Source organism: Acanthopagrus latus, chromosome 15 (assembly GCF_904848185.1).
Source record: "Acanthopagrus latus isolate v.2019 chromosome 15, fAcaLat1.1, whole genome shotgun sequence".
NCBI classification, from domain to species: domain Eukaryota; kingdom Metazoa; phylum Chordata; class Actinopteri; order Spariformes; family Sparidae; genus Acanthopagrus; species Acanthopagrus latus.
The window spans coordinates 3,509,814-4,006,103 of NC_051053.1; the positions used below are offsets into that span (position 1 = coordinate 3,509,814).

Genomic DNA, 496,290 nt, shown 5'->3' on the forward strand with positions numbered 1-496,290 from the left:
AGCCCTTATGGTGTCAAGGGCTGCAGGACACATCCTCCAGCCATGAAGCCTTAATCAGCCCTTGATTGTCACTTTCACTTCTAGTTTGATCTCCTGTTGCATTTGTGGCTAAATAGAATCAACCAGGTCTGCTTAAATTAAATCGATATAGCCTTAAATATACCTAACGAGTCCTCTGGTGTGATCAGCTATGGTCCTGTTAAATTGACTAAATCAGTGCAGGATGGGTGTATGACCTCCAGTTGGTGACATCAAGATAAAACATCATACAGTTTGCATCAGTGATACCATGACACCATTGACACAGTGCTGGCCTACTGTAACAAGCACCCACCTTTTGGGACAAAACAGCACATTAATAATAGTCATGACACGCCCCTGTGCACATACATACACCCGAAGACACACGTTTTGTTCATTCTTTCTCTGTACAAGACCCACAAACACACACGCGTGCACACACACGCACACACACACACACACACACACTGGGACCAGGGCAGGCTGTGACTGGGCTGGTAGCTAGGGGCAGATGGTGTACGTGGCAGGGTGCTGGGTGGGTGGAGGGGAGTGCGTGTGTGTGTGTGTGTGTGTGTGTTGGGGTGGGGGTGGGGGGGACTGTTTATTAGCCATCATAGTGACAGAGAGTGGGGCACTGAGATGGCCTGAAACAAACACCTTCACTCACATAACAGCAACATCAGCACATTTAAACCTGAACCTGAAGCCTTGAATTATGCAACTACTGTTTTGTGAAACAAAAATCATGTATGTCATTAGTGTCAATTAGCCTCAACCCGCCTTGTATTCTGGTAATAGAATCATGAACGAAACACCTTACATTATAGAGCTGGTAATCATAGCAAACATCATGCTAGAAATATAGCATTATCTTCTACCATAATGATCTAAAGAAAGCCAAAGAAGTGGATTTGAAGATGAGATCTGGACATTGGAATTATTCTTTAATTTTCACATTGTCAGCAAATCCCACAAAAACACCCAAACCAGAAATGGGTTACCTCTCTACTCTGTCTCTGCAGATTCCAGCCCCTTGCTTTGAGCTTTTAAATTGTGCTTTAGTCTTTTACAAAGGCTCAGTAATTTCTTTCAACTGCTGGTCACTGTATTTTTCAACAAATGTTACACAAGCAGGAGGACTACACATACACATTTGGTAAGAGGAGCAATATTTGTGTTTGGTTATACTTGTTAGTATGATCATTTCATTGTGAGTGTTGATCTCTTAAAGGGATTTGTTGACACTAGAAAAATGTAGAACATTGTGAAAGCTGATCTAGAGCTATATATAAGAAGGAATGATGAATCTGCTGTGCAGTGATATTGAGCAATGATCCAACACTTTTGATTCACATGGTCACAGGTAAAATATTACCAGCTAATTCAAAATGATGTTAATTTGCTCTGTTTAATGTGAATCTCACTAACCCTGAACAGGAATCTCCTGGATTTGGCTGCTTAATACTTCCCATTTTGCTCTGATGCTTCTAAAACATCTCATTATTTACACCTTTTGAAAAATGTAATCCAAGATGTTTGCATGGAATACCAGAGCTGATGATGTACCAGAGGCTTTCATTTATATTCATATGTCTCTGTGCTCAATAATACAACTTCTGCTCTCAACAGTTTGCCTTAAGCTTTTCCTAAAGAATCAGCCAGCCGTTGACATTTTGACCTCAGCTACAATACGGCTGCAAACCTTTTGGCTCTGCCTCTGTTGGCTGAGGTCAGCATTTCTCCTCACCTTGCCGATGAGCTTCCCCCTCTTGTTCATGCAGATGTAGAAGCCTGTCTCAGCTCCCTTGATGCGCACTCGGCTCCCAAATGTGTCTGTTTCCACAATGAGTTTAGCTGTAGAAATAACAGAAATACTTTTGTTAGCGGCTCCAGCTGAGAGCAGAATGTGATTTCAGTAAGACGTCTCTCTTTGGTGCCTATCCTGAGTGAATGACTTAACAATGAACAGAGGTTGACATAAAAGCATCAACAACACATGCTGAAATGCTATAGTGTGTTTCCAAGCATGCTCTCTCTCTCTCTCCCCTCTCTCTCTCACACACACACGCGCGCACACACACACACACACACACACACACACACGCGCGCGCGCGCGCACACACACACACACACACACACACACACACACACACACACACACACACACACACCAAAACCTCTGGGACCATTCCTGGGGATTTCTGCTGAAATGCTTGCAAAATGATAAAACCACGTGTCTCCTGATTCTTTGAAAGCTAAAGAGATGATCCTGGCAGGCCCATCAAGAATTCCTTTTCAAATAAATCTGCACTGACCTCACACATCAAGGGTTAGCGTCATTTACCTCTATGTCCTGAGAAGCACTGAAAGTAACCGGAAATATGGACAGTTCACTAAGCATGATTTTATAGATCTTTGTGCATTTACGGCACATTTTTGAGTGGCACAGTGATTGGATATTGATCCAGAGCAGTAAAAGCCAATAGTAGATGTTCTGTTTTAATCAACACTATCTAATAAAACTAGTCCCCTCTCAATTCATGTGACCTTAATAGATTCTTGGGACTAAACACATGCATACAGTTACATCCTGCACCAACTGAGCCGCCTTAACTCTAAATGCAAAAAGTGTATAGGCTGTTCTGGCAGCACTGCTCGACAAGCAGTTCTGAGGCTGAATGTAGAGGGGCTGGAGGTGGGGGCGAAGGGGGGAGAAGGCGCTATGCAGGAAATGTTCAATGTACAAGTAAGATGACTTCTAATGGCTCTTCCAGACCTGCAGGATCTCTGGAGGATCACCTCCAGTACCATGTACAATCCAGCCGACAGTTTCTCTGAGCCTTTCCCCCTTCAGCAGTACAGACTGAGATCACAAACACTTTTGTCTGAAAATTTCAGCATCTTGATACAAGACAAGACTGACACGATGAATTGGACTATATATGACAAATTCTGCAGTTACACTGATTTGCATTAGAAATATCTCTTGCTATTGTACAATAGAATAAAAACATTATTATTGTAAATTATTAAAATGTGACTTTTCTATGGTGAGTTACTTTTCATTTATGCTCTTAGGATCCTCTCTATTTTGCACTGCTGATTTTACTTGTTGAATAACATAAGGATATCGGCATTGTGCCATGTTAGGAAAAAATGCTGGGAATAATTTCAGTGACAAATTAAAAAAAAAAAAAAGTAGCAGCAGAAGAAATTAAATATGGAAACTACATTGTAAAAAATCAAAACATTAGAAAAAAAAAACTAATTCAAATCTAAATATTGAATACTTTAATAGTACACATTTTGTGGCCAGGTTTAGCCGGGTTTGAAAAACAAACAAACAAACAAACAAAAAAACAGGTGGCGTAAATGGAAAATTAATGTCGCCTAATTATTCTCTGCGCTGGTAGGACATTTCAAGTAAAAGAAAATCATTTTATGAAAACCAAACCTTCGAAATTTAATGAAAAAATAACCTTTTATTTAGACTGCCTCGGAGACTTTTCGGTTTAGGCCTAGTACAGAAGGAAGTGCTGTGTGCGTCGCGTCTCTTACCGTGAACATCTCCATCCTCGGCCATGGCATTGATCTTCTTGTTGGGCAGGACCTGCACGTGCTTGCCGCTGGTCCGGCTGTACAGTTGGTAGATCCGGATCAACCTGCGGCTCACGCGGTCCGTCACTTTGCTCTGCTCGCTTACATGCTGCGTGAAATTAGGCGGGGACTGATTGGTTACCTGTCAGAAATTAGATGTCATCATAATCATCAGTATGTGTACATTTGTCGTTTTTTTGTCATTTGATTTAATTTACTGACATTTAAACGTGCAAGGATACAAAAATCCGGAGTGAATTACTGAGACTGAAGCCAATTGTGTGTCTTCTGGTTTATGTAGGAAATGGTTTAAGCACTTAAACACAGAGGTTAAGACACCCTAACGCAACAACAGCTTTGTTGTTGTTTTCTCTCCCCGAATGACAAGCGTAACAAGTTCCAGGAGAGCTGCTGCCAAATTAAATTAACAGCTTCCGAAAAAGACGCACTGTGTGATTACAGGTTGTGCAAACAGGAGAATGCGCACCACAGCGTGCAGCAAAAAACACTTAATGAACGGGAAAATGTTCCAATTCTTAGTCTCAACGAAATTAGACGGGATATAGGGAGAATACATTTTTTTTTTTTTCTCTCTCTGCACCGCGCTCTGCTGTGATGGAATGACTGCTGCTGATGGAAACATTGGCCCTGCGTACTTCGAACCCCACGACATTTTTCACAAGACTCGCAAGCATTTCCCTCTGCCCCTCTGCCCCGCCTGTGCCCACGCGTCCCGCGCCAGGGCCGGTATGTTCGTCAGCAACCTGCCAGCAGGCCACGCGCCCCGCTGCCCGCACGCACCGTGGGAGTCATCCCATATTTTTCTATCACATAATGTTGTGACGATCCCTCACCTTTCCCTCTCTGACTGCCATATGTTAAAAAGATACTTGAAGCGAATCCTACTTTGACCGCACAAAATAAATATAAAACACACATAACATTTCTATAAAAAGAAATAAAAGCATTGACATACCTGAGCGTAGTAGCAAAATGCAAATACATGTAGAAACCTGCGAGGAAGAAGAAAAAGAAGAAGAACATGCGTTAAGCCACTGTGGAGCTGCATGAGGCAAATAGTGACGCAGGGACTGGCACTCACAGGTAGCTGAATCTGTATGTGAGTGGTCGCATGTTGGATGGAGGTGAACAGGCTCTTCCACTTAATTCTGACCGGGATCCTCTGAGAATTGCAAAGTCCACCTGGTTTGTAACAATCAAGTCCAGACACAAGTCCACGGAAATCCACAGAGAGGTCAGAGGTGTTGACAGAGAGGCTCATGCGCGCACGGCAGACACATTCATCATCAAATCAATGTCCATCACAGGCAACCTCCCGCTTCGCTCAAACAGCAGTGACACATTAAACCTCTCATTCAAATAAAGAATGTTTCTGTCGGAGGGACACACACACAGTCTAAGTGCACTTGCAGAAGTGGAGCTGTCCGTTGAGGTGTTGGAAAGGCGCTGCAGGGTTTTGTTCTCTTTTAAGAACAACTTTCTCCGTGCTGTCAGACTGCTCCTGCTGCTCTGTAATCCCTGTGGTACTCCTTCAGGTGTGTGTGCTTCCGGGCTCCTCACTCTTCTCACAGTGGCTCGATGCTGCTGCTCCGCTTGGCTGTGACAGTACTGCAGGCAGGACGCTCCTTCTCTCCTCGCTCTGCTCCCATCCCACACCACTCCCGTGTCAGCCTTTCGCTTGGCGCTCACACACCCCCTGTTAAAATGGCAGGCTGATCAGCAAAGAACAAGCCCCCTTTTTCTGCAGAACAAAAGCGAGCAGCCCCAGCCCCACTCCTCCCCTCCCTCCCCCCGATTTGAAACATCTCTTTACCTGAGGAGCCCTTCACATTTGGTAGAGGGCAGAGGGGGCAAGGAGGAGCCTGCGCCGTCCCCCGCGCACTGCCATCGCCACAGCTCTGTAGAGGACACCACATACAAAACGAGCACATCTCTGCATGACCATACACACATCTGAGTCTATCAGCTGTTGGTGATGAATGGTCAGCTGTAACCTTGTGACCCTCCTGCTCAGCCCTCCTCTCCTCTTCATTAAAACGCGCTCGGTTTTTGGGATGCAGCCAGTGGAGCTGCTCAGTGTTATGTACTGACAGAGTAAAGTTTGAGACATATTAAAAGGATTACAGGCGATTAGCGTTTTCTAAACACCCCCTCCCTTCAGCTGATAAAGAGCGCTTTATTCTCTCTTTACAGATTTAACTCAACCACAGAGGAGAACACTACTGTAAACACTCACTGACGGCTCTATCACACAGTCACACACTAAATGGACTGGTGGAAAACAGCAGCTGAAAACGTCAAAGTGAATCATGGAGCAGACAGCAGCGGTTGAGTATGGCACATTCACACATCACACGCTGACTTTAAAACATTAATTATCAGCACCCCCCACCTCCCTCATTATAGCCACCATTATCAGCTAAATTTTATTTAATGACTTGGCCATTAATTAGTCTGCTCAGTATCGGCGTCAGTGAGGACACAGAAACTCAGTCTGATTAATAAAGAGTTTAATGCGTCATTAAATGAACTGTGAAGGCTTGAGATGGCCCATTGAGAACAGCACTCAGCTCTGTTTGTAGTGTAAAACCAGCTCATCCCGCAGAGTTAAGATTTAAGGTGCAGGCCAAGCTAAAGATGGCCTCTTTTTATTATTAGTAAAGCGTTTCTTTACATGTTACTAGTCTCAGCATATTTAACAGGCTCAACCACCAGAGATGGTTTCACTGTTAGCCTGTCATACACAGCTGAGCCACCAGTGGGCGGCCTAGAGGATGTGATTAGATGTAGTCAGGGTCAGTTACCCCAGTGTCCTTGCTGGTGTAATATGACAGATGGACATGAAAAGTATGAAGTGTGTCAGTGTGTGTAAGATGATGTGCTAAAAGGTGTTGGTGATTGACTTAAACCTCTACTGAATGCTACTGAAGCCTGTGTGTGTGTGTGTGTGTGTGATGAGTGGCAAGTAGCTGCCACTCTGTACCCTGGCTCAGGGCCTGGCTGCCCTCCCCTTAACCCCAGGAGCCCTGCATCCATCAGCAGCCCTACGGGGGGCAAACACCCTTCCCCCCTCTGCTCCTACTCTACCTCTCCCTGCTCCTCCACTCATGACCACAGCATCAGCAGTGTGGGCTAATGAAAAACCTATTTTTACGCATGAAATGAAAAATGAATGAATATTTGACAATATTCATGCTAAAGAATAGTCCATCATTTACATTTTTTAATTCAGATTTTAGAATTCCTCCAGAATCACATTCTTAATTGTCTATATAGCATTTGTTCCTCTGTTTTATTGTACATTTTTGTGTATCATGTTAAATATATTGCATTTTAATATGTAGTGATTTTGTATGGCCACTACCTTTGTCAGATCTCTCTTGTAAACCAGATTTTGATCTCAATTGGACTTCCTGCTGAAATAAAGGTGAATCTATCAAGCCTAATCCATTATCAAACTCCATTGCCCTGTTTCACTCTGAACCACCCGTAACAGCTTAACTGTAACTTAAGCTCACCAGATATGAAACAGCCAACCATTAGGAAAACACTAAAAGACTACACCATATGAAAACAGGATTAGATCTTTACATTTTACATTTTATTTAGATCTGCATCAAACTGTAGTCACTCACACTCATACTCAGCCATTCTGCAACTTGACATCTATTCCATGTCTGGATCCCTCCTTTGTTAGGTTTAATTTTCATTTCTTTGTGGCTTTCACCTTTCTAAAAGAAAACATTTTAAAATGTGGACACGGAAAAAGCTGTTTCTGTCTGCTTTGCTGTTTAGCTCATTTCCAATAAAGGCTACTGACTTCATTTCGATTGGACAATAGGCCTCATGTTGACTTTTGTTCACTCAAGTAGGTAAGCTAAGTACATGACCGAGATCTGTCTGCTGAATTGCAGTAAAAGGCAGCTGACTTTACCTATTTACCATCACACTGGATGAGAGCACAGTTATCAAAGATATTGCCCAGCCACTTATTTTTATTCAAGGGATCCATGGTTTGAAATAGGGGAGGGCTTTCTTGCCACTATGATGAGGACAATACAGGGATCGGACCTGAATGACAGAGTGTCATGATGGCTGGAGAGGCTGAAATTGGATTAAAATGCTGAACATGATCACTAATGGATCTCCAAACTTCACTGGGAAGAACGTCAGGCTCCTGCACAGCCCTAACTCAGACCTGATATTCCTGCACTGCACCACTCACCAGGGATATCTGTGTAAATCTATGTTGCAACTTGATCATGTCGGTGGTGAAACTTCTGAGATGAAAAGAGAGACAGAGATATTTCTGTCAGAAAGGCTAATGAGTTTGTGGAGTTGCAGGACCCAGACTGGGTGTGTGACTTGACTTTTGGGGCAGATGTGCACAGAAGACCACATTAACTTATTGTCTGTCTGTTCAGGAATAGTTCATATTAAACTGGTCTTTTCTTCATTCAGTGCTACAGGTCTGTTCTGCATTTGGTGCTAAAGTTTAAGTCAGTTGCACAAGTAAAAACAGAACAGAAACTAATTTGAGTAAAATGAATGAATGAATTTCATGAATATGACCGTGCATTTATTCATACTGTCTGTGAGCATAAATATTTTCTGCATTTATTGGTGTAAGTATATCCTATAATCAGAGGCGCCGCCAAGGATTTTGGGCCCCATGAAAAGAAATCTAAATGGGCCTTTGTATAAGACGGCAAAAAACAATTTGATGCCGTTTTATATCAAACTATGCATTTTAATGATATTTTTGAACATTCTATTGTAGTGATAGCTGAATTTGAATTATATTATATATACACATACATATTGTATTTTTATTTCAGAACTGTTTTTAATACATGAAAATCATTCTGAAATAAATATTGATTATAGGCCATTTTATTTTCACCCTTTGAAAATGACATTACTGTCTTCTGAAGGCCGTCATGGGCGCAGTTTTTGAGATTATTTAAGCCACGAGCATCATAGAAATCTTGAAATTGGAATGAATCCGCTGACACCAAACATGTCATACTACCTTACTGGGAAAAGAGCTAAATATCGCTCCAAATTTGAACTGTTTTTACCGCGAGGTCCGCGACCTCGATGTGAAATGATTACTTGTAATAATAACTTTCAGTCAGCACTTAATGAGGGATGAGATGAGAACCAGGAACCTGCTGCTGTTGATACTGAGCTAGACTCATGGCTGTCTGACTGCTTTCAATCTTCACAACTGCTGACATTAGCTTTAACTGTTCTTAAACTGTGTTAACTGTTAACTGTGCTCACCTTTCCTCTGAAAGAAATGTGTGAGAGTTGTCTTCCCTCTCCTTGCTTTCTTTTCCTCTCTGCCTTTTCCTCTCGTTTAAGGCTCCCTGATTTTGCTTTCTTGGGTAAAGACGTGTCTTGATGAGCAGCAGCCATTCTGCTCATTAAGCTGTTTTGGAGACGCATCTTCTGCACCTGCAGCTGCAGGGGTGGACTGAACCATTATGTACTGTAAAGGGGTGAGAGGGGCCTCAGACAGACTCCACGATTTTGTCATACAGAGTAAAGTCTCTCATCCAATTTATTCTGCCAAAGTTAGTTATGACACTAATTACTTAGAAATAAAAAATGAAGTAAAAACAAAATTTTTATTTCAGGCCTTTCAAGGGCCCTGTCCCCCATTGGGGCCCTGGTAATCAGTCCCACTTTTCCCCCCAGTTCACTGCCCCTGCCTTTAATGTTATGTAATGCATTTTATCAGTGATCTGTGAAGTAGTGGGCCTACATATCAGACATTTGGCAAGGTACAAGGTATGATGTGTACCAAATTCATGTAGTTTATCATAATTATGCACAATGTGTTCAGTGTTTTGATTCAATTTCTCAATTTGTGGACCTTTGCTTACATTCTGTTAATCAGTGTGGCCCTGTGGAGAAAGATGTTGCTCACCCCTAGTCAAGCAGAGAGGGTGTGGTATGCTGTACAGATTGTAAATCCTCCTGAGCCAAACATGTGATATAAGGTATTGGGCTATATAAAAAAAAACTGACTTGTAATGAATCAAAATAAATAATAAATTAGGAAAGTTTAAACAGAAAGGATGGACGATCAGTAGAGAATTACGGTAACCTTTATTGGGAGTGATTTATATTGCTGCTCCATCTTATCACTGAAGGTTTGGAGAAATTTTTATATTCTTCTAATATTATGCTAAAAATGACCAGGACCTTTAATTTAATTTGTTCAATTTAGAAAAGTTACTATCCCTAGGTTATTTAAATGAGGTCAGGCTGAATTCAATATTAACCTTCACTGTGGTTAGTATTGTTAACATTATGGAAAGAAACAACCATGACTTACTGTACACATGTAAGAAAAGAAGAAAGAAAAGAAAATTTCGTGTACGTTTTCTGCAAATAACAAAACCAAGGGTTCTCTTCAGAGGTAGGTGGTAAGGAGTTACATTTAATCCGTTAAATGTACCTGAGTAACTATTTTGGGTAAATTGTACTTTCAGGAGTACTTTTAATGCAGCATACTTTTACTTGAGTAGATTTTTTGAGAAAAATCTTTCACGTTGACTCTGTCACATTTGGAAACAAGGTCACAACTAATGGCATTTTTAAAAATTTGATATTTTATGCATTCATGTACCATCTGTTAAGAGGCAGGCGATCAGCTGTTCCCAGGTCTGCTGGTGCTCTGTTATCGATCCTGCCATGTCTCCACATGACTCATTTCAAAACAGGAGTATGACTTTAAAATCATGCTAACTACTTATATTTACAGATGAATTAACAGGGCACAGTGCAGCAGCTGCAGGTGGATGAAGTCAGTAGAACACAAGAGAACCCATTCCTGTCAGAGAGTTGTGAGTGTGTTTGGTGTAGTGATAATTTTGATTCAATATGCACACAGTATATCATGCTTCAAAAGTACTGCCACTGTTCCCGCTTTTTCCCCTAAAGTAACATATCAAGCTAACTGTTTTTGAGCACTTTGTGCCATGCACTGACTGGTCATGCTTAGTGGTGTAACCTGATGAAAGAAGACAGAGAAACAAATTATTTTTATTCACACAGATATTATACCCTTAAACCACTTGTCACTTTATTCAATCTTATTGTGTATTTTTTATTTCAGTTTTATGCTGCTCACTGTTGGTTTACATTCTGTGTACTTAGTAACTTGTTTATTTATTAATTTACTATTATTTATTACTTTTGTATTCCTTTCTCACTTTGTTTTACTACTGTTGCACGACAATTTCCCTCGGGATGAATAAAGTTTTCTTGAATCTTGAATCTTGAATGACAGATGATGACTGACTGTTTTTTAAGCACAGGTGGTTTTCTTCAGGTCTAAGAAGTAAACACAACTGCATTAAATATACAATGATGAAACATCACAGATACAGCATTATCTAATAATTCACCCTAACCACTTCTGTACTCTTGTCATCCTCATGTGATTGGACGGATTGGGGGGCTCACACCTGATTATGCTGGGATCTGAGATATCTGTACTGGAATGATTGAACTTGTACTTGTAGACACTGTAACATGTGGACAATCTTTATATTTACATTTTGAAAGAACAGACATGATCTATATGCACAAGATTTGCTTTGAATTAGTGGTTCATTCAAGATGGGTGGACTGATGATAATAAGAACCAGACATATTTAGATCAAATTAGCTTTAAATCATTATAATGTATTTATTTACATTGAGTTAAAGACAGAAGATGTATAGGTTACACTAAATTCTTGTATTCTTGTACAGTATAGTGAAAGACAAACCAGTGCTCTGTGTAGCAAAGACGTAAATAAACATTATTTATCAGGCTTCTGTAACACGTTACAATACAGCACACAAAATTGTGAATAACTAAAAAAAGTGTGGTTAGAATCATGAATGACCTTATATCTATTGAATTGTATCAAGTAGTTTCTGAATAACTCTGGATAGATAATGATTAGCTAACCATGAACAGACTTAGAGAAACCATAGTTTGATTTTTTAAACTTTTCTGTGTGTATGTATCTAATTAAACAACACGGTTGCTGTCGTCTCTACCTTGGTTAATTGTGTTTTGTTGTTCTGCTTTACTTCAAAAACAATTACAACTCTGTGGTCCTCCAGCCAATTTCCCAGGGTGAGAGAGAGAGAGAGAGAGAGAGAGAGAGAGAGAGAGAGAGAGAGAGAGAGAGAGAGAGAGAAACTTTTACCAAAGTTAAAGGATTTTAAACCATCACAATCTGTAAAAAATCTGGGTGTGATTTTTGACTCTGAGCTCAGTTTTATTCCACACATCAAAAATGTAACAAAGACAGGTTTTTACCATTTTAAGAATATAGCCAGAGTCAGCCCGTTTCTCTCTCAGGCCAGCACGAAGGCGCTGATGCATGCTTTTATCTCTTGTCGTTTAGACTATTGTAATGCCCTGCTCTCTGGCCTTCCCAAAAAGAGCATTTCGAATCTACATTTATTGCAAATCTCAGCTGCACGAGTGCTGACGAGGACCAGAGGGCGGGAGCACATTACACCAGTTTTAAAGTCGCTTCATTGGCTCCCCGTGTGTTTCAGGATTGATTTTAAGGTTCTTTTACTAGTTTTTAAATGTCTTAACAGTCTTGGGCCTTCTTATTTATCTGACCTGCTTTTACTCTATCAGCCCCCGCGGACCCTGAGGTCCATGGGGGCTCAAAGAAAAAACATTCAAACTTTGAAACATTCCCAAAGATTGGAACTTTCTCACAACAGTTCCTCATTTTCATAGCATTCATAATTTATGAACAGTCACAGTTCAAATATTCATACATTTTCAGCCACTTTCAAATTGTTACAATGGTGTGTATACGGCTGAATGTTGACAGTCAGAGTGAAGGACTCAATCAACGGAGTGGGGATGAGTTGTAAAAAAAAATCATAACCCTTGTCCTCAGCTGGCATCAGCAATGCAATCGGAACAAAAACTTGCACCTAAGTGCACACACACACACGCCCCCCCCCCCCACACACACACACACATACACACACACAAACACACACACACACGCACACATACACACACACACACACGCACACACACTATCCAACATTTTAGTGAGATTAAACAATTCTTTTTTCATTCATTTGAGCCAGAAACTCCATTTAAATATTTAAATATTTCCAATCAGTGATTCATATGAGATTTATATTCAGAGTTTTTCATTATATATTTTTCATTCTCACTGTAACACTCTTGTCATACTCCAGTAGCTGTTTCTTGACACAAATTCAAGCCATGTTATAAATCCTTCATTCTCACCCAACTATTAGGATCTTTCATTCACTTTGGATGCTTTTTATGCTCTTTTAGCCTAGTCCATTTCAGCTTTCTTCCTTTTCAGCTTTTTCAAATACTTAGCTTTTTCAAAAACAACACTGAAAAATGTCCCCATTCATCCTTATGGGGAATTTTTCAAATTTCTTTCTGCCACTTCTTCAGCACATGTTCAGCTAGAGAATCATTCAACTATCAAAACGTTTCAGTTTTGTTCTTTTCAGCTTTCAGCCTTTCTGCATTTTTCAAATATTCAGCAGACTCCACTTGACTGTTCTCACAGCTGCTGGATTATTGAATTATTGAATTAAAGGGGACTATTGGACCTTGGTGGAGGTAGTCGGGCTACTAAGTCCTATTCTAGTTTTCTCACTTTGTTTAATTCAACAGTTCAAGTGTCTGTATAACATGACATTCGTCTATTACAATACAACTGAGAACAATATTGCCTAAAATGAAAAAAATTGGCAAATTTAATTTCTTTACATGGCTAATAACATCGAGTAAGTATGTCCATGAATATATATAACATATTAATTACCATCTAATAACAACAACAACAACAAAAATAATAATAATAACAATAACAATTATTATTATTATTATTATTATTATTATTATTATTATTATTATTATTATTATTATTAATAATAATAATAATATAGTGTACCCCTAGTCACAGCAGCTGACTTCTTGCTTCTTCAAAGAACATTTTGTTTGTATAGTGCCTAGCGTTACAGAGCATACTACAACAGATAGCATGCTGAGCAGAAACACCTCTGTATGTGCTCGTAGCTCACGCACCTTCAGTGGAGGACTGTGCCATAGTGTCTAGCACAGGCATGAACAAAGCTTAAAGCTTCTCTGCCTTAGCTTCAGTCCCCTGTTGCTGGGCTGCTTCACATACATTCTATACACACACACACAGACACAGGTGAGGCAGTAAAAATACCTGGCAACCTGCCGCTGATGAGAATTAATAAACAATAATAAACATGTACTGTCACAAACAGACTCAAATGTACTTAGAGACACAATAGGACTATTTTATAACATAATACTATGCTTTTAGATGCACACATGCAGAGGGAAATGTATTAGAAATAATCAACCATTACATCAGCACCCAGATATTCATAAATTATAGAACTAAAAACACACAAAGTACTAAGCATAGCCACTTCCCCAACACACAATGATGCGTGGGTAAGATGGAGAGGTAGACAAATATAAACCACCATGGGAAACTGTTTTTATTCCACATTTTTATTTCTACTGTTTCTTTGATATTGCATGTATGTTCAATGTACAGTATGTTCAATGTTTGTTATTGCTACTGGATGCTTGAATTTCCTCCGGGATCAATAAAGTATCTATCTATCTATCTATCTATCTATCTATCTATCTATCTATCTATCTATCTATCTATCTATCTATCTATCTATCTATCTATCTATCTAGTGTGGCTTTAAGGCAGAAGGTGCTTGGTTCACACTGATGGACTCATGGTCTGTGGAGAGAGTGTGTGTGTGTGTGTGTGTGTGTGTGTGTGTGTGTGTGTGTGTGTGTGTGTGTGTGTGTGTGTGTTGTAGATTGAGAGAAATAGAGATGTGTAGTTTCAAATTAACACACCTTTTGGTGAGTCAAATTGATTCAGGTAGTCTTTGTATGAGCAAAGCACTGATAACTGGGTTGCAGATTAATTTTGTCACCTGCAAGTCAACACCTCCTTGTCTGTCCTCTTTCTATGAAATAGGATTGCAGCGTGTCCAGGAAAGAGTACACCTAATATGGCACCTGAGGTTAAGATGCACTGCAACACCTGTCATGTATGACAGCTGCTAATGCACAGCTGCTAATGCAGAGCATTACCCCGTCCTTGTAATCCACCAAATCAAAACTGCCTCTCCAGCTGTTCATAATTTTTTTTTCTCTCTTTGATTCATACAGTGCAGTTGTCTGATTAATTCTATTCATTAGTGCTTTCTCAGGCACTTGAGAACTGTTATGTTAGCAAGGATTGGGGACTTCTGCCTCCACACTGGTACAATGGAGATAATTTAGTTAATTCCCTTCAGAATCTGTCACTTTTAACAATCCATAGACATCACTGTGAACAGTCATCGTACATGTGGTGTAGGTACTATTTGATTGCACAGAATGCAAAAAAACAAACAAAACAGATAGGGGAGCTGTTAAGCTCAATAATATTGCTTTTTGTGAAAGAAGCATCAAACTTTCAGGGATTGTTCTTCAGGACATAAGCTTTAATTTAAGATGTGAAGGCATTCTCAATTTGAGCTCTGAGGTCAGCTAGAGGTCATTGACCTCTGTAATATGTAATTTTCATGCACCACATTGTAAATGTGTGTATCTTAGGCATGAGGAACATGAGGAACTCACTTATGCCATTGATAGCACTTTAAGATTCAATGGCACAATTATACTAATGAGTCTGCTGTTTACAGGTTACAACACACACCTCACACTCTAGCCCTAATACACATGTAACATACATACTGTGGGAAAAAAAGATCCCATTTACACGAAGGGAAAACACAGATATTTCCATGTGGTTTGGCCTCTCATTTATATGAAAACTTTATCCCAGAAAATGATTATTTCTAAAACCTCTGGCTGTTGACAGAATATTCTGATTTACAGGATAACAGAAGTAGATGTCTATAAACCCCTCTGTAATTATTTTCCCATCTAATATGACAACAAAATGAAAAAAAAAACATTTTGAGCCTGGCTTTATCACACGATCTGATCTTGTTTTTTTTTAAATGTATGCAAATTAGTGCATTTTTAATGATAAGGCCTCATTTGCATATTTAAAAATTAAAATGCATAACTTGCAATACATTTTTTCTTAGCTTAACATGAGTAATCAACTGAGAAAGTTTTGTGGTGATATCTATTATTTCATATTTTTACCCTATTCACCTATAGTGTCTCACTTCAAGCCACTCACATTCCTAGTATCCTTCACTGCACATAATGATGTTGACTTCTTAGAGTGCTATAAATGGCATGAATGAGTTCCTCATGCCCAGAAGCTTGGAAAAACATATTTGGTTTACATTTCTATCACATTTAGATACACACATTTACAATTTGGTGCATGCAAATGACATTTTACAGAGGTCAGTGACCTCTAGCTGACCTCAGAGGTCAAAGTGAGAATGCCTCCACATCTTAAATTAAAGCTTATGTCCTGAAGAACAATCCCTGGAAGTGCTTCTTTCACAAAAAGCAAGATTGTCCATGTTTTAAGAGCTTAACAGCCCCACTAAGAAGCATGTTTGATGAATGAAGATTTACTATTGTTCTCTGGCATGAAAATGCCCAAAAAACAAGCAATCAGCAGAATCTTTAGCACTGATATTCATATCTCATTATTGCCACTCAGTGACATACTTAAGTGTAAGCCAATATGACAGGGTCTTCTGACAATGACATTTTTGAGCACAGAGGACTACATCAGCTGACTACAGTCTTCACATTTCTGGGAGGAAGACCACCAAATGGGCCTGATGCTGAGTGGAGCAGCATGTCTGAAATCTCTGACAGACGACACACAAACACACACACGAGAAAAAACCAAGAGGCAGTTTTAAGGTTAAGTGGAATGAACGAGAGACCAAGAGGGTGGGAGAGTTTGGGCAGAAAGAAAGACGGGAAATAAATTGAAAAGGCAGAGAGTATTATGGGGTCTTGCAGGAATTTTTTCGAAGAAGAAAAGAAAAAAAAACGTGAGTCATTAGAAAAGGCATCGTGCTCAGAGCTGTTGTGTTTCTATCGGTCCTCCTCTTCAAAGGGACGTGACCCTGATGGCTTTACCATACACTGCTCTGGGCTTTAAGGCTGGAGCACAACACTGTACAGTGCCTAAAAAACTGGAGCTGCAGGGATGGTCCAGACAGAGTTTGCAGGCAGCTTCAGCGTGGAACTCCAGGTGAGTGAAATTATCAGCCCACACTGGTTAACTATTCCTGGATAAATTGCTTGTGTTGTAGCTAAAATCCCTCTCAGCACACTTTGCACACCATTTTAAGCAATGGAAAATCTGTATTATCATGACTTAATTTCAATACTTGCTTAAAGTTAAACTAAAATTTAATTCTCCTCACTTTTGTGCAAGGAAAGACAAACTATATTGATACTACAGCTATTGTGTATACTCTTCTTTTTCACAAGAGAAACCATATAGGCATGATGTCACTCCTAATAGGTGCATAGAATTCTGAAAGAAGACAATGACTACCTAGTCTTTCAATCAAGGATTAGTTAAATGGAAATCAGTCCTGGAGAATACAGCTGCCATATAGTTACACAATGCTAAAACAAGAAAGTGGCTGGCAAAATAATTACATGGTCTGACAGTAACTAAATCTCAGATGGCTCTCCATCACACTTCCCAGTAAATGTTTGTAGCCAGTCAAAAGAAAAAAACAATGTAGAATTTACCACATGCAATCTACATTCCTTTGTATTTATGTCGAATGCACATTGTCCCTAAATGACTTTATCCCATGAGCTGCCTGAGCCATTAGCCATGCATTTCATTAAATCACAACTATTGCATTGACTCTTTTGGTTCCTTTGTTTCAGAGCCATGGTCAGGAGTATATCTTTTTTTCCACACCTAACTTTATTTTTTTCCTATTTGGTTTATATTGCTCAGCACTCTGTACACCACTCAATGGACAGTGAGGTCACAGATGAAGTCAGTGAGGATATAATTTATTTCAGTATCATGCACAACCTTGGCATTTGACACCTGCATGGTGGTGTAATCCACAGGAAACCAACAGGTAATTTAGGTGTAAAAGCTATCTGAGGACAAGGCTGTCAAACAGAGGCATTATCTTTGCTCTAACCTGTCAGCAAGCCAGTGGCGACAGGTTGCTAATAACTGAGAAAGGCTGAAAACCCTGAGGACCCACAGAGCAAAGACCCATGTTGTCTAGCTGGACCACATGGATTAACAGCTCATTCACTCCTCCACACACTCCTCCTCTTCTCAATGAATGGAAGTCTTTGCGATAAAGGTTCATACAGATATTTAACAATTACCTTTCACAAGGAGGTTATGAGTTGTCAGTTTGTTCAATTGTTTGCTGATGGGTTGGTTTGTTAGCAGCATCACACAAAAACTAGTGAACGATTTTCAACAAAATTGGATGGAAGATTGATCTTGGCTATGAAATGGACCTTTACTATCACAAGATCTTTCTACATTTTGATGTATTCTCTTTCTCAGGAAATAATGCATTGAACTAAATGGAAGGTTTCTACAGACAGAAGCATGGCACAGTCACTGTACTGGAAGTAGGTGGTTGTCAGACAGAGGTAGAGTAAGGCACAAATGTGTTCTGGAGTGAACCTACTTCTGCAGGACAGAGTTCTTAGTTCCTGTAGCAGGCTTTTCTTCATCATCTTTGGTGGGAATGCACAGTGAAATCAGTTTTTGCAGTTTTTGCAGATATTCTTTTGCCTTGTTTTCGAAGCTACTGGTAAAATCTAGTCTCAGTGTCTCATAGGGGTTAGTATCATGAAGCAGATCAGTGACTTTGGTATGGTAGGCCACTGTGTTTAGCACTACAATGCATCTCCCTTTGTCTACTGGCAAGATGGCTACGTTCAGGTCTCTTTTGAGTGATGCCAGGGCTTTACTTTCCTCCGTAGTTAGAATGGGGGTGCTTTTGCATTAGCAAGAGCATCTGATACCTTCAACTGAAGCTGTTCTGCCTCTGTGTCTGCTAACTTGCTGTTTCTGATGGTTGACTGATCTACTACCTATATCTGCTCTGGAGTTACTGTGAAGTTTAGTCTTTTGACAAAGATATCCTTTTTTTGTCTGGATATGCTGTGTTGTTGATGTCCTTTTTGCTCAATGTGAGTGCTTCTATTCTATGCAAGTTGCATTGACATGCCTGTAATATTTGGAGTTTTACCTTTTATTTTTTCCTGTTATGTGTTGTGGTGCTTGTGCCTTCTAAACAAACTTGGAGACGTTTTCCAGGACTGTTTGGTAGCAGTACTGTTAGTTCCTCAAATGTCTGGTCAGTCTTAGTAGCAGGCGCATCAGTGGTGAGATTAATCTGTCACACTCTTTCACTGAGTAACTAGAAAAAAATATATCCTGCTTCGTCTTTTCTCCAGCTACTGCTATTAGGTTAGGGTCTGCCACGCACACACACACCACTGTTATAACGTGAGCAGCAGTCTGTAGCAGGTGTGCCCATGGTGGTATCAGCCGTCGTTTATTCTAATGTGACATGCCTGGACATGCAGGATTTTTTATCATCTTCTTCTTCTTGGAGCTTGGCTGTTGACAACAAACAGGAATTACCTAACAAACTTGAATGGAGCATAGATTAACCTGCAATCTAGGGGCACCTATTTGCAAAACGTGCTTTCTTGCAGTCTCACAAATTTCTTCAAATCTTATTTTGTAGAAACGAGTAATGAAGATGGTTAGGACAAATGTATCAGAGTAAAGGAATACATTTTATTTAGAAAATGTGGTGGAGTAAAAGTGAACATTGCCAGTAATAATGAAGTAGAGTACAGATATGTAAAATTCTTCTACAGTAAGTATTTGTACTTAAATACAATGTACTGTAAATTTAAAACACTGATGCTGCTAATGATACTGTTGAGCCTGCTTCCAAACCCATAAGTCTGAATTGCTTCTGGCAACATGTCAGACTGTTTAAAGTTGTGCATGTTAAAGTAATCAGCAACTTTTCATTACATTTAGCAACAAAACCTGATTAAACATATGTGATAATTTATTACTTTTGACCACATTTACAGCATCATTCGTGAACTTTGGGATGTTTACTTCTCTTGTAAATATAAAATGTCAATGTTAAATATAATTAAAAAAATCTAAATCTAAATGCTTAATATTAAATCTAAATGTTAGATGTGAAATGTGAAATGTTAAATCTAAATCTAAATGTTAAATTTAAATCTAAATCTTGAATCTAAATCTACATGTTAAATCTAAACTTGAACTTGATATACTTTTATACTCATCCTTTCACATAATATCTATTTGTGTTCAATAAGAGCTAGAATACAAGGTCCAAGGCAAATGTATTGTCATTTTGTAAACAAGGGATAAGTAGTAATGTTGTAATGATTGAGTCCTTGGTTTCTGCTACATCTGTTCTAGACAATGAAGTGTTGAGGATGAGTTCAGGAGTCTCGCAGCCAGGGGAAAGCTGCCCCATAGTCTGGTGGTAGGCAGTAGCGTAACATCATGGTGATAGGCCCCGGTGCAAATATTTTTTTGTGCCCCCGAACAAAAGCGCACGCTCGCGCGCACACACACACGCTTAGTCATGCACAGCCACTCGAGGGAGCTGCTATTTGCAGGGGTGGACTGGCCATCAGGAGTACCAGGATTTTTCCCGGTGGGCCGATCAATAATGGGCCGATGGACGGCCGTTTTATGCCGCGCCTAGACTTTTCTCTTCGACACAGTCAAGAACATGAGAGATTGGCGATAAAATAAAATGGAGCTTCAGCGTCTGTCCGAGGAGATCAGCGACAGGGCTAGGCTGCCTGGTGGAGGGAGGAAGAAGGCTAGCCAGGAGCTTGAGATAAACATGCGGGAATGGGTGATCAGCAAACGGGCACGCCACGAGAGCGTGTCCCGCAAAATGATCAGGGCGATGGCGAAACAAATGTACGCAACCGTGAGTGACAGCAGACATGAGGAGTTTGCGCGAGTGCTGGTTGACTAAATCTTTTCCTCCGCTGCAACAACTTCACTTGCAGAGGGATGCCAGAGAATTCACCGAGAGGCTGGCGAAGTTTGTGACATTTTCATCCGGGATTTTTATGTCTCAAATTGCCGCCTGATCCCAAATAAATGCCTGGTCTGTTAAGTGACTGAAACAAATATGGTACAGTATGATAACTCTCCCGGCCCGGGGAGAAAGACATGCATCGGTTTGGCCCATAGTGCTCAGCTGCAGACATCATGATTGACAGGAATCAAGGCCACTCAGCGTTACCTTACCGACCCGCCCCTAGTTATTTCATTCAGAAAACAGGGGCCTGTGGCAATTCTGGACAGCTTTTTTTTTTTTTTTTTTTTTGCCCTTCATACTTATACTAAAGCCGCTGGTGGTAGGGCAGTGGATAAATGGTGCATGGTAAATGGTCATTCACTAAGAGTGATTATAAATATACTAAAAACATGTCAATCAGCTGGCTGTTTTTCATCTCACTCTCACAAGAGACTGTTCACTCCCGTCTCACAACAGCCATCATAGTTCCTGTACCTGAAAAGTCTGCTGTGTCTAGTCTTAATGACTACCACCCTGTGGCTCCCAACCCCATCCTGATGAAGTGCTTTGAGCAACTGGTTCTCCACCACATCAATAACAACATGCCTGCCAGCCTGGATCCTCACCAGTCTGCTTTCAGAACCAACAGATCCACAGAAGAAGCCATATCTACTGCTCTTCACTAAGTACTCACACACCTGGAGAATAAACACAGTCATTTCAGGATGCTGTTTGTTAACTTCAGCCCAGCATTCAACACAGTCTCATCTACTAAGCTGATTGGAAAACTTTGGGCTTGAGTACAAAAGCCTGTAACTGGATATTGGACTCAAAATCAGACCCCAGAGATCTCTTGATTGGCAGTCACACCTTGTCTACGTTAATGTAGACACCTGCCATATATGTGTAGTGCTGTTGGTGTTGAGCTCTCCAGTCTCTGCTGATGTCTCCTCTTTGCCTCCTTGATGTCAGCTTTCAGTCTTTCTCTGTTGGTGTTTTACGCTTCCTTGTCATCTGACTGAAAGGCAGCTACAATCAAAATTCCATCTGGTTGCATAGCCATGCTGACGACATCGTACACTTTCTGCAGTACATTTTGAGTTTGCATCATGGGGAATGTACATAGCATCAAAGCAAAAAAACTGGTGAATTCACTGGACAGATAAGATGGTCAGCATCAGAAATTCGACATCTGCTGAACACTGTCCATCTGCTTTGGTTCATTTGAGCACCAAACGGTATTTATGTAGACACAGAGCACTCCCTCCTCTGTCTTACCGGTCGGCTCTCAATAAGGTCCATCTGTCCAGTACAATGGCCTGTCTTGGGATGTTAGGGGTTAATCACATGTCCATGAAGATGTGTACACAGCAGCCTCTGATTTCCTGTTGCTGATTGAGCCTCAGATGTACATCAAGACTGAGATAAGAGAGACTTGCAGATTGAAAAAGAGACAATTAAAACGGCATCTTCTCAGTAACTGCATAAGAACTCAGGAATAAGTGATAATAAGTGGGTGATGATAATGATGAATATGATGATTATTCACACAGTATTTTCCAGGTACTTATTTTCTCTTTTAGGCATGATTATTATGAAATGGCATGACATTATGAGCATTTAAGCATGCCAATGTCAGCATTTACCTGGGTGCCACTGTGCTTCAGTCCATCCTTATAGCGATGACGAGGATGACTGCAAACTCTCTTGGGGCTTTGCCATATGTACCAGCTTGGCTGGCAGTCAAGTCCATCGGATTGCCTCAGTGGGCTTTGCAATTAGTAAAGTGAACCACATCCAACAACATCATAGAGAAAAAAAAAAGGAGAAACCTCCGAAAACCTTGTGACAGGGGAAAAAGTGCCAGCATATTGACTCAGCAGAATCAACCCAGAATATGCATTTCCACTACAACACGGCTACCTGCTGGAGAATCTGTCTTTAACGGATGATGCACTTGTCTTGAGTGGCGGTCAAAAGAACAGCTGTAAAGGTCTTCCTTCTTGCAATACCATTGAAGAAATGGTGCTAACAAAAAATCTGCTAATTCAGTGGTGAACATGTTTATTCCTATAAATTCTTCACCATAAAACTGCATTACTTAGTTATTTTAATGCTTTTATGATGAAACAGCAAAATCAATACATTTAACCCCTTTGACCCCTGAAACAGCTGAAAGTGAACACAATGAAACAGTAAAATAAAGCAAATATCTGAAGGCATGAACAGGGACACTAGAGATAAACTAAACCTCAGATAATAAGGTAATGAGCACTGATACAAAATAGTTGATGCTTTGATACAAAGCTCTTAAAGTGGTTTCATCCTCCTTTTAGAAAACTGTGTGTGTGTGTGTGTGTGTGTGTGTGTGTGTGTGTGTGTGTGTGTGTGTGTGTGTGTGTGTGTGTGTGTGTGTGTGTGTGTATTAGGGGTGGGAGTGGGCTGTACCAGTTGATACATCTGATGTGAGACGAGCTGGCTCTCTGACAGGAGCTGTCACTGGAATAGCAGGGGGGTCCTTATCAATCACCCCTGCCCCCCCTCAGACGCCAATCAAATCACCTCACCATGGCAACCAGGGCCCTGTGAACTGCACAGTACATGGGTCAGCTTTGTGTCATTCACTGAGTCTGGACCTGTGTGGAACAAAACAAACAAAATGGAGAACAAAATTACAGATTTGGTAGAGCGTGGAATAACACTAATATTTAAATATTGAGAGATTTGGGTAGGAAAGCTTCAGATACCACATACAAGAATGATTTATGTTGGCAAGAAGCTAATTGGTAGATAATACCACTGAGTATTTTGATGTGTAACTGAAAATCCCAATGAAATTTGAATGATAAGCAAATTGATCAAGCTTCATCATGTAAGAGACGAATGACATTAACTGTAACTAGAGCTAATGCCAACACTAGTGTATATAAATCCTGTGACAATCCAAAGGTTGTGACTTGTGACACTGAACTCTCTTAACCTTGTAGACGATGTTGTAGAACCCTCTGCATGTGTTATCGTCTGCTGATAAGTGGACAGTAATGAAAGGGGGCTCCACCTCAGAGGCAGGATCTAGATTTTCCCTTGTAGGAAAGGTGGACACAAAAATGGAAGTGACCAAATGTGCTCCCCTCAACAGTTTCATCTGGAATACTTTTGAAGCCTCACTCCAGTGTATTTTGTATTCTTTGTTTGTTGTTTTATATTTTTTGACAAAAAAACTTAACATTGAATTTGGGAATTTTATGTCATTCACCAGGCTTGTTCTAGGAGTGGCATGGCTCCTTTAAGAATAGGGCAGTTTGTAGTGAGAGAGAGAGTGAGTGAGAGTGACATTGGTGGTTGAGCTCAGAACAGAAAGTTGAAAAAGCAGTGAAGTTGTCTAGTACTTGTCTCTACTTCACTACTGTGGAAGGGAATGTGTTCAGTGACGTAAAGTCAAAGGGCATCATAGAGTGTGATTAATCTGCCTTATTTTTTAAAAATGCATTGTTGTTTCTATAGCCTGATCTAATTTAATTAATCAAAATGAATGCATTATATTATCAACCCTAGTACAAATATATCACAAAAATCTTTTTATGCTTGGCTGAGGTGGAAACATTTATGTGTAATGCAACAGTGTGCAACAGAAACAGACCTAGGCCAAATGAATGTATTATATTATCAACCTTAGTACAAATATATCACAAAAATCTTTTTATGCTTGGCTGAGGTGGAAACATTTATGTGTAATTAAAAGCAAAATGCAACAGTGTGCAACAGAAACAGAACTAGGCCAACAAATTCCGACATTAGATATTTGACCTTTACAGACTGAGGCCTCGGTCTTGAAATGAGCAAGAGCACTGTATGTATATCAAATTAAAACTTAAAACAAATATGCATAAATCAGTTTGGCACTTTGTAGCTCTATTTTTCATTGATGTTGCCAATGAGACTGATGTTCAACTCTCAACAGTTTCATATGAAAAAACATATAGTGCATCCTACCTAACACGTTAATAACCCATCTTAATGTCTCATCATTCTTTGCAGACTAGTTATCATGTCAATAATACATCTGAAATACTGTCCAAAATATTGCAACATTACAACACAAATCCACAAAGATCAGGATAAAACCCTGACTGTATCAAGTGACCCAAAGTTAAAAATGTGGAGCTATATGGTCTCCTGTTGTTATTACCTCCTTTCTCCCATTCTGTCTTCAACACACACACACACACACACACACACACACACACACACACACACACACACACACACACACACACACACACACACACACACACACACGCACACTGCACTACAGTCAGAGGAGAAAGGCGACCTGTGGGCTTTGTTTAACAGTAGCAGAATGAATATGTAAAGAAGAGCTCATAAATAGAGAGCTGAAAGACACCCAGCTGAGGCTGCTCAGGGCCGGCCTCCAGAACCACACACACACACACACACACACACACACACACACACACACATGAACACACACACACACAAATACACAAACACATAGGCCTTTTCCGGCAAAGACAAGCAGCACTCAGTCAAAGGTCTGTAAGGGAAGTGGATGTTAACAGATCAATCACCTGTACGATGAGACCAACAGAAGGACAATCCATCTACAGCTGAAGCTGTATGATAATGAGAATAGTCACTCCATCACTGCAAACACACACTTCAGCTGCTACTACTCAGCTGTTTTCTGTGAGAAAAAAGGGCAGGAGTTTTAGGCCAATCACAACTGGAAAATGGTCACTGAGCTAATTAATGCCAAGAACAATATCTGTATGCTAAAAACCTGATCTTAGCTGATTTAACCTTTCTTTACCATATTTGATTCATAGACTGAATCACAATGTTTGTTTACTACAACTTACAGGTAGAAAACCCCTGCATCATGCACCCTAACCCTAGCTTAAATACGATTTAACTGTCTTTTCAAAAGATGCTATTTCAAAGTGTGTGCATCCAATTAATCTTAAATCCACGTTTGATGCTGTTATTTCTCAACAACAATAACAAAACTTTTATTTTACAAATACAGCTAAAATGACAGAAATAAACAAGTCTGATGATTTCTCATATCTCCACAATGCAAATCAACTGGCAGTTTTCTAACTCAGAGTTACTGTTCTTGTTAGCATGACATCACAATGCTTTGGTCTATAGCATCACAATTTATTTAAAGGAGCACTCTAACATTTACGAAACACAGTGGGCCTAATACAAAAGATAGTTGTACAAATTGAGTTGCTTCTAAGTGGCATGAACTGTATGAGTGCTTCATGATAATGTGTGGTATTTAGCAAAATTTCACAATTGGTCTAGGCTTGTTGTCCAAGTCATGTACAGATGGTCCTCCCTTTCAATGGGGAAAAACATACAGTTTCACAGTTTCTGTCTGTTGCTATTTTCAAAATTCCCATCACTATAGGAAAAAACATTGATAACCTCTGAGCTAGCAACCTATGTGTAGAAAATGGCAAATTAACCTCATACTAACTGTATTGCTAATGGTATGATTCTAAACAAGCTGACAGATGTAACCTTTTCTTCTGCAGGGATTTTGCAAACAAAGTTGATTTAGTGTTGCTAAATCCTGGGCTTTACACCACCCAAAATGATTGTGATTGGTTAAAAAGAATACAAAGAAACCAGAGCTTTTTTTCTCCCTGTACCAGAATGGCATTGTGTGCAGCCAGATGTTTCTCCAGCACTAACACAGATCTGGGGAGATTTCATGTTTAAATAATCCCCAGTGTATTTTCTGTTACAGTTGACCTTATATCACATTCAGCCACACTATCATTTTTTGGGGTCTTCTAGTACAACTACATTGATACTGCTTACATTGTTGACTGATATCTGATCATTAACTGTAGCTCTGCATAATTACTTTTCTTATTTTTCACTTTTGTGAATAATACCTGCCCACACATGGGCCAGAGAGGGTGTTAAGGGTGTCAATTATGCTAATTATCAAATATCATCCCCTCATGAACAGGTGGCACTTATCAGGCTGAAACAAGCTTTAATGCTGGGTATGTACAGAGGTTTAAACGATACCTGCAGTGCACCTGCTGTAAATTTTACTTCCTTCGAAAAAATAGAGTGGACTTGCTCTTTAAATGTCTTTTTCCAATGTTATATAGTATAAAATCTAAATTTATTTAAGAGATTCTGGCTGCATCTTGTGGCCTCAGCTGTTATGCACCTTTAGGATCAGGACAGAACCCCCCTTTTCGATGTTCTGCCAGAGCTTTTGTGAGCCTTAAGATTTTGGGCTTGGCTTCACTCAAATTCTGTGTGACATCCTGTTGTAAAGGTGTATTTAAGTCTGTAGCCATTATGATTTCATCAATCAAGACTTTTTTTTGTTCATCTGTCAAGTTTAGGCCCTTATGTAATGCTTGAGTTTCAGCTTTGGTCATGTATTAAGACATTCATTTGTGAGTTATCTAATAACTGCCTCTGTTTCTTGCATAGAAATGAAAGGGTGGGCCATTGTTCCATACTTGGTTCACATGATGAAAACCGAACCATCTCTATAACTCACTATAAGATGCGGCTTAAGGTCCATAAGAAATCTGAGTGGACCTTGAGTTGAGAGTATATTCAAAATATACCAAAAAAAAAAAAAAAAAAAAAATCAGAAAATCAGAACACTCATGTTTGAGGCACTGTGTTAGAGGAACTGGCTATGTGTCACTTTATTTAACATTAAACAACAATGTTCTGTCCTCTAGTGATCATACTGCCCAAATTGGAAGAGTGTCTGACGTTGAATGCCAGAGAGAGAATGGTGCGGTGGTGTGTGTGTGTGTGAATGAAATGGAGAGGGAGGAGAGAGACAGAGCATAGCCCACATAGCTGAAATAGCTGATGTTTACTTGTTTGTGTAGTGTCGGAAAATGCTTTGTAGGTGTGTGTGTGTCTGGATGTGTGTGTGTATGTGTGTGTGTATGTGCAGTCATGTGTTTATGTTGAGGTACAGCCACTCTGTGCTGTTTGTCTTTAGTCTGTGGAGCACTGCTATCCTCTGCAGATTCTCCTTCTCTGTCCAAGTTGATTCTATCCCTACACTTCCATCCACTCCTCCTCTGTCCTCAGTCACCCACTCTTCATCCTCATCTTCCCAGAGTCTCACCTTCTCTCTCTGTCTCTCCTGCAGTGCCCTGTTAAAATGGATCCCACTGTCGCCTCTAATTGATTGCCTACATTGGTTGCATTTCCTACTCTTGACTCAACCTGTGGTCTATTTTTCTTGCAGTTCTGATATGATGGTCATGAGATGTAGTTCTTCCGGTAGACACATTGTTCTGGGCTAGGCAAAGCGGACAGGCTGGGTTTCCACAGGGTGGGCCGCAACTAAGCCGCCCTGCCGCTGGTCTAACCTACGGACATCCAGCCTGTCCATTTTGAATAACTAGGCCGGAGTCACTGCAGCTGCACCAGACGAAGAGGTCAGTGTGTCTTACAATCCTCTGTGTGGGCTCAGCCGCAAGAAAAACACACAACCACTCCCAGCCTCTTGTTGTCCAATGGAGTACCAGGGCCATGAAATCCTTGTCAGAGGTTTTTTTTTTTTTTTATCATGGAAAGAAGGTTCCTATGAGTTGAACTTTTTTCCCACCTTCGTCTGTCGAAAGAATGACAGATGTATTTATCACCGGAAGTACCAGGACCAAAAAGCAGCCAAGGCTCATACAGAAATGGTAAAGGCAAGCTCATCAGAGGCAGAGTAGTGCAGGTCTTGTACTTTCCACATCAAAACTGGTTCTTGCAACTATTTTTTGCAAAAATATAAGAATATAGTGTATGTTTTTGGGAAGAAAATAGACCCTGATCATTTTCTTATTACAATAAAGATGATTTTTTAAAATTATTTATTATCCTGACAAAGCACCTCTAGCCCCTGAGATGACATTCAGCTGTTTTTACAACTGAGTACCACTCACCATGTGAACAAGTAAAGATAACAAACATCAGTGAATCTTCACATGTAGCATCTCAAATATACACACTATTCACACCACATAGTTTTAAGCAATAATCTTTAGGATTATTCAGGGGTTAAAAGAAATATCACAGATTATGTTGGATTTGGAAACTAATGTATCACTAGAAATCTAAAAGAAAAAAGCACCAAGTAAAGCCCCTTCTGCAAAGTATATTTCATTTATACACTCCTCTCTTCCTGCCTGTCATTCCAGCTTCCACCAGTTATTACTGTGGCCTGCTAGCCACTGTTGATGCTGTAATCATCATAGCTGTGGTGGCCTGCACGTTAAATGAGGGCTGCGCTGTGATTTGGACAAATTGCGATGAGATGTCCTCGCCTATCCAAGGGTGAAAAATACAAGTTGGAACACATGGAGCTGGATAAGGAAAAAAGAAGGAGGGACTAGAAGGAAATTGAAATATTCTTTGTTAGAAGAAGATGGTTAATGTGAAGCATTTTGAAACTTAAGTTCATGTGGTTGTTGTAGAGAATGAGAGAAAGCTTTGCGAACATAGCGAGCACTTCTTACTGAAAAGATAGGCCTGACCATCGAGAGTTACTGTGAGGCACAACAACAAAACACAGTGTGGAAATTGGTCAAGCTATGAGTAATGTGCCCCCCACTCAGAGCTCTTCTGTCTAGATATGTCAGACCAGTGAGAAGGTGAGAAAGTTAATCCCTCATTAAGTGCCAGACTAATGGGAAAACACCTTGTTTGCGTCATTTTCTTTATAAGTAACTGGACTTGACTACAAATACAGAATATATTGGGGAAAAGAGCTGTCAGATGAATGCACAAACAATTTAAAAGTGAGAATAACAAGATTTTCCTGCTTCCACTTTTTGTCACCATAGCTTGAATGTAACATTAACATGAAAAGTGTTTGATACTTGAACCTTAGTTACAAGCACTGGGTTTTATAACATTACTGACATTTAGAGAAGGTCTGCTTTTCAGAAATATATTCCTATATGCTTAAAGGTCTCACAAGGAAACCCACAAGCTACCAAGCTACGATTGATTTTAAGGAGCATAGTTTCTCCCTGCATTTGCTTAAAGTGTATTGATGAAATATCTGCATGTCTCCTCTAAACACTTTCATGGTTTTGTTTATTGCTGACAAGACTAGCAAATACTTGACTGAGACTTCATATGTGTTGCGAATACACAAAACGTCTGCAGATGCATACTGACTAAACCAGTCTGCAGAATGATCCTACTGTTGGGGAATCAGAGTCGTATCCTTAGTGGAACCACTGGCATGGATTCAAATGTTGGTATATGATCAGTGTTTAATTGCCCCCAAGGGACAAATAAAGTATTTTCCATTGAACTGAATACAGTTTAGAAGAAAAGGCTTCTCTTATATGTTACAGTCTAAATATGTTTTGTCACTTGGCTATGGATTTTATTTAAACTGGACATTCTTTTGCACTGCGGATCCTTTGCTTTACAGTGACTTACACCATGCTCATGTGCACTGGCGGCCTTCAGAGAATTTTACATCCAAGTCATCACACCAAGACAGCCAGAAGCCTAGGCCAGGTCTGATGTTCTTAGCACTGTATATATCTATCTATATTCTGAAAGCTTGGCCTGTCATTTTTCTCAGGCTACATAGTTGGATGGGACCTCCTACAGAGGAAACAAACATGCTCAGTAGGTCTGAGACATACTCCAGGGCTAAAAGTTGACTGGGGTCAACCTCACAGATCAGAGCTGTATCATCCAGGCCAGGTCCAGAATGTGGCTGTTGTAAAAATCACAGGTTGCAGATGGTCAGTATGCACTGGGTTCTACGTGGACTGAGCTACACCCAGCAAGGTTGGAAAACACCTCTGACCACAGCCCCAGGGGCCAAGCACAGTCCGACCTAGGTATTATCATCTTGGCTGCACTCTCCTGCAGACCAAATGTCACTGACATAATTAATGTACAAGCTGTAAGAGCTCATATTTGAATCCTGTAAACCTGAAATATTCTTAACAAACTTGTAGCATTGATGTTAACTAATGACTTCAGTAGATTCTTTAACAATTGTTTGACAGTCACTGTGTTTCAAGAGTTAAGCTGTCATGAAGTGTTGCAGAACATTTATTTGCTATACACACTTCCCCTCAACTTGATCACATCTTGTTTCAGTTAGTGGTTTCCAGCTTCCCAGTATGACCTTCATCCTGGCACAAAAGACAACAACACTTTGTGGCTGTAACACATCCTAGTCTGTCAGTGAAGTAAATTGATACCTCTTTTATACATCTCTCTCTGCCTGGAGAGTGTGCAGGCAGATTCCTGACATCACTTCCTGTGTAGCTGCTTTTTTGCTATCTTGTATAATTAAAGTCAATCTGTCAATGAGGGCTTTATCTATGGTTCTGAGAAAGGGATACGTAATTCTGGAGTTAACAATTTACTATACATTTGATATACATAACAAAAGAACCTACAATAAGAATCAACAACAGAGTTTCCTCGACTTTGAACCCTTCAAATTCAGAAAAATGTTATTCCTACTTTAAGGTGCCTATCAGTGTCATGGTAACCCTTGCTTCCATATCTATGTTAAGTGTGAACAGATGATGTTGTCATGTGACCACGATGTAGTGTTTATAGCCTAATGTTTTACTTCTGCATTAGGCTTCAAAAAAATCATTAAAGAGGTGCTTATCTTCCTGAATAAAAATGTGCAAGTAACACAAACTTTTGTCGAGGGGATCAGGGTGATGCTAATCAAGTCACCTCTGCAGCACTCAATACCTGCTCCTCTTGGGCATTTGGGAAACATTTTCCATATTTATATTCATGACAAGTCAAAGAGACTTAACCACACAATATGGTTATATTCTGAAGTAGAATTTTGGGAATCTATGTCTCTCAAAGTTAGCTTTTTAACCAGCAGATTTTGTCAGGAAAAAGTTGCAGTTTCTCAAAAGAGCTCTTTGATTGCTTAGCTGTGCTGTCAATGCATCATGCAAGTAATTTTCCATTGGTATAAAAAGATGTACCACCAAATAACAATGGTTTTAAAGGTGTTTTGTAGAGTAAATTGTTTGATTTAGGATGTGACATTAAAAACATTCATTCACATTCATTCTAACTACTCTGAAACTAAAGCCATCTAAGCATCAAAGTTGAGTTTAAACACAGTCCCTTGTAGACAGTTCAAACAAGCACTTCTGGTGACCCAACCACTATTAACACCTCATCAAACTGCTATTGAGCTGTCCAAAACCGAAAGAGCTGAATGTATTTTCACACCCTGGCTCAAGCCACAGCCAGCCAATCATAGTAGCACCTGGAGAAGCTGCTATTGTTGTGATTCGTGTATTAGTGACCATAAAAAACCTTCATAGGGCCATATAGACCCACTGTGGGATCCCAGGAACCAAACAGAAAACAGGTCACAACTGGGAAATTGTTGTATTGTTATTCGTAGAGGCAGACACTCTCTCTTTTGAGCGCTGTTGGGGGATATACTATTACAGGTAGTTGCGAACTGTTGCTACTTGTTGAGATGAGGGCCTTGTGCACAATGAGCTGCTGCAGGGTACAATGACTTCAAATAGGTTTCAAGGTAAACTGCCTCTACACAACAGAAGGGCTGGGGCTCATCAAGTCACAGACACAGAGGGCCACCTTGCGTATTGAGCTGTGTATTGGTGATTTGTTGTTTTCAGGGTTATGAGAGTCGTAAATGAACAGAGTAATAACATGTCTGTGTCACGTTTGCCATTGAAAGGACAGTGAATGGAGGAGGGCTGGGACGATGTTGTTGTGACCAAACACAGGGAAGCTTCATGGAAGCCCATCCCAGTCTGAGGGTGTGGACAGACTCTCAGTCTGGCTGAACTTTAAATTTGAGCTGGTATAACTACATGTCTTTCTTCCACCTGCTGCTTTGTTGTAGTCCTCTGGTGTAATGTAACAAGCTGGGTTTGAATGCATCCCAAGTGTCCTCTAGTGGCAGTTTGTATTAAGTGCAGTCAAATCCACTTGAAACTCCTGACACTGTTTATTACTCAATCAATCAAATCACTATATATTTACATACAGAGTAGCATATACATCTATAGAGTATACTTGAAATGCATTTATGTTTATGAGTATGCTTTGTAATAATTGCTGTTATAATGTTGTTGCTTTTAGTATTTATCACATGTGCCTTGTGAAAGTGCTTCACTTTGTATATTGTTTATTTTGGTTGTTTATATTTCTGTTTTTTTACACTGTTGGGATTCTGTGGACAGCAAAGGAAGAATGTCAGAGAAACATGTTTTTTTACTGTGCATATGACAATAAACATTTTGAATCTTTGATTCTTGAATCTTGTGAGCATGAATAAACTTGACATTCAACATTTAAATACACATACATATAGAAAAAGACAAAAGGGATAACAATGTTAAAAAGTGACAAAATACTTATTTCCAACATGGTCCCAAGATGTTATACCAAATAAAATATATCTCAACAATTTAACTAATTTTTAAAATAAAAATAACTAAAAAACAACAAGGTAATATAAAGTGACAATATCACTGCAGATTTCACTCAAATCTGTTACACTGTTCCATTAAAAAGTCCAAACAAGTCTTCTGTAAGCCACTCAAATGAAGGCTGTTGCACAGTGTGGCACCAGTGTAAAAAAGGACCGTCTGGCTCAACAAACCATGAAAAGCTGTATCAGGATTTGTTAAACACACAATATGGAATTTGTTGACAGAAACAAAATATAGAGTATCACCTGACATATCTTTTTAATAATTACTGTGGCCATTTTGAAGTTGCAGCTGATGATTATAATCTACAAACAATATTCTATAAAGATTTTCATTTTTTGTTAACAGTGAAATAACTCTTAGCTAACTCTTAGCTGTTTAATTAAGTTTAAATGTACTGTTTATTAATGATGGTTATTATAACGTGTTACCCAGAAGCTTTGTTCAAAACAAAACAGATTAATTGCACAAATCGATGGCTCATAATTTGATGCGTGTATATGTTACTTGAAATTTAGCACATTTTCATATTCTGACTGTGTTTATTGCTCATTCAACTAATTTTTGCCCACAGGAATGCATTTAGTGTCATCCAAGCATTTCAAGTCACATTTATCCTCTGTTCTGTCATTCAGAAACAACATTTGTGGAGACAGAACTTGTTGAAGTGATTATTTATAAAACCACGTTTCACTGCTGGTTAAAATATGGGAATGCTGAAAATGTGTTACACAGCATGTACATCACATTTACTTAGGACACTATTAAATGATTAATTACAAACATTTGACTCTGACAATAGCCTTACATTTCCACTTACATCATGCACATCAAAGCCAGCAGGTGGAAAAATGTCCGAACACATTTAAGGATGAAAGCCTGCAATTACAATGCGACTGACTTTAATGATGTGGGAGAATAAACGTGAGTAATGGAGCAGTTGGCAGAAACCAGCTCAGCTCTGGAAAGATGCTTATTGGCCCTCTGCATTAGCATTCAAGTATCAGTGGCCATGTCTGTAGTCCTGGGGCAAGGCAGTGGTGATTAACATTTAAAGCAGGCTCAGGTTAATGATAGTGTGCGAACAACCTTAACTCAGCTACCTGACACCCAGATATCAAAATAACTAGAAATTTAGCGGTATGCTTATTCATATATGTCTTGGTGCAAGGTAGCAGTGGAAATGGGTCTGGAATTTAATTGATATTGGCATTCTTTCAATAAACAAGCGGAAAGGATTTGATAATGAAGTACTGGCACCAGAATAGGAAACAATAGGAAGCGTCAAGTGGATAAACAGAGACCAGTTGACTGGTTATAATAGGACAACTTTTTACGATTCATACACTCTGGAGGCTGTTCTGGAAAAGGTACAACAACAACAAAAAAAAATTGCGAAAGAAAAAAAAAGTTGTCTGAATGGAGGGCTCAAAAAGAAAAAGATGCATTTATAAATGTACCCAGCATAATAGGGATGGTCTCTAAGTAACTCAGACTACAAGAATTTTTGCTTGTAATGATTTACACAGTAAAGCCATGCAAGCCATGTCTATCTGTGAATCCTCATATGTCTATTAGCTGTGAGCAGGTTAACCAAAGAGTGGGGTACACTTATGAGCTTACTTCCTTTTATTTCATTTTCAGAGGCCTGAAAAGTGAAAAAAAAACAAAAACAAAAAAAAAACTCTATAGCAATCAACTTGGACAAATATTAACCAATAACAAACCAACAACAACAACAACAACAAAAGTATTAGACAAGTCCTTGGGTTGGACTTTTCTGTTATATGGTAGTAGCTTTGAAAATCCTTAGTCCAGTCACAACACTCACAAAGAGGAGGAAGTTACACCTGCAGGTAGAGAGAATTGCAACAATGGGAAGCATTGCACAATGGCAGCTGTGTTAAAATATTGAATGGACAAAAAGGATATATTCTAAATTCTTTGTCATTAAAAACACTTTTGAGTATAAAGGAATGACATGCATGAGCCGACTGGAGCTCCACTGAAGGATGATGAGCTCACTTTTAGAGGACACCAAACCTGTACACCTGTGTTTTCATCTGAGGAGGACAACGTACAGCTGTTTGTGTGTCAGTGCATTGCTACATCATAAACAAAAGGCCCAACCCGGTCATGAGAGATTCAGAACACTCACAGCCTCTAACAGACAAGTGCTATATTCATCAGCTACCTGCCAGAGCATTTACACTCCAACTATCAACTGCTCTGAGACATAGAGGGCAGAGGGGAGTAAAGAGATTTATACAGAGATGGAGAATGGAGAAAAAGTGACATGGAATGATGAACAACAAAACTTTAAATTTGAAAACTTAAATGAGTTATAGGTATATAAGCCATATTATTAAAGAGGAAAAGCTGAAACCTGGAAACAGATGAGAGATGTACTTATTTGGCAGAAGTAAAGCAGCCTGTGCTCACCACCAATCATAATCTGCACTCCATACAGGCAGCATTCAGCACAAATATGCATCAAACATTGCATCACATTTGGATGATGCCTTTCTCCTTAACACTCTGACTGAGCAGGTCACAGTTCAGACTACACTTGAGCCAGCTGCATTTGGAAATCCCTTATTTTCTGTTCCTCTGTTCACACATGTTAATGAACAATTTTATGCTTCTACAGTTGACTGACAACAGAAACAGAAAATATGAATAAGACCAAAGTTGCATTAAAACACAATCTATTCAATCACAGAGAGACAGAGTGACAGAAAGTACACTGGTCTCTGTTTTGCTTTTCTATCATAGCATCTAACAATAAACAGGTGTTTTCAAATGAACATGGAGCTTTTTTGGCCTTGGGACTAAAATGACTAAACACTGTTGTAAGATTGCCAAACAATAAAGACACTGTCTGAATTTCTGTTCGGTAGAAGTGATCAATCCCTGTTTGTTTCATTTTGAGATATTATCATCTACAAGCTGAATCTTAATCTTTATGCTGTCAGGTGACTGCATGGACATAAAACAGTGGTTTAAGTAAGGTCTTTATGCGGCCCTGTCACCAGGAAAAAAACACACATTTGTACGTGACATAGGCCAACTACTATATTGACATTTCTACAAAACATAGATCTTCACATTATGTATTCATGTTCTCACTGTCATATTTGTAGGTGAGGGGATTCAGGAGATTGGTGGAGTTACAGGTTAGAAGTCTGCCAAGCCTGTGACTACAGTTTGAGACTGCTATTCAACATTTACGCTTGAAACCAATGGATATTTTTAAGGAGACATCAGGACAATTGCCAGCAATGTTTAAAGAAAACATAAAGTTACATGAAAAAATTAAGAAATGTAATGTTTGTACATATATGTGGTTTGCAGAAAATTCTGGTGATTTGTTTGTGTAATGCACACCGCACCCATCAGTCATCTATAATTGATAGTTATTAGCCTTTTTTAACAGAGGATTGAATCAGTTCTCCCAAGCTTCTTCGTCAGGATGTACCAATCTCTGAGCCTCTGCAGGACAGAGCAGATTTTCTCATTCCAGATGAAGGGAATAGATGGCCTCAAGAAAGGTGATGATCTTGCAAATCTAACTTATTGCTACACGAGATGAAGCGACACATCAGGCATGCTTAACAAGTTCCATAGTGGCACTATCTTTTTATCATTACTTGTGATATTTTTGTATTTCAGTCTAATTCTTTTGCTGTGCTGTCCTATTTCCACATTGTTACAGCATTACTATTTCCACCTCCTATTTCCACTGAGTGGCTGTACAAATGTAAAGTTTAAGTGGCACTATGTAGTTTTGGAAAAGAAATTCAAACTCAGAATTTTAATATTTACAATAATAATGACATGATAATAATACAAACTCAGAAATATCTGTTTTTGTTTTGAAAGTCAGTCATGTGTTGATTTATTTGAAACTATAAAGGTGGCAGGGTCCACCAATTATAAATGAAGTGAAACTGTATGAAAATGTGTTGTCCTTCTAGATCAGTTTGTTTATTCACTCATGAAAATAATGTTTGTTTATCAGTTTGGTGTTTGTATAAACAAATCAGTAGGTGAAGATCTTTCTCTTTTGCTTGAATTTTATTCCCCAAAACTCATAGAGCAACTGCAACGAACAGCATTTAATGCTTATGCTGGAGCTCTATCTTGTGGAATATTTTGGTACTGCAGCTCATATTCACATGAACTGTTGATTTAAACGCATATCAAGCTTTTCTGTCAAAGAGGGTTTATGTACCTTTTTTCTTTTTTTTTTTCCTTTTTCTTTTTTTTTTTTTTGCATTTTTATGGATATTTGTGCATTAGAGCATTTAGCTAATATACACCTTATTTTCATGTAACTGCTGAACCAAACCTGTCAAGTCCTGATAGCCACACCACATCATCCCTGCATGTTCCATGTAAAATCCAAACATTCTAAAGTTTCTGGTGGTGGTAAATAAAGGACACTGTTGAGTTCAATTCTTGGATTACCGTATATATACATTCGGATCCAGGAGGGTCCAGCTGTACTATTCAATGAGCTACTAGATGCACACTGTGCTTTACACTATGAGCAAAGAATTTTGTGATGAAATTTACCATTTACAAGACATCAATCATTGCATGCACTGATTGCTGCAAGTGACTGCAGCAGATTGCAGTGGACCACCCCCAATCCCATGCATTTTCGTGAGAAAGTTGTCTAATTACAATTATGTCTCACTTAGACTAGACTAGTGAAATGGTTCTTTTTCTGACCAAGGGTCAGAATTTAGGTGTGGTGTTGCTCAATAAGGGACATCATGGTGTGTGTGTGTGTGTGTGTGTGTGTGTGTGTGTGTGTGTGTGTCTAAGAAATAAAAGGAATTATTAAGATTAAGCATCAGGTCAGCAGCTTGTAATCTATGGTATCAACGTTTAGAAAGTATTAAGCTCAGAGACTTTTGACTGGACACCTCTAGCTGGATCCTGAAAAGTCATGATGGGCAGACCCCAGGCTGTATAGATAGGCGGCAACACATCATCCATGACTCCCAACACTGGTGCCCATCAGGGCTGTATGTTCAGCCCCACTCATGACTGTGTGGCCAACACCTTCATTAAGTTTGCTAATGACTGTTACCTGCCTGATCTCCATCGAGGATGAGACAACCTAGAAGAGAGGATGTCAGAGTCTTGACATCCTGTTGTTAGGACAGCAAGTTCTATTGCAACATCAGCAAAAAAAAGAACCGATTGTGGACTACAGAAAGCAACAAGTTGGAGGACATGCCCCCACTAACATCACTGAAACTTCAGTTACAGTTAATTACAATAGGCTGTTGTACCTGTTGGGTTGAGTACAGGAGACTTGGGTTTGTATCTTCAAACACATTATTATACTGTTCACTTATTTTTTTAATGCTAAGTTAGTACTTCTATACTAAGTTTCTTTTGCTGATTGCTTGGGTTTAGGAAACAAAAATACTTTAGGTGTAACAACAACACCAACATGGCAACATTAGTGCATTTTACAATGTTTAACATTTAAAACAAATGACACCTTCTCCCAGCTGTGTTTCTTTGCTGGTTTGTGAAAGCATATTTCCCATCATGTTCATTTTCCACTTCCTCTATTTGTCTGTTTTCCCACCACTTTTCTGTGTACACCTGTGTCTCATTAGTTAATCACTCCCTGTGTATTTAAACCCTCATTTAGACTAGTGACAATGCCCCCCAAAATTTGAGATACTCCTACTGGATATAGAACGAAACCTAACAATGTTTTTCCTCTTCTCTAGGGTCTCCCATATATGAAATGGGTTCTTAGGTTAAAATATTTTACTGCAAACACTGTTAAATTGATACATATTCTTATACACCCCAAACCTAAAAAAGAACAAAAATACAGCCCGGCCGAGTGGGAGTTAAGACATATAAACTTATGTAGATTAATAACACAAGCTCTGACAGCTTTGAAACTTGACAAAATTGTGGCCAGGAAGTTGTTTTACCTATTCGAAAAAACTGGACGTGATTATCTTGATGTGTGTAACATACAGAGACCTATGAATACTTGCCTAAAATAAGCAGACATACAAAAAATGAATATCTATGCAGAATATTCTCATTTACTTTGTAGTTGCTTGGCCAGGGATTGTCATAGAAACACATATGATGGCTTGTTGGGAAGATGGGTATTTGCTGAATCCAGTGATACCAAATATGTGAATAGCATGCATAGTCAGCGTGTTACATCACTAAATGTATGAGGCGTCCCAAATGAAAGAAAGTGAAACACCTGTTTGCGCTGAATCCAGCAATACCAATTATGTAATTGCTGTGCATAATCATTCATCACTAAATATATAAACTGTCCCAAATAAAAGAATATGTTGGGTCATCAGTGACAAAGTGGGTCATTATTGGGCAGTCTGGGAAAGAGCAAGAGCAAAACTCAGTGCAAATCAAGCTGGTTTCATTGCATTTTCAATCTTTACTGTACAGGTGGGTGATGTCTCGAGCTTCTTTAGGTGCTTGTGCCTTCTGGAACATGATGGGTTCAATGGACCCATCTTGTCTGAGCCTCCATCCTCTACCATCTGGGTTCCAGAGATGAGGCTTGGCCAAGTGGCTGTGATGCCACACTGCTGGTTGGCATAAGGCTCTTAATACAAGTTGCTGGAAGGCATCTTCTGTTGGGGATGGATTTGCTGCTGAAGAATCTGTAGTAAATGCTAGTGTGTGCCTCAGCTCATCTAGGTTGGTGCAAGGATGGCCATTCTCCTTTTTCTTTTGGCCATACAGGAGGAGGGCATATTTTCTTGCTACAGGCAAAGCTTCTTTTAGGCTTCCAGACGGTAGAAACTTGGCCATTTTCTTTAAGTCAGTCAGATGGGTCTTCAGTCTTGTGAAGGCAGTGGTCTTTCCAATTCTGTACAAGCTGCTTGTCGTATCGCAACCTATGAGGTCGTGGCATGCAGGTAAACACTCACAAAGAGCTGCTCCAAGACTCTGAGTGTTACGCCAGGGACGAAAGGGGAATCCAGAAGCGGGCAGACAGGTCAGATGCAAAAGAACTTTATTTAACGAGCACAGCAGGGTGGGAAAAGGCCAGGTGGTTAGAGTCTTAGGGGGAAGAGCGCTCAGAGGAGAGCAGTGCTGGAGGCAGGCTGAGGACGCTCGCAGAGGTCCAGCGCGTATCTCTCGGCTCTCCGACGGCTGAATGTAGGCAGTGAGTGTGGCAGAACGGGCTCCAGCTGGAAAGTGATACTGCTGTCCAGTCAATGTGTGGGTTATGGAGCCATAACCAGGGGAGTTCCAGCACCACAGCAGAACAGGGAGAGGGAATGACAAGAAGCCGAATTTCTTCCCTACGGTTGCCTGAAATAGTCAGGGTTATCAAATACCTTCCTCATCTCCTTCACGAAGAGGCATAAGAATCTAGAATGCCCTCCCACAGTGCTGTTCCCAACTGCACTGCCCTACCTTTCAGGAGGTTCATGATGTAGGCTACACAAGATTTATCAGTAGCGTAGCTATTAGGCTGCAAATCAAAAACATGTGAGCACTGTAACAAAAAAGCACTACAAGCTCCTATTTCACCTAAGTAATGTTCTGGGGGCGGGACAAAGGGCTCCCTGGTGTGGGGCGGAGGAAGTTGTACCGGGTCAGCGGCAGGAGGGTTAAGGCAGGTACACACCGGCCCCACTGTTGCACGTCTGAACTGTTTGGAGAGTCTCGGACAAGGTCGGGAACAAATATGTTTGGTGTGTTCAGCTGCATCGGAAGCTTTCAGGGCCGTGCAGACGTTGACTACTGCGACTAAACATGTGAAGTCTGAGGAGGAGGGCCGTCAGACATCTGAACCATTGGGTTCTCTGATTGGCGGTGTACTAGCGAATCAGCGTGGTGTGTGGGAGGGGCGGAATACTGTGTGCGCATTGGTTTTCTACGCACTCCATTCTGTCATTCTTCTTTATCATGTTTTGTAGTACTGGCACGAGACAAGTTGTTATTACCATTCAGGACGAATTAATCTGTGTTCGTTTGGTAATGCCTCGTTGCATGTTTAGTATGCAGCTGTTTTTATCTGAAATAGTTAAGTTTCATTTTGATCGAAAGTAAAGAGAGTTGCGTGCATAAGCTCCTCGTTTACAACTCACAACACAAGCGCCACCCGCTTATTGCATCTCGCGCAAAACGTACACGCTACTGCGGAGTAGGCAGCACGTCGAAGCGCTGTGTTTCAATGCAGCTTTTCTGCCGAACGGGACAGAAGAGAGACAACAGAGTGGTCGGAGAGTGGTCAGGTAAGGCAGTTGAACGTATGGGCGGTGCGTGGGGGCCTTTAGCGGGAGCTGGGCTGGTGATGAGAAGCAGAGGTGTGGGAGGCCGGGGCGTCCAAGCGGAGTTGGTTGCAGAGCAGGAGGGCACTGGGGCCAGGAGAAGACTGTTTGAGAACACTGGAGAAAATAATTAAGCACAAGAGATTTCTAGTAAAGAACGAATCTAGTGACTGAGCCATATACCGCGTGAAAATCACGTAATCAACTGGCAGCAGGCAGCGTGTGGGTCCTGGTCTTGAAGCCAGCGCTGATGATTAACCTGCCGCAGTTGTGTGTGTGTATACTCCCTCCTGAGACCGCCGACTCCTCCCAGCCTTCAGCACACCTCTGTAAGCAGAGAAACAAGCAAATAAACCCATCCACAGCAACATAGATCGTGACACTGAGCAATTGAACAAACTGCGACAAATCTTTCCTTAGGCCATGTCCAGAGTGCATGAACACTTCTTAGGATCCAAACATCCCTTTCCTTGAATAGTACACAAGCAATACCAGTACATCTGTATGATTGCATTTGACAATGAGATGAGAATAGGACAGTCACCACCTGACTTTCGAAGCCTCTTGACCTCCTCGCCATTTTCAAAGCCACCACAGCCAATATGACTGTGTTCTCTGAAGAGATTCTCTCTGGCCCAGTACAAGTGATGTAGTAGCTGACAAAGCTACATAGAGCAGCCTTGCTCCCACTGATCCTCAGGTATTTCCTGTAGTTCTGAACACTTGCTTGTCCTGTGATAATATGTGTCCACCTGCTGGTTTGGATGGTACCACTTTTCTTTGCCTTTCCAGGTCTTTGACTGAGTGTTGATGATCTGTCAAACACTAAAACAACACAGCTGATGCCTTCTTTTCCCATTAACATTGTAATCTTAGAGACTCTGCAAAAGAGCCAGAGAGAATATCAACAATGTTTGCAGTAAAATATTTCAACTTAAGAATCTGTTTCATATATGGGAGACCTGAGGGATGAGGGAAAACATTGTTAGGTTTTATTCTACCTCTGGTAAGGGTATCTCAAAAACTAAAGCCCTTTTTGACAGTTAGTCACTAGCCTAATTCTTCATTGGTTGGTCTGTTTTGTTTCAGTGCCGTCTGCATTTCCTTGTCCTGTCTTCCACACATGTGCTTTCTGCTCTTGCTGCCTGGGTCCTGGTGTTATACTGGTTTGTTCTTTGTTTTGTTTTTGGTTGTTTTAGTTTTAGTTTTGCTTGCAGAGTACTTCAGTTTTGTTGCCAGCTGTTTTGCCTGCCTTTTCTTCTGGTCTTTTTTTCATAGGCCATTTTGGTTGCATTGAAGATTGCTTTCTGTTAGCTGCCTGTGTCTTAGTGTCTTGTGTTTGTCTTTTGTAGAACCTGTGCTTTTCCTACCATGAAGTGTCAAAATGTCTGCTGAGGAACTGCTATGATTAGTTAAACTGAAGTTCATACAACATAATGTTGATCATATGGCAACACAGTCTATGGCATGTGACAAAGCAAAAACATACACTGCAGTTCAGAAGGTGTTGGCAACTCCAGGATGACCATCTCTCCAGTAGCACTTCTGGAGAGATGGTGCACACTGCACAGCCATTTAAGTAGCACAGTATTAGTTAAGGTAGTTTTCCTTCAACTAAAGTGTATACGTATTTCAATCAATCAAAAAAAAAATAAAATGGATCTTTGCTGTTGTGCACAACATATAGCACACTTTACTGCACAACTGAGTGTGACTGATTATAAAACACTGAGAGGGATCTTTACTTAAAAATCGAACAATATTAACAAGTAATATTACTTGAGAATAAAAAAAGATAGCATAGTCAACACATGCATAAATATTGGGATGTCATATTATAGATGATTTTTAATTGCAATATACAAAAGATTAAGAAAATATTCATAAAAGGTTAGTTTTAGTCACACATGTTTACTGCACAGACTCAATTACATTTCCCAAAAACTGTTGTCTACCCTAAAGTCAGTACCCTGGCATGTTTTGATTGTTAACTGGTTTGTGTTGCTGCAGTGATGTACAACATCTATGTACACAACTTGAGCAGTAGCATTCAACAATGGTTACAGTTTCATGGTGGCTTGAAACCAGTGGTTCCTGTTATATTACAAGAAATTAATATGATATATATCTTTAAATGAAAGTGCTATAATGCACATCCTAACCCCCACCCAAATAAGCCCATTAATTAGTGTCTGGTCATGAAAGGTTGCTGTTCAAAACCCTCAAGGTCATGGTGTTCTTAAAGGAAAACTACATTTATTACAAATTGAACTTTATTTTTGTTGTTCTAACCATCCTGGAAGCCATTTTTTGTAAAATTGTAAAATTACATGCCAAACTCCAAATGCATTAAATACAGCAGCCTAGTCATTGGCCCTATACTTCTAAGTTTGACCTTGTAGTTGCACCCCTCTGGAATAATTTCTTGAAGTGACATTCTTGTGCAGTAGTATAAAGAGTAAGGGAAGTCTGAGCGGGCAGTAGTTGGGATAGTTGAATGGATCATACGCTGAACTTTCAACCTAGAGGCCGGGGTTTGCATCTCAAGTGTGACCAGGGTCAAGTTGGATTAGTTTCTAAGTTATGCAAAGTAGTTACCATCGTGGTCATTTTAGTAATACTTTTTGTACCTAAATCTAACCACACAACATTTCGGTAACGTGATTAACAGTACACAAGTATTAACATGTCATAATTTGTGAACTGTAAGTCAGCAGGCTATTGTTTGAAAGTCTAAGTGGACGTTGTATATAATGTAGTATGGCAAACTTGACCTTGGAGATGTTCACATGCAAAACTGATCTAGAGGGGTAGGTAGAGTGGCATAGTTTGTGGCTTGAGTCCACCAACAAAGCACATCCATTACAGTTTACAGATGGAAGCAGTTGCCAAAGTAGACAAGAGTTGTCTAATTGTTGCCTCACCCGTTTGGTCAATTTTTAGTGATGTCTGTGAGATCTGGACAGATCTGGTACTACTACCAGATCTACTACTACTGATGAAAAAAATGGTCAAGGGTACAAAATAAATGTCAAAGTGTAAAAAAAACCCCAACCAACTGACCAACCAAATTACCACCAATTCTAATTCCAAAAAAGTTTTGAAAAAATTAACAGTTTGAAAAAATAAATTAAAAAGAACATGATAATGGAGTGCTCCTGTTTGGACATTCCACAGGTTCAAACTCACCACTTTGCCAAACACATGCTTTATAAAGGACAATACAACATAGGCACAGGAACACTTTGATATGAATAGAAAAATGCATAATTCTGGTTTCCACAACTTTGGTCATTTCTTCTGCAGTTTGTCCTTCATTACTTACAATCATAATAACACTGTACCCTCCAAAGTTATTGCTGAGATCTGGGAATATGTTGACTATGATAAAATGAAGTCGCACCAACAAATAAAACCAACAGTTTATTGTGACTTTCTAAACCACTTTATTTGAAAGTCAAACTCAAAGTGAGAGCACCTTAAATGCTGAACAGGAAAACTGTTGTGTTTATCTATGGAAGGGGAAACAGAAAAGTGTGTCAGTGAACTGTTTAGATTTTGACCCCAAACAAGTTTTTTTTTTTGGCCTTTTTTCGGCTTTATTGACAGTACAGCTGAAGAGTTTGGACAGGAAACAGGGTAAGAGACGGGGAGTGACACGCAGCAAAGGGACCCAGGCCGGGAGTCGAACCCGGGTCCGCTGCAGAGCCTCGGCACATGGGTCGCGCGCTACCGACTGAGCTATGCGGCGCCCCGACCCCAAACAAGTTTAACCGACCATTTGTATAGGTTTGTTTCCAACCTTACTGACTGTCTGACAGTCACTATGGTCTCAGATCTCAGTGATAACCTTGGTGAATACAAAGTTATTAGAACTGATAAGATTGGCCAAACCCATTAAAAAAAGACCCAAAATTAAATGAACTGGGATTTCCTTTAATGGCTCAAACAGACTGAAACATTAAATCATAAGAAGTTCAAATACTCAATCTGTACTGTATTTAACAGTAGAAGGGAGCAAAGGAAGTAATTAATGCATTTCTAGTCCCAGTCAAATGCTGAAGCTCAGTTAAGGTACAGAAGAAGAGCTGTCAAACTCCAGTGAAGTATGGTCAACACCACCATAGCCATTCATCTTCTTCAGCTTCAGCTGGTCCCCTTGTGTCAGGCCCTGGGTCTCCAAGACTGCCTCCTTCTTAGAAAACATCCTGCTGATCTCCATAAAAGTCTTATTTTTAGTCTCTGGGATAATGAAATGGACATAGGTGGCCACGGACAGGCAAATGGTGGCAAACACCAAGTAACAGTAAGACCCCGCTGACATCTGATGGTTGGAAGTGGAAGATGGATGGAGGATCATGGAAGAATGGGAGGGGATATATAAAAAACAAAACAAAACATACAGATGTGAAAACCATGTTTGTTTTCTAGAACTTACATTACACTGCAAATTGTCATGACACAAGTGATCGATGAATTGTCAATCCAAAGAGGAACTTTTGAATAAAAAATCAAAGGGGAATCAGTCATCAAATCTGAAGGAAAGGGTTAAGCATGAATGCTGATACAGATTAATAGACAAACACATGGTCAAAGGTGGTCAACATCCAGGTTGTAATCATGACCGGGGAACTTTTATGAAAGCTCAATTTGTCCAACTTGGAAATTCATGATACAGGAAGACCTGAAAAAAGTACACAACACATATCACCTTGGCTTCAAAAATGTACACAAAACACATCACCCAAACCAAGCACCACTGTTCAAGTTCAGTAAACACCAAGTGACTAGACACAGTATAGTACTATATTACCAGTGCACTGTATTTTAACCCTCACTTGACCCTGTTGGGTTGTGAGCATCTAATCTCAACATTGACCATATTTTCCTTTTCGGCTCAAACTCATTTTCAATGGGAGTACTACGGGCAGTACTATGTTAAAATTGCTATTTTTAAAACACAACTTCTTGACTGGCAGGATGGCGGCTAGCGGAACAAGCAACTGCTAACAAGTTGTTCAAAAACTTTCTTTTTAATAAACTCTGTGTACACAAACAATGTTCTCAATGCTCGAGTTCATGTGTAGAGACCCTGGTGATAGAGGTAAGATCTTAAGCCCAAGCCCGAGTCCGAGCCCGACCCGACCCGAATTTCGGGCCGGGTCGGACCTAAAATGTCAATCATTACGTTCGGGCCGGGTCGGGCCGGGCTTCTCTCTCGCTGACTTTTTTTTAAATAAATATATGTTTATAAAAATGTATACTAAAACGATGTGTAAATACTAAACTAAGGAATACTTGTTATAAAATAAATAATTTGGATAAAACAGAGAAGGCGCTGTAAGGTAATTGCTATTTATCTACTAAACAGGAGCCGCAGAGCCAGAGCATGCTCCGCGCACGTGAACGCCGCCCTCTTAATAATCTTCCCCTCCGCAAGTCTGCATCTATTTTGACCTGGTATCCCCGATATGGAGCAGCAAGAAGTCAAGGAGAAACTAAAGACAGGGGAACTGAAAAGGCAAACACGCACCGGTAAGAGTGAGGTGTGGAAAAGCTTCAAATTGATTGTTGAAAATGCTACAGAAACTTGCGTTGGCTTCGCTGAATGTAGTCAATGTGGTCAATGATGGAAAATTGTCTTGTTTAATTTAGATTTCGTTACAAAAGACAGGCTTTAATTTGTTATCATAAATCACCCCTCCTCCTCCTGAGTCCTCACAAATAAAATATGAAATTTCGGGTTTGCTTCGGGCTCGGGCCTGCAAATCAAGTTAATTGGTTGGGCTCGGGCTGGGTCGGGCTTTAATACCCGCGGGCCTGGGTCGGGTCGGGCTGGATTTTTTAGGCCCGATCTTACCTCTACCTGGTGATACTATGAGCAAAGTTTCATGTTGTGTCGAGCCTTCTTTAGCTTGTGAATTTTTTTCGAGACAGCTCTCATGGGGTACCCATTAGCTCAGCTGGTTGAGCGGTTTAACCTTGATATCACCTGTATCATCTAATGCCATGTTGTGAATTTTATTAAAATTAAATGTCTAAATTGTCATGCACTCTAGCTCATGTGCAATAGATCTTTAAAAGTCCAATTTGTCAGATTGTTGATTATTATGTCTCTTTCCCAACTTGATAAATTCTGACACTTTTGAATGAGCCTCCATAATATTACAAATTAGACCTTCACATAGGGCCCCTTTGAAGGACCTCTCCACACAACACTGGCGCTCATGGTCTGACCGTGTGGAGGCCAGGAAGACAGTCCTGTGGGCTCACTTATAACTTGTGTGAAGAAACATAATATGTCACAAGTTCTGCTTCGAGTTCCACTGTTCAGTTTGCTAAAGCAAAAAGGGAAGAGTACCAGATATCAAATTTGCTGATCAAGACTGGTCAAGAAAATGTGACACCACTCCACGAGAACAATTAAGAGACACACATCTAAGACAACCAATACAAAAGAGAAAGAGGGACACCTTGTGGCCTAAGGGGTTAAGATGTATTCCACATGTACTCCTTGGTTGGATCTGTGTGGCATGTCTATGTCTCAATAAAAATAAAGGGAAGAAGGAAAACACACCACTTGTGAGATGACGGCTTGCCGGAAGACTAAAAAGTAGAGTGATGCAGTCATAACAGATGACAATATTTATCCTGCAAGTCTCTGGTTTTACAAGTGCAAAGTGCAAGTGCAAATAGGGCAAACACACTAACTGGGACTTTGCAACCTTTCTGAATGTCTCGTAGTTTTGTTTGTCAACACTGCAAGACAACATTTTAGAATCAGATTTTGAGCTGATAATTCTTGCAGCACACTTGCTATTGCAGTTCTGTGACTGAAAAAACAACAGAAGAGTGAAACTTTGATAGGAACAAGAATGCGACTGTTACTATCAGATCTGTCACAGGCATAAAAAAGTGAGACAAAGGTTTTACATTACAGGTTTTCAAATGTAACAAGCAGTCACTGTTGGGAGCTTCCTAAAAGTGAGAACAAGACTGTGGATTGGAACCAAACAAAGTCAGTGTTCAGATTTATCAGCTCTGATCAGATTTTCTCTGATCAGGTTTTGAATGGGAGCCTGTGTATCACTGATATTAACAATTAGGACAGAGAAATAACCACACAGGGCAGCACAGAGTAGCTTTCACCTGTAAGAATGGGAAGACGAAGCCCACTGTGAAATTGGACAGCCAGTTGAGTGATCCTCCTACAATGTAGGCAGCTGGACGGTGGGACTGTTTAAATAGCTCTGCTGTGATCAGGAAAGGAACCCCAGCTGGAAAAGGATTATAGAAAAAGATATTACAAATCATTATAAATCATTCACACACTTTCAGTTCATAGAGGCAAAAGCTGCTAGCAATTTGGTAATGCACTTCCACTGGGTTGGGCTGTTTGTGAGAACAATGCAAATCTGTTCAGCAAAGGCTATCCTGACATTTAGTAACTTGTACGGATGAAATGTCAATAACTCTTGATCCTGAATTTGCCATAATTCAATTTCAAAAAGATCAAAATCAACACATTCCAATTTAAATGGCAACATAAAACAGTGTAATACATTTGTAGTAGGCAGCTGTGGCTCAGGGGTAGAGCCAGTACACTGTTATTGGAAGGTCGCTGTTTCATTCCCCAACCACCACCAACAGTGTATGTATGTATGAATTACTAAGTGGATTTGGACAAATGCGTCTTCTAAACGTAAATGTAGTCTAAAATCATAAATTGAGATAAACCTGATGATATCATTATGTAGTACTATGAAGCATTAATAAATAATGTACAAAGTATTACAAACATCAGTTGCAACTTTAAGCAATTGCTTAATAAATGGTTTACAATGGATTGCATTGATTGTTGACAGTCAAACAACTATTGACTAAAGTTTCATTAACTATAATTTTAACCACTTATTAATGATGGTGTTTATATTGTGTTACTAGAGATTTTTTCTTTTATTGGATGACCTGACTTTTTTAAGATGTAGAGTAGTATTCATGATGAGTAAACTGATGTTCATGTGTGAAACCTGTGAAGCACCCAAGAGATTCTGCATTATGGCCACAACAAAGGCTTGTCTCTGCACCAACTTTTGTTTGTTCATACTGAACCAAGCAGTACTGGCATAATGATGCACCAGTGTGTAATTTAATTCAAAATGCCTGCGTTGTGGAACTACGTTACAAATCATAATTCTGAGATCTGTGGGTTTTTATTTTTCCGCGTTTCCCCTGGTTTCCACCTGTATATGGAAACGACTGTTTATAAACATATGGATGTTGTTATGTTGTGTTTTGATTGAGACACTGACCCACCATACATCATGGAAAGAGACAAAGTTACGTATTTTGCTTTAAATTACATCACACAATCAGCATCGGTAAATAGTGGACTCTGTCTGGCTCTCACTTGTGAGGAGGGCTGCTGTTTTCTAGGGAAATGAAGTCTCAGTAGGGAGAGCTGACTGTTGCGATGATTTTTTTCTATATAAGTTGCCAGAGACTGCAACTACAACAACACAATAGTGAAAGGTGACAAAGATGTTGTAAGGTAAAGTTGTTTGCTCTAAATTGCTCGACACAATCATCATATTTAAGGTATGGCCTATAGGGGGAGCCATTTAATGATAAAAAGCAACCTGAACCTCTGCAGACTAATCAAGTCAATAGTACTGCTTATGCTTGTGCACGATATTTTCACTCTACCATCATGGTATCTCTCCATTCAGATAGAGTCGGATAGAGTCAATTTATAGAGACCCAGTACCGACATTTCTGCCTCCAAAACAATACAATAAACAATAAATGAATGTAACAACTGGCATTTTAAAATCAGTGTTATGGAGCAAATACACATATTGTACAAGGTGTATCATTTATGTGTCATTCTCAAATAACTCAAATAACTGTTTCCTTGTTCTAGTTAATTACATTCAAGGGACATCTCTGAAAAAAATTACCCTTTGAAGTAATTCAATTAAACTTGCAAGTGAGTCAGTGAGTGGATTCTCACAGACATACAGTGTATCAAATATTAGAGAGCAGCCAGATGTTAGGTCTTCACGTTTTTTTGTAATTTCGCTTAACTCGTCCTTTAACATATTGTATAAAGCAACTTGCCTGGACCGATACAGAATCCAGCGATGATCCCAACCACACAGCAGACACTAATGTAGCGCATGAATGATAAATGAGCCTGCGGGGAGAAGACAGCATAACATGAAGAAGTCAGTCACTCTGTCACTCTCATTGCCTCTTTTACCACAACCATATCTTCCTGTACTGGAATGATTTGGGTTACAATATTTTAAGGGAAGACACACACACACACACACACACACACACACACACACACACACACACACACACACACACACACACACACACACAATGAGAATAAGAATATATATGTACATTATGTATATGTACAGGTTGGCTTAACGGGACCACACACACACCTGTAAAATTAGGGCTAATGTGATTCCAGCACTGCAGATCCCCATCATTGCAAAACCCCCGATCATGAGAGGCCTCCTGCCCAACTTCTCTATGGTGAAGCACTACAAGAGGAGACACAGACCTTATATCAGACACTGTTAAATGAATGCAGATGCAAGAATATAAACCGCAGTGAGCTTTAATGTTGCTAAAGGAATCTGGAAACACATGTATTTTCTTTCTCTTGGAGAGTGAAATAAGAAGAATGTTTGAGCTCTTGTCTTTTAAGTGGTTAGCCTCTGTAAGCTAGACTGCCTTTTTTTTGCAATGATCAAAGGAGCATGTAAAAAGGTTTATACATAGTCATGTTCTATCTTTCTTATATTTTTTATTGTGAGGTCTATTATGATGTCAGCACTATCAAGTCAATTCTTGATCACTTTTCTGACATTTTATAATGATGAAATATTATTAAATCACTGCTGATGATGGTTAACAAACATGTGACAGTGTCATGATTCCTGTTTGTGTTGTGTTCTTGCATCTGGTTTTTGGTTTCTTGTATTTGATTCATGTCTTTATACCATGTTTTGTTTTTCCATGTCTTGTGTCTTATGTTTTGATTTTCCATGCCCTCATGTGTCCTTTAAGTTTCTCCTATGCTCTCCCCTCTGGCTACCTCTGTCTGTTTTGTTCCCTTCATGTTTTCTCATTTGCTCCTCCCCCTCGTTACCTCACCTGGCATTCTCCCTCCTCTCCTGGCATTCTCCCTCCTCTCTCCTCACCTGTTCCTCGTCATGTCATTAGTGTCTGTGTATTTAGTCTCTGTGTTCCCTTCACTCCTTGTCTGGTCATTGTTTGCATTCTGTCTTTGGTTGCTCCTGCTCCTGCTCCTGCTCCTGCTCCCCGTTTGGTATGTTCTGGATTTTTTTGGCATTTCTTATTCCATGTTTGATTTGAACTTTGACTTTGATTTGAACTTTGTATTTTTGCTTTGGTACTTTGTCTCATCCTTTGTTGCTACTTTGTCTTTCGTCCCCATTTGTCTGCTTTTGGTTTTTGTAATCAGCTTTTTAATAAAAGCTCGCCTTTTGTTCCCCTGATCTTGCCTCCTGTGTAACTGCGTTTGGGTCCACCTCCCCTTCCATAGTCTTCCCTTTTTACCCCAACCTGACAGACAGACATGTGATGAATTAGTAATATGTGTTTATAATTACAATGTTTAATGTTCATGGACATTGACAACTGATCTGGTGCTGTGGAAGAACCTTGCTGATGTGGTAGAATCAGTGAAATGGAATTACTAGGGGACCTAACATAGAAACAAATTAATAAGCTCAATTCTTTCAGAAACAATTTTTTACTTGACAGGTGCTTTGACTGAAATGGTCAGAACTATCTACTTGAACGTGTTTTAGAACATGTTGTTTCTGTATTTGATAAATTTCTATACGTTATAAATCCTCCAAGAACATGTTTATTATGTTACTTGTTACACTGTTTGTTTCATCTTATAAGCACTTAGTGCTGACATTGGTTTTTAGCACATATTGATGACAGAATTAATGAGCTCCCAATTTGTATATAATTCAAATATTATTTTGTCAAATCATTTGAATTAATTCTCTCTCCACACAAAGTAATTAATCAGTCAAAGAGCAGCAGTTCATCTAGCTGCACCATGGCTCCCGAGGATCGACAAGTGTGCTCCCTGTGCTTGGCACTTTCCAAAACTGTACCTCATCATCAGCCTCTATCATCACAGCTAAGTAGGCGATAACCATCTTCATGCATTCTGTCTGACAGTTGATGCAGAGCTAGCTGTAGGTAAGTATGCATGTATGTTTAGTTGTCCTTATTCATCATCCCAGTCGCCTTAGTAGTTGAATAAATATCTTGATGAAGTCGTTGTATTCGTGGTTTTCTTTTTTGGCAGAGATGGAGGTCGATGTAATCAGAATCGACAAATTTCAGTTATAAGACTGATTCTTTAAGTGATAAATCAGTAGATTGATGAGGAAAATTAATCAATAGAATGGTTTCCTCTTATCACTTATGACTTTTAATATTTCATATATGTGGTGAGAATGCAGCATGTATCAATATACAAACAGGTGATTTATTTGTGGGAGTAGAAATTAGGCTTGGTTCCAAAATATCAAATATTCGTAATGCACATCCATGTGTCTTATGCTTGTTTCCTCAGGAAGTTTAGCTCTGGCAGTTTTTATTTAAGAAATAAATTCAGCATATTGCTCCCAATAAAGCTGGTGTGTGTCTGTGTGTGGTAACACACAGATATGAGATTCCAACAAATCATCTCACCTTATCTCTAATCACTCAACTCTAAAAAAATGTTCTGGACACAACTCCAACAAAAAAAATCACACCAGGTAAAGTATAATTGCATCTTTCCACTTTGCAATTTACCCCAATGAGTCCAGCGATGATCTCTATGATTCCTGTTCCTGCTGTGGTATACTGGATCTCTGGTGCTGGGATACCAGCATTCTGAAAGATATCATTGGTGTAGAACCAGATCTGTGGTGGAAAAATAAGTACAGTAAACGGTGGGGTGAAATTCACTTTTTGCTTCCTTACCACTTTGATGCACATTCGTGTGTGTGAACTTGCAGTTATGAATGCTGGCTGATGGAAAAATGCACATGGTTCATTAAAAAAGCTGATGCTTAATGTGCATTGCTGACAACTTTAAATAATGCCAAGAATATCTGAATGTGGAAAATTTAGTTGAAAATGCTGAGACCAAATTGAATTGGTCATTTTTATTTACTTGAGGTCACATCTGAAGGAATATGGAGCATCCTGAGAGTGGGGTGAGAATGAAGGATTAAAAATGTGAGCCAACTGCATTGTTGGTATGAATTAATGTCAAAAAGTAGCTGATGGAGTGTGAAGAGACGAAAAATGTGCCAGGGACATTTAAATAATTAGATGGAGTTTCTGAAGTTAATGAAAGAAAAGATAAAAGTTGAATATGGTTCAAATGTTTGCAAATATACTATGTTTTGGTGTGTCGCGTGTATGTAGGCATGTGTGCATGCTTTCGCATGCATCTTCAACAGTGTTGTGACTGTGTGTCAAATTGCACTCACTGGCAAATCTGTCTGAATATGTGAATAATGCCAAGAATATATGATGTGTCATTCTAGGTTAAAAAAGCTAATGCCAAAATGAATCCGATGTTTTAATACACTTGAACTATGAAGACTGAGGAAGTAAGTATTTAAGTTCTGGAAAAAAAGGAAGCATCCTAACAGTGGGGTGAGAATGAAGGATTCAAAATGTACTATAAGCTGTCACCCAAACTGTAACACTAGCTTGAATTGTATCAAGGAGTGATGGAGCAAAACGGAAAAAAAAAAAGGAACTGAAAACAGCATCACAGGTTCTCTCATTCACCTCAATGACCACAATACATACAAAAAGCTGAATTCAAGAACAAAGTCTTGTAACTGGCTCAAAGTTTGAATGGTGTCTGTTGCTGTAAGACCACACCTACAACTTTTATTTGTTACTTTCAACTACATACCTGTAAAGTTTTGTGACAATATCCAAACAAAAGTAAGCTAGAGGCAAAAAGTGGAGGGCCAATGTCCCCTTCCCTACTTTAGGCACCCTGGCTCACACCAGCCTCCTCAGCGTAAATTTTGATCTCAACTACAACTACACATTCACCAGTGTTCTTGTTGTTGCTGTGTACATTTCCCTAGATGCAGACTAAAAAAATGCACTACAGGAATTGAATGATGTCAGCAGCAGCAACATGACTTCACAACCAGGTGGGATATTATTTGTGGTGGTTTTAATCAAACAGGCCTGAGAACTGCTTCACCTTAATTCTACCAGCATGTGATCCACACCAGGGTAAGAAATGTCCTGGACCACATGTAGACCAATAGTCCCAGCAGCTACAAAGCTCTCCCACATCCTCATTTTGGCTGATGAGATCACATTTCTCTGCTTTTTCTGCCTACTTACTGAAAGTTGATATAGAGGGTCAGACTAGTTAACAAGTTAAAACTGTTTTGAGTCCACACACTGGCAAATGTTCAGCAATGCTGCCACTCATGATAAAGACATCAATCTTGAGTCATATACATCTTCATATATCAGTGAGATCATTCCCCAACCAAGAAGGCCTGGATGAAGTGAGGGCTCTATCCAGACCTGCATTTTCGTCTGTTGACAAGGCAGCATACAAGACCGCCAGTGCAAGACTCAGAGCAAGGAAGCAGGTCAGAGGGACTGCAAGACCAACTACACTAAAGATATATGGCAGGTGAAACAAAAATGTCACAGGGTAGAACAGGAGCTTACTTCAACAAATACTCAGCTGTAAAGTCTATTCTGCCTCCATAGGACCAGCCACTGTGACTAACTACAGCAAATGTGAGAAACCGAAGGCTGAGAGCGAATATCTAAATAGGGCTACTGGTCCAAATAATATACCTTGCTTTGTACTACAAACATGTGCCAGCTAGCTGATGTTATTACTGACATTTTTAGCATGTCATCCTCACACAAGATTATTCTCTCCTGTCTGAAGGCAGCCTTCATTGTTCCTGCACCTAAAAAGTCTGTGTGTCTAGTTTTAGTAACTACCACCCTGTGGCTCTCACCCTTATCTTGATGAAGTGCCTTGAGAAACTTGTTCTCTAGCATATCACTGATAACATCCCTGCAAGCCTGGAACCCTCACCAGTATGCTTTGGAACCGGCAGATCCAAAGAGGATGCCATATCAACTGCCGTTCACTCAGTCCCCATGCACCTGGAGAATAAACACAGTCATTTCAGGATGCTGTTTGTTAACTTCAGCCCAACATTCAACACAATCTCACCTATTAAGCTGATTGGAAAACCTAACACTTTGGGCTTGAGTACAAAAGTCTGTAACTGGATATGGACTCAAAAGCACAACCCAGAGCTCTATTGACCAGCAGTCACACCTCCTCTACATTAGTTCTCAACACCTGCCATATATAGTGCTGTTGGTGTTGAGCTCCCTCTCCAGTCTCTGCTCAGCTACATCAGAATGCAATTTAGCATGGCATTCTGCACAATCCATTCATGAAGCTGATTGGAAAGCTCAACATTCAAAACACAAAACTAAACACATCTTTATAAGCAGATCCCAAACAATACAGATTAGCATTCACACCTCCTCTATGTTAGTGCTCTACACCCTCAGGGGCTGTTTGCTTAGCCCCTCCTGTTAAAACTGTAGACCCATTATTGTATTCCAAGACATTTAAAGAATGCTATTGTTAAGTGCGTGGATGACATCAGCATCATCAGCTCCATTATCAACAATGATGAGAATTCATATTCAGAGGAAATCGATCTTGCAGAGTGGTGCACAGATTTACTACTTAACATCACCAAAACCAGGGAGCTAATTGTTGTCATGCGTACAACATCACAGACATGATTAAATGTCAGCGAGAACCCAACTGAAAAAAAGGGCATATGACCAAATTTAATCATGACAAATGACAAAAAGTAATTAAGGCAAATACCATGAATGATGGATGAGGTCATGCAGATCATGAATATAAACAAGTAGTGACTACACAAAAAATACCATAAAGTTCACAAAGACCATGAATATGAATAAACTAATTGAACTTTCAACATAAGAATCAAACAGAATGAAAGTCATAAGACAGAAATAAAACCCAGCTGGCAAATGAAGTTCAATTCTGATGAGATCTGATGACCAAACATAAAGTCCCATTGATAATGCATGACTCATGTAAATTCTGAATAAAGACTGGGATAAATAAATGAGGTCATGGAACCAAGAACTGACTGTTACATTGTCTCACTAGGGAATTAGGACTTCAGCGATCTTTAATTTGAGAGAATGACATTGGTATTGGGCTGAAGCAAACCTCCTCATTTGGAATGTTTGAGATGTAGACTATAACGACTGGAAATAAAGATAAGAAAATAAAATATTTCTGTTTGGATCAAATGACTGGGAAGACATGGTGAATTCCCTGGCTCTGAGGAAGGCATAAAAGGCTAATTGGAATACAGCATCAAGCAGTGCATTAACAGGAAGATGCGATTCTCTAAGAATTGACAGCAACCTCTGCAATACAGCCTATTGGGGGGATAGAGGGAGGAGCTTTGGAGATATTTTTTAACAATACATTTACTGCGGTATTGGAAAACAAGATAGGAAAGTAAGGATCATGACATCATGTTAAACTAAATCCTGTCAAGTAGTCCACGGATGTACTGTGAATTAAAATGCTTAACATCCATGCAACAGTAAATAAATGCACAGACTCTGTGCAAGGAAAAAGGTGGCATATAATTTGGGACATAGAACATAGCAAGTACACCATGGCATATGTTTTTAGGGTAGAACCTGGTAGACCCTTTCTTAAATAATGGTTGGCTGATTCCACACATCTATGTGGAAGACTTTATTTTAATACAGAGCTAGAAGATGGAAAGAGGCGACTGAAATAGGTCTGAAATGCACTAGCCTCTGGACAGATGCTCTGCCAGGCATGTAAATTGAAAGGGGAGAGTGAGTTAGCTAATGTGTTGAAATGACTGGGCATGTGATGGGCTATGATGATGAGGTTGTAAGTGATGGATGACCATGTGATGCTTTCATGTGAGGTGTGATATCCTCTGATGTGGAGTGCCCTCTAGTGATGATGCTGGCGATGGCTTGACTATTTCCAGTGCTGACCCAGATGTAGCAAGCTACAGCGATGGAATAAATCTCACAGCGCTGAGGACAAGTTGAGGTGCAAGGAGGAAGGGGACCAGCGACTTATATACCACTGCCCTTGAAAGAACCCTTCAAAGCCCACACCATCCAAGAAAAACATCAGTTAATAGGAGGAATTGACCAGTGCATCATAGAACACAGGCCATTCCACTGATCAAGCAAGTGTCAGCTTTCATCTAGCAATATGAGATCGAGAAGATTTGATTTGAAAGATGCCATGTCTAGTAATCTGGAGATGAAGGAGCGCCCTTGGGTATTAACGTAGATTGCATTGCTAAGATGGCCAAGGAGGGAGAGCAACTATTGTTTTATGAAGTTTTTAGTGGAGCAGAAAGACTTATATCGCCTATGCACTGCAGTTTTTTGACTGGAAGAGTCAAGCGTGATGCCAAGAAACTCCAGATTAGTGTCAGGACCTGTGATTGCTTGTCTGATAGGGATGCAGGGTGCCTGAAAACAGTGTTTCAGTTTAGCCAGGGATGAGCCTGAGCTGTCATGAGGTGAGGTCTGTGAGGAGGAAATTGTCCAAAAGGTGAAGCATGGAAGGGATCCTAAAATATCGCGCAGAGTACCCCCAAAACTTAGTTGAAAATGACTGCTAAAACATCCAAAAGTCAGGCACACTGGGAAAATTGTATTTTGAATCCCAATTAATGTTGAAGAGATTCCACTGGGATTTGTGGGTGGAAACAATTTTGAAAACATCTGTGATGACTGCTTTGGAAAGCCACTGTCCTGGGCCTGCAAGCTTTATTCATTAATGGCATTATCGACAGGGGCAGGGTGGAGAGAGAAGGGCTCAGGTAGAATGAGATCGAAAATTAATGTTTTCTTCCCTGACTTTGGATTTATTTGCTATGTAACACTAAGCGAAGAAAGCACCCTACTTGATCGAGGAAACAAAGAATCAGGGTGAGAGGACAGTCCTGCATTTACAATGAACATTTACTGGTATAGAGCAGGGGTATACAACTAAAATTCAAATAGGTCCAGTTAGAGAAAATTTCCTCAAACAGAGGTCTGGAACATCACAATCAGTGTGTTTACATGACACTCAAGAAAACCGAATTACTGGCTTAGACTTACTATGATTTTTAAGGTGCATGTATACACCTTAGTCTGACTAAAATTGGACCGGATCGGATTTCTCATAGTTTTCTCATAGCTTAATACACCTAGATTATTCGATTGTTTGTCGCATTACTCCTGCATGTATATGCTCCATCAGATCAGATCGGATTTTTGCGTTCTGCTCAGGCTAGAGATTTTGTTCCTGGGGCCGTGAGCCGGAAGTAGAAGGACGGCGACGGCTTTCCTCCAAAATAACCACAAGCAAGAGCGCCATTGTGCATCTAGTTTGTGTAGTTGTCATGTACATCATATATGAAATGTACAAAGATGTTGCTTCTCCTCGCTCTTTGTATGGCATCTTTCTCGAATGACGAGGCAGCTGGTGACATAAAGAGGTCAGCAGGAGTAGGCTCTATTATCACTAGTTGAAATGGGTACAGTGCCACCTAGCGTACCGGTAGCGTACATGCTTCAGCCAGTAATTCGATTTTTTTCGCCGGCATGTATACTCGAACAATTGCAGTTGTTTGATTGAGTGGCATAGTCAAACTATGGCTGTAATCTGACTAAGCTTTGCATGTAAATGCACTGTATGTCTAACTTGTTTGATACAGAGTGAAGTAGCCTTGTAGTAATATCAGTGTCTTTGTTAATGTTTCACATCTTAACAGTCTCAACCCATTTTAAAACAGATAAATCTTAAAGGCCCCCATGCACCGCCCAAATGTCCAACTGCCTTATCCAACCGCTCCGTTGCCTCTTGTCTGACCCGCTCGGCAGAAAAGTTGCATTGAAACACACCGCTTCAACGTGCTGCCTATTCCACAGTAGCGTGTATGTTCTGCGCTTGCGCGAGATGCAATAAGTGGGTGGCACTTGTGTTGTGAGTTGTAAACGAGAGGCTTATGCACGCAAATCTCTTTAATTTTGATCAAAATGAAACTGAACTATTTCAGATAAAAACAGCTGCATACTAAACATGCAACGTGGCATTACCAAACGAACACAGATTAATTCGTCCTGAACGGACATAACAACTAGTCTCGTGCCAGTACTACAAAACATGAAAACAGGGAAGGACGGAATGGAGTGTGTAGAAAACCAATGTGCACACAGTATTCCGCCCCTCCCACACACTGCGCTGATTTGCTAGCACACCGCCAATCAGACAACTCAATGGCTCAGACGTCCGACGCCCTAAGAGACCATTGGGAGCAAGAAGGTGGCAGGGTCAGCTCTTCCAAACTGTTTTCACTGTCCATTTTTCTCTTCTTAGAGAGCGCCATGTGTGGTTATTTTTCTCTGTCTCCAGCTCACCGGTCTCTCTGTCTTCTCTCCTTGTATCACTCACTTGTCACTCTGTCTGTTGCTGGCTTCTCACCTCTTTCATCTGTCTGTATTCAGAGTTGCCTGGAATATACATATTTGATTGGCTGAGTAGCATCACATGGGATGGTTTAACGCTCAGTGGATTTCCTGAGCCACTAAACCAGTACCGTAAAGTCTAGAAAAGCTGCGCCAGTCAAAATAAAAGTGCCCCATCAAAATTTGAAATACCTAAATAATTTTTTGAATGTAGGTGCATATAAGACGTGTCTGGCGGTTCACCTCTTAGAGACCTATGGTGTAGAGAGATGATCATTCAGCATGTTTTTGAACCACAATGGCTCTCTCTTGGTGGGGATTCCAGCGTGGAAATGTGTGCTGGGGGCAGACTTACCAGGGGTGGGCATCTTTGCAGTGGCTGCCAAAAGGTTTTCGTTTAAATTATTGTATATCTGCATGTTGATAGAGGTACCTGGCTGCCTTGCTTAACAGAGGTAGGTGGAGACTGGGGCAGGGAAAGGAGGCCTGAGCTCCTTGGTTGTTTTGGTAGGGTATTTTGGGTTGTTGTCTTGCTGCATAATGAAGGATCTCCCAATCACTTTGGTTCCATCTCTCTTTAAATTGACAGAGAAAATGTTTCAGTAGACTTCTGAGTTTATTTTGCTGCTGCCATCACATGTTACATCATCAATGAACATCAATGAGCCCATCCCAGGAGAAGCCATTCAAGCCCAAGCCAATATATTACCTCCACATTGTTTCACAGATAAGCTTGTGTGTCTGGGATCATGAGCAGATCCTTTCTTTCTCCACACATCACCAAAGAAAGGCTAATCTTTTTCTCATCAGTCCAGAAAAACTTTGTCCAAGAACTTATGAGCCTCGTCTCTGTACTTTTTGGCAAATTCAATCCGGCCATTCTATTCTTATTGCTAATGAGTGGTTTGCATTTTCTGGTGTGGCCTCTGTACTTTCTTCTGTATGATGTATTGTGATACCGTCACTCATTCCCCTGGGAGGTTGCTGGTGATGTCACTGACAGTTGTTTTAGGGGTTTTCTTACAGCTGTCACAATGTTTTGTCTGACCAATCTGGCAAATGCTGATGTTTTCCTTCGTCTACCAGAAGAATATCTGTTGCTGCGTACATAAGTGGTTTCTATCTTTTTCAGGACATTCCAAATGGTTTTACAGGCTATGGCCAATGTTTTTGAAATAGCTCTGATTGATTTTCCATCTTCTTTCAGCGTCAAAATTGCTTGCTTTTCTCCTATAAACAGCTCTCTGGTTGGTTACACATTTTTAACTATAAATGCAGTCTGCAAAGGCAAAAACGCAAAGCTGAAACTGAGAGATGACATTCAGTGCTATTTATTGTTTGAATAATCAATGTAACTTACATTATTATTAAAGTACACCCACTGGTACTTGTACTCCTCAACAGTGTCCACAGGGACCCCAAGGGTGGAAACAGGGGTTACTGGTGTTTTCGCCCTCCTCAGATCCACCATGAGCTCCACCTGAGTTGCAGGTGATTCAGCTCACACCAAGTGACAAAGTTACCCGCAACAGTCCTGTATTCATTCTCATCACCCTTCTCGATGCAGCCAACTATTGCTGAATCATTAGTGAAGGTGGCAGGAATCAGTGCAATAGTTGAAGTCAGAGGTGTATAGGGTGAAGAGGAAGGGAGAGAAGACAGTCCCCTGTGGGGCCCCAGTGTTGCTGACCACCCTGTCAGACACACAGTTCTGTAGGCGTACGTACTGTGGTCTGCACATCAGGTAATCAACAATCCAGGACACGATGGGGGCCTCAACCTGCATCACAGCCATCTTCTCACCCAGTAGCCAGAAAACACTGGAGAAGTCAAACAACATGACTCTCACAGTGCTCGCCGGCTTGTCCAGATGAGTGTAGACTCTGTTCAGCAGGTAGATGATGCCGTCCTCAACTCCCAGGCGGGGCTGGTAGGCGAACTGTAGTGGATCAGTGAAGGGTCTTTGCTGCTCCAGTACAAGCCTCTCCAGGGTCTTCATGATGTGGGATGTCAGGGCCACCGGTCTGTAGTCCTGAGGGCTGCTGGGACATGGCGTCTTTAGCACAGGAACGAGGCAGTTATTTCAAAGTAGCCCTGCAGTGTTCCATGAGCCTCCTCCAACCACCTCTTCACAGTCCTTTTGGTTGTAGGCTTCCTCTTCACCAGAGGCACATAGCAGGGTTTGAGGTGAACCAGGTTGTGATCTGACCTGCCCAGAGGGGGGAGAGAAGAGGAGGTGTATGCATCCTTAATGCTAGCATACATAAGTCCAGGGCCCTCTCTTCTCTGGTAGGACAGCTCATGTATTGTTTGAATGTCGGTAGAACTGTTTCCATGGTGACGTAGTTAAAGTTTCCCGAAATAATGATGAGGGCACTGGGGTGTTTAGTTTGAAGCTTGGAGATGGTGGTGTGTATGGTGCTGCAGGCAGATGTTGGGTTTGCAGAGGGAGGGATGTACAGGACAATGATGATGACATGTGGGATCTCTCTAGGCAGATGGTATGGACGGAGTCCAAAGGCCAGCGGTACAACGCCCGGGCTACAGAGCTGTTCCTCAATTGTGATGTGACCAGGATTACACCATCTGCTATTTACTAGGTCAGCAAGCCCCCCGCCTTTCCACTTACCGTTCTCGGTACAATCCCAGGCGGCTCAGATGGTGTGTGGAAACCATCCACAGAGATGTTCTGGCCCGAAATGTCCCTGTGCAGCCATGTCTCAGTAAAACACATCGGACTGCACTCCCAATATTCCATGTGGCTCTGCGTCGCTAAGGGACTGTACATTTCCCATAACAACAGAGGGAAGACATGGCTTAAATATCCGCTGATCTGGCCACAATGCCGGCTGGCATTCGCGTGATCAGCTGTTCTCCAGAGGAAACAAAACAAGCGTGTCCTGGTGGAAGTGGCATTTTATAAAAAAAGGACACAAAAAAAGCATAAAAACCTCTCTAAAACAACCTCGTCAGAGAGGGCAGGACTTCACAGAGTTACAGTGAAGAAACAATAACGAACAAAAAGAGTAAAAAAAGTTCAAGTTCAAAAAAGTGAACTCAAAGGCTGAAACGACGTAACAGGCAGCCTGCAGGTTTTCGCACATGCGCACAAGGCACCATATGTATTGATGATATACTTGAGCGCCTGGGTAAAGCAAAATACCTGACCACCATCGACCTGTGCAAGGGCTACTGGCAAGTGCCTCTTTCCGAGCAGTCCAGGGAGCTGACTGCCTTTAGGACTCCTTAGGGATTATTCCAGTTTTTAGTCCCGCCATTTAGTCTTTGAGGGGCCCCTGCAACCTTCCAAAGGCTTATGGATCACATATCAAGGGATTGTGATGAAAATGCCCGTGCCTATCTTGATGACATTGTGATCTACAATTCTTCTTGGGAGGAGCATCTACAGCAACTGAAAGAGGTTCTGATCCATCTCCAATCAGCAGGGCTGACCATCAACCCTGCAATGTGTGTCTTCGCCAGGTCTGAGACTGAGCATCTGGGTTTCACCATTGGAAATGATGACCACACTATGGAAAAGAGCTCACAGATCAAACCACAGATCCACAAGGTCCATGCCACTGGGTCAATGTCCACATTCAAGTGTGCTTTGCATTTACATGGGCTCAGAAGCCCTTGCTCCAGACACAGCAGCTTGACTGAAGTTTGCTGCCGATCACATGGACAAAAAAAAGTCCTCTCAAGGGAAGTTCTGTGGTTAGATGAAACGAAAACGGAGAGTTGATGGAATATGTTTGGAGGACTGAAGGTGAGGCCTTTAACGCCAAGAAAACCATACCCGCTTCAAGCATGTTGGTGGTAGTATTATGCTGTGGGGCTGATTTGCTGCAAATGGATTTGGTTCTCTAAAGAAAGTAAATGGAATAATTAAAGAGGAGGATCATCTCCCAATTCTTCAGGAAAACCTAAACCCACAAGCAGAGGATTGGGTCTTAGGTGCAGTTGGGTGTTCCAATGGGACATTGATTCTCAAAACACATCAGAAGTGGTAAAGGAATGGCTGAATCAAGCTGGAATTGAATTTTGACTTGAACCCAATTGAGAACATGTGGACTGTGCTGAAGAAACAAGTCCATTCCAGGAAACACATTTGGTTGAAATTAACCCATGCAGTCAAGAGGAGTCAAAAACGTAGCCCAAGGTCTGCCAGAAGCGGATGGCTTGTGGATGGCTATCAAAAGTACCGTATTGAGATGAAAACTGCTGGGATAACACATATTCCATCACAAAAAAAATCATCGGAACTGAAAACTGCCTTGACAAACATGTAATGTGACATGCTTTCAAAAGACAAAACAAGCAGACTGTATAGCTGTTGCAATGTCACTACACAGAGATAGCAACCTTCTGACACTCAATTCACTGTGAGGTTTTATGGGGCACAAGACAAGATGGGAGCTGTATTTACTGGACACAGCAGATGGTGAGAGGTACACACACACACGCACGCACGCACGCGCACACACACACACACACAGAATCCTGTTTCCATCATATCAAAGGATGTCACTTTGTCTTATGTATATATTTAATTTATGGAGACCTGACCTATATTATCATCCTCAGTCTCTCAAGTATTGCCTTTCTTCATAATCATCATACCATCATCATGGACACAAATATCAACTTCACTCTCATCCTCATCATTGATTACATTCATTGATTATTTTTCCCACCATCATATAGCCTTAACCCTCCTCATCCTTAGTGATGCTGTCAGTATGTGCATGTATCAGGACTGTGTCACTGTGTTTTAGGTAGAGCTAATCAGCAACTTAAAATACAGCCTCGAGAAGGGTGTGATAATGAGTTCAGTTCCAGTGCTTACAGTGTGTACTTTTTGGCCTTGGCACCCTGGTAATAAGCAGATAATTAATGAACCTCCAGGGCAATATTCAAAGGGAGAATTTGGCATGTGGAAGTGGGGAACTTAAGCCCAGAGCTAACTAGTTTTACAAGAGGTTGTATTAAATGCTGAACAGAAAGAAAAGAAAAGGAATAACTATGGAGAGAATTTTGTTCCTTTATTATTCAATCAAATAAAATAGATTTGAAACCAAAAAAGAGATTTGAGAGCAAAAAAGAGTAAGTGACAATCATATTTTTTTTTTGAGATCTAAGCAGAATAGGTTGCAATTGAAAAAAAAAATATGAGTGAACATATTTCTTCAACTTTAATCAAAACTAATGTTTGTAAGTAAAAACATGACATATTTGGCTTATAAATCAGTCCTCTTTGCTTTCAAGTTAAAAACCTTTGCTTGCAAATCAGTCCTCTTTGCTTGTGAGTTACAAAGTTTTGTTTGCAAATCAGTCCTCTTTGCTTGCATGTTCTAAAGTTTTGCTTGCGAATTCAACTGCACTTGATGGGCGGGGCCTACGCTGGTGGATGAGAGAAGAGTTTCTATTGGTTGGTTTGACCTGGCTCCAGCGCCAGCTACGTCTTCCGCATTACACCCACTTCTCCCTTGTGCTGTTCTGCCTGGAGGCAAGCCTGTTGCTCTTGAAACGTTTCCCATAAGTAATGAATTGCGCTGTATATCATTTGCTACAGCCTGCCGTACATTCACAACAACAACAACAACAACACAAGTAATGAATTATAATGCCCTGCTGCTGCAAGCACACTGCTTAGCAGCAACATGGTTGTCTCTGCTAGTCACGGCTGACTAAAGGCTGCGCGTCGGACAGTTCTTAGGCCTCCGCATCGTTCATTAACTTCTGTTTACGGATACCTCGTCGGGCATTATCCCTTACATGTTGCAGTGCCAAAACGTCACTGTTCCTACACAACAGTACTGTCAGCCGGGGGACGGACGAGAGAACAGCACAAGGGAGAAGTGGATGTAATGTGGAAGACGTAGCTGGCGCTGGAACCAACCAATAGAAACTCTTCTCTCATCCACCAGCGTAGGCCCCGCCCATCAAGTGCAGTTATATTCGCAAGCAAAACTTTAGAACTTGCAAGCAAAGAGGACTGATTTGCAAACAAAGGTTTTTAACTTGAAAGCAAAGAGGGTTGATTTATAAGCAAAACGGTCAAGTTTTTACTTACAAACATTAGTTTTGATTAAAGTTGAAGAAATATGTTCTCTTATATATTTTTTTCAATTGCAACCTATTCTGTTACGATCTTAAAAAAAAATATGATTGCCACTTGCTCTTTTTTGCTCTCAAATCTCTTTTTTGGTTTCAAATCTATTTTATTTGATTGAATAATAATAAATAATAAACAAAATTCTCTCCATACATAACAACGTAGCTGTAGCTGTATACCTTAGATTTATTTTCATTATCATCTAATTGGGACATAAAGACTGCTTTGGTCAAGAAAAATGGACATGCAAACCATGCAACTCAAAAGCTTTAACCTTTTCCCACTTTTCATCCTCTGGATACACAACTTCCTAAGTGACAAACCACAAACTAGACAGGTTGGCACAGCAACATTTCCACCTTTCACCACCAACTCCCATAGATTCCCATAAAGCTATGGCCACAACCTCTTCCTCTACACCAGTGGTTACTGAAATAATTTTCAAAAAGGCCCAGATAAGATTTCCTCAAGCGAAGGTCATAAAGTCTAACTTGCATAACGGTTCAGAGCTACACTTAGTACACTGAAGTAGCCTAGCAGTTGTAATAACTTCTGTTTGTTGTCAACAACTGACAGCAACTTAAAGGGATATTCCGGTGTGAGTTTAATCCATGGTCTAACACTCTGTGACACAGAGTAGGACCCCCCCTCGAGAGATAAAGTTTGCGGCATGCTAGCTTACGTAGTTTTAGCAACCTCAGAAATGACCGCATGACAACAATACACTGCAGTAAATGGGTCCAAGTGTAAACCGCCATCAAAAAGCTACAAATAATGCTCAGAACAGCACCAAACTTCAGCAACATTAGAAACAGGGTCCCAGCACATATTTTGAGGCATCAAACATTTGATATCGTTGCTGGATATGTTGGAAAAGATAAACAAAACTCACCTCTCCAGCTGCAGGCTTGTTGTAGGGAAGCCCTGTGAGTTGATTACCGAGTGCAGTAGGGTTCCGCAGCTCAATGATGATCATTACTGCGGGACTCTACTGCACTCTTACACTGGAATATCCCTTTAAATTAAGTACAATTCTATCATATTTCAGCAATATTGTCACTTTTCACATTGAAATGGAGGGATTAGAAAAAAGGACTGAAATAGATGAGACACAACTGAGACACATTGATTGTAGCAGTTCTCTAAATGCTGTCACTTTTCTGGCATCTGTTCGGCTGGCTATCAATGAAATTACCTGCCAAAAGTGTAGTAAGTCAAGTCTGAATTGACATTGTTCAGTCAAATATTTTTTATAGACCAAATGCTTTGTTAGATGTGACTAATGAGGTCCCTTCTAGCGACAAACCAATAGATAATTAGCTAACTCTGCAGCTCTCCAGAGGCTTTTTTTCATACACAGCACAATTTCTAATTTTGCGTATTTCATTTGGGGCAAACACCCAAGGAGGAAACTGTGGTGAAAATGTTTGACTTACTAAATACTAATTTGAAAAAAGACCATCAAACCTCCACTCCTTCAGTTTATACATCATTTAATTTCAAAGTCCTCACCGCATCAATGCCAGACAGCTGCATGCCGATGTTGATGACCACCACACTGAGCACCTGCAGGCGGACTGAGTCGTCCAGCAACAGTTTCCATACTGACAGTGTCTCCACTGACGATAGAGAGCGCTGCTCCTCCTGCATCTCCTCAATCTCAGCCTGGATGTTGCACTTGGTTCTATACCACTTCAGGGCTGAGAGTCAGGATAGGGAGCAGAATGGTTATAGCACAACATGGAAACATACAAAAAGGACATCTGAAACACAGGTCATTACAGCTTTAACCCTACTTGTGGTTTGCAATGCCAAAGTATTGTGAGGTCAATTTGTTGGTCTATCCACCAGTCATCAGCACCTTTAATTTAGGGGTTTGCCGCAAGGGTTAAGTCTTGTTCTAATTAAAATGTTCTGTTTACCTTACTAAGCAGCTAGATTTGCAAGATCAAGTGATCATCATCTCGCAAATCCATCTTGCCAGGCTCCAAGGGGTTTCACGCAGTGGGTGAACCAATCAGTGTCCTTTGAGAAACTACTAGTTGCTTGAGCTGCAGCTATGGGTGTTACAATCAGCAAGAGAGTCTACTGTTTGTTTGAAAACAACAATGGCCGTTCCTCAAGAGGTTAGCATTGGTGCTGATATAGCAAAGTCATATCAGATCTGTAGAGTATATTTCATTGAAAGAAAAGCGAATAAGAACACTTACGGCTTTTCTCCACAGAAAAGATGTTTTCATTTTTAATAATCTAAAAATGGTTGTGGTACATGTGGGCCTGTGCTGGTTGTGTTCTCTCTCCCTCTACCTGTTCTCTCTCTCTCTCTCTCTCCCTCTGTTGCTCTCTCTTTCCCCCTGTTGCTCTCTGGTGCCCTCTCTTCCTTTGTCTGTGGTTTTTTTTTTTTTTTTTTTTTTTTTTTTTACAGAAATACACCTGTCCATGTGTTATTAATTACCTGATGATAGCATGTAAGGAGGATTGAGAGATTGTCTCACTCTCACTGCGTGGCTGGCTCAGTGATTTCCCTTTCTTTTGTTTATTTCAGCTGGGATATCCAACCTTTTTTGGTAGATACTTTGTTTGTGCACTTGATTTCGAAATAAAACTTTGGTTCAACCAGTGAGTCTTTCTGTTAGAGGGTCTGTAACACATTTGGGGGTATTCCGGTCGAGCCCCCAAAAATGTTACAGACCAAAGATGGTTGGAGATCCTCCTTAAATCCTCCTCAAATGCTGTCACCAGGTAATCAATGACACCTGGACAGGTGTATCTTCCTGAAAGATAACAACACAGACAAAGGAAGAGAGGGTGCCAGAGAGAGAGAGAGAGAGAGAGAGAGAGAGAGAGAGAGAGAGAGAATAGGCAGAGGGAGAGAGAAAACAACCAGCGCAAGCCCACACGTAACAGGTTGGACAGCCCAATAGATGTGCTAGGTATCCTTATACCTAGAAACATGGAGCATGTTACAAGACAAAACTTGATAGAAAGCTAGAACTAGTTGAGAGGATAGGAATACAAAAAATTATGAGAATGAGTCACGTAGGTACGTCGAGCAAGATGGCGGCACAGTAAAAGAGCTCTGCTCACCCACTACTATTTACTGAATTTTTTACATAATACTCCACACTTTTTGGTAATATTTGATTCCTAAGAACTTCTGAATCACTGAGGGAGGTTATTTTGATCCAAAGACTTCGAAGTATTTCAAGGCCAAGGCGACAACAAGCCGCATGTCGACTAGGGGCAGCCCATCTCCGGACAACGACACGGAAACTCGTGGTTCCCCTCCACGAGGTGAGGGTCATCATAACACCGTGGATATGGATAACCTATTTGCTGAGATCACCAAAATGAGTACCACGCTGCAGGGGGTGGCAGCAGATATATTAACTATTAAACAAACAACCTCTGAGTTAAAGATAACGGTGAATGGGATTCAGGAGAAGTTGGAAGAAGCAGAGGGCCGTATCCACCACCTGGAGGACGCAACTGAGGGGCTCATAAATAACAGGGACCGCGACGAAAAAAGGATGGATGCTATGTGGGGCCGCTTGCAGTTGCTTGAAAATCACGGTAAGAGAAATAATGTGCAACTGGTGGGGCTGAAAGAAACCTACGGGACGAACGGCACAATGGTGAGCTGTGTGAGGAGAGTGCTGAGCGAGGGGCTCGGAGTTGACGTTGACGGTGAATTTGAAGTCGAAAGAGCGCACCGCTCGCTCGCCCCTGTGCCTAATGATGGCCAGCCGCCCAGACCGGTGCTGATTAGATTTCTTCGACAGTCTGCAAGGGATAAAGTAGTGAAAGTGGCCAGAGAGAGGCGCAGAATCGAATGGGAAGGCACCCGACTTTCACTGTTTCCAGATATGACGCAGGAGCTTGCTGAGAAAAGAAAAACTTTCACAACCGTGAAGAGAGCACGGCAGCGGCTCAACGTGAGATACATCCAGCGTCCCTGCGATTCACGTGGAAGGGGAAGAACCAGATCTTCACCAATGCCAAAGATGCAGAGAAGTTCATCAGGATTAATTCCAATACAGAGGGGTGAGCTGGAAGGCAATGCCTGTTAAGAGAAGTGCTGTATAGCAAATAATGACTTGGACAATATAAAGAAAAATATATTTAAGAGTGGACAGTGTTTTAAAGAGGTGGGTGTGAGTTTGATTTTGTGCTGTCTGAGCAACAAGCCAGAGAGGGAGATTCTTCTGGCTGGGTGTACGCTACACCATGGACCTAAGCATTAAGTATTTTGTTTTTTGTTTGTTGTTCTGCTGTTCGTTTTGTAAGGCTGGAGGGAAGCCAGAGGCCCCAAGACTTCTGTGGGCCTTTTTTAAGTTAAGGTTTTTTTTCTTGTTTTTTCTATGTGTTTTCTTCTGTGTTTGTCACAACTTCAGCCACACTTTAGTTTTTCATCTGTCTGTTTCATGTTTTCTCCTCACTAACTCTCATGTCATTTCAGACCCTGCCTCTCCCCCCTGCTCTGCATTACCCATTGGTTTGATCCACCTGATCTGCTCCACCCCTTACTCACCTGCTCCTCATCAGCTAATCAGCCCCCTCAGTATTTATACTGAGCCTGTTCCCTCAGTTCTTTGCCAGATTGTCTAGTGTGTTTACCTAGCTCTCCAGCGTTCCGTATTTTCTGAATCTGATCCTGCCTGCTTGTGATTTGACCTGCCTTTGGACTTTGGACTCTCCCTCTTGCCTGCTCCCTCTGTATTTGTTTGCCTCGCTGACTGCCTACCTGGTTTGACCCTCGCTTGTAATTAAAGATATTCTTTTGTAACTGAACTGTTTCTTTTGTGTCGTGCTATTGGGTTCCCGCCTGCCATTTTGTGAAGCCTGACAGAACAATCTGGCCAAAAGAATGAACCCAGCCGACACGGAGAACATAAAGCAAGAACTGGCAGCACAAGCTGCTGCTCTACACCAGCAGGAGAAACGCTTCACTGCCATGGAGGTGGCTCTCCAGGAGTCTTCTGCATGCCACAATCAACATCTGGAGACTCTGACTGGTCAACTCCAGCACCTCATGCAGGTCAGGCAAATGCCAGCTGTTCCACCACCCACCAGTACTTCTGTTCCTGCTGTTTCGGGTCCAGAACCCCGTTTGAACGCTCTCGAGCGCTTTTCAGGAGCCCCAGGTACCTGCCGCTCTTTTCTGACTCTGTGCTCTTTGACTTTTGAACTACAGCCTCTCACATATCCCACTGAGAGGTCAAGAGTGGCATTTATGATTACCCAGCTTACCGGGCGTGCTCGGGAGTGGGGCACCGCTGAGTGGGACAAGCAGTCGGCTCTTTGTTCCTCTGTGACTGCTTTCTCTGAGGGTCTTCGGAAGGTGTTTGACCATGCTACTCCTGGTCGAGAGGCTGCTCGTGGACTGTTTAACTTGGTTCAAGGGAGCCGGAGAGTGACTGATTATTCCATTGAGTTCCGTACACTGGCTGCGGAGAGTGACTGGAACTCTTCTTCCCTGGCTGATGCTTTCTACAACGGACTCTCTGATTACATCAAAGATGAGCTGGCAGCTCGGGACCCTCCGACAGATTTAGACGCTCTCATCGCCACGGCTATCCGCATCGATGGACGTTTCCAGGAGAGGAGACGAGAGAGAGCACTGTCCCGTACTCCCAGAAGCCTTCCCCGGCCTCCAGCGTCATCTTCACCTTTAATGCCTTCACCTCCTGCAAGTGCCCCTAGCGACCCAGTTGAGCCCATGCAACTTGGCCGAACCAGGCTGTCAGCTGCCGAACGACAGAGGCGGCAAAGGGAGAACTGCTGCATGTACTGTGGACAGGGAGGTCATTACGTGTCTTCCTGTCCAGTAAAAGACAGGGCTCACCAGGAATCCAGAGGGCGCTGGTGAGCCGCATCAGGAACTTTGAAATGCCCTCTCGGTCACTGCTTCATGCCCAGCTCAACTGGAATGGACAATCGCACACAGTCTCTGTCCTCATTGACTCCGGGGCTGACACTAACCTTCTGGATCATGATCTTGCCATGCAGCTGGGTATTAATCAGGAACCCTTAGTTGAGCCTATCAAGGCTACTGCTCTGGATGGGCATCTCCTCTGCACTGTAACCCACCGCACTGTTCCTGTTCATCTGGGCATATCAGGTAACCACACTGAATCACTTACCTTTCATCTGATAAACGCTCCTCAGCAGCCAGTCATCCTGGGGTTTCCTTGGTTAATAAAACATAATCCACATATTGACTGGAGAACTGGTTCCATTCTACAATGGAGTGAACACTGTCATGCGGTCTGTCTGAAATCTGCCTCTTTACCTGTCTTCAACACCTCTTCTGCTAACGAGTTCCCAGATCTCACTAATGTCCCATCCGAATACCATGACTTAAAGGAGGTGTTTAACAAAGTACGGGCCACCTCGCTTCCTCCACACCGCCCGTATGATTGTGCCATTGACCTCCTCCCTGGCTCATCACCACCAAGGGGGAGACTCTTCTCTCTGTCAGCTCCTGAAACCAAGACGATGGATGAATACATTAATAACGCACTGGCAGCAGGCATCATCCGTCCCTCTTCGTCTTCTGCTGGAGCTGGATTTTTCTTCGTGGACAAAAAGGACAAATCTCTCCGGCCCTGCATTGATTACCGTGGTCTGAATGACATCACCATCAAAAACAGGTACCCCCTCCCACTCATCTCTGTTGCAAGGGGCTTCTGTGTTCACCAAGCTCGATCTGAGGAACGCCTATCACCTTGTGCGCATTCGGGAGGGTGATGAGTGGAAAACGGCCTTTAATACCCCAAGGGGCCACTACGAGTACCTGGCTATGCCTTTCGGACTCACGAATGCTCCGGCAGTATTCCAGGCCTTGGTGAACGATGTGCTCAGGGATTTCCTCAATATATTTGTGTTTGTATATCTGGATGACATCCTCATCTTTTCTAAGTCCGAACAGGAACATCTGCAGCATGTTCGTAGTGTCCTCCAGAGACTCCTAGAGAACCAGTTGTTCGTGAAGGCGGAGAAGTCTGAGTTCCACACCACTGAGGTGTCATTCCTGGGATACATCATTTCAGTCGGACGTATTCACATGGATCCCACCAAGGTTAAGGCGGTGGTGGATTGGCCAATGCCCACCTCTCGGAAGAAACTCCAACAATTCCTGGGGTTTGCTAATTTCTATCGCAGATTTATCCGCAATTATAGTTCTGTGGCAGCCCCCCTGACAGCTCTCACCTCTCAGAAGGTAACCTTTCAATGGTCCCCTGCCGCAGACAGGGCGTTCAGAGAGTTAAAATCACGGTTCTCTTCTGCTCCTATTCTCATCCTTCCAGATCCTGAGTGCCAGTTTGTTGTGGAAGTGGATGCGTCAGACTCCGGGGTGGGGGCAGTCCTATCTCAGCGGTCAGTAGAGGATCAAAAGCTGCATCCGTGTGCTTTCTTCTCCCGCAAATTGTCCCCAGCAGAAAGGAATTATGATGTTGGAAATCGAGAGTTATTGGCTGTCAAGATGGCTCTCGAGGAGTGGAGGCACTGGTTGGAGGGAGCGAAGCATCCTTTTGTGGTGTGGACAGACCACAAAAACCTGGAGTACATCCGGTCAGCCAAACGGTTGAACTCCCGTCAGGCCAGATGGGCATTGTTCTTTAATCGTTTTGACTTTACCCTGTCTTATCGCCCAGGTTCGAGGAACGTCAAACCTGATGCACTGTCCCGTCAGTTCCAGTCTGACAACGATCCCACACAACCTGAGAGTATTCTCCCCAAGAAGGTGGTCGTCGGCGCAGTTACCTGGGACATTGTGGAGAAGGTAAAAAAATCTCAGGCCGATCACCCAGCTCCCAGTGCTTGCCCTGATAATCGTCTGTATGTGCCTGTAAATCTTCGCTCCCAGGTCCTCCAGTGGGGACATTCTTCTTGCCTTGCCTGTCACCCAGGGGTTAGGCGCACCCTAGCTCTGCTGAAGCAGCGTTTCTGGTGGGCTTCCATGGAAGAAGACACCAAGGAGTTTATCGCAGCCTGCCAGATTTGCTCTCAGCACAAGACCGCTCACCATGCCCCTTTCGGCCTTCTTCAGCCACTGCCTATTCCTCATCGTCCATGGTCCCACATCTCACTCGACTTTGTCACTGGACTGCCTCCCTCAGATGGTAACACCACCATTCTTACTATTGTGGACAGATTTTCTAAATCTGCTCAGTTTGTTCCATTGCCCAAATTACCATCTGCTAAAGAAACTGCCGAACTTATGTTGCATCATGTTTTCCGTCTGCACGGCATCCCCTGTGACATTGTCTCAGACCGGGGGCCACAGTTCTCTTCTCGTTTCTGGACAGAGTTTTGTCAGCTGTTGGGAGCCACGGTCAGTCTATCCTCTGGTTTCCATCCTCAATCTAACGGGCAAACTGAACGGATGAATCAGGAAATGGAGGCGGCCTTGCGTTGCATCACGTCCCAGAACCCATCCTCCTGGTCCAAGCAGCTTCTGTGGGTTGAATATGCTCACAATACTCTGCAACGGGGCTTTCTCCTTTCCAGTGCTCGCGGGGATATCAACCTCCACTGTTCCCTGAGCAGGAGCAAGAAGCCAGTGTCCCGTCTGTCCAGGCATTCATCCAGCGCTGTCGTCGCACCTGGTTACGGGCCCGTTCTGCTCTTCTGCGTTCGTCCAACCGGTACCAGAAAAATGCCAACCGCCGTCGGACCCCTGCACCCCGCTACACTCCTGGTCAGCGGGTTTGGCTGTCCACACATGATCTCCCACTCCGGGTAGAGTCCAGGAAGTTGGCCCCAAGGTTTGTAGGCCCGTTCTCCATCAGTAAGGTCATTAACCCTGCTGCAGTCCGTCTCCGCCTTCCTCGCTCCATGAGGATTCATCCCACCTTCCATGTCTCCAAGGTCAAACCTGTTAACCCTTTATTGGGCGAGTGACTATTTTTGGTAATTTCCGCACACTTTGCAAATGGCCACCCTCCTGTACGTCAGTTAGATCAAGAACCATGTGGTCTTTACTCAGCCAATCAGAAGAGATCACCCTACATCACAGATCACATGACTGTGGCGTTCGACCAATCAGCAGAGACCTGGAGTCCATCTAACTTTCTCTTTCCACTGATGGCGCTAAAAGACGCTAAAGAGACCGAGCTGCCCGTAAATTTCTGTACTAAACTTCGAAACTAGCCATGGTAAGTTGATGAATTTCACACATTTTATAGTTAAATAGTTGTGCTTAGTAATGACATATGTGTTTTTTGTGGAGGACTTGTGGAAATTTGTAAAATTACAGCTTGAAAAATGCAGGCACCATATTTGATCATATGCCCGGTTCACCTAAAAGAGGGATTTCATTAGGTGTGTCCATTTTTGGACATATGCCCGATGCATCTAACATTGCATGCTTATAGCATTTTCTTGATTAAAAAAAACAATACAACTAAAAACATTATGTTTAAATGTTGCCAAAGGTTTTTATAATACTATATAGTAATTCAGGGATAATTTTAACCGATTTCTAGAAATATTAAAGCTATAAATAGTGAAAAATTGTGATTTTTGTCAGTTTGTGACCTTTTAACAACTGTTATATTTTTTTAGGCAATGTCTGCCCGCATGTTTTATGCCAAGAAGCAGAATACTGTCGTGCCCACCCACCCTGCCATCAGTGATGATGATGAGGAGGATGATGATGATGTGGCAGACCCTGATTTTGTCCCACCCACCCACAACCAGGACATTCCATGTAGTGATACTGACCCCTCTGCCAGGAGGAAATGGATCCAGCCTGTGGTGGAAGTGCTCCAAGAAAATGACAGTGAGGACAGTGAGTACAGTGAGGATGACAACGATGATGATGATGACGATGATGATGATAATGTGCAGCCAGCAGTACAAGCCCAGAGGCCAAGGCCTGGCAAGTCGGCACCCAGGCCAACCACTTGGCATAAAGTTGACCTGAACAACACAGCCCTTCCTGAATACCAGCACGCTGCCCCAGACTACATTGACATGCCTTTTCAGTACTTTATTAGGTACTTTGATGCCCAAATAATCAGTCACATAACATATCAGACAAACTTGTATGCTGCTCAAAAGGACATCAACACCACTTTCTCCACCAATGAGAATGAAATAATGACCTTTCTGGCCATCCTCATCTATATGGGTGTTGTTCAGCTCCCCTCTGTTGAAGATTACTGGGCCATGGAAACCAGGGTCCCTCAAGTTGCCGACCTGATGTCATCAAAGAGGTTCAGGCTGCTGAAAAGGGTTATCCACTTCAATGACAACACTCAGATCCCTGGCACCAGCGACCGTTTCTTCAAAGTCCGGCCCCTGTTCAGCTATCTCAATAATGCCTTCAGGCGTGAGCCACAGACCCCCAAACAGTCTGTAGATGAGGTTATGGTTGCCTACAAAGGGAAGACAGCTGGCAACCTAAGGCAATATATCAAAAGCAAGCCAGACAAGTGGGGTTTTAAGTTGTTCGCGAGGGCTTCTGAGGACGGCTTCATCCATGACATGGTGCTCTACCAGGGCAAAACTACCCTGGAGGCCCATGATGTACCCCAGACGCCTGAACAAAAAGTGCTGGGTGCCACCAGTCAGATTGTTGCTGTCCTGGCAAGTACCATGTCCTCCCCCACCACCACAGCCATCTTTGCTGACAACTTTTTTACCAGCATGGAGCTAGTGCGGTACCTCAGAGATCAGAATTGCAGGTACACAGGGACAGCAAGGGACAATAGAATAAAAAATCCTCCACTCAAGTCCATCAAGGAGATGGAGAAGAAGGCTGTACCCCGTGGCACTTATGACTATGCTACCAGTGATGATGGGATACTGGCCGTCAGATGGAAGGACAACAGAACGGTCACTCTGCTGTCACATGGGGGTGGAGCCGATGTCCTCAGTCATTAGGTACTGCAGTGAGACCAAGATGAAGGAGCCTGTGAGCTGTCCAGCCGTCATCAAGAGTTATAACGCCAACATGGGGGGCATTGATAAAAGTGACATGTTGGTACACCTCTACCGCACCCCCATGAAGTCCAAGAGGTGGTACTTGCGTCTGTTCGCATATGCCGTGGATGTCAGTATCACAAATGCCTGGGTTGTGTACAGACGGGATAGTATGGCCCTTGGAGTGAAAGACCAGTCTCTGAAAGATTTCAGAATCCAGGTGTTCAGGGGTGCCAGCGGCCAGACATCTGCCAAATCAAGCTCCAGAAGAAGCTCATCCTCATCTGTTGAAAGCCTGAGCATGTATGTCGCTGTACCTGAGCCTGTGCGGGGACACCGCAGCCACACACCAAATGAGGCTGTGCGCTTTGACCTGTCCCTCTTCCATGCCCCTGTACATGACAAACGCCAGACCTGCAAGTACTGCAGCCGGAAAGGCAACATTGTGAGGTCAAATGTGGTATGCAGGGTCTGCAAGGTCCACCTTTGCATGAACAGTGAGCGCAACTGCTTCATTAGATACCATGAATAAGAAACATGAATGTTGAAAGTTGTACTGTGTATGTTATATAGTTTCTAAAGTTATGATGAATGTTATACTGTTATACAGTACATAAAGATTTACTGTGCATGTGATACTGTATGTTATACAGTATATAAAGTTGTACTGTGTGTTATACTGTTATACAGTACATAAAGATGTACTGTGTATGTGATACTGTATGTTATACAGTATATAAAGTTGTACTGTGTGTTATACTGTTATACAGTACATAAAGTTGTATTCCTGTATGTTCCTTTCACCTTAGAGGTGTTTTTGTTGTATATGTAACATATACACTTAATGGATTTTTTTTTTTTTACTACTGAAGGGCAAGGAACCAAATATGGTAACTTCGTTTACTTTGTTTTTCTGCAAGACAATGGAATTTTTTGAAAATGTTGAAAACAGAAATAAACTCTGGTTATGGCACAGACACATAGTCTATAGTTGATTTTTTGAATTTCATAGTATTTCAATGAGTGCCCTATAAAGAGAGCCAACTTCAGCCCTCCTCCAGACCCCCACCACCCCCCCGGCTCATTGATGGGGGCCCTGCTTATTCTGTTCATCGTCTCATCAAGTCGCGACGGCGGGGAAGGGGTCTTCAATACCTCGTCGATTGGGAGGGTTATGGCCCTGAGGAGCGCTCATGGGTTCCAGCTCGTAACATCTTGGACTCTGACCTCATCTCAGCTTTCCATAGGGACCATCCTGACCAGCCTGGTGGGACGTCAGGAGCCGTCCCTTGTAGGGGGGGTTCTGTCACAACTTCAGCCAGACTTTAGTTTTTCATCTGTCTGTTTCATGTTTTCTCCTCACTAACTCTCATGTCATTTCAGACCCTGCCTCTCCCCCCTGCTCTGCATTACCCGTTGGTTTGATCCACCTGATCTGCTCCACCCCTTACTCACCTGCTCCTCATCAGCTAATCAGCCCCCTCAGTATTTATACTGAGCCTGTTCCCTCAGTTCTTTGCCAGATTGTCTAGTGTGTTTACCTAGCTCTCCAGCGTTCCGTATTTTCTGAATCTGATCCTGCCTGCTTGTGATTTGACCTGCCTTTGGACTTTGGACTCTCCCCCTTGCCTGCTCCCTCTGTATTTGTTTGCCTCGCTGACTGCCTACCTGGTTTGACCCTCGCTTGTAATTAAAGATATTCTTTTGTAACTGAACTGTTTCTTTTGTGTCGTGCTATTGGGTTCCCGCCTGCCATTTTGTGAAGCCTGACAGCGTTAAGCTGTGCATTAAGCTATATTTGGTGGTGGCAGATGAGTGTACAAATCACACAAACGAGACATGGCAATTACAAGAGGTGCTATTGGGGGACATAACTAATATTGATCTAAAATTAGTCTTGACAGGCATAGTCTGCTATTCATATGCAAAATATGGCTAGGCAACATGTTCAGTGCATAAGCTGGAATATCAATGGATGTGGCAATCCTGTTAAGAGAGGGAAGGTGTTAACTTATCTGAAGTATAATGAGGCAGACATAGCTTTCCTACAGGAAACACACTTTAAAGAAGGAGAGGCATTGAAATTGAAACGGAGTTGGGTTCGACATGTTTTCCATAGCTCCTTCTCTAGTAAGCAGAATGGAGTAATAATATTGATAAACAAAACTTTAAGTTTTATTCTACTCAAGGAGATAAAGGATAAAGAAGGCAGAATGGTATGTATTCAAGCACTGATCAACGGTTCCAGGACAATATTGTGCAATATTTATGCACCGAATAAAGGTGACCCACACTTCTTTCATGATCTGAATAAGATGCTGGGAGAAATGGAAGGCCAGATAATCTTGGCAGGAGACTTTAACCAAGTGTTAAGATCCCTGCCTAGATAGAAGCAAATTTAGGGGCCCTCTGATGCCTAAGGATAGGGCTGCAATGCACATGATAAATGAGGATGTAGGGCTGGTCGATGTATGGCGTTTGGTGAATCCCACTGGAAGGGAATACACTTTCTTTTCACACTGCCAAAAATCTTACTCTAGGATCGACATGTTTTTGATTTCGAAAACCATTATAAAACAAGTTGTGACGTGTAAAATAAATGCGATGGCTCTCTCGGACCATACTCCAGTAGAGCTCGGCATTGATATAAATACTGATGTAGAGAAAAAAGGTAGATGGAGAATGAATACGTCATTGATAAAAGATGAGAATTTTAATCTGCTGTTGAAGGAGGATATTAAATCTTTCTTTGAAATTAATGCTGGCAGTACCGACACCAAAGCAACAGAATGGGAGGCATCTAAGGTCTATATTAGAGGGAATATTATAGCACATTCATCTAAAAACAAAAAAGAGAATATGGAAAAGATAATAGAGTTGGAAAGAGCGATCAAAAACCAGGAAATGGAATTAACAAAGCATTTTTCGGATAAACTGTATCAACAGGTTTGTGAGTTTAAGTTCCAATTGCAGGATATTTATAATAAAAAAGCAGAATATGCTTTATTTAGGCTTGGGACAACATTTTATGAAGGAGGAGAGAAATCAGGCAAGCTACTGGCTAGACAATTAAAGCAGCAAGATTTTCAGAATGTGGTTCCTGCAATTAAAAAAGGCAATGAATCAGTGTCTTCAACAAAGGAAATAAATGAGGTTCTACAACAGTTCTATAAAGAATTATACACATCAGACATTAACCCTCAACAGGATGAATTGACGGACTTCTTTATAAACATTGATATGCCTAAACTGTCTACCGAACAAATTGAGTGGCTGGACAGCCCGATAACAGAGAATGAAATCATGTTTCTTGCATGAAAACAGGGAAGTCGCCTGGCATGGATGGTTTTCCGGCAGAGTATTATAAGCAATATATAGATATTATGGCACCGATATTAAAAGACGTATTTAATGAAGCTTTCACATTAGGAACTCTCCCTCCAACATTCTATGAGGCCTTGATATCTGTTATACCTAAAAAAAACAGGGATACAGCAGACCCTGCAAATTATAGACCGCTGAGCTTAATTAACGCGGATTGCAAAATTTTAACCAAGATTTTGGCCTTACGTGTGGAAGGTGCATTACCGAGCATCATACACTCTGATCAAGTGGGATTTATGAAAAATAGGTCATCCACCGACAATATGAGAAGACTTTTACACTTGATATGGTCCAATAGGACAGGAACAGATTCGGTGGTTGCTCTCTCACTGGACGCTGAGAAGGCATTCAACCGGGTTCAGTGGGAATTCTTGTTTGCGGCCCTATCACATTTTGGATTTGGACAAACATTTATTAGCTGGATAAAAATCCTATATAAAAGTCCAAAGGCAGCAGTGATAACAAACGGTTTGATATCACCCTTATTCAACCTCACTAGAGGAACCCGCCAGGGATGTCCTTTATCCCCATTATTGTTTAATATCGTGTTGGAACCTCTGGCTATTGCTGTAAGAGGGAATGGAAATATTAGGGGGGTGGATTTGGGTGGGAAGGAGCATAAATTACTATTGTACGCGGATGATATTTTGATGCTGGTAAAAGACCCACTGACTTCAATACCCTGCTTAATGGATATAATAAAATCATATTCCATATTATCAGGATACAAGATTATCTGGACAAAGTCAGAGGCTATGCCTATCTCGGGATTATACCATTCGAACTCAGTGACAAATTTTGGGTTTAAATGGGTATCAAATGGGATGAAATATCTGGGAATAAAACTAAGCCAGGATGTCGAAGAAATACCAGCATCTAACCTCGAACCAATACTACAAAAAATAAAAAGCAATTTGGATAAATGGGGGAAAATTAGGCTTACATTATGGGGAAAGGTTAATGTCATAAAAATGGTGATTTCACCACAACTCAACTATATACTTATGATGGTACCAGTTACTATATCTCCTCACTTCTTTAAACAATATGATACGATGATTAAAGACTTCTTATGGGAGGGAAAAAGACCCAGAATTAAGCTCAGTAAAATGTGCGCACCTAGAGCTAAAGGAGGACTCGGATTGCCGGACCTAAGATTATATTATATTGCCTTCGAGATGGCCAAAATAGCCAAACACTGGATTAAAGATAATAAATTAGATTGGGTTGCTATTGAAAATAAGTTGGCATCTCCATTTTCGCATATAGATAGACTGTCTCAGCCTTCACTTGACTTATCCAATCCTATCATGTCACATTCCAAAGAAATATGGACTAAAATGCATGAGATGTTTAATTTGTCACACTGTAAGCAATCCAATTCCTCCCTATGGCATAACACTATGATTAGAATTGGAAAGACATCAGTATTTTGGAAGAAATGGCATGATAGTGGTATATGGACTATTGCTGACCTTTTTGAAAATGATGTGTTCGTGTCATACCCGGAGCTAATTAGAAAGTATAACCTCAAGGGGAAAGATCATTTTTGGAGATATCTTCAAATTAGGAGCTGTATTACCTCCAAGATTCAGTACAGAGATGGAAACCACATCACAGACTACTTCACACTATCTGAGGGGTGCCATCGAGCCTCTGTATTTTACAGAACAACCAACAATTTGCTAAGTAGTGACTGCAATAACTTAAAGGTGATATGAGAGAAAGACTTAGGATGTATGATAGAGGATGGGGATTGGTTGAAAATAATAGCTGACAAGGGAAAATACATTAGGGAAGCGAAAGGGAAATTCATCCAATACAAAATAATACATAGATACTACTGGACACCTTTAAGATTATATAGGATGGGAGCAATAAATGACAATTTGTGCTGGAAATGTCAGAAAGAAATGGGCACTTTTTTACATTGTATGTGGGAATGTCCAATTATACAGCCCTTCTGGCGAATCATTCTGGAATATTTAGGTTATTGGGTTAGAATAAACTTACCAGTATCTCCTAGACTCTGTCTACTAGGTGACAGAAGTCAAATATATAACATATCAGGTAGAGAGTTTTCTGTGATCATGGTTGGCATTACAGTGGCTGCTAGGACAATACTTAAACAATGGAAAACGCCTAAAACCCCAGTGTGTCAACAATCATTTGCTGAAAACTAATGAAATATTATAACTACAAAATTTGTATATACTATGTTTAGTTTGAGTTTCTTTCATTTATTCATCAGGATTGAAAGAATGGGTCGATGCTATGATAAAAACAGCTTCTTATGAGTGTATGCTAAATAGGATAAACATGGTTAAAAAGGGTAAAGCACCAGCATGGGACAATTTCTGGTCATATATCACGTTGACAAATAAACCTGTAATATGAACATGGCTAATAATTATTTCTGTATTGACTTGCCCCTGAAGCTGATTTGTATCTTGACGCTGTGTATTGGATATTGGATTTTATATATATGTATGTATGTATTTTTATATTTTATCATTATTATTATTGGTATGTATGTATGTATATATACACTATCTGTTCTGCACTTGTCTGTCATACACCAAAGGAAAAACCAATAAAAACTTGAATTACAAAAAAAAAAAAAAATAAAATAAAAAAAAAAAATATGAGAATGATTTGTAAAATGGTTAATAATAGGTTATCAATACCAATTAGCCACAACTTTGTGAAGCTAATAACTTTGATCATCTTGCTGCAATACAATGTTCAGCTGTAAAACCTTGAGTCCTGACCTCTGGGGGTGTCTGTGGTGTCTGCCACCACTGGACACTCCCAGCAGATCCTTTGAGTCTGTGGGGTTGCAGCATGGGGGCTCCATGGGTTAGATTTGTTCTGGGATGTTCCAGAGATTCGCTTGATTGTATTGAAATCTGGAGAATTTAGAGATCGGGCTTACATGATGACCTTTTTGTCCCATAAATTGGCTTATTCATGAGCATTTTTTGTGTGGCAGGGCTCACTATCCTGCTGAGGAGGGTTACTGCCATCAGAGAGTTCCATTGCCATAAGGGGGTGTACTTGGACTGCAACAAAGTTTGGGTGGGTGGTGTATATCAAATGGCACCCACTTGAATGCAAGGACCCAAGGTTTTCCAGAACAACATTGCATTGTAGCAGGAGAACCAATGTTGTTCACTTCACCTAACAGTGGCTTTAATGTTGTGACTGATTCTCATTGCATAACCCTCACCAGGAAATTAATTATTCAGAAAGTATTAACAAAAGCGTTTTATGGGACGGTAAGCTTAACAAAATCAAAATAACTGTACAATAATCGTAAAAATTATGTTCTCAATTGTTGAACCTCGAAGCACTCAACTTTGCATTAAAAGCATCTGTTATACATACATTTATGATCATAATGGTTTTCAGCAAAGTTGTTGATGTCTGCTCATCCGCTATTCTAAAAAGAATCTGTCTGTTCCTTCAGTTAACACCTTTCAAACTTGCAAACTGGTTTAATTCCCAATACAATCAACCTGAATCTAGCGAAGACATCTAAAGCCTAGGGTAACATGATATATCAGAAGCATATTACTTATGGATAAAACTCATCAAATGAATAAATGATAAATTAGTATTGTTTGTAAGCGATCTTTTGAATGCCAGGTACAAAATCATGTTTTAACAGTTTCAGAGGATTGTATAGTATTGTCAGTGACTAATTGCATAACATCAACTCTGTGCAGCTATACCACAAATATGTAGCACTGACACACAACAGTATCTCTCTTTTAAATGTAATGATGCCTATGAACTTAAACAAATGCTATGGTGTAATATTTAAAATATGTTACAACTAAACTTTTATTAAGAATGAATTTAATGTAGCTTCCCTTGTTCATGTGAAGCAGTACTACAACACTGACCTGTGATGGTGGCGTGGACATTGTGCTTTTCAATCAGCAGGTATCTGGGGCTCTCTGGGAACCACGGCAACAGCATCAACTGAATGAAGGTGGGGACCACCACCACTGAAAGAAAGAGGGGCCAATGCTCCTCCTGCAACAGTTCAACAGATGCTTAGAATATTAGAGCAACATTGATGATGTATGAAACCAATACATCTACACTGATGATGTATGAAACCAATAAAACTAGCTTATATATATAAAAAAAGAGATGATGATGCAAAATTTCATGTGCTGTGCTTGGTGGCAGTTTTAGTTCACAGTTAAATCCTATTGTTTGTCAATGGTAAGGACATTATCTGGACTAGTGCATTGCCCATAGGAAACATGTATTCCTATAGAAAAGTGGGAGGTTAAGTAGCTTTTTCATGGCTGGCCAAATGAGGTTGTGTTTGAAGTTGGGACATCAGGGATATAACTGGCTGTTTTGGACTACTTTTGATGATACGATTATATTTTATCTTAAAAACTATTTACCTTGCCTTGTTTGGTGTCATTATTTTCTCTCTGGTCCGTCGACTTGGGAGGTGGGGCGTGGGGGTGGTTAGCAGCTAGCTAGCAGATTCCGCATGTGCATGTGGCTATGGTGTGCAGTGATTGGCTCTGGTGCGCACGTGACTATGGTGGCTATGGGTGGCAATGCTAGCGGAATTCGTAAAGCATTTATGAAATAATTTATTAATGGTATAATTGTAGTCCAAACAAATGCAACATTGCACACACTTGAACCACGCAGCAGCCATGTTGAAACTCTCAGATCAGTCTGATCCTGATCTGCAGAGATATTTTAGGCACACATACACAGATGGACAGACAGACAGACACACACAGACAGACAGAGATTCCTTGCTTTTATAGAGAGATAAGTCAAATCAATCAAGGCCACTTAAGGACATCCCAGGATGGACTCAGGTCCACTTAAATCAGTCTAAGATGTGCTTTGTCAAGTATGGTAACACAAGTCATAACTTTTGTGTCTGGGGGAAAGCCTGAGTTCGGTTTCGTGCCTTCAAATTGCTCTCATGTCACCATGACCTGGGCTATTACAATAGTAAGTGCAGTTTAAATGACAAAATAGACACATTTACAAGTTTTTAAAAAAGAGTTTCAGCTTTCATTTATACCTATGTTGAAGTGAAAAAATCATCAGCTTAGTTAGAGCCAATTTTGTTTGCATTCCATAACCACACAGTCATGTGGATTTTGCAGCAGTCATCTCCACAAACAAGGTTGTTGTTAGGTAGTAAGCAGTGTTGAATACCTTTCCTAGAAGCTCATGAAGGCCGAGGATTTGGGCGGTGAAGACTCCAGTGCCAATAAAGATACTTGGCACAAGACCCAGAAAGCCTCGCAGGTTCTTAGGGGCTATCTCACCGAGGTACATTGGTACTACACTTAGAGAGATGCCTGCAGTAGAAGAAAGATGAATGTAATAATGCAGTGATTTACTTCATGATAAAATGTTTTATAAAGATTTTAAAGTGTATTTTAACTTAGTGTAAAAAAAAGAGGCATAAAACTGAACCGAGCAAATAAAGAGACACGACAAGGATAAAAGTACAACATGTGGATGCTTGAGTAAAGCATGTGGATATCTGAATGTTAAATCAATATTACAAAACCCACTTCAATCTGCAGGACGAAAAAGGGTTTTAAGTTTGAAACTGAAGGGGGCAGAATGTTTTCCAGTTCAACATGTTAATCATCTGACCTCTGAGATAAAAGAAGAAAAAAATAGGGAGTAGACGTTTGATTAAATTAATTGATTGTTCCTGATCAACAGCATTACTGTATGTTTTAGTTTTGTAATGGTTAGTAAACTAGGTGATCATTGGAGGTACAAAGGATGGGGGCAATAATGGGGCAACATATCACAAGGGTAACTGGTAACTGCTGCTAGCTGTGGCTGCTGATAGATATTTAAGCCTAATCAGTAGAGTTTTCAACGAAGCGGGCCAGCCCAACAAACCCGACAGGACCCGCCAGTTTGGCTCTCAAATGAGCCGGGTCTGGTCAGGGCCTCGGGCTTCCTTTTTTATAAAACACCTTTCATAAAACACATTTCTTGCAGGTTGTAAATTATATATTGTTTGTTGTGAATCATCGCTGTTCATATGTGGTGAGGGGCAGACGCAGACCTGACACCGCTGTGTGATGTACTCACGCCTATAGCCTGGCTGGGGAAGATGGAATTGGCTAAAAGTAAACTTGCAACAGGCAAATTCACCCTTAAGGAAAACAATGCAGGTGTGCGGGGGGTCAGGTTTCGGCCAGGTTCGGGCCAGGTTTGGGCAGACAATTAATGCTGGTGTGTCAGGCTGCGTTGGGTTCTGGCTTAAAAACCCACGGGCCATGTCGGGTCGAGTTGTAATTTTCAGGCCCGTTGAGAACTCTACTAATCAGCCGTGCATCTAGCGGTCCAGACTGAGAGCTTGGAGCAACAGGGATATGTTGTTTTTTTCACAACTAGCAAAGGAATGTTGAACTAGGATGGACTGTCACTAGCTTGTAAGCATGCTAACTTAAGTAGATGTCTCCGTGAAACGACACATACAACAATTATGACTGCACATTCTGTTAATAATTAATCTGTTAACGTTTTTAACTTTTTTTTTTTTTTATATATTGCACCTTTAAGTACCAAAGTGTTGCAGACCAAGTAATAGCTTCTGCCATCTCTTTAGCAAAAATGTCATTGATCTTTTTAGATGTGAGTATTTGCTGCTTGTTAATGAAAAATCTTTGGGTTATGAGCTGTTGGTTGATTATTTGAAGAAATGACATTATTTGTTGAAGACATTTTTCATTATTAGCTTACATTCTTTAGACTTTAAACTGATTAATCAACAGAATAATATAGATACTTGACAACAAAAATTAGAGTGAGTGGCAGCCCTTTGTTTACCTGTGCCAAGATTTCAAATACTTGCTGCCACTGCTTGACTATATTACTTTTCACACAGAGATTCAGCATTTGGTCATTTCTTGACACTGAGGACGAATGCTATTTTTCAGGCAGAAGTATGATATAGAGTCGAAACTGTTGCCCAATTTACGACGTTACATTTGTGCCACATTCCTGAAGGATCATGTGGAGATTTTGAGCACAGAACAATATATTTTGCAAACACCTCAATTATATTTTGAAGAAAAATTATACAAAGCAAAACATTATTTCATTTGAGCAAACAAATATGTTCCTTTCATAATAAATCTATTTGCATGTTTGCTATTATCTCTTTTAAAGTGCAATAATAACCCCTCTCAGTCATATGTCCTGCACTGCACACTCGCTCTCAATCTCTCCCTTCTGTACGCGCTCAACTTTATCTGACCACTTGCTCAACTTGGCACAGCGTTGTGTGCCACAAAATCGACTGAATTGCATAAAGTAATTTCAGATTGGCTGTTTAATCTCAAATTAGATTACTAGTAGAAGTATTTACAGCATCCATAGTGGAGTTGCTTGACTACAGCTAGATTAAAACACATTTTTCATTATTGACATGACAGTGTATTAAAGTTATAGTTATGTTGCATTGTTAGGATTAACGGTATATCTGCATGCATCTTGAGACATTGTTAGTTGTTAGTATATGTTAGTTTAACTCACCCCTCATATATTACCCCTTGTATAGCAATCCTGGCAAGCATAACTGGACAATTTCATTTGAACAACAAAACCAAAATGTCCCACCACAGCCACATGTATGTTGTATGTATTGTCATGTAATATATCATATTTTGTGAACACTATTAAAGGGATTGTTCGTGTTTTTTGAAGTGGGGTCATATAAAGTACATATCTATAGTCAATCTGTTCTCTACTGTAATCACCGATCAGCGCAGCCTCAGTTTGGAGAAGTAGAGAGCCACTCCAGCCCAGACGCTCAGCTTTGTACTGCAGTGAACAGGGTCCAGATGTTCTACGGTTGAGAAAATGTAGTGCCAAAAGAAAGGCAGGTCTGATGGCGATGTAAAGGTGTGAATTTTGTCTATACAATGTACACTTGAACTGTTTCAGAGGTTTTTTAGGCGGGCCCTGTTTTAGGTGGTTAAATTTTGCTTTTTCCCTGGACCCTGTTCACTGCAGTACAAAGCTGAGGGTCTGGACAGGAGCGGCTCTCTGCTTCTCCAAACTGAGGTGACCTACCTGAATCGTGTAGGTCCAATGAGAAAAATTTTTTTGCGGGGGGGGGGAAGCAAAGATTATCAGTGAACTCTGAACATGTGCACACCTCAAGGGAGCCTTGAATTCGATCAAACCAACTTTTCTAAAATCTCTACAACTCATTTTCAAGACGTGTGGATGATGCTTAGGTGAGGGGACTGACTGGAAGCGTAAAGTACGTTGCAGTATGTTGTATTCTCTGTCAGAAAGACAACAAATTTGTCTTCAAAGCATGAGCTTTACATTGCACTCCATTAGAGTTTAGAACTGGGTTCTTAGCAAGGTTTTAGTTGTAGAGACTTTTCTAAAATCCCTACGACTCATTTTCAAGACGTGTGGATGATGCTGAGGTGAGGGGACTGACTGTAGGCTGAACGTAAAGTATGTTGCATTCTCTGTCAGAAAGACAACAAATTTGTCTTCAAAGCAAGAGCTTTGCATTGCACCCCATTAGAGTTTAGAACTGGGTTTTTAGCAGGGTTTTAAAACTCAACGGCTGTGGGTCGCACAGCAGTGCACGTCATCGACACCTCCGCCCATCTCACGCAATAACCGTCACATTGACGTCTCGGATTTAGATAGCCTCCGAAGGCGGCAAATTGGTGAACCAGAACAGACCTCCAATTTACCGTGCTCTGTCTAAATCTGTGGACCTAGCCACAAAAAGGATGGCCAAATTGGTGGCTTGCTGCCCTGTCTAAAAACGGCTATTAACTTTGCAAATAAGGGCAGCCATGCACTGCAGGCACATTTTCAAACAGAAGTGCGACAGAGCACAATTTGTGGCATAACTCAGGCACATTTGTAACGTTACTCTGGCAAACCTTCGGATAAAATGTCTGCAGTGTTGAAATAACTTAAATTAGAAAGTGAAAGCAGTCCAGCAGCAACACTTAACATCTGCAATACCACTCGAGTTACAGCGTGCCGGTATACGCACTAGTTTTTTGGGTCTCATACAGCAGAACATGTAAAACAGGCAATCGAGGAGATGCTGAACACATGTGAAATAGACAAGCAATGCTCCAGGTCATTTTACTTGACAGCGTAAGGAATATGAATAAAGCAGCGGATGACATGAGGGTACCAAGCGTGGGCTGCATCTCACACACTTAAGCTGGCTGTACATGAGGGTCTGCTGTCACAGTGCAGCATCACAGACTCACCTGCTAACACAAGGAAGGTGGTAGGCCAATGTTGCAATAGCATATGCAGAATAAGTAAGACCTATATGAAAGTATAGACTTCTTTTCAACAAAATAAAAAAAATTAAAAAAACGTATTAAGGAACAGCTTGGATGCAGGTACTTTTTTTCTTAATGCAGCTGTATTATCCAGGAAAATATTAGTTAAGGTTAATCATCAGATCAGGACTCGGTATCAGCATTTACTAAATAAAATAAGGACTCGGATTGGGATTAGGGTAAAGAAAAAACTTGATCAGGACATCCCTAATAATAAGTGGCTTTAACAAGTTTAATAATGGGTTGTACCAAAGTGCATTTACAAGGTGGACTTGCAGTTCCTCATGGTTTTCAAAAAATACAAATTAAACCAGAACTGCAAGCAGTTATAAACTGCGGCCAAGCCCCCCCACGCGCCGCAGAGCCCACGGAAGTTGGCCCCAAACGATGATGGACCCGGGGCAAAAGTGAGGACACAGGCCAACGTCTGAGCTGTGGTATTCGCTGTAATGGGAAGTACACCTGCAGTGCAAAAGGCTGAATGTGTGGCAATTTGGATTTCTTGTACTAAATCACGCACACATTGACCAGTAATGACTACCTTCAAGATACGGCCTCAGGATTGGCCCTACATCATACAGACCAAATTTAGAGATATGAACTTCCCATATTTTTAGCACCCCCTGTTTGGTGTTAATAGCATTTGGTTTGACCACGATATCAAACAGTTTATATTTTTATAGCTAGCTAGAGAAATGTGTTTGTTAATAATTTGCGCATTTTTTGACCGAGCAAAATTCTTTTGATAACTTTAGATCAGGTCCAGTTGAAGTACATGCCAAGTTTCACGCAGATGGGACAAAATCCCAAGGAGTTCTAAAAAGTAGGTTTTGCATATGTGGCGATTCAGTAAATGAAATGTGGGTATAAGGTTTGCAAATGTGTTATTTAAAATGTGGAAATTACAGGCAAAAACACGATTGCATCCATTATAGCGCCACCTAGTGGAGTACATGTGCAATTTTTGGTATGGAAGAACTGTGTCCTACTCTATCTGTACCATATAAATTTCAAAGCTCTCAGCATAATAGTTTGGCTAAAATTAATGTTTGTTGTTTATTTTGTAATAAGCCACGCCCACATTGACCAGTCATGACCACCTTCAAGATATGGTGTCAGTATTGGCCCTACATCATGCCAACCAAATTTCGTAAAAATCGGTGTAGCCGTTCAAGAGACATAAATTTCCCATATTTGTAGCATCCCCTAGTGGCCAAAATTCTCAAATTTGGTGTTAATAGCATTTAGTTTGACCGAGATATCAAACTGTTTACATTTTTATAGCTAGCTAGAGAAATTTGTTCGTTAATAATTTGCGCAAAATTCTTTTGATAATTTAAGATCTGGTCCAAAAAAACTTTCAGATGGAGGTGGGCGTGACCATTGCAAAGCGATTGAGCTTGATTCAGGGAATCTGGGGATACAAGGTTTTTGAATGTGCTTGCATAGGCGTTTCTTCGGCCCCTCGGGCTTGGCCCCCTAAAAAATCCTTACAATTACACCACTGGTCCTAGCTCCTAGGCCCCCTAAATATGTGACTGAATGACGGACATCTCTTGCTGTACATTTCTAGGGGCAGGGTTCTCTCTCTTTCTGCCAGCCTTGTTGACCCGTTTGTGGCTATAGTGTTAAGCAGCAAAGACACCAGGTTTCTGGCTGCTGACTCAACTGCACCACAGCCTTACACCAATTCAGTAGTAACATGTTTTCAGTGAATCTGACCTTAAAATTAGGCTACAGTTTGTAAGATAGAAAAATCAGCCATATTTTCTTCAATAATGCTAGCTGTAAGGTTAGGTACATAGCTATGTCTCCAACTAGCAAAGTTCATTTTATCTGAAATGGTAATATAATAATAATAGCAGGTTTTGTAAAAGGCATTGTAAACAATAACGTGATATCACAAGACTAGAAATTCATAACTCACCTGATGTTCCGGCGTATTGTTGCTGTTTTCACCATTTGATTCTGTCAAATCCAGTGCCTGGAAATCTAAAACTTCTAATCTTCTTTTTCAGCTTCTTATGGAAGCGTGGTGATTGGGTATAAAACAGTCAATCTGAATAAACTTTTTCCAATTCTCCAATTGGTTGATTTTGTGGCACATTTGTAACGCTGTGCCGAGTTGAGCAAGTCTTCAGGTAAACTTGAGCGTGCATAGAAAGGAGAGATTGAGATCACACTCTGACAATGCAGTAAGTAAGAGTTTGTTAAATATGTCCTCTAACAAACTAACTGCTCCAAATGATCCATTGATCCTTCAGGAATGTGCCACAAATATAATGCCATACCCATTCCACCTGTAACTTACACAGAGATGGCGAAGCGGATTATTAGTGCAAGATTCCTGTCTCGAAGGGTAGTGTGAATGGGGCTTGTGTGTCTCTTTCTTGCCACTATTTTTCCTCAAAAACTAATCTATTGGTTCTTTTTGCTTTACTTAAAGGATAACTTTGGTCAATTTCAACTTGCAGCTTTATCGCTCAAGCTACCCTTGACTTGCCAGTACCAAAGACGCAAACACTTTTGGTGCAACCCTTACAGGGCTCCTTGAACGGAGAGTTAGCATTGACAGCTAACAGCATGGGATCTGAACTTTACATTGTGTTTTAAGCGTCTTAACATGCTCCAAATCTCACCCCAAAAATTATGCAGCATCAGCAGACAACTTACAACACAGCACTGTAGCGTGTATGACACAAAATGAATAATAAAAGTGGTTAAAAGAGTGTTTGTGCAAGCAGCTACATACCAGTTTGTTTACATCCATGTCTTTCGGTGGTCCATACTAGTCGATCCGTCGATTGAGAGCTTGCTTGTCTAGCTCTCAGTGCAAAGCAAATAGACTCATAAGAGGCCATTGCAAGGCTCATGGCTCATGACAGAAAAATGAAAATGCTGGAATACGTTACTGTCTGCAAAATTCAAGTTTCTGTCTCTGCCAGTGAGGAAGTAAGCGCACGCTTACTTCCTATATAATATAATGTGTTAGAGCATGCAGCGACTCAAACAACATGGAGGGAGGAGAGATGTGCGTTTTGTAGCTGGTAATACAGTTATTATTTTGAGTTACTAAAAAAATGTAAAACACAAATGCTTGATCAAGGGCCTGGCCCGAGGATAGTGGAGGGAAATATCGACCCAACACGGCCTGCGGTCAGGGTCAGGCTTGGGCTCGGCCAGACTCTCTTGAGAGAATTGAAACTCTAACAGGGATCAATTTGAGACGGCCGATGCGTGGAGGAAGGTCGCTCTAGTCGTTGGTTTGCCTGGTGAGCTTCTAAATGTGTAATATGTTTGTAAGAAAGGAGAGAAATTATTGCATACTTGCGTTGCAACGTAGCATGCTAGCATGCTATTTAATGACTTTATGAAGTAACTTTCCATCAAGTAACTTTCAGTGATCAACGATGTTGGTAAGTGGATGGGCTGTGCTACAGCAGTAGTGTGTGGTGGTGTTTAATGCAAGTGGCGTGCGGGCCCTTTAAATTTAGAAGCAAGGACGAACAGGGTGACAAAAGGGACTTAGGCGGAGTGGACAAGGTGGACAAGGCAGATTTTCCTCTTTGTGAGCTTTCGGTCTGAATGCACAGTAAGGGTTGCACCAAAAGTGTTCGCATCTTCTGTACTGGCAAGTCAAGGGTAGCTTGAGCGATAAAGCTGCATGTTGAAATCAACCAAAGTTATCCTTTAAGATGGCTGGTAGTGAGTTATAATTTCAGTGCAAAAAGATTGTCTACATCACCTTGGGACAGTCATAAAACATGGCACACAATAGACACTGTGCAGACAAAGTACTAGTCAGTGTACAGCAATCCAAGCTTCCCTTACCATCGAGAGAAAGTGTTCAAATTCCTGTTTCTTGTGTGAGTGCGTGAAGGCCCTGCCTCTTCTGACGTAATTCATATGGTCTCTTATTTTTCATTGGAAATGGTGAATTTCATAAGTCTGCAGATCTGTGGTTATGTGATTCAACATCATTGTCATTAATGTGCTGCTAGAACAGTATTCCCTCTAAACATGTGGTGGAATAACAAAATCATCTATCCACCAGATGTTGAACGAGCTGCAGGAATTTAAGTTCTAGCTCACAGTCAGAGTGTCAGTTTATTCCAAAGCTGTTAGATAAGGGTGACAACAGGTCTCTATGCAGACCAGTCAAGGAGCTGGCTTTGTGCACAGCGACAAACAGTGGTATCTGCATACATTTGGCCACATGGTTTACATGCCATGACATTTTATACAGCAGCAAATGAATTTCCCTTTTGGATAATAAATCTAAGTCTAAGACTCAGTGTACAGTGGATACACAGCCAGGTGGGTGCATAAGTGTGTGTACCTGAGTGAATTCCTGTGATGAAGCGGCCAAAGATGACCATCTCAGGTGAATTACAGATCCGGCTGAATCCCATGAGTGAACCAGCAATAAACACCAGCACTGTTGTGTTTACCACTGTGCCTTTCCTGAAAGTACACACACACACACACACACACACACACACACACACACAAATAAATACATATAAAACACATATGGTGTGTAGAGGTTTGTGAAACAGTAATGACAGAACAAGTATATGTCCGATAGTAGTAAGTAACCCCTCCCGTGATATGCACAAAGTCAGCGACACACACACAGTATATACTTGTAAATCAGGTTTAACCATGAAACGCTAACGTCTCACAAGCTTTGTCATAAAACTGTGATAAGCCATAAAACACTGCTGAAGACACTGATCAGCCTGTAAATGGGATTGTAAAGTCTACTAGTCTACCAGGTTGAGCTGACACAAAGGAGTTATGTTTCGTTCAAAAGGAAAAGCCCTGCTTCCTGAAAAAAGGCACAATAACAGCCATGGGCCGTTATAGACTGCACCATTTTCTCTCTTGTGTCAGAGAATTTGTTGTGGACCTCCAGGACTTTCTACATAGTTTCAGTCAAATCAAATCAGTGAAATTTAGAGATATTCTGTTAATATGCATTCATTTCACTGAGTTGTTACCCAGTCTATCTGCCAGTAAGCAACCTGAGCCAGTTAATATTGATGCAGATGTTAGCTAGCTACTATACACTAAGCAAACTAACATTAGCCCTTGGCTGCATTCATCTTTCCTTGAGTTGCAACCAGTCGTCCTGTCCCTACAGCTGAAAAACACCCCCCTCATAGCATGATGCTGCCACCACCATGTTTCACTGTTGGGATTGTATTGGGAAGGTGATGAGCAGTGCCTGGTTTTCTCCACACATAGGGTTAGGGTTAGGGTTAACGCCAAAAAGTTCAATCTTGGTCTCATCAGACCAGAGAATCTTATTTCTCATAATCTGGGAGTCCTTCATGTGTTTTTTGGCAAACTCAGTGCGGGCTTTTATATGTCTTGCACTGAGGAGCCACTCTGCCATGAAGCCCCGACTGGTGGAGGACTGCAGTGGAACTTTCCCCCATCTCCCTACTGCATCTCTGGAGCTCAGCCACAGTGATCTTTGGGTTCTTCTTTACCTCTCTCACCAAGGCTCTTCTCCCACGATTGCTCAGTTTGGCTGGATGGCCAAGTCCAGGAAGAGTTCTGGTCGTCACAAACTTCTTCCATTTAAGGATTATGAAGGTCACTGTGCTTTTAGGAACCTTGAGTGCCACAGAAATTCTTTTGTAACTTTGGCCAGATCTGTACCTTGCCACAATTCTGTCTCTGAGCTCCTTGGGCAGTTCCTTCAACCTCATGATTCTCATTTGCTCTGACATGCACTGTGAGCTGTAAGATCTTATATAGACAGGTGTGTGCCTTTCTTAATCAAGTCCAATCAGTTTAATTAAACACAGCTGGACTCCAATGAAGGAGCAGAACCATCTCAAGGAGGATCAGAAGAAATGGACAGCATGTGAGTTAAATATGAGTGTCACAGCAAAGGGTCTGAATACTTGTGGCCATGTGATATTTCAGTTTTTCTTTTTTAATGAATTTGCAAAAATTTCCACATTTCTGTTTTTTTCTGTCAAGATGGGGTGCTGAGTGTACATTAATGAGAAATAAAATGGACTTTTTTCATTTATGCAAATGGCTGCAATGAAACAAAGAGTAAAACATTTAAAGGGGTCTGAATACTTTCCGTACCCATTGTATGTAGTTGAGATCAAAATTTATGCTGAGGAGGAAGATGGTATGAGCCAGGGTGCCTACTTTTGTTTGGATGTTGTCACAAAACTTTACATGTATGTAGCTGAGAGTGAAAAAAAAAAGGTTGTAGGTGTGGTCTTCTAGCAACAGACACCATTCAAACTTTGAGCCAGTTACAAGACTTTGGTCTTGGTCAAGATTTTTTGGAGTCTTCTATAGTTTTGAAACTATCACACTTTTAGTTTTATGGGGGTTTTTTTTAGCTTCTGCTCTCCTGCTCTTATAATGGGTATGTATTCTGGTCATTAAGGTGAGTGAGAGCACCTTTTGTCTTGTTTGTCTTTTTGCTCTGTACTCTCCACAATTTTCAACTCTCATACACAAATAAAACAGAAACATGTAAGAAATCTCTTGTTTCAGCTGATGGACTGATTTCAGTAAAAGGACTTACACTTTTAACTGATCAGTTTTCAAGAGACAAGCACACCAATCAACTCCCTCATAAGCCCCAATGTTAATTTTTGAGCCCAAATTTCTGTACTGTATTTCTGTATTTCTTTTGACAGTACAACATAAAAAAATGTCTCTCTGTTTGACTACTTGTCCTCTCACTCATGCTGTTAAAATATACACATCAGCCATTTTCCTGCTTTCTTTAAGTGGACTTTTTTTCAGCTGTCATCAATGATACAGCAAATTCAAGCCCTATGGTGGCTTTGGACCAAATGCGATGCAAATTATTCACAAGACTAGATTACATACAAAGCATGTTAAAACTTTTTTTTTTTTCTTCCTGGTGTGTGAGTGTGTGCGAGCGCATACATCAGGTGTTCCCATTGGTAGCTGTACCGGATGCTGCTGAGTGTCTCTTAGGCTAGCACTGACAACTGGCCACTATCCACTTTCATGCTTGGATGGTCTAAGGAGGGTGACTGTGTAAGGTGTCAGGACAGAGCAGAGCCAATGCCTAAAAACAGCACTGAGGGCTGCCGAGGGGAAATATCTCCTGCTTAATGTCAAATTGTACCACAAAAAGAGTCTGATGAGGAATTGCACCTTTTTTCTTCAGAAAGTGATACTTAAAGAGCAACCTGTGGATTGGATTTCGGACATTAGTTTTAATGAAGATTATTTAAGAAGTGACGATTTTTCTTACAAGCACTAAGATCAAAGATTCTAGGAAAAAAACTATTGCTTTGAGCAATACCCTGATTTATTTAGTCATTTTTAAACTTGCATTGGATGACACAATGCACTTCCCACAGGGCACTATAGGGTGGCAGTTGAAATGACTCTGGAAAGTTGTTATATAACCCACGTTCCTCAGGTCAAACCTGAGCAGTTTATGTGTGTGGCAGGCGGTGCAGTTGGCATGGGGGGGTTGACTCAGCCAGCAATTGTGTCTACTGGCATCAGTATGAATGCCATGTCTCAGGCTCTACGATCAGAACATTGCATTGCAAAGAGAGAATCAATGTCATTCATTTTATCTGTCAGTTAACCAAATGTTGCGGCTGATCAGATTATATGTCAGTGCCTTAAAACTAGTTGGTGAAAGTTAAGTAAATATTTTTGTCATTGTATGTTAGTTAACCAACATTAACTGTTAAACGTATAATCAAATCTAGAATCCTCTCCCGAGCAATAAATGATAATAAATGTCTTACCTGCCGAAGCGAGTAACCAGCATGCCCACAATGAGGGAGCCCAGCAGACCTCCAATAGCGAAGACAGACACAGTGAGAGAGTACATCAGGGTCAGGGTCTCCCCACTGAGTCCTGTTCCATTACGACGCAGCGCTGTCTTGTTGTAGAAGTCCTTAATGTACTGAGGTGTCACGGAGAAAGAGTATTTCAGAATTGTTGATATACCAAAGTTTTGATGTCAGTTCAAAAGCTAAGGGGTCTGTCATGTCATACTTTTGTAGTGTTAAAAATAATCATAACTGTGTACCAACTTCCTCACTGTCAGGTGAAGTGGCTCTTTAACATTTAACATTACTCTCCTGTGCCTGACAGACGACAGTCACATATACACATCCTGTTTCAGCATTTAAATAACTAGAGCTGGCATTTTTATTGAAAGGACATACATGAAAGAATAAACTATAGAGGAACATGACATGATTATTTTGTGATATCTGTATCTACATTTTGTGATGCATTTTTACTTTGTAAAGCTTCAAAGCCTGTTCAGGTTTCAACTGCCACCATAACTGTGAGTACAGTTATCATGTTGACATTGTTATTCAGGTGTCTATTGGAAGATTACTGGAAAAGACCTGTTTATTTGTTAAAAAACAGAATGGCCATGTGACACTCATCTGCAGTAATACAACAGATTGACTGAGAGTAATCAAAACTCACCATCAGTTAATAGTTTCAGTTTGTTCTTGTCATGTAATAGCATCGATTCCGGTCACAGAATTTTCCATTAATTTGTTTTATACCATGTTCTGGGGGAATACTTGATTCTGATTGGCTGCAGGGTGTCAATTAACCCCTGATATATGGACACCTACTAAGTAGTTCCGGTCAAATTGTCTGTTCACCGATCTAAATCAATGCGCTAGCTGGCGTATCAAACCTGAATGTTATTTCCTTCAGTGTCTTATCCTCTGAACACCACAGGGTGGCGACTGTAACACACAAGCTGCAGAAAGTACACTTCCCCTCTAAATGTACTGGTATGTGAATAATCTCACATCCCGGTCACTGTTCAACTCTGCTTCAGGCTGCAGCCACAGTAACGTTAAACACGGCTGGTCATTTGTTAGTGAAAATCTTGCTATTGATTTGGGGACAATGACATGACTGGTTATTTAGCTAATCTTGTTAGCTAGCATACTGTCAAATTATATTTACTGTCTGCCAACCATATGCAATGTTGTTGACTTTGAATCTTGCTCGCATAGCGTTAGCTCTCTGGCTCATCGCTCAGCGGACTAGAATATCTCCCATTGCCAAGTAGTATCTATGGTCCGTCCTATTTACTGGAGGAGTGAACAACGTCTCTGTTGCATAAGAATCTTACGGGAGAGTAATGATTGTTCCAGGTATTAGTCAAACCCTCAGGTGTTGCCAGGGAAACTTAGTTGTGGCTTGTGAAAATTTTTTTATTTTGATTGTAAAATGAATGACAATGTAAATTAATGGTCCGAATTTCTTTTCTTTGGCGAGTGACCATGGTATAAGAAGGATTATGCCCTTCGAGGTGTCCATAAACAGGAGTTAATGGACTTCGCGGAGGCAACTGTCTGAGGCCATTATCTCCTGTTTATGGACACCTCGTCGGGCATTATCCCTTACATAAAGCATTGCTCGTTGTGGCAGCACTGTTGATATTTCTCCTTTCGCCTCTCATGTTGTGAAAGAATCTGTAACATAATAACCAGAGCACAGCAGGAAATATGTAGATCATTGGAATAAAAAAAGTTATATTATATTATTATGTTATATGTTCTGTAAGTTCAAAATGTTTGTCTGGCGAAAGAAGTGCATGTTTGGAAGCCTAAACATACTCCAAAATGCACCAAAGTCTGCACACACATCACATCTGGTGAAAAACTATGATTCAACATAATTGAGTGTGGGTGTGTCTAGGGGACTCCATATTACCCCCTAATGCCGGGTTATGTGACCAAAAACTCTCTTTGATCGTCATTAAATTTGCAGAACTCATCAATATAGCCATGAATTAACTTTGAATTTTTTGCCCCAACAGGAAGTCGGCCATTTTGAATAGCTTGCACCGATTTAAATTTTTCAGACACTGTTTAGAGGACTTTAAGATATTTACAGACTAACAAAATTTGGCAGGTAGGTTTAAACTCATGAGTACTTTAATTTGATACCACAACTGCCCTGAGGTATGGCAGAACTCTTCAGTAGCACCCCCTAATTGCTTTTCACATTTTATACAAACAGACAAACTCATACATTTGCCAAAGTTTGCACATTCATCACGACTCACAGACATTTATATCTGCTATGGTCTGGGCCTTTTCAGTTACAAGATGGCTCCACAGCGCCCCCAGGAAGATTTCAAGCACAATATTTGGTATGCATTTGTATCATGAACAGACACAAAAAAAACCTGTTGGACCCATACCCTCAGTCTAACAGGAAGTATGCCATTTTGACAGTTGGGATTTTGCCGCCAGTTGGCACAATTTTCTTGCATAGTACTTTTCGTGCTTTTTCTTATTTATCACATGTGCCTTGCAAAAGTGCTTGACTTTGTATATTTCAGTTTTATATATTTATTTTAACATTGTTTGCATTCTGTAGACAGCAAAGGAAGAATTTCATTGTAAAGAGAATCATTTTTTCCTTGGAATGGAATAGAATAGAATAGAAGTCTTTATTGTAATTTAATCAACAAATAAAAAAGCAATACATAGAACAATAGTAATAAGAATAAATTATATATAAATAAGGTGCTAAAGGGAGGTAGGAGGAGGTAGATTGGATTTGTAGTAGTGTCTCCCGGAGGGCAACAGATCAAACAGGGGGTAGGCAGGGTGTGAGGGGTCTTCTGTGATGGCCTTAATTCTCCTGAGGCAGCAGGCTGTGGCGATGTGTTCCATGCTGGTGAGAGGGCAGCCGATGATCTTTTGGGCAGTGTTTATGACCCAATGCACCGCCTTCCTGTCCTTAGCTGTTGAGCCTGCATACCACACACCCAGACAGTGCATCAGTACGCTCTCCACAGAGGAGTGATAGAAGGCCAGCAGCAGCTCTGTGTCCAGTTTGTTTTTCCTGAGGACACGCAGGAAGTGTTGTCGCTGCTGAGCTTTCTTAACCAGGGCCCTGATGTTGTAGGTCCAGGAGTGGTCTGCGGAGATGTGGGTGCACAGAAACCTGAAGGTGGTGACAATGGTGACACCATTGCGACAGTTCCTTCACCTCGGCCCTGTATGCTGTCTCGTCCTCGCCTTGGATGAGTCCAACCACTGTGGTGTCATCTGCATATTTAATAAGAGAACAGTCGTAGGTGTACAGTGCATACAGTAGAGAGAACGCAGCTTTGAGGGGAACCAGTGCTGAGTGTGAGTGCAGTGGAGTGGTGGGGGACGAGTCTCACAGACTGTGGGCGACTTAACAGGAAGTTTCTGATCCAATTGCAGGTGGGGAGGGGGATCTGTAGTTCCAGAATGTTGGTGATGAGAATGTCTGGAATAATGGTGTTAAATGCTGAGCTGTAGTCCACGAAGAGCATCCTCACATAGCTCTTCTTGTTCTCCTGGTGGCTCAGTGCTGTATGGAGTGAGAGGGCGATGGCGTCCTCTGTATAATGGTTTGCCCTATAAGCAAACTGGTGGGGGTCGAGGGAGGGAGAGAGACAGTCTCTGATGTGTTGGGAAACTGATCACTCCAAGCACTTCATGATTACAGATGTCAGAGTGATAGGTCTGTAATCATTAAGGCTGTCTATGGCAGTTTTTTTGGGGATGGGGACAATGATAGAGGCCTTCAGACATTACTGTGAATATGACAATAAACACTTTGAATTTGAAATAATAATTATAGTGCTTGTAGATGATCTAACAAAGGGGAAAGATCTTGGTTTATTTATGATGTTTTAGCTAAAACAGGAGTTGAACAGGCCAAGCCCGCCCACCTGTGAGATACATCACTCAATGGTTTGAATGTGTGATGGTCACATGACATGGACACAGGCAGTAGAAAAGTATTGGCCAGAAAAATACTAGACATCTCTCAATTTAGGAGTTATTGTGAAACTACTACATTTTGCCCCGTGGACCAATGTAGCCATTGTACATTTTCATTTGAGACTGGGTTGTGCTCAGAGTTGCTCTGAGAAGTTTTCTTAATCGCTTCTGCGCCAGGACTGGCTAGGAATGTGTAGGCTAAATAAGGAGCTCTCAGAGAGAATTCTTATACTGTGTTATTGTGAATATGACCACAGGTGGAAAAACCCCTTGCCTTAAAGCCGAAAATGTGATGACTTTGGGTCGAAAGTCCAGAACTCTCAATGTACCCACATCCCCAATGACAGACGTCTGGCAGGGGTGAGAAAAAATAACGTAGAGATCCTCCGCCCTGTTGGAGTAGCAAAGTGCAAAGAGCACTGTCTGTCATGTCTCCTGTTTGTTTTGTTCTTGTTTCTGGTTTTTGGTTTCTTGTATTTGATTTTCATCCTTGTATCTTGTCTTGTGTTATGTTTTGCTTTTTCCATGTCTTGTGTCTCGTTTTGCTTTCTCCATGTCTTGTGTCTCTTGTTTTCATCTTCCATGCCCTCATGTGTCCTTTAAGTTCTCCCCTCTGGCTCCCTCTGTCTGTTGTCTTGTTCCCTCCTGGTCTGTTCCTCTGTGCTCCTCCCCCTCATTATCACACCTGGTTTCCTTCCTCCTCTCTCCTCACCTGTGCCTCGTCATGTCGTTAGTGTGTGTGTATTTAGTCTCTGTGTTTCCTTCACTCCTCGCCCAGTCATTGGATTCTGTCTTGTGGATTTTGTCTTTTGTTTGCTGGATTCTGTCTTGTGGATTTTGTCTTTTGTTTGCTGGATTCTGTCTTGTGGATTTTGTCTTGTGCTTGCTCCATGCTCCATGCTCCATGCTCCATGTCCGTTTGGTATGTTTTTGGTTTTGAGTTTTCTATGATTGAGTTGGACTTTGATTTTTTTGATTTGTACTTTGTCTAGTTGTTTTCGTTGCTACTTTGTTTGGTTTTGTTTGCTACTTTGCCTTTTGCCCTTTTGTCTGCTTTCGGATTTTGTATTCAGCTTTAATAAAAGCTCGCCCTTTGTTCTCATTATCTTGCCTCCTTTAACTGCTTTTGGGTCCACCTCCCTTTCCATAGTTTTCCCTTTTACCCCAACCTGACACTGTCCAGGAGGGCAAACCACCCAACTGTGTCTTCTCTGAGAAGTAAAAAAGCACTCCTGAGAGATACTCAAAAAAATGTATGGAGATCGTTTTGGGGAACTGGGTGACACGGATTAGTACATAGTCTTTCATAACATTGCATTACAAGTAGATTACCTATTTATACAGTAGATAAAGTCATCATAGCCAGTTGCAGTTACTGTCTCAAACCCTGAGGCTCGAATCTTGTCAAACAAACCAGCTAAGACACTGATACCTTCTTGAAGCAGCGCCTTAGAGTCCACCACAGGGCTCCATGTCAATTTCACAGAGCAACTGCATTCATAGTACATGAAGCCGAGCAGAATATGACTGAATTCAATGTCTTAGTGATAAATGATCAGAGATTTGGGCTGCAGCAATATGAAGTTACAGTCTCAACACACTTTTTAAACCATGCTCATGGGCTAGAGAGCAGCCGAAAAGGGAGGTAGCGGTTTTTAAACCCCTCTTAGACACACATTTTCTGTGGAGGTAAGGTAGAAAAGCAGTCCCATATGGCAATCACAGAACAGACTGCAAAATGACTGCCTTTAGCCAACTCCTCATAACCTTCGACTTGTTTTTTGGCCCATACTGTGGTAATTTGATCAGAAAATCTATTTAGGTGAATCTACTAGGGGTTCACTGGGCACTACCTGACAGGTCAACAAAATAAGCAAAAAATGTCAGTATAACTTGAATCATATGTCAGTGGTTTAAACCCCTTAACAAATGCACTTAATGATCAAAAATCAAATTGAATCTAGAACTCTTTTGGAATCTTTTGGAGTGTGTGTGTGTGTGTGTGTGTGTGTGTGTGTGTGTGTGTGTGTGTGTGTGTGTGTGTGTGTGTGTGTGTGTGTGTGTGTGTGTGTGTGTGTGTGTGTGTGTGTGTGTGTGTGTGTGTGTGTGTGTGTGTGTGTGTGTGTCCGCACGCGCGAGTGCTTGCGTGTCTTACCACAGCAGGCGAATTGACTACAGCCAGATTATAGCCATAAAGCATGGAGCTCCCAAAGGAGGTCAGGAATGCAACTGCCAACAAAGAGCCAGTCAGCTGCTGCAGACAAAGGGTGAGACATGTGTATTAGGAAGTGCAAAATACTGAATAAATGTTTCATACAGAGAACAGTAGAGAAGTAGATCCTTGTGAGCATTTTAAATAAGAAGACTTATGTGAAAACTGGTATCTTTCCATTTTTTATTGGAAAGCTAACATTTCTCTGAACCAAGCCCTCTAAAATAAATGTTTATTTTGCTGAAAGTCATATTCATTTGCGCTTAAGTCTTTTGCCATGATGTCCAAACAACAGTGCCCACTCTTTTTGATATACAGAAGTCTAAGTGTATGTCAGGCTGTTTTAGTGAAGGAAATCACATATGGTAAATGGACTTCTATAGCACTCTTTCCAGTCTTAAAGTGCTTTACAACACTTGTAACATTCACCCACTCATATACACAGATGACACAGGTTGCCATGCAAGGTGCCAACCTTTGGGGTTCAGTATCTTGCTCAAGGATACTTCAGCATGACTACTTTCATTTCTCGACAGACCGAGCATGAAGTGGGCATGACTGCCTGTTTCAGAAAGTTACAAAAATTGTTAGATGGAGTCCCCATGACTCCAACACCAGAAAGGGGGGTTCTGATTGGTTTGGAGCACACTGAAACCCTTACATTGGGTTCTCTGATAAAATATCTCAGTGCTACTTTTCAGCTACCATGCTTGTCTAAACCTAGTCTAAAAAAAACTGGCATTTTTGTTGCCATTTTCCCATTCCTTACTGCAACCAAACCAAAGGGCATGGCTGGCCAAATCCGCAGGAGCTGATAGACAAAGACATAAACCTTTTCCCCACAGTGTGACCAGTATATGGTTATGAAGAAATATCCAGCTAAACTTTAAAAAGTCATGTAAAGCTTTTTGGAATTGGAAGACTGGGGCACTAAAAGCTAGCGAGGTGATGCTGGGGAGAGAAAGATTGCACCAAATATTGGAATATAAAACTAATGACATAGGCTAATGACATGAAACCAAAGTCACTAAAAGGGTCGGAAATTATTATTTTTTTATATTATCGTTGATGAAGGTTCTCAGTAAACCAGGTCATGGTAAATCTAAGGGAATAGTGGTGAGCCTATGTTGCAATGCTTTTGCGGAATCTTAGTTAAGTTGCTCCAGTTTTTGCTGTCATTATGTGTTTAAAAGCTTCAACATTTTAATTAACATCTGAATATGACGACAAGGTTTAAATACTATAAAATCCTAGAATATGTTTTTTTAAATTAAGGTGAAAAACCCATCCCTGAAATCATGGCTAAGAACTACTATGGCACAAGTGAGGATGAACAATGTTGCTGTGTGTTAGGGCTGCACAATATTGGAAAAAACTGACATTGCGATTTTTTTTTTTAACCTTGCGATATGAAAAAATACAGGATTTTCATCAGATGACCTGAATAGCACATTATGTTATGCTGCACTGCTGCTATCTTGTGGACAATTAACCTGCACTGATCTTACCTCTTTTTGTTATACTGGCTGTGTGGTACCAACATAAATGGTCAAACAAATGAGTTGTTACCTCTCGCTGTGGCAACAGATGCAAGGCACTGTTGACACAGAATACGTTTGATCAATATCATCCTTCGTGTAGCCGAAATATGCCAGCAGTTAATTTCTGTTACAGAGAGGCATAGACATGTGTTTGGCTTCTTCAAATAGAGTAAGGCAGTAGATACTGAGCTGTTTGCTTGGGATGTGGACAGTATTCATTTTCTATTTGTATTGTTTTTAATTGTATGTTTAAACCTAGATGTGAGTTCAAATGTAAAGATCATTGGTTTGAAAAGGCAACAGTACCTTCCTTAAAATGTGTTCTTCAAGGTCCCATAATTCCATTCAGCTGACAAGTTCTTGTTTTGTGTTTACAGTACTTGTTATTGTTGAAGTTTGCACTATGAAGTCTCTGTTAAACTGCCTTCTGGATCGTCATAGCCCTTTAAAAAATTCTATTAAAAAAATATATATTTTTTTGTATTATTTTACAATTCTGGGTTGTGACAGTGGTAATGTACCTTGCTCACCTCTCTCTCCCTCTCTGCACTTCTTCTTCCAGCAGACACCTGGAAACCTCCTGGCAGGGCACGCTTTGCAAATGCTTTGCATTTCAATATCTGGGATATCCTCTCTTCCCAACAGTATCAAAACCAAACCAGTGTCCTTAGTGTAAACCTATTTATTAATAGCCGTGCTAGTACATGATTTGGGCTAAGTGCTAATGTCAGCATGCTAAAAACGTTAAAAAAAAAAAGAAAAGAAAAGAAAAAAAAAGACAATGCTAACTTCTTGATATTCATCAGTCATATGCTTAGCAACTTAGTTTAGCATGCAAACAAATTAGAGAAACACAAAGTACAGCTTTGCAAGTTGCAAGTTTTGCAAGTATATAATCATCAGTCAAAGTACTGGATAAACTGAAGTTGGTGGTAGATCAAAAGTCAGGGATACAAGATACAAGAGACCATAAATGTGTGTAGCAATTTCAATGCAATATTACATTTATGCCCACAGTAGCTGACAGATCCACAGACTTACATCACAATTCCTAAAGCCATGCCAGGCTAAAACAAGAAACTAAACAGCAACCTCAACTGATAAAATCACATGCTTTCTTAACCCGTTCATCTGCAATAAACTCCTCCCTCAAATGGTCTGCTGTCACGCTGTTATTTGTCATGAATTTTTACAGCATACACCATTTTGACTCATCCAGTATGCTGCTTTTAAGTTGTATCTATGGAGATCTTCAGAATAGATTATAGCACAACAATGTGCTGTAAACATTCAGATGAACCAGTATACCACTGTATCTGTTGGGTATTTAGCTTGGTCATGATTATAACAATTTCAAGCAGCCTGAGCTTGAAACACATAGAACTATCTATATATCTATCTAACCCTGAACCCTGGTCCAAAGAATAGAGATCAGAAAGATCACTCACTCAATACCAACAGATTAATTCAGCTTCAACAACAATATTGGAGAATGTTTCCTCATATTTTTTGGTTAAATCAAAAGTAGCAGCTTTCACTGTATAGGTTTCGTTAATCATTTCACTAAAAGTTTGGTAACCCACTTCAAACAAATCAGAAGATATTTAGTGCAGCCACTAATATACTTTGTCCCTAGTACTGACCTATAATTTTGAAATGTCAGATGACAGCCCTGACTCTGGATCTGACCTGATTTTAAGCAGTCAGGCTGAACTTACCGATGTGCTTTTCCCCACAGGTGGTATTAAAACCTCCTCAGCCATTTATGATTTCTGTCAGCCAGTCTAACAGCAAAAAAGCAGCAGGGTTTCTCTCTACACAGCTGAGGATGTCATTGCTGTAGTAGCAGGCGTGGTCACACAGGGTCCAGGGAATAGTAGATCCTGTTATAGTAGTCAAGTTCTTGTGCAGCTTCCAGACATATCCTCCACCGAGCAGCAGTACACGAGCTCCTGAACAAGCCCATACAGTGTAATCACATGACGGAGTGCAGCGTGACAGACTGAGAGAAAAGACTGCTGGAAGCAATTAACTCTAAATGAATTTACAAAACGAAGAGACAGAGGAGAGAGGGGATAAGCAGGGAGGATAGAAGAGGAGGAAACAAGACGAGAGAGGAGAGACTGTTGTGAGAGGAGAAAAGAACAGTAAAAGGATAGGCAGGTTAGTGAACAAAAATGGAGGAGACTGAGGATTAAGGAAGCAAGAGAAGAAAGAAAGGAAAAGCATGAGGGGAGTGTAAAGAAAGAAAGGCAGAAAGAAAGAAAGGCAGAAAGAAAGAAATGAAGAAAGAAAGAAGACCAAGAGGAGATGACAATATTAAAGGAGAAGAGAGTCAAATAAGCAAGACCTAGAAGTAGAGGAAATTAGGAGATGAGAGGGGAAATGGAGTGCTGTGTAGTATTGTAGATTAAACCAGAAGTTAGCATCACTCTGGTTCCCACAACAAAAAGCCTAGGGGATATTTGAATTTGATTTTAGATTTTTGAGCGCTGTGGCAAACCCAAGCTTATGATGACACATTTTGTTCAGCAAGAGAATCTTCACAGTTGTTCGCTACTTATGTGATTTTTCACATAAATCAAATGACTAGAAGTAAAAAGCTAATATTTGACTAGAATTAGACAACATTTTGATTTCATGACTTAAATGTCACCACCGCATCTTAATACCAGATTACTATACATGTTTTATTTTTTTTCTTAATTGATCAATCTAAAAGTTGTTAACTCATGGGGGTGGGAAGCATAAAATGTGGGTGGGACAATTTTATCGGATATTTTAGGGGGTTCTCCACTAGAATTTTTGTGAATTTGTATTCACTGTATTTGAGATATTATGCAGTCTAAATAAAAACAGCAGCGAGCTGAACTGCAAGACACTAAAATAAAAGCTCTTGACAACTGAAATGTCCACAAAATGTTTTTATGAATGCAGTATATTACTTATTTTATTTCATTCCAATCAAATGATATTTCAATTAAAAAGTAAACACTGGGGGGCGGTCACGTGATCTGGATCAAGATGGATGCTTGAGACCTTTCTCTGTTCCAGGCCTGTACTGAATCTCTAGAATCCATTCATTAAAATGATTTGTTCAAAACATTTGTTCAGTGCCCAACTCCCTGAACTGATAAACAGTCAAACGATCCGTCATTCAGTTCATGATTCAGCCCTGAGGTTCACGTTCACTTACCAAGGGACGGTGCATTTACGTACTATAGTACACAATCATACCCAGGAGATGCAGCGCTGCTTTGAGTGGTATATATGCATTAAAATTATTATACGGTGAAAGTGTCCTCTGTGCACAGTAAAATCACTTAACATGATGATACACAGATATTAGCAACACAGTGCTAATTTTAGCAGTACGGTTACTGAAAGCAACTCCTCTGCCCTGAGTGAGTGAGTGACACAGCGCCACTTTCAGTACAGTACGTGAATGAGAATCTCGTCCTCAGCGACACGAATCATGAGTGAGTGACAGTGAGAACATGATTCACGTCCTCAGCAGATCGTTCAATGAACGAACTGAGTGATGTGAATCACGTTCACGAACGTGAGTGACGGCGTAAAAGTGATTTGCATCCTCAGTAGTGTTACCGGGGTTCAGTGTTCCCTCCGGTGTCCCCTGTCAGTCTAAACCCCCGGACAGTTTATAATCATGTGGATGCTGTTATAATGTGTAGCGATTGAGATACTGACCCACCAAACATCCTGGAAAGTGACAAAGTTACGTTTTTCGCTCTAAATTACATAATTACATGATCGTCATCAGTAAACTGGATGCTGTCTGACTCACTCGTGAGGACAGAGGCTGATATCTGGGGGAAAGTTCACCAAAGTCTCGGTCTGGATGGCTGATTTATTTTCATCACAAACACTCGATGAGTTAACGTTTTTTGCCGGTGATCAACGCTGTTTTTAGGGCAGAAATGTGAGGAAGAGTCAGTAGGACAGTCGGGAAGACTGACAGGAGGACAGACGCTTCTCCATGAACCTAACAGTCGGCCAGCCATGTGTGTGTGTGTGTGTGTGTGTGTGTGTGTGTGTATCTGTGTGTGAAAACAAAAGAAGGAATACATAAAAATACAAACAAAAAAGTAAATAGAAAAAAGAATAATGAATAATGAATAATAACATGAGGTGTGTGTGTGTGTGTGGGTGTGTTTGTGTGTGTGTGTGTGTGTGTCTGTGTGCGTGTGTGTGTGTGTGTGTGTGTCGCTGTTACCAAATGACATTGGCCTATGAGGGGAGAAGGGTACAACATAGCAAATGCAAGACAAGTACACAGATAGAAATTGGATTACTAAAAAGAGACTTAAGTACAATTTTCATTGACTAAAACTAGACTAAAATGTAATCAGTTTTCATCGACTAAAACTAGACAAAAATAGTCATGACTAATTCTGTCTAAAATAAGACTAAAATGCTCAGACTTTTAGTCGACTGAAACTTGACTAGACTAAAAAGAGTATAAACGTGACTAAAACTAATAAAAACTAAAATGACAGTTTTACACAAAGATTAGACTAAAACTAAAATTAAAACAGGCTGCCAAAAACAGCACTAGTCCTCAGCAGGTCATTTAATGAACTAACTGCTTGCTCATGATTAGCGTCGCTGAGAATCTGTCATGACTCCTGTTTGTGTTGTTCCTTGTTTTTCGTTTCTGGTTTTTGGGTTTTGATTCATGTCTTTTTTTTGTCTTGTGTTCTGTGTTTTGTTTTTCCATGTCTTGTGTCTCATGTCTTGATTTTTCCATGCCCTCATGTGTCAAGTTTCTCCTATGTTCTTCCCTCTGGCTCCCTCTGTCTGTTGTCTTGTTCCCTCCTGGTCTGTTCCTCTGTGCTCCTCCCCCTCGTTATCTCACCTGGCTTCCTTCCTCCTCTCTCCTCACCTGTTCCTCGTCATGTCATTAGTGTCTGAGTATTTAGTCTCTGGTTTCCCCTCACTCCTTGTCCAGTCATTGTATTCTGTTTGCTGTTTTCTGTTAGCTGTTCCTTGCTCCTGTTCCTTGCTCCTGTTCCTTGCTCCATGTTCCATGCTCCTGTCCATGTCCCTGTTCCTGCCCTGGTTTGGTATGTTTTGGTTTCAAGATTTTCATGTTTGATTTGTACTTTGCCTTTTTCTTTTGCACTTTGACGAACTGCTTTATTTTGCTACTTTGTTTGGATGTTATGTTGTTACTTTGCCTCGTTGTTTTTGTTTTGCCTTCTTGTGTTTTTTTGTAACAGCTATAATTAAAGCTCGCCTTTTGTTCATCCCCATCTCTGCCTCAAGTGTACTGCGTTTTAGGTCCACATTTTCCCTTCCATAGTTTTCCCCTAAACCCCAACGTGACAGAATGACTGGACCAGAAATGGACCAACCAGACAGTGTTGTAATTTGAAGGCTGGGGATCAAACTGATGGAGATTCTGAGTGGCCCGGCTGACACCGGGGAGAAGCTAAAGGCCATAGCGGACTATGACCAAGAACTATTTATTAGGCCTTGGATGAAGGAACTCCCTTGGATCGCTCAGATGATAGCGGTGCTAGATAACCTCAGAAAGGCCTTGGAAGCGGCAGCCACAGCCACAGCCACAGCCACAGCCGAACTCCCAGCCCAGGCCGCAGTCACAGCCGCAGCCACAGCCGAGCTTCCAGCCCAGGCCACAGCCGCAGCCACAGCCGAGCTTCCAGCCCAGGCCACAGCCGCAGCCACAGCCGAGCTTCCAGCCCAGGCCTCAGCCACAGCTAAACTTCCAGCCCAGGCCTCAGCCACGGCTGAGCTTCCAGCCCAGGCCACAGCCTCAGCCACAGCCGAGCTTCCAGTCCAGGCCGCAGCTTCAGCCACAGCCGAGCTCTCAGCCCAGGCCTCAGCCTCAGCCACAGCCGAGCTCTCAGCCCAGGCCTCAGCCTCAGCCACAGCCGAGCTCTCAGCCCAGGCCTCAGCCTCAGCCACAGCCGAGCTCCCAGTCCAGGCCTCAGTCTCAACCCCGTCGACATCTGCCAGTGGCCCCCAGTCGGCGTTCCGGTCGACATCTGCCAGTGGCCCCCAGTCGGCGTTCCGGTCGACACCTGCCAGTGGCCCCCAGTCGGCGTTCCGGTCGACACCTGCCAGTGGCCCCCAGACAGCGGTCCGGTCGACGCCTGCCAGTGGTCTTCAGTCGGCGGTCCAGACGAGGCCTGTTCCTGCACCTCGGTCGGAGGACCGGCCGAGGCCTGTACCTGCACCTCGGTCGGAGGACCGGTCGAGGCCTGTACCTGCACCTCGGTCGGAGGACCGGCCGAGGCCCACGCCAGGTCCCACGCCAGGTCCTGCGCCTGCTCCTGCACCTCGGTCGGAGGCCCGGCCGAGTCCCACGCCAGGTCCTGCGCCTGCTCCTGCACCTCGGTCGGAGGCCCGGCCGAGTCCCATGCCAAGTCTTGTGTCTGCACCTCGGTCGGAGGCCCGGCCGAGTCCTACGCCAAGTCCAGTGCCTGCACCTCGATCGGGGGCCCGGCCGAGTCCCGCACCAAGCCCAGTGCCTGCTCCTCGGTCTGAGGCCCGGCCGAGTCTCACGCCAAGTCCATTGCCTGCTCCTCGGTCAGGGGTCCGGCCGAGGTCATTTGTTGCCAGAGACCCTTCATCAGCTCTCAGACCACCAGCTCCCGGCAAAACTCCGTCGGTGGTCCAGTCAAGAACCTTGAGGGTTTCCCAGCCAGTGGTCTGGTCGCCAGTGGGTCCAGGCTGCACCTACGCCTTCGTGGCCAGCCTCCGGCGAGTCTGAGGCCGCGCCTACGCCTTCGTCGCCAGCCTCCAGCGAGTCTGAGACAACGCCTACGCCTTGGTCACCGGTCTCCAGCAGGTTCCAGCCTGCGCCTTTGCCTTTGTCCCTGGCCTCCAGTGGGCTCCAGTCCTCGCCTCCACCCTCATGTTTGTTTGGACCTTGTCCACTCCTTGTCCAGTCATTGTATTCTGTTTGCTGTTTTCTGTTAGCTGTTCCTTGCTCCTGTTCCTTGCTCCTGTTCCTTGCTCCATGTTCCATGCTCCTGTCCATGTCCCTGTTCCTGCCCTGGTTTGGTATGTTTTGGTTTCAAGATTTTCATGTTTGATTTGTACTTTGCCTTTTTCTTTTGCACTTTGACGAACTGCTTTATTTTGCTACTTTGTTTGGATGTTATGTTGTTACTTTGCCTCATTGTTTTTGTTTTGCCTTCTTGTGTTTTTTTGTAACAGCTATAATTAAAGCTCGCCTTTTGTTCATCCCCATCTCTGCCTCAAGTGTACTGCGTTTAGGTCCACATTTTCCCTTCCATAGTTTTCCCCTAAACCCCAACGTGACAGAATCACGTTCATGAATGTGAGTGACTTTTACTGTGCAGTAAAATCACTTAACATGATGCTACATGGATGTTAACAACACACTGCTAATTTTAGCACGGTTACTGAACGTGAATCAACTCCTCTGCCCTGAGTGAGTGAGTGACACAGCACAGTGTGTGAACAAGAATCACGTCCTCTGCGACAGATCTCTGTGTGCAGTAGGTTCGCGAATCATGAACGAATCACAGCACGAACTTGAATCACGTCCTCACAGTTCACTGTGTGCAGGCGAGTGAGTCCCCGCCTGCACGCTGACTGCGTTGTTCGCCGAAGATTCACGAGTGAGTCGCGGCAGTTCCACTCCTGGCCGGCATGCTTGCGGCTGAGCTCAACTGAACTGAGAAAGGAACGAATCAGTTCATGAAGTGATTCCATTCAGTCCATTCACTCAAAATATTTGTTCGTTCAAACGACACGTTCACGACCGACACAACACTACACTACTACACCTGCAGTTGCATTTCTGGATACTCTTAATTGAGGTAATTTCTTACCACTTATATGTACACTGTGCCCCTACTGAACAATGTGCACTGTTTTGTGACCACCACATGGACTCTGAGAGAACAGTTTATACAATGGTACTGATTTAATTTGTAGCTCTCTCCTTTGAAAATAAGGTGATTTTAGTTTCTTTTTTAGAATGCACAAAAACTGATCATTTTGCATTGTATTCAGTTTGATCTCACACTCTTGTTGGGGAGGGTAAGTGATGCAAATCTTATGTGCTTTAGTTTCCTTTTGCTAAATGACTGGAGTCTAGGTTCACTCTTTTATATAATTGCTTGTACCCTGATTAATTCCTCTATACTCAGTACCTGTTACTCAGTGGATACCTTATCTCCTTTAGATCTCATCAGAAAAAAGCATTAGAGGAAAACAGAAAAAACCTTGGAAAAGGAGTGATTAGGCTGGAGCAAATACATAAACAGTCAGCCACACCAGCAAATTTAAAGGCATTAGTGGCTACTAAGACTGAACTTAATATGGATCATACTCGTCATGTCCAGAAACTATTGCTTTACACTAAACAAAAATATTATGAATTTAGTAATAAGTCCAGTCATCTGCTTGCCCACCAACTGAAAAATCAAAATAATGATTGCTCAGTTACCATGATAAGAACACATTTAGTAGACTCAATGTAGACTACAAAACTGTTGTAAAGACACTGGCTCAGAGATTGTAAAAGATCCTTCCCAAAATAATAAACCCAGATCAGGCATGGTTTGTAAAATCAAGATATGGCACAGATAACATAAGCCGTGCTCTTAATGCTGTTCAGTATCTTAATACCAATAAAAACCCAGCGCTGATAGTCTCCCAAAAAGGCCTTTTGTTTCTGGTATTAGAAAAACTTGGTCTGGGCTCTAATGTCATTAATATGATTTAAATATGGCTGTCAGTTTAACGTGTTAATTAGACTAATTAATTACACTGCAAATTAACACATTATAAAAATTAACGCAATTAATTCTGAGATTCTGAGTGGCAATTCAATGCACAAGCATTTTAAATTTGGCCCATTGAATGACCCGTAGGCTACTTGGCAGTGGCACGTCACGGTAGCACTAGCACCGAGGAACTTGTCCAGACGTGTTCATCACTTCCTACCTGTGTCACTAGTCAAAGAAGGGTGACAACAGACATGAGCCGTTTTTAGGCAGAGTACCAAGCCGCCAATTTGCCAGTCCTTTTGGCAGCTCGGTCCGCAGTTTTAGACAGAGGCCGGCAAACTGGGGGTGTGTTTTGGTCCGCCAATTTTCCACCTGGTGCCAATGACCTGCACTGTTGTGCGACCCACAGCTGGGGAGTTTTAAAACCAAGAAAGAGCTGATCACAGCAGTCAGACCATTACTTCATCCACGGACAATAAGATGAACAACTGGATAGCCGCTGAGAACCAGGAGAAGCAGCGTCTCCTCGGTCTCTGTAGCTTGTTGTTGTGTCGGCAAGCTAAGGATAGTCGTTACTGGGGTACAATGTAAAGCTCTTATTTTGAAGACATTCTATGTCACTGTTCACAGCCTTATACTTCTACTATTCATTTTGAATTGCTGTATTTAGTCAGCTTTGGTATTCATTTTGACTTGCTGTTAAGTGTATTTGTATTGCATTTTTGAATAATGCATCTGGCCTAATTGGTTTGCTGGGATGCGCTCGACCATTTTCTTTTAAATTTAATTTATGAAACGCACTTCACCAAAAAAAAAATGTGGATTTCAAATCTTCTCTTCTTAGTGTATTCAATTGATTAGTCATGCAATACAATTTTGTAATGTCCTAGAATTAAAATTCTTTATTTGGGTACCTTTAGCAGATATGAGATTAAAATATGATTAATTAGATTAATTAATTACAAATCCTGTAATTAATTAGATAATTTTTTTTAATCGCCTGACAGCCCTAGATTAAAACCTTCTACTCAGACCCAATAGCCACAATAAATCCTAACGGCCTGCTGTCTGCCGGCTTTCCAGTGTGCAGGGGCTGCAGACAGGGGTGCCCCGTGTCACCTTTATTGTTTATATTGTTTATTGAATCTTTGGCCGAGGTCATCAGAATTAACCCTGATATATCGGGAGGCGAAGAAAAACACATTATTTCCTTCTTCGTAGACGATGTCCTTTTATATCTTAATAAACCTGAGAAATAAATTCTGGCAGTTTTGAAATCTATAGCCACATTCAATGCCCTGTCAGGTTATAAGATTAATTTAGGGAAGTCGGTCGCTACGCCCTTTAATGTCGCCCAGGATATGTCAATACAATCTGCTTTTCAAGTGTCTAGGAAGGGATTCAAATACTTAGGTATCCTTGTCAATCCTGAATCGAATAATCTGTTTGAAACTAATTACTCACCCTTAATCCGAAAGGTTAAGAATGATCTGACAAAATGGGCCTCCCCACCAACTTCTCTCCTGGGGAGAATCAACATTATAAAAAATGAATATTCTACCTCGATTGAATTAGATATTTCAAAATCTCCAGCGCTATTTGACCCCTGCCTTTTTCAAGTCACTGAATTACCATACTTCTTGCTATATTTAGAATAACAAACACCAAAGAGTTAAGTTCTCTCAACTTACTAAGCCAATGATCTGGGAGGCTTGTCCCTGCCCAAACTACAACTATAGTATTGGTCAGCACAACTTAAAATTATGTCAAATTGGTTTATGAATAGGAAAGATTCCTTGTGGTTGGGTCTTGAATCCCTGTGTTGCTATCCTAGAAGTCTTAATTCTCTCCCTTGTATCAATTACATAGATCAGTTAAATCATCTCGAGAACAACATAATTGTTTATAACACTGCTGGTTTGGTGAAATATGAAGAAATAAAATTGAATATTCCCCGTTTTCTCTCTCCGTTCTCCCTTGGCTCTGAATCCAGATCTACCAGCACAGATTAGGAGCATTGGTTTGTTGGAGTGGGCATCTAAGGGCCTGTCAAACTTTACAGACCTGTTGGCCTCCGACCCTGTTAAGTCATTTGATCAAATCAGGGCTGATTTTACTATTCCCCACAAAGATTTTTCTAAGTATCTCCAAATTCGTCACTCTATAGTGTCTCTCTCAAGGACAGGTGGGATCCGTGTGAGACTGTCCGAATTGGAAAACACTATAGTTTTGGCCAAATTTCCCAAAGGACTGATCTCAAAGGTTTATACTTCACTACTTTATTCTGATTCTTCAGACTATGACTCTCTGAAGCTGTTGTGGGAGCGCAATCTGGAGGTGGCATTCAATCGTGTAGACTGGGACAAGATCTGCAGCGGGGTTTTCCCTTAATGTACTTCAATCTCTATACATGAATAGAACGTTATTTTTTTTCACCAAACTTATTACACACCTGTTCACCTCCAGAGAATGTTCCCTGGCACCTCCAACCTTTGTTATAAATGTAAAATACACAAAGGTACATTTATCCACATGTTTTGGTCATGTGACCGCATCTAGACTTTCTGGAAAGGTTAATGTAATCCTGTAATCCAGGAGGTCACTGGTAAACAGTTTCTGTTGACTCCTTCTTTCTGTCTACTTAACCATGCTCCAGACAATTTCCTGGACAGGGACACTAAATCCCTGTTGACAATTCTTTTGTTTTTGGCTAAAAAACATATCTTGCTGCAGTGGTCAACTTCCCAGATCCCTACAGTCGACATGTGGATATCACAGATCTGTGCTCTTATTCCTCTTGAGAAATTGACTCATGATCTTAATCACAAATTGGACAGATTTTGGAGGATCTGGGAACCTTTGCATTCCTTTTAACAGAAGCTATAATTCATCATTTGTCCCTGGAAGATGAGGACTGTCTGGCCTTTCATTTATTTCTAGTATGTGCTCTTCATTTACCTGTCTCCTGTCATCTTTCTATTTACTTATTTATCATATGTATATGTAGAAATATAGATAGAATAGAGCTAGAATAGTTTGTAAGTAAAGTCCACCTGTTAAGATAGACAGGTGAGTACATGAGTCTCTGTGTTTGGCATGATGATGGTTAATGTCCCTGACAACTTCTGTAGTCTCATTTAGCCACCTAGTGGAGACTCAATGAACTCTAGTGATAACTCAATTCAAAGTGATAGTAAATGCAACTAACTTCGTTTTTGTCAAAAGAATCATTTGGCTAAACTTGCCATTCAAAAGATTCTTTTCTTTATCCATTTTTGACCAAGGAGGTTTGTTGGTGCTTGCCATTCACAAACTTACTGCTGCATTACTTCCTCATTTCCTACATGACAGAGTGGACCAGGGGTCATAACGTGTATTCATTAATCGCTCGTCAGAAAAAATAATGCTGAAGAAGAATTTGCATTAACACAATAAATCTGCTTTAACTTTGACAGCCCTAGTAAATATCTTAAGCCTTTGGTAACCATATCTCTAAGCCCCGGTTAGTTGTGTTTATTTTATCCTGGATCATTTTTTCCTGGCAGCTAGATTATTTTTCTCTGTGTTTTTTTTTTAAGGTAGGGAGTGGCTGCTCGTGACCAGAGGTTGAAAAGAATGGCAAACTCATCTCACTCTTGAGGAACATGACTAATGTGGTGCAACTGGAAAGGGTGTTTGGAAAACTGATGAAGCCGTCGATCATTAGTAGTTTTGAGAATATTAGAAAATGTCTTGCTTTTTCCTGGCCATTTAATGCCTCTTAACCTCAAAGTGCATCCATGTCCACAAATCCAAGGTGCTGCTGAAGCTATGCTACATGAGCTGAAATCGGTAGAGAGGATCATGCATAAAATCAAGGAAATGTAAAAGATTGGTGATGACTACATGAAAATAGTACAGTGTAGTGTGTTTTGTGTTATTCTTTTTTTTTTTTTAAACAGACACACACACACACACACACACAATTTAAAGGTCCCATATTATACTATTTTTCATCAATTTCACGCAGCTGTCAGAGGTCCAACAACACTGTATTTGAAATGTATTGCCCCAAACCCATCCGTGGTCCTGAATTTCAGCTGTCTAAAAGTTGCTCAAGTGAGCTCTACTGAGAGCAGTCTGTTTCTGTGCCTGCACATTTAAATGCCAATGAGCTTTGTCTGTCAATGCCTGCCTTGCCTGCTACATGCCCCTCTCAGGGAGACAATGCTGCTTACTAGCGGTAGCATGTGCTAATGTTTACGGTGGATATATTGCTATGGCTCGCCAAATGCTTTTGTTCAACAATAGCAGTTTGACCCAGAATCGGACCCAGAAGGAGAGGCTGCTGAAGAAATATAGACTCTGCGGCTGCAGCAGGACGTTTCCGAATGGTTATTGTGTCTGAATAATGTTAGTTTGTTCGTATGTGTTGTTACATTTACTACCATATAGCTAATGGCTAACAGCTAGCGAAAGCTGTATTTGTCTCCAACACAGTCCCCAAACACTTGGACACTGTTCACATCATCTCTGTCTCCAGTCGGCATGTTTCCAGACTTTGTACTGTGACAAACAAGCTCCCTCGTAATATTAACATTAAACTCGCTTCAAACACCATTGCATAGCGGACCAAAGCGTAACTAACTAGTTACCCAATGTTCAGATGACCTCACCATACTCATAGGCAACTGTAAATACTATCAAAATGTGGGGACACTTACCTGTGGCTCGGGTGCAGCTGCTGGGTCCAATATGGTTGGGACTGATTTTTTTACGAGGGTCAGTGTCGAGGCAAAGCCAGCTTTGTACTGACTCTTGTTACTGAAGCAGACAGCATATTGTCATTAAAAATGAAACGCAACCACTGTCTCTTCTGTTCTTCTGTAGCTGGGACAGAATACAGGCACTTATGTTGATTTATACAACCAACAACTGAGCAATTTGTGTGTCTAGCTCTGAGCGACGACATTGTGAAACACTGACGTCTAACCGCTGGACACACCGAACTTCTGGATGCCCCCCTCTCGGATATCTCCTATCATCACGCAGAGGAGGCCAGCCTATGAAAATCTCTCCTTTTGTTATGTAACGACAGGTGCTGAATAGCCTGTAGGAGCCTCGTTTTACCAGTGGGTGGGCTGCAGAGACGATGCAGGACTCATTTGCTTTCCTCATTCTGGGAGTCGGTAGGCTCAGGGAGGACTAGCTTACCAGCATTGTAGAGACCAGAGAAAACATGTTTTTCATAATATGGTACCTTTAAACCATGTTTGTGATGATAACTAGTATTGGTTATAATGTCTGCCTTTGTTTTACTGTAGAAGAAACATGATCTGACCATTCTAGTCTCATCTCCGTCATGGAAAGCACAATGTAAAAGATTTATGCTGATATTTATCCTGATCCGTCTTATCCTGGAGGTTTGGAAGTATCTATAAGCTTCACAATGCTGTCAGGGATTCTAGGCTACTCAATGTTAAAAGTTTTTTTTTTTTTTTTTATTGGGGCTAGATGTCTATACACTTGTTGTGTTGTTGTGTTAAAAGTTTAGAAAAAGTCTGAATTATGGGTTAACACTTGCTGTCAATAGTAGTGTCAATTTGTGATAAACAAATGCAGTTTAGCACACAAACTTCCACTATTAAACACATTGATCTTGTGCTAAGGAGGCTGGGCAGGTTGTTTCCTGTATTGATCATAGCAGTCCCCCACATGGCATTACACATTTCAGAATCAGAATCAGAATCAGAAAAAGCTTTATTGCCAAGTACGATTATACACATACGAGGAATTTGTTGTGGTCATATTGGTGCATGCATCAAATAACTATTAAGTGAAAATATAACAAATTAACAATATAAACTATTTAAAGAATAGAAAGTGTAACAAATTAACAATATAAACTATTTTAAAAAGTAGAAAATATAACTATACAATATAAATATATATACACAATCTGTTTTTTGGGTAAAAGGATAAAAGGAGCAGACCGGCTGGCAGTGAACAATTACAAGAATGATGTGCAAATGAAAATGTGCAAATGAACAGGAAGTTCAAGCTGAGCGTTAATGTAACACATAGAGTTATGGTGCTGTCAGTGTGACAGTAGAGTCAGTGGTAGAGGTGGAGTGTGAGGAGTGTCAGGGGGGATTCAGGCCTTGTTGATAAGGCTGACAGCAGACGGGAAGAAACTGTTCTTGTGGCGTGAGGTTTTGGTCCTGATGGACCGCAGCCTCCTGCCAGAGGGGAGTGTCTCAAAGAGTTTGTGACCGGGATGGGAGGGATCAGCAACAATCTTTCCTGCACGCCTCAGGGTCCTGGAGGTGTACAGGTCCTGAAGAGACGGGAGGTTGCAGCCAATCACCTTCTCTGCTGACCGAATGACACGCTGCAGCCTGCCGTTGTCCTTGGCGGTGGCAGCAGCGTACCAGATGGTGATGGAGGAGGTGAGGATGGACTCAATGATGGCTGTGTAGAAGTGCACCATCATTGTCTTTGGCAGACTGAATTTCTGCAGCTGCCGCAGGAAGTACATCCTGTGCTTTCTTGATGAGGGAGCTAATGTTCAGCTCCCACTTGAGGTCCTGGGAGATGATTGTTCCCAGGAAGCGGAAAGACTCCACAGTGTCAATAGTGTCACAGAGGGTGATGGGGGCAGGTGAGGCTGAGTTCTTCCTGTAGTCCACAACCATCTCCACTGTCTTTAGAGCATTGAGCTCTAGGCTGTTCTGGTTGCACCAGGTCACCAGGTGGTCAACCTCCCACCTGTAGGCGGACTCGTCACCATCAGAGATGAGACCAATGAGGGTGGTGTCGTCTGCAAACTTCAGGAGCTTGACGGACTGGTGACTGGAGGTGCAGCTGTTGGTGTACAGGGAGAAGAGCAGAGGAGAAAGAACACAGCCCTGGGGGGATCCGGTACTGATAGTCTGTGCATCGGAGATGTGTTTTCCCAGCTTTACACACTGTTTCCTGTCAGACAGGAAGTCAGTAATCCACCTGCAGGTGGAGTCAGGCACGTTCAGCTGGGAGAGCTTCTCCTGTAGCAGAGCTGGGATGATGGTGTTGAAAGCAGAGCTGAAATCTGCTTTCTGCTGAAATCCACAAACAGGATCCACATTCTGCACATAAACATGAACCAAGATGTGTGATATATACAGTAGGGTTCAACAATCTGAGATTATTAGTCGAGATGCATCTTTTTTTGCATTTAGATGTAAAAAGTTTTAATTTCATTTATCTTATTTTTTCATTACAAACAATAGTGTCATCATTTTAGAAAATTGTAGTATTTGGTCCCTCCCCCTTTCACTTTAGTGACAGCAGCATGCACTCAAGCTGCCATTGTCTCTTCAAGTGTGAGTCAAACCTGACGACCCATGTTATACTAAGATGATTGCACAGTGTTCCACAAAGCTTCAACTGGGTTGAGGTCAGGCGACTGGGAAGGAAAGTCCTTGGCAGTCAGGCCCCTTGTTCTTCTTTTGATTTCAAGTAGTTCTGTCAAAGCTTTGAGGTAAGTTTGGGTCAAGGCCTGGGCAATATGGCTGAAAATCATGATACTGAAGTTTCATATCGGCCAATAATGACAATTATTAATCTTTTTTTTTTTTTTTTATATCTGGTCTTTTTTTAAATTTTTTCAGACCAGGAAAAAAAAGTTTCCCTTAACCTCTCTATTTTGATTTTAACCACTTTATCAAGGTTGCATTACAGCTCTTCATCAGGACGGTCTTCTTGCACAGTTTACATACAACACTGTTCTGATTTGTATCTAACTTAAAAAACAAACAAAAAAACTGTCATATGACAGGCTGACCTTTTCCATTCATAAGTTTTTCTCTCAGCTCTTAATTTCTCACTTCATGCATATGACAGGCTTTTTATGTTGATATGCAATCAATGCATATATGTGTGAATCTTTTGAACATTTGATCAAACTATTTTCTTATTACCATAGTAGATGTGTCTATCAACATATTGCCATAGTTTCATTGCTCAGGCCATGGTCATTATCCTGCTGCAGTATGAATCCTTCTCTAGAAAGACTCATATCAACACTAATATGCTCCACAGTTTACAGTCTGAGAGAGTGTTATTGTCAAGGTGGAAAAGCATCTGGAATAATAGAGGTAAATGTAAATGTAGCTTATCTCTGATAGCATTTCCAGTCTACCAGATTCTAGGATCACATGTGAGTGTGTGTGTGTGTGTGTGTGTGTGTGTGTGGCAACCTTACTTCTACGTACTTTATTCATTCTACAACCTCCTCCTTCCCATGAGTTAACTCCAGGTTAATCATTAGTAGGAGACAGACTGAATTGAAGGCAGTGTGGCTCTTGTTAAGCTAACTCAAGTAAAATGCATCCTACCATCACACTAACTTTTTATTGAGTCCAACTTGTTCTTGATCAGTAAGACCTGACTATCAATTACAGGTCACTGGGAAAGGGATCAATGACAATATTATGAACAAAACACAGGGAGTGAATGGGAATGTCTTTCATACTGATACATGTCTATTTAAATGCTGTGTGAAAACTACTGTGGCACAGGTTGAGTGTTGAGAATGAGCATAAACTGTGCCTGACTGACTATAAGAGCAGTTGTAGCCTGCAATCCCATTAAGACGCCACACCCACACTTTGATTGGCAAGTGACCTATGTAAAATGCAGAACAGAGTTCTAGGAGTTGTGCATGAGTCTTAGGGTGTCTTAGTGTCCAGTGATTCTCCTTTTGGCTTTGATGCCAGCTTGCACTTGGTCAGGCATGGGCTCCACAGGTTTATGCATGGCCTGATGGCTCGTGTTGTCCTGGCATGATTTGGTGGTGGCTTGGGGGGCCTCCCATGCTTTTGCAAGGTGCTTGGCTTTCATGGTCTTCCAGCCCCCTGTTGGTGCTCGGTAGGGTTGGGATGGGGTGTTGCTGTGGCTGTGCAGGGAATTTGTGGTGGTCAGTGCTCCAAAAATGGTCAATCATATGCTGAATTGACTGAACATCTGACCTCTGCTCTGACCTGGCAACCCAGGTAACTACACTGAACTGCAGCTGACTTCTTGTTGATAAGTTGCAAAGGGAGAATTTCATGCTTGATTGATCCAAAACTGACAACAATGACATCCGTATGGAATGTGTCCTGTGGTTGCCAGTGGCTATGGCTGGGGGGTGGGGGTCCCAGTGAGTTAATGTTTTTGCAGGATGGACAGCAAGATGGCTTAAAAATGAATACCCCTCAGGCACCAAAAAAAGGAGAAGGATTCATATAATTGGCTTCCCCAGCTGTATGTTGAAGTAACGTTGGGCAAGATACTAATCCCCAAATTGCTACCTATGAGCAGTTAGCACCTTGGATAGCAGCATCTGTCATCAGTCTATGAATGTTTTTGTGAATGGATGAGTGTAGCAATGTTTTTCTGCAGTATTTGTTTTAAATCTGCAGACCAGTTTATTGTTTTGCTGTCCTTTTTTAAAAAAAAAAATAGAATTATGGAAATAACTCTGACTGTTTTGATCTCCTGTTTTAATAACACGTGATCATTGCAATAGAACATTTTTTAATTTAGCAACATTGAACCGATAGTGTCAGTCCTGCTTATTGCTTCACTGCTCTTTGGATTCGAAAACATATTTTCCATTGTGAATGAACCACATCAACTAAATTACCTGGCTAGTCAAACAACTTTGCAACTTTGGACAAGGAGGAACAAACATTGTCCTCTATGCAAATAACAGATCAATGCCTATGTGATTACAGCCCACCATTCCACTGGGAACTGGTGTGGGTATTAAAGGTCCCATACTATGAAAAACACGTTTTCTCTGGTCTCTACATATATAAACTGGTCCTCCCTGAGCCTGCCAACTCCCAGAATGAGGAAAGCAGACGATTCCTGTGTGGTCTCTGCAGCCCACCCACTGGTAAAACAGAGCTCAAACAGGCTGTTCAGATTCAGCGCCTTTTGTTATGTAACGAAAGGAGTCATTTTCATAGGCCGACCTCCTCTGATGATAGGAGATATCCGAGAGGGGGTCGATCATCCCCGAGGTGAAGTGTCCAGCGGTGAGATAGCAGTGTTTCGCAATGTCATCACTCGGAGCTAGACACACTTATTGCTCAGTTGTTGGTCGTAAAAATCAACACAAGTGCCTATATTCTGTCCAAGCGACAGAACAACAGAAGAGAAAGTGGTTGCCTGTCATTTTTAAAGACAACTTACCAGCTATGGTTCATGTCAGTTTGTTTGTGTGTGCTAACCACTTTACATCGGACTGCTTCAGTAACGAGGGTAACGATAACAGTAACTGTGCTGGTTATGCCTCGTCACTGACCCTTGTAAAAGGATCAGTCCCAACCATACCGGAGTGCACCCAAGCCACAGTTAAGTGTCACCACATTTTGATAGTATTTACAGTTGCCTACGAGTATGGTGAAGTCAGCTGGAAACTGGCTAACTAGTTAGCTTTGGTCCGCTATGCAATGGCGTTTGAAGAGAGTTTAATGCTAATAATATTATGATGGAGCTTGGTTGTCACAGTAAAAATTCTGGAAACATGTGCAGACTGGAGACAAAGACGGTGCAAACAGTGTCCAAGAGTTTGGAGACTGTGTTGAAGACAAACACAGCTTTCGCTAGCTGTTACCCATTAGCCATATGGTAGTAAATGTAACAACACATACGAACAAACTAACATTATTCAGACACAATAACCATTCGGAAACGTCCTGCTGCAGCCACAGAGTCTGTATTTCTTCAGCAGCCTCTCGTTCTGGGTCCGATTCTGGGTCAAAATGGTATGTTTGAGCATCTCAGCGAGCCATAGCAGTACATCCACTGTAAACATTAGAGCATGCCAAGCAGCATCCTCTCCCTGAGAGGGGTGTGTAACAGGCAAGGCAGGCGTTGACAGAAGAAGCTCATTAGTATTTAAAGGTGCAGGCACAGAAACAGCCCGCTCTCAGTAGAGCTCAGTAGAGCTCACTTGAGTGACTTTTAGATAGCTGAATTCAGGACCACGGATGGGTTTGGGGCAATGCATTTCTAATACAGTGTCGTTGGACCTCTGACAGCTGTGTGAAATTGATGAAAAACAGTATAATATGGGACCTTGAAAGGACTGCTCATAGAACAGAAGTTGTCAGACTGTAAAGCCAGCCTGTGGCAAAAGACCCTATTCAGCTGAGTATTGGTGCTCTAGTGTTTGCTATTTGACTTTGCCTGTTGTTGGCTTGTATAATTCTCTGAATTCAACTTATTTTATCATAAAGACATAAGGTGTATATTTTTTATTTCCCACCAATTTCTACCACAACCAGGATATAGTGTGATTGTGAATGTATTATCTACAAATGAAGTGTGTCGAACCTAGAGAAAACACTCTTTCCTCTCAGTTACATTCATGTATTTGCCCATTAATTGATGACCAGTAAGATGTCTGTGGTTCAAAATTCACTATAGTGTATGAATACACACATTCACAGGTCACAAATGACCTGCTTCATTCAGTGAAGGTGGACAGTAGGTAAAAATTAACTGTATACTAAACTGAAGCTGTACAGGTAAATAATACTAAATTGCCCCTGGATTAACATCAATTTAAACTTTATTATTGCATTATTTTCTATTCACAATAATTGTTAAAAAAAAATATTCATATTTTTAGCAGGAGCAATACTGAATTAAAGCTGTGGGCAGCGATGATCGTGCCCTCACCATCCACGTACGTTGGGCTGTGGCGCTGTCGGAGGGCATGTAGATGTCTGTGCACGTGCACGCGTTTAGTGGACGTTGTCTGAATGGGTGAGATAACACTGCCTGTGTACACTATGTGGTGCTAGAGATCACCCATCAGTAATATGTTATCTTGTAGTGTATGATGTATATGAGAGTAAGATAGTGCCTCAGTTGCCTTCTTTCAAAAGTGTATGCATGTGTTATGTGTCAGAGAGAGTGTGTGTCTGGATGGAGGGGAATCTGATCTAGGGACAGCTTGTATGTCAGAGCATATACTCTTCAGAACACACAGGAGTCTAATCAGAGGAGCAACATGGTTTGAGTTGCATAACCTTACTAATGTACTGGTTACAAAGTGTGAATATTTGTAGGACAGCAGATATGCTGTGTAGGGGTATTCTAGCCTTGATGTTACTAAGCCTTCTCCAAATGTCCTGCTTTGGCCTATTATTCATATACTGTATGGTGATGTGTGAAGCACAGTTATATCAATAGCATAAGGCACGATAGTAACATATTATTGATTATTTAAATCGTTCAACAGGCCATCAGCATCAGTCAGAATGTCATGTTCACTAAAGTTCTTCTACACATCAAAGAAGTCACACTCATTCCAGATTACAATATGTATAACATAATTAGAATGCATGGGAACATAGGTTATTGGTCGATAGTCAGCCTGCTTGCTATTCATGCTTGCTAATAGAACTCTGGGTATTGTGGTAATCCACAGACAGAATGGAAAAGATAGAAAAGTGAAGGGACAGTCAGAGAAAGAGGGCAAGTGATTAAAATGGAAAATGAGTATGTCTGCCTACCTCTCCTTTTGATTTTCAGTGGTTATCGTGAATGTTCTGATCAATAAATTTAAACTGATGCAATAATGTGTGATGATAGTTGTAAACATGCCTCTTGCAAAGGATGTAATATGCAGACAGATTATTATTCAAATTAGTTTGTATTTCTTAAATCTTAACTAAATCACTATCTACTAAGCGGTGGTTGAACATCACAAAGTAAATTTCCTGTTAATCAAAATCTTTAATTCACTTGTCTATTTTAATCCTATATCTCACTTTACATTTCACTTCTACTCCTTATACTCACAAGAACTAAAAACTACCTCTAGCTAATAGTTCTTTTACAGATACATATTTCACATATAAAACATCATTTATTAAAATATGCTTCAACATAAGACATCTGCGTACAGGCCATTTATAATAATTAAATATAAATCAAAATATAATAAAAGGTAACTCTTTTGTGCCTTTAATTAATTATACATTTGAACGATTCTTTCAGCTTCTTTGTGATATAATATTTTAACAATTTGCATTGTTAGTTACCTAGGACACGAGTAGAGCTGAGTGTATTTTCAAAATGAATGACTCAGGCGCTGAGCTGTTTTTCTTGTTTTTTTCTTGATGTTTGATTGACAGCTCAAATGGGCTGGCTCACTCCCTGTTCCTATCCATGCTGTAATGGTCACACAGGCAGGATCTGAAGACCTGCAGGGTATTAATAGACTGCAAGTAATGTGTGTGTATGTTTGTGTATCTGTGTGTGTAGACTGGGGGGTAGAATCAGTGTCTATAACCCTCTTAATAGATCAGTCCAACGCAGCTGTTTTCTCTCAGCCTCTACACTCAGTTTCTATGCAAATGCAGCAGTTTATTGTCCAGAACATTGGCTTTTTTTGTCTGGACCAGCTTTGACTGATCACAGCTTGACAGCCTCAATGTGTGTTTCCATTGTGTGTTTGCAGACTTTATTATTAATGGTGAGAGGACCCAGCATTTGACCACCGTGTCCCTGATGAATAGCTTAGTCTGTCAACACACCCACGCCCATCCAACACACACACACACGAATAAACACTCAAAAAATGAGCCAGGAAATGTACTCAGGTTGTGTTGAAATCAATGGGGAATAATAATTGATGAATTACTATTAACTAGTGCATTGCCCATAAGAAGTCTGTATTTCTATAGTAAAGTGGGAGGTTAAGTAGCTTTTTCATGTATGGCCAAATGAGGCTGTGTTAAAGGTGAGACATTGGGGACATTTAGGTTTGTTGTGAAATTCGATATTCCAGGGTATAATTGGCCATTTTCAAGGGCAGAAGTTTGGTCTCAGCTTTGGTAGGGATACTGAGTTACTAACCAGTTACTCACTAGCTTAAACCTTGTAATTGTTAACACTGGTTGAAAGACTAGTCAGTTAGTTACTAGCCTACATTCACTAATGTTAGGCTTGGAGCTTCCTTGTTGTGTCTGTTGCAGTGAGGGGGGAGATTATTTTAAGCCGTATATACAAAAGGTTGTTAGAGAAATCTTTACCAAATAATCACAAACTCACTGCAGGGACAAATATGTATATATAAGTAAAAACAGTAAAGGGAGGGAGAAGATCAAACTACGTGCATTTGTAAAAGATAGAGGAACATCCTAATCTGGAGAAAGGGTGAGAGAGAGGATCAAACGTGACTGAGACTCAGCAGTTTAAGGTTATCAGCTATCCGGTCTCAAATCCACAGATTGAGCGGCCGCGGTGTCCGCTCCTGCCTGCCCCAGTCAGCCCTCACACACACCAGCCTGCCGCTTGCGCAGCCACGTGAGAGGGGAGAGACCCGGCGCTGCTGCAGAAGAGCCTTGGACTGCGATGACTCTGAGCAGCATGTGAATTACAATATAATATATTTCTCGCCTTTCCCCTCATGATCTGAGTAAGACGCTAAATTTGTCGCTAGTCGCTTTTTAGAAATAAAGTCGCTAAGAGGGTATGAAAAGTCAATAAGTCTAGCGAGAAAGTCACCAAGTTGTTAACACTGGGATACCTTCATGTGCTGAGAACATGATAACCCCTCAGATATTCAAATGACAGCATATATAAACGTGTTGCCTTGCAGGTTACACTGAAGACTGCGACGAGAAGGCACATCTGAAAAATAGTTCTCTACATATGCTTAATACTACGAATGAGAACTTTTGTTATGACTTGTCCCTACCATCCCTATGCAAACTTGCGCCCTTGCCCAGGGAGAACAAATGCCGAACATGACAACTTACACTCGCAGTTGCAGATTACATGTACTGCCTCTCGCCCGGTCCAACTAGCAGGTTGCATGTAGCGTTTACAAGCAGAAGGAGTGACAGCGGGGACAGCCAATCACATGTAAGTTAGCGAGAAACCGGCAGCCAATCAGAGAGCGATATTTAGGTTAGATGCGGGACTTCTAGCAGAGACTGACATTTAACCCTTTGTGTGCCATAATCATTGACTAAACACTACGGACAGCGGTTGTATTGGTAGTGACTACACAGTAGAGGCTGAATATTGGTAGGGACATGTCCCTAGCTTCCCTACCCAATTCTACGCCCCATTATATTTCACCTTAAAAACTATTTACCTCACCTACGTTATTTGGTGACATTACTTTCAGCACAACCTCACGTGACTGTACAGTTATTTTTTCATTTTGACATACTGTATTAATACAAAGGACCTAAAATCGCAAAAACCCATACAATCTGAGGAGGAAAAATTTTGATTTTTTACAAACCATTTTTATGACTTATCATGCAAATATAAATGGTTGTTTGCTAAATTTGTGCATAAGAGTTTGAAATTTACAAAGTTATATGTAACTATTTACATTTAAATGCAGGCGATGCCTAAGGCTCAGGGCTCCCTCAGCTCCTTGCAGCTGCACTGCCTGCTCCACATTTAGCAGTCTCCTCATTATTTTGACTCACAAAACAAGAAAACAACTCCACTACACACTAAACACACTACATAACACACTAACTATACGCTCCATACACGCTGTATGTCACAAATCTCTCACCTCTCAAAACTCGCTGTCTCTATTACCGTTGCTGCTGCTGTCACTCAGTGGCGGTTCTAGCTTTCATGACGCCCTGGGCGAGAGAGAGTATAATAATTTTACTACACTTTGTACAAGAAGCACAAAATGAATACCATCCAACTTCTAGATATATTTTCCCCACTAACCAATGACTTCCTGAAGTACTGATGGTGGCAACTTCTTCCGTCACTGTCGTTTCCAGGGAATACAAAGTCAGATGGTACCTGACTTGGTCCCCTGGAAACCAGTTGTGTCTGAATTCTCACAGTCAGAACTGAAGGCCAGTTAGCAGGTCAGTGCACAGAGGCTCATCCTCAAGAGACGATGCTGCTCTGGGCGTTTCTAATGGAGAGCACAAGGGTATTAGTATACACACATTATTCACAGTGTTTATAGTGCAGAACATCACCCATACCCAGTGATAATAACATAATAACAACTGTTTGCAAAATGCTTTGCAGGGATGCCCACACACACACACACGCACACAAACTCACCTGAGTCTTGCTGGGGAGAAGTACAGGTAAATGGGTCTTCATCCTCAGGATCAGACAGTTTGTGGACACTGTGTGGCTGAGGAGGTAGATGGCTCCTCACCCTGGCTAGTGGCAGAGGGTGCTCCAAAATGTAAAGTCCCCTGCATTCGCATTAACATACAAAATAAATGATCAATGCAGGAATAGCACAATTAAATAAACCTGTTATTAAGCATAATATATCACAGAAGCTTTTAAATAGACTAGAGCATTGCCTGTAGGAAGCATGTATTCCTATAGAAAAGTGGGAGGTTAAGTAGCTTTTTCATGGATGGCCAAATGAGGTTGTGTTTGAAGGTGGGACGTCAGGGATATGATTGGCTGTTTTTGACTACTTTTGATTATACCATTATATTTCACCTTAAAAACTATTTACCTTGCCTTGTTTGGTGTCATTATTTTCAGCACAACCTCACATGTGTGACTGTACAGTATTTTTTTCATTTACATACTATATTAACACTATGGACCTAAAATCACAAAATGACATAAAATCAGAGTAGGAAAAAGGTATGTCATGGGTTTGAGCTCTGCAGTAATTGGCTCTGGTGCGCATGTGGCTGTGGTGTGCAGTGAATTCGTAAAGCATTTATGAAATAATTTATTAATGGTATCATTGTAGTCCAAACAAATGCAACGTTGCACACCCTTGAGCCACGCAGCCACCATGTTGAAAATCTCAGGTCAGTCTGATCCTGATCTGCAGATATTTCAGGCACACACACACACACACACACACACAGATTCCTTGCTTTTATAAAGCGACTACATGTAGCCTGCACTTTGTTAACATTAAGCTGAGTGTGGCCCACCCCTCCCAGACTTTCCAGTTAGGGTGGACTGTGCAAAGCCCTCCTTTGTGAATACCAGGACAGCCAGCTCATGGGCAAAAATGGTCATGCAAGATCAGGAAGGCCCTATTTGAAACTGTCACTGTGCTGCATGGGAGAGAAAGAGAGGATAAACTGGACAGATTATCTCTCCCTACTTGTGAAGAATGAACAGACATTATCCAAACATTAATTGTTGTTGTTAATTCAATCTTTACTTGGAAAGACTGCTAGTATATATAGACCACTTGGGAGTGCTATGACCAGTGGTGTTGAAGTTCCCACATATAACCTATTAAATGCCATCACTTTATTGCTGACCCAAAGACAAAAGGTCCATAGTGCAAATATAGAATTCTTTATGAATGAACTGTCAAGTGATTAATACATACGTTCATCCCTCAATTATAACATACCATATCAATTTCACTGTCCACAGAAGATGATGATGCTGCAGATGAAGGGGTCCCCCTAAACGAGGACATCAATTCCTGGACACACTCCCTCATCAATTTAATCAATTTTGGCAGGTCTAGATGGATGTAATAATAAGTGGGAAAACATTTGGTTTGTTAGTTAGTAAAAGTAATGGCACTTAAACTCAGTACAGGACAGTAAATAATGTGGAAACACCCTGAATCATTGTTTAATAAACATACTGAGTTCTGACATGTCAACCCTTCTAACTCCAATCTGAACACCCACTGTGAAGGGATGACATGATTTCATTCATTCCAGGTGCCATGCCATGACCAGTATTATCATTCGTCAGCTTCTTCAAGAGAGAATGAGAGATCAGAATTACATCAAACTTCATTAAGGCACAATTGACATTTATAGAAGGAATTTATGTGAGGAATCGTGGGAGGAAATAGCGGCAGATATAATTTTGTGCTCATTTTGTATGTTAGAGATTGTGAAAATTCTATGCTTGTTTTTCTGGATCCCAATAAACACAACAGATAAATGTTACAGTTTGTCCAGCTGTCATGCTGACTGACTGATCTGTGAATGGCAATCTGACAGCTGTGATCCAATCCTGTGCACACTTTGGAGGTCAATTAAGATTTATGATTGTAATTATAATAAATGCTGTTCTAAAGGTACTATATAAATAAAGTTTTTTTTATTATTAGCAGCCCTTATTTGTTATTAGACACACACGTGCATGTGCATGCTTATGATTTCTATACTTTATTTCTCAAAGGACATAGAGTATGTTTAAGGACACTCCTCTAATCCACACTACCGTGTGGGACAAAACATTAATGAAAGGTGTTTGAAAATGATTATATTGTTGATATATATATATATATATATATATATATATATATATATATATATATATATATATATATATATATATATATATATATATACACACACACACACACACATTTATTTGTAAGTGTACTGTACTTAAAACATTTGTTTTAATTTGTATATATTCTTTAATTTCTTTGTAATGACTTGTTCTGATGCTATGGATATATAAGAATCCTCAAATAAACTTCTTCACACAACAAATGTAGAATATTTCAGTGTAGAATGTAGAATATTTCAGTGTTTTTATTCAGATGTCTTTTTCTCCAAACCACTGTGGACACAGCAACAGAACTGTAAGCATACAAACACATACACACATCTGTATGGGTGTGTGCATACATTTTTGCACACAATTGTATTACAGATAAGAGCAAGAGCACCAGGATCTTCAGTGCTCAATATCAAAAAGTATGCATCTTAAAATCGTTTATCCATGGTTATCCAACTTCCAAATGGTGATCTGAATTTTGATTAAACAACAAGGATACCAAAAAATAAAGAACATACATTATAGAAAAACAGGCTTGTATGGTTATGTGTAAATCACTGCAAATGTTTAAATGTTTGTATAAGTGATAAAACCATTGGGAACTTGTGCTCAGTGTAAAGGTATGGCCTTTCAAAACAGCATCTTCAAGTTTTTTTTGTTTGTTTTTTTTGTTTTTTTAACATCTATGGCCATTCTACTTCAAAAACATAACTTAAGGAAATAAATAATTTAAATGAATAAAAAATAAATTAAATAAATAACCAAAAAGTAAATCTAAAGATATCAAGATAAGCCTTGCACAGCTGTCAATCAAGGTCAGCAACATTTACAGCATTTTCTGTTGAAACTAGCTCATCACGAAAGTCTAAACTATTTGCATGTTTCCTACTTTTGTGTGTATTAAAAGAAGAATACACATTTGTGCTCTAGTTACAGTTTTTAAATGGGCATGTTATCATCTCACGTTTTTAAATGGCCCCTTAAATGAGTGAACAATGTTTCTTGTGAGCAGGGCTGTTTCAAGCTGCCCTTTCTGCCTGTGCTCTGTCACCTGCCCTGGGCCTACACAGATCTCTGTGAAACCATGACAAATGAATTTTCAAGGCATTAAAAGGACAGAAATGTACAAATACAAGAGTCATGGCAACATGGTAGAGGGCTAATTCTAGAATATAATAATGGCTGTGTTTCAAACGATAGTGCCGGAATAACTGTGCCCAGGTGTCTGCAGACACAGTACACAATTTGCACTTCCACTCCATTACTCAAACAAAAGTCTTCTTCAGTGTCTTTCTTTCAAGATCAATGTTTACCATAGAGGTTCTGTGTCATTCACTGCTCTCAGTGCTCTTCACTGGTCTCAGGTGTTTGATCCTGTGGGATGACATAAAATAGTACTCTGAAACCACCCAAACAATGCAGTCCAAATTTCTAATTAGAATATTTTAGCTAAAAATGAATAAAATAATTTATACATTTCAAACACAAATTGTGAACCCTTTTCAATCTTTGTTAAATGCTGTGGACTAAGCTATTTTTTTGACGAAAAAGACTATACAACTGTGCAACATATATAGCCTAGCCTTTATTATAGTTAATCTAATCTCTTAACAATTAGGGATGACATTTTCCTTCATAGTTATTTCTTTTATCCCTTTAAACATAGAAAACTGCAAAACGGGCTCAACAAAAAAATACAGTTAAAAGCAAAGACAATTATCATCAACATTAAATTGAATGGACATGGAAAATGAACATAAATGTTACAGGTCCCAGGGATGGGAGACCACAATAACAATATATATTACCTAAAGCAGGTGAAACAGGAATAAGGACACACATCTCTTTAACATCACTACTTCGGTCTCAATAACAAACATTTCCTCTCATCTTCTCTTTTCTCATCAACACACATCTCACTTTATATCAATAAACAGTTTCTGTAAATACATCACATTCTCTTGGTCCATTTCACCGTATAAACTAGTTCAAAACACTATGTCCATATAGTGCAGTTTTACAGTGTAGAAAACACTTTAAAATACAGCAGAATACATACCTTGAAATGTGTATTGAAACAATGTGCTGGTGTAACAAGCTTATGACAAAAGACAAATGAACTCGTAACCTTAGATATTTTACTTTTAACAAATGTACATATTCATAGTTAACACACGTAACTCATTACTAGCTTGGAATGCCTCATGTACCGGAGTTTTGGTGTCACTTTTCTCACTTTAGCTAGAAGAGTGCAGTCGCGCTTGGCACAAAATGGCGCCCAGGCGTGAAAAAGTTCTTCACATTAAAAATGCTTGAACAAAAATAACTCTTTTAAATGGCTTACATATTTAACACAAACACTCGCGCTACAATTATCTGTCACTATAACATAACATCTCACGGTGCATTTACCGATAACCGACCTGTATAGAGCAGGTGAAACAGAGGAATGAGGACACAGTATGTCTCGCTTCCCTTCCAAATTGCTTTTGGGGACCCAGCAGCAGGTGCGCTCCCTAACCGTTCCCCGGAGCAACTCATGAGAGCACAAACGTTCCGCCCTCCGTTTCCCATATAAACGGAGCACCACAAGACAATACATGACTTCTCATTATGAACACATATACAAAAACAAAATAATCGTGATTCTCATTAAAGGAAGCTTATCAACTAAATGTGGTCATCCTATTTTAGGTGTGCTACATAAACATTACCTTGTTTGCCAAGGATGCCTTGTGCTGGGTACCAACATCAGCCTACAGGGAAAGACAATTAACTAGTCACCACTCGTGTTTCTCTCTCACACTCGCACACACACACACACACACACACACACAACCACAGCTACTGGCACATGAGAAACAAGGCACAGGAATAATGCTTTATATTCAAAAACACATTTTGACTATCTAATAAAAGGGATGGGAAGCTCCTCAGGAGAGATAGGCGATAATAACTTAGATTTTAAAGCTGGTTTGTGATTATAACATGAATATGTATCAATTCTGGTTGACCAAAAAATTCAGTTAAAAGCAAAAACAATTACTATCAACATTCCTGCCCAAACATTAAATTTAATGGATACATCTTTACATTAAAAATGAACATAAACATTACCTTGTTTGCCAAGGATGCCTTGTGCTGGGTACCAACTTCAGCCTACAGGGAAAGACAATTAATTAGTCACGACTCATGCTACATCTTACATTAAAAATGAACATAAGCATTACCAACGTCAGATGGCTTTAAACATACACCAAGGGGGTTTGTTTACTTCAAGAAAGTGGGTATGAAATAGAAAGTACAGTTGACCCTGGTATGTTTACAGGTCGTCTGAAGCTCCCATTTGTTTTATTAACAAAAGGAATATCAACATGGAGACACAATGTTTTCATAGCAGTAAGAGTAAATCTGGCTGTTGTTTATTATATCTGTAAACATAGTGAGTGCAACTTGACTCTTGCACGAGCTCTGCGAGACTTGGTGTTCCAGCTACGTTCACAAACGTCGGCTTTCTTGAAGTAAACAACTCCTTCCGTTCATGTTTGAATAGCCACTTGACTAGCTGAAAAAATGCGGTTTTGTGGGATGTAAATAGCCTGAACAGTGAGGCATTCTGAACAGCTTAACATTCGTCTGCTTCAATTCTCGCCCCCCCCGCCGCCATACACACACACACACACACACACACACACACACCTTCTTCTTAGTGGTAGTGATGGGAACGGCAGTTCTTTTTACTGTACTGAATCTCTAGAATCCTTTCATTAAAATGATGCATTCAAAAGATTTGTTCACCGAATCGTTCAGTGCTTTCCAACTCCCTGAAGTGATAAGCAGCCAAACGATCCGTCATTCAATTAATAATTCAGCCCTGCGGTTCACGTTCACTTACTGAGGGAGGGTCTGTTCACGGACTATAGTACACAATCATTCACGGGAGACGCAGTGCTGCTCTGAGTGGTATGCATGCACTAAAATTATTACACGGTGAAAGTGTTCTCTCTGCACAGTAAAATCACTTAACATGATGCTACACGGATGTTAGCATTACAGTGCTAATTTTAACAGTACGGTTACTGAACGTGAATCATTTCCTCTGCCCTGGCTGAGTGAGAGACACAGCGCCACTTTCAGCACAGTACGTGAATGAGAATCACGTCCTCAGCGTCAGTTCTCTGCCTGCAGGTAGGTTTCCGAATCATGAACAAATCACAGGGCGAGCGTGATTCACCGCCTGGCGTCCCTCGTTCGCGAACGACCTGCTGAGGACATGAATCAAGTTCGCGCTGTCACTGAATCAGCGTGAACATGAATCAACATGAACATGAATCACGTTCGTGACGGCAGCTTCTGAGAATCACATTCGCAAACGTGAGTGACTTTTACTGTGCAGTAAAATCACTTAAGATAATGCTACACGGATGTTAGCAACACAGCGCTAATTTTAGCAGTACAGTTACTGAATGTGAATCATCTCCTCTGCCCTGGGTGAGTGACACAGCGCCATTTTCAGCACAGTACGTGAACGAGAATCACGTCCTCAGTGAAAGTCCTCTGTCTGCAGTAGGTTTGCAAATCATGAACGAATCACAGGTGGAACGCGACTCACGTCCTGGCGTCCCTCATTCGCGAACGACCTACTGAGGACGTGAATCATGTTCGCGCTGTCGCTGAATCAGCGTGAACGCATCTCGGCCGGCATGCTCGCAGCTGAGCTCAACTGAAGTGAGAAAGGAACGAATCAGTCCATGAAGTGATCCCGTTCACTTCGTTCACTGAAAAGATTTATTCGTTCAAACAACACATTAGCAACCGACACACTACTTCGAGGGGGAGGGGGAGGCGGCTTTACCGGACCATACTGGCTTATTTTCAACCAAATGTTAACATTACCAGCAGAAACACATTTATAAAGAATAACAATACCGTCGACTGAAAATATTTATCGTCATTATGATTATTGCACTCAATTCACTCAACACGTCCTCACTAAAGACCGGTAACTGTGACCGTGTGTTTCGCTGAATGTGTAAAAAAGCGCAGACAAACAAGTCCAATTTCCAGTTTTCTTAACTTCAGCAACCGATGCACTCCCCTCACTTCACGACCGCCATGTTGGTTTGATTTTGCATCGTTCGGTCCCACCAACATTATGACGCACTGATGTCATTACGTTGCACGCCTCCGTGCATTCAAAGTTTTTGAGTAAGATATTGATGATCTCTCAGACAATTTAAGTAGCATGAAATTATAACTACATTAGTAACTTAAAGTTGGGTTGACTTGATAGTGGATTTTGATGGCTGTTTTCACAATGCTTTTGAGTTAGTAGTAGTGTTCGGGTTTACAGTGTGAAAGGCCCATCCCCTCTGATGGAACTTGAGAGCTTCAAGATGAACACTGGATTCATTCCTGAGTCCCAACACAGTGCCTGCCTGGGTGTCACTAAACAGATTACATCTCTGTGGCTAGACAGTAAGCACCATAATGCATAAAGAAGACTGGTACTTGGGCGGCAAGGTCAGTGATATAGACCAGGAATTGCTGGCCATTAACCCACCTGTGGAGGTCACAAGGGCACCGAGATCAGTGAAGGACAGAAAATTCTGGAAAGCATTTGAGTGGAGGTCATTTTTGTTGTTTTATGCATTGCCTGTTTTGAATGGCATTATGAAAAAGAAGTATTGGAATCATCTTTTTTTTAATTAGTTTTTGCCATACACACTCTTCTTTAGGATGCCATCAAAGTGAGACATGTGGATGTGGCAGAACCGCTAGCTTACGTAGTTTTAGCATCCTCGGAAATGACCACACAACAACAAGCTACTGCAGTAAATGGGTCCAAGAATAAATATTTTGATTATCTTTTCCGACAAATCTGGCAACGATATCAAATGTTTGATGCCTCGAAATATGTGCTGGGACCCTGTTTCTAATGTTGCTGAAGTTTGGTGCCGTTCTGAGCATTATTTGTGGCTTTTTGATGGCGGTTTATACTCGGACCCCTTTACTGCAATGTATTGTTGTCGTTTCTGAGGATGCTAAAACTACGTAAGCTAGTGGTCCACAAACTTTATCTCTCGAGGGGGGGTCCTACTTGGTGTCACGGTGTGTTAGAACATGTATTAAACTTGCACTGGAATATCCCTTTAAAACAAACAGAAAACAAAACATTACTTTAAAATAAATAAATAAATAAATTCTGTCATCCCAAATTCATCATCCAGAATTAGCCCGATAAAATAGCCTGATAACAGGTTAGTGTCTGAACACCAGTGCATTTTGCAAAATTTACCAGGAGACAACTGAAAATGTCGTAAAATGTCTACTTTCATATAATGATAGAGAATGGTTAGTTTTTCAGTGAATTATTAATAGGGCTTTGGTTCTTGTGTTTGTCAGTATTGTGAGATTCATTTATTTTTTTTGCAACATTCACATATCTGAATTGATAATCCCATATTAGCATTATGAAAGCTGAATTTATAATACATCATGTCCACCACTTATAATACTTAAACCGTGTTATGAGTTTATCATGCATGATTATAAACAATTCTATATTTCAAGACTTATGAATGGATTATAATGTCTTATAGTGTGTGCTTATAATGCACTATAGGCATGATGACCTTCAAATAAAATTTTACAAAAACTGTATTTGAGTAATGTGTCAAATTAAATGCACTCACCAAGTATAGCATCAAGTTTTGTGGTAACGAGTTGTGGCTCTGATTCCACGTCTTGTGTGCCTTTGATTGTCTCCCTGTCAAACTTGAATGGGACAGTGTTTCCCTGCCGTTGACACGCACAAGGTCCCAGATGTAGGCTGATGATGTGTGTGTGTGTATATATGTATGTATATACATACATACATACATACATACATACATACATACATACATATATATACACATATACATACATATACACATATATATACATATACACATATATATACATATGTATATATATATATATATATATATATATATATATATATATATATATATATATGTGTGTGTATATATATATATATATGTGTATATATATGTATGTGTATGTGTGTGTATATATATATATATATATATATATATATATTATATATATGTATGTGTATGTGTGTGTATATATATATATATATATATATATATATATATATATATATATATATATATATATATATATATATATATATATATATATATATATATATATATATATATATATATATATATTTTAGAAAATGGTTTCATTGTATTCCTTGATTTTGAGCGTTTAATTTGATAGAACATCCTTTCGTTTTGGAGACTTTAAAACAATTGGATTTGGAAAGAAATTGAATGAATTCATGAATTGAATGGATACATCGTACAATGATATCAACAGTGCAGCATTGGAAATTCTCCCATCACATGATCAACTAGTACTCAAAATTGGCAACATTTAAAGTTAAAACTGAAGTTAAAAATTTAGGAATCATAGTCACCAGGAGAAATAAGGGAGAGAGAAATGTGTGTAAAACAATATTAAATGTGTGGTTACAGAGGGACACAACTATTTTTGGAAGGGTCTTATGTGAGAGAAATTCTCAAATGTCCTAATAGTGTGCTTACATATGAAATGTAATGATAAAGAAATAAACATTATCATTTAAAGTAAAGTCAAATCTTATTGCTGGTGTGATTCCAACATGAGCGCTGTCTTGTGATACCTATGTGGTTGCAGAGTTTGAATTGATGTATTTATGTATTGTATGTGATTTAATGTGCTGTGAAAATTTGCATAAAGGAACTTAGATAAAGAGTTCATCCTTAAGAAGATTGGTAAAGCCTCTTCTGGGTATAAGTGTGTTGACCTTAGGTTGATGTATGACACACAATAATGGCTAAAGTGTATAAGAAGTGTATGTGTATCATTAGATGGAGGTGGAGATGGTTGGAATAGTGTTTTGAGGGAGACCATTATTATGTATTCTTGTGAGTGTGTGATTCTTGCTGGCAAGCAATAAAGAACTTCTAGAAAATGAATATTGTGTCAGAGCTTGATGTTTGACCAGTTCTCATCTGCACTAGACAAGCTACTGATTTTCAGTTGCAATGACACTTCTGTCTATGGTGAAAGGTCCATTAAGAGTTATCCATCCAGCCTTTTCTCTAGAAATCTCTAATAAAATGATTAGAACAATAAATACTATGACCTTTAATTTCATCTAGAAAAACAAATGTCATTATATTAGGAGAGCTGATGTAGGAGCAAACGTGTGTTCATGCTTCTTTGAACTGTGAATTAAAGCCTTGTTTTTATACAACATAAACATTCCCTTTTCATGAGCATCTGACCCCTGTGGATCCCACAGAACAGGATGCGCCAGATTGTGTCCACTATCTCCATTTGGCCAGAAGAACCTTATTTTTCTTCTTAATAAATGCATTTTGGACACTTCACAGATGCTATTTCCCTGCATCCATCTTGGAGGAAGCCCTTGCGTTGTTTAACTGGATTTACCATTGCTCCCTCCTGGAGACAGTCACACCTCTCTGTAAGGATCAAGCTAGGTACAATTGATTACAATTGAACACACGGATGCAAAATACCAGAAGAATGAAGAACTTTCCCTTTGATATTACATATTATAATAAGAATATACTCTGCATCTGTATTTGAGACCAAGCATTGTGATCATTTTCATTTTCCTGAACTCACAGTCTCCAAAATCCCCCCTTTCCGTTCCAGAGTTTTCATTCACTTTATGGTTTCTTTACATGTCTATGTAGCAATAGGGGTAAGGTTACTTTAGAGACAGCCTCTATATTGAATGGGAAGATGAAAGAAGAGATGAAAGAGGAAATAGGACAATATTTGGAGACAACAGCCGCCTCCCCAGGTTTAGGTTTTTGCAGAAAAAGCTTTCGACTCAGTAGAGTGGTCATTTTTATATAAAACCCTGCATATGTTTCAATTTCATGACAAGACAAGACATACAGACAATTCAAGCTCTTTATAATAAAGCAACAGGAAGAATAAAAATAAATGGTTCTCTTTCAGGGTCCTTTCCATTGGAGCACAGCTACTGCCAGGGGTGGCCCGTCAATCCCCTGTTGTTTGCACACTTTATAAAGCCTCTGCCTCAACTGATCAGGCAAAATGATCAAATACATGGAGTCCCACTGGCAGAAGAACATAAGATAGCATTGTTTGCAGATGACGTTCTGGTCAACTTGATGTGTCCAGCTCACTCTCTCCCTGCCTTACTGCAAACACAGAGTTTGCATTAGTTTCAGGATACAAAGTGAACCCTCAGAAATCCCAGCTCATAACTTTTTAATATACAACCAGTCCGGTGGACAGAATGAAATATCTGGGTGTGTGGCTGCCAAAGGACTTAACAAGAATAGCCTTGGAGAACTATGACCCACTCCTTTCCAGCATTAGAAAAGATCTAGCCAGTTGGAATCTGTTACCCTTCCTGGGCTTGGTCCAACGTGTTGAAATATTTCAAATGAACATTCTCCCAAGCGTACTGTATTTATTTTCAATCGCTGCCAGTGGAGGTCCCAGATAAGAAATTTGCTAAAATTGTATTACCAAGCAACCCAGATCAGACCCTGGGTAAATATATGCAACCCTGAGTGCCAGAGGTGGGAGTAACTCACATGTGTACAAGTCATAAGCAAGTCTCAAGTCCTAACCTTCAAGTCTCAAGCAAGTCCCAAGTTACTGTGATCAAAATAAAGCAACTCAAGTCGAGTCATGGCTAAGGTCAAACAAGTTGAACAAGTCACAAGAAGTTTGTATGAATGTATTCTTCATATCTGTAGACACAGTAAGCAGTAGAGGGTGGTTAGTCAATAATTTGATGTATTTCCATATTTCATAAATTTTATAATTTATTTTCAAACCCATGAATACAAGAATAAGATCAGATTAATATCAGCCCTGGAACTGCAGTATACTGCACATCCAGACAGCTGAGAATATTACTCTCAGGTATTGTTTCCCCTCCCCCTCTATAAAAGGAGGCTGAAAATTACAGGACATGTCTGTTCTGTCCTGAAATGTGTGTTTCTCTTCTATAAAACACATTCTACATCTCGGGGGTGACGTCTTTACACAGACGGGCCCCCTTCTTCTTTCAAACGGAGCAGAGCTCTGTGAGAAACAATAGGAGAGACAGACACAACATAATGCACGCCTACATTCAAAATAATGTCTTTGTGCGCACTGAAGACGCTTTATGTGAAACACACACACACGCGCTTTAACCAAGACGTCGGCCAAAATCACCCAGGCTTGCATGCACCGTGGCAGAGGGCAAAGTATCAAAAATGAAACTAACGTCTCAATATGTGCAAAAAAAAAGAAAGAAAAGCCAAGACTTTCGAGTCATCTGTGTCAAGTCTAAGTCAAGTCTCAAGTTATGAATGCCAAGTCAAAGTCAAGTCGAGTCTTTCATCAGTGTTAGTCAAGTAAGTCTCAAGTCCTCAAATTTGCAAATCAAGTCCGACTCCAGTCAAGTCATGTGACTTGAGTCCCCCACCTCTGCTGAATACTCAGCAATATGGAAGTTGATTGAATGCCAGTATTCATTTAAGGTCCCTCTACAGGCTAGTATTTGAGACAGCGAATTGAAACACCATCTAATGTAAGAACCCAACCCATGGCTAGATCTATCACTCAAACCCTGGTTTAAAGTGGCTAAATCCTTCGAGTCCAAGGGGCCATACTTGCTGATTTGATGGATGGCCCATGACCCAGGCTTTACTTCAGATAGGTTGGATGCAAACTTCAGGTCGTGGAAGCAGCAAGGTCTGAAAATTTATTTGGATAACTTTAAGAACTCCTCACTTAAAATCTTCCAAGACCTGAGGGAACAGCATGATTTGGCTAGACAGGATTTCTTTAAATTCTTACAGTTGCGACACCACAAAGCTGATCTGGAAAAAACAGGATTTGTAACTGGGATACTAAGCGTTTTCTAAATGAGCATATAGAGCTGAGTCAGGTCTCTAAACTATTTCTAAGCTGTACAAGGGTCTTCAAGAACTAAACAGGGTGAACACATCCCACATCAAAGTAAAATGGAAAAGCAAGGGAAACTTTGTATATTCAAAGAAGGATTGGGAAAACTTACAAGAAAAGCAATGGAAATCACTCAACTATCTGTCTTAGACAGAGTTTAACTGGAAAAATGTGATAAGATACTTTATAACACTAATTCAGCAGTTCAGGATGAGGTACAAAGCATGCTGGAGAGGGTTCGGGGCTCAGAAAGCAAATCACTACTGGAAGACTATCAGGGATAGTATGGAAAATGTTTTGAAAATCAAGATTGATTTTTGTTTTCAGGTCTTGGGTTAGGTAAGATGCCACAACAGATGTTCACAGTAATGTGGTCACAGTAAAAACACCAAAAAAAAAACACCATCACCAAAAGTCAAGGCTCTCCCCAATAGCAGACTGGTTTAATGTGATGCATGATATTTTTGTAATGGAAAAACTCAAGCCAGACATAGATGATAAATGCTGGTCGCGATGGGTTAAATTTATCAACCCATACACAGCAGACTTCAAAAGAGAAATTCTGTTTGCTAAGTTGAACCAGCTCTACCCCCAACACTCAGGAGCGGTGCCATTCCACTGGGTATTGGACCGAGGTCTTCACCCGCTGGGTATCGGAGACGGAGACGGCCAGCTTGCAGTTAAGTTACAGAAAGACCGGCGAAGGATGAAACCCCGTAGCCTGCTGACTCCACCGGACAACTTAAAGGGATATTCCAGTGTAAGTTTACTTCATGGTCTAACACATCGTGACCCCCCCCCCGAGAGATCAAGTTAGCAGACCACTAGTTTACGTAGGTTTAGCAACCTCAGAAATGACTGCACAATAACACTACATTGCAGTATATGTCTCAAATAAGAAACCACCATCAAAAAGCCACAAATGCTGCACAAATGTTTGGGGCATCAAACCTCCGCTGGCTTAGCTTGATTTCTATTGAAAAGGCGACACAATTTACAACTCTCCTGCAACAGCTTCCTGTTGTGGGGAATCCCCAATGAGTCTGAGACTTTCAACAGCAAGTTCTCCTCTGCTGGAATTTCTCGTACAAACATACACACAAAACGCCCCTGTGGAACAATAGATATATCTTGACTCATCAAAAATCTTTGTTTTAGGAACCTGGATGGCAAAGGAATTTCCGCCATATCACATTAAATGGATAAGAATAATAATTAACTATATTTTGAAGATGTGTCAAATTTAATTTTCAGTGCCCAATTAGAGAATATACAAAAGTGACAAAAGCCATCCAAGCTCCTTTTAAAAAAGGACTCAGCAACTCTCTGTGAACTCCAATACTCTGAAATGAGGCCACTCTCAACATTGAAGGTGTAGCCTTGGATAGCAAACAGTTCAAAAAGTAGTTTATTAGAATTATTTTATCAACACAATAGTACCCAGGTCAGCTGAAAAGCTGCCCTGTGAGAATACAGTGATGAAGAGGCTAAGAGGATAAATAAAAAGGTTTCTATCTTACCCAGTCCTACCTTTAAATGACATCCATCCATTTCTTGCATGAGAAATTCAATTGGACCAACAACTCTTTTTGAGTCTGTAGGGGAAATACTGAAACTGTAGAACATATCATATTCCACTGTGAACTTTTGGACTGCATTTCAAAGCTGGTTTCACTCTAAAGACATAATACTGCAACCTCTGAATGTTTTGTCTATTAAAGTACATTAGGTAATGATGAAGGACAAAAACATGGACTTCTTGATCAATTCATGAGTTTCAAATGTAGTCCTACACCTGTCATGTTGGGGACCAACACAGGTGTTTCAATTTGAGTTGTGTTTCTGATTGGCGTAGAACTAATTAATTAGTTTGAAACACCTGTGGGTCCCCAACATGGCAGGTGTAGGACTACATTTGAAACTCATGAATTGATCAAGAAGTCCATGTTTTTTGTTTTTGTTTTTTGTTGTTTGTTTTATTTGTGGTTTTATGTTGCTTCAACAGGTGATTCATTACAACCTTTAAATGTGTGCTTTAATGTTTGTATCTTAATCTTGTTAAATAAAATAAAACAAAACTCAAGGCATTAGCTCTTCTTCCTTCTCTCTCTTCCTCACTTCTAATGCACATTTACACAAACAGCCACATCTAAGCACATCTAGGCACACTTCTGGTGAACAGATCGCTTAGAGTTAATGTCACCTCCACATGTGTCATAGTAGGATGTACACCAAATTCAGAACCTCAGAGTCCAGCTTGATTTATTCAAGCCTCCCATCATCACCTACACTGAGCATCCCGTGAGAGACTTTCTAACATCCACCATCTTAAACACTTTCATGATATAATCTAATTCTCGTCAGTTTTTAACAAAACTCATGAAGAGTTAAATATTTCAAGACTGTATCAGTTCAGTTTTATCAACATTATCAGAGCAAACGTGCCTCATGTCTAAGGAGAAGTGTTCAAGAGGTCTTCAGACCTGTAACAGATGCTTTGGTCCAAAGTGGTAAAGTTTTGTGTTGCTGCAAATAGTGTGCACAGTAATTATAGCTGAGGTTCTAGTAAAATCACAAGAGCAGCAGGAGGGTGATAGCCTCTCTGCCTTCTTCTTTTTCCGTCTCCCAGCCAACACTGACATACCTCACCACACAGGCACACAGGCGAGAAATTGTCACAGGACAAGAGGTTACAACACACACACACACACACACACACACACACACACACACACACACACACACACGTGTCCTTTGCTCAAACTATTAGTAAATTTGTACAATAATGCAATATGGATTGAAGAACTCTATTCGAGTTTTGTTCTTCATAAATCTCAATGTGTCACATGAAGACAAAAACATGACATGGATTACCAACTGACCACCAGCAGCAGCACTCCAACGTTGCACAGGTAGACGAAGTCAAAGGGAAGGCCAGTTAGCAGAGAGGATGTCATCAGTGTAATGGTCAGTCATTGTGACACTCTTTCTCTGGCCCATTGGCTTCTGTGGTCAGATTCAATTTCAGCCAGTATGACTGTGGGCTGCTCTGCCATTAGCCCATGGCTACATCTTGCTGCTGAAGACTTTGGGGGTCTGGCCAAATTTTAAGGCCAATTGACTTTTAATATGAATCACGCCAGGATGCCAAGGAATCATCCCATCGCTGGAAATTAAAACCCTGGAGCACACACACTCTTACAAATGGGCACATGTGATGCACATGCACACACACACGTTCTGACTCACAAACAGTTATTAATGGCTTGACTGAGTATTGTGATTGTTTTCCCTGCAACAAGACAAGCATCATGCAGTGCAAAGTATGACACTTTTGGTTAAGAGTACAGTAAAGTCAGGTCTTTGAGGCTTTCAGCCCTGCACACTGCACGGCTCTCACCTCTACCTTCACATTCCTGTCACTTTCATGGCCTTCCCACCAATTCCTCCTCATCAGCATTAGTAGCGTAATTCCCAAACTATTTAGCGGACCTGAATATGAGCCACACCAACTCATTTTAACAACATAAAAATGTGTACATATATAGGTTGCAATTGTCCATTACCCGCAGGTGTCCACGCTGTAACATGAGATACTTACACAGAAAGATGGTACACAGAATCCTGGGGGAGGCAAGCCGCGTTTTCCGGTCAAGAACCATGGCCTCTGATTGGAGGTGCTGATTCTCATCCAGGCTGCTTCACACTCAGCTGCAAACCACCCCAGGACATACTGGAGTTCCTGGCTCGAAGGAGCCAAAAAGACAACATCATCTGTGAAAAGCAGAGATGAGTTCCAGTGGCTCCTGGACTAGACACCCTCTGGCATGTGGCTGTGCCTAGAAATTCTGTCAAATTCAAAAATAATGAACAGAACCAGTGACAAAGGCCTACCGGAGTCCAACGTGCACTGAGAACAGGTCTGACTTACTGCCGGCAATGCGAACCAAGCTCCTGCTCCGGTCATACAGGGACCATACAGCCCTTAGCAGAGGGCCTCCGACCCTAAACTCCTGAAGCACCTCCCATACAATGCCACAAGGCACATGGTCAAACACCTTCTCCAAGTCCACAAAGCACATGTGGACTGGTTGGGCAAACTCCCATGAACCCTCAAGCACTGTGCGGAGGGTTGGTCCCCTTTTTTTTTGTGGCCAGGATGAAAACCGCATTGTTCCTCCTGAATCCGAGGTTCAACTATCAGCCAAATTTTCGTCTCCAGTGGCTTGGAATAGACTTTCCGAGGGAGGCTGAGGAGTGTGATCCCCCAATAGTTTGAACACAGCCTTTGGTCCCCCTTTTTGAATAGGGGGACCACCACCCCGGTCTGCCAGTCCAAAGGCACTGTCCCCAACTGCCATGCGATGCTGCAGAGACGTTCAACCAAGACAGCCCCACAACATCCAGAGACTTGAGGTACTCAGGGCAGATCTCATCCACCCCCAGTGCTTTGCCACTGAGGAGCTTCCGCACTTCCTCAGTGACTTCAGCTTGGGTGATAAATGGATCAACCTCTGAGTCCCCAGCCTCTGCTTCCTCTATGGAAGGTGTGTCAGAGGGATTGAGGAGATCCTTGAAGTATTCCTTCCACTGCCGACAATGTCAACAGCTCCCCATCTCCACTGTAAACAGTGTTGGTGGAGGACTGCTTCCCCCTCCTGAGGCTGTTCCTCCCAATCACACCCCTCCAGGTAACACTGTCACTGCCCAAGTGAGCATTGAAGTCCCCCAGTAGAACGATGGAGTCCCCGGTTGGAGCACTCTCCAGTACCCTTCCCAGGGACTCCAAGAGGGCCTGGTACTTTGCACTGCTGTTCGGCCCATAAGCCGAGACAACAGTGAGAGACATATCCCTGACCCAAAGGAGCAGGGAAATGACCCTCTCGTTCACTGGGGTAAACTCCAACATATGGCGAGCTGAGCTGAGGAGCTATAAGCAAGCCCAAACCAGCTTGTCACCTCTCACCGCGGGCAACTTCCAGAGTAGAAGAGAGTCAAGCCTCTCCTAAGGGGTTGGGTTCCAGAGCCCAGACTGTGTGTGGAGGTGAGCCCGACTATCTCTCACCAGTACCGCTCAACCTCCTGCACCAGCTCAGGTTCCCCCCCCCCAAGCGAGGCAACATTCCATGTCCCCATCTCACGTCACTGTCCGGGGGTTTGGGTCGCCGGGGCCCCCGCCCACGACTGCCACCCAAATCACACTGCACCAGCCCCTTCTGAACCCTCCTGTGAGTGGTGAGCCCACTGGAGGGCGGCCCCACGTCACTCCAGAGTTGCATTTTGCTGTTTTCTGGAGCCCTTATCCTGGGTCCCACAAGCTCAGAAGAATATCCATGCTCTTCTTGACTCAAATCTGGAACAGGTAAGATGAAAACACTCAAAGTTACAATAAGAGCTGGAGACATGTCAGCAACAAAGCGAAAGACAGGATCTGGCTGAAAGCCCATGCCTTGTCCAAGGCTTCCCAAAATCTTACAGCTAAACTTGCCCCACAATGGACTGGCCCATATAGCGTCATTAAAAATCTGTGCCTGACCCATTCCGAATCTGCCCCTGACTCACTGAGAACCTCATTCCCCTTAGATTGCAAGCCAGAAACGCTGGTCTTTTTTAAGCCCTATGTTGTGTGTGTTTTCTTAGCTGCCCCATATCATTCTAGAGAGGAAACTGTGTTTATTCAGGAACCCCTTCCAACCCAAGCCCCTATACACCTTAAGTTTGACATTTTATTTCCCTGGGGGTTTTAGGATCAGATTTGCTTATTATACCTGGAAGAGGCATTTGTTTATTGGTTAATTGTCCAAGTAGCATCTCTGGGCATTTCCACTAGATTTACATGTGGGGTTTTTTTATGTAGGTTTGGCTGGCCTGTAGTACCACCACAGTGTTTTCCAGATGTCTTCAATTTGAGGATGATCATATTATCACTACTGTTCAAAAGCTTATGCCGCACATGAAAATTCCCACAGTCTATGGGTCCTTGAACGCACCACAGACGTGTCTAGTGGTGCAGAGACCCAAACCAGCAAGTTTGTATAATTAGCTCCTAACAAGTGACATGGAGCTGTTGTTTATACATTGCATACTGAATGTTAATTGATCAGTGACAGTGTATGTCCATCTTATGTTGCATCTAAGCCTATAGATCGAGGCTCATTCAAGTTAATTGATTAATGCTGACTTTTATTTCATAACTAATCTGGAGCTGTATTTCAGTTGTTATCTTGTTAATATCTAATATCTAGCCCAGTGTCTTTTTGTGTTTAAGTTGTACTTTATTTTTATGTCAGTCTGTATTGCTGTTCCTTGTATTGCAGCAACCACACACTCACACATGAACACAGATAAACAGCTTGAACTGTATTCTGCCTCTTATTCACTCACCTGAGCATTACAATAGTGTAGTGACCCGACACACTGAAGCGATTTGCTGCCACCCAAGATCTCTATATAGTCTGTCATACAATTACCATGTTGAAGGAAAGTAAGAAAAACTTCCTGGATCCACCCCTTTATCAACATCCACACTAAAAGTGAATGGGGTCTATTCTGGGCCGAGAAACCACCCCCTTTCAAGTTTCAGGGCAATCCATTTAGTAGTGTGCTGGCAAACCAACTAACCAACCAGCCAACAAACCAACAAACAGAAATGGGTTAAAACATAACCTCCTTGAAGGAGATTATTACACTCCAATAATGTTTCTGTTTTGTGGCAGGTGCTGACGAGCAAGCTGCTGTGATAAAATGAGGAAAGGAAATTAACTGAAATTACTTAGACAATGTATTATTTACATGAAATTATCATATGTGTATTATTAAAATGTTATAAATCAATTTGAAATATTTACTTTTCATCAAAACTGGAATATCACAACAACCCTTCCTGCTGCTACTACATATTTTGAAAATATGTATATTTATAATAATTATTATTATTATTATATATAACTTCACTGAAAGGGTATGATAATGAGTGTTACTTGTAGTTAGCACCTACATTACATCTGACAAATTGTAATAATGCTAGTAATAATGAACTAGTAGTGGTAGTAGTACTGCTGTAAAAGTATAACTTGTACTATAGTAAATCTCTGTAGCAGATGTTTGTCCTGTGATGGGCGAAGCAGTGTGGTGTGTCACTGTTTGACTGCTGCTCCATCTTTTTCCATGCTGAGAGTCCATGTCCCCCAAAGATATTCCCCTCCCCCAATTATTTCAATTTCCTTAAAAAAAGAAGAAAAAAAAAAAGAAGAAGAGGAAGATCTTAAGCCTGAATGCTCCACACTGCCAGGGAAAAATTCTGGTGGAGAATATTGAGTTCTTATGTTGATATTGATTCTTATGTTGATATATATATATATATATATATATATATATATATATATATATATATATATATATATATATATATATATATATATATATATATATATATATATATACATATATATATATATATAAATGTTACAAACAGATATGACGTTGGCGTTTTCATAAATCTATCTAGAATATTAAGAGTAAATCTACAATAAAATGGTTCATAACATGTGTGTCCTGGTGGTCAGCAGCTGGAGGTTTCTCTCAGCCGCCCCGCTCTTTGCTTTGTCATAACATGATGCTGGGGTGATGCCCTCATCTGTCACTCTGCCTTTCTCCTTTAAGAGTTATCATGCTTATATATGATTCTCATGCTCCTTCCTCACAGCACAGTGCTTACACTTGCAGGGACCCTTTTTCGACGAGCAGCTTGATGTCCGTCCATCATTTGTGTTTTTGAATGCAATTGGTCGGAAGATTGATGCTGAGCGGGTTTATCCAAATTTGTCCAAAAGCGGATGTTTTCGTATAATTCTGAGAGTAAAATTTACCTGTTTTGGTGAGTGTGCTAAGTGGCCCCGCTCTTTCTAATTTCTTCTCCTATCCGCCTGCCCGTGGACTACCGCTCCCCGGTATATGACCGCATCACACAATCTGAGAGACAGAGAGAGAGAAGGGGGTTGGGGGTGGTAATTGATTGCGTTCCAGTGTGCAATAACGCATCACTGGAGGTGGTTTGTTGCATCACCCTGATGGGTTCTTCTTGTGCCTCTTTGTGCGTCACCCTGGACAAGTGGCTGGGAGACGAGGTCGGGCTGGAAGACAGAGGTGTCCGTGTAGCCTGCAGCTCAGTGGCCAACATGCGGCTGTAGACACCTGTGATCCGAGTTGCGGATTATCTTTATCGTCCTTTTCCCCTCTGTACAACTTTACCTCAGTCTGGCAGCCTCTTCCCGCTTTTAAACGCTCTCACCTAAATTACCACAGTCAAGTGTGACCCGCTGCGCCACCATGACCTCCAGGCAGGACTCGAAATGTCTAGCACTGCTGGAGGAGCGGAGGCACAGCCCGCTGGATCAGCTCCCGCCGCCGGCCAACCCCGACAAGCCGCTGACGCCTTTCAGCATCGAGGACATCCTCAACAAGCCCTCTGTGAGAAGGAGCTACTCCCTGAGCGAAGCGGTATCCCACATCTCCCCCGAAGAGAAGTTGCCCTCGGGGTGTCCCAGCCTGACTGGCCGGGCGCTGCTCCATCAGTCCTCTCCGCTCTGCGCGCTGGAGGAGCTAGCCAGCAAAACCTTCATTGGCCTGGAGGTCAGCGTCCTGCAGGCTGCCGAGGGTAAAGGACGAGTTCTCTTCATTTCGTCGTCTTGTTGTATGGGATTTCTAAGTACTCTCACTGCCTTAGGCTTCTACGTCTTCATTGCACTTGCCTATGTAATTGTTTTATTTCCTCTAAACGGTGTTCCCTGTTCTGAAATTAGAAACTTAAGTTAGAGCCCTGTGCTTTAGGGAGAGAAACGCGCACGTAAATTATGTTAGTAGGTTTTTACATTTATGTTGTATGAAAATGAATGGCGCCTAACAGTTGGCCAGATACACAATATGCATTAAATATAATAATTTAATTGAATCACAAAAGACATGTGTAACCTTATTCATAACTAAAAACTGCGCTCATTCAATTCTGGGCCAACAACTTGATATTTTCATGATATAAAAATGATCTGTAAAACCGTTTATAAACTGTGTTTTCGTATGAATTAAAATAATATTGATAAATAATGTAATCCAAATGGGCTGAAAAATATCAGTCATGCGTACATCAGTCATAAGTGGAATTTATTAGAAGGGCTCTCTAGTTCTTGGTGGCTCATCATTGTTTGTGGACACAGAGGAATTTCTTATTACGTTTTAAATTGATATCGATCATGTTTTAATCTTTTTTTTTTCTTCTTTTTTTCCCCCACCTATATAGGCCTAACCTTTTTATCCGTCTGTCTTAGGCCGAGACGGTCTGACGCTCTTCGGCCAAAGAAATACTCCAAAAAAGCGGCGGAAATCCCGCACGGCGTTCACCAACCAGCAAATCTACGAGCTGGAAAAGCGCTTCTTGTACCAGAAATACCTGAGCCCAGCGGACCGGGACCAAATCGCCCATCAGCTCAGCCTGACCAACGCACAGGTGATCACTTGGTTTCAGAACCGGCGGGCCAAGCTCAAGCGGGATTTGGAAGAGATGAAGGCGGACGTGGAGTCCGCCAAGGCCGTGGGTTCTGTGGCCCTCGAAAAGCTCTCCAAGCTGGCCGAGCTGGAGAAATGCGCGGCCGGAGGTATGGGCGGGGGGACGGTTTCGATGCCAGGTCACACCGATCCCGAACCGGCCGCCTCTAGGTCCCATCCGAACACTATCGAGGACCTCGACCCCAGCAGAAAGCACATGTCGCCTCCATCACCCGAATCGTCGTGGTGCGCAGACCGGCTGAGCATTAAGAGGTACTCGGAGGACGAAGATGAGGAGATTGACGTGGATGACTTAAGTTAATTGTATGGTTCCAATTAACGCAATGCTTGCAGGCACAGACTGCTTTTATGAAGACTTCATCGGACATAAAGCTGGACAACAGATTTGATCAGACAGATGCAAAAGGTTCACTGGTCTCTGTCTGAGGAACAGGCGCACACGTCGGTTGGTTAATACGGTAACAATCACTAGAATCTCATCGAATTTGTTTTATTTTTACATTGATGAGAAGTCTTTAGCAAATCGTTTTATAGGCTCGAGCCGACTGTTTCTGGCTTTTTGATATACTATGAAATGATAATCACAGTTGTGAGCTAATTGTGAATAACGATTTAATATATTTGTAATTATTGTAGGCCCGCACCCGTCAAGTGCCTTTGAATACACAGAACAAAAACTGTGCAAAGTGTAATTTAACATTGTGATACTGACAGTGTCAAATAAAAGACATTTGCAGGCTTTATGCATATTACTATACATTTCTGTTTACGGCAGAATCAGCGTCGTTTGCCAAATCTATTTCAACAGCCTGCCGTCTGAGATCCTGCTTCCTGTGTTTCATTTTTTTTCTGTAGTGGAACACAATCTGGAGCGAATAAAATGCCCTCGTGTGTGTGTGTGTGTGTTTCTCCCCAGGGCCCGCTCCTCAGAAGCGCGCAATACGGAGACAATTACGTATGTCTCGTACTGTCCGGCGGGTGTCAGCACAAAGGCAGCCAGAGGAGAGGCCATATGGTTGGATTCTCCTCATTTAAGAGACACTTGATGGATCGAATTAACTCTATTCAACAGTGTAGGCCCCGTTTTGTCGTACACAATGCGGACTTACTCTACGGCCGCCTGGACCACTTCCTTAAAACATGACCATGAATATAGATGTAGAGTGCGCTTTACAGAGCGATTAAATGATTGACTTGAAGATAGCAGAGCTATCAGTCACGCTATTCATCTGCTATCCATAGTTTGACTTGTGTGGTCAGCTGCTATTTAAATCGTAGTTCACCAAAAAATAATCAAATATCTGCACAAAGTCTCCAAAACTACAACTAGGCCTACATTTGGAAACTATCAGTGTGTTAACCAAACTAAATGCGATTCATTGACTAATCTTACAAAATCCACAAAGTTCCTCTCTAAGGTTTCCATAATAATTTCCATATTTATTCTTTGATGGCTGCTCATTAAAAATATACTTTAAAAATATTCCTACAGTTTGATTGGAATAATCTTTTTCAATCTCCACTTTTTATAAGCTTTTAACTGCATTTCATGGTCTTTGTCATTCAGTCAGATGGAGGTTTCCAGTGGAAAAAAGCCAATTACTGTTTGGATATTTCTTTGAAATGTGATGTTCATTTCCCAAGTAACATTTACACAATCCAATCTAAAATGGTCAAACTGTGAATCATAAGCACTAAACATTAGTAAACCCTGCAATAGCATGCTTTCATTTAAGTGGTCAAGTTGTGTTTTTAAATCATATTCTAAACTGTGGAACTTACTCAAGTTCATAAATAAAGAAAATAAAAATGATGTTCTTTCCATAAAAATGATCCCTCTGTTAGTGTGGAGGGAGAGATGTTTAAATGTGGGTTTCTTTAAGAGAAGAGACACTGCCGCATACACACGCAACACGAAGAGTTTTTTTTTTTTCAATCAGCCGGAAAATTGAAGTTTAATGCATGTCCCCCTGCTTAAAAAACTGGACTTGACACAACACACTAGCGTTTTTAATGCTGGGTCTCCAAACAAATGGCTGTTGCCATCTGGGACCTGTCAAAACACTGACAAATGTATTTATATACAGACTATTATTGTTGTTGTTGTTGTTGTTGTTGTTATTGTATCATTGTTATTATTATTATGTTGGTGTTGATATTATTATTTATTGTTGTTGTTATTATTGTTGTTGTTGTTACTGAGGCAGTAAGATTATGACAAAGCATTCAATTTGAGTAATGTAATAATGTGAAATGTGAAATTTTAGCTTCACCAAATGTAATTCTTGAATTCTTCTCTTCTCTTTTCTTTTTCTTTTCTTATTATTTACAATAATACAACATTGATACATCATTGATTATTATTGTTTCACCATTAACATTCAGTCATTATTATTGTAGATTTAGTGAAGATTTAGTAAACACTGGCCCTCAAACATAGCTTTTCTCTTCACCATCATTAATTATCATCTGCCTTCTTCATTTTTAACAAACCCCAGTGCTATGTACACAGCACAATCTGTGCTGTGCTGTATACTGTACTGTACTGTACTATACTGTACTGTCTGCTGTTACTGCTGAATGTGTAAATCTGCAGCTCTGATCAAGGACTGGAGTGTGTAAAGCAGGCATGTGTGTTTCTGTGTGTCAGGACAGAGCTGCAGAAATGAGCTGCCTTTGCCGCAAGGCACAGCTTGATTGATCACTAAATAGGGTGGATCTGAAAGATTTAGTTATGACATTACTGTAAAGCTCCTTAACACTTCAAACTTCAATTTTACGGGCTATTGAACTAAGCGTGTACCTGACAAAATTGATATATGGATTAATTTACCTTAACAGGTGATTAATTGCTATCCACAAAGAGAATGAGAGAAACAACCCCCCCCAATTCCCCACCTGGGGTCTCAGCTCTTTCTCTCTCTCTCTAGCTGCTAAGCCTCTTGTCAAGTATATTAAAAGCAGAGATGCAAAATGAGCTCTTCTGGCTATTTGAAAACAGAAATTGTGTGTACACTTTTATGATGTGCTCATGCTGACCAGGTCCTCTCCACGTGGCCTAATTCCTGTGTGTGTGTATAAGTGTGTGTGTGTGTGTGTGTGTGTGTGTGTGTGTGTGTGTGTGTGTGTGTGTGTGTGTGTGTGTGTGTGTGTGTGTGTAGGAGGGTGTTGATTAGGCCTGGGTATATAATAGTATGGTCATGTGTGGGGTCCACCTATGTGTCACCTGTGTTCTCATGTTGCATGCAGGGGTATTGTGTTATCTTCATTGTTACCACCATTGCCTGATGGAAATCTGCAATAACTTAAATGCAGCGTATATAGTGCTTTCCTAATCTTAGACCCCACTCAAAGTCCTATACAACTCAAGTCAGTATTCACCCAGTCACACATATTTGTACACTACCACGCAGGGCACCACCTGCTCATCAGGAGAAACGACCCACACTGATGGAAGAGTCAGAGCCACCCAGCATGCTGTGTGTGTAAGTGTTTCAACAACGAAAAATACCCACCACATCTGTGAAACAAAAGTGAAAGAATTTGGATTTATTAACGCAAACAGACCCCGATAAAGATTGTCAACCATATAAAGTGCTTTGATGAAGAATTATTTTTTCCTCTGCTCTGATCTGCTAATTGTTTGTGAAGGAGTCATTTAGAAATGTACCTATGCCCAAACTCTGCAACATCCAGCAGGATGTTGGATGAGCCAATCATCATGCTTCACACAAAGGTTGCATGACAGGTTGTTGAATTACTTTATGAAAAATATATCTTGATGTAATGTTAATCTTCTTTGTATACATTGAAACGTGATATTAAAGTCTGTCGCATATGTATGGTTACTGCATATCTAACATTAGTGTACAGTCAAGTCTGTTTCAATTTATTTACTTTAGATGTAGAGGGGAGGGGGGATAAGAGGATTTTGATATTTTTAGCATTAGTGGCCTTCAAATGATGAGGATTGACTCAGAGTACCCTCCATCTATCAGAGCTAAGAGCCAAGTTGTTGTGATAACAGTAGTTTGTAAAACTACCAGTGACCTCTTTCTCAAAGTCTACTGTTCTTAATCTAAAACACCTGTTTTCCTCTCTAATGATGATGACAGTATTTCTGAGATAGGCAGTGCATGTTTCAGCAATAAAGCTGAAAAATTAGGTAAAAAATAGAAAAATGTTGCTAAATTGGGAGGAGTTACCTTCCACAGCTTCATCCACGCTGTTACAACTGCACAGTATTTTTTATTTATTTATTTATTTTACCATTTACAGTGTTGTGAAGCTGTAGCAACTTTCCAATGAAAACTTGCTAATAGTTTATAATGCATTTCATGGCTTGTTTTCAGTGAAATAGCTATTAAAGCTTGGGTAGGTAATTCGGTTCAAAAGCATTTTCTGTCATATTTGTATAACATTTATTACCATGACAGCATTCAAAACATTAAATGATTTGAAAAAAGAGAAAAACAAAATAAATCAATGGTCTCTGGCAGCGACAGGGCTGTGAAAACTTAATCCAACCATCTATTGGCCCAGCAATTTTGTGTGGACATGCTACCTGTCAAACAATCTTCCTTAACTGACCTGACCACCCTGCCCACCCTGTACTGACTCCCCATCACTCACTGCATGTGACCTGGGTCTATTAAACACACTGGAGCTATGGCGGACTGTTGATGAGAAAAATGGCAGAGAAGCTACGGCCACACTTCTCATCACCGGCGGTACCTACAGCAGCTTACACTGCTGAACAAAGAAAGAAAAGACAGACTAAACGGTTTACCAAAAAAAGAAGTTAAACAGAGCAAGAAGTAAAATGAGAGTCAACATCAGAGTGGCTTTTCAGTGATGGCGACAACTGATGGAGTCAAAGATCTTAACACGGACACCATGGTAGCTGATTTGTTTTTGGTGCAAGAATGTGTTAGTACTCTGCATTATGTAGGCAATGTAGCTAAAGTTACCTCCTTATGTTGCTGTAGTATGTATTCACCCAATACTAATGTTAGCAGTTTGTAGCTAACGTTATGAGGGGAAGGAATCAATTTCCAGCCCTCAGAGCCTCAGTTCACAACAGAAACATGTCTTGTTTTCACTTTTTCTGCAGTCTCTCTCTACAGAAGAGTATTAAGGCCAGAGGTGAGTAAAAAAGTTTTTTATTTTCATTATGCACTTGGGGCCCAGTGGCTAGCACTGCTGCCTCACAGCTAGAAGATCGCCGGTTCGCGTCCCGGTTGGGACGCCTGGGATCTTTCTGTGTGGAGTTTGTATGTTCTCCCTGTGCAAGCGTGGGTTTTCACCGGGTACTCCGGCTTCCTCCCACAGTCCAAAAACATACTGAGGTTAATTGATCATTCTAAATTGTCCGTAGGTGTGAATGAGAGTGTGGTTGTTTGTCTCTATGTGTAGCCCTGCGATAGACTGGCGACCTGTCCAGGGTGTCCCCTGCCTTCGCCCTAAGTCAGCTGGGATAGGCTCCAGCCCCCCCCGCGACCCTGCAGAGGATTAAGCGGCGTACATATAATGTGTACAGAGGATGGATGGATGGATTATGCACTTGGGTAATAAAGTTGAAATGTCGAGAATAAAGTTGACATTTCAAGAATAAAGTCGACCTTTTGAGTCTACAACAAACTGTGACTGCCTCAACAAAATGCCTTGTGTAGATGAACTTGTGAAACTGTACTTCAGAATCAGCTTTAGTAACAAAGAAATGATTTCTGTTTTAGCTCACAACACAGTGTAGCTGTCAGAATTAGGAATTAAGAATTAAGAGACTGTGCCAAAAACTTTGTCTGTTTAGAAGGAAAAACCACACAAGCATGGAAGAGGTGGCTGCATTCATGCAAGCTGAAATTGAAAGTGACGGCAGAGACCTGAAGCTGGGCAGCTCATACAGCTGCCAGTCCTTCCCTAACTGGAACTGAGGGAACAGAAGAGTTGACTTTATTCTCGACATTTTGAATTTATTCACAAAATTATATTTTGACTTTATTCTCGACATTTCAACTTTATTCGTGAAATGCACATACATTTGTCCTTCTTTCTTGTCAAATAGATTTGATTTTTGGGAATGAATGTGCTCCTTAGCAGGGATACAATAGAAAAAGGAATGGCATCATTCCATTAGCTGCACTAGGAAAATGCTTCAAGTACTGGTCCTAGCAGTCACATTAGCCTGCTGCTTAAGACTATTGCATATTGGCAAAAAAGATTTAAAGAGAAAACAGACTTAAATTTCAATTCATGAGCTGACTGTCAGCTGACCACAGTAGAATGTGGGAAACACAGAATGCACAGTCCCTATAAATAATCGCTTGCCACCATCACACACACTTCTCATCACCCACTTAACTCCGGACTTCATTTTTTATTTTTTTTTTCAAATGGTAACAGTCCTGTGTTGTCAAACAGTAACATTTTTATGCTCCATAAACACATTTAGATGTAACTACATCTCCTGTAAACACATTTCATTCTTCATCCTTATCCAGTTTGAAATGTGTGAATGTGAAACTATGTAAATTACTCTGTAAATGACATTTTGCTAACCCCCCAAAAAGGAGAATTGGCAAATATGAAACGACTGTTAATGGCACAATTCTGATGTAACAGAGGATATTTCTGATGGTTTTCAGGAATGTTTGTAGCTGCATAAACTGCAAATCAAGTTATGGTATATACATTTAAAGCAATTTCATGGTCCTTAAAAAGCTGTATTTAGTCAATTAAGTACTTAAGGGCTATTCCTTCTACAGGACAACAAGGGGTAAATACACAATGAAAAATAAGTAGGTGTCAGACAGCATTTAGCATAAACGTAGTCCTTGAATTCTGGCCTGTAAAGCAACATATGAGCAACATGATTAGATATTTTTATTGAGCAGAGCTTGTTTGTCCTGCACCAAAACATAAATTCAAATGGTGAAAAACTACTTGGGATTCTGATTGGGGCACTGTACAAACACAAATAGTTGTATGATGTGTTTATCAGGAAAAAAAGCACCAGTAATGTTCTACATTAGATGCTGACCTGCTGATGTGCAAAGCTTTGAGCTCAAAGATCTTGAACTCAGCATATGAACATCTGCTCCTTCACCTGTCGCCCTCCCGTCATTTTCTCTGAGTAACAACATCAAAATACACGTTCAAAACAATGTCTGAATGCTAAAAAGCTATATGGGAGCCCAGAGTGTACTTGTGGTTCAGTAATGATACCTTTATATGTTTTGGCTCCTTCTCTGTGAACCCTTTTCAAATAAAAATAGAAAATGCACACACATTACACTGTAAGAGTTCCTTTTCATTGGTTTCCATCCAGACTTAAAAGACCTTCTAAAAGGCTGAATTGAGAGTTTATGCTTCATAAAAGAAATTACATGCTTTCCCATGATGCTCATGTTTCACTGATAAGGGCTGGATGAGGCACTCAGCCACTATCTGAAATGGCATGTGTAGTTATAGTCTGCCTTTCTTCACTCTTGCACTCCCTCAAGCCTAAAGTACCAAGCAGTGTTGATGTTCTTTTGCTGACACCTTGTGGTGAAATTATCATGTTACATTTGGTCTTAGATTAAAGATTAAATCAGGTTGTTCAGTTTCATCCTGTGTGTGTGCTGAGACTTTTCTTGACTTGAGGTGGGTTTGTCTGTTCATGCCTTGGAAATCTAGGTGCTGTTGTTAGAAAGCCTAGTGGGCAGCTGATAATGTTGGCACACAAGTACACACACACACACACACACACACACACACACACACACACACACACACACACACACACACACACACACACACACACACACACACACACACTGACATGAAGTGATGATGGGGCAGTTTTAGCAGCAACTCCATAGCTCATTAACACACATCTCTGTCTCATTCTGTCTTCATCTCTCAACCTCTCTCTTTCTCTGTTTTTATTGGCATGACTTATTAAGTTTTTGAAAGTAAAATAATTTTTACTGTAAAGGGGGAAAAAAATAAAGGATATCAAATAATTGAGAAAAATATAAATACAACATTTTTTTCAACAATGTTTTTTACATAACAACCCTAGAGCTGAATGAAGGGACAATGTACAACAATATATCAAAAAAGTACCATATCAGCCCATACCACCCTCCCCCCCTCCCACTCAACCCACCCCTACAGGTCTGATCATACATTCCTACCGAGTGTGTAGGAAGTCAAATTAGTAAGAATAAATACAAGCCTTCAGTATATCATAAAACAGACAAACAAAAACAAAAATCAGAGAGGGAATAAATAGTAGGGAGAGGTGGAAAAGGAAATTAAAACAACAAAAAATAAAGCTAGAAACAGCATCAAATGTTGAATAAGCAAGTTTAGCCATCACATCACATTGTCTAAATATAAAGAATTGCTATATTGTAAACTCAGCGTCCACAAACCACCCCAAATCTTATGAGACTCTCCAGGTTTACCCTTCAAATTATACATAATCTTTTCACCTGGTATGCATGATGCTAGTTCATTCATCCATCTAGCAAATGTAGGTGCTGATACATCTTTCCAATGCATAGCTATACATTTGTTTGCTAATAAGGGCAATTCTTATAAATTTGAGTTGGTTTTTATTAACTTTCATCATGGATGTGTCACCCAGGAGACTCTTGGCTCTGTGGGAATGGTTAGTCCTGTAATATCACTAAGCACTTTAAGTATAGACACCCAATATGAATTAAGACAAGGGAAAGTCCAAAACATATGTTCCAATGTTCCTATTCCTGATTTGCATCTTGGGCAAAACTGGGAGTACTGAGACTTTATGTTATATAACCTGTCAGGGGTATAGTATGTTCTATGAAAAGATTATATTGAGTAATTTTGTGTCTAGAGTTAAAAGAAAAGGACTGACTACTAGTACACAATGATTCCCAATCCCCTTCTTCAAAATTATACTCGAAGTCCTCCTCCCATTTACATTTCACTCTTAGCTTTTCCCAACCTATGAGCTGAGAAATTCCTGAGTACAAGTAGGATATAAACCCCCTTACTCCCTGTTTACTACGCACAAGTTTATCTAGGGGCTGCTCTTTTAATGGTTAAAGACGGCCACCTTGTTCGGAGGTAACAAAGTGCCTAACCTGGAGGCATTTGAAAAAATGGGCGTGGAGTAGTCCATACTGATATGAGAGCTCTTCAAAAGTCTAAAGGGTTCCATCTTTAAACAAATTCCCAAAAGTTGTAATACATCTTGTAACCCATAGGTTTGTAATGCCATCTCTAAGGGCTTTAGGTAAGGAGGGATTAGAGTGGAAAGGAGATTTATCATAAATAGGTTGAATGCAGCCCATTTTCTTCCGAATTTGCTGCCAGATCTTATACATATGGACAATAACTGGGTTTGCTGTTGCAACCAAAACAGAGCTAAGCGAGCTGATATATGGAACTGATTCCAACTTCAACCCTAAATGATTCTGTTCAATTTGTTTCCACTTAGGGGATTGGACTTGCCCTGTTTGCCAAACCCATATTGCTCTAATTTGTGCTGCCCAATAAAATGTTCAAAATTAGGGACTTTCAGTCCACCTTTTTCTAGAGGGTTTTGCAGTATTGTCATCTTTATCCTGGGTGGTTTGTTTCTCCATATAAAGTGTGTGATGCAAAGGTTAAGTTGTTTAAAAAATTGCTTCGGGACAGGAATTGTTAAATTCTGAAAAAGTTATAAGTATTTTGGTAACACATTCATTTTTATGCAATTAATATGCCCGAGGACACTGGATTTTGGTTAAATACTTCTTGCGTTTGCTTGAGGTGTAAGTTATTATTTGACCTCTGAGGTTAGCTTACATAGCATCCCGCAAAATATTAGGGTTTGCAGTGTTTTGATTTATATTTCAGAAAGAGTCTATTTCCCTGTTAATCATATTCACAAATCCTGAATCATTAAAGTCCATGTAAAGCAAATTCAGTCATTTTCTTATAAACACATTAAATAGGTCATAAACGTATTTACTTAAATCACGTAAAAAACCATTCAACCATTTAGAATTTAATTTTGGAGCTAGGCTCACGAACTGTGTTTCATGATTTCTGTGTTCAGGATTTAATGGGCGGGTCAGAAATCATGGGTTAGGGTCAGTGTCCACTTTACCCCCAATAGTTATACCACCTGTCACCAGGTAAAGTCTCGATATCTGAAGAGATATCCGTTGACGCTGGTCAGTGGGGCCTAACCGAACCTCTCCTTCCCCGGCTTGCATCCTCCGGTCTCGTCGACAATGCATGTTCTCATCTCCGCCGGCGGTATTATGTGCCCGCAGGCGGGCTCAAAACTCAAAATAATGACTGTATTTCCAGCTACAAAAGGCGCATCTCTCTCCTCCCTCCATGTTGTTTGTGCTGCTGCATGAGTGAGCGTCCTCATGCTGAAAAAATATATATTTTTACTAAGGAAAATGACAAACAATAATAGTAACGCACCATGATTTGAATAAGTAACTTTAATCTTAGATTACTCCTCACTGGAAAAAGTGGTCACATTAGAGTAACGCGTTACAGCATCACTGATTGTGTAGTGTAAGTGCAACGTGGAGCTTGAAAACATCCGTTATAACAGCCCACGTATAAAAAAAAATATTGGGTTTAAATTGGGCTCGGGCTCATAATTACAGTTAATGTGTCGGGCTGGGCGGCTCGGACACAACATGCATGGGCTCGGCAGGGGTCGGGTCGGGCTTGATTTTTTGATCCAGATCTAAGTTCTAAGTTTAAGTGTGTGCGTATGTATGTTATAAATATTGTACATTTTGGCAATTAAATGCATTTTACTGAAGGTGAAAATCCTGAAAGTGATTTTACACCATTCATTCTGTCATGCCCATGTAATGTTAGCAAATGTTATTGCATTAAATCATGACATGATTTGGCCTCATTCCCTGAGCAGAGTCCATCTGACAGCACAATGATGTATGTGCACCAATATAGCTATGACAAGGAATTGTATGTAGACTGGGCTGTTATGTTTGTGTGTAATGTAAAACTGTGGACTGTGAGGAACGAGGCTGAGCACTATCAGTGTCTGACTCAGAGTCAGTTTCTGGCTCTGATGGCTCAAACAGGTTGGGCTGGGTCCATCAGATGATGCTGCTGGCTTACATTGTTACTGTAGGTTAGGTCCTTGTACAGTACACAGAGGCTCCCCTCATGCGCATGGGTGTGGCTCCAGTGCCTCTATCTGACACACCCACAGCATTTCACATCAGAGAGAATTGCTTGTTTTTCCATGATTTTGAGACCTAATTTTATGTACTTGGCATTTTTTTTAATCTTTCAAATTTGGCTCAGTGGTCAATGACACATGTTTCTGTGGGGTGACAAACTCATAACACAAATTTATTTCTGCTTTACACGGACTGTGTGAGGTAAATCTCCATCTGTTACACCTGGTAATTGGCATGGATGCCGGTATAGTTACTAACAAAGCAGTGTGGTCTGATAGGGTCCTTGCCAAGTACTCACAAGAAGTGACTTGGTGCATCTTAGAGGAGGGCATCAAAAATAAATCTATACGGGTATAACTATTGTGGACCGGAGAATAAAATGAGTATACTCTAGTGTCTTTATTTAGTGTACGCCAAATATCTACAAGCCCCGTTCCTAGCATCTCTTCTTTTAAATATATGGCACTCTGTGTTAGAGAGCTGGTTTTCTGAGAAGACCGATCAAGGATTAGATCCAAAACTAAATTGAAGTCTCCTCCCATGTAGACCTCTGTGTATAGGTCCGATAAAGGTAAAGAACAGTTTCTCAAAAAACTGAGGATTATTTGTGTTAAGCCCATAAATATCAACCAGTGTTATGGGTTCCGAGTGTAATAACCCTTGTACTATCACAAATCTTCTGAAAGGGTCCTTAATGACTGAAATCACCTGGAATGGGACATTTTTATGAAGTAGTATGGCCACTCCTCTAGCTTGAGATGTATATGATGAGAAAAATATGTAACTACAACCACCTTGTTTCAGTTTAGCATGTTCATTGTCTGTCAGATGTGTTTCCTGCAGTACGGCTATATCAATGTTGTGCTGTTTCAGATAGCTTAAAATACGTTTCCTTTTCACACAATTGTTTACCCCTCTTACCTTCCATACCAGACATCTATAACTTATTAGGGTGGCTTATATGTACTTTGTATAGCTTGCAACAAATAACAAAATAGTCCTAAGCATAAACAGAATATTTCCCTCTTCTCTCTGTATAATTACAAGGTACACATTCTCGGAAATTAGCCGCTGGACCCTGTTCCAGAGTTTGACAGAGGTAAACCCTAAAACTAAGTGACACCCGTCATGTTGAGGTAGCATAATAGAACATAAAGGAACTGCTCAGCTCTCTGTTATAAATGTAAACATAAGCCATTGCACCTACTTACCAATCTTTATACTGGGATCAATATATAAAAACACAGACTTTAACTGCCATAACTCAGTATCACTGACCTCTTTAACTTTAACCAGAGTTCTGCGAGACTCACTCAACCTAAACAGTCAGAGGTGAAAAGCAAGAACATTAAAGAAAAAATAAAATAAAATACACTGGGCCCTGACATCAAACTTTATACCCATAAGGGTGCATAATAGTTCAAACATTCCCTCATACTCGCTGAAAAGTTCCTGAGATTGAACAAATTGACCAGTTAAGTGTTATTAGACAGGGTTTGTTCAGCAGCGTGCTTGGTCCAGTAAGTTATTTTCAAATGTCCTCACCTCAGCTGAGCTAGTTGCAGATAATTCTGGTTTTCAATCAAGTTCAAAGTCTGCAATACTGTCGTTGAGTTACTTACTGATGTTCTGTCCCAACTTTATCATAACAAAACACGATTGTAATAGGGAGACAAGTCGGAAAAGAAAGGAAATTGCAGGGCTCTGTTTTTTTTGTTTTTCTTACGTTGGCAATATTCACTTGAGAGTCTGTTCATAATCAAAGATTGGTATCTTGTTAAAACATGTCCAAGTATTCTTTGCGAAGAAATCTCTCTGCTGCATCCACCGAGTCAAACGCTCGCGTCGCCCCACTGCGGGTATCCACTTTCAAGGTTGCGGGATAAAACATCCCGTACTTCATGTTGCCCTGGCAGAGCTGGCTTTTTAGTGCGCTGAAAGCCATCTGCTTCTTGTGCAAAGTTGGGGATAGATCAGGGAATATTATTATTTTGGAGTTACCGTGCATGAGATCCCTTTTCTTTCACGCAGCACTCAGTATTTGGACGGTGTCCTTGTAGCGGATAAGTTTAATGACGAAGGCTCGTGGTGATCTGCTCTCCTGTGGTCTCTTCCGGACCGTGCGGTGCACTCTCTCTATCTCCGGCATGAGAGAGACCAGGAGGTAACCATTTTTCCAGGAAGGCAACGGCATCATTACCTTCTATTCCCTCTGGGAACCCTGCAATCCTCAAATTCTTCCTTCTCTGGTGATTCTCCTGGTCATCGAATTGTGCCCTAAGTTTAGCCTCAGCCCGGGAGTGTTTCTCGGCCAACTCGTCGTGGTCTTGTTGCAGGCTGGTGACTGACTGCTCGAGCTCGGTGCATTTTTGCTTCAGTTGGGCTATCCTCTCTGGGTTAGCCTGCTGCCCTCCCTCCAGCTTCTCAATAGATGCATCCACTTGGTTGAGACGGGCAGCGAATGTGTTCTGAATCACGTTTGTCAATTTTTCCATCTCTCTCAGGAACCAGGGTTTAGGCTGCGTATCCATGAAGCTGTCGATGTTAGCTTGCGATGACTTAGCGCCAGCCATGTTAGCGCCAGGCGTGGCAGCTTCCCTCAGTCTGTTATTTTTCTTTTCGTCAAGTTTTTAAGGTGGCATTTGGCCCTTTGGTCTATGTCAACATCTTAGGTGATCGTCAGTATATACAAAGTAAAAAAAAATCAGCTGTAGAGCACTACGGTTACGTGATAATCATGAAATAGCTCAAGAGTGTGCTGCCGTTCACTCTGCCGCCATAACCGTAAGTTATAAATACAACAATTTAAAGTAAGATGTGATACAGACTAACAATGATGAGAAGCATAGAAGAGGGATGAGATAACAATATTAGTACGGTACACTTTCAATGTGTTCCTCTGGTTGTGCCTCAGACTGTGACACAATCTATTGTCTCTATACTCTATTTGGCTGCTTTCCTGTCAATGTGGGTTTTTTCTCTCCATATAAATACTCTCCTGTTCACCTTATACACCACTTACTGAAAGTCATTGGTGTATAAGGTGAACAGGAAAGGAGACAGTACAGTCCTTAGGAGCCCCACAGGGGACTGTACTGTCTTCTTTCCTGTTCACCTTATACACCACTGACTTTCAGTACAGCACCGGGTCATGTCACCTGCAGAAGTTTTCTGATGACTTGGCTGTTGTTAGGTGTATAAGTGAGGGACAGGAGGACGAGTACAGGGCACTGGTAGACAACTTTGTGGAGTGGACTGGACAGAATCACCTGCGGCTGAATATCAGCAAGACCAGAGAGATGGTGACAGATTTTAGGAAGAAGAGGAAGACCACTGCGAATTCTGGGAAAGGATGTGGAGGCAGTGGAGGATTATAAGTACCTTGGTGTTACCATCAACCACAGACTGGACTGGAGATCTAACATTGAAGCTGTTTACAAGAAGGGGATGAGCAGACTTTACTTCCTGAGGAAGCTGAGATCCTTCAACAGATGCAGCAAGATGTTGGAGATCTTTTATCAGTCTGTGGCCAGCATACTTTTCTTTGCATCATGGATAATCCTCTCCACCCTCTCCACCTCACACTGGTCAGACAGTGGAGCACCTTCTCCAAAAGGCTGCTTCAGCTTCGCTGTCATAACAACAGATATAGGAAATCTTTCCTACCACAAGCCATAACTTTATATAATAACTCTCTCACCTCTGCGTTCTCCCTCTGCATTCTATTCTATTATATTCTAATCTATTCTATTCTATTCTATTCTATTCTATTGTTTTGACCTGAGATTGTCATTTGTGTCTCGTTGTAACTGAAAATGACCTTTTGTGTCTTTCTACAGGCTGCAGTGTAGCAGAAAGTGTTGTCTCATCTCCACCCCATGTTGTTTGCAGAGTGGACATATAATGTGTGTTTACTGGGTTGCCAGGTTTGTCTGTGTCCACTTGTCTCAAAGGTCAGGTTGCAGGCAGGGCCTGGGTAACCTGCCACTTGATACTTCAGTTTTGGTAGATGTTCTGTTGTTAATGCATTTTTTCTTTTCATTGGCTATAACTTGTCCACCATTTTTATATTCTTATGTTGTGCCCCATTCCTTCATCTCCTTCTTTCTTTCTCAGTCTCTTTGGCTTTTAACTAACTCTCCTATAAGGGAGTCTGTGTCCTTTGGCTTACCCTACACTATAAAACAGTCAGTGCTGGAATTGCATTAGAGGCAATAAACTATGAAGAATCACAGTGGGGTCTGTCCATACTGTATAATATATTATCATATTCTGTTTGAAAGAACAACTCTGGGGTAATTTTTCGTTATCATCATTGAAACAAACAGGGTGGCAGGTAGGCAGGCAGCAGGCAGGGTTAGGGGAGCAGCACAGGTGGAACTCAGGTAGCATGTAGCCAGAGCTGAGAGGCACTGGCAATTATGCACACGTAGGTAGAACAAAGGAAATCACTCATGTACATGACCTCGTTATAATTCCTCTCGGCTGGGGTCAGATCGACCCGAGAGGAAGGTGCAGGGGTGGAACTTCTGGGCAGCCAACGAATGCTGTGATGACTCACCCCCAACTTCAATGAGGCATTCACCTCCACCACGAACTGGAGGCTTGGATCCAGGTGGGAGAGAACTGGAGAGTGGAGAACAGCGTTTTAGGCCGGACAAAATCCTTGTCAGCTTTAGGTGACCACAGTTAAGGGAGTTTGGTGGAGGTGAGCTGGGTGAGGGGGCCAGCCATCTTGTTGTAATCATGAATGAACCATCTGTAGAAATTTGCGAACCCCAGAAAAGGTTGCAGGTGCTTACGGCTCTGCAGCAGCAGCTAGTTGGTCACCTGCAGCACCTTCGAATGATCCGCCCTCACTTGTCCATGCTCCATAATGATGCTAAGGAAATCCACTGATGTCTAATGAATGAATAGTCCTTTCGCTAAACATAGTTTAGCATACATATTGTACAGCCAACAGGAACTTTTGAACATCGGTTCCTACACAGACGGTGTCAAGAACGTAAACAAAGACGAGGGAGGCAAGAAGGGCTGAAAGCTAGACTAGAGCTAACTCCTCATCGGCTCTCTCTACCAAGCATTTTCCTCACCAATGTGCTATCTCTGGCAAACAAAATGGATGATCTGCAGTTGAGGATTACCACCCACAAATGGACTATGGACTGCAACATCACGATTTACACAGAAACCTGGCTCAACAGCAATGTACCCGACAATGCTATCAAGCTAATGTGGGCACTACATCCTCCAAGCAGACTAAACAGCTGGTGACTATTGTAAGACCAGAGATGGAGGTCTGTGCATTTATATTACAAAACTTAGTGCATGGACACTACCATCATCGGCAGACACTGCTCATCTAACCTAGAGTATCTCATGGTTAAGTGTAGACTTTTCTATCTACCCAGAGATTTTACATCTACTGTTGTGACTGCAGCCTCTATACCACTGGATGCTAATACTAAGACTGCAATGAAAGAAGTACATACTGCTGTTAGCAAACAACATTCTCTCCATCCCCAGGCAGCCTTTATTGTTGTGGGTGACTTCAATAACTCAAACTTGAAGACTGTACTACCCAAATTTCACCAACATGTCTCCTTGCCACCAGAAGAGACAAGGCTCTGGAAAATGTCTTCACCAACATGTCTGCGGCCTACAAAGCTTTACCCCTACTCCACCTTGAACAATCTGTCAATCTCTCAGTAGCCCATTTCACACAGAACAGCTGCATTATCGCTGCAGCAGTGGAAGTGTTTGGAGAGACTTGGACAAGGTCGGGAACAAATATGTTTGTTTCCCGTGTGTTCAGCTGTGTCGGAAGCTTTCTGAGCCACGCCGACGTTGTCGGCTCCGATTGAGCATGCAAAGTCTGAGGAGGAGGGCTGTCGGACGTCTGAGCCATTGGATTCTCTGATTGGTTGTGTGCCAGCTGAATAGCTGCTCTGATTGGCGGTGTGAGAGCGAATCAGTGTAGTGTGTGGAAGGGGCAGAATACTGTGTGTGCTTTGTTTTTCTATGCGCTCCTTTCCGTCATTTCTTGTTTTCATGTTTTGCAGTACTGGAACGAGACTAGTTGTTATGTCCGTTCAGGATAAATTAATTTGTGCTTGCTGCATGTTTAGTAGGCAGCTGTTTTTATCTGAAATAGTTAAGTTTCGTTTTGATCGAAAGGAAAGAGAGTTGCGTGCATAAGCCTCTCATTTACAACTCACAACACGGCTGCCACCCACTTATTGCATCTGCCTCAAGCGCAGAACATACACACTACTGTGGAGTAGGCAGCGTGTAGTGTAAAGCACTACTGCATCTGACACTGGACTACTGCATCTGACACTGGACTCTAGAGCAGTGGCGATGCGTTCTCTGTGAAGTGATGAATCAAGCTTCTCTGGCTTCTGGCAATCTGATTAATGAGTCAGGGTTTGGCGGTTTCCAGGAGAACGATACTTGTCTGACTGTATCGTGCCAAGTGTAAATTTTGGTGGAGGGGGTATTATGGTGTGGGGCTGTTTTTCAGAAGCTGGGCTTGGCCCCTTAGTTCCAGTGAATGGAACTCTGAATGCTTCAGCATACCAAGATACCAAGAGATGTTGGACAAGTCCAAGCTCCTAACTTAGTGGGAACAGTTTGGTTATGGCCCCTTCCTGTTCCAACACTGAAAAAAGTATAACCTTGCTCAAATAAAAAAAAAATGATGTCCAGATATCACATCTAAAATATTTGAATTCTCAGAATCTAAATTGAGTTACTTCTTATGACCTGATTATTTTATGTTGATGTAAACAGTAATATTGCACTTGACCCAACCTTAATTCTTTGCCTTGATCCAAATGATTATCTTAACATTTTAGTTATTGAACCAAACTAATACATTTAAATTGAACCAACCTAATGTATTTACTTTTAACTAAAACAACATAAATTAATATTTGCATTGACATCAGTTAATTGGTTTACATATAACCAAACTATATTTTCCACATTATATTTGACTTTACTTCAAAAGTAATCTGTATTTTCTATCTTATGAACTATATAAAAAATCTACAGCAATTCAGTAACAATGAGTACACAGGATATAGTTTTGCAATCTTTCGGCAGAGATACTTCATTCATTAAAACACACACAAATACCTTAACAGACGGGAAGTCTCTCCCAGCAAACACCCCTTCATTCAAGGTACCAACATTTTATCATCTTTGTTAACGCGACACATTTAACCACAGAACAAGGATGTGAATTAACCCGCAACCGTCTTACACATCATCTTATTCACAAACATATTCACGAACTATAATCACACCAACAACAACAGAACACCCAAGAGTCTTTGTGCCATAGTCCAGAAGGGGCATTACAAGAAACTTGGCCAACAGATCACTTTATGTAACCCTGTTGAAAAAATAAATAAATAAATAGTGGAATAAAGAGCACCATTTTATTCATTTTTGTTATTTGTTTTCTTTTCTGTTTCTCTGTGATAAGTGTATATTTGTGTTTGAGAAGACTATGAGTAATCTTTAAAAGTGAAAATATGTATTGGTTTAAGTTTTGTTACCTGAGGAAATCCCGGCCAGAGAGTCTCATTGTGACTGTCCATGAACTTAACCTGTTGTTGAGTTGAAAGGAGGCGGACTCCGGAGATAAAGGGGAGGATCACAGCTAAAGTTAGCATAGCTCATGCTAGCTTGCCTGACAGCTTTCACGAAAGAGAGCTAACGCAGCACTCCCATAAGTGATGCTGACGTTCACATGCTGTGGGAACACACCTGCTGTTTTCTGGAACTCTGCCCACCCCAACTGGGGAGGAGGCATTTGAGCATTGGTTGGAGCATGCACGCCTTTGCTCTGCCAAGGAGAAAAGGCGGCGCATAATGGTCTGACATTAAAGAGCTGAAAGCAATGTTCACAGCTATGACAGCCACAAATAGTCAAGTTTCAGCTGACAAGAAAGAAATTGAGTGAATGACCAAAGTGCCCGTCACTGAGACCTGTGTTAACACTGAACTAGCTGCCCTGAGGTAAAAACATGTAAAAAAGCTGCAAAATCAGCTGAAAACTAAAAAACCAAGAGCGTCTGATGCCTCAGCTGCAGTTTTAAAAATGAAACCAATCCGCCAGGCTCAGAGTGGGGTCAGAGAGCAAACATTTAGCGATTCAGATGGAAATTTCTGTTATTGCTGTGGCGAAACTGGCCACTTTTCTGCAAAATGTAGAAATCCAGACAATAAGGGCAAAGTCATCCAAAAGTTGATACAATATGTGAGAAAAGCTAAAGAGCGTGAGCCATCTGCAACACAGAAAGAAGATGAGCATACCATCAGCGTGTCTAAGAAAAGTGAAGTGACCGCTATGGAGCAGGACCTCCCGTGGGGACTGATTGGGCCTTCTTCCCTCGTTCCTGTTAAGATCAATGGCCAACGGTGTGATGCCCTTCTTGATAGCAGTTCACAAGTCACAATCATCTTTGAACGTTGGTATCAGCTCCACCTGCCTCACGTGCCGATCCAGCCAGTGTCGGGGTTAGCAATATGGGGGTTGAGTGACACAAGTTATCCCTACCTGGGATATGTAGTGGTTGATATAAAGTTTACTGAGAACGTCACAGGAGTAAACGAGACCATCTCCGTCTTGGCTCTGATTTGTCCAAACCCACACAGTCCTGAGCAGACTCCGGTAATCCTGGGCACTAATGCCAATCTGTTCCAGAGGTTAGCCAGGCTATGCAGAGACACAGCTGGGGTGGACATTGGTCAGACGTTGGGTCTAAAAGCAAAGGCTTCTGTCTGTCTTCTGAACCAGTCATCTCATGATGGAGAAGAAGATGAGGTAGGAAGTGTGAGATGGATGGGTCCAGGGTCTCTTACCTTACCTCCTGGGGGTGAATGTTGTGCCATTTGTGAAGTTGAGTTGAAAAGGCCTGTGCATAAAGACATGCTGATGGTGGAAGCATCACCAGTTACTCTATTGCAATCTGGGGTACTGCTACGGCCCATGGTTGTTCCTGTTGCCGCAGTATGTCAACCACTTCACGGTGTTGGTCCTCAATGAGTCACTGAGAGACACAGTCATCCCAGTTGGGACTGTTATAGGCCAATTATGTCCAGCCCATCCCGTTGTTTCATCACCAAGGATCGAAGCTGAGACTGTGACTACACCCACACAGTTAGTGTGTCCTATGGATTTGGTGTATATTGACTTTCTGTCAATGGTGCCTGATTCCAAAGGCATCAGTAATGTATTGATTGTTTTCCCCAGCTTTTCCAGCTAAGAATCAGAAAGCATTGACAGTCGCCAAGACACTAGTTGAGAAATATTTTGTGCACTATGGACTGCCGGCAAGGATTAATTCTGACCAGGGTTGGGATTTCGAATCCAGGTTGATGAGAGAGCTCCTGACAACCTTGGGCATACGGAAATCTAGAACAACCCTGTATCATCCCCAAGGGGACCCGCAGCCTGGACGGTTTAACCGTACACTGCTCTCCATGCTAGCCACCTTCGGTCAAGAAAAGTACAGGTCATGGAGTCAACATGTGGTTTCATTAGTGCATGCATATAACAGTACGAAAAGCGATGCAACAGGGTACTCTCCCTACTACCTGATGTTTGGTAGGGGGCGAGACTCCCTGTAGATCTGTCTTTCAGGGCATCAGATGATGAAAGTACTGAGAAGAGTTATTACCAGTATGTGGATAGCTTGAAGCGTGATCTGCAAAGAGCTTACCAGCTAGCTAGTCAGCTGCAAAGAAGACCCACCTATGCAACAAGAGAGCGTATGATCAGAGAGTAAGTCTGCAAAACATCCAAGAGGGGGATCGTGTTCTCCTAAGGAACTTGGGTTTTAAGGGAAAACACAAGCTGATACCTGAGGGAGGAAACAGGGGTGTGAAGACCATACATCACAACAACCTCTTACCTGTAAGACAGTCCGTGATGATATCCCACGGTCAAAGCAGCACAGGAGTTCCTGTATGACCTAGAACACGATCAATAGGAGCAGGGATTAGACAAAGGAGGACAAAACCAACAGATCCGTGAAGTAAGTCCTCGTCAGAGGTAGAGAGTGACAGGCCCTGTAGGCCCTACAGAGGTTACGTAGACTCTCTGTTGAAAAGAAAGTATGCTTCTGTAGAAAGAGAATCTGTAAGCTCAGAGGAAGAAGTTGTCAGGGACTTCAGTCATAAACACTCAGATGATGAGGGTGAAACAGAGAGAGATGATCCAGGAGTTCAGGTTGTGATAGATGATGAGTCCTCTGACTCTGGAACAGATCTAGAGGTTAGCAGAAGTCCTGTCTATGTACCAAAAGCAAAGTCAAGTCCAAAACCAAAACCAGACAGGGTACTGAGACCTAGATCTACTGAGAAGAGACAAGTTATGATGAACCTGGCAAAGCCAGTGAACAACCAATCACAATAGTTCATAGAGCTATCATCATTAAATTAGGTAAAAAGTAGTTCAGCTTAGTGGTGCAGTGTGTAGGACACAGCTGGTAGTGGTAGTTGTGTGATTATTAAAATGTTTTTGTCTGATGGGGACATCTAGGTGGTTAGTAAGGGGGGATGTAACCCTGTTAAAAAGATAAATAAATAAATAGTGGAATAAAAAGCACTCATTTTATTTATTTTTGTTATTGTTTCGTTTTCTTTTTCTCTGTAATAAGTGTATATTTGTGTTTGAGAAGAATATAAGAGTAATTTAAATGTGAAAATATATATTGGTTGCCTGAGGAAATCCCGTGGGAGTGTGGGGTGAGAGGTCAGACGGATGCGGAAGGTAGAGGAGAAGGAGAGACAAGCGAGGAGATGCATGGCGGAGCAGAGCTGTGCTCTTGCCCGAAAAAAACAGACGTTAATAAAGACGCTGGTTAATGAAAGTACAGGAGACATTCGGCCAGAGAATCTCATTGTGACTGTTTGAACTTAACCTGTTGTCGAGTTGAAAGGAGGCGGACTCTGGAGATAAATGTTCCCCAAGTATTACAAGTTATCATTTAAATGTATTTATTCATCTTTAACATATGAACCATATGCAATATATTTTTCATTAAAACAAATGAAGGCTGATTGCCTAATCTAAAAGACGGCAGACATTGTCTGGTCAATATGTAACCCTAGACTAGAACACTAAAACTTTAATTATCAGCAACTGCTTTGCTACTTGCATAAATGATATCCGCGATGTCAAATGGTGCGTCTTGGCCAGCATGCCAAAAGAGAGCTACAAGACTTTACGTGTGCTCTGACTGCGCAGTGTGCAGTGTGCCATGCACATGCAAAATTCACATTCGACTCAAACTAAAAATATTACCTCCAGGTCAAAACAAATTGAGAGAAATCAAAAACTTTGTTTTGGGTCCTTTGTGTTCCTTATTTAGTTCAGTATAAATCAAACTTGATGTCTTTAAATGCAAAAAGAATTATCAAATCAATCATTTTATCCTGTTTTAAATGGCAGTAATTAGTTTGAATGAACAACTGCATGTTACACTTTTTTCAGTGAACATGACTGTGGACCAGTGCACAAAGCAAGGTCCATGAAGACATGGATGAGAGAGTTTGCTGTGGATGAACTTGACTGGCCTGCACAGAGTCTTGACCTTAACTCGATAGAACATCTTTGAGATGAATAAGAGCTGAGATTGAGAGCCAGGCCTTCCCGTCCAACATCAGTGTGTAACCTCACAAATGCGCTTCTTGAAGGATGGTCAAAAATTTCCATAAACACCCTCCTAAACCTTGTGGAAGGCCTTCCCCGAAGAGTTAAAACTGTTATAGCTGCAAAGGGTGGACTGATGTCATATTAAACCCTATGGATTACGATTGGATGGATGTCATTTAAGTTCATATGCAAGTCAGGGCAGGTGAGCAAATTCTTTTGGCAATGAAGTGTATGTACAGGATCTGTTATTCCCGTTTTCTGGGCTTGTAGACAAATAAAACACTTTTGGACAGAGGTACATGATCTGACTGTTAAGGTCCTCCAAATCCCTCTGGACATCTCTCCAATATGGTATCTCTTCGGAACAGAAATGGACAAGACACTAGACCCCATTTGAGCCAAAAGGGATAGCATAATATCATACATAACAAGACATGTATTCTGCTGAACTGGAACAAACAACAATGCCCAACCTTTGATTTGCCCATAAGAATTCTCAACAAGACATTACCATTGGAACAGCGTACTTACTCCTTAAAAAATAAAGGAGATATTTTTCAGAAGACTTGGAAACCTCTTATTGACCTCTGACAATTTCTATACTCAATACTTATTTCGATTACTATATGTGCTGTATTTTCCTTTTTTTAAATTTCTTTTTCCTTTCTATTTTCCATTTATGTTTAATGGTTAGCTTTTATCTGTGTATCTTGTGTTATGTTTGTTCTATATGTTCTATTTGTGAGAATTAATAAAAAGATAATTACAAAAAAGAAAATAAAGGTTTACCCACGCTGGACCCCTACCAATTCGCCTGCTGCCAGAACAGGAGGACAGAAGATGCCATCTCTATACAGAGCTTCACTCCACCCTCTCCAATATAAACAACAGTAACACCTATATGAGAGTGCTGTTCTTTGACTTCAGTTCAGCATTCAACAACATCATACCCTCCAAACTGATCACCAAACTCAGTGACGTCGACATCAATGCCTCCCTCTGCAGCTGGATTCTGGACTTCCTAACCAACAGACCACAGTCTGTTAGGTTACATAACCACACCTCCTCAACCCTCGCCCTGAGCATTGACATTCCACAAGGATGCATGCTGAGCACCCTCCTTTACTCCCTCTTCACCTATGACTGCACACCTGTACTTAGTTCAACCACCATTGTCACACAGTTCGCAAATGACACAACGTTGATTGCTCTCATCAGCAACAGCAATGAGTAAGCCTACAGGGAGGAGGTCCAGTGCCTAACAGCGTGATACACAAAGAACAACTTGGCTCTCAATCCCAAGAGGACCAAATAGCTTATTGTGGACTACTTAAAGTCAAATGAGGGCAGATACACCCCCATCCGAATCAATGAGATGGAGGTTGAGTGTGTCACCAGCTTTAAGTTTCTGGGTGTCCACATCTCCAGGGACCTCTCTTGGACCCTCAACACCTCCACCCTGATCAAGAAGGCTCACCAGCATCTCTTCTTCCTGAGGGGACTAAAGGAGGTCCATCTGTCTCCTCAGATTCTAGTAAACTTCTACCGCTGCACTATCAAGACTATCCTTACCAACTGTGTCACAGTATGGTATGGCAACTGCTCTGTCTCTGACCGGAAAGCACTGCAGAGGGTGGTAAAAACTGTCCAAGGCATTACTGGTTCCTCACTCCCCTCCATACAGGCTCTCAAGAGCAGGTGAAATACAACGCTAAACACAATAGCTTGAGGCACTTGATATAGTTACCATAACTAGCAGAACAATCTTGCACTGGAGTGGAGATGAGACCGAGGGTTAGATAGCAGAGGATGATGAGTAAAATGGTTTGTAGGTGCGCCTCTCTGCTACTGCCGACATTGCTTCCACGCCCACAGGAAAACAGGAGCAGGTGAGGGAGAAGTTGTTATGCACTTATTAACAATAATCAGAACATGTTGGCTTTTGACTTTAATCCAGTAGCAGATGGCTGGAATCAAACCCAGGTTCCATTTTATCAACCTTTACCACATGTAACGTGGGGGCGGCTGTGGGTCAGGGGTAGAGCCAGCACCTTGTTATCAGGAGGTCACTGGTTCGATATACCTGGTCTGCATGTTATCTTGGGCAAGATACTCAACCCCAAACTGCTCCTGATGTGTTGGTCAGCCATGCACCTTGCATGGCAGCCACCTCCATCAGTGTATGAATGTGTGAATTACTGTAACTCGCTAAACGTAATGTAAATGTGATGTGCATTCCAGAGCAGCTGTGCAAAGCATAGCTACCAGAAATAAAACAATAATTCGTACATTAACTGAGGTACCTCAATGTATTTCCGAAGTGCCACAAGTCTAACACTGGCTGGAAAAGAGCTGTTGCAGAAGCGGGCCTTTAGGGCAGTGATGCGCACTGGCCTGTAGTGTCTCCTCCATCTGAACATCAGGTAGTGATGTGTCACAACTTCAGCCAGACTTTAGTTTTTCATCTCTGTTTCCTCTTTTCTCGTCACTAACTCTCATGTCATTTCAGACCCTGCCTCTCCCCCCAGCTCTGCATTACCTGTTGGTTTGATCCACCTCACCTGCTCCACCCCCATACTCACCTGCTCCTCATCAGCTAATCAGCCCCCTCAGTATTTCTACTGAGCCTGTTCCCTCAGTTCTTTGCCAGATTAGTCCTCTGTAGGCCTGGGTGAGGGGCTGACATCCAAGTCTGGCCTTCTTCATCATCCTGACAAAGTGTAGCTGTAACTGTCTACCTCGTCTCACCTGAAATCCTGGATCAGTTCATTTACATAAATTCTAAAAAGCTGGTTGATCTAAAAAACATACTCATGAAACAGTGCATATCCCAAGCATCAAGATATCCCTGTATGATGAATCAATATCATATACTGAATTATTATTCGCATATATATAATTTCACATGGAGATGTTACAGTAAAGAACATTTAGTTTGAGTAAAAACTTCCTCATATCCTACCGCAAACATACACAGAGGTTTATCAAAACACCTCATTTAGAATGCAAATACCTGCAGAGCTAATGCCTTGAAAATGAATGTTTGTGTTGACTTTCCATTTTTCATCTTGGTAAATTATTTATGTTGATGTATAGCCTTGACAACAAACACTTCGTTTCAATGATTATGGTAATGTGAAACAAGGGCACACTGTTGGAAATGTCTGTAATTTGAACAGTTATTTACCACACACTGAACACTAAAATGCAGCAAATTGTATTTACAGTAAGTAACTATAGTTTACATGGCATTGTAGGAATTTTGGCTAACCGTGTATAGAGTCCTTGTAACTTTTTTTAATTGATTTATGTGTCTGTTTGATTTGATTGATTTGATTTAAGACTTAAACAAAATCTAGTGCAAGTAAAAGCCATGGTTTATTCAAGATTTGTAGGGTGTGTTAACAACAGACAGAGGTTAACATTTGCTAAGTTAACATTAATATGAAAGTAAAGTTAGCTTAAGTTAAGTATTAAGCATTACCTGGCATTCCTAAATTGTTGTTGGTCAACCTTCTAACTTTAATATTTTGGGGTTGGATGTGGCTGACTGTAAATTATGGCATTTATAGGCGGTATCTGGCATAATTTGGGTGGAAGCCATGTGTGAGACCTTGTCTAAGAAAGTTATAAGGGGGATGGTCTGGCTGATGCAACTGGGCAATGCTGTGGCTAAAGCGAAGCTGTTAGGTGGGGGAAGATAAGTGGGAAAGGTGCTGGAACTGGCTACTGGAGGAGCTCTAGGGAAATGTGCTGCCTTTAAGGTGGGATAGAAAACATTAGATACATGCGGGATATGGGATGGGGGAAAAGAAGAAATATATGTAAATGGAGGATTTTGGCTGATGAAGCCACCATTGTTTTGTGGGAGCAGCCTGTGTGGTTATAATGGAAGGTGCCGAGGTCGCAGGAGCTGATGTGCCCCAAGAAGTGGGAATAGGAAAGGCGGATGCAAGAAGAGAGGATGATGCGATGCTGAGATTGCTTGTGACGTGAAGTGTAAAATAAGAAGAATGAGTGTGAAATTAGTTGTGAAAATGGGAAAGTGTGTGTGTTTTTAAATTTATGGATTAAGGGAGTGTCAACTGCTGCCTCCTCTGGTACCTTCTCTGCACTTATCGCTCCTTTGACATCTGCAACCTGTGTTGTCTCCTCTGCTGCTGCATCTGTGGATGGTCCCTCAGCCCACCCTGCTGCTAGCTCCCTGCCAATGGCTGAAGATGTGGAGAGTGCTCCTGATCCAGAGCCTGGCTGGCTTCTGGCAAAGAGGGGGAAGACAGCCTCGGGATCAAAAATGGAACTCAGCAGCTGTTTAGAAGCACAAGCTCGTGCCACCAAAGAAATGCAGCGATGGCAACAGAATACATTTGTAGAGGGCAAAGGAAGGAGAGAGTGAAAACAATCAAGGGGCCAATTTGTGGCAAAGTAGTAGTTTCCGAACCTACTAAGCAGCATTGGTGTACAGCTGGATGTTGATGAATGGATGAAAAAAAAAAATACTGTTCACTAGAGAGAGAAAGATGCGCCATGTTTGTGCTCCATTTTATGGGAGTTGTTCAGCTTGGAACTTTGGTCTGTGAAGATAAAGGGAAAGGGCGAAGGCTGGATTGAATAGGAGAAAAAATTGGAGTAGACTGGCAGTGGATGGGCCCTGGCCTGAGGTGGCTGTCACTGTGTGCAAGTGGTGTGGTTGGTAGCGGTTGCTGGAAGTGAGTAACTGGGTGTAGCAGCAGGAGCTATCTTAGTGGGGGGAAAGGAAGAAAGAAGAGAAAGGAAAAGATTCTGAGATGGAGGGATGCATATGTAAAGGATGATTGAGCAGCCTGCGGAAACAGGGGAGAGAGGAATGAGGAGAAAAGGTGGGACAGGTGAGACATATGGGGAGCAGGCATGGGAGGAAATATGACACACCAAACACAAGCAAAGATTTGGTGGGTGGCCACACCTGGTTAACAAGCTTGACATCTACCAATTCATGCACTTCAACTGGCATCTGGGTGAACAAAGGACACACATTGTCTGTACCCCATCTTCATGGCCAGACTGTCATGGTGTATTTGTGAGTGGGACAAGAAAGATCTTGCCATTCTGTGAAGAGCCAAGAGGGAACATTTGAAGTACGAAGATGTCTCTGGCATCATATAATAATTAGTGGACCAGCAGATCACAAAGGAGGAATTGGCTCTGCACAGCAGAAGGCAGGCAAGAGTAGAGAAGCAGACCACCATCATGACTGAACATCCTCTCAATGAGCTGATGGAGGTAAAGGCCAGAAACTTTTGTAGTGTTCCGCTCTTGGACCAGGGAAGATGCAGAGGATACATCTGGCGAATTCAAAAGAAGCATTTTAAGTGCACCCAGGACAAACTGGATGTGCTTCTGTACACTGAGACAGGCACCACCACCATGTCGAGCATTGTTATACCAAACAACAGGTGTGCCACAGGGTCCACATTGCTCCAGTCCTTCCACTTGCATCTGAACAGGTTCCTTCCAGGATAGTAAGAAACACTTTTTATCAGCAAGATTCATTTATTTACAGTTTGACATGTTGATATTATTGTTATTATTCTGGAAACACTGATAGAATAACATAATTTAATATATCAAAACACACACAAAACTAATTATTGTTGGTTTTGTTATTACATTGTCACTTTATATTTTCTTTTTTTATCTTAAACAAGTGCCAACTGTCTGAATTTCCAGCTGTACCTCCTGGAAGGCCTCTACAGGACAGACAAGATGCATCCTGACAGTCAAGCCTCTCTCACTGTTCAGCTACTCGGGGGATTTTGCTTACTGTGTTAACACCTACAGTGTCAAGATGCTGGGAAAAAGCTTTTTCCCTCTTTTCAGCCTGCTGTTGTTTACACTAGTGAAGTTTACCTTTCCAAATTTTAAATTGAGATAGAATAGTCTTTTTTGTTTTTATTTGCTGAAAGCTCATTTTCCTCTTTCTTTTCTCTCATCTTTCCCAGGGAAGTTCTTGGGTATAGATTACATTACATATAGATTATAGATGTGAGAGGATGTTGGTACTGAGGAGGAATTGGAAGATGTATTATGATTTGTAGTTTTTTGGTGTGTTTGGTGTTTGTTTTCTTTTTTCTGTGTGTTTCGGAGATGCAGCGGAGGCTGGGCGTGTTTTTCTTCAAGTGCTGGAGCTTGCCACACACACCTGCAGCTAATCACCTCATCACTCCTTGTTAAATACCTTGCTCTACTTTTCATTTGCTACAAGATTGTTTCAGAGAGCATATCATAATAGTTAACCTCCAAGCCCTGATACATTTTTGCCTAGCTGCTTATTTTGGTCTTTTGACTAGATTTAACCGTGTTTCTCCTCATTCCTTCCCATAGTTGGCGTCTCCACGCTCGCCAGTCTCTGCACCACCACCACCCTGCCACTACGCTTCTCTGACTTCTGTGGAGTTTCCTGACCTCTGGTAACCCCTCTCCTCATGGAGCCCTCTTCATGCTGCTTCAATGAGCTACCCCTGAACTGAACCTCATCAATTATTAAATAAATACCATTTAAACCTTCTCCAGTCTGGTGGTCTGCTTTTGGGTCCATCTACACACATTCAACCCGTCACAAGCTTACAGCTTCGAAGATGCTGGCTAGGACCCCACTGTTGAGCTATTGGAGTTGTCTTCTGGCTCATCACCTGTCACCATCAGCTCAGCCAGCATTTCAACTCCCACTTCTTTCCAGACCACTACTGGCTTCTCTGGGAAGAGCTTGTTTGTCTCTTTTTTGAGGTTTGTGTGCAGGTGTCAACACGGAATGTTTTATTTTGAAAAGTAACCAGATGTTGTATTGTTATTTCGGCACTTGACTTCCTGTCTGCTCGGTGCAAAATTCAGCTGAATTGCTGCGACGTGCTCTGGCTCTGATATGTTCCACTCTGGATGGCCAGAGCTGGGACAGAGCAGATACGCAGCGCAGCAGACTTACTGGAAGTTAACACATAGATTTTTAAAGTTAAAGTGAAATCTATCAGCTCCGCTGGTGTGGCGGACGTAATGCGGCGGACACGTATCCAGTGGAAATAGATACGTACGGGTAACTGCAGGCAAAGATGGCGCCGGAGGATGTGCGTGGTAAAACCAATGGGCATGGGAAAACCCAGCAACATCACAAGTGGGCATGGGAAAACCTAGATCGAACAATACTATCCAGCTGCAGCTGCTCCTACAAAATCCATTTATTTTGAAATATTAATAATTGGAATAAATGGACCGGGTGGTGTTGCTCTCTGTGGCCAGGGGAGACTGCACTATGTGTGGGCACACATGTCCAGATGATCCCCTCTTGAAATCCGACATATCGAAGAACCATGATTTTGACCAACTGGTGTGGTCTTCCAAGCTCGGCAAGTATGGGTAACTGTAGGCAAAGATTGCGCTGGAGGATGGGTGTGGTAAAACCAATGGGCGTGGGAAAACCAAGCAACATCACAAGTGGGCGTGGTAAAACCTAGATCGAACAATACTATCCAGCTGCAGTGCTCCTACAAATTCTGGCCCCCGGATTTCAAGCGGGGATCGTCTGGAAGTGTGTTTGTGCATAGTGCAGCCTCCCCGGGCTTGGAAGACCACAACCAGTTGGTCAAAATCATGGTTCTCAGACATGTTCGGGTTTCAAGCAGGGATCGTCTGGACGTGTGTGCCCGCGCATAGTGCAGCCTCCCCGGGCTCGGAAGAGCACACCAGTTGGTCAAAATCATGGTTATCCGACATGTTCGGATTTCAAGCGGGGATCATTGGACATGTGTGCCTGTGCATAATGCAACCTCCCCGGGCTTGGAAGAGCACACCAGTCGGTCAAAATGATGGTTCTCTGACATGTTTGGATTTCAAGCGGGGATCATCTGGACATGTGTGCCCGCGCACAGTGCAGCCTCCCCAGGCTTGGAGGACCACAACCAGCCGGTCAAAATCATGGTTATCTGACATGTTCGAATTTCAAGCGAGGATCGTCCAGACGTGTGTGCCTGCACATAGTGCACCCTCCCCTGGCCACAGAGAGCAACACAACCCGGTCAATATCAATTATTAATATTTCAAATAGAAATTAATATGATAGGTCGGCATAAGTGGGAATCAAACCGCGAGTGTACGTGTACGCATCCTGCGCCTTTAACAATTGAGCTATGCCACCAACTGAGTGTAGTGGTATAAAACATCTATAAGAAAAACGATTTTGACTGGTGTTCCTTAAGGTTGAGGTTGAGTTAAGGTTTTGGCACGCCCACTTGTGATGTTGCTGGGTTTTCTCAAGCCCATTTGTTTCACCACGCCCCTCCTCCAGCGCCATCTTTGCCTGCAGTGACTCATGTCTCGAAATAGACCTTCATGTCCCCCCCAGGGGGTGCACCCCACAGTTTGAGAATTACTGAATTAAACAGATTGCTCATGCTGGCCCTCATTTGACCAGTGGATTGAGGACACGCGGAGGAAGAAGACAAAAAAGAAATTGATTGGTGTATCTTAACCTGCTTTTTATATTTTCTTTTTTTATACATATATTTTTAATTATGTAGGTTGTTGTTGTTACTAGTACAGTGCCTGTAGGAAATATCTATTCCTATAAAAAAAAAAAAGTGGGAGGTTAAGTAGGTTTTTCATGGATGGCAAAATGAGGCTGTGTTTGAGGGTAGGACTTAAGGGATATTTAGGTTTGTTTTGAAATCCGACATTCCAGGGTATAATTGGCCATTTTTTACTATTTTTGATTTTGCCATTAAATTTCATTTCTTAAAAACTATTTACTTGGTGTCATTATTTTCAGCACAACCTCACATGTGTGAGTGTGCAGTTATTTTTTTATTTTTACATACTTTATTAACACAGTGGAACAAAAATCACAAAAAAAAAAAAACATAAAATCCGGTAGAAAGTTACATTTGTTTTTACTGTGAAAACCACAAATATGTTTAACAAACCATTTTTATTGCTTATAATGCAATTATAAATTGTTGTTTGCTAAATATGTGCATACATTTAAAAAAAAATTACAAAGTTACATGTAACTAGGGTCTGCCTGAGCTCCTTCCAGCTGAATGAAGAGCTGCACTGCCTGCCCCAGATTGAGCAGTCTTGTCATTGTTTTGACTCATTAAACAAAAAACCAACTCCACTACACACTAAACACACTACACCAAACACTACATATTACACTAACTATACACTCCAAACACGCTAAATGTCACAAATCTCTCAACTCTCAATATCGCTGGCTGTCTCTTCCATAGACATAATATACGTAGACGCCTCATGGCGTGCTGGAAAGTAATCCTGCGTCGCCGCTATCTTGGCTGGATCTCCTCACTGTAGGCTAGCACCAGAGTCAATCGGAATCAACGGAGAGCGAGAAACTATGACGGAATTTTGTGCAGTTTATGGTTGCAATAACTGGCGCAGTATTGTTACCAGATCACGGAGGATTACCTTTCACAAGATTTTTTTTTTTTTTTTTTTTTTTTTTTTTATAATTTTTGTGACAGTGCCCTGTATCATAACTAAATCTCTGCCGTTTGTAACCGTGTGAAAATCACCTTCCTCAGTAGAAATAAATGCAGGGAGGTTGCATTTGGAGACCCATCCAAGATGGCGGCCACACTGATACGTCAGCTCCAATAGGCAGCGTCAGTCTATGAGGCGTCTACGTATATTATGTCTATGGTCTCTAGACAGACCGTCGTTGCCTGTCATTCATCCACCTACGTTCCTCCCACAACTTCCCGTTCCTCAACAACCAAACTTTGCTGCTTGAACACTTTTGTGACAAAAGCCCGTTGTTACCGTTTCTTCTGCACCAGACACAAAGCAAACGTGACGGCAATGTCCGCGAAAAAGTGCGGCGGACATTATTTACCCTAAGTCCAGTTTTGGACCTGCCAGTGCATCCGTCGACTCGGGACTTGGGCCGTGTCGGTGGACTAGCAGCTAGCAGCTAGCTACACGAACATCCAGATTCCGATTCCACTTTGTTGTCCGCGCTTCCCTGGATCTCCTCAGACCGGAACAGATTCGGTCCGGACTCGTTTAGTCTCATTAATCCACAACAGTCAGTTTAGATGCACGGAATGGGACCCAACTCCCGGTCTAGCTTGCAGCTCTGCAGGTATAAATCTGCTTGTTTCTTAAGGTATGTCGTGGAAGTGATTGACTGTGACTGTGGTGGCTCCGGTGGACAATGCTTGCAGAATTTGTAAAGCATTTAGCAGCCATGAAACTCTCAGGTCAATCTGATCCTGATCCGCAGAGATATTTGAGGAACAGACACACACATACACACACACACACACACACACACACACACACAGATTCCTTGCTTTTATAGAGAGGTTATTAGTAGTAGTAGTAGTAGTAGTAGAAGTAGTAGTAGTAGTAGTAGTATTTCCTCTGCCAAGGAATCTGTTTTCACCTGTGGATGTTGGTTGAGTACACAAAAACAGATCTAACAGATTTTCATGAAATTTAAATGTAGGATGAGAATAGACCTAATTAGTTTTTGGTGCAGATCCAGATGAAGGAACCCACTTTCTAATATTTTTGTCAGTTTCTCTGGAAATAATGGATGATCTTGAATTTATAAATATCAGACTTATTTAGTTTGCTGGTACCTAGGAGTGAATACATGTGATGTAGACCAAAAAAACCCTGGGTATAGCAGATTTTAAATGCAATGGTTGAGATTGCAGTAGGCTTTATTGAATTAAAGGTTTTATTTTAATTATTCAGTCTGTTTGTGTTGTTTTTTTATATGTTTGTTTGTTTGTTTTGTGAGTGATACCATCAATCAGGAGTCAAGTCTGTTTAATTCATTATGTCTTAGAATGGTAAAATGCACATTTCTTCATAATGTAAGCATTAAACAACACAATCTTCAGATTTTGATGTATATGGCATTTACAATCAGCCACTCTCACTGTAATTACTTAAGTTTGATTTCACAGAGTTTGGATTAAGAGAGAGAGATGTTCCTGCTGAGATTTGAACCAGCAACCTTCAGATCCCAAACTCCCCGTAATAAATTCCAGCTTAGTGTTGTGTTTGAACATATTTCTTAAACTAAATGAATTTGGACCGTGTAATTTAATTTCAGACCAGGAGCAGAGTCACCAGGAGCAGAGTCACCAGTAGCGCTCATATATCTAATTTTCACTCAATTTCTCTATTTTTCTCTCTTATTCTTCATTTTTCCCCATTTTGTGATGTCTCCATAGAGCCCAGAGAATACTAAAAGACAATACCCACTCCAGCCACAGGCAGTTCTACTACCATACCACCAGACTATAGAGCCGCTTCATTCCCCAGGCCGTGAGACCCCTTTAATTCATCATCAACACCAACATCCCTTTTCCAAACTGTAGAATGACTCAAAGGACACAAACAATGTCTGTTTTTTAATCCTTGTGATTTAACAATACATTTACCTTTTATCTTGTATTATCAACAGTCATCAACCCAACTTGCTGACAAACTGCATTCATTTATTTCATCCTACTGAGGAGCTCTCTCATCTCAGACATTATTTATGTAATGTACACAAAAGTGTTGTGAAGTCTTTTTCAACTCTTTTCAAACCGAGAAGAGTTTATTGTCCTCTTCTCCATCAGCAAGCTAGATGTATGCACTGCACTTACATCTTAAGCGGTGTTTATGTAGCGAATTTGTGTGTGGACGCTGTGCCGTAAACTGAGCCCAGCCTGCAGTCTGCTTTAATCCAAACCATCCAGTCTGATTTAGGAGGAGTATTTACTCACACAGTAAACCCATAACCATTGAGCTGTGGGGGTGGGGAAAGGGGGATGCTGAAAACAGAGAAACTGGATGTGTGTGTGTGTGTGTGTGTGTGTGTGTGTGTGTGTGTGTGTGTGTGTGTGTGTGCGTGCATGCAGTGGTACCTGTGCTCCGTCTTAATCTGTCAGCTGCTGTGACACTGAGATCTATCTTGCTGCAGTGGGCAGGAGAGTGGGAAAGAGAGGGCAGTAATTAAACCTCTCGGTGGATGGTGCGTGTGTGAAAGTGTGCAGGTTTGTGTGGGTCCCAAAATGTGTGTGCGAATAGTTGTGTATGTAGTGAATCAATGCTATTTATTTATTTATTTATTTATTTGCATGTGTTGAAAACATAGTGTGTATACATGTCTTTCAAAATAAGTGTCTCTACTTGTGTTTGTACACAGCGCACTTTGGGTGACATTTTTATTGCCAGCGGATGGAAGCAATATCTCGTCTGCAAGGCCAGACGTCGGTGACAAAATGGTGTCTTAATTTTCTTCAGGGAGCAGTGGCTCACTCCATCAACTCCACATGAGCGCTAAACTCAATCATTCTGTAGGCTGAGCGTAAAGGCCCAGGCCACACTTATCATTTCTATTAGCCTAATGTTTATTTACAGGCACAAACCCTGAGCATTACATTACATTACTGAGCATAGATCCCATGTCATCCTGTATGACAATAATGAAGTCAGGAGTGGGTTAAGTTGAGGAGCGGAGCAGTGATTGTTGAAAGCCATGTCAAGACGCTGAGTGTTGGAATTTGTTTAGGTTTCATTAAGGATTAAGACAAGTTGCTTCAGGCTCCAGATGGAGGATCGGGGGAGCAGTGGAGACCAAAAACAAACATGTGTTCAAGTGGAAGTCAGGCTTTTCCCTACATACTATGTAGTTTTGGAGAGGAACATTTAAGAGAAGAGAAAGACAGAAACGTTGAGAGAAAAAACAGTCATGATTGACTTTCATAACTGATTAAACTGAATAGACAAACTGTCCTCAAAGGTCAACCCAATTTCACACTATTATACTTGGTTAGAATTTTCAGTGCATTCTAAATATCCATTTTCTTGCTTCAAATAGTATTCTGCCGAGGCCAGCCTGTTAGTTCAGTTATGGAAATATATCAAATTTCTGATTATGTTTAACTACCTGCAAATATAAACTTTTTTTTCCATTAATTTCTTTTACAAAACTACAAAGTGTACCACTGAATCAGTTTGGTTTAAATCCCAATTAACCAGAAATCCACCATGTGTTTAATTTCCACCAGGTTCTTAAATGGTTTTCAGCGAACTGCTGCTCACATATTGAGGAAATTCCAGAAAGTTCAGACATAGAACTCGGTAGTCTAAATGTTGATAAAATGTCGTCAGAGGATTTCATCCTTGAACATGTATGAGGGGCCGTCAGGGACATCATTCAGAACTACCTCTCACACACACGTGAAATACTCACAATACTTATATACACTACTGAAACACTCTCACATAAACAACTGAAAAATTATTCACTCACACACTACTAAAACGCTCTCACACATACAAGTGAAATGATCTTATATACACTACTGAAATGCTCTCATACATACAAGTGAGTGAAAAGCTCTCACACACTACTGAAACACTCTCACACACACTACTGAAACGCTTTCATACACACTACTGAAAGGCTCTCACACACACTACTGAAACGCTCTCATACACACTACTGAGACGCTCTCACACACAATACCGAAATGATCTCATACACTCTATTGAAACACTCTCACACACTACACTGTAAATAATTTCTGTAAATTTACGGCAGAATTTCAACAGTATTAAGGTGTTTTTTTCAATATACAGTGCTTTACTGTTAATATTACAGAATATCAGTGAAATTACAGTTCATTCACTGTTTTTTAACAGAACTCTAATGTATTCCTATAATACAGCACTTTACCGTTAAAATGTCTTAGATAACAGTATCATGCAATATTTTTGGCATTCTGGGAAGAGTATTGTCTGAGCTGCACATGTAAAGCGTGTAACCTGCTATTACTGATCCATCTCCATCTTACTAATTGTTTGGTGAGTAGCAACTTTATTCAATTGTTTTATATTACATATTATATTACTATTATGTACATGTGGAATGATTTTGGTTAGCAGCTAGCTAAATTTTCAAAGATGATGGTCAAACAACACAGGGAGCACATTTTAATTTCTACAAAGATAATGTTTGTTGACACCTGCATTTTGTCAGTGAATTCATGAAACTTTATGATAGTCTTGTATAAACATTTTACCATCTACACTTTAAAGACAGTGAATTGCTGTGTGTGACAGGGCAGATTCAAATAAAGGCAAGATTATTTTCAAGATAATTATTGGATCACAAATTAAATACTGAAGAATATTTGCTTTGCTGTAACTGTTTTTCCATCTTCCATGCAGTTGTCTGTTCATTTGTATTTGAATTGATTTTTTGACTTATTTTTCTGACATTGCAGATGCAGTAGATGACTTCACCACTGCCCTACTGATCATAGTATGCAGCATACTCCCATGTTCATCACATGATACAGTTAATCAGTTAATTTTCCAGACATCAAACACTAAAATAAGCAACAATCAGGTGAACTGGCAAAAGGAGCCTTTTTTTCTTGCTTCACAGTTTTACGACTGTACTTTACTGTTTGCTGAACCACAACAGTCAGGTCTGTTTGGCTTGCAATGATGTTTTCTTGTCAGATCTGTGGACATCAGTCTAGCACCTCAGTGGCCTATTTGAGATGTGAAAATTCACAACAATTTACCTAATTTAGTACTGCAGCGTTGTATGCCTAATTGCACAAGGACATTTAAAAAATATCTAGGTCTAAAGGCACATCTTTACATTAAACTCAAGAAATGTGTGATTGAGCCTAGATTGAGTATTCCAGTGGACCTGACATGCCAGTTGACTTTCACTGACCTGCACTGCCAAATGTGATTCTTTGACTAAGTTCTATTCACATCTTAAAGGGCACATCAAAGAAGGACGGAAAGTTGCATGTCCTTTTCAGCAATGTGTTAAGTCATTTACTGTGATATCTACATTGTCTTCTCATTTGACCAGAAAACACAGAGACGGTGAAGAGGGAAATTTGATAGAGTCTATCACTGTCTCAGCAGGTGTAAGTGGAACTAGTGACACTCTTGATGATCATGATTTGCTCTGTGACATGCAGCTGGATGCTCCTGATGACGATGAGCAATTTGAGGTTTGCCCAGAAAACACTGATGATTCACTGTTTTTGAGGAATCTTGCTCTCTTTTATCCTAAACTACAAGCAAAGTTGCTACTTTTGACCTCCACTATTCAGACAATCATTGAAGACATGCAGTCAATACATGACATCAGCCAGTCGCAAGATGTGTGGGATGGGGAAAATATTACTGAGGACTCAGTGCAAACAGAGTCTTTACACTTGATCAGGATGCGTTTTAAGTGGTAAACCCACTAGGGTCTGGAAAAAAGAAACACAAAGCACTTGCAATGTATCTCACACTGGCAGACTTATTACCACACCACAGGTCAAGTATTGACCAGATGCAACTTGTTCTTCTCTGCAAAGAACAAGATTTCAAGTATTTTGGTCAGGATTTGGTCATGGGTCAGCTGGTAAAAGATTTGAAAGACCTTGAGAGCAATGGTGTAGTGTTACCTGATGGACAGATCCGTAAAGGAATACTGCATGCTATTGCTGGTGACAATTTAGGGTCACATGGGATTGGAGGATTTCTCAAGAATTTCAGCAAAAGTGTTAATTTCTGCAGATACTGTGAAATAGACCAAAACACGTTTCAGACAGATCCTCTCTGCAGGGCCACTACACACACAGTGCAATCATACAGAAATCATGTTCAGTGACTTGAAGATGGTTCTGTCCAAAGTGGAGGTATCAAATTTGACTCCTTGTTCCATGAACTGTCCTTTCATGTCTGTAAGCTTGGACTGCCTCCATGTATTGGCCATGATTTATTTGAAGGCATTGTAGCCTCTGATCTCACATTGTACATCCAGAATCTGTTGAAGGACGACAAAGAATTTACTTATCTTGAGTTGAACCGAAGGATTAATCAGTTTAAGTATCAAGGGAATGATGCCAATGACAGACCTTGTGAAGTCAGTCCAGGAAGTGATAAGCTGGGTGGTCATGTTGTCCAAAATTGGTGCTTGTTGAGGATGCTGCCAGTGCTCATTGGAGAGAAAATCTCCAGGTGACAATCAAACTTGGCAACTGGTTTTACAGTTAAGAGAAATTGTTTCTCTTATTTGTGCACCAGCCATTTCAGCCAAACAAACTGCATATCTGAGAGAGCTTATTGATGAGTATTTGGATTTCAGAAAGCAAGTGTGGTGCCTGACAAGCAGCACAACCACGTAACTGTCTGACAACGCCACCCCCTGATGGTGGGCAGAGGGGACCCCTCAGTTTTCCTTTATATGTAGTGTGGCTATCTGTAATCTCCCCCGCAAAAGGGACAGTTGACAATGAGGCAAATATGTATAAAAAAAATAACAAATTTATTACAATTAGTATAAATACAAAATATTCAGTATAAAAGCAATACGTCTGGGATGTTATGAATAGAATGTTTTAAAAGGTAACTGGAACTCCTCACACAGGAAAAGGTCAGAATGGCATGAGCAAAGATCCCTCTTCCTCAGAAGGCCCCTGGAGAGACCAGAAACAAGAGACAGCAAACCCAACACCGGGACACACATATTGGTGTCCATAACTCTGCAGCTGGAGTCACAATGTGAGATCCCGTCAATATAAAAAGGCCATGCAGTGGTCTCCGCAAGAAGCAAACACACTAGATTATCCTGCATGTGAGGTGAACCCAGCTCAGCTGTTCAGAGTTGGCTGGCAGAGCAAAGAGAGACTAACTGGCATCTCCCAAACATTTATCACTTCCTGATTTCAGTCATGTGATCATGAGACATCATGTGACTCTATAGGGTGTGTGTGAGTGTTGCCACTGAGTGTGTCAGACTTTCTGCCCAAATCCCCACACAAGCTTTCCCTGGTCAACCACTGAAGCCCAAACATCACTTTGTCAGCCACTATCCAGAGCTCATAATCTGTTTTGGGCCACTTATTCGTTTCTGGTTAGAGAATAAGCACATTTATTTCAAACAGTGTGCAAGGAAACTGCACAGTTTTAAAAAATTGTGCTCAACTCTTGCAGAGAGGCACCAGCTCCTCCAGGCATATCTCAATGCCGGCAATCTCTTCCCACTGGCTGTTGGAGTGGAGAAGGCAGCTGAGTTTTTTCCTACAGACTACAATCACAGCATCAGGGAATCAGTATCAAGCTTTGATTTTGGACCTGATAATACTTTGATTGCCCATGAAGCAACTGTGAAAGGCACAAAATACAAAAAAACATGCATGTTATAAATGAGAGTTCTAAAGGCCTTGTGATGGGAAAGATCATTGTGGTACTTACCCACAGTAGTTCAGCAGTGTATTTTGTCACTAAAAAATGTCAGGCTAAGCTTCTCCATGATATAGGTGTTTATGGCTTGAAACCAATTCAGGAATGCTACTGTTGTGTTAAACAAGATGACCCAGTTGATTATTACCCTTTACCAGAGTATGAATTGTGTGACATGTCAATTGTTGTTCCACACCATTCTTTCCTCTCAACAGACAGCATTGGTGACCTTGGTGGATGAGCTGAAGGAGGTCCTCCTTAGGGCCTTGCCAAATCTTTCTGAAGCTGTTGAGGAGATTTTGATCAAGAGGTTAATAAGCTCTGGTTTAGAGTCAAGAGAAGACCTCAGATATGTCAAACAAGAGGCCGTCACCTGCTGCACGTCGGCAGATGGTAAGAATGGTCGCAGATGAATTAAGGAAGAATGAGGCAAACCCAACACGTACACATTTGTATTTCACTTTCTGTGTCCTAGGGATCTGCCACTACAGCTGACACTGAGAGGACAATCGACATACCTGAAACTCCTCGTCTGATACTACTTGGTATGTTTACACCACTGGATATGCAAGCAACAACATTTTCTATTAAAGGTACCATCCCAAGACAATATTGCTTACTATATTGGTAAGTGCAACTGGAAATATCTGTGCAAATTGGATCTTCATATGGTGTTACACTTACTGCTGACTCTGTGATCAAAGCAGGATTGTCATAAAAAGCACCTCTAACTGTACCATGGTTGTATGAACATGAAAAACCACAACTGTTCTTTTTGCTACAAATCCAACAAGATGCACAATGACTACTCTATAACAAGAAAAAAAAACTTAACATCTCTCCATGTTACTGTGCTGTTATTACTTTAAGATTAAGGTACAGATGGGCAGAATATCCATGTTGGATTAAATTCTAAATTTCAGGTGACATGGCAGGAATTCAGCGTTGGATGGTCAATCTTGAGGGACACATCCTGTGTGAGGGGATTCAGCCCACGTTCTTGACAGGGCTTGCTGCCTTGTGTTCCACATTCTACACCTTTAATCTTCAATACCAAAAAGAGACAGCATGCACCCTCGAGTTCATCCAGAGGTTAGACACTTGAATTTTTTCTTGTGTTTTCAATCCTACATCTATAGATTTTCTGCCTTTTATTGTGTTATTTATCAGATTGAGTTCAACAGCTTGATTTTACATACTGAAGAAACACTACCATTTTTCAGACGTTTCTTTGGAATAAACCCCAAGAGAGGCAGCAAAACTGGGCGAGGCAAAGTCGTATCCAAGAAAACAGGCAAAGTCCCAACCACTAATGGATTTTGAGTGGGACTTCATTTGAGATGGTGAGCTTAGCTGCTCAATCCTGTTAATCTATTTGTCTAAACACCAATTTGACTTAATCTTCTAATTCTCTCTCCGTCTCATTCTTCCTTCACTCTCTCCCTGAACCCCTCTTTTCTTCTCTCTTTCTCTCTGATATTTTCTATTCTCTCAGTCATTCTTTTACTCATGACGTCGCTACCTTACACCTTGTATTGGCTCTGTCGTTCTTTATGTGTTGTTGTTTTCTGTTTCTGGGTTAGGGTTAGGGTTAGGGTTACTATTTGAACTATTTGGATGTTTCAGGTTGGAATGTTATGGTTGGCCAAGGTGTTTCTCTGATGTTCATTATACTGTTTTCAACATGCAATTTGCTCAGCATGTGAAGTTTTTACATGTCAACTTTACATTCAGATAAAAACTAAGGTGCAATTTAACATTCATTCCTTTACAGTAAAATGCAATTATTCTGCATGTGAAGTTTTTACATGACAACTTTACATTCAGATAAAAAGTAAGGTGCAATTTAACATTAATTTCTTTAACATGCAATTGCTCTGCATGTGAAGTTTTTACATGTCATCTTTACATTCAAATAAAAAGTAAAGTGCAATAAGAAGCTGCTTTTGAAAAATCAGTAGGTTAATTTTATAATGGTTTGCCTTCTGTGCTTGTGGCCAGGTTTTAACAGAGATTTTATGAAACCTAAAATCAGTGACATTTAACATGTTTTTCTTAACAAAAGTGCCTTTAACTGTGTGCAAGCGTATTTTTTTAAATAGAGTATTAAAATGTATACATAATACAAACTATCTAGTCATTTAATTGTAAAATGAAGTGAAAGTAATTTTACACTGTATTTTTCATTTACAGAACAAAACTGTAAATTGAGTAACAGTAAAAATATGTTAATTTTACAGAAACATAATGGCAACCCAGCTGCCAGTTCTTTACAGTTTTTTTTTTTTTCTACAGGAAAATTTCTAACAGTGTACTGAAACGCTCTCATACACACTACTGAAATGCTCTCACACACTACTGAAATGTTCTCGCACACACAACTGAAATGCTCTCTTAAGCGCACATTTTGCAAAAACTACTAAAAAGCTTTACCAAATACTAGTAAAATGTGCTCATGCACACAGCTGAAATGTTCTGATATAGAACTGTAAACTATAGCAGTTCAGTAGTGAATATGAAAATTACATTGAACAGGAAGGCCTTCCTGTCTCCTGACAGAAACAGGAAGACTCCACACAGGGAAATGCATGTTGCTGAGTTTGAAATACTTCAAACCTTGCTTCAACCACAATGTATGTTCATCTGATATCCTTTGTTTTACATACATATATATATATATATATATATATATATATATATATATATATATATATATATACACACACACACATAGATGTTGGAAAATGTCTGACTTGACCACAGCTTTTTGTCTCTGCCCTCTGCTGCTGCTATCTGATCTTGTCTGCTTTCCAGACATCTTTTCCAACAACATTTCAGTTGTTCATATGAGAGCGTTTCAGTAGTGTGTGTGTGAGATCATTTCAATAGTGTGTATAACAGTGTTTCCGTAATGTGTATGAGAGCGTTTCAGTAGTGTGTATGAGAGTGTTTCAGTAGTGTGTGAGATCATTTCAGTAGTGTGTGTGAGAGCATTTCAGTAGTGTGTGTGAGAGCATTTCAGTAGCGTGTATGAGAGCGTTTCACTTGTATGTGTGAGATAATTTTAGTAGTGTGTGTGAGTGAATAATTGTTCAGTTGTTTATGTGAGAGTGTTTCAGTACTGTATGTAAGACCATTTCACATGTGTTTGTGAGAGGTAATTCTGAATAATGTTCCTGACGGCCCCTCATTAACATGGGCCAGTAACTTTGACAACTCTAGTGCATCATGTCATTTCACTGCTGTTGCCTTCAAGTGAAGAAAAACTTGCCATATTGCAATAAATAGTATGAAATATATAGTATTGTTTTATCTGTTCTTTCATCTTTTCTGTCTTCATTGTTTTTGATGAAATCATGAACGATGCTCTCAATTTTATATTGAACTAACAGACTGTATTAATTGTCTATTGACAATATATTGATGTTTTATTGTTGATATACCGTATTGACCCAAATATAGGACAAGGTTTTTTTCGATGAAAATAATGTGGAAAAAGTGGGGTCGTCTTATAACTGGGGTCTAACCGTTGAAACATTCTGTCTGACACATGTTGTCTGGAGTCACTACAAGACCGCAACGACAGAGGGCGCCAGCTTACTGTAGAGACATCACTGACACTGTGGCTGGGGTTATCTGTCAATCTCAGCAGAGAAGAAGTGACAGGAGATGAAAAATGGAGAGGCGCGGTGATTGTACAGAGCAAAGTGGATCAAAAGTGGGGCAAGTTAACCTTCTGAGGTGAAGCTAATTTTACGATAATGGTGTTCAATGCAGCAGAGGCATCAGCCAAGAAATATGGAGTTACGAAGTGTAACGTCCAAAGATGGCGGGTCCAAAAAAAATGTCTGAAAAATGCTAACAGTAAGAGAAAAGTTTATCGTGGTCCTAAAAGTTAATTTTGGTTATCAGAGTCTTTTTCTGAAGATTAGTCTTGAAAAGAGGGGTCTTCTTATAATCAGGGTCATCCTCTATTCCAGTCAATACATTATATCACCCAGGCCATAGTATGAGCACAGATTTGGCTAAAATAATTTTCATCTGCCTGTCCTGAAAAGTAATCACACAAGCCGAACTGTGAAAACAAACAGAAATTAAACATAACACTTAACGTAACAGAAATAAGCTATCTACATACATCTGATAAAAAATGTCTTTAGTAAAACACTATTGTGGCTAAAACACAATTTAATTTTTAATATTTTATAATGTTAATTAATTCTACAAAAAGGATGCAATTTTTCAGAATGATAAAACATGAGTTTATAACACAATAATTTTGTATTATTTCTTCTTCACATCAAGAAGAATATATTTATATTGATCCATATTTATATCAATCTTGTATCGTTTGTTGTATAATGTTAAATTTATGTATCACACAGTACTGTTTCCCATAACTTAACGATACTCTGGTAGCCTAATTTTTTTCCTCTGTCCTTGCTTGAGCAAAGTGTCTGTTATTCAGTCAGTCTACGGACCTGCCCCCTTCTGTACATTTTAAGTTGATATGCTAGCTTGTAGTCAATCTCTCTCCAGTCTGTTTGTCTGTCTCGTTAACCTAGCTGGGCAGTAAATAGCCTGTATCTCATTGTCTGTGTTTTATTTACCAACTACTTCCAGCACTGTTCTGTGACTCTGTGCCTGAAATATAAAGACTGAAAAACAACTTAGAAAGAGATACCTGTCAGTAGCCTAGACAAAGGTTGATCTGCCCAGGTGGTCAATCATGCCATTAGTATGGATTGTAGCATTTAAGTACCTGAAATCATTGCAAAAATGTATAGTACCATTCGTGCAGCCTGGATACACTTGAAATATTTAATGATTCTGTAAAGCTTTCACCTGATTTTGATTGATTTTTTTCAACTGACAGATGTCTCAGATCAGGTTCCATGTAGGCTGATGAGGGCAGGTATTGGTCATCCACAGCCATTTCCTCTTCCACAGCTGTGGTGAGCTGAACCTCCTTCCTCTCAAGTGCTTCAGCCCACCTCTTGAGGAGGCTTACATGCAGTAAGTTTTGAGTGGAATGTGGTTGCCCTGGGGTGGCAACTTGGTAGGTGGTTGGTCCAAGTTGTTTCCCCACCTCAAATGGACCTTGCCGGTCCTTTCACCTCATGACCATACAACAGTTCAAATGGAGAAATAACAGTAGAGGCCTGGAGCACTACTTTATAAGCAAAGAGAAGGTGGGGTAGCCATTGATCCCAATCAGAACCAGTGTCACTGACAAACTTATGGAGCATCTACTTGAGGGTCTGCTTGGACCACTCTGTCAGTCCATCTCTCTGAAGATTGTAAGGGGTGGTTCTCACAGTCTTGATGCCAAGCAGTTGGTAGCCTGTTTCAGAAGTGTCAACATAAAGTCAGTGCCCTAGTCAGTTAAAATCTCACAGGGCAAACCAACTCAGGAGAAGAAATGCACCAAGGAGAACGCTACAGTCTTTACTTTAACTGAGGGACCTTTTCTGGGTATTTGACTGCATAGTCTGTGATCACCTGCATGTAGCGGTTTCCAGATTTGCTTCTTTAAACTCGGCCAACAGCATCCATACCAAGACACTCAAAGGGAATATTAACAATGGGCAGAGGCTGGAGCAGAGCTTTAGAAGATCTTTTACCTTGTGTCTTCTGACACTGAGTGCAAGTCCTACAAATGCAAGGCAGTGTCTTCTGTTTCCTTAGGTGGTCAGCTCGGGGAACAGAGTGGTCCAAGTACTGTGTTTAGAGATTCTTTTGGAACCACTACCTGCTTAGCTGGCCATGCTGATGGTACAGAATACCCCTTTGCAGGAAAAGCTGGGTCATCTCGCCACATCTGAATTACGTTTGAAGGCACTAACCAAGTGGCAAATCTGGAACAACCTCATCTGATGGCTTTACCACTGTGTGCTAAAATTTCCCCAATGTGGTGTGGCCTTGTACTTCAATGTAAATGTCAGTAGTGGGGTAAAGCTTCTCATCTTCATGCACAGCAGATTGGGATGATTTCATGAGTGCAAATAACATTAGTACAAAGTGTCTGTGTACCTGCTAGACCCTATGGTCTGATCACAGCCAATTAAGGTCTTTAAGCTGTCGCATTCATTTTGACAGTTGTTATCCTCATCAGTTTATCACTATTGGACTTAAGGTCATTTTGAAGAGGCACAACACACATTTGAGCAAGGTAAGGAGGGTTGTTTGGGCATACTTTTTTGTGTGACCTTCCTGCTTACACAGACAACAAATGGGCACTTTGCTGAACTGTTTTGATGGTTTCTTTGCTGACTGATTCTCTTTCATGGGAGCCTTACCCATACGTGGCATTGCCCTCTGGTGTAGTTGGGAGGTCTGCCTGTGGGTGTCTTTTGCAGTCTTCCAGGCATTGTAACTCCACAGTTACAATTTCCTTTTGGTTAGGTTCCTCTGTGTCAAGGTTTCCAAACCAAGGGTAACACTGTTGAAGTGAGCCCTGGGGCTGGGGATGGAAAAGCCTGAACCACCAGCTCCAGCAGTTGAAACTAATTATGTAGGGCTTTAAGGCGCTGTTCCTGGGGTGCAGACGCCTTTCTCAGTCGAGCATTGTGGGCCTCCTGCATGCCCCTAAAGGCACCAAGAATGCCAGCCAGGTCTGTCAGTGATGGCTCCCTTATGTCTTCACCCTGAGTGCCTGTGACCCCTCCAGAGGAAAAATGAAAAGTTATTTATTGTGGTTTCTTCAATGTGGGGCTGCTGGTGTGGCCATCACATAGTCCAACAGTATACTGGTTGAGCTGAGTACAAATAAGACCAGGAACCAAAAATGGCCAACAGAAAACAGCTCCTGCCACCTTACATCAGATTGGTCACTGTCTATGGAGTGGTTGCTATATGAAAAATAACCTCAGGATTCTGGGCAAGGAGAGCACTGAAGAAATTAGATTTTGCTTAAAAAAGGACCCCCCCAGCAGTGCCAAGCTCAATAAGGGGTGTCAAAAGAGTTGAGATCTCTACACACTGGCCATACACCATCAGCAAGTAAAAGGACATTATACCTAGTTCTAACAAGTGTTTAAGAAATATATAAGACCTCTACTATTATTATATTGTTTTAATAATCAGATGTGTTATGCTTGTTGGCATGATTACAATGAAGTTACAATGTGGTTATGAAAAGGGGAAATTCAATTGGTTTGCCAAAAAACGGGGAACAACAGTTGACCAGTACGTCATAGTGCTACCGTAAGAAAGTAAGCAAAGTCTCCATCTTAAGCAATAGACGGCCAGCTGAGAGAGTATCAAAAATGCAGCAACAGAGAAGACAATGTTATTTCTCCGCTCTCCTTCCCTGGATTAACTCACTAGAAGGACTTTTTGAGTAGCATCAAGTAGTATCAAGCTGAATGGACTTAAAGAGGTTCGCAGTTGTTCCAAGGATAACAGAGCAAGGGCAGTACTAGCCATTTTTACCAACCAACTGTGGACTATAATTAGGGCCCGCGCAGGTCTCAACCTTAAAGTCCCTATTGTTTTTCCAATGACTGCTTTTTTGTCCCAAATGATCGCATTTTTCACTACCTGAGCATACCCCAAATCTCACCAAAATTCTACATCACACCTGCCGAAACATTTCATTGTCATCCTCGATGTCCACCACAAGGTGGTGCTATAATCAAGGACAGTGCGTTTTGGCTTGTAACTCACATATACTTTGTCACACATTCAAAAACCTTATATCCATGGGTTCACTTAATTGTGCTGAATCATGTGATATAGGCCACGCCCATTTCCACCCACGTTTTTTTTTTTTTCGGACGGGCGGCCACAGTTAGTCGCTATCTTCAGGTGGACGGACGGACGCTCGTCACCCTCACCCGCTATCGCTATTGTCGGACCGGGGGGACACTCACTTGTCACCCTCACCCGCTACAAAGCAGCTAATATTGAAAATTAGTGTAGTGGTGCTGAGCTAGCAGTATAGTGGTGCTGCGCCACCGTTCCATTGTTTGGGGAGAACCCTGCTCCATCCAGGTGACTACCTCCCCATGACCCACTGAGGCTCTGTGAAAAAAATGATAAACATTTTTCCAATTATTTTGTTCACTCTGCTGACATGACGTTTTTACTTGAAGAAATTTGGGGACCTCGAAAGTGATCATGAGTTACCACAAGGACTTGGATTTTCAGCAAGAAGGGAAAGGCATTTCGACCATGGCCTTACTCTCTCAATCTTCACTACATCTAAGTATTTTAATCAGCCTTGGTTCTTTTAGATTAATCTATATTATATACTGAAATTTGATCTTTATCAACAGGAATTTTTGATAATGATTGATAGTAACTGGGCTACGACTGATCTGTATGCTTTGCCTATGCTAAAAATTTGTAATAAACCTTCAATTGTAGTTAAAGTAGAAGTTATGACACTGATTTTATGATTTTTTAAAGGAAGTAAAATTAAGATTAAAAAAAAAATGTTACTCTAGCCAACTAGATTTAGACAGCCTCTAGGGTATGAAAAAAGCCCCTAAAACTCATCTTAGCACCATGCCAAGTGCTCAAATCATTGAGAGGAGAGCTGCCATAGCTGGTGACTGTATCTGACTCAAGGGCTATTCATGGCAGGACATAGGTTAGACATCCGGATGTAGGCAGTGAGAAGCTAGGCAAGTCTCCTCGCAGCTTAAGCAGTCCCTAGTTAAATCAATATCTAAGCAAAACCTTGGAAGTTTAGGGACCTAATCCTTTATAGCGGAGGGCTGGTCCAGTACCCTCTGAATAGGGGTAAACCCAGGATCTAACAGAGCAAATACAGTTGCTTGATGTACTGTGGTTACAGCAAATACACCAGGAAATGGATAAATTGGATATTTTGCAAACTAGTGTGGTTTTATCAAAATAGTTACAGTTACAATACAGTTCACAAAACCACACACCCAAACTGCAAAATACCTCATATATCCTGCAAAATGAAGCACTGCAACCAAAACGACATATAGCATTATCAAAATCAAACACTTCATTCATATTACAGATTCTTGTCTAATGAACTCCACACTGTTGGGTATAATTGGACAGAGAGTCCAGCCTCTCGCAGTGTCAGCTAGAGGTAAGATCTTTAGCCCGAGCCCGAGCCCGAGCCCGACCCGGCCCGAAATTCGGGTCGAGTCGGGCCTAAAATGTCAATCATTACGTTCGGGTCGGGTCGGGCTCGGGCTTCTCTCTCGCTGACTTTTTTTAAAATAAATATATGTTTATAAAAATGTATACTAAAACGATGTGTGGATACTAAACTAAGGAATACTTGTTGTAAATAAATAATTTGGATAAAACAGAGAAGGCGGCGCTGTAAGGTAATTGCTATATAACTACTACTAAACAGGAGGCGCAGAGCAAGAGCACGCTTTGCGCACGGCTTTGCGGACATTTCGTGAACGTAATCTTGAAATTTCGGGTTTGCTTCGGGCTCGGGCCTGCAAATCAAGTTAATTGGTCGGCCTCGGGCTGGGTCGAGCTTTAATGCCTGCGGGCCTGGGTCGGGTCGGGCTGGATTTTTTAGGCCCGATCTTACCTCTAGTGTCAGCCCATGGTTGATGATATGATCAACTGAGGTTGCTCTGATTTCATTTTATTGACTTCCTCTACCATGGCCATGACCTCCTCTACCAGCTCTACCTCTCACTCTTCCTCCACCTCTCATTCTCTTCCTCCCTCCTCCTCTTCCACTCACCTGTGGTCTTTTAGGTCTTACTTCCTGATTTAAGTGGTAACAATTACGGTAACAATTGTTTGGCAGGTGGCACATATAGTGGCCAATGAGCTCATGTAGTGTTATTTTAAACGGCAGTTTTTGAATTGGCAAACATGTGACTTTATGTCAGATTGTTCTGTCTTATGCAGAGACCAGTGTTCAGTGCATTTAAAAAGTGCCATTTTGAATTGTAAAATGTGTGTAAAGCGGAAAATGTGTTTAAAGATTTGGAGACTTGAGAAGAGGTTTTAAATAATATTAAATATTTGTGCTATAAATGTCATTTTAGTGTGTTAGCAACTGGAAAAAAAACTGTAATAAAAATGCAAACAATGCAACAATTTCTTTTATTAATCATTAAGATATTTACTTTAAAACTAACATTTATTATACAAATAGCAAAGAAATAAATCAGTGCATAGGTTGTTTGAGTGACATTAGCGAGTGTGCTGTTGAGAGAGAGAGACAGAGTGACAGTGAGTATGAAGTCAGCATTAACATTGTAGCTGTGCACATAGCAGTAAAGCATGTACAACTTATTTTGTCAGTGAAAAGTTGCATCAAAATCTCAGGACACAAGCAAAGCTCCTGCTGATTAGGGAAAGAGGCTAGAACTAACTTTGCACCAACTTTGACCAAGGCTAATTCCTGTGACACTACTTGTACATGAAGGGCATACTACTTCCTACATGCACTGGTGGTGACTGTAAATTGTGTGGTGAATGATCATGTAATGTGAATGCAACTTATGGGGATAGTGGAGTGGCGTAGTGCAGTGATGCCTTGATTAACCTAAACTCTCTAAATCAAGAGGATTAGTAGTAACTCAGTTGCAGTGCTCAAAAACAACAAAAAACTTATGAATACTAGTGAAGACAATTTTCCAATGAAGACAAAATAAATCAAACTGCATCATATCAGAAGTTGACAATAATGGCTGGCCCCGATCTGAAGTCACTAGAAAGAAAAGATCTGTTATATACTGCACTATAACCTGTGTGTGTGTGTGTGTGTGTGTGTGTGTGTGTGTGTGTGTGTGTGTGTGTGTGTGTGTGTGTGTGTGTGTGTGTGTGTGCGTGCGTGTCCTGGCTGTATGTGGGTGGGTGGCTGTGTGTTGCTGCGGCCAGCTTTGAGAGGGTAATCCATCTCCATCACTTAAATGATTATCCCCATTAATCTGCTATAAAGTAATAAAGTAAACACCCTGCTCCTCCCCCCTCTCTTCTACCTCCTACTCCGCCTTTTCTCTGAATAGAGGTTCATTAAGTCTTGAGTACATTAATAAGTCTTCATGTCCCCATACCGTTTCTATCACCTGGTGCTTGGGGCCCCAAGAGGCCCAGGTCTCTCTTTTCTCTTCTGTCTTTATGTATGAGGTGGGGAGAGGAAAGTGAAGCTGCTTGTGTGTATGTGTGTTTGTGCGCGTGTGTTTAAAAGAAAGAAAGTGTATTAGTGTGTGGATGAGACTCATTTGTGTCTGTGTGTTGACATGAGGGAGAAAGACAGAGAGAGAGTGTGTGTGTGTGTGTGTGTGTGTGTGTGTGTGTGTGTGTGTGTGTGTGTGTGTGTGCGTGTGTGTGTGTGTGTTAGTGTGAGTGAGTGTTTATGTGAGTCTGTGAAAGACTGTCACTGACTTGAGGTGATGAGCGCAATGGATTTAATTTTGTGGTGCGGGACTCAGATGGCCCTGGCGGTCGCCACGGTAATTTGCCTGATCAGGTTAGAGAATCATTGCTGTTGGTGATCAATCATCCAGGTTGTCACGGTGACTTGGGGCTTGTTCAGCATGGAGTCGCTTGTAATTGGCACTAGATTGATGTGGCCATGTTTGCCGAGCATGTCAAACAAAAGTTTGGTCAATTAATGGGTGTTATAATTACAACCCCTCCTTCACACACAATGTGTGCTTAATAGGAACACAGTCTTGTCTTGTATTGCTGTGCTGTCCCTGAGAGAGAGGATGACAATGACTGGACAAGAGAAGGCTGCCAAAGAGTCTGGGAACAAGAGGAGTGTGATTGTGCATGTAGCATTCCTTCTATCCTGTGCATTGACTTGCAAGTAAGCTGTTGTATCTACACCTCTTCCTTAAATCCCTGAATTTGTGCTGTCTGCCTTTTGTTATCAGTGTTTGGATACAATTGTTATTCTCTAATGTTGCCATTAAGGAATCAGCCTGAGGAAGTTCCAAAACGTTTTAATGTTACGGATTTCCAAATTGCAAACAACACGGGTGAAATAAAATAAAAATGGTTATAAACTGATCTTTATCCTGAGAATCCCCTGCAATGATCAGCTGGTGTCAGGTCATCACTATGGGAATGTCTGTCACAGGGACAAAAAAGCATAAGCGGCTATGTTTTGGAACGTACTTTCCAGGTTGGGTCAAAGGTTAGAAACTATCATGACTCCTGGTTGAGTGTGTTTACTCAGCTTCCTGGAGCTGGTCGGAAGCTCTTGACTGCATGCCACTCAGGCCTGTCAGACCCAGAAAATTTATGAGCTGGAAATCCCTGAGTTCACACACTCTTTTGAGCAAAATGGCTTGGCAAATCCATGTGAAGTCAGAGACTGCTTCAGAAAGTGAAAAGTGAACAGATGACTGATGACCTCAATCTCCGGTTTGGTACAGTGTAGTTAGTGCCAGTACTTCTCAAAGATTCCATCCTCTGTGCACCCTATTGGTCTCCTTCATTCAAACTGATTTTACCTCTTACTGAAGAGATTATGCATCCCAGGGAACTGCCTCAGGCAAAAAACTAAAGAGAGCTACTGTCTGACAATTCTCAAATTGACAATGGTGAGAAAAATGGGTTTTAGTTGTGGCTCTACGTCCGACTTTCAATCACTCTATTTATAAACTGTGAGCAACAAAATTTAAGTCTGCCAATGCTGTTAATCTTTCAATCTTTAATCTTTGTCCAAGGGGAAGTTAAATATAAATAAAAGGTAGAAAATGTTCATTTTTTAGGAAAGTTTGCTTTCAAACATATGGATATTGAAGGGAGATGCTGCCACAGTCATGGTGATTTGTGTACTTCCAGTACTTCCCTGGATTTGTGTACTAAAAATAAAATACATATTCAGAAATTTACTCAAGTTTGCTTTGAATCTTAAGGGTATACCACCTTACAAAGACCACACTGAATGCAGCCTAAGACACCAATCCTACACCAAATAACTAGTTTTAATGTTGTGTCATCTCACATCACCTGTGCCTCCACCAAAAGGCTGCACTTGAACACACAGCAAATACTACAGCGGACAGCTAACTGCTTTTTTATGGTCAGTGCCAGCCCTGACCAAGATTTTCACTAGCACCCCCTTGCATCGCAGTGCAATCAATTCTCATACACTCGCACAGAATCCGAAATGTCCTCAAGATTTGATTTCTTTTAAATAAAAATATTCCACCAAATAAAAATGAAGAAAGGAACAAGTGATTAATTAAAAATACAATATAAATAAGGCATTGCACAAAGATATTAAAGAATATTCTATTTACTTACAAAATAAAAATATGCTGTGTCACTTTGCTGTGCTGAGGTAGAGGGACAGGGCTGTGTCACTGGGCTGGTCGTGAAATATGTTAAAAGTGCATCTGAAGAGAGAAGAGAAGTATATGTGACTACTGCATGTGACATTTTAATTAAAAACTGATGCTTGGTGTGGGCTATACGTGATGTGTTCTAAGACTAAAATAGACTAATGATAAAAATACGATGAGATTCATAGATTCATTCAACTTTATCATCATTGCAAAGCAATCAATCTAACCAAAGTGCACAAAGCAGTAAAGTGCAGTGACATTAATATATATAATAATATGAAATGTGTAAAGTGCACTGGCATTGTCAGCCCCTAGTCGTTTGGCTGTTAATTCATCCATACTACAGCAACAGGCTCTTCACAGCACTGATTCAATAAGCTCACTCACAGACAGGCTCCGCTGCCAGTTTATAATGCTTAATCAGCTAAATATTGAAGAGACAAGGGCCGAGTAGTACCCATGGTACAGGACATACTGCACAAACTATGACCACAGCCACCCAGCTGACTTTCTGCCTGGGCCTTAAAGGGATATTCTGGTGTAAGTTTAATCCATGGTCTATCACACCGTGAAACTGTGTTAGACTCCCTCTCGAGAGATCAAGTTAGCAGACTGCTAATTTACGGAGTTTTATCAACCTCAGAAACGACCACACAACAACAATCCACTGCAGTAAATGGATCCAAATATAAACCGCCACCAAAAAGCCACAAATAATGCTCAGAACAGCACCAAACTTCAGCAACAGTACAAATAGGGTCTCAGCACATAGTCGGGGGCATTAAAACTTCACTAGCTTAGCTGGATTTCTAATGAAAAGCTGACAAAATTTACCACTCTTCTGCAGCAGCTTCCTGTTGACGGGAGGTCCCGATGAGTCGATTACCGAGTACAGTAGAGTTCCGCGGCTCATGGATGAAAATGATTATGACTCCATGGAAAATCAATCAAAGTTCATATGTGTCTTACCTGCCAGTTTATAACAGTTATTATCAAGAGCGGACAGGGAAAAGAACAGAATTGAGCATTTCTAACTGCACTCGGTAATCATCGCATCGGGACCCCGACCCGGAGGCTGATGGGGGAGTTAAAATCTGTTTTTAGCTTCACAATAGAAATCCAGCTAAGCTAGCGGAGGTTTGATGCCCCAGACTATTGTTTTGTTAACAATATCATATTCATCCACCCAGTACTTCCTTTTTAGGGAGCCATTAGATGTCAGTGTTATGTCAATCACCAGAGTGTTTACTGGTTTGTTTTCTACTCAGGTCCTCATTGGCCTTTGATCATGGCTGAATGTTTTAGGTTGAGACAGTGTGTTCAGCCCATTAGAGCTGACCTTTGACAACGAAAGTGGGACAAAGGTAAATATAGTCATTCAAACCACTCACAACACACACACACAAAGAAACACATACACACATATACACACATACATTTGGTTGCAATACTTATGAGTTTGCAAAATGTTGAACTGGATTCCACATCCTGCACATTCATCAGTGCAGCTCATTAATACAACGCTCGTGGATGAACTGTTTCACTGGAAACCACAGAAACCTCAACCTTCCACACACAAGACAATGGAGAAAACAACAGTGACTGCTCCGTTTGAGTTTGTCAGTGTGATTGGAGGTTAATGAAGTGACAGAGCAGGCCTCAGCTGAACTCAGACAGATCTGTTAAAATGGTGTGGAGAGGAGAGGAGAACAGTCAGAATGAGAGAAGAGTAACAGCAGTAAAAGGGAGGAAGATTGCCACAAAAATGAGATGGAGAGCTATACAAAGGAGCAGAGGAATAGTTGTTTTACTAGCAGGTTGAGGCGGAGGTGCAGGGCCTGGATCAGTGGCTGCAGCTCATCCCTCCTCCCTGTGTGAGGCTGAGTAGACCTCGATCTGGATCTAAGCACATCATTAAGGCAGCAGCACACACCCCTGGGGCTACACAGGCACCAGCCAGTCTGTTTTTTGAAGTGTGTGTGTATGTGTGTGTGCTTGCGTGTGTCTGTGTGTGTTTATATGTGTACGTATGTGAGTGTGTGCGCGTGTCTGTGTGTGCGTGCATGTGCATGTGCATGTGCATTCACGTGTGTCTGCATGTGGGTGGGATTTAGTTTTCTACATTTGTTTTGTCCCAAAACTGGTCCTACAGCTTTGTAGGGACCAAAATGCTGGACTCCATAATGTACATTGTTAATGAAAAGGATGAAAAAGGTGTGTGTGTGTGTGTGTGTGTGTGTGTGTTTGTGTTTGTGTGTGTGTGTAAAATTCCTTTCCTTTTTACCCGGTGCATTTATCTGACAACATGCATCCATGTTGCTTGCTATGCTTCTCGATATATTATGAGCCAAATCTGACACAAGGTGGTGCCATAATTAACACAACAAAATTGGATTACAGAAACATTTGCCAAAAAACACAGTTAGTCAAATTGACTTGAAATTTGACACACAAGTCCAGGTGAAGGTGCCCTACAAAAAAAATCCTCTTGGACCATATAGGGCCACTATATTGGATTTGTGCTAATTATCATAGACAAGTCACATCTACATTTTCATATTTTACGCAATCCGCACAAAACAGAGCATTGTGCAATTGTACATATACACATTCCTATTATGAATGAGCAAGACATCATGAAACTTAATAGATGTTGTTAAGCTACAATTGCAAATAGGTCTCCTTAAACATTTTCACCACGACCAATAGGGGGCCCCACAAATGCCACAATCATGTATATGATAATCTGCTGAACAAAATTGCAAAATTTTTGGGATTCACAGACTGGTAGTGAGATATAGATTTCCCCTGCTTGTACTGCATGTACAGCTCGGGAAGTCACAACAAACATAATTTTTACGATTGTCGTTGAATGCACCGCTAAGGCCAGCCAACTACAAACCTCATTTCTTTCTAGTTGTTTCTAGTTGTTAGCAACTTTTCAGACCCTCTTAGCGACTTTATTTCTAAAAAGCGACTAGTGACAAATTTAGCAACTTATTCAGAGAAGTTGAAGTACAAGGCACGGAAATGTGAAAAATGGCGTCAAAAATCAAAATGGCTGACTTCCTGTTGGACTAAGAGTATGGGTCCTGTGATCTTCTTTGTTCATTTGGTCATGATACATAAGAAATTTCATTCATGTATGTGAAGTTTGACATTTTCCAGAGGGGACTATAGAGCCCCCAGGGACACCCAGACCAAATTACAATGGATTATCACATTTTTCACCAGATGTGACATATATTCTGAGTTTGGTGAGTTTTGGGGAATGTTCAGGCCTCCAAAACTGCGATTACATACACAGAACTGTGAATACATGTGGAGATCTGCAATTACATGCAGAGAATAAAAATGAGAAAAAGAATAATAATCTTAATCTATTTTTATCTGCATATAGTTTAATCTGAAATTACTAATAGACAAAGATCCTTTCCTGCAGAAATCATGCGTGGATAAAGACATTTTTTACACTCGGAGATCTATATGAAGAAAACACAATCTTTGAATTAGTTTGTTTACAGTTTTATCTGGAATTTGCTAATATTTACAATTAAAACATCATCCAGCAATTTCTGTCAAAATTCCAACATTCTCACTGGCATCACTATGGTGTTGGGAACAGGCCAAGGGGCTTAATTTTATTATTCAAAATTCTTTGGTCAGGCCAGAACAGTAACTAATGCTCTAAAGGGTGCCTGGGAGAGATACTTGGGCCTTTCACTGAGTGTAGTGGAGTGGAATCAGATCGGTGGAAATGTCAAAACACCTTCTCGTCTTCACAGATTAGGCCTTAAGGACTCAGTAGAGTGCTGGAGGTGTCATGCCCTAGACTCAGAGGGTACCTTAATTCATGTCCTGTGGGAGTGCCTGGTGGCCAAAGACTTTTGGAAGCAGGTCCATAAATGTATTACAAAAATTACTGGGACAATTTTGATTTTTAACCGAGGCTGTATGTATTGGGTGACCCTCTACAAGTGGCCCATTGTAGTGCATCTGATTGGATCTTGACTTGCATTATGTTTGAAAGACAGGTTTTAATGAGGGGGTGAAAAACACCAGAGAGCCTCTTCTTCCAGGACTGGTTTACTGGAATCAGTGGAGCTGCCTCATATGAACAAATGTCTTATAAGAGTGCCTATAGGTGGGACAAATATACATGTACAAATAGGGAAAGTACATCATTTATCTGGGTTTTGGTAACAGGGAATGACGAGTGCTTGAGGTGGTAGCACAACAGGCCTGTATATTACTTGGAACGTATTACTTGGGATGGCATGCTACTGTTACCAAGGAACCATAGGCAAATTTCTGTAATTAATCAACTGATTGATTAATGTATTTCATTTGTTGATTCTTGTTAATCTTAGCTTGTGTGTATTGTGTAAACATCTGAAACAAATCAATAACATCTAAATCATAAAACAAAAATTGCAAGACATATTTCAACAGGAAGACTTTTTAGAGTTTCTGGGGCTTCACAGCAAACACACATTCTACTTCCTGTAGTTTGGGTTCAAGAAGGTGATAAATAAACTCCAAAGTCAACTGGTAGCCAATGCAGAGAGGCAGGATGATCCCATCTGTCCTGTGGGAGGTAATGTCTGCCAGCTGTCCATACTCAATGGATGGATGCAAACTGGAAACCAGAATAATCACCACTCTTCTCATCCAATCTGAATGTGGCTGCAGGAAGTGCACACTCGACCCGCAAAGCCTCAGAACAGGATGGAGGCACCCGCAGCGCACTGGAAGGACGGTGGGGGTTGTTGGGGCCTCAGAGTGCTGACAGGGGCTACCGATCCACTAGACACAGTCCACCTGTTGGTGGTGGTGGTGTGTGTGTGTGTGAATGAGTGTGTGTGTGTGTGTGTGTGTGTGTACATGTTTATGTGTGTATAAGGTACTGACATGTAAATCCAAAAGTCAGTTTTCTGAGTGCACACCTCAACCACACACATTTTGTAAACCCCTAAAACCTATTTTAATTTAATATTGTTCAAGCAAACGAAACCATCAGGCAGAAGATTGCTAATTTCTGTATATATCTTTAATAACTGCCACTGGGTTGGATTACAAAAATTAAAACTATTTTTGATAGTGAAATCCTGAGGAGTCTCACAGTCGAAAGAAAATAAAAAGAAGAAGCCAGGTAGTCTAGTTGTATTGCAGCAGATATTTCTCCATTACCAGACAGCAGCAGAACAACTGGCTTGTAATGTTACATCTTATATTGACTTTGTTACCAAGTTATATTTTATATCTCTATCACATAGGGCCTCCCAGTTCATTTCATAGAGTTCCTTGATAAAAAAAAAAAATCATGTTGAAACTTCTATTGAATTCATGGGACCTTTTACAATCCTATAGCTGTACTCCAAAACATTTTAATTTGAAGTCTAGTCCTAAATTGCAGTATTTAAGTGATTCTGTGTATGTATATTCTAAACCTCACTGACCACTTATTTTTCACTAGTTTGAGTTCACAGAGTACAGCTTTTGCACTTCTTAAGATAGGATAGACTGGTTCTTGGGAAAAGACCTAGGGCTGACAACATCAGGAAAAAACTCCTGCACACCCTCCACTTCATTGCACTTAAGTTAAATGACAACAGCATGTCAGTACTTAGACAATCGTCAGGCTATCTTACAAGACAACAACAACATGGAAAGATGTTATATGTTCATTCTTGTAATATGACATTCAGTGGTTTCTGTAGATATTTGTATTGTGTTACATCACCTTAATTGCATGTAGGTGATGTCATCCTGTGTGTCTGGAAAAAATGTTAATCTTACTCCACTAGCTCAAGACACATATATCATTTGACAATTTCAAACTCTCTGAGTAATTTCACCTGAAATAAATAATAAAGCAGTTTGATATGATTGTGAAATCATGGAGCCCTGCTCACTTGGAAAATGCTAGAAGCTTGGGCCAACTGTCACAAGACAGCCATGGAGAAGTTTATTTATCTTTTAGACTGGCTGAGTTGTTTATTTCAGAAATCAGTTTGGGGAGTTTAAAAATGTGAAATATCATATGCATGTGTATTGAGCTCAGAAACTGACTAAGAAGCCAGTGAACACAATCAGTCATCAATCAAACATGTTGGAAACTATGTCTTCATGTTAGACAAACTTGAACAGTGAACAGTAAAATTATGACCCAATGTCTGTCTAGTTAGCATTTTCAATTGTAATTGTTCTGACACATATTTGTCAGCAGTGGAATAACTACTGAAGCATTAGTTATCACTTATTCTCTTCCTGTGGAATAAGCCTGAGGTAACAAGTAGAAAGATTGCTGAATTTAATCTGCATCTCTGACACAAAATTGATATTTGAATATTTTCATTTATTTTAGATAAAATATACACAGAATTGGATAGTTAGGTTGGTTGTGAGGTGTTACATTGGCTTCATAGGAAGAAAAAAAAATACACCCATCATTTGACACAGTGTTAGAACACATTGTGATGACTTTTGAGGTGCAGCAAAAATACACCTCACCATTCAATGTTTCACAACTTTATCAGACAATTTGCCAGATGGAGAAAGATTAAATTATCTTTGCTACTTTATGTTTCAGTCAGCTGGCTCAAGCACATCACCACAGCCAACATTTACAACCATCTGTACACGGTCAGTGTGGGGACATGGTAACTACACATCAAAAACATTATAGAAACAATTAGCCATGCACTTTACAGAACATTTCTACAGATATAACATTACAATATAACATACAATATTGTTGTGTGGGGTGATGGCTTTATGTTCATCCTGGGAGAGATGTAGAGGTTGTTGCAATCAACATGCTGGCATTTGCACACACTCATGTTAGACTGATGGTCTAATAGTATGGCCGTGTGATGGATTGTGTTTGGTCTAAAAAGGGACATTTCACATTGTCCTTAGTGACTGGCTGTAGTATCACAGCTCTGTTGTTGTGTCTGTGATTTCAGTTTTAATGACACATGTTGCCATAATTTGTCAGCACATAGCCAACTGTGAACAGGGCAGTGGCGGTTCTAGACCAGTTTTAATAGGGGGGCCAGGTTGGGGCCGGCTTTTTTGTGCGGGGGGGGCAAGTACACCCCAGGAAAAAAAAGACAAATCCCTCATTCAAACAAGGGATAAATGGGACATAAAACAGTATTTACAATTTCAACGATTTTGATTGGGTAGTAAACTGCTGAGACAGTTTATTTCCACTTTTCCCTTCAGTGCAAAATCATTGCAGAAAATCTGTCATTGTATTATTGATGCAGACACCATGTCGGGGGCCACGGGGGGTCCAGACTCAGAGTAACAGGGGCACTGGCCCCTGTTGTCCCCCCCCCAGAACCGCCCCTGGAACAGGGACAGACCAAGTGTTGATAATAATTTTGTATCATTGACCCTGAACAATTTAATATATATATAGACTATTTGCAATTGATTCACACACTTCTGTTGTTCCTTTTCATAATATGTGGATTAATAAGATGTGTAAAATGTGTTTTCTACAGGTTGTTTCAAACTTATAGTGCTTGCTATAATTTTTCATCCATCCATTCAAGTCCATTCATCATCATTGAAGTTAATGTGTTTGATATGAACTGCCCTGTACAGAAAATGAGACATGCAAATGTCGTCGCAGAAATGTAAACGATACATAGCTTGATTAACCTTTGTAGTATTACATAATACACTTGACATGCAAAAGTATTGTTAAATATTCAAATGTAGCTATACACTTCAGTTGTCTTCATTATTGAACAACCGCTAGTACTAACGAAACGATGTGACTCATGCACAAAAGTCTGCAGACAAGGTCATGTATTAAAGCTAGGGTCGGTAATATTGTTCAGAAACACATTTTGTTATACTGGGTGAAATGGTCCTGCTATCCTGAGAGTAGTCAATACATTCTGTATTTAGAAAAAGGAACAAAAATAATCAGACATCTGTGGCAGCTGCAGGACTGAGAAAAAGCTGACCAATCCGTGCTTTTCGGCCGAATAGCACAGATTGGTCAGATGCACAGATTGGTCAGTCAGATGCCTTCATGTCTCACTCTGCTTGCGCCCCCTCTGTTCCTCCCTCCTCCGCACGCACACAGGTTACATTTCACTGATGCTGGAAATATAGAGCACACTCCTCTGCAGAAATAGGGAGTTGCAGGAGAAGACGTTCATTTGGTTACGATGGCAGAGAAAATGCAGCCTGCTCGCCCCGTTAAAAACGCAAGGAAAGGAAACCTGAGGTAGAAAAGGCTGCAACGAAATAGGCTCTGGATAAAGAAAGAAGTCTGCCTGAGTCAACATCAGTGTGGCATTTTAGCGATGGAGACAACTGGCGCATGTGAAGGGCCTGAAAAGTGATGCAGAGGTTGCTCTCTTTCTGTTGGACAGGTTTGTTTCTCCGGGATTTGTTATGTTTATGAAATATGTAAGATTTGCCCACTTGGCTACGTTTGTAGCTCGTATTAGCTCAATGCTAATGTTAGCTTCTTTGTGTGTTGTTTTTAGCCATGAGAATAGCTAATGGGTTGGCCCAGTTTCTACTGGATATGGGTCTGCTGCGTTGCGGCTCAGATCCGGTTTTGCTCCACCCACCAGCAGTCCCCACTGGTTGCAGTTTGAGTCCGCCACGGCGCAGTATGGTAGACAGCTGGCCTCACGACGTGTGCCGTTAACACAGCGTTTTATTCTGAAAAGTAACCGGATGTTCTCAGTTATTTCTGCGCTTTACTTCCTGTCTGCTCCGTGCTAAATTCAGCTGATATGCTGCATCGTACTTGGCCGTCCTCCAGCATCTCCTTCTCCCTGGTCACACTGCCAGATGCACATTCAAGTTTGTGTGGGCTTGGCTTTGGACGGAGCACTGACAAGAGTGGGGGGGGGACTTAGAGGAGGTGCCACTTTTAAATCTTGCTAGCTCGCTTGCTAGCTCTCCAGGATTGTAGACCCTAGCTTTAAAGTTTTATTCACATTATGTTGACTTCCTTCTAGAATGTTACAGTGACATTCAATTTGGTGAAATGCACTGTTACCTTGAATAAACATGGATTTCTTGGAAACTTGGAAACATTTAGATAATGTTTCGTCACACAACTGACACAATACATTACAACGGTTTAGTCATTTTTAGACATTTTAATGCAAAATGTAACAGTTTATGTTTAAATGCTGGCTTATGCTGGTTTCCTGTCATACTCGTCAGTGAACACAGTCACTTCAGTTAACTTTCAAGACCACACGTAAAAGATTCAACAGCAAAAACAATATGAAGAATATTTTTAAAAAAGTATGAAAGTATCTGACAAAAAATTCCACCTCCTCCTTCAACAGCACACACTTCCCAACTTCCTCTTGTTGCTGACCATCTGGGAGATGTTTAAGTGGCTAGTGCACTACGTTCAGTGCAGTCTCGTAGCTTTTTTAACCAAGAAATACATAAACAAACAGCTCTGGTTAATGCTGAAATGCCACAATCATGTAAACACAAGCAAAATATCCATCACAAACATACTCTGCCTCTGTCCTAAAAGGCTTCTGCATGAACAGTTCTGCATGCGCAACTTGTTATATTATGTGATATATATGTAATGGGCTGGGTATTTACAGTTCCTGTCATTCACTCTGTGTGCAAGGGCCAAGGACTTGCATTTTACCAGACCTACACACTCTGAGAATTACAGCAAAGGAACAGAGGCAGCAACTGTGTTTAGGACATGTGCCAACAAATTATTAACCTATATTATTTCAAAATGTCCAGGCTTTGCGCACAGTAAATTAGGATTTCTGCTCTGACATTTCAGTGGCAACAACATTCACAGTGGGGACAGTATAATGAACATTACAGAGCACAGCAACAACTTTGAACAAACAATCAGCCTACCTTGTTACAGGCTGTTTTTACCCATTCCAAAGGTATCCTGTGCCAGGCTATGGGGTGATGAATATGGAAGCTCATTTCCACCGGTTAAAGAAAAGGACAGGATGAAATCTAAGCTTGATGAAAAAATATTCCCATCGTATGTCATAGTTATTAGATCATGGGCCATAATCATGAGATAAATGGTAGACATTATGAAAAATAGTCAGAATTTAAATACATATTTATATATATATATACATATTTTATAACCCTAACCCTAACCCTAACCCCTAACCCTATATATATATATTTTACCACTAAACTCATAATTTTGAAATGATGTTTTATCTTGACATTTTTTCCATCAAGGCTTAGTTTTCATAAATGTTTTGTCCTTAACTGGCCAAAATGGGCTTTCATATAAAAAGGATCATATCAGGGCAACAAAGAAGTCTTATATGCATGCGAGAGACACAAGTTAATAACAAGATTTTCAAATTCCTTTTTAATGCTGTTGCCTCCGGTATGCCTATGCATTACTAGATTTATATTATTGAACTAAACTATACTATTTATAGAATCGATGTTAAAAAAAAATGTTCCACCTTAAAAGATGCTGGTAGTCGGTGTGAATTAGCTAAAAAGCTAAAATGGTGAAAGTTCATGATGTTGCTTGTTGCAACATAATAATGTGCCTGCATGCAAGCAGCTACATGTGTACGCACACATGCTTATGTCTGAGGTGTGGCACTACACCCCTGGTCAGAGGGGTTGTGCTTAGTGTAATTGAGATATCAAGCGGCTGAAGCAAGCTCAGAGGCCATGAACTGGGACCATAGAGCATTGCTGTCATCACTTACCATACCATCTACCTCTTGTCTCATTAACATGTAAGAAAACACTTAACTTTGTCGGAATGAACATAAACAATGACACAGCTATTGTCAGTGCTCACCGCTGCCAAGCTAATAGGTCAGTATTTGAAAATTTTGTCTACGCTGCTATTCTCAGCCACTAGCTCGCTAACAGCTTTAGGAAACAGCCTTGTAGTCCTGTGGAAGTCCTAGGCAATGATTGCAGGTATGCATCTGGTATCAAGCTCAAAGTGGAAAGCTCAAATGTCGTAATGCTGCGTTAGCATTTGAGACTCATACACGTAGGGAACCGGGAAATTATTATCATTCACAGTTTCCTGATTGATGACCAACAATAATTATGAAAATCCGCAAGAACATAGTAAAATAATATATTTAATAACCAATTAACAACCATTAACCATTAGACAACAACTAGGTTAATGTTGGCACGCAACTACTGTTAAGCTTACATTCCTGTTTGATGTAACACAATAAAATAAGAAAGGCATAATTCAGTTCTGAAATATCAACAAACATGTTGTACATTCAAGCATGCAAATGAAACACACTCGAGGTAATCCAAAAGTTATATTTGCTCAGAAGTGGTTGAATGCTAATGTTAGCTAACAGGTTATCAAATATGTTGTTTAATCTTGGGATATGGTCCAATATCCATCCAGATTTTAGCTATCATCTTCTCAGTTGCTGATCAATTAGTATGGCTATCAAGTGGTAAAAGAACAATTTGTCATAGAAAACAGCAGCATAAAATGATTCCAGTATTTGAGTTTACTGCCCTGAGCGCGACATAAATGGCCGCTGTGAGAATATTGTGTATTGAACACTCTTAAAGCTTATGCTGCAGTATCCATATCCAGTTCTCACTGAGTTTGATTGATCGATGCCAACAAGGATCTTTCTCTGTGGAAATTCACACAGCCACCATCCGTAATTCCTCATCAGAGATACCAATGAGAGGAGGGTTTTTCATGAACATCTAAAAGGTTCATCTTCCACTCTGAGGGCTTAGGCAAAAGCATCAAGCATTCCCAGTTTCCTCCCCAATCCTCCACATAGATTCAACAATTCCTCCCATCAGCCACTCAATCCATTCTTCACGAGAGGTCAACAACACTGAAACTGAGTGACAGGAGGAAAGTTGTGTGTCACTGGGTTTGACAGGAAGTAGCCTGAGTACACATGAGACTGAGCTTAAGTGTCTTAGCAATTTCTGCTCCACTGCAACTAAAAGCAATGTGCAGAAAATACTGAGAAGTAGTAACATAATTGCCGAACTGCTCAGCCTCCTTAAAAGAGCCATGATCACCACTAGCCTAAGTAAATATAGCCTATAACCACAGCTTCACACACTGATGCATTAAGAGAGATATAAACAAAAATAACCAACTGTGACATATGTGTTTACTGTGTCATCTTTCATCTAGACTCCAAAAAGGAATCAATTGATCTCTGCAAGTTGACTTCTGGGTCTTATCTGCCTCAACTGCAATGAACATCTTTCACAAGCCACGACTAGCACCTTGCATGGTGGCCTCTGCCATCAGTGAGGGCCCTGTGATAAGCTGGCAACTTAGCCAGGGAGTACCCTGCCCTAGCCCAGAGACAGCTGGGACTGGTTCCAGCACAAATCCCTGTGACCCCATAAAAGTGATAAAGTGGGTTGGATGAACATTTGGAAGAAATCATTACCATGGGGAAAGGGGGTGAGTTTAAAAATGTATATCAAAACATTAAAAAATAATTGTAGTTCACTATCCAGTTGTAGTTCACTATCCAGGAATGGATTAAATGACGACAAAATTAATTTACTTTATCTCTAAAAAAAGATGGAACTTGGACAGAACTTAGGTTATGTTACTCATGATTATCATTTGGTTGCATTGTTGCCACTGACCAAGTTGAATGACTCATGTTGATGCTGCAGCTTCAACAGCTGGCTGTTTATTTAAATAGTAAAAAGACAAGCTTTTGCAATGACACCAGACAAACATGTCCTGAACATCCAAGAGACTAAGGAAAACATACAGTTATGTAACATACACTGTATGTGTGAGTACTGCATCCCAGCTGACAATGAGCTTTTTAAGATATACATATATGTGGTCTAGGGCACTGCCTCTTGATGAAACTGAAAATGTAGGCCATACTGATATTTTCTTCTCTTCTCTTTCTTTTTAGCAAAATTTGGTCTAGTTTTAAACTGTTTAAACTAGCGCTAATTTTTTGGTCAGCCAATACAATCGGCCATAGCCATTAATATGGCCCTTAATGTGGTCCATTATTATTTTTCATTTCATTAATTATTATTAGAAGAAATATTGGTATTGGTATTGGTTTATTTTCCAACTTGCGCCTATATGCAAACTTTATTTTGTAGTCCATATAGTGCAGAAACAATGTGCCGAGTCATAGAAATTGGTGTCATCACATACTTGCTCCAAATCACATATTAAAAACACTCTCAGACTCAGCAGGGCAAGCAGCACATGCAGCAGAGTGTGTTACAGCTGATATGACACAGCTTAAGGATTATTTCTTGAGTGAGGAACACACTCTAGAAACACTAAACAATGGCCCCATCATTTTCCCTTTTTAATGTACCGTTAATCCTGTCCCAAACATCATGTCACTCATACCTGTAAGACATCTGCTTGCTTATGTTAGAGAGGTAGCTAGCTAGCCAGCTATAGCGCAGTGAGAAGCAGTAGCATTAGCAGATTAAAAGTTAAGAGTCAGAGCATCTTTCTGCAGCAAAGCAGACACCAGTGCTGTAGTTTGAGTCTGAGACAAGTGTTGAGTATTTACTATATTGTTCCCTAATAGCTAGGTGGTGGGCATGCAATGCTGGAAAGTAAATAAACAACAACCCCATTGTTTACACTCAGTGACAACGAGCTCATAATACTCATTGATGCTGCATGCTAACCATGAAATACTGCTAAAGATGACACCTCTTGATAATGAAGAAAAAAGTTTTTCTAATTATAGTTAAACTAAACAATGGGCCAGAACTGGAACAAAGTTGCAACCTGAATTTCATAGCCAGCTTGATTGTGGTTTGATAAAGAGCAGTGGTGGAATGTGTAAGTACATTTACTCAGGTGCTTCAGAGGGAAATATTGTACTGTTTCTCCACTACATTTAATGTTTTACAGCTATGATTGCTCTGATCAATATTCCATATGTACAATATATGATCAGCTGAAAATAACTATACATTTTTTCAAAATCAGAACACAAAAAATTATGACTTCATCTCAAAAATTCTGTATATCTCCAATCAGCGGATTTTTCCCCTCCTAAATCGACATCAGTACTGGTCTCAAAAATCCCATAGCGGTCGCACTCTTTAACCAAATCTGACTTTACCATTTTGCCATAGTAAGGCTGGCCTGCTTTCTCTTTGTCCTACTTTCTCTTTCAGTCTCTCTCTCTCTCTCTCTCTCTCTCTCTCTCTCTCTCTCTCTCTCTCTCTATCTCTATATCTCTTTATCTGCTGGCTGGCCTCCATCAGTCAGCTGGAAATGGGATTTTGTGGAAGCCCTTGACATTCACATGATAAGTGCGCTGGTAAAGAGCTGTCAGTAACACATCAGGAAGGAGAACAGCAGCCCTCTGCCTGAGCAAAGCCCTGAGAATATGGAGATCATCACCGCAACCAGCGTTTTCCATATGAGTTAAACAACATACAGACAGATGTAAACTAACAGATGCTTTTAAGATTTATAAAAAGAAAGTGAGATCAACAGAAAGAGACACGTATTTCCTCAACTTACAAATAATATATCAGACATAGTACAATATACTGCATTATTTCACTATTTACACTGCTCATGTGGTGGCTCACTGAGAGAACTCTTTCATGAAAGATGAGGAGGACACCACCATTATCAGCTGCATTACAAACATTGATGTGTCCATTCAGGGAAGAAATCAACGGTCTTGTAGAGTGGTGCACACAGTACATGCTGAATCTCCTGCTCAACATCAGCAGAACCAAGAAGCTGGTTATTGATTTTAGAAAAAAGGAGACAAGGACCCTTGTCTACTTCAGTATAGTTGAGGTGGATGATTCAAGATGAATAACCGCTTTGTTTGCCAGACAGCAAAAGATATGTTCTGTAAATTATAAGATATTTTTTTAAACTGGGCGTAGCAAGAATTGGTGCTTCAGGTTTGACAGGGTATTACTTGCTCTGTCAAGGAGTGTTTCACACTTTGATGACCAGAAAATCAGTGGTGAACTACTCCAGAGTATCTATTCCCACTTGTCCAAAGCATTTGAAAGTGCTCAAGACAAAATAAGGAGTCTTTGACTTCTCACATTTCTCATTAATGTGACACCAAAGCAGGGTCTGACGAATACACACTGCTGGCATGCAGCAGACAACCACAACTGCTACTTTCCCTGACAATTTACAGCAGGTTCCCACTGCTGGCTGCCGTTTTCCTCTGATGCCAAGCAAAGAGGATGATCACTCATCTCTGTCCTTCAAAATTTCTAACTGTTCAGACCTGCCAGAGAAAGTCTTAATTCTGTCTTAATTCTGTCAGTCTTAAAGTGCAGCCAAGATCCAATTCTCTGAAAAGGTACATATCACTTAGGATCATGTTCTATCATTGTTGGAATACAAGTTTTTCTCTTTTACCGGACTAAGATGATCTTAAATGCCTCAATAATTTAACGGAAAACACGCTGAATTCCAACCTGACATGAACAAAATAAAACTCACCAAAGTGGTCTTGGTTTGTCTTTCCACAATCACTTCTGGTTTGGTTGAAAAAAATATTAAGTTCACAGAGTAAGATGTGAAAGCAGCCATGTTCACTGGGAAGCATCTGAGCCAAGTTGAGCTGACTGAGGTGACCCCATACAGTTTAGGTGCTACTTTCCAATTCTGGCCATTTCTTACAAACTAGACCTTTAACATTTGAAGATATTCAACCTATTTACGAAGTTTACACTTCTAATTTTCAGGATAAATAGCTCTGAGAACTCAGTGCACTGCAACTTCAAAATGAACATGCAAATAGACACAACATGAACAATTTAAGAAAACATTTTCATCAATTTGACAACACATTCACAAGATTTGTGAGATTCATATAGGCTATGGGTCATTCCATACAGAATCAAATAGGTCTTCCCATTTCATGTGATCCATTTTCTTGAAAATAAAATCTTGTTGAAACTTTATGGAACCTTGCAAAATCCTTTAGCTGTACCAATAACAATATCCTTTTTAAGTTATTCATTTTCAATGTTTGGCACTCTGTGCTAAATTTAAGTATTTGTGTGATCCTGTGTTTGTGTTTTCTAAGCTATGTTATTAACAGGAAGTGATGTTTTACCTCTCCTCTAGACTACACCTGGCTTCCTCTGATTTGGACTCAGGAAATGCCAAGCTGTCCTCACCTGTTCAGAATCCTTTTATGGTCAAGTTCCTAAGGGATGTGCCAATATGGATAAGGGGTAGGTTCTGGGCTTTTGGAGAAAAGGGCAATATAGAGTAATTTGAAATATTTGTTTCTGTTTGGAAGAAATATATTGACATTTTAAGCTGTTAACTTATAGATGTTTTCTTATAGATGATAAATAATGCACTGATATAAGACATGATTGCAGGATCCCCAACTTAAAGGGGGTATAGCACAGTAAGAAATCCTTTTTTACCTTAAGTTTTCCTCTTTCTTTTCCATTCAAAAGATTCCTTTTAATATTTTCTCTAGTTTATGTTTTTTTATTTCATTGGTTTGGGCCAAGCTGATCACTACACAGAATATGCTGCACACTTCCACTGCTGTGAGAAGGATAATACAAGAAACTGCATTTAAAGAGCCTCTTTGTTGCTTCCAACACTCGATCAGTGGCGGTTTTGGGCATGGGCGAACCGGGCAGCCGCCCAGGGCGGCATCTCTTTTCCATAACGTATGGGGCAGCACGACCGCTTAAAAAAAAAAAAAATTATAGGCGCCGCAAAACGGTTTTCCATTATCAATATCGCCTGTTTGAGAAATTGGCAAATTAGCGCCCCCTGCAGCTGCAGGCGCCCCTAGAAGTTGACGCATTATGCACACTGCACAGAGATGCTGGGAAAGGCCAAGGGGAGGGTGGGGGGGTCCATTTATAGTACAATATTATAATGTAATTAGTTGCCAGTCACACCTTGACTTTCTTCCAAACAAAGCAAATCTCATTCATAATATCATGAATGCAGGCCATGAATCCTGCACCTTTTATGAATCGTGAGAAATGACTAATAAAAATAGGTGCCAAGGCGATTCAGAGGTCACCCAGGTGAATTGGTTTGGTCTTGACTTTTGGTCGCGAGTGCCAATGTTGGGGGATGGGAATTTGTGGATTGCCCTGCCAAATAAACACAGAGATGGACAGAAAGCGGTCAAAGCCATCAGGTGCCCAGTTCCGAAAAAAAAGAAAAGAAGAAGAGGAGAAACGAGCAAAGGATAAAGGTATGCAATATCCTGTCTATGATAACAGTATCAAGGGCTAACGTTAAGGTTAACGTTAGTAATGTTAGGCTATAACTTAAACGTTTGTTAGCCATCTTGCTTTGTTATTTGCTATGCTTAGCCTATAAAATAATAATTCGGTTTTAACAAACCCGACAGTTTACTTCACCATTCGATTATGCTTTGCAACTAAACTGTTAAAAGTACAGTAATTATTTATTTAGATCATTTCGGTTAACGTTGGGCCAGTAGCCAATGCAATTTTCTCATGTAACGTTAACAAAGTTTCAAAGACGGAACACTTGCCATTTGATAACGTTACAACTCCATGTCGTGACAAAGGAAAGCACAATACATTAGTCATAGTGTACAAAGCATAGAATTCGAAGCAGTGACCTAATTTAATATATGATCAGACATTTAGCATGTAAGGGCATTTTTATGAAATTTGCATTTATGGATGTTTTGTTTTGTAAGTGCTTAGTTATAGCCTGTTGATGAGCATTTCAACTGCATTTTCAGGGGCACTTCTGAAATATTTTGGAGCATCCTCTGGCGTTCGGCGTGAGTCTCGCCCGGGGAGTAATTCAGTGTCGAACCGCCACTGCACTCGATCAACCCTACAAGGCCTAAATACCTTCTAGATGTAATAGAACTACATTATACTACACAGAAACAATTTGTTTGCAAGAAAGTGAAAACTAGTAGAGATATGAATTTGATTCTTTGTTGGGTGAAACAAAACACATAACACTTCTTGTTAATTACTGGATCACTGTAACAGCTCAGCAAAAACTATTTGAATAAATACTAGTTTCCTTAGTCTCTTGGATGTTCAGGACAGATTTCAACCCAATCCAGTGAAAGATCAGTGATTGAGGAAGTTTTGAAAACACATACGCGGAGTCATGAACATACTGAAATTTAGCTCAGAGGGTAAAAAAAATAAGGTATTTGGAGTTACATCTATAGGATCTCGCAAGGTACAAAGTGGGTACAAAGTAATCTCTCATTAAGTGAACATAAGTCATACTCCATTCAAGTATAGTAAGTTTAATGATGCTCTAACTTAATTATTGAGATCTTTTGACATTACATACAAGGTAATCTGATGGGGATATAAACAAAGCTATATTAATGTATTCATAATTATGGTATTACTCGTAATACTAGACTATTTGTGGAAACAGGAAAAATCGGACCAATTGCAGCAGTGATTATGTGTTGTGAACCAAAAAAAAGTTGTTAATTTCTACCAGTCATTGCATGCTAACAAACAATAGTTGGCAAAGAGAATCTCACTGAAAATACTAAGCAGTTTCACAGATTTTTGCATCTGTGCATCTACAGTACGAGTACTTTTGATGTGTCTTATTTGTCATTTCCACGCTCCTGGCTTGAACCAAAAGTCCGCCATCTTGCAGGCCATCCTAAATCTCTCATCTGTATAGCTGAATGCTGCCACGGATCAGACTGATCTGATACATCACAACATGACTGGAGTTTCATACGAGGGAAGACATCAAGATTTATATTTTGCTTTTGTTTTCTGATTCACTAGCAAATTCATGATTTGTCTTAATGTATTGTTTTCATGGTCTGTTTTAAACATGTGAGGCTGACGATTCCTGAGTGTCAAGTATGTAAGACACATCATCTCAGTTTTTCCTGGAACATTTTGCCTAAAATAGCTTTCATTGTCCACAAGGTATAATAATCACATTCTATGTTTTCACATGATGATTTCCCAATCAGAATATCAATGAATAGAGAGGCAAAAAATGAATAATAATATAAATGCATTCTGCAAGTTTAAATGGTGCATATGCCTCCAAGAAGACACAGTACAGAGTATAAATACAAAGTATACAGTATGAATACACAGTACACAGTATAAATACACGGTATACAGTATGGGTGAAATAATACAATCTCATTAATTAGGAAAACATAACATTACCTTCATTTTAAAAAAAAACAATAGAAATGCCGGTGTAAGTTTAATCCATGGTCTAACACACCATGACACGACCCCCCCTCAAGAGATAAAGTTTGCGGACCGCTAGTTTACATACACTATATTACCAAAAGTATTCGCTCACCTGCCTTTACTCATTCTATGAACTGAAGTGCCATCCCATTCCTAACTCATAGAATTCAATATGATGTCGGTCCACCTTTTGCAGCTATTACAGCTTCAACTCTTCTGGGAAGACTGTCCACAAGGTTGAGGAGAGTGTTTATAGGAATTTTTGACCATTCTTCCAAAAGCGCATTGGTGAGGTCACACACTGATGTTGGTCGAGAAGGCCTGGCTCTCAGTCTCCGCTCTAATTCATCCCAAAGGTGTTCTATCGGGTTCAGGTCAGGACTCTGTGCAGGCCAGTCAAGTTCATCCACACCAGACTCTGTCATCCACGTCTTTATGGACCTTGCTTTGTGCACTGGTGCACAGTCATGTTGGAAGAGGAAGGGGCCCGCTCCAAACTGTTCCCACAAGGTTGGGAGCATGGAATTGTCCAAAATGTTTTGGTATCCTGAAGCATTCAATGTTCCTTTCACTGGAACTAAGGGGCCAAGCCCAGCTCCTGAAAAACAACCCCATACCATAATTCCTCCTCCACCAAATTTCACAGTTGGCACAATGCAATCTGAAATGTACCGTTCTCCTGGCAACCTCCAAACCCAGACTCGTCCATCAGATTGCCAGATGGAAAAGCGTGATTCATCACTCCAGAGAACGCGTCTCCACTGCTCTAGAGGCCAGTGACGGCGTGCTTTACACCATTGCATCCGACGCCTTGCATTGCACTTGGTGATGTGTGGCTTGGCTGCAGCTGCTCGGCCATGGAAACCCATTCCATGAAGCTCTCTGCGTACTGTACTTGGGCTAATCTGAAGGTCACATGAAGTTTGTAGCTCTCTAGCAATTGACTGTGCAGAAAGTCGGCGACCTCTTTGCACTATGCGCTTCAGCATCCGCTGACCCCTCTCCGTCACTTTACGTGGCCTACCACTTCGTGGCTGAGTTGCTGTTGTTCCCAAACGCTTCCATTTTGTTATAATAGAGCTGACAGTTGACTGTGGAATATTTAGGAGCGAGGAAATTTCACGACTGGATTTGTTGCACAAGTGGCATCCTATGACAGTTCCACGCTGGAATTCACTGAGCTCCTGAGAGCGGCCCATTCTTTCACAAATGTCTTGTTTCACAGTCTGCATGCCTGAGTGCTTGAATTTATACACCTGGGGTCAGGCCAAGTGATTAGAACACCTGATTCTGATCATTTGAATGGGTGAGCGAATACTTTTGGTAATATAGTGTAGTTTTAGCATCCTCAGAAAGACCGCACAACAACAATACACTGCTGTAAATGGGTCTATTACAAATAGGGTCCCAGCACATATTTCAAGGCATCAAACATCGTTGATATTGATATCGTTGCCGGTTTTGTCGGTAAAGATAAACAAAACTCACCTCTCTGCAGGCTCGTTGTGGGGAAGCCCTGTACTCGCTGTCAAGGTGTGTTAGGACATGGATTACATTTACACCAGAATATCCCTTTAACAGAGCTGTGCGCGATAACACATCATTTTGACTTTATTGATTATTTAAATCCCTCAACAAATTCAAGTTCTGTGTTATGATTTAAAGAACTATAGCTAATGCCATTTTTGGCATAAAACAATCTGAGTCTCTATAGCTGTTAAGGCAACTGACAGCGGATCCAGCTGTGATCAACTGCAGCCATCATTAGAAATGCAGCCATCCCCTAATCCGTGGTGGTCCATCCACCTGTAAGGTGTGGCATATCAAGATGCTGATTAAACAGGATGATGAGTACTCAAGTGTGATAGGACCAAGGACATATATTTTAAGACAAATGAGACATCCTTTCCTCTACAGCGTCACTTTGCGCACTGTTCTGTGAATGGAGAGACGCACTTGTATCGTTTACCATAAGGCAGGAACTGTGATGTTTTCCTTATTAACGAGATGCATTATTTCACCCACCAGCAGCCCATCGTTTAGTAAACACATTGTTTAGTTTTTTGACCTGGACGCCCAACACAGTTGGAGCACAAATAAGAGAATTGGAATGGCCCGCAAAATGGCGTAAAGGAACAACTTCTGGTTCAAGCAAGGAGTGAGTATAAAAGAACTGAGAAGCAGCTATGTGGACACAGACGTCACACAGATTGAGTACAGTTGACATGCTGACTGCAGGAATGTTCACCACAGCTGCTGCCCGTTAACTGAATGTTGATTTCACTACCATAAGTCTACAGTGTTGTTTCTTAGAATATGGCATTGCTCTCTCATTGAGCATGTTTGGGATGCTCTGGACTGACATATAAGGCAGCCTGTTTCATTGCTGCCGATATTAAGCAACCGTACGTAGAGTGAACTAAATCCCCTGTATGTAGGTCTGATGTGAAATAAAAATGCAGATCTGAATAATGAAGTCCTTTTCTCAGTGCCAAATAGATGTCATGTTTCAATATAGAACTGCACAATTTAGTGTGGGCCATTATTGTGACAGTCCAAACAGATTTTAGCATATTTGTGCTCATGAAAAAAGTCACAGAAGTATTGTCTTTATATTTTTGCTGTTTCTCCATAAGAGAAACAGCCCGCTTCATACATTCACTGTCATTTTATTAAGGTATAATGAGTGAGAGTGACATTTTACTACCCCACTAAGACCCCTGATCCTAATCCTACCTCTTCTGCACTGGGGGGTAAAAACTGAGGGAGCCAGCGAAAGAGAGGTCAAGGTCAAGGGTCAGGGACTCTGCAGGTAGACCTCACCCAGAGAGAATACACAATATAATTAACAAATAAATTGTTATTCAAAATTATAGATTAAGACAAAACTTGATTGATCCCTGTGGTAAATGCTCAAGCTGTCCAACAGATTAAGGTTAAAAAGTAGTTTAACCACCTTCACTAGCTTCACCTTAGAGTTATGATCAAAGAAATGCATTAAATATTATAATCAAGTAATATTATTCTCAAATGTCATTTTTCATTATAAGCACTGATACTTTTTGTAAATTTTACATAAGTACAAAAATGAAATGCTGGACCTTTAATCTTAACTAAGTAGTTATACACTGTGGTTTACTTTTACCAAAGTACAAGATCTGAGTTGGCTACTTTCACCTCAGTCTAATACTGCAGTCGCATACTTTTCCATTAAAGTATATAAGGTGTTTGTTCAAACATAAGATCGAAATGTTAGATAACTATCACCTTAAAGAAAGGACTGCGCGCCTGAGAGGGGCTGCAGTCAGAGTTCGGGAAATCGATAATTGTCTCCATTTAAAGTGAGGGGATCTTTCTGAAACCCCACAAGGACATCCGAGCTGAAATGTAAATGGTCGCTTGATAATTGAGTTTGAAAAGATGCCACTGCCAGTGTTACTATCAGGCTGAGTCCTGCCACAGCTACAGACATATTAAAACAAGACTCGCACAGAGCAACCTTTTACGTGGCAACCTCAACTGTTGGTGTAAACCGACAATATTCGCACTGCAAAAGTCTTGACTCTAACAATAGTTTAAATAGTACAAACAATTTGATTATGTAAAATAATCATATGTTTTTACCGCTTTTGGTTAGTAATGCCCCCTGGTTTACACTGCGGATCAGTGTGTTACTAATTCATTCTTTAGATAAGCACACCGCACTACAAGTAGTCTTTACCTCATCCACATGTTCTTAAATGTCATATTGCACATAAAACCTGTATTAGTAATCCGGCCGCTGCTGTGTGCTTTTTGTTTTGTTTTGTTTTGCGTGTTGGCTCCATTACATTCCATCTCAGTAACTTTGCAGCTTTTTCCATTCGCTAATTTTAATTTCTGGTCGAAGTTTAAACGCATTGCTGCATTACAGTGTGGGGTAGGCTACCGCTTGCATTAAAATCTGATGCTGGTCAATCGGCCAATGGGAGCTGTTTCAAGGCATATCAATTATTAATACGTTAATGCCCCGCCGAGGTAAGTAAGTCCCAGTGGCTTTTTGAAGGAGAGGAAATCGATGAGCCATATGTTTTGATTTTTCATTTAATTGTTGTGAAGTTGGTGTGTTCGTGTGCTGGAGAAGCAGGCATGGGAAATGTCGATTGGGAATGCGCTGTATAAAATGCCGCTTGTTATTCATGTCAGTGGTTATTTTTATTTTATTTATTTTTTTCGGAATCATGAATATTTTAAATGAATGTGGCCTAATGCTAAATAGAGACTTGTTTATTTGTATCATTAAAATTCCACCGCTCTTGTTTCGGCTGCGTTTAGCCTGCAGGATGTCTGTTCCCACAGTAACAAATGAGGACTCATCCGTTTCTGCAGTGGTGTCATCACTCTGAGCATGAATTAGTAATGGCGCCTGCTCAATAACAATAAATGAGTATCCTACATTAATAACAGTTATTTAAAGCGCCCTATGCTGAATAATTTGAGCCCATGAGATGGATGTTTTAAGTTTCACAACTTTACAGCTTTACTGAAATGAATTTATAGCCTTTATAGCCCCCCCCATAGCCATCCGAGCGTTCATGTCCGTGTTATTGTTCTGTTGAATCCTAACTCTAAAGTTCTCTTGTTGCTCTGCATCCCTCAACACACTGACACTTATTTTTACAGACGGCCGTTCAAAACACTTTTGTGTGCACCATGATGTAAACGTGTCTAAAAGCAGTGTAAATAATTGGCGATACAGTCGGTGCAGACAAATATGTTTCTGCGGTCATTAGTCACAAGATTTTAGAAACTGCCGAGAAAGAATTTTAGAATAAATGATTGCAAAAATTTACTAAACATATTTACCGCGATGCAAAAAGCTATAATCCAAGAACAACATAAATATTAATTGGGTGTTGTTTGTTTTTATTATTTATTTATTTATTGTAAATATCTGTCAATAGAGAAAAGAACATCAGCGGAACTGAACTGCTCGAACTGCAGCAAACCAAAGCTTTACAATGAAATAAATTCTTGCGTGTGTGTGTGTGTGTGTGTGTGTGCACGCGCATTTGTATGTTTATTGTGCGTTATTGATCTTATCCAGCTGCTGATGAGTGTTTCATGAAGTGTGCCATAAAATCTCCATAGAAATCCTAGTCTTTAGCCAGTGGAGTCTCCAGGCCTAAAATGTTGTCTTAATGTCGCGCTGTCTATTTGGCAGTTTGATTGATGTCCTCCCACAGCACGGGGGGGGGGGCGACACTTACTCTCTTGCACAACACACAGACAGCCTCACATATGAGCGTCCACACTAGATAACGACCGGAGCTCAGGCAGAAGAAGCCCAAAAGGAATAATCCAGCGAGCGGCGCGTGGAGCAACCTCTGTTCCTCGCGCCGGAGCGGGGGGCTCGCGGTGGCAATGGATCACATCGGGCTGCTGGGAGCGCATCTTCAGCACCACGCGCACTTGGAGCCAATCAGCTTCGGTATTGATCAGATCCTCAGTAACGTGGAGCAGAGCTGCATGCTTGGCGTGAGGATGCACGAGCCGGAGTACGGACAAGCGGCCTATAACAGCAGCGGGAGCAGCGGCGGCTTCACGTGCGGTAACAGCGGATATAATGGCGCCGCCAGCTCATGCGGAATGGCTTCCCTCGGCGGGGCTTATCACATGAACATGGGCGTGAATGCCAATGGGACTAACGTGAACGCCGCTGGGGTCATCCGTGTCCCCGCACACCGGCCTCTGAGCTGCGGAAACCCGTCCGTGCCGCCGGTGAGTGGGACCATCAACAACCTGACGGCGTTGACGTTCCCCTGGATGGAGAGCAACCGACGCTACACCAAAGACAGGTTCACAGGTAGGTAAATATCGAATTAGATAAAATAAAATAAAATAAAATAGAATAAAATAAAATAAAACAAAATAAAATAAAATACTGTCATACAATATCAGTATTCACATATTTACATTTAGAAGACAAAACGTATTTTTAAATGCAATTGAGGCTGCAGTTTTTTGTTTTAAATAGTTTGACTACCTTTTGCAACATTTAACACAAACGATATAGCTTAAAACCACTGACTACATTCTATAAAGCTCCTACGTGTATCAGTGATTACTGACCCTATGATGTGGATATTAATAATAATACAATAATCAATAATATTTAGAGGTAGCTCATCAGAAGGATTCTCATTTTTGGCACATTTAGCCTGATTCTTTGCCTCTGCGAGCAGACGTTTAAAATCAAATCCAGACTAGCCTGAGGCAGCCATGTCAGGGGCACATTTGTCACATTTGAAAAAACCCAAACAACTTTAAACATTTCAAATTAAAAGAAGAAATATTGCATATTTTCTAATCCTTTTTTATAACGACACATTTCTGTGTGTATCAGAGCAGTTATAGGTTACTGTAAGATACTGGAGAGAGAATTACTTTCTCTTGTGCATTATTATTAATCCTACTTGATAGACTGTGAGGCCTCTTTAAGGCGTCGCTTGGTCTTTAATAATGACGCGCAGTGTGTGTGTAGTGTGGTGCTGGATGTCTCTGAAGCTACAGCAGTCGTCCTGTGTGTGTGTGTGTGTGTGTGTGTGTGTGTGTGTGTGTGTGTGTGTGTGTGTGTGTGTGTGTGTGTGTGTGTGTGTGTGTCCTCATGCTCTGCCTGCAGGGCTGCCGCTTCATTGCGCTCTAATCGCAGGATCACTGCATGACGTTTGCCATTTAAACAACCAAAGCAAAATCAAACACACACACACGCGTCTCAAATGGTGTCATGGGGTACATCAAAAAAATTAATAAATGATTTATTTCAAGTTTATATCAAATTTCTTGTCCGTAGTAACACAGCATTATGCGAAATAATACTTAAGTGTTTATCAAAAAATCCCTGTTTTATTCCTGTGATGGAAAAATTCCTTTTCATTATGGGTTGATGAATTTTGAACTATTTTGTTGAATATGATTTCTTAAAAACATTTATCTAACTTGCTTCATGTGACTGATATCTTATGCAAATGCATGAACACCTAACCTCTGCCCTATATGATTGTAACAGAGTCACGAACCAGCCAAAACTCAGATAGAAAGTCGTCTTCTTGTCTTACGTTTTATGTCTGATAATTTTATGCTTTGCACAGAGTCCCAGGTCATGCGTCATGAAGTTTTAACTTTACGTCTTGTGTCGATGAGAAGCCTGTCTGATTGGGATAGTCGTATGTACGTGTGTGTGTGTAGCTTAATCACTGCTGGCACCGAGAGTGCTTGTCTCTTCCCCTGACCTTGTTGATATCTGTGTATAAAATTGTGAACACTCCTTTACTCGGGGCTCATTCACTCAGCTCATGAATTTGACTGTGTGGTGAGTCCATCTGCAGATGGTTGGATTAAACTTACCGAAAAGACAGATCTGACTTTACTCTTTGATTGACAGAAATTTCCACCACATTCCTTCACGGTAACTTGTAAATTATGACAATTATGTTTTTTATTCTTAATATTAATGCTATAAATATTTATGTTAATATTATTAACAACAACAACAATAATAATAATAATAATAATAATAATAATAATAATAATAATAATAATAATAATTCTGACAGGGTTAAGATGTCACAATCTCATACGATTGTAAACCTGCTCTTTACGTTAGAACACAACAATACAATACAATACAATACAATACAATACAATACAATACAATACAATACAATACTTTCCAGAAATTCAAGGTTTTCGTGAGCTCTGTATCTCTGCTGATGCTGCTTCTGCTGCCCTGTCAGCGCTTTCACTTGTATCGTCTGCTGGTCTTGCATTCCCTGCTTTGACATGTCCTGTCCTGCCCTGTCCTGACTTGTACTGCCCTTTCCTTTCTGCTCCTGTCCTCCTCTACCGTCGTGTCCAGTGTCCCTCTCACCCCTCACTGTAACACGTCGTGTAGGTCATCCCTACCAGAACCGGACGCCTCCTAAGAAGAAGAAGCCTCGGACGTCCTTCACCCGGCTGCAGATATGTGAGCTTGAGAAACGCTTCCACCGGCAGAAGTACCTGGCGTCTGCCGAGCGGGCCGCCCTCGCCAAGGCCCTAAAGATGACAGACGCGCAGGTCAAAACCTGGTTCCAAAACAGACGCACCAAATGGAGGTGAAATTATGTTTAAATATTAGAAGGTACAAGGTGATTTACCCGTCGTTATACAATAGGTTGAATAGAGCATTTTTCATGTGCAGTCAAACAGAGTCATCACCTTTACTGATTATTAATGAATATCAAAGTCACCCTCCATGTAGAAGTATAGGACTGTCAGTAGCTGTACTGCGTAGGACTGATTCTATCCTCTGTACAGCCTCACGCATTTTAAAATCCCCCTCATTCTTTTAGTTTTTCGTTTATTTTCTAACGTTATTACAATAAAATGTTATTTCTCTGTGTGGCAGCAATACCCTTCCGTACTATACAGATCATATGGTGACTTCTGTAAATATTTTGAGAGCCACTAACCTCTTAAGGAGGCCCCGCATTCTTTGGGTTGTAAGCCCATTTGGTTTCTAAGTGTTGTTTGGGGTCCTCAGGTGGTTTTTCCATGAGGAAAATGCCTTTAACCGACTGTTATGTCACCGCATTTAAGTACACAGCATGAGGAATAGATAAAATGAAATGCTAACTTTTTTTTTTATCTCATCATGTGTGCCTGTAGCTGACAGCTCAATGCAGCTTTACACTTAAACACAACACAAACAAACATATATCCGTGCATTTGCCAGTCTATTAGACAGATAGATAAAACTAGTCTCATACAACAGTCTACTATAAATCCCTCGTTAGTGTTTGTTTTGTGTTGATTCAGCTGTATTATTGTTTTGGGTGGACAAATGATGAGAATGACGTGTATATAGGATGTACTGCAAGACTGTTGTATGAGACTGTGTTCAGTTTTGTTAGGTGAACCAAATTAAATGAACACTGGGTTTATTCACTTATGTCAAAATGCGCTTAAAAAACTGTGTGAACATATTTGGTGATTGTTGATATAGAGAGGCTCTCAGCCCCAATGCCTCCTTATGCACAAGGAAACATCGACAGTTACCTTAAGTTGAACCATTTAAAATGGCTAAATAGCTATAGTGTCACTTAAATTAATACAGCATCGAACAGCTCCTTCTATCATTAAAGAAAAAAAAAAACCTCCTTGAATGTGTCATAAAAATGGACTTCAAATTAAAAATCAATGTAGTATTTCCCATTAAATAAGATACCCGGTTTTGGTGTATTTATTCATTTATTTATTTTTGATAGAATGATATTTTCTTTGACAAAAGGTAACAAATTGTATCTCCAATACTGTCATATTTCGATCTATCATTTTCCAAATTATTTAACCGAAAACCGGAATGCGCAAAGATTGTGTACACTAAATATGGGCCTGAAAAGACTAATCAAAACGGACCTTCAAATACTGAGCATTTCTTTCTGCATTTTTATTAATAACTTATTTATTTATTTATTTTGCCATATTGTAATTTCATAATTTATTATATTTGCTTTATTTCTAAAAGGCATTACAATGTAAACCTTATATGCATTTTTCTCAATACTTCGGAAATCGCTTACGTTATGTTAGTTAAATGCTTTAAACACACACGCACGCACACACACACGCCCTGGGCAAACTGATGCACAAAATAACTTTTGTTAAACTAATTGTTGAAACCTCAGAACAACATACACACAGTAACAGTTTTAATAACGGCACGACAACATGACGTCCCTGACTTGACGTGTAAAAGAGCAACACAAAAACCGGATGACATTAATGCAAACAAATAAATATAAAGATAATAGTAACAATTTCAATACATTTATTTGCGGACCTTTTTGCCTCTACAAATACGCTTCGGTCGGCTGCACATATTGCCGACATGAGAAATCGCCCCTGAGACTGACGGTATATTTGTGTATGTCCTCATACTAGATGCAGGTTTTGGTTTTGTATGCTTGTTATTTTCGTTTTCTTGTAAACGACAGATTTTTTGATTTTGGAGTCATTCAAAGATTGTGAAATTGCAGATCTTGTTCTGTGCATTGCTGACACTTAAACCATTAAAAATAGAGTGAATAAATATGATCCACCAGGGCCTACATGTGTCAGCGCCTGTTTCCTTGTTGCTGCTGCAGGCGACAGACGGCGGAGGAGCGGGAGGCGGAGCGGCAGCAGGCCAATCGGATCCTCATGCAGCTGCAACAGGAGGCCTTCCAGAACACCATCAACCAGCCGGTCACCCCGGACCCACTGTGCCTGCAGAACAGCTCTTTGTTCGCCCTGCAGAACCTGCAGCCCTGGACCGAAAACACTGCTAAGATCAGCTGCGTGTCGTCATGCGAATAGAGTCAACACACGGGCAGAGACATGGACTGTAGCCCGCTGAAGAGCGACGTGTAGACGAGGCCGGAACAGCACACTGTTTAATGAAGAACGTCTCCTTCCACAGACGCTCGGCTACATCTAACAACAAACATGTTCCCATGCGGTCCCTCAGCACCGCTCCTATAGTGGGGGTCAACATCTGTATCCGTCGGAGGTCTGGACTGAATCCCTGCTACAGCCCTGCAGGGAGCAGACGCTGGTGCTGGAAATATTCAGGGCCATAACGATGCACCATGAGCGCAAGAGGAGCAGGATTTGTTGTACTGTTTGAGTTTACGCATGAGGACTCCATGTTTCATAAACAGCACATTTTCGTATTTGATGTCTGACAGAAGGATGTGGTGTGTGATGTGCGATCATCTCTGTCACCAATGTCTGTCCGTGTTTATCTGCCATGTTAATGGACTTTTTACTCAACTGCAAAACAGAGCACTTGTTTTAGCACCTTTATATGAGTTGAAACATAATCTGACACATTGCCTGACACAATGAAATGACTCTATGTGATGATTAGCAGCACCATATGGATAGGATAGGATATGTGTTCAACGGTGTTAGAATGTTGGGCCGTCAAACATCGGCTTAAGGGCAAAATAATATATGCTGGCACTTTGTGGCTACATTTAACAACGGCCACATTTGACCAAGGTTTATCACGTTTCACGTTTACCTTTCCGTGGACTCTTATTTTTGTATAAAGACTTTACAAACTGTATTTTCCTATTTCTTTCTCACCACGTTGCTGTGTTGTGTTAATAAGCAGAGCATCTCAGACAAGAACAACCTGACCAATCACAAAGAGTAGTCATGAGGCCAGTTATTATCTTTTTATCCTTATCTGCCTTTGCATTGTATTCGTGAGTGTGTGTGTGTGTGTTAAATCATTTGGACACTGAAATTCATTTTGCTCTCTGCAGCTTTGATAGTGCAGGTAAATACACAATCTATTTTGAATGAATATTCTACATATGTCATCCATATATGACTATTTGTTAGGTGGAAATACATGTTTTACTCTTTGACATATGTGCATTTTTATGCCACACTGTGTGTCACTAAGGGTAAACTTAGCAAACAGTTATTAAAGAAATGTCAGTCCAGTGTTTCTTGTTCCCACCATTAACACTTAATGACATCCATTATCAAATAATTTAATTATCAAATGTATTCAACTAAATCTATAGTTAATTTAACTTAATGGTTATTTCACTGTTAACAAACATTCAAATGCTTTGTACACACACACACACACACACACACACACACACACACACACACACACACACACACACACACACAAATATATATATATATATATATATATATATATATATATATATATATATATATATATATATATATATATATATGTATGTATGTATATATATTATAAACCTTTAAACCACTTGTTTATTGTAAAGTTGCAGCAGACATTTTAAAATGTTTAGAAGTACTTCATACACATATCATTGTCTGTTTTAACAATTAACTTAAATTTAATTACTTATACATTTACCATTTATTAATGATGGCTATTATGACGTGTTACTAGATTATGGACACATCCAGTAGTTACAGGGCAACAGGCTCACTCATTTTGAGTCCTGTTTTTATCCACTTAATGAATGTTAGGTCCAGTGTTAACTCTCTTTTAGCTCTGCTTTTGGTCTCACTCCTGAGGGGAATACTTGGTTCTCCAGCTGCTAAATGTCAACTGATAGTTTGCTGAGCAGGTAGTGTACAGTAGATTTTAAGATATATTTCTCTGAAAACAGTGCTTAATGAAGCTGAAAATGACACTGTGAGAGCAACAAGAGTGGACCAATACTGTTAAGTTATGGACTAGACAGCTAAACAAAGAGCTGAAACTTACGTGCTGCAAAATCAGCTGATCTCTGTACAATCATCAATATAAGTGAACCCTCTCACATTGTCACACTCTTGTTTGATACATTTCTAAGCAAATTGATTATTTTGTTTCAGTCACCCTTGACTAGCAGACAGTCATTTAGTGCTTTTATTTTCAGTGTCATGGTTTGGGTTCAAGATAAAGCATGACTGGATCAGGCTGACTAAGCTAACAAATTCAACTAAACAACCCCTCTGTCCCTGCACTCTCTCTGCTACCATGGGATGGAGATGGGGGGTGGACAAGTTAAAAAGGGAATGCATTTCGCTGTCAAAAGGGGTGCTTGTTAGTTGTATGCTGGCCACACTTGCCAAGGTCCAAATCCAAATGAATGTGATTAAAATGATAATAATAATAAAAAAAATTTAAAAAACTGAAAAATTACAGGAAAAAACACAAGATGTCATCAAATTAAATAATTAACCAGTCAATAAAGATGAGTATGAGGTTAAGTAGATAGATTTTCATCAGCAATGGTGGTTGTTTCACAGTGAAAACAGTAACTCCCATTACCTCACACTGCTTACACTTTTGTAATGTGTTTTGATTAAGTTCCCTCATGGAAGACATTAACTGTTGTGTGTCTGAAGAAAAAAAACCCTGAAAATACATTAAATGAAAATGAGAAGATAAAATGAACCATAAAAACTGTTTTAAATCCAAATATAATTGAGACCTTTTCGGGATCATGTCAAACCTCCTCACCTCAACAACATGTAATTCAAGTGCCCTCGATATTTTCATTCTATAACAGTATTTGTGTGTAAGGAGGTTGAGTTTGTTTGCTCTGAAATGGTCTCACAATGGATTTATGGCCTCATCAATACTGTTCCTTTGTTCTGAAATTCCTGTATGTTGTTTTGGACAAAGGCATCTGCTAAATGCCTTAAATGTAAATATAATGTTTAGTTTCCAAATGATAAGCCAGTCATATAAGTATCCAAACCACAGTTCTGCATTTTAACTACTCATCCCATTCATCAAACTGTTCTCCAGGGTGCAGGTGGCTGAAAAAGTGGCATTGTGAAATGCAGACAGTAGCCATGTGCAACAGAAGACAAGAAACAGATCATTCTGCAGGATAGTCAGCTCTCACAACCATGTCCCACGTAATAGGAGAGATTTCTACAAAGTGTGGTGCCTCTGAGAAAGTCAAATTCAGATTTATCAACTTCTGGACTGAATAATTAACATTGAGAATATATTTTTGTTTTTTGTTTTTTTTAACCCCCACATATACATATATATGCACTCAGTGCACGCTGAGCCAACTGTTTAGCAGTGTGTGTGTGTGTGTGTGTGTGTGTGTGTGTGTGTGCGTCTGTGTGTGCTGTGAAGTGACACTCTCCAGGACAGCTTTTCTAAAAGGTTGAAGAGGAATGTAAAGAGAATTTCATCTTTCACTAAAAGCTATCTGCACTGAGCTAGAAGAAACCTTCTGGCATTCTTCTTTCTCTGTTTCTAGACAAAGACACTGCCTTACAGCTGGCTCAGCATACACTGCCAACTTCAATACACTCCCCAAAACTATGTACTTATGAAACTGTATCATCATATGTATCAAAATGTATACATATGTGTATATTTCTACTTTCCGCTAGGTCGTACCGGGTGGCCGTGATGTGGAAGCCATTTTTTTCCTTCGCTGTGAAGCATCAAGGTTTTATAAGTTCAACATACAATTTCCCATCTTCACCAAATTATTCAGGAATGTGGTGGGAGTCACCCTGAATATATCTCTGCATCAAAACTGTGTCATATCCATAGCGCCACCCACTGGACACAGGAAGTCAAACAAACTTCATCCGATTGATATGACGTTTACTGCTTATTTCTCCCCAGCATGACATGCAAGTAACAGGTGAGCGCACAACCCGACGGCGCTGCAGCACGACATGTGCGGACAGCCCGTTCATCACTGCTTACAGCTTTAATTATTATTATTATTATTATTGTAAGCGACGTGGGTGCGGGTGTGTAAATGAAGGAGTCCAACAACGTACTGGGTTCTTACTCAAATCTTTTAGTGAGTCTAAACACAACAGGTTGACAGACTGTCAATCTTTTCCTCTTCCCTACCAAAACTTCCCTCTTTCCGCTCCCCCTTCTTCTTTTCTCCACCATCACCATCCCTCTTGTCCCCCTGGCGCCGCCTAGCGGCTGACCTCGATAACACCATAATGAACAATTCTCCAAAACAATACATTAAACCCATTATGCAACCTTAACTATTGCACATAAACCATAACTTTCATCTCACATTATTATTGTAACTGTAGCCCCCGGTTGTTTCAGTCCATACTCAATTTATTTCGGTAATAGTTTGATTTGATAAAAGTTCATATTCTGTTTCAAAATGAATGTGTTTTTATGGATGCATTCAATTTGATGTGAAGTATGTGTTGTCACTTTGAGATAGGTTGAAGAGTAGCTACATGTGCTGTTTTGTTTATACTATGTGGGAGAGAGCACAACCTACCTTGTTTATTTTTTTTGTGATTGGCTGTTTCTTGAGTCATGTCACTGTTCAGTGATTGGGAGGGGGCGGGACAAAGAGAGACCAGGATGTGGAGGAAAAAATGGCTTGGGAGAGAGACGAGAAGAGAGACATGTCGAGACGGTTTTGCAAGTTTGGAGTTGCGGTTACATTTCAGGCTGTAGAAAATAGAGCCCAATAACCTTGCTCTATGTGAACCCGAGAATTTAGTGTGAGACGTCGGAGGAGAAAAGATATTTCTCCTGCTGCCCCAAGAGTTCGTCATCAGGGCGTCGGAGGAACACGCCTGCTGCTGCATGTTTTTCCCGAAGGAGAAAGGACATTTCTCTTGTATCCACGAGGGTCAGTAAGCTGAGGGAACGAGACGGTTTGACCTGCCGGTGTGGTGGATCCAGAGCCTGCGACCTGCTAGCGTCCTGCTCCGCCGCTGCTTCAGCCTTTTGTCCTCTTCCCGCCATCGCAAAGAGACTGACTTGAACTCGGTTACAAACTGTGAGTATTCGCCATTGTTTTGCTCAGCCAGAGTGAAGCGGCTACCTGTTTAGGCCACCACGATCCCGAATGCAACCAGGCCTGCAACGTGGGGTTATTTTCTTTCATTTACATTGTTGCCGGCTTGTGTGTGAGTGAGAGTGTGAGTGTGTGGGCCCACTAGTTAGTATATGTTATTTCAATTGTGAACAAAAAAACAGTCGATTCAATTCATGTGTGTTCATGGTTGCAAGGTGACAATACAGAAAATAATTAATGATGTTGTGTTAAAAGAAGGTTAAAGGAGCACATGTACATTTCTTTTGAAGTCTTGGAGCTTAAAACAAGCCTAGTGTCTAATATTTTGGTTTGATGAGTACCTGATTTTGCCCAAAGTCATCATTTCATTTTAGTTAATAAATTGACTTAATTTGAGAGAAGCTGTTTTGTGATGTCTGGTAGTAATAAGATATAAGATACTTTACAGAGTCAAGAGTAAAAAGAGTTTGGATTTTGAACATTCACCTTATAACACATCAAGCAAATGGGGGGGTTCTCGTGTGTATCAACAGTCATTCTCAGCTTCTTTTTTTTTCTTTTTTTTTTTTGTCTTGAGTACAGGTCCATGCCGGTCCAACATCCGACGTAAGAAACAGTTTAGTTATTGTGCATGTAGCGCACTGGGGGACGCACAAAGTGACCAGACTTGGTCCTTACCCCCACGAAAGGCTGCACCACTGGAGAAAGTTCACTATGACATCGTGTCACCACAATGTCACCTGCCTGTGGCATCGCAGTAGCAGGCCTTGGCGGTGATGAGGAAACATTTGTCTGAGATGGAGTAACAGGGCATGTGTGTGTGGCAGGGTGCCTGTACACATATGGTCTGGAGCCTAACAGTGCAGTTAAAAGTGGGGGACTAGGAGTGTTCACGGGTACTGTCTGACCGGACGGTGATGGTGGCATACCACCAGCTGACCAGGCAGAGCGATAAGGTTTCAGATGGTTGTAGTGAATTACTTTAGGCTTAGCTCTGGGGTCCCGTTGATCCAACAGTTCATAGTCCACTCCCATGTCATTCGTGACTGAGCTGAGCACTCTGAACAGACCAGACCACTTCGGTGACAGTTTTTGTCTTGCTAGGACAGGGAGGTCAACCCATACTAAATCACCTGGCTCACAGGCTTTATGTTTTATCTGACGATCATAGTAGTGATTTTGCTGTGCACCAGCTACCTCAGTGTTATGTGCAACAGAGTGAAAAGCAGTACAAAGTCTCTGTAATACTGAACTGGCATAGTCACTTGGAGTACCGGGAGTGGCATTTTAAGATCTCGGGGGTCTCCAAGGAGACGATCAGCTGGTAGACAAGCTGCTCGAAGAAGGGAGTGTATTCGGTGGAGGAGTGAACAGTTGTGTTATATGCAATCTCGACCTGTTGCAGATGGTCATCCCCTTCACCTCCTCTGGTGTACAGGAATTTTGCTAATTGGTCCTTTACAGTCCTGTTTGCTCGTTCCACCATGCCATCTGACATAGCATGATAGGGCGATGTCCGTGTTTTGTGTCTTTGATAAGATCTGATTCAAATTGACGGCCTTGGTCAGTGTGCAAACCTTGTGGCACCCCGTGGTGGCTGATATAAGCTTCAAACAGACCTTTAGCCACCGTGGTTGCTCGTTGATCAGGGAGAGCATATAGGTTGAGGTACTTAGTAAAACAGTCCATTACAACAAGTATGTACCAATTACCACGGAGTGTGAGTGGCAGGTCAGTCAGGTCTGCTGCAAGGTGATACTGCTTTCACATCTGAGAATGGTGGCCTACAGTCAGCCAACACCCAATTCAGGACTATTTTCAACTCAGGGTCAGCTTTTTGAGTTTGGATGAGAAACTGTCTGTCAAAGTTCAGGGGCAAAGTGTCCATAGTCACAACTGCAATATGTGGTGTGGCAGACTGCGCAGGTGATGTTACATTCGTAGTGACTGAAAAAAGTGGGGGTAGCCTCCGGGTAAATTACCCGCCCTGTGGCCGAGGCGCATGTAGATGGCTTGACTGGGTCTGTTTGCATGTGACTTGAAACACATCCCACCTGATTGGTCTGTCTCCGGACGACGAGACATGGAGTCAGCATTTGCATGTTTTGGGTCCATAGTCACAACTGCAATATGTGGTGTGGCAGACTGAACAGGTGATGTTACATTCGTAGTGACTGAAAAAGTGGGGGTAGCCTCCGGGTAAATTACCCGCCCTGTGGCCGAGGCGCATGTAGATGGCTTGACTGGGTCTGTTTGCATGTGACTTGAAACACATCCCACCTGATTGGTCTGTCTCCGGACGATGAGACATGGAGTCAGCATTTGCATGTTTTGTGCCTTGTCTATATTCATTGTCCAGTCATAGGGATCAATTTCCAGAGCCCACCGGGCTCTGTGTTCTGTAGGATCACAATCCAGAGCCATCGTCCTTAAGGAGAGAAGAGGTTTGTGGTCTATGATGATGCAAAAAGGGTAACCTGTCAAATACTGACGAAAGTGTCTGATTGCCCATACAATAGCCCATAGTTCCCGGTCATATGTTGGCCACCGGGTCTCTGTTTTTGTCAACTTGCGGCTGCCATATGCAATGACATTTTCCATGTTCTCATCATTCATCTGTGCTAGAACACATCCAACTGATTCACATGAGAAATCGGGATAGGACAAGATGGGTGTGTTACACAGAGCATGACAGAGGCCTTCAAATACACTCTGCTTCACCTCTGTCCACAGAAATGTCCTTTCTGTGTGAGAGCATGTAGGGACTCTGATTTTTTTGAAAACTGGTAACTTCCTTTTGAGCGAAGCAGCATTTTGAGGGCTTGAGTTTCAGGTTTGCAGCTCTTAAGCAATCCAACACTTCTCTCAAATGTTGAAGATGGACTGAACAATTCAGGCTATAGACAATTATGTCATCTAAGTATACAAGGCACTTTGTCCATGAAGGGCCTTGTAGCACCAGCTGCATGAGATGTTGAAAAGTGGGCGGGGCATTTACCAAGCCCATGGGCATCACCCGAAACTGATAAAGTCCTCTGCCTGTGGTAAAAGCTGTCTTTGCTTTGTCTTGCTCCTCTAACTGCACCTGCCAGTATCCTGAGGAGAGATCCATTGTGCTGAACACTGCTGAGCCCCTGAGTGCATCCAGTGTGTCGTCTGTTCTAGGTAAAGGGTGTGCATCTTTCACTGTGACTGCATTCAAGCCTCTGTAATCGACACAGAAGTGCCAGGTGCCATCTTTTCTTTTTTAACCATCACCACCGGTGCCATCCAGGGGCTGTGGCTGACCTCCACTATTCCTTTTTCCAACATCTCTTCCATGTCTGACTGAATCATTGTTTGCATCTTTGGGGAAGTGCGGTATGCACACTTCCTAACTGGAGGAGCTTGGTTTGTGAAGATTTAGTGTTTGACGATGTCAGTTTTACCAACATCTGTACTGGTTTTACTGAATACATCCTGATAACATGAGAGAAGATTATACAGGCCAGACCTCTCCACATCTGTCAGACTTCCACATTTAACATTAAAGGGTGGTTTAGTTGGCTGTGTAACATTAGGTGGGAGGCCAGGTGGTGGTGTTGGACAGGTGGATACCTTACATACAGGGGCTGAACCCTGACTTATCTCAGTCTCAGCTATAGGGGTAAACTGTCACAGCTGCATACCTGAATAAAGCATCATAGGTCTGGGTGTGGGGTTGATAATGCGTATGACAGTACAGCCATTTACAGCAGTAGACAGTGTGTGGGCAACTGAAATACCATCCATCTCCAGTTGCCTGGGTTCCAAATAGCCGCTGTAGCTGAGTGGTATGCCTAGACCTAATATGAAGCCTTGGGTAACATTTCTGATCACTTGCACTTCATGTTGCAGATTTTGAGACCCCAGCCTAAATGTGATGTCTACCATACCCAGTGTGTCCAGACCTTGGCCAGTTACAGCCTGGGACATGATGTACTTCTTGTTAATAGGTCTTTTTGCTAATGAGGGGATTGACATTTTGGTGTGCTGACTAATAAATGAAATAGTGGCACCTGAATCTAGCATGATGTGCATATTTGTGCCCTCAACAACGCCATTCACATAGGAGGTTAAGTCTGTTCTGACAGTGGCCTCAGTGTTCTCTGATTTCAATTAAGGGGACTGACATATCTGTACTACCACTACGGGTCTGCGGTGCATTGCTGTTGTCTGGTATGTCAGCGAGGCAGACACCTGGGGCTTCCAGAGAAGTAGCTGGTGAACTGCCCACATCACCAGCTAGTGGCCGTTTCCCTGTTGAAATCTGCCATGCTATTTGAAACCACTCCCCGAGGGATGCTGCTGGTCCCAGTCATCAGGTCATCGTGCTTGGCCTTTGTCTTCCTGCTCTTGGAATGAAACATGTCTGGCATAGGGGCTTGGGCTTCGACATTGAGAGTCTTAGTATGGTCTGCTGGAAGAAGGTTTTCTCCCTCTGTGTCCTTCATAAGGGCTAGAGGCCTGGTCTGAGTAACGGGGCTCTCTATAAGGCTGTCGATACCTGTCAGATTCCCTGTGGGTGTACTCCTGATGGTGGTGAGCCCTCTGAGGGGAATAGCGTTCTGGAAAGGAGTGATGGGAATATGAATACCTGGATGGGGAGCGTCCATAGCCTGAGCTCCTTGCATTTGTGGGTCTCTCAGTGCTCCTCCCATATGGGGAGGGAGATCTTGGAGTGCGCTTGTGCCTGTCATAGTGATGGATGTCATTGCGCCCCTCCAGCTTCAATTTCAGTGCAACAAGATCCTGGCTTAAGTCTTTGACAGTAGCAGTGACGGTTTGGACTTAGTTCAATGTTGGTTTCACTTACAGACTTTACTGACTGTACAATGCCCATGTCTCTGACGGCTACATTAGCTGAAGTTGCTGGCATCATTAATTTAGCTACTTGGTGGGCCCATTCAGCTTGGGAGGCAACCTCAAACGCCTCAGTGAAAGTTTTCACACCTCCTTCATGGCACTTGACCTGAAGCTCCTGATCCAGACCAGCGACGAAACAAGACATTTTCATATATTCTGAAGCATTATGTTCAAAATCAGGGAAAGCTTCTTTTACAAGCCTACATATATCTGCAGCATACACTTGCATAGCTTCATTGGGCAGTCTGTGACGAGCATTGGAGAAAGTCTGGAAAGATGTAATCGCATCCTTTTGACCAAAAGCATTCTGCAAGTGACCTGGGTTTCCTGCGGCAGGTTATCCCATACAATGAACAGTTCTGGTGGTAGCCTAGTGGGTAGCTCAGCTGCTAACACAGTGTCCAGTTCCACTCCACTGTGTTTGTAGCGTGCAGCTTGGATTACTTCGTAGCGGCGAGCCCATAACTGCCCCGCGGTGCTCCCTGTGTACTGTGTAGGAGCTGGTGCTGGCACTCTGATGTCCGGCTGCAGCCATCTCCTCGACAGACATGTTTCCCGACAGAATCAGAAGACCGAAACACGGTTTCTAATTTCACTGAAGCTATCAAAACAAAAAAACACGATGATAGTGGCTAAACTAACTCACTGCTCTTCCAGCTAGCAACGTTAGCCTATAGTTTCGGAGACTCACAAACTTGAGTAGAATCCAAATGGCCGATTCTCCGGAGATTAATCCCACCGCTGCCACCAGTGTAAGCGACGTGGGTGCGGGTGTGTAAATGAAGGAGTCTAACAATGTACTGGGTTCTTACTCCAATCTTTTAGTGTGTCTCAACACAACATGTTGACAGACCACCAATCTTTTCCTCTTCCACCAAAACTTCCCTCTTTCTGCTCCCCCTTCTTCTTTTCTCCCCACAATCCATCTTGCCCCCCTGGCGCCGCCTAGCGGCTGACCTTGATAACACCATAATGAACAATTCTCCAAAACAATACATTAAACCCATTATGTAACCTTAACTTTTGCACATAAACCATAACTTTCATCTCACATTATTATTATTAGGCCCCGAGCAGGTTGCAGACCTGTGAGGTCCCTATTGTAATTGAAAGAGAAAGAATTCTTCTTCTGCGGTTTAACCCCAAAACTCGCCAAATTTGGAATATATGTCACATCTGATGAAAAAATTGATAATCTCATGTCATTGGGCGTAGGTGTGACCTGCAGGCTCTGTAGCACCCCCTGTTGTTCTTGCCTACCTTCCACGTGCGCATAGATGCACAAAATTCACCACGCAGATTCATCATCAAGTCTGGGGGACCATCACTCCAAAAGGAAGTCAGCCATATTAATGACAAATTCATGTCTACTTTGAAAACTATCTTGTCTTAGAGCTTAAACACCACAGTCTTCACATTAACTCAATTATCATCTTCATGCCTTGAAGAACAAAAGTAATGGAAATCTTTCAGCTACGTCATACTCTAGTGGGCGGGACTGTGGAAACCATTTTTTTCCCTCGCCGTCAAGCATCAAGGCTTTATATGTTCTTCATACAATGTCCTATCCACACCAAACTGCTCATAAGTGTGAAGGCTGTCTCCATGAACACATCTCATCATCAAGACTATGTTGGCCATTTTGATTTTGGCCGCCATTTTGAAATATTGTCGTACATCATACTTTCACATCTTCCTCCTACAGAATGGACACCACAGACTTCACAGTCCCTCAATATACTCCTCAGACTATGCCAGTGACACGCTAGGAAAATCTTTATCCTATGTCATACCTGCTGGCCCACCATTAAAATCCTTCTTCATGAAGCATCAAGTCCTCATAACTTCTTCATACAATATCCTATCTCGGCCAAATTTCTCAGGAGGGTAGAGGAAGTCTCCCTGAATAGATCTGTTGTCATTGGGCATGGTCGTGACCTGCAGGCTCTGGAGCGCACCCTATTGTGATGCCCCGCCTCCTACAAGCACATAGAAGGACAAAATTTGGCAGGCACATTCATCATGCCTGGATGCACAAAAAGCCCATTTGTGCAGGCTCTGGAGTGCCCCCTACTGTGATGCCCCGCCTCCTACAAGCACATAGAAGGACGAAATTTATCACGCAGATTCATCATGACTGGATGCACAAAAAGCCCATTTGGACCCATACTCTCAGTCCAATAGGAAGTCAGCCATATTGATGTGTGGTGGCGTTTTTGACAAATTCATGCCTAATTTGAAAACTATTTTGTCCTAGAGCTTAAACACCACAGTCTTCACATTCACTCAGTATCATCTTAATGCCTTGAAGAACAAAAGTTATGGATATGTTATGGATATCTTTCAGCTGTGTTATACCTGGTGGGCGTGACGCCTTTATCTTCCTTCGCGGTCAGGCATCGAGTCCTTATAACTTCCACATGCAATGCCCCATCTCCACCAAAGCCCTAATAAATGTAGACAGTCTCGCCCTGAATACATCTACACAGCCATACAAAGTTGGGCATTTTGAATTTTGTGGCCTTTTTGAAATGTTGCCGTATATCATACTTTCATGTCTTCCTACTACAGACTGGACACCACAGACTTCACAGTCAGTCAGTATACTCCTCGGACCATGCCATTGACACACTAGGAAAATCTTTATCCTATGTCATACCTACTGGCCGTGGTGGTGCCATCCAGTTAAATCCTTCCTTCGTCCTGAAGCATCAAGTCCTCGTAACTTCACCATACAATGTCCAATCTGCCCCAAATCTCACAGGAATGTAGAGGGAGTCACTCTGAATATATCTCTGCATCAAAACTGTGCCATATCCATAGCGCCACCCACTGGACAAAGGAAGTCAGACAAACATCATCCGACTGACATGATGTTTACTACTTGTTTTCTCTCCAGCATCACATGAAAGTAACAGGTGAGCGCGCAATCTGACGTAACTGCTGGCCATGGTGGTGCCATCCATTTCAATCCTTCACCATGAAGCATCAAGTCCTTGTAACTTCACCATACAATGTCCTATCTGCGCCAAATCTCACAGGAATGTAGAGGGAGGTGCCCTGCATATATCTGTGCATCAAAACTGTGTCGTATCCACAGCGCCACCCACTGGACACAGGAAGTCACACAAACATCATCCGACTGACATGACGTTTACTACTTGTTTTCTCCCCAGCATCACATGAAAGTAACAGGTGAGCGCGCAATCTGACGGCGCCACAGCCTGACGTAACTGCTGGCCTTTAATTATTATTATTATTATTATTATTATTATTATTATTATTATTATTATTATTAACATTACACCGTTGATAAAGTAAGAAAGAAAAAATAAAAAAAACTTTCCAGCCCTCGTCTGAGCATAGTAGCTGCTATTTATCCCCTGTAGTTATCAATAGACTTTAAACTGGATGTTTACAAATATGCTGATGTAGCCTGTGTCTGTATTCTATAAATATGAGAGGAACGCATCAACTTCCAGCCTTCGAAGAGTCAACAGAACTATGTTTCCACTATGTCTGAAGTCTCTCTCTGATATGCGAGTGTATCTGATGCTGATAGCAACATGGATCTGACCCAGGGGTTCAGCTTGCCAACAGGCAAAGCAGGCAATTGCTTGGGGGCCCCCAAGGGCTGGCGAACATTAAACAATGGCAGTGTCAGTGCATAAAGTTTGCATGGAATGCATGAGACGTGATCTCCCTAAGCGGGCCCCACCAGACTCAAGCTACTCCCTGACTCAAGTGGAGTGGAGTGTGCTTGATGGCATTTTAAAACAAACCTAATGACAACAAAGTGGAAAGCCACAATCAACAGAAGGAAGAGAAGTTGTCCTTCAGGAAGTGAAAAAAGATGAAGAGGGGGAAAATAAAGCAAGCTAGTGGTAAGTTGAGCAGATAATAAAATTAAATATTATAGTATATAGTTGGTATAGATTTAGCTGTGGGGGAGAGACACTTAAAAATGTAAATTTCACTAAATGCGTTTTGTTTACTTTGAGATAGCTAATGTTAACTTGGCTAAAGGAACTCCGCTGACTGTGACTTTCCCAAGTCAAGTGCACGCAGGCCATCCAGGAGTCAAAGTCGGTACAGTTGACTTGTTCCCTAGCAGGCTGAAAAAAAGTATAAACTAGTAGTTAACTTGGTCTGGGGCATTGTTACCAAAATGAACATGGTCTCTGCCATCTCTAGAGTAATATTTTACCTGTCGTTTTATAGGACACCAGAGAGTGATTTGGAGGGGAAATTAGCTAACGTTAACTTTGATAATAATTTTTCTGTAACGTGAGCCAAGTGACTGATGAAAGCCATGTAACCCTTTTACCACTGGCTCGTGTATTAAGAAACCCACCTTATACTATAAGATGAAGCCTCATGAAAACACATACATCTTTGGTATGAACCAGAGGAACAAAAAAAACAAAGACCCGGGTAATAATAGTTTCTCTTGTATCTCAACTGTCTATTTCGTTTGTTTGAGTGCTCTCTTAATTAGTTCGTTGGCGCGCTTAGTTGGAGCTCATGAAGGAAACCCTTTTTGCTAGCAATACCTCCGTGTATCTGTACAGTTAGCCAGACCCGGCTGCAGCTGATGATTCGCTCCCTCGTCACGGTGGCGACCGTTTCCGCACCCAGCAGCTCGCAGCGAGAAAACCCCGGTCTCCTACGGCAGCAGCAAGAACTCTGTTTAACTCTGCAGCGGCGAAGAAAAGCTCCGTCACTCTCAGCAGCAGCAAAACATCTGTCTCTCTCGGCAGCAGCAAAAACTCCATCTCTCTCGGCAGCAACAAAAAGCTCTGTCTCTCTCACACTCCTTTCTGCTAGCTTCCCCCCAGTTAGCCTGCGAGGCTCCGCTCTCTCCTCCCTTCCCGGGAACCCGGAAGTGCAAAAACTCTCAAAGTTCATGAACTTTCACACGTGATGAGAATGACCTTTTAACTTCTTAAATGCATTCTGACAACATGGAATCATATTTCAAAATTAACATCTGAAACAAAAACCATTTATACATTTTAACATCTTGTTTGTCTCAAAGTATTATTTATGCACATTTTAACTTCCCAGGAGACAAATCCAAATAAATACAACTGAAATTTATCAGAGTATTACAGCTGTGTCTGACCAAGCTAACTCACAAGCTACGACTTTATGAAATTAAGATGCAAAGAAATATTGACAAGTGTTCTCCAAATTACTAAAATGTATTGGTGTTAATTATTGCACTATGTGGGGTGTGATGAAGGTATTTTATTGTATTTTCCATATTTGTAGAGTGGACATAGTGGTTATATGATAGAACTACTAGAAAATCTGTATATTTTCATCATGCTGTAAATGCAAAAACCTTAGTATCCATAGTGCATGCTCCAGCACATAAGTTAGTTACTCTGTGTTTGAACTATATTAAATTACATTGTCCCTATCAAATGAAATGTAAAAAACAAGGAAAAGAAAGCTATGCCCATGAACAACATTCAAAATTTAAATTTGAGGAACTCTAATTCAATAATGTGTATGCATTTTAAATTGACATAAATAAAATGTTCACAAACAAGACCACACCACAATTCAACGTTAAGGTTGTTTATTTAAATTGGTAGAAACATTTTGGGGAGGTTAAGGGGGGGCGGGTTGAGGTTGGTGGATGAAGAGGGGGTTTGAGTGGGGTGCGGATTGACTTGACTGTCCAGGAACCAGTGAGGTTTATATCACAGAGGTGGCTGTGGGTGTAGCTGTTGGGAGGACGGCAACCCAGGACTTGTCTCTAGTGCATGTATGACTGAATGGGTTCATGAGGGCTTAGGTAGAAGTTCAGTCGGAAGAGGCAGATGGGATGAGAGAGACCGAACCAGTCGCTCTTGCTCCGTTTGCGGTTCAATAGGAAGGTGTCTTGGGAGTGGATGGTGTGTCCGAGAGGGTAGCGCGTTGAGAGGAGTTGTGACTGGATGTTGTAAAAGTGAATTCCTAGCATTTGCAGGAGGAAAAGAATGCCAGGAGGATTATACTTGAATGGTGGATGATATGATTTGTAGAAACGTATGGGTGTAAGTGATGGAGCTAGTTATTTTAATGATGGCGACAGAGGGGAAAAGGAGATTGCGGAGGGTATGGAATAACTTGAAACTGAAACATCCGGTATAGTTTGATGATGACTGTGAGTGGCTTGATGATGTCTACGGCAGTGAGGTTGTCTAGCTGGATGAGGATCACTTTTCTGGATTATTCGTGCCCCTAGAGAAGTGTGATATTGACAGTGAATTTCTGAGGGTAAACGAAGTCTCATTCAATAATGAAGACCATGTAATGTTTAACGTCTAGGTAATTTTCTTTGGGCAAATGGAAAGAGGGTTTGAGGGAGATACAACCTGGCCCGCTCCGGGGCTGGAGGAGATCACGGCGCTGCTGCAGCGTGCTGCACAATGATGTCATCAGTGCGACTGACATCGTCATTGCGTTGCATGTGAGACTGGCCGGCCGGACATGCAGTGACTGGGCGACCAACATTCACCTGGAGTACAGTCGTGAGGACTGCTATGGGCATAGACTACTGCCATAAATCGCGGGCGCGCAATAAAACATTTGTGCGTGCAAATCAAACATCCGCAAGAGCATTCTTTCCCCCCAGTGCTTTTCCATGCACTCACGAGCTATTTTTTATCCTGCATCCCTGCCCCCTGGCGCAATATTGTGGCCTGTTAGGAGAAAGATAGCTCAGGTGTCTCCTCGCTGGGAAACTTTCCCCCTGCTCCTGCGCGAGTGATTTTTTTTAGTGGGCGGTTTTTGTCAGTAAGGGGGCGGGCCTGGGGGGGCATGCCAATCATCACTGTATCCCCGAATATAATTGGTTGAGCGTATTCGCCAATCGGACAGCAGGCTACGGCAACACCACTAGGACAAACGAGACAAACCACACAGCCCTGAATGCCTGAATGACATGTATTGTGATTTGGTGTCTTGACTTGAATGTTTACAAAATGTCACACAGAGCAATGAACTTCAGTATGTTTGTCTGAGTGCTGTCTTTTCTTTCCTTCATCACTGGCATTAATCTGATAAAATGCTGATCATTTTTTGTAACTTGGACTAAATGGAATAAAGATAGCAACTCTTGATATGAGAGCAGCGCATCGGGCGCGTCATTACACCTGGGCATCCGGGCTATAGAACTCCAGGCCATAAGCGTCATTTGAACCGCTGGATTTTGAACTCTATAATCTCTCATGTAAATACCCAATTGAGTGATGAATGCATTCATTGTGTCATTATATATATATTTTTTAATAAAAACGAAATTGTCACAAAATGTACATTTTAAAAAGTTATCATCGCACATAGTAAACCATAATTATTGCATATATTTACACAAGATTTAATGGAGAAAAGTCAGCTAACAATCAGAAATAACTAATTTGGTTATGGAACATTTTATTTATATAATTCATATATAATATATAAAATATATATAATTAAAAAAAATCGAAAAAGCTGGAAACGAGCTGATCTAAAACAAAAACAAAGAGCTGTTGTGATCACTGGTCACTGTCATGTCTCCTGTTGCATTGTCCTTGTGTCTGGTTTTTGGTTTTGGGTTTGATTTCATGTTCTTTTTTTTTCTATGTCTTGTTGTGTTATGTGTTTTGTTTTTCCTTGTCTTGTGTCTCATGTTCTGATTTTTCCATGCCCTCATGTGTCCTTTAAGTTCTCCTATGTTCTTCCCTCTGGCTCCCTCTGTCTGTTGTCTTGTTCCCTCCTGGTCTGTTCCTCTGTGCTCCTCCCCCTCATTATCACACCTGGCTTCCTTCCTCCTCTCTCCTCACCTGTTCCTCGTCATGTCATTAGTGTCTGTGTATTTGGTCTCTGTGTTCCCCTCACTTGTCGTCCAGTCATTGTTTTCTGTTTGCTATTTTCTGTCTCCTGTTCCTCGCTCCTGTCCATGCTTCTGCCCCGGTTTTGGTATGTTTTGGTTTCAAGGTTTTCATGTTTGATTTGTACTTTGCCTTTTTTCTTGCACTTTGTCGGACTGCTTTATTTTGCTACTTTGTTTGGATGTTTTGTTGTTACTTTGCCTTGTTGATTTTGTTTTGCTACTTTGCCCTGTTTTTGTCTGCTTTTGGTTTTTGTAACGGCTTTCATTAAAGCTCGCCTTTTGTTCCTCCTTATTTTGCCTCCTGTGCGTAACTGCGTTTGGGTCCACCTTCCCCTTCCATAGTTTTCCCTTTAAAACCCCAACCTGACAGTCACAGTCTTGGCTGATTACCTCTCCTCGCACAGTTACCACACACGGGCTTGTGGCATTTCAAGTGTCCAATGTTTGGTTCTGTTTGCAGCTCTCTCAGACCAGCACTGCCGCTGTGTCTGCTGCTGTTGCGGTGGTTGCTTCCGCTGCTGCCCACCTTGTGCCGCCTGCTGCGGCTCCTTTCACGGAGGTAGGAACTCCAGTTTGTGTCTGCCCATGGTGCCAACCAGGCTATATAATGCAACTATATAATAATTAACTTACAAGTAAACTTACAAATAAGCACAAAAAATGTAACAGACCCCGCAAAATGATATGCGGTCATTGTGACCGCTTATGGCCGAAATGGGTTAAACATATATTTTCTTTGTCTTTTATGTACTTTATATAAAAAACTATTCTAGATTAAAATACAGTCAAAGTTATTGCACATATACATTTGAAAGCGATCAAAATGACCGTCTTGGCCGCTCTCGTGCTGGCAAACCTTCACTTGGACTCTGCTAGCTGTTCCGAGCTGAGCCAGCCATATATATGCAAAGCCTCCTGTAGGCCTAATGTAGATGGACAATGAAGCCAATAAATTATAATTGAGAATGTTCTACCTGCTCTAATAGCCTATGCACACAGGTCTTATTACAAAATTACTCAGTAGGCCTATAGGGAAAATTTGATTTATTTGTGATTTAAAATATGACGATGAGGACCTCAACAATTGACCTTCCTTTCCTTCACAAACTACACTGAAATTGCATCTTTAACAGCCTAATTTTAAAAAAATCCCCTGAACCCTGTTACAAAAAGACTATCTGGGCAGTGATGCCGGTATCTGACCACTTTTTCCAGTAATGAGTGATCTAACACCTTAATATTTCCAAACCAGTAATCAGATTAAAGTTACGTATTCAAGTCACTGCGCTTTACTATTATCACGTTTTCAGCACAAGGACAACTCACATGTAACACCAGGCAGTGACACAAACACAAACAACAATGGAGGGAGGAGAGAGATGCGCGTTTTCTAGCTGGAAATACACTCATTATTTTGAGTTTGTCAGCTAAAGATGAGAATACTAAGGTTGTTGTACACTCTGTGCTGGTGACAAAGTACTATCAATCTTCAAATGAGTTTAAATGAGTGATCAATAATCAGATTCCTTTTTCAAGGTAACTGAGGCAACACTTTCTACCGGGCTAAAGCCCCGGATGTTTTGCACTCATAGCGACGCAACTGCATAAGCCTATGTCCAGATGCAGATGTGTGTCAATATAATAGTGTATTTCTCTATATGGGAGAGGCTTTTATTTAACTCTGAACAAATCTTATGCCCAGCAAAGATGGAAAAATATAACATAACCAACTCATTACTACTGTTTAAAAGAGTTACAGAGAGAAAGAGCCGGATCTGGAGCACATATTCATTTAAGTTTACTAGCGATTAAACTTATGAATAAATATGTTGCTCCGGCCACAGACTGTAGCCATACAGGCTTTAGCTCCTTCCTTGGGCCAGTCCGAGCTCTCAGTGGTCAGGCTCGAACAGCTCTGTCCAGACGCGCTGGGTTAAGAAAAAAAAGGTGTGATCAGGCAGCAAGTGCTGCCTCGAAATAACCTCGAAACAGACCCGGCTTCTAATTGAGGCCGGTTTTTATTTACTCAAACTTGTATCCAGACCTGGTCCAGTAGGAGACAGCGTCGCAGACTGGGATCAGTATTTGACTGTACGCTGCTGACCAAATTGCATTTCTCTTATAGCATTAAAGAGGATGGGAGAAGTGACGGCAAATAAACAACTTGTTTGTGCATTAAAACAGGACCAGGCACTGAGATTTCATATAAGCTGTTGTTTTGCCCAATCAGGGGAAAAACATACAGTCCATACAGTAAATAGTGCAACAATTAACCTACTACAGGTCTACAGAACAAAAGACGAGTCAGGCAAAGACGGGCCATGGACACTCTTTTTAAGAGACACAAGATTGATGTGCAGAATAAGAAAATGTAAAATGTTGAGAGTGTCGTACAGCAGGTGGCGGTATGCGCCTGACAATTGTTCGTGTTACGCCTGTACCATCAGTAACCATCAGTAGGCTAACCATGGCCGACTGCAAGGAGGTAACGTTAATTTCGCATCTAAGTAAAGCATAGGTTGTATTGTCGACAGACAATACAGATACTTTAATACATATTGCAGTACTGGCGCTCGCGGATATTTTATTTATTACTGATTAGGCTTGCCTATATTGATTTCATGGATGATCCTCAGGATTTTTGCTGAAATTTCTTGTACCAGCAGCAAAAGAGGATAACGTGCCACTTCCAAATCCTGATAATGGTAACTGTAAATTTGTCATGTGGGTTTAGTCCTCTGAGATAACTTTGTAATGTTGAGTATTTTCTTGCATGTGTATATATTTTATTATTATCCAGTTTTATGTTATTTCATATTTTCATTGTCCTGTGTGTTTATATTATGGCAACTTATTATATTACTGTGGACACTGGCTGTTAAGAGTTATGTTGTGTTGAAGTTATGTTAACTTTTCATATTTAGATGTTTTTATGTTTTGTGGCACTGTTGGAAATAAAACATTTTTTACATTTCACAATTTTTGTTGTTGTCATATTAATTATGATGGGCCCCCTATGAATTTTTGCCAAGCCCCTGATCAGACCAGACCAGATCATAATGTTATTCATGTAAGATGCATCTTTGATGGATACATTTTATATATACATGTGAACTTCTTTCATATCAAGTTGGTTTGCTTTATGTACATGAATGTGCTCCTTAACAGAGATACAATACAAAAAGAACTGGAATCATTTCAGCTGCACCAAGATGATATTTCAAGTACTTGTCCTAATGGTGACATGCTAGCCTAATGCTTGAGATTATTGTACATTAGCAAGACTTTTTTTTTTTTTTTTTTTAAGAAAATAGACTGCATTTCAATTCATAATTTGACTGTCAGCTGTCCAAGGTAGAAGGTGGGGAAACATTGAATGCACCAAACAATCCCTATAAATAATAACTTCCAACCCATCACATACAGCAGCCCTGTGTTGTCTTTAAGAGAATCAATAACATTTTATGCCCCATAAACACATTGAGATGTAACTATATGTCTTGTAATCATATTTAATTCTCCATCCTTCTGCTGTTTTCTGTAATTATTATAATTTTTGCTGGGATGATGGAACTTCTTTCTCTTCAGCCAGGTACTCTGGGTTGTACCACAAGTTCAGTGAATAGATCTTGTACATGCTACAGTCAAAATGCATAGTAAAAATAATGAGACTGAAACAATCAGTAATGTAAATTACACTGAAGTGACATTTTGCTTATCTGACATTTTATTGTCAGATAAGTAATTTTTCTATTCTTTCTACAGGACAGTCATTGCCACATCAGTAGAGTACTGTGACATCAGAAGTCTGACATGTTAGCCAACTCATATCTGTGTTTATCAGTCAAGGAACCTCTGGACTTCCCTCCTGTATACAGTTGTTCAATATTAATTATTCTGTATATTGTCTGCATGATAATATATAAGGTTGTTTATTTACATGTGTTCCAAATAATTCAATATACAAGTTCCCTAATTCAGTTGTTATTATGAGTGCATCATGTAAAGTGAAAGAACCCTTATGAGTCGGCTCTTTATGCTGGAAGTGTAAAGAAAAGGCATTTATCATTTTCAAGACTTAATTCAAACAAGTTAGAGATACTGTAAAACAAGGAGTAAATACAGAATGATTAAAAAAAAGAGGTTTTGGGAAGAGTTCCAGCACTTGATGTGATTGTTCCAGATGTAGTCCTTGAAGTCTGGCCTGTAAAGCAAAGGATGAGCAATATTTTTTATGAAACAATGCTTGGCTATCCTCAACATACCTGAGAAAATTATTCACATTCAATTGTGATGCCCCAGGTTATAGAACACTCTAGTACCAGCCCTTTATTTTTGTTTACATTTTTCTGCTAAGTGTGTTTATTGTTTTGCATCAAAATACAAATTCAAATAGTAGTAATTTCCACCAGAGTGTAGAACACTCAAACTTGTTGAATTTTAGCCAATGAGAAAAAAACAAAACAAAAACATTTCACTTCATTCATAGCTCATCGTTCTCATTCAGTCAGTCTGTCACCCTTGGCTTACCTTCAAAAGAAAAGCGGAATCGGAAGTTCGAGGAAGAATGGACTGAAACATTTGTATTCATTCTCCCTCCAACCAGCACCCATGTGCTCAATACGCCAGGAGACTATAGCTGTGATGAAGATTTCCAAATTGAAACGGCATTATAAGACAAAGCATAGGAATTTTGAAGAGACATTTCCTCAAAATTCAGAGGTAAGTTGGTAGTTTGGTATATATAGTATATATAGTTTGGAAATGAGTTACATTAGAAAGACAAAGCAGACCAACGGCAGCATGTAACATCGGCAATACAACCGTTGCGTGGAGGCATAACAAAATAGCTGCATTTTTAAACACTAAAAATTAGATTTTTTGAAAACACAAACACTCAAAGTTATACAATGAGTTCACTCAAGCAATTCAGACAAAGGCTGAGAAGTAACAAACACTCGCGGATAGGTAGCAAGCGTGGGCTACATCGCTCACACACTTCTCTTCCCAACCTACAGATCTGGTGGACAGCCACTGCTCGATCTTCTACCTGAAGTCTCTGCCAACAACCTACAGACTGCCTCCACCTGCAGATTGTTGCAGGAATCTTCAACTGGAAGTTCCATGTGCAAATCTCTGCTAGAAGCCAGAGCCTCCTACCCCCTCCAACAAATCTGGTGGGCACCTTAACCTTCAGTCTGTGCAAATTAACTCACCTGTATATTGGCTACAGTCCAGTCTTTCAGCAACAAGCTTTACCAACAATCTCCACGCTGCTTCCACCTACAGAATTTTGTAGAACCTTCATTTAGAACTTCAACCTGCCAGTATGTGCTAGCAGCCAGAGCCTCCTTACCCCACCAACAGTTCTGGTGGACAACTACAGTGAAGTAAGTTGGAAATGCTACAAGTTTCACCCCGCTAATTTTGTGTAAACATTTGAATTATTCTCACACTGTTCATACAGACTTTATGTAGAGTAAGGACACACACTTGTCAGTAGATGGTGCTGAGGTGCTACTATGAATACACCAGGGAGACTGCCAGAAAGTAGGGGTGTACATGATTTTGGGCTCACGAGAAAAATATGAGACAGTACACTATTTTTGAGAAAACTTCAACGACAAAATATATAACTGAAAAAAAAGAATTCCTTCAATTTAAAGTTACGAAATGCAAAACAATGCAGGTCCGTTTTATAATGTTTTAACTAGTAATCACCTTGTCACTTCAATCTACATCATCAAATGCAGTAAAAGACAAACTATATCGAAGCACTGGCTTCAATCCTGTATAGTTGAGTCATGAGTCTCTTCAGATCTTATAACTGTGCATGAATTACATGAGAGCTTCCAACTTCTAGTTGAAGCTGTGTGTGACCTTCTAACTGAACTCATTTTGCCAAACACTGAAAATAAAATATATTTATGTATAAATAGCAAAGATGAATAATGCTAAGGTTTTCTTAGTCTTATTAAGCAATGAGTGCAAACCACAATCAAACCTACCAACAGGTACCTACATGCTTTCTATTTAATTTTGTACGAAAGTGAATGTTGCTAACCTCTGTCAAGGACTTTCGACCATAACTAGCTTTTATGGCAACTTTGGTTGTAGTTCTTGCACCCAGGGATGCACAAATTAGAATGTCCCTCCCCATATTTTATTTACAATTAATTCATTCCCAAATTGTCAAATACTGACACTGGTAATGGGACAGTAGATCAGATTGGTCACCACCCAAAAGTTTCGATATTTGTGTGTGATGACGTTTCACCATTTTAGTCCGACATAAATATGTTAATAGTGAGAAAACAGTCTACTACAGTGTGGAACATCTACCAAAAGTGTCCAACATTACCAGAATTCTAGTCCCGAAATTAATTAGTCACAAGAACTTTCAAAATGGTCACAGTTATCAAGCGAATTGGCCCTTAACAGGAGGAATGAATAAATTAGGTTAATGAATAAGTGTTCGGTGTAAAAGAGATGTAGGCTTGTCTTTTCAAATGTAATAACATCTCGACGGAAAATACGTACAATAAGTACAGTGCAGTGACAACATCTGAACCTGCTGAGATGATAGATATTAAACTATATTTAATGAGGTGATGTTCATGAAGGTGTTGATAAAGAAACATCACAAAACGGACTCAAATAGCCAACTGTAGATCCCAAACTTTGTCCCCAAATTTTTCAAGTCAAGGACCCCCATAATAGATGCACATTGCACTACAGACCTCCAATTTATGAGGATTTATGTTAAGGAATAACCTTAAGTTAGTCGGTAAACCTCAGCTGTAGATAATTGTAAAGTGCATTATATCCAGTGTTTTGCCTCCTCCTAAAGGACGAAAATAAACACTGCATGGGCTTGTCCATAGACATATAAAGAATAGACGCCTCGTCGAACGCTGCTGCCTGTTGGCGCTGATGAGAATTGGGGCGGCCATCTTGGGGCGGTCACCCGTTCCACTCAGTGTCATCTGTTCAGCAGGCGCGATTAGGTGTCAGCGCATTTAATCAATCGTAACTCTGATATGGAAACTGATTTTTGATTATTATTATTATTTTTTTTTTTTTTTTACACACACACACACACACACATTATAGATACGTTTATATATCAGAGAAAATGAAAAATATATAAATCATGTAGAGTATCAATATGATTCATATATATATAATATAACAATATAATATAATATATATATATAGAGAGAGAGATAGATAGATAGATAGATAGATAGATAGATAGATAGATAGATAGATAGATAGATAGATAGATAGATAGATAGATAGATTTATATATCAGAGAATATGAAAATATATATAAATCATATATAGAGTATCAATATAACTCATATCAGGTCAATGAGTGAGAAATGAGAGAGAGAGAATCATGAGTGACTAAAACAAAACCTGGATAACAAATAGGGACGGGAAGGAAGTGGAATGCCTCTTTCTTCGTTCTTCTTAGTAGCCTACATTCATTCAACTCGGAGTAGAATGACCGCCCCAAGATGGCCGCCGCATTTCTCCCTGCCCGGCAGCCGTTGCGGCGTCTACTCTTTATATGTCTATGGGCTTGTCGCTTGTATCTGCCGCTAGTTGATGATGAAAATTGCGTCATTGGAGCGCGACAAACAACGTTAGAGGGTCACTGAGATCAGTTGGACGAAAGTCGTTGTTTTTCTGAGTTCTCCAGACATGTCTCTTCTGCGGTTTTGTGCTTCAAAAAGCAGACACGGACTTTATGACAATCTAGCTGTGCAGTCCGTCTTTACAGGTTCGTGTGTGTGTGTGTGTGTGTGTGTGTGTGTGTGTGTGTGTGTGTGTGTGTGTGTGTGTGTGTGTTTGTTTGTGTTAGCTAATGCAGCCTCAATAACACCCTGGGGTTTTTCATGTAAACATTCTCGAATCTGGTGATTTAATGTCCAGTTGTTATTAAAAGTAATGTTTTATAATTCGTTTCGATAGTTTCGATATAGGCTTTGACCGCTATCAACGTTGGTTTAGGTTATATCACAGATGAATGTCCTATGTTATGAAAGACTGTGTCCAACGCTTTGCACTGAATCAAGGCTTTATTCTGAAATCCACATTTTATCTGCGGTTTCCGGTGTGTTGTGTTCAGGGCTCTCCCGGGCCGCCAGCAGATCGGCGAATGATGCGGAACCGCTAAAGAAAGCCAAGACACCGCAGGGTCGGTTTGACAACCCCGAGGAGAAGAGTAAAGATGTTCTGCAAAGTGAGAATGATAATGGGTGAAGTGTTACCTGTGTAGACTGCTTGTCACCACCATAAAGGGATGTATATTCTATTTATGTGTGATTATATTATATAGCAATATATTCAAATACACATCTTCACTGAAAATAGTTTCTGTTTCTGCCAAGGTTTTCCCAAAATGTTTTTTTTTTTTGTCCACCATCAATGGCACGTTATCTTTTGTGGTTGATGGATTTAATCCTTTGATCTGGTGTGATTACCTCCAAGTTTTTCATGCAAATGGCAAGAATGGATTCTGACATGGATTTGGATTTCTCCACCTATATGCCTAAATTGGTGAAGGCTCTGTGAGTTACTTTTCAATTGAGACCCATCTAGGATCTTGAACTTCTGCAATATGTATTTTAGACAGCTGAATAAGAGAGCAGGCAGTAGTGGTTTATTCTTTGCAGGCTGAGACCCCCATCATTTTCCTAGATAATACAGCTGTGACAGCAGACCCTTGTGTACAGCCAGCTGAAGTGCATGTGAGACGCAGCACACGCTTGGTACCTCCATATCATCCACTGCTTTTTTTCATATTCCATATGTTGTCACATAGAAAGACGTGGACGCATTGCTTGTCCATTTCACAGTGTTCAGCATCTCCTCAATTGCCTGTTTTGCATGCTCTGCTGTATGAGACCCATGAAACTAGTGCGCATACCAGCATGCTGTAAATCGAAAGTGGAGTCAATGTAATGTAATGCTGAGATGGTTGGGCATACCAAGGATTTAGAAACTCCAGATGAGGAAGAAAACCCTGATCCTCTACCACGGAGATGAGCTGGTTATCCAGAGCAATTGAGCTACCTTCTGTGTAATATTTTATCGTACCAAATGTGTGGTATTAAATGCAGCTCTTTTGTTGCCCCCTTGAGAAACGGTTGAATTGCAGATATTACACATCGCCGCTGGACTGCTTTCTCTTTATAATTTAAGTTATTTTCACACTGCAGACATTTTATCCACAGGTTTGCCAGAGTAACGCTGCATGTGCGTCTGTGTTCTGCCACAAATTGTGCTCTGTCATAGAAAAAAAAAAAACGGCCTTTGGTCCACGTTCAAAATTGCCGACCCCGATCCCGATCCTGCAGATCAGATCGGGACATCTCTATATGTCACATAATTTGCAGAACTGTTGTAATTTCTAAAATGCTTATTTTACCCAAGAATGCTAAGCTCAGTTTTATGGAACAGTATTAGGGCCAAGGGTGTAATAGTTTGGGGGGGGGGGTTTGTAATGCACAAGAAAGAAGTTGAAATGTTGAGAATAAAATTCAAATATGATTTTAATAAAGTTAAAATCTCGAGAATAAAGATATCTCTTCTGGTCCATCAAATCCAGGAAAGGGAGCGACTGACAGCCATGTGAGCTGCCTAGGTCTACAGTCTCTGCCATTATGACATCCTTGGAGTGAAACATTCCTCGTCTTAACACTGTCAACCACACTGTGTTCATGAGCTCAAAGAGAAATCATTTAGTTGTTACTGAAGCTGATTGTGAAGTACAATTTCACCAATTCATCTACTCAAGACAATTTTACTTTATTCACATAATTGTGAAGTGAAAATCTGCCATTTTTTTCACATCCCTGGCATTAACACTCTTCCATATACAGTATTAGTCGAAATGTCAAGAGTAAAGTTGAATTGTTGAGAATTAAATTGACATCTCAAGATTACATTTGACCTTTTGAGATTACAAGAAACAGTGAAATGAAGAAATGATTATTTGTAACTGTTAGGTAGTTTGCTGTATTAGGACTTTTAAGGCATTGCTACACTACACACAGAATGTTACACTTCAATTATGTAGAATGACAGAGGCCATAGACAGTCGCTCCTCTAACTGGATTTGATAGACCAGAAGAGTGGGCTTAATTCTCCACATTTTGACTTTATTCACACAATTGTATTTTCAACTTGCATAATGCATTAAAATGCATAATGAAGAAAAAAAATGTCATTTAATTTGTGGAAAACAAAAATAGATTAATGGTCTTCCATACTGATACTCTTCAGAATGTCATTGATTTCCCCCAGTTTATCATGTAGCCTGATAAAAGAGAGGAGTCAAATAATGGTAGTCTATGAGGTACCGCCTTGGGGTGGTCCAATGAACAATGCCATCATCTATAGTCCACGGCTGACAGCCATCTACTATTAATCCCTGACCATCGTAATATCATGATTCAAAAGGCTCCCCAGAAGGGAGCACAATTAAGTGACGAGTGGCCTCAGAGTTGCTATAAGGCAAGAGCCGTTGCTGTTTGTGATATGTTGAGAGAGGAAATAAAAAAAAGTATGTTGCTGCTTAGTGCACTATAAGTCTCTATGTGTGGTTTAATATCTTATTATTAAACCAGCTCAGGCTTTGATGAACCTGAGACACTTAAATTAATGGCAGCAGTGTTTCTATGCTTGGGCTGCTGTGTCCCTCACTCATGCCATTTTTATACACAGTTCTCTCAGCTTCCTTGGCTAGTTGGCCAATGTTGTTTTTATGCATATGAGGCTGAACAAAGCTAAGTTATGGACATGTGGTAGGGAGACGATGACACTTTTAACCTGGCACAGAGTATGTCTGTGAGATGGTTTCCTCTGCAGTGTGCCACACTTAGAGATTCATGGCAGAGCAATGGTGGGAAACAGTGGCAGTTACAGTGGTGAACGAATGGGCAACTGCTGCCTTATGACAACACTGAGGGGACACGTTGCCTCAAACGCATAAATAACGATGTCATCATCCATCATGATGGAAACACCGTCACCTGCCAGTTCAGACATCACCCAACCCTAGTACTGCTTTTTTTTATGGATTTGTGTTAACAAAATGTCATCTGCACCAGTGGTAATTTGTGTTCTGTGTTTCCTGCCAGTTTTCCCTTATTATATTTATTATTTATTATTTATTTATTTCTGGTGGCAGCAGCTAGTGACTCATTTCCAATGGGAAAATAAGTGGGCTCAAGGGACACCCCTGTCTTGTAGCCCAAAAGAGGGGAAAATTCAAACATCTTTCCATTTGATAGCACTAAGGCCCTGTGGTTACAATACAGCAGCTCAATCCAGTTTATAACAAACTGGCCTAAACCAAACCTGTCCAGCACCTGAAACAGGTGCCCCCGTTAAACAATTTCTTGGTGTCGAGAGAAAGCGTTCTTAGGTTCGGTGCTATTCCTCGTCTACCTTCCTTAATAAAAACTGCTTGGTCTGGGTGAATAAGACTAGGCAAGTGCCCGCACATCCCACTCCCCAGTTTCTTTTTGTCCTTCCTCTGGTTAGCAAAAGTGTCTTTCAATTGACTGGGCAGGTTAGTGTTCAGTACACTCTGAAGTGGTTGAATTGGTTTAGAGAAATAACGTTCCCCGTGCTTCAGAAAGGCAGCATGGCAAAAATGTTGCACCACGTAATGATTAGCGAGTAACTCTGTCCACCGCGATGTGAGGAATAGTGACTTGGCACACGTCTTTGTAATTTAGTGATATCGATCAGAAATACCGTGGTTCCAAGCCTGCTCGTGCACATCAGGCTTTAATTTTGAAATAATTTTTGGGTTTGGTTGTTATGTATGCGCTGTTTCAAGGTCTCTGATTTAATTCACATAAGCTATTAATAGCCTGTTTTTTTTTTTTTCAAATATGAAGAATGTTGTATTGATCAACCCCTCAAGCAGGTTTTGAACCACTTGGATTAGAAATTGAACCTTCATTTACTTCCCAATATTTGAGAATTATTATTTATTTTTTTTTATATCACAGGATTTTTCATTGCAAAGTATTGAAGTATTAAGTCTCCAATGGCTACTGGGGTCTCTAGGGTCTCTCTGGAAATAAATTATCCAGGTATATCAGAATGCCCTTTGTTTTTTCTGGCTGAAATCTCCAACCTTGTCAGGTGAACTAGAGGGACATTATTACGCCTGCCAGCATCCTCAAGAAGGTGCAAGATTGTTTTCACTGCCATTTGTGTATGCAACTTCTCTGCTGTAGACTTGACAGCATCCAGCCTTGCATTCTGATGTATCGTGTAATAAATAATAACAAATGACAACCCACTGTGGAGGATGCCACCGATTGTCATGACCACATTGGCAGGTGTGAAGCTGTCAGTTTGATCGATGTAAATATAAATACTATGGTGACACCTGTGCATAATGCAGTATGATGGTTGCTTGCCGACTTTCACTGTTCTAACCTCAACTTCACCCACAAACACCTGTTTTTCTGTGCCAGGAAAAAAAAATGGTTTTCTTCATTTTTCACTTGGTTGTGGCCATGATTTACTGTAAGGAACCATTGATCAGCGGCCCGCGTCTATGCATTAATATTCATAACACGATTTGCATGGATCATTTATGGTTGAATGTGGGTGTGGAAATTGCACAATGTTCGGCACAGGCTTAATAAATCTGAATATGTTTTGGTATTAGAAAATGTCCTCGTTTGTACATGTAAAGTGTGGATTCTCTGCAAAATTTTATAAAGGGGACCACTGGTCTCATTCTCTCGGTCCGCTGTTCTGTTTTTAGAGCATATCATGTGAAAGTACTTTTCTACGACTCACTGTCCAAATGGCACTAAATTCAGTACTCTCTCTTGGGTATGAAGTGTGAGGTAGATAGACGAACGGTACTTGAGATATGCAAACCACAGAAAGAAGAGATTCCTTGCTTTATTGCAGGATGTCCTGCACATTGTTCTTGGAGCTGTGTGTATCTTGGAGAGCAACCAAGCATCAACGCACCACAGGTGGAAACACCATTTTCTTATGCACCCGTCAATTTATAATACATGAATATACAATTCATTGACAGTTCAACGTATAGCCCTCAAAACAATCACAATAGTTTTCTGTGAAGGTTCATTGTTGACATGGAAAACAGCTATTCAACTAAATTTTCACTGACAGTATTGTCCAGAATGTTCAACGACATCACATAACATGGAGTTGGAACATTTGTAGTAATGATGATATGGGACTTCCATTAGCTATGAAAAGATGAGCTGATATGAGAAAGCTAGCAAGCAGACATGGGGTTTTGAAATATTTAAAAGCTCTAAATAGGTCAACATTCTGACCTCAGTGAAGGTACAGGACGTGCTGACTGCAGTATTCCATTGATTGACCTAATATGTTTTAAGGAAAGTTGTGGAAGGGAATCAACCTAACTGAGGCTTTATCTTTCAAACTGAACTGTTGTCTTGTTGTCCCCCAGGATTCCCTGATGATGTGAACCCTGTAACCAAGGAGAAGGGGGGCCCACGGGGTCCTGAGCCCACACGCTATGGAGACTGGGAGCGGAAGGGTCGCTGTGTCGACTTCTAGTTCATTATGGATAAATGGCACCATTCAAATCATTGACTGTTTGTGATGTAGACACAACAGTCTGAGTTTCTGATACAAGATACAAATTGTATTGATGTGCATTTGTTCAAGTGTTCATGCTAAAAAAAAAACTAATTGTTGTCAAAAATCACTATTTGAATCTCTTAAGAAATGCTTTGCCAGTCGATAGTGTTTTGTTGCAGGTGAGATTGAGACATGGTTCTGTCCACAGGTATGAATGTTAAAGATGCATGTTAGAATTCTGCATTAAAATGTCATAAAATGAGTAGACATTTGGGATGTATTTTGTTGAGTTATACTTACATCATCACTAATATTTCCAACAATATTCAAACCCAGAAAAATCGCCAAGCTTACTCAGTGTAACAATGTGCTTCAAGGACAGTTTGAAAACTAAATGTAAATTACTAAATGTAACATAAATATAATTAAATCATTACCCTCCTCTGTGAACATTTGTACCTGGGTCCAGTTAGATAGATTTTCATCAGCAATAGTGGTTAAATGGGTCTTCAACCACCAGTGAATTGTTGCCTGCTGTTACTTACATGAGTTTGAGTGTGATTTGCAGCAGTACTTGCATGACTGGTTATTCACCCCAAACAGCTTTACTTTACTGTACGCTAGCCATAAACTAGTGAGCAATGGCACCTAGTGAGGTTTTTCTCTTTCATATCTGTGTGTTTGAACTCTTTGAACTTTGCTGCAGTAATGAAGCTAAATTCACTTTTTGATCCCATAAGTTAAAAGGTTATCTCTGAGTTCTCCTTCTGGCAGTACTTCCAAGAAGGTCTGCACCTAATTCTTCTTCAGAGCGAGTAGCTGAGTGGTAGCAATGGCCCCTCTGCCTGATGGAAATCTGATGATCAAGGGTTATTAAATGAATTGATCATTCACAACAGTAAGAACCAGCAGCAGATTAAAGTATTTCACAATGATCTAAATCTGCTGTTTATTAAAATTACATGTTCTGATCATTCAAGAGTTGAGCTATGATAATAGTGGGAGAATCCTGGAAATACAATAGCTTGGAAAAACACTGATGCCTCTTTAAATGCAGTGTAACATCCTTATTTCAAATGCAGTAAAATGTGTCCTCAGTCATTTCAAATGATTTGAAATGTGTTTCCAAAGTAAGAGACAAATCTTTTATTGATGGGTTGTACTTTCCAGTCATTTGGTGTGTACTGAAGCATATGGCAGCTACACCTGGAAAAAACAAAACACTATTACGTTATAACTTGACAAATGTAATGTGAAATATTTGACGTTAAACATGATTATTTGCACCATAAAAAAAGTCACAGACTAATATTTTGCTGGACAACCTTAAGCTTTGATTACGACAGGCATTCACTGTGGCACCGTTTTGATAAGCTTTTGCAATGTCACAACAATGACCATTCTCCATTGTTCCAGAGTCCAATCTTATGCTCTGCAGCAAAATTAAGATTTTTTTTTTATTTTTTTATCTCCAATCACCATCATTCAAGATCTTTTGCAGATCACATGTGTTCCTTGAAAACAGTAGTGGTCCTAGCTTGCATGGCACCCTGGGTGCACTCATGAACAAGGTAACTTTTTATGAAACTAAGTTTTGGAAGTCATATCTTTCTGCATAGAGTTACCCTTTGATAGTAATCGATGATCAATAAAGATGCTGACTACAGCTTTCTTTGATTGAATATGAGCCGAGGGCTCTATTTCACTGGAGGAGGGCTGCGGTGAGTCTCTATGCGCGTAACCTGAAGCACTGATCAGGCAAAATCGTAAATGATGTGTTGTGGTACAATGTGAGGATCCAAATGCAGGACCCTCAGGAGGAGGCAGGATGCTAATTATTTCCTCTGTACAGCCCCATGTATTTTCAAATCCTCCTTACTGTACAGATACAGATCCATGTGCTCGATAGCAACACAATCTTGCCCTATCTCGACCGAGGCATAATGTACAACTTAACCAAATTGCGTACATGAGACATTATTACTCTTAAAATTGTCAGTTTAAAGTAATACCTTTCACATTGTTACAATAGTCTTTTTACATTATAACGTGATAGTGTTTTATTCTTTCATGTGAGCTTTATTACTGAATCGTATTATTTTTTTCATCATCATAAGCACCAATCACTGTAGAAGCAGTGGTAGATTGGATAGTAGTTGTATTTGTAGAAGTTTACTGTAGGCCTTCATAATGTCTTGTCAACAGTCAGTATTATCAAGACATTGCTCTTTACTTATTATGGCCGTTAGAGGGGAGAAAAGAGCCACTTCCGTCTTCTCTTCCTGCTTCAAATGTAACTCGGTAGTATGTTATGTAGCGTTCACTTGCCGTCAGAAATATTGCAGTTGTGAAATGTAACACCGCAAGGTAATACAATGAACTTCACTGGCGCACATGTTTCTATTATGTTAAACATGTTTTTATCTATAACTTTTTATTTCTAAAATATAATCATGTGCCCCCCAACACACACACACACGGACTTCAGATGTTACATACATGCTATGAATAACTCTCATTTCCTAAAAAGATGAGTAGGCTAGGTAGTGGCCTCATTATTACAAATTAGCAAACTGACTGAACAATCAGTTCCTGCCCATATGGCATAGGCGATTTGCCAATTACCAATATAATAGACTTGTGCTACATGATTTCTTAGAGGACCCGACCAGAGCAGTGTTTGAAGAACTGAACTTGAAAGCAGCACGGTGAGAGGAAGGAGGATGCCGCAACAAAGCTGTGAAGAAGGACCCTACAACAACTACACGCGCCCGGTTGAGTTGCGGCGTTAAATGCGGTAAGTGTGTGTGGTTTGTATTATTGTGACAGTGAGGCAGTGATGACACAGCTACCTGAGTTTGTTAGTCAGGCTGCATTGATAGATTTGGTTTAGTGAGAACTGACTTCCGCCGACCAAGACCACAATGGGCGTTGAGGAAAACGTCAACTAGCGTACTTTAAATAGGGATTGTGTTAAAAGGAAGAGCAGTTTGAGGGATCACAATGACACCGAATTTACATACCGATACATCCAATTGCAGGATTTAAAAAATGAAAGTTTGAAGCGTGTTGCATATTTTTCCGTATTAGTGAAATTACAAAGCCAGCAACATCGCTGCTTCTTTAACCCTACGTCGTGTAGCCTGTGGGCTGCGGTCCCAAGTTTTAGTCAGTCTTTCCTAATTTGCCATCTTAATGTGTAGACCTAGGACACAGATCATGAGATGGCCAGCACCGGAGAATACAATGGCTGCTCCCTTTGTGCGGGTCACTAGGGTTTGGTGTCACTGCTTGTTGCTGTGGTTTCCTCCACAGTCCCACTTGGACCAGTGACCACTGTTACCACCTGATGCACAAGTACCACAGCCAACTGTAAATGTATGCAACTTTATGGCTGATGTTCCTGTTAGGCAACACAAACTCGCCTAGAATCTTGGGTGAAAGCAGAGATGTTCGCTTTGAATGTGGTGCACTTTTCTTGTCAAGCACTGGTGGCTATTGAGAGGATATGCATGCTCTCATTACATTAATCAGTTAAAAATACATATGATATCAAGTATTTCTGCATTGAAATATATTAAACCAGCAAGACCTTTGTTATATAGGCCTACAGTATAATGTTCGGTTGTGTACTTGCATTATCCCAAATGTTTCCAACGATGTTAAAGCTCAGAGAAATCCACAAGTTTGCTGAAGGTGATGGTGTTTTTCATCTGGTCCTCTGTGACTTGCAATGATGGATGTTTAATGGTGTGTTCACCACTAACAAAGCAAAGTTTCGACTCCAGCTACTTGCATGGGTTTGACCACGGTATCATCCTGTTGCTCAACATGGTTGTTTATTAGCCACAAATAGCCATATTACTTTATGGTACATTAGGTGTAAGCTATTTAGCAACTGCACACACCAAGGGTCAACCTCTCAGTGAACTCACCAGAGAATCCTCGTCTCTCTCTTCCTTTCCCCTTCACCTGTGTATTAAGCTTGAGCGATGCCCCAAATGTTATATCACAATATTGTCCAGTCCAAATATCACAGTTGAGGATATCATCTTATATAATATCACTACTATAGCTATATATTTAATGCCATAGTATAGGTTTGTAATTTGATCAGGCTCCATTTGTATTTCATGTTGATTGGTAGTATGCAGGACTGAGAGGCTGACATGTTGGCACTTCCTTACTGCACTTCTTTACTTCTCCCTTTGCAACACTTTTAAATAAAAAAAACTAACATTATGTAACAAGTTCTACATTAGAAATGTAAGCATACACAACAGACTAGTCTACAATATTAGGTGCAGACAGTCTGTCACTGGTTCCCTTCATTTTAAACTCCAGAGGACCAGCAAGGTAACACTGTCATAATTTGACATTTAAAAAAAAATAGAGCCAGAGCAGTTCCTCCCAGGTGAAGTATCACACAGCTGTTGGATATTCCATATTGTGAAAAATGTTGTCTATGGCAGCAAATATCGCATTATTAGATATTAATATCTGATAATGGTCCAAGTCTACTCTATGAAGTACTTCTCCCCTCCAGCTGCACTCGGCAGGCAACATTACAGTAAATAAACACCTGACAATGAAGGTCACATCCACAGATTGCACCCACATTCAGGTTGATAAACAGGAGTGAAGATAAATCCACGTTTTGATGCCAAAAGTTAAAAAGTAATCTCTTCAGTGGCTTGTTCCATTTTTTTCCCCATGTGAATATGTTCAGCTTGAGAATTTATTATTTTGGGGTTATGGACTGGTGATCAAACAACATTACTTGATTATGTTTAAAAAGATGATTAATGTACATGGAAAATAAACATAAGTTGCAGACCCAAACCGTTCTAAAAGACGCATCAATAATTGTCGACATATTTTAGAAGAACTGACTTGTGCTGCAGTTTCTGGAGTCTGTCTGTATTCAAACAGAAAGTGAATGATGTTAGCCAAAGTGTATTATATCCAGGTACTGTAATTTTCTGGACATGCATGTACCCATGGCTATACAGGTGTACTACAAGGAGTATTAACTGGTTATGAAACAGTCACAATTTAAAACATAAGTGTAAGATTAGAATAATAGGTCAAAATACTAGTAGTAATGTGCCATTAATAAAGGTTATTATGCATACTATCGTTAGTCTCTCGACCAGGGAGATGACCTCATAGTCAGCACAGTAACACAGTACAACCCCTTCCTGATAAGGTAGGAGTGGATCTGTAAACGCACATCAATCAACAATCATCAATTCAAGGCAAATAATTAATTGGAATGTTTGGAAAGCACTGATAAAACTGTTGTGGTTGATGTTATTTTTTTAGGACCCTGCAGTGAAATTAAGATTTATTTGAGAGGGACATGCTGCAGGTAGACAGGCAGACAGGCAGGGAAGGAGGGAAGGAGGGTTGAGTGGAGCCAACGTTGTGGAACTCTGGTGAGCAGATGAGCAGAAAGCAGAGCAGAACGGCGCTGGAGAATTCTGCGGACAAATCAGTGCAAGAGCAGAAACTCAGGAACACAAAACACAAAACACTTTGTACATATATACTCTGGGCCGACAGTTTGTCAGATAGGCTGGTGCCATCCTGCGATAAACTGTCCTGCCATTTGGAGTTAAGGTCCTTTTGATGTCCTGGAGCTGGTGTCCTGGTTTGTTGCTGGGTGCTGTCACCTGTAAATTAAAGCAGCATTGATAATCCTACGTAAGCAAACAGGACTATCAGCAAGAAGATTAGCTCTTTATGTATGCTTATCATAGTTATTCTTAATGCCTATTTTGGGTTTGATTCAGTCTTATCTGAGTTGTATAAATAAGAAAATTGAAACTATTTTTTATGGTGGAGTGATGAGGATGAATTGAGAGGTCTCACATCCTGAGAGAAGAAACTGTTCTGTAATTTGGTCTTATTGCACCTAAACAAAGTTTCCTTTGTTTCACCGCTTTTTTAAAATGTATTTATTTAAATTTATTAATCTTACATAACCACAAATAGATACATTATCTCATCACTTTACGCCCTATTAACAGCTGTGTTTTAGAAATTGTACTATCTTTGACTCACTTCTTAAACAAATACACACTAGGATAATCAGCATGTTTAGACACAAGGTAGTGATTCTTTAGGTTTAATATGTTTAATAGTGAAGCTGCTGAGATCACTTTTAGTAAGGGACACATACTGCAGCAGGTACTGTGACTGTGCATGTCGGTGCTGCTAAACAGGATCAAAGATAAGTAAGTGCCAAATGGTTTTGCAGTGAATCATATACTATAAATGCTAGCTGTGAGAGAACGTTCCAGTTGAGCAAAGAAACAAGGTTAGTCAGTCTTGGGGTCTTTGTTCTGGTGTAGCATCGATTGACATTCACCTCTTGAGTCTAGTACTACCCTCCTCTCGGCCATCACCATGGAAACCAGGTTCACCATCACTATGGGGGATTGTGTGAGAGGTTCAGCCCCCACCCCAAACCTGTCAGCTCTATAGAATGTTTTTACCTTTAAATGGATTTGTTATGCCTTCAGTGGGTCTGATCCTCAAACCTCGACTGGTTGTTGGTGTGCAGACCAAACAAACCAACCAATCATTTAGTCTCATTCCCAGACCATTAAATACTGACACTGTGGGTTAACCCTGAGCATCAGAATTTGAAACAAGGGGAAATGACACACAACAATCAACTATATTTCTCCATTTCCTACTGCGTCTTTAATAGTGTGCAAGACTTTAACAGTCTCAACTTGGTCTGAAGACGCTGCTTTGTCAGCAACCCACTGGACAAACAGTGTTCTTCCTGGTTGGTCCGGTGAGCACAGACAGGTCTGAACATGCAGTCTTAATGAGATCAGTCAGGTGAGGAGCCATGTCATCCAGACCCAACAGGATGCTGTATCAGCCCTTTGTTTATCTGGAAGAAGTGTTTACAGGAACAGTTGTTTTAAAACGTGTATATATTCATGGGTGTCCCTAGATTTTAAGTCTTAATTACAGTGCATATCGTAGCTATAATTATATTGTCTGTTGAAAGCTATTCTCAAATTACTGTGCAAGGCAGCTGGATCGGTGAGATCATGTGATCACATGATTTTGCAACTCCATCTTGGATTTACATTTACATTTAGGGCATTTAGCAGACGCTTTTGTCCAAAGTTACTTGAAATAAGTACATTTGTCATGCAAGTTGGTGAGTGACTCTGCAGTCCTTTACATTGGTCCGGGGTTTGTTCCACCACTGAGAGGAGAGAGGAGCAGAGAGGAGTCTGAGTGAGCTTTGTTTGCTCTCAGTGATGGTGGTACCATCTGGCTAGCTGATCCTGGGTTAGGGATCCCTGACTAGTCTGACCAGCACTTGGAGGTAGACAGGTGCAGTTCCATTGATGGCCGTGAAGGCCAGTACCATCATTTTGAATCAGGTTAGAGTAGCTGCTAGAGCATCAGTTATAAGAGAACATGGCTTGTTTATTTAATTAAAAGAAGGGCAAAGAACAAAACTGAAGGATTTTTCTGATGGTCATGTTTTTGCTCTTCTCTCAACTGGTTTCAGTAAGAGTTTGATTACCCAACTGACTCTGTAGCGCTTTCCTACTGTTAATCGGATTGGTTGATTTGTTGAGGTTGTAACAGCACCTTGCCAAGTGGTTCTGTGTAATAAACAATCTGGAGTGTCAGTTGAACACTCAGTTACAACAAATGTTTTTGTATTTGCAGTAGATCATATAATGTGTAATGTGAAGATGTCATTTCACAGACATCACCATCAGCTTTGCAGTTCTACAGAGGTCTTTAGTATAGCCTGACTGTTTGGAATTCAAAATATAAATATCAATCTTATATTTTGACTTTTTTTTGTACATAAACACATGAAGACTTGGGATTGAGACTCAAAAATCTGCTTTTCTAACATAAAAGCACCTTTTATGGTGTGTTTTATACAGTACAGTTTTTACATTGGCGTTATGCCAAACATTACACACTCCTATCTTGACCTGGGGCCTATATTTCATTAGCTACAACTGAATATTTCTTGTATACACAAGACCCCACACCTGTCTGCTTGTCATGTACCTTCCTGCTATACCATAGGTGTGGCTATGTACAGTGCCTAGCTATTCTACTATTTCTGATTCTCAAATCAGTATATTGACAGGTGAATCAGTCAGGCCAACATGTCGGTATAGCTCTACACTCTTCTAGCTCATAGTTTTGGTTTTACAACACACCTACTATTTGACTCAATGTTCAGAATTTTTCCTGAGGAGTCAGGAGAGCAGAAACGGCTCAAGGATAGTGAATATTGGACTCTTTAGGTGGACAAAAACAGATGCCTAAATGAATGCTGAAGAGTTTTAAAAAAAATGTTCGCATCTGGTTTGGCCAGATTCAGATTCAGGTGTCGATATAATTTATTTTCATTTATTTTTTTTTATTTATTAATAAAATCCTTTCTTCATATTTGAGCAGCTGGAACCACTTGAAATGCATCTTGATAGATTACTTAAAAAGTTAATTTGAATAATTTTCAAAAATGTTATGCTGATTATTGTATTGTTTCAGCACTAAATGATTTGGGTGTCTTGTTTTGGTTTGGGCCCACAGGAGGCCAAAACTAATTAATGGAGCTTTGTCTTAATTAAACTGTAATTTATAATGACTCCTATCGCATGTTTTGGTTTAAAGAGAAATTAAATGTGAACATGTGCGTGGTTTATGTGTTGCTTTAGGTCAGAAATATTGAACATGTTCTGTCAAGTTGACTGTGAATATGTGACTCTTTATGTATTTCTTTCCTATGTGATTACAGCGCTCCTGTGTGCCTCAACTCAGCAACAATATGTGTATGGCATTACGAAGACACTGGATAAAGAAGTCACAACCACATAGCTTTTCTGAGGTGAAAAAAAAATAAAATAAAATCAATGAATAATGAATATAAATATAATGCATATTTGCATTTTATAAAACTGAAAGTTAGTGATTTTTTTTTTTTTTTATTCCTTCAGTTGACAGGACCTTGCTAAATTTCATTTGTCCAATGGAAGCCAGTGGACGCAGCCAGCGATGGAAGATGCATGTCCCAGAGTTTAAACATAGCAGGAAATCCCAGAGTTCAAAAGACAGTGAGAGAGACAAGACAAGAGACAAAGAAGGTCCACACAAAAGTGTAACTATAGCACCCCCCAACTCGAGCTGTCTGACAGATAGACAATATGTAAAGAGAAAGCCCCTGTTCTCTGCAGAACAACATGCATCCATCTTAAAGAAGACATATCCAACAACACAGGACAACACAGAGAAGGTGAGGAGAACGGGGAGTGAATGGCTTTTCAGAGTATAGTACTTAAGTTATATTAAAAAAATCTGGATAAAGTCATATTTTTATCAGAAAAGTTATAGACAAAGTTGTGAATGTATGAGAAAGTATCACAATAATCAAGTAATAACAAGTCAGTTACTAGAAAGAAACATTTTTAGTGTATATTTCAAGAACAAAATGTTGATGTAATGATTGGATTACATGTGCATACTTTTTGCAAATTCTGACTGTCCATAAGACTGTACAGTTAAAAGGTCTGGATCACTCTCACCTATTTGGTAAAATATCTCTTAAAATTGACAACTTATATCCCTCATAATATGATACGTTGATCGGACAAGACTTTGCCTGATAATGAATTTTTTATGAGAAAAGACATATCCTGAAACATTGTTCTTAAAACATATTGACTTTATTCTTGTTTTTTTTTTCTTCCTTTTGAATTCACAGTATCTCAAATATTCTTATAATGTTACATTGACCCAAAAATGAAAATTCACCCATTATTAACCAACCCAATGCCAGTGAAAAGCCAAGTGAAGTTTTGTAGTCCATGAAACCTTCCTGGGACTTCACGGCAAAACAGCATTGCAGCATTCTCCTAAACAATGAAGTAATTAGGGACTCCAAATGGCTCAATACAGCTCTTCTGGTGTAATCTGCGTCTCTGGAAGCCCAGAGAATAAAAATATGGTATTTATACCCTCGATGCTAGGTCGAGCTTGTCCACCAACTTCAGACAGTGTGTGCCCCTACACTTATATTTTTCTAACTCTAAGGGAATATTTCAGCTTCAAAAGGGTGAAGATAACATCTTTTCATTGCTGTGTGGAGCCATTTTATGTTTTTTTCCTCTCTACTATATGATGACATTGATGAGAAAAAGTACAAATGTAAAGTGGATTAACACTGGAATACTTTTTCATACCATTACTGTGGGACTTTGCCCTGTTTTCCAGCAATGACAGCACTGCCTGTGGATCAGATAAGCCAACTAGATATCACACAGGCTTTTCAACACTGATGGTGCTATATACTGCACTTGCAACCGCATCTGCCCAGTCTCATAGACCGATTCACAAGTGATGTTGCACTAAGGATGTTACAGTGCAAACAGGCCCAAAACATTTTGCATCAGAATACAATTTGCCCCTGCTTTGCAGCTGGTTACAACTGTCCATCAGGACTCTGATAGGTGAAACCACTGTCATTCAGGCACAAGCGCATAGCTTGAGGCCTGGCAAAATAGATTTGTTTAATCACATTTCACAAATTTAGCTGCCTCACAAGTTGACCAGAATGACAATTAGTGTGAATGTCTTTGGTGATTAGACACCATTGTGACACCCCTATGAGTGTGCTTTAACTGTCTGAGGAGGTTTCACTCTGGCTGTGTGTTGCTATCATTTTTTTGTGAACTGGCATATGATCAAATGAAAATATTTGAAAAATGAGTCTGTCAGTTTTGTGCCTTCTAGGAGAACCAACTGCGTTTTAGCAGAAGAGAAGAACATCAGCAACACACTGACATGAAATTCTTGACTAGAGCAAGATCAGAGCTGACTCCGGAGAGTTTCAGCCCCTCTCACAGTGACATCTGCTTTCCTTTAGCATCTAGAGAGGACCTCGGCTCACCCCTCACTGTCTCAAAACTTAGGACCAAGTTAAGCCATGAAGAACCCACTTTTGGATCACCTTTTCCTCAGAATAGCAGATCAGCTCAACAGAGCCTGTCAAACTCATTCCTGGAGGTTCAAAGGCTAAACCTTCCCCTGAGGCAGCCACTGTCCTCCACTGTTCTGTATCCTACCTACAGCCCTCGTTCAGGGAACTACAGGCCAGGCCACTCTCAACTCAGGCACAGAGGAAAGGAAGGAGAAAATGGGGGAGACACCAAACCTTTCTCTTCTAGAGGACAATCAGAAGGACACCCAATGACTCCCTATCAGGCGAACTACTGGGCCTGTGCCATCCAACAAACTTTGTCTCAAACTCCAGACTTGCACTCTGCAGGCTGGGACCCAAACCGGGACTACCAGGCCCTGCTGGATTACACCTACCCCCTGAGAGCAGGAGAGGTGGTCACAGAGTGGAACAGCTCCGAGCCACAGGCAGAGTCTCTCCTCCAAACAGATCCAAACATGCAGGACTCAGGGATTGAACTGACTAACTTTTGTAGCTCTACCAGCCAGTCAGGGTTGGACTTTACTAGAAGCAGCACAAGGCATTCCAAAGAGAGAAGCAATGTTAGTGTGGGTCACACGTTATCTGATGGTCTGCCCTCAAGTGTCTCGACAGATCCTGTGGTGTTTTCTAGGGACAATCTGGTCACCAGTAAATACAGAGGTGGACTGAATCGGTACAAAGTTGATTGTCACCATTATCAACATCATGCACGGTCCTCTTCCACCTCTGCTGCTTTTATCCGCTCCACCGGGCTTCCACAGTCCAGGTGTGTGTGTGGAGAGGTGGACGAAGAGTTCTATCCTCTTCCAGAGAAGCTGGAGGAGCTGCAGCTGCTATCCAGACAGGTCAGTGTTGAAGAAACTCGGGGACTTGTTAGCATGTTGAAACCCATTCACAACAAATGAATCATACATTGCTTTTGAGTATGTGCTTGGATTGCATTCATTTGACACTTAAAGACTGGTTAAAGGGGGGATTGATGATTCTGTTCAGAAGCATTTTTTATTGTTTTTGTAGAAAATCTTTTAACATCCAGACAGCAATCAAGATCTAAAATGCTTTTGAAGAAAAGGGAAGAGAATCCATGGTCTGTGGCAGTGTTATAACTTCATCCAATAGATTTTTGAGGCCCAAAGCTATTGTATAGACAGCCTACCTGTCTGTCAATCTTACCTGCCTACCCTGCACTGACTCCTTCCATCACTCATTTTGTGTGTGACCAAACTACGCAGCGCACTGGTGGATCTGTGTCGTTTAGTGAGCTCATTGTTCACAGACAAGAATGGCAGAGAAAAGACCAAACACAAGCCAGCTACAAACAAAAATAAGTTGGAAAGGTCAAGAGGTGAAACCAGAGTCAACATTTGGCCGTTGTTCATGGGTGTGGGGGAGTGGCTTTGAAGAGAGGCCGGGGCCAGATTTACTGGCTGGATACTTTCCAGATCTAGCCTGGGCTTGGTGGTTTTTCAATCTTACCAACTCCAGCTTTAAAGTATATGTTTCATCACAGTAAACTATCAGTTCCCTTACATCACTGTTGTGTGATGCTGCAGTAATTTTTTAGAAGGGACTTCTATCCAAAATCTCCTTGATGGTGCATTCAGAGGCACCATTAACATACTTGAATGTTAGCCTCCAATCACACTGATGTGATGTGACACATTTTTAGTCTTCAAGTTCCCAATAAATGTTCAATGGGGTTGAAATAAGTTGACTGTGGAGGAAAGTCAATGACAGTCAGGAGTCCTTGGTCTTCTTTCCAGTTGTTCTGTCAAAGCTTGAGCTCCTTCTCCACAAAGATGGAAACTAGAGGGTGCGGCATGTATATTTTGTGCAGGTGTCCAATTCCAGAGGAGGCAACCCCCCGACTTGAATATTCCCATCATGTTTACCTGTAGGTTTGAAAGACTATGTTGCTCTCCCATTAATCTTCTTACATACACCCTTCTGTTACTGTTATAAAGCTCTAACTTGGATTCACCAGTAATCGGACTTTTTCAGTCATCCACTGTAAATTTCTGGTATTTCTTAGCTGAACTCAGATGTTTGCCGTTGTTTCCTCTCCTCGGACGTGCTTTAGAAACTGCTACTGGTCCACAGAGACCACCACAAGGCACACTTCTTTTGACAGTGCTTCTGTCTTACATTCACTTGCTTTTCTAGAAGGAAAGATTCTGAAACTTACTGTAAATGTTAAACTGTAGTGTTTGGCTCTTTTAGCTTATGTTTGGTCCCTGTGTGCAGATGAGGGAGGTGACAGCTCAGCTGAGCCAGACTGCCACAGCCAGTTTGGCATCTCTGGGATCAGTCACCACCTCCATCATCAACTCCTCTATCACCCTCCCTGAGAAACAGGAAGCTGGAGTCAAAGAGCCAGAGGGCATCAGTCAAGACACACATGAGGGAAAAGATAAGATTGGCAGAGAGGAGATGAATGCTGCTCAGACAGGTATCTACAATTAAAGTTTTTGATAAATGTTCATATTTTGAGCAAAAAGCGCTCTCAACGGGTCAGTTCGGCAAAGGAACAACAGATCATAATGTCTCACTTTCTTTCCAGTGGTACAGTATTTCTGCTTAGACAGTTTTTGTTTTAATTTGTCCAGGTTTAAAGAGGTCTGTCTGAGATTTCTGCCCTTAGCAAAACACACAGTGGAGGTAATTGAGTTCAGTTTGTGGTCACTGAAACAAATGACATCTCAAATAAGCCAAATTTCCTTCCCCTGTCCATCATCAGCTGATCACAGGGACTCTGAGGCAGTGGAGAGGAGCTCTGGAGCCTGGCTAGAGCCTGTTGTAGAGGGACTAAATCAGCCCAGTCTCAGGGAGCTGGAGGCTTTGGTGGAGCAGCTGTGTGGCCTCGCCATGCCTTGCAGCCAAAAGAACCGCCAGGAGAACCAGGAGCAAAGTGACTCCCTAATGCAACACATCCAGGTAGAGACACCATCTGATCTGACATCTGTCAAAGTGTAATATTAGTCAGACTGACAGTATGATACAGTAGAACGTACTGCCTTTATAGTAACATTGAGTGTTTTGCCTGGCTTCAAAATCTAGAATCTGCAGGTTGTAATTATTATAGTCTTTGCAAATTTTAAAAGCAGCTATGAATGCTTTGTATGTTCCAGGTGTTCTGTTCACACCTAGAGCAGCTCATCCAGTGGCTCTATACTGTATCAGAGAAGATGGAGCTGCTGGCTGCACCCACTGTGGACATAGACAGTGTGAGGTCGTCCTTGGCTGAATATCAGGTGTGCCCCTGTATTACCACAGGATAAATGCAGACACACAATGTTCTGTATCTTCTACTCTGTGTCTGGACAATGTGGACACATTTGTGATTGTGAAGATTTCACAGGTGGATTTACTGGAAAAAAAACTGGGGCCTTTAACGCACTTGGTCACACTTGCACCTGTAACATAGGCTGCAGGCCATCTGACAAATGGATGAACCTGACAATGATGTATCTTTTCACTTTTTGTCATTTTGTGCTCTGTGCTTCATGAACATTCATGTACCAGGTGGATTAAATAAAGTTTAAAAATAAAAAATAACACCTTTCTTTTTGATCGATACCGAAGATACACAATGTCAACCAAATTTTTGCTGATGACAATGAAGTGATGACACTTTATCCTTTATATCCTTTAAGAGGTCAAAAGTAAACTTCACTATGACCACATAGTATCTATGACTAGTTTTTGGCCATTATTCAACACCATAACTTAGGAACATAGGTGAAGACTGTCACCAAATTTCACATTTGGTCTAATAATTATTAAGTGATGAAGCTTCTGGTTTATTAAATGCATCATTTTGAAACTTAATGTTCATATTTACTGTAACTGCACTGTGTTAAGCTAACAGAATAATGTGATGGTCTTGTTGTCAGAGTTTTCAAAGAGAAGTGAGCAGCCATCGGTTCCTGACCACCTCTGTTCTGCACACTGGACAGCTTCTCCTCAGCTGCGTCAACACCACATCTCCATGTCAGTCTAATACATTCTTTATGAAATGAAAACTTCTATGTTCATCTCACTGTCTCACCGCAAAATCTTTTTGCTTTCTCTCTTCCCTTCTCCAGTTTTAAGAGACACCCTGCTGTTGATCGAGAGGCAGACTGGAGCTCTGGAGACCCACACGGAGCACTTCTTCTCCTCCATCCTGTCTGCCATGGACACCCTGACTCAGCCCAGTCCAGGCCAGAGGAGCAGAGAAGAAGACCTCAGCCCTGTTGGGGTACAGGGGTTCACTTTATAAACAGACTGTAGGATCCATATGTATACAAGTATATGATTTATTCCACTTCTTTATTTCTGTTTTCTCACTTTCTTCCAAACATTCTGTATTTAATACAAGGCATTTAAGTTCCAAAATATGAACAACATGTGTACCTGTTGGATATGTATATCATAACATGATGTTTGTTTATCACTGTACTGGAGAGATTTTCAGAGATATGAGAGAGTGTCAAAAATTCAGGATAGGATGTTAAACTGGCCCCAAGAATGAAAATTTTCCACAAAAGTTTCATAGTCTTGCAAAACCTCTTGCAGCATTTTCCTAAATAACTGAAAACATTAACAAAATAACCAATTCTATTGCTCTACAACAACCAATCATAGAGGAATCATGGAGCAGCTGACAGTGCAGCCAAGCAATGGTAAATTATATGTCCCTTGAGAACAGTACTAGCTAGCATACTACTGTTGACAGAAACTTAAAATCTCACCTCCAGTTGCAGAAGAATAGAAACCTCTGTTGAACTCATCTCTCCACTCATCCAGACGTGGAGTATTTTTACATGTATAAAATATGACCCCAACTACTCCAGTTGTTTCGGAGAATGCTGAAACACTGTTTTGCTCTGAAGTTCCAGAGATGTTTACAGGTACATTTTGTATTTCTGTATTTCTTCTATTTACATGTCTATTCTTCCTTTACAGATGTGGACAGAGTGCACAATCTGAATCTGACATGAAGTTACAGAGTCCACAGAGCAGCAGCACGAGCTCTGATTCGCCAGCTGGAGTATGCTGGCAGGAACTTCTTTCTCACAGGAAGCAATAACTTTTTAACCTTTTCTAACCAGCTGGTTTAACAAAGTAACCACAGGACATGTGGTAGCTTTCTACAAGTACAACATAACACCAGCTCTTTTAAAACATATTTTGATCTGTTCTCACTGATGTCAGTGTTGTGTGTTGAGTTAGAGAGTTCTTGTCATTAGTTAGTTCACCCAAATCACAAAATAACATTTCTCTCTTCTTTCCAGTCAGACACTTTTGTGTTTATTTGTTCAGCTTTGGCGATATCTGTCTCTGAGCCTTCTGCCCCCAGTACAGTACAATAGAAGTGAAAAGAAATTAACATGTGGTGCTCACGATGTTAAACAGTGATCCACCATAATATCTCTTTCCAGAATCAGTCACTGATGTTACTTACATCTGCAACCTGGACAATACAACATCAACATGTTTAGGCCATATCCTGATCTACCACTTGTGCATATCTTGATATTAGGAGAGCTCCTGAAAAGCACCTCTATTCATAAATGCTAGGACTGGGTGATACAATCGTGTCACTTTACTGCTATCCAGCCTTTAACACCGAGATTCAAGATTCAAAGGTTTATTTGTCACATGCTCATACAGAATGTGCAGTGAAATGTTTTTGTGACATGTACTGTACTTCTGTGCTCAATTTAAGTAAAAATAAAAATATAATGCGGTGCAAGTAAAATACAGTAGAATATAATAAATACAATAAAATACAATACAATAAAAACATTTTTTTGTTGTTGTTCAGAGTGCAGAGTTTAGGGCTCTGATTGCCGCAAGAAAAAACTGTATCTCATCCTCTCTGTGCGTGTTTTATGACAGCGCAGGCAACTGCCTGACCTGAGGGTCACAAACAGTTGCAGGGGTGATGGGGATCCTTGATAAGCCTTCTAGCGCTGATGGTATAGCGTGCGGTATAAGTCATGCAGAGGGGGAAGTGTGGTACCCATGGTCCACTCAGCAGTCCTCACCACCCTCTGAAGGGCTCGTCGGTCCCCATGAGAGCTGTTACCATACCAGACAGATATGGCTCCAGTCAGTATACTCTGTACAGCAGCAGAGTAGAAGGAGATCAGGATCTGTTGGGAGACCTTGAATCTGCTGAGATAAAGGCGCTGTCTTGCCTTTTTCGTGTCACAGAAAATCTAAAAATCTAGATGGTGGGCAGAAATCCACCACCATCTCCTTGGTCTTCTCTCCATTTAGCAGTAGGCTGTTATCCTTGCACAACGTTGTCAGGTCTGACACCTCCTGTAAGTAGGCCCGTTCTTCGTTGTTAGTGACCAGGCCCACCACAACCGTGTCGTCCGTGAACTTCGCGATGGTGTTGGAGTTGTGCCTGGCGGCGCAGTCGTGTGTACAGGGAGTACAGCAAAGGACTCAGCACACAGCCCTGGGGGACACCAGTGTTATGGATGAGGGTGTGTGATATGTGCCCTCCCACTCTGACAACCTGAGGCCTGGCAGTCAGGAAGTCCAGGATCCAGGAACACATTGATGGATTCAGGCCCAGGTCATGCAAGTTAGTAGCCAGCCTGCTGGAGACTACAGTGTTGAGAGCTGAACTGTAGTCTATGAACAGCAGTCTGACATAGCCCCCTCCTATGGTGTCAAGGTGGGAGAGAGTGGAGTGCATGACCTGGGAGATGACGTCGCCTGTGGATCTGTTGGAACGGTAAGCAAACTGCAGTGGGTCTAAGGTGCCCTGAAGAGAAGAGCAGATGTGGTCTGTCACCAACCTCTCAAAGCATTTCATAACCACCGAGGTAAGTGCTACAGGACGATAGTCATTCATACCAGCTGGAGAGCCGTTCTTGGGCAAAGAAATGATGGTGGACATCTTGAAGCATGTGGGGACTGTGGATTGTGCGAGAGAGACTGAATATGGTGGTGAATACTGGAGCTAGAAGGTCAGCGCAGGTCCTGATGACTCGTCCTGAGATCCTATCCGGGCCTTACGCCTTTCTGGTGTTCACCCTTTTCAGCTCCCTTCTAACGTGGTGCTCACAGATAACGGGGTTGAGTGCTGCCTCATTGGAAGAGCTCCTTCTATCTGCTTTAGTCAGCCCAGCGTTAGCATGGCCAGCGTTAGCATTGCTAGCTTCGAAACGTGCATAGGAGTTCAGTTCGTTTGCTAGGGTCTCGTCCGCAATCACCAAACAGGGGCGAGCCCCTTTGTAGTCTGTGATCTCATGTAATCCCTGCCATATGCTTCGTGTGTCCTTTTTCTGGAACTGTGTTTCCATCTTGTCCCTGTAGCGCCACTTAGCATCCGCTATATCCTGCCTCAGTTTGTAACATGCAGCCTTGTATTCCGTCATGAAATAACGTCTAACAACGGTGTCTGAGCGCTATTTCTTTCCACCTGCCTTACAGGTTAGTACCGGGTAAACTGCCCAACACTGTTGTTTGTTTTCACCTCTGTGTCGCCATTTCCATGTGGATTTAAATGTTACAACTTTACTTTTTATGTTTAATGTATGAGGCTGTTTGTTGTCGCTAGTTGTTTTTAGCATCACCAGCCGTTAGCCGCTCAGCCGTTTGCCGTTCAGCTGTTAGCTGCTCAACTGTTAGCCACAGGTTTTGGCTCCAAGTGAACTTAAAACAGTCCAGCGGCTCTTTGTTTACCGCGTCCGACCCCAAGGCTCTGGTTTCCGGGTTTCTGTTGAACTCTTCGGACGTCGGGTTTCAGCTATGGACTATCAGCTGAGCAGCCAAACACGGTGAGCCCGCGAGCTCACGCTGTTGATCCGCAGATTTGGTCTCCAAGTTGAATAAAAACACAGTATGTCCAGAAGATCCACAGACAGTTGCGTTTGTTCATAACACACGGGGAGGTTGAGAGAGAGAGCTTATCATCATTGATGACAGAAGTTTTATTTTAATGTTGTTTGAAGCTGAAGCCTCTTTCGCCTGTACCTGTTATGCTTTTATTGTAAAGAAGCCACAATAAATTTCATATTCAAAATTGTAATTGCTCACTTTGTTTAATGCTTGTACTTTTACTTCTAAGTACATTTTATATCAGAAAATTACTTTTGATACTTAAGTACAGTAATTGTCAGGTACTTACTACTCAAGTAATATTCTAAAAGGCGGCTTTAAGTTCTACCAAAGTCATTTTCTGGTAAGATACTTGTATTTTTGCTCAAGTATCGCTTTCAAGTACTTTATACAAGACTGATATTTAAGGTTAAAACACAGGCTTTGTATAAACAGATAATCAGGCTCATTGAGTATTCTGGTTACGAGACACGATGATAACAAATGAGAGTATTAAAGTTTTGATGATAGTTTAAGATACGGTATACACCAGTGAATACGAGGAGAAAAAGCAGTGTCCACAATGTTGAGGGACATGTAAGTGATATAAGGGGAAAGGATTCTGGCCCAAACTAAGTAAAGTTGTCACAATATCCTCAGCACAACTTTGGTGTAAAGAAACAATCCTTTAATGCTAACTGGTTTGAAAGCTTTACATGGTTGGAATATTCAAGTCTAAAGATGCAGCCTTTGTTTTTCTTGTAGGATATTTGGTAAACATTTGAAGCAGGACACCTTTGTAAACTCTGGCCTTCAGAATTGGAAAAAAGGATCTGGATATTTGTAGAGAGCATGAGAAATCACCTGCCCATAAGGCAAGCATGCTTTCCTGGCATGGCTATAAAGCCAGTGCAGCTCATGGTAGTGTTGTTGAACAGTTAGACTCTGCAAATGAGAAAGAAATCAAAGAGAGACATGAGTACCTCAGCCGGTTGGTGGCTGTTACAAAGTTTTTGGGTAAACAGAACATCCCATACCGTGGCCATGATGAGGGCATGTCCAGCAACAACCAGGGAAACTTTCTTGAGTGTATTAATCTCCTGAAAGAGTTTGATCCTTTTCTGCAGTCCCATTCAGCTCCATCACACAGTACATATCAATCACCTTCATCCCAAAATTAAATAATTCAGTGCTGTGCTCAAGAGATAGCAGGAACGATCAGTCATGAAATAAAAGAGGCAGGAATGTTTTCAGTCACGGCAGATAAAGCTAGAGGTGGCAGCACTGAACAGCTAGCTGTATGTGTTCATTACGTTACTGAAGGGAGTGTGAAGGAGCATTTGCTGGCTACGACAGAATTGGAAGGATTTGATGCAGAGTCTGCTACCGCTGCAATTGAAGAACAGCTAAGATTGAATAGCATAGATCATGTAAAGGTGGTTGTGCAGGCTTACGATGGTGCATCGGTCATGAGTGGGACAGTTGGAGGGGTCCAAACTAAGTTCAGAGAGAATCATCCCATGGCCATTTATGTGCACTGCTATGCCCATCAACTAAATCTAGTCCTGTGTTTCACCTGCCAAGCCATACCAGAAGCCAAGGATTTATTTGACCTGTTACAGAGTGTATACACATTCTTTGCTGTCTCTCTTGTTAACCATCACAAATTCAGGGAGACTCAAAAGCAGCTTGGCTTACAGCCATCTGAACTTGTGCAACTCTCGAAGACGCGCTGGTCATGCCAGTTGAGGTCCATTAGTTCCATGATAGCAAATTTCCCTGCAGCGCTTCAGTGCCTGTCCAGCATCAACAACCCTACGGTTGTGGGACTCCATGTCAAACTAGGTTCTCCACAGTGTATTTGTTGATTATGTTTAAGACTTTTTTGTCTGTGACTGAAAACCTACACAAATATCTGCAAAGTCAAACTGTAGACCTGGCCAAAGCTGAAGAGTACAAATGCGCTGTGTGTGCCACACTAAAAGATATGCGCACAGATGAGAAAGCTGCTGAACTGTATGATGGAGCAAAGGCCTTCTGTGAAGCCAACCAAACCCCAGAGTCATGTGCTGTTCCCAGACAAAGGCAGAAACAGAAACACATGGAGGACTATGTAGTGGAGTCTAGTTGTGGGGCAGTGAGTGACCTAGATGATGCAGAGAAGTTGAAAACAGTCTTGTATCTACCTTGCCTTGACAGGATGGTTGCTGAGATGGATCAGCGTTTTTCATCTCTCAACAGCCAGGTTCTAAAAGGTGTTCAGGCCTGTAATCCAGGATCTGACAACTTTCTCTGTGAGGAGGACCTCAGAGGTATGGCAGATCATTACAATGTTGGTCCGAGAAGGTGTTATTGGCCAAACGCTATCTGGCCAAAAAGCAGGAAAGCCTTCCAATCACAGACGTGCAATGTGTTTTCAGCTTGCTGGATCAAGTCATGTTCCCAACGTTGACACAGGTCATTCAGATATCTCTGACCATCCCAGTGTCAAGCTGCACATGTGAATGGATGTTCAGTGTGCTGAGACGGCTCCACACTTGGCTGAGAAGCACAATGGGGCAAGATAGGATTCACCATCTTGCCATCTTGTCAGTTGAGAGGGAGGAACTCTCCAAGTTAAGTCACTGTCAAGTGATTGACCGCTTTGCCAAACTGAAACCGAGACATTACAGTTTACTTCTCAGAAAATGATTCACTGATTAATGATTAATGCAGTACTATATGGCTTTATTGTTTTGTGTATATTTTTTTTATAGTTTTGTGTATGTGAATAGAACCCAGACATGTAGGAGTGCTTTATTTTTGTTTTACTGTTGCAAATTTTCAGTTTGAATGTGGTTGCTGAAATAAATATTTGTGCTTCCTTTTTTTCAAGTAGGCCAAATGCATCAGTTCATTTCAGCTGGTTATTCAAAGATCCAGACAACAACATAATGATTGATTAGTGATATGATTGTATAGTTTGAAGCACTATTTATGTTTTTTTTTATGATAAACAAGTGCTAAAAAAAAAAAAGAATTCTGGTCTCCTTTGGACTACATCAGTTGTTGATTAGCATGAAACAGACTCCTCCACCTCTTGTTTTCTCTTCTGTTCTGTCCATGCAGAAGAGAGAGAAGTGCTCGGCTGGAGTAACCGCTCTATCCGGTATGCGGGAAGTTAGCAATGTTCCCGACAGACAGAGGATGTTACAGTCCCTTATGTCCTGCTGGAACTTTATCCTGGCTCTGAAGTTGTCCAATTTATTTTCTGGAGATTGACGTTTGCGAGCAGGATGCTGGGCAAAGGTGGTCGATGGGCCTGAGACTGCAGCCTGTTCCGTACACCCCCACGGCGACCTCTGTGTTTCTGTTTATGCCTCCATCGGGGGCCTGTTTCAGGAAGCAAGTTTTACAAACTCTGAGTCAAAACCTGACTAGGTTGACGAACTCTGAGCTGTCAAACTCAGAGTTTTAGTTTCAGTAAAACTGTATGTATTCTAACTCTCTAACTGTATCTGACCAGTATCTGTTTTACAGATAGAGAGTTAGAATACATACAGTTTTGTGGCATAGTTGTCAGATGTTTGTTGAGAACACAATAAATATATATTTTTGAGAAACTGTTTTATGTTGGATTATTCTTTAAGGTATTTCCTTTAGTTTTAGGGTTGTTTGGAGTTTTTACCTCTTGTAAAGATATTTAATCTTTTAATTAACTTCTGTTCAGTATTGTCTTTGTCTCAACAAATGTCAAACCAATTCAGGACAATTAGGTGAAAATGGGTCTACTGTATTACGCTGAAACATTAGCCCATCTATTCAGCTAAAGGAGAGTTGTAATTGAATCTTGCATCAATGAAGAGGTGTTCCAACTGTTTTGTTAGGTTATAATATGCCATCTAACTAGTTAACTAAATGTCAGCTGTGCTGACACTGCTGAGGCTCATGCTGAAAGCTAGACGAAACAACCATTAATAAAGCTAAATAAGTTACTAAGTTAGCAAGCCAACACCAATGTCTCATATGAATGTACAGTATCATGCAAAAAGTGATTAGTTCAACATTAACAATCCTACATTGTATTGTGTTAGCCAATGAGCTAATAATGTTGTTATGGTTTATACAATGTCTAATAACTCTTGCATTTGTCAAATGATAAAAAGTGTAGCTCTACTTACCTCTTCTATCAACATGATTCCGGTCAATCTCATATAGTAACATCGGTGTTCACTTCACTTAGTTTTTGCTGTTGTAATTCTGTATTGCTGCTATTTTTGGACAGGTCGTCCTTGTAAAATAAATCTGTGATCTGGTTAAATAATTTTTGAAAAATTAAAATAAATGTAATGAAAAAAAGTGTATTTCTGTCAAAGAAGCTATTTCAAGCAGGTTTAATGCCTAGAAACGTGTAGAGTACATTTGATGGTAACCATGGTTTTATTTGAGTTCTACATAGCTGAAAACTACATTACGTTACAATACTACTAGCTGCATTGAGTGTTAAATTACCAATTACACTTCTATGCATTTGTATTTTAGTCCACAGAACAAGGAATGCATGGGCATATGTGATTCAAGAATGCAGATTAAAGTGTGTTAAAATGATTAGGCTTCACCATTAGGCCTAAGAAATACACCTCTTTTCAGTCAGAGACTGAAAAAAGAACTTACAGACTTGGCTATATTAAACACACACACAGCTTATATGAATATGGTCATATTATGCTTTTTGGATTTTTGTCTATCTCTTGTTGTGTTATGAAGTATCTTTGTGCATGTAAATGTTCTAAAAAAGTGAAAAAGCCTTAAATCCATGTCAAAGGGAACCTATTCTAGTAGGACCCCTAAATAAAACAGTACATAAGAAGTGCCCATCAAACCAGTACAACTTGTGGGAGATGCTCCAGGAAGTATGCAGTGAAATTTCTTCAGATTATCTCAACAAACTGACAGCTAGATGCCAGATTCTGCCAATGGTAAAAAAACAAACAAAAAAAAAAAGTTTGAAGGGCAGAATTATTATTTCAGATGATAATCATTATTTCTAACCTTATCACTGTCTTGAGTGTATGTGTTCTATTTATTTGGAAACTCAACTGATGAATTAAAGTGCGGGTTTTCATGGAACATCTTCATTGGATTATTTAGACTGCAGCCTAAATCAATCTGGTGTTGAATCTAGACTTTCAACAGCAGAAGCGCACTGCAGCCCAGAGGAGGGCGGTAATGCGCCTTGAGTCTGTGTAACACTGTGAAGGGCCAGAAAGAAGAAGAAGAAAAAGCCAGAGCGAGAGACGGAGAGAGGGGCCACCAGTGCTTAAGCGATACGGTTCAGCTAATATGGCAGCCGACACAGAATCAAAACTTCAGCTGGTTCACAGACACATCCGAACTTTTCCAGACTTTCCGAAGAAAGGCATCCTGTTCAGGTAAGATACACTGCTATCCACTCCTTCACCTCGGCCGTGCCGTTCTCGACGGTAGTGTGTTTCGTGGGAACACGTGAGTTTGCCATGTGTTTGAAACGCTCCCCGTACAGCAGGTTAAGGAAGCAGCCTGGAGCTGCGGAGGGACACATGTCCTGTCACACGTAGAGGCCGGCAGATAGCACACCGTCAAAGTTCCCACTGAAGAGTGGGGGTCATAAGGTTCTATCTAACCTTGTCTCACCGTGTCCACCTGTTCATCCGAACATGGATCCACGACTGTCACTTTCCACTTTGCAACACTTTGCATATCAACATCAGTAAATAAGGTCACCTGTCTGATTCACTAGCAGGGATATATCCGGTTTTCTGGGGGAAAATTCCCTGAATTATCGAATGACGTTACATAATCACTGCTCTCATCTGCGGGAGAAATATGACGAAGAGTCAGTAGGACAGACAGAATGACACAGGCTTTTCCATGCACAAATGCTGTATTTTTTCCCCTCATTTAAGTTGCCAAAGGTACTACTGTGGTTTGGATTCTGTAATGTTGCTTTGTGGGTTGAAGTGTGGGATATTTCACACTTCTGCATCATTTTTATTTTTTTTTTAATTAGAAATTTTGAACCTAAAGACGGTAAGCACACATCCAGGGCTGGCTCTAGCCCATTTGGTGCCCTAGTCGAGATTAGACCCAACCTCTTCAGCCAAAGATTGTGCCTCGATTTTTATGTCTGGATCTGTGGCGTTGTCCCTCACCTTCCTTTGTGCATCCCTGACTCAAAAAATAGTATGACAAGCTTCTGCAGTCAGCCAAAGCATAGCAGTGCATAACAACATAGCGGTGCATAAGAGACCACAAACAATTGGCTAAACTTACACTTAAGAGAGTGGCGTGGATGTTGCATCAGAAGGCTGCTCTCCATCAGCTGTTAGGGGCATCTGGAATTTTTTTTTAGCAAAATAAATAAATGAATAAAAGTACAGACAGAATAGGACAAACAACTGTTGCAGCTTGCAGCAGTTAATTGCATAAGTGGTGTGTTCAACATAACATTTTAATTGCCTTATGATAAAAGATTTGCTACCATTTCACAATAAACAAAACAGAGTACAATCTGCACCGGTGGCGCATCCACATGGGTTGGCCTCTACTGTGATTCATGATTCATTAATCCTTCTTAGTAGCTATCAGTGTCATTGTCCAGTGTTGTTTTATTTCAACCTAGCTAGCAATCTAATACAAATGAAATGTCTTCACACAAATTGGCATTTAAACAAAGATAACATAATGTTACCTTTATATTGGGATGACTTCTCCTCCTCTTTTCTTTTCTTTTGGTACTGCGCGCCCAAGGGCTTTGACGGCTGTTTCTTCTTGCAAAATATCAAAACATAACCTGTCTGTCACTTGACATGACCAGACCTCTAGGAAACCTATCTAACCGTCTGAGGTGCGCAGCCAATGACCACACTTCACGTGACTCAGCACCACAAGTGAGAAACATGTCATCGTTTATCTGTTCCTTTATTTTGTTAATATTTATTATTTTCAAGACAGAACACGAAGGGAGGGCGCCAATGGGCATCGAAAGTTATTATTGTTTTTTTTTCTCCCTCGAGGGTAACTGGCGGTGACCCTCCAGCAGATGACACTCTAAGCCATTGCCTATGCCTAGAGCCGGCCCTGTGTGCATCCACCAACGTGCAATGTTTACTGTGCAATGCTAGCCAAACAACAGACTTGTCACCAACAGGTGAGGAGCCCTCATCTGCCTTAAGCACCACGGCTCTGATCTGCAAGGTGACTCAAAACTTCAGCAACATAATGGAAGAGAAATTCTCCAAGTATACGGAGACGCCCTATACACTTTTTCTGCAACCTGGCTGCCCACTGTGCTTGGCTTTGAAACAAGCCCTGGTGCTAAAAGCCGTGTTAAAATTGAACAGGCACTGGGGGCCGCGAAGCAGGCGTCCCCGCCCGGTGATTATCAAACTTCAAAACTCCAGGGACAAGCTGAGGATAATTGCAGCAGTTAAGGCGACACCTAATCTGGAATATGAAGGTCAGCGGATCTTCATACATCAGGATTTAACTTCTCCAGTTCATGACAAGAGGAAGGCTTTCAATGTGGTGTGCCAGCCTCTAATAAACAAAGGTATCCGCTTTAACATGCATTTCCCAGCCAATCTGATCGTGAACCACAATGGCACCGAGCACAAGTTTGAAACATGAAAAGATGCAGAAGACTTTCTCCACCCACTGGGATACAGTCAGACAGGAGTTGCCTTCAATTTATAACTTTAATCTTGTCTCATCTGAGGGTCTACATGGACGCCCACTAAGGTCTGCGTGAGTTTGTTTGCCTCATATCAGCTATTCTGTCTTGAGAGATTCTGTCCTTTTATTTAAATTGGTCTTTTCTCTCTTTGTCAAGATCTGTAGTGTGATATAGTCACCCCTTTTTATGCTCACTCTAATATGCTAACAATAATTGAGGGGCATATTCTGTGGTTGATAATAGCAGTAGAGGCTTTATGCTGACAGGTAGCCAGAATGATAAATGGCAAGTAATACCATCATGTTGTGGGAGCCGGTGGGATATGGAGGGTTTTTTTGTTGTTGTTGTTGTTTTTCTTGCTCTATTACCAAGTGGGTAGCTTTCTGTTTCTTGTTTGTTATGTTTTTGATGGTTCATATCTTGTTCTTTTTATAATGTAATCATTCATGCTTACCTTGCTTTCTGAATATGAAGAAAGTTCTAGTTGTTTTCCCATCAGTAGAAAATGGCAATGTTCATACCAGCACAGTTCACATTGTTCATGAGCCAAATAATACGGGATTGCACTTTATTAGTTATAATGGGTCATTTATCTCTTTATATGTATCATTCTTTAGTAGTTATCTGATCAAACTGCCATTTAATGAGTAACACAATAGTCATAGCACTGATTGTCAAAGGCATCATCCATGCCATGCTCAAAAAAGATACAGTACAAGTGGCACTCTTAGAGGAGACTCACTTTACAGACTCTGAACACTTAAAATTAAAGCGTGATTGGGTTGGCCAAATGTATTCTTCTTCTTTCAACTCAGAAAGTAGAGGGGTAGCAATACATATCCACAAACATCTTGCTTTTACACTTGATTGAGTACTTTATTTATCCTTGACAGGAAATGAATTCATTGCTACAGCCATTATTAGACACACATGCATACATACATAAAGTTAAGAACCAGAACATTCCACCTGTCAAGGCTCATTAAAAAGTGTCATTGCAGCAGGGGAGAAAAGACCTCCTGCTGTGCTCTGACTTGCACCTTGGCATGATCAGTCTTTCACTGAAGGTGCTCCTTTTGATCACCCCCAGTGCATTGAGTGGATGGGAGGGGTTCCTCATGATTGCCCTTATCTTAGACAGCATCCTGTCTTCTGCCACCTGCTGGACAGAGTGTTACTGGATAGAGTAACAGTGTTACTGGATAGAGTGTTACTGTTTAGCTCAGTTGTTACTGAGTTAAACAGTAACACTCTATCCCTATTTTACCATAACTCATCAGCCAATTTGGCCTCATTTCAGGATATAAAATTAACTATAATAATAAATCAGAGACCTTGCCATTGGGTGACTCTGGGGATTGGGTTGCTCCTGCCAGTTCCCTTTTTAGGTGGTCAACTGCAGGTTTTACTTATCTGGGCTTCAGAATTTCAGCAGACATTAAAGAGCTATACAGACAAAAGCAACTTTGAAAGCAACTTTGATATCAGTCAGAAATGGTCTTCTTCTGTTTAGCTCAGTTGTTAGAGCGGGTGTCCTGTGTGCTGAGGCTCTGTAGTGGACCTGGGTTCAATTCCTGGCCTGGGTCGCTTTGCTGCGTGTCACTCCCCCTCTCTCTCTCTCCCTACTTCTTGTCACCCTCTTCAGCTTTACTATCAGTAAAGCCATAAAAAGGCCAAACAAAATACTTAAAAAGAAATTATCTTTATTGGTGGTTTGATCTCCCACTGTCTCCCCAGTTTCCAGATATTGGAAAAATATAGCTAAGGAGCTTAGCTTAGTTACATTAGATCCAGTATTGTTTCTTCTGAGTATACCTATGGAACGGCCCTCTTTATCCGCTGGACAGCTGACTTTATTATGTAAACATGTGCTTCTAGCAAGGTGATGCATTCTGTTCCAGTGGCTCCAGGAGAAGCCTCCCTCAGTTACTCAATGGTACATAGGTTTTTCCTATGGAATGTCTCAGTGCTATTTTAAAAGGTAATAGCATCGCCTTTTATAATATATGGCAGGCTATCCTTGATCATCTTTCCAGCGTTCTTGTTGATTCATTGACTGTTAAATTTCTTCCTTTGACATGACGCTAATGCAAACAATAATGTGTATGATCCAAATGTGTGTTCATGTAATCGATGTATACTATTACTCCTTTGTAATTTGGCAAGGTATGTGCTGTGTTTATTTGTTTGTTCTGTTAATGTAAAATGCAAAATTCAATAAAATATTGTTGGGAAAATTAAATAAGAGGAGGCACTTTTATTTATTTTTATAACTATAAATGAGTTTGAAGGTGCACTGTTTACAATGGCAGAGCCATTTTGTTTACAAGAAAAGCATTAAAATAAAAGCAGTACTTTTGATAATTTCTTTGTCATTTGTAGTTTGTTTTTGATCAAATTGATCAAAATTGCAAATAGTTTGGTGTGGAAAAAATTGGAGATTCAGTATGTAGGCCATATCAACCAGCCCTAGTGCTGCACTATCCTCTCAGTTTAGTTTAGCATTTTTCAGTCATGAACATCTATGGAGAGAATTTTGTTCCTTTATTATTTATCCATCCATCCATCCATTTTCATCCGCTTATCCAACCAGGTCGTGGGGGCAGCTGCCTGAGCAGGGACACCCAGACTTCGCTCTCCCCGGACACTTCTTCCAGCTCTTCCAGGAGGATCCCAAGGCGTTCCCAGGCCAGCTGGGTGACATAGTCACTCCAGCGTGTCCTCGGTCTTCCTCAGGGTCTCCTCCCAGCGGGACATGCCAGGAACACCTCCCGAGGGAGGCGTCCCAGGGGCATCCGAAACAGATGCCCGAGCCACCTCAACTGGCTCCTCTTGATGAGGAGGAGCAGCTCCTCACCCTGTCTCTAAGGGAGCGCTCCGCCACCCTGCGGAGGAAACTCATTTCAGCCGCTTGTATCCGGGATCTTGTTCTTTCGGTCATGACCATAGGTGAGGGTAGGAACGTAGATTGACAGGTAAATCGAGAGCTTTGCCTTTCAACTCAGCTCTCTCTTCACCACGACAGATGTGGCCACTGGATAGATCCGCCTGTCAGTCTCACGCTCCACCCTTCCTTCACTCGTGAACAAGACCCCAAGATACTTAAACTCCTCCACCTGAGGCAGTAGCTCTCCCCCAACCCGGAGGGGACAAGCCACCTTTTTCCGGTCGAGAACCATGGCCTCGGACTTGGAGGTGCTGATTCTCATCCCAGCCGCTTCACACTAGGCTGCAAACCGTCCCAGGACATGCTGGAGGTCCTGGCTTGAAGGAGCCAACAAGACCATGTCATCCACGAAAAGCAGAGATGAAATCCTGTGGCTCCCAAACCAGATCCCCTCTGGCCCGTGGCTGCGCCTAGAAATTCTGTCCATAAAAATACTAAACAGAACCGGTGACAAAGGGCAGCCCTGCCGCAGTCCAACATGCACCAGGAACAGGTCTGACTTACTGCCGGCAATGCGAACCAGACTCCTGCTCCGGTCGTACAGGGACCATACGGCCCTCAACAGAGGGCCTCCGACCCCGTACTCCCGGAGCACCTCCCACAGAATGCCACGAGGGACACGGTCGAATGCTTTCTCCAAGTCCACAAAACACATGTGGACTGGTTGGGCAAACTCCCATGAACCCTCGAGCACCCTGCGGAGGGTATGGAGCTGGTCCAGTGTTCCGCGGCCCGGACGGAAACCGCATTGTTCCTCCTGAATCTGAGGTTCGACTTTCGGCCGAATTCTCCTCTCCAGTACCCTGGAATAGACTTTCCCAGGGAGGCTGAGGAGTGTGATCCCCCGATAGTTGGAACACACCCTCCGGTCCCCCTTTTTAAATGGGGTGACCACCACCCCGGTCTGCCAGTCCAGAGGCACTGTCCCCGACTGCCATGCAATGTTGCAGAGACGTGTCAACCAAGACAGCCCCACAACATCCAGAGACTTGAGGTACTCAGGGCGGATCTCACCCAGCCCCGGTGCTTTGCCACTGAGGAGTCCTTTATTATTTAATCAAATAAAATAGATTTGAAACCAAAAAAGAGTAAGTGGCAATCATAAATATTTTTTTTTGAGATTGAAACAGAATAGGTTGCAACTGGAAAAAAAATATGAGAGAACATATTTCTTCAACTTTAATCAAAACTAATGTTTGTAAGTAAAAACATATGACCATTTTGCTTATAATGAGAGAAGAGTTTCTATTGGTTGGTTTGACCTGGCTCCAGCGCCAGCTACGTCTTCCGCATTACACCCACTTCTCCCTTGCGCTGTGCTACCTGGAGGCAAGCCTGTTGCTCTTGAAACGTTTCCCATAAGTAATGAATTGCGCTATATATCGTTTGCTACAGCCTGCCGTACATTCACAACAACAACAACAACACAAGTAATGAACTATAATGCCCTGCTGCTGCAAGCACACTGATTAGTAGCAACATGGTTGTCTCTGCTAGTCACGGCTGACTAAAGGCCGGACAGACAGAGAAGACCGCGGCAGCCCACAAACACCCGTTCTAAAGCAGCATAACAGACACATAAACGTAGACGTGTGTTTGTTGACATCAGAACAGCTGTAGTGAGAACGGGAGCTGGGAGGAGTAGCGGCAGCCCGCTACACAGTGGAAACTGGCACCGCGTTCAGCGGTAGTTAAGCAATCCACGGTCAGACTTCTCCCCAGACGGTGGAACAACGGCGCTGCGCCGCTATACTAATTTTCAGTGTTAGCTGCTTTATAGCGGGTGTTTGTGGGCTGCTGTGGTCTTCTCCGTCCGTGCGTCCCCCGGCTGACAGTACTGTTGATTTAATAATAAAGGAACAAAATTCTCTCCATACCACACATCAAACTAGTAGTTAACACTTTAGACAACAATTTTGGCAATTGTGAATAGATTGTGGATTGTGGGAGAGAAGAATCACATTTTTTTTTTATGTGAATCAATTTTTCAAGTTCATAAAAAGCTTAATTTCCTCCTGTGTCCCTCCTGCAGAGATATCTGTCCCATTCTGAAGGATCCAGCCACACTGACGGCAGTAATCGACCTTTTTGAAGAACATGTGCGGAAAAATCACCCGCAGGTTGATCTGATTGTAGGTAAGAAAACAAAGCAAAGCACTTACCAATGATAACCAGTATACTTAAGACGTTAAAGTGGCAAGATGTAAGAATTCTAGATGAATGCATTAAAAATTAACAAAAATTGTCAACAAAATGTGAAGTTGATGAAGACTCTCAGTGATCTAGGTCATGGTAATTCTGAGTGCAATATTGTAGGCAAGTTGTTTCACCTCTCATCCAAGAGTTCTGACCAACTGGGGTGTTGCAGGCTTTTAAGTGGAAACTTTTTTGAACTTGTGACTTTGGCCAGCTGTGTGCACCAGATATCGTGCTTCCATGTTATTATTTCAAAGGATAATGTTGTTTTCATGGAGACACACATTATGTGCATGGAGAGGAGGGGCAGTGTGTGACACATGAGTTTGAGGGAGAGCAGGGAAAAGAAATACAGCTGAACAGATACACCACATTTAAAGTAGCACTAAAAAAACAAAAAAATAAATCCTTTCCCAGAGGAAGGAACAAAAATGTTGAAAAACATATCTATCCCACAATGTTAAAGAAAGTAAGAAGAAATTCCTGGATCCATCCCTTTATCCAGATCCAGACCAAAAGTTACTGGTGGCTGTACTGGCCAAGAGCCAGAAGTTTCATGGAAATCCGATCAGTAGATTTTGTGAAATCCTGCTGACAAAACAACCAACCAAGTGCAGTTTCCATCCCTTCACTGAATGGTTTTGTTTGTTTGCAGGTTTAGATGCTCGTGGTTTTCTGTTTGGGCCTCTGCTTGCCCAGCGGCTAGGTGTTGGCTTTGTCCTGGTCAGGAAGAAAGGCAAGCTACCTGGAAACACTGTGTCCGTGGAATATGATCTTGAGTATGGAAAGGTAAGGAACACATGCACACACATACACAGGTTTTGCAGCTTTCCTTGTCTTTCCTCCTACTTTACCTTGACTTCCATTCATTTGTCCAGTCAAACTCTAACCTAACCTAAATTTAAACCTTACCCAAAACTTAACCAGGACCTCAGAATGCAGTTTTTGCCACAATAGGACCAGACTTAGGTCTCCATGAGATCTTTTGGCACTGAAATGGTCTGTGTTTATGCCAGAAACCGTTCTTAACGGGTAGCAAAACTGTGTATGCACACACCAAGAAGCATTCCATCACCATGCTGTGGCTTCACCACAGTCTATCTGATGAACAGTTTTTCAGAGTCTTATTTCTGCCCCCCCAGGCGGAGGCAGAGATCCAAGAGGATGCAGTGACTCCAGGACAGAAGATTCTGCTGATTGATGACCTTTTGGCAACTGGAGGTGAGAAATCTGCTGGTTAGGACCAATTTGTGACCATCATCTTCACTGAATTCAGTCTGGGGAACATTTGTTATATAGAGCAACAAAATATCATTTTCATATTATATTGTAAAGTATTATAAACATCAGTTGCAACTTTACTTTAAACAATTACTTAATAAATTGTTTACAAAGCATTTCATTGTTTAACAAGTAACTTGACTGACTGTAAATTCCCACCCATCATCAAAAACAATGTAGTAAAACTCAAACAGTCGCAAACATTTCACTACAACTATACTAATAGTTAATACTTTATAACTTACAGATGAGGCTGTTTTGATGGACTTAAATGAATGGATTAATGAGATTGCTGCACTGAGATGCTTCCTCTATGATGTATGGACCTATAACTAGTGGACACAACTCTTGAGGCAAAGATCCATTTATATCTATGAAAGCTGCTCAGCGGTGCATGAAGCCAAAAATGCTAGACTTATGGTTGGGGCTCTTGCACATAGCTTCTGTAGTGTGCGGCCCATTGAGCATGCCCACTAGAGACTTTTGCGACTGAGCCAACTAACTTCCTGCTTAGCACCCGGCTAGTCTGATTGAGGACAAAATAATTTAATAGTACAGCTCTTTTAGACTTTCCAAATGTTAATGGACCAAATGGCCCCAGCAATGACAGCGAAACAAGTTATTTCACAGGGTTGTGACGCTCCAAAAACTGTTTCCACTGTTTTATAGTCCCTTTTTTCACAATGTTAGCTTAGAGGATAAAGTCTTTTTGTTACAGTAAGTTTGTGACATCAAAATGTTTTTTCTTTCTTGTTTTCCCACATTCAGTGAAAAACTTGATTCTACTCTGACCAGAGCAGGTTGGGGTCATTGAGGCAATGTGTATCAACGTACTTTTAGGCTAGTCTTACCAATTGACAGCCATCATGGCCTCATCCCTGAGTAATTATTATGGGCAAACAAGTTCAGGGGCCCCATTTCTAAATGTTGCATCAACACAAAATTAGGCCTAAAAGAGGCTATAGTTTTCAAATAGTTGTTGTTTGTAAAATTGCTGCAGTGAACATAATTGACTGTGGTGTCCAGCGCCCATTGTGCGCTGATTGGAGCACACTGGAGACAGCCACACACACTTCTCCAGTCACCTGACACAGTACATCCTCACAACCAGCACGTATGAATTGTGTAAATTAAGAGGGTCTGAAAATAAACACAGTGACAGTCTTAAGCCTAAAGCAGTCTTCACAGTAACTTAACCTCCATAAATAAGTAAAGAAATAAATAAAGACTGTTCATCGACCAAAATTCCATTTTCTCCAAAGTGGGGGATACCGCTCACTGTCATGATCATTTTTAGAGGGTGTGAAGTAATCAATCTGATCACTGTAATTGTATAAATACTACAGTGCCACTTATGCGTAATGCATATGATGAATAGTCCAAAGGGTTTTTGTCTTTTTTAAAGATAAGCAAATGGAAGCATATAACCAGGAGGGGGGAATGCTGTCTCTTAAAATACCATTAATGGCGGGCATAAAAATTGGATGGATCTCTGGCCAGAATTTCTTAAAAAATTCCAGTGGAAACCCATCTGGGCCTGAACACTTCCCATTTGGCATAGACTGGATGCAGCCAAAACCTCCTCAGGTGTGAAGCAGGCGACTAGACTTATTACCAAATTCATAATATTTTGTTTAGTGTAAAGTAATAGTTTCTGGATATGGCAAGTATGATCTGTTGCTAACATCTTGGTTCCAGATACCACAGCACACCTTCAGGGGTCTAGTGGAGTCCATGCCTTAACGGGTCAGGGCTGTTTTAGCAGCAAAAGGGGACCAACACAATAACAGGCCGCCAATATTACCCAAAACACTTGACCCAAGTCATACAGTTTAAAGGCAATGCTACAAAATACTAATGAAATGTTTGTGAACTTTGAGGAAACTAATAAAAAATTGTCTCATTATCTCTCATTATTCTGACATTTAGCAAATGTGAATAATTGTGGTAATCCTAATTGACCTGAAACAGGAAATGTTTAGTCTGATATCATGTCAGTGAGGAAAGAAATGGTTATGTGTCTTTTCTATACAATAATCAAAATCAGTATCAGAAATCCTTTAATGTCCCGCAGACGGGGAAATTAACAGGAACAATAGCAAAAATAAGCAATAAATTTAAAAAGAAATAGACATGTATACATATTTACGTGATGTAGTGCAAAATTAACAGCAGTTTTCTTTCTTTCTTTTTTTTTTTAAATGTAGATTTTAAATACAGATAATAAATATGGAATAAATATGGGTGTTAGGGAAATTGACCAGAGTGCAAAAACAGAGGTGGGACTCCTGCACCAGCAGTGATGACAGCTTGTCCATCATCCTGCTGTCTCCCACCACCTGCACTGAGTCAAGAGGGCATCCCAGGGTGGAGCTGGCCTTCTTGATAAGTTTATCAAGTCTCCTCCTGTCTGCTGCCGAGATGCTGCTGCACCAGCAGACTGACTACTCCATAGAAAATGGCAGATGCCACCACAGAGTCATCGAAAGAGGTCAGGAGTACCTCCTGCACCCCAAAGGACCTGAGCTTCCTCAGCAGATAGAGTCTGCTCTGACCTTTCTTGTATGTCACTGTAGTGTGGTCAGTCCAGTCCAGTTTATTGTTCAGGTGAACTCCCAGGTATTTGTAGGATGTCACCATCTCAATGTCCGTTCCCAGGATGTTCACCTGTGTGCAGGGTTGTTTGTGCCTGCGGAAATCCACCACCAGCTCTTTGGTCTTCCCGGCGTTGAGCTGGAGGTAGTTCCACTGGCACCAGTCCACAAAGTCCTGAATAAGTTTTCTGTAGGCTCTGTCATCCTTGTCCCTGATGAGGCCGACGATAGCAGAGTCGTCAGAGAACTTCTGTAGATGGCAGTGAGGGGATTGGTGGTAGAAGTCTGCAGTGTACAGAGTTAACAGGAAAGGGGCCAGAACTGTTCCCTGTGGGGCCCCTGTACTGCAGGTTATCGTGTCCGACACATAGTCCCAAGTCCTCATATACTGTGGCCGGTTTGTGAGGTGATCCAGGATGTGAGGTTTTTGTTCACCCTTGCCAGCTCCAGCTTGTCCCCCAGGAGTGCAGGCTGTATAGTGTTGAAAGCACCGGAGAAATCAAAGAACATGATCCTCACGGTGCTTCCAGGCTTCTCCAGGTGAGACAGCGACCTGTCCAGGAGGAAGATGATGGCACAGTCTACTCTGATGCTGGGTTGGTTTGCAAACTGGAGGGGGTCCATAAAAGGACCCACCAGAGGGCAGAGATGGACGAGGACCAGCCGCTCCAGGGTCTTCATCGGGTGTGAAGTGAGAGCAACTGGTCTGTAGCTGCTGAAGTCTCTAGGGTGAGGGATCTTTGGTACAGGTACCACACAGGAGGTTTTCCACAGCAGTGGCACTTTTCCCAGCTTCAGGCTCAGGTTGAAGATATATCCCACAATCCTGCACAGCTAGTCTGCACAAGACTTGAGGAGCCTGGGGCTGATCCCGTCTGGACCCATAGCCTTCTTCACCTTCATCTTCCTCAACTCACCTGGAGAGACGAGAGGGACAGAGTGGAGTAGGGGGGCTGAGTGTCAGATGTGGGGGGGAGGGTGAATGTCAGGGGGGGCAGTGGGGGGAGTCTGTGACATGAAAGGAGTGGAAAGGGAGGTAGAGGTGAAAATGGGGCAGTAAACAGGGGGGATGGAAGAGGTGGTGGTGAGCAGCAGAGATGACTGGGCCGGGGGAGGGGTGGGTGTCTGGTCAAACCTCTGCCCTGAGATGGTTTAAAGGCTTTTCCAGACTCCACTGATGTTTCTCTGCTGCAGCTGGTTCTCCATCTTCCTCCTGTAGCTGTTCTTCCCCTCTCTTATCTTCCTCCTCAGCTCCTTCTGCAATTGGATCTACAATATTTAGGACCTATGGATGCACATTTTTCTGACAATATAACTGCATGTATAGGCCTGTGGGAATGTGGAGTGGTGGAAAGGAATTAATGGGTGGGCAGGAGTTCTCTATACTGGATAAACAGGAAATATGGTCAGCACTGAAGCATAACACAGACAGGCTGCATATTAACACGACAAGCAAATGCTGGAGGATGGCAAAGTAATGGAAATAACCAAAGGGTCAGTAAGGGTTGTTTCCTATGCCATGATCTGAAAAGAATGGATGTAAATTGTGGATTGTATTTTGAAAATATTCTTACTGAATAACTTTAACAAAATCAAGTGTGTGCATATCTGTGTTGCAGGGACATTGCATGCAGCCATTGAGTTGATGAAGAAGCAGCAGGCTGAGATTTTGGGCTGCATGGTGATCATCGAGCTTAAAGAACTCAATGCCATTGACAAACTGAAACCACACAGTGTGTTCTCTCTGCTTCAGTATTGAGGACGGACAACGGACTCTGGCTCTGAAAAGTACCTGGTTGGAAACAAGTCAATGTCAACAACAGTACACAAGGACGCTCTTTACATCGCTCACGTTTTTGTTATGTGTTAAAATAGGGTGCTTGGTTTCCACGAAACCTTAAAGAGTCTTTGAATGTCTAGAACTTTTCTCTTCCAATCATGTTATGAATGCTGAAATCTGTCCCTGCATCCGTGTGTGCCTAAACAGTGTTGGATGGATATTATTAGACAGGCAAACCATGGTATCTGTTGCAGACAGGTCATAAACAGCTTGCACTCTTGTTAAGTCTGTCAGTTTAAGTGAAACTCATAAGACTGATGTTCTTCAAAATAATTTTGATTATGTTTACGTAATGGACTGATTGTTATGAAATGTTCACTTAATTAGCCATTATACACACTCTTGCTTAATTCAATGGAAATCCATTCAGTAGTTTTTGAGAACTTTAGCTAAACATTGCCAAACTCATAATGGTACTAGAGGAAATGACTGGGGCTCAGTCACTAGGATCTGTCGTCAGGGGGACACACTGTATATCTACATTTCATAACAATCCATCCTGTAGTCCAGACATTTCAGTATGGAACAAGGTTTAGGACCAACCACCCTTAACTGTTACTTACAGATATACTATGTAACAACCTTTTTTTTAAAATATATTTTGTGGCTATCCCAAAAATTCACACTGATGCAAGGTAACCTTGTCTGTGAACATTTTTGCTTCAGTCATGTATATTTACATCAGCAATGGTTGTTTAACAATGAGCACAACTACTATGATCCCATACTACTTACATGTTTTGATCTTTTCTCAGATTTTGACCGTCTCCTCCAGCACCACTTCTTTCCAGGCTGTGTAATTCTAACTATTATGTGTAAACTGAACTTGATGTGTAAATTTGGTGGAGTGCCCATTTACAGTTTATTAAGTCGTGAAGCTTTTTATTTAAGAAGTCTTGATGAGTTTACAACTTTTCTTCTATACCGATACAAAATATGCAGACCATATCCATATTCAATTTAGCAACATACATTACAATGGGGTCAACCACACCCCCTCACTAAGATTGGAGTTTCTGTTCATTCCTTGCTCAGAGTTCTGAGAATATTCTGGAATCACTCCTAAACTAAGACTCCTTGCTAGGAATTTTTAGACTAAGTTAGGAGAGGATTCTCAGAATCTTTAGTAATACGGGCCCTGATCTTTATACATGGGATGAACACTACTAATTGCTAAGTTTAGTTTCAACTTTAAGTTCATCCAACTGAAACATTCTATGCATCTTAAAGAATAAACTTGATGCCCACTCATCAAGCCCTGCTGGACGTCTCTAGTGAAATGGCATGAGGATATCCCTCTACCAGTTCTATGCAGTATAGAGGAAGTAATCCCTAAACACATCTAGGGCTGAGTATCAGGACCAGATTTATACCCAAGGCAATAACAAACTTCCAATTTATTGTCTAAAGGACTCAAATTCACAAGTTTTCCCTCTTTTGAACCTTGGCTGTTTTTAATACCCAACTGCTACAAACACATGGACAACTGTCCCTTTACATGCTGAGAGTACCACAAATCAAATTATAGTCATCTCTATTATACTGTGTTATGGTGATGCAGAAACATCAAAATCTGGGAAAAATCAACCCAAACATTTCAGCGTAATAAGATGCCCCTGGTGAGAAAGGTTTTTCCTCACATTACCTTCCTTAATTTATTTTTTGATCATCACAGAAGTATTTTCCCTAAATTCTCAGGTAATTACCATTTTTTTCAGTTTTTATATTTAATAAATTGTAATTGTGGAAGAAAAAGACAACAAGGCTCTGACAAATGATTGTATTTCTTAAACATTATCAACCCTTTTAAAAATGTAAACAATCAGTTCTACACTGTAGAAAGCTGACCCCTAAAAGACTGGAGGACTACCTGTACACGCAAATGGTAGAAGGAGGAAAAAAAGAGAAAAAAAACACCAACAAGAGTGTCATTAAAAACCCATGTGGCCCCAGGATTTTGGGAGAGACCATGGTCCTGTGCCTGGATCAGTCTGTGATTATCTTCACAGACAGGACACACCACAAAGCACAGGCCTACGCATCTGCTGCCAGCAAACCAGTCAAACGGTCTAAAAACATGGCACTTATAAGCAACTGGCCTCTGTGCTTTAGCAACAGTGTGCTGGCAGTTCAGCCAATGACAGCCAGGGAAAGTCCACATCACTCAGTCATGACATCTCTCAGATTCTCTCCTCCTCTCTTAGTCTGCTGTTCAGTTTGTCCATAACAATGCTGAGCTCTGTGTTCTTGTTCAACTTCAGGTAGAAGTCCTTCCTGATCGGATGAATACTCAGCCAATCAGCAGCCACTTCTGCCAGTAGACGAATATGTTTCTCCATTTCCCCTGTTCATTTGAGAGAAAGAACAAATCAGAAAACTGATTTTTTTCTGAACAATATCAGTAAGGCAGCAAAAAGTTTCTAACAAAATAAAATGTTATATTTCTACCAGTTAAAATAATGTAGAAACATTGTGTAGCTGCTGTGTCCCGTTTGAACCAACCTGTGCAGAGAGCAGATCTGTAGCTGGCCACCATCCTGTTACAGACCACCTCCATGATTAAAGCTGGTTTCTTCTCTGCAACAAAAACATTGCGGAGAATCCTGGCCAACTCTGGGAGCCGTGACATCATCAGCAGGCGGTCCTCCTGGGTGGGGTTTCGGATCATGGCAGCCTGGAGCTTCTGAGCTTCCTTTGCCCTGATCTGAAACAGCAATAAACCAGCCGCAATGACATGATCAATACCATGGTTTTCTAATGGCCAATTCAGCAAGACAAATACACCACTTAAGAGCAGTCAAATCCACCCCCTCCATACTCCCTGTGTACGTACCCGGTCCAGGAGGGACTGGGACACCCCTTTCAGGGCAGCTGGTACCACAGCAGCTGATTTTTGAGGAACTGTGAGGTCCTGTGGAGATGTTTGCGCTTTACTATCTGCAACTTTATCTTCAGTCGTCAGAACCAGAGAAACCAGAGCCTTTTCCATCTGAGAGCACAGGACAACACCACCATCAGACTTAGTATTTACAGTTAAATCACAAAATGCAATTTTTTCCATTCTATCAATCCAGTATAGTGAGCACTGTTCTATCAAAGCATTTTAGCTTTATTAAACATTGACTGTACATTATTAATCCAAAATACATGACAAACTGATACTGAACAAGTGCAACTCTCCAGCTCTTATTATTGAAGCCAAGGCATAAATACCAAAAACTACAGTTCCTGGAGCAGCCACTTGAGGCTGGCCTCAGAAAAGAGTCAATCCCCATCAGAGCCCATGGTAAAACTTTACAGCAGAAATTAAACACATTTACAGCCTGGTACAAAAAGTGTTTTTGCCTCTGTGCTAAATGTATCCCTTACTGACCACTGTGCAACAGTGAATCTTTTTTAACTCAGCTGTTTAAATTTCATCAGGGCTAAATCTTAATTAGGCAAGGGGTCACTTTGAGAGACAGGAGCCATCTCCTCAGCGTCTTCTCTGCAGTCATTGCAACATTACTATAATCAGATGTTAGTTGGACTACATAAACCTTAAATTACTTTGTTTTTATCTTCCCTAATAAGCAAGTTGTTGATCAACTTGCATATTTTGATGCACTTTTTCAAAAGCAACTCTGAAATTGAATTGGGCTGGGCAGAGTTGGATGCCTATGAGATGGCCACAGCTTGTACCATCCACTTTGCTGAAACCATGGTGGTTCTACCCACTATTTATACAGTCAATGGTACCAACACAGAGAGAGAAGTTTGACAAATTCAGAGCATCTAACAAGTAACCACTTTAACTCTGATACAGTACCTTGGGTGTGATGAGTGAACGGGCCTTGTCCAGCACCTCCTGAGCAGTGGACAGTTTCTCAGTGTGAGGAGGCTGAGGCAGGGAGCTAGTCTGGATAGCTGGCACAGTATCCACATTAAAGCCAGGGTGCCAGCGGGTCAGTTTTTCTTCTGGAACAGACATGGGAGGAACTAACGACGACAGGAAGACCTGCAGACAGAGAGCTGGTTGAATGCGACAATGGAGACAGACCTCTTCAGTCCTGTCCTTAAAGCACACACAATAAACATAGTTTCCTCCAAGAGGTTGTATTATGCAAATTTTCAGATACATTCTTTTATTTGTGGGTCCTGATGGAACAGGTTTACATACTTTAATTTTCAAAAAACATCTTCTCATATAGAGCATTGCTGCAGCATCCCTTTTCACACTGTCCCAAACACTCAGTTTTAGGTTTTATTTGAACAACTCGCCTCTGTTCAATGTTTGGTGAGAGTTGCACACACACATTACTTAACAGTTAGGATGTAGCCAATCAGAGGCAGAGTAAGGCAGGTCATGTGTGATCTAAAATAACACTGCTACAGTAAGAGCAACTGCATGTCAGCTAACTGATTGGTGTATACATTTTATAGTAAATATATACACATTTATTTAAGACACCTGTTACATAGCACATAAGATACAAAAGTAATGGCTCAACTCCAAAAAGGGGGAGCTGTGGCTACTTGTGACAAAACCAAATGGAGGCTACCTTAAGCAAACACTAACCTTGTGGTGCCGTTTGACAATGCAGACCAGTTTCAGATGGAAGGTGCGTCTTCTCTCCACAAGATGAGAGGCTGACAGGACGAGACGGGCTTCATTCTGGTCTGAGGAGGAAAACCACACACATTCACAAAATTACACACATGAAGGCATGACTAAAATGTCACATCTGCAATTAAGTTCTGTTCCATCCTCCAGTTCTAGAACGAAAGCATTGCAACGGCTTGATTTTGTTGAGTCTCTCAGATTTTTGGAAATTCTTCGTTGAGTTTTTGAGTAGAGCAGAAATCATTTCTTTGGTGGAGCTACTGCAAGCTCTCGTGGCCACGTAAAAGCTGTGTCCAGTAGAATCAAACATGCAATCAAATCAAGACAGATAGTTCTCTAAGAAATGTTGCTGATTAACCTGAGAGAATGACAGGCTCCACAGTAAGCTGGTAGCTGCCCTTCTTAATGCTGCTGTTGAAGGTTGGGATGTTCTTCTCCTGTCTGAATGTGTAGGCTTCAGGAAACACGGTCTTTATCTGACCGATATGGCTCTCCTCGAACCTCCTGCAAAGTGGATAAAGAAGAGATGCAAACATTAGGTTCTGCAGCCTGACAGTTTCAACGTCCAGGATGTCATACAATCTTTGGAAAGATTTAGTTAAAATAGACAGTTAGAAATTAGACAGTTTGTTGCTTTTACAGTTGAAAACTGTCAGTCCCAACATGTCAGAATTTTAAAAGTGACATGAAATGCTTAAACAGTGTGGATTTTATTCATAGCAACACTTGCAAACCTTTTTCCTTAAAAACAGTGAAAACACATTTCTTAGTACACTTGTTTGCAACTGTGCCAGAAATCAAAATGCCACTGAATGCCAACTTCTTGTGACTCACACAGAGACTTCACTGACTTATATGACCAACATGTCACCATTTCTCATTCTTAATTTAATCTGAAAAGTACAGGCACTACAGCTCTCCATCCTTCCACCTACTTGTGCATCATGTCCTGAACTCCCTGTTTGATCTTGGCAAAGGTTGCCGTCTCACAGCGGTTATACAGCATGGCTACCACCGTGTCCATACTTCTGAACATCTCAGCAAGCACTTTGTAATGGTATGGCAGGGAGAGGCCAGGGGGGGCTGCCTGGGCAAGGGTGTGGTACCGCTGGTATGCTGGCTGTTCAGTACTGAGGGACAAGAAAAGGGGAAAACTGTTTAGCAGGACTTGGAGGCACTGAAAACAGTGTACCACCTGCACAGGATTGACTGATTAACTCACCTGTCCTGAGCCTGTGTCTCACTACTCTTGCTCTCCTCTGCCTCCCTCTCCTCGTTCCTCCTCTGAGCTTTAGTAGCAAGCTCTTTGGCTCGTGCCACAGTCCGCTTGAGGGCCTCAGCTTTAGAGGTGGTGGCTATGGCAGTTTTTGGGACATGATGGGGAGGATTGCGGGGTGCTGCATCAGCAGGAGAGGACAACGTGTAAACTGAAGGTGAGGCTTCAGTGCTGACTAGTTCCTCTTCACGTTTCTTGATCCTCTGAAGACGAGACTTGAGAGCTGCAATGTCCACTTTAGACGGGGCCTAAAAGAAAGGGGGGTTATCATGTTGATGAAATCAAGACTCAAGTTAGGAGTCACAATGTAAAAGTGTCACAATATTCTTTATTTTTATTGTTGTCAATTAATCCAATATACATATCCAACAAGAGAGAACTGAGTTAGGGGTGGCTTAATTATAACAAAGAGAAAAAAAATAAAGAAAGATTTGTATAAGAATCAAAATCAAAATCCCATGATTCAAACTCAGTTTAAGTGTTAAAAAAAAAAAATCGATGTTGCAAGTGTTAATTAGTGACATGATGTTGAAGACAAATGTGAAATGGCCCGAGTCGGTTAACCATGTCTCATGCAATTAATCACGATTAAATAGTTCAAACAATTGACAGCCCTAGTAAATACCCGCATCTTAAGCTTGTGCAGTGATAAAATGTATTGTTCAAGTGTAAAATATCCTGCTGTTAAAAAGATCTTTAGCGGATGTGTTTGATAACCGTATCTTTTACGCCCCATTGTATTGGCATCTGCAGCAGAACACATACCTGTCCTTCAGTGATCTTGCCGGTGAGCTGACCCCTCAGTGGAGAGCTGCTGGTCTTGTGCTCAGACACAGGAGAGGTTGGAGCTGCGGCCTGCTGGGTCATCTCGCTGGGTCGTGCCTGGACACCAGCCTGGATACAACAGTTACACGGCAGGCATACAGATTTAGCCCCGTCTCGATTGACATGAGTGTTAAACACGTAAACTGTGGCAGTATATGAAATCATTCCATTCAAGTTTCGCAGGCTGGCAGCCAAAAGTATGTGACTGTTTACTGGCAGCCATCTTTGCTTAAATGATAATGTACAGACATCTGATATCAGTCAATAAATGAAGACAGGCCTTTGCGTGTGTGTGAGGTTCTGCCTGATGTCAGAACCTAGATTCAACGCCAACAACACTAAACTTACATGTGGTGTGTCTTGAGGGAGGACCAGTTTCTTTCTGGCCCTTCTCCTCTGTGGTTTCTCCGGGACATTAGCTTTAGCGCTGACGGCCTCCACTTGCCGTCTCTTCTTGGCCGTGCTGTGGTCGGCGGTGGCTGAAAAAACGCCTGCTCCGAGGTCAAACTCTGTTGCCGAGGTCCGCTTCGGAGTCCGGGGGCAAGAGGGGATATCTTTCACAACCTCTTCCTCCTGTAGTCCCACTGCCTCATCGATAACATTGACAAACTCTTCATGGACGGAGGACGAACACAGGTTTTTAGAGGATCTTGACCGTGTGTCGGCGACGGTGATAGCAGTCGAACCATAACCGACCACAGCGCTGCTTCGCTGCTTGGCTGGTTTCACAGGACCGGCAATGCCTTTCTTTCTCTGTGCGAAGAAATCAGTAACTCGAGCCTGAGACATGTTCTTGCCGAGGCGTGAGGTGGACACAAGTACCGCTTTGTCAAAGACTGCACGGGTCTGCCATGCACTGAAGTCGGTGAAGCTAGATATCAACAGGAAGAAGAAAAGAAGTTTCGCGCGCATCCACAAAAGCCACGCCCCCCGCGGGCTACGTCATAGAACAAATAACGGAGGAGGGCCATTCTGATGAGATTTAAAGTCACACACTTGTGAAGAAAGAACCCATGTTCTTTGTTGTGCATACATTGTTGTGGATTTTAGAGAATACCAGTTAACTATCTGCCCTGTTGTTGGTTTAATTATTTTAGCTAATTGATCAACATTTTTTATTAACTCACGTGTTTATGTGACACTGACTCATCCTTATATTTGGCTTTGGCAGTTCCAAGTGGCCTGTGTAATATTTTTTCCTCAGACTTCCCTCCTGACGGTTTCTCTCACTAAACACAAAGCCAAGATTAAGACAAGTAAAACACACCATGCAAATTAAACCGTTGCAAATTCACAAACTTAAAAGCTCAATTCCTTTTATTCATGGAGGTGATCAAACAGTAGCTCTGTGAAAGATTTCTTTATCACAAAACAAAAGGCTGTCAAAGTAATTCATGTTTGCAATATCTTTAAGGCTGTATTGATGTATTATCATGACTGTGTTTTTATTTTTATTTCTGCATTGCTCTACATTAACATTTTTCAGTGCTCAATATTTAGCCTATGGGCATATCTGTTGTCTTCCTTTGTTTCTGTGTATGCTCTGGTGACAGTCTAAAATACAGCTGAGAAAAAAACAACAACATATACATTAGACTTTAGAATTCTTCTTACATCCTCTAAAATGCTGGGTCATCACAGTTTAATATTGACTGTAAACATAAGATGCATCATCATCTGATTTGGTGGCGCAAACCCTAAAAATCTTAGGCGCCATGATTTAATCTGGGGACATAAAAGAGACTATTTGCATTGAAAACAAGCTGTCAGAAAGTTATTTTCTTTACTATTTCTTTACTAGTGATATCCCAAACATAACTTTCAGTACTTTGATCCACAGCCAGATTAACCTAACTTGATCACCCCAGACAACCATTAACAAAACAATATCCCCATTCTAATGACCACTATATTTTTTGAGTATTCTCTTTTAATCATCTCTTAATCTATGCACACACCTCTTTCACCAAAACCCAAGGTCCTTAAATCACACTTGTTGTGCTATAAGTAGTGTCCTCTAGGTATCAAAAATATGGGATAACAGCATTAAAGTCGGTGTCTTTACTGCTCACAGGTACTAACCTACTCCATACACATTTACATGAATATAAAAGGCTAAAATACATTTACCCCTAAATGAAAATTCAGTCATTATCTACTCAACCCCATGCCAAAGAAACGTCAGGAGTAGTTTTGTAGTCCACAAAACACTTCTGGAGCTTCACAGACAAACAATGTTATAGCATTATTTTTCTTCTTTTTAAATGTAAAGACAAACAAAAACAACAAAAATCTGAAGGAAAAAAACCCAACATAAAATGGGCTGTCTCCAGATGATTTCAGATCCCACATTGATTTTCATTTACACCCTTTAAAAACGCTGTAATTTTTACTTGGCAGCTAAGCTAAAAGCATTAGTGCACACCCTGTCTTTTTAAATATATATATACACTATATTACCAAAAGTATTCGCTCACCCATTCAAATGATCAGAATCAGGTGTTCTAATCACTTGGCCTGGCCCCAGGTGTATAAATTCAAGCACTCAGGCATGCAGACTGTGAAACAAGACATTTGTGAAAGAATGGGCCGCTCTCAGGAGCTCAGTGAATTCCAGCGTGGAACTGTCATAGGATGCCACTTGTGCAACAAATCCAGTCGTGAAATTTCCTCGCTCCTAAATATTCCACAGTCAACTGTCAGCTCTATTATAACAAAATGGAAGCGTTTGGGAACAACAGCAACTCAGCCACGAAGTGGTAGGCCACGTAAAGTGACGGAGAGGGGTCAGCGGATGCTGAAGCGCATAGTGCAAAGAGGTCGCCGACTTTCTGCACAGTCAATTGGTAGAGAGCTACAAACTTCATGTGACCTTCAGATTAGCCCAAGTACAGTACGCAGAGAGCTTCATGGAATGGGTTTCCATGGCCGAGCAGCTGCAGCCAAGCCACACATCACCAAGTGCAATGCAAGGCGTCGGATGCAATGGTGTAAAGCACGCCGTCACTGGCCTCTAGAGCAGTGGAGACGCGTTCTCTGGAGTGATGAATCACGCTTTTCCATCTGGCAATCTGATGGACGAGTCTGGGTTTGGAGGTTGCCAGGAGAACGGTACATTTCAGATTGCATTGTGCCAACTGTGAAATTTGGTGGAGGAGGAATTATGGTATGGGGTTGTTTTTCAGGAGCTGGGCTTGGCCCCTTAGTTCCAGTGAAAGGAACATTGAATGCTTCAGGATACCAAAACATTTTGGACAATTCCATGCTCCCAACCTTGTGGGAACAGTTTGGAGCGGGCCCCTTCCTCTTCCAACATGACTGTGCACCAGTGCACAAAGCAAGGTCCATAAAGACGTGGATGACAGAGTCTGGTGTGGATGAACTTGACTGGCCTGCACAGAGTCCTGACCTGAACCCGATAGAACACCTTTGGGATGAATTAGAGCGGAGACTGAGAGCCAGACCTTCTCGACCAACATCAGTGTGTGACCTCACCAATGCGCTTTTGGAAGAATGGTCAAAAATTCCTATAAACACTCTCCTCAACCTTGTGGACAGTCTTCCCAGAAGAGTTGAATCTGTAATAGCTGCAAAAGGTGGACCGACATCATATTGAATTCTATGAGTTAGGAATGGGATGGCACTTCAGTTCATAGAATGAGTAAAGGCAGGTGAGCGAACACTTTTGGTAATATAGTGTATATATATATATATATATATATATATATATATATATATATATATATATATATATATATATATATATATATATATATATATATATATATATATATATATATATATATATATATATATATATATATATATATATATATATATATAAGAGAGAGAGAGAGAGAGAGAGTTTTCTTTATACATGCTAAATACAACAAGTATGACTGCTTTTACTCAAGAAGCTTGATGGATTTGAATAGGGCAGTGGTTCCCCACAAGGGGTCCCAAGAATAATCTAAAGGGGGACCCAATGATTAAAGGAATTAGGAGGAAAATTATGCATCTGTGTTACACATATATTTTAAGTTGTTATCAAAGTGGAGTCTTTGGGCCACCAAGGGTCCTTGAGTTTGCTCCATGGGGTCCAAAGCAAAAAGGGTTTGTTTTTTTTCTCTCACTATAATTAAATCCATAAGGTCATCAAGGTAACTGCTGCTAACTGTAATGGCAGAGGAGAAAAAAAGAAAACATGGACCTTTCTCTTTATCCAAATCTGCAATAAGAGTCAATGGGGTCTATCCTGGGCCCAGACCACCGTCCAGCCAAGTTTCATGAAAAATCTATTCAGTAGTTTTTGTGTAGTCCTGTTGACAAACCAACCAAAAACCAACAGTCAGACATGGCTAAGAAAGCATAACCTCCTTGAGGGAGGTAATAAAGGGGAAATGAGTCTGTGGTTAAATGTATTGTGAACTATGGCATGCTTTAAGACAAATACCTTCATCATGAGAGGAACCTGAGTGAAACCACTTGACATGGGTTACTTCTCACGTAGCCACTTGCCTTCACTGGCCCATGTGTCCACAATGCGTGTTTGTACGCTAGGGGGCGCCACTGACACAACAGCGAAGAACACGCGAGACCTATTTCTAGAGCCAGGATTGATTGACGTCGTCTTGTCAGAAATGCCAATGTATAAACACGCAAAATATTTTGTAACAGATGCCGGCACAGTTCCACGAATAGGCCTGTGTAATTACTTTTCCTTGTACTTCCCTCCCGACGGTTTCTGACGCTAAACACAAAGCAGTAAAGCAGTGCAGCGGAGACGGGCTGCGGCGCTGACTGCTCTGGAAGTTGAATGTATTTGCAGCAGGGAGGTGAACAGCAGCAGCGGCAGCTCACTGGTGAATAGCTCCTCTATGAACGCCCTTCAGACTGACTTGCCTGTGAATCACATTTTCCACCTACAACACTGTACTTCAGGCTGGGCCCCTCCGAAGGAACACATGCAACAGAACTTTTCTTCACTGAAGCGAGTCGGTCCGCCGCTGCGCACTCAACTGAGCCGTAACACAACGGGAGAGCAATACAGCAGCTTTAGTCAAGACGTGAAAACTTTCTTTTAAGAGTTTCTTTTGTCTTTTTGGATGGGAGATCATGAGCGAGTATCGGAATAATCGTCTGTTCATTCCTTTGTCACACTTAACGAGTCATCCCGGATGGAGCCGTTGGACTTGGCGAAGCAGCGTGTCTGCCTGGATCAATCATAGTTATTGATATCCCTAGTGATTATCGCAGAGTGAGTGAACTGAAATGGATCTTCAGGTGGTTGTCTGGCTCTTCTACTGTTTCCTGCTCCCCACTGCGCTGCTAACAGGTAACTAAGTGACACTTTCTCTTGAACACATGTAATTATAACACTGATCAAGTCGTTTCACAGAACCACAGATGTGCTTGACGTAGCTCGAGAGGACTTGAGCCCCGGAGCTCGAAGCGTGCTGGGTGGTGAACCGCTGAAGCAGCCGGAGGGAAAACTGTGAACACTTAGCAAAGATTTTAACAGTTTTCCCAGCGGTGTTTTCCCGCTGCTTACTGCTGTGAGTCGAGACGAGTCGAGTCGAGACAACTCAGGATGTGTGTCTGCGCGTGAACTTTAAGCGAAGTTCTCAGCTGAAAACCTCAGTAATGCACAGAATGGGTGTCGCCTCCCGTGGTGTAACGCTGTTGTGAAGAAATGACATGGATTCTTCAACAGGTCTCTGCTCTGTAGTTGGAATGTTAGCCGAATTTAGGGTGACTCCACACTGATTTAGTCTATAGTTTATAGGTGTGCGTTAGCTGATATGCATTTGAGTCCTTAACTGACTGACACAGGTTATAGGACGTATAGGAGAGGTTCAGTTAACGACAGCTTGTGTCAGTTTAGACAGTTGAACCGTGGCGCATGTGAAACATGCACTGCTCTATCTGAATGCTGATGTAAACAGAGATAAGGAAAAGGGATGGTGTTCTGTGTAAATCCTGTCATTCAGATTACCCAGAACACACAACATAAGGCGCAGTCACACTGACAGACATTTCATTTGAGAAGAGAAAGGGCAACATGCCAGTAAGGTCAATGATTTAGCTGCTCTTATGTTTCTAAAAAAAAGTTTCAAAGTAACTAAAATGTACTTAAATGTTGTACTTATGTATTGAGTTGCTTTGCGTCAGTATTTCAATTTTCTGGTACTTTATTCTTTCACACCACTCTATGTATTTGATGAATTTAACTACTAGTCATTTAGCAAATTCAGATAATTCAGTGCTGAGCGGCTATTATTTATGGCATCAGATAGTGTTGGGGACACGGAGACCACACAGTGGTGACGACAACCAGAAACTATGCTGATTCAGGGCCAAGTACTGAATTTTTAAATGTATTTATATCATCAGCAATAAGTTACCAATACCGGTAATTGGAAAGATGCTGAATATCTGACCTGATAGTTGTCCGGAACAATGATCATCTACCCTTAATAAGTATAGTGGTCAATAATGCAAACACTTTCTAAGATGCAGGAATCAGGCTGACCTCATGTAGGGCGTCTGTGAAAATGGGTTTTTATGACCTATATTTACATTGTTTAAAACCTCTGGTGGAGGTAAGGTACTAAAAAGTTCCACTAAGAAGAAGGATGGGATGGATGGACGGATGGCTCATTCTGCGCATGCATAAAAAAAAAAAAATCTTGTTAATTATCTCTCTCTATATGTGTTTGTGTCTGTGTGTGTATATGTGTATATATATATATATATATATATATATATATATATATATATATATATATATATATATATATATATATATATATATATATATATATATATATATATATATATATATATATACACACACACACACACACACACACACACACACACACACACACACACACACACACACAGCAGCAGGTGATAGTTTGTGTTTCCTTCCTGATAGTGGCAGTGATGCAGCTAGGCCATGCTATGCGGGGTCCAGGTAAAGCCTGAAAGAATGAGTCTTTTGCAGAGGATGGACAGTGATTCCACTGTCCTGACATTGGCCTGAGTCTAATGGGTGTATCAGACAAGCCCTGTTAAAATGTGCCCAGAAAAGGCACCAGCTGTTACCAACCAGAATCACTCAGAAGAAGTTAAGAGGCTATGCTACAAAGAACAATTGATTCGCACAGCTTTCGATAATCACAAAAATTGTTGGAAAGAAAAACCATTGTGCTAGAAGGTGTGTCCAAACTTTTGACTGGAACTGTATGTTCCAGTTGTTCCAGCCTTCCAGTTAAAGTCTAAACCTCTCTTTAGACTCACTTTCTGTGAGGCATCTCCAGCCTAACAGGCAGGAGAGTAATGATGGACCACTTCTCAGGCCTCCCTGTTAGGTTGCACTCGGGGATTGACACTTTTTGTCTGCCATGATGGTGGCGCGCCGGAGAAGCTTCTGCTAACATGAGTTTTTTAAAAAACTTCTTTTTAATAAACTCTGTGTACACAAACAATGTTCTCAATTCTCATGTTCATGTGTAGAGACCCTGGTGATACTACGAGCAAAGTTTCATGTTGTGTCGAGCCTTCTTAGTGTTTTAAAAATAGTGATTTTGATGCTAGCTTGAGGGGGGTACACACATAAAGGATTTTATAAATCTTAAGAGATGTTTTATCTGTAGAGCCCCCACACAGGAAGATTAAAAAGTCAGCTTTATCGTACTGTGTGTGGTGTGCTCTGATATTTTCAGCACAGGACACCACACACATAAAGATTATCTGTCTCACGGCCGATCTAGAATCTAGTCCTCCGAGCCAGAAATATCGCATGATCAAACGTGATCTGCAGTAACCAATAGCAACAATCCCAGCATCACCGGGCTCTTCATAAACAGAAAAGAGCATAGACTGTATATAAAAAAAAGAGTAAATAAACGTTTTAAAACATGAAAGACATGGAAGACATAGAAGAGGGAATGTGAGCTTTTCTGACAACACACAATACTTGCATTAACCTCCAGTATGACGGTTAACATTAGTGCGGACGCTAAACCCATTAAAAACATTAAAATGGCTAATTCAGACACCCCCATAGGAAAAGTTAGATTTCACCTCTGTTTTTATTTATGTACGCTTCCGTGTTCCTCAGTCAGTTGGTTGGCTACGTTGCGCTTCACGTCACATTTCACGGATTAGAGACTCAGGAGTCGTCAGCTGTCCCCACATACATGAAGATTTTTTGTCGTAAATATTGAACAAGTTTAACATTTGCTGTTGTCGGCTGCGACCCGTTTCCGAGCAAATTTTTGGGACACATTGACTCTTAACACACTACAGACCACATAATCGTATAGGATAATCTTATAATACAGAAGATAATCTTCCATGGTCGGGAAGGGGTAAAATCGGAGCGAAATCAGCCCGATTATCGTTATGTGTGTACCCCCCTTTATGACTACATTTGAACTCCATTGAAAATTAGCCTGCCCGAAAACTATGGTAAATCTTAAAAGTGTCTTTTTCATCATAATTATGCTTTTACACGAAGGTTTGACTCATATACATTCACAAATAAAGCCTAGGTTGCTTTTTGGCGAGAGTTTCACTTTAATGACAGGACCTTACCGTATGTGCATTACTCGTTACATATGTCACATATAAATAATGCGTTCTGCATGCTGTTCAGCTCTCCTGATGAGATTTGCCAACCTTTGTTCAAAACAGGTCATATAACAAGTAGTTTGAGTTTGATCACTTTAACATTTCAGGAAATTTTTGTAGGCTGCTTAAAATTGAAAGACTCATGGACATGACCTTGATGTCCTCAATGGTGGCTACAGGTTTTGAACCAGTGCGGAATGTCCAACTCTGTCTTCTATGAGTGAAAAAAGTAACTAAAAAAACAAACAAACCCCAAAACAAAGTGATTCAGTTGGGCTGGTTTTTTACAGAATTCTTGCTTGTGTGCTTTGAAATGCTTGCTTTGGTTGTATTGACACAGCCATCTGTGATATCGCTTTCAGGATGTTAGATGTTAAAGACATGTTTGAAGTGAACAAATTGTTCTGCTACAGAATTGTCTTGTATCTGGTGTACACACACGCACGCACACACACACACACGCAAACACACACACACACAGACACACACACACACTCTGTCTCTATGCTTTCTCTCTTTCCCTCTTGATCACCCAAAAATACAGGAAGATCCCTTAGAGTGAATAATGTGTGTGTGTGTGTGTGTGTGTGTGTGTGTGTGTGTGTGTGTGTGTGTGTGTGTGTGTTTCAGGCAGGATGTCACTGGTTAGGCATGCAGTAGTTCTTACAACAGTTCACATGGGTTTCGACGGATATGAAACATGCCAATAAAGTTGCCAAGACAATGCTTCACACAAACACACACAGACACACTTTCCCGCACGACCTTTTAGACTACTGCTTGTGGGGATTCCCAGGTGCAGCACCTTACATCCTGCGTCACACCTATCCTTGCTCATCCTGTGAAGGATTTTTAGGGCTAGAGCCTATCCCAGCATGTGTCACTCCACAAACAGCTGTGTGCATCAGTTTTTGATACGTCTACCTAAAAACTGTCTCAAGTCACTGCTGACCTTTTCTGTGTTGACACTGTGCCACACAAGGTCACAAAGTCTCCTTTGTGTTGTAGCTACCACGAGCCCCTTATGTGGTAAGTTCATAACGGGTCTCAAATCTATGATGGATACTCTTTTTTGCTTTCAATGTCACTTTCAAACAAATGGTCAAGAATGGTTGTGGATATGTTTAACAGGTCCAGTTCTGTGATCACTTGTGTTGCTTACCTTAAGAGATTCTCAAAGAGATTATCATTTAAACTATGTTTATATAGACCAATCTCCTGGTTGATTTACATGTTATGCACATTACAGCAGTGTGTAACTGAAACACATTCACATTTTCAGTGAAGCAGGGTTGTTGATTGGGCTGGGCGATGGATGAGGTAGTCCGTGTAAAGTAGCCTGCTGTGTGATTGATTGTGATTTTAGATAGAACCTGGATAGTAAAAAGTAAAATTGATTTGCATGAAGCAAAAGGCTTGAAGAGCTTGAGTCCCTTATTTGTTTTTCCCCCCAAAGTTGAAGTTTATTTTTGCATAGAAAAGACATCTAGACGTCTGATACATGTCATTAAGACTGTGACCCTCATTTAATGAAATTTTGATGGCTTGTATGTTTAACATGTAAACTGTTACACAGGATCAACTGGACACTTTTCTTGGCCAAAGCGGTTAAAATGTAAATTCCTCACCCTATATACATTAGGGTAACACTTATTGTATGAGTTTATCTGTGAGATGCTGCCACAGTAGCCCTTTACACATAGAGACTCCATATTATCGACGCAGTGAAGGCTCGCTATTTCTCAGCCTTTGTTTGTGTACACTGAGCCAAGCAGTTCCGGCGTAAAGCCGACCCAGTGCATCGATTCATACAGCACTCCAGCACTGCGGATTCAAAAGAGGCCTGACGGTACACATCATGATGTTGACATCTGTGTGTGTGTGTGTGTGTGTGTGTGTGTTTTTTTTTTTCAGTGTGTTTCTCCTGGTATCCACCTGTTAATGTGCACATGTGTGGATTGACTCTTTATAAACATATGGATGCTGTTATAATGTGTTTTGATTGAGATCCTGACCCGTTTTCTGGGGGAAAGTTCACCAAAATCACAGTCAGAAGGGCTGAGGAGGGCTGTTGAAATGGCAAATTGAAATGATATGCTCTGAATCACGTCACATAATCGTCGCGATCAACTGCAGGAGCCGTCTGGCTCTGCTTCTGGAGACAGACACTGTTATTAGGACAGACAGGATGACAGAAGCTTTTCCACATGTAATGGCGACATTTTTTTCATCACATAAGTTGCTAAAGACACTACAAGTAACCACATTACTATTGTTTGACCCTGTAATGTTGCTTTGTGGGTAGCAGTTTGGGACACTTCTCTGTTATTTGATGAGTGAAGTCTCTGTTTAACTGTGCTGGTCACCATCTGACCAGCACATCCCGGATCTGCACCTCCGGCTTTTCCATTCACACAGACATCATCTGTGAATGGGGCTAGTGATGCTGACTTACTTACACCAGGAGTCTCAAACTCAAATTAGCTTGAGGCCGCTGCTGGTGTTGTCATCTTGTAGCAGAGCCAATACAGTGTTCAAGTACTACAAGAAAGTGCAGTATTTTTGAAAATGTTGTTTTACAATATAATAATACAAACAGTTTGAATACATTTTTACATAATTAACATTTTCACCAGTGCAAATCTTTTTTCCTACTCTTAGATAACTTATTCAAACCTTGGACTGAACTAACAAATTAAATATGGTTACGATTTATTTATAGCCAAAAACCCAGTGGCACTTCTGCTCATATTTTCTTTTATTTAACAAACAATGCAAATAGAAGTTTACATCTGTATGCATGCCATGGGTTTTATCAGTATAAATCTTTTTTTCATGTGAGTAATTTATTTAAACCTTGCACTGGACTTGCCACGTTAGTTAGTGTTCCTGGTGTTGCAAGGTGGTCGGGCTTACACCGCTCACTTGCCCAATACCCCCACCATCATTTTGGTTTTGAAAATTTTTGTAGTCCAATGATGGGAGCTATGATGGAGGATTTGTTGTCAAAGTGAAAAGCAAAAGCCCCAATTCAGTGATATTTTGGATTTCAACTCAGTGATGACAGAGAACCTGATTACCCTAATGAGAGAAATGCTCCTTCTTGTTCATTACTCACCTAGAGTGAATAAAGTGATTACCCCAGACATATTCAAAATGGATCCTCTTTCTGGAAATGCCCCAAATTGCTTATTATTGATGTGTAACGGCGATGCTAACAGAAGCATTGCACTTCCTGTGACTAGCCTACTGATATGATATACTGGATTGGTGTTGGTGCTGATGTTGACAACAGCAATTACACTGATCAGGTGTCAGCCAAAGATAACCAGTATACATTCCAACACTATAGGGATGAGTGAGTTCAACAATTATCTGTATCTTTACTCTGAATGGGTGGAGATTAATCAGGAAGTCGGTATGACTGACTAGAGATTTTTCATTTAAGTCTGGAATTGATATTGATAAAGAAGTTGCTATATTTATTATCTACCGGAAAACTATCTAGAGAACATCCTCAGAACTGAGTGCATATTTACAGGATATGTTTTTTAAAATAAACCTAGTAATTTGTTCTTTATAAACAGACTAAACTGAAAAAGACAAACCAGACAAAAGTACTTGCATATAGTCTATAGACTATAGACTCTCTCTCTCTCTCTCTCTGTGTGTGTGTGTGTGTGTGTGTGTGTGTGTGTGTGTGTGTGTGTGTGTGTGTGTGTGTGTGTGTGTGTTGTATTCCAGTGTTGCTAAGCCTATGAGTCAGAGCCATTCCACACGAGAGCAGTTTAAAAAGACTTCATGGCTCAGTGAGAAATACTGTGTGAGAGCCGTGGGGTTTCTGGGTGTGAGCCAGAGCAAGGAGGGAGTGCAGATGGTTTAGCAGTTTTTTCTGTTCAGGCAGAGGGAGCAGTGAGGATCTGATGATCAGTGGTAGAGTTAGGGCCTCGATCAGGAAAGAGGTGCAGCTCTCCTGGACTCTTAATGATGTTTAACTCCTCCTTTTCTTGGTTTTGCACAGCAAAGTCAGATTTTCCTACTTGCTGGACCCTTTTCCCACCTCACTTTTAATGGCGAAGACATGCTGTTGCATGCTGAGCCAACGTGCTGAGACCGTGGCACATTAAGAGGGTTCAGAGCCAGGACAGTGTCTGCTCCAAGTCTCTCATGGGCCTTTCTGTAATGGAGCATTAACTCATGGAATATCTGACCACAACAATCACTTTCTGGGAAATGTGGATGTCTTGTGATCATGTGTAGACCAGGAAAAAAGACATGTAGTTGCTTCTACCTTTTCACCCCAGAACTAAACTAAATTCTGTCCCTTCATATGCAAACCAGTCAATTGGGAATGTCTTAAAGCTATTTATAGTAAATTGTGGGGATTTCAGTATGATTGAGATGTTTGAGGAAAAAAACTTGGGGACAGACGTATGTGGGGTTTTGTAACTACATATGTTTCCCCTTTTGTGTCAACCCATGGCTCACATACTGTGCTTTCTGGATCTTGAGCATTCAGCCACATTACATGGTCCTCAGTATCAGTAGATTGAATTTGCTGCAGATGTTCGTGACGACTGTCTAATACAGTTAAAAGCACCAGAAAATGCAGGTGGGTGCACCATGACCTACTTTGTTTCATTAGGGCTTTATTCAATCCCCTGGGTAAACAGGGCAATATATCAAAATGATATCATTATTGTGCTATGAGATTATAAATCGTCTCAGATTTGAGACCTTTCCTGATTTTAAAGGCTGCATTACATTAAAGTAATGTCATTTTCTGTACCAACCAGACTGTTCTAGTTCTAGTACCTGTCTTTACCCACCAAGTCAGTACAGTGCCTTTGAAGTTATTCGCCCCCATAATTGTTTTCCACTTTTATTGATCTTATAAATGGCATCATGGTCAACGAAATATATCATATTGTACAAAATAACGTCAATTAATTAATAACATCATGTAAAATAAGTGATTGCGTAAGTATTCACCACATTCAAGTCAGTATTTAACATCTTTTTGTGCCTTTGGCTTCAATCACAGTACTGAATCTCGATCAGGCTCGCACACCTGGACACTGCAGTTTGACTCCATTCTTCCTGGCAAAACTGCCCAAGCTCTGTTAGATCGCACAATGATGGGACGTGAACGGCCCTTTTCAAGTCCAACCACAAATTCTCTCTTGGATTGTGGTCTGGGCTTTGACTCGGAGAACATTCTGCTAGTTGTCTTTTAACCATTTCTGTATAGCATTTGCTGTATGTTCGGGTCATTGTCTAGCTGGAAAATAGATCTTCTCCCAGTTCTCTTGTAGACTGAATCTGGTTGTCCTTGTCAAACGAATGTCCTACGGTAAACCTACCCGACCCTGACAAAGACACATAATTGATGAGAATGGGACCTGAGCACAGTCAAAAAGGGTCAGCCAGCGCTGTTTGCTCTTTGTGCTGCTCCATACACATGAACAAAAATAGCAGGTGGAAACGGCCACGAAGTGAAACTCCCACTTTGTGCTGGTTTTTATGCCCGTTCTGTGCAACTGCAGTTCTAAATTACATGAGCTGTAATCTTTTGGTCAAGGTAATACGTGTCACAACAAACCATTTTAAATGAATTATTGTGGTGCAACAGATGCCACGCCCTAAAAGTTAAGTTCTTAAGAAGTAAGGGAACATGCTCATTTGGTAAAGCAAAAAATCCCAGGAGGTTATGTTTTCGCCCTGTTGGTTGGTTTGTCACCAGAATTACAGAAAAGGCTCCTGAAAAAATATCCCTGGAAATGTAGAAACAGAATGGATCTCTGTCTGGAATAGACCCCTTTAACTGTTTTTTGGTCCTTTAACTGCACTCAGTGGGTTGAAGTGTGGGACATTTTTGTCTTATTTGAGTGATATCCTGTGAAGGATCTTTTTAGTTGTTCCTCACACAGTACACACCTGTCTCACATTGCTGGCTTAACCCTACACACAGAGATTGATTTGCCTCTGTTACTACCTCTGTTGGCAAATCTGAGGCAGAACGTAACTGTCCCCACTCGCCTCTGTAACTTTTACACATGCAATATTCTTGCCTTGAAGAGAGAAAAGAATGTAATACTGTTCTGGTATGAAGAGACCAATTAGAGTTTTTGGTCACGTTTGTTTTTCTGCCTGGGTACAAGTTTAGACATTTTGCTTTCAAATTCCAGCGCCTGTAATCATAATGTACTCATGTGGTGTGTTTGTTTTTATTTTCATTTAATTTCATTATTGATGAAATGGCCAATGTGGGAAAACTGTAGCTAGTTCAGTTTTATCTTGTACACACAGGGGACCAATGATTTTAACATTAGCTACTCATGAATGACCTCCAGCACCACTGTAGCAACTGACTGAGCACCAGACTGTGTAATCAGAATGTAATCTGTGTGTCTGTATGTGTGAGAGAAATGGAGAATGGGTGAAATTCATAAATGTCTGTTTGGCCATTTTCTTTCCACAAAAACAGGAAATCTGGTCAGCATGCTCCCAAATACATACACGTGCACACACACACGCACACTTTTCCATTCCCACAAAGTTGAGTTGGGCACTGCCTTTGTCACATGTAGCTTCACTGTGTTCTCATTTGTGATGAGTTTGACAGCAGACCTGTTTTTCCGCTCTATGTGAGGTGTGGATCAAAGCACAAAAACAGAACTAACAGCATTGTACTTGGATATAAAAATGCTGCCTTTAATGGCTGGATAGGATAGAATCTCTGATAACTGATATGGTTGCTGCCATCATGCAGTAAATTGGATCAGAGTAGATTTCAACATGTCTCGGCACTGCATTTGTTACCCTCTTCATGAAAGAAAGGGAGGGGGCCAAATTGAATTGGGTTTTTCAGAGATGTATTTAAGAGCCCACTAGGAAGCCTTCTGCAGCTTGAGAACACATAAACACAAGTTTACACAGACTTGTAAAACGCATGTATGTCTTGTGTTACAACTCTCATTATTCTGTGATGGAATGAAGGGAACACATACTATTTATACTATACCATACTATACTATACTAGAATGGTGTCATTTGGCCACAATGAGCAGCAACGTGTTTGGAGGAGAGAAGGTGAGGCCTTTAAGTTGAGGCTTGTGGGGCTGTTTTGGTGCCAGTGGATCCGCTGATCTAAAGAAAGTAAACAGAATAATGAAGAGGGAGGATTTTCTCCAAATTCTTCAGGAAAACCTAAAATTATCAGCCAGAAGATTGAGTCTTGGGTGCAGTTGGAGGTTCCAAGAGGGCGATGATCCCAAGAACATGTCAGAAGTGGTAAAGGAATGGCTGAATCAGGCCAGAACTGAGACACGTCATGGAACCTCTCCTGCCATTTGGTTTGAAACATCTTACATTTTTTGACTGTTGTCTTTATATTGCATTTCTTGAGGAGCAGGTACCTGACGCTTATCTGTGGGCTTGCTGGTCTTGAATGCAGAACTGCTGCTGTTGTTGTTGACGTTGTTTTTTTTTTGTTAAACTGAGCCAGTGATGTGTGCTTTGACTTGATTAACTGCTGTCAAGTCAAAGCACGCTGATGTAGTTTTAGGTTATACTGTATGGAGAAAAAGGTTTTTACTGATGTTTTCAGTTTGTGCTTCTTGGTGTGTATTTACTGGGATGTCCAAAGCAAAGCTTATTTATGATGTTGCATAAAGACATTATGTGATCCCTCAATGGTATTGTTGAATGAATGAATGAACAGTTTTGATATACATTTATTTCCTCATTTTGTGTTTGTACTGTGGTTGAGTAGGCTGTAAATAGGCTTAAATTGGTTTATTTGTCTGTTTTAAGTATGTTTATTGTTAATATTTCCGACTTTCTTGTGCTATAGATCCCGAGTCTTCATGGGGTGTTTTATTGTGAAAATTGACCCAATGCATTATGCTGTTCTGCTGTCTGACTTCCTTTCTAGCTTTATCTATTCTGTGCAGATTGATACAGCGTCTGTGTGTCTGTGTGTGTGTTGTATTAAATGGAAATTTGGCTTCTAATTAATGTGTAACTAAATGTAAACACACATACAGTGATAACATGTCAAATGCTGAGTCTGGACTTGCCAGCTGTTGCAGATCCCATGTCTGTATTCACATCAATCCACTTAACACACACACAACAACTAAAAAAGTGATCACTGATGAAAAGGCATGGGAACTTGATACATGTGGTTGTGATTTAATTAAACCAAAACCAATTTCATCATCTGTCACCACTTACAAAATTGGTATTTATAAATTCATCAACAAAATCTTTCATTGCTGAGAGTGAGACACACAGAAGACTGTGAGTAACAACGCTTTGTTATTACAGCTGAAGTAATAACAATGAATATGTATGTATGTATGTATGTATACACACACACACACACACACACATTTTTTTATTTTGACATACTGTATTAACACAATGGACCTAAAATCATTAAAAAAAAACCCAACATAAAATCCGAGTAGAAAAAGTTAAATTTTTTTACTGTGAAAATCACAGATATGTTTAACAAACCATTTTTTATTACTTATAATGCAAATATAAATTGTTGTTTGCTAAATATGTGCATACATTTTAAAAATTTACAAAGTTATATGTAACTATTTACATTTAAATGCAAGGCAATGCTCAGGTCTGCCTGAGCTCCTTCCAACTGAATGAAGAGCTGCACTGCCTGCTCCACATTCAGCAGTCTCCTCCTTGTTTTGACTCATTAAACAAAAAAACAACTCCACTAAACACTAAATACACTACACCAAACACTACATAACACACTAACTATACACTCCAAACCCGCTGAATTTCACAAATCTCTCATCTCTCAATATCGCTGTCTCTACACCGACCGTCATTGCCTGTCATTCATCCGCCTCCGTCCCTCCCACAACTTCCCCCAGTCCTCAACAACCAAACTTGCTGCTTGGGCACTTTCGTGACAAAAGCCCGTTTTTACCATTTCTTCCTAAGTCCGGATTTGGACGTGCCGGTGTGTTCGGTCCGTTGACTCGGGAGGTGGGTCATGTGGGTGGGCTAGCAGCTAGCTACACACAAACATCCACAGATTCCGATTCCACTTTATTGTCCGCACGTCTCCAGGTCTCCTCAGACCGGAACAGACTCGGTCCGAACTCGTTTAGTCTCATTAATCCACAACAGTCAGTTTAGATGCACAGAACGGGAATGGGACCAAACCACCGGCAAAATCCTGGTCCAGCTCGCGCCGCTGCAGGTATAAATCTGCTTGTATCTTAAGGTGTGTCGTGGGCTTGAGCTCTGCAGTGATCTGGTGGCTCTGGTGCGCATGTGACTGTGGTGGCTCCGATGGACAATGCTTGCGGAACTTGTAAAGCATTTATGAAACAATTTAATAATGGTATCACTGCAGTCCAAACAAATCCAACGTCACACACCCTTGAACCAAGCAGCAGCCATGTTGAAACTCTCAGGTCAGTCTGATCCTGATCCGCAGAGATATTGAGGAACACATACACACACACACGCACAGACAGACAGAGATTCCTTGCTTTTATAGAGAGATAGACAGACTAGCATGACCATGTTGAGTACTACAATAGCCATGTTTGTTGTGTATGTTCATTATGTTAATGTTTTCATACAGCTGAGTGAGACATGAGGTACTTTGATATTGTCAGAAATGCTCAAAAGTATTTTTTTGCAAGTCCAAGTCAAGTCGCCAGTCTCTTATGAGTCTCTGATTTGCCATTAGGTCCACTTAGAACACCGCATAACTATATCTAAGGATTTCAACGCATGTACTGCAGTATCAGCATTGATCTGTTTTTGGTATATGATCACTTTAAACAGGCTTATTGCATTTCAATATGAAAAAATAAACAAAATGAAAGCTTTCCTTAGTTAATAGTTGTATTTTGCCTTGAACACACAGCTACAAAAAAGACTGAGTATTGACGTTGCCATGGTGGGCTCGCCATGGTGTTGTATTGAGCTGTGTTGCTGCTACAGCATTTGTCATCATCAGTGGCTATGTGCTTGTGAAACAGGAAGGAGTGAGAGAGGAAATTACAGTTAGCGTCTAAAATCAGAGTCTGAGTCAAGTCTCAAGTGTTTTGAGTACAAGTCGTAGTTTCAAGTCTCTGTATGTGGCAACTTCAGTGCAACTTGATTTTAAGTTGTAGACTTAAGTCCACATCTCTGGATATGGTTCGTAATGTCAGCAAACTGCTATGCACACAAATATACAGTCGATGAACCAAAAAAGAAGATGGCAGCAGGGACAGGCATCAAGTGGCTAATGCTAGCTCAAAGCACACAGTTACAGCAGTGAGCAGTAACTGTGTTAGCCTTTTCAGACTGAAGTACATCAGCTATTTTGCTTTTGTTGTATAATTGTGGCATTTAACTGACTTGCTGACTTCTTCTATTTATTGGATTAAAGCCATAGAGGTCTATTGGGCAGTCTGTGTTTGTGTGGTCAAGGGTGATGTGTTTTGGAGGAGTAGAACTAGAGGGCAGGGCGGGATTTTTTTTAAAAACACTCCTTTGCAAGTTTTTTTTTGTCATGACAAGACTTATTCTTTAACAGATTAACCTTCCTGGAAACTAGATAGAAGAAAACACACCACCATCTGTGCAACATTAATTCACTGGTGTAATACAAATACTATTTTTTATATGAGGATGGTTGTGTCAGAATCAGAATCAGAATCAGAAATACTTTAATGTCCGGCAGACGGGGAAATTTGTTTGTCACAGCAACGACATAGTATTACAAAAACCGAAACATATAGCAAAAATAAGTAATAAAATTAAAATGGGAAGAAATAGACATATATACATATTTACATGATGTAGTGCAAAATTAACAGCAGTTTTTGTTATGTTTTTTGTTTTGTTTTTTTATAAACATAGACAGTGCTGTGAGAGTGTGCAGGGGGTGGTCTCCTGCACCAGCAGCGATGTCCTTGTATTCGTTGGTAGTAGTTTCTATTTATCATCTAATTTAGATGATGTTCCTGGGATGTGTTGAACTATACACTATTGGCGAACCGAACCAGTGTGAATGGATAAGGCGGGAGCAGGTGTGTGTTGATCTGACAGTCTGATAACTACGAGGTCCTTCACTCAACTAAATCAAGAGAAGTGTCCCACAGAGCAATGTTACATGATCAAACTGTAACTGTCTTTGGCAACGCATGTGAGGGAAAAATACCACAGTTGTATGTGTAGAAGTGTCTGTCCTCCTGTTTGTCCTCCCACCCATCCTACCGACTCTTCGTCACATTTCTGCCTGAAAAGCAGCATCTGTCACTGGCAAAAAAACTCACCAAGTGTTTGTGTTGGAAAAAAATCACTTTGACGGTCAGCCCCTCGAGACTTCAGTAAACTTCCCCCCAGAAAACACTTCATCTCAGGAAGCTAAACCTGTAATTTTCACCTAGATATGAAGTCTCTTTAAACAGATTGCATGTTGGCAGCTATTTTATATTTAGTTGGTGTTTGTTGCGTATCAGTTTTTCACTTGACAAAGTCATACATTTTAGTCAGCTTTTAGTCAAAATGTGTTCTCTCCTATTACTGATTCAGTTAGATTAACAAGCCTCTGCATCATTAGCAGCTACACGTCTGAAAAGCCAACACAAATTTCCCCATATATTTCACTCGAGCAAGGGGACAATGATGAAGCATTTGAAGGTGCAATAAGTACGATTTTTAGTAAAATGCAAAAACATGGGCTGTATTGTTTATATTTTCACAGACCGATTAGATTCACAGTCTTGTCTTGTCTTGTCTTGTTGAGGAAAACCACACATAGTTTCATCATAGTTTTAATTACCAAAGATCAGTTGTTTGCTTAGCACTGTCTGGTCTTAGTCACTGAAAAAGGGTTGTTGACCAACCTTTTTGTGATTATTACACACTGCATGTATGGTCCCTCTGATTGTACAACAGAGTGAGTTAGCTGAGAGAAAGAGGAACAGACGCAGACATCTGAGCACTGGAATAAAGTTTTGCAACATCTCCTGCCCCAGCCTGCCAATAAAAAGAAAAAAAACAAATCCAAGTATTACAGCTGTTGCATCAAAGACTGAACAAAAAGAACGACTCAGTGCCTGAATATTAGTCATGCAGAGGTTAGAGTGCAGTAGAGCGATAGATGCTGTGGTTACTAAACACTGTTATCATGTCTGCCCACAGACATCATTTTGCATGTTTTTTGATGATTAACTGGTCAGCAGGGTGGAGCTCCTCAACGCCCAGCTTTCTGCATGTGGGGATGGATATCGTAGGTCTGGACAATAAAAGGCTGCTCTGAGAATACTATGGTCTCATGAAGGAAGTCACTCTGCAGGACCAGGATCTGGGCTGATCCAGGCATTTTTCATGGCTGAGTATAAATGATATAAAACGTGATCTCATACAGTAATAAATGGAGGATTACAGTTGATTACATGGCAGTGTGCATGAGTATGTGATTTGAAAAAAGTAGCAGTTCCCAGGCTCAGGGCTGAGATCCAACTAGGGTTCCAAGAAAGACAGAAAATGGTTTTGTGTTGGATAAAATCATGCTTTTTTCCTGTAAAATGTTGGATTAAAAAAGAAATCACAGCCACTGAGACGGGGACCCGTTCACTCCTATGAAAGCTGCTCAGTGGTGCATGAAGCCAAAATGGCTCGATAAAGATACCTGGATCTTCAGTGTTATGCAGCCCATAGAGCGATTTCTCAAATTACAACAGTCAAATTAGTCATTTTATGGGGGTTGTGATGCTCTAAAAAAAACAGCTTCACATTTTTAGCTTTTGGGAAATAGCAATTTTTGGCCCCAGTGCATCACAATAATAATGTTGATGATAATTAACAGTTTTGCGAATACCAAATCTGACTTCAAAGCCCAGCCCTCTTCCTGTGGGCCTGTTGCAGAGATGCAAAACTTTGTGGGTGTGTTTGTAAGAAGTCTGTGAGTGTTGAGGACTGTCCAAACCCACATTTCATCCAGTCCTCATGGGCCCTCATGGGCTTTCTGCAGATGTCCATGGAGTCCGCTTGGGCTGTCGACTTTGCCAGACTTCACTGATTTAATTACCCACTATTCCTTGCAATACAGAGACATTATAGTTCTCTTTTTAGAAGTTATTGTGAATGTGTAAAACAGTTACATTTATTATAATATGTAGGCTAGAAATAATATTCAACCACATCGTAAAACAAAAAAATGCAGATGCATAGACTGTGGAGGTAATAAAAATAAATGTTATTATTGTAGTCTGTAGGCGTGCCTGTCAGTGGCTTATATTTGCCTTGCAGTCTGACGCACTCGCAGACGTGACGTGAAGGAGAATGAGCTTATTATTAAAGGACTTGAGTCAGTGGCAGAGTAACCTAGGCATCCTAGACATCTGTTCTTTACTTTTAATAGAATATTTAATTTTCACTTTTGATTGCTCTGTCTTTTACATATGTTAACAAAGATGGTTACTAAACACAGTGGGAATAAATGGTAGTTCTGTTTTCTGAATGGGTTGGCAATAATCTGTGAACGACTTGAGTAAGCAGCCAAAACTTATTGAGATCAATTCCAGTATCAACTAACTGTAATGATTACTGCGACAACTTTTTACTGTGGTAAATGCACAAGAAAACAATCCCAGTTATAAAGTGTGTTAACATAATGGAAGGCTTATTTTGTTTTAATACTTTTAGGAATTTTTTGAATACACTAAGAGCTAATGGGTGACATTGCTGTGCAGTGATCTGTGACTCTGCTGAGTCTTTGAAGATGGTCACATAGAACGTTTTCAGTAGAAAACAGTAAACTTTTGTTTGACAGTCTGTTCATACGACATATTTTTTTGTGCCTGAAAACTCTTGAAGCTAGGTTCCAGAGCCACCCAGACTGTCGCTGTGTAAACTGGATAGATGCAGATCCTGTGAAAACAGTGATGTTCAGGCCCCGATTTTGCACATGCATATTACATTTCCCATCAAAGTGGCATGCTCGGCTCGGAGGACTACAGTAAGAACGGTTTGCAATCGTCAACTTGTTTGTTTGTACTCGCCGCTCTGTGGAAGAAAGTGTTTGTGTGCAGGCGCGTTGTGTTATTTCTAGTTCTTCATTTCACTTAAGTTACACCTCAAACTACTGGCCTGGCATACATACTAAAGCAGTTGTTTTTGCCAATCCGTGTGCATGAGGATCATCTTCAAAACAATGTCGTCTGAATGCGGGACCATGAAAACATGACCTTAAAGTGATTCACTCCCCACCTGTTGGAGAACAATGGGCTGTAAGAGCTACTTGTATCTTGCAGTGAACTAGGCTACATAGACACACACAGGGAAAGAACGGCCAGAGTGACTTGGCATTGTGTCCACCATGTCAGATGACCAACAACATGAGTCACATTATGGGAAAGAGGAAATGCTTTCTACCGCTCAAGGCTGACTGTTCCCTGTGTCTTATACTGCTGAAGCCTTCACCCTCAGCTCCAGAGTGACAAAACAGTAACACACACAACTAAAATGACTTCTTAATTAAAAGGTCATTTTCAATAAGATACATAGAAAAAAAACACATTTTCCTACTTCCCTCCGCTCCTTGCAGATATTTTTGTCTGGAGACTTCTGTTTACATCCAAGCAGAGTTGAGGTGAACAGAATAATATCTGTGATTTTACACATCACGCATAGTTAAAGATGTCATGCAGACTACAACCCAACCTGTAAAACCAGTTAATGTATTCTGTAGTGGTGGTAGAGCTTTGTCAAATGTTTAAATTTCAACTAATCTTTTCATTTGCCATGTCAAAAGTTACATATTGGGGGTGTATTCTTATTGCAATGAATTGCTCTAATGTTAAGACCCAAAGTTATTAAATGTAACATAATGCTTCAAAATGTCTGAAAACAACCAGACCTTTGTTTGATATTTTGAAGAGTTGTTTACTTTCATTATTATCCTAATTTTCCTAACAATGTTCAAACCAGAGAAATCGACAAGTTTACTCAAGGTAATACTTCAAATGACCATGATCTGAGGCTTCTTCACATCATTAGATTATGTCCTTTGCTTTAATTGTTTTGATTGAAAGACCCATAGTGGCAGAAATGACACAGTGCATTCAAGACACTACATAATATTTGAACATTTTAGTTAATTTAGTTATGCATACGCACTCTTGTTATTGGTACCCAAAAGTTATACCTGAGTTGGAGTAAAGACATAATAAAAATGTCACACATATGAATAGCACTTGAGTAAAAGATCTAAAGGAGATGATTGAGATCTTTTTTTTCCCGTGTTTCCACCTGGCTTCCACCTGTAAATCAAAAGTTATCTCTGTAGACTATTTCTAATCATATCAGTGCTGTTACACGTGTTGTGATTCAGATCCTGCCCCATAGAGATGGGTTATGACTCACTCTCTAGCTCTCACTCATGGAGAGGGATGCTGTTTTCTGGGGGGAAGTTCACTGTAGACTCACCATCGTGGTGGGTTAGTGATTTTTTTTCTATATACATTTCCAGAGACAGTAACTACAGCAACACAATAGTGGAAGGCGATAATGACATTGTGAGTTAAAGTTTTGTTACTCGAAATTACGTCACATAATCACAGCCAGTAAGTACTTAGTACTTGAATGCTATATACCTCAGATATCCTGGAAGCTGGTAGAATAATAGAACAATAATAGGAAACATTTTGTTTGAGGGTGAACATTTAGCAGAGATGTAGATTAGTAGAGCCACACACAGCCTGAGAGAAAGCATTGCCTGAGGAGATCGGTGATCGGAAATGCAGTCCCTCAGTTGTGAATGCATTTCACACAGGCTGGTGTTTTGAGGTCGAGGTTTGGTTTGATTGCCATTGAATAGCAGTAGCAGGATCTTCTGACAGTAAAGAACAAAAAACTCTTAAATGGGGAGACAAAGAGAAAGAGAAGTGTCAGCGTCAGTGGGAGTTTGTACATATGAGTTAACCTGCAGCAGCTGTGGTGTCCAGAGCTTTTAATTGTGGTGTCTGAGGGCTGGGTTTGTTTGATCAAGGTTGTCCTGCAGACTACACCTGAGAAGCCTTTACCTTCACAGATGACTTGATAAAAAATAGTACATTTAGGAGAACTACAATATGCTCTTTGTACCTATTGTGTTGAAAAGTTTCTGTTCTCGAGTGCTGCTTAGTATCGTCGCAGGAAATGTGATTACACTTATGTGAAGACTCAGATTTCTGTTGTCAGTTCTCACCACTTAAAAGTGTGTCAGTTTGTTTTTATGGATAGCTGAAAAGAGACTAAAACACATGCATATTTTGTGGAGGGTTTGATGGTCCTCCTCAGCAATTTCACATCATGTTAGACCATTGTTTTATCTGTGAAGAAGCTTAAAGTAAAGTAATTAAGCTAGTTTTAATGCTTTTCACATGCTGCACCTTAAACCTTATAATGGAAAGGAAACCCTGGTGATAGAGCTAAAAATGTAACCTGTATCCCGAGGATACGTCATAAATGGTTCATCACCTACCCCTGTGTTTTGAGGGTCAAGGATTTCATTGATGCCATATACAACTTAACAAGTTCATATTCACATTAAACACATTACAAGAACTAATGGTGAATTCTGTTATACTGTGTGAGATGGGAAGTAGGGACACCTGATGGGATTACCTGTAAAGTGACTGCATCTTGCTCAGTTTTGGTGCTCTCACTGACAAAATGTGTTCACAGATGGACATATCATCTGGCTCAACAACAGCTTCTGTGGCTGGTTCCTGTTTTCACACACACACACACACACACACACACACACACACACACACACACACACACACACACACACACACACACACACACACACACACACACACACACACACCCTCCTCATGTTGTTCAGATCTTGGCCTTGCTAGACCCTTTTAAAATTGTTAATATTTTTTTTAGTGTTTAAGCACAGCTGTTTGCAGAATGCATAACAATCCAAGCTGTCTTAAACTCTGTGCTTTTTGAAGCTTCCATGATTATGAGTAACTAAAGAGTTGGTGAAATGATCAAGAGCCTGCTCTACATCCAGTATTTCAGCAGTATAACTCTATATTACTTAAGAAATGTTGATTAGAAAATCCTGTACAAAATGTATTTCTCTAGATTTTGCCAATCCAGCACATTTGCATTTACATTTAGGGCATTTAGTAGATGTTTTTATCCAAAGCAATTTACATTAGGCACATTTGTCACAAGAAAGAAACCACAACATATCACCGTTGACATAGTAAGAAGGACTTCTAATGCAGGCCACAGGACAGTGGTCACCATGTGCAAAAAAAGGGGCAGTGATTTTCTCCATCCTATTACACAGATTCAGATCTATCAACGTTGACTTTGAGGGATCCTCATCGATAAGCTGTGCCAGATTGAGATTGTCACATATCTGTTTTGGATTTTTTTTAATTACATGCGAACCAGTTTAGGTTGAAATCACCTAGAACTAGCATTTCTGAGTTATACAGTACTGAGCAAGTAAGTCTGCTAAATGATCACTTGCACTGGAGATAGCGGAGGGTGGTCTGTATGCACTCACAAGGATGATTGCAATATTACAAGATAAGTTAATTTTCAAAGTAATGGATTTCATAGAATGAGGTATAGTGACAGCATTCGAAACTGTGACAGATAAACCTGAGTTTTACATAAAGAGCCACATCGACCCCTCTTCCATCTTTGTCTGTTCTGTACAGATGATGGTAAATAATCGTGAATCATGAATGCTCTACTAGAGTCAGGTTTCTGTCAGAACCAAGATATTGGTATCTGTCTGTGATATGATACATTTCAATTCATCTTATTTAGATTGATTCCACAGACTTCTGATTTTTAATTTATCAAACCTATGCCCTGTCTGCATTTAAAAGTATGTGATAGTATGTATTTAAGTATTTTGAGTCACCATAGGGCTTACTGGCAAAATGCAACTCAGAGCAATGGATGGTAGGTTGTACAATGACTACATTTTTAGCTCTGTAATTTGTACATGAATTAGACATGAGATGTAGGGAGATTAAACGTGATGTTTGCAGTGACCATTTGAGATCAAGTCAGGAATATTAAATGCTGGAGCAGATACTGATAGTTAAAGAGCGGGAGCCTTCTGGCTGTCATACCTTCGTGCACTGAATGCCTTGGCAGAGTGTATTCATGTCAAAGCAGGTGTGACCCCATTGCAAGATGGTATCCAGTTTTACCCAAGGTCATACTGGGGGCAGTGGTAGCCTAATCCCCAAACTGGCAGGGCCTACCTGTCCATCATTACCACCATTGAGGTGCACTTGATCATGGCTCTCAACCCTGACTACTCCAGTGGCTGACAGATCTGTACTCTTTACAGTCAGTGTTGACAGGATTGATAAATAAAGGATCAAGCTTTTGAAAGTCTTCACACCATGCATGCTACTGACATTATATTACAAAGTCTAACTTCAGATATTGTCATATCCTTCTCATAATGTCACGGAGGGTAGACAAGGCAGTGTTACACAAATTGAAAAGTACTTAGAAAGCTATACTTGTATCCCTTGCTTGAACATTAGGGGGGGGTGACTAACTACAGCATTTGAGAATAAAGAAGCTCCACGCCTCACATGTGTGACTCTATCTTGACACTTCCTGACATTGTAGCCCAGCTATCTGCTATGGAAGAGTACCTGGTTTGCTGTACCCAGCAATACCTGAAATAGATGTAAAAGGTAGTTATAGAAGTAGCCGTTATAAGAGTTAAATGTTGCTGAGTGATGTTTGTTTTCCACAACAGCCTGTTGGAATGTTTGGCAGATGCTGTAGCTGTCCTTCTACCATCACTATTTTAACTCCAGAACTGTTCTGCTATCTGACAGTTAAGCTTTTTGTCAGTGTATTGCTAAAATACACAGTCTGTGTTTGTGTGTTAAAGAGGCACTAAGCTAAGGCTTTATAGAATTCATTGTCCATTGTTTCAATGTCTTGTCAAATTCTGAGAACACTGCAGTGCCTTTTGCCTTGACATGGGTGCTTTCTGCCATACAGAGGTAAAACACACATTTCGAAAAGATTAAAAAAAAAAAAAAGATTCAAAATAAGAACCATTCAAAGTTGTGTCCCACCCACTGCCTAAAAAATATTTGACTTGTCTCCTCTGTTTTGCAGCCCCTCCTCCCTTCGTATAAATCCTGAACAGTCCCTGAGTAAATTGAGGAAAATAAAGCAAGTGTAGCAGTATTCCTGGATACATAAAGAGCTCAACTGTATATCTCTATATCTATATGCAGGCAGTCAATGATTGGAATATTACACATACACAACATATGCATTAGTGTTGAACCTAATTGCATTATATAATCCTATACTGGTATGTAATATATTTAATTGAGCTTCCTATGGGTGCTAGTGGTGGCATTTGATGTGCTGCAGAGCCAATGGATGTTGCAGTTTGGCATTCATTTTGACATGATATCTCTAATAACCGTGTCTAATGTTGAGTACAGAGACTCTTTGGGTGACAGTTTTAATGTGCTGTAGTTGAAGCTTTGAATTAAATGTGAAGTTTGTGAATTTGGGAGAAAATGGGTTTCCCCACAAATAATTTAGAATGTAGTTTAGTTGCATATGAATGACAGGGTTGCTCTGTGGTAAACCTTTCACCTCCATGTTCATACTGTGATCTCAACAGGCTGAGATTAATCAGGACCATCATGATAATTATCGCTGCATGTGTTTAATTGGAGAAAATCAGCTTGCACATTTTCCAGTCTTAATGTTGGCATATTGTCTTAATTCTTTCAAGCCAGCAACACCTCATAAAAACCCTCCTGTTACACTCTCTGTACAAGGGAGGGAAGCTGTTGAGATTTCTCTCCCTGCAGGAGAAGTATGTCCTCTCTGTGGACTCTGATGTGAAATGATGATGTTGCCAAAATGCAAAATATACAAAAAGAAATGTTTCAACAACAGCCTCAGGGACACTTATGCGGTTTTTGTGACAAAAAGTGATAAATTGCCCCACAGGTGATTATAATCAAAGGACGCTGAGCTGAGCTTAGCTTAGCTTAGATCTTCAAGGGGTAGCTGATACATGCGTGGCCTGAGGTAGGAGGAGATGAGTAAATACAGCTCTTGTTCTGTAAATGTAAACTCTTGAGTGATTATGAAGAACATCTGAAGTTCAGAACTTTTGTGGTATCTGTTTTGGGTAATTGAAAATTGCAAGTCAGCACTGTCTGAGACAACACTCCAGCCCTCAAGCTGATTGTGGTGATGGCTGCCATCCAGAAATGCAAATTTAAACATCCGCCACCCACTTCACCTGACTTGACACCCACAGACTACTACTGTTTCCTCAGGAGGAAGATGGAGCTCAGTGACACTAATGATGATGTTATTCCTGCTGTGGACCACTTTCTGGATGTCCAAGACATCAGCGTCTACAAAGAAAGGATATGTTTGCTCTGTGGGCTCTCACTGTGTAAATGTATTTTGAAAAATAAATGTGCTAGGTTTTCTGAAATTAACTGTCTGCCTAAGGCAGATAGTGGTCCACGCTTAATCATTCAGCATTTTTAAACATGTGGGACTTTTTTTTTAGCACAAATTACATGTCTTTCTCTCAAAGGTTATGGACATTGGACTCAGCCAATACATGTCCTACACACAAGAATCTTCACATGTGTATCTACATTCATGCTGTTGTTTGACTGCAGTCTTTCTGTCTTTGCAGCATGTTTCTTTCGCTACAACCTGCTGTCGCTGGTTTACTTTCTGTACCTACTGCTGCTGCCCTGGTTCCTGTCTCCCAATAAACACACCATCAGAGGTAAGACTGTTTTTTATGGCATTTTTTTTTCTTCCTTTTCCTTGTGCTTTGAATTGTAATGACCAGTCTCACCCACAATTTGAGTGTGTTTGTTGTGTTTTGCTGGAAGATGATGACGGAGACTGAGAGCTGCTACCTGACAGATTTTGCCCAAGGCAATATTTGCTCTTCTTGCCAGTTCTGCCCCCCTTTTAATATAGCTGACAGGGGAGGGGGGTTCCGAATTTAACAAAAACATGAAGTTGGTGGTTGCTGGAGTCTGTCAAACAGCAGGAATTGTTATGTTCTCTTTAAAGATTTTCAGTTTGTATGTTATTGTTTTAAAGTGGAAATTTTCTCAGGAAAGGCTGAACAAAGGTTAAAGAAGGATCACATCAGTGTTGATTTGAGCTGATTCAGCGACTCCTTGCTAAAGAGTCCAGGACAAGGCATGTTTCCATTTCAAGAGAATTCAATGCCTGTCTAGAAGGGGGGGTAAAATGCCATGGCATGGGGTGAATCACTACTCTGTTATCTTCATGTAATGTGTCAGATCTAAATAAGTATGTAAAATAATAATTATTCGATTGAAGTCTACAGTAAGAAGTGTGTCGATTAAAGCTAGGGTCTACAATCCTGGAGAGCTAGCAAGCGAGCTAGCAAGATTTGAAAGTTGCACCTCCTCTAAGTTCCACCCCACCTCCCCATCCTGTCAGTGCTCCGCCCAAAGCCACGCCCCCACAAACTTGAACGCGCATCTGGCAGTGGAACTCAGCGGGGAGACGGATATGCCGGAGCACAACACAACAATTCAGCTGAATTTATCACGGAGCAGACAGGAAGTAAAGCGCAGAAATAACATACAACATCCAGTTACTTTTCAAAATAAAACACTGTGTTGCCACTAGTGATGGGAACGGCAGTTTGTTTTACTGTACTCAATCTCTAGAATCCGTTCATTAAAATGATTTGTTCAAAAGATTCGTTCACTGAATTGTTCAGTGCTCTCCAACTCCCTGAACTGATAAGCAGCCAAACGATCCATCATTCAGTTAATAATTCAGCCCTGAGGTTCACGTTCACTTACTGAGGGACGGTGCATTCAGGGACTATAGTACACAGTCAGTCGCAAGAGACGCAGCGCTACTCTGAGTGGTATACATGCACTAAAATTATTACACAGTGAAAGTGTCCTAAATCACATGATGCTACACGGATGTTAGCAACTCAGCGCTAATTTTAGCAGTACGGTTACTGAATATGAATCATCTCCTCTGCCCTGGCTGAGTGAGAGACACAGCACCACTTTCAGCACAGTACGTGAACGAGAATCACGTCCTCAGCGTCAGTTCTCTGCCTGCAGTAGGTTCGCGAATCATGAACGAATCACAGGGCGAACGTGATTGGCGTCCTGGCATCCCTCGCTCGCGAACGACCTGCTGAGGACGTGAATCACGTTCATGCTGTCACTGAATCAGCGTGAACGTGAACCACGTTTGCGAATGTGAGAGACATTTACTGTGAAGTAAAATCACTTAAGATGATGCTACATGGATGTTAGCAACACAGCGCTAATTTTAGCAGTACAGTTACTGAGCGTGAATCAACTCCTCTGCCCTGAGTGAGTGAGTGAGTGACACAGTGCCATTTTCAGCACAGTACGTGAATGACAATCACGTCCTCAGCAGTAGGTTCGCGAATCATGAACGAATCACAGCACGAACGAAAATCACGTCCTCACAGTTCTCTGTGTGAGTAGCGGCAGTTCCAGTCCCGGCCGGCATGATTGCGGCTGAGCTCAATTGAACTGAGAAAGGAACGAATCAGTCCATGAAGCGATCCCGTTCACTTCGTTCACCGAAACGACACGTTCGCAACCGACACAACATTAGTTGCCAGCAGCACACGTCGTGAGGCCAGCTGTCTACCGTACTGCGCCGTGGCAGACTCAAACCACAACCGGTGGGGACTGCCGGAAAGCGGAGCAAAACTGGATCGGAGCCGCAACATGATGGAGCAGAAATGAGTTACATAGTAACTAAGAGAAGACTGATTAACCACTGAACTAATGCTGATGGCTGAGGGACAATCATCAAGATATTCTTATGTAAGGCTGCACGATATTGGAAAAAACTGACGTTGCAATTTTTTTTTAACCCTGCGATATATATTGCAATATGAAAAAATACAGGAATTTTCATCAGATGACCTGAAAAGCACTTTATGTTTTGCTGCACTGCTGCTATCTTGAGGACAATTAACCTGCACTGATCTTACCTGTTTTTGTCGCACTGAGGTAAAGGGTCAAACTAATTAGTTGTGTTACCTCTCACTGTGGCAACAGATGCAAGGCACTGTCAACACAGAACACGTGTTTGGTCAATATCATCCCTCTTGTAGCCGAAATAATTCCAGATAACTGACGTAGCTTTTCTTTTTGGCACCAAGTCTTCGTTTTCGGGGACTTTTCTCTTGTTCGTTCTTGTTACCAGCGACTCACTCCATGTGCAGGGGCGTGGTCTGCTTCGCACACTGAATTAGAACTAATGTGATTGGTGGATTGCTGCACATGCAGAGTCTGCATGCACAGTGTGTGAAATTCGATGAGTTTATTTGCCTCCTACATGGCAAGCCCTGCCATGTGACTATTGCGCACAGGTACATTGCGATGCCAATGCTCAAACGATCTATTGTGCAGCTCTATTCTGATGTTTAAAACATTCATGTCTTCTTCATAGATTAATCTGCACTTAAGGGGAAGAAGAACGTGCCAGTGTTACAGTGCAAATACAAAGCATGTGTATTCTGTTGAATTTCAATATAATTTCTCTGCTTTATATGTGTACACACTGCCTCTTTTGTTTTACTTTGGTTTATTTAATCCATCTAGTATGTAAAATGTAAGATTATCTGTGTGTGTATGTGAGTAGTTTCCACTGATATTTTCCACAGTGTTGAAATGAAAAAAAAATTCTCCATCACCAACTGACATGTCGTGCTGCTAATAGGGCAAAAATCGGATTTTTAGCTTTCTTCTCCAGTCCGACTTTCTGTCTCCATCTGACACTCTTCTGATCTGGTCATATAGAATGTGTAGAGATGCTTTTATTTTGGTGGTAAAATAATAAAACAGAGAGAATGAGAGGGAAACAGAGAGCAAGGGGGGAGTACCCATAATGGAAAACCCACTGGCCTGCCAAGACCCTGACACATGCACACACACACACACACACACACACACACACACACACACACACACACAGCTGTCTAAGCTGAGCATGAAAAAAAAAAATGTAGTGACTAATAGAAAGCAGAACTCTTCTAAAAGGAGACAGTTTAAATCAAAGCTGGATTACGACTGGCCTGTGTTCAAATATTCAATTGGACTCTTCATATACAAGCATGCTCTACTAAGTAGTACTTTTTGAAGAGGATTTAGATTTTTTTTTCTCTGTCAGTTGTGCAATGCCCGTAGGAAGCATGTATTCCTATAGCATGTATTCCTAAGTCTTTCTAAGGCTTTTCCATGGATGGCCAAATGAGGTTGTGTTTGAAGGTGGGACATCAGGGATATAATTAACCGTTTTTGACGACTTTTGATTTTACCATTATATTTAACCTTAAAAACTATTTACCTTGCCTTGCCTTATTTGGTGTCATTATTTTCAGCACAACCTCACACGTGTGACTGTACAGTTATTTTGTCATTTTGACATACTATATTAACACTATGGACCTAAAATCACAAAAAGTTAGATTTTTTACTGTGAAAACTACAAATATCTTTAATGAACCAATTGCATTAGTTATAATGCAAATATAAATTGTTGTTTGCTAAATTTGTGCATTTGTTTTTGAAATTTACAAAATTATATGTAACTACTTACATTTAAATGGAGGCAATGCCGGCTCAGAGCTCCTCAGCTCATTCCTGCCTGTTCCACATTCAGCAGTCTCTTCCTTGTTTTGACTCACAACACAAAAAACAACTACACTACACACTAAACACACTACACTAAACACTATATAACATACTAACTATACACTCCAAACACGCTATATGTCACAAATCTCTTAACTCTCAAAACTCGCCATCTTTGTTGCAGTCTGTATCACCGCCGGCGTCCCTTACATAACTTTCCTCAAAGTTCCTCAGAAACCAAACTTGCAGACACTTTTGTGACAAAAGCCTGTTTTTACCATTTCTTTCTGCACCAGACACAAAGCAAACATGACGGCAATGTTCGAAAATCGTGGACATTATTTACCCTAAGTCCGGTTTTGGACCTGCTGGTGCGTCTGTCGACTTGGGAGGTGGGCCGTGGGGTTCGGCTAGCAGCTAGCTACAGACAAACATCCACAGATTCCGATTCCACTTTGCTGTCCTCGGGATCTCCTCAGACCGGTACAGACTCGGTCCGCACTCGTTTAGTCTCATTAATCCACAACAGTCAGTTTAGATGCACAGAACGGGACCCAACCACCGGCAAAATACCGGTCCAGCTTGTGCCGCTGCAGGTATAAATCCGCTTGTTTCTTAAGGTATGTCGTGGTGCGCATGTGACCGTGGTGGCTACGGTTAGCAATGCTCGCGAAATTGGTAATAGGCGCCTGCATATATGAAAAATAACACCTAACCCTGAAAGAAATTATAACAAAAGATTTCTCTGCTGTTTTAGTAGTGGGTGTCCTTAATAACATACTAAAAGTTTGCCAAAGTGTGATCACTAGAAAGGTGTAATTTTCAAGATGGCGTCCAAGATGGGCAGGAAGCCCTTAAAATATCCTAACTCCTTTATTATTTGGTATAGCCATGTAATCTTGCTAACCCCATGGTTTTTGGGTCTATGAATCCATTGGACTTGTCTAAATTGCACTGACATGATTACATACTTACTACGGAATACATGATTTTGTGAGATTACTGTAAGGTGTTATCTTTGTTTTGGGTGAACCAGAGATACAAATGATTTAGCTGTGTCGTTTAACTCCTACTCAGTAGACACATACGCTTTTTTTTGCTAAAACACAGACTTGACATTCACTGTAAAAGTTATTGCACCCAAAAGAAACTTAAATTGGAGTTGTATAACTTTGATCATAAACAACTCTGAATTAACCAGAACAGAGGCCTGTGTGTGAAAATTTCACGAGCATTGTCCACCAGAGCCACCGGAGCCATGTGCGCACCAGAGCCAATCACTGCAGAGCTCAAACCCACGACATACCTTAAGAAACAAGCGGATTTATACCTGCAGCGGTGCGAGCTGGACCGGGATTTTGCCGGCGGTTCGGTCCCGTTCTGTTCCGTGCATCTAAGCTGACTGTTGTGGATTAATAAGACTAAACGAGTCTGGACCAAGTCTGTTCCGGTCTGAGGAGATCCGGAGACGCGCAGACAACAAAGTGGAATTGGAATCTGTGGATGTTCATGTGTAGCTAGCTGCTAGCCGCTACCCCTCACGGCCCACCTCCCGAGTCGACGGACGCACCGGTAGGTCCAAAACCAGTAAATAATGTCCGCCACGCTTTTTTGCAATCATTGCCATCATGTTTGCTTTGTGTCTGGTGCAGGAAGAAATGGTAAAAATAGGCTTTTGTCACGAAAGTGTCCAAGCAGCAAGTTTGGTTGTTGAGGAACGGGAAGTTGTGGGAGGGACGGAGGCGGATGAATGACAGACAACGACGGTCGGTGTATAGACAGCCAGCGATATTGAGAGTTGAGAGATTTGTGACATTTAGCGTGTTTGGAGTGTGTAGTTAGTGTGTCAAAAAACAAAAAATGAGTCAAAACAATGAGGAGACTGCTGAATGTGGAGCAGGCAGCGTAGCTCTTCATTCAGCTGGAAGGAGCTCAGGCAGACCTGAGCATTGCCTGCATTTAAATGTAAATAGTTACATATAACTTTCATTTTTAAAATGTGTGCACATATTTAGCAAACACCTATTTATTTTTGCATTATAAGTAATAAAAATGGTTTGTTAAACATATTTGTGGTTTTCACAGTAATAAAAAACTAACTTTTTCTACTCTGATTTTATGTTTGGTTTTTTTTGTGATTTTAGGTCCATTGTGTTAATACAGTGTGTCAAAATAAAAATAACTGTACAGTCACACGCATGGTTGTGCTGAAATAAGGTCAATTATACCCTGGAATATCGGATTTCACAACAAACCTAAATATCCCTGATGTCCCACCTTCAAACACAGCCTCATTTGGCCATCCATGAAAAAGCTACTTCACGTCCCACTTTTCTATAGGAATATATACTTCCTACGGGCACTGCACTACTTTATTGAAAACAACAATTAAACTGAAATAGGCTGTTCATCAGCTGATCAAAAGGTTAAGACCATAGCTCAAAAAAACCCGAAACCCCCCTAAAATAGAAACAAAAGTTTCAAAAAAGGACTCAGTAATGAGTAGCTCCACCGTTCTTGTTGATTGCTTCAAAAATTCGTTTCGGCATGCTTGATGCGAGTGTTTCAAGGAGGCTAGTGGGAACGTTGCTGCAAGTGGTGAAGATGGCTTCACGGATGGCATTCACTGTCTGGAACTGATGTCCATTTTTGTAAACTTCCCTTGCCATCCATCCCCAAATGTTCTCAATTGGATTTAGATCAGGGGAACATGCAGGATGGTCCAAAAGAGTGACGTTATTCCTCTGGAAGAAGTCCTCTGTCAGGTGGGCATTGTGAACTGCAGCGTTGTCCTGTTGAAAAACCCAGTCATTACCACACAGTCGAAGGCCCTCAGTCATGAGGAATGCCCTCTGCAACATCTCCATATAGCCATCCGCCATTTGACGCCCCTGCACAACCTGAAGCCCCATTGTTCCACTGTGCCGCGTAGAAAACATCTCAAGTGGGATGTCCTTGTCATGCCAGTAACGTTGGAAGCCATCAGGACCATCAAGGTTAAATTTTTTCTCATTAGAGAATAAAACTTTTTTCCACCTTTAAATGTCCCATGTTTGGTGCTCTCTTGCAAAGTCCAAATGGGCAATTTTGTGGCGATGAAGGAGACAGTAGAGGTAAGATCTTTAGCCCGAGCCCGAGCCTGAGCCCGACCCGGCCCGAAATTCGGGTCGGGTCGGGCCTAAAATGTAAATCATTACGTTCGGGTCGGGTCGGGCTCGGGCTTCTCTCTCGCTGACTTTTTTTTAAATAAATATATGTTTATAAAAATGTATACTAATATGATGTGTGGATACTAAACTAAGGAATACTTGTTGTAAATAAATAATTTGGATAAAACAGAGAGGGCGGCGCTGTAAGGTAATTGCTATATAACTGCTACTAAACAGGAGGCGCAGAGTAAGAGCACGCTTTGCGCACGGCTTTGCGGACATTTCGTGAACGTAATCTTGAAATTTCGGGTTTGCTTCGGGCTCGGGCCTGCAATCAAGTTAATTGGTCGGGCTCGGGCTGGGTCGGGCTTTAATGCCTGCGGGCCTGGGTCGGGTCGGGCTGGATTTTTTAGGCCCGATCTTACCTCTAGGAGACAGGCCTTTGAAGACATTTTTTGTTCTTAAAGCCCTTCTTTCGCAGATGCCGTCTGATGGTTATTAGGCTGCAGTCGGCACCAGTAACGGCCTTAATCTGGGACAAGGATCATCCCGTATCTTGAAGGACAGCCTTCGGATCCTCTGGGTCAGCGCCGGGGAAATTTTTTTGGGTCTACCACTTGACTTTTTGTTTCATAACCCTCAGGATCTTTTAAGAAATTCAAAATGACTGTCTTACTGCGTCCAACCTTAGCAGCGATGGGGCGTTGCGAGAGGCCATGCTTATGCAGCTCAAAAATCCGACCACGTTCAACGAGAGAAAGCTTTTTGGCTTTTCCCATCAGGAGGTCATGACAGTGTGAATACCTGACAGAAAATGACACTAAATCCACATTTTTGCACAGATTTTGGCTTTTGAAGGCTGTAGTCTTAAACTTTTGATCAGCAGCTTATTTCAGTTTAATTGTTGTTTTCGAAAAAAAATTTGTGTCACTCCCATTTCCTTATTTTGCATTTTGAAACTCTACTTAGAACCTTTTTGAGATCCAACAGTGCAAAATGTAAATTCTTGCAATTTTTCAACTGGTCTTAAGATTTTGATCAGGAGAGTGTACATATATGAAGAGAAAGTGAAACTTTCAGAGGGGCTCTGGAGAATTTCTGTTTGTGAATAAAGATGTTTGCATACATTATGATGAAGTTGATCACATATTCAAGATCACTCTCATCTGGATTATTACAGTAACAAACAATATCTTTGAGGTTAAGAGAGTAGACAAGTAGTCCGTGTGTAAATCAGCTCAAATCAGTTTTATTTATATAGCCCAAAATCACAATCACATTGCCTCAATGGGCTTTACAATCTGTACAGTGATCGACATCTTCTGTCCTTAGAACCTTGATTCGAGTGAGGAAAAACTTTACATGTTGATGGAAAAAAAAACTTTTAACAGGGTAAAAATAAACAAAAATAAAAACAATGGAAGAAACCTCAGGAAGAGCCACAGAGGAGGGATCACTCTTCCAGGATATACAGACATGCAACAGTTTACAAGTTACATTAACAGAAAGTCTGATACAAGTTATATGTAAAGTGAGTGGATCAGGGAGACGACTGAGCTGGACGAGGCATCACCAAGCGGTGCCCGAGCCACATGATCTCCTCTCTAATAGACAGAAAGAGGCATCAAGATTGACAAAAATATAGATATGAGGAGATAGTGAAGCAGAGAAGAGCAATGACCTAGCAGAGCCCATGGTGTGACGATCCATGGTGTGACGATCCAGATCCGTCAGTATTTCAAGGCAGCATGTAACTTCACAGTAGAAAAAAGGTGATCGATGGTTTCTATTATTTGTCTACAAAGTTACATGACATATCAACATCTGTAAAATTACAAGACAGTTAACAACGTTTATTTTATTTAGAATTTTGAAATGTACTTCCATAGCTTTTTTTTTAAATACAGTATTTGGAAGGTAGAAAGCAAAGGATTTTTCCAGTTTGTGTTCACCAGCCAAGATCTCCAGAAGAACTTTCCTTTTGGAACAGTTTTATCATTCCTTTGAAAATTCTGGTGAATATGCTTATTGTTACATGTATCTCTGTTAGTTCAAGTCTCTCCAACATCAGACAGCAAACAAGAGGGACATCTGACATCATGTGGCTGGTGGTAAATAAAAATTGATTTCAGCTTTTCTTGATAAAGTGAGCTCTGATGAAGAAATCATTGTAATAGACAAATAACCACAGCACAGATACAGTGATCCAGATTCCATGTCTGAAGGGCCTTATCTGTCCTGGTTGTTTTTTCTGGACATCATGACATGTTTTTTCAGTGTGTGCTTTAGTCACACTCCCACCAGCTCTTTAGTTACTGCAGCGCAAGTGCTCATTAATGCCAACACAAAATGATTGACATTGTTCTGCGGTTAACATGAGCAGTTAAGGAAGTTGGAGTGAGAACAGCATTAACAGTGTGCTTGGTGCTCTCAGTATTTTTATACTGAGTGTTGTTGCATAGAATGGGTGTGATCTGCAGGTTGTTTGTTTCTGAACATTTCAAAATGAATCAACTTTCCTTTCACTATTTCCAGACTGTCTGAATGTATGTTGGAGAGTAGTGTCAGTGAGTTCTTGATGATTCACAAGTTAGTAAAGCAAAGTTTGAAGTGTCTCATTTGAAGTGCAGAGTGCCTCTGTTCGCCCCTGTTTGTTTGGGCACTGACAGTATAAAATAGTGGACAGAGACACTGTGACATCACCCATAGGTTTCTGAAGAGCCAGAAGGAAGCTCAAAGTTGGTAGTACTGGTCGTCGCCATCTTGGTAGTGCCTGACACCGCCTAACTCCCAGCTAATCAAAGACTAACATACAGGTGGAGTGTGTTAGTTAGTTAGCTAGTTAGTTAAACAAGTCTCTCTAGCTGGAATCTACCGAGCTAGCTAACACTAACAAGCTATCTGTGTCTACATGAAGAGACCTTGTGCATTAGCTGCAAGGTGGCGAGCAACGACTGGCACAAAGATTGTGTGTTTGTGGCTGATCTAAGCTAAGTTTACACTCACCAGCTATTCATTTCTCTTTGTTATCTCGCAGTTTCTTATCTTTTACCATCTCCCTTCTGTACGTTCATGGTGTAAACTAATGATAGATATCTCCTCCATTCAGCAGTCTGATAAGAGAGTTAGAACACAATACAGTGGATTTCAGCACCTCTTTGGGAAGAGTTAAGATAAATCCAGTTTTGAATCCCAAAAGTTTGAAAAACACACACTGCACTCTCCTCAGCTGTGCTCACCGGCTCTATCTGCTACCTGCCACGCACAGACAGTTGTCATGAAGAGATAAATTAAATGAAGGGACAAGAGCTACCTTTTGTACCAGGCTATAAACATGTTTTATTTCCGCTGTAAAGTTTGGCATTTTGTCATGGGCACTTATGGGGATTAACTCACTTCTGCAGCAAGCATCAAGAGGCCATTAGAGGAACTGCAGTTTCTGGTACTTCGGCAATGGCTTCCATTATAAGAGCTGGAATTAGCACTTTTGAGCACCCACTGTTTAGTTCCCTATGCAGCTGTGGTTAATTAGAGACTCTAAATTGCCCATATGTGAATAGGAATGTGAATAGTTGTATACTGTATTTGTCTTTCATTGGCTAGTGACTGACTATGTTGGATGAGTGGATGAACTGTAGATGATTGTGAATAGTTCACTGATAAAGAAGTCAGAATGATTGTTCTTGTTGAGCTGTTCTCTGAGCTGTGATTGGTTTAAAGACTGTCTCTGCTGTGCTGGCTGCCACTTGCTCTTTGCAGCTCAGGTCCGCGAGTCTCTAAATGAGGATTTCCTGGATCCACAAAATTACAAGAAAAGTACAAGTAGTGGTGTCACAAGTGTTCCATCCATGTTTTTCTACAGCCTGTGGTCACACCTGAGCCGCCCTCTCCTTTTCCAAAGGAGAAAAAATGTTATATGACAAGCTTGCAAAGACAAACACATGACTACAACAAAAACAGGACCACACACATTTTTAAATCAGGAAAACCAACTTGAAACTGTTGTACAGTCTTGTCACACTGAGAGTTGCTTAATTTGAAAACCACCAAATGCGCGCACTCACACACACACACACACACAAGTTGCTGTGTGTGACGTTGATTTCCAGCCAGAGAGGGCTGGGCTGGAAAGACAAACAGTGGCAGGGGAAGCTGAACCACTGTGACCCCGCATTCTGTCTGCAGGAAGCATCAGCTCAGAGTCAATTATGAAAAAAATTGTATTTTCTGTTTTTAGTATGATTTGTCTCCTTCACCTGTAGCCACTGCTGTTTTATCTTAAACTGTTAAAAATACTGTTTTTATTCAATCGCAAAAATGTATTAATTAATACTGAATTTACTTATGGCATAAAAACTTAAATAGTTTAGGATGTCCTTTCAGTCACAGTCCCCATCAACGTGGACTAGATAAACTGACATACACAACTACATGATTAAATGTCCAGGTTGTTTTTCTGTCATTAAGAGACTTTGTTTAGCTGTCTTGTAAACTGTCCAATGTGTAGTTAATGTAAACTAATTGCATTCAAGTAACACTCCTGTCTCTACTTTAAAAGCCAATTGTGTTCATTATGTGACCATTCACTATGAGCCGAACATGGTAGAAAACAGGTCATCTAAATATATTAATATTATTAATGTTAAAACACCATCTGCTTCTGGCAAACCAAGCTCCATTCTAAATGCAGGTGTTCAAAATGGCCTTTTTTTCCACAGAAAAAATATGGTTACAATTTTACAAGGTTTTTTTTTATTTGTGTCGATCTACAGGCACAATCGGCAAACATGTCATTTACTCAGTAACATCATTAACTAGCCTGTGATGAGATATTTGTCACTGATGCCCCCAAAATCGAGTATCAGTCCTGTTCTAATTGATACTCATAACACACTAACCTAAACAAAAACTTAAGAACACAAGAGCATCAAAAACTATGAACTCCTGTCTTTAAAGGGATAGTTCAGGTTTTTTAAAGTGGGGTCATATAAAGTACATATCTATAGTTGGCCTGTTCCCTGCCTAATTGATAGCCTCAGCCTGGATAAGCAAAAATCTATATCAGTTCAAATGTACGTTGTATAGAGAAAATTCACACTGCTTTACATCACTGTCAGACGTGCCTTTCTTTTGGCACTACATTTTCTCAACTGTAGAACCTCTGTATCCTTACACTGAAACTCTGACCCAGGGGCACAGTTGCGCTAATGCATAGGGAAACAGAGGTTCTATAGTTGAGAAAATGTAGTGCCAAAAGAAAAGTGTTAAAGCGTGGCGTGGCTCGTTTGACAACAGGGCGGTTTGTAGTGAGTGGAGAGCGAGCGATGGTCGCTAGCTCAGCTCAGAGCAGCCAAATAAACGTGTTATTTTGGCAGCCCTAGTGTGTATTCTTAAAGCTTTTCCTAAGTGACAGTTTGTGGCAGTTAATTGTTAAGCCAAATGTGTTTATATGTATACCACTGTTGCTACAGAGCGGCTGTCATTCACAAATGTCTCAGAGTTTGCTGTGAAGCTATTTATGAGGCTGCCGAAAGCCTTAGTCGCTGTGGATCTGCTGACAGACTGTAAAAGGTTTCATCACAACTTTATTTATGATCACACTACACATACACACAGTGCCCTGTTAAACATTGCACCACCAATGGGTGGAAGTTAGAGCCATTACGATAAAGGAACAAGCTTGATGTGATATTTAGCATTCCAAGCTGACTTGATAATGTAGGATTCCTTAAATGAATAAGAACAGAGGAATGTAGCTCTGAAATACTATACAACAGCAAGCTTGGAACTGACACCTGTAGTTCATGATATGTATTAAGGTGTCGTTTCATCTGGCTGCTTGAGATCGTCGGATTTAGGAATTTGTTCACTACTTTTAAACAAAATGTTTGCTGCTAGCTGTGGACCATCCGGCTTTGACTACTAAGTCAGCATTGTTTAGCACCTAATTTTTTTATGCCATTTTCTTTGACACGCACACACGAACAGTCACCTGTTTCGGTACATTCCACATGTAAACAGGCTGGTAATAGGTGATATGATCATGATTTGGTATGAAAGGTTTAGTTGTTCACAGGCAATGATTGGCTGAGGTTCACCATTTGATTGTACAGAGAATATTACATGGGCTCAGGAACTCTTGGTAAAACTGTGCAGCATCGCAACCTTTTGGGAATCTGTTGTACATTACCATTTGTATGAAACTGAGCTCTATTCATTTGACTGCACACTGATTTTTGTTTCCTTTTGGCTGATCTCCATTTTCTATTTTTGTCTCTTTTTCCTCCAGGTCACACGGGACGGTTCATCAAAGTGGTATTCTGTACCAGTCTGCTTTTTGTACTGGCTCATATCTGCTTCCAGACAGTACTATACACATATCCTCCTCTCAACATCATCATAGGTGATAATTGTTCACAATGGGACACGATAACAAGACATATAGGACTTTCCAGGTATGTAAACTAGTGTCTGTCTAGTTAAGTGAGGCATGCCTCATCATTGTCATTGATGGTTGGATGCTGATTCTGAGAGAAAAATGGTTAATAATAATAGCAGTTTGTCTATCCAGATAGCACAGGAATCACAGCATCATTGTGTGCTACCTAACAGTTAAATCAGAGTAAAAAATATTTGTCAAAAACATTTTGGAAATCTGCATGCATAGGAGATGTTTGACCTCCCTTGACCTTTCTTTCCATTTGCATGTGTGTCTCATAGGCTTCCCTTGGACAATATTTGGAGTGTGTTACGCCTTCTATGTCCTGACCTGGGTGTGTGTGTGGTGGCTTTGCTAACAGTCATCCTCTGCAGCAGATTGGTCAGGAACAGAGAAATGGTAGCTGCTGCCAACATTACATCGGTAAGTCATTTGTGTTCATCAGTGTGTTTGCAAAGGAGGGATGGGTGAACTTGTCACTGTGTTTGATGTATGAACAATCTCTCTTTATGACACTTAATGAGCTTTCCTCAAGGGCCACCTTCAGGGTTAGGGGTTAGGGTTAGGGTAAGGATTAACCTTTTTTTTTATTATTGTTTTCACCAGTTAATCTGTAACTGTGTCTGTCTGTTGTCTGGTGCTAGGGAGGAAGTGTACAGTGGCTTTATCTTAAGTTTTATACAGTGACTGTATACCTGAGCCCAGACTTGGACTTTAAACACCAAATCAAGCTAAATGCTCACAGTCATTGGCTAAGAAAATGTATTTAACTTATTTAAAGCTAAGGTCAGAAATCCTGGAGAGCTAGCTCGCTTGCTAGCTCTCATTGCTCTCCAGGATTTTTCACAGATTATAGATGTGAAAAGTAAAATAAGTATTTTTTGTCTTAAAGTCATAGATCACTAGTTTCACAGTTAAGATTTAGTATATACCACTGCATGTTAGGAGGAAGCAGGAAGATACAGAGGTGTGCCTGAAGTTCATTTGAACAATACATGATAATAACAGTAAAAAATTAACAATACAGTGAAAAGACAGAAGGAGAATAGACTGGTATTAACATGATATGTACAATATGAACAGTGGAATTATAACAGTATGGCAGTGTATTGTTATAAATAAATAATACATTGGGTTATGGCACCACTCTGCATGAATGCCTTTCGGTATTCAGTAAGTTGATTACAAGTGAGTGATTTAAACTTCCTGTTTATTAGATTATATAAAAGAGGCACCTTAGGCCATTCAGAGAGTGACTCACCATGTCTATTAGGGGGTTCATTAGAAGATGCTGATGTTTTTAATGAAACTCTGGAGCGAACCCATCCTGGGTTGGATGGGGACATGAGAGCTTTTACAAATTTTGTTCTTGGATGATGGTTTTTCTTATAGAGTCTTATCAAATTTGAATAATTTTGATAATTTCAAGTATAAGAATACCTCACATTAATATGTAGTGTCACATTCTGATGAGTATATATTCTATTCTTTTGTTAGATGACGGCATTTGTTTTTTCACTGCCAAGCAATAATGTATCCCTCAGTTCATGATATCTCTGTCTAGTTCTGCGAGTGATATATTGGTTTGGTTGTGTTTTCTTTATAACCCTTCTGATATACTTTTCAAGTGTCCCTTTTCCAATCGGCTCATTTCCGCCATTAGTAATTCCAGATTTTTCCAGGATTCTTTCTCCATGTGACGAGAGAAAGATATTATCTGCCCTCTTAGATAAGACTTTGGGGTTTCCCAGATGATAGAGGGAGACTAGGTGGTCCCAGAATTTGTCTCTAAAAATAGTTTGCAAATACAGAGCTGGGTTAAGCAGATACACTTACAGCTAACTTCTCCGCAATGACTACAATACATGTCATGAACAGGATCACATGCTCAGGGCCTGTTACTAATGATTGCAGATGTAGATTTTGTTTTGTTTGGATTTGTGTCTTGTGGCCTGTGTTTGTATTTGTATATCTGTTCTTTTTTATCTACTGGAATGCTCTTATTTTGCTGAGGTCTATACAGTTGGTATATATGTGTTGTGCTACTAGATAATTGTGGGTTGGCTGCTTGTAAACTTGGTAAATGTTCTGTAGTAAATATTTCTGAAAACCTTAATATGTAAAGAGCATTATCTTTTCTTTAATGCATTTGGATTATCTCAAATGTTTGTGTCTTATTTTATAATTCAGTGGGTTCTCCAAGCCAACTCCTCACCTCTGTCTAACCGGATACTTTGATACAGAGCAGTAAAGTCATGTTTTGTAAGAGGTGGTTGACTTTGTGTGATATTTCTGTCTCGGTAATAAGAAACATAAGATCTTTGCCACCTGTTACCACATATCATGACTGTGTGTTTTCCTGGCACTTCTCGATACTGTGTGTTTACAGGGATATTCGATTACTCTGTGTGTATGTGTGTGTATGTATTTATATTTGTTGGTATAGGCACGATTAGGAGAAGGGGTTTCTATCATTATTATAAGTCAGACCAATGTCAAAACTATGTGATGGAACCTGATATCCTGAGTATTCATCTGCAGTTATTTAACACTGAAGAGTGACAACATGCTGTAAATCAATGTCATTAAATCTGCGTTAGGAATCAATTAGTCCTTGGCCTGCTGTCCTTCTCTGTAACTAGAAATATACTGCATCATAAGCAGGGTGTTTAGGAGTGTAAGTGATACAATATTTCTTAGAATCAGCCACAGTAAACATTTCTCTACTGAAGTACTGAGTTGAAACCAAAAACTAAGATTCATATAACCACTCAATTATTATCCCCCTACTAAATCCTGCTTGTTTTCTCTGTGTGGATTGACGGCATTGGCCGGCTACAGCGTCTTGCGAGTGGGTTGACGGAGGCTGTTCTTAGCGTTTTATTGGAGGACAGAACAGAGTTGACTTGGACGAAGGAACCAGGGAAAAGTGAACTGCTTCTTACTGAGGGGACAGTTCGTTGGTGCACTTTCAGCCAATGGGAGAAGGTATTCAACCAGGCCTTGTTAGTGCAAGGAGGCCTTGTTAGGCTTTGGTCTACACAAAGGCTGCCCATTGTTAGAACCATGTGGTTAGGTCCCAACGAATCTGACCTACATAGAAATACATCATTGCACTGTCACTGCATCTGCCTGTCTGTAACTGAAGGAAACCTCCATCTCAAGGAATCTCTGTCTGTCTGTGTGTTTGTGTATGTTCCTTAAATATTTCTGCGGATCAGGAATCAGACTGACCTGAGATTTTCAACATGGCTGCTAGGTGGTTCAAAGGTGTGCAATGTCGGATTTGTTCGGACTATAGTGATACCGTTAATAAGTTATTTCATGAATGCTTTACAAATTTGCTAGCACACCGTAGCCACATGCGCACCAGAGCCAATCACTGCAGAGCACAAACCCACGACATACCTTAAGAAACAAGTAGCTTTATACGTACAGCGGCGCAAGCTTGACAGGGATTTTGCCGGCAGTGCAGTCCCATTCTGTTCTGTGCATCTAAACTGACTGTTGTGGATTAATGAGACTAAACGAGTCTGGATCGAGTCTGTTCCAGTCTGAGGAGATCCGGAGACACGCGGAAAACAAAGTGGAATCGCAATCTGTGGATGTTCGTGTGTAGCTAGCTGTTAGCCGCTAGTCCACCCACACGGCCCACCTCCCGAGTCGACGGACGCACCGGCAGGTCCAAAACCGGACTTAGAGTAAATAATGTCCGCCACGCTTTTTCGCCAACATTGCCCTCACGTTTGCTTTGTGTCTGGTGCAGGAAGAAATGGATAAAACGGGCTTTTGTAACTAAAGTGTCCAGGCAGCAAGTTTGGTTGTTGAGGAACGGGAAGTTGTGGGAGGGACGGAGGCGGATGAATGACAGACAACAACGATCGGTGTAGAGACAGCCAGCAATGTTGAGAGTTGAGAGATTTGTGACATTTAGCGTGTGTGGTGTATGTAGTTAGTGTGTTATGTAGTGTGTTTAGTGTGTAGTGGAGTCGGTTTTTTGTTTAACGAGTCAAAACAATGAGGAGACTGCTGAGAGACCTGAGCATTGCCTGAATTTAAATGTAAATAGTTACATATAACTTTGCTAAATATGTGCATACATTTAAAAAAATTACAAACAACAATTTTGCTTGATCTGTGGCCTGTATAATTTGCATTATAAATAATAAAAAAATGGTTTGTTAGCCATATTTGTGGTTTTCACTGGGAAAAAAGTTAACTTTTTCTACTAGGATTTTATGGGTTTTTTTGTGAGGTTCATTGTGTTAATACAGTATGTCAAAATAAAAAAAATAACTGTACAGTCACACATGTGAGGTTGTGCTGAAAATAATGACACCAAGTAAATAGTTTTTAAGGTGAAATATAATGGCGAAATCAAAAATAGTCAAAAATGGCCAATTATACCCTGGAATATCTTGATTTCACAACAAACTTAAATATCCCTGACGTCCCACCTTCAAACACAGCCTCATTTGGCCATCCATGAAAAAGCTACTTAACCTCCCACTTTTATATTAATACATACTTCCTACTGGCACTGCACTAGTCTTATAATTTCATGTGTGACTGTACTATACATAAGTAACTTTGTGTTGGTGTCTTTCCACCTCAGCTACAAGATGATGCAACAGAAAAAAACACAGTTGAGGAGGTGGAAGATGAGGTGGAAGAGGCATCAGTGGATGAAGATGAAGACGAAGATGAAGACGAAGATGAAGAGGAGAGGTCGTTACCTCGTGACCCTAAAGAGGAGGTATCCACAGCAACCAGAGCCAAGCTGCTGGCTGAGCGTCTGAAGGCCACAGCCCTGAAAGTGCTTAGGGACCTGGGAAGGATCTTGGCCATCGGCCTGCTGGCTTTGGCTGGTAGGATCTGTGTTATGTTATGTCTTCAAGTTTACACACAGTGTCTTAACACAGGAACAATAAGTGTGTGCACAGTCCAGACACCAGTGTCTGGTTCACACAGCGTGATCCGTCTACTTCATTCTGTCAGGCTGTTTGAATTAATCATTCAAAAACTGATTTATATCCAGAGACAGTGTTCACACAATACTATTCTGAAGTGACGACAGTGTATAAAGAAACATGTTGCCTGAGCTCTCAAACTGGAGGAGATGTGGGTTTGATTATCATTACTACCTGCTACCTGCTGCAGCCTGCTGCTGTGTAGCTCTCACAGTCATTTAACGTATTGCTATTGTCACATTACCTATATCTACCTGATCTGTTGTTTTCAACTAGACACACACCATATAATTATGACAGAAGTTGTGGCCAAAAACCCCACATACACCCGCTAGCACATCTAGCTTTGTGTGCATGTGAATGAAAGTTATCAGGATTTACTCCCAGGTCAATTAACCCAACAGTAATCACATGTATTTATTGTTGATATCTTTTATGTCTCTGTCAAGTGTCAGTGCTGGAACATCTTTCAGATGGTGCTAAGTTTGAAAGAGAGACTGAAGTTAAATATATTTTAAAAAGGAACCGCTGTAAGTGGTTTCTGTGTTTTCTGGTCTGAGCCTAGTCAGCTGCCTGATAGGCACTGTGCATGTACAACTCTCAGAGAAAAGAAAGTGCAATGTTTCATTCAGCAGCAACTTCCTTGAAAGCAAATATAATATCTTATATCTATGTGCTGGCTGTGGCTAAGGAGGTCGAGCAGTCATCAACCAATTGGAAGGTTGGTGGTGTGACTCCGACTGTGTATTGATTGTTTGTCTTTGACCTGTTATCCTTTTTCCTCCCAGGCATCACACTACCTTCTGCCTTCTCAGCCCTCTACTTCCTGCTTTTCATCGGCGTGTGCACGTGGTGGGCATGCCATCTTCCTATCAGTCACCTTGGTTTCAATGCACTGTGTGTAATGGTGGGCTTCTTCACTTCTGGTCACATGGTGTGTTTGTACTTGTACCAGAGCCTGCTGGCCCAGGCCCTGTTCCCCCCACACAGTCTGTGGGCCAGGTAAGAATATAGTTTACTATACTATATACAGACCTGCAGCTGTTTATACATGCATGATAGACCAAGAGCAGGGGAGAGAGATGGAGACAGCAAGGGATCCTCTCACTTCACACCATGTGAGCTGTTACTGTCTGGGGGCTCCCCACCACTGCCCAAAGGCTGATGCCCATAAATGTCCTGAACACAGTAAACTGCTAAAGAGATAAGAAAAAAGAAAATCAAGGCAGAGAGTAGGGTCTTTGCTGATGCACCCCCCTCACACTCTCACTCATAAGTGATACTTGAGAGGGATTATTTTGGCTGCCGTTTGTCTAAACATAGTATTTCAAGAAAATCGGCTACACAAAGTGTACATTTTATATTTTGTGTTTTTTTTAATTACTATTTTGTTGCTGTGGAAATGGATTAAAAGAAACAGAAGAATGAGTATGAGAGAATGTTTGAGTTCAGAGTAAAAGGGAGTAAAAGAGAAAGTCAATGTGCTTGTTAGAGTGGAGGAATGTAAGTATGATTTCTGGGCTGGTATGTGTGGAATGACTAGCTGCTGATCACCTGACCTTATTGGCTAAACTGAAAGATGAGTAAGCAGCATTCCACTGTTGCACGGGCTGCCAGGGCTCTCTGTCAGTGTCATGGGCTCTGTGTCAGTGTCACTTAACCTGCCGTTCATCAATCAGCTAAATCTGACCTTTACAAAAGGAGGTTACCCCGCTGTCAGCACACTGTGTGTGTGTATGTGTGTGTGTGTGTGTGTGTGTGTGTTTCACAAAAAACTTGTTATTTTGTGACTCACAGGAATAGGAAAGGCCTAATCTGTGAGCAAAATAAGTGACAATGTGTCTGCACAGTTGAGATGATCAAACCTTTAGTTTGTATGTATTTTTGGTTTTTGAGTATGAGGCGTTGTGCTGGCTATTCCATAATATTTACTTAAAGGCTATATGTAGCAGATCACTTGTGTTTCACAATTTGTTTTCTGTTATAATCAGTGGTGGAAAGAGTGCAATTAGATTTTACTCAAAAACTGTTACTGAGAAATTTTATTCAAATCAATGTTAAAAGTTACCATGACACGGCTAATCAAGTGCTAGTTGCTGCCGGTTTCTCTCTGTTTCTCTTGATCTTCAATTTTAATCTTGGTCCCAAATGTAGAATGGAATGTATCTATAGAAAAGGACAATATGAAGTCAATATGAATCTAAAATCTGTGAATCCATATTATTATTTTTAGATGTAGTACTTTTCAACAATGTTTTTGTCAACAACTTGTTCTGCATAGTTTTCTGTTCTTGTTTGAGAACATTACAATGCTCTGATAACTGGCTGACAAAGTGGGTGACTCGTCTTACAATATCTTCACTTGACTGCTTACTTAAAAAACTGACAATATATTAGGCAGGCCATTTAAACTGTTTTGTGACTGGTCCATCCCAGACTCTTTTCCTAGATCATTTCTCTAGGATGTAGATTACGGTGATTCCACCTAATCCTTTATTTCTCAGAATTTGTTCAACATGTTATTAAGTTTTTTATCCCCATCACATGTCTCTCTCTCTCTGTCTCTGTCTCTGTCTCTGTCTCTGTCTCTCTCTCTCTCTCTCTCTCTGTCTCTCTCTGTCTCTCTCTCTCTCTCTCCCTCTCTCTCTCTCTCTCTCTCTCTCTCTCTCTCTCTCTCTCTCTCTCTCTCTCTCTCTGTCTCTCTCTCTGTGTTGGTGTTTAGACTCTTTGGTCTGAAGGACATCATCATACCAGGAAACTGCTCCTTGCCTTATGAACTCAACCTTAATACCACTCATGATTGGCCAGTTTATGTCAATCCAGGGATACTGTTTCTTCTCTACATTACTATAGCAACTGTTCTCAAGACAGGATGTCGTGGAACACCGTCCCAGGTATCTGCTCCTTCTTCTTTAAATGCACCAGCTAACGTGTCTGTACCAACCTTATATCAATGCCAAAAATGTTTGCACTGAATGTTGGGATAGATTTGTACAGGTGGCACAGACATATGGTGACATTCTGTGGTATACTTTTGTTGGGATGGTTGCTGATTTGAATGACATTTTCAGCAATTTTCAACCATTTCAGTCAAAAAGGGGATGTATGTGCTTAGACAACAGTTTACATTTGAGGACTATCATGCTGTGTTTGTGTTTCACAGGTTGATGAGGAGCAAAAACAGGAGAAAGGTGAGGAAGTGGTGGAGTTAAGGTCATGGAATCAACAGAAAGAACACTTTGAAGATGACACACAGGTAAATACTCATATCTCTTTGTAAGCCACTCATTAGGGCTCAGTATGGACTTTTACTGTCCAGTGCCTAAACCTACTATTATTCAAGCTAATCTGCTTATTCTAGGGAGACACACTCTATTATAATTCTATCTTAATTAACCTTCCCTATTCTTCTGGATGGATATTCTGCAGACAGATATTAAATGACTACAGACATGCTCGTTAATTTCAGAACTTGGACAGTTGTTTATCCGTCTCCATTCTTGTCCCATCAGATTTTTATCACAGTAAAATTTCCTGGTGAAATACAGTACAGAGCTGCTTGATCTGGTTTCCCCTGTCATTAAACTGGCTCACTGCTGGTGCCCGTTGAGTCTTGCATCTGTAAAGAATGCAGCTTAATTCTCTTGGAAAATATAGCCTTTTCTATTTTAGAAATTACAACTTGTCCACTTTCGGAAACTATGATGATTTTTAGTCAGATTGCCTCATATTCATTATATCAAGTCCCTTTCTTTGATAAAACTGAATTCACACATCCACCATATCTATTCAGTTTAATGGCTGCTCTTAAAGTGTTTGTGTTTTTGTTCTCATCTCCTTCAGCTTATGCTCCTGTCTATGGGAAGAGAAGACAGCAGAGGAGGAAGCATGGCCAGAGAGAGTCAGCCAGATCTGGGTATTAATTTTTTTTCTTTTTTTCCTCAGAAATCATTTAGATAACTTAAACAGTGATGTGTTTGTGTCATATGCAAAAAAAGATATTGAGAAGGAAGAACAGAATAAGATCTGATCAGGATGTTGTGCTCTGGAGATACCTTAACTCACCTATATCACTTATGTTCTGTACATGGGCACCACTGAGTAGGTCTGTGGGAGTCTGAATTTGAGTCTTCATCTGTCTTCAAATGCTGATGAACAAACATACACAAGGGAGTTTGTGGTGGTCGGCTGGACAAGAGGGTCGGGTAGATTGATAACCCTCAACCCAGAGTTGCTAAATTGTTTGATAATCTTGTCATGGCAATTTCTGTTTCTGTTACTGTAAAGTTATACTTCACAGCACTTGGACTGATTTGGGTGTCAAAGCAAGATTAAAAACTAAAATGGAAGCCATAAAAGATTTTGTGCTGGAGAGGCTATGTGACCATTTTGAAATACGCCTTGACTGTCTGCAACAAATGGGAGAAGAAGCATAGAAGAGATGAGAGGAAACTGAGAGACGGATGCAGGAAAACTTCATGCTATTAAAACAGACCAGGTCACATTAACTGAGAGTGTTGGCACAGTTAGGGCTGAGATGAGCAACATATGGTCAGATTTGGAGTGCAACACTCAGAGGCTAAATAGCTACACTAAAGGTGGTGGAGCTGCAGCTAGCACTTATGGAGGACAGAAATAAGAGATGCAAGGGGTCCGATGCCATTCAATTTCTCACAGAATCACTCCCTTCAGTGGTGTGCACAGAGCTTGTGCAGGTGTGCAGTGTGCAGACAATCATAGCGTACTGTTTTGGCAAGGAACTGCAGAAATAAGGGCTAGAATTGTATGAATATTCATTCATTGTTGGAGCTGATGAATGCAGTGTAGCTGGGATTAATGGAGCAAATTAAGTAAGAAATATCCATGTGGTATCCACTTTCTATGATCTTCCTCAGTCCGTTTGTTTATATTCTATGTAATGTTCTGTATACTGACATTATTGTTATATTTGGCAGGTGTTAGTGGCGCCCCTGCTGGTCAACAGAGTGAAAGTCCATTTTTCCTACTGGGAAAGGTGGTCATGCAGCAGAGCTACGTCTGTGCTCTCATAGCCATGATGGTGAGTATTAGGATGAAACTTGATTTACATTAGACCATTTTGCTACCTCAGCCTATTTAGTTAACACAACTTGACCTAATTAATTATGATCACAAACTTCTGCCAAGGTCTCTGCACCTTCTTGTTGTCACATCCTGTGAACCTATGCTAATCAGCCAAAATATAAAAACCACTTAAAAATCTGAAGCCCCTCACACTTTCTGAGTGCAACACGACTGTCATAAAACAAATCCCAGGTCTGTGACAATTTGTCAGACTTAATGTAGGTGCTACCTACAAACAAAAACCATTACGTCATAACAATGTTATGTGTTGAAAATTTGTATCTTGAAGTAGACATGTATGTACTGCTGTGATCCAAGCTGTGGCAAGACCCAAGCAGAACATTGCATTGAGATGATCAGTGTTATTCACATCACCTGTCATGTTGATGAAGGTTCTCAGTCATCCAGGTGATGATAATTCTTAGTGTTGTATCTAGGCAGCTGGACTTGTTTCAGTCTCTCAAAGGTGTTTCATCTTTGTCCAAGAGGCTTCTTCAGGTCTGTCTGGAGGGGAGTTGCAGGCTTTTAAACTCTGTGTGCAAGTGTCCTTAGAGAGTTGTTAAGGACACATGTGAGCTCTGAGATTCAGAGTCGTTAGGGTCACTTGTCCTGACCCAAACGGCCTTCATGTGGGTGAGACTCGGACGAGGTCGGGAACAAATCTGTTCGGTGTGTTCAGCTGCGTTGGAAGCTTTTGGACCCGCGCTGACGTTGTCTGCTACAATACAACATGTGAAGTCTGAGAAGATTGGCTGTCAGCCGTCTGAGCCATTGGATTCTCTGATTGGTTGTGTGCTAGCTGTATGACCATTCTCATTGGCGGTGTTGCTAGTGAATCAGCGCGGTGTGTGGGAGGGGCGGAATCCTGTGTGGGCTTTGTTTTTCAGTGCACTCTGTTCCGTCATTTCTCATTCATTATTGCATCTCGCGCTTGTGCAGAACGCACACACTACTGTTTTCACTATCCCTGCATCGGCGGACCAAACCACCAGGGACCAGTGGATCAATTTTATATATGACAGCAATGTTCCTGTCACCCTCCCTGCTGCTCTTCATGTTTGTGGTAAATACTTTACCACAGACTCTTTAGCAAATTTGGGGCAATACTAGGCAAAGACGGCTTCATCCCTGCATTTAAAAAAGGGGGTGATTCCAACTACCAGGGACGCACCTGCAGTGCAATCGGTAAGTCTCGCAGCTTGTGTAAGGTTATGCTTTATTGTGTCCGAGACCCTGAAATGACGGTATACCGCTGTCTGTTTAGCAGAAAGGGCAGCAGCTAACTTCTAATCGTGCTAACACTAGATGCTAACGGGACAAGTATAAACTTTGAACCCCGTATTTTGTCCGCGGTGCGGTGCGTTGCTCTGCGGTGTGGATGTTTGTAATTGGACACCACGGATTGATATTAATACAATGCACATCCAAAGTGATCCAAGGGGGACTGGATACGTTAAAAAAAACAGGTGATGACTCCTTTAAGCTGTCTGGGAAGGCAACTCTGTACTGCATTATAGGTGGGTGATTAGAAGTGTCGTAGGCCACTTCCACTGTTCAAAGATGGCCGTTCCAGTTTGACATAGATGGATTCTTTTACTCCTCTTTCAAACCATCTGTCTTCTCAGGCCAAGAATTTTACATGTTGTCCTCACAGGAATGATTTTCCCCTTCAGGTGTAAGTGGACAGCAGGGTTTTGACCTGAGGAGTTGGTCCTCCTGTGTTGTACCATTCGTTTATGGAGACGTTGTTTTGTCTCCCCAGTGTACAAATCTGCGCAGTCTTGGCTGCATTGAACAGCATAAACTACTACTCTGTTTCCTGCCTCAGTGTTTTTTTGTTAGGAATGCACAGGTTTCTGCCTCAGAAGGATAGTCAATAAACATCATATCCTGGTTCACTTCAAACCTGCCAACACACTCCCAGATATTCCTGCAAGACAAGGGTCTGCTGTCCACTTAGATCTAAAGGAGAGAACCCTTTCCTTTGAGGACAACAATGTAAACATTTTAACTCCAATCATGTTGTGATGTGTCAGATCAGGCTGATCTGTTACAACACCCAGTCAATAACTAAGGGGGCATGTCCAGTAATAGACCTCTGTGAAGGGTTCTCTCATGCTCCTCACTCCTTGGAGCACAAATAAGAGCATTGGGGCAGCCTGCAAGATGCGGGACAGGAATGACCTCCAGTTCAAGCAAGGAGCAAGGAAACCACAAATAAGAATGAGAAGTACCGATGCACTGCATCTCCCTTATTGGCGCTTCCCTCTTTCAAGTGTTTTCCAGCCTATCAGCACCTTCCCTGTTTCTCACGGTGTTCTGTTCATTACACTTGCCTGTGTATCTCCACCTCACACCACCTGCACCTCATTCCCTCATTAATTTAGGGAAAATTACAGACCAGAAAGCTGTCAGAATCACATTTTCACAACAATTTCTGGTGTAAACTTGCAAACATCTTCCAAGAACACCTCAACACCCCCCTCTCAAAATTATTGCAATAATTTTATCGCCACCCATTGGCAAACACTGATGTAGAGTAACAGCATAACAAAACAGCATCACATTATGGATCTCACAGACTAGAAGTCTTCATTTTTTCATGTGCTGTTTCCTTGTTCAGGTTTGGAGCATCACATACCACAGCTGGCTCACATTTGTGCTGCTGCTGTGGGCTTGTCTCATCTGGATCCTGCGTGCAAGGTACTATTCACACCCGCAGCACTGATGGTGACAATCACAAGTCAACGATAAACAACCAGATTATCTTTAGACAGTGACCGTTGTAATTGATGCTGGGTTATTGTATCTGTGTATGTGATGTCCAAGTTAAACTTGTTAAACAAAACAAATACATTTCTCAAATTTTAAAGTGAATTCATCATGATAATGCAGATTTTCCAGGTCAGTAAGCTGTTTTTTGTTTTGTTTTTTGCAGGCGGCACGCAGCCACACTGTGCTCTCCATTCATCCTGCTCTATGGCCTGGCTCTGTGCTGTCTGCAGTACGTCTGGGCCATGGAGCTTCAGCCTGAACTGCCCACCACTGTGGGAACCATGAGCCTCAAACAACTAGGACTGGACAGAGCTCAATACCCCTGTCTTAGACTGGGAGCCATGGTAAAATGAGAGTAGATATTCTGGGTGAACTGGTGATGAAATTAAACTTGTTACTTGTTATGATATATGTTTAATATGTACCATTAAATATAACCCTGTGATAAGTTGCTGTTGGAAGCTGGCACTTGTCCAAGATGTTTAGTGATAAAAACCATATATAGTAAGGTTAATCTCAGGTCACTTGGTACAGTCTGATACTTGCTGACAAAATATCATGAGTTCAACTGATGTGCCTGATTACCTGCAGTATCACAGCCAAACTCCTGGATTGAGATGAAACCCTGTATAATCACACCATAAATGGTCATATTTGGTGTGAGTCAGAAAGTCTTAAAATCTTTTAAATGAATTCAGATAATAATGTTTTTGTTGCACTGACATTGGCCTATTTAAGTAATATTTCCTCATATTCATCCTTAATCCTGGCAGAGAGAGCAAAGTTCCAACATGTTGCTCTCTAACTATATTTCAACTGCAGCTGCTGAAAACACTTATTTTCCATACATGCAAAAAAAGTATGTCTCGAACAGCCCCGCATCAGGTTTTATATTGTGGCAGTTAATTATGCTGGTCATGCATCAGGCTTTGGTTGTGAATGCTGGAAGCAAAAGCTCCATTCAGACCTCGTAGTATTCTACAATTTCTCTACATCCCAGGTAGTATTCCTCTTTCAAATCCCATTAAAACTTTTCAAAATGTTTTGATTTTGAAGCTTAGTCTCACTTTTGTTATAATGGATGTCAAATAGAAATATCTTCATACCCACTCATTTTCAAACTCGTCCCAGTCCTTCATACATTCTCATAGAAACACCATTCAAACTTTCAAACTGTCACAAAGATCAGAACTTTGTCACATCAGTCCTACTTTTTCATTGTATTCATACTTTCAGCACAGTCACAGTCCAAATTTTCATAATTTTCATAATATTCAGATATTTACATAACTGTGTATGAGTCAGAATATTGCCAGCCAGAGTGGAAGACTCAACTGACAGAGTGCAGACGAGCTCCAAAAACCTTGACCCTGTGCGCCGCTTCATTCTCACGATGTTCACTCCACTTGGACAACTTAAACTTCAGCTTGTAAGAACATTTGTGTCGGCTGCAACAGTGTTCCTCTGGCAGCAATTGGTCAGCACTCTTGATATGTAAAAGCCCACAGAGCCAAAAGTATTAGTCCAACAGTCCCACTAAACTAAGAGGAAAAATACCTGGAGGCAGGCTGACACATCCACTTTTCTTAAATGCTCCACAAACAAAATTTTTGACATGAACGCACAAAAATTTCACAGTGTGCTCCGTACACTTTCATGGTTTATACCATAGCATCTTTAAAGTTATACTGTGATACACTTACTGTTTCTGAGGGGAGGACCATGATAATCAGTCAACATCTCTATAAAATCAACTCTTTCTGTCTGGTAACACGACCAACTTAGAGCCTGTCCACACCAGCCTGGGTAATTTTGCAACCGTGAAGTTATGTTCCGGGATTTACTGTTTTGTTCAAATGCAACCATGCTTTTGGAACACTGAAACCATGGTCGTTTGAAACCAGGGTGAGGTTTTTGGATGATTCGGGTTTCAGCAGTTGCGTGTGGATATGACAACTGCGGTTATTTCCATTGCTTACGTCAGAGCTGAGCGCGTGCCTTTGTAAATATTGCACGCGCAACAATGTAAACACAGAGAGTAAAAACAGTTAAAAGGTGGTTAGAGGTTGCTATCTAGCCAGAGTAAATGTTCGCTTGGTAGGATAAAATGGACTTGACAAAGTTGTTGTTTATTGGCCTGCTGTGAGCTGTGTTCGGCTGTCATGTCCAGCTGCTCAACTTAATGCAACAACGGCGGCGCCTAGATGATCAATGAAAGAGACTGCTCCTCTTGTTAGCGACCCCAACTGCAACTTTCTCAAGGAGACAGCAGCGACAGCAGCCCGGCACACCTATTGCTGTGGCATATGTATTACACGTATATTGCATCACTTGGTGGCGGATTTTACGGTTGCATGTGTACAGAGTTATTCTGCAAAATAACCTGGTCTGGTTACCATCCCAATGGCAACCTTTAATTCCATCTGGGAAACTGAGACAGATTCACTAGTGAGTGCAGTTTAAAACACACAGTGGCACACACACACAAATGAAGTCAAATATGCACCCGTTAGCACTGCAAACATGACCACAGACATACACACATATACTCATTCTCACTCAACATCTCTTCATACTCCATCAGCTGCCTCTCCACACTAATCAATCCAATCTAGTGAATTAAAGCCACCACTTCAGTTTGGCATTACATTTTCAAAAAACCCTAAACCATTTCACACTGTTTATATATTCTGGCATTATTCAAAGTTTCTAAAGCCAGCAATGTGCATTCAACATTAGCTTTTCAACAGTCAGCATTCACAACCAAAAGTTCTGAGGAACTTGCCTTATCTAGTTGCTCTCCATGTTTTTCAGTGTGTTTTCCATCCCTCTCTTTTTTTTTCCTCTCTGTTTCTCTCTAGCTGCTTTTCACTTTAACCTTCTGGCTTTTGGTGCGTCAGTCAGTGAAAGAAAACTTCAGCAAAAAGAGGAAAATGGCCACAACACTACAGGAAGTCACTACAGGAGGTCAGACATTTTTAACACATGCACACACACAAACAAACACAACACAACACCATACACACACACACACACGTACGCATTTATTAAGATAGTTGTTGGACTTGGCTGTTTGACGTTCCTCTGAGTGTCCAAGTATTTTTGGCATTGTTGAATTTTGTTTCCTCTGTCGACTATGTAGCACTAGAGAACACTTATTTATACATTAGGCTGAAGTATATCAAGAGTAAAGCTTACCATAGAAAATGTCTGTAAATCAAAGAATGATTTTGGCAAACGGCTGACTTCCTGTTGCCAGTAGGTGGCACAATGACTATGACCATGTTGACTAATTTCACAAGTGTAGGTGAAAGTAGTCCCAGGGGCTGCATTTGTGGGGGTACTCATGAGCCATTTTGCCCCAGCCATTGCTAAAACCCATAAAATATTTTAACTACTTTTGAATTGTGTGCAAAGTTCAATGAGTTTTTGAGCATGTCTGCTCCCCCCCAAGATAGCAATTTATTTTAGTTGGAAATAAAGAATGCGATTTCCGTGCATTTCAATTTTTAAAATATTTTCAATATTTCCTAAATATTCATTGGTCTGTTGATGTGTTTATCTTTGTTGTTGTCTAAAAACTGAAATTCTTACTTAAAAGATGAACCCTTTAAACCTCCACTATCAGCTTAAATTGCCTACACAAACATAGCTTCCTACACAAGTGTCTGATTAAATCTGTTGGATACTGATCTGCAGAGGATGTACAATATCTTCCTGATGACTTTTTCTTTACCATCAACGTGTGACCTCTCTCCTTCTCCTTCTTTAACCTCTTCTCCTGGTCAGAGGAGGGGGCTGGTAATGAATCGGTGCTGAAGGTTGTGGGGGGCATGGTGATGAGCTGCTATGCCAAATACTGGATCTACGTGTGTGGAGGGATGTTCATCATGGTCTCCTTTGCGGGAAAACTTGTTGGATACAAGATCATCTATATGCTGCTGTTCCTGATCTGCCTCTGTCTGTATCAGGTAGAAACAAGCCTGCAGAAATTTCATTCAGGTTCATGGCTTAGATCAGTAGTTTTGTGAAACAAAAACAAAAATATCAATTTCTTGTAATGACTGACTTGTTCATATTTACCAGGTGTACTACTCTCTGTGGAGGCGTCTGTTGAAGCTCTTCTGGTGGCTCGTTGTGGCCTATACCATGCTGGTGCTGATCTCCATCTACACTTACCAGTTTGAAGATTTCCCTGGGTACTGGAGAAACTGTACTGGTTTCACAGAAGAGCAGTAAGTTCTTATACAAAGAGCCTAAGACTGTCAGGTGTGTTCCCCTGCCCTGCTGATACTTCCCTGTAGGCTGATTATATGTTTTGTTTCAATATGAAATAGAAAATTCAATACTAATAAGTTTAAACAATACCCTTGATTAAAGGACAATTCTAACTGCTCACAGCTTACAAAGACAAACCATCCCAAGCATCAGTACAGGGCTTGTGTCACGCAAATGGTGATAATTAGGGTTGTAGAGACAGGGTCATGGCTCATAGCCAAAAATAAACTGTCTTTAATAACCCTGCATTCTTTCCACTCTGAGCAATGTGCGTTTGCTGTGTGGTAATTGAACACATTAATGTAGGAATGAGAAATATGTATTTCTAAAACTGAAATGATAACGGTATAATCGTGCCTCCCTGTTGTCCACAGGCTGGCAGCCATTGGTCTGGAGACGTTTGCCCTGTCCGAGCTCTTCACCAGTATTCTGATCCCTGGCTTCTTCCTGCTGGCCTGTATCCTGCAGCTGCACTACTTTCACAAACCCTTCATGAGAATCACTGACCTGGAGCATGTCACACCCATACACAAGTAACCCAACCAACACACTCCTAATACTCACAAGCTTGCAAGCTAACAGTGTTGTTAAAAGACACAGTGAAATGAAAGTATGTGTGTTATTATTGCATACTTTGCCATGTGGAGTATTATAAAGTGGAACTGAATATCTGTGTGAGGGATTTAGTAAGGAGAGGGATTATATCATCTGCTGTAAAAAGATTAAAAGGACTGTTGGACATCGACAATTTTAGATGAGCGCAGGACAAATTGGAAACAGTTTTTTCAGTATGAACTTGTTCTTTGAAGAGAACGGGGCATCAATGGCAGACCTTCCCATTGGTGTGGTCTCACAAAAATCAGCTTGGTCAGAAACATGCACACCAGCAGCCTGCTGGAGGTCATTTTGTAGGGCTCGAGCAGCACTCCTCCTGTTCGTCCTCACACAAACAAGCAGATACCAGTCCTGCTGCCGGGTTGATTACCATCTACACCCCTATCCCGCTCTCCGTGTGCAATGGCCGGTCTCCTGGTATCTCCTCCATGCTCTTGAGACTGTGCTGGGAAACACAGCAAACACAACACAAAGCAGAACACAAAACTGGGAAGAATCAGTCAGGAAAGATAAGGAGCAGTGACAACCATGCAAAACATTCCCTCTTTGGGGGTTGTCGGCTTTTGGCTGTCCATTGCACCCGTCACTACAATAACACAGGGATTTGGGCTCAAGTTGAGTAGAGTCAAAGCTTTGATCACTTGAAACCTAACTTGTATGTTACAGGTGACTTAACTTGACTTGGCACGTTATGACTTGAATGACTGCGGTTCTGTTCCGTTCTGTTTTCTTTTCTGCTTTTTCGGTGAGGGTCGCAGACATGTTTTATCCCCCCTTTTTCAGGGGGGGGGGGTTACTGGGGCCAAAGGCCAGGGTTCACCCTGGATGAGTCGCCAGCTCATCACTGATGGCAGAGGCACACAGGTGCCAACTGCACATCAGGAGTAATTTTGGGGTTAAGTATCTTGCTCAAGGATACTTCGACATGTAGCTCAGTTAGACCCCAGGGGAGCCAGAATTCTTTATTGCGGTTTAAATAACAAAGATGAAATAAAGAAAACACTGACATTAGAAGTTTGTAATGTTTCATGGTATGTGAGCATGTTCTGGAAATGACAGTGTCGTGATTGGATGACTACCATGTCAGTCAAGCTCCTAATTATATGATTGTATAAACAAGAAATGTGCACGGTTGCGGCTTAGTAGCCTGGCTGTCAGTATTTTTCTGTTTAAAATGATGGGAGCTATGCTTTTTTGAGGAGAAATGAAGAAATAGATAAGCTTTAATCAAGTTATTTTTTTCTCCACTGAGTAACAATAAAAATTGTGGCCTCACTTTGGAAATGTTGGAAAATCTATGAAAAATGAAGCGAAAAATGCAGAGATGACAAGAAGAGCTGATCATGCTGCAGGTCAGTTACAGGATATTTCTTCTATTTAACCCAATATTTACCAATGATTAACAACTGAATTTGGTACACTGAAGATGATACGTTTTAACTATTTATCTTGATATCGGAAATGTTTAAAATTCTTTGTTTTTTCTTAAAATTCTTTGTGTCAACCATTTGAGGCAGTGGTTCTCACTCTCACAGGGGGCTGCGAGTAGGCTACAGGATGGGAGGAAAAAAAATCCGAAAGAAAATCTCCCATGTCGAAATGCAAGTGGTTGGACTATTATAACACACAAACAAATCATCCTCCTGGCGACTTTTTTTGTCAAAAGTGACTAGCGACAAATCGAGTGACTTCTACTGGTGTTATTGGAGACTTTTGTGGTGTTTGGAGACTCTGACTTGAAAGCACATATCACTCTGCAGTCACTGTGCTCAACGAGCAGCGGGTGCTGCCGTGATCCGCACTCACAGGCGGTCAGGCTGTCAGTAGCCTCGTGCAGAAGTCCCAGCCTGCAGTCAGAGCAGAGAGGAGTCACACACCACTCCCAGGCTGCAAATGAATCGCGGATGCGCACGGCCGCCGCCATTCCTGCCCTGGCTTACAGAGCGGGGTGTGGTATATTACCACATAATAGCTTGGTTTCAATTAACCGCAGGGTCCCCTTTAAACGCCAGGTGCAGGTGTATACTTTGATAAGTAACCACAGAACAAGTGCTGAGTCTAATTTATTTTTTTTAATCAAGGAAGGAGATGTGGCTACTGACACTACACGTTTTCCTTTGCCTTTTTCCCATATTGTTCTTGCTTTCTGTCAGTCAGTACCACATTGATGATCGCTGGCGAAGTTTGTGACATTTTCATCCCGGATTTTTGTGAGGAAGGAATTAAACGCCTGGTCTCAAATTGCCGCCTGGTCTGTCAAGTGATTGAAACAAATAAACACCCCGGCTATTATTTGGTATTGTACGGCATGATTACTCTCCCGGCCTGGGGAGAGAGACGCAACACAGTGCTGGGGGGTGCCCAGCTTGCAAAAGGTTGAGAAACCCTGATCTGAGGGAATATTCAAAATGCTGGCTGAATGAAACATAAATCACCTCTGTGCTCACCTGCTTACAGCCAAAGATATGAAATATTCAAACCTGTTTTTTGTGATGCTGTTTTCCGTTATCACGCATTACCAAGGAAATGTTCTATTTTTCTTTCTGCGGTAACTAATGAGAGAATCTGCCTCCAGGAAGAGGACGAGTGAGAGGACTGAACAGACGGAGTCTGGTGATGCTGGGGAAAACTTTGAAGAGGAAGACATGGTGACCAACACCGATGAGGAGTCTGAAGACGAAGGTAAAAAATAACAATGGCGGTTTGTAATAAAGACACATTTTCACAGTTGTTGCTTATTTACACAGATATCAGTAATTATATTGTATTTTGTATAATTTATGATTACAAACTCCTTATTAACAACAATCTGAACTAAATAATGATTTTTTTTTTACTAGGTGTAATTCAGGTCATCATCAAATTAGTCAACAACTGTTATGTACTTTATGGATGGCATCTTATTGAGAAAAATATGGAAAATTGAGGAAAACATGCTTCTTTTTCTACAAAGATGTCATCCATGACTAAAACCTAAAATTCAGGTGATTGTTGTTGCACCATGTGATGAAGCTCTCTATCAGTCCTCTGCACACCACAGAACTTTTTTTTTCGAGGATGCACAAACATGGATACAACCCAGAACTTGACTGGTTGGTCGAGGCATAAAAAAGTGTGGCAGTAATTTTATTTTCTGTTTCATTAGAACTTAACCCATCTAATTTCGACTTGTCATTTATTTGATTACATCCACTGGGAGAGAACAATATGGTGTTTTTTTCAGAGCCGACGCACATTTTTAGCAATCAGGGATGACCGAGAACCAAGCCAATGTTTAGAAAAAAACACAAGCTTCTGTATGCCTTTTAAAGGTGTGGACCTATATTTCATCTGGGCACCCCAAAAAAATTAAATCATGTTTAATAATAAAAGTAATTTTCTTTATTTCTTTTCCCACTCCCATGAAAAAAATATATATATATATATTTTGTTATTGACCTCATTACTGTGCTCTCATGTCAGCTCACTTTGAGACTATGTTTTGCTGTCATTTACTGTTGCACTAGTTTCTGTCCTCCTATGTCAGTTTACCGCTGGCATAAAGCTAGATAGACAGACAGAGATAGATCTGTTTGTGTGTGACAGCTGCAGGCAGAGATCCTTACACGTAGCTGTTGTGGACTGGAGTGAAACTAGTAACTTCTGTTTGTATTGAAATTTGAGTCCTTCTCTCAAAGCCTCTGTCCTCAAAAAGTATTGCAGCTCAGCAGTCAGCAGACCACTCTTCATTTTAGGAATTAAAGAGAACTTACTGAAAATGTTATAGTTAACTGTATATCACTGTGACAAAGTGCAGATATTTACAGTCAAAATGTCAAATCAGTTCTTAAGTTCTCAGTGACTGATCTCCCCTCAGCTGAATGTTGATTTTCTCACTCTCTTTGTTCACCTGTCCTCTCTTCTCCTTCGCTCAGTTGAGTTGATGCCCAGTAAGTGGGGTCTGGTGATGGATAGGTTACTGGTTCTGTCCAGAAGGTTCTCTGACAGTCTCGCCAAAGTTCAAGTTTTTCTCTGGAGGCTTCTGGAGCTCCACATCCTCAAAATGGTGGCCTTCTTCTCTGTGTGGGTTGCTCTTGACGAGGTAAAGGCAGGGGGGGATGGGTGTTGTGTGAGGGGAATGACTGAAACAAACTGCAAATATATGATACTTGATTTGTTTCTACATGGGTGTATTTATTATGACCTCTGTTTGTCCGAAGCCTTCTGTGATGAACCTGGTCTTGGTGGTGTTGTGGTCTCTGGCGATGCCCTACAGTCGCTTCAGGCCCATGGCATCCTGTCTGTCTACAGTCTGGGTGTGTGTCATCATCGTGTGTAAGATGCTGTACCAACTCAGTGTCGTCAACCCTGTTGAGTACTCCAGTAACTGTAGCCGGGTAAGACACTCCTATTTGTTTATCTTGTATACAGTCTTAGACGATAGAGGAAAAAAAAACCCAGTGTGAGTGCAAGAGCTCATAACCTCATCAACTGGGCTGTTTCAATGTCATAATTAGGTTTTAGTAGTCAAAGGTCATTGTGAATCTACAAAACACTTTTCTGTCCATCACTCAGTAATTCACAAGATTATTATGACAAGATTTTTCACAAATGTCCAGGGCAAAATTATGACGTGATGACATTTCATATCAAAACTGTCAAATGTCCACTTCAGTGTGACTTCATAATGTTCTGCAAAAAATATTCTGGCCATTATTCAGTGCCACAGCTCAGGATCAGCAACTTGACTGGTGACCAGAGGCGTACAACTGTGATGCGGTAATCAGGCTTAGAGAGTAACAAAATACAGGACATGTAATGGGATTAGATCATTTAGGATGCAGAAAGAGGTAAGTGTATTCCAGTAAAGTTATAGGGAGAAAAAAATGTATTTAGATTACAGCTACATTCAGTAAAAAAATGGATGACAGGATCAGAATTTAAAAATAAAGAATGACATACTATATTGTAACTATGCACATGTGCACAAATCACAACAATTCATGAGTCACATGTAGTCACTATGGTGATAAAAACCAATTACACAAATAAGAATACTCCCTTGTTATAAAGATAAAATAAAAATCATTTTGATATTTATTTTTGCTGTTATTTACTTGCACTAGTGCATTGCCCGTAGGAAGTATGTATTCCATAGAAAAGTGGGAGGTAGCTTTTTCATGGATGGCGAAATGAGGCTGTGTTTGAAGGTGGGATGTCAGGGATAGTTAAGTTTGTTGTGAAATTCGATATTCCAGGGTATAATTTTGGACTATTTTTGATTTTGCCATTATATATCACCTTAAAAACTGTTTACCTTGCCTTGCTTGGTGTCATTATTGCAACGTGTCATCACGTGACTGTACAGTTATTTTTTCATTTTGACATTCTGCATTAACACAATGGACCTAAAATCACAAAAAAAAATCTGAGTAGGAAAAAGTTGAAAAAAAACCACAAATATGTTTAATGAACTTTTTTTATTACTTATAATGCAAATATAAACTGTTGTTTGCTAAATGTGTGCATAAGTGTTTGAAATTTACAAAGTTATATGTAACTATTTACACTTAAATGCAGGCAATGCCTCAGGCTTATGGCTCCCTCAGCTCCTTCCTGCCTGCTCCACATTCAGCCGTCTCCTCCTTGTTTTGACTCATTAAACAAAAAAACAACTCCACTACACACTAAACACACTACACCAAACACTACATAATACACTAAATATACACTCCAAACACGCTTAGTGTCACAAATCTCTCAACTCTTGAAACTGGCTCTGTCGCCGTCGCTGTCGCCGTCGCCGTCGCCGTTGCTGTCATTCGTTTGCCAATCTCCCTCCCACAACTTCCCCTGTTACTCAGCGACCAAATCACGTGGTTTGCCATATAATTTTGTGGTTGATTGGTGTGGTGCTTGCTGCTATGTCATCTTAAATTGGTCACGTGATTTGGATGCACCAGCGCGTCAACTTGGAAGTTGCGCATGTGGCTATGGTGGCTATGGTTGACAATGCTAGCGGAATTGGTAAATCATTTATGAAAGTATTTATTAACGGTATCATTGTAGTCCAAAAAAATCCGACGTTGCACACCCTTAAACCACACAGCAGCCATTTTGAAAATCTCAGGTCAGTCTGATCTTAATCTGCAGAGATATTTGAGGCACACAGACAGACAGACAGACAGACAGAGATTTCTTGCTTTTATAGAGAGCTATGTCTGGTATTGAGGTAATCCAGAAGTAACGGAATGTAATCAGTTTACATAATTAAGGCTTGAGCAGGGAACCTGCAAGGTCACTATTGTTTTTGTAATGTTTTTTTTTTTTTTTTTGTTTATTCTTTTTCTTAGGCCAAAATGATCACATTCTTCACTGCCTAAACATACCCCAAAATTCACCACACTTGGAGCATAGGTCACACCTGGCGAAAAATTTTATAATCTATTGTCATCATGAATGTCCACCACTAGGTGGCGCTTTAATCAAGGGAAGTGCGTTTTTGCTTGTAACTCTCATATACTTTATTGTACATTCAAAAACCATATCCACGCTTTCAGTGGATTGTGCTGAATCTCGTGATATAGGCCATTTCTGCCTACCATTTTTCACCAAACACAGCATCTGTGGACCCTCCTGACAAAAAGTTATTAAAAGAATTTTGACATTCCGAACAATACTCAAGTTATTAAATAAAAACTTCCTGCAGATTTTGTTCCGAACAGGAAGTATTGCGTATCTCCACATTGGTGTATCCGAATGACATGAAACTCACGTGACTACTTTCCCATGAGCCCCTGAGTCTCTGTGCAAAATTTTGGGTGATGAGCACTAAGTGGTATGCTTTAAGTCTCCACATTGGTTGCTCAGATTTCATTTCATAGCCTTACCAAGTAGTTATTATTCTGACAGGGTCGGCAAATCAATATTGTTTTTCTGAACTTATCCAAACCTTAACCATAACAGTGTATTTATGTTTCTAATTTCCAAAGAAAATTGTTCTAATTATCATATAGTGATGGTCACCCTGTAAAATGTGGTGTCAGACCTCAAAGGACGAATGTCTGTTGCACTGGGGGGCTTATTGTTCTTACTATGCATTATTTACCTGTGTCTCAGCTCAGGGCACCAGGCGCTATAACTCAATGTCAGTGTCACTGAGAGTGCAGGGAGTTTAAAGCTGAGTGTATCACTCACTATCAGGGAGAATCAGCTGTCTGGTGCTCAACAGACATATCGTTAGAAAATCACTAGACCGTGATGAATAGTGACTCTGTGACCATTTTAATTCAAGTACAGTCCATTTGCCAGCTGTTTAATATCACATGCAGTGTGTTGTGTGCCTGTGACAAAGATGAACAAACATTCTGTCTATCTGAACTTCTGGCTCTGAAAGCAATACATATAAAAGGCACCCAGGATGACATTTGTAATACCCAGCCTCAGTGGTATAGTAGCATGCTCCAAATTATGGGCCATTTCATTTTATGTTATCTAACATTTCTGTAAATCATTTAGTAGCTCACAGACAGAAAGTCTGACGTTAGTTGTTAATTTAGCAGAGTGTTACTCGCATTGTTGCCTCACTACTTCCATCTCTCAGCAGAGTGTCACATGGAAATGCGTTTTTTTTTTTAGCAGATTAGTGAATGACTCATTTCTGTTCAGAACTTGTTTTTCAAAATATTACATCAGATTCTTCCAATGGTGTAAAATGGTCATTATTAAATGGACATGAGTTGGAGCAGTGATGACAATTTTGAAAATGTCCTGTTCTAAATTCACATGCAAAGCTCTCATCATCCAAATCTACAAAACAGCTCAAGTTTATTTTTCTGACCCCAGAAACAGACGTCTTTCCTCTAAAGAACAATAGATTATAGTCTACTCTCTGACATGATTCATATGGTTAATTAATGTCTGAGAAAACAACAGTTTTGCATGATTCAAGTCATTAGGGAGGCCAGATTCCAAAGTAAAATATCTGTGAATAGAAAAACCAACCTCCCACACTGTGACCTCTAGTTTTCATATTTTGATACTGGGGTAACTTTACTGACAACATTTTTTCACAGGTAAGAATATTACATAAATGTATCATATATTATTTATGTAAAAAAATAAACTTCAGCTGTAAATAAAGAAGTTCTGGGACCAGTGAGGTTGAGGGATGAGGTAGCACAGCCGTTCTATTGGCTGCTGCCATTACAGTGCTGGTCTTCTCATCCATGAGCATGGTCATTGTCTTCAAGTTCAGTTTTTATGAAGTAGGTGCATGTGCACCTCATTGATGGCATATTTGAGACTTTGAGATATCACAATTTGTCCTATCAGTACAATATACAGCTTAACCAACAGTGTTGAGAAGGGAAAGGGAAGAAAAAGAGAGCCTCTATTACTCCTGACTCCTGACATAGATTTGCTTTGCTAACCCTGAAACAATTTTATACAACCAGAACTCAGCCAGTAATGTGCTAATGGGGGTTATATTGCTACTGCAGTAAAAGTACATTTACAGACAACACGTACTAAATATAAAACGTGTGCTCATATTTTCAGGCATGTACAGTACTTTATATACTTAGGAAACTAAATTATAACTGCAGCCTTCACATAGTTAACTAAACCTGCTGCTGTAGCTTCAACACTGAGTCTGTGCAGGAAGCTTAAGGTAAAAGTTAAACTCAGAATTCCCAGTCATAGTTCAAATGCTCTTGTATCGCTGCAGGTATATACTGTGGTAAACTTTTGAATCAAACCACACTGTGACTGCTATTTAAGTTGTTTTAAGGCAACAGGCTTGATATGAAACAAGAGATTTCCCATCCTCATACTGAAACAGTTTTTCTCCGCAGCCTCTCCAAGTGGAACATTTCACCTAAAAATGGAAATTCTGATGTTGCACTCGATGTTGTAACCGATACTGACACAATCCTGAAGATGTTATTTTTTCTCTCAAGTCTAAGTCTGTAGTACATATTTCTGCACACTCGCCCTGGTCAAGAAAATTAGTACACTTAATTGTATTTAGGTTAATTTAGGTACACAAAAGTCATTACAAGTATAATGTCACTACATAAGTGTCAAAATATACTTGCAAACAGTGCACTTTAAAGTTCATATGTTTAAAATGATGTACTTGGGCATTTTAAATTGCAAACTTATATACTTACAGTGATCAGTTACTTTACTTTTGAGAAGTATAATTAAATTAAGTCCTTTCTAATGCACTATTAGAATGCTTTATTAAGGTTTGTTTTACTTTATTCTTAGTGTATTTTAAGTATACTAACAAATAGTGCAGTTTAAAGTTACTTCATGTGAAACTGGACAGTTTAAGACTTTTTAAAAGGAAAAGGTTCTCATAGTAATTGTTGGAGATGGTGTGCAAACAGAACTTACAGCACTAAGGAGTGAATTGATGAGAAATGTTATATATATATGGATTATCTATGTGCATTTGATCCACCATTGGGTATATGAGTAATCATGGGCCAGATTGGCAGGACAGGAGAGAAAATTAATTGAATGGCAGACAAGGAATGATGAGAAAGGTTCAAGACTACCACAAACCACTACCACTAACCCTTCTGAACCACTAACCCTTCTGAACTCATTACTTTCATGGAAAGAAAAACCTCCCAAGGCTTCAAATAATTACAAAGCTTAATTATTTGTCATTTTCAGCCACATATTAATCCACATTTGGTGCTCTAGTGAGTATTTCTGGTAGCAGTGCTGCATAAACTTCATCACTAAACCTGACTGTTCCTTATCTCTTCCTATTTTTTGTATTTTTCCCATCTGCATGGACAGCTGGTCACTTGACCTGACATATAAGTAACGACCCTCTGTGGGAGCTGAAGTGATAAGGAGTTAATTGGCATATTTTTATGAATTGGTTTCTTCTCTCTTTCCCACACAGCCTCTAGCAAATGAAACCAACCTGTTACCAGAGGAGGTGAACAATTCTACACTTTACAAGGAGCCGGTGGATCCAGCCAAATGGTTTGGCATCAGGAAAGACGCTACTGTATTGGGATACAGCAAGGTGATCAAGCTGACTGCTGTGGTTCCAGTAATTAAAAACAAAGGGCTGGGTATTATATCTAAAACCTATTATGAGACACTATTTTTAATACCTGTTTGAATAAAACGTAAACTATCTGCATGACTAGAAGATACAAGTAAATTACAAAAGATTTTGTTTTGGGAACTTTGAAACCAACTCTTTAAACATCACATAATATGCACCAATCTGCTAATGAAGTTTACCAGTTCATGAACGTTACCCATCCAGCCTCTTTTATGTTGTGTCTGCTCCATCTCATGGTTGCTTTAATGGCCAGTTACTCTCATCTCATAATGAAACTAATGCCCTCAACCTGCTTTGCAGAACCACTTAATAGTGCTGATGTTGTTGGTGTTTGAGGCGACGGTGTATCGTCATCAGGCCCACCACTATCGTCAGCTCCAGCGCTCTCCTCCCACCATCCCTGCTCTGTTTCCCACCGCCTCCAGAGACACTCTAGACAAGGGTCTCATTCCCTGCTTCAAGTACCTGCTCAACTATGCCTTCTACAAATTTGGATTAGAGGTAACTGGCAGAGATCACTTCATTACTGAATTGGGGCTGTTTGGAGCAGAAAATATCAACGAAAAGATAGAAAATTAAGCTGGAAAAAAAAGAACATGTTGTTTCAGTCAAGGTTAGGTGTCATTTAAAAGAAGAAGACCTGCTAAATTGAGTTCCTCTTGTAGACTGTTCTAGAGCATCGGTGTTTCCATTTTTACATCTTATTTTAATCTCCCAAAACCTCTCTTCTTTTTTTGGAAGATTTGCTTCCTGTTGACAGTGAATGTGATTGGCCAGCGGATGAACTTCTTGGTGATCATCCACGGTTGTTGGTTGGTAGCCATCTTGGTGAGGCGGCGGCGGGCAGCGATTGCCAGAATCTGGCCCAAATACTGTCTTTTCTTGTCCATCTTCATGATCTACCAGTATTTACTGTGCTTGGGAATTCCACCTGCTCTCTGCATAGGTGAGTCCTGATATACAGACAGGTCCAACTAAATGACAGTGCAATTCACCTTTGCAGTATGTTTTATTATTGCATTTTTCTGAGTAGAGCACCTTTGGGAGAAGTAGAGACAAACATCCTAATCAGTGACACTAATGTGGGACAGAATAATAAAAGCACCCTACCTCATTGTCATCTGTTGCATTCTTACTATAATTTGTAATCTGCTATCTGTTGCAAAGTCTTGATATTTAAGTCGCATTCAAAGTATGGGTATGGTTTCTCAAGTTTTCACATGGGAACATGCCGTAAAATTGTCATTGTCAGTCCCAGAGTCTGTGTTTTCATACATCTTTATCAGTTCAGTAGGTTGGTCACAAATACACTTTTATGCAGGCTTTGTAAAAACATATGAAGCAGTTGATGATTGGGAACTCCATTCACACTGTCAGTGAATTAATTTTTTTTCCCCCCCCTTGTGTGTCTTGTTCATCATCATGAAAACGCCGGGAAAATAGAGAACATCAAAAAGCAGCAGATCAAATGCTATCAGATTACATCCAGAAGATGTGTTAAACTTGTTCTAAAAAAGTCGTAATCGGTAATGAATGAGAGCCAATAATCTTGCTTCTTTCTGATCTCTGAAAATTGTGTAAGGGCAGTACCGATCATGCAGCTGAAGCCACAAACAGCAGTTATTTTTCAGTATATTTAACTTCCTTAACTTCAACACCATAGCATCACCTCTGAGAAAGAGAGTAATATAGTGTGTTCACTCGGGTATTGTGTTCACACCACAACCAGGCCAAGCTGGAGGCGATAAATACCTTTCGACTACTGAAGGGTTAATTGACTCGGGAGGAAATCCTAATAATATACATTGGCATTTCACGGAAGATCCAGATGTTAGGAGGTGTAAGTGGGCTTTATGGCCAGTGTGAAAGCAGTAAAAATTAAATGATCTCATATAAGATCAATATGGTGTAAGGCGAACTTTAGATTATGCCCCACATGGCAGCATGTAGAACTATGTGTGTACTCCATTTTGTTTCTTTTGTTCTGTAGAGTATCCGTGGAGATGGAACACTCCAGTGTTGATGAACTCAGCGCTCATCAAATGGATCCATCTGCCCGATTTCTACACAGTGCCCAACTCCAAAAACCTCATAGGTTAGTTTATGTGCACATGTCTGATGTCTGTGTGTGCATCTGAGTCCGTCTATTCATTTGTATTGACAAAATAAATCTACGTTTGGCAGAAATTCACCTTGTCACGATATACGTAGTATGGAGCATATCAAAATACAAAATACTCTAATGCTATATGATAATACAGGGGAACTATAGAAAGATCCTTTCTAATTTCCCGTTTCCTGTTTCAGCAAAAAAAACAAAACAAACTGCACTCAATTGGTTCTACTTTATACAGAAGCTCCATTTTTCTGCTCTAAATCATTGATGTGTTTATGACCTGAGAACTGGTGGAAAAATAAAGTTTTGCCAGGATAATCTTTCTCAACGCCTTCATTTCTTTTCCCTTCTTTGAGTGTGTTTGGGGTGGATGCTGAGTGCCAGTAGAGGGCAGCGCATATAAATCTTTGTGTTTTCTATTATATTTATTCTTATACCACCAGGTTGATGAGCACGAACAGCTACATATAGCAGTCTACTTCATGAAGTATTTTATTTTACCGAATTACATCTAATACAGCAAATTTCTACTCAAATAAACGTCAGAAAGACTGACATGTGATCTGCATTGTTACTAGAAATCTGACTAATGACACATTGTCCCTAGAGGTGAATGATTCAACTGGTTAGAACTGAAATTCCTTTTTCTGTTGGTACAGAGACATTAAATTACCAAAGAAAGATGCTGTTGGGAGCTGGTATCTTATTCCAGGTACTGTTATCAAAACCAGTATCAGTTGAAGTGTGAATGATAATTGTGTTGATTTTCTTTACTCAGTTTCACACATGAAAAAAATAGAAGAAATGATGGATTATCCTGGCAAAACTTTTTTTTTTTTACCACCAGTTCTCTAATCACTTTAGATCAGATTTAGAAAATGGATCACTCTGAAGCTTCACCACTGCTTGGTTCTGTGTGTTCCATGACAACGAGGTTGGTAATGATGATGTTGTCTTGTGTTGTGTTGTTGTATGTGCCTGCAGCGGACTTTGTGCTGCTGCTATGTGCGTCCCAGCAGTGGAAAGTGTTTGAGTGTGAGCACACGGAAGAGTGGATGGTCCTGGCAGGAGAGAACACAGACGACCCTGATCCAATGGAAGGTCGACTGTTTAACCCAGCACCCAACTACGTCAACTGCAGGTATATCCATATCTCTATTACTATCTGTCTGGTTTCTGTCTGTGTCATCCACAGCTGAACCTTCTGTTTCTCTGCTCTACTTCTGTCATCGTTTGTAATTTTCATCTACCTCTGATAAGACTGACGTAAACACACCCCTCTGAATACATGTGTCTCTCACTAAGCAGCACTTAGACTGATTATTCCGTGGTCGGGTCTCTTGACGTCTTTTTCGTAACCTCAAAGGCCACCAGTTCTACAAACTGTCCATCACAATGAGTATGCGTTTTCCTGTCCTCCTCCAGGAGTTACCTGGACATGGCTAAAGTCCTGGTGTTTCGTTACCTCTTCTGGTTCGTGCTGTCAGTGGTCTTCATCACAGGGGCCACAAGGATTTCTGTGTTCGGACTGGGTTACCTGCTTGCCTGCTTCTTTTTCCTGCTGTTTGGGACCCAGCTATTGGTCAAACCATCCAGGACCCGCCTCGCCCTGTGGGACTGTCTCATCATCTATAACGTGGCAGTCATTATTTCTAAAAATATGTTATCAGTAAGTTGAAATGTCATCATTTGATGCTTGTTTGCATATTCTTGGTTCCTCTTTCATGTTCTCTTGGTAGTCATAAGTAAAATATATTCCCACAGTAACATCATGCATTCTTATCTTGCATGTTCTCTTGGTAGTCATAAGTAAAATATATTCCCACAGTAACATCAGCCATCAGCACATTTTAGATTAGAATAGAAAGACATTTAAAATCCCCTTCACATCATCCAAGCACAACAACAAGCACAAAGTGTTAGGTCTCAGTTAAGTAGTACTACCATGATTGGAACAAGTGATTGTCAGCGCTCACAGTCTAAATGATGTCTGACCTCATCTAAAAAACACTGACTTGTGTGTTTCTGTGTTTGTGTTTCAGATCTTGGCATGTGTGTTTGTGTTTGAGATGCAGCAAGGCTTCTGTTGGGTGATTCAGCTCTTCAGTCTGGTTTGCACAGTCAAAGGATACTATGACCGTAAGTCCTTCAACAATATTAATCAGAGCTGGGTGGAGTAGCCAAAAAATGTACTCAAGTAAAAGTACTGTTACTTTTCATAAACAGTTACTCGAAGAACTAGAATTAGAAGTGTAAGAAGTCATCAGCATTACTAATAGAGCAAGATCACAAAAGTGCTAACTAGACACCACAGATGGTCTTCATGTTGTCTCAGTTCTATCACAGTCACGCGTGAGCCCCCCATGTCCAGGTCTGTACAATCACATGAAGACAATAAGACTAGAAGTGAAGAATTAAGAAGAGGTTAAGGTGAATTAGGACAAATACAGTTGTGTAAACATTTTTCCCTAGATCTGAAGAAGACTGCCTATGCTAAAAACAGTCATGTCCACACACTTGTGCACAATTAAGTCTCCACTTATCTGTCTGTTTTCATCATTATTAGTTAAATGCATTGCACTCACATGCCATTAACTTGAATGTTCATCATATGCTGTGTATATGTCATCAAACAACAGACATACTTGCAGCTCTCTGTCAGCAATCGCTTTTAACAGAGTCCTGTGGAGGTGTGGCTGTGATAGGACTGATAACAGAGCACTAGCAGACCTGGAACTTAACTGACCACCTGCCTTTTAACAGAATTTGCATAAACGCGTAGCATAACAAATAAAATTAGCACCACTGTTTCCGAAAGTAACGGGGTAAAAGTAAAGATTTTCCTCAAAGTCAAGTAAGACAAACAGTATGCGGCCTTAAAACTTCTCCAAAAAGTACAATTTACCCCAAAATGTTACTCAAGCATGTGTGTGCTATGTGATCAACAGCAAAAGCAGTGAGTGACAAGAAATGCAGCCTCCCGGTAGAAGAGGCCGGGATCATCTGGGACAGTATCTGTTTCCTCTTCCTGTTGCTGCAGAGGAGAGTCTTCCTCAGCTTCTACTTCCTGCATGTGGTAGCAGAACTGCAGGCTTCTGCCAAACAGGCCTCGAGGTAACACAATAAACAGATCACTGACTGAATGAATGCTAGGGGTTACTAGATTATTGAAGGACTAAAAAAGGAAATATACATCTCTGTTATACGTAATTAAATTTGTTGCACATTCAAGTTTATTCTTGAACTTAAGAGACAGTATATGTAACAATATTTTCTTAGCTTAAAGCTTCCCTGTCTTCTTCTGTACAGATGGGTTGAGTGAGCAGTCAATTTACTATGATGAGGTGACTGTTCACACACTGCCTATAGAAAGTATTAATAATCTAATTGATAACAAATATCTCTCTATAAAAGCATTTGTTTGGACTGCAATGATACCATTAATTTATTTCATAAATGCTTTACCAATTCTGCTAGCATTGCTAACAGTAGCAACCACAGTCACGTGCGCACCAGAGCCAATCACTGCAGAGCTCAAATCCATGACATACCTTAAGAAACAAGCAGATTTATACCTGCAGTGGCGTGAGCTGGACCGGGATTTTGCCGGTGATTCGGTCCCATTCTGTTCTGTGCATCTAAGCTGACTGTTGTGGATTAATGAGACTAAACGAGTCCGGACTGAGTCTGCTCTCGTCTGAGGAGATCCGGAGATACACGGACAACAAAGTGGAATCAGAATCTGTGGGTGTTCGTCTGTAGCTAGCTGCTAGCCGCTAGACCACCCACACGGCCCAAGTCCCCGAGTCGATGGACGCACCGGCAGGTCCAAAACCGGGACTTAGTTTTGTAAAGAGTTAGTTATGTTAGTAAATGATGTCCGCCACGCTTTTTCGCAAACATTGCCATCACGTTTGCTTTGTGTTTGGTGCAGGAAGAAACAGTAAAAACAGGCTTTTGTCATAAAAGTGTCCGCAAGTTTGGTTGATGAGGAACCGGGTGAAGTTGTGGGAGGGACGGAGGCGGATGAATGGCAGGCAGTGTGACATTTAGCATGTTTGGAATGTTTAGTTAGTGTGTTATGTAGTGTATGGTGTAGTGTGTTTAGTGTGTAGTGGAGTCGTTTTTTGTTTAATGAGTCAAAACAAGGAGGATACTGCTGAATGTGGAGCAGGCAGTGCAGCTCTTCATTCAGCTGGAAGGAGCTCAGGCAGACCTGAGCATTGCCTGCATTTAAATGCAATAGTTACATGTAACTTTGTACATTTTTAAAATGTATGCACATATTTAGCAAATAACGATTTATATTTGCATTATAAGTAATAAGAAATGGTTTATTAAACATATTTGTGGTTTTCACAGTAAAAAAAAAAAAGGAACTTTTTCTACTCAGATTTTATGGGGGTTTTTTTTTTTTGTCAAAATAATTTGTGAGAAGTAAGTATTTTGTGTACAAAAAAAAATCAGTTATATTTTATATCAACTTGTGAAACACTGGAGCAAAATCAAGTGTTTAAATGTTTTGTTTTAATTGACTGGAAACATTTATTCCTATAGAAAAGTGGGAGGTTCAGTAGCTTTTTCATGGATGGTTAAATGAGGTTGTGTTTGAAAGTGGGAAGTCAGGGATATAATTGGCTGTTTTCGACTACTTTTGATTATACCATTGTATTTCACCTTAAAAACGATTTATCTCGCCTTGTTTGGTGTCATTATTTTCAGCACAACCTCACATGTGTGACTGTAGTTATTTTTTCATTTTGACATACTATATTAACTAGGGATGTATACCATGGTCCGGTACTTTTTGGTACCGGCTCCTAATTGGGTCGGTACCAGGGTACCATTAAGATTCTGAACAAACGGTACTGTTATCGGTACTTTTTTTTTTTTTTTTTTTAACTTTTATTTTTTTATGATTTTTAACCGATTTTTGACATGGATGGTTTTTGAACGTCTACCCAACCGTAATGACTATAAGCTTTACAACAAACTCCGTTACTTGACTTAGCAGAAACGAAACCGGGTGCCGCTGCTTCGGCTCTTCAGTCTTTAGCGTTGGCTGGGCTGCTAACTTTACTGGCTTTGTTACAGCAATCAAACGCACTGCACTCGTTTAGCTTCACACTTTGCACGCGCTCCAAGTGTTTGGTGATGTTGCTTCACCCGAATTTCCACTGGATACTGTCCGCTACATTACGGCTCTGATCCGGCTTTGCTCCGCCGTCTGCTAAACCCCACCGGTTGGTTTTGATATCGCAGTAACGTTATGGCAGACAGCTGCTGTAGCTCAGCGGGTAGAGCAGGTCGACTGGTTCGCTGGTTCAAATCCCGGCTCCGGGCAAGGCTGAGCTGCATGTCAAAGTGCCCTTGAGCGAGATAATGAACCCCCATTGCTCGTCAGTGAGCCCTGCGATGAGCTGGCGAATTGTCCAGGGAGTACCCTGCCCTCGCCCTGAGACAAGGCTGGGATTGGCTCCAGCAGCAACCCCCCGCGAAAGGGATAAGTGGTTACAGACAATGACATGACATGATATTACATGTTGTAGTATCGATCAGAGTATCGATAAGAAGTATTAGTATCGATAAAATCCTAACAATATCCATCCCTAATATTACCACTATGGACCTAAAATCACAAAATAACATAAAATCAGAGTAGGAAAAAGTTAGATTATTTTACTGTGAAAACCACAAACATGTTTAATGAACCAGTTTGCTAAATTTGTGCCTAAGTTTTTGAAATTTACAAAGTTATATGTGACTATTTACATTTAAATGCAGGCATTGCCTCAGGCTAACTATACACTCCAAACACGCTATATGTCACAAATCTCTCAACTCTCAAAACTCGCCATCTCTGACACTGTCTGTATCACTGCAGGTGTCCCTCACACAACTTCCCCTGTTCCTCGGCAACCAAACTTGCTGCTTACGGACACTTTTATGACAAAAGCCCGTTTTTACCAATTCTTCCTGCGCCAGACACAAAGCAAACGTGACGGCAATATTCGCGAAGAAGTGTGGCGGACATTATTTACCCTAAGTCCGGTTTTGGACGTGCTGGTGCCTTCGGCCCGTCGACTCAGGAGGTGGGCCGTGCGGGGTTGGGCTAGCAGCTAGCTACACATGAACATCCACAGATTCCGATTCCACTTTGTTGTCCTCGCATATCCGGATCTCCTCAGACCGGAACAGACTCGGTCCGGACTCATTTAGTCTCATTAATCCAAAACAGTCAGTTTAGATGCACCGAATGGGACCGAACCCCCAGCAAAATCCCGGTCCAGCTCACGCCGCTGCAGGTATAACTCTGCTTGTTTCTTAAGGTATGTCGTGGAAGTGAGCTCTGCAGTGATTGGCTCTGGTGCGCACGTTGCTATGGTGGCTACGGTTAACAATGCTAGCGGAATTGGTAAAGCATTTCTGAAATAATTTATCATATCATATCATCATATCATCAATAATTTATCAGTGTCATTGTAGTCCGAACAAATGTGACGTTGCGCACCCTTGAACCACGCAGCAGCCATGTTGAAAATCTCAGGGCAGTCTGATCCTGATCTGCAGAGATTTTTGAGGCACAGACACACAGAGATTCCTTGCTTTTATAGAGAGATGTAGACTCTGTAAATAAGCTCAGACAGTGACTTTCTGATAAATGCACTGACTGTTGGGCTTTCTTTAGGGGGTTTGAGCTCTTCAGAGCCAGTATCGTGAAGAACATCAAGTTCCACCAGCAAGCTGAGAGGAAATCTCTGTCCCAGCTCAAGAGATCGTAAGTGTTCACAGTGCAAAAGTGCAACTGATGAGGTTTACCTTTGTGAATAGCAGTATAATTTTTACAGTTTTTGTCTACTTCCTAAACTAATTTACCATGGGCAAAAATCTTATACAGTCAGTCAGATGTTTACATACAGTAGACCTGTAAAGAACATGCACAGGTGCATCTAAAAAAATTGATGATTATAATACATCGTTTCAATCATATTAGCTCTGTAGCATGGCCTCTTAACTTCTTCTGAGTGCTTGTGTTTGATACACCCACTAGACTTAGCCACAAACACTACAATGGGAAAGTCTAAGGAGCTCAGCATTGATCTGAAAGAGCAGTGGTACATGGTACAATTGGAAAACACAAACTATCACCTGCTGCTGAGAGAAAACTGGTCAGGATGGTTAAGAGTCAGCCAGAAACCACCAAAAAGCACTTCTGTGATGAATAAGAAGCTGCTGGAAGACAGCTCTCAGTGTCCACAGTCAAGTTATACGGCATGAGCTGAGAGCCTGTCGTTCAAGAAAGAAGCCCTATATCCAGACGACCAACCTTAAAGCTCAACTGAAGTTTGCTGCTGACCACATGGACAAAGAAAAAACCTGGAGGAAAAGATGTTGTTGTTTTGCCGCAGTGAGCAGCAATATGTATGTTTGCAGGACAGAAGGTGAGGCCTTTAACTCCAAGAACACTACACTTACTGTCTTGAGCCCCATTAAGAACACGTGGGCTGTGCCTGGAAGCCAACAAATGTAGTTGAACTTCACCCATTCTGTCAAGAGGAGTGGTTGAAAATGTATCCAGAGCAGCACCAGAAGCTTTTGGATGGCTATCAAAACTTAATGCGGTGAAAATGGCCAAATGGCATTTAACCAAATATTAGAATTACTGTATGTATATTTCAGAACCAGCAGAAGACCTATGAAATATTCCTTGAACCAAACTTCATGAATATTTTTTGTGATAGAGTAGTCCACTCATTCCATCATGGAAACATGAGAGCTGTAAAAATCATTGAAACACAAGACTAACATGATGTACATGTTCTTTACAAGTGTATGTAAACTTATGACCATGACGGTAGGGAGATATAGAATACATAGTTACATCACAGCGAATATAATAAACTGTCTAAAAGTTCTAGTGAGTAGAAGTTCTATTCTTCTGTCTCCTATCTTTCTTTACTCTGTACTCCTCTTTCAGAATGCAGAGAATTCGCTCCAAGCAGCAGAAGTACAGAGATGGACACAAAACAACTGGAGATCCCAGTGAGAGTCACACTTGTGGTAGGATTACTATTTGACTATTGAGTGGAAAGTTAGCATGTGTTGCCTTCCCTTGTCTCTCCGGGCCTGCCTGATATTAGCTTGTTTTTAGCTGCAGCTGATTTACCCCTCACTAGGACCTGGAGGGTTTCATAGGTAATATTGTACTTTTAAAGCAATAGTTCCTTTTTTATAGAATTTTTTACACTCAAACAAGAGAAGCTTATGAAAAAACCATTGTCATTTTTTTGGTTTTTTCTTTCATCCTGCCTTTTATAACAAAACTGAAATGAATTCAGGTCCATATCATGACATTTAGTGCAAAGTATTTGAACTCTACATGTTGTGATAGAAATATGCATAGTGACTGACCTCTACAGGTTGAAACCTCGCTATTGCAGTTGAATTTTGCTGTCAGTGGGTGTAGAGGCAGGCTTTTGTCATTTCCAGTCTGTCATGGATACAAAACCCAGGTTTTTCTTTTTTTTTTTTTTTTTACCAGGAAGTCGCAGCATCTTCTGTGTTTTTTGGTAACAAACCCTTGCGTATATGCTAGCCAATACTATGTTGGTGCAGCTGCAGCTACAGGAGGCAGCATGAAGGAGTGAATAGGCTTGTCTTGCATTTCCCTGCAAGCCCTGCCCATGTTGAGGCATTGTTTTGAATCTCCAGGGTGGAGAAGCACCATAGCCAAAATAAATCAAGCCCAGAGACTCATAAACCTGGCACATTGTTTTTTTGTTTTTTTTCTTAGTAAGCCATGCTAAGTTATAAAGTTATGGTATTATCACCTTATTAAAGCTGAGGTAGGTAAGACAGCCCTTGGTTGTTATCTGTAAGCATATCCAACTAGCTCATGTCTCACTCACATGTAAGAAAACACCAAACATTATCACAATGAATGAAAACAACACAATGGCTATTGTTATTACTCACTGCTTTCAAGCTGGCATGTTAGTGCTGCATTTTTAGCAATATACAGTACCTGCTTAGCTTGTCCAATCTTTTCATACAGGCTGAATGAAATGATTGGACTGGGATGTTAGCGGCATATGCTGGCCACGGATACTGGATTCTATTCTTTTATTTGGCCAATTGATTCTTTAGAAAATATTTAAAAAATGCTTCTAAAATAACTAAGAGCCCCTTTCTTTACATTGTTCATGCTAATCTTACATGCATTGTACCACAAATTCTGCTGTTTTCTTAAAGATGAACCCATTTACATTGAATAACACCATGGCCTACTGTAGCACCACACTCAGGTCACAGTTTCATTTTAATTCCACTGTTAGTAAAACTCCTAAAACTGTAACCACCTCCCTTCCCTACAGAGAGCCAGAAAGACAGAAAGAGGTCTCGGAAGAAAGAGTGGCACCGGCCGTGGTTGGACCATGCTACAGGTATGACAAACACTAATCCACTGCTAGGTGAAACCAAATGATGTAAGATATAGTTCTTGTGATCTAACCACATAGTAAGGTAAAGGACATGTTCTCGTCTACTCACAGTGCTCCACTCAGGAGAGTACTACCTCTTTGAATCAGACAGTGAGGATGAAGAGGAGCTACAGTCTGAAGAGCAGAAACCTCAGAAACAGACTGCCTGTCAGGTCTGACCCACGACTGAACCTTGTTTTTGTGTAGATATTAGGGCTGTCAAGTGATTGATGTAATTAATTCATGGGTTTGAGATTAATTAATCAAAATTAATTGCATATCCTGGTGTTACAATTATGTTTTAAAATTTTTGACAAATACAAAACAAATAAAATACTTATATTATAATACTTATAATACACGCACCAGCTGATGAGTGCAGTGAGTTTACTTGGGAAACTACAGGTCTCAGTTCCTGTTCAGAGCACCGCTGTTAAGCACTGGAGGATAAGTCAGAACATGTGATCCTTCTAAATAGACCAGTGTGGTCTGCGTTGCTGTAGCGGGCAGTTACATTTCTTGGGAGGTGCACTGAGGCACACACCCACACGGACATTTAACCACATCCTAGTCTTGGTTTGAGAGGGAATGTTAACAGTAAGAAACTCTGGCTAGCTTTAGTCATTTGCCTCCATCATATTTACAAAGCTGCTGGTCAAGGGACACAATTGATCTATGTAAAAATTTTTGAGCACATTATTTTTTCTGGTTAATAATTTAAACCAAATGAAAGCGTTATATTGAAAGCCCAGGTAGATATTTTGATCACATGTCCACATTATCTGATTGTAAACAATTAATTGATATTCCATACTGCATATAGTGGCAGTTGTTATGCTGAAATGTTTTGCTATAATATGCAGTGTTTTAGACTGTATTTTCATCGTCATGTTGCTTTTTGTTTTTCCTCTCAGTTGGCATACCAGGCGTGGGTGACCAGTGTGAAAGCAGCTTTGCGAGAACGTCAGAGACGCCAGAGACAGCTGAGGAGGACTGAGAATAAAGAGAAAGAGAGAGAAGAAAGAATGGAGTCCCAAGAGGAGCCTTACTCTGTTATAGGTTAAATATCCTTATTTCCTTTTTCACTATCAGAGATGCTAGCGCAGAGAGTCTAAAGCCCCTTTCACACTGCCTTTTCAAGGTGGGAATCTTACGGCATTAATTCTGCTTCGCCGTCTGTGTAAAAGTTACAGAGGTGGAATGGGGGGAAAGTTTACAGTTGTAACAGGGGTGAATTAGAGACTGTGTGAAAGGGGTGGCAGCGCAAGCCACGGTTGTGACAGTCTAATGGCATTCACAGACTGACAACAAAATGGATTCCTTAGCTGGATATCGCTCAAAATAAAAAATGAATTATTCCTCACCAAACAACAGTAATATGGTAGCAGGTATTGTCTTTGGCAATTAATTTGAGGAAAAGATAATGAATATTCAGAATATTGTTTTTGAATATTGTTAAGTTTTTTGTTTGCAGTTGAAGCCGACATAATGATTATATGAATATTTTTGAAGCATCCAAATGTATTTATACCTGTGACCTATCACACAGATACAAAAATGTATCAGATTAAAGCAAAGAAAAAACTGTTTGAGGTTTTTCTGATCTCGTTGGGTCATCTAAACCCAAGGTAAACAGTAAATGGTAGATTGCAGGCAGACATAATGTTTCAAATATGCGGTTTGTGTGTATATATGTGTGTGTCTCTGTAGGTTGTGCGGACAACGATGTGTTTGAGGATCCTGTCATTCAGGAGGAGGTGGAGGAGCCGGAGGAAGAGGAGTCAGGTTGGTTCACATTCAGGGTCCTCACTTCCTCCACATTTTACTATGGCTGCATCTAAATCACCACCTTCTGGGCGTGCAGACTGAGTCCTGGTGGACTTGTGGCGGATGGTAGTTGTACGTACTGCGACGTGTTCACTGTCATCACGTCAAGTCTGAGAGCGCGTGAGGCTGCGAGGCAAACATAGGGCTGATAGACAGCCCTACAAAAACACAATCAGTTTGCTTACCTCTATAAGCTTTACTTCTACAGATGTCTTTATCATGATGTGGTTAATTATCATTTCTCACCCAGATGACTAAAGTAACCTTTAAATAAAGGAGCACAGAACTAGAACAAATGTGAGAATATTTTGGCCACAATCTTCTCTCCTGTAACCACAATCCATTTACCCGTTAGCGGGAAAAATTAAGGGATTCTGATTCTGATTCTGATTCTGATGCAGCGGATTAAGATTTCTCAGAACTATTAGTAAATCCTTTACTGTTCTGATTGTCCCCTTCTCTCTTTCTGTGTGCTGCAGGTCATGGTGAGATGGTTCAGAGGATCTTGGACATCCTGCGCTTCTTATGGGCCATAATTCTGGCCATGGTGGATGGACTGACTCAGTGGCTCAACCTCCTGACTAAACAGTACAGAGAGACATCTACTGTTCTGTGCAATGAACGTTATTTCATCATGCACAAGATAGAGCAGGTAAATACTAAAACAGACATTTTTGTTTAAGGTCCTGAATCATAATTATTATTTTTTTTTTTTTACCTTGCCCAGAGTCATGTTTTCCCCTGTGCCCATTTGTTATTTTTCTGGTTGGTTGATTTGCGATTGTGATTGCACAGAAACTGCTTAACAGATTATCACGAAAATTGACTGGCGGATTGGTATCGGCCCAGAATAGACCCCATTAACTTAAGATCCGGGATTTTTTTCTCACTTTCTTTAACAATGTGAGATGGGGCATTTTTCAAAATGTCTGTTATTTTATCAGGAAATAATACATAGTATCTATGAGGTTGTACAATTTATTCAAATAAAATTCAGATCTAGCAGATTTAAACATGTTTCATATGATATTGGATGAGGCTTAATTGAACTAACAGGGACTGTCGGGCCTTGGCAGATTTTCTTTTAATGCCTAGGTGCTATATAAATACTGTGAAAATACAAAAAGACTAAATCCACTGTGAAATCTACACAGTCCATATACAGAGACTGTGTCTTAAAATGAGACGTAATGTATTCTGTAAGCTTAAGCTATTCAAAGGGTACAAAGCAGGAGTAAGACAAATATCAGTACCCAAGAAGTTGCTGATCTTTTCCATGACCCTCTGCCAATAGGTGGCTAATCTAGGGGTGTTAAAGAACATATGCACTAGACGCCTTGTTCTGTGTGGCATTGCCAGCAGTAGTTTGACTTGAGTCAAGTTCTTTTTCCTTCCTGCCCTTTTAAATATCACAGGTGTCAAGTAGAGTCTATTGAGTATTTTGAAATCAAAGTTTAGATCTGGTGTCTCTCGTTGGATTTAACATCTTCTTCAGTAATTTATTCCACCCATCTTCTTCAGACTTAACTTTTAAATCCCTTTCCCATGCAGCTTTTAGGCTGATGGCTTCAGCTGAGAGCATATAGTAGATTGGATAGGCATCTTGGAGAGCCGGTCTCTAAATTGGTTGTATTGTATCTCCAGAAGTCTTTTCCCTGTTAATTATAATGTTCTTTTTCTTGGGTATATGATTCCAAATATTCCTAGTTTGGGAAATGATTGGGTTCATGATATCATCTATTAAGTACTGGCTTAATTAGTCTGCTGACTTGAATGCAGAATTAGGTATATCCTCTATATCTACCCACATGTCTGTCATCTGTACTTGAAAGAAGGGATACTATTGTAGCCCTCATGAATGCTCCCTGATAAATTCTCATATTAAGGAGTCTTATTCCACCGTACTGTCTTTTAGCCTGTAGCCTTGTTAATTTCATCCTGGCCCTTTCTTTCCAGCCCAAATGAATTGGCCAAACATGTTATCTATACTCTGTGGTCACTGGCATGCTCAAACGTAGCATGCTTAAGAGGTAATTTGATTAAGGAGCTATAACCATTTCTATAGTTTGAAATCTTCCCCTTTGAGCAGAAGCTGTATCTGGTTCAAGACTTGGCTGAAATCAGAAATCATATTCTCGAGTCTGGATTCTGAAGTATCCCCAAATTCTTTGATTTTTTTTGGTGCCCACTGAAATTTCCAATTTTGAACGTTACTTCTGTAATAGTATTTACAGGAGGCATCACATCAGAGCAAAGCTTGTGAACATTTTCTAGATGTTCATACCTAAAATGAAAAATAAATCAAAAACTGGTCTTTGGAATACGCATGCAAGTACACACAACCTCTAACTTGTATCTACCCCCCTCTGACTGGCAGCATCCTACAACAGCAGACTCCACAGACGACCAGCTATCTCAGGGCAGTGAGAGTCCCACACTGGAGACCTTTATGGATGAAACTGATATAGAAAACTCAACCAAATACAGGTTAGCGTGGAAAAAAGGTGTTGTCACTTGTGTCTTATGTTAACCAACTACATTTGATTGAGAGGCACCCCTCCTAGAATACATCATACTGTGAATATGGTTCCATTTTAGGTGAACATTTGGGGTGTATTTCTAGGTGATGTAATTGCCCTGAAATACCCTGAATAACCTTTTCATCTTCAGTTTTCATTTTGTGTGTTTCTTTCATTGCTGTCTCAGCTGCCTGGAGGTGGATAGCGGTGGTGTGACAGGCCAGTCTACCCCGAGGCCGAGGATCAGCAGCATTGGGAACCTCCTGAGCCCAGAACCCCAATCCAGCAGCAGCATGGAGCTTTTATCAGTCCCATCCAAACAACATCATAGACACTCCAGAACAGCCAGCGAGCTGCTGGGAGACAGGTACATACTGTGCACCCACCTGACTGAAGAAGGCTAACAACAGAAGGCGTTACTGGCTTCTTCTGACCGCCTTGGTTACATGAGTGGAGTCATGAATGTGTTAAAAAAAAATACTGTTCCTTATTACAATTTATTTACACCACCTTTTATATAAATTAGACCCCAGGTCATTGGTTTGTTCATTAATGAAAAATAATAAATACCTTCTCTTCTCTGTGTGCAGACAGTTCTTCATTGAGGAGCTGGAACAGAGCCGAGACTTTTATACCAACCAGAACCGTCTGCTGAAGCTGCTTTTTGCCTTGTACAATTTGCTGGCTGCTAACTCGGAGCTAGTCTGCTATTTCATCATCGTGTTAAACAATGTGGTCAGTGCCTCTGTGATATCATTGCTCCTGCCCATACTGGTGTTCCTGTGGGCTATGTTGTCTGTTCCGAGACCAACCAAGAGGTTTTGGATGACGGCTATAGTCTACACAGAGGTACGAACACTGAAAGACACAGATCAGAAACTTTAGGACCTTCTCTAACATGAAAATATGGAAGCCCCTGACTGTGTGTATGTGATGCATGAATTACTGGTTATTTGAGTTGGAGATCTCACCACTGTCATCAGATTACTGAAATACATTATCACAACAGATCACAGATGTTACAGACAGTTGCTTTTCTATGCTCTTCCCTGGGCTGACTTGTGATACTGCTGTGCTGCTCTGCTTCTTCAGGTGATGGTGGTGGTGAAATACCTTTTCCAGTTTGGATTCTTCCCTTGGAACAGTATTTATGAGATGACTCTAAACGAAGACAAACCTTTCTTCCCACCCCGTATCCTTGGCCTGGAGAAGACTGACAACTACATCCGATATGATCTTCTCCAGCTGCTGGCTCTGTTCTTTCACAGATCCCTGCTCATGGTGAGTCAGTATTTACAGTGATTATAGTGGTGGTTACACTTGACAAATCAGTAAACAAGGCCATGTTAATCTGGTGGTGCAGCGTGAAAGCAACAAGGTTATGATTTAGCAAAATATACCCTTGCAATTTTTATAGTCAAATGTTACAGTTGCTGTCAGACCATTGTAGTCTCGATGACAAAGTGCAATGACATCAGATAAAGATGAATTTGGCACCCCCCACAGTGTGCAGAGTGCAAACCACTGTCCTCGTGGATTTTTAGCTATTAGAAGCCCAAAATATTGATGGGCAGTCAGGAAAACATTCATGTTATGTTGATCAATGTCATTATATATGAAAAGGTAAAGAAATAAGGATCAGTGAGCTGTTCTTTCTCCATTAGAGTGGAGTAATGAACCTGACATACACACCTACATTATTGAATGTCCAAGTAATTTTTCAGCCATCTGTCATTTTTCCTGTCATTAAGACACTTTATTTTGCTGTTCAAAGTGTTGTTGATGTAAACTAATTACACTGCTGTGGTGAAGTGAATGCTAAGACTTCGTTGTTACTTATTTTTCTCTGGATAACATGAATACATGTTGCCAAGTGTCATTAAGGTTTCTTAGATATTGAGGAGGAAGTTCAACCAGATCCAGTGAAAAATAAGCAGTTGGTAAGACTTAGACTACACGTACAAACATGTATCACAAAGATGAGGGCCAAACTTCTGAAATTGACAACTAAAAATGAAAAAACAAATACAGCAAAGTTCCATGAATTTGATGGAAGTTTTAACCTGAAGTTTTGAGAAAATACATGACATGAACTTTGGAATTCTCAATTCTGAGCGACTTGACCCTGACCCTATAGTTGACAAAATTTTTTACATTTTTCAACTACATATTTTACCAAACTGTGTAAGCTGTGGAGGGAGTGGAATGTTTTTTCTACTTTAACCAATAATGTGTGTGTGTGTGTGTGTGTGTGTGTGTGTGTGTGTGTGTGTGTGTGTGTGTGTGTGTGTGTGTGTGTGTGTGTGTGTGTGTGTATACAGCGTTATGGCCTGTGGGACCATGAGGGCCCCCTGGAGGCGCAGAGCCCCTCGTCAGAGAGTTGTAAGGATGAAGGAGATGAAGATGGAAAAAGGAAGGAGAAGGAGGAAGAGGGCAGAGTCAGCTCAACATCCATTGTGGAAAACCTAGAAGTAGATGAACTGGACCAGCTGGAAAAGGTTTGTGTAAATATGTGATATTAGCTGCTATTGATAAGTGTTCTATCAATGACTGTTTTGAAGAGTGTGTTCTTGGCTGCTGAACAAAGAAATTGAATTATGTAATCGTATTAGTACTACTTTAATAGTTTTTGAATCCAGTGTTTTTGTCATTGTAGCATCACCCAAATACCAGCTCTGCTGCTGCTGCACATCCTCCTCCAGCTGAACCAGCACCCACCGGGTCCGAAGGTGGACAAGTAGAAACTGCGTCTGGGCTGACAGAGGCATTAAATCCTCCAAGTAGCTCAAAAGAAGATAAGATGGAGGGAGACCGTGAGCAGGTTACAGAGGAGGTCCCAAAAAAATCTAGCAGTATCCGCTTCCGGAGGAAACCTAAAAAGCCCAAACTACAGCGCAACAAAGGTTTGTGGCTTCGTTTTGTCCAGACTATGACAGTAGAGGTATGACTCATAACATTAACTCTGGCTGCACTTCATTAACGTGTCTCACATCAAGGATCTGGTGTTATGAAAGCTTCCCCACTTGATTTTTTTTTTTTTAAATCTACGATGATATTCAAAATATCTACAGTGATTAAAGAAACAAATCATACAAAAAATTAAATTCAGTCCTCATCTACTCACTCCCATGTCGACAAAACATTTCTGGATCTTTACAGCACAATAGCATTGCAGCAAGTAGCATGGACCCTGTTTCAAATCATAAAAAAACACAGAATGGCTCCATATGTCTCGCCTGGCATAACCCATGTCTCTGGAAACCCCAAGTTCACAAACTGTTTTAAAAGGACATTATTTACATCCTGAACGGTCGAGCTTGTACGCTCAATTCAGATGGGGTGCACGCTAACTCTTTTAGCTTAGCAGCTACAAGATTTTGGCTTCAGAAAGTCTGTAAATGAAATCTTTTCAAATCATTTGGAATCTCAGGGCCTCTTGAGACTTGTATTACACTATTATTTGATGTTATTACTTCTGAAAAGATGTCTCCTGCTTAAAATGAAAGCATATAAGGCTAAGTATTCCTTTGTGATTGTTTCGATTATGATACCCGGCCTATATTTAACCGACTGTGACTGTTTTGGCTTTCTACTCTCACAACTGAACAGATTTGGGGGCGCGCTTTTGATTAAAATGGTCACACAAAATATGAATAAATCATGAAAAAACACATCCATGTCACCTCTCGGGCTCCGTACATACATGTTATTGTAAGCTGCAGGAATTTTCACATCTAAAGTAAATTCATACTGTAATTGAGATCAATTTGTCACTTTTTCCCCAATAACCTTATTTGGTAATTTCTGTTTGTGTTAGTCATCTCCTTACTGATGCGTCAGGCCAAAATACACTGATATAGCATGTGTAACAAAGAGAACATGTTTCAGAAAATATCGTACAATGTCCGTCTTCTTTATTGTGGTCAATCCCTCCTTGGTTGTGGTTCTGACTGTTCAGAGGAGTCAACAGCTGAGACTGCATATCCCTGTGAGGAACCGGAGGGGGAGGAGGAGGAGAAGAAGAAGAAGAAGCAGAAAGGCAAGAAGAGAGAGGAAGCAAGTCAAAGATTGATGGCTGTTGGAAACAAGATAGCACAGGTCTTCATCTCTGGGTGAGTAGAGTATAGAGGGGGGTATATAAGGGTCTCAAACTAAAATTAGCTTGGGGTCACTGCTTGAATTGTCATCGCATAGGAGGGCCACTCAAGCGTTCAACTACAGCACAACAAGAAAAAGCAATAACACAAATATTGTATATCATAACACAAAAAAAGCTAACAGCAGTGTGTTTACATTATTATATGATTAGTTTTAACAGTCACCACAGTCACCCTCTAAGAACATTTGTCGATATTTTTAATTTGATGAAGACTAAATCATCAGTAATGTACTTGACATTAGTTTTAAATTAAAACAAATAATGTTGTTTGAACCCCTACAAAAAACACTGTACGACTAAAATATGATTTATTTTTCCATGAATGCAGGGCTTTAATGTGTGCCATCTTGTTTGCTCTGCAGTATCCAGAGTGTTTACAGGCCAGCTCAGGGGTTCTTCAGGGGTATTCTCCATGCTGAGTATCGGGCTGCCACTGATGTCTATGCACTCATGTTCCTGACTGATGTCATCGACTTCATCATCATTGTCTTTGGCTTTTGGGCTTTTGGGGTGAGAGATCCACAGATCCACTCAGCAAACTTGCTGTAGTTTGCACGGCCAGTTAATGAAGTAAATCCCTTGTGTATTTCTCCTTCAGAAACACAGTGCAGCAGCTGACATCGCCTCCACCCTGTCAGAGGACCAGGTTCCTGAGGCCTTTCTGGTAATGCTGCTCATCCAGTTCAGCACCATGATCATCGACAGAGCTTTGTATCTACGCAAGGCTGTCTTGGGAAAGCTCATCTTTCAGGTGCAGTTCGCCTATTCAGATTCTGAGCATTCATGATTCTTTTTTGTCTGGTTGCTTGTTTTCCTCTTTGAAGTCAAGAGGTGGAGGACTGTGGCTCTCTGTCAGCTGTCTGTTCCATTGTTTACCATCATAAATGTAAAAACACAAACATGGATCTCTGTTTTTAACTGTTTTTAACCATACGGATGCTGTGAGTTTGTGTTATTCAGAATCTGGCCCACCATGTATCACGTAAAGTGACGAAAATACATTTTTTCTTGAAATTACATCACATAATCACCATGAGCCATCAGTAAATAGCACACCCTGTCTGGCTCTCACTCCCAGAGAGGGATGCTGTTTTTCTGGGGGAAGTTCACCAAAGACTCAGTGGGGTGGGCTTACCACTTTGATATAGTTTGACATAGTTTTTACCCCAGCACAATACTGGAAGGCAAAAGAAAGTCAGCTGTCAACGCGCAAAATGTTAGATAGAAACAGATTTGCCAAGTAAATTCGAACATTCATCTCATAACTCATTACACTGATTACACTGTTTATTTGTGCATATTATGTATGGAGTCTTTTGCAATTTACTACCTTTTTATCATATAGTTTTATGTTTTACTATTTAATATTATTATTATTATTTTTAGCTATTATGGTTTATTGTTATTAAACTGTCCTTTGGCTGCTGTGACTCACACATTTTCCCATTTGCAGCACTAATAAAGGAACTCAGATTATGATTCATATGACTGATCAGCTGTTTCCCCGTCATTGTTGCAACTTATTTCCCCTTGCATTATGATCATTGCATTTCTTCATCGTCACCTGACAGCATGCATCACGTCCAATGCTAGCTGACATGCAAGCGAAACCCCATCCAGCAAAAGGTCTGTTCAGAGTCGTCTGACTGCGAACACCATCAGAGCATCACACCCCTGTCCCACCCTTCTCACCCTACTGACTCACACAGGCATCGAACCACATCTTGCGGCTTTGTTACTACCTCTGATGGATCAGTGGCAAAACAAAAGACCCAGATTGACTTGCAATATTTGTTCAGATGATATTTGCTCTTCATTTTTAGAACATCTCTACTAACGTGCTTCTCTGCATTCAAAGTATGTCATCACTTTCCTGTCACCCTTCATATCTTCCCTCTGATTTTCCTTTCCTACAGGTGACACTGGTGTTCGGGATCCATCTGTGGATGTTCTTCATCCTGCCAGCTGTCACTGAAAGGTGAAGCCAAACTAAATCAGGTTTATTAAATTATAGTATTCATTGTAGACTATTGTGTGTTGTTCTTTGGGAGTTGGTAAAATGTGGCTTTAATCTTATTTTCTCTCCTTCTGTCTGTTTAGGAAGTTCAATCAGAACTTTGTGGCTCAGCTCTGGTACTTTGTCAAGTGTATCTACTTTGGCCTGTCAGCCTATCAGATCCGCTGCGGATACCCCACTCGTATCCTCGGCAACTTCCTCACAAAGAAATACAACCACCTCAACCTGTTTCTTTTCCAAGGGTAAAGACACAAATCACATCTGCAGCTCTTTGTGCTTTAGTTGAATTATCATTTGGAACGTTTGGAAGTTCCAAAGTCCAAAAAAAAGTGTTTTAGTTGCATTTGAGTTATACATACTTCTTTTAGTCCTGCTAAAACGATGATATCGACAAACTAGTATCTTTAATGACAGATGAGGTGCACCTACCTGAAGGGACTGCCTTGTTTGCACTGCATGGTATGACTCGGCTCACTTAGGGTAACAGGTAACTTTTTTGTTGAGTTTTTCCCTGCAGATATAATTCTTACAAACTCTTGTGACATCATCTTCAATGTGACACAGGGGGGCCGGTGTTCTTGATTAAGCTCAGGGTCAAGTTATTTTATTTGCACCAATGGGTAGATTTGGTTTGCAGTATAAGATAAAGCGTCGATCTTAACACACATTTTAGAACAACACTGACACAAGAGAGACAAGAGAGACACGTTAAAAAACATGACTCACAAACTGGCTCAGGGTACGTGACAAGGAGGGAGCGTGTAAGCAAGTAAGAGATTTTATATAAAACAAGAGTGATTTATTAGGATGGCTGACACAAATAATTAGACAACTAAAAGAAAAAGATGTAGGGTGGATGCCAGCTGTAGGAAAAGGAGAGCACCACCAGTTTATACAGTCTGGCAGCCAGACCAGATGAGCTGAATCTCACAGACAACCCTACTCCAGCAACCAGGCTACTATAGGGCAAAACAAAGTATATACCAAAGAAAGTCCATGACAAATAAGCATGTAGTAAAGACTATGTAACATTTCCCCGCTTTTACCTGTGGTCTTAACCAAGTGTCCTCATTACCCTAGAATGGCTATCACACAGCATGCATGCAAAATACCAGTGAACCTCCAACCACCACTATCTCTCTAAACAGATCCTATCCAACCCAGCAACCTTGGATTTGGAGGAGCAATTTAAGAATGAAGAACTGTAAAAGTAAAAGCAGCATGTGAATTGATAAGTAAATATGACTAAACGTGACTAAGCCAGTTACAAGCACGCAGGATGAGATGTGACAGTTTAAGTTATTATTATTGTGATTGATATATATAGAGAAATTTTGATTTAAAAAATTCTATCATTCATATTCACCTTAACTTTATATGATTTATACACTCTCTTTGTACGATTGTGGGAGGTGGAAAGAGTCTATGTAACAATAAATGTAGGTCTGTCAGCAACATGTCTATAAATTATGTATGTGTATACTTGTATAAGAAAAGTAAAAATGTTTAACTTCCATTTCAAGATTCATCGTGTAATATATTGACAGCATGATGTAGATGCTGAGCGTGTGTGTGTGTGTGTGTGTGTGTGTGTGTGTGTAGGTTCCGCCTGGTGCCGTTCCTGGTGGAGCTGCGGGCAGTGATGGACTGGGTCTGGACTGACACCACTCTCTCTCTGTCAAACTGGATGTGTGTGGAGGACATTTATGCCAACATCTTCATCATTAAATGCAGCCGTGAGACAGAGAAGGTATGGAGTGTGTGAGGGCTGTGATGTTACAGCAGACCAGCACTTGGGGAAAAAACACACAGTTAAAAGGGACTAACAGTAACTCCTCGGAACAGTTTAAAGTTATTCAGTATTTAAATCCAAACTTAAGATGTTTTGACATGTTCTTCGCTTGAGTAGCATGAACAAACATTAATTCTGCTGTTCATCTGGGACAGACTGTATTCTGACTCTGATTAACTATAATTGAAGCCCAGACTGGATGTTTAAGGACATCAGCATGTGTTTCTTCTGTTGATGTGATGGCTTGGCAGGCTCCAGTGAAATCAGAGCTCACCTTTGTTCTGTTTAACACGGTCATGGGGACTTGTATGGTCAGCCAAAAATGGTGATGCATTGTGTTTGGAAATGAAGACATTTGTCAAGCAGTCTGGTGTCACCCTGTTTTGTACTATATCACATTAACAATGGGCTGGGGAATTGGGGATGCACCATATGGATTTTTTCAACCGATTCCTGATGATTACTGCCTCTTGCAACCTCTTGCAACTGGGTCGACAAGTTTATTTGCTTCTTATCTGCAAAACTAAATATATGAAGTAAAAGAGATGAGGGGGCACATATGATCTTGATGTGTTGTCATTAATTTCGAGTCTCCAATAATTGCTTGTCAGGGAATTCTCTGCATTCTCTCTTCATCTCCTTCCATTTTGCCTCAAAATTATTCTTATATGTGCAGAATAATGATAGTCCCTAAGATTAGGGAGTACTGTATTTAATGCTGGGTTTTTTCACATTCCAGATAAATCATGAGATTTGTCTATACCATTCATGAAGTTGAGTGGTTGGAATTTTTCTTGCACTTTAATTAAGCAGACATTAGGGTATCCCATAATATATTTGGATTAATATAGTCATTCAAGTCAAGAAAAGTCTTAATTTCAGATTTGGCTTGTTGTGTCATGGTTTTGTTGTTAAGTAAGCTTATATTAAGTCTTCAAAGGTTCTACAGCTCTGTGTCTTAAAGGAGCCACACTCCTCTTGGAAACCGAGCTTGGAGGATGACAGATTCCCCTATAGTCATACGTCATTATTCCATTTTAGAACTAGCTTAAAATGTTGAATGTTTTTAAACTTTTCACAAAAATTATTTGTCAAAAAAACTGTCAGGAAAGGACTAAACATGCCAAAATTACACTAAAAGTGTGTCAAAGCTAGCTGCTGCAGCTTTATATTCCTTTAAAACACTTTCTAGGCAATGACATCTTTTTAAGTGACTCACATATATATTCCCCAGCAACTCTGAAAAACACATGGCTTAATGCTGCTGGAGCAAGCCCACAGTGGTCACATGAAGAATCGATTTCTGGAAATATCTTATAAAATGGTTTGTTTGATGCGTTGCTTTGTAACTTTGCCCCTGACACTGCAAACTGTAGACTTTACATTGCAGCATTGCTCTCTGTTCACAGTCTGTCATCACCTAAAAATATGAAATAATTGTCTACATCACAGTCTTCCTTGTGACTGTGAGGGGGCTTTTTCATTAATTAGAGGGCCTGTGTGTGCTTTATACACAAGCATGTTTTGTGCTGTCCTTCTGGTTCATTTGATAATTTCAGATATCATACTGCTGAGTCATTAGAGGCTCTCAGGAAAGCTGACAGTGTTTTAAACTTTTAGTATTGTTAATAACGTAATAGACCAATGAAATCCAAATATTTGAACCAAGTGAATGCAACCTGATTTATTATATACATAAACTCTTAGTCTGGCACCTCACCTGGGACTGATTGGCCTTGTGAGTCTCCTCCAGGTTCAGAGGGACACCATGGTGTCATCATGGTGACATGGTGGATCCCTCAAATTCTGTGTAGCATTACAGGTAAGCACTTTAAAAATTATTTTCTCTAAAAATACACATTTTCTGTCCTCAGAAATACCCGCAGCCTAAAGGGCAGAAGAAGAAGAAGATAGTGAAATACGGCATGGGTGGACTCATAATCTTCTTCTTGATCTGCATCATCTGGTTTCCTCTTCTCTTCATTTCATTGGTCAGATCAGTGGTGGGCGTGGTCAACCACCCCATCGATGTCACAGTGACCGTCAAGCTGGGAGGATACGAGGTAATCAGCGCTTCTCTTGAAAATGAAAAAGGCTTGCACAAGTTATGACCACTCTCGAGCTACAACTGCAACAGAGGAGCTGAAATGCAGCTAATATAATCTGATAACAAAACTTCAAAAATAGCTTTATGGATGTTGATGAAAAGTTATTTATAACTATATATATATATATATATATATATATATATATATATATATATATATATATATATATATATATATATATATATATATAATCATTTTGTTATAATGTCTCTGTAGTGTGTAAAATTAATTCACAAACTGTCAGTATCCAGATATTATTTTGGATATGGCTGCTTAATACATTTATGGTTCTGCTTGGAGAATACATCTAGTACAGTAATACAGCCGGATGATCTATCCAGGGTTGTCACATATGGATTGGAGACTATACAAAGCCAGTGTTACAAACTGGGGACCAGGAGTTAGAATTTTTCACATTTGATAGGCAAAATGATAAAAATGTTTTAATCGTTTAAATTATCTACAGATACATCAATAATGAAAATACATAGCAGCCCAATAAATACTGCTGCCTCAGACACTTTATATAAAATGTGAATAACATTTTTTCCCCTTGTTTCTGTTTAGCCCCTGTTCACCATGAGTGTGCAGCAGCAGTCCATCCAGCCCTTCACAGAGGCTGAATATGACCAACTCACCAAAAAGTTTGGAGACAATGCAGTGTGTACTGATTGCACTTTAATTTCTGTGTCTGTCTATATGTTCTACTACTTTCTGTCTCACCTGCTGTCTGAGTGCTGTTGTTGGTATAAACAATTATCAGGCTAGTCCTGTGAGTTCTGGCAGGCTCCATGCATAGGTCTCAAGTGTGTTTAACCAGCTCGTAGTCATGGAAATATAAGTAAGATGATCCTTAAAGGCCTATCACAGTCCAGCCCAAAGTAAATTCAAAGCTTTTACTGAATCATTTGGAGCACAGGTATGGTTTTCGGCTCTTTTGAAAGGTTATACACTGATTTTTTTTCTCTCTAATCTATAGGAGAATGAACATCACCTGAATTATTTATTTTTCTAACCAAATTTGTTAATGCAAAAATGAGCCTGAGTAAATGCCCCTAGTTGCTGGAAAAAAAACATGGGTCTCCATTGTATTGCATTGTCTTACATGTTCAAAGTAAAATTTTATTAACAGTGTCAATGAAAATCGAATTATCCAGGCAAAAGAAATTCTATATTATGGTTTCAAAACACCCTTGCTGACAGTAACGGGTAAAAAGTTATTATAGTTCCTTTTTTTCCATATATTCCGACTTTGTGCATATGAATAGTCAAAAACAGGTGCTCAGGCAGAAAAACAGCCTGTTTGAAGAGCAAAATGCTATGTAAACTTGCATATTTTTGAAGTTATGGATTTAAGAACTGTAATAAGTGATATACCACAGGATTTAACATTTAATTGGCATCAATAATCATGCATCATAATATGGAAGCTGCCATGTAAGTTACTCAGAAGAGAGGAGAAAGAGAGAAGAGAAAGTGGGTTACTTGTCTATGCATCACTCATTGGCTGTTGTAGGCTCTAGGGAGGGTGTAGAAACTCTTATCTGTTCAAATGAGCTATCAATAAAACTCCTCGCAACTGCAGAGCACCGCCATCTCCCTCCCTCCTTACTTCCTTCCTTTCTTCCTAACCCTCCTCCCAATCACCTGACCCCTTCTTTTTGCTTCTTTACACCCACTTATTTGGTTCGTCCTTTTTGTCTTTCCCTCATCCCACTCCCGTAATGTTGCGGGGTCAAAGAATGGCACGATTGTATTTCTCCTCCCTCTTCTCATTCTCAGTGCTCCTCATATGTACATGTTTCGGCTTCAGAGCATCACATCCAGTATGGTTACACCAGTTGCACCTTTTTCAGATCAGATCATAAATGTTGATATTTGGATGTCTGAAAACAGGGGGTTTGATTTTATTTCACATCAAGCATTTCGACAGTGACATGAGCAGCTCAAAACAACACGTTGCCTCTGGAACTTGCTTTGCTGTTATTCTCCCAACTTTATCCCTGTGGTACACGACTGCACACTTAAATTGAAGCGTTCACCTATTTTTCTCAGCAGTTTGTAAAATTTGATAGAAATGTAGATATGCTGGATGCTATTCAACATGCACCTAAATCTTAATTGCTGTGGAGAAGAGATAGACATTAAAGTTTCCTGCATATACAGTCCACTTTAAATTGTTCTTCCATATATTACTATATATCTCTGCATTCTCACAATATATGTATACGTATGGCAAGAGAAGGAGTCAAAGTGTCACTTCCTTTCAACAGGGATACTATAAGGCACAGTGCTTTGTCCCCTTCTCAATATACACACTGACATGGTTTCTCTTGTCACTGCTCCAATATTATCACCTTTAAAATCATGACCCTGTCTTTAGTAAGTGAGGCTGGTGGTTCTTGCTGAGTCTTTACCTCTTATATCATTGTCACCTGTTTAACAAAAACTTCTCCAAATGTGGCATTTCAAACAGACATAACCTGCTCCCTCACATGCCCATGGGCAACATTATTGAATACTCAGGCTCTAACATTGTCTCTAGACAATGTTAACATGGGTGTCCCCATTAAAAAATGTTTGGCTGTAGCTTTTCATTCTGCTATTACTGCTGCATATTCAAAGAAACACAGAGATTTATAGAATTTTCTCATGATCTGTGTGTCTCTTACTTGAGTTGCTGCCTCTCTATATACTTGTTTTTAATGCAAAATGTTGCTTGTATGTGCATCTAGGTAGCCATGCAGTTCATCACCCTCTACAATTACGAGGACATTGTGACGGCCAGGATTGAAGGTAGCTCAGGATCAGTATGGAGGATCAGCCCGCCCAGCAGACAAGAAGTCATTAAAGAATTACTTGGAAGTGCTGACCTAACATTACGTTTGGCCTGGGCTTTCCAGAGGTAAAACCTTTGCTCTCCTTGTTACAGAATGGTATTATACTTTTATACATTATGCACAATTGTAATCAAATTCATTGTAATTGTAAACTAACATGAGCATGCAGAAGATGATAGTTGGCTGTGTCAAATGACAGTGTCACAAATGATACTGCATATACGTGGTTGCTAAAATGTTGTTGGCACACCTTTACTGGAATTTTTTTTGTTTTGATGCAAGGAAATAGAATGCAACCCAGAGGTGAAGGCCAGTTCTTCACTTTTTTTCATTTTTAACAGGGATGTGAAATCAGGGGTGTTATATTTGTCTCCCAAAATCTGCAAAGCTGTTGGCCTACACACAGCAAGAAGGTTAAATCCTGGCTGGGCAGGTCCTTTCTGTGTGGAGTTCACATGTTATCACCACGCTTGTGCGGGTGTCCTCTGGGTGCCTCAGTTTCCCCCAACACAAAACACATGTATTAGGTTAATTCTTCAGTCAGTGCTCCTGGGGTATGAGGTCTGGAATCAGTGCCTGGGTGCTGTGTGTTGCTACCCACGACTCTGGCTGAGTAAAGAATGCCGTTTTTTAATGTGATAAAACATTCGAAAACCACGATAAACATTGAAAGAACAAAGATACTGCATCCATTGGGGACTGTACACTATATCACTATACTGATAATAAGAAGTTATGGCTGAGTCTGACAACCTGTCACTAGTTTTTAGTTTAATTAAGTTACAACAAACAAACTCCATCTGTCAACATTTTTTGCCTGTTAATCTTTAGTGCCAGCCTTACAAGATACTGTACATATAATACATTTTGAGTATAACTGAAAGGACAAGTGTCCTATAAGAAAATACAAGACTGTATGGATAACTATTAATTTTGGTAGCCTTTACTTTCTCTCTCTGTTACACAGATATTCTGCTATGTCAGTGATATTACTGGGTATACATGATATGTCTCTTCTCAAAGCTGATTGTGTCTGAATATTTCTCTCCCTGACAGAGACCTGGGTAAAGGTGGAACAGTGGAACACACCTTTGACAAACACTCAATAGACCTGGAACCTGGAAACCCAGTCAGGGCAGATCTGGCCTCGCTACTGGTGGGAAATCGCACTGAGCCTGTGTAGGTGTATTCTCTGGAAGGATGTTTATGCAAATAGATGTGCTTTGTGTTTACTTAATACTTAGAGGTCTGTCTTACATAGTGTCTTTTCTCTTTACCAGGCTTGTTCCCAATATGTTCCCAAACTACATCCGAGCCCCCAATGGAGCTGATGCCAAACCAGTCAGCCAGCTCCAAAAAGGTCAGAGTTCACTGACAGAAATTGTCAGATTTGTACAATATAAGATTTTTTCCTAATGTGAAATATATTAAAACAGGCAACATATTTTCCTGGATCAGACTAGATAGTAATTGAAAGGACAACTCCAATGAGTTAATGGCTGCTTTCTTTACTAAGTAATTTAGACAATAGCAGCTCTACTAGGATCAAGTCAGAAGTTACATTTTTAGGAAATATTAGGCCACTCATTAATAAAGCTCAGTGGGTAGAGCAGGTCGACTAGCGATCGAAAGGTTGCTAGTTCAAATCCCGGCTCCGGGCAAGGCTGAGCTGCATGTCGAAGTGTCCTTGAGCAAGATACTGAACCCCACATTGCTCATCAGTGAGGGCCCTGCGATGAGCTGGCGACTTATCCGGGGAGTACCCTGCCCTCGCCCTGAGACAAGACTGGGATTGGCTCCAGCAGCAACACCCCGTGACCCCATGGAAAGGGATAAGCGGTTACGGACAATGACATGACATACTACATAGCTACATAGACATAGTGTCAAACTGGATACCAGTGTTTGCTTTTCATATGTCAAAGTGTCTGTTTTAACCCAGCTGATTGGTTGTTTTCCAGGCGATGATGATGGTTTCCTGAATATAACCCTGTCCCTGATGAGGGAAGGGTCACTTAATGGCAGTGGGAACCCAGAGTGGTGGGACATTGCCATTGCAGGCTGTGAACCCTCGTCATGTGGGGTTCTGTCCATGGTCATATTCAATGACAAAGTCAGTCCACCCAGCCTGGGCTTTCTGGCTGGATATGGGTAAGAAACATGCCCTCACTAACAGCATGGATTGGATATATACATATTCATTCAATTATATTTATTAACTATATATTGCTTTCTATTTGTTTCATCATAGCATAATCATGGTCATTTAATAATCATGGTTATTTGTGCCTTTTCTCACCCTACTCAATTTTAAACATATTGTTTCTTCTCTGTTACAATCTCTCCTTCCAGCATCATGGGTCTGTATGTGTCTGTGGTCTTAGTCATTGGGAAATTTGTACGCGGCTTCTTCAGCGAGATCTCCCACTCCATCATGTTTGAGGAGCTGCCTTGTGTGGACCGCATCCTGAAGCTCTGCACAGACATTTTCCTGGTTAGTGAGCGTACACACACATACACACATACACACACACACACACACACAGTGCATGCATTTCCTGTACTTGTGTATTTACCATACTGCAGCACTGGACAGTATGAGAAACCCAATGTGGTTTTTGACCGCTAAAATATAAAAACCAATTGTATTAGCAACCCAAAAAGAAAACATGAACCTGAAGATGAGCATAATATGTCTCCTTTGAATAATATGTCAAAAAACACCGGGTTGTCACTATGTTGTCTTCTCACCCAAAATCCAGAACTTGTCATGTTGTGGATTTTCTCCAAAAAAATTATTTCATGTAGAAACTTGTTTTAAATTCACGGGACCTTACAAAATCATATAACTGTGCTCCAGCTTCTTTTTGGAAGTTTGGCCCTCTGAACAAATTTTTATAATTTTTGAGATTTGTTCTGATGTGTATTATAAATTTCCCTTGAATTGCTCATTTTTCACTGGATTGCGTTAAAATGTGTCCTGAACATCCCAGAAACCCTAAGAGAACTTGACAACATGTTTTCATTTAAAACGCTGTTGCTCAGTGGTGACAGTAATCACATTAATAACGGGGAGTCATTTTTATGCCTCTGCAGGCGATAGTCAGGGCCGTTCTTCCGTACCATTCTTTTGAATGCGATATCTCATTAACGCTTTTAGGGCTTTTCTTCAAACTGTTCACAGAATGTTCACTCTGTCTCATTATTCTTGTTATTTTTGGCGCAAATATCTATATACACTCAAGATGAAGTGATTACATATTGGTGGTCAACGGTCACCTGAACCTCAGGTAACGTTTTCTCAGGAATGCGTTATGGGAATTCTTCAAATGAGTGGCACAGATAAAAGCACATAGCATATAGCACAAACAAAGCACATCAGCACCGGAATGCAGACAAAAGCACCAAGCATATGAGCACAGAAAAAACAGTGCAAGTACAGACAAAAGCAAGTTGACATTGGTAAAAAAAAAAAAAAAGACATTATCCCATTATCCCAGGTTATGACAGCATATTTGATTTTCTAATAACCACTGTTATAGAGATTTGGAGAAGGGCTGAAGGATGTGATATTCTGTGGTTCTGTAGGTATGGTGCTCGATATGAGAAGAATGACGGCCCACAAGTACTTTTTTACATGTTATTTTAAAACCCTCCCTTTAGTTGCTCTGGCAGATTAAATTATATTTTGTTATTAATGCCATTAATTCATTGGGAACAGTGAAAAGTTTCATACACAAGTAAAATATCTACAGATCTGATTTTGTTTTCCCAGTTTGAAAAGTCATATTTTTACATTTGTTTAAAAAAAAAAAGTACAACAGTGATATGAATTTGACTTTGAATTTGAGACAATAATTCATGTGTGAGAGAATAATGGCACTGATCTACAACTCTACTTCGTAGTTAAATTATTCCTGATGTGTCTGAAATTTGCCAAATTGAATTGGATCTGTTCACAACTTTTTTAAGGCAACTTTTGAATGTGCGTTGTGAATCTGTTATTATTCCCAAATATTTAAACTTATGCACCACAGTCTTCCCCCTTCTACTTTAACATCTGAGTCTGGATCTCTAGTTGCAGACTTGGATAAAAACATACATACATGTTTTATTAACATTGCCGTGCAGACACAAGTTTGTTAAGCAAACAACTTCACATATTGACCATTAAAGCTGATAGATCTTATAGATTAACCTTGAGGTACACCTACATGATTTTATAAATGTATTAAATATTATAATCCATGCAAACACATCGTTTTCTATCTGTTACCTATGATTTTATCCATTTAATAACAGCAGATGAGCTTCGATAACTTGGCAAAATATCATGATTTACCAAATCAAAAGCTTTCTTAAAATCAAGAAAAACAGCCCCTGCCAATCCCCCAAAGAGTGGCAGGGAGATGCAATCAGAAGGACCAAGCATTCAAATGAGTTGTTATCTGGTAAAGCAGGTTCTGAATTTGGCACAAATGTCAACTTCCACCCAAGGATAAACTGATTACATTGGAGGTCAAAAATCAAGGTAACTTCAAATCTTGTTAGGACAATATTTCAAGAATGCATTGAAGGATCTTTTATCTTTTCAAGGAGTGGGCACACATTGAGTTTCGCTCCCACAACTATTAACAGTTCTACCTCATGATGGATGTTAATGCCTTATACATACTAAGCGTTTCAGTGACATTAATTTCTCTATAGGGCCACTGATGTCTATGTGCCTTACTCAAGGATTTAATTGCCTTTGTTATCTTTTATTGATATATTTCTTGACCTAATGTTCACTTGATTATTTCTTTGTGACTAAAAGGGGTCAATTACTGTTATTATGGAGGAAGAGAAATAAGAAGTTAGATTTAGCTGTAAACTGTGAGTTTAACAGCTCAAATTTAGTCCTTATTTTAGGTGTGTATTAGCCCTAATTGTGGTCACAAGTGTATGTTGTTTTCTGTTTCCTTTCTTTGTCTTCATTTAACACCGACAGCCATCGTATAATCATAGGCAGGGATTGCAATTTAGTTTAGGATGTGCGTCTAGACAGAACCTCCCCCATGTAAAGCACATTATACAAATCAGCAGATGTAATGATGAACTATGCATCTCAATTAGGAATTTTGGATCCCTGGACATTTACAAAACCCCCATGGTAGAGCTTTTTCATTATTTTAACACGTAAATCACACATTCTCTGAAAATGTATTTCTTCTTAGTTGATAACCATGTCTGTGAGAATGCCTTATTACCACACTATAACCACCTCCGACCATGCTTCTGTTCAGAGCACAACCAGCTGATGACACATAGTAGAGAAACAGCTATGACAGTTCAGACAATGTTAGAGACAATGCTAGACTAATTACCAAAATTGAATCGTCTGAAGGTAGCTACACTTCGATCCAACTAATATCAATAAATCGGAATTCAACACCACTTCTGAATGACCCCCAACTCCCTAGATTCCTTAACATACCCCCAAATTGTTGAAAATATTAGCAGGGAACTAGACAAACCAATCTCTTCATTAGAGGTCCAAGAAACGAAATGTATGCATAACAGGAAGTCACCTGTCCCTGCCTTTCCCTATATGCTGATGACCTACTACTATTTATCTCAAATCCCACATCCTGTCTCCCTCCAATCAATTCCTTTTCCCTCGATTCTGATCAAAAGCTACTGATATCTATCTTTTACAATAAAAATGGCTTCCTGAATCCAGTCCTCACCACATTGCTTAAAAACGCCTGGGAGCATGATTTGGGGGTGGACATTTTAAAACTGGTCCACTCTTTGTCTGTATGCACCAGGCACGGCCTACTGCAGTGGAAGGTGCTCTATGGAGCCCACTTCACCAGTGCTAAACTAGCTACAATATGTCCCAATCCCAGTAATGCTTGTAACCGTGTTAACAGTCTTCAGCCAGCCAGTTACATTTCTCTGAACATATCAGGCACTCAAAATAACCGAAAATCTACCCATTCATAACTTAAAAGGTATTTAGAGTACAGCTGTATGATTTCAAGTTTCAAGTATGAATTCTTTTCATGAAAATCCATGACATGAACCAGGAGGTCCTTGATGGCATGGAATGTCCCCTCTAGAAACTCATGTTTGTGTGATCCAGTTCTACAAATTAATATGTTTGTGTGTTTCAGGTGCGAGAGACAGGTGAGCTGGAGCTGGAGGAGGAACTTTACTCCAAACTGATATTCCTCTATCGATCTCCAGAGACTATGATAAAATGGACCAGGGACATGCACAGCCAAGACCAAAACAGATACTGACTGACTGATCGTGTTTGGTTGTAAAAGAATACAATGATTTGTGAAGCACACTGCAAAGATGTCTTGAGGACAGCACATGAAAGGCTTCCTGAGAGTACTCCTAAGCAGACAGACACTACAGACAATTGAGAGTGGAATGGCAGTTCTCACTGTGGGTGGACCTGATGGAAGCTGTATGTCTGTCCATGCCCCTGGAAGGCAAAGTCAGCAGTCAAATTGGGCTGCACTTGTTAATGTTCAGAGGTTAAGGGTCAAACACAAGCAATACTTAATTCATTGTGTGGCTGAAACCTCAAGATAATTGTGGGTAGAACCATCTGAAGTTACTGTATCAGTATGCTGATTGATTTGAAACGTGCCATGCTGTCAATTAAACATTTTTTTACTTTTTACAAAGTAAGTTGTTTGACTGTGCATTATGAAGCGAGGTTTGACAAAACTAGTAAGATTTTAAGGACTATTTTAAGTTAAATTCACCTAGTCAGAGGTAACCAAATTCTGATTATGCACTTATGCACTAGGTTTTTTCAGTTCTAGGCCACAACTGCTCCCAAGTTCAGGGATGAAAATTGAGACAGGTGAATGAGAGAGCTGTGGATCAGAATACAAGAAGACCAGTTTGCTGATGTGGTTCCTACTGATTGCCTTTAGTTGACACTTTAAAGTCTAATTTCAATTCGATTCACTTTTAAAACCATTAAAAGTGTATCTAGTAACTGAAAGTGCCTGTGCACTGGCCACATCCGGTGACTGGTTGCTCCTTTAAAGGGGCAGTACGTATGATATGGCCAGACTTTTGGTTTAAAATATTTGAACAACAGTGGTGACTTTATGTTAAAGACATCTATGTACTGTGTTGCAGGGATGTCTCCCGAAGTTGGCTTGATAACTAGCTAGCCCCAGCCCATCCTGTTTAATAATACCACTTCGTAAACGATGGCGGTGTTAGTGTCTTAGCCCCTTTAGTTTCAGCTGGGAGATGTATATGAGTGGCAAGTTCTCTGCTTAATGTAGTCTAATAAGTCAACAGAATAAACTCGTAAAAATGTCAACAAAGAAAATAACCTTACAGCCATTTTTTTCATGCTAAACAGAAAAATAAAACTGTACACCATCTGAATTCAAGTTTCCATCTTTTTCTGAACTAAGATAGGCTTACCTGCCTTGTTAACTCATTGTCAAACACATGTAACTACGTAACTCACCAACAGTCTTGGTTTGTCTTTCCTAAGTGAGATGAGATGAAAACATTTCTGCGTATCATTTTTCACCACTGCTGATATCCAACTCTATTGTGTCCTATATGTTCTGATGGCCAAGGATTAAACTATCATTTAATACATCATAAAGTGTTCAGGTGAAGAAGTAATGGTGAATTATGTTACACTGTGAGAGAATGAAACTAGAGACCATCTGGCGATGGGAACACATCGGCCACGATGCTCATTAAGATGTTGACCCACAACTACTCACTAGTCATTCCATCTTTACATGAGTACTCATTAACCATGGGTCAGCCCACACCCATCTTCAAACTCTGCTTTCATTTTTATCACAACTACACGCCTGTGAAGCTTCACGTCTGCATCTTGCAAAGTTATGGTTCTGTCACTTTTACTAAACCTGTTCAGAGACACAAAGACTATCACCAAACAACTTCAGTGACTGGTTCCCTCTACAGTAGTAGAGCATCTTGCCATGATCACACACACACACACACACACACACACACACACACACACACACACACACACACACACACACACACACACACACACACACCTGCAATGAGGTAATGTATCTATTTGTGGTTATGAAAGGCTGATATAAATTAATGCAAAATATGAGATTGAAACTGCTTCACAAGCTGAACCATTAGCCCATAGCATCGCTCTGTCTCCGTTTCCTTCCTTCAGGTATTTCCCTCTGAACTACGGCTGTGTTGGATGGTTTCAGGCAGCAGGGTTTTTTTTTAATAAGGACCCCCCTCCCTCAAAGTCACATTGATTTAGGACCATGACATCTTTGGGGGGGGGCTCAACAACAAGAGGGCAGATTCAGGATTGGTTTAGAATCCTTTCAAATCTTATAACTCTTTCAAAACAAAAAGAGACTTATGAGACATCTTATGATGTGATCACACCAGACCAAGGAATGTACAACAATGAACATGGTATAAATCACTTCTGTCACCAAACTCACTACTATGACATCATTTTCATTTTATTGCACTATTGCACTGCAAGAGAGGTGTCCAGTTTTACCGGTGTACAGGTGTACAGTCATTTATTTTTTATCTCAGCCACACACATGCCACACATTTATGCTAATAATTGCTAAGATCATGGTTTTGGTTTAAAGGTCCCTTTATTGAACCACTTCAGGAGTCAAACAAATTCACTCTTTCACCTGCCTCAGGGTGACAACGACATCATCATCAACAACAACAACACAATCACCACCAACAACACAGAGAGAGTTTCAGATATGTATATCCAGCTCCCCATCTTCCCCCACAGAGCACAAAACCTCCTCAACAGCCCATATATTTTTGAACACCTGCAAAGTGCCCATCATTTTGTAGTAGGCATGTTCCACCCGCAGTTGGGTCTTCAGAACCGATACCGGCTTCATACTGCCCGCTGTTTGTACTTGGTTTCTGCGGGTCAGCCAGATGGCCAGCTTTGCAGAACCAGATATAAAGTTTAGCAGTGTATGGACAGGCTTTTTCTTTGCACAATACTTTGGACCAAAAATAAACAACTCGAAAGAAAAAACCTCCCCAAAACCCCGAAACCAGGTTTCTAGCAAATGAAACAAAAAGTCCAAACAAGGATACTGAACAAACAAGTCTCAGCCTGTGAACAAAAATGCATCCCTCACTGAGCTCAGGATCAAGATGCACTCTGTATCTGTTTGTAGCTATTGCCCCATGCACAATCCTCCACTGGAGGTCTGCTGTCCGTTTTTCAATGGGCACCTTGTACGGGGACCGCCAGCTGCCTCTCAAGCAAACGTCTGGGCCAAAAAACTCGGTCCACCTGCTAAGATCATTTTGGGGCAGTAGTAGCCCAATCCCTGGACCGCCAGCGCTCGCCCTGCCAAAGAGGTGCCCTTCAGCAAGGCTCGTGACCCCAACTGTATCAGTTGCACCTGGAGTAATTTAAAGTAATGAGGATAACTGCGCGAGAAATCATATCTTTATTTTTAACAAATCCGTAAATCAAGTTAATCACTATCTTTTTCCCAAGTGCAGGCCTAAAATATAGTCCCTATATCTTTTAAGACTTGCGCCGACATCGGGTTTAGCGCCCGGCTAACTTGAATGGGGATAAAATAGTTTAATTGTATGCCCCTCTAGGCAGTCCGAATTTAATTGGACCAAATGGCTTGAATTCTGACAGTGCAACGAATCATTTCGCGGGGGTTGTGTCGCTCAACAAACAAATGTACAGATGCTGCTTTCACCATGTTGGCTTTAGGAGAGAAAGTCTTTCTGGACACCGGTACATAACGTGAGGATGTTATTATAGTTTATCCAGTACGAAGACAGACTGCAGAGCCTGGCGCCTCCACTGGGGGCCAGGGTGGCAGGTTCTGAGATGCAAGGTAAAGACGCAAGTGAGGGAAACGTGAATACTATTTAAGGGGAATGAAAGTGGATGAACCCTGGTAAGAAGTCCGTGTATGCGCCCAAGGAAGAAGAGGACTTGCCACTAACCCAGAATGCTCAGCTTCACCAAGCAGGACTTCCGGCGTGTGACGTGTCTGCCTAGAGCAGAACCGGATGCTGGTGGCTGTGCAGTGTGGATGTCAGATGCAGCGTGAACTGCAAACAGGATTTAGATTGTTTTCTAAGTCTTGAGAGGAGACTGGCCGCTGAGAAGATGCTGCTGTGGCTGCTTGGAGCTGCGTTGCTGGCTCGAGCGGCCGGCTTCTACCTTCCCGGTCTTGCACCCGTCAGTTTCTGTGAGCCTGGAAATGACCAAGTTCCAGACTGCAAGGTAAACATTACATGGCACAGACCAGCTGTGTAGCTACCAGATGTTCGAACAAAATAACTGAACAACTAACGCAGAGTACACCCAGTAAATAAACAGACTAGATGTGCTCAAATGCAGAGGCTAGCTTAGCCCATTCTTTAGAAACGGTTCTTTTATGTGTTAGCTAACGTTAGCCAAAATAAACAAACAAAGCTAACGGATGCTATGCTAACTTCCTAACTAACTAGCTATGTAGCTAAACAGCTTAAAGTGACTTCGTTAGTCTGGATATCCAGCTAATAACAGTTATTCCCGGCTTGTTTAAGTGACTCCTGGATGTTACACGCTAGTTTGAATGTCAGCTGAGTCAGGCTCTCTGTAGGGCAGATACTGAGAACTGATTGAATAATGTCAGTTGAGAGTTCACAAACAACTCAAAGAAACTGTAAGAGCCATCACCTTGTCTACGGTCCTCAGTTTATTTTATTTATTTTATTTATTTGTGCTTGCTACTTGAAAATATTTGTAAGCATACTACTAAGTGCTTATTGTAAAATATTGTAATATTGAAATAATATAGCTGTTTAGCGTTATTTCCTGTGTCCTGTCTCCATCAATGACAGATAGGCACAGCCCTGCCATTTATCATGTATGTGTCACCGGCCTCTGGCTTGCTGTTGGTACTCACTAAAAACTCAGTGGTCATATTAAACATAGTCTTACCATACTAAATTGTCGCGTTCCTCTACATCCATTCAGGAGTGATTGACAACCACAGTAACAAAATAACTGCTAGATAGTTAGTTTTCCAAAACTACACAGTGTACCCTTAAGGAAACATTGACTTGTCAAACACTATATACATGTTTGATTATGCTCCACTTGTGAACCAAATGAACATCATATATAAGTAAGTGGGCTTTTTATTCAACCACAATGCACAAAAAAGCAAACTGGCTATAGAACTGTTGAAAATGATGCGATATTACATATCTGTGAGTGGCAAAAGTGTGTGAACCTCTAGGAGTGGCAGTTAAATTTCAAGGTGAAATAGAGTCTGTGGTGTTTTCAGTCAAAGGGATGGCAGTTCTTTTTAAAGAACAGGGATCTATCGAAGTCTGATCTTCTCAACACATGTTTGTGAAAATGTATCATGGCAGGAACAAAGGAGATTTCTGAGGACCTCAGAAAAAGAGTTGTTGATGCTCATCAGGCTGGAAAAGATTACAAAACCATCTCTAAAGAGTTTGGACTCTACCAATCAACAGTCAGACAGATTGTGTACGGATGGAGGACATTCAAGACCAAAAGACAAGGACAGTACTCCTAGTAGGAGTGAGGCCATCCGAATTTAGATTAGTTTTATTTAAACCTCGCCATCCGTCAGAAAATCTCCTGGTAAAATGTGGGCTAACTGGTGATCCAGTCAGGAGGGTTGTCTGTTTTGACTTGAACAATTCCGGTTAAAAACAAAATTGGTGTGCAGCAGTGGCGGCTGGTGACTGAAAAAATTGGGGAGGACAGGAGGAAGACCAGTCCACGGTGTTATGTTATTTTATACAAGTCAACTACTTATCCCTACTTTCTTATATTCAATGAAAATTAAGCAATAAAACAATCACAAGACTTCTTTAAAAAACATTCTATTAAATGGCAAAAGGCTGTTGACATTAGGACCATGAGAGAGGAGCAGAGAGCAGAGAGGCTGTTGACATCAGGACATCAGGACCATGAGATGTACAGTGGGCTAATATACAAGACAAAAAAAATTACCAATGTGTACTCCTTCTGGGTTTCGATCCCCAGTCACCTGTGTGGCAGGCAACTGCTCTACCCACTGTGCTCATCACTCATCACAATTGCCCAAAAACAATTGTATTGCTGCTCTGTATTGTGTCCCGGTCATGCCGCTGACATTATGTCCTCCAGCAGGACGAATGAAAACTGTGAATTATCTTTCTGACTGCTTCTCTCTGATTTGTCCAAACAATTTTTTTTCTTTCAGAAATGTGCTTATATTTCCTCTTAAACCGATTCCAATATCGCTGAAAACTCCATATTTCTTGTCCAAGCATGCCTGGCAGTGAAAGCTGTAAAATACATAGAAGTATTTATTGTTTACGGTTGTATAAATGTGAGAGTGAAATTTGGGAACTGTTATTGGACCAATCTGCTGTCAATGTTGTATTCTGGTTGCTGATTGGTAAGGGAGGACGTCCTCCCTTAGTGCGTCATTTTACGTGTCTTAGCCAATCATAGATCAGCATGAAAAAATCCTAAATGCATTGAGTGAATGGAAGGAGATCCCTTCCACGGAGGACAGAAGCTCACCGTCCTCCTCTAGCCCCCAACTTCCTGCTCCCTGCTCCTCTCACAGACTGCTCTGTCTCCTCTGTCTCCTCCATCTGCAGCTGAAGCTGTTGAACCGTTTTAAGTGGATTTTCTTCCAAAGAAGAAACATTTATAAATGATACTGAGATTTGGTAATGATTTATTTCAACCAGTTACTCTTTCTTAAAAAAATAGAGGAGGACCAACCTCCTCTGCCTCTATGGACGAGCCTCCTCTGGTGCACAGTCACCTGTTTCACCTAAACATGAATAACACACTGAAAAGTCACAGCACAGCTATAGTAATAATATCCCACCTTTATGTAGTTAATATGTTTCCGGCATTTTTTTGCATTTCTCTCAGATTTATGTTTCATTAGGATCTTTGTCTGTTGACAATTATAGATAATAATAATAAAAAAAACAGCCTCCAGATGATCCCATCATAGTCAACTCCCTCCCTAAACTTCACCAAGGATAATTACAGACTGGTTTGCCCATGTGTCTGAAGGCCATTCTGCCACTTTATGTCACAAGCCTTCCGTCACCTCCACTCTTCTTATACTCCATGGTTTATGTTTACTCTGCTCTTGCGATGAGAGGGTTTGTTTTGTTACAATATAAAACAGCTCAAGAGAACCAGTGACAAACAGCTTTTTTGTTTGTGAATGTCACAACAAATCCTCACAATAAGGTGGAAAAAAAATATGACCCAGTAACAACTCGTGATTTTATAGCATGACAACCAAACCCTGACATGAGTATTCCCGCCGTCCTCATAATATGTGTCTTTCTTTTCTTTAAGTCGACCATCGAGCTATTTGTGAACAGGTTGGATTCAGTGGAGTCTGTGCTGCCTTATGAATATACTGTGTAAGTAGTACTAACCAACATGTTATTTCCATTTTCATTTAATCCCTTCATGTCATAACTTCAGGCTGCACAACCTGCTTCTTGGTGCCTTATTTTTTGTCCCATTTAGAAATTATGTTACGATATCTCAGGAACACTTTGAGGGAATTTCTTCAAATTTGACACAAATGTCCACGTGGACTCAAAGGACAAAGGTCACTGTGAACTCACAAAACACATTTTTGGCCATTGCTCAACAGTTTATGTGATAATGGTGACAGAATTTTAAACAAATGTCAAAGTATTTTAAAAAAAATTACATTATGACATCTTATATACAAAAGGGGCGGATAACTTAATTTGTTAAACGGATAATTTTTTACATTTAATTTAACAATTATTTGTTTTTGTGTCATGAAAATGGTATTTGGATTCAAGAACATTCTTCACCATTCAGTGATGCAAAATAGGACCAGCAGTTGTCTTATTTCATGCAAGTACTATCTAATGTCAGTCAGAATTCAGGGAATGTATCGGCAATAATGTATCAATATGTTTGGAGTAAAGATTATTATCAACCTGGCTGAAATGAATACTCATTTTCAACGTTAGCTGCTTTATAGCAGGTGTTGACGATGCACCAAGACACTGAAAATTTCTGGGGAGAACCCTGTGGAGGTAGTATCAGAAGCACAGCATTGGCGAACCAAACCATTTTGAATGGATAAGCCAGCAGCGCGGAGCGGGGGTGTGTTGATCTGACAGTGTGATAACTATACATATCCCTCACTCAACTAAAGAAAGAGAAATTTTCCACAAAGCAACGTTACATGACCAAACAAAAGTAACGTAGTAACTGTAAATGCTGAAGTTGTACGTAGAGAAGCGTCTGTCCTCCTATCTGTCTGTCCTCCCACCCATGCTACTGACTCTTCATCACATTTCTTCCCAAAAAACAGCGTCTGTCACCGGCAAAAAACTTTAACTCACCAAGCGTTTGTGTTGAGAAAAAAAAAAATCACTGCGACGGCCAGACCTCCAGACCTCCAGACCTCCAGACCTCCAGACCGAGACTTCATGGACTTTCCCCCAGAAAATAGCCTCCCTCCCCATGAGTGACAGAGTCAGGCAGCATCCAATCCCCAACGGGATTATTTAATTATGTAATTTAGAGTGAAAATCTTAACTTTGTCACTTTCCAGGATTTTTAGTGGGTCAGGATCTCAATCACAACACATTATAACAGCATCCTTACGATTATACACAGTTGTGTACATGTTTAGATTGACAGGGGGACACCAGTGGAAACCCCTTGAAAAAATACAGACGTCATCATGACTTGTGCCGTCACACCTTTTTAGGCTTTGCAGCCCCAGCCTTTTGTGTAAATTACACAGTGGTTTGTCTTTAAGCCGGCGCTGCTTCACTCTGTGTGAACGACCAATGGCAGAGAATTGGCAAATTGCAGCTGCAGTGAAAATGTGGCTTCACAGTGTGAAAAGGGCTACTCACTGTCCCCCCACATCTGATTGGTTACATGTCACAAATATTAATCTGTCAACACAGAATATTCTGTATCTCCAAAGTTACTGTTTACTAAAGGTCTCAATGAATCTATGAGACGTGTTGTGCTATAAAATACTCACAATCACTTTCTTATGGTGCAGGTTTGACTTCTGCTCTGAGAACACAATGAAACGTCCTTCAGAGAATCTAGGTCAGGTTCTCTTTGGAGAGAGGATTGAACCCTCACCATATAAGGTAACGCACGTCAATTAAAACACACAAAGATGTTTCATTGACAACCTCTTCCATATGTACACAAAATGCATATAGGGGGTAATTGTCAACAGATGCAGTTTTATATTTAGGCGTGGTGCAGAAGAGGAGATTCAGTAAAGAATAGAAAGTATTTAGACACCAGATTAAAGCTTTTTAAGTACATGCAGTATGTGTATCAGACTGACCAAGCAATGTTTAAGCACTTCCAGGTTTTCATCAGGAAAAATGTTAATGTGACAAGGGGTAACACACAAAATCGGTATCATGATGACTTAAAGTTGTAGTCTGTAATTTTTTTTGTGTTATATTTGCTAAAATTGTCATAATGATCTGACAGTAGAATAAGATACATGTCAGCTGTGTAAAATTCCACTGTCTGTGGCTCCACCCAGTGGCTGTAATTTGATTTGCAAGAATCCAGCACTCCCGGATCAACACAACCAATCAGAGCCAAGGGGAGTGTCTGAAAGGTGTCAGTCATGCAGCCCAATCCCTCGCATAGTGCCTACTCTGCAGTGCCTCTCCCCCACGCAGCACCTGCTCTCACCTCGTCAGATATGTTCAAGCTTAAGCTGTAAACAATTTGTCCTCTCTAGGTTTTATTTAAACCACTGAATAGAATGAGAGCATTAAAATGTGTCACATAATATTCGGTAATTTTAAGATGGGGCAGTGTTGGGTCTATTTGCTTGCAGGAAACTCGTCACAAACTATCAAATGTCAGCCAAACAGAATCCTGATTTATATTCAAACAGCTTGTCCTAGTTTGATTTTTGGTGCAGCTGGATGGAGAAGACGACAGGAACACTAACTACCCTGATTCCAAAAAAGTTAGGACGCTGTGTAAAACATAAATGAGACATGTGTCTCCCTTTCATTAACTACTGCACAAGCTACAGCTACTGCCTCCAGCAAAGAATAACTTTGTTCGGGTTCTGAAGTAGGATTCATTGTTAATATCCTTGACAGCAATTGTGACAGTGCCAAATTACACACCAACTACAACTTACTGTGTGTCCTTTTTGTCAGTTTGAGTTTAAGAAACCTGCAGTGTGTCAGAAGGTGTGTACCAAAACCTACGACATCAACAGCCCCGCAGACAAAGCCAAACTCGACTTCCTAAAGAAGGGCATGTTACTGAACTATCAGCATCACTGGTATGTATGAAACATTGACACACACATATCATGAAGTGAAGCAAATTATAATCACACAGACACACATGAAAATGTTCTAAATAAGATACATGTACATTCAATAGGCAAAATTATAATGACATTTTGTGTGTGTTTGATTATTGGTATGTATTTTGGTTGATAGATTGTGATATCATGAGCGTCAGTAGAAGTTAATGAGTGCATAGATATCGATTTTATTTTTGTAAAGTGAACAATGAAAGACTGACAGCACGTTAGAAAATTTAGACCTAAATCCAGAAATATAGGCTTAAAATAACATTAGAGCTTATGAGGAAATGTGCTCTTGTCACCTGGAAGCATGAAAGCTAAATTATGTGTGTGCAGTGAAAACTAAAGGTACACTAAGTAAAGATTTGTCCCAAGAGTCACAAGTCAACAACATTAATATCCTGACCTGAAATTGTCAGCTTTCAGGAGTTGACAGTTTGTGTTTGTGTGTGCATATGCCTCTGTGTGTCTGTGTCTGTTTAGGATTGTAGATAACATGCCGGTCACCTGGTGCTATGATGTTGAAGATGGGCAGAAATTCTGTAATCCTGGTTTTCCTATTGGCTGTTACGTCACAGAGGGAGGCCGAGCCAAGGACGCCTGTGTGGTCAATGTGAGTGGTACAGAAGTGGACATAAACAATGGCCTCTATAACAGAATTGCTTAATGTCATACCATGTTACCTAAGCCCTTCCAGATCATGTCTTGGATTTTCTTGAAAATATTTACCGGTATGTAAAAAGTCCTTTTTTGGTTGTCAATTTTTAGATTTGGGCTTCAGAGCTAAATGCCATCATGTTTGTAATTCTTTGTAAGTGTATTCTCACCAGTTGCTTATTTTTCTCTGGATTGGATTGAAATTTGTCCTGAACATCTAAGACACCCTAAGGATACTTTACATGTATTGATTCAGATAGTTGCAGAATGTTTACAGTAATCAAACTGCTAACAATAAGTATTTCTTAAAAATCTGTCATTTTCAAAATTAGTATCTCCTCTTAATAATGTTTTAAAGAAATTCCAATGTAATATTGCATTTGGTTGTTTTATTTCAAATAGCTATAAAGTTACAGCTTGTTATGGCTTGATGGATACCGGATTTAATGCCTTGTTTCAACCTGCATGGTATGGCCCGCCTTGACCACTGATTGGTATGAGTGAATCATCACTTCTGCAACATAGACATTCTGCACACCAATTGTTTTATTCTACTCAACCAAGTTTAAAGTGTAGATGTTCCTCTGTTTTGCTGCCAATAAAACCATCTGTGTGTTTGTGTCACGTTAAAGGTGATGTCACAGCAGATAAAGGCAGCATTGTTATGATGATCATCTTAAAATTCTGCCTCCTTTTCAGTGAGTACCAACTGCAGTTGAAAGTGGACACAAATGCAGCACACACATGGAAGGCCGGATTAAGAAACCGCTTTAAAAAAAAACAACTGAATAATACACAAAAACCAAGAATCCAGGAAAACCAAAAGTGAGTCAAAAAGACAAAAATACAAAGAAGCAATAAAAGAACTTAAACAAAGTGCAAACAAAAGCAAAGTACAAATCATTGAAAACACAAGGAACAAAAAACAGAAATGTGAAGACACTGTGAGAGAATAGAGAAGACAACTGAGATAACATGAGTGAGAAACTCCGGCTGGCAACACAGGAGAACATGGAATGAACTGACAAAGACACGAGGGAGCATGGACTATACGCACACACACTCTAACAAGGGGATGAGGTTCAGGCAGAGTAAGACAGGGAAAGGACAGGTGAGGGAATGGAATGAAAAAACATTGGAAGGAGGGAAAATCACACCGAGGGAGGAACTGAAAAGCAACATGCGGCACATGAGGGCACAATTTCAAAATAAAACAGGAAATAAGAGAACAATAACACCGGGATCATGACAGAAGCCATGCTATACCACGCAGTGGAAACAAGGCTGTTGACACTGGTATCACAAGCAGACAGGTGCAGGCAGGGACCATAAATATAAAAACAGGCTGAATGGCTGTCGCTAAAAGATAGAACAGCTTGAGGTCAACACAGTACAAATATCTACCTGTATTACGAAACCAGTAAGTGTAATATGACAACCCTAATGGTTCATATCCTAGAGCTGTAACTGTAAAAACACATTATCACCTTGTCTATGCTTTGAACCTTTGTTTCTTTGTTTTTTTCAGTCTAACTTTAATGAAAAGGATGCTTTTTACATCTTTAATCACGTGGACATCACAATCCATTACCACATCGTTGAGCATGAACAACTCGGAGCACGATTGGTTGCTGCCAAGATTGAACCTAAAAGGTAATGCAAGAGTTTTAGCCGTTATGGAGCTGTCTGGTCAAAATATGGATGGTAGCATTTTAGCATAGTGTGTTGTTTGGGATATGTTTGCATTTGGGCCAACTGTAGGAGTTCTTGTGGTGGTATGGAAACCATCCATTCCACTGTCTAGTGAACAGATCTCCATATGTAAATTTAATATTGGTGGGGTACTTTGAACCAGTAGTCAACTAGTAGTAGTAAACTGCTAGAATCTGTTTCTTATGTCTCTTTTTCTTTTTCCACCCAGCTATGAAAACCTTAATGATGATAGCCCCGATTGCTCTGGAGGGCCAAAGTTCCTGAAAAACAAACACACAGGACCATTCAAGATTCCATACACATACTCTGTCAACTTTGTGGTTAAGTACAATAGTATCATCTTGATGTATTTAATGCTGGGCTACAAAATGAAGATGGACTGAAGCTAAAAGCGGCTTTGGAGAGACACTCCCTCTAAAACTGCTGTGCCTTGTTGTTATCTGCTCTAGCCACATGCTCACCATCGTATGCACTTTATTTAGTGTCATGATGGATGCTCCTCAGAAAAACACACCAGTGGTTACTTCAATATTGAGTGGGATCAGACAGAATACATTATCATACACACCAGCTAGCCATTTTAGAGACAGGTGCTTTAAAGATCAACTGATCTCAGATGTTTGGCTAAATTGCCTCTAACCTTATTCAAAGAATACCTCAACATGACTAGGACTTGCAGTGTGTAAGACATGCCCATCACTCCTTCATGCTGTAACCTGCACATGCAGTTGTCCACCCCAGCACCTCAGTATAAGTCATAAGACTATCCTCCATCATGACACCATATGTGAAAATGTCTGATTTGGTCCATACTATAACTATTTGCAGTTAAACCACTGTAATACCATAAAAGCAAATGAAAGGAAAATTTAAAATAGGGTCAGACTTTACTGTTATACATGCAAAAAAATTTGGTGACAATCTTGGAACAAGTAGTTCTATAGATAGATTTTTATTTTAAATACAAATCCAGACCTTAGAGTCATTAAATAGATGACGCACATAGGCGTTGCCCCAGATACTTCATGATTTTGGATGTAGACAACAGCAGAGGACTCAAGATAGAATTTGTAACAACCTAATTTAATGGGACTTTGTGAACTGTTTTCGAGTAGAAACTTTAGAATAATTAATCATCATCATGACAGGTTCTTCTGCAATGTCACTGCTCTGTTTAGAAAAAGAATGGATGGATCATATGATGCAGCCTTGTCGGTGTTAGGGTAGCCCGATTGCAGTTGAAACAGATAATTTTAACTACACACTGTGATATTAAGGTAAATATGTGAAATTAATTCCATACCAATTACCCAGCCCTACCCAGCAATTGAAATTGAAATTTAATACATTGCTTTAATAAGATAAAGGAATGTAGCTGCATTATTTCACCCTAGGGCTGGGTGAATAGGGTTGCTGGGTTTGGGGATGGGAGGGGAATGTTTACTTCTTCGTCTTTTCCTGAGGTAACCTTTCTCCTTTAGATACCAGAAGTGTTTCTGTTCTAGCTCATATTTGGAAGCTATCATTTGAAACTACATTAATGTATGATTTGTATGTAATTGAGAGAGCATTACTAACCCCTTACTAGCCCAAAAATCTTGGATTTAATGTTGGATCTTGCGCCATGTCTCTGAGGTATGTAGCCGTATAAAGAAATAACTGGGTGTGTTTGTGTATGTAGGAGGACAAGAATATTCGCTGGGCATCCAGATGGGACTATATCCTGGAGTCAATGCCTCACACCAACATCCAGTGGTTCAGGTAAGACTCACACACATACTGACATACAGCACATGACATTAACGTTGTGCCTCATTTCTGAATAAAAGCAAATGTTTACTACAAGAACTTTTTGTGGTTTTGATGATGGAGCCTATGTTCATGAATACTCTGGTAATGATGTTCAAGGTTCAATAACAAATTCAAATGGTAATCAGATTTTAAGTCAAGGATCAACAGGGACAAATTCATAACAGTATTTAAGTCAGCAATGGGCACCTTATTTGCTGAGCCTTTAAAACATACTCTCAGTTGAACAGTTTGTGTGTCATGCCAGAGATAACTTGACTGAATTTTAAACTACCAGCCTTTAGCCAATAATACACATTAATTAATGTTACATCAGTATTTGAATGTTTCAGTACTGACCCCGATTACTTGTGCAGTGATAATTAATTTGGCTTTGCTGTTGTCTCTCCCCAGCATAATGAACTCTTTGGTGATTGTGTTGTTCTTGTCTGGAATGGTAGCCATGATCATGCTGCGGACTCTGCATAAAGACATCGCCAGATACAATCAGATGGACTCTGTGGTGAGTAGCTGTCTCTGTGGCTCCTAGGAACACTGAAGAGGTGAGACTGAGCTCTGACCAGAAAAGTTTTTAGTTACAGGAATGTATAAGTCACTTCACTTGAACTATATTTACCACCATACAATACACCATACAGTCATTGCACTACTGTAAGACATCACAGCTGTGTCAGGCGTTAATCATATATGTATCTGTTTTGTTCTCCAGGAGGATGCTCAGGAAGAGTTTGGGTGGAAGCTGGTCCATGGAGATGTTTTTCGACCTCCCAGGAAGGGAATGCTGCTTTCAGTTTTCCTCGGCTCTGGAACCCAGATCTTCATTATGACCTTCGTCACCCTTTGTATGTTAATGTTATCTTCATGATTGTTTTTGTTTTGCTATGTTTACACTACAAAGCTTGTTCACCAGAGCGCAATAACAAATTACCCTGGAATCTGTTCACTCAGTACAACTTAATTAATGGAATCCTCACTGAAAATGTCGTATATCAAGTGTAACAGAAAAATGTAACAATATTGGACAAAATGTAAGACCCAACATTACAGAATTCCCTTTAGAAAACAACAAAAACATTTAAAGACAGGCAGCAACAAATACAAACTGTACAATTTTAGCACATACAGAAAATGAGAAAAGGAAATATAACAAAAAACATTTTAGATTAACACTTATATTTCTGATAACGCAGCCACAACAAACATCTCAGAGTAGATATCAACACATTGAAAACACAGAACAACACTATATTGCCATATATAAAAGAAAAGTACAAATGTAATGAAATTCTTGCTATTTAATCTTCTAGCAATATAAACATCCTTTCATAATGATCATGAATCACTAAAACTCTATCACCAGATAACAGAAAAGCAAATTCGGAATAATACACTGCTCAAAAAAAGGGACAACAGGAGCAAAAGCAAGACAATCCCCCCAAAAAGGAAATGGCTTTGCATGTGCTAGCCAAAGACAATTGCTCTCTCCTTATCCTTCCTGACTGATTCTTGTGAAGTTTTGTGTTCTGCTAGTATCCTTGTTGTACTGGTAGCATGAGGCGGTACCTGCACCCAAATCAACGTGCACAGGTAGTCCAGCTCCTCTAGGATAGCACATCCATATGTGCGGTTGCAAGAAGGTTTGTTGTGTCGTCCAGCACAGTCTCAAGAGCATGAGGACATACCAGGAGACAGGCTGTTAAGTGGCCACTTGGATAGGGCCGTAGATGGGAGTCAACCCTGCACCGGTATCAGCTCCTTTGTGTGAGGAGAAACGGGAGGAGCACTGTCAGCTACCTACAAAACAACCTCTACTAGGCTACTGGTGTGCATGTTTCTGACCAAACTATCAGAAACAGACTGAGAGTGGCATGAGGGTCTGACATCCTCTTATGGGGGACCTGTCCTCACAGCCAAACACCATGCAGCTCGATTGTCATTCGTGAGACATCACCAAAATTGCCAGGTCCACCACTGATTCTTCTTTCTCTTCATGGGTGAGAGCAAGTTCACACTGAGCACGTATGACGTGCGTGAAAGAATCTGGAGACACCATGGTGAATGTTATCTTGGTCTTATCATCATGACCGGTTTGGTGTTGGGTCAGTGATGGTCTGGAGAGGCAAATTCTTTGAGAGTTGCACAGACCTCCATGGTTCCTCCTGGTGCAGGACAACGCCTGGCCTCATGTGGCCAGAGTGTGGAGGCATTTCCTTGATGACCAAGGCATTGATTCCATTGGCTGGCCCTCTCATTCCCCTGACATCATTCCAGGAAAATAGATCCCCAGGACACCATCCACTGACTCATCAAGAGCATGCCCAGATGTTGTCAGGGAGGCATACAGGCACGTGGGGGGTCATACACACTATCGAGTCACATTATGAGTTGCCGTGATAAAATTTACCAAAGATTTCAGGTGTGATTTTTAATCCAGCCCTCAGTGGGTTGATGATTTTGGATTGATTTGATTTTAATAAAAGATTCATTAAGATCTGATGTGTGATCATAGTGTTCCCTTAATTTTTTTGAGCAGTGTATAATCAACTCTGTATTAAAGTGTTAAAGTGAAAAGTGCATCACTTATCCTAACTTCCAATGTTTAAAATCTCCCCTCTTCCCAGTCTTTGCCTGTCTTGGGTTCCTCTCTCCGGCAAACCGTGGGGCTTTGATGACATGTGCTGTTGTTCTCTGGGTTCTTCTGGGTACTCCTGCTGGATATGTGGCTGCTCGCCTCTACAAATGTAAGTATTCAGTACCGTTTTCTGACAATTAATCAAACAATAACATACGAATACTTCATATTTTGTGTTCTGAAGGAAACCAAGAGTGTCTTCTAAAATCATCAGTTTGTCATTTTGCTAGGTAGGTTAAAAACAACACAAAGTTTGTTAATATTACTTTTTATTTGCAGCAGTTGTAACAATAATTAAGTTTGCTCAGCACATTCATGCTCAAAATCAAAGTCATTGAAAATACTGCAGCCCTGAGCTGTGGACAACCATGCAATTAAATGTAAACTATAAATGAGGACAATTTCAATAGCATGATAGCTTCCCAGTTTGATTTAATTTTTAAAAAACATTATCTTCTTCCTGTTTGATTCCTCTTCAGCTTTTGGAGGAGAGAAATGGAAGACCAATGTTCTGCTGACAGCCTTCCTTTGTCCTGGGTAAGACTGTCTCTCCTCGCTTAAACACTGAACTTAATAATGAACACAAATGCAAACCCAAAGACAATAACTGGAACTGGATCTCATTCTCCTAGTTCATCATCTATCATCATCACTGTCTATGCTCAGGGTGGTGTTTGCAGATTTCTTTGTGATGAACTTGATCCTGTGGGGTGAAGGGTCTTCAGCAGCCATGCCATTCGGGACCCTGGTTGCCATTTTAGCACTTTGGTTCTGTATCTCAGTGCCACTTACCTTCATAGGAGCATACTTTGGCTTCAAGAAAGTAGTAAGTAAATATCAACCCACATACTTCACATCCATTCATACCTGATACATCTCATAATGTTGGTTTGCATGCCAGTGGTGGTTTGGGGAAAGAGTATGTATTCAGGCCAATGTTATCAGGAAGTATTTTAAGCACTCTAGTAACAAAAGAACCAAATGTGATAAATAACAAAAGATACTGAACACTGCAGACTGGAAACAGCCCACAAGAGCTGCCGTTCTGGAGATGCTCTTACCCAGTCATCTAGCCATCACAGTGTGGCCCTTGTCAAACTCATTCAAATCCTTATTCTTGCCCATTTTTCCTGATTCTAACACATCAACTTTGGGGACATGGCGACATGTTCACTTGCTGCCTAATATATCCCACCCACTAACAGGTGCCATGATGAAGAATACTCAGTGTTATTCACTTCACCTGTCAGGGTCATAGTGTTATGCCTGATTGGTGTATATACAGTGGGAACTATGGAGTGTTTTTAATGTTTTTTAAGCCTTTTGTACATGTAAGATATGATTAGTGAGATCGTTAACTTTAATATTACAGACAAGATTTATTCTTTATTCACACTGTTGATGTCAGTATGCTTATTATATCCATAACCGTGCCATCTGTCCTCTTTCAGGAGGAAAGTAAGGAACGGTTGTGTGCAAAACTTATGATTATGGTGGAAACCTTGATGGCAGAGAAAAATGTGTTCATCAGACAGCCACATGGTTTTCACAGGGCACGTGCACAACTAAGTACAACTAAGTACAACTAACTGAGATCTTCAGCCACTTTAGACTTACTTGTCACTGTCACTTCTGCAAGGTTACATAAGTCTGGTAATCGTAATGCCAAGTCATTACAATAACATGAGTTGAGAGATGATAGTCTGTCTACTACAGGGTCCGTTCAATCACAATTTACAGTCAGCTGTTACAAATAAAGGCAACTAAGGACTGACAGCAGAGCAAGAATACAGCCACTTAAAATAAGACTGCTATCTGATGATCTTCACGTTGTTCATGTGCAGGACATTTACATTACAGCTCATTTAGCTCACCTTTAGCAGTATCACAGTAACAAGAAGACGGTCACAACACACTAACTGTAACAGTTTGTGTTGTCATTAATTGCACTAAAGATATGTTTCATGAAATACATGTTAGATGTTACTTACCGTTATAAAGCACAGTCAACGCTAAAGTAACTCACTATCACCCCTCAGGCCTGGAGGTATTATTACAAGAAGGGATGGACTGAAAGGCTAGAGAGGCTACAATAACTCACTATGCCCATGCAGTGTGTATTTCTCTGCAATACAGTACGTAATACCTGATCTGTTTATTCTTCACTCTCTGTTGATGGGGTTAGTTCATTTGTTCAATATTTTAAACTGAAATTGTGTCAAAGTCTTACAACATGCACCTTTAAGAAAACCAACAAGGTTCACATAAAAAAGAGATTATGCTTAATGTTCTCTCTCTCACGCTCTCTTTCTCTCCTCCTCCCTCCCTCCCTGATGCGAATGTGTGTGATTGTTTAAGGGTATTGAGCACCCTGTAAGAACCAATCAGATTCCTCGTCAAATCCCAGAGCAGTCGTTCTACACGAAGCCATTCCCTGGTATCATCATGGGAGGAATTCTGCCTTTTGGATGTATTTTCATTCAGCTCTTCTTTATACTAAACTCCATCTGGTGAGAATGAAAACAAAGGTTTGAGTGTAACTATGCACAGAAAGTCAGAATAAATCTTGCAAGATCAGTTTTTGCCATTAGATTTTAGTATGTGTTTGTTGAGAATACTTGCATTCAGCTGTGGGAAGTCTAACATTTATGTCAAATTCTGGTCATAAATAAAAGCGCATTTATGCTCCCTTTTATGTATGAAAATATTGTTCTATTGTTTTCCATTTCATAAAACATAACCGGCACTGCCCACATACTGTCATGCCCCCCATGACGACCTCATGCTCCGTTGGTCTGTTCTTGTAAGCTCTGAGGAAAAGTGCAGAAGTATGACTGAAATTAATGCAGAGTACAGACAGGAGGCTTAATCCATATCTGAATGCATATCTAACACAGAGCATAAATGAGCTTTGAAGTGTTTCCAGCAGAAACATTACGTGGACCACAACATAATTTCCATCCAGTTCTATACATAAATACTGTTGTATTTACTTCAGTCCATCTAGTCCCAGCTGGAGTTACTTACACCTCAGGGGTACTTCTGCTATTGCCAGGGAGTAAGTGGAGAGATTGTAGAGTTGCTCAGTCAGTTTACAAAGAATTAAATTTGGAAAAATAATTGAAATACAGTAATTAGCTAAAAGTAATCGGTAAATTTTAATGGATACAAGGGGTATTTGAGGTCACTGGAGTGGGTTGTGGGGGTCTATATTTTGAAGAAGGGTGGGAGTTAGTTTAAAGACTCAGTCATGTCTCTTTCCGATCTCCAGGTCCCATCAGATGTACTACATGTTTGGCTTCCTTTTCCTAGTCTTCATCATCCTGGTCATCACCTGCTCTGAAGCCACCATCCTGCTCTGCTACTTCCACTTATGTGCTGAGGTAACACTGTGACCAGTGCTGAAATGTGATGTTTTTTGTTACAGGGATAATATTAAAGGGACATTCCAGTGTAAGATTAATCCATGGTCTAACACACCGTGACACCGAGTAAGACCCCCCCCCCCCTCGAGAGATCAAGTTTGCAGACCGCTTATGTAGTTTTAGCAACCTCAGAAATGACTGCACGATAACAGTACATTGCAGTATATGCCTCTAGCAAGAAACTGCCATCAAAAAGCCATAAATAATACTCAGAATAGCACCAGCAATAGTACAAATAGGGTCACAGCACATAGTTCGAGGCATCAAACCTCTGCTGGCTATTGCTGTTCTAAAGTGACCACAACTCACCACTCTCCTGTAACAGCTTCCTGTTGTGGGGAAGTCCCTGCGAGTCGATTTAGACACATCAGCCAAAGTGTTATAGGCTGTCTTATGGCAGTTGGCTTCTTCTTCTAAGCTTTTTCCAGTTGAGTAGGGCTTGATGATGTCACTATCACATTCAACTGCTTATTGATTGGAGGCTCTGTCAACCTGTATGACAGACCGTTCCTCTGTCAAGGCCTCCTTTAAGTCTCCTGTCTGGCTGTGTTCGTCCTATTCACAGGACTACCACTGGCAGTGGCGCTCCTTCCTGACCAGCGGCTTCACAGCTATCTATTTCCTGGTCTATGCCATTCATTACTTCTTCTCAAAGCTGCAAATCACTGGACTGGCCAGCACCATCCTGTACTTTGGATATACCATGATCATGGCTCTTATCTTTTTCTTATTCACCGGTAAGTACTTACATTTTTTTAAAAAAGGAGGGCTAATCTAGTTTCCTTTCAGTCATTACAGCTGTTATCTTAAACTGGACTGCAAACTCTGGAGGTTAAAAGTTGAAATTATCAGTTTATAGGGTAGAAAGTTTGTCAGGATTTAGGTATTTCTTGAGAGCACTTTTTATAAACTTAATTTTAAATAGTTATTAATGAGTTATACATTTGATTATGCTTACATTTGAGCCGTAATTTCCGAATGATCACTCTTATTCTATCTTCAAGTGTGCTTCACTTTATCTTGAGCTTTACATAGTTTGTAGATTAATCATTGATCATATTCATTACCCTTAATAATTACAATTGAGATATCAAAACTAATTTCCACCACTGTTTGAGAACCTCACCAATGCATCACAGTTGGCAAAACTGAACTGTGTTATACACAGTGATGGTTAAGGGCACATCTACTTCTATTTTTGTCTTACTCTGGGACTTGAAATGTGGCTGTTGCGCATGTGACCACTTCCACAATGTTTAAGATTTATGGTTTTGCGAGCATACGTGCAGCTTTATACATCAGACAAAAACAATGCATATGCTGTTTTTGGCCCTGTTCAGACCCGGTATCAACATGCGTCCTGAGGGATTCAATCACAAGTGGACAGCTCTAAGTAGAAGTATGAATAGACATGTTGAGGATACATTTGAGATCCGCATGCATGGGCTGCATGTGTTTAGCTGTGTGTATGCACGTATGTCCTGGGCCACATTGAAGGACCGTCTATGTGTTAATACAACACATTAAGAAGTTTCTAGCCTTGTAAAAAAGTGACAGTTTGTCGCAGCATCACTGTAAGACCTTGAGTGCACCATGCCCACTTCCTTGTCCGAAGTGTGTCTTACCTCCCAGCAGCTGTTTAAAGGAGAATTTCGGTTGATTTAAACATGCAGCTTCATTGCTCAAGCTACCCTTGACTTGCCAGTGCTGAAGACGCGAACACATTTGGTCCAACCATTACTGGGCTCCGTCAATGGAGAGTTAGCAATGACAGCTAACGGCATAGGGTCAGGACTTTACACTGTGTTTTAAGCTTCTTAACATGCTCCACATCTCACCCCAAAAGTTATGCAACATCAGCAGACACTTTACAACACAGCACTGTAGCGTGTATGACTCAAAATAAATAAAAAAGTAGTTAAAACAGTGTATTTGTGCAAGGAGCTACATACCGGTTTGTTGACATCTGTGTCTTCTGGTAGCTAGACCAAACTAGTCAATCCGTCGAGCGTACACTTACTCCCTCACTGGCGGAGACAGAAACGTATTCCAGCATTTTCATTTTTCTGTTCATAATGTACATGCCCATGTTACAGCCTGTCATGAGCCATGAGCCCTACAATAGCCTGTTAAGCCTGTTGAGTACACGCTCGACGGAGCTTGAGCAATGAAGCTGCGTTTTAAAAATAGACTGAAGTTCTCCTTTAAATGCACTGTGTCAACTGATTTCAACATCTTCACCTAATGCATTAAAGAATATAAGCCTGTCAAATTTGACAAATACAGCACATTTGAACAATTTTAACATGTTCTTTCCAATGTTTGTGAATTTCTGACCACGACTGTACATAAAATTATACGTTGTGCTAAGGAAAAGCTTTATTTAATGTATCTCTTAGTAAAGATGTAATTTGTCCATCCTCAGGTACAATCGGCTTCTTCGCCTGCTTCTGGTTTGTTACCAAGATCTACAGTGTGGTCAAAGTGGACTGAATGATCCCAACACAACAGACTATATATAGCATGGCTGGCATGACTGGAGGTTTCTTTCTTCCATCAGCCTCTGGAGCATTCAGCCAACTGAAGTGAACATTACAACCTGAACCCTCACCCCTGACAGATGACAGTTTTCTTTGTTTTTGTGCCTAAATGTTTTTGTGTGAGCATGTACATACTGGGTTGTAATTTTACACGTACAGTACTTGTCCGAACAAAATTAATCACAACTCTTTACAAGCCTCTTCAATCTTCGGCTCACGAATGGGATAGAGATGCGGGTTAAGCTAATTATCCTGCAGTACTGTGAATGAGACAGATTTTACAAAAGCTGCATGCCTTGAAGGAGCCAGCCCCTGAAATCAAACAGTCACATTTTGACAACTTCCATAATGCGGGGCAAAAATTGTTTGCATTCTGATCCAACAGACAGCCAGAGTCCAGTCCCACTTTACTGCTAGCCTGTGTTTTTATTTTAAACACACACACACTAGGGGCATCTTGACTCTTGCCCTGTTTCCTAGCATCAACTTATGTTCACTCCATAAAAGCAGCAGTTGCATCACATTCGCTTCCCCAGAGAAGTGGTAATCAGCTCCCTAATTTGTCTATAGCCAGTGAGTATTGCACTTTATGTGTGGTTTGTCCATTCCTTGTAGGTTTCTGGTCAGTCCCAAGCCTTAGGACTTTTTTGGTTTAAGATTTATAATATGTAACAACTCTTCATAAGACTTCTAAAACAACTAGATCTTTGTTACGTGGTTTATTCAAGCCAACAATGTGTTTCATTTAACTGCTTGTTCCTAATTCCGGAATGGCAAACAAGACTAAACTGGATGTGAATAAAACTTTAAAACATCACTTCGTCTGTGAACATTTGTGCCAGGGTCATGTCAAAGATGTTTTACCTGCAGTGGTGGTTGTTCACTACCAGTGAGTTTGACCATTGGATCAGTTGTGTTTATTTGCATTTGGAGAATTCAGTTCTCTCTCTTCTTTCTCCCTTTCCTCTCTTTGACATTACATTTGTTAAGTAAAGTTAATTTTCCCTCCAGCTCCAGTCAGCAATCACCTTTACAGAACATAAACACCCACCAATGGAGGCATGTGGTAAGGTTGATGAATCCACATTTTAATCCCAAAAGACAGAATCTGATGTGTCTGATTCTGCACCCATCTATGGCCAGGCCTCCATACACAACACTTGGGGAAGGTCTTCTGTTTTGTTTTGATACAGAGACCCCTTGCAGTAGACATACACATTGTGCATTGCAGGCTAACTAATGCTACCAGCACAAAGTAGTTAGGTACCCGCTCAGTTTACATTACAGACATGATTTTTTAAAAGCATTGCTGCAATATATTCTAAAACACAGGCTACAGGATGTTGGGTGGGACTCTGGCTCTCTGTAGTAATTTCACCTTTTCTTAACGATGTTCCGCAAGTACTGCAAACTAAGGAGTTGTAGTATTGATAGGACGTGTTTTGTTAGGTCTCTGGAACACAGCAACCTTCCTCTTCTTGTTCCAGTTTTTTCACAGGCGGTTACATGAATCTCTGTGTACTGAGCTCACCTGTTCATAATTCTTCATACAGATATTTTATGAGATGTGTTTTGGTTCCATCACAAGAAATCCCTATCTCAGAATATGACCTAAAAACAATCTATCATTACAATATGAATCATTATTGTGTCATCACAACAAAGGCAGTCACAGGTCTTTACTTGATGAACTGTATTTGGCTCTCATTGAGATCAAACCTTCTGTGCTCTCTTGACCCCTTCCCCAGCTGGCATAAATCTAGAGGTCATCCTGGAGTGAAATGCATTTTTCTTTTTCAAATCATAAGATGTTAATGTACCACATGTGAAAACGGGCTTAAAAACACAGATATTTAGTCATCATTGAGTGTGTGAATTCAGAATTTGTGAAATTTGAAAGATGTGGATTTAATTGAATGTATTTTGTGTTAAAGCAACAAAAAGCTATCAACATGTTTCCATAGAAATTTGTGTTAACAACTGTGAAAAAAACAGCAACAGATGGAAGCTCCTGTAAATTCTGAGCCTTTGACTTAGTTCGAGAAACTCATTGTCCCACACAATCTAACAGCACACATGACGTTCTGCAACAAGTCGGGAATAAACAGGTTTCTCTTTCCTCTAGTAAAAGCATGTGAGAACTGACAAACTCGCACTGATTTTTATTTTCAGCTCATATCATTTGGTTTGCTCTTGCTGTCAGCTTTTGGTACCAGGTTTCGAAAGTGAGTCAGTGAAGCAGGTTGTGTATCGCAGGCTTTACATTCACCATTAAAATGTTACACTGTCTGAAAGATTTATTGTAAATAACTTTTTTTCTAATATAAAAAGATGGTGGAACAAGTGGAACAAATGAGAAATATTCATTCATTCATTACCATGGAAATATTCTTCTAATATTCATGTGTTTCGTGGTTTTTCAGGGTTTTGGTGTTATCAGGTTAGCTGAAAAGCTGTTGCTCTGTCTCATCTGAATGATCTGCTCTTTCCTTTGTTTTGGTACTCATCAGGCTAACAGTTTGTCAAAAAAAAAAAAAAAAAAGAGGCCATCTTAAAACCCTTCCAGTGTTGCAAGGGCCTTTATCACTATCCCTTTTTTGGTAGGCTTCAGATGTATACAGCTGAAGGAACACACACATGTACCGTGAGTGAAGCAGGTTGTGCTAGCTCATAGGTATAAAAGGAGTGGAAAGATGCACATGGGTGACTAATGCAGTTGTATGTTGTTGTATTTTTTGTTCCACAAATCAGTATTTCAGGACATTGTCTTCGACAGGATAAAGTTGGATGACTTGGTTGGTAGGGGAGGAGTTACATATCAGAGGTCAGCACTTGAATATAAAGGCTATTAGATTTTCTGCTTCTCCTGTAGACACACTATTCAGATAAGAGACTGATTTAATTTATGACTACAAGTGAGACATACTGAAGCAAAAACTGACAGACTGTAGTACTAAAAACTACACATCTGTGCAGAACATCACAATTCAAAGCAGCTGCTCTGTAGATCATTTGGCTACTATGATTAGTAGACTTAGTACAAGGACTACTAGTACTAGAAGAAGTAGTATTAATAAATGTATTATAGTATTTTTGCCTACTTTCAACCTCTGTGGTTTAGTGCTAAGAGCAGCGTTTACTCAAACAATTAATTTTGGTGTTTGATGAAATGACAACCAGTCGTCTAACCTAAACGTCTTTGCATCCAAATATTTTTCACCAAATGGGCATATGTCAGCATATGCATTGTGGCAGTACTGTAGGGATGACTGTATATATGACCTTGACAAAATAATAACAAAATGACATTTTTGGTAAATAATCATCAGTAATGTGGATATGACTACTAAGTGTGTAAAGACAAGGATTAGTACAAGTAGAACAGTCTGGTAAGTTCAGAAAAAAGTCTACTGTAATGCAGCCCTATATATCGTGATATGATTTATGTCACATCATGACATGATGATATCCAAAATCTAAGACGATATACTGTCCCTTTTCATGATAACAATATAATAACAATATACAGTGTCTTCTATACCCAGTGATTCTGAAAACGTGCACCATTTCAATTCCTGTCATGCAAATAGGTTGCTAGCCTTTACATTTTACATTTAGTTTTTATAATTTGTTATTACAACAAAAAAATCCATGAAATGTGTGTGTATGGCCTTATCACTGAAGGTGGATTTGATTTAACCTTAACTAACTTTCTAGGTCTGATCAAATGGAAAAAGGGATGAAGAAAGGAGGGGAGAAGGAAAGGAGACAAGGAGGCTGCGACACAGTGTTGTGTCGCGGCCCGCTGTATTCCTTCGCCTGTGTTCACCTCCATTCACACAGTAAATAAAAGCATGGAGGCTTCGACTCTCGGGATCTAGCAGCAAGCAGCGGGGGGTAAAGACACTGCCGCATGCGCTCTCCCTTTCACCAAACCCCACAGGAAGGAAGCAGGACAGCGTCAATCTCTTTGCCACCTGGACTGAAGTCATTTTCCGAGGAAGAGAGGACTGAAGTCGGCGACAGGAGCGGGGCAGCCCGCCGTGCTGAGCATGAAGCGGGCGGCTGTAGTGGCCAGGCACAATGGCCTCGTCTCTCCGCTGGGGAACAACAACTCTGGGGCTTCGAGCATCGTCTCACCGCCCCACTCGAGAGCCATTAGTATCCCCGCTTGTACCGACAGCGGTGCCGGCGCTGGAATGGACGGCCTGCTGGATTTCTCCAAAGGCCCCACCGTCAAAACCGAGCTCGTCTGCAAATGGATTGACCGAACTTCTTCGAGACAGAGGCTTGGGCGGACGGCGACATCCGTCTGCGACCAAACTTTCAGCTCTATGCACGAGCTGGTGGACCACGTCACCACCGAGCATGTTGCAGCGGGGCTGGAGAGCCTCAGTCATGTCTGCATGTGGGACGAGTGTATGCGCGGCGGGAAGGCGTTCAAAGCCAAATACAAACTCATCAACCACATCCGCGTGCACACCGGGGAGAAGCCTTTTTCATGCGCATTTCCCAACTGCGGCAAGATGTTCGCACGCTCCGAGAACCTCAAGATCCACACGCGCACGCACACTGGTAGGGTTTCATGTTACTGTGAGCGCACGCGGAGCGCCGCGATACTTGTGTCTTTTATAATCTTTACATCCGCGTCACCCGTCAAGACAGCTGCCTCCTGACGGACACGGTGAATAAAGGTGTTAATAGAGATTGATCCCAGTCTGCTAGGAATCCCCTCCATGTTTACATAGGTTCAGTTCAGTACCGATTCACATCCGCCCTTCGCTGCTCCCTTGTTTCCTTGAGGAATCACGGGGTAGAGGCTGCAGCTCAGGAGTCATGCAAGGTGACAGGAAGCAGCTGTATTGTGGGAAGGGGAAAAGGATGAGCACAGACTCCAAATGGTTAGATGTAGCCTACATACAGGAATTGGTGGGCAGAGACGCACACGTGGCTTTAATTTGAATTCTGTCTAAAAATAGATTTTGCGGGAATTCTGTTGTTTTTCCCTGTTAACCAAAATCACATAGGCGTACTTTGTCGGGCTACTCCACCCATCGCAATGTTCTACTTAGACACTCTTACGCTTTATATGAATAAATAATGGCTTAATGGTGTTGATATTATGATATCAGTATATAATATACTAATGCTTTATAGATGGATCACAAGTAGAGCCTAATCCACGGTGGATTTTTGGGGCTGATATGGTTATCAGTATTAGGGAGTAAAAATATTGTCACATGGATATATTAGCCATAGTATATTTACATAAACATAAGGCGGGGCAATTTATACAATATATAGGTTACATCATCTTAGATTTTGAATGTTGTTACATTGTGATATGGTGTAGGTGTTTTTCCTGATTTTCAAGGGTGCATTACTGTGAAGTGATGTTCTAACACTCTTCATTACCCACTCTATATCCACATTACGGATGATTATTTATCATAAGTACCATTCCATTAGTATTTTGTGAAAGTACAATCAGCCATCACTACAATATTGTTGCAATGTTGATATCGAAGAAGATATACAATCAAAAACATTGCGATATATTTTTTTCACCCATTCCTAGCATCTGTGAAGTGCTTTTGAGATTTTAAGATATCATGGTATATATCTTGTATAGTTTTGTAAGATCATAACCCACAGCCACACAGCACATATTATTAGCAATTTTAATTGATGATACATGCGTAATGAAGGCACAATATTTTACAGTTTAACAATAAACGTATCCAAAACAACCTCCAAAAACTGAAAGTAAGTAAACGTCACTGGGAAATCAATTATTGTAAATAACCCCAAACATCTTCCTTTGCGTTTTGAAAAATAGAATTAAAAATTGTTCTCATACAAGCACATAGACAATATACCAATATACCGGTGATAGGCCAATAAATGCCAACAGTAACAGTCCACTGATATTTTGGATTGGGCTCTAAACTGAATCAGCAGTTGAGTATCTGTTAGGTTGCCAGGTTGTGAGAAATCTGTTGGTTGGTTTAGTATTTTTTGGATGGCACCCCAAAGAAAATGTGGAATATATTCAACATAGGTCCTCTAACAGACTCAAGTTCTATAGACATATAAATCACATGCTCAGTATAAAATTCATTAATCAGCAACCTAACATTTAATTAATGTACAAATCTAAATAGGCATACTCACTAGGATTCAGGGCTAACCTGTTAATTTGAACTGTATTGAAATCATGTTATTATACCTTTTGAATCACACAGAATGTTTTTTAAACATAAATATTTATAAATGTGTGAGAAACAGCATAATAATGAAGTACTGTGGTGCTGCAGAAATGTCCTGGCCTACAAATCTTGTTCTCCAGATGGAAGAAACATGTTTGTTTGATAAGGTTGGGTACCGTTCATATATGAACCAATGCCTTTGTCAGTTTGGACACACTTATATAGGCTGTTTTAGTAAACTAAACAGCGTATGGGTAAGGAACTTAACACACAACCATCTGTCTTTCTCTCTAATTTGGGTGGTACCAACCCTATTGTTTGGTACTGACCATCATCCTGTTTATAATAGTTTTTCCTGTGAAAACGAATACAGAATATTTTCACACTGACCTGTCCATAAATAAAAAGATGAGACAAATATGTACCCCAATCAAGTTGAAGACAGTTCACCCCAAAATCAACATATATCTCTTACTTTTAGTGCTATTTATTCATCCAGATTGTTGCAGAGTTTTGGAGATATCGTAGAGATGTCTGATTAATGACTGATAGGTGAACTAACTAACCAAAAAAATGCTGTGTGTAACATTACCTTACTGCCAGTTAGTAGCAATTGTTTCTGAATACAGAAAAAAACCTTATGTTTTAAAAAATGACAATGCATTTTCCTTGTAACCTTGACAAATGTTACAGTGACATGTCTCATCATTGTCAGTCTCCTCACTGTCGACAAGCTCCTGCACAAAAGTCTTAACATTTTATGTTGTAATCGAATCAGTAGGAAAGTTTAGTTTCAGAAAAAGCCAATACTGCTACTGCTTCAACTACTACTACTACTTCTACTCATTTTGGCTTAAAGCATCAGATTGGATCTATGAACATATTTGAACTTTATATGGTTCTTCTTGTATTACAAGATTCCAGACATCATTTCCCCTACAAGTGTATGCTCTTTTTTCAATCAGGTTTACTCCCATTTTGAGAAAAAATGCAAATTTGCTGGCAACATACTCACCACTGACCATTTTGCCCTTAGATTAAGATCTGAATTATATGAGTGAAATAACAAATCCATTGGTACAAAAGGAACATTCATGAACAAAATCTCTAAAGAATCCTCAAGACTTATTTCTATCTCCTTCCAGAACTCTTTTACCTGAATACAGCAACACATAGAATATGTAAGGGTTCCTTGTGGCTCATTACACTCAACACGCCATTGGTCAAATTAGATGTGTATGTGTAAATATTTGTGAAAAGAAAATTTGGTGGAGTGTCTCCTCAACTGTGCCAATTGTTGGGGCCTATTATGGACTGTGATAATAGTGAATTTGATTTTTGTGTTGCAGGCGAGAAGCCATTCCAGTGTGAGTTCTGCGAGCGACGCTTTGCCAACAGCAGCGACCGGAAGAAGCACTCGCAGGTCCACACAGCCTCCAAGCCCTACGACTGCAAGGCCATGGGCTGCACCAAATCTTACACCCACCCAAGCTCCCTACGCAAACACATGAAGGTTCACGTCAAATCGTCACCTACCTCTGAACCCCAGGATGCGTACGACGCCATTGCTCATCAACTCCAACAACCTCATCAGGCTCTTATTGAGCCCCTAGACCTTAAAATAAACCGCCACTCTCCATCACCTGCCAACAAAATTGCTAATTTTCCTCATTTGTCCAGTCACGGGTTGGATATCAGCTCAGCCAGCGAAGTGGACCATAAGCTGCTGCTGCGGAGTTCGTCTCCGATGACGATGCCTCTGGATCTCTCTCTGTCAGGCCTGAAGAGTCAGCTGGCCCAGAAGCAGCAGAGCGGCAGGACCCCGCGGAGGAGCCAGCGCTCAGTCAACCCAGCCTTACCTCAGTTATCTAACATTAAGGAGTGGTATGTGTGTACCAGGACTACAGCACCACACTTTCCTCTACTCCACCCGGACCACATCAAATCAGAACCTAGTGATGATGAGGAGTACATCACGTAGGATGGAGGGTCTGGTGGATTTGGACCCAGGTCAGGCCAGGAGAAGCTCTGTGGAATCATAGTTGCTGTATTTTTCCAGAACCACCAGTTGTATGGTTTGATATCAGTGGCCCTTCTAAGATGGAGAAGGCTGTGATAAGAGTGGAGGTTTCACTCCATCTCAAATACAGAAACTCAGCGTAGACATTGTCACTGTCTGTGGACCAAATGGGGCGGCTTACATCTTCAGAAGGGACAAGAGGAACCATCAATACGGTTATCAAACAAAATGTTTGACCGAAAACTGCAAGTTATCTAAACAGTGTTAGATACCTAACTTGAACTAACAAAGGGAAAATGTTGTACAAATGGACCAGGGAATGTTGGAGACAGCTCTGCCTGCTGTTGAAGAGTATGAAGATGGTGTGTGTACATGATGACCTTCTAGGGAGACACATTATTGACCCATTTATCTAAAAAGCTCCATCTAGACAAAGCTATTTCAAGGGCTAAACTGATGGAAAGTGTTTAATGATGACCTGAGCTTACCATAGCACTGTACATCTGGTAACATGGCAGGTCCAAAACAGCAGGCATATAGGGTGGAGGAAATTGTGGGCCCATTGAGGAGCAATTTAAACAGAATTTAAAAATCAGTCATTTTCTCCTCATCCTCATGCAGATGGAAAGTTGGGTGAAGTTTTGTAGACCGCAAAACATTTCTGGAGCTTCAACACAGAATCAGTGTTGCAGCATTCTCCTATACAACTGAAGTAGATGGGGACATAGATATGGAACAACAACTATGGAAAAAAATATATAAAATGACTCCATACAGCTCACCTGGGATCATCCACGTCTTCAGAAGCTCCCACAACCCCAAGTTAAATTGAAAATATTTTATTTACACTGTTTTTTGAGCTGGAACTTTACTGTTGCTGCTAAGCTCAAAAGCATTAGCATGCACTCTGTCTGAAGTGGGTGCTTGAGCTCAACCATGTGTTTAGGGTGTAAATAACATATTTAACATTATTTGGGGTCTCTGGACTTTTATTAGACCAGAAGAGCTGTATGGAGTGTATTTCACCTGACTTTCCATCAGCATCGAGAAGATAAACACAGAATTTTCATTTTCGGGTGAAATTATCCTTTAAGTCCTCAGTATGCTTTAAATGAAATAGTTTATACAATGTCTGCAAGCTATAAAAGTAGTTGAAAACAGGCGATTCTGCTGCGAGGAATGTGTTTTCAGATGCTGTCAGGCGATTCGATAAGCACTTTGTTTGAAGCAAACTAAGGCCTTTACTAACAAACCATTAGTAGTAACTTGTTCAACAGTGTTTCATCCCATCTCACCCAACACAGCAGGCAGCAGTGAAGCTGCAGTGTGGAGACAGTGGGACTGCTCTTGTTTTGTACTCATCATCAAGCATCTCCCTCGCCTCATTGACTCTGTGGACCTTAATCATCTGCATATGTTTACATTTCATTTACAATTTAGTTATGACCCAAGGTTCCAAAATGATTATATATGTCAAACCCATATCCGTTTAACATGAAAATGTGTATTAAATGAAGACGTCTAGTATTGTTTTTCCCTTTGATCAAATGGTGCAGCCATGAAAAGTGGCATCTTGGATTTATTTCTCAGTGTGTTGCTTAAGCGAGGAAACAAGCAGATTGTTTGTGTGAGATTAAGGTACAACTGAAAGTAATCAGTTTTAAGTTACTGTGTTGAGAAGACTTAAAATGGTTAATAAGTGATGTTTACTAGTGCACACTATCCATCCACTCACAGGTCATTTCAAGATGGATTTAAACCTGGGCAGGAAGAAACGGAAGATTGTTTATAAATGTACAATGACACAGGGCTTAAATGCTATTTTAAAGGAAGATTGTGGTGCAGTACAAGCCAGAGGCCAGATGTATAAACGCAAAAAAAAGTGTAGTACTCCTTTTCCCAAACATAAACTGGTAAATATAACGTGCGGTGCGGTGAGAATGTGCGTACCTAAGCATACACATGGGTTTTAAGAGATGGCTGCAGGTGAAATGATGAAATATAAAGTTAGAGATGTAACCGTAGAGTGAAACACTGTGTTTAGGTTGTTTGCCATCTTCACCGATCGTGTCATAATTTTGCAGTCACACTTAGTTCTGTTAAATGTTACTCAAAGGCGCTTTTAGAAACTTAATCTTAAAGAAGAAACAGACCACTCTTCCCCTGCGAGGGCTATCAGTCGGTATCTTTGATGGTGCTGCTGTTGCTGAGACAACCAGGTAATTTACGTTTCCCTAAGAGTAATAACACAGACAGAACAAGAGTTTATTCATTCATTTAATCTAAAGTGGAGCTGTAAAGGTAGATAGAACTGGTACTAGGCTGCCAGCCTGGCTGGATCACCAGGCAGCCTTCATTTTCTGGGGAGATTTCATGGTAGACAAAACTGCACAGTGAAAGTGAAGTCTTGTGAACTAATCTAAATGCTGATTATGTCATTATTCTACAGCCATTAAAGTGTGCCGTTAATATTTACGTTAGAATAAGTCAAGCAAAAAATGTATTCTTTATTGTTAATTTAAATAGTACATCATTTAGGAAATTTCACTGACTCCAGAATCATAAAGCACTTTCATTTTATCAGCATGAGCTCAAAAGATTGATCGCTGATCATCCTTCTGACGTTAGATAATGATGACTGAGATGTTACAACACTGATGGATTGCAGGTACATGTGATGAATTAGTGTTATTGGTGCTCTAAATAGCCACAGCCCTCTGTAACGTCATGGGTGATGTCATCTTTTCTGAAGCTGTCGGAGAACCTCACAGATGAAACAGAGTCAGTTCAGCTGCGCTGTCTTCTGTCTTTTTTGCCTTCCAGTTGACAGGTCTAACGAGCGGTGGAACATAAACACTTTAAACAGATATCTAGATGTTTTTGCATCCAATTTCTGATACTTGTTGGAGTGGAAATGAAGCTCCTGCCTGTTTCCACAATGATTAAGAGTCATTAGAGATGTTCCTATAACATTAACTGATACTGATTCCGATACTCTTTATACCTGTATCGACGGATAAAGAGTAGTGTTTCACTACCAGTGTGTTTCACAGTATATATTATTTCAGTCAGCTTTGTACTAACCCTATATAGGTTTTCGTAAAGTACGTATTTATGGTTACACAGGTTGCTTGTTATTCATGGATGCCTTGTGCTGTAAAAAAAAATCTATCAAGTTGCCTACAGTTTGCTGTCAAGTGACAGGGCCCCATTTCCAATAAATACAGTTCTGTGGTATCAGATGGATACATAGACGTGTGTATTCTCCAATTATGATTAGAGATTTTCAGGCGGTATAACAGACATTTCTGATATCGGTATTGTTAACGGAACAACCCAAAGAGTCATAACCTGTCAGACATCACATGATCATGTGATCTTGCAAGTCCGGCTTGACTTCCAGACTGAGTGCATAATACTAAGATAATTCCCTTATTGTTTATTAAAGGGAATTACCTATTTCACTGAACTTGGGTTGTAGTTTTGTCCATCGTTGTTATTAGCAATGATATAGCCCTTACCAAGTTGATAGCTTGAGAACATGCTGACCGAAAGGGTTTTTAACAAACCCACATGTTAAACACACATAGTTGGATTATGTATGTATGTATTGTTTTCATCAGCTTCATAAAGCAACACCTATTTATAGCTTCTGTATCACTAATTCACATGTACCTGTAAACCATCTCAGTTTTCATCATAAAACGTAACCCTAACCCTAAGGATCAGTGATTCATTTATGGAGCTCATGTTGAAATAGGCGTAACAAATGTATTAATTTAAGACTAATGAAAAGTCATTTTGCTTTCACATCCTTGTATTTATTCTGTGAAGGGGATAGTTCACTCAGAAAATGGAAATTAAGTCATAATCTCCTCACCCCCATGCCGATGGATGGTCAGGTGAAGTTTGTAGTCCACAGAAATGTTTTAGAGCCTCACAGTAAACAACAAAAAATAAAGAGGGGATTTGAAAATGTAAAATAAAGTTCGTCTGGTGTGATCCATGTCTCCAGGAGCCCGGAGATAACACATTTTTTACAATCTTCACTGTAGCTGCTATTCTAAAAGTGTACCTAAAAGCACAACCCCGTCTGAATTGGGTGCACAAGCCCGACCGCTTGTCAATTTTTTGATTTTTTAAAAATTTTCTAAAACAAGTCTACAGTTGTTCAGGAGAATGCTGCAGTGTCATTTTGCTGGAAATCTCTGGAAATGTTTTGTGGACTAGGAACACACATAATGATTTTCAGGTGAATTCACCCATTAATCTGTGGGTCGGGGTTATAAGGAGGTCAGGGGTGTTGAGGGTAGACCGTTTGCAATACCCTTGAAAATCTCCCTCTTTTCACTGGCTAATGATGGCAAGTATGAAAGCACTGCCCAATTCATCACTCATAAGTACTTTAAGACTACATTTATAAATAAATGGCATTTATGAATTGCAAAAAGAACAACAGTTCAACTGACTTTGTTGTTCATTTTGCATTCTACGGTGCATTTTATATGTTTCTCAAAAGTGTATTTAAAAACTCTGTTTCCTTTATTCATGAGTGATGAATGGTATCATTCTTTTTTTTTTTTTTTTTTTTTTACTTTAGAGCTATTGTTATTCATTAAGTCTTTTATTTCATCCTGAGCTGTGAGGCACTTTTAAAGTTTGTTTCAGTATGAGCGCTGTAGATGACTCATTGATCATCTTCCTGATGTCTCACAATGATGACTGAGATGGTGTAACAGGTACATGCCTCGGCTGTGAGTAATGGTGTGGCACAGTGACAGCTGAATGGATGGGTAATCAGATTGTTCCCAATAGGGTCATTCTGTGCCGACTCGACTGGGCTCTCCCAGTTCATGTCATGGATTTTTATGAAAAAAACAAAACACAAAAAAAAACATGTTGAAACTTCTATGGAATTCACAGGACTATGAAAATCCTATAGCTGTTCTCCAAATACTTTTTACAAGTTATGAATTCTTGAAGTTTGGCCCTCTGAGTTAAATGTCAGCATTTTAGTGATTCCTTGTGTGTGTATTCTAAACTGCTCATTTTTCAGTGGACCTGGTTGAAATTTGTCAGGAACATCTAAGAGACCCTAAGAAAACTTGGCAACAGTCACTTATTTAAATAGTAATTGCTGAATGTTTACAGTAAACAAATTAGTAACAGGAAGTCTTTTTAAAAATTATTTTCTTTTACCAAAGTGAAGAGTCTGTCATTTTAAAAAAATGTGCATCTTATTTGTGTTGATATTAAGTGCCACAGATTTTGCTAAATTTAGCTTCAGAGCTAAAAAAAAAAAAATAAAAAAGAAACACATTGCGGGCTGTTTTGACTATAGATTTCCCCCAGAATTATTTTGAATTTATTCTGAATCAGTTAATAAATGGACATACTACATTTTAAGGAGGTGATATTTTAAGCATGAAGTTCTCTGAGGGTTAGAAAATCCCTTGCTGCATAAGCTGAATGGAACACAGTGGGACTTTCATGTCCACCAGGCTTGGTCTCTTGTGTAAAAGCGTGCCGTGGTTCCTTTGACAGCGTCTAGTAGCGATGGTGTAACATCCAACTATTAACCACAGCCCATTCAGCTTGATGTGAAAGTGAGATCATGGTGCCCTGCTCACTTAGATAATCCTCGAAGAAGAGGCCAGCTGTCACAAAACAGCCAATGGAGAAGTTTATTTTCTTAAAAGTTTGGGTGAGTTGTTGATGTCAGAAATGAGCTGAGAGAGTTTGAAGTTGTGAAATAATATATGTGTATTGAGCTAAGGAACTAAAATGTATATTTTGTGTAGATACACAGAACACGATGACATCACCTATATGCAACAAACCAAACCATTAGATGGAAGATGAAACTTGCAAATTTCCACAACCCAATGAAGAACAGGCTCAGTAGGCATCAGACAGATAACAAATAAATAGAAATATAGAAAACACAGTAAATATATCTACAGATGAAATTAAACCACTGAATGAAACATTACAGTCAGAGAAAAGTCTGAAAAATTAATGGAGTAATATAACATCTTTGAATTTATGTATATTTATGCAAATAATATCAGCATTTTCACATACTAGAGTTTCCAGGAAATTAAAATAACCTTCTTGGGAAAGTCAACAGGTCAACAGTCAGAATAACCCCAAAAGTGGCTTATTTAGTAAGATCTGTGACCGAATAACTAGATGATGTGATAGAACAGCATATATCAAAGCAAAAAGTGGTTGCAAGAAAGAGAAAACTAGTGGAAATATGCATTTCTGAAAAAGACAGACACTTTGCTCTGGTTTTATGTATATATGTCTATCGATAGCTCTCTCTCTCTCTCTCTCTCTCTCTCTCTCTCTCTCTCTCTCTCTCTCTCTCTCTCTCTCTCTCTCTCTCTATATATATATATATATATATATATATATATATATATATATATATATAAAATGACTTGTTATAAATTGAATTACTGTAACCATCAGCAATAGCCCTTTGAATGAATAAATGAATGTTGGCAAGTATTTTCTAGGGACAAATTTCAACTCAGTCAAGAGAAAAACAAGCGATAGGTGAGGTTGAGAAAATACTCACACAAGGAATCACAAGAAATGCTGAAATGTAGCTAAGAGGGACAACTTTATATGAATAGGTTATATATAATGAATTACTTAAAAAGTATTTAGCTGTAGTTCATGCAGTGTCCCATGAATTGAATAGAAGTTGCATGATATTTCCTTTTCCTTTTCTTTTTTTTGCTGAAAATGAAAATCCATGACATAAACTGGGAAAGGTCCTGGATTTTGGGTGAGTTTGCATGGAACCAAATAGGCCGACGTTTAGTCAGCTCAGACCGACATTTTTCAGGACTGGTCATCAATCTGAATTTCCCAACCCAGGACCTAACCAAACCTGATGGTCTGTGTCTATATGTTTAAACAAGCAGAAGGCAGCCTGTCACATAAATACCCCAGAAGTGTTTCCATTAGTCCAGACTTTTATGACTAGTATGATGAATTTTGGTGTCAGACTTACAGTGTAAAGGTCTCAAACTAATCAGGAGAGAGTTACAAACAAACTGAAGTGCATAGTATTTAGGTTAACAGGTATATTTATATGTTGTTGTTTTTATTAATTATTAGGATTAAAAACACTTTGTATCCCACAGCGTTGGTTGGAGACACTAGCGGGTTTCTGATGGATGGTTTTCTAATGGTGAGTTTTCATGCAGGTCCACAGGTTTACAGCATGAGTCATGTGCAGTCTTCACAGAGCAATACAAAAAAGTCTATAATGAATTTGTCATTGAATTGTTTTTCTCATGCACAAGAAAATTTAATTTGTTAAATAAACCATTTCAATCTTAACTTATTATTATTATTATCCTTTTGTTAAGCACACATCAATATTTAGCTGATGACATCCACTGACAGCTTCTTCAGCACTTTATCAATATGCTAACTCTTGTGTGAATGTAAATGAATGAATGAATTTTTTAAATGTAAATGTGACAAATAAATACAATGAAAAAAAAAACCGCATTCATAAACTGACTTTAGAGGGGCACTATGTAGTTTTTAAATTAATACTCAGAAATGTGATATTTCCAATGAGGTCATTTTACAAACTCAGAAATATTTACCTTTTCCATAACTGAATAAACAAGCTGTTCTCATATGAAAGGCCAGAAAGGTGGCAGGGTTCAGCAAATGTAAACAAAGTAAGGTCCCGCTTCCACATAGCGTTTTTTCCGTCCATGCAGAAAGGCGCTGGCTGTGCACTGAAGAGTGCCGGGATGAAACGTTTGTGTGTCGAGGGAAAAAAGGCTGCAAGTGCATCCTGTCTCTGTGACAACAATATCTTGACAACCGCTGCGTTATGACCGACACTGCCCCTCTGTGGTCTACTACTGTATTTGTTTGTTATTCGTTTTTTGTTTGTAGTTCTTTTTTTTTTTTTTTCATTGACATTAGAGCGAGGAGGAAGTGGGTGTATGACCTGAGCCATAGGGGACAGAGACATGGTGAATATTTTTGCCTTGCAAAAAACAAAACAAAGAGTGACAGTGACATCACCAGCATCTCTATTTGTTTAGGCATTTAAAAAAAAAAAAAATCTGTCAGTCTTTCTTCTGTGGATAAAATTTTCTTCACCAAAACTACATCCTTTAACTATTTTAATATAATGTACATCTTTTTTACATTCAATGTAAAGAGATTAATTTATTGCAAAGTTGTCAAATTGAATAAATGAAATAACTTTGTGTGATAAGGGGAACTGCTACATAGATATAATGTACTTTTAAGTGTTTATTATTCAATTATAATTTGTATTATAATAATATTGTTATACATGAAAATGATGTATTTCAAATTGTAATAAATATACTTCTACTTAATTTATACCCATTGGTGCACCATGAAAAAAAAAGACTTTACATTAAATGTGAGCCTTTACATTGAACCTATGTAATGAAATTGTTTTATTGAGTGTAGAAGCATGAACAGCTGTCAAATTGAAACAAGTGGATGGTGACAGAAGTTAAATGTCAGTACAGGAGGCTGGCTCCACAGGACCTGTACCAACACCACATTTGTTTAATTGAATTAGATTTGACATTTATGAACCTTACTGGAAATGCACAGATGTGGTTAAGATGGAAGGTGAGGCTGTTTGTCTGTTTGTGAAACTGCCAATATGTTTAATCCGTGGGCTTCTCTGGGTTACGGTTAGGGAAAGATCATCAGTCCAAATAGTGACTACATTTAATCTTTAGGATTCATGTACATGTATTTTCCTTTTTAAACTTGTGCAGACTGTCACAAAATGTTTCATTATTCGTGCCCATGTACTTACTGGGCCAATATAGTCTGACTTTCTAAGTTGTCCCTCTGCCTTACAAATCTGAATGGTCATTGGAAGATCAACATGAAGGGAAAACAAACAAAAGCATTTCTCCTCTGCAAATGTATAATTTCAGTCTTTCCTCGTAGCTATTTCTTGGTATTTACTGGTATATATATATATATATATATATATATATATATATATATATATATATATATATATATATATATATATATATATATATATATATATTTTTTTTACTTCTCCAGGACTCTAAAAATCAACTACTGGCAGCAGGTCATATGACATATAAGAGTTTATAAAGATACATGACTTAAATAAACATACAATGGGTGCACATAGATGAATAAATAAATTAAGTACAGGACAATACATCATTATCAGACAAGGCCACATAGCACAAATACCGTGTGCTTTAGCACCTTTTTAAGACAAGCGTCTGGTTTTTATTTTAAAAGGGTTTTTCACATCAACAGTCTCTTCCATGCAGCTCATGTGTCATCTGCTCACATTGGCATGCATTACAACCATCATTAATACACAATTCATGTGACTTAATGTCACAGCACAAAGGGATTTACATTATATGTACATAAATGATCAAGGCAGTCAAGTATGTCTTTCACTGATCACCTCATAGAACATAACACTTTATATCAGACTCATCTGTCATAGGTTACTAATACATTATTATTACTGCTTCCTCGTTATATGACATTTAAATGATTCAGATACACTGCGCACATGAAAAGCAAAATTAAGTTGTGCAATGATTTTATGAGCACAACATTAGATCTGCTGGCACTGTGACCTCAGTATTTGGCCCCAAATGCTCACCCCAAAGGCCAGGAAGCTTATATTACAGAAATACATGCCCACTGTAACACTGTGTATATTCATTATGTCAAGATGTGAAAATATTTAGCAAATCTTTCATTTCTTTGTAGTTTGTCCAAGGTTTGGTGAAATGTCGAATATTTTTGCAATACAGTAGGCTTAAGAAAGCCAAACAAAGCACAGCAAGGTTCATGCTATGTAATCATTTAAAATTGTCAATACATTGCATTTAACAAAACAGATCAGCGTCAAATTCTTGGTTTCATTAAACAATGTCCAATGAGCAATGAATCTGACCTGAACAGTCTCACCTTTTCATAGGTAGGAACAACATGACAAAACCCCAAATCTATGACTGCAAGGCATCAAGGCAGTTTTTTTTTTTAAAGGCGAGCTGTCTCTGTTTCCGGCCATCGACTTCCTTGTTCAATATTTAATTATTTTTTTTTAAATGTATTTTCTTATTTATCCAACATTACGGCTCAAAGTTTTTAACAATGGAGCAAAGGAACAGGTGCAAACAAAAGGGTACATGTGATGCATAAACTTGTGCTATAGCCTAGTTAACAGAGATAAGAGAAGCAATAGCATTAAATAGTCGATCATCTGCTAACTGGCTGACTATCATTGGCTCTCCAAGCACCTCCTTTTTAATAAACATAGACAGTGTTTCACAGGCTATTATAAAGAGAAATGATGACATGGCACAGTCTTGTTTAACTGTGTGTTTTATAATAAATCAGCTGGAGCGGATTGCTTATTTCCTCAGCCATCAGTACTGGATCGATACTAACTTGGGGTTGAATTCATAAGCCTTTAATTGAGTTTCTTCCCTGTCCTCATTTCTCTAATTGATTAAAATATGACGTACTCCTCTTTCCTTCCTCTATCCATTTTGGCCTTGATCTTATGTTTGCCCCTTTATCTTTCTTTGAATGGATTTCATCAAGTTTGCAGAATGTATGGTTTTGTTTATCATCATCAGTCACTGATGTCTTTTTGCAGCAGCTGTTTATCTCTTTAATGGTGTTTACCTCTGCTAATTTGTTACCATAACAGAGTTTCTCCAAATTTGAATTAATTGTTCACCAAATTTGAATTTCATGATTTCCTATTAAGGAACACAAGAAGTAACAGAATTGTCCAGGGTCACATCAGATAAAATGGCTTTTATGTCCTCATGAAAACAGTTTAATTTCCAGAATCCGTCTTTACTGGAACAACCACCAGGGGGTGTAAAGGAGGGGTTAATAACAGAATGATCTATGAGAGGTACAACAGTAAGAAATATCATTTAACACTGGGAAAGAAATCTGATGCCATGGATCTAACAAGTTGAGACCAGATAGAACAGAACTAGATGAGCTGATTTGAGATTTTGGAGGATTTCTTTTAAATCCTATAACAATAATAATGAGCAGCTAGATAAGTAAGTTTAAGGGTTTTAATGGCATTGAAGACATCTAAGATCAACTGTCTGTTTTGATAAATGTTGTTAAATCCATAAATATTTATCAGAATATTTATATATGACACAAATGTAACATTGTCCATTTTTACTAATTCTAGACGTTATCAATTTGCCGGGAGAGTTACAGAACAAAATAGCCAAGCCTGCTGATCTAGTAGAACCATGGTGAAAATCGATTGGTTGGTTTATCCAGAATTCCTCATTCTCTAGTTTTGAATGTTTCTTGCAGAAGACAAAATTCGCTATTTCACCCTCACAAAATAGAAATAATGAATTTTGTCTTAATGTTCCATCTTAAGCCCCACTGTTAAGTGGAATACAAGAAAAAGAAATTGTGATCTTGAAAACCCGACCAGTTGAAATTGAAAAGATGTAAAAGAGAGCTTTAAAGATAATGTCCTGTCTATATAAAAAAATATTTTTACTTAACTATCCACATTGTTTTTGGACAGCGCAGCTGGTTGCGTTCAGATGTGTCCCTGAGTCAATTTGACAATAACATACCTTGTTTTGTTTTCCTCACACCTTCCTAGCCGGTGAACAGAGTCCATAATCTGGTCAATTTGGCCCATCGTCCCATCTGATTTTAGTGCTCAAGCTGGCCTGCATGCAGAAAGTGACCTTTTTTCAAATCAATTTGGGATCTCGGTGCTTCCAAAGTCTTGGATTATGCCACACAAGTTATGTGGAGCCATTCCATGTTTTCTTGAACATGAAGTGATATGTGATCTCCTTATCCTTTAAAATCTGAATAACTAAACAAAGATTTATATATATTTTTTGTAATTTCTGCTCACATTTTTTGAGTAATTGCTGATCAATTAACCAGTATCCCATTCGATACTAGTTATTATGATTAATTAATTACAACTGTAGTATCTGTGATTTGAGCACTGAAATCATCTGGTCTATTTTACTGTAGTCAATCAAAAACCCTTTGTGCTTGCTATAGTGGGATTTTATAGTAAAGGTCATGTCCTGTGCTTGGTTGTAAATATTTTTACGACTTGTCAGAACCTAGAAATGTCTCTGTAGGGCAGCCAGGTGATCATGCTTTGCATAAGAAAGAATTCAAATGAAACAGATACGCTCAAATAAGGATGAATAACACAGGTCAACTGTTGATCCCTGAAGGAGTCACATATCAGCTGAGACTGATAAACTAGTAAAGTGAATGCTCTGTCACACTAAAGAGAAGAAAATGTACTCAGGGTCTGTTCAAGATATGCAACCTCAGATATCATATCTCTTAAGCAGCAGCGTGAAAGAAAATCCGGATTAGTGCATGTGTCTTTGCTCAGGATCCACCAATGCCCTATTCTATTCAATATAATCACTTACCAACAGTGAAACAGTGCCATGATTTGATCATGTGTGTTACCCAAAGTAGATGTCCAAATGAATGACTCCATGCATACTGTAATGAGTCATTTAAATTATGTTATATTTTGAACAGTATCACTGCGCAACCGATTAAATCACTCTGTTCCCTCCCTATTTGTCCTCTTTCTTAAAGCCCTCACAGTCAAAATACTTTCATGTGAGGTTTCTGATCTGAAGATTTAATGAGCAAAATAATCTTAAAGTTGAGACAGTAGCTGGGCTGTCAGCAATCCACTCGCCGTTCTTCAGTGTACCGTTAGTTATTTTTTTCGAATGATAGTTTAGTTTGTCAGTTTTAATCTATTTGGTGTGCTCAACTCTCGCCAATAGATGGCATCAGGAAAGTGGGAGTGGCTCGAGCTCTTCCAACGCTGCATATTTTGCGTAGTTGTCACCGTGCTGCATTCAGGTGCCCCTCGTCTGCTCGGATTTCTTGATAATGTTTCTTATCACGAATGTTTTGCTATTTGAAACAAATAAATATGCTATAGGATGTGTACGGTCATTTCGCTGTTGTTGTTATAGAAAATGAATTGAATTTGTGCCACCCATCGCATGTAATTCGGTTTTGTATCGTTCTTGGATGGAGTATTTTGGATGTTACTTGAAGACAGCACGGGTGACGATATGAAGGAAACTCCCCGCTTCACCAGTCACAAACCGCCTACCCATGAAAACACCGGACAGGCACAGAGGAATCCGTTCCACATTGCGGTGAAAGCCACTACGATTTGTAGAGAAGTCCCTCAACATTTTGACAGCAAAGGTAATTACACAACATACACTTCTACTGCTATTTGGTCAAAGAGAGACGTAGCTAAGTTAGCCGCAGAGCCCTAATGGATTGGTTTGTTAATACTGTGGCTCCAAGTCGTGAAAAGGTAACTGTTACCATAAGTTAATGTGTAATGCAGTAATACAAACTCAGTTGAACACCGTTGTGTTCTATTAACACACGTCGTTAAGGTTATAGTGGTAGACAGACTTTAAAATAAATAAATAAATAAATAAATAGTGGTCTTATTTGTTAGCAAAGGTAGCTAACAAAAGCTGCTCACTGGCCTTGTGTTGAAAAATGTTATCAGCTGACGACAAAACATTATCTCCGTATCGTTAATCCCGATCCAACATGATTGGCAGGAAAGCTAACCTTATTTAGTGTTGTGTGAATTTAAACCGGGGCAGAATATCCAGTTGGTGAATATGCATGTTAGCAACACATAGACATATTTTCCAGACGTGTTAACCACATACATTTAGCTAACCGTTACCCAAAACCGCGCTACTAATACACGACCCCAGTGTATGTGGCTGGGTTTTAGCTACGGAGCTAGCTAGCTAAAATACTGAAGACGCCAGCTTGCTCATCTATTTTTAGGTGGTCAGACTATAAGCTCTTAAACCACGATATAGAGTGTTGCCGGGGCCTTGCAGTGAATTAAAGCAGTGTTTTTAGCCCGTTAAACCACCTGTGTCAGCCATTATTTGGATGTAACGCTATTTCACAGGTGTGCCTACTAACGTTACAGCAGTAAATAGCCGATTATATTCTCAGTTGATCTCTCTCTCTCACACTCTGTGTCAATATTAGCCGAGAGCTCAAATGGAAGTCAAACATTTGTTTATCTGTTTAGCTCCCTTGGCATGGTGACATTTGAAGTCTGTTTTGCCTCGTGCATTCGCTTCACAAGAGGGCGGAACGGGTGGCCTGAATTAGCCCGGTTTTCCATGAAGTCTTAACGCTCCTTCACCTTGTGGGGGACGAGGGGGCACATGTGATCACGTATGTGTTTGCACAGTTGTGCTGTTGTGGAAAAATAGAGACACATCTGCCCTGTTACCAGGACATGCTGTGCAAAAAAACTCACCACAGAGACAGATGAGCTAACAGAGACAGTGATGAAATAAACAGGGAGATATCTGTGCAATGGAACTGGTGAGAAAGCAGATTTTCTCAGACCCAAACAGTGTGACTGCAGTGACTGTCAAGGGGGCAAAGACGTTAAAGTGAGTCAATGGGGTTTATTGTTGGCACACTGCACCCAGTCCAATTACAGGGCAGGCCCCATTTCCAAAGCAAAGCATGTCAGACTATCATCAACTGGAAACAATGAGTTTTCTGAAGGCACAGCCATGATTCAGGCTGAGAAGTAATCATATTGACCAATAGTAACGTAAATCATCAACTTCCTCCTCCCCCCTTCCTCTTTCATGTCACTCTTGACTTTAGAGAAAACTCTCTTCTCTTATAAAGTTATCTTAAAATGTCTGCTTTAATTAAGAAATTAAAAACTGTGCATTTTTCTCTAACTCCACTTCTCCAGTGAGGCTCCAGATTACTTTACACCATTAATGTAAGGTGTTATTTTATGAATGAAAACAGCATAGCTTCACTGGATATAACTGATCAGTTATTCAGAGTCTATATCACATATAACTTTTTGTAACAAACTGATATTAGAATAGCTCTTATTGATGTTTGCTTTTATCTGTAACCCATTTTAGTGTCAACTTGTGCAAGTGTCTGATCTCCATTGGAGAGTGAGAGGAAACAGAAAACCAGGGAATTGGGAAAGACACAGATATCAAGAAGAGAGGATGATGGAGACAGACGAGGAGAGAGACAGCAGTAGATGAGAACAGATGGAGAGAGAGAGACGTCAGGGAGTAAATGAGTGTACACAGTGGCGATTTTTATTTTGCTTTTTGTGTTGTTGTCAACTGACATACTGAGTGTGGCAACCGTACATATTTTGGATGTTTTATAGATGTGCGTAAAAATCTGGGCCTTTTTAAAATGTTAACTCACCATCAACTTTAAATCAATGATAAGGGACAGATCTCTCAAATTCTAAACCTTGTAATAGAACAGCAAAGTAATGTTAGCCAGAGTTAGTTAACACTATAGTTGGTGTCATCATTAAAGGATAAGTTTGCCCAGAAATAACAATTCAGTCATTATCTATATTGTCCCCTTGCCAATTTAATTTGATTTAAAGTCCGGTGAAGTTTTGTCCAGCTTTACCTGTCGATATTTGTATATCTGACAAAGCACATTATGCATTTTTTAATATGTATATCTGCTCCTCTCCACTGTGTTTGAGTCTCAGTGCTCAAAGCACAGCTTTTGACAACAAACAATAAGTAATGGCTTCAGTCTTCTTTCTGCCATAATGAGGAACACATGAAGTTTAACTACCACTCACTCACTCACTCACTCACTCACTCACTCACTCACTCACTCACTCACTCACTCACATGATGTCCCAGTTTCCTGTGGCCAACAACTGCTCTTCAGAAATCTAGGTTAGTAGCAGCGTGATCTAGCCTATTTTGTATTTTTCAGAAAAGAAATTGAGTCAAAATGTGAGATTATATTTTAATAGTCCTGGTGGGGTAGAAGGGCAGTCTGATGTCATCTGATTTGGTGGGGCTTTCTTTGAATAAATGAAGGCACTACGGAGCGTTGAGTTTGGCATGGTTCAAAATGATGTGGTTGTAAGGATCCGTATAACCCTACAAGAAACAGGTATATGACAGGTGTGGTGACAAAACATTTGGACAAAGGTCATAATTTAGGAATATTTGTAAGGAATGGTAATTGCGCTGTGAAGGCTAGCCTGGTTTCTGTTTTGGGCTATTGTCTAACCTACTTACACCTAAGCCAGGTATCCCCCCGTCCTTGCTTGTTTTGAGTGACTCCCTACTGCATTTCTGCTTCAAGTTTCTCGGGGTGGTTGGTGTACATGCAATTAATGGTACACCAGTGTGACCATATTTCAAATAGGTCTTGCTTGCTGCTGTCCTAATTCTTGCATATTTTGACCTATTTTAAATGCAACATGATGCTATATCGAGGGGTAGATGCTGAACTTGCGAGCCACCTGTGTCATTTTGTGTCCTTAACTGTCCTTGAAGGAAATCGATGCATGGATTTCCTTTAACCAAATTATGTTTACAAAGTGTGAAAGTGAAAGAGACACAACAATGTAAAGCTCAGTCAAAAGAAGTTGTGTATAAGCGTGTTTCTGTTTTTTCCTATAGTGGAAAGTTGAAACCCTGCCCAACCCAGTGTGCTTAAGAAGATTCTTTGTACCTTTTTTTTCCTCTTGTAATGACTAACAGTCATTAGGGAAGTGCTTGGATTGATTTACTGAATGTTCATGTAAGAAGGTGTGTATGTAAATTCACTTGGAAAAAATGAAGATTACGCAGCATCAGCCGTCAAGGAAATGTCTACCATTAACACAACCATGCAAGATAATCTGCACTATGAAATGTTATAAACAATGCCTTGGCTGCATTTGCACAAAACTTTTAAAGCCTGGTTTACTTTTTATTGTAAAAGACATGAGCAGTATGTACATTGTTTGAATAAGACGACTGCAACTAAAAGCAGCAGGAAACATTGACTCCACCTTGTGGTTTCCTCCTGAGGAACTTGAAAATTTATCTCAAGATCATTGCAGTTATGTGATAGAGAAGAGTGTTGGTTTCCTTATACTGCCATGGTGTTTCAGGTCACTGAACACAGTCATCAAAGGGGTACAATAAATAGCATCTTCATGGAAGATTGCACATGCAGAGAAACTAAGAAAGCAAGGGACAGAACTCGATTTACTGTGCAAGTTACATCTTTTCAAATACAACACAGGCAAGAATCGAGGCATCGGGTTATGTAAGGGCATTTTAAATTGGGTGGTTCACATTCACTTTGAGTGCAAGTACAGGAAATACCGGCATATTGTGAGTAATGACTTGTGAAAGAACCCTAAACCGCATGGTGTCAGAAACTGCAGTGTATCAGTGATTTAACAGTGAAACATGGTAAGATTGACGGAACCACTTGAGAAGAATTAAGCACACATTTCTACGATTAGCCATGCAAAAAAACAGGAAAATGCAGGTTTGTGCCTAGACATGCAGAGTCATTACAGGTCTGTTAATCTGTCAGTCTTGTTGACACAGACCTTTGCAGTTTGGATAGCTGATGTATAAAAAGATGGGCTAAATGTTGTGCTGCACACTAATTACTCCCTGTTGACAACACGTCCCCTATGTGCCATCCTAGATATAACTTCTGATGTGCCTGCACCACGTGCAGGTGAAAAGAGAGGTGAGGCAGTCCCTGGTGGCTGTAAGGGCCTGACATCCTGATAAGTGACTCATAAAGCCACTGGTGGTTTCCACATTAGCAGATAGCAGCTAACAATATGGTGATTGTTTTGCCATTCAACTCAGCTCCTCAGAGACTTCTGCAAGAGTCACCCATGTTTATGGTCCATCTCATCTTTACTCTTGGCCAAACATCTTGATCTGTTAATTAAAAGTCTCTCTGGAGACAATATTGTTCCGTAAAGCTAGATGTGCAGGATGAAACACATTTTGAACTTGATTTATTTGGAATGAGAGGCTTTGTTGTATTTGTGTTTTCATCACAGTCATATTATGTGCTTTAAGCTTTTACTACAAGCTTGGCATGAAACCTAAGAAAAGTATGACAGGTTGAAATACAAAAGAACGCAGTAAACTCTAAACTATTCCCCCCCCAACTGATACATTGTGATCAACAAATGAGAGCTAGTAGACAAAAAATTCTTGCCTTGTGTGTGGCAAATGGAGCTCATAGCTAACAGAGCAAGAAACATTTGTGAAAAAGGCTAGTCGGTAGCACTGGAACAAACATCAACACTCGATGAATGATCATGCAGATGTTGCAATGAAAACCAAGTTATGACCTCAGTTCAATGAGACCTCGGTGGTAAATGGTATTTGTTTTTAGAATAGAAACTTAATTCTTCCACTACAATTGCAGTCGAGTCATCTGATAAAATCAGAAGTGCAATATTCAAAGGCAGTAGGTGGATGTTGCATAATGCACGTTTTGTAGAGTATGTTGTCAGCTGGTACGGCTAGGAGATTGATTATTCCCAAACAGAAAAGTATATGAGACCTCACTGCCTGTGGTTGTACTGTACAGTAACTGTACTGGAACAAGGCTGTCATCAGACCAGTGTTAAATGTCTCAGTTTCGTAAATTTTTCTTGCCATGAGTAGATTGTGTGATAGAGTAAGATGTCTCCAATAACTTATCCATTGTAAGGCCAAGACTGCTTTGGCATTTCTAATAGACGTTGATGCTGATCGGTCCTTTTACAAACTATTGTTATTGGCTGAACTTGGCTCTGGTAGTTGCAGATGTTTGTGCAGCCTTCAACAAGTGTCACCATTTTTCATGGAGGCAAATCAGTCATTGTCATTTAAGGGCCACTTGTTCTGAAAAGATCTGTGTGCGTGTGAATGACTCCTGATAATCTAATGTAAACAAATTTACACCGATGTTGGTAACTGCTGTACATTAATTTTAGATATGCAGGAGCGGCTAAAAATGTGTGACAGACTTTAATTAACGTCACTGTTTACAATGTAGCATTGGAGAGACTAATGTTACATCGGTTGGTGGCAGAAATCTCAAAATCCTGACTTCTCATGAAACTGAAATGATCTCCATTGTTAGTAAAATGCGGTAAACTGATACAATCTGTCCCGTCCTAATACCAATTCCGATACCTGGGCTTAAAAAAAGTTGTTTAAAAAAGAAAGAGGAATTTTTTTTTTCTTTGAACAGCTGTATGTGCTGCTAAGCCTGAATTGGTGTGATATGATTGCTATCATTGTTCAGCTTTCATCTGCCCCTCAAACAGTTCAACAAAGATAGACAGATGCACCACTGGTTGCAGAGCATCTAAGTTTGCCTAGTGGTTTGACAAAGTTACTGAAGGTGTGTAAGGGATTTCCTGGCAAGGTCTTTATTCATTAAGAACTTAAAAGTTTGTGAGAAATAGCAGGAGGAGCCACAGAACCATAAGGTTGGTGGGAGTACATTAACTCATTTTAACAGTGGGACTGTATTACTGTGTAATCTACCATAGGGACATGCGTAGTTAAATTTTAACCACACGATCTTTCATTTAAACCACCACTGGTGCAGTTGTGTAAATATTGGCCCTGCAATGTCTACCTGTGAGGTTTGTATATGAGGTGTAAAAGGATACAGGTGAGAGCGCAGTGTTCACCTATTGTCCGTTAGTCTCACAAGATAGAATAGAACAGTAAAGGGACACTACTCTTCCAAAATCATGTATAAAGACAAGGACAATGCCCTGAGGGCACAAGGCTGGGAGAAGGCAAAGAAAGCTTTCCCCATTGTGAAGGGAATATCATCTTTGACTAACGTGACTCACATTGTTTTCTGGTTATGCAATCATGATTTGAATCAAGATATCACCATTTTGTGGGAAAGTGTCTCATGCCGATATCCAGGTTAAATGCAACATGAGCTTTCAGTTTTGAGAGGGATCAGTGAAATCTAGTGCAGGACTCGTCTGTTGGCCTTGTCAATGACGTTTGGTTTCAGTTTTCATTTCAGAGATTCTGTACTGAGACTGGTGTAAAAACCAGTGTACCAATAAAACTGTTTATAATTTGTGATTGAAAGTTGACCAATCCTTGATTTTCTTTCATGTATGACTGGGAAAAGCAGAAAATCCTGACATTTGAGGAACTCGAGGCAGATGTTTGACTTTTTTGCTTGAAAAATCAAATTATTTACATATTATTTTTCTGTCAGTTGCATAATAGATGAATAGTTTCCTAGTTGTTTTTAACAACCATGTTTGATATTATTTGAGAGCTGCCATCAACTAGCACAGCCGAATATTTTTTAAGATTTTCAGGTAACAGAATGTAAGGAAATAGAACTGCGACAAACACAATAACCCTTTTCACGCAGAGACTCCACATTGTCTCGGCAGCGAAGGCTCACCAATTCTCTGCATTTGTTGGTTCACACGGAAACAAGCAGTTGCACCATAAAGCCTCACCAGTGTGTTGACTCATACAGCATGCCAGCACACATCATGCCATTGATATCTATGTGGTTTTTTAAATGTTTTTTCACATTTTTCCCCCATGTCCACCTGTTAATCTAAACATGTAACCTCTGACTGTTTATAGTCATGTAGATGCTGTTATAATGTGTTGTGATTGAGATCCTGACTCGTCATATATCTTGAAAGTGACAAAGTTATATTTCGCTCTAAATAACATACTCCATAATCGAGGGATTATGCTGTTTTCATGGAGAAGTTCTCTGAAGTCTCAGTTGGGAGGGCTGATTGTCGCAGTGAATCTTTCAAGACAGTAACTACTACAACAGAAATGTGATGAAGAGTCAGTGGGACAGAGGGCGGCAGAAGCTTCTCCATGTGCAACTGCTCTATTTTTTGCCTCATAGTTTGCTGAATAAACTGCCAGTTTCCACATTACTGTTGTTTGGTGCTGCAACGTCACGTTGTGGGCCATTTCTCTGTTATTTGATGAGTGAAGGATCTGTTTAGCTGTCAGAATGCGAAAACCATCAGACCGCCGGCTCACCTCTGCTGTGGCTCTGGAGGTGCATCAGAGCTTTCCTTATGATCTTTGCAACTTTCCAATTCATTTTGAATTTGTTTAAAGGATCACTGTATCATTTTTAAAGATTTTTTAACTTGTCGTCCTGCTGTGCTTCTGGTTGTTTATTTCACCTGTTTTCATAGTAATACAAATCAAATGAGTATTTCTCAGTTTCTGTGTGGGATATCTGTTATGGGGCCTTTAAGCTCAACCCAGAGGCAGCCAGAGGTGAGCATGTGCAAATGACTCTGCTCAACATGAGTCACTCAAGTTTGAGCTCTGCTCAGTCTACATGTGAAGATGAATCATAGATCTCAAGAAGAAATACACTTCCAGATTTCATATGTTTACTTTTGATCACTTTTTAGGTACTTTATGTTTAATCCCATTTTGTTTTACTGTCAGCTATGTAATTTGGACTAATTTAAAGTCATTTTACTTTTGTATCCCTGGATTTATTATATTTAGCCGTGGCGTAGTTTTTGCCAATATCCCTGAAGATCTCCCTTTTTATCACAGCCTTTTTTTGGCAGGTATGCCTCAAAGTACCTCTCTCCTGCTCTTTGCTTCATAGTTGCCTACAATTGAGCCAAGTTGTCATGGTGATCACATCACCCTTCATTTATAAAAGTTTGCTTGTTTGAAGCACTGAAATGGTTTGAGACTTGGTTGGGCAACCAGCTCAAGCACGCTGTTCTTGTGAAAAGCCCTTCTCATGTCCACTTCTGAACCTGAGCGATTCTCACTGTTACCTAAGAGAAGTACTGTATTTGTCATATATTAGCTACATAGTCCAGCTGATATGATAAAACTGGTAAGGCCGACTGTGATGTAACACAGGTTGGTGTGCATGTGAGTGTGTCTTTCTTGTGTGTCACTGTATATCTGTCCTCATGTCTCATTGGCATTTGCATATCTGTACTATCTGCCAGTTTGTCGGAAGCCATTGTTCTCAACCGGTAGACTCCAACTTTCACACAAAAGAAAGCAAAACATAATGAAGCTGAAGGCAGGAAACAAATGCAGGAATAGGGAGAGAGTGGGAGAAAAGACAGTGGATAGACAGATTCATGTTTGTGCAGGCAAGAGTGAAACTAAAAGCGTAATGCAAGAGGTGGAATATATGGTATAATGAGATCAGACATGTAGGATGTACAGTTTTGTGTTTCATCAGCAGCACCTTGAATTGTTGCAGTTCTCTAAAAGGTTGTTGAAGCAAGTTTGAATGAGTCACTCTGTACCACTCTTGGCTGCCTAAAGATGGGCTCCGGATGGCGTGTTTATGTTTGTGTCAGCTTGACATACTGTCGCTCCTGGGTGGGATATTTGTCTGGTGATGTCACGTGTACTGCCTTGAGCTAAACCACCCACCCTCCCCCATTCCCCTTCTCTCAGCACCACCAAACTTTCTGAGAGGAACTTTATTTACTGCGTGAGGGAAAAGTGCAGTTGTGGTCATGCTGCTGAGATCACAGCTAATTTGACTGACTTGCTCTCAGTGCTGGTATCAGTTTCACTTGGTTAGAATAAAATGTGTTATATTTAGTTTTCTTTGTAGTGGTGGTCCAACTTGATTTAGCAACTAGGTGTGGTAAAAAGAGGCACACATCAGACTTTTGTAGTGATACATGTCACTGCTTCCTGTGCTCAGTTAACCATGTTGTAGGGCTGGGTGATATGGCCAAATGTGTTCTCACCATATATTTTTTTATAATGAACGATGTCGATAGATAGATAGATAGATAGATAGGCTGTATACTGAACTGAACACTGATTAAAGAAAATAAAATAAAAAGTTAAATGTTGGGGATGATTATGCTACTTTTTTCTGTAAATATTGCACATTCTTGTACTTGCAGGTAGCTGTTCAGTTCAGCTCCATTAGGCTCCTGTTCTGTAAGACCTGATGTGGCTCGGACGTGCTACCAGACCACATTCCACCTTGACCCTCCCCTCTGCTTACAGCTGAGGCTGATGTTTGGCAGAGTGTACTTAGCATCCATGACTGTCATTAGTGTCTTGAAGCCCTGTTTTTCAGCTATGCTTATGAGCTTCATATCTGTACCGGTACAGTGCGTAAATCTCTTTGTATAGCTTCGGTTTCTTCTCATATGGGTAATGGCTTAAAAAGCAGCGGCGATTGTTTGTTGTTGAACTGAAGTTTGACTAGTAGAAGCAGTGGGGCTAGTCTTTTGACTACTTGTGGGGAGGCTGATGCATGAAAGTGTAAATTCTTGACACACAGGTGGTCACCGTGAGTTGCTGTGAGTGGGAGAGGCCAGAAACATGTATCAGTCAATGCAAGATGTGGAAAATGTGGTATAATGGGATCAAATATGTAGGATGAGGCAAGGCCATGTACAGTTTTTATATCATCATCAGCACCTTAAAGTCTGATCAGACATTAAATGGGAGCCAATGCAGTGAGGCTAGGATTGGTGTAATACGATACAATTTTCTTGTACGTGTTAAGACTCTAGCTTCAGTGTTGTGAATATTCTGAACTATAAGTGCTCTCAAGCACTAGACCCAATAATAAGGAATTGAGAAAATCCAGCCTAGACAAAACAAAGGCATGAATCAGGATCTTGGCATCAGCTGTGGATAAGAAGGGCTTAACTTCAGCAATGTTGCACAGGTGGTAAAAAGCGGTATCTGTAATTTCTTCGATGTGCGATGCGATGGAAAGAAAGGGTAGAGTCATCACCAAGATTCTTGACAGTTGAACTTTGAGAAGTAACACAGTTGTCAAGAGTTACTGTTGCCTGATTGAGGTAGTGTTTCTGTCAAGCGGTACAAATTACCAACATTCAGTAGCAGGAAGTTTTCTGACATCCATTTCTTCACCACATACAAGCAGCTCTCTAATTTTGTGATTTTCATTTTCATCCAGCTGAGTTTTGTTGGCACAGCAGTGGAAATGTATTCCATAACTCTGAATAATTTGGCCAAGAGGTGAAATATATAAAGATAAGAGCAAAGTGCCAAGAACAGAGCCCTGGGGAACTACATACTGCACATCAGTAAACACTGAAGTAGTATTGTTATAATAAACACATTGTGTTCATTCCAATAGGTAAGTCTTTAGTCAAGCAAGAGCCAGGCTGGAAATGCCACATTGACTTTCAAGTCGGTTTGACAGTATGCCATGATCTATATCAACTACAGCACTGAGATCCAGTAACAGAAGCACTAAGGTAGCGTTTGAGTCCATAGTAAGGCAGTAGAATCCAGGGTTTTATTGGTTAAACGGGGAGTGGATCTCTTTAGTCCTCTTGTCTTGGTGCCACAGAATCAAGGAGAGAAATAAGGACTAAGTTAACGTCAGTAGTGAGCTTTCCCACAGGTTCTGTCACTGTCGGAAAAAGGAGCCAAGACTCCAGAGTGTCGATACAATTGTCAGGCTGATGTGACAAGAAGTGATAACATTCGTGTCACCAGTACAAGGACAGGCTAAGAAAATGGTCTGACACTGCAGAGGAGACAGGCGACATTCATTCTACAACATCTAACCCAAGGGAGAGGATTGAGTCCCAAGCATTACCACTGGAATGAGTAGGTCCATGAACAAGCTGAATGAGGCTAGAAATATCAAGAAGACTTTATTTATGAGGTCAGAAAAATCCCTAATAATAGAATCTTAGGTGAAAAAGTAACAAGATCTGCAATGAATTCACCAAATTATTCTAAGAATTGGGAGTGAGGCCCTGGAGATCTGCAGATTACTACCAGGTGAAAGCCAATTCCCCGGACAAGGCTGGACTACTTGATGAAGATGGTTTTAAAGCGAGAGCTTCTAATGAAGTAAATTTAACATCCTCTTTGGTAGTTAAACTGAACATATATTTGTAAATAAGAGCAACACCTCCACCCTGTTTAGAGGCTCGAGCAACACGGATGTAGTTTAGAGTTCTTAACGGGTTGGGCCGGTCCAACAAACCCGTCCAGACACCCAGGTCTGGGCTGGGTTTGGGCTGGAAAAAATACGCAAATGAGCCGGGTCGGGTCGGGCCTTGGGCTTCCTTTTTAATGCATTAACGCATTTCATAAAACACAGTTCTTGCAGGTTATAAATTATATATTGTTTGTTGTGAATCACAGCTGTTCACGTGTGGTGAAGTTACAGTGTTTCCGTTGTTTGCGTTAAATCTTTTTAAATTTAAATAAAGTTTGATTTGAATTTCGGTCTGCTGTCTGTCTGATCATGATAACAAGTCTGGCTGGGTTTGGGCAGACAATTCATGCTGGTGTGTTGGGCTGCATCAGGTTCAGGCTTAAAAACCTGCGGGTTGGGTTGGGTTGTAATTTTCAGGCCCGTTGAGACCTCTAACATTGTTATAGTCAGGATGGGAGGCTTCATTAATGTCAGAAAATGATGAGTTTTCAGCCATGTTTCACGTAAGCCAATCATGTCCACCTTATGCTCAAAAATCAAATCATTAATCAGTAAGGCTTTAGTGGACAGTGATCTAATATTGATGAAACCAAATTTGAGGTTTTTAAGCTAGAGGTGTGGAGATATCTGGATTATAAGATGCATCACAAAGCAAAAGTGGAAGGTTCTGCAGCTGAGTGCTGATTGTTTGACGGTATGGCCTCAGCTGGAAAATAAAGGTGATGTTGCATAACAAGCAAGATGTTCAATGTGAAACACAAGATAGGCACAAAATTGTCATTTAACATGCTGAGGGTCCGGAACTCCAGTGAACATTCCTGTGATGAAAATATAGACGTGCAAGTAAAGAAATGAAACCATTGGTGTTCCTTGTAGATTATGAGGTTAGCCCATGTGAGCTGTAACACGCCCACATACACCAGGAGGCGGGACTTTTTTGTTGCGTGTGGTACAGTGTGTACTCGCTGCATGAAGTCAATTTCCTCCGGTTTACTGGTCTTCAGGGACACCTGTTCTGGTTTTATCACAGCCATTATTGTGGACTCCAGTGGACTTGCTGGTTTATGAGCAGTGTTAAGATTCAAAGTTCACTTGTTAAGATTATGCACTCATGCATGGTGAGGTTTGAAAAAAAAAGGCCACTTTCCTCAACACCTTAAACATCCTCAAAGGAATGATGTCAGTGTTGTAAGTGGGAGCTGGCCAACAATAAGTAAACATGCAACAATAGGAGTCATTGCTCTGTAAGCATGCACTTGAATGCTGAAAATAAAGGCTTCCAACAACACTGTCAGTAACAATCCTATCATATCCATGTTGGCTTCCTCTCGTGTTGTCATATTTACCAAAGTTCTGATGGGAATCAAAGTGCTTTCATCGTCAGACTCCTTTGTTTAGGGAGCAGCTTCAACATAATCGTTTATCTTTCTCTTGAATCAGAATTCACAACATCATAAGGTTGAGACCTTTCCAGACTTTTCTCATTTCCACAAGAAACATTTTTAACAAAGCCCTTCCACTTGGTCATCAGAGGATGAAATCTGTACTTTGTGCAGTATGTTTTTGCAGGGTCAGGTTAAAGCCTGTGGAAATTAATTTAGTGCGTATATACTGCATATACTCTTGGTGTCCAGATGCACAAGCTTAGTTTCCACTCCCACAATATCCATTAATAGACGTAGAAACTCCCTAAAACGCATAGTGCATATTGATACTTCTACTGCTCCACCTTGAAGGATGGGAAATATAGAGCACAACACAGTTTAACTAACTGCGCACTGAAAATGTAAGCATCATTGGGAATCTATTCATTATTAATTACCTAAAGCATCTGGCAGTGTTTCCTGTTTTGTAGCAGTGGCGGCAGGGGGTGAATTCCGGTATTTATTTTACATCCATCCCTGTTTAACTTTTATTGTATGGATGAAATGATTATGTTTTAGACTGCAGACTGATTAACTGCTAATGTTAGTCTGCTGAAATCATGTTGTCTCTATTTTGCTATCAGCTGTAGAGTTAGTGGCACAGAAGCATCATACTCTTTACATTGTCTCACTTACAAAATGGTTACAGATATTATCATGCCATTTTAGTGTACAAGTCACAAAAATCCTTATATCCAAGGTCTGTAGGATTTGTGAGACTGAGCAAATACAGGTCAGTTTGTTAGTTTGCGGATTACTTTGTTTTTCCCACTTAAATTGAGTCAGATTATTTCTTCACCGAACATGCTGTAAACTGATTCATAGGCCAAAGGTTGCACACAGCTGACTCGGTGACAGCTAATCTCTGACCTGTTTGAACTCTACACTGTTACCAGCACACTGATGCAACTGCTCAATGTGTCAGTCTCGATTTCCGCTTAATGCTGTTTACAGTTGTGCTTTGTCCTAAGGTACACAGCTAGGTCATCACATGGCCAAGATGTCGCAATGAGGACTCTTTTGTTGCGCTGTTTGCGAGCATGTGTTTCTTTTCACTCACACTCTGTGGTTTATGTGCACAGTCGTGGAGTTATCAGGTCAAACTGCTCTCTAGACCTCAGCGGGAGTAAGTCTGATGCCAGGCGTTTTCTTAGCTTATAGCCCACTTATTTGGCTCTGTTTTTCTGGTCCCAATGAATAACCTTTTGAGCTCAGCGGAGTTGAGGTGAGCTACTGATGCGCTGTTTGTTGTCCTGCCAACCAGCCAGCCTGCCAGTGCGTTTAGCTGATCTTGGCCCTTCGCTGAGCTGGGGCCTGACTGATGACTGCTTGCCTGTTTACTGGGGTGGGGCTCTCCCAGTGCTGACCTTCACTCTGATTTATGATTTCCGTATCGCTGTTTGTCTTCCCCGCGCACTCCTCTGAACTTGAGAGGGGCCACCCTGTGTCCACCACTGACATCGTGCTGTGTAAACTAAAGCATGATATGAAGCAGACGTGAATTCACCTCCTTTTTAAATGCTAAAGCATAGCCCTGGATTAGAAACACTGTGTGAGAGCGAGATGTGAAAGAACAGGGATTTTTATCTGCTACTGTGTTTGACACAGTTTCATAGATTGTTTTTTTTTTTTTTTGTAGTTTGGCATGAGTGATGAATAGGTTGAGTAACCTAAATTGCATGGTCACTTGACTTTGTAATCCATTAAACTGTAGAAATCAGGATTTATGTGTGTTTGTTTAGTCGTGTCTATTTTGCTTATCAACCTAATGAGTAATTGCTGCCTCACTGTACATGTTTCTTTCTCCTCTCACCCATCACTTTCTCTTACCATCAGTTCACCTCAGATCTGTTTACATACCGCTGTCTAATAATAGGTGTTTTGAACCAGAAACCACGTGCACACATATGTGTGTGTGTGTGTGTGTGTATGTAAAAGAGCTAATCAACTCTGAATAATGCTGCTGCTGAATGATGAGCTTTCCCTGCTGTGAGGATAAAGGAGCAAAAACATGTCAGTCAGTTGGTCCTTACACTGTTGCTGTTATTCTTGTAAAAGCTTTATGACGATGCAAATGAAACATTTAATGTTTCATGTCTGTGAAATGGAGCTTAAGTAGTTTCATGGGTGTTTTTTATCATTCAGTCGGGACTGAGGGGAAAAATGTATTTGCGTCTTGGATTTATCAGGATTCTTTATTGAAAGGTTGTGTCTCGATGCAGGAAAGTCAATCATTTCACCATTATCAATGCTGCAAAGACTATATGTTTGTTACAGCTGGACAATTGGATGGTGAAACATAACCGACATAAACATGTGCATCATGTTTTTGTTTTAAATTAGGCTACTTGGTGAGGATGGCTGAGCATGAGAGAAAATCATGAAATTGAATTAATCTGTTCATTTTTAATTATGGATGAAAACAAATGCTATGTTTTGCAAGAATGAGAAGTCACATGGAAAAAGTTAATCACTTGGGATGCACAACTTTGTGTGCTGATTCTGATTTACAATTTTTCAGCCTGACCTGCTGATTTTGTCTCTGGCTGGCTCCTGGCACCTCCTTTCTAAGAACTATTATTGACAGCATACACAATTAGTCAGTCCATCACCATAAGTCACAATAGAGCCTCCATACTGGGCTCTGGCTTGAGAAGTTGTCCACCGATCAGAGGGCTGCGTCCTGCATTCTACATGTTTTGGGCAAGGTACTGAACCCCAAATTGTTCCTGGTTGCTCTTCCATCGCTGTGTGATTGTTTATGAGTGATTATTCCTCCAGATGAGCAAGTGGTACCTTGCATGGTAGCCTCTGCTACAAGTCTGTGTCTATGAATGTGTATATGTGAATGGCTGAATGCTTTTGAAGAGCTTTGTTGTAAAACATTTCCAGTGGTTGGTCAGACCATCATAGCCTCTGGATCATTAGGTGTGCTTAGATTCCCACCCTTACTTGCTTCCAGGTGTGACCATGCATCTGGCCAGTGACCACACCCGGTGGAGTTGTGGATTGGATGTGATAATCATCGCTGCATTCTGACTCACATCCTTGTATTTTTGCTCTAACAGGGGTCCAGTGTGTGGGGAAGACCTTATGAGGTGAAGAAAGTCCAAGGACGCCACTGTGGTTCATATGCTATCTGTTAGCCCGAACCCTGACTGACCCTGCTGCTTACTTCCTGCTCCCCATCCATTCAAGAGGAGGCTGGGCTCCCTCTGGGTGCAAAAAAACACCATGTGCCAAAACTGGAGCGGACATAGTACTGCCCCATAGACAGCTGAGCCTCTTGTTAACCTTCCCGTCTAGTCTGAGGACTGTTTTTATCCTCTACGTTGCAGCAACCAAGATGAAGAAGGTGGCAGGATGGTCAGCAGAGGACGTCTCTGATTGGCTGAGCAAAGAGGGGATGCCGGAGTACATCGATGCCCTCCGTCAAATGGATGGCCCCTCTTTGCTCAGGCTCACCGAGGCTGATTTCAAGATGCCTCCCCTCTCGCTGGTGTCTTCTGATGGTGGGCAGCAGATGTTGGAGAGACTGGAGACGCTGCAGATAGAAACTCATATCGAGGCTCACAAAAATGGCCATGCCAACGGGCACACTGGTGGGCTCCCTAATGGAACTAGCAAGCCTCAGAGGAATGGCACATTGGGCATGAAGGACTTCAGAAAAGAGATGGTCCACATCCCCATCCCTACAATGGAAAAGACACGCTCCTCGTTCCCTGCTGAGTGGGGGAAGACGGGCATAGCGTTTGTCTACGCAGTGGTTTGCTTTGTCACCACCACTGTCGTCATTTCAGTGGTCCATGAGAGAGTACCGCCAAAAGAGCATACCCCACCACTGCCTGACAAGTTCTTTGACATGTTTAACAGGGTGGAGTGGGCCTTCTCCATCTGTGAGATTAACGGCATGCTGCTGGTGGGACTTTGGCTTATACAGTGGACTCTGCTCAAATACAGGTACAGTCTAGTTTAATCACCTAAATCTTTTTTTAGTTAAACTGCAAGTATTTCATTCATGTTTGTTCTTTCTTCCCAGGTCAATTATAGGCAGGCGGTTTTTCTTCATTGTGGGCACACTTTATCTGTACCGGTGCATTACCATGTACATCACCACTCTGCCTGTTCCTGGGATGCACTTCAAATGCTCTCCAAAGGTACAATACACAGACGCTTTAATTTCTCATCATCATAGGTCGGTGGGCATGCCGGGTATTTTTCTTACTGCTTCTTACTACTTTCTTACCTGCTTTCGGAATCATTGTGCTGCTGAATGGGCAACTTAAGGAAAAAAACACGTCTTTTGCAAGCTGAAAGCCTATGAGTGCTCTCCACTGACCACTGATTGTGAGATGTGTGTCCATTTATTTATTTTTTGTGTGTTTGCTTCACTTTTTTGTCACTCCTATTAGATAATGCTGCAATTGTTCTATCAGGAGAGCAGCTTCATATTCTTTTATTCAAACTGCACAGCATTTCCTATTGGGTTAATGCTATTTTGCTCAAAGAAAAATTAAGACAATCCCGATGAAAATGGATGATAAAATGGATGCGGTCTGTGTGGCGTGGCTGATTACCGCATCTGTTATTCAGCTTTTTGCAGACTCTCTGAGGCTGTGTTTTGTTGATATCTGATAAAATACATTTATTTAAAAATGTGCTTTTTTGGCTTTGATGCTTAATAATAAGTATCGCTAATGCTTCCTTTAACAGCTCCCTAATTCCTTAGTCTTTACCGTGTAAATTATAATATTATTCAGTAATTACAACTGGTAATAAGTAGGTAATTACAGAACAGCTAATAATGAAGATAAATCTCCAATAGTATCCACCATGTATTAATTTAATTACTCTGATGTAGTTACATAGGACAGTCGTAGGCATCAGTTACCCATCAAAATTCAGTATTGGTTACAGTCATCCAAGTTTTATGTTGGTATCAGCCCAAGTTTAAGTATGTTCTAACAAGAAATTTAATACAGATACACATTCAATAAATGACGTATGTCTTAAATAGATATTGTTCATGGCTACTCCCATTTCCTTCTAAGCTAAAACTGGACACATTACTCTCAAAAATAGTAATGCCTTACATTACATGATTACTCCCTGAAGAAAGTAATTAGTTACATTACTTGTTACATTACTCGTTACATTAGTTCTACTTGCTCTATAAAATTGCCTGAGATGCATAAGATTGAAGTAGAACATACAAAGAAGGAGTGTTCTTTAGGCTCTTTATTACCATTAAGCCAACAGGCCATTTCTTGAACAACCAACAAACAGCAACAACAGAAGCTTAGAAAGGTTTTCCTGTCTGATGGCGGGCATCCGCTCCGTGTTATGTCTATTTTGCTCAGTATGTTTCGAAAAAAACAAAGTTACCATATAAATGCACTGGACTCAAAGTGACAGAAACTGTAAATCCTGCAAAGTGTATCAATGCACAATACTGAGTAAGCTGTTCTACAACATACCATCACCGGTGTGCACAGTATCTGCTTTAAATACTGGCTATGGGTGTTATTGAGTGGTAATAATAGGTATCAGTATTAGCCTGGAAAAAACAAAACATGTTGGTCAATCTTTTTTTTGTAATGCTCTGCTACAACCCTTTGGAAGCAAATAGGAGCAATAATACAGGTTGTTCAGGCTAACAAATCATTCATTCACATGAGGATTTGCATTTTGAGCTTGTTTTTAATTCAACAGTACTGCTAATCTTAATCTAAATTAAATATCGGGATAATCTGAATGCATTTTATGGGTTAATGGTTATTCGACAGATGAGTATTTAATTTATAATGCATGTAGTTTACCCCTGCAGTATCACACACTTAAGTATGGCTGAAAAATGTGGAAAAATCATTTAAGAGAGGAGTCAAATACAGATTCAGTGGAAAACTTGATAGCAGCTGTCCTCACCTCTGTCATGAAGAAATGAACGCAGCTGTCTGAATTAATTCAAATTATGCTGCCTTTCTCTCTTTCTCTCTTCCACACACATCATATATTCGTTTATCCTACATGATCAGATATGATACTGTCTGTGACTTTTTATTTTTTTCTCTTTCTTATTTCAGCTTCTGGGGAACTGGGAGGCACAGATGAGGAGAGTAATGAAGATGATTGCCGGTGGGGGCCTATCCATCACAGGTTCTCACACCATGTGTGGAGACTATCTGTACAGCGGCCACACTGTCATGCTAACGTTAACGTACCTCTTCATCAAGGAGTGTAAGTTCCACTGTGTTTATATGACAGTTCAAGTAAGAACATACAGGAAAGTTTTACCTCTATACCACAAATGATACTCAGTTTATGTGGTTTGTTTTTAGTCAAATGCAGCAGATAATTTTGACAGAATCATCTATCATATACTACCGCACCTTTCTTTCAGAAGGTCAGTTGTCATGAGAGGGATACAAATCACAAATGGTGATTGGGATGTTTAACCATGGTAGTTGTCCAAATTTTATTAGTTTTGATTTTGGTTATATTTATTTCAACATTTAAAGTGTGGTACTGCTTAGCTTTGTCAACACCTCTCTAAATCGTGTCAGGAAATTAAGACACAAAGGAAATGAGTGTTGGTTTAACCCTGTGAAGACATTGTTCTGTTACATAACTCCCCCATTTCCTCATTTCCATTATCTGGCACACACACTCGGTTCATCGCCAACCACATGGGTCATAACTTAAAAATCTTCAACTGTTTACGTCGACAGTTTTTTTTCTGTCTCTGACTTCACGTGGTTTTGACATTATTTTCCATCAGGTTTGTGCTGACAGACCTGATTGATATAGCAGTGACATCTAGTGGTGAAAACAGAGCAGTGGAAGCCTATTGACTCATTTTAAAGAGTATTTAGTATTTTATTTAGAGTTGGTGCCATTGGGTTTAATCTGTCATTGCTGTCTCTGATTGGCAGATTCCCCCAAGCGGTTCTGGTGGTACCACTGGTTTTGCTGGACCTTGAGTGCTGTGGGGATTTTCTGCATCCTTCTGGCACATGACCACTACACTGTGGATGTGCTGGTTGCATACTTTATCACTACACGCCTCTTTTGGTGGTACCACACCATGGCCAACCAGCAGGTGAGTTATGTCTACTTATTGCAAAGAGCATTGACTTTGTGTTACTGTCCAGTGCTAACCAGATGTTTATAGAAAATCAGATAGATAGAATACAAATCTTTAGACTGGGGAATAGGTTTCAGACGGCCTGCCTATACTGGGGATATTTGCCTCAAATTTGATTTTATTGAGTGTGTTTGTGAGACACACAAATCCCTTTTTCTTTTTTCCGCCTTTTTTCCCCCCACATTCTGAAAAGATTCAGATTTTTTTTCAGATTCTCACATTCAGATTTACACATTCTGAAAAAAAAAGTTAACTTTGGTAACTTTTTTTTCAGAATGTAAAAAGTGAATTGAAAGTCCAATTGCTATAGGGGTCAAGTTCCTGCATTTGCAGCCAGTTGCAGATGATGCTGATTGTTGAACCATCTCCACATTTTTTTTGTCAGTGCTGTAAATTAGCAACTTGTATTTCAGCTACTTGTATAAAGAGTTGAACAGCATGACGAAATATACTGTGACTGTCTCATACTTGAAAGACTTTTTGGGCTCCAGTGTATCATGTGATGTTGAAATGAAATGGTTTCAGCCACTATGAAAGTTGGCTTCAAAGTGTGGTGCTCTTCCTGGGGGCTTGGTATCTGTACGCTTTAATAAGAAGCTGCAGCTGGCAACTGAAGATGACTAAACTGATTAGCTTAGTTTATGACTGGAAATAGTTTGGATGACCTGACCTTTTGCTTTTGTATGACGTGTCAGTAAGTGAGCTTGTAGGCAAAAAAAAGGCCATGAATCTCATCCTTGAGATTCCTGTGGAACTGCAGCATTACAAAGTATCTTTAGCTTTCAGATATTTAATTTGCTGGATTATCCTGTAAATGATCTACCAAGTACAACGTTGTATCTGATTTCCACCTGTCCACTCCTCTCACCATTTTTATCTGCACTTAGAGGTCCATGTGGAAGTAGACCCTGAATAATTTGTATGGAATTGTTTCGAAGCAATAACTGACAATTGAATGTGCATCAGATATTAACAATCCCACTAATGGTATACATGTATTCCGTTTCAGTCACTGAAAGAGACGTCACAGAGTAACCCGTTCTCACGGGTGTGGTGGTACAGACTTTTCCTATACTTTGAGGAGAATGTCAACGGCATGGTCCCTCGCAACTATCAGGTGCCGTCGTCGTTGCGGGCATTGCCTTGGAACCGAGGTGTGAAGTACAGCAAACTGGACATTCAGTGACCCTTATTGTGTCGAAGCGGAAAAGGACATTGACTTCCAAAAGTGCTGTTTTTACCCATGGAAGATGGCACTGTTCAGTGTAGCGCGCTGTCCTTTCACCTCTAGTAACAGACACATCCCTGTCCAAATGGGTAGCACTGTGACCCACCTAGTATTTTTTTTTCCTCTGTGTGTAAACATATATTATTTTTGTTCTCTCTTGTCCTCTTTCTCCTAGTAGTCGTCAACACAGAGCACTAATTTATATTTGTTTTGTGTCTATTCCTCTTCATGGGCCACGAGACAGTTTCTGCTTCTGTAGCAGGTCTTGAACCATTTCGACAAACTTCTAAAACTCAACTTGTATTTGGCCATAAGGACTCAATAACTTTTTTTTCCCCTCTCTGCACAAATCATAGTTAACGTCTTCATGTTCCTACAAGCTTTTTAGTGCAAATGGTGTCAAAGATGTATTTGATAACCAAATTGCCATAAGCTTTCTTCTTCTTATTTTTTTTTAATAGATTGCTTTTTGTAAACAGTCCTTGCTAAAATGAGTCAAAGGTGCAAAAAATACTTTTTTTAAGTATGTCAAACTTTATTTTTCAAAAACAAATGATGTCCAAGAAAATATTTTTAGATTTTTACCTTTTTCAAGATGGATAACTGAGAGCATAGAAACTAATGTGGTTTAACATTATTCCAGTGCCTTTCTTAGCTTGATTGTAATACAGTTCAAGTACTATGTGTCTTGTGTCCCCCTGCCGTGGCTGTGACCACACCACAGTAGGAGGTGGTACTTAGTTAACAGTCTCGTTCCCATGAATGTAAAAGCAACTACGCCAGCCTTACCAGTGAATTGGTTTCCTCAAAATTAAGTGCAGTGAGTGAAATGTCCCTTTTTATTTATTGATGCGTTATGATGTCAGTTTGTGTTTCGTTGGATAATGCTATTCTAACAAAAAGAAAATGACTGTTAATTATGTTTTATGTCCATAACATTTAATTTTTTTGTTTACCAATCAGTCTTTAACCAACACCAGCCATGTCCAAAGCCCGGTCATTGATGCTCAGTCATCAGCTAGCTTTTCTTTTCAACAATATCTGCTAAACATCACTGCCTGATTGGAGACTGGATAAGAAATTTCTCCAAGGTGCAGAGTCGAGTTATTCTGGACCTCACGCTCTTTTGCATCATTGTCGCATCTGTTTGCTCAGGAGATAACAAGCCCTTCCTTTGCTCCCCACGTCGGGTCCTATTTTGAAATTGGAATTTTCCTCGTCGCTGTCCCGTCTCGTAACCTTTTGTTGTGACGAGATCTAGAGGAAAATATAACACGAGTTGTGAAAACGAGGCTGCAGGCAGAGTTTCTGAGCATGTCTGTGATGAATCTTCTTTTGTTTAGTTTGTCTTGTGCTAAATCAAGCTGCTACCTTACGGTTAGAGGTCAGTCTATCTGTTACGCCACCACCTCGGTAGCTCAACGTGGTACATGTGTGTGGGGAACAAGCTGAAGCATGATGCACAGAGCTCCTGATATATCTGGACATATGCGTGCAAACAGGACTTTGATTTCCATGAATGTGAAAAGTGTGTCCTTACTGATGATCCTAATCATATAGATGTCGACTTGTTTTGTTATTTTTAAAATGCTTTTCTTTGTATAACTATGACTGAACTGTAAACAATAAAAATGTATTGCACAAGTTCATCTATAGCAAAAGATTAACTCATGTGAATTTTCAAATAAAACAGATTTACTTTGAAGACAAACTGCACTAAACTTTAGATGATAAGACATCCAGATAATTAATAGTCTTGATGATGTGACTGATTCTTTAAACCAAGGAGGAAGTGAGGATGTAACATTATTTTCAATGATGAAGAGTCTAGATGTGAGACAAATGACAGCACAGGCTTTACCTCCTTCCTGTTCCAATCATTTCACCCCTGCAGAGAGTGGTTAGTTAGTCTTTAAGAGCACAGCAGATTCCTCACATGCGGCCATATTTTGATTCGAGATCATGTTCGAGGAAATGGTCCAGATGTGGCTCTCTAATGACGCTTGAGGGCTTTCATTGTAGTTAATGTTCATCTTCTAGTTTGCCAATCAAGTTCTTGTTTGTTTTTCTTGTCTTTAAGAAATGAAAGTTGTCTGTTTCTCTGTAAACTTCTTCCTCTTTGTCCCTTTTTTTTGTGCGTATACCAGATGTTTGTAAGATATGATAAAGGATTCTACTTGGGATGCTTTTGAATAAAACATTTTACAATAATGTATTTGATTTACTGCCAGTCCCTTTCATTTTTCATTGTCTTTGTGCCTAAGGATGACATCATGGCAGACCCACTAACAGCCAGCAGATGGACACATTGAGTTAATGTGAGCAGTGGCCTCTTCCTCTAAGAGTGTTTTTCTTCCAGCATGTGTTTGGTTTTAATGCAAACAAGTCAAACTTTGGTCTCTTTAGATCCACTTTGGTGTTAACAGTCAGCTAAGCATAAGGTTTTCAAATAAACACACACTGCCTATACACACATAGAATTATTCACAGTTCTGCTCCCTAACACATACATCATAGTAATAACTAAAAGTGGCTGAACTCTGCCTGTCACATTGAGTATTCATTCAAGTGTTGTTTGTCCTGTTTGGTTCAATGATGTGTGGGGCACCACCTTTTCTCCAACAGATTCTCAACCACTGGAAAGAATACAGATGAGGGATGCACGATATGGATTTTTGCAGATATTTGTGACTCCTTTTCGCAGATTGCTGATGCTGATATATGCACATTTTATCTTCCACCTCATTGCAGAGAACATGAAGTCTCTGCTGCTGTGGTATTAACATATCTGTTACTTCCCTCAAGGAAATTGTTTGTATTATTATAGTTATCATTATTGTCATTATTATATATTTTTGTATTATATTAATTATATATTGATATAATTATTGCTGTGAAAACTACAACAATCAATCAATTAGTTGTCAATATTAATTGCCAGCTATTTTGAAAATGTGACAAAGCTGCTGGCAGTGTTCTAGTCTTCCAGATGAACACACAATTTTATCGACCAAAAAACTAATTGATCAATAAGGAAAATAACTGCCAATGAGAGGAATTGTTGGTTGCAGCTCCCTGATACATCCAAGAACAAACACAGAACATCTCTTGCATGAAATATCCAGAACAGTTCAAACTTTGTCAGTAAAGTTGCTTTTTATTAGAGGAGTGATCCGGTACTGATTATTGTCTAGTCTTACTATGGCTGCCTCTAGAGATCCGGGAGATCCAAATTAAACTAATTAGATCATGACCCCAGCTGCTGATAAATTGTTGCTGAGGGGTTTGAGTCACCTCTGGCATTTCCTGCAGTTGCCTGCTGAAGGAGAAAGAGGGCCCTCATACTCCCTTGGATGAAAAGGGGCATATGTTTACCTCGAGTTGGTTCTTTGGCCAGCTGGAGAATTCTCTGGCACTCTGGAGAGCGTCGGCCAGCCAGCCAAGACAAACTCCCACACACTACTACTGTACACAGTCAGGGGAGGAGGGAGAGGTAGGGGTGAGTCTGAGCTTTAAACATTTTCCAGTTTCAGCTGACTTCATGAAATAGGCCAGAGTGATGGTCTCAAGATAGTTCTCAGCTTAATGTGGCTGAAAATATTTTAATTATGCAGGTGTGCAGACTACTGCGGACAGAAAACAGACGGTGTTCTTAATAATTGCCACCGTTCACTGGATTTGAGAGGTCGAGGTGGTAAAATACTTTGTGTTCCGCACTTCTGACTCAGGTAGTTACAGTCGCCAGAAATAATTCAAGTCATATTGTGTTAATGATTCTTCAACGTGACTAATGTGTTACTATGTGGCTATGCAGCCTGTTTTCCAATCTGGTCACTCTGTTGTTTGCTCTGTTGTCTGTCAATTATTCTCCCACGGAAGAAATGTTCTACTCCATCTGTGAAAATACATAATAACTTAATTTTTACATCACAATGTATAGTCTTCTCTTATCATGCAACTGACCTTGCCTCAAGGCTGTGGAGCCAAGAGAAACAAGTCTGATTCATCGGTTCACAAACAAATTCTCTTCTATTCTCAGCAGTACTGGGGTCTTTATCCATAATACCATACTTAGTCCGTGAGGATAATGTTGTCAGAGTGCAAATCGAGTTTCATCTATTAATGGATGGCTTGGAAAGTGGGTGGTATGGGAAAGACGGATCTGGGTAATAAAACTGCCATGGTTTACACAATCATGTTCTGGACTGTATACTTTAGCCCGTCCTGTGCTTGTACTGGTGATCCTAAATGGAAACAAAGACACATTTACACATATAAAGTCCATTTATTTTTATATGAGTTATCAGTTTGAACATGCCAGCTCGTCTTTTTGTTTTCAATCATTTTTTGTGCTGTGGAGTGTTTCTGCAGCACATATGAATAAGAATACACTCATTGTTGTGTTTCTGACTACCTGGCAATTAGTGATCCATTACTGTCTTTTTGCTCTGTTTGTGGTCTGCAAACTCCTGGGGGAAATATCTGGCTCTCTAACTGGTCCACTGTGTTAACCAATTAGCTACCAGTTAAAGGTGTAATTTGTAAGGATTCTAAGGTAGCTCCACTGCTCACTATACTGGACTTGCCCCTCTCTGCTGTAACTACTATCTTTGGCTGTAGCAACAAGCTGCCATTAGCAAATAAGCTAGCTCAGTTAGCCGTGGAGCTTAGTGGCCCATTCAGCAACCTCAGACCACAGGAATCAGGGCTAATCAACTGGCCTCCAAGTGAACACCACCAGACAGGGACTGGACACAGACTCAGAGACACCAATTTGAAGACAGCGGACAGAGGTGATTTACAGCAGCTCTGACCAAGACTATGACTCCAGCTCAAGGAGACAGGGGAGTCATGAAGTGGCAAAGGAGCGAGAAAGAGTCAGATGCCAACTGCATGGGAAAATGGTGTCTAGGGTTGAAATATTTTCACGTTAGTCTGTGAATTAAGGATTTATTTAAACCAAACCAGAGGTGATTGTAGAGAGACAAACCAAGACCGCTTCAGTGAGTTTTGTTTCTCTTGTGTTGAGTTTGGATGACGTGTGTTTTTTTGATGAGTTAAGTTCTTCTGAGTTGGGTAAAAAGGAGAAACATGGATTCAGATGGTGTACAGTTGTATTTCTCTGTTAAGTAATGAAATTATACATGTATAACAATATTTCCTCAGGTGACATTTTGTGAGTTTATTTTGCTTCTTTATTAAACAACAAGCGAGTTGCTTTTACATTTCCCAGCTGAAGCTACTGGTCATGGCTGGTTGATTAGCACATTAACCTCAGTAGATATCACTCAGCAACTCAAGGCATCAGTGTCTCTGACATAACATCGACCCTGTTGTTTCTTTACCCTCTGATAATAAAAGTTCATTTAATATAAGAAAATTATTTAACTATAACTATTGAACAATTATGAGACTTTCTTGGGAATTGGCCCTTTGACTGTGTCTGTCTGCTGTTTGATGCTGAGCAGGTAGTCTACAGTGAGATGTTGGAGTTTTCACACCAAGAAACAGCTACATGCTGCAGCTGAAAATTATACCATGAGAGTTGTGAGAGCGAACCAAAACTGTAAATCTGTGGCAAGGACAGATGGACAATGAGCTGAAAGTCAAGTGGAGCTGCCAATTCCGGTGAAAAATACCTGGACAATCATGATGGCGAGTGACCTGTTTCACATTGTCATTTAATACATACAATAAGAATGAAAATAAAAATCTTGTTTATAGCCATTTTTCAGTGTACAGCAGCTTGATATTCTCTGTTGTGGTCCCATTTGCTGCAACCAGAGATTGCTAAAATAGCAGCTTTCAAAATCATCAAGAGGAGGTTTTTATATCTTTTTTTTTTTTTTTTTTTTTTTTTTTTTAAATAAAATAAAATCAAGATCTATAGAGGCACAACACCGCACAGTTTGGAGGCCTCTTTTCATTTCAAGTTCCCTCTCAAGAGGCTTGATATGATCGAAGCACTCCAGGCTGAGTACAAACGTGGCTGCTGCTGCTGAGCATGGTGATGGTTGTAATGATGACAGTTATTTTCATCACACGCGCCACTATCAGGGCTGGTGAGATGTAACGCCGCCCACTCCACCATCAGGGCTCTACAAATCTCAAGAGGTGATGAAATGACCAGAGCTTGAAGAGGTGATCATGTCACCCTGCTAACCACTGGAGTTTATCATTGCTTCAGAGCTTGCTCATCCAGCCACGCTCTGTCAGTTGGACCAACACTGCATTGCAGTTTCAGTCCATGTACCACTGAAGAGGTGACTCAGTAACTTGCAGTCATAACAGCCAATCTGGTGATTTTCAGGGTGGGTTGGTCACCTCTGGGACCCTGTGGTGGTCTAAGAAGGTCTGAGACAGAGGTCTACCTTCTGTAATGAAAGAAGCTTTGGATTGAGTCCCTGTCTGAGCTGGAGTTACTTCGGAGAACAACATACTGTGTGATGTAACAAAGTCAAAAGTCGCCTTGCACCAACTGAGGGGACACTCTCATGACTGATGGAAACAGTTTCTGTGCCATCTGTCCACCGTCCTTTGTCACTATTGCTGGCACAGCAGACCGAACAAGATGTCGTCAGTCATCCTGCCACTGTACCTGGAAGGGCTATTTTTAATGCATCATCATCCTTAAACAAACACTCTGATGTCTGGCTGCTGGGTAGTTTCTTTTCTTTGAGGGATTTTGGAAATAGGCCACATTGCCTGCATGTTTGGCTGAGCAGGTGGTAGACTGATTCCTGTCAGATTTTGGTTGTCAGAATGTAATTTCAATTACTTAGAGACCACGCCACTGCTGAGCTGGGACTCAACTGGCATCTTTTGATCAAAGTAATTTGGGTATTGTTTGTCCTCATGTTTCAGTGATTACAGTGAATGCTTTATTTTAATAAGAAACTCATCACCAGGTTGTGGTGTAGTGTTGTTTGGATTGGTTCATTGACTGTGTAAGATATAGACAGAACTCTAGAGAGTGAAGCCAGTCTGGAAGTGCCTTAAACCTGCATTCTTCACTGAGCGGTTAGCAGGGCATGACTGCACTGGTTTAAATTTGATGTCAAATTGTATGTAAGCTGATGAACAAATGAAACTGCTTTTCACTTGATTTATAACCCCAGTAAAGAGCTGTTGGCCTCAATCGCTAGTCAAGTGTTCTTCAACACAGCATGATGTTCATTTTGTAATTATGATCCCATATACTACCAAAACATGTCTGCAGGTTTTCAGTCAGACCAGGATATTCTAGTATACAAACTGATGGGTGAGATCACAGTGGGCACCCACCAGTGATGTCATAGAGTCCTGTGGTAGAACTGTACATCAATGCATGAAATGAAAAAGCTGGCGATCAGAAAAGACCAAAAAGTCGGGAGATGTTAAGTCATTCCTTTAAACCTTTGGACCCCCATGACCCTACCACATTAAGGGCCTGAGGTTGGGAGAGAAGACAGGTGAAGGTAGCACCTACATGCATGTGCGTCGCACTCTTATCATACCTTCCAGTCTAAGCCCATAATGAAAAGTTCATCTTTCTGAATCCAGAAAATATTCCTTTTCTAATCAGTGTACATTGAGTCAGAATCCAGTCTGTCTGACGGTTACATGTGGACCATTTTCAAACAGCCAAGATATCATAATGATTTATTTATTTTGTTTTAGCTTTGGGGTGGCATTTGGATGCTATGACACATGAACAAAGTTCTGGTCAGCCGATGGGGAAACAGGGAAATATCAGCAATAATTACGGACTCCTTACTCCTTAGTCTTGTTTAACTCCGTGAGCGGTGTCATTTAGTTCCGTAAATTACAGCATTAACGGGGAGATATAGATATAGAGATATATAGAGAGCTGGGCTGCAAAAAAAAAAAAAAAAACCCTGCATGATGTGTCCCTGAGCAAAATACTGGAGTGCTGCCTGCTTCACAGAACCCTTCTCTGAAGAGATCTTAACCCATCAAACAATCTTCAAGATAACAGTTATTTTGAATCTTTGAGGTCAAAGACAACACTTTGTTCCGATGCGCTGTAGCTGCTCGATTTGGGGCTAAAACACAGTCACTGTCTTATCTTTATTGTATCCTATAAAAGCTGGTTTATGCAGCGATCCTCTGAAGTCCGCTTTGTTAAGTAATCATGCTCTTACCTTTTGCTCTGCTATTTAAAAGTGGAAGACGGTGTTCTAAATACGAAATGTGTGTTTGACAGGACGTAAGAGAAACTCTGCAGTTGAAAATCTATACTGGAAGGGAAAGCGTGCCCACTGAGTGATGCTGTTTGTCTTCATGAGCATGCACCAGGTCAAAGGGTTTCCATAATGGAGACCTGCATGGCTGATTTACTGCAGCACACGCACACGAGGAGTGATCACGCATGCAACATGAAGACTTGGAGTGTGTTTCCCGGCAGCCAGGCCTGAGCATGGAGCAGACATCTTCAGGCGCTCCTTCGGGCTGAGTCATCTACCAGATTTTTTTTTTTTTTTTTTTTGTCCAACATTGATGCTTTTATGTGGAAAACAAGAGTCTGTGTTATGTAAAAGAGCAACCATTAATCCAGATTTCTAGGAGGAATGTTTTGGTGAATATCCCTCACACTAACGCCCTCCCATGATCTCCAAGAAGAGATGGCCACTCAGCTCGTATAAATCACGCTGGCGAGCAGTTGCCTCTGGTGGCTGGTCCAGTTATTTCGGTTGGGCTCCTCTGGGCGCCACGTGATGTGGATTGAAAACGAAGAGGGCGTCGCTGGCTACTAGGCAACTGCCACACAACACAAATTAGCAATAGAGATACTGTCTCATTCTCTCTCAGTAAAAATCACTCTTGTCTTTGTTATGCAAATACATTAAGTACATTTGTGTGATCCACAGCGAGCCAGCGGCTCCTTCTTGCTGAAGGATGGTTTCTGGATTCAGACATCAAAGCAGATTGGAGCGCATTCAGCTGCCAGAGAAAATGAACAATGCTTTTTTTCCCCTTTTTTTTTCTTCTCGAGAACGACTTGGGAAAACACTCAAAGTTATTCAGGCTGACTCAACATCAGTCTGAACGAGACAAAGAAGCGAAGGAGGAAAACAAAAGATATTCCAGTGTGGTGGTGGTGGATGGGGCATCTCAGCACGTGGATGTGGCTGAGAGGCAGAGTGTGGGCATTGTTTCACATGTTCTCCCACCATGGGCTCCGGAGTGACAGCTGAGACAAGAAAACATGTCTCTCCTCCCCCAACTGTTAGCGCGCACTGCTATGGGCAAATGCCAGTCAGAGACGTCAGCCTTTTGTGTTGAGTGTTAACTGTGTTATCTGTATCCACTGCAGCTCTTGATCTTGAACACAGTCTAATTTCTTCTCTTGGTGTTGATGTTTATCTTTTCCTAATTTGGTCTTGTTTACATTTTCCGTTACTTCTGTCTTTGCCTGTCATGGTTCGATCCTTCCATTTATCACCCGACAGTGTTCACTAACAGTTCAAATGAGTGCTTTCAGACACTATTTTTACGGCGCCTTCCATTCAGGGTGACTGTAAATAGTTTTATAGTGACGGTGGGGGTTGTTAACCCTGTGTAGTGTGTTGACATGCTGCAGGTGGTGGCCTGTTGAATGTCCAGCTGAGACAGGAATGTGGAGGCCCTTAGGGTGCAAAGCAGGCGGGATCAATCACGTAGACAGATCATGGCTTTCCTGGTGAAATTACTACTACTACTCAAAAGAACAGTTCATCCCAAAATCAAAAGTGCATATAAATGGCACTCGGCTTGAAGTGCAATGCCTCTCTCTAGAAATCGCGACTCTGTTTCTCCAGATAATCCACAGATCTTGTTGTGAGAATTTTTATGTAGGAACTGCTTTCTTTTTGACCGAACTACACTAGTCAACCATATCGGCATGCAGAAGGAAAGCATGCATTTACTCATCAACAGCTTGACTGTCAGTCAGTGTTGGGGCTGCTGTTCAGCGTCTGGCGCTCAAGTTGTTGCTCTGTGTCCTGCAGTATTGGCACTAGTCTGCCCTTGTCGGCGAACTTTTTTGGACATTTGAGCAAGTGGAGTCAGCTGCTTAGTCTGTCTGTGTTCAGCCAAGCAAATGTGCGTGAGAAGAGAAACAGCATAAAAGAAAAGGAAAGCCAGTTGAGCCTGTCGCTTTGGTATCCGCTATGTCACCTATTTAGTGCAGTTCCTCCTTGGGTTTTGCCTCTGACTCTTTGCCAGTGCTATTTTAACTAACTTTTAATCAGACATATCTTTGATTAGAAGTTGCTGTCAAAAAAACGCTTCTTTATCATAACAATGGTTTTTCTCTCTGCAATCCAGAATAATCCTTTTTTGAACGACTAACACAGACCACTGTCACCTGGTGGTGTGGAGAGTTATTTCCTCTTCGAGCATGTTAGCTGTAGTGTATTCAAGTGCAGCTTTTTGGCTGAGACGCAGGCGACTTGAGACAATGTTTCTTTGATATTGGTTTGGTGTGTCTGCACTTTCAGAGCAGAATGCCAAATGAAAATCAGTGTGTGATGTTGGGGAGAACTGTCCCTTTCAAGAGCTCTTCATATGGATCTTTTTTATCTTTAAGTAATTGTTTTGAACATTAAGACAACTTAAAGGGCTTCACATTATTCCGCTACAAATCGAAGGCAGTATACGCCCCAGTCTTTAGGTCACATTAGACATCATGAGAGGGTTTACTTGAGTGACAGGCTGAGGATCATCTGAGGGCCCTTTCTCGTAAGGCCCTGGGGGTCCCCTACTGATTTATTGCTGTCCCTCGGACTGCCTGTGTCTATCTTTAGCTTTGCAGACTTTTACAAGCCTCTTGAAGCGAAGGCGTGCTGTGGCTCTGTTCTCGGGGCTCGCTCAAGACTCTCCAACCAATCCTTCGCCGTGACTTGTTCCTCTATAGGTTGTGCATAGCTTGCTTACTTTACTGGGAACCCTGCAGCGACAGGCATGTGCCTGAGGAATTCAGGGGGTCCAGTAGCTGTATGTTCAGGCTTCTCTAGCAATGGCTACTGTCTTCTAGATACTCAGAGGAGGAATATTAGTGCAATTACTCCAATTCTTTGCACTTGATATTGCTTTACAAATCAGAGGGAAATAATGCCATTTTATCTTCTCTATTTTATAATTTGACAAGAGAGAAATAACAATAAACGAAATCTTTTATAACTGTTAAATTAAGTGTACCATTTATTAATGATGATTATCATTGATTGTTACTGGGTATCTCTCCTCCCTCATTTATACCTTTGTCATCTTTACATGTAAATGAGCACATAATGCAGGGAGCTATTAACAGTAACAGTACTAATGATGCTGACCTCTTGTATTAAGTGAAGATGTTGCTTTTAAGCTCAGGTCGGGGATGGATTAATAAATATTCTGAGAAAACACTCAGAGAGCTTTGAAGTGATTCAGGAACATGTCCAGGCCAGCGCGGAGCTATAGGAGCAGACACAACCCTTTATCTCACTGAAGAGCTGTGATGGTCTAGTTCAGACGCTGCCATTGGTCAGATTCTCAGCACGCATCCTCTTCTTCTCTTCTTCTTGTTTTCATAAGCTTCATTTGTTTTGTTCCGAACTGCATGTATGCTGCTTCATCATTATTAATCAGTGGTAACTTTGACCGTTTAGCATCAGTGTTTATATTTCAGTGTTCATCAGTGTTTAATATTATCCAACATTTCAGTTTGTTTTAACATCTGTTCTTTTTTTCCTTTTCTTTTTATTGACCATCAGTGATACGTTACATCGTTACATCGTAACGTATCACTGAGTTACATCGTAACGTATCACTCATATATATATATATATATAAAAAGAAACAAATACATCTATATATACATACATATACATATATACACATACACACATGCACACAAACATGCACATACATACATATTAGATGTACACATTACAGAAAGGAAAGCACCTCGGCTTGCCAGCACTGAAGCTGTGCACTAAACAAGACATGGTTCACATGGATTTAATCACAATCACAAATACAAATGCAAGATGACTGCTAAGCAATAATTAAGAGGGCAGAGTTTTAAGTTTACCTAAGTGCGTCAAAATCGGCTCCCAGACAGAGATGAATTTGTCCCTGGAACCCCTGAGAGTATATTTTATTGTCTCTAATTGTATGAAATGTGTCAGGCCGCTAAACCACAAAGACACTTTGGATGGATTTTTTCGATTTCCAATGCAATAATATTCTTCTGTGTGCGTAAAAGCAATTATGTTTTTATAGCTTTTCCTTAATGTTGTATGTCTTCTATCTGTGGTACCGAATATGGCCACAGCTACATTGGTTTGGAGATTAATATTCAGTGCTTCTGACAACATTTTAAAGATGGTAGACCAATAGGTTGCCAGGGCTGGACTTGACCAAAACATATGTGTTGAGTCAGCGGGAGTGTTTCGACACCTGTCACAGCTTGCATCTGTGTTAGGATATACTTTAGCCAGTCTTGCTTTGGAGTAGTGAATGTGATGTGGGCTCTTGAATTTTATAATGCTTAGTTTGGCACAGGAGGTGCTGTCGTTTACTCATTGTAGAGCGCTTTCCCAAATGTCCTCTTCTAAGTCCTTCCTCAACTCATCCACCCAGTCTGCTCTGATCTTAACATCTGTTCTTACCATTCTGTTGTCCTGTTTTTGGTTTGTACTCATTATTGTTCCATATTCATGTTATCTGTGTGTTTGTTATTCTAATTGTTTTACTTCTATTGTAAGTTTTCCATTTTAATGTTTACTCTGGCTGCCATTCATTTTGTTGAGAGGGAAAACAGAACATTTGTCTTTCCCCAGCTGCCTCGATCTTTTCCCTCTATTGTTTCCTTAATAAACCTCCTAAATTACAACAAACAATCATTTGAGCTACATGAAACAGCTCCCCCCTCTCATAAGACTCATTCAGCCAAAGTGGAATAGATTAACTAAGGTGCCTTGTAAAAGCTTTACAAGAGTCTCTTTTGTAAG

The 496,290-nt window shown here is 40.7% G+C and overlaps 13 protein-coding genes and 2 long non-coding RNA genes across 34 annotated transcripts in view; 12 read left to right on the top strand and 3 right to left on the bottom strand.

Annotated features, from left to right (window-relative positions):
* Positions 1-9,051, bottom strand: part of fgf8a (fibroblast growth factor 8a) — a 10,634-nt gene extending 1,583 nt beyond the window's left edge. Inside the window, exons 1-6 of one of the 2 annotated variants that reach the window (XM_037122679.1) lie at positions 8,926-9,051; positions 5,453-5,537; positions 4,721-5,335; positions 4,595-4,631; positions 3,580-3,727; positions 1,769-1,875 (exon numbers count right to left, since the gene is read on the bottom strand). In XM_037122679.1, coding sequence (XP_036978574.1) covers positions 1,769-1,875; positions 3,580-3,727; positions 4,595-4,631; positions 4,721-4,752 — 324 coding nt within the window. In that variant the 5' untranslated portion in view covers positions 4,753-5,335; positions 5,453-5,537; positions 8,926-9,051. Of the gene's footprint in view, positions 1-1,768; positions 1,876-3,579; positions 3,761-4,594; positions 4,632-4,720; positions 5,336-5,452; positions 5,538-8,925 lie in introns of both variants that reach the window. The other variant, XM_037122678.1, reaches the window with a different exon arrangement.
* Positions 9,052-45,108: 36,057 nt separating this feature from the next.
* Positions 45,109-135,113, bottom strand: slc2a15a (solute carrier family 2 member 15a). 8 transcript variants are annotated; one of them, XM_037124539.1, is made up of 18 exons: positions 135,011-135,113; positions 133,901-133,961; positions 131,978-132,047; positions 131,689-131,804; positions 130,404-130,543; positions 130,053-130,248; positions 129,886-129,958; positions 103,973-104,068; positions 97,810-97,970; positions 94,368-94,492; positions 85,875-86,020; positions 84,572-84,704; positions 67,860-68,047; positions 53,447-53,557; positions 51,037-51,138; positions 50,699-50,774; positions 48,728-48,855; positions 45,109-45,902 (listed from the first exon to the last, which is right to left on the bottom strand). In XM_037124539.1, the coding sequence occupies exons 8-18, from the start codon at positions 104,015-104,017 to the stop codon at positions 45,648-45,650; spliced, it is 1,470 nt and encodes a 489-aa protein (XP_036980434.1). In that variant the 5' UTR covers positions 104,018-104,068; positions 129,886-129,958; positions 130,053-130,248; positions 130,404-130,543; positions 131,689-131,804; positions 131,978-132,047; positions 133,901-133,961; positions 135,011-135,113; the 3' UTR covers positions 45,109-45,647. The 8 variants fall into 8 exon arrangements, with proteins under 8 accessions (XP_036980434.1, XP_036980428.1, XP_036980429.1 ...); XM_037124533.1 differs by having other exon boundaries at positions 103,973-104,071; XM_037124534.1 differs by having other exon boundaries at positions 103,973-104,071; positions 131,932-132,047.
* Positions 75,264-77,261, top strand: LOC119033928 (piggyBac transposable element-derived protein 3-like). The gene is made up of 2 exons (XM_037124541.1): positions 75,264-75,508; positions 75,918-77,261. The coding sequence occupies exons 1-2, from the start codon at positions 75,506-75,508 to the stop codon at positions 77,238-77,240; spliced, it is 1,326 nt and encodes a 441-aa protein (XP_036980436.1). The 5' UTR covers positions 75,264-75,505; the 3' UTR covers positions 77,241-77,261.
* A 16,705-nt stretch (positions 135,114-151,818) lies between the features above and the next one.
* lbx1a (ladybird homeobox 1a) lies at positions 151,819-153,808 on the top strand. Its single transcript, XM_037124542.1, has 2 exons — positions 151,819-152,268; positions 152,936-153,808. The coding sequence occupies exons 1-2, from the start codon at positions 151,941-151,943 to the stop codon at positions 153,472-153,474; spliced, it is 867 nt and encodes a 288-aa protein (XP_036980437.1). The 5' UTR covers positions 151,819-151,940; the 3' UTR covers positions 153,475-153,808.
* A 77,240-nt stretch (positions 153,809-231,048) lies between these two features.
* Positions 231,049-237,289, top strand: tlx1 (T cell leukemia homeobox 1). Of its 2 annotated transcripts, none has more exons than XM_037124904.1 (3): positions 231,049-231,617; positions 233,670-233,907; positions 235,939-237,289. In XM_037124904.1, the coding sequence occupies exons 1-3, from the start codon at positions 231,176-231,178 to the stop codon at positions 236,147-236,149; spliced, it is 891 nt and encodes a 296-aa protein (XP_036980799.1). In that variant the 5' UTR covers positions 231,049-231,175; the 3' UTR covers positions 236,150-237,289. The 2 variants fall into 2 exon arrangements, with proteins under 2 accessions (XP_036980799.1, XP_036980800.1); XM_037124905.1 differs by having other exon boundaries at positions 233,706-233,907.
* Positions 237,290-240,396: 3,107 nt separating this feature from the next.
* Positions 240,397-259,249, top strand: LOC119034144. Its single transcript, XR_005079480.1, has 3 exons — positions 240,397-241,086; positions 258,877-259,035; positions 259,148-259,249. It is a non-coding gene; the product is annotated as an uncharacterized LOC119034144 (long non-coding RNA).
* A 2,233-nt stretch (positions 259,250-261,482) lies between these two features.
* sdhaf4 (succinate dehydrogenase complex assembly factor 4) lies at positions 261,483-267,751 on the top strand. The gene is made up of 3 exons (XM_037124966.1): positions 261,483-261,647; positions 261,996-262,109; positions 267,351-267,751. Exons 1-3 carry the CDS (start codon positions 261,569-261,571, stop codon positions 267,458-267,460), a joined length of 303 nt encoding a protein of 100 aa, XP_036980861.1. The 5' UTR covers positions 261,483-261,568; the 3' UTR covers positions 267,461-267,751.
* Positions 267,752-270,132: 2,381 nt separating this feature from the next.
* cep68 (centrosomal protein 68) lies at positions 270,133-290,321 on the top strand. 7 transcript variants are annotated; one of them, XM_037124310.1, is made up of 12 exons: positions 270,133-270,281; positions 276,288-276,377; positions 276,487-276,782; positions 278,279-279,331; positions 280,731-280,935; positions 281,224-281,420; positions 281,615-281,737; positions 282,380-282,476; positions 282,572-282,775; positions 283,434-285,923; positions 288,510-288,622; positions 288,731-289,185. In XM_037124310.1, the coding sequence occupies exons 3-9, from the start codon at positions 276,519-276,521 to the stop codon at positions 282,745-282,747; spliced, it is 2,115 nt and encodes a 704-aa protein (XP_036980205.1). In that variant the 5' UTR covers positions 270,133-270,281; positions 276,288-276,377; positions 276,487-276,518; the 3' UTR covers positions 282,748-282,775; positions 283,434-285,923; positions 288,510-288,622; positions 288,731-289,185. The 7 variants fall into 7 exon arrangements, with proteins under 7 accessions (XP_036980205.1, XP_036980206.1, XP_036980201.1 ...); XM_037124311.1 differs by having other exon boundaries at positions 282,572-282,754; XM_037124306.1 differs by having other exon boundaries at positions 282,572-282,726.
* A 1,214-nt stretch (positions 290,322-291,535) lies between these two features.
* aprt (adenine phosphoribosyltransferase) lies at positions 291,536-305,868 on the top strand. The gene is made up of 5 exons (XM_037123551.1): positions 291,536-291,721; positions 298,983-299,086; positions 299,802-299,935; positions 300,289-300,367; positions 304,641-305,868. The coding sequence occupies exons 1-5, from the start codon at positions 291,633-291,635 to the stop codon at positions 304,778-304,780; spliced, it is 546 nt and encodes a 181-aa protein (XP_036979446.1). The 5' UTR covers positions 291,536-291,632; the 3' UTR covers positions 304,781-305,868.
* Positions 291,736-295,421, top strand: LOC119033448. Its single transcript, XR_005079249.1, has 2 exons — positions 291,736-293,218; positions 293,345-295,421. It is a non-coding gene; the product is annotated as an uncharacterized LOC119033448 (long non-coding RNA).
* A 758-nt stretch (positions 305,869-306,626) lies between the features above and the next one.
* Positions 306,627-312,479, bottom strand: cdt1 (chromatin licensing and DNA replication factor 1). The gene is made up of 10 exons (XM_037123550.1): positions 311,914-312,479; positions 311,506-311,634; positions 310,687-310,988; positions 310,400-310,594; positions 309,823-309,968; positions 309,420-309,520; positions 308,670-308,858; positions 307,695-307,850; positions 307,364-307,565; positions 306,627-307,205 (listed from the first exon to the last, which is right to left on the bottom strand). The coding sequence occupies exons 1-10, from the start codon at positions 312,475-312,477 to the stop codon at positions 307,042-307,044; spliced, it is 2,148 nt and encodes a 715-aa protein (XP_036979445.1). The 5' UTR covers positions 312,478-312,479; the 3' UTR covers positions 306,627-307,041.
* Positions 312,480-316,178: 3,699 nt separating this feature from the next.
* piezo1 (piezo-type mechanosensitive ion channel component 1) lies at positions 316,179-418,603 on the top strand. Its single transcript, XM_037123909.1, has 54 exons — positions 316,179-316,900; positions 340,934-341,029; positions 354,369-354,534; positions 354,800-354,941; positions 359,134-359,386; positions 360,277-360,490; positions 362,211-362,382; positions 362,652-362,744; positions 363,332-363,404; positions 364,444-364,547; positions 367,215-367,294; positions 367,530-367,710; positions 370,228-370,333; positions 371,156-371,337; positions 371,453-371,601; positions 372,019-372,177; positions 374,835-374,941; positions 376,174-376,340; positions 376,459-376,635; positions 382,164-382,289; positions 382,635-382,835; positions 383,076-383,280; positions 384,325-384,429; positions 385,435-385,591; positions 385,876-386,119; positions 386,493-386,589; positions 387,399-387,564; positions 391,139-391,228; positions 392,429-392,511; positions 393,825-393,893; positions 394,002-394,102; positions 394,844-394,988; positions 395,640-395,714; positions 396,236-396,408; positions 398,134-398,243; positions 398,463-398,642; positions 398,866-399,124; positions 399,368-399,556; positions 400,597-400,773; positions 400,932-401,178; positions 402,234-402,387; positions 402,797-402,944; positions 403,033-403,185; positions 404,351-404,412; positions 404,535-404,693; positions 406,054-406,201; positions 408,118-408,306; positions 408,919-409,011; positions 411,087-411,256; positions 412,248-412,370; positions 412,472-412,551; positions 413,153-413,342; positions 413,544-413,685; positions 417,350-418,603. Exons 1-54 carry the CDS (start codon positions 316,837-316,839, stop codon positions 417,476-417,478), a joined length of 7,824 nt encoding a protein of 2,607 aa, XP_036979804.1. The 5' UTR covers positions 316,179-316,836; the 3' UTR covers positions 417,479-418,603.
* A 2,578-nt stretch (positions 418,604-421,181) lies between these two features.
* On the top strand, positions 421,182-441,205 carry tm9sf2 (transmembrane 9 superfamily member 2). 2 transcript variants are annotated; one of them, XM_037123373.1, is made up of 17 exons: positions 421,182-421,482; positions 424,597-424,664; positions 426,311-426,404; positions 427,455-427,582; positions 428,096-428,225; positions 429,798-429,922; positions 430,191-430,302; positions 431,664-431,743; positions 432,185-432,293; positions 432,501-432,633; positions 434,413-434,532; positions 434,903-434,960; positions 435,090-435,249; positions 436,782-436,933; positions 437,695-437,806; positions 438,414-438,585; positions 440,274-441,205. In XM_037123373.1, exons 1-17 carry the CDS (start codon positions 421,366-421,368, stop codon positions 440,339-440,341), a joined length of 1,938 nt encoding a protein of 645 aa, XP_036979268.1. In that variant the 5' UTR covers positions 421,182-421,365; the 3' UTR covers positions 440,342-441,205. The 2 variants fall into 2 exon arrangements, with proteins under 2 accessions (XP_036979268.1, XP_036979269.1); XM_037123374.1 differs by lacking the exon at positions 424,597-424,664.
* Positions 441,206-441,356: 151 nt separating this feature from the next.
* LOC119033374 (zinc finger protein ZIC 5-like) lies at positions 441,357-452,212 on the top strand. The gene is made up of 2 exons (XM_037123375.1): positions 441,357-444,963; positions 447,947-452,212. Exons 1-2 carry the CDS (start codon positions 444,441-444,443, stop codon positions 448,576-448,578), a joined length of 1,155 nt encoding a protein of 384 aa, XP_036979270.1. The 5' UTR covers positions 441,357-444,440; the 3' UTR covers positions 448,579-452,212.
* Positions 452,213-461,722: 9,510 nt separating this feature from the next.
* On the top strand, positions 461,723-484,962 carry LOC119033577 (phosphatidylcholine:ceramide cholinephosphotransferase 1-like). 4 transcript variants are annotated; one of them, XM_037123879.1, is made up of 7 exons: positions 461,723-461,934; positions 463,674-463,845; positions 478,010-478,901; positions 478,981-479,098; positions 481,025-481,178; positions 481,874-482,040; positions 483,095-484,962. In XM_037123879.1, the coding sequence occupies exons 3-7, from the start codon at positions 478,288-478,290 to the stop codon at positions 483,269-483,271; spliced, it is 1,230 nt and encodes a 409-aa protein (XP_036979774.1). In that variant the 5' UTR covers positions 461,723-461,934; positions 463,674-463,845; positions 478,010-478,287; the 3' UTR covers positions 483,272-484,962. The 4 variants fall into 4 exon arrangements, with proteins under 4 accessions (XP_036979774.1, XP_036979776.1, XP_036979773.1 ...); XM_037123881.1 differs by having other exon boundaries at positions 463,674-463,835; XM_037123878.1 differs by lacking the exon at positions 463,674-463,845.
* Positions 484,963-496,290: the final 11,328 nt, after the last annotated feature.

Coding starts and splice junctions, on each gene's coding strand:
- aprt (XM_037123551.1), top strand. CDS start 291,633: ATGGCAGCCGACACAGAATCAAAACTTCAGCTGGTTCACAGACACATC. Junction 299,936..300,288: donor ATGATCTTGAGTATGGAAAG/GTAAGGAACACA, acceptor CTGCCCCCCCAG/GCGGAGGCAGAGATCCAAGA. Junction 300,368..304,640: donor TGACCTTTTGGCAACTGGAG/GTGAGAAATCTG, acceptor TCTGTGTTGCAG/GGACATTGCATGCAGCCATT.
- cep68 (XM_037124309.1), top strand. CDS start 276,519: ATGGAAGCCAGTGGACGCAGCCAGCGATGGAAGATGCATGTCCCAGAG. Junction 276,783..278,278: donor CACAGGACAACACAGAGAAG/GTGAGGAGAACG, acceptor TGTGCCTTCTAG/GAGAACCAACTGCGTTTTAG. Junction 281,421..281,614: donor CCCTAATGCAACACATCCAG/GTAGAGACACCA, acceptor TGTATGTTCCAG/GTGTTCTGTTCACACCTAGA.
- lbx1a (XM_037124542.1), top strand. CDS start 151,941: ATGACCTCCAGGCAGGACTCGAAATGTCTAGCACTGCTGGAGGAGCGG. Junction 152,269..152,935: donor CGTCCTGCAGGCTGCCGAGG/GTAAAGGACGAG, acceptor CGTCTGTCTTAG/GCCGAGACGGTCTGACGCTC.
- cdt1 (XM_037123550.1), bottom strand. CDS start 312,477: ATGCGCGCGAAACTTCTTTTCTTCTTCCTGTTGATATCTAGCTTCACC. Junction 308,859..309,419: donor TTGTCAAACGGCACCACAAG/GTTAGTGTTTGC, acceptor CTCTGTCTGCAG/GTCTTCCTGTCGTCGTTAGT. Junction 307,566..307,694: donor CCCAGTCCCTCCTGGACCGG/GTACGTACACAG, acceptor TTGCTGTTTCAG/ATCAGGGCAAAGGAAGCTCA.
- LOC119033374 (XM_037123375.1), top strand. CDS start 444,441: ATGAAGCGGGCGGCTGTAGTGGCCAGGCACAATGGCCTCGTCTCTCCG. Junction 444,964..447,946: donor CCACACGCGCACGCACACTG/GTAGGGTTTCAT, acceptor TTTGTGTTGCAG/GCGAGAAGCCATTCCAGTGT.
- piezo1 (XM_037123909.1), top strand. CDS start 316,837: ATGGATCTTCAGGTGGTTGTCTGGCTCTTCTACTGTTTCCTGCTCCCC. Junction 372,178..374,834: donor CATGTCACACCCATACACAA/GTAACCCAACCA, acceptor ATCTGCCTCCAG/GAAGAGGACGAGTGAGAGGA. Junction 386,120..386,492: donor TTTCTAAAAATATGTTATCA/GTAAGTTGAAAT, acceptor TTTGTGTTTCAG/ATCTTGGCATGTGTGTTTGT.
- tlx1 (XM_037124904.1), top strand. CDS start 231,176: ATGGATCACATCGGGCTGCTGGGAGCGCATCTTCAGCACCACGCGCAC. Junction 231,618..233,669: donor CACCAAAGACAGGTTCACAG/GTAGGTAAATAT, acceptor CGTCGTGTCCAG/TGTCCCTCTCACCCCTCACT. Junction 233,908..235,938: donor AACAGACGCACCAAATGGAG/GTGAAATTATGT, acceptor TTGCTGCTGCAG/GCGACAGACGGCGGAGGAGC.
- LOC119033577 (XM_037123879.1), top strand. CDS start 478,288: ATGAAGAAGGTGGCAGGATGGTCAGCAGAGGACGTCTCTGATTGGCTG. Junction 478,902..478,980: donor TGGACTCTGCTCAAATACAG/GTACAGTCTAGT, acceptor CTTTCTTCCCAG/GTCAATTATAGGCAGGCGGT. Junction 479,099..481,024: donor ACTTCAAATGCTCTCCAAAG/GTACAATACACA, acceptor TTCTTATTTCAG/CTTCTGGGGAACTGGGAGGC.
- tm9sf2 (XM_037123373.1), top strand. CDS start 421,366: ATGCTGCTGTGGCTGCTTGGAGCTGCGTTGCTGGCTCGAGCGGCCGGC. Junction 435,250..436,781: donor ACTTTGGCTTCAAGAAAGTA/GTAAGTAAATAT, acceptor TGATTGTTTAAG/GGTATTGAGCACCCTGTAAG. Junction 436,934..437,694: donor TTTATACTAAACTCCATCTG/GTGAGAATGAAA, acceptor TCCGATCTCCAG/GTCCCATCAGATGTACTACA.
- sdhaf4 (XM_037124966.1), top strand. CDS start 261,569: ATGTCTCTTCTGCGGTTTTGTGCTTCAAAAAGCAGACACGGACTTTAT. Junction 261,648..261,995: donor TGTGCAGTCCGTCTTTACAG/GTTCGTGTGTGT, acceptor TGTTGTGTTCAG/GGCTCTCCCGGGCCGCCAGC. Junction 262,110..267,350: donor GAGTAAAGATGTTCTGCAAA/GTGAGAATGATA, acceptor GTTGTCCCCCAG/GATTCCCTGATGATGTGAAC.
- slc2a15a (XM_037124532.1), bottom strand. CDS start 107,333: ATGGCTGAGGAGGTTTTAATACCACCTGTGGGGAAAAGCACATCG. Junction 94,493..97,809: donor CTGGTTACTCGCTTCGGCAG/GTAAGACATTTA, acceptor GTGTACTTTCAG/GAAAGGCACAGTGGTAAACA. Junction 50,775..51,036: donor CATTAGCCCTAATTTTACAG/GTGTGTGTGTGG, acceptor TTCTCCCCGCAG/GCTCATTTATCATTCATGCG.